Source organism: Heliconius melpomene, chromosome 15, assembly GCF_056956725.1.
Source record: "Heliconius melpomene rosina isolate 202511_hmr_F chromosome 15, ASM5695672v1, whole genome shotgun sequence".
Taxonomy (NCBI): Eukaryota; Metazoa; Arthropoda; class Insecta; order Lepidoptera; family Nymphalidae; genus Heliconius; species Heliconius melpomene.
The window spans coordinates 7,709,300-8,236,877 of record NC_140403.1 but is presented as its reverse complement, the minus strand read 5'-3'; the positions used below and the strand labels follow the sequence as shown (position 1 = coordinate 8,236,877).

At 32.6% G+C, this 527,578-nt stretch overlaps 24 protein-coding genes across 38 annotated transcripts; 11 read left to right on the top strand and 13 right to left on the bottom strand.

Annotated features, from left to right (window-relative positions):
* Positions 1–2,424: 2,424 nt before the first annotated feature.
* LOC146531604 (uncharacterized) lies at positions 2,425–4,065 on the top strand. Its single transcript, XM_085198311.1, has 2 exons — positions 2,425–2,473; positions 2,662–4,065. Exons 1-2 carry the CDS (start codon positions 2,456–2,458, stop codon positions 3,985–3,987), a joined length of 1,344 nt encoding a protein of 447 aa, XP_085054437.1. The 5' UTR covers positions 2,425–2,455; the 3' UTR covers positions 3,988–4,065.
* A 468-nt stretch (positions 4,066–4,533) lies between these two features.
* On the top strand, positions 4,534–8,111 carry Sce (E3 ubiquitin-protein ligase Sce). Of its 2 annotated transcripts, none has more exons than XM_085198059.1 (4): positions 4,534–5,380; positions 6,067–6,239; positions 6,557–6,729; positions 7,298–8,111. In XM_085198059.1, the coding sequence occupies exons 1-4, from the start codon at positions 4,638–4,640 to the stop codon at positions 7,340–7,342; spliced, it is 1,134 nt and encodes a 377-aa protein (XP_085054185.1). In that variant the 5' UTR covers positions 4,534–4,637; the 3' UTR covers positions 7,343–8,111. The 2 variants fall into 2 exon arrangements, with proteins under 2 accessions (XP_085054185.1, XP_085054184.1); XM_085198058.1 differs by having other exon boundaries at positions 6,557–6,732.
* Positions 8,112–8,701: 590 nt separating this feature from the next.
* On the bottom strand, positions 8,702–10,015 carry LOC146531602 (uncharacterized). Its single transcript, XM_085198060.1, has one exon. The coding sequence runs from the start codon at positions 9,397–9,399 to the stop codon at positions 8,947–8,949; it is 453 nt and encodes a 150-aa protein (XP_085054186.1). The 5' UTR covers positions 9,400–10,015; the 3' UTR covers positions 8,702–8,946.
* A 1,963-nt stretch (positions 10,016–11,978) lies between these two features.
* On the top strand, positions 11,979–13,661 carry LOC146531601 (large ribosomal subunit protein eL22-like). 2 transcript variants are annotated; one of them, XM_085198061.1, is made up of 3 exons: positions 11,979–12,134; positions 12,223–12,511; positions 13,467–13,661. In XM_085198061.1, the coding sequence occupies exons 2-3, from the start codon at positions 12,232–12,234 to the stop codon at positions 13,628–13,630; spliced, it is 444 nt and encodes a 147-aa protein (XP_085054187.1). In that variant the 5' UTR covers positions 11,979–12,134; positions 12,223–12,231; the 3' UTR covers positions 13,631–13,661. The 2 variants fall into 2 exon arrangements, with proteins under 2 accessions (XP_085054187.1, XP_085054188.1); XM_085198062.1 differs by having other exon boundaries at positions 12,035–12,138.
* Positions 13,662–14,719: 1,058 nt separating this feature from the next.
* Positions 14,720–26,965, bottom strand: mAcon1 (Mitochondrial aconitase 1). Of its 2 annotated transcripts, none has more exons than XM_085198772.1 (17): positions 26,868–26,965; positions 26,687–26,732; positions 26,315–26,395; positions 26,029–26,172; positions 25,150–25,341; positions 24,471–24,657; positions 23,850–23,936; positions 20,139–20,317; positions 19,661–19,783; positions 18,768–18,965; positions 18,260–18,379; positions 17,702–17,882; positions 17,227–17,376; positions 16,678–16,879; positions 15,954–16,172; positions 15,569–15,698; positions 14,720–15,249 (listed from the first exon to the last, which is right to left on the bottom strand). In XM_085198772.1, exons 2-17 carry the CDS (start codon positions 26,717–26,719, stop codon positions 15,109–15,111), a joined length of 2,367 nt encoding a protein of 788 aa, XP_085054898.1. In that variant the 5' UTR covers positions 26,720–26,732; positions 26,868–26,965; the 3' UTR covers positions 14,720–15,108. The 2 variants fall into 2 exon arrangements, with proteins under 2 accessions (XP_085054898.1, XP_085054899.1); XM_085198773.1 differs by having other exon boundaries at positions 26,864–26,885.
* A 463-nt stretch (positions 26,966–27,428) lies between these two features.
* Sec15 (exocyst complex component Sec15) lies at positions 27,429–34,273 on the top strand. The gene is made up of 16 exons (XM_085198187.1): positions 27,429–27,592; positions 27,798–27,947; positions 28,038–28,143; positions 28,301–28,439; positions 28,732–28,912; positions 29,262–29,337; positions 29,502–29,637; positions 30,056–30,349; positions 30,510–30,645; positions 31,155–31,240; positions 31,717–31,927; positions 32,067–32,159; positions 32,334–32,448; positions 32,718–32,814; positions 33,334–33,534; positions 33,793–34,273. The coding sequence occupies exons 1-16, from the start codon at positions 27,572–27,574 to the stop codon at positions 34,031–34,033; spliced, it is 2,283 nt and encodes a 760-aa protein (XP_085054313.1). The 5' UTR covers positions 27,429–27,571; the 3' UTR covers positions 34,034–34,273.
* Positions 34,274–52,635: 18,362 nt separating this feature from the next.
* On the bottom strand, positions 52,636–57,954 carry LOC146531598 (fatty acid-binding protein 1-like). Its single transcript, XM_085198485.1, has 4 exons — positions 57,815–57,954; positions 57,306–57,475; positions 52,875–52,988; positions 52,636–52,775 (listed from the first exon to the last, which is right to left on the bottom strand). Exons 1-4 carry the CDS (start codon positions 57,882–57,884, stop codon positions 52,716–52,718), a joined length of 414 nt encoding a protein of 137 aa, XP_085054611.1. The 5' UTR covers positions 57,885–57,954; the 3' UTR covers positions 52,636–52,715.
* A 4,739-nt stretch (positions 57,955–62,693) lies between these two features.
* On the top strand, positions 62,694–92,529 carry LOC146531597 (uncharacterized). The gene is made up of 9 exons (XM_085198608.1): positions 62,694–63,004; positions 83,213–83,521; positions 84,747–84,982; positions 85,158–85,355; positions 85,717–85,840; positions 85,999–86,109; positions 86,341–86,494; positions 86,826–87,038; positions 87,190–92,529. Exons 1-9 carry the CDS (start codon positions 62,762–62,764, stop codon positions 92,181–92,183), a joined length of 6,582 nt encoding a protein of 2,193 aa, XP_085054734.1. The 5' UTR covers positions 62,694–62,761; the 3' UTR covers positions 92,184–92,529.
* Adsl (adenylosuccinate lyase) lies at positions 92,502–119,006 on the bottom strand. 2 transcript variants are annotated; one of them, XM_085198610.1, is made up of 3 exons: positions 118,731–119,006; positions 93,813–94,108; positions 92,502–93,623 (listed from the first exon to the last, which is right to left on the bottom strand). In XM_085198610.1, exons 1-3 carry the CDS (start codon positions 118,896–118,898, stop codon positions 92,609–92,611), a joined length of 1,479 nt encoding a protein of 492 aa, XP_085054736.1. In that variant the 5' UTR covers positions 118,899–119,006; the 3' UTR covers positions 92,502–92,608. The 2 variants fall into 2 exon arrangements, with proteins under 2 accessions (XP_085054736.1, XP_085054737.1); XM_085198611.1 differs by lacking the exon at positions 118,731–119,006 and adding an exon at positions 108,945–109,083.
* Ssk (smooth septate junction protein snakeskin) lies at positions 94,641–102,289 on the top strand. The gene is made up of 4 exons (XM_085198618.1): positions 94,641–94,802; positions 100,861–101,057; positions 101,523–101,652; positions 101,901–102,289. The coding sequence occupies exons 1-4, from the start codon at positions 94,752–94,754 to the stop codon at positions 101,994–101,996; spliced, it is 474 nt and encodes a 157-aa protein (XP_085054744.1). The 5' UTR covers positions 94,641–94,751; the 3' UTR covers positions 101,997–102,289.
* LOC146531595 (uncharacterized) lies at positions 102,621–117,726 on the top strand. 4 transcript variants are annotated; one of them, XM_085198614.1, is made up of 6 exons: positions 102,621–103,009; positions 110,549–110,716; positions 112,613–112,718; positions 114,460–114,591; positions 114,739–114,783; positions 116,227–117,726. In XM_085198614.1, exons 1-6 carry the CDS (start codon positions 102,959–102,961, stop codon positions 116,370–116,372), a joined length of 648 nt encoding a protein of 215 aa, XP_085054740.1. In that variant the 5' UTR covers positions 102,621–102,958; the 3' UTR covers positions 116,373–117,726. The 4 variants fall into 4 exon arrangements, with proteins under 4 accessions (XP_085054740.1, XP_085054741.1, XP_085054742.1 ...); XM_085198616.1 differs by lacking the exon at positions 102,621–103,009 and adding an exon at positions 109,093–109,212; XM_085198615.1 differs by lacking the exon at positions 114,739–114,783.
* Positions 119,007–119,639: 633 nt separating the features above from the next.
* Hsdl2 (Hydroxysteroid dehydrogenase like 2) lies at positions 119,640–127,739 on the bottom strand. Of its 2 annotated transcripts, none has more exons than XM_085198613.1 (12): positions 127,515–127,739; positions 127,282–127,445; positions 126,899–126,990; positions 126,653–126,774; positions 125,662–125,748; positions 124,799–124,917; positions 124,375–124,471; positions 123,885–123,979; positions 122,356–122,426; positions 121,965–122,070; positions 121,494–121,622; positions 119,640–120,813 (listed from the first exon to the last, which is right to left on the bottom strand). In XM_085198613.1, exons 1-12 carry the CDS (start codon positions 127,535–127,537, stop codon positions 120,701–120,703), a joined length of 1,218 nt encoding a protein of 405 aa, XP_085054739.1. In that variant the 5' UTR covers positions 127,538–127,739; the 3' UTR covers positions 119,640–120,700. The 2 variants fall into 2 exon arrangements, with proteins under 2 accessions (XP_085054739.1, XP_085054738.1); XM_085198612.1 differs by lacking the exon at positions 122,356–122,426 and adding an exon at positions 123,168–123,292 and having other exon boundaries at positions 127,515–127,708.
* A 1,355-nt stretch (positions 127,740–129,094) lies between these two features.
* Positions 129,095–292,409, bottom strand: wake (ankyrin repeat and fibronectin type III domain containing protein wide awake). 4 transcript variants are annotated; one of them, XM_085198356.1, is made up of 19 exons: positions 292,278–292,409; positions 227,664–228,001; positions 215,444–215,589; positions 196,606–196,813; positions 189,712–189,852; positions 180,248–180,429; positions 141,506–141,584; positions 139,532–139,635; positions 137,929–138,046; positions 137,565–137,669; positions 137,214–137,371; positions 136,778–136,969; positions 136,000–136,192; positions 135,719–135,851; positions 134,775–134,910; positions 133,953–134,158; positions 133,693–133,838; positions 131,779–133,321; positions 129,095–131,550 (listed from the first exon to the last, which is right to left on the bottom strand). In XM_085198356.1, the coding sequence occupies exons 2-19, from the start codon at positions 227,780–227,782 to the stop codon at positions 131,215–131,217; spliced, it is 4,245 nt and encodes a 1,414-aa protein (XP_085054482.1). In that variant the 5' UTR covers positions 227,783–228,001; positions 292,278–292,409; the 3' UTR covers positions 129,095–131,214. The 4 variants fall into 4 exon arrangements, with proteins under 4 accessions (XP_085054482.1, XP_085054481.1, XP_085054484.1 ...); XM_085198355.1 differs by lacking the exons at positions 180,248–180,429; positions 189,712–189,852; positions 196,606–196,813; ... (1 more) ...; positions 227,664–228,001; positions 292,278–292,409 and adding exons at positions 141,777–141,938; positions 151,765–152,572; positions 156,387–156,687; XM_085198358.1 differs by lacking the exons at positions 180,248–180,429; positions 189,712–189,852; positions 196,606–196,813; ... (1 more) ...; positions 227,664–228,001; positions 292,278–292,409 and adding exons at positions 141,777–141,938; positions 171,740–171,981.
* On the bottom strand, positions 218,629–220,775 carry LOC146531592 (uncharacterized). The gene is made up of 5 exons (XM_085198361.1): positions 220,723–220,775; positions 219,446–219,589; positions 219,136–219,322; positions 218,947–219,063; positions 218,629–218,874 (listed from the first exon to the last, which is right to left on the bottom strand). Exons 1-5 carry the CDS (start codon positions 220,753–220,755, stop codon positions 218,630–218,632), a joined length of 726 nt encoding a protein of 241 aa, XP_085054487.1. The 5' UTR covers positions 220,756–220,775; the 3' UTR covers position 218,629.
* LOC146531591 (uncharacterized) lies at positions 223,260–225,308 on the top strand. The gene is made up of 3 exons (XM_085198534.1): positions 223,260–223,283; positions 224,404–224,557; positions 224,633–225,308. Exons 1-3 carry the CDS (start codon positions 223,260–223,262, stop codon positions 225,265–225,267), a joined length of 813 nt encoding a protein of 270 aa, XP_085054660.1. The 3' UTR covers positions 225,268–225,308.
* Positions 292,410–297,741: 5,332 nt separating the features above from the next.
* eIF3b (eukaryotic translation initiation factor 3 subunit b) lies at positions 297,742–303,958 on the bottom strand. The gene is made up of 10 exons (XM_085198354.1): positions 303,769–303,958; positions 303,239–303,554; positions 302,835–303,021; positions 301,662–301,888; positions 301,072–301,248; positions 300,213–300,789; positions 299,737–299,855; positions 299,087–299,240; positions 298,541–298,649; positions 297,742–298,119 (listed from the first exon to the last, which is right to left on the bottom strand). Exons 1-10 carry the CDS (start codon positions 303,893–303,895, stop codon positions 298,025–298,027), a joined length of 2,088 nt encoding a protein of 695 aa, XP_085054480.1. The 5' UTR covers positions 303,896–303,958; the 3' UTR covers positions 297,742–298,024.
* A 3,859-nt stretch (positions 303,959–307,817) lies between these two features.
* Positions 307,818–325,800, top strand: LOC146531588 (multiple inositol polyphosphate phosphatase 1-like). Its single transcript, XM_085198352.1, has 10 exons — positions 307,818–307,951; positions 310,233–310,404; positions 318,343–318,488; positions 320,477–320,653; positions 321,891–322,010; positions 322,364–322,462; positions 322,761–322,889; positions 323,164–323,314; positions 323,776–323,974; positions 324,457–325,800. The coding sequence occupies exons 2-10, from the start codon at positions 310,242–310,244 to the stop codon at positions 324,689–324,691; spliced, it is 1,419 nt and encodes a 472-aa protein (XP_085054478.1). The 5' UTR covers positions 307,818–307,951; positions 310,233–310,241; the 3' UTR covers positions 324,692–325,800.
* A 317-nt stretch (positions 325,801–326,117) lies between these two features.
* On the bottom strand, positions 326,118–332,589 carry Polr3E (RNA polymerase III subunit E). The gene is made up of 8 exons (XM_085198350.1): positions 332,409–332,589; positions 332,092–332,310; positions 331,835–331,997; positions 331,404–331,519; positions 330,765–330,905; positions 330,147–330,315; positions 329,642–329,823; positions 326,118–328,957 (listed from the first exon to the last, which is right to left on the bottom strand). The coding sequence occupies exons 1-8, from the start codon at positions 332,436–332,438 to the stop codon at positions 328,517–328,519; spliced, it is 1,461 nt and encodes a 486-aa protein (XP_085054476.1). The 5' UTR covers positions 332,439–332,589; the 3' UTR covers positions 326,118–328,516.
* Positions 332,590–335,521: 2,932 nt separating this feature from the next.
* Positions 335,522–336,678, top strand: FucTB (alpha-(1,3)-fucosyltransferase 10). Its single transcript, XM_085198353.1, has one exon. It carries the CDS (start codon positions 335,522–335,524, stop codon positions 336,632–336,634), a length of 1,113 nt encoding a protein of 370 aa, XP_085054479.1. The 3' UTR covers positions 336,635–336,678.
* Positions 336,639–349,298, bottom strand: su(r) (dihydropyrimidine dehydrogenase su(r)). Its single transcript, XM_085198349.1, has 22 exons — positions 349,117–349,298; positions 346,255–346,365; positions 345,222–345,392; positions 344,613–344,774; positions 344,186–344,373; positions 343,853–343,979; positions 343,551–343,701; positions 342,897–343,066; positions 342,342–342,419; positions 342,036–342,168; positions 341,444–341,631; positions 340,969–341,175; positions 340,508–340,672; positions 340,077–340,229; positions 339,718–339,838; positions 339,244–339,327; positions 338,900–339,078; positions 338,246–338,422; positions 337,616–337,852; positions 337,123–337,187; positions 336,887–336,979; positions 336,639–336,802 (listed from the first exon to the last, which is right to left on the bottom strand). The coding sequence occupies exons 1-22, from the start codon at positions 349,156–349,158 to the stop codon at positions 336,715–336,717; spliced, it is 3,090 nt and encodes a 1,029-aa protein (XP_085054475.1). The 5' UTR covers positions 349,159–349,298; the 3' UTR covers positions 336,639–336,714.
* Positions 349,299–350,628: 1,330 nt separating this feature from the next.
* On the bottom strand, positions 350,629–382,900 carry Rac1 (ras-related protein Rac1). The gene is made up of 6 exons (XM_085198348.1): positions 382,511–382,900; positions 357,179–357,250; positions 355,406–355,586; positions 354,162–354,296; positions 353,651–353,819; positions 350,629–353,321 (listed from the first exon to the last, which is right to left on the bottom strand). Exons 1-5 carry the CDS (start codon positions 382,543–382,545, stop codon positions 353,664–353,666), a joined length of 579 nt encoding a protein of 192 aa, XP_085054474.1. The 5' UTR covers positions 382,546–382,900; the 3' UTR covers positions 350,629–353,321; positions 353,651–353,663.
* Positions 382,901–383,280: 380 nt separating this feature from the next.
* mof (males absent on the first) lies at positions 383,281–386,223 on the top strand. Its single transcript, XM_085198164.1, has one exon. It carries the CDS (start codon positions 383,376–383,378, stop codon positions 384,702–384,704), a length of 1,329 nt encoding a protein of 442 aa, XP_085054290.1. The 5' UTR covers positions 383,281–383,375; the 3' UTR covers positions 384,705–386,223.
* Positions 386,224–387,027: 804 nt separating this feature from the next.
* On the bottom strand, positions 387,028–403,161 carry Syngr (synaptogyrin). The gene is made up of 5 exons (XM_085198347.1): positions 402,919–403,161; positions 400,272–400,509; positions 391,349–391,485; positions 390,645–390,816; positions 387,028–390,351 (listed from the first exon to the last, which is right to left on the bottom strand). Exons 1-5 carry the CDS (start codon positions 403,018–403,020, stop codon positions 390,320–390,322), a joined length of 681 nt encoding a protein of 226 aa, XP_085054473.1. The 5' UTR covers positions 403,021–403,161; the 3' UTR covers positions 387,028–390,319.
* Positions 403,162–404,447: 1,286 nt separating this feature from the next.
* ckn (CRK like proto-oncogene, adaptor protein) lies at positions 404,448–523,792 on the bottom strand. Of its 4 annotated transcripts, XM_085198343.1 has the most exons (11): positions 523,544–523,791; positions 506,358–506,917; positions 411,456–411,653; positions 410,860–411,056; positions 410,454–410,633; positions 409,960–410,172; positions 409,687–409,794; positions 409,345–409,485; positions 408,203–408,328; positions 407,190–407,771; positions 404,448–406,708 (listed from the first exon to the last, which is right to left on the bottom strand). In XM_085198343.1, exons 2-11 carry the CDS (start codon positions 506,890–506,892, stop codon positions 406,403–406,405), a joined length of 2,586 nt encoding a protein of 861 aa, XP_085054469.1. In that variant the 5' UTR covers positions 506,893–506,917; positions 523,544–523,791; the 3' UTR covers positions 404,448–406,402. The 4 variants fall into 4 exon arrangements, with proteins under 4 accessions (XP_085054469.1, XP_085054470.1, XP_085054471.1 ...); XM_085198344.1 differs by lacking the exon at positions 408,203–408,328 and having other exon boundaries at positions 523,544–523,792; XM_085198345.1 differs by lacking the exon at positions 506,358–506,917 and having other exon boundaries at positions 523,544–523,790.
* Between the last annotated feature and the right edge of the window lie 3,786 nt (positions 523,793–527,578).

Sequence of the window (527,578 nt, the reverse complement as noted above, 5' to 3'; positions counted from 1 at the left end):
GTTTTAATAATGAAAGAAAAAAGTTATTGTAAAATAGGCTATGTATTAAATCTTATTTCGTGTTCTGAATAATTCATAAGATGACTTTGAAAAGAATTATCGTTAATAATTTTGTAGGTTAAATATAAAAGTAAAATTCTTACAATATCTTTAATTTGTCTATTCATTTTAATTTCGTAAGCTAAACAAATAAAAAACATCTTTGGTCTTCCATTCATAGAATGATTATACCTCGATAAGAACAAAAAATAGTATTTACATGTATGCCGGAATGGCGAAATCAAGGGTGTAGAAAAAGCGGTGGCCGAGTGGGCCGTCCGCCAAAATAGTTTTGTACTCATTCCAGAAATTCCACAATTTTTTTAGTTAGTATTGAAAAATTTAAATATAAATGTGTAGACTAACACAATCAATTGTTTTTTAGTAGGTATAAAACTATATTCAAGTTATTTTATACGACATTCAAAATTGTAACGACTATTTTAACTAATAATAAATAAATAAATTGTAATTTACCATAATTTCTATGTCTATCCACTTATACTTGCTGCTCTAAATTTACTTGGCCATAGAATTACTCCTAATAAGATAACTCAATAATTCCTTAGATTTGAACGTGAGTATGTCTAATGTGGATCGAGAGAAATGCAATGTCAGGCAATTTACATCATTACTGTGCACTATCTGCAATCACATCTGCACTAAATTCAATCAAATACGTGGCATATTTAGATTTAGATTAAATGCATCTAGATTCTAGAGTAATAAATAAGTAAATACATATCTTTTTACCTATTTATTTGGGATCCTAATATTAACACGCAATCCCTCTAGAATTTGGGACGCTAGGTCGGTTGTTTCTGAGACCGATTTTTAACACTAGGTTCCCTCTGCTTGCCCTGTGCCGGGTACAGTGTAAAGCTGAAAAAAAACGTTAACTAAAAAACGATATATGTATGTACATCTTCTACTGCCTTTCAGTTTTTTTTATTAAAATTAGTAAGTCATATACAGTTTCACCAAAACTGAAAGTCTTTAAAGTATATATATTTCGTGTACGAAATAGCGTGATAAAAAAGTCACGTACTTGTCCACCACATGTAAATCTTTTATTAATTGTTATTTTATGCGCTTTATATTGCAAGAGACTATTATTTTTATTTTTTTTTCTTAATCTGACATCGTCTCTTAAGAACTTATATGGATTTGTTAATTAACATATTATTATCATTCAAATGTTCATACAAATAATATGAATATGTATTGGAATTTAGTCTAGAAACGAAAATAAAATTACTATTAATATTTAACTTTTTTTAGATAAAGAAATTTTAAATCCGTTGGTAATATGTTTTGGTTTCAATGCTAGGCTCGATATATTATGTTAAATTTTATCTGTAAATAATAAACAACTTTTTATGAAATTATTAAGTTAATTAAAATTTCCTTCAACCAGTCACTTTGTGTCCATAAAAAAAATTACAGTGTACGGAAAACAATATAGGACCTATATTATAGGTGGTAGGTAATGTTAAGGCACATCCGTTCCCCACTTTCCGCTGAGTTCTCGAGGTTTTGTGTGTTGAGTTGAACTTAATGCCACTTTTTGCCTCGTTACCAGAGCGAAGAAAATGGAAATGTGTAATATTTCGTTCATTCCAACCAGTCTAAATGGAGAAAACTTAAACGAAAAGTAAACTGCTAAAAAGTACTATGAAAAGGTAAATGCATTTTTTCCCTAAATGAAATTCGAACCTACAAACTTCGCCTTCAGGCAGGTATTTGCAAGCTGCAATACAATTGCATCTACAAAGTTGCAAGCAACTGAAGTTCTAACAATTGTATGCAAATCTTTCCTTCGCGGAATTTTGATTGGCTAGAACAAATGCTCGAACCACTTCTATATCCAAAAGGATACGAACCCAATAACTAGTGGGATTCTCTAACGTTCGAAAATGTATTTACAAAATTGCAAAATTTTTAAACACTAGGAAAAATTATATAATATATAAAAACTATAGGAACACGTACATATGCTTCGTGTGTATATTTATTTTTATACAATATAGGCCTTTCTATACATAGTTTTAAATTATTATCTAAAAAAATTGTACACAAGCCTTAACTAAAAATTTAGTCTATCTTCTATTTACTGACGGTGATGAAATTCGACTATTCTTAAAAATATCTAATGAATTTAAAAAAAACAAATGCTTCATTAATTATAGATATAATAAAGCCTATTTTTAATTGTCTCTTGCATAGTTATTACCCTAACTATCTCCAATGAACACTTAATCGTTTTAATAATTGCGGCAACCACTAATTAGGTTTTCCATCGAATTTGGGAACTTTATAACGGAATTATTAAATAATGATCTCATTAATATCTCCAATATAAAATAGTGATTTTCTATTCAAAATTCATTCTTTAGAAAGTGCTTGGATTACAAACATGGACTCCCGACTTGTGGTACATACTCTTACTACTTTATTCAAATGTCATATAAATGTAAATCATATAAAATTATTTCGTAAATGTTTCTTATTCTAAATATTTTAAGACTGATATATTATGTCATTAAGAACAGGATTAATCTCAGTGCTTAATCCGGTTAATACATATTTATTTTTCATTAATTATTTCTGTATATTTTTCAGGTTACTATGCTGTCCGCCATTTTGCTTTCAGCAAATGGATTGCCTACACCGGACACACAGCCCAAAGATATTGTATCGGGAGTATTCATACCTGCTGACACGTTCAAAAATCTTCAAAATCAAATTAGCTCCAGCCAAATGTCGAACCGCATGCAAAATCCTGACGATTCATCAAAACAAGATCTATCAAGTTTGAAAGTTAATCCATCAAGTCAACAAATTGAACAGCAACCATCACAGCCCTCTGTTATAGTCAATCAACAAACTAGCTCACCAAGCCAGTCAGGAAACCAACAACAGATTGTTGTTAACCAACAGCCCGCTCAGCCCCAGCAAGTGATCAACCAGCAACCCAACCAGCAACAAGTTACAATGAATCAACAAAGCCAACCAATGGTTCTAAGCCAACCACAAACCCAACCACAAGCTATCCTCGTCCAGAGTCAACCACAACAAGTTATGGTTAGTCAAAATCAGCCACAACAAGTTGTGGTTAGTCAAAGTCAACAACCACAAGTAATGGTTAGCCAAAGTCAACCACCACAAGTTATGGTTAGCCAAAGTCAACCACCACAAGTTATGGTTAGTCAAAGTCAACCACAACAAGTTATGGTTAGTCAAGGTCAACCCCAACAAGTTATGGTTAGTCAAGGTCAACCCCAACAAGTTATGGTTAGTCAAGGTCAACCACAACAAGTTATGGTTGGCCAGCCTGGACAAGTTTTGTTCCAAGCGCAATCCCAAAACCAACAACCACTTTACATAAACCAACAGCCAAATCAAATATTAGTTGCGCAACAACCAAATCAGCCATCAATTATTGTCCATCAAGTACCAAGTCAGGGACAGCCAATGATGGTAAGTCAACAGCAGCCTCAACAAACCGTTCTTGTAGCTCAACAACCAAGCCAACAAGGCATTATTGTTCAGCAGCCTAATCAACAACCAACGGTCTTTGTCAATCAGCAACCAAACATTGGTAATCAACAAGGAAACCAACAGCCAATGTATGTTAGCCAACCTAACCCACAGCAGACATACGTCATGTCTCAACCACAACAAGGCCAACAGACAATTATGGTTAGTCAACCAGGTCAAGTTATGCCACAGAATAGCCAAAATGGGCAGACTTTCGTATCAGTTGGACAGCCTATGATGAACGGAAATCAAGTAGTGATGACAAAACCAAATCAAGGAAGTGTGATTTATATTCCAGTAAATAATAATCAAAATAGCAATCAAGGTAGTGGCACCACATTTTTAATTCCCGTTCAGCAATCTCAGGGTTCTGGGCCGGTCTACACAGTGAGGAACAAGAGACGATAATTATATTGTTATTATACCGTTATACATCAAGTACATAGAGTTTATATTTATAATAAACAATTTTATGTAATAATAAAATTAAATATACTTATAGAACATTTTTTATTTTTTTCTTTGTTATAGATATTAATGTAAATTGCGTTGCGTAAGTTTCACATCATACAGATGTGATATTACCAAAATCTTAAATAACTGCACATAACATATTCGTAGTTCTTTATAGTTAAAAAATAAATATACAAAATAGTTGGTATATTATTTTACTTTGGTATAGTATTCATTAATATATTCATATACAGATTTATATGCCAAATTCAGTTTTAAAACGAAACTTACTTAGCAACAATGTAGGTATCGTTTTGTGCCAATTGCTACTTAAGAAATATTTAAAATAGTCTTCATAGGTATAGGTTATGTATAAGAAAATAATATTTTGTGATATAAATTATTCAATTAGAACCATACTTTTAATGCAAAATATGTTCTTTTTAATAAACTTTATAACAATATTTTTTTTATCTGTACATACTTATATTTATTAACAAAAATATTTATTGTCTGTGCTAGTATGGCGAAAGCGGTTTTGGATTGTCAATTCAGCAAAATGTTTATTATTTTGTAAGCTTGTGGAAGTTTATACTCAAAACAAAATGTCTTCGACAGAACCATCTCAAAACAAAACATGGGAGCTATCGCTATATGAACTTCATCGGACTCCTCAAGAAGTTATAACAGACGCTACTGAAATAGCTGTATCCCCACGAAGCCTACATAGTGAATTGATGTGTCCGATATGTTTGGATATGCTAAAAAAGACTATGACCACAAAAGAATGCTTACACAGGTTTTGTTCTGACTGTATTATAACAGCTTTACGTTCTGGAAACAAGGAATGCCCAACCTGTCGTAAAAAACTTGTCTCAAAAAGGTCATTAAGGCCAGATCCTAACTTTGATTTACTAATATCAAAAATATATCCAAGCAGAGATGAATATGAAGCACACCAGGAACGAGTATTGGCTAAAATTAACATGTCCCAATCTCAAGCTTCCTTAGTGATATCTATAACAGAAGGAATTAAGCTACAGTCACAAAACAGGCCCCAGAGAGCTAAGAAGAACCACGAAGAGAATAGTAACACATCTAATTCAAATGGCCCTACAGAATCTCCTCAAAATGGAAGTAGTTCATCTGTTCCTAAAGATAGTACATCTTCTGCAAGCAATCCAACCCCACCTGGACAATCCACTTCTAATCCAGCATCAGTGCGAAGTACTCCTTCTCCAGTACCGTCAAATATCAGCTCTATATCAAAAAATACAAGCACAACAAAAAGAGCTAAATCAATTTTAACTTCAGAACGCAGTGAAGAGAGTGAATCAAGTGATGGCAGGTCAGTTTCAAAAACATTTATTTTTATACTAATGACAATTAAAAATTATCTTTTTTTTAATTATAATTTTTGAGGTTAATACTTTATTCTGTAATTAGCAGAGTAGGAAGACAGAATTTTGTGTTATGACACATTGCAGGCTTAATAGAACAATTCTGGACTATATTGCCTAGGAAGATAAAAAAGGAAAGAAGATAAAAAATAGGACTTCCAATGTAATCTACCTGCTGTGATAGTTACCTTGGATATTTAGAATGTGTCTTGTAAAACACAGCTCTCAGTTTTCCCTGTTGGATTATCCAGCAAAACCATAGGTTTCTTTTATCATTCAAGGATATTAGTGCTATTATAAAACAATTTGTCTTTTTTAATATTCAATAAAATATAAAAGAAATATTATAAATGAAAGGTATTAATTGTGATAATGTCAAATGAAGGATATTCTACTATTTAACATTATTATTATGAGACTATCATCATCATATTTATTTTGAGACTTGTGGCACAAGAGATTTTGGTTGAGTAACACACACAATATCTCATAAATTTGGCAAAAATCAGGAAAAAGGTGCTGGGACACTTGTTTAAAAACCTATAACATGTTATGTTTGAGACAAATTAAGGTAAAAAAAACTTTTCTTAATACTTGAATTGTCTGTCCATATTTCCTTTTCATGGCATTTCAGAACTGAAGGTGAGAACTCAATGGACACGGAGGGAGAAGGAGAGCCACTGAACCCCAACGAAATAGAACTGGTGTTCAAGCCACATCCCACAGAGATGACGGGCGACAACCAACTGATGAGGGCCTTGAGGGACAGTTCTGTTCGATATTTAAAAACAACAGCTAATGCTTCAGGTGTTTATAGTTTGAATGCTATGTATTTATTTAATAATTTTATATTTATTTTGATTTTTGTATTATTTAATTAAGAGTAAAACCAAGTGTAATGATACTGATGGGGGGAATGATTTATTTCCTCTCTCTGGTAACAAGACAAAGACATTCAACACACAATGTCTCTAAAATTAGGCCCAAAGTAAGGAATAGACAGTCTTAACACAAGATTCTTCACTGCTTACCCTGATATATGTAAAATACCATATGAAACAAAAAGCTGAGATTTATAAATATTGTCATCTTTAATCAATTTTTTAATATTTGGTCTTTTTTAGTGGATCACCTCAGCAAGTACTTGGCAATGCGTCTAACTTTAGATTTAGATGCTGAACTCCCAGAGGCTTACCGTCTTCTTAACTTTTGTATTTATGTGGCACCTTCGCCTGGCCAGTTTGTACCGTTAGCTGGTTCACAAACGCTGAGACAGATTAATGATAAATTTTGGAAGGTAGTTGTTTTTATTTCATTTTATTTGCTAGCTACATAAAATACTATTCAGTAATTAGTATGTTTCAAGGCTATTGTAGACAATATCTAACGGCTAAGTACATTGTTGTGTTAGTCTAAGTATGGTTGTGGGTTCAATTCCTACTGTGGTGAAAGTGGAGAATAGAATGACAAGCAGGTAGTCTTTGCTTCCCCAGCTATATGAGGGACTAAGTGTGAAAAATATTTATTTATTTTTATAATTTTTAAGTGTTATTCTACAACTAGGAAAAAATTTACTTTTTATAAAACATAAAATTTGAAATGTAGTAGGATTTGAACCCGCACCTCTAGGAAACCTGGGTCCAAGGATCTAAAAGTATTTTTTTTTAAGTATTTATTTCTATAGGTTTTTTAAATGTCACATCTTAATTATAATATTTCATTCCCTGAGTGGGTGTCAAATTCTACACACTGAAGTGACATTGTCTTATTGAAATCACATATAATTTTAATATCTTTATAATATTCTTTTTTAACATAAACACTGTTCCATTGTGTTATTTTATAAATATTTTATTCTTTTGCAGGTTAATAAGCCCCTGGAAATGTATTATTCCTGGAAGAAAACCTAGAAATAAATTGCATTTTAGTTATGTCGTCATAGCTAAAATGATAATAAATTTTTATGATATTATGAATTAATTTTAAAGGAAATATTATTAGAGTTATTATTAGCTATTAACAATAATATTTAATCGAGACATGGACTCTGTGATGAAATAAGTAATTTGGAAGTATATGGAATATAGAAAAATACAAGTGTATGTCAAGTAGGAACCATTCTTATATAATTATAAGAAAATTATAACAATAATAATACTTGCTGTCATTTTTAAATAATATAAGCTAAATACTTAATGTTTTCTAATAGAAGTATTGTATCATTGTAGTATATGAAATGTGGCACATCTAGTGAAGTTAAGTTGTTCAACTTCACATTATATTAATAGAAAATATATTATAATGAAGCCTTTGTTGTGCAGTGGTACGGCATCTGAATGAAAATATGCCAGTTGTGAGTTCGATGCCTCCTTTGCAAGAATTAATTATTTTTATATCCTCAATCTGGCAGTAATGCATGCAATTTTAAAAATATGTAATTTGTCACTTGTTTTTTATTTTTAATGTTTTTATAAGAATTTTAATAATGACAAATTGATTTGTTTTTAAATACAGTATAATTAATAATATCAATAAAATGTAATAAATAATTATTGAAAATCTTTTATATGTATGTATGTGCCGGTTATTGTAAGCTGGAATATAATTTTATTGTCTGTAAATTATTATTTTAAGAATGTACAATAAATGTGCAATTATCATTAAATGAAATTTTATATATTTGATATTCTTTTATTACCTTATAGGAGGAAAAAATTTTTTTTTTTTTTGAGTATTAAAAATCTGCAATCAGTCGCAAGACTATAAGCAGATGGCCTGGGTGTAAATGGCGTTTAGGCGACGAGGCCAGCGACTCGTCTGCCTTTTTATAGCACATCCTTCCTTTTCAGCCTTCTAGGTAAGGGTTTTAAAAGATCATTTGCCAGGACATTTGGATGGATCGAGAGACGGTATGCGTACTTCTTCCTGTGTTTTTCAATTTCAGCCTGAACTGTGGGGACATTAAGATATTCGTGGATCTCGTCGTTTTTTGAGAACCACGGGGCATTTGCTATGTTACGCAGAATGTTATTTTGAACTCGTTGGATGCACATGATGTTACTTTTGCTAGCAGTGCCCCATAGGGGAATTCCATAGGTCCAGATAGGTTTTAGGATGGAGTTGTAAATCAGCAGCTTATTATCAACAGATAGGACAGAGTTTCTACCCATGAGCCAATATAGACCTCGGAACTTGTGGTTAATTTCATTGCGTTTCTTCTTAATGTGATAGGTCCAGGTGAGCCTTCTAAGGAGGAAAAAATAAACATATTTTAAAGCATAAAAATAATTTATTTCTTATTTTTATATGAGAAATTACAGAACAATAAATATTAACAAACATTCACTATGCCTTTTTCATTATCAAGTAAGCCATTTGGGTTATAAAATATATTTATAAATAATGGTTATACTGGCGCCATATTTGAACAACACAAACAATGCAAGGCACAGTATATTAGTGTATAAAAATAAGGTACTCTGTGGTGTATCAATATTCAACCATAGTTAGTGCATTATTTGCTACTTCGTGGAATAAACCTATGTCTAAACGCATCGTATTCTCTTCTTAGTGACTTTGCCGTCTCTACTTTTAATACTTTAAGTGCTTCTTCCATGCCTTCTTTGTTTTCTGAATCGCGAGCATTAACCATTCTTTCCATAGTTGCAAAATCCAGCTCTTCTATTCTCTCAGCAGCGTTCATCAAGCGGTCGTAGTCCCTCAAAAAACGTCCAAAAGAAGTATTTTCAACGTCGCTAGAGTAATTTAGCAATTTATCAATACTTTCCCATAAATCTAGCACACGGCGACCGGGATCCATTTGACAGGAAAACATGAAATTCCTAAAAAGTCTCCGCCCCTTCTCGTCGTTCAAAACGTTTTCAATTTTATCCGTATACCGATCTAAGTCGGATTTCGTGACCCCTTCGTAATCGTCACATCCGCATACGGAAAAACAATTATCCATTATTAAATGTCATTTGTGAAACACCGGGATGTTTTTCATTTTATCGATTTTGACACTACGTCTTAAATAGTTGATTCCACATATTTGTGAAAATTTTAAACTAAATATTTGATTATGATAAAAAAACAGCGGCAGTATATGAATCACTTAATTTTATTCTTAAGATGTGAGGTTAAGTTTTTGGCCCGGAATAAACACATCATTCACTAAACGTTCAACCGCAAATAAACTCGTTTGTGTGCGACAGTCCCACTAGTTCACGGCGAAGATAACACCTGCCCTCTACGCATGCGCTATTTTCTTTATCTTAAGAACAAAAGTACACAAAATATTATACTACTACATATTAAAAGACTTTAAAAAATTAACTAAAACTAATCTTCGCGAAGAACGCATAAGTTGTGTCTAAAAACGTCGATATTACATCACGGCAGGTAAAAAAATCACGTCTTGACCTCGCCGTGATTCGTGAACAATTCTTTCATGGGAAATATGAAGGCAGGGCGAAACAATGGTCTTGGCTTAATCGCGTGTCTATCTGTCGTACCAGTTACATTCCTCTACTTTGTAGTGTGATAGGACTTTAAATAGAATCATGACTATTATTTGCCTTATATAAAACTATGGCTTCACAAACAATGAATCATTTTTCTTGCTATATAAATATATTGGCCCTGCCTGTTGTAAATGTATAGCAACAGTACTGAATACTTGAATTTAATGATAATTGATAATGAAACACTTATCATACACTCCAATTTACTTTATACATTGGTGCTTATTACAGATTTCTTGACCCATTATTATTATTCGTAAGTACATATGAAACTATATAAGTTAAACCTACATTTAGAGACAGACGCAAGTTATTTAAACGTCGGCCTTGTGCGGTGGTCGCAGGATCAAATAAACATTTTTTACTTAATAGACATAGATAAATGTAAGATAGTAAAAATCTTCTATAAAGCGAATTAATATCTCTATTTCCTCCATCGTGTAACTATAGATATAAATTAAAGAAAAACAAAAAGAAATACTTTTATAATAATTAAATGTTTTCCTCTGCTTCCGCTTCACTATGGCACAAACTCTTGTCACGTTCCGCCTAAGCCGCAAGTGCAAGCGAGATCGCGGAACAAGCGATAAAGAGGCACGATAGGCGTAAGCGTTAAGCTTGTGACGCATCTATGCTTTCATTTTTACTTGTAATTTATTTATATAATTTAAGTAAAATAATATTTAAATAATTAAATATTTTAATAAATCATTTTGATCTAACTTCTTCTTTGATAATACAAAATAATAATAATTATAATTCAATGATAATAATTTCAATTGTGCAATTCTTCATCAATATTTTAATATACACATTATTACGTAAAATTATAATCCTTACCGACTTTACAGACCTCCAATAATTTTTTTGTAACATTCTTAATGAGATTTAGAAAAATTTACTTTTCTTCAAAAAGTATGTATGGTAAATGTCTTTTGTGTAAATAAAAGCCTAAAATCTTTTGTTTAGAAGAAATAATTACAAAGATATTGCGTGCCCAATGAGGCACCGTGAATATAATATATATGAAGTTTCGAACTCATAGTTATCGCATGAGACGGATGTCTTACTGTGCAGGAAAGTCCATGCAGTCCTGATTTATTGTAATAGTTTTGAACTTTTTATTTTTAATAAAAATAGTACCATAATGACTTTATCTAAATATATTTAATATTAAATTTGTACTTTAAAATATTACAAAATATATGCATTCATATTACATAGTATCGGAGAGTTATAATTTTTTACATTATCTTAGGTATAGCGCGCACTAGTGATTTTTGTCACCGTGACTGTTGCGTCACTGTCACCGTGTACATTACGCTCAATGAAGGTGCGCGCATTTGGATACGTGACAATTGGGTGACTTTTTGTCCGCGGAGGACGGCAACACGCCGGTGACGCAACTGTCACCGCGTCCATATAAATATTGGCTTTCAACTTTTCATTTGTCATAGAACAATGGCATCGACTCAATTTCGTCAATCAGTATTGTCATTGTATATTTTATCTTCATGAAAACACACGTTTTGCCTTGGTGATGAACTTGACGCCATTCTTGAAATAAAAATTCGGTGCTGCAATGCAACATGCTGTTGTTTCCTGTTTATGCGGAAGACGATTAGTATGAAAACCGCAAGGGGGAGGGGGAACGAAGTGACATTTAGTTGCTAATGCGCGCACGGGCATACAAATCTATGGACGCGGTGACAGTTGCGTCACCGGCGTGTTGCCGTCCTCCGCGGACAAAAAGTCACCCAATTGTCACGTATCCAAATGCGCGCACCTTCATTGAGCGTAATGTACACGGTGACAGTGACGCAACAGTCACGGTGACAAAAATCACTAGTGCGCGCTATACCTTAATCTTTATCCCGAGTAAAATAAAAAAAATTAAAGGTCTATGGCACAATTTTATTTTATGTTGTGTCCACATAAATAAATAAGAGAAATTTAAAATATATATATAATTTTTATTTATTTAAATGTATATATATTTTTTATGTATTATATTTCTTATAGTTTTCTATAAAAATATTGAGTTGACGTTAAATAAAATAGCTCGTGTACAAAAGTCATAATCAGAGTTGCCAACTAAAAAGAGAAAGACGCTGTCATTTGTAAAAACTGTCGAAGTCGGCCATTTTGCAGGTTTTTCGGCGACTGTAACACGTGTTCTGTAGGTTATTGATAAAATTTAACTTAAAATGAATATTTTTGTGATTACCTGTTTATAGTGTAAACTAATAAGTTGACAAACATTTCAGGTTGCCAAAATGGCAGTAGCAAAGAAACCCGTAGCCAAAAAAGGCCAGTTACATCAAAAGTCTGGTAAAAAAGGAGTCAAAGGTGGCAAAATCCGCGGCAAAGGCCAAAGAAGGAAGATCAGCCTCAAGTTCGCCATTGACTGCACACACCCCGCTGAAGATAGTATTTTGGAAGTAGGAAACTTCGAAAAATACTTAAAAGAACGTGTCAAAGTTGAGGGCAAAACAAATAACCTAGGCAATCACGTTGTCATCGCTAGAGACAAGACTAAGATCATCATCAGCGCAGGTATGCAGTTTATATTTATGTATTACAATTAGATTAAGATGGTCAAAATCATTTATGCAATATTTGCATCAATTTTCTGAAAGTACTTTTAGTTGCTAAAATTGTATACAGTACAACCAATACAAAAAGTAACAAGGTTTAAATTTATAAAGCTCTGGATGCTTAGAATCATGATAATTGGCTTCGAAAGTAAATGTAAATATTGCTGTGTAAAACAGTTTAATTTAATATTTTTAATATAGCATGTGCTGTTGATGAAAATTTTCAGGTTCATGCTGTTATACATATAATGTGTTTTATGTTGTAAATAAATTTCTAAGAAAACACCATGCACAAAATACTAAATCATGATTAAATCTGTTAATAAAATTATAACTGAAATAATACTTACTGAAAGTAATCTTTAAAATAATTTCATTATATAATTTAAAAATACCAAAGTAACTAATTACTAATTTCAAATGGATGGTTTAAGCATTTCTTTCTAATTTTAAATACATTAAAATCTTGAATTTATATAAATAATTTGTTGTCAGTACTGTTTAACAATTCCAATGAAGTGTTTTTTCTTAATAGATTTTGCGATTGGCATTTAATAATATTTGTGAGTTGCATATTTTAATGACACAAAATTATCCATCAACCTCGCTTATCATAATTATTGAAAGACTTAGTTATATTGCAGTAGCTTCATGATTTATTTCAAATAGACTGAAGTAGGCTGAGAGAAGCTAGTTTTAATATTTTATTCTTTGAAGTGGCAGATTTCAACACTGTCTTTTTTCTTGCTATGGTAGGGACATGAAAATAATTTATTCTTCATAATTAATATATCCACAAACAATCCAACCAGACATTGTTCCAGTTTCCCACAAATCAAGAAAATAATATGTAGACTACAAAATGTGTAGTAAAACTTAAAATGTTTCTGAATATTTTTAAAATTTATTTTCAGACATTCCTTTTTCCAAGAGGTACCTGAAATACTTGACAAAGAGGTATCTTAAGAAGAACAATTTGCGTGACTGGCTCCGAGTGGTGGCCTCTGCCCACGACTCCTATGAGTTACGCTACTTCAACATCAATGCTGAAAGCGACAATGAGGACAATGAAGATTAACCTGTTGCTATAATAAAATAGTTTTACACTATCTGTTTGTTTTTTTTATTTCAAATAATTTTCCATGTGTTTTTCTAATAGTTTAAAAAAGTGGCAAGTGTTAAAGAAAAAAATCATTATTTGTTATTAAATTTTTTTTATTTATTTACATAAAATATTAGTATTGTCAGTTTTATAATAAACTATCAAATCTTATAAAAATACTAAGCAACTATTTTATCAATTTACACACTTCACTGTAATGAATGAAAAAATTGACTTCATCAATTTAGTTCTGAATTTAAAGTAAATAGATAAATTTGAGGCCAGTCAGCTTGAGAAACAATGGAAGCATTCATACTATTATTCCAGTCTAATCACATGATTGAAGGAAATCACTCTTGTATATATCTTATAAATATACATATATAAGAATATTTCTCATATTTTTTTTAGTTTCATGTATCATGCAGGATTTTTTTGGCAGAGTAAACCTAATGTTAAGATATCTCTCCCCTGCAGAATGAGTGTTGAATGGTGGAACTCGACGCCGTGCTTTGCCTTATTACTAAAGCGAGGAAATAAAAATATTCATAAATAATAATTCATTTCCCTGTGCGGGATCGTATCCACAACCGTTGCGTCTAAAGTAAAAAAGTTTGTACCACTGCACCACCACAACCTCCCATATTTTACATATAAGAATATGATCAGACCAAGAACAACCTGAACTTACTCCAGCACTTCATAGAATTAATCAATTTTTGTTTTCCTATATTGGAGATGTGGCATTGACTTCCGCTACCAAAATTGCACTATCTCGAATTCGAGTAAGAAGTCTATAACATAAGTGTCCTGGACCCTTTCTCTTTGTATACCCTCCTTTATACGAGATAGATAAAAAAATGTAGCACTTGGCACGAATCCCTGGCCGTAGGTCATGTAGATGATTATTTTCTTAATTTTCCGACAATTTAATTATAAGAATACTCTCACTGAGTACTATTTAAGTAGACGAGGGAACTTGAAGTCCATAAATATGTGGCATATTACTTTAAATAGAAAATAATTTTCATTCTTACCAATAGAACTAAATAAATAAAACAAAAATTTGTACATACATAACTTTTATTAAGTCTGGTAAATATTATGTACATAAAAAATAAAATAAAACATTTCACTTAATTATTGCATTACATTTTATAGTACATAGAAAACGAAGCTCAAACTTATACTAAAAACAATCTAAGTGTTGTATAGCTACACTAGGCAATGATCCACCACTAAATATTGTCAGATTTAAAATGCTCTATTTAATTTAAACTACACAATTAGAAACAATTTCTAACAGCAATTTTTTAAGGCTTTTATGATAAATACTGGTGAGAATCTATAACAATATAATTGTCTATGGCATTTGGGTCTAAGTTTATTTAATAGGAAAAAAAAACATTTTGAACTATTTATAATAATTTTAAATCTACATTTATGTGCTTAATTTACTTTCCGGATGCGATTTCCTTCATTCTGTTAAGAGCTGAGCCGGCCTTGAACCAGGATATTTGTTGTTCGTTCATGGAGTGGTTCAATTTGATACGATCGGATTTGCCGTCTTTGTGTTTGATCTCGCATTCCACTTGCTGTAATTAAAATATTTGTTTAGTATTTATTAAGCTAAAACTTATAAGACAAAGTGCGGTGTTGGGTTTCGCAACTTAGCCTACCAAGTTTCGAAATCTAAATTGTATCTTAACACTAGGTTCCCTCTGCGAACCCTGCTATATGCCGAATACAGCTGAAGTTGAACAAGAATAAATAATAAAATAAAAAATAATAATATTTTAATGCCCTAAGTAGTAATAAGGAAAGTGTCAGCCAAATTCTGGAAGCATTGTGTGTGTTCATATAAATTGAGATACGAGATTAAAAAAAATATTAAAAAAATAAGGAAATCAATACCTTTCCAGGTGCTAAGTCCTTAAGGCCCAATAGTGAGATCTTGTCGTCGGGCTTAATCTTATCGTAGTCGGCGGCGTTTGCGAACGTCAGAGGGAGGAGACCTTGCTTCTTCAGGTTGGTCTCGTGTATTCTAAATAAAAACATGACATTATGGATTTTTTCCAGATATCTTTACTTTAATTTCTTCTTAAATGTTTCGGAAATTATGCAAACTTAAGCGAAAAAATTTTTTTTTTCCGACTATAAATTGAAAACACTATCTTTTCCAAAAAAAAAAAACAGCGGGGCTCAGTGAACTACAGTGCGGTCAAAGAGGTCGCCATAAAGGCGAGGCGGGCGCAGGCCCCCATTCGTCGTCCTCCGTGGGGTCACATATACAACATACCTCGCGAAGCTCTTCACAATGATGGCGCGGCCTCCCAGGTGGCGCGGCTCGAGTGCGGCGTGCTCCCTGCTGGAGCCCTCGCCGTAGTTTTCGTCGCCCACCACGCACCAGCGCACGCCGGCAGCGCGGTACGAGCGCGCGGTGGCGGGCACAGGCCCCCACGACCCGTCCACCTGGTTGCGCACCTTGTTGAGCTCGTTGTTCTCCGCGTTTGTTGCCCTGGTGGGTTAAATGTAATGTTTATTATTTTATTTGTATTCATTAATATTAAAAAAAAAAACAGTTTCACGCTGTATCTCGCACACAGCAAGGACTTTCGTTTCGCTTTTGCAGCTTATACTCTTTTTTTATCTCTTTTATACTTTTATCCTTCCCTGAGGCTTTATAAATCCCGTCATTATTTTTTATTAATATTTTTAAATTCTTTAATTAGTATTTTTGGACAATCTATCTATACTTTAATAAAAAAGTGAAAAAATTGTGTCGGCAAATGAACTTAATACTTGCGATAAAAACAGTGTATGTAGGTTTAAAATATCTAATTGAATATGAATATATGATTTTTATGTGGACTACTGGACGATTTTTTTTGTAACCGTATTAGGTTTGGACAGGATGTAGGCTATATTTAATTTTGCATATTTACACACCTGATGTAAAAAAAATTTGAACTCATTTAATACTCAAAACCTCAAAAAAATCTACCAAAAAAAAACAAACTTACGTAATAAACATATTATTAGATATGTTATCCAAGTGTCCTCTATACTTAAGCCAGGGTCCGGCAGCTGAGATGTGATCGGTGGTACACTTTCCTTTGACTTTGATGAGGATGGTCATCTCGGAAAGGTCTTTTCCATCCCACTTGTCGAAGGGCTCCAGGAGTTGGAGACGGTCGGATGTAGGAGCTACGTCGACCTTGACTTCTGTTAATTTTATACACATATAATTTAATTTTTATACTAATTTAGTTTTTCATGTTTCGGTTAGCTAAAGTTCTGTATTTTTTTTACCCCCATTATAACCACTACCGTGTTATCTTTGTGCAGAAGAAGTGATAATCGTGATACCATAAAAAATATCAGCTGGATCCATCAGCAGGAGGATATTCATAAGTATCTTCATCGGGCTCGAAGTCCTTAGCTGGGAGTTCATCAGCCAAAGGATCTAACAGCTTCAATTTCTTGCCATCAGCATCTGTTTCTTGGTCATGCAGCCACAATTCATTGACCGTACTATACTAATTATAACGCTAATAAATAAAAAAGCTTACTGGAACCATCAGCTGGAGGATGTTCGTAGGTGTCCTGGCCGGGATCGAAGCCCTTAGCTGGGAGCTCATCTGCGAAGGGATCTGACAGCTTGAACTTCTTGCCATCGGAACCTGTTAGTTCGTCGGTCACCGGGTTGAAGTCTAGGCGACCTGGTAGAAACATAAAAAATATATAAACATTTTTTCTTTTATATAAAATTACATAATATATATAAAAATATGTGAAAAATATTAATAATTTCATATTTTTGGAAATTCACTAAATGAATCCGTATGTTTTTATAATCCTTTATATTTTGTACTTTTTTAGGTTCGAACTGTATCCCTCATATATCAGGGTAACTCACGCCGCGCTTTACCATGTTACCAGAGTGACGAAATGAAAATATTAAAAAGAAAACATAATGAAATATACAAAACCACAGCTAACTTCAGAGCGGCTACGACTCATCAACCGTACTATAAGCAAACTCACCAGCCAAGGACAAGGCGGTAACAAGTTCAGGACTGGTAACAAAGCAGTGGGTAGCGGGGTTGGCGTCGTTGCGTCCGGTGAAGTTTCTGTTGTATGACGTCACAATGGTGTTCTTTTCTCCTTTCTTGACGTCTTTGCGATCCCACTGACCGATGCAGGGGCCACAGGCGTTCGCTAATACCTGTTGGAATAATTTTTTTTATATTAGCCGCCTTGAAGTTAGACTTTCTGAATTTTTGCGGATAAAAAATTGCGCCCCATGTGAAACCTGCCATCGATAGCTAACTTTAGAGCGGCTTTTCGACGGTACTGTACTTTGAGGAGAAGAAACATGGTGGTAAGTTATTTAGTTCTCTACTTCTTATTTCGACTGCTAAGGATGGGTTATTTAGATATATTGCTTACTAAATACACTCTTTTAGGGTGAAGGAATTTCATGTCAGTGACCCTAAAATCCTTTGTTTTTTTTAAAAGTGAACTTAGCTATCTACCATTAGAAATCTAAATTCTTGATATATATTCCGAAATAAGTAATATAACCAAAATAAAACAACTTACGGTTCCACCAAAATCACGTAGTGTTTGAGCAATGCCGTCACGCTCGATGGTGGCGCGCACTTGTTCCGATCCGGGAGTCACGTTGAATGGGATTTTGGACTTCAGACCATGGCCTAGTGCCTGAAAGAGAGAAATTATAAATAAGTTTTCAGCATCATTTATAATCTTTTCTTTGGTAAGACAATTATGCAAGTAAAATTGTTACAAGTAATATAACCAGTTGAAATTATCACACAAATCTAAATAAATACATATTATATTGGACCCAAGCTTTAAGTCTTCACAAGGTTAAGACTGAGTATAACTCAACAGAATAATAAAATTAAAATATAATAATAGAATTTAAAGACAAATTTCAGTCATTTATTGAATTTAAAATCTTTATAATCAAATATGATTTTTTAATAAATGATACCCCCTTAGGAGTTTGTATGACTGATCACTATTTTAATATTAACGGTCCAAACTATTCGTTATTCTAAATTTAAAATTCTTTAACATGCCTTACCTCCTTAACAATACTGGCACAGCGTCCCATATCTTCATAGGAGGAGTTGGTGCAAGAGCCGATGAGGCCCACTCTGATATCTACGGGCCAGTCGTGCTTTTTGGCAGCGTCACCTAGTTTAGAGATAGGGTTCGCTAGATCTGGAGTGAATGGACCGTTGACGTGGGGTTCCAGTGTTGAGAGGTCGATTTCGATTAACTGGAAAAAAATAGTTTTTTTTTTTTTTAATATTAGCTTCACGAATTTCGGATATATCTTCGTGCCAAGAAATTGAAGTTTCCGCCCGAATTTGAGTCATCGTGAGTAGAGTGGCGGAACTGAACGCCACATTGAGAAAGAGAGCATAGAAATTGGGGCATTGAACCTACAACGGTCGCATTTACAATCTGACGTAGTCTCACTGCACCACGATGGTCTTTAATAAATAATATATAATTAATAAATATTAGATTATAGATACTATTTAAGAATAAACTGCTTTCTGCATGTTTACAACATAGCATAAAAATATGGGCACATATTACACAAATCGTTTAAGTTATTCTTTGCACTATACATGTTCAAAAAACAAAAGTTGTAAACAATGGCATATAAATTTCTATTGGAAAGGTTCCAAGAGAATTTAAATCTTGGAACTTTCTATAAGTGTATTGTATGTTTGTATAGTGTTTATTTATTCATTTATTTACTTTTCCGAAGAAGAATAAAGTAACATTATGTTTTTATCAACTTACTGTAGTTTCGACCCGCATTACTTTACATGCAAAGTACTTATGTATTACTTGTGAAATGAAATGGTTTATTCATACATTCGATTGGCCGATTACACAATAACAAAAATAAAATAATCGAGTTTCTACTGTATAATAAATACTATATTTTTTTATAATTACCTGATCATAAGGCGCCTTAGGGTCGGGCGTGAGGAGGTTCTTATAAGTGTTAGCTGCTGATGCGATGTCGTGACGGCCGGTGGACTTTAAGTACGCTTCCATACGATTATTGTAAGGGAACAACTGTTGTTGGTAAAAAGTATATTAAAGTACAATTTTTTTATCAGCCTCACGCACACAGTAGGATAGGCATTGCGTGTTGAGTGGAAAAATTAAACTCAGGCAATTTTGCCTTGGGGCCAGAGCGAAGAGATGAAAACATTAATAAATAGTTATACATTTCCTCGAGTGGGGATCACCGTCACACCCTTGTGTGTGTTGGTAAGTGGCGGAACACAACGCCGCACTTTGTCTACTAGAGCAGAACCGTTCCCCAAGTAACCATCACGTCTACATGTTCCACGCGTCCGTAGTGGGCAAAGATGTATAATTACATTTAATTCGATCAAATATTTTTTATTAAATATTGACAACTTACACTAGTAGTAGCACCGATTTCAGCACCCATATTGCAAATGGTAGCCATGCCCGTGCAAGAGATGGAGTCGACGCCGGGTCCGTGGTATTCTACTATGGCTCCGGTACCACCCTTCACTGTGAGGATGCCGGCTACCTTGAGGATAACGTCTTTTGGGCTGGTCCAACCTTTGAGCTGACCTGAAAAGGGAATAAATAGTAATAGGATACATTTTATTTTTAGTTTCACGGTGTATATATGGGTGTAGGGATAGGGAATGTAGTGTTAAGATACACCGTTCCTTCCCCAAGCATCGTTCAATTGAAATACGTGACAGTAGAAAATAATTCAATCTTTCGATTTGGTATTAAGTTCAGAAAAATTAAATGTTAAATAGAATGTTTTTTGAAAGCTATAGCTATATATATAAGCTATAAGCTATAATATAGTAGGTACATATAAATCTATTTACAGAAACATTATTATAAGATTTACATTTAAATTTAACTTATATTGCCATCGACAGTATGTAGATGTTTGTTATTTGTTAAAATAAATTTTATCTATAAAAAAAATACGCATATTATTGTGGCATTAAGAATTGATAAAATTTAACAAATCTGTTAGAATAACTACTCTACATAGAAAGTGTAAATGGTTTTTTTATTACTAATATATGGTATTTTACAATAAAGTGTTTTTCCTTCAGTATCACATTTCACAACATTTATCTTCAGTACATAATTAAATAATCTTGGAGTGCGTTTTTCTACTCCAATTACGTGGTTATCTGTTATGATGTGTAACAAAATCAACAACGGAAAATTATCATTAGTTTACGTACAGATAATTTTTATTATAACATTTATAACGAATTTAAAATACAAAAACAAGCCTCCAATGTCGATAATGACCGAAAATGATTAATGACATTGAAATACAACGATTATTTTCCTTTTTTATCTTCGTACATTTTCTGCATTTTAGACAAGGGAACTTTTATATGTAATTATTATAATTTAAAAAGGTTTTATTATTAATTTTAGAGTATTATAATAATAGATATAACAAAAGAAGACATGTTTAAATCGTTGCATATTTGCTCTACATACAAGCCTAAGTCTGGAGTACTATAATTTAGTTCGTTTAGACGTCATGTGATAGCGCGTATCGTATCGCACAATACGACACTATGATCGAGATCAATCTACATGAATTACGTGACTGAATGTTACATATAACATGAATTGTAAATTTTTTACGTTTATCGAATATTATCAATGTATTTGAAATTAATAAATTTTTTATATATTTTTTCTCAGCTTCATGTTTCATAGCAAGGGAGTCAGAACCCAGTGCTATGACACTCAGTTTCCCACTCTCCGCCGAATTTTCGAGGTATTTTAGGTAGCGTGTTGGGTGGCGGCCTCGCGTCCAGTTAAATAAATATAATATACTTCAATTTATATATTATAATAATTTAAAAATTAATTCTTTCATAATATTTGCACATCAACCTGTAATTACGATATATAATATTAATTATTGTAACAGTATATTAGAATTAGCTATAGCTTACTACCTACTGTAGCTGTAATTATCTAATACACGTTTGCGGTATCGATACATATTATAACAGTTTATTAATGAGTACAAAATTCATAACCTGTGATCTCTGCAATGACTAACACATTTATAATAATTTTATGAACACGTGTCAGTATGTATTATTTGTTTTTAATGAAAACAAATAACACTATTTTTCTTTTTAAATTAAAGAAAAGTCTTTTATAGTGTTTTCAAAGTCAAATGTACAATTTTACAAAAGAAAATTATTGATATACTGTATTCTGTAGTTGAGTGTAAATTTGTTACCCATACAGACATTTATAATCAAAATGTAAGAAAACATGTAGGAGATAATAGATCTAATGAGACAAAGCTTCATCCAAAATTTAAAAAAAAAACATTTTTCATGTAAAAAGTTCATGCACAGCCGTCAAATAGAAAGGCAATGCGACATTTTGACTCGACACCAGAGCGGAGAGATTAAATTATAAAATATTTCATTTCTCCGAGTGGGGATCGAACCCACAGCCTGTTACGTTTACAGTCACACTTTCTGCCACGCCACGATTGGCCTCAATTACAATAGCTATTAAATTAACTTTCTTTCTCACTAAATTTACTATAATTATGCAAGATTCTTCTCGTAGAATCAATGACATTCTGACTTTGGCAATCGTCCATGCAAAAATATCTTTCTATTTATAACTCAGATTATCTATGTAATAGCGCAATTAGTGCGCGTGTTGTATTTTAAACTTTATTATGAAGGAATAAGCTTTAAAATGTTAATTGTACAGATTTATAACATATATTTTTTTAAAAAAACTAGCGATTTATACCCACTTGCCTTATTATTTTCCATGTAAAAAAAAATTTATAAAGACGGTGTATATGTCTATAACAGCCAAAGAACTTATAGTACGAAAATAATATGAACAATCAATTTTAATAATATGTCATATAAATTCCTGGTTGCGTCGTAATGACGAATTTATTTGTTAAACTAAATAAATTTTAAATTTATTTAATGAAAATTGTGCAACTTTTCCTGTATTTTGTGTATAATTTTAATTTAAATGTTATACATATTTTAAATAAACAGAGGAAAGTTGTATATTATACGATGATTGTAACAACGTTATCTTATATGCAAAACAAAAAAAAAATAAGGCTCAATTCAATGCAGTCTTATGTATAACTAAGTAACACTTGGTTAAATAATCTTAATTTATTTACTGAATGTACAAATAAGATTTTTAGATTTACATTTTTTTATTTCATAATATTTTGTAACATATATCTATATGATTTCATTCAAAAATAACTGAGGGTACCATGGTTCAGGGGCTCGGGACTGTAAATGCGACGGTGGGTTCGATTCTAACTTGGGGGAATGAAATATTTAATACTTTCATTTCCTCGCTGATAAGCGTAAATAAAAAAATAAGCATGATTATATACTTGAGCAAAATTTAGCTAAACTAAATACTAATAACTATCATAGGATTTTTTAAATATGTCAATTGAACTATAACAGCAGTAGAACTTCAATATAGCCTCTCTCATATAAATCAATCAAAGTCATTTCACATTCATTTGCATGTGATGTTACACAATGCTGATAAAAACTGATTTAAACAACGATAAAATAAAGCTTTGACGACATCATTTGTGTATTTTTTTATCAATTTACGCAGGTTTATAGATAAAACATGTTTGAAATGATGTGATAATCCAAATATCAATTATCTAAAAAAGCGTTTAGTAAAAATTATATATATTTTTTAACTTCAAGCTGTATTCCCCGCACATAGCACGGTAGGCTGAGGGAACCTTAGAATCTAGTGTTAAAATCTTCCATTCCCCACTTTCCACCGAATTCTGGAGGAATTGCTTGTATTATTCATCATCTTACTTTCTGTTTGTTTTCATTTGTTTAAATATCTCTATTCATGTTCAATTAAAGTATATAAAAAAACATTACAGAAAATAAAATAATATCCAGATATATTTTTAGATAATTAATTAATACAGCCAAGAATTTAGGAATATAGTGAAATATTTAAAACTACAAGTATCCAAAGCCGCACTATTATGTTATCAACTAATATATCATGTTAGAAAAACGTAAATTGCATTAAAATAACATTTTTATATACACACCTGTGAGTTTAACACCGATGACTTTGGGGCACTTCAGTTCCCATGGAATGTTAGCCATTACGTCAACAGCGTCAGCACCTCCGACACCTTAGAAATAAAATATAATTTTAATTATAATTCATAGTTACAAGTATGAATTATGCTAGAGGGAATAATTATAATTCCTTGATTAATTAATTTTTAGCATTTTATTATTTGCTATTTTTTCCGCATAAAGCAGGGTAAGCAGTGGGTACCTGGTGTTGAGACACTCTTGTTTCCACAAGAAAAAGAAGAATTTCTTTTTCCTTTTGTTGTAACAAAATTAAAGATTGTTTTGTTGATGTTTTGTAGTAGATATCATATTAGTAGTACAGATATTTTCATGAAGTCAGCTCAGTATAGCTCAGTGTCACAGTGTCTAACTGTAAATTTTTTTGGTTCAATTCTCACTCGAGCCATGTCAAGAAAATAGGACGGAAATAAAATGGAATAAGCATAGTGTCTTATAAGTAGGTCACCTCTGTCTACCCTGCTATGGTAAAAATGGATATTTTTTGTAATATATTTTTTTCGCATTCTTAAATAAAAAATAAAAAGTATTGAATAACATGATAATATATTAATTTTTAAACAACTTACCAATGCAAAGACATCCAAGACCACCTCCGTTAGGTGTGTGTGAGTCAGTACCAATCATGAGAAGACCAGGGAAAGCATAATTCTCCAAAATGATCTGATGAATGATACCAGAACCAGGTTTCCAGAAACCAACGCCATATTTAGCTCCAGCTGTTTCCAAGAATTTGTATACCTCTTTGTTAATATCCTAAATTAGAAGACATTTTCTTATTAGTTCCAATTTTGAAAAAAATCTGCATAATTCATAAATAAAATCATAACAAAAAGTTATAAAACAATCAATACAAGAAAACAGAGTATAACATAAAGTTTTCTCAGTACCCTGCCCTTATGGGATGATCCACTATCGCCCAATGTTAATAACCAATCCTAATCCAAAAATTGCTACCATAGATTGAAATAGACAGAGATTGAGGACGGCATGCAGGTTAGTGATTGGATAGACATGTCGGACAGTACAAGATAGACGTTAACTGGAGATAGGAGATACATTATTAATATTGGGCGTAAGTCAATATAAAGGAAATTATAAAGAGATAAAAAATAACAATTATTTAATATATACTACAAAATACCTAAAACCCAGAATAATATTTCAACCAATGCTTTATTTCTAAAACATCTAAAACAAAGAACTTTAACAAAATAAAAATTGGAATGAAAATTTTTAAAAAATTACCTTAGCTCTAGCCAAGTCCTTATCACCACCAATTTGAGCCTCAATCAAGTGATCACAGTGAATAGTAGATGGCACAGCTACCCTTGGCAATCCAGAGGAAATGAATTGCAACATGGCCATTTGGGCTGTAGCATCTTGCATGGCTACTCGGTCTGGTCTGAGACGTAGGTAACTTGTACCTCTTTCGATTTCCTGTATAAAGTTATCAATAATTATATTTAACATAGTTAAAGCCCATGATGGTACAGGGGCACAAGCATAGACTGCATTTAGACACAAAAGTTTGTGTGGTTCAAATCCTTTTCATTGAAATAATATTTTCATTTCCTTGCTCAAGAATCTGATGGAAAGTGGGCAAACAGTGTCTCAATACTACATTCCTAGAATCCCTCTGCCATGGTAGGCAGAGGGATGAAGCTAAAAAAATATTTCATAAAATATATTTTTCTTATAGGTTTGAATTGATAATTATTTTTCTGTTGGAAAATACATTTGTGGAGGGAGATTATAATCTATTTAGTTTTGACCACAGGGACAAAGCTGTAGGTACATAATTTAAATTAAAATAAAATAAATAATGTTGTTTATTTGACCAAAAAATCAACTTCATAGTAAAGGAATTTAAATTGTATGTTAAATTTGTATTCATGTTAGCCAGATGTTGCTAAATTGATTAGCACTAACAATATGTGACCAAGTTTTGCTATGTTCTCGATTTTTTTTTACATATGTATAATTTAGACTGGTGAAATATATTTTTTTATTATATTGACAAATTATTTCTAATAGTAAATAAAAATACTTGTATGTAATCATTTCACTAATAATATATTTAAAAATAAGAATAATATTTCAATAAATTTAGATTGATTTCCTTACCTGGCCCTTAGGATCATCCAAGTGAGAGTATAACACCTTTTCAGACAAGGTCATGTCACGGCCTAACCTCTTCTTCACAATCTCTAGTTTTTGAGTCAAAATTTCGTATGGCAAAGGAGCTTTGTCGAATTTCGACATGGCCACCTAAAATATAAACGTAACATTATAACTTAAAGCGAAAAATACAAGTTTAGCACTAACTTTTCAGGTGCACTTTGATTACATAACAGTGTTACAAAATCAGTAAAATCGTACGAAATATATATTTTTTTGAATTTAAATGTACCTGAGCTGCAGCGGCGGTGAGAGGGGACACGCTGAAACATCTTTTTTGAATTTCCACGAGTGCTGTCCTCGTCCTGCTACCCTAAAATTTATTTATTTGGTTCAGTGTCTCCATATATAACTTTTATGTAAATTTATATTAATAATAAATTTATTAAATAAGATCCGGTTATAGGCACGTCTAACCCTTATTGACCCTAATTTGTTTATTTTACCTTTTGTGACCTATTCATTCACCAGCGATATCTTTATTTTGTTTCATTGATAATATCGTAAATAAATAAAATCTATAGTAAAGACTTATGTTAAGGTGATTTTTAACGAATTAAATAAGGAATCCACGTGCAAAAATTAAGAAAATTATTTTACTTACTTGGCCATGCAAAACTCTAATACAGTGAGCCATGGTTGCGGGACCTCTGTATATCAATGTAAATGTGTTAATATAAATGTTTATTTAAATAAATTTACGCCACATGGATTTGTTTAAATTGTTGCGATCAAAAATAAAACGCAATTTAATTCAATTTAAATATAAAATAGGACACACTCACTTCTACCGCTTCTGCGGAATTATTTGGCAGATTGATTTGGCACTTAACTATTTGGCAGATAGTTGTAGGATGTTGTCATACGGGTGCATTTTGCCAAGAGTGCAGGTAAAATATTTTTTAATGTTTAGAGAGAAATTGATATAACATATCGGTAATATTGTAACAGAAATTGATAATTTAAATGAAGAAAAATATCAAACATTTACTCATTTAAATATTATCGTATCTTGTATCGAAACATAAAGAAAATTTTATATTATAATATACGGTAGATATACTGTAACTTGCAACATTATTAATTAGATTTATTTTTTGTTGATTACGTCATAATAATATTGTAATTTATTAAAATTATATTTAACTAGGATTACCATGAAGTAATGGCTGAAGTGATAAATAATTGTTGTTTGCCGAACTGTTTTAAAAATATTTCTATTATTTTCTATAAATTTTTGTATTTTTATATAATACCTAATGACCGGACTATCAGAGAAGATACAAGCGTATAACGTAGCACCTTGTGTCTTATCTGTCTAGTCAAGAAGTTGAAAGTTGATTGTAAATGTCAAAATTAGAAAATTTAAGTTAATTTTGTGTTATACTATTTTTTGATAGTAAATAACATTAAATATTAATATTAAAAGTATAATTTTTACTATAATAATTGCACATTCGACTTTATGCTAGTGTTTACAATTTAAAAAATGACTAACGCAACAATTCAGGTATATTTTATATTTATTATTATACACCCTCTTAAAATATGTAAATAATGGGTTGAGATTAAAATGATGAATATGGTTTAGTAGTTTATTTACTAATTTTATCCACAATAACTAATAAATAATAAAAATATTTTTTAGTAAATGAAAAATAAATCTTGTTAGATTAAATAAAGAAGTACTTTTTATAAAAAAATATTTATTTTAGGAAATTGAAGGTATAGATGATTACTGGGGTCCAGCGTTTCGATCAGTCTATGAAGGTGAGGGAGGCCACGAAGCTTTTGTACAACAATTAGATGATAGAATCCAACAGCATGACAAAGAAATTGAAAAACTGTGTAATTTCTATTATCAGGTAATTTATCATTTCAAACGAATTATTTCCTCGATTATAGATTTTATTTACATATATTTCATTATTAAATTATCATTCGATGTTTTCCAGGGCTTCATAGATTCTATACGAGAGCTCTTGCAAGTCCGCTCACATGCTGAAGAACTACATGCCGAGATATCAAATGTCGATGCAAATGTAAAAGAATCTGCTGAAAGTATGTAATTATCAAAAAATTAATAAAATTATCTAGCTGTAGCTTTTTTATAATGCACTTAATTAAAAACCAAAGTAGCACACTGATTATTTTCTGAAAAGTAAATTGTTTCATATATAAAATCATAACATAAAAATAATATTTATTTTATTTTAAGGCCTTTGTACACAAGCTGAAGAATTGATTAGAGCCCGAAGAGTGGAATTAAACATTGCATCAACCATAGAAAAAATGGAATTATGTCTGCCTTTGCTAACCACATACTCAAAACTTAAGACTCAAGTAGAAGCAAAAAGGTATAATAAACATCTTTTGCTCGTATAATTATCAAAATGTAGTGTTCTTTCATAATAAATTAATAAACAATAAAATATATTTCTTCCTTTTCCCCCCTTTCTGCTGAATTTTGTGTTGAGTGATGGAAATCATAGCCACACTTTTTGCTTTGATAATAGAGAAGGAATGAAAATAGTAATAAATAATAATTTATTCTTTGAGTGGAAATTTAACCTCATTGTAGTCTCCTCCTATGCCGTGATGATTTCATTTATAATATTACTAGGATTAATAAAATATTTTTCAAAACAGGTATTATCCAGCACTCAAAACTCTGGAACAATTAGAGCATGTACTGCTACCTCGCGTAGGTCCTTACAAATGGTGTGCACAAATATCAGCTGACATTCCGAGGCTTAGGCAGGCTATACAAGATGCCTCTATGGCAGACTTGAGAGATTTTCTTGAAAATATTAGGAAATTGAGTCCCCAGGTAAATTTTTCACCTCTGATCTTCCACAATTGGGAAAAAAGTACTTTTTTTAGAAAACATTTTTTTATTTACATTTAAATGTCTAACAATTTTGATGTACCTTGACAGCTCAGAATGTGTGGTCAGAGCATTTGTTTGGTTTCCAATTCTTGCTACATAATTTTTTTTGTGTTATAAAAAAATATACAAAATTATTTAAAAAAATATTTTATGTTACTTCTAGAGAGTTGTAAATATTAATAATGATATTTTTCTTGCACTTTTTTATCTATGTTTTAAAAACAAAAATATTGGTTCTTGTATAAATTAAGGTTACATTTTCAATAATTTATGACAATATTTATTTTAGGTTGGTGCTATGGCTCTTAAACAAACTCAAGAAATGCTTGGAAGGAGTTTGGAAAATATTGTAAAAAATAAAAAAGGTATAATTGATGTAGATTAACATTGCCTAAATTTAGAGTAAAAAATATTTCTTTTAAGTAATCATTTTTTATAAATACAAATCACACTAATTAGTATGCATAAAATTTTTTTTTTGTATGTTATATTTAAATTTGTTTATAATTTATATACATTTCTATAACAGAGTCATTGGAAGTTACAAGTAAAGAAAACAGTGGTCCCCAATGTCCTCACGAACTGGTAGATTTCAGTCCACTGCACAGATGCTTACATATACACAGTGTTCTTGGTGCTAAGAACGACTTTGTGCAATATTACAGGTAAAATGATATTTTGTTATTTTTTTACATATCATATCTAAATTTTCCCTGTACTTATAGGTTGATCAATGAGTTGTAGCCTGACCTGAACTTGAAGTTAAACTTCCTAACCTTTGCACATTTTTCATTTGGGAAGAAAATATAAATATAGCATACAATTGTAAATGTGACGGTTGTAGGTTCGATTCCCACATGAAGGAATGAAGTATTTAATATTTTCATTTCCGCATTCTGCGAACGTGACGAAGCGCAGTGTTGAGTTACGTCATTCAACAAGTAATGCCCCAAGAATTCGGCGGAAAGTAGAAAACGAAAGTGTCTTAATGAGGAATAAAGTGTCCTAACACCAGATTTCCTTTGCCTACCATTCTATGTGCGGGATAAACGTCAGAAAATAAAATAAAATAATGCATTCCAGAGCTCAACGCAAACAACAAGCTCGTCTCGTCCTCATACCATCATCTGGCAACCTCCATGACTCCATACAAAACATGAAGAGCTATCTCAATGCAGTACTAGGTTTCTTCATCCTCGAAGAACACCTCCTCGCCACCGGAGCTGGTCTAGTCTCCAAGGACTGGCTCTTGGATACATGGAGTATGGCAGTCACTAAAGTAGCGTCTACTTTAAGAACTAACACATCACTAATAACTGATCCGACTTTAATGTTGAGTATTAAACACCAGATTGTGCTGTTTATTAATGCGTTGAAGTGAGTATGGTTTCATTTTTATATGTCTTTTGTCATTTTTATATATTAAATTTGACTATTTTTATTATTGAGATTTGAACCTAAAAGTTATCAAATCAAACACTCCTTAATATAGCCTGAGGTGTTAATAACATATTCATTAAATTATTGTTATTCACAGATGTTACGGCTTACCAACCGATCCTTTACCACTATTATTGCAAGAGATGGCCGAGCATTACACTGAAGTGCTGATGCAAAGATGGGTGGTCGTTTTTAGAGATATATTGGATAACGCCTCTTTTGTGCCTATTGAGGTATACATACAACTTTATATATATTATAATTAGCTATTATATTAAATAGAAAGATACTTTAATATATATCGAGAATATTACTAATATGATAAAGAAGTAGTTTATGTCTATCCTAAGAAGGCTAGTCGTGGCGCAAAGGCGCAAGCGTGTGACTAATCGCTATAGATTGTGGGTTCTATTCTTATTCGATTCATTTCCTCGCACGTTGAGTCCCGCCACTTGACACGCAATCCCTTCAGAATTTTGCAGAAAGTGTTAAACGCGTGAAGTGTATTAATGGGGTCTTTACACAAGGTACCCTCTGCTCACCCTGCTATATACAGCGTAAAATTAAAATAAATGATATCGTACACTAATGCGTACACTAAAGCGTACACTAATGTTGCGAATTCAAGGAGAAACCGTAAGACGGTCTCAACTCTAAGTTATAATTCGGTAACTTTTTGTCTTATATAAAAGAAAGACAAATCTAAAAATGCTTAAAACTTAGAACAAAAGAATCATTTTAGGTAGAAAATCAAGAGCAATATGACGGTGTAATGGACACATTCCCATATGAAGGTGACGAACTTGAAACTCAGCCTTTTCCGAGAAAGTAAGTATATCGTTTTTTAATTTTTCATAATTTTCTCTGATGCCATTATGTATGCTGAATGTGGTACTGATTGCTTATAATAATTGTAAGTTCATATTTTATTGACAAATATTGTGTATATAAAACAATAATCTTATCTTCACTTAAATATAGCTATTATAATAACAAAAAGTCTCCTATTCTAGTAACGTATAAAAAATTTGAACGTAGCGGGAATTGAACCTTTAGGAAGCCTTTTGGAAACGTCCAAGCTCATCCTGTTACGCTCGAATTTTTATGTTTCTAAAAAAGTATTTTTCTTTTGTGTGGAATAACACTTTAAAAATCACAGTGATAGAATCACATGTTTTCATTTAAAACATTTAAAAATCCCGCTTGTTAGCAAGACAAAATCGGGCAACGCTACCAGCGTAAATTAAAGCTCGTATTATTAAATAATATAGTATTGATTATTTTATGTACATTTATTTGACCAGGTTCCCATTCTCGACAATAGTGCCCGCCGTGTACGTGCAGGTGAAGGAGTTCATATACGCGTGGCTAAAGTACTCCGCGGGGCTGGGACTGGGTGGAGGGCGGCGCGCGGCGGCGGCGCGCCTTTCTGCCTCGCTGCTGCTGAGCCGCTCCTTCACCGGCTGCCTGTCCGCGCTGTTCCGGCGCCCGCTGCCGCTCGTGCAGCTAGCGCAGGTGCGTGGTGCTAGTAATGCTAGTGGTACCGTCCGTGCACGTACATCACGAAGTGAAATAAAAGAGTCAAATGTGACTTATTTTTCTTAAAAGTGGTACGCATTGTTTATTAGAAAATATTTTTTTTTTATTATTACAGATTATTGTAGACACGCAGTATCTGGAAGATGCTACATCCTTCTTGTATGAGTTCATTAGTAACATTACTGGATCGGAACTTGTAACCACTCAGGTAAATTATAAATTCTATTTTAATTTCATAAATTAATTAATTATATAAATTTTGTTTCATTATTTAAAACAGAAAATAGATATTCAATATCCTTAACCAACCAATATAAACCTTAACCAACATTCATTTTATTCTAAGGGTTTTCTTTATTTACAAAAACATTTTTATTTTTAGGCAGCAGGCAGTATGTTCCAAGCGGCAAGAGATGACGCTGAACAGCAAATATGTGGAAATTTAGAAAAGAAAGTTGATGAATTTTTGGATCTTGAAAATTATGATTGGTTACTTGGTAATATTATGTCTTTTTCGCTTTACGCTGCATCCCGCAGACAGCAGGATAGGGAGATGGAACCTGGGACCGTAGTGATTAGACACTCCGTTCCCATTAAGACACTTCTGTTCCCGCCACTCAACATGCAATGCCTCCAGAATTCGGCGGAAAGTGGGAAACGGAGTGTCTTAATACTCGGTTCCTTCTGCCTACCCTGCTGTATGCGGGATATAGTTGCTGATTTAATTTAGATTTATTTACTATAAGAAGTTATTTTCATTTCACAGTTGAGCCTAGCGGTCAAGCATCTTCATTTGTCACAGATATGTTGAGTTATCTCTCCGGAGTGTTGACGTCTCTAGAACAGTTGCCAGAGAGAGCACGGTAAGCGATTTTTAGCGAAATAATTTATTTTTTAGCTTCACGCTATATTCCTTTTGCACTTTCCTTCCAATTTTCGAGACATCGCTTATATTTAGTATTGGGTAGATGAGTAGTGTCTGCTCGTGATCACGGACTACTATAAATTGTCCAAAACGTCGGGTTTCCAAAAATGTATAATATTAAATATACACAATTAATTTGGTTAAATGGTTTCATTTAAAATGTGTAATCATCGTGAAAATCAACTATTTCGGGATATTGCGAAAATTCGGCGGTGTACAGGCAACGGTGTCGTAAGACTAGGTCCTTTTTGTGTAGCCTGCTGTTTGGGGCATACGGCGTGAAGCTCAAAATATCACAAACGAAAAATACGAACATTGTTATCATAAAAAAATGTACTCCTATCTCTTTGGAGCACTTATTCAACCAATTACGATTCATAAATTGAGTTATAAGTATAAAACAGTTAAGTCATAATCCGCCACTGATAATCATCATAATTCCAATTCTCATTATCAGTGTAGCAGCAGTACGAGCAGCCACCAACCGTATAGCATCACGTCTCCGCAACCTGCTCTTAGATCCAGTAGTGCGTCAGATCTCCTCAGGAGCACTGTACCAGCTGGACCTGGACGTGATACAATGCGAGCAGTTCGCAGCTGGGGAGCCAGTTCCTGGTCTGAAGGAGGGGGAGCTGTTAGAGAATTTTGCCAGCTTAAGGTACTTTATGCAATGTCTTTCTCTCATACTTATTGTTACACTTATTGTTGAGGTAGCGCAGGGTGTGACTGTAACGCGTCAGTTGCGGGTTCGATCTCCACTCGAGGAAATGAGTTATTATTTATCAATATTTTCATTTCTTCGCTCTGGCACTTAAGGCAAAAGCTCTGGCGTTGAGTTCCGCCACTCAACACGCAATGCCTCGAAAAGGTGGTCGGTAAGCCATTACTACATATATTATTTTTATTTTGTTGCCAGGCAACTTCTAGACCTAATAACTGGTTGGGACTGGTCATCATACCTCCATGATGTAGGTATCGAAGGTGGTAAATACGCATTAGTGACTCCTAGAGACGCGGCTACTTTACTAGAGAAATTGAAGGAAGCAGAACAAAAATCTTCTGTCTTCTCCGTGTTGAAGAAGAATGAGAGAGACAGAAGGAAGCTATTGGATACAGTGCTGAAACAGCTCAAGCAATTGCAAAATCAGGATGGATAAGCTTATTTAATGTTGTTATTTATTTTAATTAGGTTTTTAGTAGTTAATAAGTAACGAAAAACTTTAAAACAAAAAACGAAGGATATTAATCATATTAATATAAATATTTTTTAAATATAATCACAAAAATAACTCTTATTTTTTCTTGTAATACTTAAATTAGTTGCTATATTCAATTTCCACGTATTGTTTATGTAGATAGAGTACACACACAAAATAAATAATCATATTTTATAATAATTCTCTTTGTTTTATTGCAATGGAAATCCATTAATTAAAAACTTACTTATTTGTTATATAATATGACATGGTACTTTAAGGTGAGGTTTACTTTTATCACAAAATTTATAATATTTTTTTTAGCCTCATGCTGTATCACATACATAGCAGGATAGGCAGGGGAAACCTGGGAACTTTCTCAACATGCAATACCTCGAGAATTCTTCAGAAAATGGGGAACAGAAGTGTCTTAATGAAACGGAGTGTTTTATCACTTCACAGATCCCATCTGCCTACCCTGTTACGTACAATATACAGCGACAAAAAAAAAACAAAAATAAATATATTAATTGTCTTCATTTCATCAGATATTTTAAATGACACATGAAATGGTTAGTAAAACATATACAGCCCAAATAAATAAGTATTAATGAGATTGCTCAACTAAATCTAGATCGTATCGTACTTGCTCTTATCGACAATCGTGAGGTGGCGAGGCCTTCGTTGTGACCTCACTATGGTATTTGTATCGCGAATATGTAGGAGATTGATGGGTTTTTTTAACTGTTTAGAAAGTTAAAATTAATTGTTAACTTAGTTAATTTTGAAGATTAAATATTTTTGTGGTCGTGATTCGGTTGTCGTGAAAACCTTCAATGATCATATAAGAAGTATAAAATATCAGTTTCGCACTGTATACCGTATGTAGCAGGGTAGGCAGAGAGAGACTAGTGTTAAAACACTCTTCTCCCGACTTTCCGCCGAATTCTGGAGGCATTACGTGTTTAATGGCGGAACTCAACGCCGCGCTTTGTCTCTACATCAGGGAGAAGAAATGATTTTAATATTATTTTAATATTTAATTATTTATTTCAGTGCCAGCTACGACAAGCTACGAAATATCTTTCTTGTGAAATAATCACTTTACTTAAATTTAATCTATTTTACAATTTTTATGTCTATTTTTGAAATGGAAGTGCTGAAACGGAACCTAATCTGGCCAAAGTTTATTGATCATTAATAAAACATAACATTAGTACCGTAAAGGCAGCTCATATTTGTGTCAAAGTCAGTGACTCATAAGAGTGCATTTTTTTTTCTATGTTGCCCCCTTTACATAGATTTATCTGCTGACGAGTACTTCAGAACTGAGGTTTAGATTTTTGTAATCTTTGAGAAATAATAGTAAAAGTAGTAAGTTAAAGTTAAAAAATCTTTATATGATAGATAACTCGGGTTTTATCAAAACTACGTATATATTTTTTATTGCAGCCCGCACATAGCAGCGCAGGCAATGGGAATCTCGGAACCTGATATCGAGATCCTCCACTGACCATTTTTTGCTGAATTCTGCAGGCATTGCGTGTTGAGAGGCGGAACTCGACGACCCGCTTTGCCTCGACACCAGAGCGAAGAAATGGAAATATAAACGTAAATAAATATTTCACTTCCTCGATTGGGCATCGAACCCACAACCGTCGTGTTACAGTCACACCCTGGTGCCGCTGGGCCATGACGGCTTCAAAATTTTATGATATTAAATCGAAACACCTTCGTAGCTTAATTTATAAATATAAATGCCAATTTTAATAATTTGATATGAATAGCGTGTAAAATAGCTTTACTTTAGTTAAGCTTTTATCGATCTTGTGAACTTTAAATTATTTTTTTTATCTCCGCAGCCATGAAGTGTCTGAAAGGTGAATCATGGATGGATATTTAACCTTATATGAAATTATAGTTTTTTTTTGCCTCCAGCTATCATATACCTTGTTGGAACTGGTATATACAATCAATAGGTGCTATTAGTATTATAATGATTGAATAAATGTTACATTTTTGAAATGTTATACTTATCTAATATGTAAACGTAGGCAGAGCGTATATTAAAAGGCCGCTATATTTTTACTAGGCGTGGCTCAGGGGTACAAATTGTGATTGTAAGGTTGTGGGTTCGATTTCAGTTTTGGAACTCGAGGAAATGAAATATTTGATATCTTCATTTTCTTCGCTCTGGCGTTGAGTCCATGCCACTCAACATGCAATGCCTCCAGTATTCGGCAATATTAGGAACGGAGTATCTTAACACTAGGTTCCCTCTGCCTACCCTACTGTGCGGGATACAGTGTGACGCTGAAAATATAATAACCACGTATTTTAAATACACGAAATCATAGCCCTCCTTTTGTTTCGCCGTAGTCGGGTAAAACGGAGGCAAATTGCACGTGTCTCACCTAAAATTGATTATAGCTAAATAAAGAATTCCTTATATTTAAAATTTATAATTTAAGCAGATAATTAAGAAAAAAATAATCAATTTACTGTAATTATAATAAGGAAGTACTTAAATATAAAACACTAAATTTTGAACATTAAATAAGGATTCTTCCTACGCATTATCATCTATTTGGAATGATCTTTATCAGCAATATTAGACTGTAGATGTAAATCTAGTATTAAAATGTTTTTTTCTTCATATTTATTTCCTAATGAGTTTTAAATTTTTAAATGTTTGGCTAGTTGGGCGGTAGAGGTGCAGGGGCACAAGAATGGAGTGTTTTTACACTAGGTATCCCGATCCTACCCTGCTGTCAGCGGGATACAGCGTGAAAGTGATTTTTTTTATTTAAAAATACCACTTGTACCATTCGGTCATGGGTAACCACCGCTATATACTTACATGTACGGTAAAGGGAAATGCTATAACATATTGTGTAATTAAAGTCGGCAGTCACACCTTTCCATTTCTTGACCTTACTGAAATTAGAACAAACAAAGGTTCACAGGTCATGGAACGAGCAGTCATACTGATGCTGATGTCTTTATATGAACTTGTCATAATTTTAACCGACTTCTGTAAAAGGAAGTCTCAATTCGACTGATTTTTTATGTTTGTTACCTCAGAAATTTTGGTTGGATGCAGTGGTTTTGATGATTCTTTTTTATTTGAAAGCTGGTGCTTTCCGTGTGCTCCCATTTTAATTTGGTCCATTTCTAACAATGCCATCTATGAGAAAATGATATAAGTCGTAAAGCTTGCATGAGTAGTTTACTGTTTGGAGTCGGTTTGTATTTTGTAATAAGATATTATTAATTTTCGACTCCACTGGACAAAATTAAACATTTATTTAAATTTATATTTTCATTTCTTCGCTTTGGTGTCGAGGCGAAGCGCGGCGTTGTCTTACGCTAATCAACACGCAATGCCTCCAGAATTCGGAGGAAAGTGGGAAACGGAGTGTCTTAACACTAGCTTTCCTTTGCCTACCCTACTGTGTGCGGGATAAAGGGAGAAGCTGATTTAATTAAACCGTATAAGTGTGTGCAAATAAAAAAAACTCACTGTCGCGAGGATGAAAACAGAACCATAGTTGAATTGAGCGTCTGGGTGGGTGGCTTCCAACAAGATTTATATACTAGAAACACCTACATTTTATGAACTTTTATACCGATTTTTTATTTAAAAAATGTATCAACACAGGCAATTTTTTAATTTATACTCATATATTATATTAAAAACTTAATTACCGTCTATATAACTAACAAAAACAAAAATTACTCATACACAAAATCTAGAAAACCAAAAAACGAGTTGACATTGGCTAGAATTAGTCAGTCAGCATCCTAGATTAGATTTTTTAAAATAAATAACCGCCCAAGCTGTCAAAATTTAGAGTGCTTCATAATCTCATTAATTGCAGTAGGTCAAACACATGCCCACGTTAGTTTGACAAATGGATATTACTTATCTAGATCCGACCTCGTCTCGCCGTGACTGCCCACTGTCTGACAGTCGATATGTGCTATCTCAGATCGGGCTAGGAATGGCCTGAAATAAACATGTGTTTCGAAATATTAGTGTTTCTATTGTTATTTTTTATCAGCTTTACGCTGTATCCTGCAACAGATTAGGAACTTAGGAGGAGGGAACCTAGTGTTAAGATACTTCGTTTCATATTTTCTGCGGAATTCTAGGGCCATGGAGTGTTGAGTAGCGGAATTCAAAGAAGCGCAGATATTAGGGAATTAGTGATTTTTTGGAAAAATCCAGATTTTTGCAAAAAATTGGCAAATACAGCCCGACTGTTAGAACTATTTTATTCAATATAGCTCAATCATAGGCCTTTCATAACTTACCTGTAATACTTAGAAACTGTCAGTCTATAAATCTTGGATATAAGATGCCTGTATATGTCACTTCTTAATTTTTTTAGAAAAGTCAATGAAAAACACCTAGCTACAGCTAATATTGTTTTAAAAATATTGGGCAAGTTTACCCACTTAACTTTCCTTATTTAACCTCTTATCCTTGCAAGCGGAATTAAGGCCTGTATTTAAAACCGCTCTCAAGTGTGATATCGAAAACTGTATCAATTTTAAACACCTCAAGGTGTATCCGCCTACATTTGTGGGAATTGTATTGTCGCCTCTTGTATATTGATGGTTATTATAAAACAATGCGTGAGAAGTCATGAAGCTATAATGTTAATGGTATATGCAAATTAATTTAAAACAATGAAAATCAGCTTCACGCTGTATATGAGGCCAGTTGTGGCATAGAGGCACAAGTGCGTAACTTAACGCAACTGGTTGTAGGTTCAATTCTTACTCGTGGGAATAAATTATAATAAATAAATAAATAATAAAAATAGAGACCAACCTAGTAAGTTACTAGTACTTGTGTAAGGTGGCCCCGAATTTATTAGATATGAAATTATTAGGTATTTATTAATATTTTCATTTCTTCGTTTTAGTACCAAGGTAAAGCTAAAACAGAAAAAATACAGAAAGTTGGGAACGGAGTGTCTTAAGATTATGTTTTCTCTGCCTACCCTGCTGTGATATGAAGCGTGGTTTAATTTATATACAATTTTCAATAAGCCTTCAAGCAATTTACATACAATTTATAATAAGTACATATTATAAGTCTAATAGTTCCTAGGTACGTATTATCGTCACGTCACTGGAAAGGTCGGTAGGTGGAATATTTATTGTCAAGTATTATTTAGAAACAATTTGACACTCCTCAGTTCTGATATAGTAATTATTTAAATAATGACATTATGTAGTAAAATCCTTTTTTTTTAAATGAGAAGCCAGAATAATATATTATAGGGGAGTTAGGAATTGTAAAGTTAGGTTAGATTCCCACTCGAGGTAATGAAATATTTAATATTTGTCATTTCTTAAGTGCGGCGTTGAGTGCTGCTACTCAACTCTTAGTGTCTCCAGAATTCGGTGGAAAGTAGGGAACGAAAATGTCCTAATGGGAAGGAAGTGTCTACATAGCGGTCTCTAGGTTCCTAGATTCTTTCTACCTCCAATGCTATGCGGGATAGAGCGTGAAGCTAACAATTGTTATAATCAAAATTCTCGTATAGTGTTTTAAAATATCCCCACGTATTTTACAGCAGGATGCGAGTTAAACTATAAATGTCAATATCATTTCATCAAAGGTTAATCACAAAATTCATCTACTTATTTCTATTATAATATGAATGTAAATCGATTTTCATTCATTCATTGATAAATTGATTTTTTTACTTTAATATTAAATGTTGCCATCTAATTTATTAGTCATCTCTAAATAAAAACTCTTTTAATTTTTTCTTTTCTTTTTATTATAGACTAGTGGACCCGGACGCGGCTACGCCTGCTTCAACTATAAGAATATTTATTAAATATATTCATTAAATTATTTTCAATTTTCAATAGAATTAGTAAGAAAATATAAGTTTAATAATCAAAAAGAATAATAAGTAGATACACATTATTAGAAAAAATTATCTGAGTTATTGAAATTAACCAACAAAAGGATTAAAAGTAACTAAAGGATAGATATTCTTAATATTAGAAAAAGTACCTAAAGTTTTCCGTGCGTGCGTACATATATATCGACTCTACGAAATAACTAAACATTTCTCTCTATTAAGCAGGATAATTTTAGCGGGCAATATCAAATAAAATAAGAAGAGAACCAAAGTGTAGCTTAAATTAATTATAAACAGCAAATAATTACATAAACATTTACAATAGTTCGAAAATGTATGAAAATTTATAAAACCGTCAACGTCATCTGCCCGTTCGCGTCGGTCATACTGTGCCGCCCGTAGGCTAGGTCATTTGGAATCAGTGACATCTCCTTAATTATTTATTAGAATGTTATACAGTAAACTATAATTTCAATCTAGATAAAATGTTAATAGTGACTATTATATTTATTTTCATAAGGATGAATATCAAAATGTCGCGGTAACGGTTGCGTAGCGACGCGACGGTTGTTATTAACATGGCAGAATAAATTGCATGTCAAATTAGAAAGCACTTTAAAATATATAAGTATATATTTGTAATGTAATGTTATATAGCCTATAGCACTTCTGAAGAATGCAGCTTTCCTACAAAACAAAAACAATGAAAATCGGACCAGTATATCCAGAGATCTTAGCGTTCAAACAAACAAACAAACAAACAAACAAACAAACAAACAAACAAACAAACAAACTCTTCCGTTTTATTATATTAGTATAGATAATCATTTTATTATTTGACGAGATGATCATAATTTACGTATTCATTTTAATATATTTTCTTATATACAAAAAATAATAATAAAAAAAACCTTATTGCCTTCTTATATACTGAAGTAGATATATTCCTTTTATGAATAGTAAAAAATATTGTTTAGCCTCGAATTTTTCTGTTTTCAGAAAAGGTAATTAATTTTAATTTACAAAGATATCTAATTTTATTTAGAAATATAATAATAATATAATTATTAATTAATAATTCAATAAATTTCACTGTTGTCAATCTAGAGTAGTAGGTAGCGTATGCGTTTATCTTAAACACGATCTTGATATGCTGCCATAATGGTTAAAGGATAACTTCTTTGAAAATAAGTAATTGGACGCCGCCATTATAAAATACAAAAAGATTGTATTACATATTTCACAAGAACAATAACACACAGGTCGTTTTAAAATAGTCCAAATTATTTGTTTTCCTTTTTTCAATAAAATTAGTATTTTTTTCAGCTTTCCATTTAACATGGTGACCTAGTGTTAAGACAGTTCCTCATCAAGTTCCTCATTTCTGGAGACATTGCGTGTTGATTGGCGGAACCCAGCGCCGTGCTTTGCCTCGACATCAGAGCGAATAAATTAAAATATCAAATATTTAATTTCCTTAATTAGTCATCGAAACCATACTATTTCGCAGAGTTGGTAATATTTATTTATATGACAACACTTTATAAGAACACGCTGTATAAGGTCTCGTGTTAAGAGGACATGCTATAATGCAATTAAATATGTCATAATTATTCGTTAATCCGTAACTGGTCCATTGTGAGAGTAAATAAATTAAATATTCCGCATTTTTTCGAAGGTATACAATAAGTATTGCTGTATTTAATTTGGAGTAAAATTTATAAAGGTAGGTGTACTGGTTGCACAATGTTTATTTTCAACATTTACATATCTTTTATTTTAACACGCTTTTGTTTGGTCGAGAGAGAATATTTATTTTAATTATAAATGAAAATATAAATTTTAATTATAAAAAATTCCTGGAGTGCACACACGCTTGTGCCCCTGCGTCACAGCTGGCTTCATTATTATTATGTTGAAAAAAGGGTGATAAAAGTTTTTTTAAACTATTAATTAAATTTTTTACGTCCATAATAATTTACTCCCACGCTGTTGAAATGAATCAATCGATTTACAGCGTATAATAAATCTCAAACACGAATGTGACAAATCGTTAATACAACATCATAATGGCTTACTAATATCTAAAAGATTAATTTAACTAATATGTTCTTTTAATGTTTCACGTTATTAGTTTTCCTTGCCTATCTGCATAGTAGGATAGCCAAAATTTTGAGACATTGCGCGTGGTGGGGCGGTAGTTAACGCCGCGTTTAGTCTTTGTTAAACTTATATATTATACTGATATATATTTCTTTCTTTTTATGGAAAAAGGACAAGGCAAACGAGCGTTCAGGTCACCTGATGATGATCACCGCCGTCCACGATCCCGTGCAGCACCAGAGGAGCTACAGGTGCAGGTGATATTGTTTACGAAATACCACTCACCTCGCTATATTGATTGAAACATTTGTAAATCTTCGTCATTTTTCAATATTAAGAGAAACTTCTTAAGAGAATCTTAGTCCACAGGGTCTGAGTGTTTCGTTTTCCATTAGGTAACTAAGACAAAGTTAAGTGATATAAGTGTTAGTATTTGTTAGTGTCGTACAACTTTTATAAAATATAAATGCACTACAAAAGTGACGTTTGTATCCCCAACAACCGAGATTTTCCACGGCACTTCCACGGAGGACAAATTTGAATTACATAACAACAATTTTGATATTGTATAACAATTATAATAAATAATTATCTAGCAAGAGCATATTACTCGCTATAGATATTAGTCAATGCTTTATAATGAATAAGCGACCAGCCTTTTAAAAATTAATTATTTATAAATCTATCTTGTGTCTTTCTTATAAAAGGATTTCTTATCGTTTTTCTTCAAGAAAACCTGGGACACAGAGATTTAAATAGAAATATAAATTTAATTAAATATTTCATCTCCTCTAGAGGGGATCGAAGCCACAACCAGTCGGTTTTACAGCCACACTTTTTGCGCAACGAACTTTTTACCCACTAAAAGTAGGTAACAAGAACGTACAAGAACTACCACATTCTCTTCTAAAATATATGTATTTTTTTAAATTGTTGACCGTGGTGACAAACTGGACGTAGTGACACGCCTCTTTACTCTAGAATTTGCTAGATCTATAAAAATATATTAATTACTAATATTCCGCTTAATTTATAATATAATATATGTAGACCTTTAAATGTCAAAATGGCCGCTATTTAATGGACATTGACATAAGGAGACCTTAAAATTGGATCAATTATATAATAACATTCGATACGTATAGTGTAATGCGTGTTATAATTATGTAATTTGCATTTTAAATTATTACATACTAAATGTATATGCAAATTCATCCATATAATTTTGTTACCTTCGTATTTTTGCGTCCAATGGCCATGACTATTCTTTAATATTTTCTCAGCTTCGCCACGCTTTACTCCCATTTAACAGAAGGCAGAGGGAACCTGGGAACCTAGTGTTAAGATAATCGGTTCCCATTATATACTTCTGTTAGCACTTTTCAGAATGAGAAAAATGAAATATTAAATATTTAATTTCTTCGAGTGAGATTCGCTCCCATACCTTCTAGTGTTTGCAGTCGTTTAAAAAAATCGTCTAGGAATGTTTTTTTGTTTAATATGAAACATTAGTTTTTTTATGAAACATGAGTTTTCTATCCAACAAGCATTTCTTTATAAAAATAAAATATTCTTGATATAGTGATATCGGCACTAAATCCCTATTATAGATAAATAAACGAGACATTGGTGGATGCCGTCAAAACATCAACGTAGAGTCACGAGTTCGCGATAACGCCTCTATGACGTACCTACTCATGATTCGAATTATCGATTTTGTGATTTGCTACAAAAAATGTAAACCAGGATATAGAATTATTCCATTATAAATCCATTATAATATTCAGTACAATTACTACGGATGTCAGGGGAGTTCAAGATTTGTTATTTGCTTTTATATGAGACTTTATACTTGCACAATATTTACATATACGAGTATGTTATGATTGCAACATATTCATTTAAAATTGTGTAGGCCTAATTATATCATAAGAGAGTAATTTTCGTAATATTTTAGCGTTAAGTAAACTAGGTTGAAGTTCTCAGTAACTTAAATAAAAACATTGCTCATATGTTTTGTATACCGGTCTCATTTATTTTAGGACCTCAGTATTGGGTGGTTACTTTTATTTTTAAATATCTTCCAAGATGTATCTTACAGGAAATGTATATGTTTTAATTCGGGCAGAAGGTTGAGAACGGAGTGTCTTAACACTAGGTTCTTTCTGCCTTCTCTGGTATTATCCAGAATACAGAATGAAATATTTTATTTAGCTTACTGTATAAATGTTTTATTGAGCTTACTCCAGATTCTCATATTATTAAAACGGTACTATTATTACAAATCATAACACTTTATAGAAAAAAAATATTTATTTAAAATAAAATACTATAAATATAAAAATTCCATTTAAAATACGAAACCAATGTGAAGAAGCCCTGAACTGCCTTTACTATTATGATTCACACAGTTATGTTGCAAGGAATGAATCAATCTGTGATAAATAGACTTTGTCTAATTCGTATACACTTTGTTTAATGACCTAAGTTTATAGCAGGCCTATTGTTTATTATATTAGTATTTCTAAGTTTTACTTTGTTTTGAGGCCAAACGTACGTAGTCACAGTTTGTGCCTCTGTGATGACGGTCTTTCAACAACCAGTATTTCCATTTAAAACTATAAAACTTTATTTACTTTCAGAGAGTGTGTGGTGCTTCCGGATTTAAACGTCCGAATGTTGTAGGTTCGATTTCCACTTGAGGCAATTAATCATTTTTATTTCCTCTCTCTAGTACAACAAAGCGCTGCGTGGATTTCCGCGATTCACACGTAATATGTCGAATTGGGGCGGCTAGCCAACAATTTTTATAACACTTAATACTCTCTTGCAGGGTAGTGTCAGAAATATTTTTTTTACGAAACTCATCACACCGGTCTCTAAGCCCTACGACTGCTCTATTTTTTTATATATAGAATAAATAAAACTTTTTTTGAAAATACACTAGGCATAGACCTTTACATATTATATTAAGCAAAAAAGGCATTATTTTAATAGCTTTTAAAGTTTATTATCACCATATTAGAATACTATAATTTTTTAAACACTATAAACAAACCGTAAAACAATGTAAGAAGGTGTGTTTAAAGCCTATACCTACATATGTATGACAGCTGGGTGACGTGAGCCCTGACTAAAATACACTCATAGCAGTGGATATAAATGTCGAATGCTACGGTTATGACTTCATGTAGATTATTCAGTGCAAGTATAGGGATTGGAAAATTATTAAATGTCAAATGGGTTTTATTATTTATGAGATAAAAGCTTGGTAAATATGGTGGGTGCAGATTTGATTCACAATCGGGGGGAATTATTATTTTCCTTGGCCAGTTTTAGTGGAGGTATATAGTACGACTCAGTCAGAGTATCAATTTTCGAGAATTATTGAAGGTATTCAATAATTCTCGAAAATTGATTAGTAAGTGGGACATAGAGTGTTTTAACACTAGGTTCTCTCAGTTTACTTGATGCGCGAAAATGCTTAAAGCTATAAAAAATAAAATAAAAGTAGAACGTGAATCTGTGCTAGCTTGTGGCTTTGAATCATACCCGCGGATACTTTTCTTTGTATACTGTGCGGGGTTGTCAAAGGCAATAATAATAAAATAATAATAGCAAAGAAATAAAATATCTGTAAACTAGCACTCAATATTTTTTATAATAAAAAAAATAGATAAAAAAGTATACAGAAAACTTAAAATAAAAAATTAAATTAAAATTTAATTAATTTATTTTTAAATATCTGTATATATAGATACTTCTATTTAAAACACAAACTTTAGATATTGTTTAAATTAAAAATAATAATACATAAGTGAGAAACGAGGTTCCCTCTGCCTACACTGCTGTGTGCGGGATACTGCGTGAAGCTGATTTACATATATAAAACATAACAACATATATAAAATAATAATAATATTCAAAACATTTTTTTGATTATTTTGACAGCAAAATCAATTAATCGATTGTAGAACAGTCGATGTGTTATTTCACACTTAATAGTCTTATCTAATTAGTGCAACATATAGTTTATTGCTTGTTGAACTCGTATTATGAGGTTGATGGATGAGGTCAATCATAATAAATTTTTGGATATTTACCATAATGTTGCCAGATAGTAAATTGTATTTTTGTGTACTTTTATATTTATTAAGATATTTAAAATAAATTCTTTAAAATAGATTATAATTGAGGCCAGCCGTGGCGCAGTGGCACAAGGATGTGGTAGTAAACGCGACTGGTTGTGGGTTCCATTCCCACTCGAGGAAATTAAATATTTAATATTTTCATTTCTTCGCTCTGGTAACAAGGTAAAGTAAGGTGAGTTCCGCCACTCAACACTCAATGCATCATGTAGAAATGGGGACGCGCCAATTAGGCGTGACTGAAACTACAATTGTTTTAGATAAGAATATATTTTTTTAATTGCAACACTGCTACAAATGGTATAAATAATATATAAGTCAAAAGAAGTACTCACTTTTTTATTAATTTATATTCATTTAATTATCATAATTTTAATATTTTTAATTAAATTATTACTTTTTTACAAATACAACTAGCAACACTATCAACGAATACGATGTTTTGCGTAAGTTATTATAGATGTATGCTTGATTTACACTGAATTTAGGTCACATTACGTTTTCGAAAGTAGTCCATCCAGATTCCGCTACAAAAAAGAAGTAAAGGCCATTATTCTTGTCCAATACAACACTTTAAGGCTTACCGAATATCACACGATTCCGGTCATGTGTGAAAACTGTTTTAGGGTTCCGCATATTACAAGAGAAACCTATTTAAAACAATACACACGATTTTATAGAAACAATTAATAATTATATAATTTCTTTCTACTTTTAATGAATTATAACTTTTTCTTTTTTTTCTGCTTCACGCTGTATAACGCAAGTAGCAGGATAGGCAGAGGAAGCCCAGTGCTAAGATACTCCGCTCTCCACTTTCTCTCCCGTATGCTGGAGACATTGCGTGTTGAATGGCGGAACTCAACGCCGTGCTGTATGTACCTCGGCACAATAACGAAAAAAATAAAAAATATATTTCTTTTCCTCGAATGGAATTCGAACCCTCAAGCTGTCGCATTTACAATCACACGTTGAAAAATAAATGTTTCGTTTCGACAATGATGAGGAACAAAATACAGTCAAATTGATAACCTCCTTTTCGGAAGTCGGTTAAAAAACCACATAAAAATAATAATAGCAGCTTAACCCCACAATTATTTAAAATGAATACTTTTAATAATTTTTATAGGTCACGGATACTATTATTGTGCTTTTAGTCCTTGACATGATTTGAATTTGTGCCAATAAGTTTCCTTTATGTAAGTTGTTGGTATTTGTCGAGCATTTTGCGTGCATAAAGAATTTTTTTTCAAGGATATAACATTTTTTAAATTTCACGCTCTATCCCGCGAAGTAGGAACATTTAACGGCCGGCGAGGCACCTGTAGCTTTTCACTTCACTTACCATCAGATGACCTGTACGCTCGTTTGCTTTTTTTTCCATAAAAAAAAACAGAGAGACCAGAAGAGAGTTAAGACATTCCGTTCACCGCCGAAATTTGCATATTATGTGGCGGAATTGAACACCGCACCTTGTGTTTACAGAGCTTGGAAATGAAGATAATAACTTGAATATAACAACATACAAAAAAATATTAATATTTTAAATGACTTTGACTTTGAAATTAATTTTAATATACGCAATTTATATATAGAAATATAAATAAATAAATAAATATAGTAGTATGATTTATTACTGTTAGTAATCTAACGGTGCTCTAGCCTGTTATTGCCTAATGTCACTAGATTAGTGACACTTTTTGACTGACTGAACACTGAGATATTTACATTTAGATAAGTTGGTAATTGATGCGATGACCTTTAAAGAGCATTTGATGGTGCTTGTGTATTTTTAAGCAAGATTTTTTGAGTTGTAAATAATCAGCTTCACGCTGTATCCCGCACACATCAGGGTAGGCAGAGGGAACCTAGTGTTAAGTCACTGGTCATCACTTTCCGCTGAATTTTTAGAGGTATTGCGGAACTCAACGCCGCGCTTTGCCTTAAATCAGAGGGAAGAAATGGAAATATAAATTTAGATAAATATTTCATTGCCTTGGGCGGGGATCGAACCCACAACCGTCGCGTTACAGTCACACCTTCGTGCTCCTGGGCCATGACGGCCTATGAAAATGTTTGTAATAATGTATTACATAAATTTTGTTTCAACTCTACACTGTATCCTAGGACACTCCGTTCGCCGCTTACAGTAGAATTTTCGAGTGCGTATTGAGTGGTGGAACTTAACGCTGCGCTTTTGCCTTGGTACCAAAAAGAGAACCATGCAACTATATAAACATACACATATATATAGCTTCACGCTGTATCCCTAGCGGGGTAATCAGAAAGAACGGAGCGGAACTACTGTCTCTACATATCTCTTTTGCCTCGTCCACTGTCATCAATCTCTTCATTAAACTATTAATAAATAATTAATTATTATAATAAATTTTGTGTGGAGTGGAAATGGAACCTACAATCCCCGCATTATAGTTACATGCTGTGCGTCGTGCCATTATATACATTAACTTTAAATTTTTACCATGGTTATATTTCACATAATTTCATTATACCTACGCATATTCATATCTGATTACGAATAATATATGTAAAATATCCGTATTCGAAATTCTACTTTTCTTTAAATATATTTGTCTCTTTATATGTTCGTAATTATACGAATATAGACCAAAATATTTCAATATAAATTTTTGTCTTTTGCAATTTACTTTTACAATATGCCTTAGAGCTACTTGCTCAAACCTTAAGTAGGTCCAGCAGTAAAACATTCGATTCTGCAATATCTCATAAAATATTCGCCCGATTTTAACAATTACATCGTAAATAATTTTTTTATACGACGACCGACGTTCAGAATAAATTTTCGATAAAAACATTTTACACGGAGGTTGCAAGGCATATGCAAATTCTGTTTTCAACATGTATAATGTAAATATCAAGAACGTTTTGACTAGATGCCATATAAGTCCTTATGATTTAAATCTGTCTTTGCTATTTTAATAGGTAAATAGATCAAATTTTTATAGGTCAAGCATTCAAGTTATATTATTAAGGAATTTAAAAATCCACATTAAAATTATTTGTTAATTCTCTACAGCGAGGAGCGAGTAGGTGGAAAATTCAGGTCAGTCCTGGCGCAGGGGCTCAAGCATGCGACTGTAAACGAGACGGGTTGTGGGTTCGATTCTCACCTAAGGAAATGAGGTAAAGTAATGAGGTAAAGCGTGGCGTTGAATTTCAAATTGCCTTCAGATTTCGGCGGACAGTGGTCAACCGAATGTCTTAACACTAGGCTCCCAGGTTCCCTCCACCTATCCTGCTATGTGCGGGATACAGCGTGAAACAAAAAAAAATGGAATTGAAAATCGTTAGTCTATAATGTAATTAGATATACAGTAATTATGTTATTAATATAATAAGGCAAAAGAAAACCAATGTGTAACATTATCCATAGGAAGCGCCAAAGTTAACGGCGCGTGACTAAAAACAAATGTAAAGAAATCGATATTATGCATCGATAAATCACGTACAACTTCTTTTATACAGTAGTCGATTAATTTTGTCGTGAGAATAATGTTTGAATTTTGTTAGCTTGGATAATGGAGAATGGAGATGATCAGCTTCATGCATACACCAGGATAGGCAGAGTAGGGATCCGGAAGTTGGTCTTAACACTGGGTGTGTTAAGACACTCCATTCCTAACTTTCCGCCGAATTTTTTGAGACTTTTGGCTATGATGTCAGAGCGAAATTAAAATATTTATAAATAATAATTCATTTCTTCGAGCGGGGATCGAACCTACAATCCGTGCTTACAGTCATACACGTGTCATAAATTGTGTCAATCTATGACATATCTTATTTAAAAAATATATGTTATTATCGTTTAGGTATTATAGTATCTTCAAACAATCTGGTTTGACAAAACCACCCACCAGGATAATCTTTAAAAAAATAAAATATGTATATATTATCATATAAGCATACGTAAGATGATGAAATAAGGAATGGTAAAAAAATAAAGTCGACGTCTAATATAGACGAGTGATATATTGTTTCATTTAAAGTATAGACATGACAATTCACTCTATTTGACACGACAAGTAGTTTAATTACGCAAGTTGTCAAAAAGCGACCGAAATCTGGTACCTTTGGCGGTTCTCCAAAAGGCAAGTCTTGTTGACCCACATCACACGTATTGGACCACTACTCCGCGAAAGCACCGAGTATTTGACATTATTTATGTAACAATACAAGTATTATTACAAATATTATTTTTAAAATTATTAATATAATTATAGATGTCGATATATTTATTTGCGTTTTTGTTAAAGTTAGAATTAGTCTTTCTGGTCTTATCATAAACATAAAGAATGGCGTTGGGTTACGCTATCTCCGTAGAGTTTACCTTTATTGGAATGTCATATGTTGCATAGTATAGTATTATACCATATATTAAACCTTTTATATGAACTTAATGTAGTTAATAGCTCATTATTACACAAACTTATTCTATATAGAGGAAAACCCCAAACCTGCATACATAATACATACATTTATAAAACTTAAATTCAAGACAAAATTTTTAAAACAGATTGAGACATAAAAGTTAATTTATTTTATGAATAAATGAATTTAGCTAACGAATTTTACATTGTAATGTTGAAATTATATTTAAAAAAAAAATAACACGAGTAGAAAATATCGAAAAAAATATATATCAGAAATTAATGGAGCTTACTGTGTTTTTAAAATCTATAAAGATATGAGTTAAGCTCGTACATATGTAACGTGACCAGGCGTTCCATTCTGAACGGGACTGTCCTATTATCGCTTGTGTGTCCCGGCGTCCTGAAATATGGCACCGGGACGTCCAAATATCTGGTCTTTTCGAAATGGCATTTAAATTTCGTTGGTCGAGGCACTCCATTAGCAAAGATAGGTGAATGGGGTAGAGTTTAAAAAAAAGAAAATCCCCCCTTAAAACCAGGAAATAGCTAAACGCTACTTTCTTAATACAATAATTAAAATTGAAAATTATAAAACCGATATCCCGTTTTTAGTCGAACGAATGGTCACGTCATGTATACGTAACGTGTAATACGGTTGGCAGCTTGACCTCTTTACTCTAAGATACTAGATAATATAACACAATGGTGGGAGGGCCCTAGCTAAGCTGATTCTAAGCACGCATTAAGTTATTATTGTAATAGCTATGTGATGTGAGTAGACGACTTATATGGAAGCATATTGCTTTATTATAACAAAAGATTTTATTAGAGGATTTAAATTAGATTGTTATGATACGAGTATGTACACACCTTGTCGTTTGACTTATATACTAATTTATTATTTTTTATTTATATGTTTCCTTTTTATAAAAAAATGTGTATCCCATAGCAGCAGGGTAGGCAGAGGAAATCTGGAAACCTAGTGGTACTCTGTTTCCATTCAAGTTCCGTTCACCACCACCGCTAAATTTTGGAGGCATTGCGTGTTACAAGCTTTGCCTCATTACTAGAGGGATGAAATAAAAATATTAAATATTTCGTTTCCCGAGATTCGAGTCCACACGCGTGTTTCCCTAACTGACTGACCTTTATGTTTTTCGTTAATTTAACAAAACAAAAATGGCTACGATAATAGCACCATTTAAACATTACATTTTAGATAATATAATATAGATAATTTAAGCTCTACTTAATTATTTTTTTCGGTAACATACCACTTTTAAAACTTTTAACTAAGATTTTTATGAAAAGAAAAAAAATAAAATAATGGAGATTGAATGTCAACAGTATTGTAAAATGTATACAGTAATAACTATTTTAAACTATAAAAATAAAAACAACAAAAAAGTAAACGTTTTATATATTTTTTTTTATGATTATAAATATCTTAACATGACATTTTTTTGATACGTGCTATTCAAGGTTGAGTATCAACTTTTTTAAATATTTATTATTTATAATACGAAAACATAATATTACTCACGACTATTTCTTATTATATAGAAGAACTTTGACCTCTTCGACAAGAATACTATAAATTATTATATAGAATAATATAGAAATAATTTCACACTTAGTTATAATATGTTCAAACTGCTCCAGTTCCATAAATAATAATCGACATTGTTATTTTAATCGATTCTAAAATCGAATTACATATATTATCGATTTTGGTTGTCTGTGGATCATCGGAATGCTATTTTTATGTGTTTATTCAAATGATGTAAAATAGATTTAAATGAGTTGTATTATGTTTTACATTAAGCAAATTAGTATCTGTATCAATATATATAATTGTATTGGGAAATAATATTAATTTTAATATTTAAATATATGTTTTTAAACTTTTGGTAGTGAATTCAAGTGATAATTTATTATAAGGTAGGTCTTTAGGGCGGGAAATAAATAAAGGAAATAATTTTATTTTTAGGTTATAGAAAAATAAAATATGATAAAGAAAAATTAAATGTTTTATTTATTTATTATGTACAACTAAATATAAATGATTAATAAATAAGTAATTAGATTATCACAGTACAATTTCGTAGTATATCGTAGCGCAGTGGTTAGTGCCGTCCATCGTCACTGTCTGCAAATAATAAATATACCTATAATATACAATTTAATATAGAAACATATAGATTAAACAATTATGCAAATAAAATATTTAAAGCAAAAATTTACTTACCATTTTAACTTCATTGTCATAGAATTCTCTTCTAAAATACGCGATTTTTCCATCTGGCATCTTAATCAATTGTTTTAAAACGCTATCACCTTCTAGAGTGTATGTTATTTTTACCTACAACAAATAAAAAAAATATATAATAAATTATAGCATATAATATAATATATTATTGGATATATATATATAATATAATATATTATTGGAGCTTAAAAATGTAAGAAGTACAACTCTTATTTTAACTTATTTTCTCGATGGTTCATTTATCTATATCAAAAGAAATGAAAATTTTCATTTTAAATGATCAGATATTACATAGGCCGTAGTGGCGCAGTGGCACAAGCATGTGACTGTAAATGCGACAGCTGTGGGTTCGATCTTCATACGTAGGAATGAATTATTATTTATTAATATTTTCATTTTTTTCAAAAATTCGGTGGAAAGTTGGGGACGGAGTGTCTTAACACTAAGTTCCCTTTGCCGAACCTGTTAAATTCGGGAAGCAGCGTGAACATATTAAAAATATTCATGAAAAAATATTATAACAGAAAATATGGTTTATTTTTAGTGTAACAGACTACGTTTCGACAGAAGCTGTTAGAAACAAATACATGTATGTAATTAAATGTTATTTTAATATTGGTTTCATTGTAAAGAGAAAGTAGATTACAATGAGCATTATTCCGGGAACATATTATTTAATACATATATAATATTAAATATAGTTGTTTTTTTCAAATATTTTTCTTTGTCACATTGTTAGTTAGGATTAGGAATGTAGATTTTTTATTGTAGATTATTTTAATTTATAAAAATACCTATCTACTAGCAAAAATATAACCAAAACATTATAATCGATAAGCACATTTACATTCTTTTTATACTGCAAAATAAAATAAACTTTAAAAAATAGATATAAATATATGTAGTTAGATGTTTAGTAGGAAAAAAGGTAAAAAAAAATAAAAAATTAAAGTAAAACTGCGTTTTCAAGTAGTTTTATTAAATAACTGGATTATCCACACGATACATATCGCTTAAACGAACGTGACCTTAATCCGTCGATACACTTGTGGCAACCAATATATCAGAATTTCATAAGTACGTTTACTAGTTATATAATTTATTTTAAATTTTTATTACAATAAGTTAAAATTAAATGTATATATATATGGATGTTAATAGTTCTACTATAATATATATTCTATTTTTTTCCAGCTTCACGTTTGTCATGTAGGGTAAGCAGAGAGAGTCTAGTGTTAATACACTCCGCTCCCCACTTACCGCCGAATTTTGGAGGCATTGCTTGTTGTGTGGCGGAACTCAACGCGGGAAACCCGCGAATTTTACCGAAAACATAAGAAAAAAATGTTTACGTCTAATTAAAAAATTTTTTTTTTTATGATATCTAAAAATAATTTTCTTTTTTTATTATTTTCAATCTCCTAACTAAATTATGATATTAATTAGACCTACATTGCTACGTCACTTGTTGTTCATGTTACATTATCTAAAGGATAAAAGATATGTTACAGATAAAAGAGTTCAATGTACCTCTCGAGTCAGTTTTAGTTGCGATTATTATTTTTTTATTTTCATATTGAAAATATATATACTTATATTTAATTATTTAATAACGAATTATTTAATAATTATTTAATAACGAATTATTTAATAATTAGTTAAGCAAAAAGGCAGAACTATAAACTTTTGATAATTCCCAGATTCGTTAAATCCATAGTAGGAAATGAAAAATATTATATTAAACATGAAGTATTTATGGATTAACTGTGTTTGGATATCTTTGATTAAAAGTAATAATAAATCCTTATAATAGTACGAGTCATCATATGTCACTTAGATATTAATTTCATTTCGTAATCAAGTTATCTTTACAATAATAATTTTGTTTTGTTTATTTTTATATTATTAATTCTGATATAAATTAGTGTTTTTATAACAATGGAAAGCAGTCCTAATTTCTGGATCAGGCTAATTCTCTATACTGTATTATAGTCTACTAGCGACCCTCTTGCGGCTTCGCCCGCTTTTACTACTGGATTATTCATATAATGTATGTTTGCAAAGCACTTAAGATAATGTGAAAATTAATTAAACCCTAATGCAACCCGCATTTTCGTAGTTTCAATAAGGATTTTCCAATTGTTTTACACAGCAAGGATTTTTCAGTAGGTACCGTAATTTTAAATCTGTGCTACTAATCTTTTCAAGTACTTATTAAAATATATTTAAATGACTATTTTTAGATAGTTAAATGACTATTTTTAAACGGAAGAAATAATAAACAAAAACCTACCTACTAATAACTACCTACCTACTAATAACTACTACTAACTACTTGTAATACTACAAAAAATATGAAACCAAATATATCGCGCTGTAATATGTGTAAATGTAAATGTAAATAATACATTCAACTCCAATTATCCAATACGTGCAAACGCATCTAAATCTTCGTTGGTATAGAGACAGGCGGGTTTTTTTTTTCGAGCTTGTGGTTAATGCTGAAGAGGGTATTCTATCCCTGATGAAAAGCAAGCACTACGTGGCTGCCTGTGAGGAAAATTAAATAGAATGCATCGGCCGGGAATCGAACCCGGGCCGCCCGCGTGGCAGGCGAGCATTCTACCACTAAACCACCGATGCGTGTAAGGCAGGCGGGGGCAGCGGACGCATGGCGAGTGGCGAGCCGTTTCGTAGCAAGGATTTTTTGATATTGTAACAACTTCTAAAGTACTTATTAGACAGAAAAATGATCACTACACGTTATTCTTAAAAGATACGAATATGCTTTCGCGGACTTTTTTGTAGATCTTATTAAGAGGAACAATACTCCAGTACATTTTTTTCATGTAGTACTTACCATTAGAGCAGCGCATGCGCGAAAGTGTCTCAACGGGTAGGACTTTATACACATTTATCGTATTTATGTTAATTTACATAAGAATGTACAAATAATAAACTATATATAAACCTTCTACGAAAATCACTCGACTTAATGGTGAAGACCGCATCAAAATCCGTTGGATGGTTTAGAAGAAGAAGAGTTAGAAACAACAGACAGACACGAAAAGCGACTTTGTTTTATAAGATATAGGATAGGATAGGATATTTACTTGTATGTCTATATTTGTTTACTTATAATAATAAGTTTATAATTTATGTCAACTATAGTATTTTTTTCAGCTACACTAGTTTCCCTTTGTCAACAAACAAAAACACTTTCTGTCGAATTTTCAAACCACACTAGAGAGAAGAAAATAAAAATAGTAAACATTTATTTTTCCTCGAGCGGGAATCGAACCCACAAAATTCGCATTCGCAGTAACACGCATGTGTCCCTGAACCACGAGTGGCCTACCATTTATATTAATTTATAACTTGCTCATAACTTGTACTTATTATGAGCACCGTCTCCAAGAACAGGTATAAGGAGTTGGAACATAATTCATTTCACCAAAACGGTTAAACGACTAATATTTTAAATATGGCGATAAATTGTGTAATGAAATTTGTTTTGTTGTTACGGTAGGACGTGTTCAAAAAGACGTGATTTTTTTTAATATCACTCTGTATCCCGCACACAGCAAGTTAGGCAGAAGGCCGTTTGCCATTTTTCACCGAATTCTAGAGGCATTGTGTGTTGAATGGCTGAACTCAACGCCGCGTTTTGCTTCGAGCGAAGAAATTAAAATGCTAATTATTTCATTTGCTCAAGCTGGAATCGAACCCATAACCCGTCGCACATACAGTCATACTATGTGCACCTACGCCACGACAGACCTCTAGTCTAATTCATAATTAACATGCGATAACGTACTTGCCAAAAGTTATTAAAAATATCTGTAGATAACAACTAAACGAAAACAAATCATTAACTAGAAACTAGAACTACAAAGGTCAATTACATATATAATTTAAAAATATAAATATGTGATAAAAATGTGCAATTGTGGAGCAATAGTCGAAGAGGGTGACGTGACTGATAGCACGTGATGATTATGGGTCGAATCTGCCTCATAGGAATTTAGTGATGAAAATATAAAAATAATTTACTTTATACGGAGGCCGTTGTGGCGTAGGGGAGCAAAGGTGTGACTGTAACGCGACGGTCGTGGGTTCGACCTCATTCGATGGAATGAATTATTGTTTATTAATATTTTCATTTCTTCGTTCTGGCACCAAGGCAAAAAGTTCCACCACTCAACATACAATGCCTTAAAAATTCGGGGAAAAGTGAGGAAAATGTTTCCTCTGCCTACCTGGCTGTGTGCGGGACGTATCCCGCCGCCGCACGCGTGAAGCTGATTTTGTTTTACATACATATATGAGTACATATATACATGTACCTTGAAAAAATAAAATGAAATTTATAATATTTTTGCAATATAACAAATATTTTTTAATCTATACCTTTTGGCCATCCCTCCTCTCCATCTCCTGTTCGACCCCTAGTTTAAAACAATGCGACAAATGTCTTCCTTCTATATCTAAGTCCATGCGCAGGAAGTGTCCGTCTATCACAGTGTAGCTTACTAGGGGAGCCTTTACTTGAAGTGCCTTCATTATTTCATCATTGCCATCTAAAAGTAGTATAGCACTTGACTATAATTTTAAATTATATGTAAATAATGAAAATATGACGATAAAAGAAAATTCCCGTTCAATATAAAAATTAGACGTTGTTTGGTCAGAGCCCTTGGACCGTTTCAAACGTGGCGCGGGTTCAAATTCCGTTACGTTCAAATTTTTATAACTATGGAATAACAGTTTAAAAATGTTAAAAACATATTTTATTAGATTTTAAAATAATCATTTCTTTTTTATATAAATAATATTAATAAACTCTACTAAAAATCTCCCCTAAAAACACATTACTTCACTATAGAACAACACTCACTAAACAACAAGGGATCACTCACTAGTAACTGCCAACAGCTCGTCTATATTCTCACATCGAACTCTACGAAACTTCCTACCCGAGAACCACATACTTTCGTACACCAAATATTTGTAGAGCAATATGAACTGTAAAAACACTTCGTTTTTTTACATTGTCATCGCTTATGATAAGATTTTGCGTAGCGCTGTGTCATGATAATACTGAAGATTATTGCAAATTACTATATATATATAAATTATAATTTGTTTCTTTGTTTGTTTATTCCCGATTGCTAAGGATTATGTTTTTCGCGCTTATCTTATACTAGCGGCCCGCCCGCGGCTTCGCCTGCGTGAACTACGTTATTATTAATTCCTGTCTCAATGAGTACCTACGTCCTATAAGTCTATGCAAAATTTGAGACTCTTCCTCCTTTAAACCCCAAAAACAACCCCTTAGAAGTCGAATATTGCAAATTCCCGTCTTAGCGAGCGCTTACGTCCTATACAAAATTTCAGATTCCTAGCACTTGTAGTTTCTGAGATTTCGTGATGAGTGAGTGACCTTTCGATTTTATATATATAGATGACCTTTTGATTTTGTATATATAGATGTATGTATGTAATATGTTTCATTGCCCCTTATCTCCAGAACTGCTGAACGAATTTATATAATTTTTATTTTTATTAGGTATCGTTAGCAGCCCATGTGTTCTTAGATAAGTGACGTTAAAAAAATAATCATGGCGGCTGTGGGACTGAGATGTTAGCAAAAAAAATATTTATTTTTCAAATACCACCATATGGGTATCAATACCATCATCTGTCCATCGGTCTATCAAGACATTTTTTATGAAAACTTATAGGTTGCGCCATGAAATTGAAAATTATAAGATTCCTCGTTGAGTAGGTCCGAGGGAAAAACAAAGCGAGGCGTTGCATTCCGCCAAATAGAATGCCTTGACACTAGCCATATCCTCTTTGTCTGGCCATAGAAGATAAATCTAAATGGCCGAAAAAACAACGACAACAACACGATAAACTATCGTAGATATTGTTTGACGCATTACTAGATTACCTCTATATAATAGAACTAGTAGGCTCGCTTAGATATATTAATATAGAAATAGAAGACTAAAGATTCAGTCAATTCAGTAAAACAATTGTATAAAATAACTGTTACGGCAATTAGCAAATTTGTCGAACTAAATACTTTAAATTGACATTACTTTTTCATTTATGAACCGATTGTAATAAAATAAACCCTATATGTTTTCGGGGGCTTGCCAGAATTCAATAGTGAAAACCGGATCCAAATCATTGTTTTGGGTTCTATTAGGTTAATAAAGGTTCTCAATAACATTTTTTTTAAATATCTTCCAAGTACAGACACCGACCCTAATACGATTTTATTATAAGTGTAGATATAGATGTTACACTCCAAATTCATCATCACACATCACACATCAAATTCGCAATTTATTACTTACAAATGGATGATTTTTGGTAATTTAGGTTTGAAATTGAAGTAAAAAAGTACGAATTTGATATCTAAAAGCATTTAAATTTTAATTAAATTTGAAGTATTAAAATTGTGAATTTTAATACGTATTAATGAAATTGAAATAAAAAACCTATATTATTCAGATGTAGTTTTCTTGGTAATATCTCTCTAAATATAGTCTAACTAGTGTTCTGCGTATGGCACCTTTTGTTTTAATTGCATTGATAATATGGATATATCTTTTATATATACTCATAAGTGTATATAAAATACTCTCTTTTACGCCCAATATTATTAATGTATCTCCTATCTCCAGTTAACGTCTATCTCGTACTGTCCGACATATCTGTCCAATCACTAACCTGCATGCCTACCTCCATCTCTGTCTATTTCAATCTATGGTAGCAATTTATGGATTAGGATTGGTTATTAACATTGGGCGTTAGTTTGTTTTTGTATGAAAATTGTATTTATTGTAGGGCGACTCCATTCTAAACTAATTATTTCTGAATAGTCTATCGGCTTCAATCAGTCCAGTTTATTTTCAGTCATTCATCATTAGATTAGCGCGTCTATCTCCACCTCAAAGGCCGGCAACGCACCTGTAGCTCCTCTGGTGCTGCACGGGGTCGTGGGCGGCGTTGATCATCATCAGGTGACCCGAGCGCTCGTTTGCCTTGTCCTTTTTCCATAAAAAAAATAGTCCAAAATATTGTCTATATAATGGCTAAATATTTCAATAAATAATATATATTTATATTTTTTAACATAATTTCAATATGTGTTTTATATTTGCAATTTGATATACAACATAAAATAACTGAAGCTAAATTGTTAAAAAATTTACTGAACTTACCTATGAAGTAATGTTGCTAGATTATTCGTATATAAAGTAACCTGCTACTCTATATGTGTATATTTACTTTAGAGAATATTTATAAGGAAAATGGTAAACCCGTAACCGTAGATCTCGTGCAAGTATTATTTAAAGGAAAACCAAACACTGTTAGGTACTTTAAAAAAACTAGAATGTAACTAACATTGCTGCAAAATGTTAAAATATGTCTATAAAATTTTTTTGATAACTTATAAAATAAATATATTGGTTGTATTTCAGTACAAGTAAAGATGCAGAATTTTTTAAATTCATGTGATATCAACTTTACTGAATATCATGATGATAGCATTAAATACATATATAAGTGCTTGTTTATTTGGACATCTTTGCTGTTTAACTAGTATCTAATACTAGCGACCCGCCCGCGGCTTCAACCGCTTGAATGACATAATTATTAATTTAATAATGGAGTATTTAATCTTCGTTATTTAATTCTTCTTTATTTAACTTCGCCAAAGATCAATTTTATTGAACAATGTTCTTTAGCTTACCAAAATACAATCGGTTAAGTGTTCCTAGTCGGCTCGACGACTGCAAACCGAGGGGGCGCCTTCTTCCTCGCAGACAGCCACATATTGCTTGCATTTTCTTCAGGGACAGAGTAATCTCTTCCCCTGCCCCCTGGTGTCGCTGTAAAAGCCAATAGGGTTAACAGCATTAACCTCATGATAAAAAAAATCGGTTAAGCTATTTCTGAGATTAGCGTGAACAAACGCACAGCCAAACAGACAAAACAATAAACAATCTTTATCTTTGGTTCTATCATATTATTAAATACCACCAATATCATTTATTCTTATATATCCATGTACAAACACCGACCAGTTGCGAATTTATTATAAATATAGATATAATACAAGCACGCTGATAAATTGCAATTAGGGGTTTCGGTTATCAGTTAAGCAAACATTTTTAAGGCAAAAATCCGGTTCAGATATGAGCAAAGCTGATGTTTTTTTAAATTAGGAAGATGAAAGATATTAGATGTTTATAATAGCCTGTTGTTTTCCAATAAACAACAATAACGTAATTTAACACCATTGTTCAGCTGTCATGATAATGTCAGGGACAGATTTAGAAGGATCAGGTGACAGCCGGAACAGTTTTTGTGATGTAACCAGATCGAGGCGTTACAGTAGTATCACGAAGAAAACATATTATATATTTTGTTCTTTTTTTGTTTTCTGCAAGCATTTTTTCCTTAGTTTCCGAGCTGTAGGAGAGGGTTCCCTGTCTGTGGAAGTCATTCAGCTCTATATTTTTTGCCGTATTCTGGTGGCTTGGCGTGGCGAGTGGCGGAATTTAACGCCGCACTTAGCCTCGATACTAGAGTGAGAACGAAAATAGTAAATACTTAATTTCCTCGAATGGGAATTGAACTCACAACTTATCACTTGACAGTCACACCAGCTTGTGCGACTCCGTCACGACTGGACTGCTGAATTAGTATTTATCGTAGAAACATTATTACATGACAACCGATTATTCTCATTATATAACAATTATAAATATTAATTTATATTACTGTAGTTCTGCGTGCGTTGAACCGAAGAAATCAATGTTCATCCGGGTATATGAGCCCTGGCCTTACAGCCGTTTACCGTTACTAGCTATTTAAAGATATTCCATATGATTGTAATATCACTTATTCTATTAATATATCGTATTGAAGTCGTGCGGATAATTTTCTTTACATGGCGTAAAGAATGAAGCCAGTCGTGGTGCAGTGGAGATTAACAGTGGACTGTTAACGTCACAGGTTGAGGGTTCGATGCCTAGTCGAGGAAATGAAATATCTAATATTTTTATTTCACTCCTCTGGTGTCAGGCAAAGCGCGGTAGAGTTCCACATCTCAACACGTAATGTCTGCAGAATTTGGTAGAGAGTGGGGAACGGAGTGTCTTATCACTAAATTCCCTCTGCCTACCCTGCTGCATACAGCCTGAAAAAATGCTATATACACCATATCCTATGGGGTTAGTTTAGCTAAATGCCTGCTTAAAATATACAGATGTTGAAATTAATATTTGATATCTGTCTTCGTAGCGTAATTGTGCAAAATACATAAAAATCATTGCAAAATTGTATAAATATTTTTTTTATGTTGGGTACATTGTCGTTTACTATATTGGTATTACTGGTATGATAGGTACTGATTAAGACATAATCTATTAAAATTATTTACACATATTTTAAATGAAATAACAAATAATAAAATCATTAAATAGTTTCTTTTTGTTTTTATTAACCGACTTCTGTAAGAAAAGGAGGTTATCAATTTGATTGTATTTTTTTTTTTTTATCTTTATCATATATGCTGACTAAATAATACTTAAGTGAAACAAACAAATTGACCATATAATATAATATTAATTTCGCATACATTCTAAATATATACCACCATTACAACACATGAGAGACGAAAGCATTGACAGTGCCAAAGCTTAGTGAGCGTGGCCTTGCGACCACCGGCGACCACGGGCGGGGGCAGCTATCTCGGCGGCCGACCACGGCGACTTCGCCACTCGTACTGCGGTAACCGAAGAACTAACGCGCTTCACAAACGATGGAAAAATATTTTTGATATGTTTATTAACATGTGGTTTCTGTTAGCATGCGTTGCTTTGGCGGCGTTTAACGCGGAAGCAGCCGGCGCCGGCGCCGCCCGCCTTGTATGTTACGTTGAGAACGCGGCTGACTTTACCGAGTGTACGCATCTCGTGTTCGCCGGCGACGCGAGGGGTGCGAAGCTTGAATCGCTTTTGAAGGAATATAGAAAGAATAACCCGAGGCTCAAGATTTTGGTCCGAACGTCTGAAACGGATAAGGTAAATATTATGTTTTAAAGTTTTTTTTGTTTGTATTGTTTGGAAGGGTGAGGGGTTTTAGTTAAAAACGTATAATATTATAAAAAAAATCCATAAAACGCTGAAATCATTTGTTTTTTCGTCATATACAAGAGTTGTTGGTTGTCTGTCGATAATTTACAATTAAAAGTAATAGCAATTATAAAAAACTAAATTGAGTAAGAAATATATTATGTACATTGAGAATCAAAACTTCATGGATTTAGAAATAGCTGCTTAATTATATTTTTAGGACAATAATTGTATCAATAACTCTCACCATTACCACCATACCATTTTTTTTATTTATGTATTACTATCTAAACTAAGAAAATTGCTTATTTTATCTGGTGCCAGCAATATATGAGAATATTAATTTATTTTTCTTTTAAACGTAAACGAAAGTTTGAAATTACCTGTTGAAAGAGAACTAAAACTGTTGATAATTGTTCTCATTATGTCAGTTGTCATGGTAATAGCTTACAAGCACCTACTTTACGTAACCAGTCCCCAAAATACTTTGGTACATAAAAGATTTCTTTGTAAGCATTGTTCTAATATACTCGTAACGGTAGAGTCATTTATAGAAATTGAAAGTGTTTAAGTTGTAGATCTATCGTAGCGTCTGTTTGTCCGTAATTGCATGTTCGATTCCCACTTATGGGAATTATATTTCAATTGTTTTCATCTGGTCATTGGTCATCAATCATTAATCTGGTAAGACAAGGTGTGGTGTAATGTCTCTACATTCGCGAAAGCAGATTTTAGTATTTTAATAATAAGGTTACAAGATATCTCTTTTGGGCTCAGAACGTTGGTAGATGCCTGTCGTGATATAGGGGCACAAGTGTGCGACTGTCAATGCGACAGGTTGCGGGTTTGATTCTCAGTCAAATTGATTATTTATTATTTTCATTTCATTCGCTCTAGGCAGACCAAACGACGCAAGTTTAAATGGAGTTCTCAACTTACCCTGCTATATGCGGGAGTTGAAGGTAAACGTACAATCTATAATTACAAAAATTAAATTAAATATTTGAACACACACACAAAAATTAAATTAAATAGTTGAACAAAAATAAATTAAATATTTGAATTCCTTTCCTACAATAATCAAACTTAACGTATTATATAAATTTTCAAATTAAAATCCATTTTAATTTATTGGTAAATAATATTCCGTAGTTCAATTAGCATTCAATTAAAAAAAACCTTTTATTACGACCGAGTACTTGACTTACATACGATCAATTTCGCCTTTAACATTTGATGATGTGAAAATATTGCGAAAATTTAATCATGACTTACTCATAATTAACATTAATTTATTCATAATTATGTTTTAATATAAAAAAAAACAGCTTCACACTGTACCCCTCACCAGCAGGGTAGGTAGAGGGAACCTAGTGTATAGGGAACCTAAATTTTCGGGATATTGCGTGTTTGGCGGCGGAATTCAACGCCCCGCGTCGTTATGTTACCAGAAGAAAGAAATTAAAATAATCTATCGTGCCGTCACAACGGTCGCGTTTCCACAATTAGACGATGCAACACGAGTTCTATTTTCCCTTATTTTTATTTACATATATACTAAACATTTTCAATACAGAAATGCCTAATCACAAATTAAGACAAGATTTTATTAAAATATGAGGTAACGCGATGGTTGTGGGTTCGATTCCCACTCAAGGGAATGAAAAACTCGACGGTAAATGAGGAACGGAGAGTTTTAACACTATGTTCCCGATGCTTACCCTGCTGTGTACGGGATATAGCGTAAAGCTAATTTATTAATTTAAAAAAAAGATTTTATTAAAACATACAGAAATCAAACATAATATTATATAATACATCAATCTGTTTTGATAAGAAGCTTGCGGAACCCTCTCATTTCTGTGGGTGTAGGTCAGTGACATCACCAACGAGCTCGCAGGGAGCGCCAGAAAACAAGTGTTGTTACGTAAAGTAGGACATTGTATGGAGAATTATACCAATGTAACGCACTTAACTGTTACAGTCAATGAGTAATAGTTGAAAGTCACTTATTTTTCGTAATTTACATGAGATGTCTCTTAGGTGACAGTTTTTTATTCATAATATGTGTTGTCAATATGTAGAGTTATGCCTGAATTAATAAATATATTTGCGGGAAGATCGATTTTTTTAGATTCACGCTGTTCTTCGCTCTTCTATCGAGGCAAAGCACGGCGTAGAGTTCCGCCTCTCATCACGCAATACCTCCAGAATTCGGTGGAAAATGGGGAACACATTGTCTTAATTCTAGGTGAAAGGTTCCAAAGTACAAACGCCAGTTTCTATGTTTTATACGCAATACAGCTTTCCTAAGTACATTTGTCACCAAGAATTCTCCATAATTAAAGTTTCGAAAAATGCCAAGGATATACAAATCATTGATTTAACATTTGATCCATTTTAAAGACAATAAAAATAAAAAATGGCACTTCCGCTACACATATTGGGTAAAACAGGTAACATTAACTATATCCGTGTGCATATTACAAAATAATCAAATAATGTCAAGATATGACCTTGCCGCCTTCATCTGTATTGCCTTTTTGTTGATCCATATTTTAGATCTATGATTTATCAAACGCCATATATGGCTATTAAGTTCAAGGACCGATGCTAGTTATTGTGACTCATACAATGTAGTACTGTAGATATGGAGACAAATTGTGAAAAATAATAATATAATTAATTATATATTTTTATAAGATATTATTTATCTATAAAATATTTCGGCTCTCTCTATATTGCTCTTTTATGTTCTAAGGCTCCGTGTGACAGAATGTATACTTCAGCTAAGTTTTCTGGTTCGTTGCTTTGGTTATGAGATTAACCAGAATAGATATCTTATGTTTGAGATTTAATTCTTTTTCATTTTCGTGCTGAATCTCGGATACAACAGAATAGACAGAGGGAATCTCGTTAAGACCATCCGTTCTCCACATTCTTACCAATTTTCAAGACGTAATTAATTCCCATAAGTCGGAATTGAACCCACTATAGACTATGCGTAGATATGAACACTAGCTAATGCATGGATTTTTAAATGGTATTTTAAACATTTATGGTAATTATTAAATGTAAAGTTTTTTTTGTAATTACATTTGTGGGCTTCACTAACAAAAAAATGCACATTTACAATAGTTGTTGATGTTTATATATAAATTTTCAATTTTCGATACTATTTAAACAATACGATAACAAATTTTCAATACGATTTTTATTTTATGTTTTTATTTCTTCGCTTTGGTATCGAGGCAAAGTGCGGTGTTGAGTTCAGCAACTCAACATGCAATGCCTCCAGAATTCGTCGGAAAACGGCACGGAGTGCCTTAACACTAGGTTCCCTTTACCTGCCTTGATGTGTGCGGCTGGATTACTATCTTCATATACACGTTAATTCAATACAAAAAAGTCAAATCATTCCTCTAAGTGACATATACTAAGTCACACATCGACCTTGAGCTGTGTGTCAAGGTCGCGCAGCAACATGTATTGATATCTAGTGACAGCTCTCTCTCAATCGGAATGTAGTCCAGCCTTTGTGAATTGGCATTCGTGAATTATATTCTTGACAGGTAATGCGACAGTTAAACATGTATTAATAAGCACTGTAAGCTGAAGAAGTGAAGGCCGGCGTTGGCGTAGACTGCGATGGTTGCGGGTTGCGATTCCCGTTGGGGAACGATATTTAAAATTTTCTTTTTTATCGCTCTAGTAACGAGGCAAAGCAGTGTTAATTTCCAATCCACACGCAATGCTTAAAAAATTCGGTGGAAAATTCGAAACAAAAGTCTTAATGGTGTCTTAACATTGGGTTCCCAGGTCCCCTCAACCCTGGTAACAGCGGGAAGCTAAAAACGATCAATATATACAAGTAAAAACTATTTATAATTCAAGTAAGCAAGTAAATGATTCTCAAAATATGAAATACTGGTCCACTAGTACCTACTGAGTACACAGTACAAATAAAAATATTCTATAAATAAAAAAGGAAAAAGGAATAGAACGGTATCCATAAGGTGTAGGTTCGAGTCCTGTTACGTAAAAAATAAAAATATGTTTTTCAATCTTTAATGTATTATAACTATTAATTTTCTATATTCTTAATTAAGTAATATATGTTAATATTAATTACGTCTATAATTTAATGAATCTATGCATCCAATTCCAATTTAATTAAAATCGTGAAGCGCTTAACCGTCTCGTAATATATGTAATGCAGAAATACATTTAAATAGGCAAGACAGTTCATACAACTAATTCATGCGAGGAATATCTAAAGAAGGATTTATGGAGGCCGATTTGCAAAGTCACGTTTTTGAGTTAATTAATATATTAACCTTGGAGTTTGGAATTTTTAGCACTTTCTTTAAGTAAACATGACATTAAAATACTTATTAGAGCTAGAAGGTCCTGTATAGATAGTTTAAATAGTTTTTTAATAATAATTTATCTATATATATATAAAAGGACTTGTCCTCACTGACTGAGGTAAGACGCACGCACAGCCGTAATCGCTGATGGTGGAAACGTGAAATTTGGACAGATGTTTACTTTCGTAATCTGGACATCCACTAAGAAGGGATTTTAAAAAATTTTAACCCTAAAGGGGTGAAATAGGGGTTGAAAGTTTGTATGGAAAAAAATTTAAATCGGCACCGATTTTTATAAAATTTTAAATTTAGATTTTTAAAAGTATTTAATTGGACACGTGTTTCAACGTTTTCTAGAATTCTGCCCCTAAGGGTGCAAAAAAGGGGTTGAAAGTTTGTATAGATTTTTTTTTAAATCGGCACCAATTTTTATAAAATTTGAAATTTAGACTCTTAAAAATATATCATTGAACTCATGTTTCGTGGTTTATTAGAATTCACCCCTAAATGCGTAAGCGAAGCTGCGTGCGTCCGCTAGTTTCTTTATAAAATTAACCGAATTTGGCAGGTGGGGAATGGAATTGTCTTAATGGAATGAGTGGGTGGAAAACTAGTGTGTGGAAAACACACACTATATTTTTTTCAGCTTGACGCTGTATCCGGCTTTTAGTTGGGTAGCCAGAATCACAGTGTTAAGACACTCAGCTCTCCATTTTCTGAATTCTGGAAGCATTACGTGTTGAATGGCGAAATCTAACGCAGCGCTTTGCCTCGGTTGCAGAGTGAAGAAATTAAAATATTGCATTTCTTCGAGTGGGAATCGAACCCACAATCTATTGCGATTACGGTCATACCTTGTACGCACGCAACCAAATATATGCCTAATTATAAAAAAAACATATTTATCAAAAATTAAAGTAATAAGCACTTAATTGGCTTTTAACCCGGTCTCTTATATATGTAATTATACAAAATAACTTATTATTTAAATTATATACCTACTAATGTTATAACCATAAATGGAATCGTTATTGTTATTGGTAATTTTAAACTAATATATCCTTGCATATAATAAAATAGGTTTAATGTCAATAAATTGTTATTTAACTGTCTCATTTATAAATAACTTATTAATATAATATTGTGGAATTAGAGCATTCTATATTAAATTATTACATATAAGTGCCATAAAGAGGGCAAATCATAGGCTATTAAAACATAAATCACATACAAATGTATGCAAAAGGCCCTCGTTAGCATAATATCGATATATTATGTGGTATTGCTAAACACCGCCCTATATGCCACGCGTGGTTCGGTGCACGTGCAAATTTCAAAATTATCGATACATTGGACCTCACTATCTTGACAGGTCTAGACGATAAATCGCAACACTAGTTGTGTAATAGCGAAAGTGCTCTTAATCTTTGGTTTACCTTGAGTCCTTTGAGTTTTGAGTTTGCAATTGAAATTATTTTTGTTTACTTTTGTAATTAATTAAAAGTGATTTATTCTACATTTTTGGCAATTTGAAATTTTAAATTCTTGCTGCATCAAGCGTGAAGCAGACTCAAAGTAGGCAGAGGGGACCTAGTGTTAAGCACCGTTTCTCATTTTCTGCTAGATTCTGAAGGTACTGCGTGGTTGCGGGACTTAACGCCGCGCTTTGCCTCGACATCAGAACAAAGAAAACCAACACCACACCACATAACCTGTCGCGTTCACACGATTGTGGCCTTGTTTGCGGGATTTAAGTTAATTGTCCATAGTTAATGTGTTCAACAAAGACGTTCTGCTAACAATTATTAACATGACAGATATTTATGTTCATACTGTACATACAAGTGTAATCGATCAAGCAAACGAATTGCACTGAATCGTAATTATTATTAATTTACGTTTCAATATTATTTTCATTTATAGCATTTTTCATTCAAAAATAAATGGAAAATACTTCTGGGGGCAAGGCCTGGACTTTAGCTTTGGACAGACGTATTCGAGTAATTGTTGTTCTTTAATTTTTCAGGATAATTTGTTATTTGTTTGTTATTTGTAAATTTCTGGGGTAGGCACAATTCAGTTCTAGGGTGGGCGCGGGCCACCTGGCTTCCCACAAGTTCTACGCCACTGATTGTTCACGATTATCATCATCACAGAACCTTATGAAAGAGGTCTCTATCTACATTGTCTGATATTAAATATAAAAATCCGAATCCGATCCGAAAAAAATATATCGAATACTACCTTTATATAATCTTATATTCTTTTTCATAGATTGTTTCTACAGAGAAACATTAACGAAACAGAAATAAACAAAAAATATTAAACACAACCATGTTAATTGTCGATATAAATTTCGTATTATCTTCCATATCTTCGTCATTAATTATTTTACAGACGGACCCTCATTTGGGGCTGATGTAAATTTACGTCACTTGTTAGCTGTAATGTTCATTACAATACAGGTCCTGTCAACACTTGTCTCGATATTTTTAAGTAAATTACTAAGGAAATATTCTTTTCGACGTTACTCAAGACGATACAAATAAAATATTGGAGATGCAGTTCTTTGAAATTAATAAATTTTTACTTATTTCTTTTTATATGTCTATACCTAATAATTATAGAAACTTTGAGGCCATTCGTGGCAGTCGCATAAACGTACGACTGTAATAAACACGACTGGGAATAATTTACTATTACTTCATATTTTCGTTTATTCACTCTGGTGTCGAGGTAACGCGCGGCGTTGAGTTCTGCTACTCAACACACAATGTCTCTTAACTCCACGGAAAGCGGGAAGCGGAGTGTCTTAACCCTAAAGCTTGTGTATACAGAGTGAAGCTGAGACATATTCATATATATATGTATTCATTTTTATATAGAATTGTCAAAGATTCAAAAAGAAAACTTGTCTGGCTGACTCGATATCGATAGTACGCAACCAATGGTAAGGTCAACTCTTAATAGTGATCCGCAAATTTATGTAACTTACATCATTTTGAGCAGCTGAGAAAATAAAAATGTTGCCGACAATGATTTTGCGGACCGGTTATTGCGGAATAACGGTAGGGTGCGTAATTGTATTTATCCTGTTTGCTTCTATTGAAATACAATAAGTATTTATTTATTTGTAACCTAGAGAAAGAGAGAGAGAGAGAGAATTGATATCCAAGACAATTAGTTACTTAGTGTCTACCCAAATTCAATATATTCTGAAATCTTGTTCTTGTTGAGAAACTCAACGTCGAACTTTATCTTGAAAGAGTGGAGAACAAAATGCCTATAATAATTTAAGCCAGACAATGACTCTATCTATTTTTAGATTTTGTTTTATTTATTTTAATTTCATTTATCATAATTAACTATTTATATCATACTACCGGAATTACCTAATTTAATTTATTTTTTAATATTTAAAAGGCCCTATTCATATTTGTCATTTCGTCCTAGAATGACTTAGAAAAGGTACCATAAGTGGTGCAGTATAACTTGTTTAAAAACTGTGTGAATTGGTTTTAAAGGTTTTTGTTTTAACCGCATTTGTCCTAATATGGACTTACAAGAACGAATCTACAAAATCTACTGTTATAGAGACCCTTTAAGTTATAAATGTCTTAAATAATATACGTACATTTATTAAGAGTCTAATAGATCGGAGGAAGTTCTGTTGGTTTTACAGATTCGTTTATATTTTTTGTTTAAAATAGCATAACTTAGTACTGAGTAATTCGATTTTATTAAACCGTTTGAGGCCGTCGTGGCTAGCCTGTGATTCAATTGGTCAATTCGACAGTTGTGGGTTCGACTCCCACTCGAAAGAATAAAATATTTCACATCTTCATTCCTTCGTTATGGTAACAAGGCTTGGCGCTGAGTTTCCTCATTTAACACGCAATGCCTCGAGAATTTGGCGGAATATGGGAATAGAAGTCTATTCATGGGAACCTTTGCCTACCCTGCTGTGTACGGGATACAGTCTGAACTTATAACAAACGCAAGACAAGATATACGCTTAAAAGCTAGTGATATGAAACTCCGTTTCCCACTCTCTGTCTAATCTTGGAAACATTGCGAGTTGAGTAGCAGAACTTAAATCAACTCAACGCAATGAGAACTGAGTGAGAATCAAACCTAAAGACGCTCATCTCTCTAGTATTAGGTAAGTAAGTTTATATAAGTTAATACTTCTATAAATAATATGTACATGATTGATTATTAAGATTCGATTAGATAAAAGTGTAAACGTGTGACTAATAAAGTAAACAAGATGGAGCCATCATTAATATTTAAATATTATAATTTCTTCTAATTTTATTATAAATAAAAAATATGATGTTAATCAAATAAGTAATTAATTATGATTTTATTGCAATAAAATTGGAAACCGTAAATAATATGAGCTTTTGTTTAAGGTCTTTGAATAAAGCTAAATTTATGAATATTTATCAAAAAATCAGCTTCAAGTTGTATCCCGCATAAAGTAGGGTAGGTAGAGCTAACCTAGTGTTAAGACACTCCGTTCTCGTCCGAAGAAATGAATAAATATTTTATTTTCTCAAGAGGGAATCGAATCCACACACTTATGTCCCTACGCCACGTGTGGCCTCTTGATTTTTTTATGTCAGTTTTTAATTTATGTTTATTTAATTAGGATAAATTCTTTAATAAACATGTCCAAATATTGTATATTTTACCAAATTTACTAACTTAATAAATGTTAAATATTTCTTCGTTTTCCGTAATCTACTAATTTCAAGACAATGAAATTTATTACTTCGATATATGAAATAAAAAAAATGTAATTTTTTACATATTAAAAATATTGTATAAAGACAACAAGAAGGTATAAATTATTTTAGATAATATACAAATGTATATATATGTAATGACATAATGAGGCCAGTCGTGCAGTTAGTGTTGTAGGTTCGATTCCCGCTTGAGGAAATCAAATATTTATTTAAATTTATATTTTAATTTTTTTGCTTTTGTGTCAAATTTCGCCTACAGAATTCGTCGCAAAATGGGCGACTGTCTTAACAGTAGGTTACTCTGCCTACCCTGCTATGTGCGGGTTACAGCGTGAAGCTGATTATATAAACGACACATTTATCTTATCTTTTTAATCAAATATTAAAAACAAATATTTGATTAAAAGATAAAACCCGTTATAGAATTATATATTATATACAAATAAAAAATAATATAATCGCCATATTAATACAAATATAAACACATTCCACATATATATCTCACCTACATTTTATTATAATTTCGTTTCTTAAAATCCAAAAGACCTTACTAAGTGTAAATATCAAAAGTCACACAAGTCGAACGCCTTGGGAAACCGAACATTGATCCAGTTACGTCTGAACGGCCCCTAAATGCATAATAATATTGTCATAAACTTATAATTTATATATGTCATATGTATAAAATTGTATTGCCGCGCCTATATTAGATATATGTTGCTTTTTAAAGTATAGACAATTTATTTCAAGTACAGAGTAATATGTATTAAAATTAAATCAGCTTTATATTAAGCAAATCCATAATTATTCGTAGGCTGTCGTGGCGTAGGGGTCCACCCAACCCCCCAGGGGGGTTGTGGGTTCGAACCCAACTCGAGGGAATTAATTATTATTTATTAATATTTTCATTTCTTTCCTCATGCACCAATCCCGGCATTGAGTTGATTGCCACCAATTGTTGATTGGCGCAATGTCTCGCAAAATTCGACAGAAAATGGGGAACGGAGTGTCTTAACACTAGGCTCCCTCCTACTAGTAGGCTGCCTACTTCTACATGCAGGATACAAGTGAAAAAATGTATATATCTAATATCTTTCTTTTTACCGTTCTTCGAGTATTTTCCTTAGCATTAATAATAAAATAATATTACTTTTATTAAAACTTGTCTATTAATAACTATCGTAAATATAATACAAAGTTGTATTATAATTTCATTGACATTCACTATATGAAAACGCAATGAAATAGCTTATTTTATATTGAACGAATCAGACGCCTAGGTATAGCTTTTAGTTTTATATTAAATTTAATTAGATACAATCTAAGCAATTATTTAATTAAATTAATAATTAATTCTTTTATATTGTCATTACAATGTGAATATTTCTAGTTAGAAGCAATTCCTACAAAACCAATAAAGGGAGACTGATTTTTCTTTGTGTGAAATTTCCATCTACCGAGGAAGATTATACGTTTCAACTGAACTATGGGATGTGAAGCCGCGAGAGGTTCAACATTTTCTCATAGAGCAAGTAAATGAAAATGTTTGAAATTCTATAATAAAACTAACCGTTTGAATAAATAATACTAAACGGCAATAAATTAACGTCCTAAAGATATAAATCTTGCTTAGATTTATATCGATCATAATTTAGATAAATTTATCAACATTTATGTGTAAATTATGTGTAAATGCTCTACATATGTTATGTTATTTGTTGTAATCTATACTTATAATAAAATTGTAAAGGATCGGTGTCTGTACATGGAAGATATATAAGAAAAAATGTTATTGGGAGCTTTTATTAATGTTATAGAACCCAAAACTATGATTTTTGGAAATTTGGCCTGTTGGTCTGTTTGTTTACGTTAATCTCAGAATAAGCTTAACCAATTTAGATGCGATTTTGGTCAATATTTATTTTGGTAACATTCGGTTCATAAATAAAAAAGTTACATCAATTTAAAGTTTTTTTTTCGATATTTTTTTTCTTTTTGGCTGAAACTATTGTTTTCTATAGATGAATATTGTGTGTAAAATCATATTAGGTATTATAAGAACATGAAAACCATTAAGATAAGTAAATCTCTTGTTTTATAATATTTTTACTTAAGTAAGTTAAGTAAGTAAGTTAAGTTAAGTATAGTCAAGCAAATATAGCACACCAAAATAAATAAAATCTGCTCTAAGCTTCTTCTTCTGCAATAGATATAGCTTTTCGCAAGTTCCGTCAATGTAAACTTTTATTTATGCTCTATTAACATGCAAATTTAGCATTTTTTCATATAAATGTTGTATTTATTCGGACGTCGTAACTTACGTGATTCATAAAATACTTTAAATGACCTGGTCTTTCTTTTATAATGTTGATATGTCAAATAAAAAACGACAGAAATTTTGTCATAAGTTGGGTAATGCAAGCAAATTTAACAAATCATTAAGAAATGTTACATTATTTTTTATTTAATACATCACTGACTGACCGAGTTCCTGTTGGCACAGTGGCGTCTGACGCTATGGCTTTTGGTTCGATTCCCAATCGGGGGAATGAATTATTTTAATTTCTCCGCTCTGTTAACAATACAGCGAGGCTAGTCGTGGCGTAGGAGCGCGCAACTGCCAATTCAATACCTTTAATATGTATACCTTTATATTATGTATAAATATCAATATAAATCAACAAATAAACATTTAAATATATATATTTAAAATTAAAATTTGCTTAATTATTTAAAAGATAAATTTTGGATGACGATCGAAGTTTAAGACCTACAGTTTACTAAATATTGCCAATTATAATAATTATAGCAGCTACATGTATGCCGAACGTGCATAGCAATGAGAACAGATCCGCGTTTACAGCATTGACTATACTAAACTGTAACACCTATACGAGGACAGAATTCAATGACACTAATTACAATAAATAGTATTTTATACTTAGAAAATCAAATAAAATATAGTGACCTAGTTGACAAAGTTACAGAAATATTATTCAAATTCAAATTCAAAATATTTTTATTCAAATAAACTCATAATAAGCACTTTTGAATCGTCGAATGAACATGTGAACAAAAAGCTACCACCGGTTCGGAAAGCAGTTCTGCTGAGAAGAGCCGGCAAGAAACTCAACTGTTGCTCTTTTCAAAGTAAAGTGATAAATATTGAATGTTTATTTCTGAAAACTGACTCAAGTATTTAACTAAAGTATTATAAAAGTTTGACTCAACTTAACTGACTTAACACGTAATGACACCAGAATTCATTGGAAAATGGAAAACGGAGTGTCTTAACATTAGGTTCCCTTTCCCTATCTAGCATAAAAAGTTTTGACCAAAATTGGGGATTCAAAAAATTACTTAATTTTGCTTCGTCCTTGCTACAAATGAATGGGTCATAAACTAAATATTTAATGTGTTTAATTGCTAGTTATATCATTAATTTATTATCTATCGACTATTTCCAATATTAATATCTAAATTAAATTTTCTATTATATATATATATATATATATATATATATATATATATAGTTTATTATACGTTTATATATTTTGAAATTATGCCACACGTGCGTCCGAATTTGCCAGCAGGTAAATGGTAATTTGCTAAAGTATTATAACTCGTAGTGTAACCTGTGATTGATAAGGTTGTTGGGGTATAACCGCTTTAATTGCATATTAGTTGACCGATACTATTAAGAAATTTCTTATGTATCTAATTATATGTTATACTAGTGGGCCCGGACGCGGCTACGCCTGCTTGAACTATAAGAATATTTTCGCGTCGGACATACTCATACTATGCCGCCCGAAGGCTAGGTCATTTCGAATCAGTGACATCTCCTTAATTATTTATCAAACTTCATAAGGATGAATATCAAAATGTCGCGGTACCGGTTGCGTAGCGACGCGACGGTTGTTATTAACATGGCAGAATAAATTGCATGTCAAATTAGAAAGTACTTTAAAATATATTAGTTTATATGTATAATGTAATGTTATATAGCCTATAGCACTTCTGAAGAATGCAGCTTTTATACAAAACAAAAACAATGTAAATCAGACCAGTAGATCCAGAGATCTTAGCGTTCAAACAAACAAACAAACAAACAAACAAACTCTTCCGCTTTATTATATTAGTATAGATATGTTTTGAGAATTAATTAAGGTATATATTCGGCGTTGAGGTCTGCCACTGAACACGCAATGCCTCCAGAATTCGGCAAAAAGTGGGGGACGGAGTGTCTTAACACTAGGTTCCCTCTGCCTACCCAGGTGTGTGTGGAATACAACGTGAAGCTGTTGTGTTTTTTTAATATATTTAAATTTATCGTGGCGCAGTGGCACAAGCTTGTGACAAGCGAGGGGTTGGGGGTTCGATTTTCACTCTAAGAAATGAAATATTTAATATGTTCGCTATGGTAACGAGGAAAAATGCGGATGTAGATCCGTCCGTCAGGCAATAGTTCCGTCACTCAACACGCAATGCCTCCAGAATTCGGTTTAAAAAAGGGAAAGGAAGTGTCTTAATGGGAACAGAGTTTATTAACCCTAGAGTCCTAACTCCCCTCTGCCTACCTTGCTAAGTATGGCATACAGCGTGTTTACTAAAAAAATACTTAGTTTTTTTTCTTATAGTTCCATAACTTTATTTCATTAACAATAAGAAACAATAAAAATATATTAAAAATCAATACTAATAATAAGTTTTTTCATTATATATCTGTATTTTATAGACATATTTAAAAGTTTAAAAGCAGTTTAAACAAAAACTTAAATTAAAATTAACTTCGAACTCACAACGTTGCGACAACTGCTTATACATATTTTAAATAATTTAATCTTATCTAAAATAGATCTTATATGGAATCACATACAGTAGGTCGAATATATTTTAAAAGCTTAGCGGCATTTATGATGTGATACTAAATTGCAAAGATTTATGTTACATGTGTTTTTTTGAGGGCACTGCCTCACGGGCAGGTCGACGTGATGGCCAGCCAGTATGGAAGGTTGCTCTACTGATATATATTGTGCTCTATAATTAAACTGATAACAGTAATATATGTATTTAAGTATAATATTATTAAATAATAATATAATAAGGCGCATCGTGGCGCAGAGACACAGTGTGTAAACGGGATAGGTTGGGAGTTGGATTTTCATTCAAAGAAATGAAATATTTAAATGTATCTTTTTATTTCTTCGCTCCGGTATCGAGGCAGTGTTTAGTCTTGCTACTTATCACGCAATGCCTCAAGAATTCGGCGAAAAATGGAAAATAGAGTGTTTTAGCACTAGATTTTCTCTACGTAACTCTACGGGATACAGCGTGAAGCTGAAAAAATATATAATAGATTTATTGTAACAATAGCTGCACTTATTATAAACTTAAACGTACTCGTAGTCTATTACCACGTAGTCTAGACGTTAGAATTTAAAAAATCTTTGATATCTTTATTCAGTATCTACATGTCTTTCTTTTAAATAGAAAAATAACTGTGAGAGTTTTATCTCTACCGTATCACTTCTCTTTTAGTGTTGCCTGCTCCCACACATTTATTTTTCACTAACGTAACGATAATTTACAGTTGACATCGTGTATTTTTTTTAACAAAGCAAACAAGATTGATACACACACACATTACGGTTGAATGGATCAAAATTAATTGCAATTATTTTTAATTGCTATAATCTTTTACCATTCTAACGTCGTCGTTTACTAGGAAAAATCTTGTATCTGAATGACGCATACGTACGCGTATACATAATCTTAAACAATTATATAAAACTGCAATACCGCATTCCTATGGGTCAGGTAATATTAAAAATGGAATTAAACACTCCCTTTTTATTATTAATAAATAATAATAGATGATTATATACTACGTCCTAAATATAAATAAAATAAAAAAGCAATACATTAAAAACGAGCCTCACGCGCGTTGATTTCTTTTTTCGCGTGAAGTCATTGGGACTTATTTTTTCTTTTTTATTTGCTCTTTTGAATACTCATTTTTCTAAGGTTTTACTTCAAATAAATAACATAAGTACCTACTGCAGTCGCCGTTGTCAGGATATTTTCTTTTTCTTCTCAATGTTCATACGAGATTAGTAATAAATAAAATACTTCATTAACAACATTATTGTATTACTTATATTCGTCAGAAGTGTTGAGTGGCGGAATTCAACGCCGCGCTTTGCCTCGGCATTAAAGCGACGAAAATGGAAATAGATATTAGAAGCATCTAGTACATATAAATCATATTTGCGGTATTTAATAATACGTATATTAATAAACGATAGTAATAAAATTATTAAGTTATTATGAGCTAAAATGTTCAATATATATGTTACGAAATCGTAACGAGTCTTAAGTACGGGCTTAAGCTTTAAGGCTTGGCTGTTACACGCGCCTTTAAAATTCGTAATAAGTGGCATCATGACAGTATCAAAATGACAGCTGACATTTTTACTTTTTAATGTTCCAGGCAATGTTTGTATAATGCAATCTTTTTTATAGAAAGACCACCTGAGTAGGTAAAACTGCCCGCTGGATGATAAAACCCTACGTAAAGCTTTGTCTAATCGGCTCGCTATAATATAAAATAATTTTACAAATTAAAACTGGAAAAGTAATTTCAAAGTTTAGCTTGGTTAAAACATCGTTAAACTGCATTTTTAGTTTTTTCAAAAATTTTGTCTTAGCTTTATAGTTAATATAGGTAAATTATTAAAAAATATAATAAATGTAACATTGTAGTATAGCGTTGAATACTATTTAATATATTTTATAATTAACTTCCCGCTGCATCCTGCACATAGCAGCAGCAGAGGGATCCTGAGATTCTAGTGCTAAGACACTCCGTTCCTATTAAGACACTTCCGTCTCCCACTTTGTACTCAATTCCGGAAGCATTGCGTGTTGAGTGGCAGAACTCAACGCCGCGCTTTGCCTCAGCATCAGAGTGTAGATGAAAATATTTATTTATTCTAAACATTTTTTAAAATTCTAACTCAAGATCCGCTTACATTGAACTTAATATTATTATAATAATATTATTATTTAATAATATATAATAAATTATTATTTTATTATATAATATTTTAAATTCAAGTTACCTTAAAAGACCTGTCCGGAAGGCTTTTAAGTATAATAATATGCATACGACATTTTATCGAGTTGTTAAAGCTTTTTGCGCAATAGGCTATAATTGTAACGTATTACAAAATTATGTTATTGAAAAAAAGTAAATTATGAGAAAAAATTGTCATGGAATTCTTACGTTAGATATTATTTTTAACCGACTTCTGTAAGAAAAGGAGGTTATCAATTCGACTGTATGTTTTTTTTTTATAAATATATAATATTTTATAATGTGTTCCTATCAAATAAATAAGTAATTGCTTAGAAACGGGACTTAATAATAATATAATGTTTATTTATGTATCTTACGTAAAATATCATTTAAATAAATTCATTTTAAGTGGAAACGTTTACCAATGCCTCTAATGGATCATTTAAAACTAAATTACTTCCGATAGTAATAATTCCGGTGATATATTATTATGTATTTGAAAAATTTGATGTTTGACAACAGTTAAAGTTATAAATAGCTTAAAATCTTCGTTATCAAGATTTTTATGTTTTTCATATTTCGTAAGTTTCAATATACATTTCGCGGTTTTTCTTTACTGTATCCCGCATATCAGGTATAGGTAGAGTGAACCTGGGAACCTATTTTTAAGATTCTCTGTTCCCAAAAACACACTTCCGTTCACCACTTTCCGCCGAATTCTCAAAGTATTGTGTGTTGAGTGGCGGCACTCAACACCGTGCTTTTCCTCGTTATAAGAGCGAGGAAATGAAAAATAAAAATATAAAATTAAATATTTCATTCTCGCGATTGAGAATCGAACCCAAAACGGTCGCGTGTTCCCCTGCGCCAGTGTGGCTGCTTTAGCAAGGTGGGCAGAGTGAACCTAGTGTTAACATTAATGTATGTCACTTCACTCTCACTTTCAGTTTAATTTTATCTTAACACCAGATTTTTAGGGTCCCTCCTTATGCACACCTGTATAGGTATAAAAATAGTTAATAATTCATAAGTTATTTAAAAATAGTTATTAAATGATTGCGTAAATATTTTATAATAGGTTTAGAGGAAAACATTTATTTATTTATATACAGCAAAACTTAACTAAAAGCTGTTAAAAAAGTTGTTTTTGCCTCCGCCCTGGGAAACCACAACATTTATACGTAATTTATGGATCCATTCGAATTCAAGGTTTTATAGAAACCCTATCAAGAGCGCTTTATATACTTAGTTTTTACTATTGTAGCAAGTGTTATAAAATGTCAGTCATTCAATTATATAATTATTATATACTAGTGGGCCCGAACGCGGCTACGCCCGCTTGAACTATACCAATATTTATTAAATATATTTATGAATTTTTTTTCAGTTTTCGATAGAGAGATGCGTTAAGCAAGCTCATTTTGGGTGACGTTTTCTAACAACAAACTTTACAAATCGTTGCTTAGCAACTGTCACATAGCGACCGTTGTTATTAACATGGCGAACTAAATGGCATGTCAAATAAATAAATATTTTAATATATTGGTATATATCGAAAATATAACAAATATGAGGAATAAAAGTATCCTCTGTTCATCCCGATACCCTCAAGTATCTCTATATGAGTATTTTATCACAATTAAATTAGCGGTTTGGCCCTGATTGCATAAAAGACAGACAGACAGACAGACAGACAGACAGACAGAGTTACTTTCGAATTTATAATATAGGTATGGATTATATATTATTGAGGCGGTGGTGACGCAGTGGGGCAGCATCTAACTTTACAGATGCGAAGGTTGTAGATTCAATTTTCATATTAATAATTATATTAAACTCAATTTCAATTCTTCTATTTAATAGATGGGGCGTGGCATTTAGTTTGGAAAAGGGGGAATGGGGGAAAGATTATCTTAACACTAGGTGTTCTTGATATACTTTACACTACAAAAACTGAGAGCTGCTTTTTTATTTTTTTTATTAGCTTGATGCTTGAACCCGCACATAGCAGGGTACGTACAGGGAACCTGGGCACCTAGTGTTAAGATATTTCCGTTCCCCACTTACAGACGAATTTTGGAGGTATTGCGTGTGAAATGGCGGAACTCAGCGCCACGTTTTACCAGAGAGGCTTTTTTTATTATTATAAAATAATATTTAATACTCACCATACCGACAATCAGATAAATAAATTTAATTAGCAACCTTACATTTAGGGCAAAACGCAAAAAAAGACATATTTTAACTACCCACCTAGTTTTTACACTAAATACTTTATAAATGATTTATATAAAAATAAAATCAATTAATAATTTTACAAGTGTTTATTTAATACGGTTTAGCTCCAGTGATTGGACATCCTGTGCTTATGTTAATATAGCGGCCATTAAAATAATCAATGTCTTGTCAGTTTGTGCGTTGTGTAATATATGTAATCCAAATAAGTAACTAAAGGAGGTCGTACTCGTATATCATTTATAATTAAGAGAGGTGCTGTTAGTAAATGGTTAACTTACTTAACTATATTTTTTAAGGGAACCTAGGCTTAGGCCACTTCGTTCCTATCTATCTGTTCTATATCGAAGATATGCATGTTTATGGCGGAACTTAACGCCACGTTATGTCTATCAAAGCGAGGAAATAAAAATAGATACAAGCCCCCCGAGTGGGAATCGTAACCATGTCCATAGAGTTTACAGTCGCAATTTGTTCTACTACGCCAGGATAAACAATTTTTTAATATAATTAATAATATATAATATATAAGTGATATTTTAGTATTAATATTTTTTTTCTTCAATAACAATTAATTAATAATTAACACTTTAATTATAATTTATCATTACTTACAACATTTAATAACAAAAAAATAATAACAAATACAAAAATTACAAATATTAATACAATTATTTATAAAAATATATTGTCTATATCTAAATAAATTAGTTAAATAGCCGGTAGTCAAATTAAGCTAAGTGAGACGAAAAAATATTTGGACCCAATATAAATAATATTTTATTGATCATAAATTTATAATTATGACATGCAAAGATGATACATAGAAGAAGGTTATTTTGCTAATTTAAGAGTTTAACATTACGTGTATTTAATACGAAAAAAAAATATGATAGGTTTGTTGATATCCAATATAAACAGTTACTAAATATTAGGTTACTATAACTAGTGATGGGGCAGAGGGAAATGGAGCTTACCTACCCTGTTACCTCTCTATATTCTTCTTAGCGGGAAAAAGCGTGATGCTACTTATTTTAAGGGATTGTTCTATTCTATTAAGAAATACCTATATATTATTTAAGTTATTATCTTTAGTTATCTTAATAAATTACTATTGTTTCCATAATTTATTCCTCCATTTTTGGCCTATCTTTTGCCTTGAAAAATATAATGTGTCACTTATTTAGAATTTAATATATTCTATTAGAAATTGCGTTAATGACCAAGGCGATATAAATAATTTTTAAAGGTATCAAGGTTAACGTTACATCTTAAACTTAGGCGCAAAAGAATACATAATGAAGACTGCTAAGTTCTACTTTAATATATACAAAAATTCCAATTTTGACCAAAAAATATGCCATATTATCGTGTTGGTAACGTGTTTGAAATACACTCTGAGAAAATTAAATAGACAAAAATCTTAGGTTATATGTAAAAAAAAAAAAAATGTGAAGATAAAAAACGTAAAAAGGTGTCACTTTCTCTCTCAATCTTTCATTAGGAAATGAATCTTAGAGATTATCTAAGCTATCGTAAAATATGTTATTTATTTATACGTCCACTTTAAATAGCACTTATTAAGCTCACATTAATTATAGAAATAACTGAAATTAATAAGCGTAGTTCTTACAATTTACTACTAAATGAATTACCATCGTGTTATCCTATGACAATATATCTTTAAACTAATATATACTAATATTTATTCTTGTTTCAGAACCTCCAAGATATACTGAAATCGAAACACGTACAAGGTTTAGAAATCCACAATGCCCATACATCCTTCAATAAATCTAAAGTCATGGAAATCGTGGAAGAAGCTAGATCAGCTATTAATGCTAACGGGGGAGGGCCTCTCTTCCTGGCCCTACCAGCTCATCCTGAACTCCTCGCTAAGTACTACGACTTGAGAGCATTGCTGAAAAAGGTAGATCTGATGATGGTTCAAACACACGCCTTGGGCATGGTGAAGAAGATGACATATCATCCCAGTAGATTAAGTGGTTTATGGGATATGATGAACACGGTAAGACGATTTAGTTTTTCTTAATTTCATAAATTTCAATTATGAAATGAAATGAAATGAAATGAATTTAAATATTTCATTAAACGTATGGAACGTTTATATACAATAACTGATAAATGAAACATACATAAAGGAAAATTCATTATTTTCTATTGAAGTTTAACATAGCATTTACAATGGTGTGGAAAAATATGTTCAATTCAACCTTAAAATTATATTTTTACTTTATCATATCATCTTACGTTATTTCATAATAGGTTGTTTTTATGCGAACTTAAATTTACGATCATAGCTTACACCATTGAATATAATTTCTATTCCATTCACGCTCTATGCGTCTCATATAAACTAGTGCGAAGGCAAACTGGTGCTCTAAGAAAAATCCTGCAAGCTTAAATAATAAAACTTATTGCTTAACAAAAATATATCTTATTTTCTATAAAATAAGAAACAAGCCAAACGTTTAAAAATGTTATAATAATCCTTTGGTACAAGTAGGTCACTGGACAGGTGCATCTTTTATTAAAAATTTTAACTGATATCAAGTGGTAATTTAATCTAGAATTATAAATAAAGATAATCCAGATAATCTAAGTTTAGTCATCTCTTAACAATAAAGAAGGTTGAGAGAACGAAATCACACATATAATGGACTAAACTGCCTTCGCCTAGATGCTAAATTCTATGCAAATCTTGCAAAAGCTAGACGCAGCCAGTTGCTAGTGTCCACATTGTAGGCGTTCGTTTGACATCTTATTATAACAAGGATATAAATATATATGAAGTAAAATGAATTTAATGTAAAATGAGTCACTTCAGTTGAGAATCCGGCTGCGAATATTTATTTAATTATTGCGTCTTTTATAGTTTATAGGCAAATTAGTTATTAGATTTATTTATTTAGGTATAGGTAAAACCACAAAAATATGAAAACGGTAAATGGCAGGAGTTATTGGATCTTAATGGTCCAACTCAAAACCAATGGCAATTAACAGAAGCATTACAAAAAATCATCCACAACCGTATTAATATATATAAGAAATAACAAATAACTGTGATTACAAATAAGTAATTGTAAAATTGTATGTAAGTTAATACTAAGAAGAGAATAAAAATACATTTTCTACGTTATTACATAAGTTTATTTTCTTACAATCTCGATAAATATGAGTTTGTATTTATGTGCAAAGTATAAATAATAATTTATTCATTTCATAATTTCCAGGACTCAGTTGTAGACCTAGTAATCGGCTTAGGAGTTCCAGCTTCTAAGATAGTCATCAGTTTACCAGCAACAGCGAGACAGTTCACATTGACTAATGAAACACTCAGTACCCCCGGCAGCCCCACTGAGGACGACGATCCTAAAGAAATCGACCAAGCTGAGCTATGCAGGCAAATCCGCAAAGGAAAATGGACTTTAGAAAGAGACCAGGATTTATCAGCGCCTTACGCTTTTAAGTGAGTGATTTCAATTTTATGTTTTATTGCATTTGAAGTACATTTTTAAATTATTTCTTTAAAATGTGATATATAATTAATATGAATTTAGCATTCTTATTTATAGATCAACTTAATATCATAATTAATATGAATTTAGCATTCTTATTTATAGATCAACTTATTCCTCTTACAGGGACAAAACTTGGATTTCCTTCGAAGACCCCTCATCTGTAGATGTGAAGGGTAAATACGCGCGTGTCCGGGGTCTCGCCGGTCTCGCTTTGCACAAGGCTGATAAGGACACTGAGACCCCTTGTGGGCCGACACTGAGGACATCACTTTCCAAAGTGCTGAACCAACAAAGCAGAGCTCCGAGGGCTGCTGTATTGAGGTAATTTTCTTTTTCTTTTAAGTTAGATTTATTAAGTTTTTAATTTACTTGCCTCTTAACTAGCTATTTTATCTATAAAGAATGCTAATATAAAACGAAAGAACCTTAATCGTAAGCTTCAAAAAAGTGTTATTAAGTTTCACGATGTGTGATCTTAGTCATCTTTTAGGGCTTAAAACAAATCGAAAGAAATATATTTTCATTTTATGTATTAAAACTGAATTTTATCAGGAAATAAGTAGCTATCAAGGCCCGTCTAATAAGTCAAACTAAATTTATTTTGTTATATTTGTACGTTATAAAAAAACTTACATGAGATGCGTATATAACATATTGAGTAATCACTAATTTTAATTTCCAGATCTCTAGAAAACGAGATTCTATCAGCACCGTTCCACGTACAAGCGTTAGATGCTCTCCAAGTGTCACCTTACCGCATTACGCAAGTCGTCGACTCCGATGGCGTTATTCATTCTATTAGAGAGGTAACCTCATATTAATAAATATATTTTAATATTTAAGACTAAAACATCAAGCTAAATAACGAAAACCTTTTTAAAATATAAATATCGATTATTGGAACTTCTTACTTATTAATTTTATTTTTGAACTTGGTATATTTTGAAGTTATGTTATGTTTCAGGATACGAGAACTGAATTTTCTTGCACACGTCAAGGCTATTTCGTACACCCTCGGTCATGCGCGAGATTCTACCGCTGTGTTAAATTCGACCAACTTTCACCCGAATTCACCGTGAGTTATTGTTATAATACAAAATTAATTATATTTTTGTATGACTACATGTATATTTAATGTAAGACCATTGATATACAAATTTAACCTAAAGTAACCTTAAACTAACTACTATTGAAGAAGATCTAGGTTTCTGACAAGCATTTATTTAGATATATAATTTCTTATTACCTATATTACTAAATATAATATCTGATAAAAAGATATATGAAAATAATTTTCTTTTCATAGGTATTCGAGTTCGACTGTCCAGCTGGTCTGGCCTTCGATTCCCGATACGAAGTGTGCGTGTGGCCTGGAAGCCTGCCTCACTCACAAGCCTGTCCTGGTTCTTCCGAAATAGCACCAGTACCACATTCCCGATTCCAGTGCCCTGATCATGAGGGTAAACTATATTTAAATAAATGCTAAATGTATATGTAAATTCAAAAACTATTATTAATCTGATGTTATAATATAAATAAACGAAAATTAAGGATATATTCAACTATTCTTATAAAATTTTTTTTAAAGATATATATCTTATATACATATTTCTACAATGTAAATGCCACGCTTGTGTCTTAATGATTGTGGGTGTTGAGTGTCATCAGTGAATAAACTGTAAATATAGATTCTCTAAATAGATCGCATCGAAGAATAGAGTCACCAGTTTCTCAGTAAATAATAAACATTTTAACATATTTAAATTTCAAATAAATGTCTGTCCTTTTCAGGCTACTACGCTGACCCCGAGAATTGTCGATGGTTCTTCGCTTGTCTTGATCATGGAAAATCTCCTTTGGAAGCTTATGAGTTCCGTTGTCCGTTCGGACTTGGATTCGACGCTGCAAGACTTAAGTGCGATTGGCCCTGGCTGGTTCCTAACTGCGGAAACATAGGAAGATATGAAGCTGAAGCCTTTGGGTTCTCTGGTGCTGCTTTATCGGGTATGCTTTTTTTTAATTAAATTTTAAACAACAGGAATATGATTAAAAATTGCTTCTAAATAATATTTTACGTATATTTTTTGACTTTGATATTATTGAGTTCATACTACAAAATTGCCATTATATTTACATAAAAATATATATTTTACAGGTGCGACTGGATTTCATGGGAAGACAGCAGATTCAGTGAACATCGCTGCCCACCAAAGCTTAGTATCCGGAGCGTCTCTAGACAACCTTGTTGGAATACAAAACGGCTTCCTATCCAAGGACGACATTCTTGACTCTAATTTCATTGCTTCTCAAGAAGCTTCCAATCTAGGTTTCGCTGGACCACAAACTTATCAAATTGACGAAGGGTCTATTGATTATGCTTTGGGTGGTCAAGGAGAGTATAGTGGACTTTCCTACAAGTATGTATCAGCTGATAATATTAACAAGGGTCTTGTGCAAGCAACAAATTACAATGACGAAGACAAATATACAAGTGGATCCATAATTCTAGATGATTATAGATTACCGAGTAAAACGTTAGTTGCTTCCGGAAAATATATTCCTGAAATTTACTCTGGCAAATCATCATCTAGTATCGAATCTGGAAAATATAGGGGGAACGGTGCTTATGCTGGTGCTGCATCAAATTACAATAACGGCAAATACAACAGCGGTCAGTACAGAAAAGATAAGTCTGGCGCCTATGTTCATAATCCAGCCGGAGACAGAGCAAAGCCTTACCAACATATTGACGTACCACCAGTACCTTACGAACATGTAGACGCTAAATATACACAAAATACTGAATACGATGTAGGAAGATACGATGGCTCATATAACATTGGCGCGTATAGCCAGGAATTCTCTAAAGGATATAACTATCCAAAACCGGCTATTCCGTTCGAAGAAGGAGTTTCTGCAAATCTATATAGCGTTTCAGGTCAATTAGATGCTCATGCAAGTGGAGCAGCTGCAGGTGAAGGAGGTACAGTAACCTACCACGGTTACACTAATACTGAGTCCGGCAAATATGTCGGTAGTAGTGGATACAGTGGTGATTCTCAAAGTCTTACAGCCGGTGCAGTTAAAGTTGGCCTTGTAGGAAAAACAACTTTGGTAGATGTTGATTATTCAGATCAAGCTAATCAACAATCACAATCTTACAGCTCCGATGTTATTCACGAAAGTCAAGCAGTTTCTCAGCCTGTAGTTTCTATTACTCATGTTGGAACTGACATACAAAATATTGACGGATATAGTTATGTTACTACACCAACTTCATCTGGTATTCCGACTACCGCAAATCCTTTGCCTATAACATACAAAACAACATATGTACCAGAAGCACCTAAGAGCAGTATTAAGCAAGTATTTGGTTACACTCAACCTGCTGTTACTTACGTTCAACCAACATTAATTCCCGTCAAAGTAACTCCACAAATTCAAGTTACTAATTATAATCAAGGTCTAAACTACCAGTACGAAAATAAGGACTATGCGCTTTATAACACAGGATCAGCTAGTAATGCTGAGTCAGGATATGACCATTCTCAGCCCGCAACAAAATTTGTGAGCACTGTTACTTATACTACACCTACTCCAACAGTTGCTGTTGTTTCTTATAAGCCACAAGGATTTGGACACAGTCATCAAACTATTCACAAAGTGGAATCAGTTGGATTTGAATATTCTACTCCTACCCCTATTACTGAGCAGCCATTTAAAAAATTAGTAGCATATACAACTGGTCCATCTGTTTCTACTTACGTACAACCAACAGCTCAGTCGTTCAGCCATCAAACAATACATAAAGTTGAATCCGGGAATGTTTATTCTCCATTAGAACAAGTAACTGGAAGCCAATCTGTTTACGAAGTTCCACAAACTGTCGTGCAATATTCAACATCAAAACCAATTTCACTACAAAATGTGGTAATATCGACAAATGAACAACAATCAGTAAGTCAAGGTAAATCTGAAGACAGCTATGAATATAAGCGGCCATTGGTGCAGTTTGAAGAAACGCCAAAAATACTTACATATTCCACGCCCGCACCTACAGTATACAAATCTCCAAGTTATAGTTCACAATCTATAAGCAGATATAATACTAAACAATATGTCCCTGTATCACCAACTGTACAATCCTATGTGTCTTCAACTCCCGTAACTATCAACGAGAATCCAATTCTCAAGTATACAATAAAGGCTGATCCAGTGACTTTTGTTAGCTCTACTTATGCTCCACAGTCTTATAGTCAACAAACTGTTCGTGGAGATAATTCTCAATTAGATGTTGTATCAGATAACCAATATGTAGCAGGGATAAAATATGTAACGCCAAAAACAACATATTACGCACAGCCATCTTTGGCTGTTCAATCCACTGTTTCTACTTATCAACCTCAAGCTTACAGTCAACAAACTATCCACAAAGTTGAATCAGGTAGAGTGAACGCCTATGATTCGTCAGCTTTGGGATATGAATATTCACAACCAGCTGTCAGTTATGAAACTTCAAATATAGTATCATCAACTGTTTCGCCAATAATTACCTCCACAAATAGTCCAAAATCATACAGCCAACAAAGTATTCACAGGGTGGAAAAGCAAAGAATTTCGTCAACATCACTTCCGGCTATTGAAGTAACTTATCAAGAACCGTCTGTTTCTATTTATGAAAATCCTATATTGAAATACACCCAAACAGTCGCACCAGTCAGCTATATTCAGCCTACTGCGAGCGTATTTACTCAAACTTATAAACCAATCCAATCTAAAGTAAGTTATGTTAGTAGGCCAGCTGAATATGAGGGTTCAGCGCATCAGACGTATGAAGCTGGTTACTCTTACAGTCAACCAGAAATTCAAAGAGACATCGAAACAGTTAATACTGCAAAATATTCTGACGCGAGTTTAGTTTCTCAGCAATCTTTCACATTATCACACAACAGTGCAAACACACAAAGTGAATCTGGGAAAAATGTAGTTTTTGTATCTACAACTCCATCTTCTCTAGTTTATGAAGACCATTATACTGAGAACCAATCTGCCAAAAGAGTAAAAGCTTATAAAGCTCCAGAGTACATACCACCGAAAATTGAGTATCAGCAAGATTTTGTATCTTCAACAGCTTCAATTCCTATTCTTCAGCAAAATTCATTTGTCCAAACACAACATCAATACAACTACAAGCCTGTTGATTATTCGCAACAATCCGAAGTTCAGTCATCTTCACAATACGGAAATAGTCAATCTAATACTGATCAATCACAATTTGTCGAATCTATACATTTTTCATCTTTCCCAGAAGTGTCAGCCAAGACTCAGTACACCCAAACCAATTATCAATTACCTGAAGTTCAAGTAGCCTACAAAGCTGAAGAATATTTACCACCAGTAGTATCAACTGCCTTGCCTGTAGTATCTTCTACATATAGATCTCAATACTCAACGACAGCGTCAAGGGAATATTTACCCCCAACTTCAAAATCTAAATACACTGCACCAGAATACTTACCTCCAGTAGAGCAAGCATTTGCGGAACATTCTACACTGTCGCCAGTTACGAAATCTTTACAATATTTACCACCATCTGAAAGTGTAGGTTCAAGCGTAGTCAATTTTGATAGTTTTGGTTATAACAATGAAGGAGAGTCCTTGGGTAAATTAAGCACTTACCAAGATTTTAGCGTACCTGCTGTTACACCAATTATAGTATCATCAACGGCCGCACCTATTACAAGAAAGTCAAATATTGTAGTCGAATCAGCTAAATCTAATTTGCTAGGTTTTGGCACAGTTGGGCCTGATGCAGGTTTAGTATCACATTATTCTACTCCAGCTACTATTTCATCCAGTCCTGACAGTTATTATTTACCATCTGTTTCGTCTACTTACGCTCCTGAAGTGTCATTAGTTCCTAGAAAATCGAGACCAAAATATATAAGACCTGCGGTAAAATCCAGTACTGAGTCTTATGTCGACTCGACTACTGCTTATAGAGCTCCTGAATATTTACCACCATCGGAGGAGTATGTAAAAGAAAATATTAAATCTTTCGAGTACCAAAGTACAGCAGCCCCCAAAATTAAATACAATCCTTATCAAGAACAAGTACAAACGGTAGTATCAACAATTTCACCTCCTGTAAGAAAACAAAATATTGTAGTAGAAACGGCTAAATCTCACTTACTTGGCTTTGGAAGCGTGGGGCCTGACGCGGGATTAGTTTCCGAATATAGTACCCCGGTATCTATTGAGATATCTAAAGCAGGACCCGCATACTCTACAATCCCCATTAAGCAAGAAATAGTTGAAGTGGCACAAGTTGTAAGAAAATCTAAACCTAAAGTAGCCGTAGTAACAAAACTAAATGACTTCAATCCACTATTAGTCAGAAAGTTAGGTGCAGTTTGTAGTTGTCAATCACCAGTGTTAGTTTTAAAAGGCAGAAGGCCTAATGTACAAGAACAGGAAGTTGAGGATTACAGCATTGGCTATGATCAAGGTCGTGGGGACATAAACGAAAATGCTTATGTAAAGGCTGCTAGAATTTCTACAAATCCTATTAATACAGTTACTTCGACGCCCATAATAACATCTACTTTTAATCCTATTATCGTCCCCGAAGACTCTTTCTATCAAGACTATCAAGATGCAAGCAATGATAATATAGCTATAGTACCTACTCAAAAAGAATATTCAGAAAGTTACGTATCGAGTACACCTATTATTTCCACAACCGAAAGAATTGTACGAATTAAGCCACGAGTCAAATCTGTAACTGTAGCACCAACATATAAGACAATTCTACTTAACGAAGAACAATCTGCGGCTCTCTCAGAATCGGAAGCATCAGTATCTGAGATTGATTCGAAATCGTTCAATCGTTACGGCCCCGGTGGCTGGAGAGGAAGGGATGAAACATTGCAAGGTTCAATTGATTGTAAAAGAGCAGGTTTATTCAGACATCCGAAGCAGTGTAACAAATTCTACGCTTGTAGATGGGACTGCACAAAACAAAGGTTCACCCTTCATATATTTAACTGCCCAGTTCAACTCAGTTTCGACCCTAATCTAGGTGCTTGTAATTGGCCCAGCCAAGGACCAGCTTGTCAAGGCGACACTCTCCTAACAAATGCTCTATAAAATGTATTATAACTGAAAGCTTGCGAATCTCAACGTGCCATCAAAATTGTGACAAGCGTCACGAATGTCCTACGAGCTTAAAAATTTCGAACGTATATAATAAGTTGAGTCTCTCTCTTTTAATTTTACTAGGCTTATTTATTTGTTTGATTGTTTTAATTTTAATTCATAGTTATTTATTACTCATGCTCTATTAAAGCTTGTGATTGCAAAGCATTACTTTCGGCAATGATTCAACATAAGTTACCATCGTCTAGTTCATTTAGAATATATGTTTTGTGAAGTTGTGGAGTCATTTTTATATGTCGATAAACGCTGTAATGTAAATATATCATTTATTCATGTATGTCTGTGTTTTATTTCATTACAATTCACATAATTAATTACTGTATTATATAATAATGTCAAATATTATTACAAAACATTTAAATATTTAAAGCAACTGGTTTTTCAACTGCTGCCAATGCATCCTTGTATTTTAATATAACTGGAGCTACTTCTTCTTCGATGAATTCTACAACTTGTTCTGGCGCTCTGCCTATAAAAGTCGATGCGTCCAAAATTTTTTGTAGTTGTGGAATAATAGGAGCGAAATATTCATCTTTCTTAACGCGATCAATAAGGTCATTATCTTTTCCTTCTTGCTTTACAACTGCCCCTGCTTCATGTGAGAGTACTCTTATTTTTTCATGGCACACCTGGCGATCACCTCCAGCTTGTACCATCGCCATAATGATGTTCTCGGTAGCCATAAATGGCAGCTCTTGAGCTATATGGCGGGCAAGTACTTTAGGGTATACGACGAGTCCTTGGCATATATTCAGTAGAGTGAGTAAAGTTGCATCAGCGGTCAAAAAAGCTTCAGCCAGTGTAATACGTCTATTCGCTGAGTCATCCAGAGTGCGTTCCAACCATTGTACTGCATGAGTGTTCGCTGCGTTTGCGTGAAGGCTTATCAGATGGCGTGCAAGTGCACAGCAACGTTCAGATCTCATAGGATTTCTCTTATAGGGCATAGCACTGGAGCCAATTTGAGAAGATTCAAATGGTTCTTCTAATTCTTTACGTGATGCAAGAATACGAATATCAGAGCACATTTTGTGCACTGTCGCTCCTAAACCAGATAAAGCTGCTATGACTTCTAAATCAACTTTTCTCGAATAAGTTTGGCCAGTTACGATGTATCGTTTATCAAATCCAGCGAGTTCTGCCACTCTCTTATCTAGAGCTTTTACTTTGGCACTATCACCCTTAAAAAGTTGCAAAAAGGAAGCTTGGGTTCCAGTAGTGCCTTTGACACCGCGAAAACGTAAATCATCTCGCGCGCGTGATAAAGCACGCTCGTCCATTAATAAGTCGCTGAGCCATAGCGACGCTCTCTTTCCTACTGTAGTCAACTGGGCTGGTTGCAAGTGGGTGAAACCCAAAATTGGTAAAGATCTGAAAATAAAGAAAAAATGCACATAACTAAAAGTACAATGCAGTTCAAATAGAATTCAATTCATTAATTAAAAAAGAATCGGATAATTGCAACTATTTTAAATTTTATTTTGTAATTGTATAAATGTATTATATGTTTATACAATATTGGTTAAAATGTAATATAAACAGAACAAGTTAACGACTTACTTATATTCATCAGCAAATTTAGACAAACGGGCGATTACGGCAGCCAGTCTCGGCAAAAGCAGGTCCAGACCATGCTTGAGGACTATCAAGTCGGTGTTATCACCAACATAGCATGATGTAGCTCCGAGGTGAATGATGGGCGCAGCACTAGGACATCTTTCAGCCAAAGTATGAACGTGGGCCATAACGTCATGACGCACACGCTTTTCATGGTCCGCTGCAGATGCAAAATCTATGTCGTGGATAGCTGATTCCAGTTCAGCAATTTGTTCGTTACTTATGTCAAGACCCAACTCCTGAAACGAAATAAATTTAATATTAAATATATAAGTTCATAAAAGACAAGAGTTATAATGGTAAATTTATAAGTCGGATACATGGACAACCATTTTTTCAATAATCATAGCATTTGGAATATCGTTGACTGCATTTCGCTGCGTGGCGGAACTTAACGCCGATTTGTGTCTTATAGTAAAGTGAGAAAAATGAAACTAAATTGAATTCGATAATTTCCCAGAGTGGAAATCGAGCCCATGACCATATCTTCATGCTTGTGCCACGATGGTGATAAAATGGTGATATCATTTAATCCATTTTAACTTACTTAATGTTCAAAAAGTAACCTAAAAGAAAACGTATGGAAAATGTATATGGAATACAATTTTTAGACCATTAGTTGTAAAATGATTAAACGTTATAATATACGATGCTACTCGTATGCATTAATTTAAAAAATACTAAAATAATGTATCACACCTACCTACATGTCCTACTAATTCGCTGAACAGATAAGATTACACTCGTGATAACCTATAGGTGCTGATAAACAATATCACCAGTGACGAAGTGCGTTTAGACAAAAACGGTCAAAAAACAATAGGATTTTTCACTTTAGAGGTTATTTTGTGTGAAAATCGAAAGTTTATTTATGCAGTGATAATGGTTTCCGTGCAAACAATTGCCACTATTGTGGTTAAAGTTTTCAAAATCGTAAGTAGCTATGTTAATAAAGTAATAATTTCTAGCAAAATAAGGCCCTCAAGCCATAGTCATCGCCATGCTTAAATTAAAACTTATAAAAGATACCTTACTTCTATAGTAGGTACCTATCTACTAAACTACTTTTTACTAGTACTCCGCTTTAAACTATTTTTTTAAATTATAATAAAAAACCTAGAGAAAAAACTCGTATATGAAATTACAAGATTCGATTAAGGATTGACTAAGTAATCTAGTTGTCTATTCTTTTTTATCGTCTCTATTAAATACTTTTAGGTAATTGTGGCCTTATCCTTTATTGAGCTTTTAATCGTTTATTTAAAACAATAATGACGCAAAATTAAGACGCATAAATTATGAAAATACATAACAATGAATAATTATTATTACTCATTTATTGTTACTCAGTCAATATAATATTTCTGCAGCGAGATGAATTGTAGAGCATGAATGAAATGAATCATCCTATTTCTTGAAAATAAGGCGTGGTTTTTAGGATATTGGATAATTATCCTTAATCAATGGAAGGAATTCTCATACAATATAGTAAATAATTAATGAATGATCTGTACCGGCTGAATCACGTTTTGAACTTTGCATAATATAGATTCATTTACATTGTTAATACAGAAAACAAAGATTATGCATATCGTTGAACATTACTTAAATTAAGATATATAAATATGTATTTTTGGGTTTTTTAGTATTTGTAATCTATTTAATGATAGTCCTATTTTTCCAAGAGCATGTCTAATAAAGGTCCCTGTGGCCTCATTCGATATCGCGATAACGCCACGCCTTGTTGAATTAGCGACTATCATACGGCACAAATGCACAGAAATGACGACAACAAGTAGTTTTATTTAAAAAAAGGGAATCTATACTTATAATAAAATCGTATCGGATCGGTGTCTGTACATGGGAGATATATGTATAAGAAAAAATGTTATTTTTCACATTTTACATTATTAATGTAAAAAATTCGGAAAGCTCGTACGCGTATATAAAAGCGTAGTAATAAATATCCTTATTTCGTAATAAAATTTTCGTTCTAACAAAATTAAAAAGCAAACAATTCCGTAATAATTACTTGAATGTACCTACAATTTTAGATTCTCTACTCTACTTCGTAATGTGTACTGTACTATTGCAAAATATTTAAACAAGCCACTTTATCTGATAATAATAATTACTCATAGGGCTACACGGAGTACGTACCTCGCAGGGCTCTTGCTTGTATCACAGTAATTTTTGTATAATAAAACTAAGATCACTTTTCTATTTCCTTCTTCTATTCGATTTCTACTGGTGGGGAACGGAAGTGGCTTAATGGGAACTGAGTGTCTTAGCGCTATGCGCCTAGTTTCTATCTGCCTACCCTGCTATATATTATCCGGAATATAGCATGAAACTAAAATAAGTTTTTTTAAGTTTCCTTTTATAATTTTTGTTTTATATCTAAAACATTCATACATATGCCATAAATTACATTAAAATTATAGTAGTAAGTTTCGTAATTGAAGCACGGTGGTCGCTGAGTAATCTCATGCGATGAGTAATTGCACTTGCTAATAAATACTATTTCCTGTGCAGTGTTTGTGCTAGCACCGTGTCAGATCCGAGGAATTTTTCTTATCTGTATCTTATCTATCTATCTATCTATGATGTTTGATATAAGCGCATATGGCTGTAAACAAAGTAGGCGAAGGTTTTTTTTTAAATTACTTATCTACTTCCCAAACGGAAGCTGTTTGTGATAAATTAAAATATTTCGGTGGCGTTCAGCTCTGCAACTTGACACCAAATGTCTCAAACCCAACAGGAAAAGCGGTGAGGGGAGTCTTGACAGTTCGTTCACTCTACCTATCATGATTATATTATATTCCGATTTCAGCATAAAGCGTGAAGTAGTAGGTAGTAATAATTATTAAAGAACTCGTAGGGAAAAAATGAGTCTCACTTTAAAAAATAGTTACTTTAATTCTAACTTACTTTAATTAACAGCAAAACCAGGAATTTTTTCATTCACTCGGAGAAAATTTTAAAATCCTAATATGGAAAGCGCTGGATGAGGTCTTTACACTATGTTTTCTATAAGTATAATAACTAATAATATAAACAAATGACACGTAAGATGTCATGTGTTTCTGTGATCTAGAAATGAAATAGACCTTATCGATGCCTTAACTGTGTTAAATATACTATTATCAGAATTATACTTAATTTGTTTTGTATTAAAATAAAATTTCGAATATGCGTTAGTTGATGTTCTGCCGGTACCTGATGTTTGTGGGTACAATTTTGAAACCATAGTTATTTAAACTTAAATGAAAAGGCTATTTGACTGAATTAAAGATAACAGAGAAACGAGCCTCTAAGCTCTCGATACCTATATCTACTTTTAAAACCAGAAAAAGACTCAATCTCATTCGTAATCTATTAATTACAATAATTATTCATATATCATGTGGAAAATATTAATTTACTTTAAAATAAGTTACTATATTTCATTGTGGTCGTCCTTACACATTACTTCGTCTATAGCAACCGTATTTAAGTATTTAATTCAATAATCCTGACAAGGTCTCTTTTCGTATGAGCTCTAATTATATTAACATTGTACGACAGGACTAATTAAAACTCATTTGCATGAAACGTATGAGTACGAGTACATTTAAATATATTAAATATGATTTATCCCAAAGATGAAATATTTTTTTTAGTTTCGCGCTTTATTCCGCATGTTTATAGCAGGGTAGGCAGAGGAAATATAACGTTAAGACACTCTGTTCTTCACTTTCCGCAATTTTTTTGTGGGGTGGCGAATCTCAACTCCGGTTTGTCCTTTCACCCGAGCGAGAAAATGCAAATACAAATGATTCCCCACGAATGATAACTCCCGTCCCACAGCTCACTATACCAACCTGACTTCTAATAACTAAGAGTAATTTATAATAAACAATAATTCTATATATATAATATCTATAACAAACTTTAGAAAGTATAAAATTTGAAATCAAAACAGTTGCACGATATCTAGCAATGTTTTGATTGTGCGAGGAAGTAATCAACGTTTACTGTATTTGATCCCGACTTCCTGTCAGCGACAATTACTGGTACAGTGTGATGGCTACTTTAATGTTAGCAGCTGTCTTTTGTAGAGTTGATATTATACAGATATTGCAATTATCATTATAATAGTTTTATTTAATTTCCCGCTGTATCGGGAACCTTGTGTTAAGGCACTCCACTCCCCATTTTCTGCCACATTCTGGAGGCACTGCTTATTTAGTGATGGAGATGGAGTGACGAAATGAAAACATTTAATATTTTCAATTTCCCGAGTGGAAATTGAACCCCCAACCGGTCACGTTCAGTTACACGCTTATGCTCCTGCGCCATGAATGGCCTTTTAGGAAATTTCAATAGCAATTTATAATTAATTAATTAATCGACGATGGGTTTAAGAACCGAAACACTATTTTGAACTTTTAAACTACTATAATAATTTACTATAATATTTGAATGCATTTCCGATAATTATTTTAATCATACAAATAATTACTCGTATATCAATTAATTTAAAAGATGAATTACAAATTAGACTTTAACGGATAACCTCAATGAATTCTTGAAAAGGAAGTAATTATTGTTATAGGCTGTTTAAATTGTCGAGTCGATTCCTTACATTTTAGTAAAGTGGTATATCTATAATTTCCTTTAAATATCGATATTTAAAATTATTATAATTACTATTAAAGATGTTATATATCTTATTTAATGATAGTCGGATACATGCCTCGTTTATAAATTGGAAATATCTAACTTGGCTTAATAATATTGCGGTAATAGAGATTTATGGTTGTAATATTTAAAATTTTCTAAAAACTATAAATTAATAGTAACATAGCGATGCCAATATCAGTTTCCCTTATTCAAGGTAAAAATTAAAAATTTAAAATAATTAACTTTGTGTAACATATAAAAATAATGGGCAAATTGTTTTTATGATACTAATCCAAATTTCGAAATATAGGCTTTAGAGATATTAAAAAAATACAGTTGAACTGAACTTCCTTTTCTTACAGAAGTCGGTTGAAAAAATTAAAACAAATCTTTCTCTCTTATCTCATTACTCTATGGTACACCGTACAGCAGATGGGTGTGTTGACTTCTGACCTGCCCATGAGTAACTGCATTAATTACAACATATTATGCTCTTTGCGAACGTTTTACCGATAGAAGCGTTAATTATTTCAATTGTTAATTAAGAAGATTGAAATAAATAGCTTTGATAATAAAAGTTTAGTAGTATTCTTTATTTGAAAAGTTTCTTTTTCAGCTTCACGCTGTATCTCGCAGTAACAACTAGAGGGAAAGGGACCCTAGTGTTAAGACACTCCGCTTTTGTGTTAAATATTTCATTTAGTCAGATGGAACTCGAACCCACAACCTATCCCGTATACTCTAATGCCCCTGCATCACGACTGGGCTCAAATATATGCTTAAATTATAACTAAATAAATGTAAAAAAATCAAAATATTATAATTTTCATCACAAATTTTTCATTAATCATCAAAAAGAATAGGAAACATTCATGTTAAATAGATTCAATTCTTATTAATTCCTCAGATCATAAATTAGATGACACGTACACAGCTTGGCCCGACATTAGTCAGAAGTCATGATCCCAGGAAGATGGATCGGTGAAATTACTGACATAACTTACATGACCGATTGACTTACGCGCCATATGTCCTAGGTTATGGCATCATACTTTGTTTTGGTTGTGTATTAAGATGTCAGAATATAACTGAGTTTTTATAAAAGTGTTTTAGAAAAATAAAGAACTTAATTTTTATCGATGTATCTCAGTTTCTGTTTCTCTGTTTAAATTTTATACCGGGTAACTTTTTGTAAAGAAATTATTCTTTGATCTTATTTTCGTATTTTTTTTTTTTTTACTTTCTGGATATTAGTTATTAATCATTAATTTTCAGATTGTTTTCTTGTTTATATGTATAATACTTTATCTTTGTACCAAATATCCAGATTCTAGGTCACCTAGAAGTATGTTAGGATTTTGATAAGTTAATGAGTCAGTCACAAAAATGCCTGTTTACAAACGTTAATATATTAACAACCGTTTGAGTAAAACTATTGAAACTAGTGAATCAAATGTGCTTTGTTCCATGCATGTACTCGTAGATACAATAATTGTTTAACGAGTCATTTAGGGCTCAAAGGTAGCTCAAAATGATTCGTGTGAAAAAATAATTGCCCGTTTTCAGCTTTTTATCTTGGCTTGGATACTCTGGCGCGTGTCTTAATAAATATTATATCTAATTAAACTTCGCTATATAAAACTACTTAAACTACGCTGTAATCAACTTCAACTAAAAATGAGACTATGTCAGTAGATAAGTAAAGGCATGTTATGGCACCTCATAAAACATCAGTGTCGTACACACGTCGTTTGAACGTTATTATGTGTAATTTGTTTGGGCTAGAGCATCTGCTGGACTTATAAAACGACAATGGATAGTTAAAAATTAATAAGGATTGATTTTAGTTGCGAATAAATCGTGTGTTATCGATATCGATTTATAGATAACGTATTCGTAGTAAAGTAAAATGAACCTTATTTCTATACGTTTAAGGATTACTTGAAGCGAAACTAGCAGTAAATAGCAGATTATCATGTTACAACGACAAGTTGAAAATATCAATTCCATGAGATCATATTTGATAATAAATAACACAATATAAAGTGTTTTTACATAAAAAAATGTACTTAAAAATATATAGTAAATGAGAACGGTCCGCCGAATTCAGAAGGTATTGCGTGTTAAGCGGGGGAACTCAACACCGCGCTATGTCTCGTTACCAGAGAGAGAAAATGAAAATATTACATATTTCAATTTCTCGAGTAGGAATCGCACCCACAACCTGTCAAATTTTCAATCACACCTGTGCCTCGACTGGCCTATATTTACTTAATGACAAATATTTCAAATTATTAATATAATCTAACATAAATATTTCCAGGTTTTAAACATTGTAATTCTAGTGCTTTACCGCACAGGATACAATGGCGAATTCTTGGGAGTGGGAGGCACGTGGAACCTGAACGAGGAAAAGAATCCAGATTCCGAGATAGTCGCATCTGGCGTCATTGTTGGCTACCTTATATACACGCTGGTCCAAGTTGTCACTTTCCTATTTGGCACTACTGAACACAAAAGGTGAGTTGAATTTTTATAAGTAAAGAAAATCTAGCAATATGATATTTTTTTCTTCCTTATAATATCGTGGAGCGAGGTTGAGTTCCGGAAGTGAGTCACTTACTTCCGTCACTCAACACAGAATATCAAAAAAGTGGCCGAAACGTGGAAACCGGAGTGTCTTGACATTAGGTTCCCTTTGCCTACCCTGATATACGATAAACTTAAAGCTGCTTTATTAATATTATTTTATAATGTTATTTTTCGCTTCAGGCGAAGTAGGCAGATAGTATACTAGTAATAAATAGCTTTGTTCTTCAGCTTTTACGCCTTTGTAAGGTATCTGCTATTAGAAAAGGGAAAAAATGCAGCTAGTTTATCTAACTACACTGGGATACTTCTTTATAAGTATCCAAAAAGTAAATAATTTAATAAAAATTTTTTTTAAATATTTACTTAACATATTATTTGGTTTTCTTATTTCAGAGCAATGTCAGAGATCGTAATGAATTTCATTGGTGTGTTCTTATGGATAGCGGTAGGCGCAGTAGCGTTGCACTACTGGGGTGGATACCAGGGGGAGCACCAGTTCCAATTCGTATTTGCTGAGAAACAGGTACCTATGCGTTAAATAAAATGTTTATTAACAGAATCATTAAGTATAATTTAAAAAATAAAAAAAAAAACAGAAATTAGAAATTTAGAACAGGTGCACCTGGTAGAGACATTTACATTCGAAACTACGAAAAATAAAAAAGAAACTCAAACAGAATTTGAGAGACAATTTGATTAAGCAAAAAATCAAGATTTTACTAAACTTTTTAAATTCTACTGGGTCAAGCCTTATAAATATATTTTTTGCAGGTTGGCTTAGCGGTCGGTGCTTTATGTGTCATCCAGGGCGCGGTATACTTGCTAGACACTGCACTCTCCGTAATACATTTTACGAAAGAAATGTAAACTTTAAGTGTATTCTTAAGTAGTCTAGATTATTTCTTGTCTATACATAAGGTTTAAATAAACGACATTACAAAATCATTTTTAAATACAGATAATTTAGATTATATTTAAGTATCGTAATTATATTTAAGACGAAGTATTTCGATATCTTAAAAATGTAATAGCTCTCCGAAGATTTTGTAACTCCCACCTTTTGTAATTTAATTATAGTTCTTTTATGTAATTTGTGACCAAAAAGAATTATCTTTTATATTAACTGTCCTTAATTTTAATAAATTTAACAAATAAATTAATTACTTTTGTTTTTTTTATCAATATCTATCTTACATATTTTTATAAGTATATATATAGTCGTGTACGTGGAGCATTTCACAGAAAGCGAGAAACGAAAATATTTAAATGGGAACGGAGTGTATTAACACTAGGTTCCCAGGTTCCCTCGGAGTACTTTACTATATGCGGGATACAGCTACAACCATGATATAGAGTATAGTGGTCATAATATATTATGACCAGTATCCTGAAGATTAAACAGCCAAAGTAGAGGTCAATGCAAGTGTCAAATTAGTGGGGTCAAGAGTCAAATGCGATATCCCAGGAGACATCTGACTCTGACTCATTTAGGACCTAGCTACCGAATAGTCTGACAGGTCTTCCAATAAATTGCTTAAAAAAAGTAAGTTCCATTTAAAAAAAAGTGTTACCAACAAAAAAATACTTAAAATTAATGAAGAATATAAATTTTGAAATCAGTTTCACAGATATTTAATCATTAATTTTAAAATATTCAACGTAACGCTTTTTAATTAAAAAACGCAATTTCGGTCATTTGTAGACAATTTAACTTCAAGGATTGTTTAATTGTGAAACAATTGAATAATAGTGGTTCTTCAAATAAACTGGAGCTGCAATATCTGTGTGCGGGGAAGCTGGTGGTAATATCACCTCATTCCAAGGACTTTATGTGTGAAGTCGACGTGTACGCTTCCAAAATTGCGCCGCTAACGGAAACCGTAAGTATTAGAAATATATAAAAAAACATATTTTAAATAAAAGTATTTGTTACTTGTTATAATTAAAAGTTATAATATTTTAGCATTTCTAAAGTGTTATTCAACACTTAGGACAGAAAACGTAGCGGGATTTGGATCTCGCCTCTTAGAAACCTCTTTATCTTTTTAATTTTAATCATTTTTCCCCTAGAATAATTAATAAAATTATTGAAGTAATTATTAATATTGATAAAAATATTTCCGGCGTTCTGCACCGCATGAACCACGAGGGCGTTATATATACAAATATATAAAAAAAAATCAACAAGAAAAAAATAATATAAACAAAAAACACCGGAACGAACAAGGAAATTCACTGCATACTTATTATATGTATTGCAATACAACAATAACACTGTGAAGGGATTCAGGCCAGGCCAGTGTTAAATGTGTCATGGATTACTCGCTTCAGTAGCCCACTTCTGTAGAGTATTGTATTTAACGAAAACATACTGTTGCAATAATATATATGTATAAGTAAAATAAAAATAAATAAAATTGCGTAATATATAATGTTTGTTTGTTTGTATTTACTTTTGTAATAGTAATATATATGTATATTTTATTTAAATTTTAAACGTCCCGCATTTAGTGAGATAAGCGAAAACCTTGTAACAGATCACTTAGTTCACTTATTTACGTACTAAATAGTCATTTTGAATTGTGAATGAAACGAATGATATATTTATATTAAGCTTCACGCTTCATCTCGCGCATAGCAGGGTACGCGCAGAGGACTCAGAAACCTGGTGTTAAGAAACTCTATTCTCTTTAAGAGATTCTTGTTACCCAATTTTTTAGCGAAGAAACGAAAATATTAAATATTACATTTCCTCAATTGGTAATCGAACTCACAGCATGTCGCGTTTACTGTTTACATACGTTGTTGTTGAGCGACAGAACTCAACGCAGCGCTTTACCTCTTTACCAGAGCGAGGAAACGAAAATATTAAATATATCAGTCCCCCGAGCGGTAATCGAACCTACAACCGTGGAGTTTTCATTATATGCAACACGACTACCAACGACTAATGAACATAGCAGCTAATATTTACTATTACTAAACCAACTCAATTGCGAAATCCTAACTCATAACCATAACCAATACTTATAAAATACAATACAAATAAACTATGCCTCTTACAGACCAACAAGTAACTAGACAAATGACTCTACTTCATATGGTAATACGTCCCTAGTCGTCCTGCGCGTGCGCATATTTGGACCGCCCGTTCCGTTATCCGGAACACTGGCTTCGTTCTATTATAATAACTGTAATGATTTTGCACTAGCTCAATGTTGAATAACTGTTGGCGTATCTTGTGTGTGGAGAATAAAAGATATATTAGGAATTATGTTCCGGATAATGATTTGGAGAATTGATGTTATCGATAATAGTAGAGGATTAGTAGGTAAATCTAATATTTGTATATGAATTGAATAGTAAACAGACAATAGTGAAAACTGCATTTAAAATGGGTAATCCATTTCTGAGATTAGCGAGCAGCAACGCACAGACAATCACAAAAAATTTAAAAAATATTATTTTGGGTTTCGTTACATTGATATATGTCCAACATAAAAGATATTCATCATCATGAAATGAAATATTTATAATTGTCATTTTCTCCGCTCTGGTATCAGGCAAAAGCGCGGCGTTCAGTTTCGCTACTTAACACGCAATGCCTTCAGAATTCGGCGACTAGCGGGAAACAGAATGTCTTAAAACTAGGTTCCCTCTGCCTATCCCGCTACATGCGGGATACAGCGTGAATCTAAAAAAGAATATTAGGTATACATACAAATGACCTTTAAAATAAACTGCATCATAATATTCATTTCTTCTTTAAGAAGACAAAAGGGGGACAGTGCCACCGAAACAGGTCAGACTACGACCTTACTACACCCCGACATCGTAGAACGTTGGCGCCAAAACTGGCGACGCCGTGACGGCCATTGATGGTTAGAGTAGAGACTATCAATTTATGCATTGGTTTGTTTGTATTGAAGATATTCATACGTAAATTAAATTAAAATAAGTAAAATATGTTCCATTAAAGTACCTTCATTATTAATAAAGTAATTTATACGTAGATTACAATAAAGTATAATAGGCTCAACTAAACAGTGTTCCTAGATTCTTTCTCGGGAAAAAAGCGGAATTTTTAAGCTTTTTTAAGTCTAAAAGCTAAAAGCTTCTTTGGCCAGAAGCGTGACGCTATCATAAAATAACTAATTGTAACCATTTATCATGTACAATTAAAAAAAAAATAAGTTGTTGCCCAATTTCCTTTCTTTGTTTTAAAACATGAATCTCGCAGAAATACCACAAGTTCGTGTATTGAAAAAAAAAAAATATATCACAATAATGGCAACAACGTCAAAACGTTGAATACGAATGCGAGCTAAGAACAATGGCTCGTACGTCCAGCAATAACATTATGCGTGTTTGTTTCTCCGTACTTAAGTACGAAACGTGAACTAATATCGTGAAATTACTGCACGCTCATACGTTTTAAGTTAATTTTCCGTGGGCATAATAATTCGAATAAGGGTCAATGGTATTATTTTACTTGCCTTTATCATTCTAAGTAATATGAAAAATTATTCACGAACTACCTGCTCGCGGCTTCGCCCGCTAGAAACTCACAATTATTTATTTACTTTTGTATTTTAATAATATTATCATTTTGTGGATAATATATGGATATAGATAAAGCGAAAACTAAAGTTCCCTCCAAATTAATAAAAAAAAATTTTTTTGTAGAATTTTAATTAATTGAATTTCGCCGAAAAAATACTTAATATTCATATAACTTTTGTTTATTTATGATTTTTCGAATTAAAGCAATAAATCGAAAATGTGCTATACATATGTAATAGTAAAAACTGCATTTAAATCAGTTAATCCATTTCTAAGATTAGGGTGCATTAACCATTAAAAAAATATGGTAAAATAAGGTAAAAGCTACACACCTATAGAATTATTATCAATAGCGTAAATGAATAATCCCCACACTGAAAACAGCACTGTGGTAATTAGTCATTATGACGCATCATTTTCAGTTTTCAGACTAATAATATTCTACTTAAATGTAACATTTATTGAAATTACCAGAAACAATTATTAAAATATTGAATATTCTCATAGGAAATATTGAATTAAACGTGTAATATATGACACAAACGTCATAATATATGTTCTAGTTTTATAGTAGGAAATAAGGATATTTCTAAATACTTCAATTACCTGTTCAAATTCAAAAACAAATTATAAAGAGAAATAAAATATTTACAATTAAAATATTACATTGTAAATTTTATTCGTTTTATTTCCTTTTAAAAATAAGAGGATATTTTAATTTATTCTTTTTTATGCTGTTTTTTCAAAAAAAATAGCAAGAAAACTTCCCTCTATAGATTTGACATAAATAAGAGATGAAGATTCCGCTTTTTTCTAAAGGTAGCCTAACTAAACCTCACGGGTACTTATCTATTAATTACTGGTGGCAGTACCACCACATTCGTGATCCATTATAGCCAATAGAGTACAGAAGTAACCGGCGTGCGTGCGCACGTATATATGAAGTTATGCGCGACTTCCAGACCGGAAAACACTAGAAAGTGGCTTTTCAATTTTCGAATAACTACATATAAACGATCTGGCGATAAATCTTGGGTGCGATTGAGTAGAAAAATGTTGAAAAAAATATGAAATGGTTAAGTAAGTTAATAAATTGAGCGTAACTTTAAATTTTATATTAAATTATGTTTTCTAAGTTTGTAATTTAAAAAAACACATTTACTTAAAATAACGGTATAAGTTATATTATAATTTAAAAAAATACCATAATTTTAGTATATACTTTTGGGACAGGACAGAAAATAAATAATAAAGAAACAAAGAATCAGGCCAGTCGAAGTGTAAAGTAAGAATGTAGTAACGGAAGTGTCTCGAAAGGAACGGAGTGACTTAGCACGAGGTTCCCTCTAACTACCCTACTACTTGCAGGATACAACGTAAACTTAAAAAAACAAAGAAATATTATAAAAAAATGTTATTATACTTTAACATGTTATTACAACATCAATAACAAAAGCTACCTAACTGTAATATAACAGAACTTCTAATGCACTTAAACAAATAGGAAGCTTATCGAAGCCATCTAAGTAAACGTCACCCAGTTACCTCGCTTATTGTTCAACATATGTTAAAAGTCATTCACCTGATTAAAAAAAAATATTGAAAGATTAGAAATTTAGCGAAAAGTAAGCCCAGACGTGGCTTTGATACGAGGCAAACCACGGCGTTGAGTTTCGCTAATCAACAGTCGATGTTGAGTGTTACGATTTTCGCTTCACAGCCCTTGAATTACTTATTGTCTAATAAATGTTACTGTTTTTACACATAGCCTTTACGCATGAGTTGCTAAAATATGAACTATATACAATAACTAGCGGCCTGCTCGCGGTTACACCCGCGTGAACTATGTTATTATTAATTTCTGTCTCCATGACTACGTCCTAGTGACGTCTATGCAAAATTTGAGACTCCTAGCATTTGTAGTAACGTAGTTTCATACAAACTTTCGACCCCAAAAACAACCCCTTAGAAGTCGAATATTGCAAATTCCCGTCTTAGCGAGCATCTACGTCCTATAAGTAACTCCTATGCAAAAATTGAGATTCCTAGCACATGTAGTTTCTGAGATTTCGTGATGAGTGAGTGACCTTTCGATTTTATATATATAGATTAGTTATTAATTATAGTTTAATATTTTGGTATCCATAATTATTTACTAATTTATTAAAATAACTATGTATACTGTAGGCAGAAAGAATCTAGTGTTAAGAAACTTCGTCCCGCACTTTTCGACCAATTTCGAAGCATTGAGGATTGAGTGTCGGAACTAAACAGCGCGATTTACCTTGTTACTAAAGAAATGAAAATAATAATTCATTACCCTGACCAGCAATTGAACCCACTACTGTCGTGTTTACAGTCAGTCAGTCATGTCATTATGACGACGGTGTCAATCAGCAACATGATTGTTGTTAAATTAATAAGGTTAATAGTAGTTTTCAATTGAATCTTACAAGCGTTACGGTATTCATGAGATGACCGTTTATAGATGAGCTGTCACTATAAATCTTGAAGGGATCCTAGAGTGGCATAGAACATAAAATAGTAACTAATCTGGTTTTGAGATGCTATAGATTGCGTTACTAGAAACACGTTTTACAGTTAAAAGTCAGACCAATGCTCATTTTTCTAGATTTTTTTGTTTTATTCAGCCATCTGGCAAGGAGGAGAAAATATAGTTGAGCATCTCTCCGTTTTATACTACAGTACACAAAAAACAGTGAGCATACGGTCAGTATACAAAGCAAAGAAAATGTTTAATTAAGTAATCTATTTCTATTTAGAGACTTTTTAAGTATTTTTAATACAAAATTGTCAATCCCATCGTTCCCTTTAAACGAACTAAACCCTACCTAACCTGACCCAATGAGATGACCCTATTCCAAAGGCACAAATCACATACATGATTAATTCCCATCGTGTTTAACGTATTATAATTTTATAAGTAAAACATATTAAATAAGATGGCATTGTTTATTGTACTTTTCTAAGCTCTACCAAGTACAAGCTAGTGACAAATTGTCAAGGGAACTTCCGTGTTTTATATTTGTGTTATAATAGACCATCTTACGTGACAATTATATTTAAGCCTTGAGATGGAGCCATGAGAACGAGTCTATGTGACTTTTGTAAAATAATATAAAATAGGAGTAGGTAGGTTCTAAATCGGTTTTCCTTTATTCATTGGAATGTTACTATTCGTTTGTCCCATATAATTGAAAACAAAATAAAAGCTACGCAAGTACTACGTACCGGTTCTACGCTCCAGCGGGTGATTTTTGTTTAGAATTTTCTCTATCCAATAAGGGCGGGAACTCGGGAAGTCACAAATATAGCAATGGTGAAGTAAAATGATGATGTACAACGGCAACAGAACCACAGTCGGGCCGCGGCTAACGCGTTACTAAGTCGTATTTCCCGTTGCATTCGCGCCAAAGTCGAACGAAATCTTCAGTGACATTTAGAATTGTGTTTGTGATTGATTTTTCTATCCAGCCAGTGGACGTTTTGAAAGTTTTTGGTAAATCTTTTTTTTTTAATTTAAAATGAGTTTTGTCTTTTAACAATTCTTGTTAACAGTTAGATTTTATTTTATTCTTACTTTGTATTGTAATAATATTTCCATTAATTTTATTTTTAACTTATAAGATTTAACTATTATCTATGATAGCATTGATACGTACACATCTTGAAAAAAGCTTCTTATAGAATGTACGCTACATTCTTATAGAATGTACGCTAGAAATATTGTCCATTATCCTGGATATTTGATATTTTATACATAAGTATTTTCTTAGCATTTAGTTAAAAGAACTATATATAGTATATGCAGTTTAGATACATTTAGGACTAATTAATAATAGGGCAGCTAAATAAACATGAAAATATAGAACCTGTTAAATATTTTTATTAATTTTTAAACATTATGTAATACATGTTCATTAATAATCGTAATACATTGGTAATCAATGTAAAACTGGAATGAATCTTTTACCATTACTTCCGTTCATGGAAGCTGCTAATATGCGTTTAAAATACTTTTCCGCTATTCATTTTACAATAATAATTGAAAATATTTTAACAAATAATAATAAAAATGGATTCTATTGCATATAAGTATATATATTAAATTGGATGAATTAATATATAAATCAATACAGTACTGGCGAGTGGAAAGTAGTAGTACAAATATTTATAATTGCGTGTTTGAAAGTCGATGCGTGCGTTCCGAGCTGGTGGATGGCATTTGTTTTAATGCCTATGTATGGACTATCAATCGGGCGATATCAGTATATTAGCTATTATTGGAAATACGATTTTTTTTTGTAATTAGTTGAAATTTAAATATAAAAATCGTGGCGAGCAGTTCCGCCACTCAATGCCTCCTACTGCCTCTATCTACTCTCCTGTGTGGAGGATAAATCTAAGAAAAGACATTTCTTTTATTTAGTTGAAATAAGTAATTTATTACTTTGTAACTTGTAAACTCAAATTGGCTGTTCGAAATGGGTTTTTGGATGATTTAAAAAACAATTGTTGCTACTCATATTATAAATTTAAAAAAATAATAATTATTATTTCTCGTTACTCATGTGTAGTACACATAAGAAAGGTATAAGCCAACCGGAAAAAAAATAACTCTGCGATTGACAAGAAAAAAATATACTTTACAATAAAATACAAATACAATTACTCTATAGAATTTTAATATAGAATTTCTGGAAATATCCATTTTCACGTCGTATCTTTGGCCATAGCTGAGCTACCAAATACTAAAACAATAATAAAATATAGAGATTATATATTTTTAGAGTAAAACTCTCCAAATATTATTTATTCCTAAAATATTTCTATAGGTTTCGGATTACGGCGGAGGCGCGCGAGTAGTGTGGGCCATGTCGGCAGGCGACAGGGAGGCTGAGGCGCAAGCCAAGAAGGGTGACGATGGATCGTCCACCGAGGACAGCAGGGCCGCTGCCGCTCTCAAACAGAACTGGTGCATCGGTTTGAGGGTTATTGAGTTGGTAAGTTTTATTTAATCTGGTGATTTTCTGGTCAATACTTCCAGAATTCGGCGGAAAATGGAGGATGGAGTGTCTTGAATTTTGTAAGTTTAACATCGACATACAAGAAAAAAAAATACAGGATGAATGAAATTATAGTAATGTTTAAGGATACATTAGGTTTCGATATAGATTATTAGCCAGAGGAAAATAGTTATTATTATAAATTACTGTTATACTTAATTATTTAGATTAAGAAACTTAAGTAACGCACGATTAACCATATGCACAGCATGGACGTACAATGAAATTATATAAAATATTTTTAACGTAGATACTTGCGTTATTTAATTGCTGAAGAACATTTTGAAGAGAATTGAAAAAGAAAGAAAATTTTGAAGAGAGCTGAAGAGAAATTAAAAACAATAAAATCTTAATAATATAGGTATCTTGTATATTAAAAATGTTGCCTTAAAATAGTAACATTATTAATTACAAATTGGCATAATATCAGTCCACAGCGTTGTTAGCTTTTATTTCAAGCTGGTTTGATACATCATGCATGTAAAAGGGTAACACTAGTGTTAACTCACTACGTTCCCCACTCTCCGCCAAACTCTCAAGGAATTGCGTGTTGAATGGCGGAACTAAACGACGCCTTAGCCTAGTTACCAGAGTAAAATGAAAATATTTCATTTCTTCAAATGGGAATCGAATCCACTCTTGTGCCCCTACACCACAACGCCCCCTATGACGATATCATTATAAAATCTGCTCTACAAGTAAATATATCTTGAACTTGATTATTAAATTACAGAATAGTAGTTTTAACGATTTCTTTGATTACCCTTGCGAAGTATATCAGCCAGTACTTGTTGGCCTTGGCACTGTGAGAACTGACAGATGACTGTATAAGTACTCTAAATCCTTGAAATTGTATGACGACAAGATATCAACACATTGTTTTATAAATAATGTATGTTTGTTTGTTACGATGTTATGAAAATTTCTCCTTAACATGTGAAGTGAGGTCTAAGTTTACACATTGTTGAGTTTAGTTTTGTAAATTCATCTATTGTTTCGATATATTCAATTTTATGCGTCGTGGTCCAGTGGTACTAGTGTGTCTGTAGATGCGACGGTTGTAGGTTCGATTTCCCTTTGGGGATAATGAAATACTTTTATTTCTTGCCTCTGGTAACAAGGAAAAATGTGGCGGGTTGAGTGGCATTGTTTGGAGCGGCATAAAGTGGGGAACGAAGTGTTTTAACACTAGATTTCCTGCTATATGAGGGATTCAGCGTGAATCTAAAAAATGAACTTTAAGTAATATTAAGCGTGTGGAAGTACAAATAAATATTAATTAAGAATTTACCATAGCAAAAAAATGAAAATATTAAATGTATCATTTTTTCGAGTTAGAATTGAGCCTCTACGCTACTACTGGCCACTGTCTTTTATAATCAAAGATAATAAGATACACCACATTTCAAGAACTTTTCAATCAAAAGAAAAGTGAAATGGAGAAAGTAAAAGCCAAACAGCATTTTAAATCATCTTGTGGTATTTACGAATGGTAGACGAAGAAAATGAACTCATCAGGTTGACAAATGAAGCTTTCACTTTATATTTCACTTAGAACTTTTTTGTGCCATTTATATCTAATTTACTATGAGATTGTGTTTTTAATATTACTTTTTAATTGAATAACGCAACTAATAAAAGGAAAAATGTAAGATGAATGCAGAAATTTATTTTCTTTTTTGCCGCTTATAATAATAGTTGAGATGAAACTAAAGATTTTGTAATTCGTCTTAGCATTTAATTGGTACAATCATTAGAAGCCGATATAATTTTAAATTCAAATTATAATTTTTATTTGTTTTTCGGTTTAAAAATGTTTCCATTTTTCCACAGATCCTAGCGGTGATCGCCATTGGTCTTATAGTGGGCGCTCTGACTGCTCCACAAGTCGTGCAATCCAATGATCGTCATATCGCACTCATTTACTCAGCCTATTCGAGTAAGTTATATATGTATATAATATATTTATTTATAAAAAAAAATAGATATACTTACAAGTATGAAAGAAAAAGAAGAATAAAATAATAATTTATTACGCTGTATCCTACATGTGCCAGGGAAGGCAGTTGGAACCTGGTGTGGGGACACTCCGTTCCCCACTCTCCACTGAATTATCAAGGCATTACGTTGAGTGGCGCAACTCAACGCTTCTGTCTTGGTATCAGAGCGAGGAAATGAAAATATGAATAAATAATGATTAATTCCGCCAAATGGGAATCGAATCCGCAATCACACGCTTGTGTCCTTACAACACGACGGAATAGGCAACTTTATAAGCATAAACTTTGCATAAAAACTGAAAATTACAGTAATATAAACAAACGGGAGTTTGCATAAGAACCATGGCCTCGTTTTAACAGTTTTGTCCTAATCTTTCAATTATTCAAAATCGATTTCATTGTTCAGATATTCTAGCGCACTTCATGCTTGGTCAGACATGACATGAAGGCTCTTGCATCGCAAAAAATAAATTTAAGTATTATCTTGTGATAGAATAAAAACATAAAAGCTAAAAGAACTAAAAGACATTAAAGTCCACTCGAGGACTTGAGATATTTCATATTTCCAATTTCTTTGCTCTGGTGTCAAGACAAAACGCGAACTTAAGTTCCGCCACTCAACACGCGATGCCTCTAGAATTCGGCCAATAGGGAACGGAGTGTATTAACACTACACTTTCCCTCTACTTATCCTGTTTGGGGGATACAGCGTGACGTTAAATAAAAGATACATAAAAAGATAGATAAAATGTAAAAACAATAATGTTAACTAAAATATGTAGGTATTCTATCTAATACCAACTATGTAAATATCTTTTAAATAAACATTCTAAGCAAATGACGCAACTAATTAGGAGTTTACTTAGTCATAGTCGAAGTTATCGATAATTACCTTGTAATTAACATCCTTTGTCGTTGAACTTACGTATAGTTTTAGTTTTATTATAAGTTACAAGGGTGTAACTGTAACGCGACAGTTGTGGGTTCGATTCCCACACGAGGGAATAAGTATTTAATATTTTCTTTCCTTGGCTCTGGTAACGAGGCCAAACGCAGCGTTAAGTTCTGCCTGTCAACACATAATGCCTCCAGAATTCGACGGAAAGTGGAGAACAGAAATATATTAATGGGGACGGAGTGTGTTAATACTAGGTTCCTAGATTTCCTTTGCCTAGCGTATTTGGAGTTTTGGATAAAGAATATTTCTCAATTACGAATGTCGTCATTATAATTTCACAGAATTATTGATTAAACTCAAATCGAATTAAACGTTTACAATTTTAAGGCAATCTAATGTTTTTTTTTGCAAAATTTCACATTGTTTCTTAGGAAGTCGCTTCGTTGGAATTTATGCGATAAAATTTAAAATAGATTTCACTTCTTCATTAACTGGAAAATTGGTTTCAATGAACTTTAAATATATACGTAATAACGTGAAAGTGCTAACTAAATTGATTGTCATTGAAGTGAGTTATGCGTTTTTTAATAAATTTTCTATCGAACAGCTACATAAATTAAATATATTTAAATATATTTTTCTGTATTATATCGCCAGGTAATATTCTATTTATCTGTTTTTAGCAATGTAAAAAATTTTTTTTTTGATAAACCCTCCTTTTTCCGTATCATACAAGAAAATGTTGTAAAACTTCAAAAAGTCTAAAAATACATATTTAACAGGTTTCATCATCATCACCGGTGTTCTGATAGTCGCAAGACTATTTGGTGAATCAGCAGGATGGAGGACTTCTATCGGCTTCTCCATTATTGGCTTTATCATGTTCACTGCCGCTGCTGGTATCATTTTCTATGGTGAGTTTATTACTTATATTACCATATATTGAAAGGTAAAAAACTATTTACCTAAATAAATAAAACATAATATTTACCTAATACATACGCAAGATACATATAATTATTATTCATATATTATTATATTTATCATAAGTTTATTCGTAGAGGCACCAAAGCGATACTTCTGCCGATTTTTCGAATGTTTCATAGGTAAGACCGACCGTATTTGCGTTCAAAAATATCTCTCATCTTCAACTTACACTGTGTAGTCTATTATTGGATACTTTTATTATAAATATATGTAAATTGTATAATTTATAGTCTCACTCGTGATCACTTTCTCAACAGTAAATTGCGTTATGTTTAACTAAACCAGGATTTTTTTTGACATTATAATGTATATTTTTTCAACTTGAATTATTTTATAAATATAAAAAAAATATTGGAAATTCTTAAGGTGGAGAAACAGTTATTTACTAGGTTTTCTCTACATATCCGCAAGATACAGAGAGCGTCCTCTAAAAATTTGATAAAAAACGACGTTACGACAGTTTCTATTATAAATGTGGTAAATAAAATGATTCCAACTATTATTATTACCGTGTATAATATTTCTATTGTGACTTAAATAGCACTCGTGTTCGTGATAATTAAGCTTACAAAGAATATAAGATCATATATAATTGCGACTTGCTTGTTCGTATATGTATACGTATAAATAATATACATTTATTAATAATTCTATTTTTGTTAGAATAGTTAAAAGATTATTATGTTATATACATTTTTTTCTATATAAGGGAAAGAAAATTCATTAATAGTTGAATTTTATTAGGAACATTATATTATATTAACACAAGCTAGCGACTATAATACTTTTAGTTTTGAAAAAGTTAGATAAACTGCTTTGATTGAATTGTTATGCGATTTCTTATACATTATCCCTAAATAAGGCTCACCAAGCTTGATGCGGTCAAACGCAATATAAAAAAAAATAAGTGAGAAGAGAGAGATAGAAGAGAGCAAAGTGACCAATCACTTTCTTGTAACATGTAAAAAAATGCTAGAACAATGCAACAGCAAATAGATTTGCTTTAACTAATATAACAATTGTAAGGTGTGGTATAATTATATTTAACTGTAGACACTCATTTAAATTCACAATTAGTATCCACTTGCTGTTATAAACAAACGTGAGGCTCTAGGGATATAGCTATTGATTCCATGCCATATTAGATTTCTTCTATATATCTATGTATAAGTATTTAATAAAACATATTGCAAAGAAGTAGCACAGTTTAAATCTGTATTATTTTTGAAATTAAAAAGATTTTATACCTTTAAATAAACGATATGAATGTTATGTTACGTAAAATTCGATAAAAATATCTCTATTTTTTTATTTTTAATACACGTTGTTTACTTTGAATCCACAGATCAAATTATTTTGCAGCATGTTATTATTAGTAGAGAGTAGATTTTTAGTAGATTTTTGCTATATACCTACAAATGTTTTCAATGTATATAATGTAAATTATGTTCTATAAAATCTATTTCATCATTTACAACTTTCACAAATAAAATTAGAAATGACACTAATGACGAATGACTGAGTGAAAGTTTTAAATTACTTATATCAACTTTTTTTTTCAGACTGGCACAGATCATACTACACGAACATTCGACCCAATAAGGAGGTTTACAACCTACTTATTTCATCCGGCGTTTTTGCCGTTGTCGACGCCGCTGTGTTCCTTGTTCACGCTTTTCTTACTTTTAGGAAGGAAGCTGATTACTAAATAATAAGATATAAATAAATATGTATGTATATAATAAGTATCTAATAAAATTTGTCAATAATTTCATTAGTTTACGAATACAGATAAAAAATATAACATAGTTATTCAGTAATTGTAAACATATATCATTTTTATTTACTCCAAAGTATTAAATATTAAGTTTTAGATAATCCCATAAATGTATATAAATAATTATGTTGTCCTAGAGTGTAGCTTTTCATATACGTAAATATTGATATAATTATAAGATCATTTGCTTATTGAGCTTTGTTGTCCCGCAATATAGCAGCTTTCAACTAATATAGAAACGTACGTCATTTTCGGCCGAGACGGTGCAAGTTAAACATAAAAATAGATTATACAATAATTTAAGTTTTATAATTAAACTTATTACTAAGCTAATTATATTTAAGAGTAAAAAAATGGAAAATGGTTAATAAATATAAGTTTTATTAGAATAACTTTTTTTATTTTAGGCATTGTATATACAATCGCTGCAAATACTAAAAACATTCCTGAAAGTATTACTTTTTTATAACCATTTCTTTTTTAACAATAAACGAAAATACCACCGGTTATTTTTAAGAATAACATTTTTTACTTTGTTATGTTATTTTTAGGAATAACATAACAAAATAAAAAAGTTTTTAAATACTAACCCTTTACGTATTACGGTTGATCAAAATTAAAATATAAACAATTGCTATTAATATTTCGGGCATATAAATATTGCTAATATAAAATACTATATTGCTTTATATTCCTCTAAAATAAAAACTTATCATATTATTATAATTTTTTAATATTTTCTTATTTAAGTTAAATAATTTAATTTACAATTATTTTAGTTGTTAAGAATATTTAAGAAGACCAAAGCAGTAATCAGTATCCGTCCAGTGGTAGTTAAGTTCTGTTTTTTTTTTAAATTTATTTTTCTGTCTTATATCTTCATGTAATACTTCTAATAAGTAAAATAACATTTTCTTTTTAACCAGTATTTTTTTTAATATTTAATTATTTTTTCAGTGTGAAATTATTGATTGTATTTAAAAAAAATATATTTATTTACTGAATAGTATGAAATAATAAATAAAGAGTTTCACATTATTCATAAATTATACAGATAACTACTTTATGAATGTAAGTTATAAGAGTGAAATGCTTTTTTTATTTCTGCATACATTATAATCCGGCGCTAATGTTACCTTAAATATGCTTTTAATATAAAAAGGTACTCGTGTAATTTAATTAATTAACAGGTAACCAGGTGAATCACATAAATAAATGTTGTGACTCGGTTGTTTGTATATAACGTAATTGTATTTAACTTTATAAATAAATTTAATTGCACAAATTGGTGTTATATTTTTCTTTTATCCTTTTTTTCTGAAGAAATTTTTATTACTTTTACGCTTTCCTCAGTACGATTCTCGGGAAATATGGCATATAAAAATTAATTTACCTTCTGATAAAAAAATATAATTACTTTGTAATCCTATACACATGGCTATTGTTTAAACATACAAATGTTTTGCTAGTGCACTTAACATAATATATATTATTTATTGCACATAAAATAAAAGTTAGAAAAGAACAATTGGAAATTTTTGTGTACGACTGTTTTTATGAGCTACAATAAATAATAGTTACGCAACGCTAAAAATTACGCTTAACCCTAGAACATAACGTCTGTCAAAATGGCCCACTCGCAAAATAATATAAAAAATATCTTTCTTTCTCTAAATATTATTTTATTTATGTATTTTAATTCAAATACTTTAAAAATATATATTTTTTTCTAGACATGGGTTTTTGACCCAAAAATGGATTCTCAATTTATGTTCCAATATTTAAAATATTGGAATTATATTAGATTTTAATTTTCAAAATACTTACTTATTCAATTAAAATTAAGTGTGAGTCAGATTGAGCCCATGTTACGTTAATAGGAGTATCTAGAAACATAGTGTATTAAGGATTATTAGCTTTTAAAAGAAATTGCCAAAAATAGGAGACACAACTGTCCTAGATAAAATAAAGGCAAAATTATATTTAAAAAAAATAGACAATTTGGATTTTAAATTCCGTGACGACTATTAATATTTTAAAAACTAAGTTGAACCAATTTAAAAATGTATATAACTTATATTGTGACCTTTAAATGTTAATTATAAAATTATTTAATTATTCTAACAATATAAAAAATATTATTTTTTGTAATAAAACAGAATATTTTATGTTCTTCAAAAATATGATGTAGCGCGTATCCGATCCATGTGACATAACCTCAAAAATTATATCAACAAAAGCGAAAATATAATAAAATACATATTTTTGTAAACATATCCGTAAACGTACCTGCTCTGCTTTTGCTAGATAGACCCACAGTTTCCGCCACGTAGAAAATTTCTTTTGGTCACTAAAATTATACTGCATTTCTTTCGACGCATATCTTGTACTTAACGGCGATCTATAGTTGCAATATTCACTATTTTGAATTTCTACAGGTGCGTCTATAGAAAACATTGTATTTTTTTATTAAAAAAGAATATATTTATTTAATTATGATTTGACTTTGACATGTGACTGGTCACCGAAAGCTAGACAAACAATCTGAACTGAAGGACGGTTCAATTTTAAGAGGCGGGAGAATTTAATTGTGATAAGAAAGGTTATCGTGTAACATCTGATGTAATTTGTTGTCACTCAAATGTTACGAAAATAGCGTAATACGCTTTGTGGTTCAATATTACTCAATATTATTACTTGCTGGCGAAAATATTATTAGTAATGCAATGTGCTAACTATTTTAATCATGATCTATGTATACAACCAACTTTCTAGAATATATGTAATGTAATTTATTTAATTCACGTTTCTTAACTTTTTAGAGTGCTAATTTATTAATTAGTAATTTCAAGTGGGTTTGCAAAAAGTTCAAACTATTGCTGAATATTTTTATCAAGTCACAAAACCAGTATGTTTTTGGCAGTGGTAAGCCAAGTAAAACATTAATTATTTACCTATTAATGATATGAACACATTTGATAATTATACACTTTTTAACATTGTTGTTACTAAGGGAATAATATTTAGAAAAATAATTAAGGACATCCACACTTGGAGACCATTCAGTATTCCAGCCAATTAAGCAAACCTTATCAAGTCTTATCATATATTTCAATATAAACTACCCTAATATATTTTTCGTATGATAACTTACAAAGCTTCTTATCTTAGAATTATAACGCAGATTGAAATTAAACATTTTTTTAAATTGCATATTTATTTATTGATACAATCTGTATAATATTTGTAGAAAAATATTCTTCAATATTTATTTATTGTCCCTGAAATTAAAGTAGTTGTTGTAATTCACATATTTAAAATGGTTATATTAAAATATTTTTTTTTGGTGGCAAAGAAGAAGGTGTGTTATTTTAACTATAGAAATATTTCAGTCGCTGACATTCTTATACATTAGTTCAATTTAAAAATATATTTTCTATATACAAAACTAGCAAAATTATTATAGCCAGACAAATCATTTATGAAGTTGAACATAGTCATGATAATTGACTTGCACATGTACAGTCATGTGCATAAAATTCCAAATTGAAAGTTGTGCGTCTGTTCAGTTTCATATTTCAGTTGTCAAGTACAATGGAGATGACACGATGAAGATTGGTCAATAAAAAATTAAGACTCTTAAAGACTGAATTAATAGTATAAAAGTAGAAAGTTAATTTGATAAGCCTACCACCTGAAAAAAAATATTAATAACGCAAAATATATATTACAGTAAAGTTACATAAACACAAGGTGTTAGTTTTATCTATACCTTTGTGTTATTTATATAAACTGTCGCAGTAATAGACACTTGGCGTCGCATTCTACTGTACTTTAGTGTTGTGAATGAAAAATATGCATTCTGCATAAGTAAACACACATCGCGCAAACTATGAAAATTTCTTGTCAGGCTATACATAATAACAAACTTGTAAAACTTCTTACTCTTACATATTAACCAGTGTAGAAAAACATTAAATTTGCAATATAGTACATGTAAAATATATTAACAGTTATTTCTTTATAACCAACGAAAAATATTAAAACAATTTTAAAAATTAAAATATTTGTACATATCTGACAAAACAAATAAAAAGCAACTTATCAATACATTTCTTTTTTTTGCTAACTTATTTAGCTGCAAGAGTTTCAGAATTTCAAATGTATTATCAAATTCATTTGAATAAAAAATACTAATCATCAAGTCATAAAATGGACAAGACTGCTAATTTTACTTTTTGTATAAAATATCTAGTTTTTCAGACTTTATTCTTCAGTGATTTCATCATTTTTTCCAACTTCATGGCCTTCTGCAAGTCTCCTTTTATCTTCAATTTGCCCATCATAAAGGCATTTGTTGCTTTCAATTTACCTGTAAGAAATAAAAAAAAAAAATATTTTTGGTTTAAAAAATCATTTACAACTTAAATCTATATACATAAAAGGACTTCTCCTCACTGACTGAGGTAAGACGCACGCACAGCCGTAACCGCTGATGGTAGAAACGTAAAGTTTGGACAGACGTTTACTTTCGTAATCTGGACATCCACTAAGAAGGGATTTTGAAAAATTTTAACTCTAAAGGGGTGAAATAGGGGTTGAAAGTTTGTATGGATTTTTTTTTAAATCGGCACCGATTTTTATAAAATTTGAAATTTAGATTTTTAAAAGTATTTAAGTGAATACGTGTTTCATAGTTTTCTAGAATTCTCCCGCTAAGGGTGCAAATAAGGGGTTGAAAGTTTGTATCGATTTTTTTTAATCGGCACCAATTTTTATAAAATTTGAAATTCAGACTCTTAAAAATATTTAATTGAACACATGTTTCATGGTTTTCTAGAATTCAACCCCTAAAGGTGCAAATAAGGGGTTGAAAGTTTGTATGGAAAAATCTTCAAATCGCCACCGATTTTTATAAAATTTGAAATTTCGAGTCTTAAAAATATTTCATTGAACACATGTTTTATGGTTTATTAGAATTCACCCCTAAATAAGCTAGCGAAGCTGCGCGCGTCCGCTAGTATTAACATAAAAATATATTCTTAACGTTACCAGCAAACATATCGGCAAAGTTATTGCTGTCCATTGTAAGAGTTGCATCTGGTGGGTTCTTGGGTTCGCCTTGCCCGCAAGATCCATCGCCATTCTTCAAGTCCAAATGCCATATACCTTCTTCTTTACCTGCATTATATAAATAAAAATATTAATACAAAGAATGCCGAAATACGAATTTATAAGTATAATTTTCTTAGCTTATAGGATATAAGATCTTGCGTATAGTAGGATAGATAGAGGAATCTTAGTGTTGGGACACTCCATTACCAACTTTTTGCCTAATTTTCAAAATAAAGTGTTGACTGGCAAAGTTGCGCTGTCTTGTTACGAGAGCGAGAAACATTCATCCTAAACTCGACTAGCTATAGTCTTTCTTTCTTTCATATTTCGTCTGTTAAAAAAATTATATTGCAAATTGATAATTAATTTCCGCAATAAAAATAAAAAAAGGAAAAATAAGCCTAATACCTTTAACATTAAATTGGAATACGGCTTGAGTTTTCTGTACTAGCTCAGGACTAATACTTTTGTTGATTACTTCAAATAATGCTGGTATTTGTCCACCAGATTCACCCTGCAATATTAAAATAAATACAGATTATAAATACAAATAAATATACACATTTTAATCTGTATAATAATTTGTTATCTGTTTTATATACAATGGCAAGAATGAAAATGTTAGATTAGATTTCAAATGGTTGCTATCTTATTTAATAATATCCAATATCAGTAATAAACATAGACTCATATAGCATAATGCAATTTATTGTTTTATATGGCAATTTATTTAAATTAAATAAAATTAGTGGTCAAAATTTATATTTAAATAAAATACTGTGTTTTGGTATTTTCACACCTTTTTGGTAGCTTCTTTTTTTTCACCGGGCACATCCAAAAAGAAGTCGGGTAATAGATCGTTCACATGACCTGCGAACAAATATGAGGCCAATTTTCATAAAGATGTTTTTTTTTATTTGAAATATGTTTTAAGTATAAGTCAACTAAACATTAAAAAAAAAGAAATACCAATTTGCCTGCGCAATTTATACACTTATATAACATAATAATTGAAAATGCTATATAAATTATAACCACTAATTTTAAAATGATTAACCTTATGAGCTAATTACAAAATATTTGTTCAACGTTTGATCTACAATGAATAAAAATTGGGTAAAAAAATTAAAAACATACTACAAGTCATATTATTAAATAAAACGACACATACTAAAACTTATTAAATTAGAAATATATTCTAATATTACCATATTATATACTGAATAGCCAATCAAAAAAGCAATTAAAATACTTTTTAAATTATTTTACAAACTATTGTTTTCCTCTATAGCCTAAAACTAATTCACTAATAAAGTAGAAACTCGGTTATCAGAACTAATTGGGAAAAATGGGTGTTCAGATAATCAAACTAAATTGATTTAGTCACAGATTTATTAAAACGGAAATGAAAACCATATTTCTATATTTAATGACAAATAGAAATTAAACTTATTTGTATGTATTTTTTGCTTAATTCCTTAATTAAGCAAAAAATACATACAAATAAGGCTTAAAAATATCCTGTCTATTTGGCTAATACAATACGCGAGTTGGTCGGGTCTACACTATGATTCGTACTTTCACAATATTTTTCATACTGACAAAACAAACCTTTTCATTATACCGTACAGCACTGGTATGGTACTGTCGTGAGGACACCGCCGAGATGCTTTGATGATGAAGCATCGAGGCCGGGTCGTCCAGAAAGCCGTCGATCAACAAGTTATCCACGTTCTCTGTATTTATTGAAGACAAAGATCCATACAAATGGATACGGATGATATGACGCGAAATTTATAGCTTTTATGTCAAAATCAAACTAAAAACTGAACTGACTGTTCATAAACTTCCCAACAGTAGAGACCATTAAGAAATAGATTTCTCGATATTTCTAAGGAAATTTTAAATATTTCTTTAAACATCATTTTAATAAGAAAATTGCTTAATCAAAAACATATGGCGTTTAAGATTTGTAATTTTTTATATGTATTTGAATTCATCAATCATGCGTTCAAAACCTCGGAAATTTTAGAATACGACATATCTTTCATCCATTTATGTCTTCAATTCACACTATTATACCTCGCGCTAATAATTTAATATTTAGCGTCAAAATATTTTTTTTATGTAATTATACATGGATTATAATTAAAAAAGCATTATTATTATTTATTAACGAGTGGCAGCTAAAGATTTAACATATAATTATCATAAATTTAAATAAATTAATGTTAATTAATCTATTTTCCTATAAATAATCATAAGTCATTTGGTTTTTTCGTTTTTTTTATAGAAAAATGAAAGAAACATGTAATAATTTGTACTCACTTGGATCACAGGCGTAGGGAGTTAAATCTTTGACGCCATTTTCTTTAAGAACGTCTTCATCAATTGCAAAGTTGCCAGTATATTGTTTTGGGTCTCTGCAAAAATAGCATTGGTTTTAGTCTTTCTTAGAGTCCATTATGTTTTTAGCACCGTTACAAAAGCCGCAAATTTTATTAGTTTTTATATTCTGTTTTAAATTCACGCAGCTTTTCCAACCAAACCAAATCCACAATGTACAACTAAATATTATGTCAAGTGAAAAACAAACTAGCTATATGTATAGACTCTAAACATTTTTCCTAATTGTCTGTAATTTAAGGTTTGTTCTAATCGGTTCAGACACTCCCCCTCGGTTAAGACACTCCATTCTCTTTTATCTATCAAATTTACGAGACATTGCGTGTTGATTGTAAATAAACGGCGACTTTCACAATAAAATCATTATACGTAATATTTTATATAAATATAAAGTAAAAAATATAGATCTCACTTGCAAAGCATGACGTAAGCGGCATCAGACACTATATCAGGTTTGCGGCTCGTGGACGTATCGCCTGTCAACATCTCTATAGCTGCGGTGGCAATTGCTAAAATAAATAAAGAAAAATTGAAAACACATTAAAAAAACATATTAATACGAATAAATTGCCTAATTTATATGGAGCCATCATGGCACAGTGGCACAAGCATGTGACTATAAAAGATACGGTTATAAAAGATAAGGCAATTCCCAGTTGGAATAACGAATTATTTAACATTTTCAATTTTTCAAAGCAAATTCAACATGCATCCATAATTTGGCGGCAAGTGGGGAACGGATGTATCTTAATGGGAATAGAGGGCCTTAACACTAGGTTCCCACGTTCCCTTTGTCTACTACGTGTGGCAAACAAAGGGGATCTAAAAATATTTACCTGTTCGTGGCCATAACGCGTTTACTCCTATATTAAGCGGTTTGAACTCTTCACTCATGCCAAGAACACACATTGACATTCCATACTTGGCCATTGTATATGCTACATGGATGGAAAACCTAAAAACATATACAATTTTAAGTCTGAGCAATCATGGCGCAGGGTAACAAAGTGTGAGGGAATTAAATATTTATTTAAATGTATATATCCATTTCTTCGATCTGGGGTCGACGCAAAGCGCGCCTTTGATTTCCGTCACTCAGCACGCAATGCCCTCAGAATTCGGCGGAAAGCGGGCAACGGAATATCTTAACATTAGGTTCCCTCTGCCTACCCTGCTGTGTGCGGGATACAGCGTGAATCTGATCATTTTTTTTGTAATTTTAAGGTTAGTTCCATACTGATTTTTTTATTTACTTTTAATTTTTAGCAGGGTAGGTAGAGAGCACCTCGTGTCAGGACTCTGTTTCTTACGCATTGCCGAATTTTTGAGACATTATTTGTTGGAACTCAACGTCGAGCTATGTCTCGTTATCAGAGCAAAGAAAGTAAAATAATTCGTTCCGCCGAGTAGGTATTTAACCTACAATAACATTCGTTACAAACGTACTAATAAAAATCAATTATCTTATAATTATTAGTCATGCAACGTTTTTAAAAAACATTTTACGATTTTTTCGTATTGAAATGTCTTAGACCGTCGTGGAGCGGGGGCACAAGCGTGGGACTGTAAGTGTGACGATTGTGGGTTTGATTCCCACTCGGGAAAATAAAATATTTCAATATATTCATTTTCTTTCTGCTCTGACAAAAAGACATAGTGTGGCGTTGAGCTGCTATATAAAAAACTCAATAAAATTTACCAATACGGATTCATGTTGAGTGGAGGTGACAGATTGAGGATATGTGCATGATCACTGTTTTGCAACAGCGGTAAGCACAATTTTGATCTGAAATACAAAATATTATTATATTATACATAATATAATATATATTATGTATAATATAATGTATATATATATAATATTATACATAATATAATATATATTATGTATAATATAATGATAAACTAATTAATATATATAACTATTCTAGAAAATTAATTTAATCTATTGTTACTTATGTTATACTAGAAGACCCTTATATATGATGCCATACCAAAATAATTCAATATTTTATACTAAAGTGCAGTATATTGTTAAATATATGGAGTTTGTGATACATTTTTTTTATTAAATTAATTTATTTTTAAATATTAGTATTCTGCACTCCTCTATATAAATAATAACTATGCCAAAATTCATACTTCTATGTCTCACAATTTTTGTAAAAAGAGATACAAAGTTTTTGCTTCACTTATTAATATATGGATACTACCATCAAATTTTTATTTATTATCTTTTGTGATCAAAAGTCCAAAATGGCAAATTATTAACAATTTTATATTCAAATAGTTTTGTGGGTTTAATTTTATGTATCATATAATTTGCTAAGAGACTAAACGCATTAGAATATTTTTTGCAGATACTTATTAAATAAAATAATTACGTTGGTAGATATTTTTGCTGTATAATATTTAAAACTATTATATATTATTTTAATGAATGATTTGCAAAAAATAATGTTATGTTTTTGATGTATCTTGTTAAATTTACAATGGAGTTAGTATGCAAACTAAGATATCAATACACATATTATGGCAAGTTAATGTCTGAAATTCTGTAAGAGGCACCTTCATTTTCATACATGAACCAAAATAAATATCATTAGCTAAATTTCACACTTCAATTTTACTCAATTTTCTTTAAGACTTTCTATATTACTTGAGACAGATTTAATAAAAATATCACTTACACTAAGAAAGTTCCTCTAGTATTAATGTTATGCATAAGGTCATATCTCTTCATGTCAGTTTGTGCCGTTCCAGTCAAAGAGATAGCAGAAGCATTGTTGACTAAGATATCAATGCCATTGAACTAAAATAATACAATAAAATATACATCATAGTCTAGATTTTATTTTATAGTCAATTCTATGCTATATTTTTACTAATAAATTTTAAAAAAATATTCCAAATATAAAACATTTTATTAAAAATACCTTTTTTATTGCTTCATCAATAGCATTCTGAACTTGTTTTTCATCTCTTACATCCACTATGCAAGGTAAAGCTTTGCCTCCAAGAGCTTCAACTATATTTAAAAAATTTATATACTATTAAATATAATAATACAATTGAATATATAAAATTAAAATACAATTAATTAAAACCAACTTCAATTTATTTTATAATAATATACAATAAAAAACAAATTACATGTGACAATTATCTAGAAAACACAAAGGTCAGTGGACTTTTCTTAAGGTTCAAAGTCCACATCACAAGTGTTTATAAAATCAGATACTTATATTATACTAGTTTTGCATGTAATCCATGAATAAGATTATTTATCATATATTATAAAATATTTAGATGAACTCACTTTCTTCAGCGGTGGTATAAATAGTGCCTGGTAATTTAGGATGGGGTTCAGCTGTTTTAGCAGCCACAACAACATTTGCTCCATCCTTAGCCGCTTTTAGGGCTATAGCCTTTCCTATGCCTCGCGATGCACCAGTTATAAATAACGTACGACCCGCTAATTTCCTAATAAGCCACAAAAATATGTGAAAGTAGAACATTAAAGAAAATATAAACAGATATATAAATTCTTACCCTGTATTTGCTACTAAACTCATTTTGAACTGTTAAGTAAATTAAAACTTATTTATGAAATATTATTTACAATTCAAAATTAAGTTAATAAACAACGATTATTCAATTCAATTAACAAACTTGAACTAAAGTTGAAGTTGAAACTTCAAGTTTAAACAATACGTCAGCCGTCAAGAAAGCATAAAAAAATAAACGTCAATTTCTTAACCAATGTTTTTAATCTGTGGCTACATTAATTTACCACACAGTATGGACGCTACATCAGCCTTTATTTATTTAAAATGTAATTTGATATAATTCAAATATTAGTAAAATAATTCTATGTCAACATATATTTTATTTATTATTACAAATTACCATAAAAGTATTTTTTTCATTTAAAAAATTGATATTATATAAATTGATAAATGCCTTATTGTATTAAAATACATTTTTAACATGGCTAGTTCATTACGTTTTTTATTGTTTTGAACTTAGAGGGGGTAAAAACAATAATAGAATCTAAATCCACAAAAAAATTGTCTATTTGTCTGTTTGTACGTGCTAATTTCCGGCACTACTGGATTGGATCAGATTTGAATGAAACTTTTTTATTATAAAGCTGTTATGTCTGGTCAACATATAGACTATAGTTTATTTTGAAAATCTCGGTACCCGATGTGGAACCTATAACAGCCTATCTTAAGTATAAGAGGTATAAATACGAGAATACTGCTTTGGGGAAAATTGAACAACATGACCAACAAACAAAAATGAAGGTCTGGAGTACCTGAGGTGGATGTTAAGATACTCTGTTCCCCACATGAATTCTGGGGGCGTTGCGCGTTGCGTGGCAGAATTCAACGCCGCGCTTTGCCCAGACACAAGAGTGAAGAAATGGAAATATAAATTTAAATAAATATTTCATCTCCTCGAGCGGGAATCGAGCCCACAACGACGATTTCACAGTTACTCTTTGTGCCCCTGTGCCACGACTAGCCTCAAATTTTGTAATAAGCCAAAAATTGTATATTTAGTATTAAAACAAGATCAAGGATGTAGGTAAATCAACGTACAAACCGTATCGAAGTGATATCACTCGCTCTTGTGTAATTTTTTTGTCTTTACTTTTTGCTATGTTACAGCTACGAATTACATTAACATTAATTTTAATTATACGTAGACTCTAATTAAAATTTATAGGAATTTTAAAAAATTGGAAATAATTAAAAATTAATGTTTTTTATAGATGAGTTCAATTATAAGATAAACAATGCTTTAATCAGCTAGTTAATTATCATAAAATGTGAGCACATTTTCGTTTTGTTCATAATTTTTAACATTGAGTAAAATATGCATATTTATCTAAACTAAGATAGTTAAACATTTTGAAAATTGAAATAATTTTCAATGTATATTTGGGCAATTTACGCAAGAAATTTTCGCCACATGTGATGAATGTTGGATTGAAATATCCACGACTCAAGAACTTTCACAATTAAAAAAAATAATAATTTCTGGCTATATAAATCACCATGTTAGACCCAATATTAATGAATTCCTACTTCACATTATGTCAAAGCAAAAATGATAAAAACGTGAGATTTCAAATACATATATTTTTGTGCATAATTTCATACTCCACTGTCTCTAAATTCTAATGTACAACACCGCAAATAAGGGTGAATACTTACACAGTATTAAAATAATCTACAAATAAAACACATATTTTCAATTATATATCATCATAAGACATTTAGTTAGGCTTTGCTATAACAATAATTGCAATCCGTAAGAATGGCTCGAATCGTTGATATTTTCACATTAACTATACAATAAAATTTGAATCTAACTACAAATTAACTCAACGATATATAGACATGGGCCTGTACGTAAACTGAGGTATAGCGCGCACTAGTGATTTTTGTCACCGTGACTGTTGCGCGACTGTCACCGTGTACATTACACTAAATGAAGGTGCGCGCATTTGGATACGTGACAATTGGGTGACTTTTTGTCCGCGGAGGCCGGCAACACGCCGGTGACGCAACTGTCACCGCGTCCATAGATTTGTATGCCCGTGCGCGCATTAGCAACTAAATGTCACCTCCCCCTTGCGGTTTCCATACTAGTCGTCTTCCGCATAAACATGAAACAGCAGCGTGTTGCATTGCAGCACAGAATTTTTATGTCAATAATTGCGTCAAGTTCATCACCAAGGCAAAACGTGTGTTTTCATGAAGATGAAATAGACAATGACAATACTGATTGACGAAATTGAGTTGAGGCCATTGCTCTATGACAAATGAAAAGTTGAAAGCCAATATTTTCTACACTTGCTTTTTTTTCTATTTCTTAATATAAGTGCACAGACAACCATCTCTTCGAGATCCATTTTATCAAATGTAAAAAATTTCGTCACTGTCATCGCAAGTGCGCGCAGTGGCGAAAAGTATGGTGACATGTCAGTGACAAAAAGTTTATTGTCACCGTGACAAAAGTCACCAGTGCGCGCTAAGGGTGATTTTAACTTAAATTGTAATATATATTATCTGTGATCTACATTAAAAAGTATAATATGTATATCTTTTACTATTTTTGTCTGTGGATTAAAATGTATTAATAATAAAAATTAACTCATAATATGTATGTACATTGATGGGAAATTATTTTTTATATAATTAGAAAGAAAATAATTAAATAGATTTATTTCTTCGCCTTTTTATATACATCATTGATTGTGATTGCACTGTTACAAATAAGTATGCTATGTGTAAAAAAATATTTCATTCAATATAATAATAGAATATAAAAATTATTTAGTTTCTCATTTTAAATTGGAAATTAATACAGCAAGTATTTTTCTATATAAAATTATATACCTATATATGTTATGGCAATTTAGGTAACGAATTTCAATTATCTAATACTAAAAGTTGATCTCTGCGAAGTCTAGTCATTATAGCATTAAATATAAGTCGCACTATATTATATAAGTAATATCTAATACACACATTATTTATTTTTAATTCTATATACAATCCAAACTATAACTATTCATAATTTTTGCTCTGAGCAATAAAATTGATATTCCTTGACTTTAATACAATACATATTATTTAGAAAGAATATTCTTTTGTCATTTCCATTCGTTGTAAACCCTGTTACACTCCAGAGATATGGTAGAGTAGCAAAATAAATGAGGCACTTTAATGTTTTAAAGATATGATATACATATAATTAATAAATATATTATGTTTCGTTATTAGTGTTATAACTTTGATCTAGCTGCTGTTTACTTTTCTACTTTTTTAATATTTGTTGAAAAGACAATATAATATATATAATATAATTCGATTTTTCAAACTATAATTTTATATTAAATAGATCTAGATCTAAATTATTTAAGAGTAAGAGTAACACAGACAAGAAAAGCTACATAGATAACTACAGAATCTAACAGAGATAAATTTTAAAATGTCATTCATAGAGCGTTGTTACAGTGGAAAGCACCATACATTCTGTAAAACACACCTAAGGTTACTCACAACTTTCACTTATTTGTATAATACTATTTATTTAAAGCATCAAAAATAATAATTGGCACCAACAAATAAAATTACCATAACAGCATCTAATACTTTGAGATAGAGACCTCTTTAATAAAAAAAAAAACAAAATGTTTTTTATCTATGAATCTCATATATAAATTGTTCTAAATTTAAATATAAGCGGGTTGTTTGGCTGAATGCTGTAAGGCCGCGAGCACGTCGTGTTTGAGCCGAACATACAATCTGCCCTTTCTCCATGGATTTTGTAGCTGTAATGGTCTGAAATCGTCTCGGAGACATCTTTCTCGAGCTCCAATAACTGCTACCAAGCAAAAGTCCTGTAACTTCTCTGGGCCGTACACTGGACCGGATTTTCCTTTGAGAACGGCGGCCATGTTTAATTGTTTGACAACTAGGTCGATAACCTCTCGTGCTGATGTGCGAGGAGTAACATGTAGTTTCAGAGACGTGCCTGACGCTAGTCCAGTCTCATAAGCTGCAAATACCTTAAAGAAGAAATTTAAAAAGTTAAAAAACGTAAAAATTAAATTGAATTAAAATTTTCACATCACATAAAACATTCTTATAAATTTATATTTTAAAATGTAGTATAAAATATTTAATAATATATTGTAGTCAATAAAGTTACTTAATTATAAACGGGTAAAGCCATGAGAGGGTCGCTAGTTATAAGTAAAAATAAGAACATATAAGAAAAAAAAAACTAATTATACCTGTAAAATACCCGCTTGATCAATTCGTTGCTCTATCGGAAATTTAACGTTACGCTCTTCACTGTCACTTTGTTTTTCATCAGTCTTTGGAACTTTATTACTATAATCTAAATCCTCTTGCGTCTCCAGCAATGGCTGCCGTTTCACAGAGTACGCTTTGTTCAAAACATCTTGGCCAGTATCAGTGAAATCGACGTCAGACGATTTTACATTAGTCATTGATTTAGATGATATGACTGTATGTCTGTTCGGACGGATTTTAGGAGAAAGTGTCATTGTTACTGGGCAACTTTGGCTCTCCGAATCGCTTGATAGGCTTTGAGCTGATTCGGATGCGTTCTTCAAAGATTTCACACTTATCATGCTTCCTGGGTAGTAATTCTTAACGGTTAGTAAAGGACTTGAGGACGTTGAAACACTTGTGTTAATACTATGCGGACGCGGCTTTGGTTCTATATTCTCGTTTTGGAGAACTAACGTATCTTCGCTCCGTGATGGCGGAAGTCGAGGACTACCGATGTTTACATGCGATCCCGTGGATTTAATATCGAATTGAGAATTACTGCTCATAAAGTTATTACTTATCGCGCTGGATTGTGTAAATTGGGAATCCGCGCTGCCTTTTCTAGCATACTTTGCATCTGAATGCAGATATGAGGAACCACTCAAATTCAACGTTGAAACCGAAGTTTGACGAGGAGCTAAACTTAATTGTTGCTCAGATTTACTAAATTCCGGATGTAAGTTCGCATGATTTCCATTTCCAGCCGGCCCTGGCCAGGATCCTCGACCGGGCGACGTTTTAGTCATTTTACCATCTCTTGGCGGTATTTGTAGTAAATCTATTTTCAAATTGACATCCTTCTCGCAATTACCGTCAGTACCGTCTGTGCATGTTTTGGACGGTGTCTTATCTAATAAATATTTGAGCAATATTCCCGAACTAGGCCCAGCCTTGTCTTTGTCTCGGGCGAAACCAATCAAGTCCATTAACCAACGCTCAGCTTTCCACACTAAATTAAGATTATTCTGGAGATCTTCTAATTTGGTTAATCTTTCTTTAGCCGTTTGCAATTCTGTACATGAAAAAGCCTCTCTTTGGGAATGAGCCGCTAAAGCGACATCTAACTCTAAAACACAACTAAGTTTCGAGTATTTATTGAGAATATTAGCATGATAGGTTTGCAGGTGGATCATTTCGAAAGCTTGTATAGGAAGGCTTAGTAAATCTCCCTTTTGGAGTAGAATTTCCTTTTGTCCGGGCACAGAGCACGCTTGCTCTGCTGGCGGGCACATCATGATGAAACTAACATCGTGGTTGAGTTCAATAACTTCGAGATCATATATTCGGTGGGTGATCGCGTTATCTTTTGGTAAATCCATATCTTTGAACAGTTTGCGTGATGCTGAGGCGATTTGTTCTAGAAACATCTCTTGAGATTCTGAAGGTTTGTCGTTAGTGTTGATTGATACTAAATTGTTTATTGATTGAGTTTCGTCTGTTAATTTGCCTGATTGAGATTTGAGATATTCCCATTCTTCCCTGAAATATTAATAATAATGTAGTTAAAGAATTTGTTTAAAGCTTAATACATGATTTTCTCTTTATTTTTAGCTACACGCTGTATCCTGCATAGCAGGATCGGCAAAGGGTATCTAGTGTTATACACTTCGTTCCCTACTTGTTTGCGTTATTACCTTATTTACTCCCGAGTGGTAATCGAGCCACACCTTTGTACCATTATATCACGACGTCCTCGGTAAATGATTTAATAAAATTATTAATATAAAAATGAAACTAAAAATAAAGAGGGGAATAGCGTATCTTAACACGAGGTTCCCTCTACTTACGCTGCCATACTCGGGATATAGCGTCAATACTAAAAAAAGAATAATCAAATAACCAATACTCACGCAGAAACATGTGGATTATCTCTTATTCGTGTATGTGGAGGTACGTTTGGAGTCCGTGCCGGCGCTACAATCCTTACTACTTCTACTGACGACTGTAGTTTCAGATAGCCAAGATACAAGCCACGTGGTAATTGGTCTCGGGACACCTGGAAATATAATATAATTAAATCAGTTAATTCATTAATGTGATTATTTTATTTTAAAGAAAAAAAAATGCACACATACACCGTATCTGTTTATTATATTGCCATTTCACTCACCTGATGATAAGCAATTTGCTCGTGCACAGATGCCATAAGCAGTTCCCCCATAGTGTTGTCCTCACTTAACACGCGTCTTCGTAACTTGGCGACGGGTGCCCAGCGCGAGTTCAGCGCTGACACGCACTTGGCAGACTTGACTGAGCTGATGCAGGACAACACTACTGTGCCGTGCGCGTCTCTTAATGGCTTGTGGTAGAGTTGGCCTGGATATTTAAAATGTTTGTTTAAAAACGTTTAAAAAATGTGTGAATTATTTAAAACGAAGAGAGACAAGATTAAGACAGTCAATTTGCCTGCTTTTTTTTCAGCTTCACGCTGTATCTCGCACACACCGGGGGAAATCTAGTGTTAAAACAATCCCCACTTTCCGCCGAATTCAGAAGGCATTGCGTGTTAAGTGGTGAAACTCACTGCCGCCTTTGGCCTTGACACCAGAGCGAAAAATGAACATATAAATTTAGATAAATATTGTTTTCCTCGATTGGGAATCGAATCCACAGCCAGTCGCGTTTAGTCTTACTTTGTGCCCCTGCATCACGACTGGCCTCGATAAGCTTTTAAATGTAAAATATACTCTCATCAAATTAGCTTTCATATATGTAGGACCTTAATAACCATGATGAGGAATAATATTGCATTTAAATATTTCCATGCTTGACAACACGGCGTTTCTACAAGGGCTTTTGTTTTGTTACCAGAGCAAGGAAATGATAATAATTCATGTCCCTGAATGGAAATCGAACACACAACCGTGGCGTTTACAGTCCCGTTGTGGCACTGCGCCAAGACGATCTATATAGTAATAATTTTTATAATTACCCAAGTCCTGTATACACAAAGCCGATTGCATTTGAGCAGCGGCCGTTAGAAGTTTCAATCTAAAATGTATTGACGACGAAGTATGTTTCTCCATATCTGATCTCAGTGCCTTCACTTCGTCCCAGGAACACGATACCTGGAAAAATAGTAGGACAAATTGGTACCTGGACAAAAAAATCATATATTTCCTAAATATTTAGAGAAAGACAATCAAAAGTGAGATAACTTCTGAAATCAAAACTGCACAGTTGTCTACAGCTAACTTCAGGGCGGCCACGACTTGTGTATATGTAATATAGATATTATTACTACAAATGTCTAATTTATTAATCATAAACGTAATCTATGATATAATAGAAATTAAATTAGTGTAAGTGACTAAAAATATTAAGAAACGTATAAAAATTAAAACGCGTCTTTTGGTGTGTATCGAATGGTAAAAAAATATTATATCATTTAAAAAAAAATTCTGGAGAATGCTTGTATGCTTGTGATTAGTTGCGAAAATCAAGCAATTACTTTTATAATTAAATTAAATTAAAATATATTAGACAATAAAGAATATACTTTACGTATTATTAACTATTATATGCTGGTTTTGGCGATATTCCAACAGTTATTAGATTGACCCGTTGGCCAATTGCCAAGACTTGACCGATTACTTTAGTTTATGAAAATTAACTTTAACACTTTGGGGCCAGTAATGACGCGGGGGCACAAGCGTGCTATTGTAAACGCGACTGGTTGTGGGTTCGATCCTCACTCGAGGTCGAGGCAAAGCGCAAGTTGAGTTCCGCCACTCAACACGCAATGCCTCCAAAATTCGGTGGTAAGCTACCTTAACGCTAGGTTCACTCTGCCTATCCTGCTGTGTGTGGGATACAGCATGGAACTGATTTAATATAATTTAATGACAGTAATTAGTTTTATAAAAAAAAAATTACCTTCATAAGCCAATGGAAATCTGTATAGATGCATGAGGGGTAAGTCTCGTCCACCTCGATGACCGGCAGGAACTCCTCGCTGGTGACCAGCACCTTGTCCTCGTGGTAGATGATGCACGCCAGATAGACACCTCTGGAGTAGAATGGATAGATGTTGGTTATGAGTGGTTTTATTTATCTGAACATGATGTATTGTTATATATACATTATTATTATTAATCATATACCAGCTATGTTAGAGTAAAAACGGCAATACTTAATTTAATTATTATTTAAAATACCGTCTCAAATTCTTCTGAAACTTGCTAGCAGCTGTAAACAACTGCCTGATAGTGGCGGTCTTTTTGCGTGGTAGGCGCGGAGGTTGCGGGACGCGCTGTCGGGCTCCGGCCGCGGCATTGGCTAGGGCTTCTAGGGCTGCAGACGCAGTTCCTGCTTCGCCACGGGACGCTCGTGAGGTTACGTCACGCCAACCTTGGGATTTTTTTATTTTTTTTTATCTTGCGCTTTGGAGTTTAATTGTCAATACTTTAGCAAAATTTTAAAAAAATATTTAAAATTATAATAACTAGATCTTTTCTCTATGTTGATATTTGATTTTGAAAAGAGCAACTGTTGAGTTTCTTGTCGGCTTTTCTCAGCAGAACTGCGTTCCGAACCGGTGGTAGCTTTTTGTTCATATGTTCATTCGACGATTTAAAAGTGCTTATAATAATTGCCTATTTGAATAAAGAATATTTTGAATTTGAATTTTGATAGTGTAATTTCTTTTCTTTGGCCTTATTTCTTAAGATTATATTTATGGTAAATAGGTGGTAAATCTTCATGTGTTCTGTCTGGGTTTGAGTCGTCAAAGATTTGCCACATGAATAGCTCATTTTTACAAACATTTACATATGTCGGAATGGAATATTCGATAATAAGTATTTATGAAATGAACTAAGAGGAAGTATAAAATATATTAGTCGACATAAGTTAACTTTGCTATAAGATTGAAAATAAAATTCATTTTACTTTAATTTGTTTTCTTTTTAAATAACAAAAACACAATACACTCACTGCTAGGCACAACACTCCTAGGTACCGACACGGAACAGGGCCCCCATCCTTTCACATTGCCTGCGGACGCTCTAAAGAAATACCGGCGACCTCGAGTGAGACCAGCTATGAGCACTCTCGTACTGGAACCTGATGGGGGTATTTCACGATATCCACATACATTGGAGAAATCAGATCGGGACGACCATTCCACTGAAAAAATACAACATAATTTTATTCAAACTAAATGATTAAAATGTTTTACAGAAAAATTGGAAACTCTTTGAAAAAAAAACAAAACATAAAAACTCCTTATTTTACAGCAGTTACAGTAACAAAATAATAAAATAGAAAACTACAGTAAAGTTTACGAGTCGTGACCGCCCTGAAGTTAGCTGTAGATGGGAGATTTTTTCTTACTTTTGATTATTTTTGTCTTGAATAAATAATGTTTTACCTTTAAACTTAGTAACTATAGGTGGGTCGCGCGGCGCCGGCTGCACAGTCTTCGGGTCCTTCAAGCGCACTGTGACAGAATGAGCCCCGCACACTTCTAGATCTGGTGGCGGCGGTAGTGTCGGTACTCGAGCTTGCTGCCAGCCTTGGAGGAGACGTCTGGAATATGGAATTTAAACTGTAATTTGATTTAGCTTCAGGCTATAATAAAATTCAAAACAAAATTTCCTGAGATTAGCGCGTTCAACCAAACAAATCTTTCCCCTTAAAGTATAGAAGTATACATATTAGTTATAACAGGTTCAGCAACTTTATTTTAAAATATAATATTCGAGTATAATACTTTACTTACTTTAACGTTCTAACCCGCCTTTCCCAATGTTGTGTTTGTTTGTCTTTCTCCGATCCAGTTCCGCCGGCGCACCCCATTGTGCCCGCTTGACCGCCTGCTGCTGATCTATAAGAAATATTGTTCATTTTATTTTTTTCTAAATGTAAATTTAAATTATACCCTTCAGTCAGTTACACCCTTGTGCCCCTGCGCCGCAACGGCCTCAGTATATATTTATCATTAATATTTTTTTAGGTAGGTAGGAACCTAATGTCAAGACACTCCGTCACCCGAATTTTTAAAACATTACGTGTTGAATGGCGGTACACAACGCCGCGTGTACCGCCGTTTGTCTTTGCTTAGTAAATAAATAATATATAATCACCTGCAAACATCTTCACGGCACGCCTTCTCCGGTATGTAGCCGGTGACCTCGTGCAGTCGTGACTCTGCCTCCCGCGACAGCTTGCGGAGGTGCGATCCTAACGCTTCTGGTGTTTTGACTGTGAAAATGTTATAAATTATGTAATATTAAATAAATAGTATAGAACTGCTCTTGCACTATCATGAAAAGCAAAAGGAAACTAGTGTTAAGCCACTCTATTCTAAAATTATCGCCAAGTTTGTCAAGATATTGCATGTTGAGTGGCGAAACTCAACGTCACGCTTTGACTGCCAGGAGAAAGGAAAATAATTTAAACATAACCACTTCCCCGAGTGAACATCGAACCCACAACCATCGCCTTCATAGTCAGTAATAAAATAGAAACAAGCTAATATGTATACAAATTATAAGATAATTGCGTTAAGGATCGTTTATCACAAAATATATATTGTATAAAACATATACATTTAATTGTACTTCTTGTACTTTTTTAAGAACTCGGAAAAACATAAAATAAAATGTAAATAAATATGAATTAAAAATATAACAAAAAAGAAATAATTTCCCTCTCTTTCTCTAATTACTCTCTCTTGCAAAAGGAAACCAATCTGTCATATCTTTATAATATGGATCATAAAAAATTCTAAGAAAAAATATAAATCAATTCTCAGATTCCAACTACAGATATCCAAACATTCGATTCAAATAAGGCATCGATAATGAATTTGATAGGCATTTTATCTAAAGATAGATCTAATAGAACCATTCTTCATTGTGGGGAGGTAATTGAGATTTGTTTTGATCTTGTTATCATCAAAGAAAATCTTTAGAAAAACACGCCTTATCGATGTTACAAGCACGAAGTGATCGATCGTAAACGATATCGGTCGGTAAAGTCCCCTACTTTGGAAAGTTTAAAAGTTAACAGGTATTATTATATAAAAAAGTACTAAAAAATTTCAAAGATTACAAAGTTTTCATTTAAGTTTAGGTTCTTCGGGATGAAAGGGTATTTTGTCATACATTTTTAAGAGCCACGACAGGACATTAACCCTTAGAAAACAAGCGAAAAGAAATATGTATTAAATATGGTTGATTATTTTATTTATCGGTCACTCAACCTTAGCAATTTATTGGGAAAGTCAAAACATGACAAATGTCCTAATATTTCGGCAAATTTATATTTCGAGAAAACACGATTGTTCCTTCTACAGACAGACGACTAAATTTTAAATTGGTAGCTTTAGTTAGTAAATAACTAACAAGATTTTGCGCTCTACATTGTTAAAGTAGTTATTTTTTAAAATAATTTAAGATGACACGCTCATCGTTAACTAGGTGTGAATTTTTTTTTTAGTTTTACGGTTTACCCCACATATAACAGAGTAGGCAAAAAAAACTCAATGTGTTCTAATGCCAAATTTAAGAAAGCGCGACGTTGAGTTCCGCCACTCAACATGCATGCCTCCAGAAACCGGAAGAAAGTGTGGAGCAGGGTGTTTTAACACTAAACTCCTTCAGCTTATCCTGCCACAAGCGGGATACAGTGTAAAGCTGAAAAAAATGATATAAAATATTTACTACAAATTATATAGGTACTTACACTGAGTTCCTTCCTTAGCCCCAAATTCCATGAGCATCCTGGCGAGGTGTCGGTTACACGCCAACACTGCGACATCCAACGGTGACAGGCCGTCTGGGTTAACACTGCAAATCAAAATTAATATTGAGAACGTTAAAGCAAAAAGGCTTGTGGGTTCTATCCCTACTTGGGATAATTTGAATAATTATTATTTCGCCTCTCATAATGCCTCACAAATTCGGAGGAAAGTGAGAGACTGGGTGTCCTAACACAAGGTTCCATCTGCCTACCCTGCTAGCGAAATATGGTGTGAAGCTGAGAAAAAAAACGGTGACAAGCCGTCTGGGTTAGGATTGCAAATCAAATTTTAAATTGTTTTTTCTTCATATAGACATTTCACGATAATGATCAAAGGTGGATAAGCATTTCGAGACATCTGTGATCTTGATATGGAATAAATGAAACATATTTCAACATATTGGACTTTTATCACTATAATAGTACCTACAGTACGATCGACAGGTCATGGACAGTCTGTTGATAGTGGTAGATGGCTGCCAAGATTGGTTTGCAGGAACTTCCTTTTTTAATTTTTAGCTTCATGCTTTATTTCGCACATAAGAGGGTAGGCCTATTCCGACACGAGTTTTTTTTCGAGTGGGAATGGAACCCATCTCTAACTGACGACTGACTTCAAGCCACTTGCCAACCAGTGTGAACAATGCGCAAAAGTTCAAAAAACCTAACATCAGTCAGACCACGACTGTTCGTATTGTAATAATATTTTAACAAAAAATATTTTAGTAATAGGGGAGCTATTTTACATTAATATAACTGAAGATTGTTACCACAAATATATGTATACTATTCAAACATAAGTACATTAACAACAAATTGATACTTAAAACATTTATTTTGCTGCATCACATGTGAAAACTGGTTTTAATTTCAAACCGGTTGTTACAAAAAAAAACTAGGTTACCAAAAAAAAAATCCTTTGTAAACAAACGTCTAAATGGAGATCATGCTTATTGGATTGTCAATAATTACGTATAAGGAACAGTGTTGTGGTTTTAAACGGCTCCGTGGCACGTTCAGTTCGAAACGTCGGCCATTAGTTATTTATTTCTCCAGTGGAGCATCAATACGTAAGATACGGTCGCTAGTTTAATTCTCTACGGAGGGTGTGGTTTCGTCTTAGGTTCAATGTTTAACAAGTCTATAGTATTTTGTGAAAATTATACTGGTTGGGCTTTTGAGGTAATGATTTCATTGCTAAGTCATTTTAAATATAATATTTAAGGAAGCTAATCTTCGACAACTACTATTTGTGAAATATTTAGACCAGAGCGAAGTAATATAAATTTAAAAAAATATTTCATTTCGTCGACTGGGGATCAAACCCACAACCAGTCGCGTTAACAGTCACACAATTGTGTTTCTGCGGGTACGCCAGTTGTGGCCTTAAAGGGAAATTATCAGGAAATTTTATTAAATTTTAGGTATCCTAAATAAATAAAATATTTTTCAGTTCCTGATAGTGAAAAGTACACCATTTAAGGTAAAGTGGTGCATAAGAGAATGTACATGGTTAAAGTAAACAGATACGAGACAACACATGTCCATTTAGTCAGCTAAATGCATTGGGATCAGGTAGCACCTTTAAAAGGAAGTCGAAAGGTTCATGTTAAAAGTTAAACTTTTACTTTAAAATCTATTTTTATTTTAACGTCAAAACTTTTCAAAGTATGAATTTTCCAGTTATTTTAGACATTTTAAATTACGAGCTGCCAGTATTGGGGACTATTGGGAAAAGGATGAATTACTAAACATTTTAATTATGGTGTCATAATTATAAAATAAATTGGCATTGATATCAAAATTTTACTTCTTGCATTTTTCTGTAAAAGTTACCGTTAAGTAGTAGAGCATAATGTAAAATAAACAACAGCTAGTGTTATCTCTTAAACTACTATGATATATTAAAAACATTACCTATTAACATCCACATCGGTGGATTCCAAGATATTCCTGGCCTTGTCGAGGTAGCCATGTTCAACCGCCGCGAATAGCGCTGTAACAAAAGAAATAATACACTGCAACTTTCCAATCTGTCTAATTTACCACCATTGTGATGCATCATTATACATTTTTTCTAAATTACATTTGCAGACTGTTAGAATTTTCATTGAAATAATAAAAGAAAATAAGAAAAAAATTGAAAACACAAAAAACTAAAATGAAAAATAAAACAAAATAAAAATACCCTGCAAATGTATATTAACTTGTGTGACTCTGTCCTGCTGCGCACGCGCATCCCTCTGCTGGCGGCGAGCCGCTTTATCCAGGTGCGGGGGGAGCGGCGCGCACGCGCTCAGCGACGGCAGCTCCCCCCCGCACCCGTCCAACAGCGCGCCGTACTGAAGCTCTATGTCAAATAATAAATAATAAGGACAAACGAAAACAAATAATAAAAAAAAATATATTAAAATAATATATATTGCTGTAAACTAAAGTTGAATGTGTTGTAATTGACGAATCAATCAATTTGTGCTTTAAATATTTATAGTTTGAGGTGACTGTAAGCGTGACAGGTTGTGGGTTCGATTACCATGCGAGGAAATAAAAAAAAATGTGATCATTTCTTCGCTCTGCCACCAGAATTTGATGGAAAGTGGGGAACAGAAGTGTCTCAGCACTAGGTTCTCAATATCCCTCTGTCTACCCCGCGGGATACAGCACTGAAAAAAAATATATAGGCATGCTTAAACATATCAATAAATCATCACTTTGAATAATTGTCGATGTCAACATGGAGCGGAGTGCCACTTATTAAATAAGAATTATCTATTGTACGTATTGGGAAGTAGAAAGTTGAATCTGCCCATAGCGAATATTTGTGTAGACAATTTCTTAAATGTAATATACATTATAATACTTTATAGTGGAAGTAGATTTTTTATCACTAACATATAAATAATTTACGACCAACTAGTAGCCTAACGTTTATATTAAATTTAATATTCTTAATATAAATTAAGTGATAAGCCTCTCAAGTAATTAATTTAGTTAAAATTGCCATTTGAATATTAATTAGATATTTTGAATAATGCTAGTCGAGACTGAAATTGAATTGCCGCATCGAATGGGTGCTACCGTTTCATCGTGCTTAGTAATTATTTTTAGATTTATTAAGTACCAGAATATTGAGATATAGTAGCCAGGGTTTCTAAAATACGACCTAATTTCGTTTAAGATTGTATAAAATTATAGCTCCTAAAATAAACAATTATTTTGATATGATTTAAGTTGTTTATTAGAAATATTATGATCTAGGTTATTTTAAAGTACTTTTTTTTGTTGTGGTTTCGATTCACACTCCACGAAATGAAATATTTAATAATCTCGCAATCGAGTTCAGGTACTCAACAGGCAATGCCTCCAGAACTCGGCGAAAAAGGGAGTAAAGTGTTTTAACACTAACTAGGGACACTGGCTACCCTGCCACATGAAAGATACAGCGTGAAAATATATGTATATACATATAATAAATATAAAAACAGCAGCACATCTGTGTATGGTGTAGATAAACGCTAATAAACGTGTTTACATTTCAATTGACGCACATAATTTTTCTAGCCATAAAGGGATTTAATATAATAAAAATATTGCAGACTTAGTGACTGAGTAAAACGATGCTAAGTGATGTTGTTTCTTACTATAAACCTAGGACAAAATATTATGAACGAATAGCCAGTATATTTTTTTCATATATAGCAAGGCAGTAGGACGAGCCTAGTTTTAAGGCACACCGCTCTCAATTTTCCGGAAAATTCTGGAGGTCTTGCGTGTTGAGTGGCGAAACTCAACGCTGCGCCTTGCCTCATTTCCTCGAGTTAGAACCAAATCCACAATGTGTCACATTTTACAGTCATACGCTTATACCCCTGGGCTATGCCCATGCGTCAACATGGTACGGTCATCCACTCTGAAGTGAGAGATTTTTCCTACTTTTCAAAAGTACTTATTTCCTATACGCATGTACGCATAAGCACCCACCGAAAATCTAGCTTTCCAGCGGCCACGACTTGTTAACCGCACTATATGTATATTACATACAAATTTCCTTGTCATTAGTTATGCATAAGCTTCACCAACGCAAATGATGTTGTCAAATTATGTTCCGATTCCATTAATTACTGGAAGTAACGTCCGCCATCAGAAGCAGTTGACCCGTGTAATTAATTTAGTCGTCGGTTTATGGTTTTTTTTTTCGTATTTATTTGTTGTATTTCTATATTAATTGAATATTTTATTATGAAAGGTTTTATGGTCGATTCCCATTCGATTCGATTCGATTCGATTCGATTCCATTTCATTTCCATTCGAGGAAATAAAATATTTAATACTTTCCTTTCGTCGCTCTGGTGTCGAGGCAAAGCGCGGCGTTGAGTTCCGCCACTCATCACACAATGTCTCCAGAATTCGGCAAAAGTGAATATCGGAATTTCTTAACACTAGGCTGCCTCTGGCAACATGAAACTGTATGTATTTATAAAGACATTTTGATATTTTTAAGGTTCTGTACCTTGGAGGATCACTTTGTTGTAAGTCTGTCAAGGTCAATCATTAATCTCAAGATTGCCTAGAGGTATTATAAGCTGAAATTAATATCAAACATTCAGGTTTGTGGTCCATTAAAGTACAGAACAAATCAAGTTTCTAAGATTTAGAAATACTCTGTGGGAAAGGAACCCACAACTGTCAGTAACCTGTGCCACTGCGCCTCTACGGCCTTAAAAAATATTTTTCTTTTCATTTTAATGCAAAAATCATTGGCTTTCCAAATACAGCGCTCAGCTGCTCGCTCATTATATAAAGTCACTATTTGAATATGAATTATTTATGCGTACATTGGACGCATTTGGCATTTTTCCTTATAAATACAAGGCAAAATTTGAGAATCGTATATTAATAAGACAGAATGTGGTTGTCGTCCTTTTCCTTACATTAAAACTTCATACCTATATTATTATATACCATGTGAAGTACCGTTTTATTCCATTATTAATAATGTATACTTAGACAAAAATTTAAATTAGTCATTAAATCTCATCATGGCAAGGTGTCTGGAGCTCTTAAACTACCAATCCGATTTTTCTAAACAATATCTGAGAATCATCGCGATAAACAATCCTATCGATTACAAAAATCGACGCACTCAAATCGGTTCATTAATTAAAGAGCTAAGGTGCCACCGACAGACATGTCAAACTTATAACACCCCCTTTTGCTTCGGGGGTTAAAAATTAGGGACAAAATTGACCCCTATTCGAGGAAGTCATATTCTAATAATTAGATATTCATCGGCTATAACATGTAGATACCCTAGACCTACTTCCATATATACCTATAGAGATTAATTAAACAATCGATTAATTATACAAAATTCGCTAAATTACTTTGCTCTGAAACAATGACTCCTTTATATCAAACAATAGTCTACAGGTAATATATTATAAGTTTTCGCTTAGTATTTCATCGTATTCGTATCGAAGTTAACATAAGGCCTCGGGCGGCACGTTCAATAGCCTTATTTGGCAACACACGGCACATTATTATTAGGATTGAAGGTCGACCCTTTAGAATTGACAAGCGATGGATTTATCCGCACTCGTCGATTGCAGTAAGGTCTTCTATAGTTGAGATACAGAATGGTATAAATTAAACTGTATTTTAAATAAAAAAGTGTACTTATAATTATTTAATTGAAATAATATAACCAAATTTAATAATTATTATTATATAATACTTATATATGAAATCTAGTATTTCGCAACTGTATTCGTCTTCGTATAACAAAGCAAATATCTTACAATTACGAATGAATGAAAGTACAATACTAATAATGCTAACCGAAAGTTAAGAAAAAATGTCTCTTATAATATGACAAATAAATTCTCTGTTTTAAAGAATACATAAAAAACAAAAAAATATATATCTCATGGTATATAAGATCTACTTTAATATACAAATATCAAAGAAAGAAAATATCTATTAATACATAAATTACAATACAATCGAAGGTAAAAAAAAATCCTTACCTTATATTCAATAGGGTTTCCTTTAATTATAATAGAAAGCATTGTAATTGAAAACTGAACACAAGATACTCAACTAAAAGTATGAAAAACCGACATAGCAATGGTTCTAATAAAAACTCATAGGTATGGTGGAAATTTCCCATCATTGTTAGACGACAACCAATCTATGGTAAGTACGAGTTACTTTTCTTTAAATTACGAAAATAGTTCATTATAACATTCTTCAACCAAATTATCGTTTAAATTGGTCGTGGCTTCGTGTATTCACATCGCGTGGGCAACCACCAGCACAATTATATCCATATAAAAAACAGTTTGAAAGTAACAGTGATGCATAGAACTGTATAGCGGAAATAAAAACCATCGAGGCCGTTGCGCGGAACGCGACACGAGATCGACAAAATCGGATATGGAATGAAATAACCGAACGGAAGTAGAAAAAAATGTCAACGAATCGAAAAAAATCACAACACTATTTATGGTTACAGATTAAAAATTAAAAAAAAAGAATAAAGAACGAAACTGACCGCATGTGAAGAAGTCAACCATGTCACTCCATTCGAGTAGCATTGTTGTGACTGAAGTGGTCGCACGGTTTGGGGCTCCGTTGCATGTGCTATCTGACATCTGTGTCATCATCGCATCTGCGAGTGTGCGAAAGTGCCCACATATGATATTAGTAATTGTTTTTTTTTTCAGCTTCACGCTGTATCCCTCATGTTGCGGGATAGGCAGAGGGAACCCAGTGTTAAAACACTCCGTTCCCCACTTTCCAGCGAATTCTAAAAGCATTGAGTATTGAGTGGCAGAACTCAACACCGCGTTTTTGCGTCGACATCAGCACGTATTTGTTCAATTAAGGAAATTTGCTCTTAAAAGATAAATTGCCAATTATTACGACTTAAGTAATTCCTGTTATTAGAAATATTATAATTATTTACATATAGTATTAAGTCGACTATAGCAGTCGGAAGTAAATTGCTAACTCAATGAACAATTTAACATAGAAATGGCGCTATTAGGGAACTAGTATCGAATTACTAATGGTTTTCTTCATCAGGCCGTCGTGGCGCCAGGGCACAAGGGTGTACTGTTACGCAGCGGTAGTAGGTTCGATCCTCAATCGGGGTAATGAGTTATTATTTATTAACATTTTCATTTCTTCGCTCTGGCACCAAGATAAAATCCTAGTGTTGAGTTCCGCCACTCCGCCACTAGGTTCCCTCTGTCCACCCTGCTTAATGCGGGATGCAGCGTGAAGCTGATTTTCTTTCATCAGGCGAAAGGTCAATGTCTCCACTTTCGAGATAATCGTTCGTTTCGTAACGTGAAACATAATATCTTCAAAACACTCCCACACTGCGATTCTGCTACCCACTTACAGCTTATATAACAGAATCTCATCATATCATGCCTCAAATACAATGAAAGACCCACTTGTTCTATTGTATTTTGCAAATTGCATTTTATCAAATAATTGCTTGTTAGAGGGAAGTAGTGGTTTAAATTTCAGAAGTAGGAAGTTATTATCAGATGTTTTAGGCTTGAAAATATTTTTTTAGCGTCACGCTCTATCCCGCAGACAGCAGGGTAGGCCGAGAAAGTGTTAAAACAGTCCGCTCCTTATCTTTCGCCGTATTCTGGAGGCATTGCGAGTTTCGAGGATTACACATCCAAGATTCGCCGGTAAATGGGGAACGGAGAATCATAACACTAGGTTCCCTCAACCTACCTTGCTATGTGCGGAATACAGCGAGAAGCCGATTACTATAAAATCTTTAAAAAAATCCAATCGCGGGGATATAAAGGGAAGTAAGAATAATTAAAATTATATAAAACAACGTCTAGCGTAAATATTCGCTCAATGCTTTTGTAACAAAGAAAAAACCCGACCTAATTAAATAGAGCATGTGCAGTCATCAAAGCAAACAGCATCATCCAAGTTACGTTCACCGTTCAGTAATTTTATCTAAAAAATATTTATTTAAAATGATTATACTGTTTATTTGCATTCAGAATACTTTTGCATCTTATATCATTTAGTGGAAATAGTAAGTAACATACATAAATATAGCAAAGTAAAAAAATTGAATAACCTAATAATATATTTTTTTCACTAATTTAAATTTGGGCACAAACCTATGTTAAGTTAACCTTTAAGTGTGGTACATAGTGAACTATAAAATAAATGAAAATTGCTAAATCCGTATTTTCAAACAACGAAAATCTTTACATTTGATATATTCTTTATTGCGATATGCCGAATTAAAAACCATATTTTAATAACTGAAACGGTCCATTTATCTTTGCAAAGGTGTTAATTAAAATTTCATTTTTTATAAGCAACCAAGTAAGTTTTTCAAATGCCTATTCCTTATAAACAGGTCCTTAAAAAAAAAAAGTAGTGAGTTACGCAAAATTACGAGAGAAAAAGCGAATAAACCTGTGAAATTAAAACGAGTTAAATAATTTATACCTATTAGTGGTAATCATACTTTATAATGAATTTAAAATTCGTAGTTCGTACCTCGCTAATGTGATGTAATGAAATAATTGCATACATTTATATGGATAAATTAAATTTTCCAATATTTGAATATTTTCCCGCACACAGCAGGGGAAGCAGAGGGAACTTAGTGTTTAAAAAAACTCCGTTTCACATTTTACGCCGTATTCTAACTAACTCGTAACTCAACGCAGCGCTTTGCCTCGATACCAGAGCGAAGAAATAAAAATATAAATTTAATTTCCTCTACTAATCACGTTTTAAGACATACTTGTATTACAAATATAAAAATTAATACATTGATTAAAGTCTTACAAATATACATGAAGTGGTTAGAAACACAATAATAATATTAAACATTATATAAGCAACTAATCTGATGCAGACTGAAACTGAAACATCGTTAAGATAGTAAAATCTTCTGAGAATATAATGATAATATTCGTGTGACATGTGTTTTGATAATAAATACCTACGAGTATGTCTACTGTACATTTTGAGTCGTTAACCTTCCTAAAAAATACAAAAAATCTCACTATATGGAATATATTTAAGCTCTAAATAATTTAAATATACAGGTTCACGCATTATATCCTAACACTAGGTTCCCTCTGACCACTCCGTTATAAATAGGATATAGCGAGAAGTTAAAAAACCTTCATAAATCTTTTCCTTTCCTATTCTCTCTCTCTCTCCTTTCCTTGTATAATTTGAATAAAAACGACTATGTCGTTTACACAGAAATTATAACACAATGTCTCTAAATCAACAGTATGTTTTATCATGTAATTTGCAATATTCAATGGGAAGTGGTGGGTGCAAATGGTTCCCACGCAGTCGCGCGGTGAAAAGCTTGTTTCTTGTACGATTGCAGATTTTACTTTTAATTTCTTTTTAAATGTTGTACTTGCTGTGTTTTGTTTTAGTTATTTCAATTTTATTCGACGGTTTTTAGGTAAAGGTGTCGAGAGCGAAAAATTGCAAATGTTTTTTTTAAACTACTAAGAAGTGTATGTAGTTATTTTAAATTAAATAAAAAAATATATTATTTACCTATGCATTTTTTTAAACGTGTATGTAAACAAAAACTTCCCTTAGTAGTAGTTCAAAACAGCAATAACAAGTTAGAACTATTTTTTTTTGTAAAAAACTTAATTTCTTAAAGTAATTATAATTATACGACAGCGACAGTGAGTAAATCCATTAAGATAAGAAGATATATTTTTATTATAAACAGACACGTGAACTGGCTATTTGAATGTCAATTAAATCATCATACGTAAATAAACTATTAACTGCGGTTTTATAATTAAATAATATATGTAATTTCCTCAATTTTGTGGTGTTTATGTGCACAATGCACATACGATATGGGTACATATGTATAACATAATAACAATATTCTAATCCAGAGGCCAGTCGTGGCGCAGAGGCAAAGAGTGTGTCTGTAAATGTGACTGGTTGTGGGTTCCATCCCCGACTTGAGGAAATATTAATAAATATTTATTAGAATTTATATTTCCATTTGTTTGCTCTGGTGTCGAGACCAAGCGCGAAGTTGAGCGCCGAATTTTGGACGCATTGCGTACTGAGTCGCGGAACTCGACGCCGCGTTTTGCCTCGTTACCAGAGCAAATGAAAAATATATAAAAAAAAGTGGGATTCGAACCCACAACTTTTAACTACTACCGTAAACCTTCAAAAATAGGACGAGACTGAATTATTATTCAAGGTTTTCACGAAGTCAATTTCATATAGATTTACCTACATATTTACGTTTAAATGCACGTAATGTGCTAATAACAATTAGTGATTATTATTATTAATTTATAATGGAAAATATTAAGAGACAAAAAACAGATAAATCTATAGACAAGAATGATAGGCTCAAGGCCGCGATTTTCCATTCATGGTTATCGAAGCTAAATGAAGAGTGGACGTATCATTAAAACTTTTCCCTAAAAAATATTTTCACTGAATTCACTAATGAAAAATTGCTTAAAATCTACATTGGAAACATACAAACGATAAATATATTTTATATATTTTTTTGTTATGTAATGTAAAAATATAACGATTTGTAAATAATTTGCAAAATACGTTCTCGACAATTTTTTTTTTATTTTAACCCTGAATCCAGCACATACCATGGTAAGCAGAAGGTACCTAGTGTTAGGACATTTCCGTTCTATAAAATATATTATCAACAGTCAGTCCACAAGAAAAGTGATTAAAATCAATGGATTATCGATCAAATAGATCTAGGAAGTGCTCATATATATATTACTATGCGTGAAATCGATTATAAATGTTATGCTTGATTTGTGCGCGAGCCGCTTTTGTATAAATTTTCAAACAGTTACGTTTTTAAGGTTCCGTACTTCAAATGGAAAAAAATGAAAAAAAAAATCCATTATAGCATAACTTTGTTGTTCGTCTGTTCGTCTGACAAGAACATTTATGTTAAGAAAGTATGGATATAGCAATCTGAAATTAATATCATATATTTAAGTTTCATAATTAAAGCATATAAAAAATTAAGCTTCTAAAAGATACTAGCGTTTATGCAACGTTTTTGCTGCATTTTGTATTAAATTCACCGCGTAATCAAAAAAACTATACTTCCCGTGGACCTATAGTTGTGAAATTTGGGAAAAAGTGAGACCTTGCAATATAAATAATTAAAAAAAAATCAAAAATTGAATATTTATTGATATTTCATAGAAAAAAACTTAACTTTACATTAACATAAGATCCTAAAATTGGTACGGAACCCTCGGTATACAGGTCCGACTCGCGTTTGTCCAGTTTTTATAAAATACTATTATCTATAACCATTATTGAAAAATAGTACTAATTTCTTTTTTCAACTTTACAAGCTCCTTGTCTAGAATAAAAACCTTCATATTAAATAAAAAAAGTTAATGGGAACGAGCTTATAATTGCAAAATAATGAAGCTTGAATTACCAAAGTATCGACATATCATTTTAATTGTTTACATATAACACTAACAACCGATACGGGTTATAAAATTCACATATCGTACGTATTACGGCATTCTAAATACTACAAAATACTAGTTACATTTGTATAAATGAATATTTATAGTAATTTAAGTAATGTTTTGATTAAAGAATTTAATTTCTTATAAACAATTGCTGATGATATATGAGGCCGTCGAGCTGCTCTACAACAAGTGTAACTGTAAACGGCAGTTGTGGGTTCGATTACCGTTTTGAGACATGAATTATTTAATATCTTCGTATCGCTCTGGTAACAAGACAAAGCGCAGCGTTGAGTTCTGCCACTCAACACGCAATGGTTGAGATTTCTGCGGAAATTGGGTGACCGAGTGTCGTAACATTAGGTTCCCTCTGCCTACTATATGTGGGATATTAATGAAGTTAATTATTTTTTCGATATCTCTTTCAATAACCGAATCAATTTATAGATACAATTGAAAGCCATGAATCATCTATATTAATTATATATACTGGATATACCAATTTACGTAACACAAACAGCGATACGGGCAGTGTCCTAATTGTGACGACTAGTTTCATACTATTCGAGCATTAAACCTGGTGAGTCAATGTTATCGAAGACAATAAATTAGGTTCAAAAACAATATAAATATACGTACTTAAGTAGGCCGATGGTGATAAAGGTATCTGCTTCCTATCCTTTGGTGGCGTGCTGTAGACAAACGCCTGATTAACGCAGCCACGTGGTTGAGTTCCGCACGTCATATCGCTCTCGGAGCCTCTCCGCGTTCGCCGCCGTGAGCCCATATCTGTTATCAGATTGGCACTTTCGGATTTACCCATGCCCTTCAACTTCCTCTTCATTTTATCTTTTTCCGGTGAATTAATGTGTAAGATGGCTGCTGCTTTTGGTGGTATTTTTTCAGGAACCAGTAATTCTTTAGCAGAAATACTTTTCGGCTTCTTATTAAATAAATCACTAAACTTAGTCTTCTCAATTCTCCTATGCCTTTGGGGCTTCAGTGTGAGATCAATATCTCCACTCTTCCTTCTTATTTTCACCGGTTCAGGCTTCCGTTTAGCCATGTTTGGTGTTTTTGCTTTATACGTGCCGTCGATTCCCGTATAGGCCACGGTAAAATCCTTCTCGGCGTTAAAAATCTGTTTGACAACGACGTTGTCGCGCTTGATTCCTTCTATATTCTCAGATGTGTCCTCGTCCTTTGTCCTCCAGCGGTTGCCTATCAGTCGGAGGGAAGCGCGGACGGATCGGGACCTGCGTAACCCCCCTTGCTCCTTCTTGAACTTATCGAGGAGGGTCTCCATAGCCCTGCAAGGGGTGAAGGGGCGCGGGCCCTGGGCATTGCACGTTACAATCGACTACGCGCACGCTATTCACTCCAACGATAGTTACGCGAGTCGTTTTCTTTCCGACGTTTACTCGTTGTGGCGTCGATCCGTAGAATGCTGGCAACAATATACTATGTTCTGGTAGGGCTCGATACGACCCCAGACGTCTCGAGAGCCCGGTCTTTACCTACGGACGCGATGGTATGATTGTGAGAATCTGATCTCATTTGCACAATCTCTTGATTTGATAAGATAGTATTGCTGATATGGCTATTTGGAATGTACGCTCGACTGAGATTTGTTTATCGTGACGTAGATTTAATGAGCATAAATAAGTAATTCGACGGAAAGTGGGGAGAGTGTTTTAACACTAGGTTCCCTCTGCCTATCCCGCTGTGTGCGGGATGCAGCGTGATGCTGATTTATTTTTATTTTATAAATAAGCATCAAAAACTAAATATTACGTTGATTTCAAGCAATGCATTGGCCTCGTGATTGGCATGTGAAAAGTGCTACGTGTTAGTCGTACTGAAACGTGATTTATGACGAAGTAATATGCACGACATGAATCCAGCTGTGGTAAAATTTATTTCGAAACTTAGTTCCAAGCTGTTATTCAATAGATTTTACGTCATATGGTTTTCATATTTTAAAAGGTAATTAAAATATTTATTAAATATCGTTAAAGAAAATACTTAAAAAAAAATTACAGATGAACTGATTTTTAAAGAAAATGCACTAATGAGGCTTAAGTTGCCGGATCGATAACGTTTCATGATAAGGACTGCCGATAAAAAAATGTTTAAGATGAAAGTTTAAAAGATTTAAAGCGTTGCCATTTTGTTCATATAAATACAAATAATTACATCACTCTATAATATTAATATTTCTTAAATTATTATAATAAATAGATATTTTATTTTATCATTTTATGTTTCATAAATTTATCTGAGTATTTCGTGACAAAAACGTCACATCACTAACTCAAGTCACGCGTGCCAAGTTTTTTTAGAAAAAAGAAACTTGTGATTTTCAAAGCTATCTTAAAGTTGGTTGTCCCTAGAGAAAATACAACTATGTATCTTGGCACTTATCTTGTATTTAATCTTAAGAAAAATTTTACGCAAAGAAACAGAATAGTAAGTAAACTTTGCCGTTCGCTAGGTTAAATATTGACGAAAAAGTCGATCCTTTTATAATAATACTACATATGTACTGGTATATACATATATTTTTTTCATTTTCACAATTGTAAAATTAGTCGTTAATCGCTTAATCGCTTTTAAAGATTGAGCTCAAAGCTGCGCTTTGCATAGACGTGAGAGTGAAAAATATTACATATTTTATTTCCTTGAGTGAGAATCGAACCCAAAACCTGTCAGTTTACAGTAACACGTTTGTGTATAAGAGTTATACATAAACAAGTATAGCAGAAAAAAACTTATTAATGAAAAAACTAAAACAAAAACCCTCGTGCGTGTGTTCTACTATAAAAGAAGAGAATATTTGAAGTTCAAAATAAAATCCAAAATTGTAATAACCGGCCTAGAGTCGGACGTAAGGTTGCCGAGCAGGTAGCAGGTGCACTATTTAAGGGTAGCTGGGAACGTTTGAAAAAATCTTCACGTTTCGGCTTATAATTACAAATTCTTTATATTTTAAATTACTTCGTGAACACAAGTTATTGTAGTATCACTTTAGGTATAGCAAATAAAATTCTAAGAAAATTATATTCTTTAAACGATCGATTTTGAGATTTGAAAACAATAGGTTATTAGTCTCGATAAGCTTCCCGGCAGTATGTCGCAGCCTAACTTGGGAGTTAGAGAAAAAACCGAACTGTGCACTAGTTATGGCAAGAAACTGGATGAGGCGGCTCTTGCCCTCTGGAAGCTAGCAAGATATTTTTGTCCTTATGAGGTAGCTTTTGAACGTCATATAATGGCGTTTTGGCGATTCAACAACGAATTTCGAATGAGAGATATAAAATAATATCGATTTTATGTTTGACAATAAAAGATAATTTAAAATGCTATGTAAATGAAAAAAAGTCGAAAAAAAAAGGAAAAATATAAACAAATTAACGTGCAGGCAGTACTCGTTTTACCGTATTTTGTTTTAAATCAATTAAAATTTAGACATCACCCCTTGTTTCGTTAAAACGATCCAAGATTCGTTTTGAGTATTAAGAATTGAATTGAATTTGAGTGAAATATTATAGTATCTACTGGTTCTTATTGACTAAAAATTAAATATTTAAAAAGACTAAAAAAAATACTAATTTAAACACATTCAAGATGCAATGCAAAAAATTCTACGACGGGAGCTTTAAAGTTGATAATAACATCTTTGTCGCATGTATATGCTAAGGCTAACAGAATAACCAGAAGCAAAACGAGCGTTTATAGCAGTTCTGGGTTCCCAGGTTCCTTCTGTCTACGTGAAGCTATTGTTTTTTTTTTATTATATAAAACCGAGGACAATAATTCTAATTAGTAATACAGGCAGTATTATTATCAACGTTTAAATCAGAATAAATTTTCTTGTTTTAATGATAATTATTGTATTTAAAAATAACATAAAATCACGAGTCAATTAATATAAAAGATAATTACGTCTGGACAATACTACTTTTTACTTTGAGTTTGATGGTCGCAAGATATTTTTCGCATGGCGGTAAAACACGCGATCTTGGCGTTACGTTGAAAATTAATGAAAACATTTACCCTATTATTGTTGTAATTGGTGCAAAATTGTTAGTTATCCTATAGATTATTGAAAATATTATATATAGTTATTGTTTCATAAATACTTGGAATTATAAGGATATATGGTCAAAAGCTTTATTATGCCTTGATGTCAACTTAGTAAGCACTTATTTAAAAAAAAATACATATTATTATTTTTTAGCTGAACGCTCTATCCCGCACATAGCAGTGTGGGCAGGGGGAACCTGGGAACCTTGTGTTCTTACACACACTCCGTTCGCGCTTTCATCTAAATTCTAGGGGCATTGCGTATTAAATGGCGGTACTCAACCCCGCCGCAAATTTATATAAAGTCTATAAATCTATAGCATTATTATTCTAATAAAATATTTATTAAAAATAAACTAGCAACGGACCAGTCTAAAGTAAATTAACAAGACCGACCCTGACCTATTAGATCGCATGTCGTCTGAAAGCCATAAGCCTCTAGGGTCTTTTAATTTTATGTAAAAACTTTTTATGCAAATGAACTAACGCGTGTACTGTATAGTTATTGTAATATAAGTTTGTTCGAATACATAAATACATTTGTATAATTTTCTGAATAACATAATAATATTTTCGTGGAGTATCATATAATTAAGTTAAGTTAAATAAGGGTGTTTTTAATCTTTACGAATTACCCTTAGAATAGGGGAAAGACGTCAAAAGAACGCAATGAAATACGACTCTTTTTATGAAAAAAAAAAATTAATACATTTTTCCGTAATTTAGCCAATGCATTGAATAACATAAAAATGATTTCACATAATTAATTTTATAATAGTGTAATATTTAAACAAGTTTTTGTCTGTAGGATTTACATTATACGTAATATTATTATTGTTAGAAAGTCCGCGGCAATCTAAGCGTTTCCTTTGAGGCCACAACCAAAACTGAAGGTGATCAAAGACCGGGCTCCGAGGTCTGTCGTTTCAAAATCGTTATAACAGGGTCATATCAATCACAGCTTAGTAGGACTCCTGTTTCTTGAATTTTAAGGTAACATAATTTTAGCAATTAAGTTATTTGTATAGTAAAAATGTAAAGACAGTGGCATCTAGGATATTATACAATGTCAAGAGAAAGTAAAAGAAATTTGTTAGACTATTTTTAATATAACAGATTTTTTTATATAATTGAGTAATTAATTGAAAAAAGAAATTGTATTGTAAATTATTTACCATGTTTGTTTATAATATGAAAATTAGAAATAATAGATTCATTTTCCAATATTAAAAACGAAGAAAAGAAACAATTCAACGATTCGATTTTGGTTTTACGAATCAACTGTCAACATAACCACACTTTCACTAAAATAATAATTCTCCCACGCACTACATATAATTGGACACATCATTCAAATATTAATAATTTAATGTTAAAATTTCACATAAAAATAGTTAATTTCATTGATTAAAATTGATATTTAATTCATAACAAACACGAATACACCAAACATTCAAAACATTGTAACGTACGCCGCACGTATAAACAACTGCTTTGACGTGAAGTTGGCAACGGTTACATGGGTACCAACCGTATCCATGACAGTGTAACCAACATGGCGGCCAATATGGCGGCCGGTCAGTCAACCTTTGTAACCGCATAGTAATGAATGAGTGGTTAACAGGCGAACCTGTTTGATTGATGCAATGACTTGCGCAATTTATGTATTAAGACAGGATGCTAATATAGTCATACTTATAGATTCAAGGTTTAAAAAGTGACCCTTCGTAAGGATTTTTCTTGTTTTATTTATTATAGGAATAAAATAGTTTTAAAGTTACCTACCACGTTTTAGCGTAATGATATATATCAGCTTCACGCGGTATCCCGCATAAAGCAGAGTAGGCAGGGAAAACCTAGAGTTAAGACACTTTGTTATCTATTTTCCGCCGAATTCTAAGGTGCTCGTTGATTGGAGAAACTCAACGCCGCGCTTTACCTCGACAGCAGAGCGAAGAAATAAAAATATTAAATATTTCATTTCCCCGAGTGGGAATCGAATCCACAACCTGTTGCTTTTACAAACACACGCCTGTGCCACTGCCTACGGCTGGCTTCATAGAAAAGGAATATTAATTTTCCATACAAAAACATTGAGGACTAAATACTATCTATACAAAGATAAGGTCATCATAATGAAGTAATTACATACAATACGTTGCAAAAAGAGAGAAAGTCGACGGAAAATCATATAAAAACATCTTATGAGATATAAATGTTGTAATTATAATCGTACTATATAATTATCATTAGAATGAATAAGTAAGAATTGATATAAATATCTAGGATACTAGGTTTCTACAAATCGAAAAATATCTTTAGATTTCTAGTTGAAAATTTTCACTTAGCGAGAAAAATATAATTATTTGTATAGATAATGCTATATGATTATGTTAAATGCCAATTTATAATTTTATAATTTTCTTGAATTTAATGTAGCTCTATAATATTGAATTTTTAATATACAGGTTCATGGATGTTATTAACGACGATAGTTCCGCCACTCAATACGCAATGCCTCAAGAATTTGGCGGAGAGTGGAGAAAGCGAGTGCTAGTGGAGAATAAAGTGTTCTGACAGCTACACTTGGTTCCCTGGTTCCTTTCTGCCTATCCTGGTACATACTTGATACGTCATAAAGCAAAAAAAAAACTTATATTTTATTTTCGTAGACTCATAAAAAAACTACATAAACAATGGTCCTCACGAGAAGCATTTTATTACTATAAAAAATAAAATATATTTTACACTCTAAGGTTAAGTTCCTAATAGCGAGAGGGAAGGTGTCGTACGTTATTTGAAACGCACAGCAATTCTCGAAGCAATTTTCTGTAGCAAAATTGTTAATGGTCCAGAGACCAGAGTTATAGAGCAATTGTATATGAGTGCTGGGACGCTGGAATAATACAGCCGTGTGCGTTACGATTACGCAATTTAACCTTTTGTATGGAACCTTCATCGTATAATAAATAGATATTATTTTTTATTTTTTTTTCATCCTTACGTGATCACACAGCAGTGTAGGCAGAGGAAAGCTAGTGTTAAGACTCTTCGTTTTCCATTTTCCGCTAAATATTGTAGGAGTTGCGTGTTGAGTGGCTGAACTCACCGCCTCGCTTTGCCTCGGCAGACGGCACTAGAGGAGTTCGGAAAATAGTTTTTCCACTTTTTCTCACTTTTTACAATAAGGACTCATGTGATGTCATGTGAGTCAAATAAATGAATGTAATAAAATCTAGGATTAGAACCTACACCTGTCTTCACAGACTAATAATTAAAACGTTTGATACGTTTCTCACCGCTCTACAAAAATGCAAACATAAGGAAATATTTTCCAAGAAAAGGTATTACATACAAAAATATTTCAACAGACGTTCCCAAACTTTCTTGGCTCCTTGACATTCTTCTTAACAATGGAAACTCGAGGTAAGTGATTACGTAATTCACATTGTTTACAATTTTCTCTCAATTATTTGGTAATTTAGATTTAGGTTCACAGTGTAACCCGCACACAACAGGATAGACTAGAGAATCCAGTGTTGAACGGCGGAACTTAACGCTGCCTTAACGCCCCTACACCAGAGCGAAGAAATGAAAATAGTAAATATTTCATTTTCACGATTGGGAATCTGACGACATCTCTCACGACTGACCTCTAACTACTACTAGTAGTTTATCGTTTTGTCTTAATGTTATTCACATGCAATAGAAGGATGTTTTTATGTGATTATAAGTGATGGTATATAAAAAAAATCTGGGTAAGTGCGAGTCCGACTCTCTAGTCAACGGGAAACACAACTTATAAAAGTTAACTAACTTAACTTTGCGTGCATATGCACTTATTTTATATGAAATGAACTACACATATAAATTTGTAATGATTTTTTTCTATAAATTTACACTGTTTGCTTTTTAATAATTTACATCGCTTTCGTCAATAAAAAGATAAAACAACAATTTAAGAATATTTTTTTCCCCATACTTTACTAATTTGAATTTAATAAATTACCCTTCCTGAGATTAACGCGTTCAACCATACAAACTGCTTAATCCTATAATACTAATATAGTTCATGAATATAGATATATGTACGTGGGTTCATTATTCCACTCTCAATAAACATTTCTTCTGCATGTTAGTAATCTAAAGTATTTAGGAGAAAAGGACCATTTCATTTCGATTTCGAATTTCCTGTTCATTCTTGAATGTTCGCAAAACAAAAGCGTACTGCGGGCCGACCTTCAAAAACTTCGAGCATTATGAGAAGGACAATACCCAAAACCTCGGTCGCATCACAAAGAGCAAGCGATGCTTCTCAGTTCCTTGTTTGGAACTATGCCCATTTTAATGATATTAAAGGGAACAGGATATGAATGAATTGTCCTGTGACCTGCATGAATGGGTTTAAGTCGTGGCGCAGGGGATCGAGCGTGTGACTGTAATTGAAATAGATTGTGGGTTCGATTCTCATTCGATTAATTATTTTTTTAATGTTTTCGTTTCTTTGCTCTGGTGTTGAGGACCGAGGCAAAGCGCGACGTTGGCTTCCGCCACTCAACACGCAATGACTCCGGAATTCGGCGGAAAGTGGAGAGCGGAGTGTCATAACATAAAGCTACCTCTGCGCATAGTGGATGTATTTATTATTTAATCCCATCTCTTCGATACTCTAAATGTTTTAAGCTCCTTAACCTGTAAGATTGTTATACCTTTAACACCTTTATATTTTTTTTAAAAGTTGACCTGGGTATAAATAAATTTTCTAAGCATTTTGTGGTTTATACGTACATTTATCAATAAACGTATAAAAATGCACCAATTTAAAAAATATCCGGACCAAAACAAATGTTTTTTCGATATTAGCAATTTTCTATGGCTGTTACCATTGAATAACAATCACTTTATATCAAAAGTAGGTCATTACATAATTTTTTTTATTACCCTGATGATTTGTGTTAATCAGACCGAGATTAAGATATATGTATGAATGAAATCTTAAGTTTCATAAGGAATTCAATGGAATAGGACCATTTTGAGTACGTTTATTTCAAAGTCGGTGGATTTTTTTAAGAAATCACTTCCGTCACTCAACACGCAGTGCTTTCAGAATTCGGTGGAAAGTGAAAAACGGAGTGTCTTATCACTAGTTTCTAGGATATAGGAAACAGCATGAAGCTGATTATTATTTTTTTCAAAACCATTCTGTGTTTGTTATGAAATAAGTAATAAGTAAGTAATTAACAAAATCGAATTCTTCTAGTAGTTATAATACAAAAATTATCATATTCATACTCTACCTAATTTAAAAGAGAACGAAACCATAATGTTATTTCCAATGTAATAAAAATTAAATATAAATATAATAAAATATTAAAATTAAATAAATTATTCCAAGTCTAAAGCTCCTTGTTGAACAGATAACAATATCTATATTGCGGATCCCTTTCCTTGGATTCTACACGGTTCTAGGGAAGATAACTTTATCTTATTTCTCACTTTCATATTACTAAAGGTGTGAAATAAGGTCGCAAAGAGAATGGTTGGAAAATGGAGAATGGTATTTGTTTAGGCTGTAACGAAATAGGAATAAACAATGATATAGACGTAATGGACAAAAACTATACTTATTTGTCTTCATTAGAGTAGAAATGTTATACATTTTTCTATAGTTTTCGGAGTATTTAAAATTGCATAAAATTTTTTTAGTCGTGGCATAGGAGCGCAAAATATGACTAAACGCGACAGGTTGTGAGTTCGATTCCCATTCGAAGAAATTAAATATTTAATTTTTTTCTTTCCTCGCTCTGGTATCGAGGCAAAGGGTGGCGTTGAGTACCGTTACACAACACTTTTTGTCTCCAAAATTCAGCGGAAAATGGAGAACGTAGTGTCTTTACAATAGGGTCCCTCTCCCTACCATACTGTGTGCGGGATACAGCGTGACGATATATATATATATTTTAAATGTTTTTTTCAATATTAATATTTTTTTATAGTTTCATCTATTAAACTTAGATGGCGTTGCACAATACTTGAAATTTAAACAATCGACTTTTTTATATAAACATATTTTAAAAAATAACTTGTATATTCATATGAAAAAAATAAAATAAAGTAAGATAAGGAAGTGCATAATTTTGATGCGTTTCAAACTTAATAGCAGTGGGTGATCGCCATATGTCTAAAGTGCACTGAAGCATATTAAAAGAGGGTTGATTTGCCGAGTTTGGGAATGCGGTGTGTTTGTCTTTCCCACAATAGTACCTATAATATTTCAAATTAGGACAAAACATATTGTCAGGTAGCATATGTGACTGTAAGCGGTACTAATATGATTCGTTTATTGATATAAAAAATAAATATTAATACAAAAAAAAAATCACAATTTTTTTTTTCCACTAGGTTCCCTCTGTATAAAAATCCAAATTAATTTTTATATTAGAATTAACTTAGAAACTTCTATTTTAAATAACTTTTATGGTTTTCGACCTTTTTTTTATGTATGGGAGTTTATTAATAGATTATATATCTATACTAATATAATAAAGCGGAAGAGTTTGTTTGTTTGTTTGTTTGTTTGTTTGTTTGTTTGAACGCTAAGATCTCTGGATATACTGGTCCGATTTTCATTGTTTTTGTTTTGTATGAAAGCTGCATTCTTCAGAAGTGCTATAGGCTATATAACATTACATTACACATATATACTAATATATTTTAAAGTACTTTCTAATTTGAGATGCAATTTATTCTGCCATGTTAATAACAACCGTCGCGTCGCTACGCAACCGTTACCGAGACATTTTGATATTCATCCTTATGAAAATAAATATAATAGTCACTATTAACATTTTATCTAGATTGAAATTATAGTTTACTGTATAACATTCTAATAAATAATTAAGGAGATGTCACTGATTCCAAATGACCTAGCCTACGGGCGGCACAGTATGACCGACGCGAACGGGCAGATGACGTTGACGGTTTTATAAATTTTCATACATTTTCAAACTATTGTAAATGTTTATGTAATTATTTGCTGTTTATGATTAATTTAAGCTACACTTTGGTTCTCTTCTTATTTTATTTGATATTGCCCGCTAAAATTATCCTGCGTAATAGAGAGAAATGTTTAGTTATTTCGTAGAGTCGATATCTATGTACGCACGCAAGGAAAACTTTAGGTACTTTTTCTAATATTAAGAATACCTATCCTTTAGTTACTTTTAATCCTTTTGTTGGTTAATTTCAATAACTCAGATAATTTTTTCTAATAATGTGTATCTACTTATTATTCTTTTTGATTATTAAACTTATATTTTCTTACTAATTCTATTGAAAATTGAAAATAATTTAATGAATATATTTAATAAATATTCTTATAGTTGAAGCAGGCGTAGCCGCGTCCGGGTCCACTAGTTACATTATAAAACTAGCAAAGCCAGTACGGATGAAATTTGAGGGTTACAGTACACAAATATTTTTAAATTATCTGATGTTTTTTTTTCCAATATATGTAAACCATATTTAAATATCGATAATGTTGTTAGTATATAAAATTAACCCAAATAAAAATTTAAAAATATATTAATTTCAATACACATACCTACTGATCTATATAGATAATAGAACAAGAGATGTTTGTTTAACACAAATGACATCATCTCAACAAACTCATTGAATAGAAGTTGAAATATAATATAACAGTGTCTTTGTTCTGGATGAGCTAATGAACTTGACTAACTAATTATATAAACAAACGTAAACAGCGGTCGTTGTGTATATAGTAGACTTTAGAGTGATACTTGTGAACGCGGCTTCGCCCGCTTAAACTTATCTCTGTTATATTAGACAGCAGTGTTATGCAGAGGGAACCTAAAGTTAAGACACCCATTCCCCAATTTCTGCTGAAATCTCCTGCTCAATCGAATATTGAGTAGGAGGTCTCAAATCTATCCTTTGCCTCTACACCAGGGCGTAAAATAGCAAAGGTTTTGCTTATTACTTCAATAAATGTCAATTTCTCTAACACCAAATACGATTGAATCTACAATTTTCAATTACTAACGCCACACTACGCAACGGTCGTCGATCTCGATAAAAATCCAATAATATAATTGGAATTTTTCATACAATTTTTATATTTACATAGATTACATGGCTCAGAGGTAATCGGAATTAGTAACGGTGCTTGGCGCCGGGAGCTGAGATTACAAATATGATTTTTTCATCATAACCTGCAAGATATTATTGGTTTTTATGTATTATACGTAGATAGGCTTGGATTTCATATAAATATAAAGGGTAAATGTAGTATATATGTATAATATATGTAGATTTTTAATCAACTATTAACTTAGCTTGAGCCCCTTGGCGCAGGGGAACGAAGTGTGACTATAAATTCGGTAGTGGGTTTAGTTTCCACTCGAGGAAATGAAATATCCATTTCTTCGTTCTGATGTCAAGGCAAAGCGTGGCGTTAAGTTCCGCTACTTATAACACAATGTCTCCAGAATTCCGCGGAAAATGAGGAACGGAGTGTTTTAACACCAGTTTCCCTCTGCCTACCCTAGCGTGACGCTAAATAAATATGTTTCTTATAAATATAAAGGGTAAAAATATATATGTATAATGTATGTAGATAACATGAATTTAATTATTTAAATATCTCTCTAAATAAGAAAACAACGGAGAGAATTGTAGAGTGATAGAGTGGTAAATGTGGTGGTGGTAGAGAGAGAAATGCAAAAAAATAAAAATAATAGTCAATTATATTATGTTTTTAATTAAATTACTAAAAGTTTTTTGCATAGTTGTTAGTTAGTTGCAAAGTTAAGCATTCAAAAGAGGTTAAATGAGAACAAGCAGCTATATAACTTTTGTGAATAATATTCATTTAAAAATGTCACATAAACTTAACACAAAAAAAATGTTGAATTTTTATGCAGTTATTATGGAAATTTCTTCATGAGCGAGGAGTGTAGATACTAATTAGGTCGGACTTTGCTTCTTTATTTATATAAAAAAAAGCTTTACGAATTCCGCATATCACAGGGTAGGCAGAGGCAAACTAGTGTCAGAACACTCTGTTCCCCACTTTCCGCTGAATTGTCGAACCATTGCGTAAACTCGCAACTGTCGCGGTTACAGACGCACTGCGGTCCCCCTACGAGGGCCTCAAATTATTATTTTTGAATTAAAAAATACTCAACGGCGCGCTTTTTTGCCTTGGTACCAGAGCGAAGAAATGAAAACACTAATAAAGAATAATTCATTTCTCCAAACGGAAATCGAACCTAAAACCATCGTGTTACAGTCACACGCTTGTGCCTTTGGGCCACGACGACTTTAGTAGATACTTATATCAACACACAATGCCTCCAGAATTCGGCAGAAAGTGGGAACCTTAACACTAGGTTCCCTCTGCCTACTCTACTGTATACGGGATAGAGCGTGAAGCTAATTTATATATTTATTTATTTAAACATATAAATACTGATTATTATAAATAACTTTAGTTCCATCATATCTTATATATATAATAGGCCGTTATACATATCACGTATTGGAATATTAGTAGGCATGCAACAATTTAACCGTTAGGTGACCCAAAAATCGCATTACGAGGAGAAAGCGGCCATTTTCACTACATATGTATAGCGATGTCAAATATACCTTGATTTAGTTACAATAACAAACTAAAAAATATCTTAAGAAATGAAAGCGTAATTTACAGCTTCACGCTGTATCCCGCATAAAGCGTGCTAGGCAGAGGAAACCCTAATGTTAAGAGACTCCGTTCCCCATTTTCTGCTATATTATTGGAGTCATTGCGCATTGAATGGCGGAACTCAACGCCGGGCGGGAAGAACAAAAATATTTAGAAACAATAATTCATTCCCTTGAATGGGGATCGTATCCACAACCGTCGCGTTACAGTCATGCTTATGTGCTCTTCTACCAATACGACCTTAATTTAATTAAGATCTGTTTATAAAAGCTACTTCAATAAAGTGGATTCAAATGCCATAAACTTTCCTTTTGCCATAACTTTTATTTCCTTTCTCTGGTCCTGGTTGTCCTAATTTGGAATGAGGTTTCGCTATCCAATCAACAATGTCTCTATTAGGCTTGAAAGTGGTAAGCGATGTCTTTAGTTAGCTATCTAAGGCTATCGTGTAAGATATGGAATATGACAGAAATAGGAGTAAATAACTTTTAGAGAAAATAAATACTATTTGTTAGTTTTCGGGCTATTCGTAGCGGTACGGTGACAGTAAACGGGAAAGCTTGAGGGTTCGATTCTCACCTGATGAAATTAAAACTCTTTAATTTCTTAATTCTGGTGTCGACGCAAAGCGCGGGGTTGAGTTCCGCCACTCAACACGAACTCCCTCTGGAATTCGGCAGAAAGTGGTAAGCGGAGTTTCTTAAAACTAGGCTCCCTCTGCCTCCCCTCCTACTAGCGGAATACAGCGTAAAGCTAAAAAAATGTGAATTTTAATATCGTACTTAATTAATCATCACATATTAATGTAAAAAAATACCCTAGCACCCTAAATAAGACTACGAGCAGAATGATAATTAAAAAGGAAGAATGTTGGGATCCGTAAATTTGTAAGTTATGAAATACGTAAGTGAACGTGTAGAAATTAATTATTCTATATATTCTTCCCATTCTTTTTAGTGAAATTGTTAGCCACTATTATCTTCGTCAAATTCGAAATTTAAAATTATAATTTTTTTGTTAAACTATTGATAATATGTATATTGGAATGTATTTACATTTATGTCCTTTAGATTAAATCGATGCTAGCGACACAGCACACAGCGACATAATATTATAACATTCGATAACAAAATAAACAATAATCAAATGTTTTCTCAATTATATCAAAAGTTTCTAGATCCATAAATTTCCCGCTGCAAAGCCATAAATATTTAAATGTCAGTGTTGCTTGTTCACAAATTGAATACAGATACAAAATCAACCGGGATTGATTTAAGGGCGGGCCGATGGCCGATATAAATGTACCGAACGATTTAGTTTCGTAATTAATTATTTTAAACTGGTATTTAACTATAAACAACTAGGCTGTAACTGTAATTAACTATAACTAATTTAAATCCATTTTGGCACAGCTGGGAAGTATTTGGTACACCACTTTAAAAATATAAAGCTAAAAATATTACTTTTATATTATATATACAGTTTAAATATACAATTTTTAATAATATTATAATTATTCGCTAAATTCTTATTTAGTTTTAAAATAATTTAAATATGGTGTATTCTTCTATATCTTCCAGTGACGGATTTCGAACTTTTAAATTGGGAGATTTCTATGAAGGGACATATCGTTTTTGTTACTTTTAATGATGTTTGTAGAACTGTGACCTCAAAAGATAATGACCTTAAAAATCGAAATTTTCCTTTTATTTCTAAGATGTTTCCTTCTGGGAAAATTTTAACGATAAAACAGAAGTAATGTAACACAACTTCCTTGTATTTTTATACAGTTAATAAAGAAGGTATGATTTTCAGGTAAATAATTGGGTACCTTCCAGGTATTTAAACCTTCCAATAAAGTTAGCTTGCTTACAGAATGTATTAAACTTATTGTTTATTATGATAAATAGAAATATTTTTTTAAGCTTATAATATTAAGCTACCTAAAAAAAATATGAATTTACTTAATATACTCAAAAACGACAATTTTAAATGTTTAGGAATACTAAAAATTAGTTTCACGTTTTATCCCGCACACAGTAGGGTAAGCAGAAGGAACTAAGAAGACACTCTGTCCTCCACTTTTCATCGAATTTTTCAAGGCATTACGTGTTGAGTGGCAGAACTCAAAAACTAATAGAAATATTAATGAAAGAATTAAAATTTCTTTTAACGTTACTCATAAGTCGCAAATTATAACTGTAACAGATACATATAGCTGTCGCTTGTTGTTCGACCTTGGCTTTAGTCTAATGTTACAGTTCTAACGTTACAGGTTTTATATTGTAACTTAATATTGTTTTTGTCCAGACCTCCTGACAGCGGTGAGTTAAGTTCAATATATTTTATAACTTATTTACTAAGCAAGATTTTTATTATTGAGGTCAATGGGCAAATGGGCAAATGGGCAACGGAATTGTCTTAATGAGAACGGAGTGTCTTATATTAGGTTCCCAGGTTCTCTCTGCTCTGCTATGTGCGATATACAAATTAAAGCTAAAAAGTAGTTTCTAAAGAGTCAACTTAAGAAAAACATTTTTGGAATAGCCATTTTTAAACTAAATCTTTTTTAAATTTATAATTAATAAAATAGCCATTATTTAAAATACTAAAATATTTTTAAGACATAACTTAAAATTCTATTTGAAAAACGATTACTTACATACCATAATGTAATTCAACAGCTGCTAGAAAAATCTTTTTCTTCTTTTATTATGAGCGAAATGAAAACGCGGTGCTAACTTCTTTTTTCTTTAAACAATATAAAAGTGGTAAATATGAAAACGATTTTAAATTTTGCAGTAGAATATATTTAAATAGACTTAATATTAATTTAAGTTTTAAATTTTGTTTAATTATTATTACTGGTAATTAATTTGTGGGTTCAAATAATGAGGTCGTCATGGCGAAGTGGTACATGCGTGTGATTGTAAACAAGATGGTCGTTGGTTCCATTCCCATATTTTCATTTCTTCGCTCTAAAACCAAGGGTAGACGCGTCGTTGAGTTTCGAAACTCAGCACCCTATGCCTCCAGAATTCGCCAGAAAATGGAGAACGGAGTGTTTCAACACTAGGTTCTCTCTGTCTACCGTGCTATATGCGGGATAGACGGAGAGAACCTAGGGTGAGGCTAAAAAAAAAGAAATATAAAGTAAATTATATTTTGATTACAAAAGTAACCCTCAAATAGTTATGTTACATTACACAGCTGGCGTGTTATGTAGAGCGTTAACACGTTTATTATGCAAGTTTGACTATACGAGGCGGCAAGTAGCGGGTTAGTGTTCAATTTAATTGTAGCATATAACATAAGTGAGGCCAGTCGTGGTGCAAAGGCACTAAATGTGACTGTAACGACTGGTTGTGGTTTCGATCCCCACTCGAGGAAATTAAGTATTTATTTAAATCTGTATTTCCATATCTTCTCTTTATTGCCCAGGCAAAGAGCGGCGTTGAGTTACCCCACTCAACACCCATTTCCTCCAGAATTCGGCGGAAAATGACAAACGAGATGTCTTAACACAAGGTTCCCTTTGCCTACCGCTATATGCGGTATACAGCTTGTAGCTGAGTTATTTAACTTACAAAAGATCTATGAACCATTAATTACAAGCAAAGGCAACCTTATAAAGCGGAAGAACTATATTTTACAGGTGTCTAACATTTAACTTCACCTTTAAACTATGAATGTGCTAACCTGTACAAGGCACAAGTACGCAAACGTCAGCATTGGTTGGCGACAACCCGTCTTGCATTCTAACCGAGTGCATTCATTGTTCGGACTTAGTTTAAATAATATTATATTCACAATGTCATGATAAAGAAAATCGAACCCCCAACCAGTCGTGTTTACAGTTACGTTTACTTGAGGCCCTGCGCCACGACTGGCCTCGATAATATTTAATTTATATCCATTACTCCCTTCTGGTTGACTAATACGGTGTTAAGTTCGCTATGGAATTTTTTAAAAGATTCCCTCTGTCCACCCTTATAAGCGAATCAAAAGATAAAACTGATCGTAATGTAGAGGGCATTATGACCCCTTCTCGGGACTTCCCAATAAGTATAAATTTAAATTATGCGAACAAACCGTTTCTTTGAATGATTCCATTTTCCATTGCACATGTAGCTATTTATGACAAAGTCATTGATATAAAAGGTTATGTGCACATGCAGCACACTTTTTATTTAAACAAAGTATAAAAAAAATCAGCTTCACGCTGTATCCCGCACACAGCAGGGCAGAGGGAACCTAGTAAGACACAGTAAGACACTCCGTTCCCCACTTTCTGCCGAATTCTGGAGGCATTGCGTGTTGAGTGGCAGAACTCAATGCCGCGCTTTGCCTCGACAGAGCGAAGAAATGGAAATATAAACTTAAATAAATATTTCATATAAATAAAGATAATTTAAAGTAACTTATTATGTTCGAAAATAAATACAAGTTTTGAGCAATAATAAATAACTTAATTGAGTAATTGTTACTACGGTATTTCGTATTATCTCTCGTTGCGGTCTGTTAACGTAATGCATATGGATATACGTATAGATACATTTGCAATGGAAATATATTCTTATATTATGTAACGTAACTTGTTTTCACGGCATTGACCGCGAATTATTCAGAGTGATAGATACTGTTTTTATCTAGCAGCCGTACTCAGAAACGTTAATTAGCATTTAACTAATGTTAAGTTAGTATAAATATGTATGACAATAATCGTATTTCTACAGATTTGTAACTACTATTTAAGGATGTATATAAATATTGTTTAATTGTGATAGGTGTAATAAAATAGCCAGTTAATTTGAAATTTTATTTCAAAAGGCAATCTCAATACCTGGAGTCTTTTAGGAATTAAATATCTAAGAAACAATTATGTCTATTTCTAGCAGATTAAGGAAAAAAATATTTATAGCTGACAATTTTGAGAAAATTAAACAAAAATATACAAGTATTTAAAAACATCGTATTTTTACCTTTTTAATCTTAGTCTGTGTTTGGAGATACCAAAATCGTATTTAATAACTTTTTCATGTTAATCCAAACTCTCTCTCTCTTCAAATAATTTCTGTTTAAATATGCGTATATAATGAACTTATATTTTCCTTCTAATTAAAGCTTAAAATATATAAAACTGGTCCATAATTACTTGTATGGATAAAAATGTTGTCTTTCGAAAGCTTTACCGTTTATTACCGTAAACTGAAAAGGGGCAAAAGAGACGGTATTGTTGTAGAAATCAGTAAAAAGTCTGATAAATAGAAATTTATTATTATTCAATATATAATATATAATTCAATTCAATTCCAATTCTACTCATAAGATTTCTACTCATAATTCTAGTATATCTGCACTGGATTCACTTTCATCATCTCTTTACAATTGTATTGTATAAAAAAACTAGAAATTTGTTTACCTTTAACTGCGAGCTTTTTTGTAGCGATGATTTTTTATGTTTTCTAAGAAAATTCAGAGTATTTTTTAAAACGACAGCAAAGGTTGTTCTGAAGGTGAAGTATACAATATTTTTTTTAGCTTCCTGTCGTATCACGCTATATGAGCAGGGTAGGTAGAGAACATCTAGTGTTAAAACCCTCCGTTCCCCTCTCGTCGTCGAATATTCAAGGCATTGCATATTGAGTGTAGAGAGAGCCAAGAATTGAAAATATTAATAAATAATAATTCAATCCCCCGATTGGGAATCCAATCCACAGCCGTCGCTCTACAGTCACACCTTTACAAATAATAAACAAACTAATGGCTTTAAATGTTAATCAAGACACAGACAGTTTCAATTTTCAATAAATTAATAATTAATTTAACATCGATGTGGCACAGTTGGATTTTGTCAATATTTCTCTGCCAATTATAATTACTTTTAATATCACTTAATAGTGGCATGCCAAACTCCAAAAATGAAGATAATAATAATTTTATTTATTTTTATTCTCAGATGAATTATTTATGAAAGGCATAGTATATTGTGAAACAGTTTAAAAATATATATTTAATAAAATTTCTACTTATATATTAATACTAATTATCGAGGTCATTTTGAACATTTACATATTAACCTATATTATTATAACATTCTTTGTCGAATTTTACTTATTTCTAGTATCATTAATGTCCCAAAAACCTTAAAATACTGTTAAGTTAATTAAATAACAGTATTGTGAGGCTGTCTTGGCACAGGACGACAAGCATGTGATCGTAAAAGAGATAGTTGTGGGTTCAATTCCCATTTAGGGGGACGAAATATTTAATTAATTTCCTCGCTCTGCTAAGTACTTATAATTTGAGAAATGGAACTGCCGTTTTTTTTAGTAATATACATTTTATTTAAAAAGAAATCATTTATCATTATTTTATATTTTAATATGTACATACATAAATAAATTAAATATATATAATTATTATCTTCTTGTTTATAAATGTCAAACTGCTATAATATTTCAAAAAGTGTTCTCTCCAATTTAAAATCAATTTAAGCGACCTAAATTAATTATTAAAAGGTGTACGATGAATACTAATTACTTTAAGTAATTCTCGAAATTTAAGGTGAATGTTTTAGAAGCAATTAGAATTATATCTGCATTGTAAATTTAAATATAATATTTCACAAAATTATGTATTTATTTATCATTATTTGGCACACAAATAAATCGAAATATTCAGAATGAATTACTTCAAAGAAAATAATATGAACTGTTCCAGCCAATATAAGGTGTAGTTCAAAGCTTAGGTGTACAAACAGAAAAAAATATTTACACAGTAAGGCACAAAATTACATACGTTTTAGTTTTATCTTGATTCTGTTCTTCGGGCTCCAAGTCAACAAGCCAGATATGTCAACAACACCGCGAACATTCATTTACTGACACAAACACACATTTTTAACACACACACCAAAAAAACTAATATAAAATAATAATAACATATTGTAAAAACGTCCTCCCAATATTAGTTTTCATGTAAATTAACGAAATACAAGCTAAATTAACGATAGCGAATACAATACAAAGACGTGCGTGTGCGCAACTGTCATTTAGTTTAACTACTGACCGCTAGCTGTCGCCGTGAATAGAGCGAGACAGCGTTTGTTTGGTCAATAGGTGTGAAAGGGACGGATGTATAGAGCCTTAAAAGCTCTACATAGCTATGTGTTGATGCACTTTGTGGGTTGACTCTGATTACTTAAAATGTACGTAGTTTTGTGGACCTCATTGTGCTTTTGTATTCATAACAGGTAGTCACTAACAAATATTACTTTTTTTGAACTTATATAAGTATTTCTAGAAACTTTAATGGCCAAGACAAGATTATTTTATGTTGTTGGAATTAATTAGTAAAGTTTTTTTTTTATTACTTTTTACAATTTTTTTTAATACAAATAAAAAAATAATAAGAGGATTTTAGTATTTACTACAATTCCTAATCCTACAATCTCTAGTTATTAGTGTTTTAAATGTAAATGGCGACAATTATTTTTAATTGACGAACATTAATCTTCAGCCTAATTGAGATTTAAGTAGTAAATATAATTAATTTATTTAATTAATGGATTTAAGTTGTAAGTATACTTATTAAATTTCTTGATAAAACTTTAGCTTAGCTTAATTAATTTTAGACTCTTAATAAAAAAAGTATAATCCTGCATTTAATAATCAATATAAGAATATTTTTTGAGGCAATCGTCGAGAGTGTTAGGCTCTTATAGTAAACGTTATAGTTGTAGGTTCGATTCTCACTCATAAAAATAACGTTTTCCTGCTTTGAAATATTTTCTCCAAAATCTGACAAAATAAAACGTGTTGAGACAAGATATCAACGCTGCGATATGTCTAGACATCGGAGTACCTAGACACTAGGTTTTCTACATGCTATTATGATATTTTGGGCTATCATCACATCAACAATTAACTGTAAAAACATCATCATCATCATCGATCACCTATTAAAATTTCTTAACTATAGCAATCTTATATTAGTGACGTTCATTCAGGCTAGTGCTAGTATAAATAATGAAGTCAAACTGGATATCTCTAACAGCAATAAATGCTTAGAATAAATGGTCACCAGACCACTGCCATGTAACTGTTCTATAAACTGGTTTTTTCGTAATTATAAAACGGGATGTCGTTCTATTTCTTTTTCTTTAAAGGAATATTGATTATTTTTATATTGAAAATGTTAATATGTGTATCTTGAAACCTGTTTTTTTAAGATCTTGGACGTGAAGGCAATATTATTTTAAAAACATTTTTCCTTTGTGGTCATCATGGTGCAGGGGTATAAGCGTGCCACGATAATGGGAGGTAAGGGTTTGATTGAAGGGAATGAGGAATTTAACTCAACACGATACCTCAAGAACCGAAATGTCTTAAATGGAAATGGATTGTCTTAACACAGAGTTCTCAAGTTCTTTCTGCCCTCTTCTCTTATAGCTTCCATATATAGACACCGATCAGTTACGATTTTATAAAAAAATTAATACTCATAAAATTCTTAGTTTCTTGCAACTGGTTTTACCAAACATATTTTAACTATAATCTTATAAGGTAAGACTAATCGCGTCCAACAGACCGACGTACAAGATAAGCTACAATTCGAGGTATTAATCAATGACAGGTTAGTTGTGGGCGTTGGTGGTTAACAAGCGGGTTCAAGTTCTCGTCTTTGGCTATCTATCAAGACGTTCGGAATTAATTAGATAAATACCGACATTGGGAACAAGTATAGATTCTATTAAAGCAACTGCTAGAACAAATTAAAATTTCAATTTTAGAAGGTTTAACAGAATATATAATGAATCTCTATTTCTTCTGTTTTGATATCACGACGAGGCCAGCGGCACAAGGATGTGCCTGCAACGCGACAGTTGTGGGTTCGATCCCCACTCGAGGAAATGAAATATTTATTTACGTTTATATTTCCATTTCTTCGCTCTGGTGTCGAGGCAAAGCGTTGCGATGACTTCTGCCACTCAACACGCAATGCTTCCAGAATTCGGCATAAAAATTGGGGAACGGTGTGTTAACACTAGGTTCCCTCTGCCTACTCTGTTGAGTGCGGGATACAGCGTGAAGCTGATACCACGATCAATATAGAAAGTGTAACAATATTAATTTATACAGTAAAACAAATATTTAAATTTTCATTTAATTTAAACATTTCAATAACTTTATAAATTATGATATTTAATTCAAAAATCATTTTCAAAACCAAGCGAATTCAGGGTAAATAACAAGTGAAGTAAATGGGCCAGTCACGACAACTTTCAATTTGAAGGAGAATTGGCGTTTTATTAAGAGCAGTTTCAAGCGAATCATTGACATTAATTTGTCGTATGAACGGTTCCAGTAGAAAACGAACACATTGTATGTGTATACTGAAAAATCAGGTCAAAATCACTTATGAAGAACAAAGATACAAGAGATGCTATTCAATAGGGAGAAGGAAAACGAAAATACATATTATTTCAGCTTTACGCTGTATTCCGCACAAAGTAGGAACAGAGGGAACCTGGGAAACTTGTGTTAAAACACTTCGTTCAGTTTACTCCTAGTTCTGAAAGATTAACTAATTCTTTGGGAAGAAAGTGGAAAAGTCGAAAAAAAAATAGTAATAGTTAAATTATGAAATGAAAAACAAATATTTACACTAATAAATACTCCCAACCAATCTAAGCTTTAAAGCTCTAAAGTACAACCAATTATATAATTGTAAGCTCGTTAAGCTTTTTAAATTTAAAAAATACGTGGCTTGCAAAGCCACAAATCTTTGAATTTTACCCAGAAAATGTAGAAAAACCGATGCGACTCTAATCTGACCTAGATGACCTTTCGATTTGTTGTAAGAAAAACTTTAGATTAACCCCACATTTACATTTAAATTGAACAAGAACGTTGAATTGAGGTATTTCGATAAAAATTTCATATAAAAAATTATGTCTTCATAAGATACTTAGGGTTTATATGTAATTTATTTGTATTAAACTTTTACTTTACGTTCACTTTTTCATTATTATTTTTTTCGTTAACTACCAATTTTATAACAAGAGAACGGAAGTGTTTTAATGGGAAAGGAGTGCCTTAACACTACGTTCCCACCCTGCGATGTACAGGTTGTAATGAAATAAAAAAAAGATTAACTTTTACATTAGCACGTCACAAAGCTCTAATTAGTTAGACAAAGTTGCCTTCTTGAAATTTTCACCTCATTATTTAAAACTTCTAACTACGTGATTTTAATTTTTGCAATTAAAAAATAAGTTTAAAACTTGTCCTCCATGTGTAGGACGCCATTACAACAAGAAGTACGGAAAAGGCAACATTCATAGCAATTTAATTAATTTATTTAAAAATAATAGATTCAGTTAAAAAAAGTTAACGTCTGCATTACAATTAAGTAAATACCATATATGGTAATAGAATATTCTTCACCTGTTTCACAATTTTAATTTTATACGTGTCTTAGGAAGATTGTTTATTTACCTTTTAATATAAAAAATATTGATACCATCTTGGCGCAGAAGCACAAGTCAGTAACAGAACACGCGATGGTTTTAGGTTCGATTTTCACTCGAGGGAAGGAAATGTTCAATATTTTCATTTTTTCCACAGGTGACCAGATAAAGTTCGCGGGGTGCGGGGTTGAGTTCCGCCTCTCAACACGCCATGCCAATAACAAGAATTAACCGAAAAGTGCCATGACTGGAAGTAATACTTCTTACTTTCTTTTCTAACTAAAATGGAGGAACCCACAGTTGCACATTTTCTAGAGAGATCAGAGATCAACTGATAAAGTAAATGTTCGCATACATAGAACCTACGACTATCGCGTTAAGTTAATACGACTGAATTACAGTGGTAAAAAGTTCCTATTAATATATTTTAATTTATTTTTAGCGTCGGTCTCTATCAAGCACAACAGAGTAGGCAAAGGGAACCTAGCATTAATGCACTTCGTTCCAAATTTTCCGCCGAAATTCGACGGTATTACGTACTGAGTGGCGGAACACAACCCCGCTCTTTGCCTCGAACCCAGAGCTAAGAAAATAGAAATATTTAATTAATATTTAATTTTCTTGAGTGGGAATCGAACCTGTCGCGTTTTATTCACAATTTGAGCCTGCGCCACCTCACTGACCTCATCTCTTAATGTAATTTGTTAATAAAACCAGATTCCACCAAACACAGTACTTTGAAACTTAAACCCGCCGTAACTTCATCGAGCAAATGGAGCAAATCAAGTTATCACTTAGCAATATGGACTCATTTCCGTCGACTCTGCTAGTGGTAAAAGGAATGGGTTTTTTTTCCGTATCATTTTAGTTGGTTTATATTCGATTAAACGTAGAAAGGGGCAATTTTCTTATTTAGAATTAATATATCTATATATATAAAATCAAAAGGTCACTCACTCATCAAGAAATCTCAGAAACTACATGTGCTAGGAATCTCAAATTTTGCATAGGCGTTATTTATAGGACGTAGGTGCTCGCTAAGACGGGAATTTGCAATATTTGACTTCTAAGGGGTTGTTTTTGGGGTCGAAAGTTTGTATGAAACTTCGTTACTACAAATGCTAGGAGTCTCAAATTTTGCATAGACGTCACTAGGACGTAGTCATGGAGACAGAAATTAATAATAACATAGTTCACGCGGGTGAAACCGCGAGCGGGCCGCTAGTATTTTATATAATTGTTGAAAATTAATTTTTAACTTTTATTTATAAATTGTGGGTTCGATTGTGTGGGACATTTCTTCGCTCTGGTGTCAAGACAAAGAGCGGCGTTAAGTTCCACCATTCAAGACGCAATGCTTCCTACCCTGCTGTGTGCGGGATACAGCGTGAAGAAGAAAAAAAAAGAAAATAATAAATAAGATTTCATAGCAGGATATTATTATCTATATATATAAAATCGAAAGGTCACTCACTCATCACGAAATCTTAGAAACTACATGTGCTAGGAATCTCAAATTTTGCATAGAAGTTACTTATAGGACGAAGATGCTCGCTAAGATGGGAATTTGCAATATTCGATTTCTAAGGGGTTGTTTTTGGGGTCGAAAGTTTGTATGAAACTTCGTTACTACAAATGCTAGGAGTCTCAAATTTTGCATAGACGTCACTAGGACGTAGTCATGGAGACAGAAATGAATAATAACATAGTTCACGCGGGTGAAACCGCGAGCGGGCCGCTAGTATTTTATATTTTCAAATTGACTAAAGTATTTTTTTTTGTCGTTACAATTTTCTCTGTAATGTTTAACTAATTATACTTAATAATATGTACTTATAATTTATAAAATAAACTTGTGAAAACTTGTGAAAATTAATTATAACATAAGCTAAACTAAAACGTGAATGGAATCAGGAAAATTGCATTTTAAACAATCCAAGTAGCTCGGTGCACCCTGGAGCATTCATGTCACCAAAGATTTAAGTTCTGTTTCGAGAGAAAATTGCTTGTTTAACATCAAACAAGTTTTGTTTTCAATATAAGAATTTATTTTCTTAGACATTTTGAGATTTCAAAGTTTTAGAGTTTGGAACTTGAGATAAATTTTATACATTTTTAAAGTGTTATTCCACACTTGTGAAGAAATAGGAATACTTTCTTTTAGAAAAATGTGTAAATTACATGAATACAATAGCAACCGGCTATTAGATTTTTTAACGTAGTGTTAAGACCGCGTTTGAAATGAAAATAACCTCTAGAATTTATTTGAAATCCAATTATAAAATGGTTGTCAAAAGCTCGAGGCTCGCTAAATTGTTTTATCCTTTATAGAAAGTCAAGTATATGTTGTAAATTAGGAAATATATAGATATTTGAAGTATTGCGTCCTATTGTAAATACAACGGTCCCGGGTTCGATTTTCACGGGGAGCTATTATTTATTTCCAATCAAAGAAAAATCTTCCAATATTAACACTGCATTCGTAATTTCCCGTCGAATTTTCGAGACAGTTTGTCACGCTAGATCTTGTTATCAAATGCGTGGAAATGAAAATATTAAATATTTTATTTCCTCAAATGGGTATCGAACCCACAACCCGTCGCGTTTACACTCGCCCTTACGACCACTACTGACCTCAAAATCACTATCGATTTCATTCCACAAACATAAATGAAAACCTCTCTCTCATTAAAACTTAAAGCTTAAATATCGTATTGTATATTTTGCTATAATAATACGACAGGCATTCATCAACAGTAATAACTGAGAGCTCTACCTCTATGTCGCGCGACCGCAAATCATCACACGTATTTTGCCTAATGAAGTGAAAATGAAATGATGAAAATGATCATTTCTAACTTGCCAATTTTTCTATGTCATCCATGACATGAGGCCAGTCGTGGCAGAGGGGTCACGCGTGACAGTGACCGTGACAGGTTATCGATTCGATTCCCGCTTGAGGATATTAATATTTAATATTTCTTCGCTCTTCTGTCGAGCGGATCCTGCTGTGAGCGAGATACAGCGTTATAGCTTCACTAACTAAAAACCTTCAATACAACTATGTGTTATATTACTATTTTCGAAGTAAATATAGTTTCTAAGTTAATGTATAGACAGACAGACAGACTAACAAGAGATTTGTGTAAGTTATCAACATATATGCAGGTGCAAGTTCTATTGTTCATCAATTAATAGTCGATCCAGAGAGTCTTGTTTGGAATTCCTTCAAATGCGGTAACCAGTACAGTTGTTGTTTCAGTATCGGTAGTTTGCTTTGGAAATTCAGAGTTTTAGTTGTATCGATTCTAACTTTCAATATAACATTGAAAAAGTTTAAGAAAATGTGTTCTTGAATTTCATGCAGTTAAGGTGGAGTTGGATATTTGGAATTTACGCGATTGTTATAGGAAATGTTATTTTAAATATAAATATTGTCCCGATCAGCATTAATATTATTAGTTGTAGTAGTAAATAATTCTTTCCAACGATGAAGCGCGGTGTTGAGTTACGCCACTCAACACACAATGGTAAAATAGGGCGACATGTGGGCAACAGGATGGTTCCTTCAGCCTTACCTCTGCCTACATTATTTAAAGGTAGCTACAGCGTAAACCCATCATCTCTTCTTAAATATTTCCCCACAGTTTTATCTATCTCATCTCGTATTCTTTAAATTGAATAAAAAAAGATAAAGATATATATTCTAAACGACACGTATATCTCTATATCCGATACCATTTTAGTCGACATGGTATTTTTTGAAGCGAGCTTCCATACAAGGATGAATGGCGTGGAATAACGGTATCCGAAACCTCAATGTTCCGAGCTTGACGCAAATTGAAATGGATTAAAGATGTGCTTACTGCTTAATTAAGCGAGCTTTTGATGTCAGTTGTAGTAGTTGATAAGTATCGTGTGCTTAACATTATATATGTATAAAAATTTGTGACTGAAAATGAGTGTGAGTTCGATTTCTACTCAAAGATATGTAATATTTAATATTTTTGCTTAAATCCGTTACTTAAAACGCAGAAAAGGTTTCGGCGGAAAATGAGGAAAGGTTCCCTAAAGGTTCCCAAAGGTAGGTTCCCCTTCCCTTAAAAAACGTTAAATTCAATAAATAAAGGAAAAAGAAATATATTCTAAACCACGATAGGTCTATCTCTATATCCAATACCATTTACTTTAATTAAGTGAGCTTTTGATGTCTGTTGTAGTGGTTGAGGATTGTATGGACTTGTGCATAACATTACATATAACATCAAATATATCTTTAACCGTATTAAAGAATCTGTCATCTCAGCCACAAAAAAAAAATGTGTTACTTTAATTGATGAATGTACGACCGACTACAATTATTTATTATGTTAAAAAATGTTTCCATGTAAGTGGCCTATGTATTTTAATGGAAATAAATATATCCTTAACCGTATATTGTATCAAAATTTGTGTATTTAAACGCAATAGGTTGTGGGTTCGATTCCCACTCGAAGAATTGAAAAATTATATTTTCACTTTCCTCTGATGTTGAGGCAAAACGCGTTGAGTACCGCCACTCAACACGCAAAGACTCCAGAATTCGGCGGAAAGTATGAAATAGGAACGGAATGTCATAACACTTTAATTGATTTCTCATATCACAGCAAATCTTTAGTTATTACAAACACTTTACTAGAAAAAAATAAAGTTTTATTACCAAAGGCTCTCCAAAATAAATCATTGAACTATAGAAACAGAAAGAAAAGAACTAAAACGTAGAACTTTTTAAGTCGTCAACTTTAAAGACTGCATAGAAAAAAAAATTAATATCTTCTATATAAAAAATGACATACCTGCCTGTCCCCTCTGCGATTTAGTTCGCCTTCCCACAGCAGGTGACACCAGACTCAAGGCACGATCAGCTCTAGGCAACTGAAGAGTGATGGTCATAGGTTCTGAGTGCCGGGCGCATATCGCCGCTTCTACGATGGAATCTATGCTGGCTGATCGGGGAAGTTGGGTACCTGAATCTCTTCTGTAATAGAAGAAATTATGATGTGAGAATAAATAAGAAATTATGGTTTAATTGTAAATGTGACGGTCGTGGGTTCGATCTTTCCTGGGGAGAATGATTATATGTAAATGCACTTAAAATAAAATGCACTTCAGCTGAGTAAATAGTTAAAAATATTATTTTTCTAAATTATGATATCGAGGCTGCGGTGACCAAGTGGCACAAGAGTTTTATTGTAAACGCAACGTTAGTTGGTTCGATTCCAATTCCCCCCGAAGAAATATTTATATTTTTTATTCATCTAAAAGTAGGGAACGGAATTATCTTAATGGGAACGGATTGTCTTAGCATTAGGTTCCATCTGTTTACCCTGCCATGTGCGGGAAACAACTTGCAGCTTTGCTAGCTCTTTAAAGAAATAAATTAGGCAATAATACGAGCACCTACTGTAATAAAATAAGATATATTTATGATTATTCATTAGTATAATATATTTTAAAGGCAAGTGAAAAAGAAGCAATTTAAAAGTAGAAATCTTCTATACAATTTCGGTGTTGTTCAACGAGTTAATGGCAGAGCTGACAGCACCGCGCCGCGCCATACCCGCTATTTGCATATTAATTGAACTAAAACTTTCTTATATCCCGTCAGGAACAAGCGTGAACGTTATTATGAGAAACAAAAACCTAACAGACAGAGAAACTGGAATAATTTAAGATATAACTAAAACCATTAGAATTATATTTGTAAAGAAAGCAGTGAGTTCTTTAGTGTGTATTTTTTATTTAAAATGTGCCCTAAACTTTTAAAACATTAGGGATCCATATTAAATAAACAAATGAATACTATTCGCTTACTCTTATATTTATATAGTTAGTTAGTTAGAGATAAAAAAAAATACATTTTGCCCATATAGATTAATGGACAATTAACCTCATATAAGAATCCCGATGCTGTCTATTAGGAAATATCAGTAGCGTGTGTCTGTTGTGGATTCGATTCCCACTTGAAGAAATTAAATTTCAATATTTTTATTGCATCAATCTGGTAACTTAGCTTAGGATTAGCCAGGATAAGCTATTCAACGCTGTAAAATAATATGATTTTTTTATTAAAAATCAAAACTTGGACAGGAATCAAAGGGCAGGCTGTAAGTGAGTTGAAGATTTTATATCTACATATGTGCGTATGTCAAAATTAAAAATGTATGAAAGAATACATTACACTAAGAATAAAAATATAATATAAGTAATAGTCATAATACTATTTGGGAATAAAAATAAATAAAACAAACCGAACATTTCTACTCAAAGAAAAAGTCGATTAACTATTTATGCATAAAACTCTTTGATAGCGTCTAACATAAAAGTTAACATGCTATTTACATAATATTTTTGTACCAAGTTATCGTTTAGGATCAATTAGTTTATAGTCAATTACTAAAAACAAAAGTAAATTAAATAATAATGATTGATTAGCTTTTATTCACTTAAATTAAACTCCGTCTTGGTGTTCGTTATTAATTAAATTAATTTGAGACCAAATGTGGCGTAGGGACACAAGCATGTGAATGTTAACGCGATGGGTTGTGGGTTCAATTCCCACTCGAGAAATGAAATATTTAATATTTCAATTTCTTCACACTGGTGTCGAGGCAGATCTAAGCGTTGAGATCCGCCACTCAGCAAAGCCTGCAGAATTCGACGGAAAATTGGGAACTGAGTATCTTAACTCTAGGTTTCCTCTGCCTATACTGATAGCTGAAACCTGAAAAAATCCATAATTTAATATACAAAAATTACTAACTACATACTGGTTTACATAAACATTTACACATAAAAACAATATCCAATTGACATTAAAGTACGACAAAAAATCGTTACAAAAACGTTATTGTTCCTATAATTCAATTTGATTAGAGCCTACCCATTTAGGTAAAAGACTGACTTTGATGTGAAGATAAAATCTCGAAGAGTAATCATCACAGCCATCCATCCCTGCTGACGCTGCGAGGCTACTCCACCCTTATTTAAGTACCATTTAATATCCAGAAGTATTAAATCGATACCTTTTTAAAAAATGTGTTTGTTTACTTGTGAATATATTTATTTGAGGGTGTGGCGTAGTGGCACAAGAGTGGATTGTAAATGCGATAAGTTGTGGGTTCGATTCTCACTCGGAGAAATGGAATATTTAATATTTTCATTTTCTCCCTCTGATAATGACGTAAAACGGAATGAGAACGGTCTTAATACTGAGTTCCCAGGTTCCGTCTGCTTATACTAATTCAAATGTCGGCGTTACATATTTGTTAAATTGTGAATTTCTTGAAAGAAACTATATATACGCTTTAAAAGGCTTTACACTTTTAAAATTTTTATTTATTTAGTTATTATGTATTTAATTATATTAATATTAATTCGTATAATCGAGTTGGATTTACGTTTACATAATATTATTCAGTATATATCTCAACAACAGTAGCTGATTTCAATTCGTCTGTACAATGGTGCACAAAGACAAAGGTTTTGGCGACAATCTTGCAGCTCGCCGGATATTTAGGTCGACTGTGGTGTGGCATTCAGTGAGAATTTTCCGCACTCTCATCACAGAAATGTGGAAAATCAAGGCCAAAATTCTTAAGCTTAGTAGTATGTTTATAGTTGTAGGTTTGATTTCCAATGGAAGGAAAGATTTCAAAAATTAAAATATTTTTACATTCCCCAATTTGCTAAAAACATTTAGTTCATCAAAGCCTTGCTAAAAATCAAAATATTAAATCAGCTTCACGCTATATTCCGCACACAGCAGGGTAGGCAGAGAGTACCTAGTGTTAAGACACTCCGTTACTAGCTTTCTACCGAATCCTGGAGGCATTGCGTAACAGTTTCATTTATATTTCAAGTTTTCATGTCTCTTCAAAGCTAAAAGCGAGAGACAACTTACAACACGACATACCTACATTCAGTTATATCATCCATGGGATGATTTGGGAAACTCTTTGATATGAATTTACACTTTGGCACAAAAGGTTTCTTACGGTCTCATTCCAAATAGGACTTCCGATTTTTCTGCCGGCCTCTGGATTAAGATGAATGTTTTTGTTATTTTTCTTATCGGATTTTCATCGAGTTTTTGGTTTTTAATGGCTGACGCGTCGATTTTGAATTTGTTTACATTTATAAAATAAAAATCTTCAGGGGATGCAGCGTTGAGTTCCGCCGCTCATGGGGAAAGTGGGCAACGGCAAGTCTTAACACTTTCCAGGTTTCCTCTGGAAAGAAAAGAAAATCCTGGAAAGTATACGGGTTTACAGCGTGAAGCTGTTTTTTTTTTACTTCATACAGGCAGTTAAAATATACGGTCCGGCAATAAAACGTAGAGTTTCCTATTCGTAAAATATATCAAAGTCGTAGCTAGAACATTGGTTGGACGTATAAATCGTGAGGATTTCGGCGGCTGGCACTTTCAATTGCCTTACAAAATGGACGTTTGCAAGCTTTACGAAATTTTTTACCTCTTTCCAAATACATTTTGTGTTCGATGCAATTTTGAAATGTGATTTTTAGATAAGATTTTTATATAAGGTTTAATTTAGCAAAAGTTTCTTAGAATAGATAATAGAACCGTACTGCTTACAGTTATTCAAAACTGTAGAAGAATTTATTGTATTATAAAATATTAAGATTTTAATAATCAATGGAGTTCGATTCCCACTTGACACAATTAAATATTTAAAATTATATTTCTTTGCTTTGGTGTCACGGCAAAACGTGGCGTTTAGTTTTGCCACTTAAGCAGAAATGCCTCCAGAATTCTGTGAAAATAGGAAAGCGAAATGCCTTAACACTAGGCTCCCTCTGCCTACCCTGCTGGATCCCCATGCGAGATACAGCGTAAAGCTGAAAAAAAGTATGTATCATTTAAAACGTTCGCCTTTCCAGGCAGAAAAACTAGACACTCGTTTACCAGATACGCATCATCCCTTCAAAGTCATTAACTTTTGGAGTAACGACGCGATCCGTTATACTGAAAGAAACCTAACTCGCCCCAGAAATCTTTTTACCTACGCTACGTACGTCGTGATGGATTACGTTCCACATTTTTTCGTCCCATTTAGAATAACATGTAACGAAATTATATACCTTATATAATATGTATATATGAGTAATTTGTATATAATATTTTATAATACTTGTGTTTTGAAATGTTTTTAGTACTAAGTAACTTTAATTATATGAAACTAATCTATTAATTAAAACCGTAAATATGACTCGTTAAGTTTAAATTTGAAATCGTACTATAATAATTTATACATTTTTAAATAAATTCTACTATATTCTTTTTCTTCATGTTTAAGCTTTACGCTATATACCGTACGTGGTAAGGCAGGCATAAACAACACTACTTTCTCCGTTTTCCAGATACTGCGTGCTGAGTACCAAAATTTATCTCCGCCGGAAATGAAAACTATTCGTTTCCTCGAGTAACTCAACTCAGAGCCAGAAATGAATTATTTGCTTCCCCAAACGGGAACAGAACTCACGTCCATTACGTTTACACTCAGACTGTTCCATATAATATAATAATTTGCTCCAAAGTAGTTCCAGAAGTTCAACTGTCACCACCACCCACAAAGACCTGTATTATACAGATTATCTTGACAGAACAAAATTGTCATAAACAGACAGACATACATGCCGTAATTAAAATTAAATTCACGAAAATGTCATACGATTTTAAATTTAAATGCATGCTCATCGAACACGAATGTATATCGTAATTGCAGTTACAGGACTATGAAATTGAGGAAAAATATTGTTATATAAAATTGTATCTTATAGAGGATCTTATATTACTAATATTATAAATGTTGTCCTAATTGGAAGGAATAACTAATGAACGGGTTGAGATAAAAAAAACTCCATTCAACGTGACACTAGCGAAGTTATTTTGTGGTCAAGTGGCACGCTCGGAACGCCATAATAGAAAGAACAGAACAGAACAGAGATAAAAAAGTCAGCTTCACGCTTTATCTCGCACACGGTAGGGTAGGCAGAGAACATCGTGTTAAGACACTCAGTTCCCTATTTTCCGCTAAAGGCAATTGAGTTTTGAGTGTGCCCCTGTGCCACGACCTAGTCTAGTCTAATTCTAATTAATGATAATCATCTGACTTCCATTACAGTATCTCATTAAGGTATCATTAACTTTCCTCAGTACTAGACACGAGTACTGTGGTAGCAACATGACGCCGTCTAAAAGATTAAATGTTTCTAATGCCGCCATATTTGTTACTTTAACTTATTGCTTTTTAATTATTTCATGTAATTTTAAAATCTTGAGGTCGTCATGGTGTAGGGGCACTAGGGTGCACCTGTAACGCGACCTTTGTGGGTTGGATCCCCTACTCGCGGGGAATGAATTATTCTTTATTAATATTTTCATTTCATCGCTCTGCCTAAATGCAAAAGCCCGGTGTAGAGTTCCGCCACTCAACACACAATGCCTCGAGAAATTGGGGAACCTGTTAACCTGTTGCCTAACCTGTTTTCTAAATAAGTATTTTTCTTTCCTAAGTGTGGTATAATACTTTAAAAATGATATAAACAGGAATTTTATTTTTCTAAGTTCCAATAAAATCATATTATAATAAGCAATATTTTCTTTTATTTTTTATAAAAGTAAGTAAGCTAGAAAATTATCGATATCTTAAATAAAAACTCTTTGAGATGAAATACGACCACAACCAAAGCTTGCAGTAGCAATGTTAGTTAGACACGTCCCAATTGCGATAGCGGTTTTCTTATTCGAATGTAGATATTATACAACTGTATATAATGCCTAAATAGGTCATGAATTCAATTCTAGTATCACGAGACATTATGAAAAAAGTTTTTAAAAGTTATATTTTTCAACAGTTATAAATAAAATATAAAGATATATTTCAAAAACTGATACGAAAATAAACGAATGCCAATCAAAAGAGCTTTTTTGAATTTATAATTATAATTATCGATGACGGCACGTAGGAATAAAAATATATGAATATTGGCATAATAATAAAAAAAAGAATAAATTGAATAATCTTTTACGTTCAAGCTTCTCACTAAAGATTTACATACGAATAATTGAACAGAAATATCTGCCTGAGGCCTTCGAAGTTACATATGTATGGACAATAATTTTCTATTTCAATTCCGATTACGGACTCCCACGCTGTATTTTCAAATATCTTAGATATTATATCTCGAGTGTACTTGTATTTTCTTACATAAATCATTAAATTTTATAACTTACATAAATCATTAAATTTTATAATAATAATTTTACTCGGTGTCTAATGAATAAAATTCGAGAAAAATATAAACATAAAGAAATGTACTAAAAGAACAACTTACTGTTATTAATTTATTTTGTCCACGTTGTATCCGTTCATACCCATGCGCCCATGGTAGGCAAACAGAGGAAACCTAATGTTAATACATTCCGTTCCAAATTTTCGAGGCATTGATTGTTGAGTGACGGAACTAAACGCCACGACTTTGCCTTGGCAGGAAAAAGAAAACATCCCTTTTTAAATCATTTCATATCAACATGAACACATTAACATTATAGCAACGGTTGCCGCTTCGAGATAAAGGGCGCTATATATCTTTGTATCGACCCCATTGTGTCACCGTAACCCACACAATGCGGATAAACAACTTGTTTACCTACGAGTATACCTGCTTTATTGAAACTAAGAAAAAATCTGCTCACAATATATCCTATTGTCTTTTTTTATTGTATTATTGCTATTAATGGGTTAAATAGCATATTTTTTTAATGGGTAATTGTTCCAATGGGTACAAAGCTTCTCATGGGTAGAGGGGGAAGAGAACCCAGTGTTAAGGCACCTCTTTTCCGAATTCCGATCCGGATTCTGGAGAATAGGCATATTGAGTGAGTGGCGAAACACAACGCCGTGTTTTGCCTCGATATAGAGCGAGTAAATAAATATTGAATTATTTCATTTCTTCGAGTGGAAATCGAATCCACAATCTGTCACAGTCGTACGCTTGTAAATTGTTTTGTAACCTGTGTCGACTAAATACTATAAAATCTATTTCAATATTTTAAAAAAAACCTGGGGCAATGCCAAGAATAGTCAGCATTTTCTAATAAAACAATAAAAAAAAAACAAACTTTTAACAAACGTAACATATAATCAATCTGGTACGCAAACTACATTCACCAATTGACACTGAAAAAAAAGAAAAAATGTTTGCAAAAAAATTAGAATCGTTAACTCTCATGTAAATCGAACTCGATACTGCCGTGTCAATTAAAATAAAATTCTCTTGGATGTTGTTACAAGCAAAAAATACTTCGCATCGAAATTGGAACCTTGCAACTGGCGCAGCGGCATAATGGTGTTACTGTAACGCGACGGTTGTGGGTTCGATCCCCACTCGAGGAAGTGAAATATTTATTTACGTTTATATTTCCATTTCTTCGCTCTGGTGTCGAGGCAAATCACGGCGTTTAGTTCTGCCACTCAACACGCCATGCCACGCCATTCAGAATTCAGCAGAAAGTGGAAAACGGAGTATCTTAACACCAGGTTCCCTCTGCCTTACCTGCTGTGTGCGGGATACAGCGTGAAGCTGATGTTTTTTTTCTATTAAAACACTTCCGTTCACCACCTTCCATCAAAACCTGGAGTCATTGCGTGTTAAGTCTTTGGGAAAGCCTTTGGGAATCGAGCTCACAACCTTTCACGTTTACAGTCCTACACTTCTAGCCCTGAGCTATAATGGACCCAAATTAGTTATAATGAATTAAAAATACATACAAACAAATGTAAGAATTATGCCTAAAAGTTTTAAATATAATCCTACATCCACATCACCAGATGGTTGACTGGTGACACAGCTCAGGGCGTAGTAAACTAAATTTTCGCCTTGTTAGTTCAAATCAATTTAGCTTCGACATGAATTTCAATAATTGTATTATAACAAAGTTACTTATGCTAGTTAATTTAGTTGTTTTGCTTGACTAAACTAACTTTATAATCAAATAAATATAGGCTTTGAAGCAAATAATTTATTTCTAGTTGATTAATTAACCCTATTTTTAGTGGTTCAAAAATGCTCAAATATAGCCATTTTTATTTATATAGCCAGCCAAAAATATAGATTTGTTTCGAAAATAAAAAAGGAACTAATTTCGTTTCGCTCGTATTTTATTCGCAAAAATTGACTGAATTTTTGTGAGATAGACACAGAAAAAGCTGCCTTTTATTTTTTTTTTATATTCACACTGTTTCCTAACATATAATTGAGCAGGTAGATAACCTCACGTCAAGACACTACGTTCGCCGCTTTCTAACCGTTTTCGAAATATTGTGTGTTTTTTGTATTATCAGAGCGAAGAAATCATAAAATTCATTTCAAATGGAAATCGAACGTGCAACCGTAGCGCTTATAGTTAAGAGTCGTCTCCCTGAACCAGGATGGTTTACAAATGAAGTGGAGGATAAAGGAAAAGGCTATTAGGCTTTCGCTTACGAAGCAAAACGTAAAAGATGCAAAGAATAAAAATCCAACCAGCGCAGTATTATGTAATCTCATGTTATCAGCAGTTGCTCGTTTTAAAAATACTTTTCCTTTGAAAAAAATTATTGAATCTTATTATATTATTTAAAGATGTCAATTTTACTAAATATTTTTTGTAAGTAAGGCAGAGGAGGAGAGCTTACAGTTAAAATACTACATTGCCCACTTTCCGCCGAATACTGGAGGCATTGCTTTTTGAGTGGCTGAACTCAACTGAACTAAAATCGACACCAGAACGAAGATAATAAAAATATTAAATATTTAATTTAATCGATTGGGAATCGAAGCCACAACCTCTCGCGTTTACTGCCATATACTTGGGCCACGACTGGCATCACCTACATTTAAAATACCAATAAAATCCATCGTAAAAGCACCAGGTGCGCTGTTAACGTATCTTGACAAATTTCACCAAGTCGATAGTTCGGAGACGACATTTCGATTTATAAATACGATGCAAGGCACGCCTCGCTGGATTCACCTCTGCTATTCTGAATCACTGTCAAGTGCCAGCTAAAAGATATATACAGGGTGGCACTAAAAATGCAGGTATATGTGAAAACAGGATGTAAAAGAAAACTTTGGTTTAATTGAAATTTACTTTAAACTTTTTATATGTTATACCAGATAACCAAAACCAAAAAACAAATATTTTTGCATTTGCATTGACAAAAACTAACTACCAACTTAAAAACTCTCTTACCTTTCCCAACTCAGTCTTCGAGGAGTATCAGCACCAGTTTCTTCTGGAGTACCTCGAACACCTTGGGTTAGGAGCCTCGCCAGCCGTGATCCGGCGCTTGTGCTGCTCGTGCTTGATACTGACCCCCGTGGTGTTGGTACTCTAGAAGAAATACACAATTTGTTATGAAAGATGGAAGATATCATACACACTAGCAAATGTGATGTAAAGAGAATAAGATAAGAACTTACTATAATATAATAAATATAAATTATATTTTCCGGCGTTGAATTTTTTTAAGAGGCCGTCTTGGCACAGTGGAACGAGAAAACAGTTTTTAGTTTGATTCCCGATCTTTCAATAAATTATTTTCATTCCCTCGCTCTAGTAACAAGAGACATCGCGTTGCTTAGTTTCACTTGTCAACATTCAATGTCTTGGAAAATTGGGCGGTACGAGGGGAATGGAATGTCTTCGCACTAGGTTCCCTCTCAGTGACCAACAAGCATGAAGAACAATCAGTGCGAAAGCTAAAGAAATAACTGAAATATATAATATTATGTTAAAATATTGTACACATATTCCAGATAGCATATAAAAATATATGAAGACTTCTCATATAACATACTCATATGGAACAAAAGTTAAGAGCTTTCTTATTACGTGCACGTTTATTAGTACCTGACGTATGTATGTGGGTGTCATTTAGTTGAAATGCTCTTGCAACGGTGTCTTTTTTCTGTTCTACATAAAAGTAAGATAGAAAAAGAAAATGTCTAAGAAAAGTTTGAAAGTTAAGGTATATTTTTTTCATGTTCTTATTATACAACGAAATTTTAAAATTAACATCTAAGCACCAGTGTGACGAAGGGGTACAAACGTATGACTGTATGCGCGACGGTCGTGAGTTCGATTCTCACTCAGCAATAATTATATAATATTTTCATTTTGTCGGTCAGGTAATGCGTAGAGTTCCGCCACTCAAGCAATGCCTCAAAGAAAGTGGGGCACGGAAGTGTCTTAATGGGGATCGGAGTTTCTTATAAATAGGTTCCCAGGCTCCCTCTACCCTGCTAAATATTAAAAGCTTTAAAAAATTAAAAAATAAATCAGGTTAGGCAGAGGGGTCCTAGTGCTAAGACATTCCATTCCTTACTTTCCGCTTAATTCTGGAGGCATTGAGTGTTGAGTGGCGGAACTCAACGCCGCGCTTTGTCTCGACATCAGAGCGAAAAAATTAAAATATAAATTTTAAACAAACAATTTCACATTTCATATTAATCTCCTCGAGTGAAGATCGAACTCACAACCAGTCGCCTTTACAGTCACACACCTGTGCCCATGCACTACTGACCGCCCTCCTATTTTAAGCTTTACTATATCTATAATATCCTATACGGTGAAGGACAAGTGTCATTAAGGACGAGCTGCTGAAAACATAATTTAATTACCATACTAATTTTAAGCTGTCATGAGCATGCAGGCTCTCTAAGATGCTATTAATAATTCTAAATTGACTTTACCTGAGAGGGTGGTCGCTAGAAGTTAACAGCTTTAGTTATTTTAAGGTTAAACGTTTATACAGGTGTCGGCGTTAACTTCAGCCATGGCGGAAGTAAACGCCGTAAGAATAATTCTGCATACTGAAATTTCGTTTGCGTGGACTATAAAGCGTAGAAATACCATGTTTTCGTACATGTTCCTATAGGATTTTGGAAAGCCTTTTTTTTTCTATACATATATCTCTTAATAACGGATTTTTTTAATATTACGTTCATGTCTTTATATAGGACTCTTAAATTAAAATAGTTTACTGTAAAAATGTTATCTAGAATTTTTATTTCAAATTTTTAAATTTATCATAAACATTCATTTTTATCTTGCATAGACTCGTATGAAAGTAAACGCCAGAGTGTGCTCATTAAAAGTGTATATTTCACAAGTGGTGACATTTGAATGCTTTCGTTGTAGTTTTAAAAAAAAATTGTATGTAATAATTATTTTGTTCTTCTTTTCTTTACACTTACTGTGGCTGTAAACACAACTGGTAGTGGTTTCGATTAACAAGCAATGCCTTGAGAATTCGGCGGAAAGTGAAAAACGGAATGTATTAACACTCTGTTCACTCTACCTACCCTGCAGAATTCAATAATATTTTAAATTTTGACTTTAAGTTTTCATATGAGACGCAAATAGCATTAATATCCGGAATTGTCTAAAATTTGATTGCAAATTTCCTATGCAATAGTACTGAATTGATGAATTCTAGCGTGATGTAGAGCAGACCGCGTACATTTTAGACTATTAATTTAGGATTTCTATGACGACTGTCAGATGAAATTGATTTTACTTTTACTCGTATGAGGTTTTGATTTTTGAAAAGAATTTTATACAAATAACTTTCATGTGTAATAATATTTCCTATAATACCTATTAAAATATCAATATTATGAAACATTTTTTTAAAGTATGTATAATAAATAAAATAAATCACTTAAATAAAATTAAAATTATTTTTGGCTTATTTATATACACTAAATATACATTTTATTTATCAAAATTGAATTTGGCTTAAATAAGTATTTTTTACTGTACAACGAATCTATCTTAAATAGATGAAAAGTAGAACACAGTGTATTGTTATATAACATTCAAACATTCGCAAATATATGATAAAAAAGAATAAAAGAAAAAAAGAGAAGATAAAAAATATTTATTCTCTCCTCCTACATCCCTACTTTTAAGAATATTGAACGGATTTTGATAAAACCTTTTACATTTATATAGCGCACAGGCTATAATTTATATAAAAAAATTTGTAAAATTTGGCTATAATATAACAATAGCCACTAATATTTACCGAGAACAAGACTTCTAAATGATAAACATAACTTCAAATGCTAGAATAATATTATTTCTTTTCCCCACATTTATAGGGATCAAAAAAACACCAGCAAATTGGCTTCGTAAATCCTCATCCCTTACAAATGTCGATGTACAGGTATCAAATAAGAAAACGGTTAGCAGAATTCATGCCGTCTTTGAAATCTCATCCTGAAATTGCTTTTATGATATCACCTTGAGAATGCTGAGACTAAAATATCAGATTCTGTGAAATATATATAAAATATTTTTATTGTTTTGTTTTGGCAAATTTTCATTTATATTTATTTATCCCGTATGTAGAGAAGGCACAGAGAGCGTAATGTTCAGACACTCCCCTCTTCACGTTCTACTGTATTCCGTAGGCATTGCCAGTTGAGTGGCGGAACTGTGCACGTTAGTTTGCGTCAACATAAAAGCGAAAAAATGAAAATATTAAATACTAGCGGTCCGCCCGCGGCTTCGCCTGCGTGAACTAAGTTATTATTAATTTCTGTCTCCATGAGTACCTACGTCCTAGAAATAACCCCCGTGCAAAATTTGAAACTCCTAGCTCTGGTAGGTTCTGAGATTTCGTGATGAGTGAGTGAGTGACCTTTCGATTTTATATATATAGACTAGCGGCCCGCTCGCGGTTACACCCGCGTGAACTATGTTATTATTAATTTCTGTCTCCATGACTACGTCCTAGTGACATCTATGCAAAATTTGAGACTTCTAGCATTTGTAGTAACGAACTTTCATACAAACTTTCGTCCCCAAAAACAACCCCTTAGAAGTCGAATATTGTAAATTCCCGTCTTAGCGAGCACCTACGTCCTATAAGTCCTATGCAACCTACTCCTATGCAAAATTTGAGATTCCTAGCACTTGTAGTTTCTGAGATTTCGTGATGAGTGAGTGACCTTTCGATTTTATATATATAGATTTAATTTCCTCGATTGGGATTTGAACCAATAACCTGATACATTTACAGTCAGACACAGGTACTTATACGTGAAAGTACAAAACATATAATAGTTTATTATCGACAATATAAATATACAATATGGAAAACTTTTATATACTTTATATCGTCGTTGTTATATTCTCTTTGTATCAAACGAACATTTACCAAACAATAGCTAGCAGGTATAATATAAAAGTAATAAATGGTTATGATGAAAGCTGCTTACAGATTTAAAAACAGTTTCAATTTCAACTCAGGGGAATACAAAGGTATTCTCATTAATATTTGAGGTCGTTTTGGTGCAAGCGCATAAACGTGTTATTGTACTGTACGCGACGGTTATAGGTTCGATTCCCATTCGGTAGAATTAATTGTTATTTATTAATATTGAAAATATTAATTCTTCGTTCTGGTACCAAAGCAAAAGGCGGGACGTTGTATCCGCCATTGTACGCAATGACTTGTAAATTCAACGAAAAGCGAAAAACGGAGTATTTTAACTCTACCGTGCCAACTTTCCGCCGAAGATGGGTTAAATAATATAAATATTATTCTCTCTGCCTGTTCCGTTACATGCTGGGATATTATGAAGCTGAAAAAAAAAACATGAATACTGTATTTCTTTTTATAATGACAGAACGTTAAATATGTGCTCTTGTTCCGAAGGGTCCTTTCCAATCATTTTGAATGGTATTTGCTTTACAAACAAGAAAAATTTTACGAGAATTTCTAGTACAGCCATTAAAGATTGTGGCGTTTTATGGAAAAGACCGACATTCTTGATTTTATCATTCATTTATGGAGTAAGTTTCGCGTTTAGTTCATTAGTTAATGTTATTTTGCTAATAATAAAAGAGGTCGTTGAACTTTTATTGATATTTAGTTATAAGAAATTACTGTAAATATCTGTGACGAAATTCCTATATGTTTTTAAACGGTTTTATTTAGCTCACCCCGTTTGTTTATTTGTTTGTTTGGGTCAAATTTAGTAATTGAAATTTAACCCTCTTCCCGTTAACCGATTGATCTGAAATTTGGTATACGCCTTTGATTCTGGTGACAATACAATTATCCATATTCAATATTATTGTGAATCCAAGATGGCCGCCGCTACAAGATGGCGGACAACTTAGTTTTTTTCAATCCCATCAATATTGATATCAAATGAAAGGGCTTGTCAAGTAGAATTCAGTGGACTATACAAAATCAAAATCCAAGATAGCCGCCACTATAAGATGGCGGACAAGTTAGTTTTTTTCAATCCTATCAATACGGGTATCAAATGAAAGGGCTTGTCAAGCAGAATTCAGTGGACTATACAAAATCAAAATCCAAGATGGCCGCCGCTACAAGATGGCGGACAAGTTAGTTTTTTCGATCCCATCAATATGGGTATCAAATGAAAGGGCTTGTCAAGTAGAATTCAGTGCACTATACAAAATCAAAATCAAAGATGGCCACTGCTACAAAATGGCGGATAATGTAGTTTTCAATCCCATCAATATGGGTATCAAAATAAAGGGCTTGGTAAGTATAATACAGTATACTATACACAATTACAATATGAATCTCCCACCTAAGTCAAGATCTGGTATCCTGTCGAGGACTGTGTGGCTATAGGGTGCCTAAAAATGATACGTCGCTAGGGGTACCACCCAAGGTAAAAGGTAAAAGCGCGCCGAGAACTGTATGGCACTAGGTGGATAAAAATGATATGTCGTTAGCGTTTTCCCCTCAAGATTCAGGCACATCTTGTTGTACATAGCCTTGTCCCTCTATTGGACCTCTGGGGGGGTCGTTCGTAACATTCTCCATTAACCTTGCAATAATGAGACATCGAGCCTCATTTCAACGAATTGAATAGCATGAGAAATAAAAACTAAAAACTTAAAAATAAAAAAGTAAAAAAAAAAAATTTAAGTTAAACGGTTTTATATTGCAGATAAATGTACTAAAAGCTAAAAAATAATTTCATAGAAATTATGATTACTAAAATAAAATCGTGGGGACACTTGCTACTTACCACTAGGTGGGTGAAGTCTCACGCTATGTCTTTCAATTGTAGATATTGGACGTGCCCCACGATTAAATTTTAGTAATCATAATTTCTATGAAATTATTTTTTAGCTTTTAGTACATTTATCTGCAATATAAAACCGTTTAACTTAAATTTTTTTTTTTTACTTTTTACAACATTGGTCATTGGCCAGCTTTCATCCAGGCACAACATCTCTAGGTCTATTCATCCACACTAACTTTAATATTACTTAATTTTTATTACAATAAAAAAAACTGTTCAAAATTTCCTTATTTTAATGTAGAATGTTTACTTGACTTATGTCTGCTTCAGTATACTAATATAGAACTAAAGTAAATATTCCTGTAACTTCTGCATACTGGACGTTGGTTAAGCTCCAATTAGAATATGGTCTCTAGTGAATTAGATTGAAAGATTGCCAGGAATTTGACCGACGATAAAGTAAAATAAACCCAAAACACATGGGTAATACGGATCATTTATCTATCCATCCACATATATTGATAAGAAATAAAAAATATCATCAGAAAAATTAAGGTAGACTCAAACTTTGTCAAATATATATATTTCAAATTTCAATTTGGGATAGAATGAAATGTCTTCTTAGGATTTGTTTGTCTAACTTCGAATTTCAGAACATTTCGACAGTTTTAGCGATCAGCGACCTTGTGATGATGATATCAAACCAGCTTCACGCTGTATCCCCCACTTAGCAGGGTAGGCAGAGGGAACCCAGTGTCAAGACACATCCCGTTCCCCACTTTCTGCCGAATTCTGGAGGCATTGCGTGTTGGGACGCTTAGCCTCGACACCAGAGCGAAGATATGGACTGTTAGTACTGTCACATCTAATCCTAATTATATGAAAAAATATTTTTATGACTACGGAAAAATAACAAAGCTTTACGGTACTCCTCATATTAAATTTACTTATTAATCCTTAACAATCTAAGAAACAACAAACTTATAGCTTAATTAAGAGTGCCTAAGAAGTTTTTAAAAGGTCTTGTTAAAAAAAATGAAAAATCAATATATTAGTGGATTACCTTAAAACCAAGCTATCAGATCTCTCTTCACTCGCTATGCTCGACCTCGGTGAGTTTCCAAGTCGACTGCTAGCCGATTTCCGACGTAGTTCGTGAGGATCCTGGGGCTCCTCTTTGTTTATGAAGGAGAGCCGGGGCGCGTGCGCCTTTAGACCACATACTTTGTGGGTTGACACCCCACGGCATAGCAGCTGACTTTGTGTGATTTCTGAAAGTAAAAAAGAAATTACTACGGCTTTATAACAGAATCCACACAGGGTAGCCAGAGGGAACCTAGTGATAAGACACTCCATTCTCTATTTTCTGCTGAATTCTGAAAGCATTTCGTGTGTAGCGACGGAACTCAACGCCGCGCTTTGCCACCATACCAGAGCAATTACTTAATAATATTTTATTTACTGGCGTGGGAATCGAACACTCTGTCCATCGTAGGAATAGAGGGGGCCGGCAGTGCCCACCCTAGAATAGTCTTATTCCAGAAATTCCCATTCCAGAAATTTTAACAACAAAATTATTTCCCTGAAAACTAATAAAACCCTATCCAGATAATATCTGGACCATGTCCGTTCTCCACTTTCGGTAAGTCTATTTATTGTAAATATCCTATACAGGTGACGTGAATTTCCCAATATGAAAACCGAAGTAATATGAAAATTCTTTGTGAATTTTTCCCATTCCCGGCATGAGAGCTCGAGAAATATTTGAAGACTGCTCTTAAACAAAACTCCTTTATTGATGGGACTTCGCGCCGGTAATGAAGTGCCAATTTGTTTCCAATAACTTATACTTTTCTTTCATTTTCTTTTGGAAAAGGATTATATCTTTCATAAGAACTTCTATAATTTATGTGATTTGACTTTTTAAACTTGTTATAATTAACTAGCTTTTATCCGTGTAGACTGACACATAGGCTATTGTAAAATGTTAAAAAAATATAAATGTAACACTCAAATATGTCTGATTAATTCACGCTTTACCCCGCATTCTTAAAGTGAAAAAAAAAAATGTTAAACGTTTAGAGTCTAACGACATACATAGTAACGAATTTTGTATTTCAGGAAATAACTGTATATATACTTAAAAAGTATAAATATAAAATATTTTTTATTTTTCAAAAATATTTTACGCTTCTGGGTAGGTATATGCTATCACATTTACAGAAGAAGCAAAATACAAGTTAAATAAACAATTCAATCAATTTTCGGTACCCAATTGTAGATCCCACCTAGTTATTTCTCACTTTTCGGGTAAATGGGTCCAAATGTATCTCCAATTTTTAATCCTCCTATTTACACAGGGCTGAAAACAAACTATTGTGTTTCAAGAAAATGCTAGAGGCTGTTCATTAAGTTAATGAGTGAAAATGAAGTTCACGTTTCGCCAAGAACAAGTCGTGTTCAGAGTCGTAAATACCAGGTGCCGTATTTCAAGAATTCTCGCCATTTGCCGAAAGACATGAAGGATCTGGTAACGACCCTGTTACAATATATGACCGGGTAGAATGACGGTTTCCGATATCTAAGTATATTACTGTTTATTGGTAGCTATCAATGAAAGTCGGTAAAGTTTGAGGTTCTCTCTCTCTCTCTCTCTCTCTCTGCTCTCCCGGAAATGTATCGTTGATGATAATTATATTTTTCTTATATTTAATGGCTGATATCTTTAGATATGAATTATTTATTGATTGTATAATAAAATATGTCACCGTAAAGCAAAACAATTGAACAATATTATAGAAAATCTCTCGAACAAGTTTCTTAAAGTACGGCGCTGTTCAAATTGAAATATTGAACTTTAGTATGAGAAACTTTATAACTTATATATGGCAATTTAGAAATACTACACACCATTTTATTTCTACTTATTACTTTACAAAAGTTAAATAATGACAATTTTATATTAGCTTCACGCTGTGTACCGAACATAGCAGGGTAGGCAGAGGGGAATTGGGAATCTAGTGTTACACTTTGCTCCCATTAAGACACTTCTGTTTCCGACTTTCCACCTACATCTAGAGGCATCACCACTCGCATCGCCACTCAACATGCTATTGCAGTCATGCAATAGCATGTTGAGTGGCGGAACTCAACGCCGCGCTTTGCCTCGACACCAGAGCGAAGAAATGATAAAATAAATGTTAGTAAATATTTCATTTAATAAATTTATTCCATTTTCATTCAAATAAATGTTAGTAAATATTTCCTCGAGTGGGGATCGAACCCACAATCAGTCAATTTTACAGTCACACTTTGTGGTCCTGCGCCACGACTGGCCTCCAATTTTAAACAAATTTGATATAATTTAATTTTGAATTCAACTATCATAGTAATTATAATTTGTTTAAAAGGACGCCATCACTTTTTTTTCGTACTTGAGGTTAATGCTGTTAGCTCTACTGGCTTTTACAGCGAAATCGGGTAGATAGAGAAGAGGATATTTTGTCCCAGAAAAAATCAAAAGCACTACATGGCTGCTTGAGGATGTTGACGGCGGTAGGCCTCCGCGGCCTAGAGGAACAGATATCCTATCCTATATTTATATCCATCCTTATTATCATAATCCCCATCCTGTATCTTCCTGTTTTCCTACCTATAAAAAAACAGAAAAGAAAAGAAAATATTTTTAGTAACATTCATATTTTATTTTAAAGTAAAATATATTTAAAGACCGGAAGCTGTAGGAAATCCGTAACCATAATTTCATCAGCATTCGAGACTGACGCTATGTTCAGATATGTTAGGTCTTGCGAGATAATGCTATTAGTATGAGCTATAGATATTATATACATATATATTCGGGGATCTCTATGTGTATATTATTTAATAAGTGTTTCGTCTCTTTTGAATTAAATATATATATATTTTTTATAAACCTTATTTATGCACTTAAAAGTTTTTAATGTTTTTTTTAAATGTAGACGAGAAAAACCCTAGCGGGGTTAAAATTTTATACCTATTCTGGAAAAGTATTTAAACATGTCTTTATCTTTATCTGGCATAAATAATACTAGCAGTTATTATTTCATCAATTAGTATCTGCGGTTTCTAGGTAAAATGTTTGTGTCTCGCAAATTGAAATACGAGTTTATTCGTGAGTACTATACTCGTATAATAAAATATTCCTTTTTCTAAAATTCAGTTCAATTCGTTTTATTATATAGAGGTACCACAATTCTTAAATACTATACGTAAAATATGTTTGAGGCCGTACGCGACAGTTGTGAGTTCGATTTCCAATCAGGGGAATGTAATATTTAATATTTTCATATCCTCTTTCTAGTACAGGTAAAGCGCAGAGTTGAGTCCAACCACTCAAAATATACTTCGGAAGGTGAGTAACGGAAGCGTCTCAACACTGGGTTCCCTCTTCCTATCCTGCTGCTAAAATATTTTTTTTCACTGCTAATACATTAATTTCATAAATTTATTGTGAAATGCACCAAACTTTAACACCGCATAAGTAGCAAGAAATTTAATATTATGGAAAACTGATAACTATCTTCTCAGAGCTAGGTATTTGAGTTTGAAACTTACTGCGTTAGAAGTATTCGAGTGTTGAATGTAGACACTTCAACATCCTGTTAGAGGATTTTAGCATCGGATGTATTTTTCATGTTTTATTTTTGAAATTTACTTTTAAGTATATATCCATTTTGAAACATTCGCGAAAATAGAGAGTTTGAAACACTGACTTTACACATAGATTTGTTTGTGTATATTTTCGAGATATTCCTAGTGGTGGAACACTTGTCCTCTTGTTAATTAAACTTAGTACGCCATTCAATTTCTCCATCAATTTCTTTAAAATATATCATAGGTTTCCTTTGCCCACCTCATACACTGCGGTAGACGTAAAGATAACACTTAGACCCGTACTTATAATTCACGTTCAAGTCTGAAATCGATCTTGAGATGCTGTTATTTTCATAGATGTATAATTTATAAATGAAAAAGTCATCTCAAGAGCGATCTCAGACTTGAGAGCGGGTGAAAAATTCGGGCGTTAGTACACTATACTTGTATATTTCTTCATAATATCAAATTCTTTTTGGATTATTTAAATTTTCTTGTCTTGTATATTAAATAATAATCCTATATTAAATTCTATTCCTATATTAGATATCTATTGAATCCTAAATTATTGAATCCTCTAATAAAGAAAATTCCAATAGGCCGAGGTAAGGAATTTACACTTTTTATTCGACGTCCGAAATATCTGGATTTTGCTTTACGAACCTTCAAAGATAAATGAGTTCTCTTTTCTGTCTATAGCGATTTTGATCATGTTAATAACTTCTTTTGAGTTTTTAGTGTTTCGTGGAAAATGTTTATATTATAATAATTTATTCTAATGATTTTATAGAACTAAAAATTAACATAAGTTATTGTAGTATTTTATATAAAAGAACTATTTTAAAAGTAATTCTTTATCGTATTTTTAGGTTATAATTAAATTTTATGCACATTTAAATATTTATTTTACTATTTTTCTTTCAGCTTTACGCTGTATCTCGTACACGGTAGGGTAGGCAGAGGGAACCTAGTGTTTTACACTTTCCGTCGAATTGTAGGGGCATGTTGAGTGGCAGAACTTAAAGCCGCAAGTATGATTTTTTTATATGTCAAACATAATCATATAGCTGCCTTTTTATATGTATTAGATATATAATATATTCTTTCAATATAATATATATTATTATATACAATTTACACTGTTCACTGACTTTTTAAACTCCGGATGATTCTCTCCCCTTTAGATAGAAGTGATTGTTTACATGCGAATGGGCATTTGTGTGTTATATGTTTTTTTCCAAGCCGCTATATTTACACATTGATACACATCCAGAGAAGATTACTTGTATAGAAAAATTGCCTATGTTTTTATAAAATATATATTTAATTTAAAACTTATAAGTATTTCATTATTTAATATTAGTTATTTTAAAAATATATTCGTAAACAAGAAATAACATGTTAAAGTCCCGCAAAAAAAATATATAAAAAACCTATCTAAACACTACTATTTTCGCTATGAGGCCGGACGGATTGTGGGTTCTATTCCCACTAGAGGAAATGAAATTTTCTACTAACAAACTATTAAAATTTAACATTTTCATTTCCTCGTGTAACGAGACGAAGTGCGGTGTTGAGTTTCGTCACTCAACACGGAATGCGCAATAAAAAAAATGCTATTGAATAAATAAAATTAAATTAACCAATTTAAAAAAGAAAAGTAAAATCATTTCATTTGAAAGATATTATAGCCATTACGCCTGAGATTTGCTGTGCTCAGTGATTTTATAAGGGTTCTTTCGTCTTAAAATTAATAGACGTTTAAAACTTTATGACAGAATAGTTAAATCAGAAAGATAATAATTACTTTTTCTATAAAAGTGATATATTAGAGCATTTATATGAAATACTTGAATATTGTCGACTGTTTTCGTTACATTTTTTTTTTTAATATTTTTATATAATAAATTTTCTAGAAATATTAAATAACTTTTTTAGAAATATTAAGTAACCAACTTATTTTTCTGCAGTAAATATGTTAGGTTGAGATTTTTTCTAATATAGTACATATTAGTAGTAGATTGATACTCTTATCGCTTATTCGTTTTGCTTAATTATTTGCTTAAATTATTTATTTTATCGAGGTCTTCGTGGCGCAGTGGTACAAGCACGTGTAAACGCGACGGGCGTGAGTTCAATTCCCACTTGGGGAAGATAAATATTAAATAATTTCTTTCTTCGCTCTGGCAAGAGCCAAAGCACGTGATCCACTCAGCATGCAATCTCGGCGAACACTGAAAAACGGAGTGTTTTAGCACTAGGTTCTCTCTGCCCACCCTGCTATATGCAGCAAACTATTAAAATAACTAATCTGTGAATATTGTGTTATCATTCTTAATTTCATAAATATAAATAGACTTAGTGAAAATGAAACAATTTTCTAAACTAAAGTTCATTAAAATATTACTGTAAGTAAGCGTTAATACCAAAATATTTCTTGGCACAATATGAGGCGTATTAGGAGCACACTCATATATAACTGTCAAAAGGAACCACCCTTGAACTTTGAAAGACACCTCATCATTCATTTTCTTGATGGTAATTCAGGGTTCCCATAGAATATTTAAGAATGTAATCGCTTCCGGTTCGCTGTTAACAAATAAAAGGGCATTTTTTTTATATTGATAATACCCACTTGTAATAGAAAACTGGTAAAAATTATAGCTAGTACATTTGGTTGAGTGAGTATTTATAAATATGTGGTCATCGCACATTGCCGCTATAAACGCGATGGTTGTGGGTTCGATTTCCACTCGAAGACATAAATCATTGAATATTTTCATATCTGGCTCGCCCAAAACGCGACGTTAAGTACTTAACACGCAGAATCTCGAAGATTAGACCGAAAGTGAGATACAGATTGAAGCTAAAAACACAGTTTAACTAAATTAAATGTATAATTTTAAAATGCTTATATAAATTAATTATGGTAAATTAAATTAGAAGAGCTTCCATCATATCCTGGGAGCGCCGACTTCGAAGAAGAAAGGCCAAGTTACAAGGACGACGTAAGGCAAGGGCCCTTTGAGCGATTACTAAGTTACAAGAGTCCCTCTGAGGCCTTGGACCTCAACTTTCACTTCGTTTGGCGTGTGGGATATTACTTTGGGTAAGACTTCATAGTATAGCTCTTTCTTTTCACTGGGGACGATTCATATTATAGTAGGTAGAAGTGTGTACGAGTATATGTATCTATATCCCCAAGAACATCTCAAAATCGATCTCAGAGTTGAGAGTGGTTTTTAAATAAAGGGCCCAAGCCATTAACCCAAGTTCTCATCAGGCTATTTCAAAATGTTTATACATTTAATAAAAAAAATATTATAAAAATGTTAAACATTTCTAAATATTTCTTTTGCTTGCCAGATAATAATTTAAAGTAATCATCATCATTTTTATCAGGAGAAATTTGTAAGAATCTTCCTACGGAGATAAAAACAGCAGTGATAATAAAAGCCGGTAGCCATTCATATACAGATTTAAATATCCATAATATTTGAAATAACATTGTATATAATTTTCCAAAAATAAATAAATAATAATATTTAAAATTTCAACAATTGGGGTTACAATAGAGCAAAAATACATATTTAATGACGAAGCCTCATAAAAACAATTTTGGTCTGACATTGTCCGATCTTCTAAGTTATCCATAAGTTTTACTTGAAAACTTGTAAGGATAGACAAACATCGTGTGCAAACTGACGGACAACTCTAGACGAGGGTTTTGTTCTACGAGTACGTCCGATATTGAATATCAATCGCTTTTACATTTACATAATTTATACATAAATGTTTGAAATGAAGAAAATCGCAATATTATTTTTATTATAGCATCACGCTGTATCCCGCATATAGCGGGATAGGCAGCGGGAGGTAAGTTAAGTTAAGTTAAGTTAAGAATATTATTTTCCGTGTTCCGCCTTAAGGAAATAACAAAAAAGAAATAATTCAACCCCCAAATAGGAATCTAACCCAGAACTATATTATGTACACGCAGTTCGCTTTAAAAATGTAGAAAATTATTATGATTTAAAATATTAGGCTTCATCAAAAAGTGAGTGGGTTCGACGGCAGTGGATTCGATTCCCTCTCATGAAATAAATAAAAGCCATAGATTTTGCGATATATTTATCAGTCAACAATTTTTTTATTATTTCGCTTCTGATAAAATTAATCTTATATTATAATTAAATTTTCTATATTTATTTTTATAATAAAATTCCACTTCCAAAATATAAAATATCAGTAAAAAAAATTCTGACAAGTAAAGCTTATTACACTGTTCAAGAATATTTAGAGGACAAACATGTATGGAATTAATGTCTATTGAATGTAATGCAGGATAGCTGCCAACTAATGTAATAGATTGTACCATTGATTTTGAAAAGAGCAACTGTTGAGTTTCTTGCCGGCTCTTCTCAGCAGAACTGCCTTCCGAACCGGTGGTAGCTTTTTGTTCATATGTTCATTCGACTATTCAAAAGTGCTTATAATAAGTTTATTTGAATAAAGAATATTTTGAATTTGAATTTGAATTTGAATTTTCATTATTAATAGAAAATTACAAGCTAAAACAAGCCTTGTTAAAGCCGCTACCATGATTGTATTACGTTTTACTTCTACATAGCAAGGGTGACTAATATATAAAGAGATTTATAATATATAGAATACTGTTCGTCGACGCCTAAACAAATTGATAAAGTAATGCGTAGCGCGCGTAAATTTAATTTCACTCTCATAAAATATGCCTCGGAGACATTCTTTATTTGGAGACGGAGAGTTTCTTATTTGTGAAAGAAATGTGATAAGTAAATTGTACTAAAATTAGGTACTTTATTCATAAATATTATTTTTCGTTTGTATTGTGTAATGAATCTGGTGTGATATCTGTTTTTTTTTTTTTTATTTCTTCTGTCATTTCTAGATTTTGATATTGAAATGAAAGTTTTTGTACATGTATGTGCGTAAACGTATCTACATCTCTATACCAATATTATAAAACGTTTGTTTGGTTTAACACGCTAATCTTAGGAAGTGTTTAATACAAATTAAATTAAATTAAATTATCTTCGCGTTATATCACACACACAGCAGGGTAGGCAGAGGGAACCTAGTCGAGGGAAAGAGGGAACCTAGAAGACACTCCTTTCCCCACTTTCTGCCAAATTCTGGACGCATTGCGTGTTGAGTGGCAAAGCGAAGTAGTGGAAATATAAATTTAAATAAATATTTCATTTCCTCGAGTGGGTATCGAAACCACAACCGTCGCGTTACAGTGACATCCTTGTACCACTGCACCACGACAGCCTCAAATCAAATATCATTATTTAATACTACATCAATAATTATTTGTCCGAATATAAGAAAAGAAGATTTTGAAAATATTTCTAAGGATAAAAGAAATTCAACCTAAGCAATTCTTTCCATGCATTGTCTCGTGATTGATCCATATAAAATCCTATATGAGACAGCGACTTTTCATTGGTGGCTTGCCCCGAGCCTACTGTAACTAATTGAGTATTAAATCTTAAAGTTGGATAAAGGTTAAGGAGAAAAATACAAGAATCCAGATTGTATTCTTTTATGTCACCTCGATTTTTGTAGTACTTAAATGCCTTTATATATTTCTATAAATTAGATTCTTCAAAGTAAATGATAAATTTACTGTTTGTAATTATTTTTATGTTCAGCTTCACGATGTATCCCGCATGTATCAGGGTACACGGAGAGAGCCTAGTGTTGAGACACTCCGCTCCCCATTTTCCGCCGAATTCTAGAGGCGAGTTGAGTAGCGAACCTCAACGTCGCGCTTTGCCTCGACACCATAACCAAGAAATGAAAATATTAAATACTCAGTTCCCTATTTTTTTTCTTTTGGGAATCGAACCCACTACCTGTCGGCTTACAGTCACACGTTTGCGCCACTACTGGCAAATTAAATTGATTATACGAAGATATCACTGTATGGAAACACTCTCCATAGTCGAATAAGCACTTTGTCCTGTCGATGAGAGAAGTGCACATAACCTTGCCTTTGACTCAAAGGACATAAGAAGCGATTGGTATCTGTTGTTTATTTAACGTTAATAATAAATTAATAACTATAAAGGTATCCTTAGAAAAGATACCAGTACCAGAGGATAGAAATGAAAATAATTCCCTCAAGTGGGAATCGAACCAGTAATGTGTGTAATTTTGTTTACATTCAAACGATTCCTTTTCAAAGGGCTAAAGCATATTAAAATCTGAAATTAATCGGTTTTTTTTTCTACTCTTAGAGAAGAAAAGTGATTAAAAGTAATTCCGTCTACCTACTTTACAATGCGTTAAAAAAACCCAAAGCTGATTATTTTTAAGTAAGCAAAAAATTATTATTTACTAAATACAAGTTGTACAGCTACCAAAGTAAAATAAATTACAACTGAATAGAACATCTATGCAATGCATCACAGAAATGTGCAGAATTGCCTTTTACATTTTATATAGGCTATCATCATACAAAGTGAGGATTCGATAGTGGAACGACGCAATCGCGACCTGACAGCTATATATGCCATAGTGAGGATTGAAGTTGTAAATTTTTATTTTTTTTTAATTTTATAAATTTTTAGATAAATATTATATTAATTAACAAAACCTGTTGAAAAAGAAGCTTTTTTTAATTTTTTCCATTGTGTTTTCATATTAGGTGGGTTATGCAACAATTTGTGATCCGCCATTTTGTCGCAGCGGCCATTTTGAATTAACAACAATATTGGTTAACAAAGTTTCTTGACACAGCGTATGGCATAGGATTTTTCAACATCGAAATTGGATGGAGAAAATGAAGTCATTATAATCGAATTTAATTATAATGTCATATACCTAATTATCATGAATTTGTCATAATATGTCATCAAAAATCGTAAGAAACGAAAAAAAAACAGATTCACAATTTTTCCTTAATTAAGGCACTCCATTCCCCAAATCTCGAGATAAGGCAATAAAAATAACTCATTCCTCCGAGTGAGAATCGAACCCACAATTGTCGTATTTGGAATCAGACGCAAAGAAAACAAACCTCTATAAAAATATATTTGTAATAAGTAGTACAAATTTCAAGCAGTCAGGCTGGCGGCGATCCAGACTTTTTAGTGACCAAATGCACCGCTATATTTTCAAGACAATTAACCACGTACGCTGGAGTCTTGCATCGTTACCCTTCATGGCATCGTAAACATATTTTCGATTCTAAATAATATATATCTTGATTTTAATGTCATTGTGGCGCAGTTATAATTTCTAGCTGATTCTGTTCTTTTTATGTTTAGAATTATTTTTTTATTTTATACTTAAGTAAGTAGAAAATAATAGTAAGTATTAAATCACATAAAATTTTATTAAAAAAAAATCAAATCAAATCAGCTTCACACTGTAGGCAGAGGGAACATAGTGTTAAGATACTCCGTTCGCCACCTTCTGCCGCATTCTGGAGGCAGAACTCAACGCCACGGTATACCCCAACACCAGAGTGAAGAAATGGAAATATAAATTTAAATATAATATTTCATGTCCTCGAGTGGGGATCGAACCTACAACCATTCGGTTTTACAGTCACACTCTGTACCCCTGCGCCAACACTGGCCTTTAAAATTTTACAAGTATAAAATTGTTTACAAAATAAAAAAAAAAAAAAGTTACCTGACATATCTACAATTATACATATGAACATGTCAAGTTAAATATATTTTTTCAATAATATATATTTTTTTATATTAATAACATATATATTTTTTCAATAAAACATATAATTATAACAATATTGTGTGATAATTTCTATACCAACAAGATATAACAACCATAATCAAAAAGTTTCCACAACTCAAACATAGATGGCGTTGAACGTATTTAGATCGCGCTATCGTTACGTTCTTTTCGAGAGCATATATTTCGAGACACTTGATTCATAAAATTACTTTCCGCCGAATTCAAGGGAATAACTTCACGCTATTTCCCATCTTTTTGGAGCGGTCACCCAACTCCGGTGCCGTTTAATAAACTTAAAAAAATTTAAATTAATAATTCAATTAAATGAATTGATGTCCTGATATTGCTCCTGATTCAGTTTAATTAGATTCTCACGCGAAACTAGAAAAGAATTGACCATTTCCTTGTCCTGATGACGTATCCCCCCCCATGTAGTACGATGAGCAAAGAGAATAGTGTTAAAACAATTTGTACTCCATTTTACACCAAATTCTGGAGACATTGAGTGGCGGAACTCAACGCCGTGCTTATTGCTTCGACTATTTTTATAATTAAAAAGAAAATCAGCTGTCATAATAGCAGGGTGTGTGTGTGGCAGTGTGAACGTAGTGTTAAGACACTCCGTTCCCTACTTTCGAGGTATTGAATGTTGGAACTCAATGCTGGCATTTTGCCTTGCTGATAGAGCGAAGAAATGGAAATAATAATAAATTATAATTCATTACTCCGAACGGGGATCGAACTACCAACCGTCGCGCTGCAACCCTTGTGCCACTGGATCACGACGGCCTCATATATTTTATTTGAAGTTGAAATGAAATAAACAATATTTGAAGCGAGTTCAAATATTTTGTAGAGATTGTAACTAAAGATTTTTTTTTCTACTCTTTCTTTGCAAATTAAAAAAAAAACCTGTATAGTCAACAGAAAGTTTTAATATTTCATGAGGCTGAGATACAATTTCTCATTTTTATTTTTTTTGCAGTCGGTACATTTAGGGGATATAGAACATTTACATAACTACAGTACTGTAATGTACTAGGAATATACTTTCTTTTATCTTTATAAATTTCTTTTTTATGAAAAATAAAGTGAAATTATGTCTGCTATTTCATTTTTTTATGAAATGTTTGTAGGAAGAATTCTAATGTAAGTGCTTTTAAATGTTATTTTATGTATGAGCTTACATCAATACTTTTTTTAGCTTCAAGCTGGATCTCGTAAATAGTAAGGTAGGCAGAGGGAACCTTGTGAATACTCCGTTTCCCACATTCTGTCAAATTTTCGAGACATTGAGTGTCGGGACTTAGCGCCGCTATATAATAATTTTTATTATCAACATAGTTCTAATTATATCTATAACTAGCGATCTGTTCGCGATTTCATCCGTTTGTACTGTACGTTTTTTATTTGTTATCAGAATTACTTTCGTAATCTTACATTATCATTTTGTTACCAATCCAATTCTATAAAACACTTATCTTCATGCAATTCTTTATATTGATATTACGTTTTTTTTAAACCGATTGTTATAAAACAACCAACAAATGTTAGGGGAAATTTGCCAAATACAATAGAAATACTGCATTTAAATCAGTTAAGTTGTTACTAAGATTAGCGTGAACAAACTCACAGACAAAATAAAAAAAATTGTTATTACTACATAAATGCCCTCATAAATGGATTTTCTCATAGCAACATCTCCATGCACAGACAGCGATGAGTTACAGTTTTATCATATGTAGATAGATGTTAATAATTATAGTTGACATATAAATTATTAGATATATAATTAGAATATAAATGTGCCAAGAAAATAAGTCTAAAATTGGGGAACGCAGAGGTTCCTTTACTTAACACTAGGTTCCTCTCTGCCTACCCTACCCTACGCTGGAAAAATATCTTCAACTTAAGATTTATATGACCATCCAAAAATAACAAAAAAAGAGCCCAGTGTGTAAAAGTGACAAAAATCCAGCTTAAGTTGGGTAAATATTTTTTTAGGTACCAACTTATTGGGCAAGGACGTCTTTGTATTCTCACGAACACCTTCTGTAAAAGGATCTATCTTTTTTTTCTTTATGTCACATAAGAAATCGTTCGTTATTGTTAATATATTGAATGTAGCTTTGGAAATACATCTAAATAGATCCTAAATAAATAGAACTTCTTAGGATTGCATTTAGACATCTTTTATTTTTTACTTCCCGCTGTATTCCAGGTATAATAGGGATAGGTAGAGGGAACCCAGTTTTAAGAAACTCCGTTCCTCACTTTCAAACGAATTTATGAGATATTGTGTGTTGAGTGGTGGAGTTCAACGCCGCGGTTTCTCTTATAACCAGAGCGAGAAAATGGAAATATTAAATAATACATTCCTCCCAATGGGAATTGACGATTGTTGTGTTGAATAGCGATTCTACTGCTTGATTTATATATGTATTTAAGAAAGCCAAATTACCCGAATTTGAACCCCTTGGATATCGTCCAAGTCCTCTATTTGATTATGCTCTTAGGACCAAGACTTTGATATTTGGCAACTTGACATATTTATAGCCAGTATTGTTAATATGTCTGTAGGAAAAAAATCCTATGCAATGTAAAATTGGGACCTTTTGACAAAGTTCCCCCTAGTTTCAAAAATATAAATTTTATATTAATAATTTATTTGAATTTAGCTAGCTTAATCCTTTATATGGAATTATTAATTGCATTTTTCTCTTATCAATTATAGATTTTACAGAATTTAGCTTTACTTGGAACCCTTGTTTTAGAAGTAAATTCCTTTCTATATGGATAGATGTAACGGAACACAACACCGCGCTGCGTCGCGGTTACGATATCTAATCTTAAATCACATGAATCTATTAATGCTTTCCCACAGGAAGTGCTATATCATTAGTAAATTTCATTCAAACATTGAATACATCTACATTTAACGCTAGTATAGTAATTAAATCGTCTGAGGGGAAGGGGAGGGGAACCTAATGTTAAGAGACTTCTTTCCGCCAAATGAATGTTGAGTGACGGAACTCAACGCCGCGCCTCGACACCAAAGTGAAGAAATGATAATATAAATTTTAAATTATCATTTTATTTCCTCCAGTGGAAATCGAACCCACTGGCACTCGCAATTACAGTCACACACTTGCGCCCCTGAGCCACGACTGGCCTCAGTGTAATTATAAAGGGACTTATTCTAAATGAATAAGATCGCTTTAGAGATTAAGCAGGCCGTACAATTTACACGGAATAAGCATCTAAAAGACTTTTCCTTTACGCTCGAGGTGCTCTTAAAAGGTGTTTCGTCCGTTCCACTGGAATTTTCATAATTATCAAAATGTTGCATTTTTACATAATTTATAGTGGAGATTTGGAATAAAAGGTGAGAGTTAAATTTCAGGATTTTGGAGTTTTCTGTCAAGTGATATGGCCGTCGCGTCGTGGCGTTGTTGTGACTGTAACGTGACGACTGTAGGTTCGATCCCCACTCGAGGAATTGAAATATTTATTTACATTTATATTTTCATTCCTTCGCTCTGGTGTAGAGGCAAAGAGCGGCGTTGAGTTCCGCTACTCAACATGTAAAGCCTCCAGAATTCAGTAGAAAGTGGAGAACGGAGTGTCCTAACACTAGGTCCCTCTGCCTACCCTGCTGTGTGCGGGATACAGCGTAAACCGGAAAAAAAAACATTTTAAACTAAATTTTAAATTTAAACTAATTGTAACTAACTTTAAATGTAAGATAACAGTTATAATCTCTTAACTATCTAAATACAGTTTATTTAACTCTTGCAGTTAAAAAATCCATGTACATTAAAACACCACGAAGTTAACTGAAACCTCTGAAATGGAGTGTTATTTATAACTTTACTTTTTCAGCCTTAAGTGCCATTCACACGAGATAAGCAAATAATATTATTAGATACATATATTAAAAGGTATATATGTAATTGTATATCGTAGTTAGTTTTGACTATGTATATAAGTTGAAATTGTATTACGAAAAACAGAATTTTATATATTTACACGTAGACAGACAAAAATCGACATTGTTTTGTCAACCTAGACATCAGTTTCCATGTTTCAGGTTGACACATTCAGCAAAGTAGGCTGAAGGAACCTAGTGTTAACTCGTTCCTCACTTTCCGCCGAATTCGAGGAATTACGTGTCGAGTGGTGTGACTCAACGCCGCGCTTTGCCTTGGTACCAGAGCGAAAAATTCAAAATATTAAAAAATAATAATTCATTCTTTCGAGCGGGAATCAAACCCACAACCGTCGCGATACAGACAGGGCATCCATGTCAATTTTTGTAATTTCAAACTTTTCAAAGTTTAGGTGATCCGTATCACCTAAACTTTGAAAAGTTTGAAATTACAAATTGGCCAGGAAAAGAGGGATAAACCAATATAAATTTTCAATCCGCATATCTATAGGAACCCTAACATCGCGTGTTCTCTGAAGACGTTTCAGTAACACTGACGGAACTGCTTTAAAGCACGCGAGGGTATGAGGGTACCTTTGAACTCGTTCCAAAAGCCTTTACGACTAAACTATTATAGCGCTATTCGTGTTATTGTGAGAAATAATTGTATCATTTACTTTATTTAGTCTATAGTGGCGCAGTGGCACAAGCGTGTAAACGCGTGGGTTCGATTTCCAATCTTTGAATTAACTATTTAATATTTTTATGTTATTGTTCCGGGAACGAGGCAAGGTGCGGCGTTGAAATCCGCCACTCAATGCGCAATGCCTTGAAAAATTCGGAGGAAAGTAGGGAACGGAGTGTTTTAACACTAGATCCTCTCTACCTACCCTGTAAGCGGGATACAGCGTGAAGCTGATTTGATTTAATTTTTGATTTCAATACATAAGCATATTTACGATTTTTATCGTCCATAAAATTTATATATATCCATCCATACAAATATAACCTTGAAATAAAATGTATGAAATTTATTGACCATTTTTATTGTCCCTGAAACTGAAACAGTTATGTTAGCAAACTAGAATTACTGTTGATAAATTGAGCATGCGATTTTATTGACCAAAGATTGGAACCAAGTCATGGAGAAAAGAAGAATTCATTTTGCCTCCAGAATTCGGCGGAAAATGGGGAACGGAGTGCTTTAACACTAGGTTCTCTATCCACCCCTGCTATATGTTACAGCGTAAAGCTCATTTAATTGTTTTACCAAATAAAATGACGACAAATAGAAATGCTTTAGCTACACTTTAATTACTATGCTAAGTTATTGTTATCCTAATTAGGTAGGATAATACCGTCTTCGTGGAATATCAACCAAGGCCGTACTGTAAACCTTTCTATTACGCCATGCAAATAAGGTGCCGCCTTTAAAATTAATCTGATATGATTAATATATTTTATAAGGTAAATTGTTAGATACATTTTATTAAATAAATAAATTATTAAAAGAATACACATATAAATATAATGCAAATATTAATGGAACATAAGTATATCGTTGTTTCATAAGTTACTATTGTTTTTATTTGAAATTTTGATATCCGTAAGTTTTTTTATTTAGGCAGTAGTCATATTCTGGACCTTTATTCCTTATTTTGAAGATATAGCTCCAAGACACGTTATCTATGAAAAAAATTCAAGCCATTTACGTTGTCTGATGGCTGATTTTGCCTAGCTTTATAATATCTTCTCATTGGTATCACGATAACAATTATTGAAGGCAAAACAATGAAGTTTTTTTACACTAGGTTCCCAAGTTCCCCTTGCCTCTTCTATGTGCGGAATACAGCCTAAAAAATTATTTGTACCATACATGAATATACATTTTTTGAAAATAAAAGTAATGTCTGTAAATGAAATTTGTCCTTAGGTAAAACAGCTGTAGTTAAAAAAAAATCTTTAAAGAATATAAAATGTAACCTTTATAAACTCTCTATTATAAAACGAATTTTTACGTTCCGAACATAAAGATTGCGGGTTGATTACACACTCTTTTGTTCACACACTCATTTAAAGCTTTGAACTGTAATATCTCTCTAATAGGAAGAGGCTGTCATTGAGTCCTGCCATTCAACACGTAATGTCTTAAAAATTCGGAAAGTGGGGCACGGAGACCCATAACACTAGGTTTCCTTGGCTTATTCCCTGGTATATGAAAAAAAAACATTGATTTATATAATAATACTAGCGACCCCCTTGCGGCTTCGCCCGCTTTTACTACTGGATTATTCATATAATGTATGTTTGCAAAGCACTTAAGATAATGTGAAAATTAAATAAACCCTAATGCAACCCGCATTTTCGTACTTTCAATAAGGATTTTCCAATTTTTTTACACAGCAAGGATTTTTTAGTAGGTACCGTAATTTTAAATCTGTGCTACTAATCTTTTCAAGTACTTATTAAAATATATTTAAATGACTATTTTTAGATAGTTACATGACTATTTTTAAACAGAAGAAATTATAAACAAAAGCCTACCTACTAATAACTACTATAAAAAATATGATAACAAATATATCGCGCTGAAATAATACATTCAACTCCAATTATCCAATACGTGCAAACGCATCTAAATCTTCGTTGCTATGCCTCTATAGCGGGCGGGTTTTTTTTTCGAGCTTGTGGTTAATGCTGAAGGGGGTATTCTGTCCCTGATGAAAAGCAAGCACGACGTGGCTGCCTGTGAGGAAAATTAAATAGAATGCAAGGGCCGGGAACCGAACCCGGGCCGCCCGCGTGGCAGGCGAGCATTCTACCACTGAACCACCGATGACTGCTCATGACGCGCTTGTATAAGCAAAACGTCGCGGGGCGGCAAGGATGTTTTGATATTGTAACAACTTCTAAAGTACTTATTAAAATGAAAAAACAGTAAAAGACAGTTTTGATCTACATTAAATGGCCAACGTAACTAATATACTTATTTATATGCTGAGAGTAAGGGATAAGTAAAACTTGAGTCGGCACAGCTGATGTGTCAACGGCGGGATGTGTCAACAATTAAATGCGTTTTTCTCTAATACTATTCGCAATTTCGAAATACTGTAAAAAGCAAATTTTATCTTCGTTTAACGTAGAAAATTAATAAAGTATTTTATGGAAAAATATGACTCACAATAAAAAATATATTGAAATTACTATTTTTAGACAGAAATATGATCACTACACGTTATTCTTAAAAGATAAAAATATGCTCTCGCGGACTTTTTTGTAGATCTTATAAAGAGGAACAATACTCCAGTACATTTTTTTCATGTAGTACTTATCATTAAAGCAGCGCATGCGTGAAAGTGTCTCAACGGGTAGGATTTTAGACACATTTATCGTATTTATGTTCATTTACATAAGAATGTATAAATAATAAACTATATATAAACCTTCCCTGAGAAATACTCGACCTAATGGTGAAAACTGCATAAAAATCCGTTGGGTGGTTTAGAAGAAGAAGAGTTAGAAAGTTCAGACAGACACGAAAAGCGACTTTGTTTTATAAGATATAGGATGATAAAATAAAGTAACTCACCAGTTGTTCTTTGCGGATCTATTTGAGCATGCAGTATTGAGAAGCCGGGCGCGATGATGGCGGGCAAGGTACGCGAGCGCAGCAGTGGTGGTGGTACCCGACGTCCCACCATCGCTTCCGCCGCCGCTGCCGCTGCTGCTGCCGCACTGCGCAAGAAGAAAATGTTAATAAATATATAATTATGATTAAATCATTTTATTATATGTATCCGCCACTGAACACGCAATGCCTCCAGAATTTGGCGGAAAGTGGGGAATGGAATGTCTTAACACTAGGTCTACTAACCCTCTGCCTATCCTGCTGTGGGCGGGATAAAGCGTGAAGCTGATTTATTTATTTTATTTATTATACACATAATTAGAGACTAGTAGTGGTGCACGGGTACAACAAGAAGAAATTAAAGTATTAAATATTTCTGTTTCTCGAATGGGGATCGAACTTATGACCAGTCGCGCCACGACTGGCCACAAGACACCGGAGCTAAAAATATATATAAACGGAATTTCAAGATCCTTCATACGTTATTCCATGAATTTTATAAGTTCCAATATTTTCTTATAAATGTAAATAGGGGTCGGGAATTATTTTACTGGTGTAAAGTAACATCTCATGAATTTTTCATAAGTACGATACAAGATTTTACAGGAGACCTTTTAAAGTGCAAAATAAATGTTCGCTGGAGAGAAGGAAATCCCCGGGATATATTTAACACGAATGATCGTCTGATAAAGCGTTATAAAATACTTTAAAACGACACTTCCTCTTAGAAAATGGTATCTTTTAATGTTAAATAATTTCTTGTGAATGAAATTGATTTTTTACAAGCTTTTATCACAAATAATATATGGTGTTGATTTTTACATATTTTGTCCATACTGCTAATTACACACTCCGTTCCAAATTTTCCGCCGAATTCTGGAGGTATTGTGTGTTGAGTGGTGGAACTCAACGTCGCGTTTGTGCCTAGATATCAGAGAAGAAACGGAAATATAAATTTAAGCAAATATTTCGTTTCCTCGAGTGGGGATCGAACCCACAACCATCACGCTACAGTCATACCATTTGCCCCTACGCAACGACGGCCTTTAATAAATTGGGATTTAATACAACTGAAAAGTTTATTTGGTTGACTGCTCTAATCTTAGAAAGTACTGACTTAAATTTAATTATTATTTTTGTTTTATATGTATAATATAATAGTCTTCTTCTTCCTGGCATTAATCCCGGCTATTACCAGGGTCTGCCTTCCTACTTAACCTACTCCACTTTGCACGATCTTTTGCATCCTCGGTGGTTAGACCATTGGCTCTCATGTCCTGCATCACGACATCCAACCAGCGCTTCCTTGGGCGTCCGGGAGGTCGCGCCCCAGGAACTAGTATAGCAAGGCACTTGCGTCCGACATAGTTCTTAGGCCGGCGCGTAACGTGGCCAAACCATCTCAAGCGACGCTCTTGGAGCTTATCCGCTACGTCACGGACCCCAAGACTACCTCGAATGAATGTGTTGCGTATGCGGTCAGACCGCGTTACGGCGCACATCCACCTCAGCATCTTCATTTCCGTGACGTGAAGCTCCAGAGTGTGCCGAGATAGTGCTGGCCAACATTCGCTGCCGTATAAAGAACCGGTCGGACGATGCTCTTGTATATCAGCCCCTTGAGCTTGGGCGGTATTCTGCGGTCGCAGACCACACCAGTGACCTCCCGCCATTTGGCCCAGGCAGCGCTTATCCGGCCATGGACATCGTGGTCGATGCCTCCAGACTCGTGCATAACGGATCCAAGGTACCTGAACTTCTCCGACTTAACGGCTGGCTCAGGACCTATAAGGATGGTGCTCGAGTCCCGGCTCCCGCAGGCCATGTACTCTGTCTTCGACACATTTAGTTTAAGACCGCCGTTCTCAAGCGTACCCTTCCAGAGGTTCACTTTACGCTCCAGCGTCAGTCGGTTCTCGGCAATGAGTGCTATGTCGTCGGCATACATCATCAGCCATGGAGGCTGGTCCTGGATGTGAGCCGAGACAGTATCGAGCACTACATTGAACAAGAACGGACTAAGAGCCGAGCCCTGGTGAACCCCCACTGTAATCGGGAAGGGTCTAGTGTCGCCAACAGCAGTCCTAACCATAGAAGCGGAATCGTGGTACATGCCTCTGATAATCCCAATATAGGCCTCAGGGATCCCTTTGGATCGCAATGCCCACCAGATACACTGACGAGGCACACTGTCAAAGGCCTTCTGCAGATCTAAAAAGGCCACGTGCAGAGCTGTCCTTTTTTCCCTATATGCCTCCATCAAAGTTCTGAGGGCGAAAATGGCGTCCATGGTGCCCGATCCTGGCTGAAATCCATATTGAGACTCAGAGACAGTACACTCTCGGCGAAGCCTGAGGTCGATCATGCGCTCGAAGAGCTTCATGGTATGACTCATAAGCTATAACTACCACAATCTTGAACACTGCCCCTTCCCTTGTAAATAGGGGTGATAAAGCTAAGCCGCCACTGATGCGGCATCTTACCAGTGTTCAAGATATGGTTAAAAAGGTCATGTATAATATAATAGTATAATGCGTTATTTGCTTCAAAGTGATCCACTATAAGCACCTGAGATACTTAGGATATTTCTTGACCAATGGAAGCGCTGCTAGTGTTAAGACACTCGTTGTATGACTGAACACATTATCGCTTTTGCCTTGTTTGAGAAATGAAACTATTAAATAATTCATTTCCTGAGGAATCGAACCCACAACTATCACATCTATAGTTACACGGTTCCGCCACTACACCATGCCGGCCTCGAAAGGTAGATTTTTTATAAAAAAAAAATATATTTGGGTGTCACCATTTTATTATTGTTGATCGTAAACCTTTTATGTTATAGATAATGTTATAAGCAAACAAGTAAAATAAATTTGCCTTTTGTTATGTAACGATTTTGTATTTTGGAGGAAAAAAATAATAAAATATCTTTATTTAAATGATCTTTTCTCCATATTTATAAAATCAGCTGATTATTATTTTTATAGTATTTTAAAAAATATAAACAAAAATCTTTACCACTATAAGAACCAAAATTATAATTAAAATTATGAACATTATTTTATTTATTATATTTAAAATAATTATATTAAATAACTTGTATTTCATTAATCTTTATTAATTATAATTAGTACCATTAATACGTTAACTAGAAGTCTTTAATGAAGTACTCGTAGGTTTTGAAGTACTTATAGCAACATGTACAGTTCTTGTTTTATTCCCTTCATTAAGTAGAGTATTGTTAGCAACACCAGCAAAACTTTTGGCAATACTGGAATTGGTTAGTTCCAAGCCCTTTCTTAAAAGACCGTCGTTTATTTTAGCGTTTAAGCTATCATGGTGTTTGGTTTTTCTTTGTTTATGACAAGGATTTCTTGAAAATATCGGACCTAGAAGGCATATAAAAAATAGTTTAAAATGGATATTCTATTGTTTTTTATTTATTAATATTTATATCTTACCAGATAATAAATTGTTTATGCCAGGAATATTAGGATAACCATCGCCTGTATTCAAATTAACGTAAGTTTTTCCTATATTAGATATGCCTGTAGCATTTAAATTTAAAACACTTTGTCCTGAAAACAAATATAATTTTGCAAGAAAAGGTCAATTCAAATTTATTTCAATTAATTTACAATTGAAATTACCCGATTCTCCAAATTTTAAGAGTACATCTGTTTCACCAACAGCGATTATGCCGTTGCCTTCTATGTTTAAATCTACATCATTTGGTAGTACATCGCACTTAACGGGTTCCGCCATTGCATTTCTGAATCCAACGGGATCTGTCTTTTTGTGCTTTTTATCACGCACTTCTTTTAATTTTGCTTCTAGCTATAATATAACTTAAATTTTACTTGAAATATTTAAAAAAAACTTTATTAAAATAGATTTTTGTAAAAAATCTGCATAAAGCTACACTTTTACGAGAGTTGGCGATTATAAAAAAATCCTTACCATATCTAATAATATATCTTTTTGTTCTGAAAAAGCTTCATCGACTAGATCATTTCGTCTTTTAGAATCTAAAATGGCCTTAGCAGTCGTTGAAATTTCGGCTGTACTTTTAACCTCTTCACTGACCACACTATTTATTAATACCTATTAATTAAATACATATTAAATAGTATAATTTAAAACATTCAGCTGTGGTGGTGGTTGTAAGTTCGATTCCCACTCAGGTAAAAGACAAAGCACCAAGACGCAATATTTCAAAAATCAAACGGTACGTGAGAAACACAGTGCCCTAACATTAGATTCTCCATTACGTAACCTGCTATATGCGTGATACAGAGTAAAACAAAAAATAGGCTAACCAAATTGCATATTTGCATTTGAGGCCAGTCGTGGTGCAGGGCCATAGAGATGAAATATTTATTTAAATTTATATTTCCATTTTCTTCGCTCTGGTGTCGAGGCAAAGCGCGGCGTTGAGTTCTGCCACTCAACACGCATTGCCTCCAGAATTCGACAGAAAATGGGGAACGGTGTGTCTGAACACTAGGTTCCCTTCGCCTACCCTGCTATGTGCGGGATACAGCGTGAAGCAGATTTTTTTTAAGTTCACATCTTAAATGTACCTATTCACTATATTTGAACAAACTTTGAGAACATGTCAAACGTAAAACAACATTTATTTGTATAAGAGTGTTCAAATAAGTCAATTCATTTGTATTCTGAACATTGTTAAGACATTTAGCAAATTCCGCGTGATTTACATTTTAAACGAATTTACAGTTGACATTGGTGAAGAATGGAGAAGATTTGCTTAAAACCCACGAATTGGCTATAGAATGAATTAAAGGCTTTCTTTTTATTCCAGAAATTTTATTATAACAAGGTTCTATTAACATATAAAAATTATAATTAATCTATGTATATATCAAAAAGCAATTTAGCTGTTTTCATTGACGTTTTAATATGAATTTAATATAATGTAAAAAATAGGATGTCTGTGGGTTTAATTTACAAACGGTAATCAGAGGGAACCTAGTGTTAAGACACTCCGTTGCCCACTTTCCGCTGAATTCTGGAGGCATTGCGTATTAAGTAGCGAAACTCAACACCGCGTTTTGCCTCGACACTAGACCGAAGAAATGGAAATATAAATTTAAGTAAATATTTATTTTCCTTGAGCAGAAATCGAACCTACTACCTATCGCTACGATTGACCTCATTATTAAACTAATTATTAAACTTTTAAGAATTATTAATATAATAAATTAATGACATACCAAAATAACAGCTTGGAAGTATTTGAGTGCCATATGTGCTATTTGTACGGATATTCGAGCGGCAGTAAGGCGCGCGAGTTTTACGAGCCGTTACTGAAATCGACGTTTATAAATAAATACAATTTAAATGCAAAGGCCGTGGTAGTGGAACGGCAAAATAGTGTGACAGTAACATGACGGGTGTATATTCGATTCTCGTTTGGGGAAATGGATAATTATTTATTAAGATTTTAATTTTGTCGTCAAGGCACCAAGGCAAAAGCTCGAAGTTGAATTCCGCCACTTAACACACGCAATGCCTCGAAAGATTCGGCGGAAAGTGAACAACGGAGAGTTCTAACACTAGGTTCCCTCTGCCTACCCTGGTGTGTGCGGGATATAGCGTGAAGCCGATTTATTGTTATTTTTATTTTAAATCAATTTTATCGTCCCTACAACGAGAACTCGCTAAACGCATTTCGCTGAAAATAGGGATAACCCTCACTGGGACACTTCACTGAGGCAATAAAACTGAAAACGTTTAAGTACGGTCTCTTTGGAGCATTACGAGATATTTATTGATGGCCTGTAGATATATTATTTGGGATTATTTCTTCTATATAATATATATACTTTTTTCATGGACGGTTTTCAATAGGTACCGGTTCAAATCCTGTCGCTACGCCCAAATATTTATACATATTCTAAAAAAAATATGTTTCTTTCCTAATTGGGAAATAACTTTAATGTTTTCTACATATATTTCAATTGCGATGATAAGTATATGTTAAGAATGTCTAAAGCTTTACATGGGCCATTTAGTCGTTCTCAGAGACTTTGGTTTGCTGATATACTATCATCATATATATTGATGGAAAATGGGGAATGGAGTGTCTTAACACTAGGTTAACATAAGGTTCCCTCTGCCTATCCTGATATATGCGGTATAGAGGATGAGACTGAAAAAACATACTAAATTTGTTATTTCTATGCATAGTATGTGGAAAACCATGTCTTGCCTTATAAATATAAAACTTCTCAAGAAACGAGTTTCGCATTCATGAAGCTCCATCCGCCTTAATATAAAATTAGCATATATATTTTTTATATTAAGACAATTTGAGAAACTTTTGTTAGCATTCTCAAGTTTGCAAATAAGGACGATAGTCTGTGACAGCTTAAATTTATTAAATAACTTGTTGCTTAAATTTGGGGGTAGGCAAAAAAATTTAGATTCGAAACACTCTGCTCTTCTTTCCACCTCATTTCGAGGATTTGTGGATCTACGTGAACCTTGACGTAGGGCCACCACGTAGATTTTAGAGATTATAGATATTATATTATAAATTACATATATTTTACATGACTCATATGATGAGTGCAGCCAGTAGAGCCATAATATTATTATGAGCCATTGTACTGAAGTGCTTTTAGACATGTAGACAGACGTAACAAGCGAAGTTGAATGCACTGATACGAGGGGCAATATTCTGTTCAAATATCTATATATTAATGCTTCTTACGACTAAATCTGTATATTGTAGAGTAATTGTAGAGTATTTCCTGTTTTATAAGAAAAATCTTCAAAGGTGATGATTGTTAAATATAGGTAGTAGGTTCGATTTGTACAAAATACGGTAGGAATGTAAAAGAGTTAACAAAATTTATTAGTTTTAGGTTTCGGGTCATTATGTATTATTTTATATATTTTTTTTATATAGTAGTATAGGCAGAAAGAATCTAGTCTAACACTTCGTTAACGTATTTTCAAGGCATTGTGTGTTGAGTGGCAGAACTTAACGACCCTTTGCATTATTATCAGAGCGAAGGAATCATTCATTCCCTCGAGTGGGAATCGAAACCATAACCATCGCGCTTATACACGCTTGTGCCACTGCGCTACTACGATTTCAGTAGTAAATGTCTGTTCGTAATTATGATGATTAATTTTTAGTTAAGTATATTTCGTAAAAGAATAATATACGTTCAATAATTCGTGGTAGGTTCGTTTCGACGGTGTTCATATTTCAATTATTTACTTATTCGTTTATTTTAGTTACTATTTTCTATTATAATACATTTTCTTATAATTTAGCAATATCAGCTAAAACACATTCTAAGTTAACACCTACAAACAGTAATCTGTCCTAATGGGCACAAAAAGGGAAATGTATGCCGAAATCCACGACGAGATCAGAACTGGAATAATTTTGCAGCATATTTGTGACATTTTTTAGCTTCACACTGAATGTCGCACATAACTGGGTAGGCAAAAGGAACCTGGGAACCTATTGTTAACACTTTCGGATCAATTCTTGAGGTACGCTCGTTGACTGGCAAGTTCCAAGCCACACTTTGCTGAATTTATTAGATGTAATGAATTATAATTTAATTTAATCTGTGATATGTGAAAAATTAAAGTAATGTAAATACTAAATACATATATAATAAAGCGATTATTATATATGTATTTAGTATTTACATTATATTGTTTTCTTATTGCAATTCTTATATTTGCATTTTCGCTCAATTTGTATGGCATTCTCAATCGATATAAAATGTGTATTAAAATATTCCCACAAGTAAGATTTGAACCCCATGATATTACAATCGCTTATACATCAGCAATCATAGTATCCATATTGCCGCATTTTGTCTTGTTACCAGAGCGAGAAAAAATATTATATATTTTAGTTCTCCGAGAAGAAATTAAACCCACAACGTATCGTGTTTACAGTCGCAGGCTTGTGCCCCTGCGCCATAACTAAGGCTATCATCATTTGAGGCTGTCGTGCCACAGTGGCACAGCATATGAAAACGTGAAGGCTGTGTGTTCTATTACCACTCGAGGAATTGAATTATTTCCTTTGTTTCACTCTGTACTCAACACATAATGTCTGTAAAGTTAGGTAGTAATTAGAGAACGTTGTGTCTTAACACTACCCCCCTTTCTACTCCGCTATACGGTAAACAGAGAGAAGCAACAATAAAAATACTGTGGGCTACGTGTTTAGTGGCGATGTTAATAAGACGAGACCTTATATTCAACTCTTTTATTATATGTTTAATTTGGTTATTTATTCGTTACAAAACAATAGTGGGACATTATTTCACAATTGCATTTGTAGCGAATAAATTCAGGTTGATGATTTAGCGTGTTTATAGAGAATATCTTTTAAATATGATTTTGTTGAAAAGAAAATATTGTTTCTTATTTATATGAACAAGCATGAAAAAATAAAAGCCGATCGGTCGGAAATTCGGCATTACACAAGCAAGACCATAAAACAGAAATCCAATAAACGACTAAATCGATGTTGCGAAATGTTCAGAATTAGATTTGAACAGAATTTCAATCGAATCTTTATTCTTGTTACTTGTGTCAAGCGAATTCTGCAGACTTCCATTTAACTTCATCAACATGGTATTAAAAGTTTTACTTTAAGCCTACGTTACTGAATCGAACTTTTATTACACTTGAATTAAATAACTTTTTGTAAATGTAATATATTAGCTTTATATACTCAATTAGAATCAAATTTACTCAAAATTAATTAAGACTCATTTCATTTAAACGAGACTTTCCAAACTTGTTTTCTTGACTTTATATACAATATCTTTGTTAATTATGATGTACATTTATTTCCTTTGTAATTAAGAGGTTATAAATTAAATAATACTTTTAATTTTTCTTTTTTACAGGTCAACCTTATTGTGCTTCTGGTGGTATCGTGTCTATCGTCAGTCTGGTCCCGCGATGTGGGAAAAAATTTCAAGCCTTTACCTGCTGTTACGAATTCTCTTGTAAATCTCGGGAAATTGGATATTTCATTTTATTTTGACAGGCATCCAGAAGGTCATATTTATTATATTTCTTATTAACTATATATTTTTTTACAATTTAATCAATTTTCCTTTGGTTACGTTCTAGATGCCTTAAGATCAGATCACATAGATCATGGGTCAGATTCTTTATTTCATCCCAAGAAAGAAACTATTCTGGAAGCATGTCCATGTTCAAGCATAAAATATATGAGGGATTCACCAAAAATGCAGCCCTCAAACCTTCTTGACAAAATTTTATCAGGAAACGATCTGTTTACGTTCAAAGAACCTACATCTTCACCACTGTGTTGTGATTCTCACGAGCATACTCATGAAGATATTATATTTGAATTTGGGCCAAAACAAGGTCAAGGTCCAGATAATTCACAAAATAATGGTAATAGTTTTCCATTTCTACCCTATATCTTAGACCTTTTGCAAAACAGACCATCTTTACCGAGTATGCCAATGAAACCTAAAGCCGTTGAAATTTTATTTTTCCCCAAGAAAACAGAAATATCACCAAAAAATATTGGAAAATTAAAAGAAAAAAAGAAAAGTGGTTTTGCAAAAAAAAATATTGTCGTAGTAGGAAACAAAGAAATAAAAAATGAGTTTAAATCTGATGCATTTGCACCACCTTTACCATCTACGACTGTCAAAAGCGGAGAAAGCGTTAAAATTATATCAAAAGGAGATGGTCAAGCAACTACAATTGATGACAAGAAAAATGTAGTTTAACTTTTAACTAAATAAAGGTTGAAACCATATTATTGTTTTATTGGCTTTGGGTTCACAAAAAATATATTAAAAAAATAAATAACATATACGAAAATGATGAATGAATTTTCTGTATTCTATTTTTCATAATATTACAATTTCAGCTTAATTTCACAATACATTTTTAGTACTACATGTTTATATTGTCCATCATCGAACAGTACTTAACTAACATAAATAATACCAAATATTTGTATAATCGAAATACATCGAATATTTTGATTCGAAGTAATATCTTTCAATACAATCAACAGTGCGAATTTACATTAATATACAAATATATGTATGAAGATACTAAAATTAGAATTAACTAGCTACTCTAGGTATTCGAAAACAAAATTGTAAATAAAAAATCATTTAGAACCAAATTTATTAAATAATGAGACAGATATAGAAAGTTTAAATAAGATAAATATGCAACCAGGTAATTTTGTTAACTTTGTGAGAAAAACTGATGAAAAAGCTTTTTCTAGCTTACTTCTTCCTTCACTGCTGTCTTATAGATAATTCTTATAATTCATAGATGTTAATCTTTATAATTATATTTTTTTGTACAGTACTTTTTTAAATTTATACAAGAAAATTAGACGTAACAGGATTCGAACCTACGCTTCTTAAAAACCATCCAAACACTCATAATTAACATTATAATTCAGAAAAAAACAATATTATTTATTTATATTTAAACACGGACGATAATGAAGCTAATGAAACAAAGAATAAATACCATCTTAGAAGTTTATCCACAGACAAGTCAATTTACAACAAGAATGAGGATTACATAAACTCAGTACGTGAGGTGAATTTCAAGTTTCTCATCCTCACAGGTTTATATAAGAATAGGTGCATATTACGAATCTCTTTTCTGGCCTTCTTGCTGAAAGTAAGCCATAATACTTCTGAAATATTTTTTACATTATGAAATAACTTTATAGATAAGCTATTGTATGCTTACTTGATCAATTAAGATACTTGACCAATGCTTTAATGTTTTCTGTCAATTTTGCTATATCTAGGTTAGGCAGAGAAAACTTAGTGTCAAGACACGCTGTTCTGCAATTTCTATCCGTATTTAGAACATTATTGAGCTGAGGAAGTCCACGATTTGACTTAGTAAATTCTCCCGGGTGGAAATCAAACCTTTAAACATTACATTCATAGTCTTACCTAACATAGATATTTTAAATCTATGTTAATATATATGTACATGTTTTTAGAAGGTTTTTTTAAATTATCATCATAAAAGGATTCATTCAAAGAAGTTAAAATATCAATGTTACAATGCTTTGGGGTTTTAAGGGGGCAGTCCCAATCGGGCGGAGATTGGGGAGCGAACAGTCTTTACCCCTCGATGCTCCTATACACAGAAGACATTGGAGACATTAATCGATACAATAGATAAAATACACATCCGTGGAAGTTTAATTTATGCTTTATTATATAGTTTAATTTAAGCTTTATTTTATTATACTTTTATTTGTCCGTAATTACATTCGTATACAATTTGACAATATAAATTATAATTTAATCTTTATATATATGTATGTCAAATTGAATTTGGAACAATAATTGGAGATTTTATATTTGCAAAAACAAAAAAAAATATCGCCACGAATGTAGTTCATCAAGGATATTTTGCTAATAACCCAATTTGCTAACAGTAAGCAGAGGGAATCGAGTAATTGTTTTTATTGTAAACATATTCGACGTTCAATATCCAATTATGTCAAAATAAATTGGGATATATTATGTCATTAAATCCTAACTAAATTGTTTTAATTTCATGTTATAGTACGGTAGCCGTATGAATTATGTTATAAAGAATTACTAGCTAGTTCCCGCTACTTTACGTGAGTTGAGTTTAAAATTGTGTCCAGTCGATTAAGAAATACGTAAGATTTTGTTATAAATGGATAAAGATATAGAGAGGTCATTGTCCATGGTCTTGAGCTTAAATACTCCTGTACCCAATACAGGTAAGTACTATAAGGACCATATGTTCATGGATTGGTCCATATGAGCTTGGATGATGATTATTTTGGCAGTTACTAGGTATTTCTTGGGAATAATATGAGAAGCGATGTTATATATATTGCCAGTTACTTGCTTTGTTAATAGAATTTATTTTAGACAATATTAAATAGACAATTATTAAATTGTTATGTGTTGAAAAAAATTAAAGATTTCTTCGATTTCTCTGGGATTTCATCATTAGATCTGGATTCCTGGCAATGGGACCTAAGAAGTACGATCTTTAAAATAAAAATATTTTTTAAATTCAGTTTGCAAATGACAGAGAAATTGAAGGACATATTTTCCTGCTTAGAATTCCGTTATAAAGTTTCAAATATACTCACTGTTTCTCTTTCCTCTGCTGTCGCTTCTTCTTGAAAGCTCTTTTGACCCTCAAAAGCAAGAAGGCTGCTCTATCGATGGTGAGTACAGACGGACGCTTGGCAGCGCTCGGCTCGTCCATGCCGTCCTCGTCCGCCGCTTCATCGCACAACTTCAGGCCGAGCCATCTCTGCTTCGTCGCCGTCCTCGTGGTGACACCCAACAATGTCAAAATATATAATATAAAAGGATTACGTCAAAAATGCATTTTATCACTATTTTCACTGTTCCACTATTCTCACTTTTTTTTTGAAACACTATTTTTCTGAAATTGTGTGCTTAGGACGCACTTGCACTGTACCTGTAACAATTAAATGGTTATTTTATTTTTTTTCATAATAGCTGGTCGGAAAAATAATCTATTAAATTGTTTTTTAGCTTCACCTAAAACATCGAAAATTTGGCGGAGAGTGGAGAACGGCGTGTCTTAACACTAGGTTCCCTTTGCATATCCCGATACTTGCAGGATATGGCTTGATGTTAAAAAAATATTTTACTTGCCTTAAAAGTAACCTACAAAAATAATAGTTACATATATAACACCATATATACGAATGTACGAAAAATAAACTTTTATTTAAAAAAAAATACCCAGCAGAAGTACTTCATATCATTATGCGCATCCATCAAGATAATAAGATCCAAATCTCGAATAAAAATATTTGTCCAGAGGACGACTTCTCAAAGAAATCTGATTCTTTCAAATTTAGGCTACTCCAATCGCAATTTAAATAACTTTTTTCGCGTAATGCTGCTTTTGAATATAAATAAAACATGCTGTATGCCGCACATGGCAGGACAGCAAAGGGAACCTAGTTTTAATATAGTATTCTTCTGGTTTTGGGTTCAATCTCCACGCGAGGAAATTATTTCCTTTTAAATTTTCCTTTTTTATATAATTCCAACAACCAAAGGTTGCCTGGAAGAGATCGCTTCAAGCGATAAGGCCGCCATATTGTACATGTTGTTTTTGTTAATTTTTTTATATTAATTGTGTAAAATTTTGTTTTTTTGTGCAATAAACTATATTGTATTGTATTGTAAATTAATATTTTCATTTTTTCACTGTGACACCAAGTCAAAAGCCGGGCGTTGAGTTCCAACACTCAACACGTAATGCCTCGAAAAATTTAGCGAAAAGTAGAGAACAGAGTGTCTTAACACTAGCTACCCTCTGCCTACACTAATGTATGCGGGATACAGCGTGAAGATATATCTTCAATATATAATTTAATAAAAAAAAACTGACAACTTTTTTAATCCCATAAAGAGTATATAGATTCGATCTAGGTTAACTATACTCGTATGCTCATTGAAGCATATTCAGAAGCGAGTACAGGCCGCTACTAATACGATAGGCAAACTTTTTTCATTAGCTGGCTGATGTCACATATGACGACGGCGGTGCTCGGTGGAAAATTAAGTACGTTTTATCCCGTAAAACATTTCTTCACTTTTAACAAGATTAAAATTTTATTAAATTCTGTTGTCGTCCGCGGAGGGAACCTATTGTTAGAAAACTCTACTCTACATTTCGTGTTCATTGGCGCGTAACTTAACGCCGCGCTTGATCAACACAGCTATATATATATATATATATATATATATATATATACAGGGTGTCCCAGGAGCCAACGATAAAACGAAACCAGGTGATAGACCAAGTCGTGACAGTTATGAGAAAAATATAAAAAAAAATCTTTGTCATGTATTTTTCATATTATATTGATTTTAAAAAATATCGCAAAAACCGACACCCTGTGATGGTTTTTCAAGTCCCAGGACTACAAATATTACTCTTTGTTCATTTTTTTTTCTGTAATGTAATCATGAGTAACCCTTCTGTGAATTACAGTTTAAGATTTAAACATACCTGCATCAGTTTTCAATAAAATGTGGTGTTTTTGCCAAACATTAAATTCAAAATATTTAGTACACCCAACTTTAACCGACTGTACTATAAAAAAAATGTACTACACTGTTTTTGCAAGTAACTTTAAAAGTTGGCGCATTTAATCTGGATTCCGAAATGGTACGACACTTGCTGGATTACTTCTTTGTTGAAGAGAGAAAAATCGAAATACACGATAATCGGGATGACGTTCAGCTTTTTGGTATCTTTTCCGATACATTCTAGCTGCAGCATTTGCGTTACATAACCATTCTCCATGAATGAAATGCATATTGGCAACGTGTCATAGACCGAGTATATGGCCTGCGAGAGCCCGGACTCGAGCACTGTTCTTATAATTCCTGGGCCAGCCCCTAAGTCGGATAAGCGTTGCCTGGGCTAAGTGTTTAGTTTAGGGAGGTCACTGGTGTGGTCTGTGATCGCAGGATACTTTCCAAACTCTTATCCGTCTTATAGAAATCGTGATCGATGACTCCAGACTCGTGCATGACGGATCCAAGGTACCTGAACTTTTCCAACTTAGGGGATGACCCAGGACTTATAAGGACAGTGCTCGAGTCCGGGGTCTTGCAGGCGATATACTCGGTCTTTGACACATTGCCAATATGCATTTCATTCATGGAGAATGGTTATGTAACGCAAATGCTGCAGCTAGAATGTATCGGAAAAGATACCAAAAAGCTGAACGTCATCCCGATTATCGTGTATTTCGATTTTTCTCTCTTCAACAAAGAAGTAATCCAGCAAGTGTCGTACCATTTCGGAATCCAGATTAAATGCGCCAACTTTTAAAGTTACTTGCAAAAACAGTGTAGTACATTTTTTTTATAGTACAGTCGGTTAAAGTTAGGTGTACTAAATATTTTGAATTTAATGTTTGGCAAAAACACCACATTTTATTGAAAACTGATGCAGGTATGTTTAAATCTTAAACTGTAATTCACAGAAGGGTTACTCATGATTACATTACAGAAAAAAAAATGAACAAAGAGTAATATTTGTAGTCCTGGGACTTGAAAAACCATCACAGGGTGTCGGTTTTTGCGATATTTTTTAAAATCAATATAATATGAAAAATACATGACAAAGATTTTTTTTTATATTTTTCTCATAACTGTCACGACTTGGTCTATCACCTGGTTTCGTTTTATCGTTGGCTCCTGGGACACCCTGTATATGACGGCGCGCTGCTATGTATTAGTTTTAATTATAATTTCGCAATTATTGCATTTTGATTTTAATTGATTTATGTAATGGATTATATTAGAAGAATATTTAAAATGGAGCGGGTAACCCCGAATAGGGTAGTAGGTGTAGCCACGAGTTTTTAGCAGACGTCATTGGTTGACAGCTATGGCGTGAGATGTTCACCAATTAACCTATTGGCTCCTAATCTATTGTAATTTTGTTAATCTTGTGAGATTTATTGTAAAACTGTTATGTAAACGAGTAATAAGACATTGTGGAATATAAGTGTGACTTTTATTTAAACATCTCTGTTGCTACAACGCCCACAAATGGATAGTAACAGCCAAGACCGCTATGAGGCCCCTTCTGATGCTTCTACATCAGAAGTGGGATTACCAGCAACGAGTAAGGAACCAAATACAGAATAGAGTGTTAAAATTTGACAAGATGTGAAAATTGTAAAAAAAAATGTGAGCGTTGAAAATTTATTTTTGACATGCAGAAACAAAATTTTACGGGAGCCATTAGTATCTGACATTTAAAAATAATCTATATATATAAAATCGAAAGGTCACTCACTCATCACGAAATCTTAGAAACTACATGTGCTAGGAATCTGAAAGTTTGCATAGGAGTTACTAATAGGACGTAGGTGCTCGCTAAGACGGGAATTTGCAATATTCGATTTCTAAGGGGTTGTTTTTGGGGTCGAAAGTTTGTATGAAACTTCGTTACTACAAATGCTAGGAGTCTCAAATTTTGCATAGACGTCACTAGGACGTCAGACGTCAGTCATGGAGACAGAAATTAATAATAACATAACGCGGGTGAAACCGCGAGCGGACCGCTAGTGTTATATAATAATGTTAAAATGTTTAATTCTGATGCTGCAGACCACGACGTTCTCACTTGGTGTGACATATGTTTACAAGAAAAACTTATTTTCGGCAGTGATTTGATAATTACAATAAGCAAGGCACAAAAAGAGTTAAGAGAGAATTTGACAAATCCGAGATTGATTGGAATTCAAAATTGGATTGTGAAAGAAAAATCAAATAATAAGAAATTATGGAAAGCATTAAAAAATAAGTTAAGTATTCGTGACAATAAGAATATCGTTTCTGGTTTATTGTGGAACTCAAGTTCCCGCAGGATTCAATTGACATAGTTAATGAATATTTCGTCAGCAATGGTGGAAATCTTACCGAGAAGATAAAAAAAACGTCTCCCAATATCAGTGAAAAACTACAAATAGATAACATCAAATCAACGTTCGTTTTACTTGATACTGATGAAATTGAAGTTGCAAGAATTATAAATTCGTTTAAAAAAAACTGACTGTGAAATTGGTGTAAGGGTTGGATTGGTGCAAAAACTATTCGAAAGCTATCTGACGGATAGAATGCAAAGCACTAAAATAGAAGAATATACCAGCATAAGCCTTCCTTTCAAATATGGCATTCCACAGGGAAGTATATTGGGACCAACACTATTTTTAATACTGAACTTACCTATAAACTTTGGAAAAGTTGTGTCTTTTGCTGATGACACCGTTTTACTGGTAAAAGGAGAAACCTGGGAACAAGCCTTTTATAAAGCTCAGATTTGATACTGTTGAGACTCCAGCTGCAAATTTATGGCGAGTACTCAAAGGTGGTCCATGGAGGGACGACTGTTTATCTGCGTATGCTGGGCGCAGCTTATTAGACTGTTCAGAAATATTTAGAGGATAAACATGTATGGAAATAATGTCTATTGAATGTCATGCAGGATAGCTGCCAGCTAAGATTATTACCAAATTAATGATGTTATAAATGATAACACGCCTTGGGTATGAAACGCTCGCTCCAGTCTGTTTCAAAGAAAAAGAGGACACCCGATTGGTGAGAAGACTACTCCGACTGAAGTGAAAAAGCCACTAATAGAATCATCACAGCGATGCTATAACTGTGACAAGCAGGGTCACGTACCCAGTGATTATTGTGGCAATAGTGGTTGTAATAGCAATTTCTTATTTACATTGTGAGATTTCAGATACTACCTCATCTCTACAGTCTAAGGAAGTTGGTGTGCTTACGAAGGTGATTACTCTTGCTTCACGTGTGGTGAATGCGGCCACATCGCACTGCGCTGCACCAGTATGGAATACAAAGCAAGCGATGAACGGGTTGAACGATGGGTGAATGTTTGCTCCATTCAACTTGCTATGAATCAGTTCTTAGATGAATCTGGTGAGAAGTTTTCATTTTGTTTCGGCTCTGTTGCCGAATGCTCTTTAATAAAGTAAGCTTTGTCGAGATAGATAATAATAAGTCGTGGCAAGATGCACTACCTGACAATAAGCTAGCCATTAGCTAGCTATTATGAGTAGGATAACCAGAGCGAGTCCTTTAGAATTGTTAGTAGTAAAGGTTTGTATGCCTCTAAACTTAATGTAATTAGCCACGGATGAATTTGATTTTAATCTTATTATCGAGCAATCGACACGAGCAAAAGAAGCTAATGCTTCTTCTGAGAAGGTTTAGTTTGATAAACGTAAAGCAAAGTTAAAGTGTTGAGTGGTTGAGTGCTGTAACCAAATCAAGCTTGACCCAAAATTTTAAAGACCCTTATAATTACTACGGCCTTCAATTCTAATAGACCGTAGTAGTGCGGGAGATTGCAAGCAACAAAATAAAGTCAGAATGTGTCGATGACGGCCATGTAAAATAGTTACATACCCCTTTTACCCTGTAGTAGCCTGTGTGGCTAAGACAAACAAACAAAGCTAAGACAAACAAAACAAACAAAAAAAACCAAAAAAAAAAAGAAAAACTAGCCTTTGTGGCAACGACTAGCCCTTGTGGCAACGACTAGACTTTGGGGCAACGACTAGCCTTTGTGGCAACGACTAGCCCTTGTGGCAACGACTAGCCTGTGTGGCGACGAGTGGCCTGTGTGGCGACGAGTGGCCTGTGTGGCGACGAGTAGCCTGTGTGGCGACGAGTGGCCTGTGTGGCGACGAGTAGCCTGTGTGGCGACGAGTAGCCTGTGTGGCCACGAGTAGCCTGTGTGGCCACGAGTAGCCTGTGTGGCAGCAGCTAGCCTGTGTGGCAATGACTAGCCTGTGTGGCAAGTACTAGCCTGTGTGGCAATGGCTGGCCTGTGTGGCAGAAACTAGCCTGTGTGGCAAGTACTAGCCTGTGTGGCAATGGCTGGCCTGTGTGGCAGAAACTAGCCTGTGAGGCAATGACTGGCCTGTGTGGCAATGACTGGCCTGTGTGGCAATTACTAACCGTTGTGGCAATGACTTGTCTGTGTGACTGTTAGCCTATGTGATATTGAGTAACGGGTGTGACATTTGTAAGATTGTTATGTGTGCCTTATACGAAACATTTCGTAGTATTTGTAATACACTTATAAAAATTGTAATCACCATGAGTTTTGTTGAGTTCACTGTTACATCCACTAAGGGAACATATTGTGTGGTCAGGAAGACCGAACGGGACGTATTGCAAAGCACTATGTTTATTGTTCACAGATTGAACCTATGCACACGAGGACGTGTGACGATGCAGGACGGCCGTGACGGCGCGCTGCTATGTATTAGTTTTAATTATAATTTCGCAATTTTTGCATTTTGATTTTAATTGATTTATGTAATGGATTATATTAGAAGAATATTTAAAATGGAGCGGGTAACCCCGAATAGGGTAGTAGGTGTAGCCACGAGTTTTTAGCAGACGTCATTGGTTGACAGCTATGGCGTGAGATGTTCACCAATTAACCTATTGGCTCCTAATCTATTGTAATTTTGTTAATCTTGTGAGATTTATTGTAAAACTGTTATGTAAACGAGTAATAAGACATTGTGGAATATAAGTGTGACTTTTATTTAAACATCTCTGTTGCTACAACGCCCACAAATGGATAGTAACAGCCAAGACCGCTATGAGGCCCCTTCTGATGCTTCTACATATATATATATATATATATATATATATATATATATATATATATATATATATACCTACATACCTATAAATTAAAAAGTAGACTTATAAACACTCTTTAAACCTTATAGAAAATAATATAAAAATTTCCAACGAAAAATAATATTTCAATATGTTAAAACAATTAAAAAGCTATACTAGTAAAATTGATACGTGCACAAATTCCAGTTTGTGTCCAATTTCCTAGGGTTTTCACACCAAGAATTTCGAAATATCGGGACATCCAAATTGTAATTGGAAGAGTTACTAGGGCGTCGTACCCGATGACATACTCGTAAAATCTCTAGCTTTATATGAAACGATCTGGTTGTTCCCTTTTTCTTCTTTTATATTTTAGGTCTTCTCACATTTGGAGGCTTAGATGTGATAGAAAAATATTTTTATTTAATGGAATAGTCTTTTTGGAAGTCGAGGTTAAGACTTCTTAATTTAACTATTAATAAGAAATATTGTATTAAAAATAAAAACGCCCACTCGTAGAAGTTTTTTTTTTTTCATTTTCAAAAGCAAGACAAAACTCGGCGTTAGGTTTCGCTACATAATAATTAGAATGGAATACCTGTCTCTTCGCCTACCCCGTTATGCGATAGCCATATAAATACATAATTATTGAAATATTACGTTCCAATTATCTACTCAGATATTATTTCTTATTTTATATTCGGGATTCATTTCAAAAGTTTCACCCTTTATACCTTTATTATGGTTCCCATGTTAGTCGATTTAATGGAACCGCAAACCCGCACATTTTCACGGCGTGCGTACTTCACCAAATAACGTGTAATATTCGTTGATTAAATTTATATCACTGGAGAGTTCGGCTGGTTCCATTTGAAAATTGTTTTATACGAATTTCTCATTTTATTTAAAGATAAAATGTTAATAGTTGGAAATGTCGTGTAACTTTAATTAAATATAAATAAGTTTAGAAATGTTAAATGCTTCTTGTTAAAAGTTAAACTTGACAAGTTTAAGCAATAGCTTTTACAAATCCAATACCTAAAAGCTACCGCCCGTAAGTACTATAAAATATCTCAGTTAAGGAAATATTTACAATTTAAAAAAAAAACATGTTTCTATACCGCCTAGGCATAATAAAAGCTCCTTCGAATCTTGTATTTCTTCTTCACCTGTCATGAAATGTCTATAATATGGGGGAAAAACAAAAAAAAAAAACAAAACAACTTAACACCACTTCCTCCCCTCCCACGTACCCCACGTATGGGATAGGCCCAAACAATGTGGGAAAGGTGTGAAGTTAGAAACAAAAGAATGCTATTGTGAAATGACTATATTCAGATGTATTTCTGTCGAAAAGACAAAGCTATCTGATGAATACCAGCATTGTTTGAATGTTGGAAAGCGACGAACGATCCATCAAATATCATCCCTATCAAATATATGTGGTTATTCCTTTGTAAAATTTTAAAGAATCTTTTGATCCAGCCATATGATATATCTACTTGATTTATACAAGAGATATCTTTGAATATTTCTTGATAAAAATGAATAATGCAATAAACTATTTAAAGGTTAGAGTTTTAAATATCAGGTTTAATATATGGGTCCTTTATGGGTCTGAGTATACGTGTATATAATAAAATTCCGCAGTGTATTCTTAGTTTGCCACTACAAAAATTTAAAATATCTGTAAAAAAAATTCTAACAAGTAAAGCTTATTACACTGTTCAAGAATATTTAGATGATAAACATGTATGGAATTAATGTCTATTGAATGTAATGCAGGATAGCTGCCAGCTAATGTAATAGATTGTACCATTGATTTTGAAAAGAGCAACTATTGAGTTTCTTGCCGGCTCTTCTCAGCAGAACTGCCTTCCGAACCGGTGGTAGCTTTTTGTTCATATGTTCATTCGACGATTCAAAAGTGCTTATAATAATTGCCTATTTGAATAAAGAATATTTTGAATTTGAATTGAATAAACCAGTCAATATAAATGTCATCATATTTTAGACATGTTCTGTTTGTCTTAACTTTTTATTAAATTTGAAAAATTATAAAATAATTCAACATTTTTTATTTTTTTTACTTTCACGTTGTATCCCGCATATATCAGTGACCACTCCCCGAGAGAGAATAGAACCCACAACCATCATAATAATACTAAACAGATATTCTTAATTAAAACATAGCAAAGCCAGGAAGCAATGATATTATAGCATAATTTCTTCATTAGAATTGACCTAGCGAGAAAGGTGAAGCTGACTGTAATAAATTCAAGAACGTGTTTAAGCATTAATAATGGCATAATATCTTAGCTTTATAGCGACAGGAAGAAGAAATAATTTTAAATTGTAATTATTGAATATTGGCTTATATATATATTTTTTTTCATCCTTTTTTGGCGGAGAACCTTAATTTAAGGACATTAGATGATTCCCGCGAGTGGGGATAGAACCTACAACTATAACGTTGACCACTCGCCCTGCGAAAGATTCTATATTTATATATTTTTTTTCTTGTTTAATCTTATTCTCATATGACGACTATAGAAAAACAAAATTAACAACTTTTTAAATTATTTTTCGACTATTAAATAATATTAATATTATTAAACAAATTAATTCTAACAACACCAGTTCAGTACAACGTTGAGAAGTCAGTACACGTTTCACCACTATATTCAACGATGTAAGCTTAAATTATTTTATACTAGACACTCAAATGCGGCTTCACTCGCTTAAATTTATTTTTATATTATAGCCAAAAAATATTATATTTTAAATATTTTTTTAATAAAAAGTTACTGATATCCTTTCTAATATTTCTAACAATATATGTACAAAATTTAATGATAATCGGTTGAGAAGTTTTGGCGTTAAAGTGTAACAGACAAACTTACATTCACATTTGCACCCCGAGGTTATATCATACTTATATCATTTATGATATTAGTATTTTATAACCTCGGGATCTCATATATCGCATGGCAAGCCTAGGGCTTAATTCTACGTGACCTCCTAACTTTTAAAAGGATTAAGAAGTTTCATTAGAGTTGAAACGTGCGTTGATATGTCTGTCATATTTTCGTACTAGATTTTTCTATAGTGACATTTTTGTTTTACATACACTAAATTATTATATAATTTTCATATATTATAATTAGGTTAAATATTAATTTGGGTTTTAATGAAGCTGCCATTTTAAAATATAAAATGTTATTTTAAATATTTTGTTATATCTAAATAATATAAGTAAAATTATAATAAAATCTTAAGTAAAAGATATTACCAATCTTAAAGAGAATAGACGAAGAAAAAACTGCGTATATGTTATAAGAAGGTGGAGAGCAAAGAGAATCTAGCGAGTTGAGTAGTGAAACTCAACTGATAATATTAACCATGTTATTTCCGGGAATCGAACTCACAACTGACACGTATAAAGCTATAAGAGTTTACATTCTAACAACTTCAATACCTATAAAAGATAATTATGATATGAGTTTCGCAACTTTGTAAATGAGCAGAAGTTACTATCCTAGATTATCAGCTCCAAGCTTATCTGAGATTAGCCAACTCTACGTCGAAGTAATGTGAGTCCTCTCTAGATGTAATTTCGATAGTCTGTTATAATTTTCTATACAAGAACTTACATATATTACTTTATTTAATAACGCTTTGTTAATTAAAGTTAAAAATCAGCTTCAAGCTGTGTGTATATAGCATACAACAAGGTAGACAGAAGGAACGTAGTGTTAAGACACTCAGTTCCCCATTTTGAAGGTATTACGTGTTGAGTGAGAGCGTAGAAATTAAAAATTAAATTTAATTAAATATTTATAATCCTACAATAAGAAGTAAAGTTTTATTTTGAAAAATATTTATATAAAGAAAGAAGAAGAACATGCTTAGGTGGATTCTCTGAGCTGTGCAGGGTAGAGAGAGTACTGTAGAGGATTCTCTAGCAGAAGACTTCAATTCAGCAAAACACTTCAGTTGTTGCATCCCTTCAAATTGGTGACAATTTTTCTTAGGCAGTAGAGGTAGCGTTTTTTTAAATATTTTTAAAAGAAAACAAAGACAAACAGTTTAGAAAACTTATACGTACAAAGATTATCCTTTATTATTTACGATTACGATTATAAGAATCCCCCATATATGCGTTTAGACTGTATTCAATTATTTTAAGTATTATTATATGTCGGAAATAAAAGACGTAATAGACATTAAAAATAAACGAGTAGAACCTCCGACCATGTCCTGGCCTTTGGTTCTACTCGAAATACTTAATTAAATAAATAAGTAAATCTAAAACAAATAAATAAACCAAATAATAACTGGAAACATAGTAAATTACAAGGAAAATAATAACAACATTATCTTATTCTTTAAATGATGGCTTGGAGCAGTGCCTGGGACTTGTGACCCCAGGAGTAGGCTTAAGGGTCCCTTTACAGTACTAACACTCACCTTTCACTGCTCCAGTCCAGTATAATTACAAATAGGTCTTAACAACATTCATAATTAAAATAGTCGAGGTTAACCAGCGGTGGAGCACGAGTAGTGCTCCGAGCCGTGGCAGAGCCTCGACTGAGCGTACAACGTTTTTTTTTTTTTTTTTTTTTTTTTCGGACTTGACTTTAATGCTGTTAGCCTTACTGGCCTTTACAGCGACACCGGGTGGGTAGGGAAGAGGGTACTCTGTCCCTGAAAATATGCAGGCACTGTGTGGCTGCCTGTGGGGAGTGCCGACGACGCAAGGGCGCCCCCTGCGGGGCTCGAACCTCGGCTTGCGGTCGTCGAGCGGGCTGGGAGTTTCCCTATTCTAAGCAAAGCCGGCCGCGACACAGAAGCCGCGACCGGGGGATAAAATTAGACTAATCTAAGGGAGCTAACGGTCCCTAACCGCTGGACCCGACGGCGCCGAGGCGCCGCCGGGCCGTGAGATAAGCTAGACTACGTCGTCGATTCCGGCGACGACGGTGTGTGTGTCGTGCGTGTGTAGTGTGTTTCCTACCTACGTACGGGCCGTTTGCTACGGTAATGGCGTCATCGGGGTCTAAGAGGACGCTACGCGGGCGTCTACGAATCGCGTGAGGCGTGTAATTACACGCCTCAGCGACGAGGGGGTTCGCGTGCGAGCCTGCGCGCTCAAAGTAGCGCTTCGCTAAGCGTTTGCAGTGCTCGTGAATCGATTCCAGTTAAAAATCTCTATGTAGGTCGACATTACGCACGTACCAGGGGGAACCTGATGCGATGCGCAGGAATTTATTTTGCACTTTTTGCAAGGGAGCAAGCTTGGTGTGCGCGAACGCAACGCAAGCGTAAGTAAGGACGGGTCTAATACAAGCTTTGTATAGTGTCAGCTTATTTCTAAGTGACATTTTACTATTCTTGTTTATGAGATAATATAATCTATTGAGAATGTACTTTGCTTTATTGCAGACTTTTGTAATGTGGGGTTTGAAAGTTAATCTAGAGTCTAGAGTGACACCTAGATATTTGACCTGATTTTCCCAGGGAATGGGTTTGTCTAAGAGATGGATGGTAGAGACTCTTATATTTTTATTGAGAGGGAAGAGTATTGCTTTACTCTTCTCGGGATTGACTTCGATTCTCCATTGGCGGAACCACTCACCGAGTGCGCGGGCCGCTTTCTGGAGTCGATCTTTTAATAGGATAGTACAACGCGAGGTTGTGAAGAGGGCTGTATCGTCGGCGTACATAGCCAGGTGAACACCCGGAGTGAGCGGGATATCACTGGAGTACAACGAGTACAGGATAGGACTAAGCGTAGAGCCTTGTGGCACGCCTGCGCGGAGGAGGCGGGGGGAAGAGAGAGTGCCTTCGACTTTATAGCGAAAGTATCTATTCGAGAGAAAGTCCCGCAGGATGTGTACGAGACAGTCTGGCAAGCCGTAAACGGCGCGCAGCTTGTAAATCAAGCCGTTATGCCAGACTTTATCGAAAGCTTTCGCTATATCGAGAAAAATAGCAGCTGTATTGCTGTGAGAAGGATCCCTAAGGTTGTATCGAGCTATATGCTCTACAACACGGTGGACTTGATGTATGGCGGAATGTTTCTTTCTGAAACCGAATTGCTCATTGCAGAGCAGAGAGTCGGCCTCTACCACCTCTGAGAGTCTAACGAGAATGATTCTCTCGTAAATTTTACCTAAACAGCTGAGAAGGCTGATAGGTCGATAACTGGACGGGATATTCCGCGGCTTATTAGGCTTGGGAATGCCTATGACTATGGCCTCCTTCCATTCGTCGGGGAATGAGCACGACTTAAGAAGGGAATTGAAAATAATGACCAATAGAGATATGAACTGAGCCGGTAGGGACTTGAACATTCTATTAGACAATTTATCGGGCCCCGGGGCCTTCCTATCTTTGAGGTTTTTGATGATGACTTTGACCTCGTCTTCAGAGGTCGGGCGGAGCGGTTCCCCTTGCGGGGGCGTCAGCGCCCATTCTGCGACCGCGGAATCCACACGCGCAATGTGGCTCGGATCGCAGGGCTGACTACTCGGGGTACATTGAGCCGCGTACAACGCCCGCGTGGCCTTTTATAAAGTAACAATGACATTGACAATGGTGACGCGCCCAAAGTGGCGCCACTGGAAACTGACAAATACAAAACCATCAATTCAATATTTACAGCATTTTATTAACTCTAAATGTTATTTCTAATTTTACTCCTTAAAACATCTTTTGTAATTAATTAACTAACTATGAATTTATTCCCAATATTTAAGTAAATTATCACTCACGCCGACATATACGTTAACTTTCAATATTTGTATAATCTATATATATAAAAGGACTTGTCCTCACTGACTGAGGTAAGACGCACGCACAGCCGTAACCGTTGTGCGTAGAAAAGTTAAATTTGGACAAAAGTTTACTTTCGTAATCTAGACATCCACTAAGAAGGGATTTTGAAAAATTTTAACCCTAAAGGGGCGAAATAGGGGTTCAAAGTTTGTATGGAAAAAAATTTAAATCGGCACCGATTTTTATAAAATTTGAAATTTACATTTTTAAAAGTATTTAATTGAACACGTGTTTCATCGTTTTCTAGAATTCTCCCCCTAAGGGTGCAAATAAAAGGGTTGAAAGTTTGTATAGGTATGTTTTAAATCGTCACCAATTTTTATAAAATTTGAAATTCAGACTCTTAAACGTATATAATTAAACACATGTTTCATGGTTTTCTAGAATCCACCCCCTCAGGGTGCAAATAAGGGGCTGAAAGTTTGTATGGGAAAATTCTTAAATCGCCACCGATTTTTATAAAATTTGATATTTACACTCTTAAAAATATTTCATTGGACACATGTTTCAGGGGTTATTAGAATTCACCCCTAAATACGCAAGCGAAGTTGCGCGCGTCCGCTAGTAGATCAATAAATAGACTTTAATCCTTGTATAAAGAATGAATATGTAAATGAGCTTATTAAGTCCATAAAATTGAATAATGATTAGTAAATTACAATTCGACTAAACACATTTACGTCTTTCGGTGCTTATCAGTTGATATATGTTTTGGCAGTGCTCCAACTCTCTGTTAATACTCGTAGCGTGAACGCTCTACGGCAACAGGATAAATACAATATGTGTTTGTAAGTTAAACATATGAGTTATGTGAATTTTAGATTAAAACATAGCTATTATAGCTTTATAAGCTTCACACTGTATCACATTCATAGATACGTAATTTATGAATGAAAACGGCATCTCAAGATCGATCTCAGACTTACTACCTCAGGCCTAAGGGTCCTGAGACAAGAAAATTTCTACTACTAGTGAGGGAGGCTAGTGCATATTCACACCTGCAAAAGTTTTTTTTTAATTGGTTGTTAATATCCCATTCTCACCATTTTCCAAATAAATGTATCTACTTATATAAATTACGCTTATATCTATATATATAAAATCGAAAGGTCACTCACTCATCACGAAATCTCAGAAACTACAAATGCTAGAAATCTCAAATTTTGCACAGGAGTTACTTATAAGACGTAGGTGCTCGCTAAGACGGGAATTTGCAATATTCGACTTCTAAGGAGTTGTTTTTGGGGTCGAAAGTTTGTATGAAACTTCGTTACAACAAATGCTAGGAGTCTCAAATTTTGCATAGACGTCACTAGGACGTAGTCATGGAGACAGAAATTAATAATAACATAGTTCACGCAGATGAAACCGCGAGCGGGTCGCTAGTTTATTTATATTCCTAAAATCTTTTAATTAATTGAAAACCTGACAAGACATAATGATTTATTTAATGTTCATTCTGTTACCTACAAGCCTATTTAGTTATTAAGGAAAACGAAAATAAGTTTATTCTCGTTTTCCAAATTTCCATCTTGAAAAATGATTTGAGAAGCTAATTAATAATCAAATTAAGTAACAAAGCTTTTTATTAAAAAGACCTTTACCAGTTGGCGTTTACAAACAATTTATTTTAAGTAACTTTTTCATACAATATTCCATTTCACCCCTTTTCAATTTTCGGGATGAAAATCTTTCAACTCTATATGGATCAGCATATCGTTTGTCAAGGCAGTCGTGACGCAGTGGCACAAGTTTTACTGGTATTTTTTTTAGCTTCACGTTATATTCCACTTCTAGCACGATACGCAGTAAAATTCTGGGAACCTAGTGCTAGGACATTTTGTTCCCATTAAGACACTACCTATTCCCACTTTCCCCTGAAATTTCAAAGACTTGCGTTTTGAGTCGCAGAATTGAACGCCGCGCCGTGCTTTGATACCAGAGCGTGTTAATGAAAATATATAATATTTCATTCTTCCGAGTAGCAATCGAACCTACATCCTGTCGCGTTCAGTCACAATTTGTACCCCTGTATAACAATTATAATTTAAAATATAATATTAAAAAGTTTTTCTTAAGATTATATATAGTATGCTGCGCTATTTAAATCCGGATAGTGGGGATATCCTATCCTATTGAACAGCCAGGATAATGGGGAACATGACAACAGTCCTTCACAATGACGTCGTCTGAGTACCTCGTCCTCGTCCGCCTCGACTCGCGTTGACTCTGACATGTCTGACATGACTTTTATTAATATGCATTCGTGTTATATGCTTTTTTTCCATAACAAATCATATTATATGAAATATGACATTTTTTGGAAAAAAAAAATCGTTATCGCCATATTTTGTGTTTTCCTTATAATATTATACGTTTTGCTTTATGAGATTGCAGAGAGAACTTAGTGTTATATCACTCCGTTTTCGATACATTTCGTATTAAGTTTATAATTTTATGCTTATTTTTTGGAGCTTCCCAGGGTACGCAAAAGTAACCTAGTGTTAATACTGCATTCTACATTTTCAGCTTGAATTATTAAGCGATGGAACTAAACACCGCAAGCATAAAAAAATTAAATTACTAAAAATATGCAAAATTCATACCTATCTATCAATATCGATATGTCAAATATGATAGAACATAGTATTGGCTACACATTTCTTAATACGTTTCGTCTAGACGCAAAAATTGATATTCACATCTAATATGTATGTATAAATGTCAGATAAAAACTCAGCAAGAATTCCCTTCAATAGATAGATTTCGATTTTCGGCGTATAATGTTGTAAGCTACAGTTTTATTGTTTTTCGATGGATTTTGTGGATTATTAAATTTTATAATTTAAGTTTTTAAATATGAAGTGACCTTTTATTGTTTTTTTGTTCCGCATACGCAGGGTAGACACAGGGAACCTAGTGTCTTAACGCTCCGTTCCCCACCTCCCGCCAAATTCTGGAAGAATTGTGTGTTGAGTGGCGGAATTTAACGCCGCGCTTTGCCTTGATAAAAAGCTGGTCTTTATTGTTATGTAAATATTATTTGTAATTATTTAATTTTGTGGCCATGCAAGTGCACTGGACTCGATTCCCACTCGAGGTTATTTTTTATTTTTTGAATTTCGCCCTGATAAGACAAATTGCTATCCTAATTTCTCTATTCAACACGCAGTCTCTAATTCTGACGAAACGCGGAGAACGGAGTGCCGTAACACTAGGTTACAGAACAGCGAGAGGCTGAAAAAAACAGTATCAATTTTACCATTTTAATCTCCACTCTCTCAGAATTTGCATCTACAAATTATAGTGCCAGTCGAACATGTTTAAACTGCACTACATCATTGCGTACAGCCAAATGCAACTAAATATTTAGAATACACTAAACGCAGTATATGCTTAGATCAACAAATATCGATAGGAAATACAAATATTTATGCAGCATCAGATAAATGTACCATCAAATCATCCTCTTAGCCCCAGCAAAGGCTAAGTAGAGTGGGTTTGGGTTAGTTATGCTAAAACGGCTTACCCCCTTGCTAACTTGGAGGTCTATATTAACTATATACCGCTTATTACTGTGGCCTTGTTATTTGAGTTAAAAAGATTCTAAATATTTTTTTATGGAAAAGAATTGCGAAATAATGTAATGCATTCACAAATCACTAATTTATTATTATTATTATTATACTCATAGGTATATTAGTATTAGCATGAAAGGCTGTGTGTTCGATACCCACCCAAGGAAGTAAAATATTAAATATTTTCATTTCATCGCTGGTGTCGAGGTAAAGCGTGGCGTTTTTTTTCACCATTTAACACGCAATGCCTCTAGAATTCGGCGTAAAGTGGAGAACGAAGTGTATTAACACTAGGTTCTGCCTACCCAGCATAAAAAGTGAATATATGTGCCCTGATTTTTTTAAAGAAAATTTAATATTTGTTACATAAAAAAACTAAACATATTTGTATGAAATTTAAAATGAGTTATTATTATATGCAATACCTTTTTATGCCGATATTGAAAAAGAAAATTTCATAAAAACAACAGGTAATTCGAAGAAAGTCAATCTTACAAGAGCTTGTTTTATAATAGAAACCTTAATTTCGTGCAATTTAAGTGAAGTTCTTGCTAAAGTATGTATATATTTTTGTAAACCGTAAAAGCTTGAGAGTACTTAACTTTAAGCCATTACCAACTTCATCTAAGATATAGTATAGAACGTTTAACTCGGTAGGTAATAGTGGTTCTGGGGATATTAACAGCTTTAACTACGTTTGTTTTACTTTCTTTAAATTTATATTTTATTTTTTATTGTTATGATATAATAATATAAAAATTGCATAAGTAAATAAAGATTTTTTAATTTCCAAATTAGTTTTTTCCAACTTTTTGCGTTTCATCTTTAATTTTAATTCTTTCTTTCATAAGAGCATAAAAAACATACATTAGAATTTAAAATGAAATCCGCTAATGGCGAGTCGAGGGTTTCGTACTTATTTCAGGACTGTAGCTCAATAGGAAGTACAACTTATACTTTTATCGACAAACTTAAGTTTGCGGGCGTATGTACTCGTTTTGAATGATATAAATTACAACTATTAGTTTGTAGTAGCTTTTTTATCTATTGCATAATCGTGCCAAATTTCATAACTGTAGGGCCACGGAAAGTACCCTATACGTTGAATTATAGACAAAAACGAAGCATAAATGCTCATATTTCTCTATTCATCTATACTAATATAATAAAGCGGAAGAGTTTGTTTGTTTGTTTGTTTGTTTGTTTGTTTGTTTGTTTGAACGCTAAGATCTCTGGATCTACAGGTCCGATTTTCATTGTTTTTGTTTTGTATGAAAGCTGCATTCTTCAGAAGTGCTATAGGCTATATGACATTACATTACACATATATACTAATATATTTTAAAGTACTTTCCAATTTGACATGCAATTTATTCTGCCATGTTAATAACAACCGTCGCGTCGCTACGCAACCGTTACCGCGACATTTTGATATTCATCCTTATGAAAATAAATATAATAGTCACTATTAACATTTTATCTAGATTGAAATTATAGTTTACTGTATATCATTCTAATAAATAATTAAGGAGATGTCACTGAACGGGCAGATGACGTTGACGGTTTTATAAATTTTCATACATTTTCGAACTATTGTAAATGTTTATGTAATTATTTGCTATTTATAATTAATTTAAGCTACACTTTGGTTCTCTTCTTATTTTATTTGATATTGCCCGCTAAAATTATCCTGCTTAATAGAGAGAAATGTTTAGTTATTTCGTAGAGTCGATATCTATGTACGCACGCACGGAAAACTTTAGGTACTTTTTCTAATATTAAGAATATCTATCCTTTAGTTACTTTTAATCCTTTTGTTGGTTAATTTCAATAACTCAGATATTTTTTTCTAATAATGTGTATCTACTTATTATTCTTTTTGATTATTAAACTTATATTTTCTTACTAATTCTATTGAAAATTGAAAATAATTTAATGAATAGGTATATTTAATAAATATTCTTATAGTTGAAGCAGGCGTAGCCGCGTCCGGGTCCACTAGTAATTCATAATTATGAAGTTTATATAGAAACTTGTTTTCTGTGTTCCAGGGAACTGGTCGAGGGCTCGATTCCAACTCGAGGAAATGGAAGTACTTAATCTTTGAATTTCCTCACAAAAAAACACAGCTGAAAAAAACTACTTATGACTTAACAACAAATCAGCGAAACAAAAAAAATACACAGTACACATTTATATTCAAATAAGGCCAAAGTCGAATACAAGAAACCTACGTCTAAGCTTTTACTACTGATTAAAACTCTTTAAAACCGATCCCTTACTGTGTATATTGCTAGGAATTTCTTAGAAATATTGCACCCATTCAGTGGAGTGTTTCGCCCATTCTACGTTGACATTGACCTTTGAAATATCATTTCATCTGCAGAATACGTATAAGAAAATTGTTCTAGATAAAGATAAAGATAGATAAAGTCCAGAGGAAACCACCCTCAATCCTGGCAGCTATATAACGCTGACGGCGTAACAAAGCGTTTGTCTTTACGATTATCGTAGCGTCAATCAATGTCTGTGCCATTGGATCTTGTAGAACTGGCCAAGTCAATTTTTCTATTCAAAAAGAAAATCTTTTTAAAAAGAAAATTTGTAAGTAGTTTTACAATTCTATAAATAATGATATTAAAAGAAAACAAGAAAAAATAAATATATATATTTTTAACTTAACGCTGTATTCCGCACATATCAGATAGAATGAACCTGGGAACCTAATGTTAAGTCACTCCGTTTCCAATAAGATACTTCCGTTCCCCACTTTTCTTTGAATTCTGGTAGCATTACGTATTGAGTAGCGGAGCTTAACGCCATACTTTACCGTTGCCAGAACGAAGAAGAATTACTTGAATGGGAAAAAGATTGTTGAAAATAATAATTATTATTACTTCTAATAATTCATTTTTAGATGAGCATGTATATTTTAGCTTTTATTCTATATGTTAATACCAAACATTACTTAGCATCAACACATAAAAATATCTAAAAAACCTTGACAATAGAACAATAACATAATGTTTCTGGGATTGTAGTATTTGGCGCTTCATGCTCTCGATCTTTCTCTTTAGTAGCTGGAAGTTAAGATAAACATAGAAAAGGTCAGCTTGGCTATGTAATATATTTATGTCTTTAAACCAGTGTTGATGAGGTACCTAATAAACTTATTGTAGGTTCCGCATTGGAACCATAATAATTAGAAATGTGAATGTAAGTTTGTCTGTTACGCTTTCACGCCAAAACTACTCAACCGATTATCATAGAACTTTGCATACATATTCTTAGAAGTATTAGAAAGGATATAGGATAGTCTTTATTATTTTCCTTTGGCTATAAGATAAAAATAAATTTAAGTGATTTAATAAGGACTGTACCGAAAAAGAATATTTTCGAATAATCAATAAAATTTAGACAAAAAATTAAAAATTAAACACTTAAGAGCTTATAAAGAATTAAATGGTTGTATCTAATTGAAATTCCCTGAAGGCAGCGTCAAAATTTCTGTCATTCCAAGTTTTCGCCGCCCAAAGGGATTTGGGACACCTGTGACCAGTTTAATCAAACACCTTGGGTTGACTAAATGCTTAAATCATTTACATAGATAAGTTAAGGAGAGAGGCACGTACCTACTAGAGAATTAGAGGTCAAAATTCAATTTCTTACCAATATTACTATGTTTAATTTAAATATTTATTTCACTTCAATTTCTCAATAATTTTTGAAATCAGCTTCACGCTGTGTAGATTGAGGGAATCTAGTGTTAAAACACTCCGTTCCCCACTTTCTGCCGAATACTGAAAAAAACAAGCTTATATTAGCTAAACGTGAACATAAAAACACAAAAGAAAAGAACATTAATATCCATTTTGTCCAATAAATAAATGACATACGGAAGTCCCTCGACTTAGATAAAATTGCGTAGACGATTCAATCCTTTCTTAGTATCAAGGAGCACTTCTGTCCGAGATAGAAACTTATTGCTTCCTACATTTTACTAAGGAAGTCCGCTGACCTCCGTCAACAATTCGATTAATATCTTATAGGCAGCGAAAGGCGTTTCCTTTTTCAATTTGGGACTAATTTCTCTTTATTTGTTCTCGTTTGAAAATTTTCCAGTATTGTCCTTTAGAAAATTAAATTTAATTTGTTTCAAAAATATAACTTTAAATATAGTCTGTCCTCCAGAATGCGGTGGAAAATAGGCAACGGAGTGTTTTAACACTAGCTTTCTTATTCTTACCTGTGCGGGATACAGCATGACGCTAAAGAAAGAAGCAAAATTTTTTATTTTTTATAATGTCGTAATTGCAAAAAAAAGATATTTCAGTAATCATCAATCAAATAAATCAAAGTGTAAATTTGACCTAACCCTCTAACGAAAATAAAGAGCCAAGCGATTTATTAAACCCTTTTGTAGGAGTTTTATAAATTACTTCAAATTTTTCTTCTTTTCATGTATAATAATATAATAATATTTCTTTTTTTCAACAAGATATAAGTACAATATTTAATTATTAAAATGTATGTTAAATATTTAATTAAGTTATATATAAGAAAGGCAGAATGAATTGCGTTCTTTGCCTAATTGTAGAGCGACCGTGTTTTCCAAATGCCTTAATGTGTAGCTCTTTTGACAAGGGTGTGCTGTGCGAGAGAAAACAAGTAAAAAATTTGCATACCAATCCACCGTTTTAATGAAAATGCCACCTCTGGAAAGGTTTTTTTCATAAAATATGAGCTTTAGGCTGTTACTTGTGAAATTGCATGATCGATGGTATCTAGAGTAAAATGTAGTATTAGGTGTGTAAATTACTTAATTTTCAACGCTTTTATCATAATTATTTTATGGTAGGAAAAAATAGTATCAAATATTCAAAATATTTAACTATATTACTAAAAGTATTATATAAACTTCAACGCCATTCAACATACGGACTGTCATAACATTAGGTTCCCTCTGCCTTCCCTGCTGTATGCAGTAGGTACACGGATCATTAAAATTATTAAGTTTGCGCAATTAAAAGATATTTAATAGAGATTTTTTTAACGTAAATAAATATTCACTTCAGTATCTTTATTATTTTATTATATATCTATCTATGATATTTATTACATTCTACAAGGGTTTTTACACTTGTTAGATAAGTTAAAGCAAACGTATATGTTTGGCTTCATCAGATTAAACCTTTTGGGTTTAGGGTCAAATTTAGTAGTCCCTCGGGCATGTTTCGTAGCTGGCGGTGATTGCGGTTGGTTGGGAAAAATGAAAGAAAATACGAAAATACTCAATATTAAAGGAATCTAGAAATATGAGTGTACACTAAGTAAATTGTATTTATTTTATTTAACGATCGATAAGTAGGTGCATTTCACAGAATTCTGGAGATATTCCGTGTTGAATGGAGGAACTTAACGCCGTGCTTTGCTTTAAGTTAAAATATTATATATTTCAATTTCCTTGAGTGGGAATCGAACGCAGAATTTTGTCGTGTTTACACTGGCCACGACATTTTCAATTGCAACAGACAGACACACAGACACAACAGAAGTCAAATTTATAGCATCCATTTATTTTCACGCGACGAGGACAAGGCCAGTCAACAGCGTGAAAAGGGAGAACCTTTGGCGTAAAGCTAAAAAAATATATAATCAGTACTACGAGTAATAAATGAATATTGTTAATCTGTCGAAAATTTTCTTCCTCCGAATTTAAATTTTTAATGAAATCTCCAGATTATATTAAAATTTTCATAATTACAAATGTACGTTTTCATAATTACAAATGTACCGTGCCTACTGGAAATATTAATTACTTTTAAGTTCATTCTTTGGATAAATGGTTATTATCATAAAAGCTTTTACGTGTTAATATTAATAAAGCTAAGAGATTAGAATTTCGAACATGTTATTATATGAAAATATCGTCGAATAAAATTAGTCTTTTTGAACTTGAAACGTATACAGTATTAATATTTTGTAATTTTGGTACATTAGAAACCGTCTGTAGGTATATTTTTAACCGACTTCTGTAAGAAAGGAGGTTATCAATTCGACTGTATTCTTTTTAGTTTGTTATCTCAGAACTTGAACCAATTTTGACGATTCTTTTTTATTTGAAAGCTGGTGCTTGTACTGTGTGGTAATTTGGTCCATTTTTGACAAGTGCATATATGAGAAAATTACTGTAAATAAAAAATATTTAAAACACAAAAACCCCGACTGCATAGAACTAAATAGAAAATAAACAAGCCCAATAGCTTATTATAAAAAACTACGAAAATATCATTATAATTTCTATTTAAACAAAGCGAGTACGCAATTAACTCCGACTCGTCCCCAACTTCAAGAAGTCAACAGTATTTTATATGAAAGTCAGGAACCGAGTCGAAACGCCCAAATGATTTAATTAAAACATTCCTTCTGTAATTACGTTTTGTAGATAGAGACCGGTCTAGATGAAATGTAGCTTTTCATTGATGCTAACCATTAATTAAATTAACAAAAAGTAATTGAAATGATAGAAAATCAGTTGCGTGAATATTATCTAAGCAATAAGAGGCTGGTTATAAGCGGCGGTTCTAGGTTCGATTCCAACTTGGGGTAGTGGAATATTTAATATTTTCATTTCGTCGCTCTGGTAACGAGGCAGAGAGCGGCGTTGAGTTCTGCTACTCAATACGCTGTGTCTCAAAAATATGGCAGTAAATGGGGAACGGGTTATCTTAACCATAATTTAATTTGCAAGATTTGCAAGATTTTATTAATTATCCGGATGAATATAATAACTTCAATTTAAAAAAAATCCAATGTTAACATTTATATTCAAACAATTTCACAAAAGCTTTAAATTTTCCTTTTTAATTTAAAAAAATTAAAGAAGATAAAGTAAAATAGATAATATAAAGATCATAATACAGTAGAAACATATGCTTCAGTAATTCAGCTGGAAAGTTCACAGGCATTCCCAGCCTTACGTCCAACCTGGACAGGTATCTGTAATACGAAGCGAGATTTCGTCTGTGATTTTCATATAGCCTACGTGACTTGTTTACCTTAACTAGAAGTACAGGGTAACCTACTAAAAAAAGGCCTTTGCAAATATTTTATTCCAAATAAGGGCAAAATGATAAGAATATCATCCGTGTGGTTTACGCTCGTAGAATAATAATATGTTAATTAATTTTAAGTTTTTTTTCATTAAGCAAAGTAGGCAGAGGGAACCTGTTAAGATATTCCGTTCTGATTGAAATACTTCCTTTACCCACTTTCCGCCAAATACTGGCGTAATCCGCGTTGCGTGTTTAGTGGCGGAAATTAACGCCGCAGTTTGCCTCGTTATAAGATCACGCCTCTATTAATTATATAAATATTTATTTTCTAATGGTAATTTATAACCTTGGATGACCTTTGAAAACACAGTATCGAAGATACTGGAAGGTCACGTACGAGGACCCGCGGATGGCAAATATGAAGAGGTGTGCAGAGATCGTAGCATCCAAGTACGCTAACAAAGCAGTATTTGTAAGAAATAAACAATATTTCAATTTCCAATCTTAATAATTTAATTAAAACATATCGAAAGCAATACTTTTTTATGAAAAAAATAACACACTGAATTAAATAAACATAGCGTGAAGCAAAATCGGTTCAGTTCATTTTATTATTTATTGAACGCCTTTAAAATGGGAAGGGAAAAGATAAATTTCATACATATTTCTGGAAGCCGATCAAATATATTTTACAAATGATTATTTTAATCTTCCAGTTTGTCTGTTTATTTGACTACAATATGTTATTGTATGAAATTTATTACTATTCCATATGAAACTTTGTTTTCGGAATTTATAATCTAAATAAATTGCCACCCGTGTCGGGCTTCAGTTTGGTTACAATAGCCGCCTAATGAATGAATTTTACATTTATTTATTTCTTTATTTATCTTTTTGCGTATTCTGTACAGATATATTTAATTTTTCTTTTTCAGCTTCACTCAGTATCCCGTATATAGAATTTAGGCCGAGGCCTTTCCACACTTTCAAGGTGTGGGAAGGTTTCAAGGTGTTCACACACCAGAGGGAAGAGATGAAAATATAAATAAATAATAATTAATTTCTCTCAACCAGTATCTTCGAAAATATTTATTTTGCAGAATAGGAAAATCTTTTCCATCTCCTTGTTATGTCATCGAATGACTATAATCATCTCGAATGTAGCATCGCAGCGGTATTTTTAGAACGAGACCTTTCTCGTCGGTCTTGAAGACCACTCGACATGTCCCATCTCCGAAGGTCATGCTAGTTCAGACCTTAGTACCATTATCGTGTTTTCAATATTTTTTTTATCTATTATTATTAACGTTCTATACGTTAAGCAAAATGTCTGTAGTAGTATTTACTAGTACTATTTTATATTTTTAAGTACATATATTTTTTATTTTTATTTTGTAAAGTTTTTTTTTTAAAAATACCGACAAAAATATGTCGATTTAGCTATAAGAATTTCATTTGAATTTCATTTGCAACAGAATATCTTAAGACTAGGTTCCCAAGTTCCCATTGGCTAGTAGTTAATTAAAATTTTAGTATTTAGGGAGTTAATTATGATAACAGTCTGATGTACAACTAAAAAGTAGTAAATTCAAAGAAAATTACAAATTTTAACAATATAAAGAAAATGCTTTAAAATTTTCTCTATTACTAGTTCAGGAACAATTCAATTTCACTTTGAGAATTGCTTCTAACCAACGTATTCGGCTCCAGCCGTATGAAGCTAAGGAACTAACTTCGTACATAAATATACGAAATCGATTCCAACTGCATACATCTATTTAACTGCTTAAAATTCTACAATCAATACAATCGAATTTAATACAATTTTTTATACGACCAGAAGCAATTTTTTTATTTATTCATAATGCCATTAGATGGCGTCCTAAAACGCGAAGGGTATAGGTTCATTCCCTAATCGGAGAAATAAATTACTTTCATTTTCTCGTTTCACTAAGCATAAATGCGCACTTACAGGGGACCCTTAAACCAACACTTGGTTCCCAAGTCTCACGCACTGCTCCAATCTCCTCATCCGGAAACGTAATGAACTTGGCACCCACACGCCTCTTCTCGCCCCCCACTTTTCAACGACAACATAAATTATATAATAACATAGGCTTTAATCTTCGATATAATATGTCGATACTTAGAAGATACTTTAAGGAAGTTAACGACGGTGCGGCTTTACAAAGTGTTAAACTATGTTATTTGAAGTCAGTGAAGCAATTAACAACAGTCTTGGGTGACAAGTTTTATAGCTAATATATTGAAGGTAAGATTGTTTAAGATAACATATTTCTAATATACTTGAGATGAAGAACAAAAAACTTATTTTATAATGTAATCTAAGTTTATTCTTTATGATCAATAGCGCCGTTGAGTTCCTCTACTCATCACCCAATGCCTCCAGAATTCGGAGGAAACTAGGCAACGGAAGTGTTTTAATGTGGACAGAGTGTATTGACATTAGCTTCTCAGGTATCCTGCTATGTGCGGGATATAGCGTGAAGTTAAAAAAAAGGTATATCTATGTCATAATCTCCAAAAAAGTATGTATCTATACAGGTAAAAATAATTAAAATACAATAAAAACCAAATAAACAAGTTAGTATAAAAAAACACAACTATTTGCCTAAGAATATTCAACTTCAAAGTTCACACCGCAAGTTTTATCGTAATGGAATTAAAAAGTGTATTAACGATATTTCTACGTAGTTTCAGTAGTAAAGCAGCTTGCGTCAAAGCCTTATCTCGCTAATTAGATGATAACGCTATTGCAATTTCTGCATACTGATAACACTGGAAAATGATTAAATTATAATTACAAAATTGTTTTTTTTATAATGGTGCAATTACTAGATAATTTAGGTTTTTAGAGTTCCGTACGAAAAAAACGGAACGGTAAAAAAACGAAACCTACCTACCTACGACGGTCTCTAGTTAAATAATAGAAAGTGAAAATTTGCAAATTTTTTTTATTGCTGTTTTAATTTACTAATAAGAATAGTTATCGATAAACGCTAAAAAACACATACATTTTTCACTGTCGATACTTTTCCTAGGAACTATCGTCTTGTCTTTGAACATTTATCATGATTGATTGTCTTACAATCCTGAAATTTGTACGGAATCCTCAGTGGAAGAGTTCTACTCGCATTTGACTATGGTTTATTTATAGACAAGGTCACGTAGATCCGGAGACAACCAAGTCAAAAATAGGTTTCTACAGTGAGATATTAATCTACTACGAGTATAATCATGAAAAAAAAGGTTTTTTTTACATAATGAATATCTTCTCACTAAACCATAGAAAAAAACAATCATAAATGTATGTTAAACTCAACAATTTACGCCAAAATATTATTGCGAATGCAAAACAAATATCTATAGAACCTTAGATTAATCGTTTCTTCCAAACTTATGTCACCAACAAAAATCTAAATTGAATCAATTTACATTCCAACAGCAGGAAGATATACCAACTTATTTTTCGCTACGTAAAGAAAAACCACTCTGTTTCTCGTAATTTCTGAAATCTTACTGACTTCACTGACTTCATTTGCATCGCCGAGGTTTGTTGAATTGTCTTCCGCTTAGAACGACACCCGCTTGAATTATTTATAACTGGCGGAAGTTCTCCGCGTTACCGTTCCCATCATTTATGCTTAAACAGTAAAAATACGAATAATTGATGGACAATATGAACTTCAGAACGCGAGGAGGTAAAGTACCCTTAAATTATAAACTTAATTATAATATATCGTGACAAGGAATTTACGGGGTTTTAAAAACCGACTCTAAAAAAACAAAAAAGACAAAAATAGCTTTTTTGTTGGTTCGCTTTCCAGTCAAGATAATATTTAAATTAATAAAAAAAATCGATCAAATGCTAATTGGACTCGTATACTGAGGATTCCACACAAACTTCAGGATTGTATGCCAACGGGAAGAATAATTTATAATATAAATTTATCTATTTTTGCTACACTTATATCGACGCTTATCTAAATTCGCTTTCTGTGTACTAAACATTTTTTACATCAAGTTTTTCCCTAAAGCAGTTTATGACCTAAGCCTACTTAATATACTCTCTGCATAATCAAACTCTTAACAATCTTAGAGCATCCCAGCAAGTGCTGTAGACTATGCATTTTAATGACTTGTATCTAATATTAACCTGGCATCTTCTAAAAATAGAAATTTAGTTAAAAACCAGTTTAGTTTTCATATTAATGTTTTTTTTTTCAGTTTCACGCTGTATGTATCTCTAGTGAAATTAGTGTTAAAACTCTCCGTCCTCTACTCTCACAAAGCTTTGCCTTGCTACCGGAAAATAATTATTTAATTTCGCCAAGTGGGAACTCGAATCCACAGTAAGACGCTGCGCCATGACGACCTCAGTGATTTTATTATCTGTTTATCAATTTATAATGATAACCAATAAGTAATAGCTAAAATTAATCAACTTCACGCTGTATCCCGCTCACTGCAGGGTAGGCAGAGAGGACCTAGTGTTAAAACACTCCGTTCTCCATTTGCCGCCGAACTCTAGAGCGCGCTTTGACACCAGAGCGAAAAAATGAAAATATTAATTTAAATAAGTATTTCATTTCCTCGACTGGGGATCGAACCCACAACCACTCGCGTTTACAGTCAAACACTTGTGAATACTAAAATAAACACTATATATATATACAGACACTATTAGACTCCAGAGCTTTTAAAAAGCTATTTTATTATACCCAGAGACCTCACTTAAAATTTAAATAATAAACCGCACGTAAATATTAAATTACACATTTTATTAACTTACGAGTAAAACTTATATATAGCTCGCAGCGAGACTATTATTACTTGTTGATTAAAATTTAATACGTATATGTGAGTTTGAATAACATTAAATGTTGATATTATTATGGGAAAATTGCCAAAAATGCAGATATTAAAGTAAAAATCGTTAGTGTGGGGTTTTTGTAGCAAACTTGTGAAGGTATATAAGAGCGTTATTCGTCTATTACATTCATAAAAAATCACAACCTTAACTTATATGAAAAAAAAAATTTTACATCAGCTTCACGCTGTTTCACGCTGTATCCCGCACACAGCAGGGTAGGCCGAGAGAACCCAGTGTTAAGACACTCCGTTCCCCACTTTCTGCCTAATTCTGGAGACATTTGAGTTCTGATATTCAACGCCGCGCTTTACCTCGACACCAGAGCGAAGAATGGAAATATAAATGTAAATAAATATTTTACTTCCTCGAGTGGGGATCGAACCTACAACCGTCGCGTTACAGTCACACCCTTATAATAATTATAATATTTTTAAATAATAAATATATTTATTTAAATATATAAATTTGAAGTAAATATAGTTTAATAAGCAAAATTACATTACAAAGCGACAGCCACACAAAGCTATGCATAATCTTGTAATCTTAATGTCTCATCTCAAAATTACAAACTCCAAAGGCGAAGTTTGCTAGTGTTCTATTAAAATTAAACATAGGGATTAGATTCAATACTAGGAAACAAAAAATTATAATAATAAGAAATAGTTTAAATTTTCTACGATTAAATGAAAAATAAAATCAAGTTCGTTTTTTCCGTATAATATCAAGATAAGGATTTTAGAGAAATGGCTTAGTGAATGGCGGTATTTAACGTCGCAATATCTGCCAGTTAAAGGAAATGAAAAAGGAAAAATCATGGCCTCAAGTTTAAATGGAACCCACACTTCTCTCTCTTCTTTTTTCTTATACTTAAAAAACAATGATTTTAAAGAACTTGTGAATATATCAGAATAATACAGCAAAAGATGAATAGAAACTTTGAAGCTTAAGCAGAATGGAGGTAGTCAGATCACGCATTGTGCGCCGAAACCTTCTCCACCAACAAAAGGATCGAATGTCAAAGGTGTCTAAAGGAAAATAAATTTTACCTGAGGTAAGATCATTATGATATGAACACTTACTAAGATGAAACCTTTTAAAACAAGGATATAGCGGCACAAGGGTGTGACTGTAACGCGACGGTTATGGGTTCAATCTCCACTCGAGGAAAAGAAACATTTATTTACGTCTATATTTCCATTTCTTCGCTCTGGTGTCGAGGCAAAGCGTATCGTTGAGTTCTGTCACTCATCACGCAATGCCTCCAGAATTCAGCAGAAAGTGGGGAACGGAATGTCTTAACAGTGGGTTCCCTCTGCCTACCCTGCTGTGTGCGGGATAAAGCGTGAAACTGATTTTTTAATTAACAAAAATATATAGACATTGTGTGTTATTTGAAATCCTGATTGTACTATTGAAACTGAAAACGGAAATAAAAGAGAATGAAAAACAAAAGTAGTTTTCTTTTCTTCCTAATCAAATGAAATGCGTCGTTTTGTTTTGTCTTTAACGGAAGCTGGCTGACGGTTGCTTACTAAGGTCGACTACTTCTGTTCGTAGTTGTTTATAATATTTTTTTAATAATTTTAATTTAGATATGTATAAATATTTGAATGTGGAAAAGCGTTGAAAAAAGTAAAAAAACAGTTTCATGTTTTTTTCCAAACAACGAAGGCAAAGGGAACCTAGTAGTATGGTACTCTGGTCCCCTTTCCCATATTATTCATTTCAACGTGCCACAATTTAAGAGGACAACGTTCTCAAAAATAATTTATTAGCAAAGAAATGAAAATAATTTAATTCTCTGAACCCGAATCGAACCCACATCCATCGCGCTTAGAAGGAGGAACCTTGGAATCTAGATTTATTTCCTACCGAATTTTGTTTTGAGTGGTGGAACATAATGACGTAAATATTAAATATTTCGTCCCTCCGAGTGGGGAATCGAATCCACAACGGTCGCGTTTACCGTCGCACGCTTCTGCTCTTGTACCACTACGACTTCAATTGAGGGAATATAAATCTAATATATATTAACATCATAACAACACTTTTAGGGTGCCATTTCATATATTTTGATATCTTCCTTATGGTGTTAAGAGCATCACTATATATCTTAATATAATATTGAACGTTAAATAAAAAGTAAAACATCGACGCTGTAGTGGCACGCGACGATTGGGGGATCGATTCCCACTAGTGGGAATGAATAATTATTTACTAATATTTTTGATATAATTTTCGGTACAAGAGCAAAGTTCGGCGTTGATTTCAGCCAGTCAACACGCAATGCCTCAAAAATTCTGCGAAAAATCGGGAACAGAAATGTCTTAATAGGAACGGTGTGTCTTCACAATATTAATTCATTTTTCGAGTGGGAATCGAACCCACTATCTCTCGTATTTACAATAACACGCTGGCTCCTGAGCAACGACTCTCCTCTAGTTAAGTATAATTATATTGATAGAAATAAAAAATAAAAGCACTTGTTATTGAAAATAAATTACAGGTCCTACTAAAAGGTCAGGTAATCTATATAAAAAAATATAACCAATTTCCATAAAAAAGATAAGAGTAAACAGTTAAAGAAAATGTACGCCAAAATATTAGGTCTTGAGATATCTTAAAGATAAGTTACCATTATAGCTTTATTACAGGTTTACGACCTATAAACTGGTTATTGTGGAAAATGAGTCTTCCTAGCGATTAATTAACTGCTCAAATAACTTAGATTTATTAGTCTTTGGAAGAAATAATTTTGGGCATATTAATGAGATATAAAAATAACCGTTTAATCACTATATATACCTAGAGGTTACTTTAGTAGTTAATGTAATTAATTAATGTATGAACGAAATTAAATATCTGTATATAGAAAGAACCTGGTGTAAGAACGTTTGGTTCTTCGGAACTTAATTAACTTAAAAGGAGCATTTAATTTCTTCGAGAGGGTTTGAACCCACAATCCCACAACCAGTCGCGTTAACAGGCACACTTTGCGCTCCTGCGCCACGACTGGCATATTTAAACTATTTTTGAAATATTAAATTCAATCAAAAAATCGAAGTAATAGCAAAAAATACTATTTTATCTTTCACCTGTCGTTTCTCAGGCTTATGCTAATAGGTAAACTTACAAAGTTAAAATAAATTTCATTCTCACCAAAGTGAGATTTTTTCTAAAGCAAAATTAATAGCCTTTTACTTACAGTAGTGAAGATAGAGTACGACAAGCACTAGCTAGAAAATATTAAAATTTTCATATAATACTTAAAACATTTTATCCTACTAAGTCAACATTATAAAACGCTTTAGGGCAAAAATTAAATATGAAAGTATTAAAAAAGTGCTTTACAATTTAAATATACACTGTTCACGATTTCTATTTGAACTTGATGTGAGTTAAATATAATAACTCCAGGTTAACTTTGATAAAATTAAGTAAAACTATTTAATTCTTAATGCATATAGTACTTAAAGTTTATTTCATATTTTCGTTTCTATTGGTCAAAGTCAAAATAAGGGTAAAGATGGGTAAAATAGGTAATTTTCATTTATTTTCATCATGAAATAGAGAACTAAGATATTGCCTATATTTACTCTTATAATAATTTAAACATTAATGTTTATTTAGATTCAAATTATAAGACAACCAAGAGACCAATAGTGGCGCAGGGGCAGAAGCGTGTGACTGTAAACGTAACAGGTCGTGAGTTCGATTTCCACTCGAGGAAATGAAATAATTCATATTTTCATTACTTCGCTCTGATGTCCAGGTGAAGCGTGGTGTTGAGTTTCTCCACTCAATGCTACACCCTCCAGATAATGAGAAACAAAGTGTCTTAACTCTAGGTTCCCTCTGCCTACCCTATCTACATAGATACAGCGATTCGATATATACACATCTACCATATATCCACTAAAGGAAAAATATTGATTCTCCATAGATATTTTGACTAACAATCAGTTATTTTTTCCAAGCTCTTTCGCCTAACGTTATTAGGTTATACTCAAGAAAACGTATACATTTGAACAGCTGTGTTTACCGCTGTCTAACACAGTATCAACAGCCCTCGAGGATTAAGTTCATAACAACACTTGTTTCCTTTACGCTAAGCAAATATAAAATAATGAAGAAAATTAAAGGCTTAAAAATACATAATTTAATTACAAAAGTTACAGTATGAGTTTTTGAGCTTTACGCTGTATTCCATACGTAGCGGGGTAACAGAGGAAACTTGGGGACCTAGTGTTAAAGCACTCCGTTCCGTAATTCTGAAGGTATTGCGTGTTGAGTGGCAAAACTCAACGCCGCACTTTACCCCTACACCAGCGAAGAAATTAAAATTACAAAATTTCATTTCCTCAAGTGGGAATCGAACCCACAACCGGTCGCGCTTACAGTCACGCGCTTTTGCTCCTACGGTACAACTGGTCTCAATAATGTTAGTTATAACTTCAAATCCAATACAAAGAATAATAGCATCGCCATTATCGCTTGTGGTCAGGTGACCAGGTGGGAAGTTGAAGAAGAACTAAATCTTCATTTATATATAAATTCTTAACATTTTATTAAATACATTTTCTTCTTCTTGAAATTGACCAAAACTATTAATATAATGGAGATACCTACAATTTACCTGTTGACAAACATTTTAAATATATATTTTCTAAATATATAACGCACGCTAGTTGTCTATAAAATATATTATTTATATTTATTGTCATATCAAAGCTTTCATCTCACTAATTTATGCTTTTAAAGAAATTAAAAATAGTATTGTAGCCGACGGGCGACAGCTGTGCCCGTTATGTCTAAATTACAGTGCTAGAAATAGTTTAGTTTAGTTTTAGTTCGCAGTAAATTATGAATCAATAACAATAAAAAGATTTACTTAATATATGATATTTTTTAATACATTGTTTTTTAAAAACACCAAAATGACTGAGTTGTCTATGAACGTGACGGTTGTAGGTTCAATTCCCACTCTAGAAAATTAACTATTTCCATTTCTGATCTCTGGTAACAATGTCTCAAAATTTGGGCAGAACGTAGGGCACGAAATGTCTTAATACTAGGTTCCCCATAATACTATAAAAATATAGAGAAATCTAGAAAAATATAATAATTTAGCAACCAAATATTGTTGTTAGGCAACCATTGTAAATTTCAACACATAAAATGTTAACAGCTCTATAAAATTTATAAAGATAAAACCACACGGAAGGAAATCGTAAAGAAAAATGACATATTAATGTCAAATGTGTTATACATTTTTTTTATTTACAGCGGTGTCGAATAATTGGGATACAATTATATCATATTTTTTTAAAAAATCAGCTTCACGCTGTATCCCGCACACAGCAGGGTAGGCAGAGGGAACCTAGTGCTATGATCCATGTTCTCCATTTTTCACTAATTTCTAGAGTAGCTATAGAGTGTTAAATGACGGAACTCAACGTTTTAAATCGATACTAGAACGAAAAAATGTAAATATTAAATATTTAATTTTATTAATAATATCACTAATAATATTTAATTTCTATTAAATACAGTGTGAAGCGAAAAAAATATATATGCATAAATTGTATTAGAAAATAAAGTACTCCATTAAAGGTTAACCTTAAAACCTCAAGGCATTAATTAACAAACGGGTTGTCAATGCGTTCCATACAAACACATCGCCGTAACGAACCCGTTTGAGGTTTGTAATTATTTATTTCACTTTCGATTATTTATTTACCTGACCTTTATTTAATCTTTTGCGTAAATAAAATATGTTTTTATTTTGACAGGTTATCTACAAATAGAAGAATAATAAATTATATACTTGGGGCTCGGGGTTCACTCGTGGAAATGCATTATTTAATATTTTCATTCCTTCGCTCTGGTGTCGAGGCAAAGAGCAGAGTTTAGTTTCGCCACTTATCACGCATGCCTCCTGAATTCAGCAGAAAGTAGGGAGTAGTGTATTTACATTAGGCTTCCTCTGCCTACCCTACTGCTATCCCCCCACTCTCTGCCGAATTTTGGAGGCACTGCATGTTGAGTAGTGGAACTCAACGCCGAATCTACATGTATATATGTAATTATAATTCTATATAGTATATATTTATTTCTTACCACCATTACATGTTACTACTTGAATCTAACTTAACATTTGAAACAAAGTTTCAGAGTTCATTCAGCTCTAAAAACATTAAGTAAGTAGTTTTCTATTGAAAAACTTTTTAAATCCAATGTCTCTGAATGACTGTCAATTTTATTAGTCGGGCAATTGTAAGTATTGTAGTAAAATAAAATAAAAAGTTTTTACAGTCCATTCTTTTGAAGTACCCTACTTGTAAAACATGAAAACTTTACAAACTTTCGTTGTAAAATTTCTATGCGATCATATATATATATATATTATTTTTCTGTGTAATAAAGCTGTTTTGTTCTGAAATTTTATTAAAACAATGTTTTGGTATATCAATATCAGAAGTAAATTATACGAGACCACATATTATCATTAAAATTTTAATCATTTTAAACAAAATATGTTATATGTTTTACAAGCTTGGCTTGCGGCCATAAATAGACGCGAACTTTATTTTAGAGAATCTAAACTCCGCACATAGTAAAGCAGAAAAACCTAGTGTTACCGTTCTCCACCTATCACTGAATTTTGAGTGATTGAACGATGAGTGCCGTATTTCAACGCCCTCCTCATTACCAGAGCGACAAAATATAAATATTAAATATATTCCGAGTGGAAATAGAACCCATAATCGCACTTATAGTGACATTCTTGTGCTACCGGGCCACGACGGCCTCAGTTTTCTAGTCGAAATATAGAAAATACTTAAGTTTTACTTGAAAACATGTCTATATATAATTATCCACGTGTCTTTTACAAAGGCTGATTCAGCTCTAAGCTGGGGCTCTTGACCCATATCATCTCAGTCTTCGCTGTGTTATAGAGCTTGTCTTGTACTTAAGTTGCCTAAGATTTTTTTTCTTTATACATATACATATACAAATATGTCTAAAACAATATGTCATTTTCTTTCACAATGTCTTAATAAAAAACTTATTACTAACATACTTACACATTGTAATATATGAGGAGGGTGTTATTATAAACATAATATTAAACCTTATTTAAATAAATAAATTATTCGTTACAAGTATTTAATTAAATGTATTTTTTTCACCAACACGCTTTATCCCGCATATAGCAGAGTAATCAGAGGGAAAATAGTGTTGAGACACTCCTTTCCCAAATCTCTGCTTAAATTTTGAGGCATACGCTTTGTCCACCATAGCTCGAAAATGAAAAAAAATATAATCATTCCTCCGAGCGAGGATCGAACCCGCAACCTCCGCGTTAACAGTCTGTTCCACTGCACCATGAAAGCCTCTTTTGATTATCAATTTCCAAGTAAAACTAAAGCTTACTTACAGAAATTTCTAATACCATAATACCTATTTGACACCAAAGTTTTTACCATATTGTATGAACCATTATCACGCCGTCACGTCACATCGCTTCTACCCCTAAGGGAATCAAGGCGGAAGGTTCATTGAACCGTTCACGCGTTAACGATTTAGCTTGATTATGAAAATATATTTGTTATTTATCGATTATTTATGAAAGTTTATGTAATGTGTGGCCTCTAATTATTCGTTGGAATATTATTTAGTTTTTAGGGTTCCGTACCTCAAAAGGTAAATACGGAATTCTTATAGGATCACTTCGTAGTCCATCTGTCAAGAAGATTTATATCAATATCGCGTGGAGAATAATGAATGGAGAAGTGGAGAATAATAGGATGAAACTAATGTCCCTATTGTTGTTTGCATTCGTCGCATCGATTAGGACAAGGAAAAAAACTTTTTTTTTAATTTATGAAGTATCTTTATTCGTAGAAGTATAAAATTAATGTAATTTTAATTTACGTTAACAAATTAATTCGCTGATTTTACAGGAAATATAAAAGAACAAATAATAAACAGGAAAATAATTTCCTAAAATAAAAGCCACTTTGGAATTACTTACAAAATATTAAAAAATAAACAAAAGAAAACATTAAAAGTTTCATTTCCTCTTAAAATGGCGTTCGGAACAAGTTTTAAGATTTTTTTATATAATTAAAATTATTTCTTTAGAATTATTTATATGTATTAGTGTTTTATAAAAGAAATTATATTTAAATTTTAAGGGTTTGTAGCGAAGATGGATGAATTTAAAGAAAATGATTTAATTTCACAATAATTTAATTGTTGAGTGGATTAAACGCTCGAGCAAGTATTAATATATTAATTTTAATTATGCATCTCATAAAAGAAAAAAGACAATAGACAAAGGGTCATTCATTATACAATCCGTACTTAAAAATTGAACTGGAGTTTTTTAATTTTTTTTCAGCTTCCAGGGCCTTGTTTTCAGGGCCTCAGGCCCTAGGCCTTCAGACACTGCCCATACTTTCTGGTAAATTCTGGAGGCTGATTCTCAATGTGACGCTTTGCCTCTACACCAGAGTGAAGAAATGAGAATCTATATATATTGAATATATAATTTCCATGAATGGGAGTCGAACCTAACACCTATGGCGTTTACAGGCATACGTTTGTCCTATGCCACGACTGGCATTCACAAACTATTGAATCTTTCTCGAAAGACTATTTGCAAAATAACTTATCTTCAGATGTCCCAGACACTATTTCTCTCCGTCGTAAGTCAGACACTATTATATGAATAACAAATTGATATTATAAATGATTTTAGTTTAAGTTTTGAGTTGTACGCTTCGGAAATGTTTGACTTGTGAATTGTTAAACGAGATAAAGTATGATTAATGTATATTTAAGTTTAAAAAGTTTCTTTAACATTTTCCAAAACTTCTTTTAATTTGTTTCTCATACCTTCTTGTACACTGGCAGACCTAGTGTTAAGACACTCCGTATACCATTTTCCGTACAATTATTGAGGCTTGTTTAGCAGAGATTTAGAGAGCCAGGAAATTTATTTTATTTATTCTTGAGAGCAGGAATCGAACTCACAACCATAACGTTTACAAAAGTCAGTTTTCTTTAAAATACTTAACATACCTATCAAATAGTTATAGTTGTATTAAGTACATAGATTCCCATACCACATCCTCTAAGCACAGCGTGAAGTGTACTTATTATATACTACGATATGTCATAAAAATTTAAAACCATTTACCACTTAAGCTTATTTAGCAATAAAATGACGTAAGTCAACCAAACCTATTTTATTAAAATGAAATAATATAATACCTTTATTATTGCTAAATTATATTGCATATTTTATTTAGGGAAGTTATAAAAACTGTATTAACACTAGGTTCCTGCCTTCTCTGCAGTGTGCGAATACAGTATGAAATTAAAAAAAAAATATAACAAAACAATAATGTTCAAGTGTGAACTTAACACTGCTGAGAAAAAAAATAAAATTATATAAATTTTCTTCTTTAAATTTTCCTTTAAAAAACATTGCAATATATTACACATTTAGTTTCTCTTATAGTACTAAACAATGTTCGAACTTTATTTCGTTCAGATTTTCAACACTCGTACAGTTTATTGGGAATCCCCTTATGTAACGACAGTAAAAAATGTTGAGTGGATTCGAATTGATATTCAAAGTGCTCTTTACTGGATATTGGGCTTCTAGTATAATTTTCTAGTTTGCTCCACGCTGTTTCCAGCACGTAGCAGGGTAGACAGTGGGAACCTGGGAACCTAATATTAAAACACTCCGTTTGCCATTACGATACTTACGTTCACCCCCTTCCGCCGAATTCTCGAGGCATTACGTATTGAATGGCGGAACTTAACGCCACGCTTTACCTCTTTACTAGAGTGAAGAAATGAAAATAGTAATAATGATAATAATGATGCCGTTATGGCGCAATAACCAAGAGTTGTCATTCAGCCTCATTAGTCAAAAGTAATAGTTTTTAACTAATGAGGTCTTTTATCTTTTATTGCTTTTAAAAAGGATTTTTTATTTGTATCTATTTTCATCAAGATCGGTCTCAGATAGCTCGTTACTTGTTGCCCTTTGAAACAAACGGTAGTAAAATCTTAAAGTAACCTTCGTAAGTTATGTCTATAGAAGCTATAAAGTACACCGCAAAGGCCAGTTGTTTTTTCTTTTATCGTTGCTACAATGTTTAGAAAGAAATTACTTGAATGAGAGTACTTTATAAGTATATAAATTAAAGTTAAGGTTTTTTTACATACAGATGTAGTAGATAAAGTCTTTTCACGCTGTATCCCCCTGGTAGCTAAGATAAGCAAGGACCTAAGTGTTGAAACACTCCGTTCACCACCTTCCGCCGAATAGGAAATTTGCATGATTTTTTAAATTTCTGAAATGAGTTATTTACATCGACGTAGAAAAAAATAAAATGACCCTCAAAATATAAAAAATATTTTTAAAAGTGAAATTTAAAATATTCGCTCGCTCGCACAAACGCGATCTTTAAGTGACGTAAAACGTCGAGATACCTCTGTGCATTCACACAGAGAATGAGCCCTGACATTGATCTTAGCACAGGTCCACAGACATGAGAAAAGGAATTCGATATAGAATGATATCTTAAGTAAAATATCAAATTTACATCTTTAGCTCTGAAGAAGAAATGTCAATAAATGGATGTGAATAAAAAAATTCTATAAATATTATTGGTTTTAAAAAGATTATAAACCATAGACCTTTTTCGGCGATAACGATTTTAGCCTACGTCAGAAAAGTTACTACATATATTTAAGTAAAGAAGATATTTTTATTATATTAGTTAGAAGATATTTAAAATATTACCCTCCCTATCCCTCCCCCTCCCTATCCCGATTGGTTTGCCAAGTTTTCTCATGTTATTTTGTTAGGTTTTGGTGTTTGGCAAAAAGTGGAGATTTAATTCATGTACAAAAAGAATAATAAATTTTATGTAAGCCCAATAGATTTCCTTGGATGTTGAAGTTGTTGGAAGCAAATAAAAATTCAATTACCTGTCATCATCTAGTGCTCGTTTCAATGGCAGCAAATAGAAGTTTTTATCAAAGCCCTTGTGAGATAGACACTAATATCATCTTTTTAAAAACTACTTATAAAAGATGTTAGAAATATAATAGAAAAGAAATTATTATTAACCAGAGCAGGGTGTACCGTTTGTATAATTTTCCCGCGAGTGGGAATCGAACACACGGCCATCATATTTACAGTCAGACAGTGCCACAATTTTTTAATAATGGATCATTTATAGCGCTACTGAAAATAAATTTCTTTTTAAACAACTTCATTCACAAATCAAATGAAAAATGACATAAAATTCTTTATATTTTTAGTATATATAATATTAATAATTGTATAATATTTTACAAAAGAATAGTTTACAATCAAAATTCATATAAAAATTTATACGTGGCAAAATTTTATTCTGCACCTTTTGTAAAATATCCTGGTCGATTAAACTGCAATTTCACATCAGAATATTTTATAGCAGCATTTTTTATAACTTTTTTTAACTTTATGCCAGTCGTAGTGCAAGGGCACATGCGTTTGACTAACAACGCGACAGGTTACGGGTTTGATTCCCAGTCCAATAAATGAAATATTTAATATTTTTATGTCGAAACAAACTCAACGCTCTCTACACGCAACGCCACCAAAATTGAACGAAAAATAGTAAACTGAATATCTGAACACTAGGATCTTACCTACCTTGCTAAATGCGGAATATAGCATAAAGCTGAAAAAATGAAATCTCTATGTAAGCAAACGTCTATAAACTACAATTAAAAACCTCTCAATATAATATTTAACCTAAAAAAATGAGTACGACAATACTTATCGATACTTCCCTCGTATATTTTATCGAGTAATGACCACTCTCCTACTTTATAACTACGATAATTACATAACTATGATAATTACACAGCTAGCTACAATTGACTTGTTTGATCGATTATATGCTTTCCCATTAGCTCTGGTTCGATTTTCCAGTCTTTCTTATATAGGTTTCTATATAGACTGCAATCAATATTGGAAAAGAAAATATTAGGTTGATGTTTGTGTTGATGAAAACTAGTAGATTATAAGACGCCATTTGAGGTGTGAAACATGTGTTTGGTAATTCTTTATTCTTCTTCTTTTATATCTCGATTTTCAATATATTTTCATAAGAATTTGAGGCCGTCGTTGCGTAGAAGCACAATGACTGTAACGCGATGGTTGTGGGTTTGATCCCCGATCGGCAAAAGCACGGCGTTAAGTTCCACCACTCAACACGCAATGCCTCCAGAACTCGACGGGAAATGGGGAACGGAGTGTGTTAACACTATGTTCCCTCTGCCTACTCTGTTATGTGCGGGATATAGCGTAAATAGCAAAAAAAATCTTGACTTTTAACTTACCCCGTAGAGGCGTACATAAAAATGATCCTATAAGGGTTTTGTTTCTTTTCCTTTTAAAGTAAGAAACCCTAAAAAGGTTTAACTTATCACTTGGTTCCCTTAGAGAGAACCATAATGATATAAAAAACAAAAGAAGATTAGCAAAATCCATCTCTGTTACATAAAAAATAACTAGCATTTTTCAAGGAAAACGTACTGCAGAGTGGCTATTTATATCAATTTGCCTATGCCTTATTACTTTTTATAGTCCTGTCTATATAAATGAAGATTAAATATATGTAGGCCTATATAAATTTTGACCATCTTGGCACAGTAGGATAGCAGAATAAGCTTAGGAACCTAGTGCTGTAACACTATGTTCCTTATTAAGATACTTCCTACTTCCTCCGAATTGTTAAGGTATTGCGTGTTAAGTGGCGGAATTGAACGCCGCGTATTTCAGCGTACTCTATATTTCTTTGTAAACTAAAAACAATTAATAAATCAATTTAGCATTTATATAAATAAATTATTCTAAGCAATGTTGGGCGGAGTTATCGCAATTTGATGAGAGGTAGCCGATTGACGGTGGTCCCTTGTGGGTTAACATCAAAACAAATGTATAGTGAAAGCCGATAATTGTTCTAAAAATATAATCCTATTTTCATAGAAAAACCCCTTTATCTAATTTTAATTTGTTGATGTTAAAAAGAAAAGATGTATTGCAAAAAAAACTCGTTTAGGTCGTAGTTTTAGGGTAAATATTTAGAACTAGGAATATTTACTCTGGTACCAAGACAATGCCTCAAAAATTCGGCAAAAAGTGAGGAACGGAGTGTTTTAGCACGATGTTCCCGTGCCTACTGTGCTATACGCAGGAAACAGCGTGAAAAAAAATGTTTATAGCAAAAAAAAATCGCATTTTCCATGTCTAGCTCTGTAAAGGTAACTTTTAATAGGCATTTGAAGTACGAGAAGTTAGTTGAGTGAGTCATTATTTTCTTATAAATCACCAGGCCTTGCTCTATTAAATTTGATTAATTAGTTATTTTTAAAATTATACCTTAAAAGTCTTTTAAATTATCGCTCATATAAAAGTAAAACATTAAACCTGTTTGTTTCATATATAGTTGACTTTTAAATCAATTTTCAGTTTTGTCCAGTTGTTAGTTTAGTTGAAACAAACGAAATTGGAAAATGTCACTCCTTTGGTTTCTCTCATCGCTATCGGAAAAGCTGAGTAATATGTGAAAGTTTTATGTAAACTTTTTGTTTACTTTCAATCAATATTTATTACCAGTTCCGCTTATTCTATTAATGTCAAAAGTGTAAGTCTGTTAGTTTGTTACGCAATTACGCAAGAATAGTATGAGCAAATATAAACAAAATTATTTTTAATCAATTTGTTGATCCCTAATAATACACTTTCTTTTTTTTTCTGGCTCTACTACTACTAGTTTTTTTTAGTGACATACAGACAAATGCAAACCAATATTGTATTATGTTTTTTATTTAATTTAAACTTGACTCAAAAACCAAGAAAGACGTCTTCGACGATTCAGCAGCATTATAGGAAAAGAAAATTTTTGTTCTAAACAATATTTACTAGAGAAACCTGAAACGGACTTCGTTATCGTGGCAAACAATATGAAATACGCGATTCATAAATGAAATAAACTTGCGAATCATATTAGAAATTGTCAAGAAAATGCTTTTTCGTAATACAAAATGTCCATGTTGTATAAGAAAAAGGCTCTTTGAAAAATATTATTAAAAATTTAACCCAACACGCAATGCCTCCAGAAATCGGCAAAACGTGGTGAACAGAGTGTCTTATCACTAGGTCCACTAGGTAAAAATTATAATAAGAATTGAAAGAAATTTTGGCCTCACACGACGAGTATTCAAGAGACTTCGTTATTGATAATTTTAATAAGACTACATAATACTAGTAACATATTTCAAGCGATCTTTCTCTTTTCTATTTTCCTAAATATTTTCATTTCTTTTGCGCTTTTCTTTCGAGCTTCACTGCTCCTCTCTTTAATATATAGAAAGGGAAGAAGAGAGTAGTAGTCTTTTTTACTTGTCTAATTTACAATATATAGAAAACACATACATATTAAAAATCTTTTCTTCTTTAAATTACTTTTAGTATAGAATAACAATATTCCGCGAAGAATAAAATTACCGTAGAATTGGCATCCGTTCTCCATCAGTGGTCTATTGAAGCTTTATGATGCATAAGTGCATCCATGCAGTCTCTATTCAATATTCGGAAAAGCCGAGCTGGATTGCCGTGAAATATTTAAATTCGAACTATGAATATGTTAATTGTATAAATGTTATCTCTATTATATCAGGAACTTACTGTTATATAATGTAAAGTTAAGCTATTTATTAGGAAGCCAACGTTATATACTAAGACTACGTTGCTTTAATTATTTATAAAATCAAACCAAATTAAACCAGCTTCACGCTGTATCCCGCACACAGTAGAGTAGGCAGAGAGAACCTGGTGATAAGACACTCCGTTCCCCACTTTCCGCCTCTACTTCGTGAAGGGAAGAGGAGGCAGCACGGCATTGAGAACACGAAAACAAGAAAATATTTATATTACTAAAATGTAAATATTGTTATAAAAAAATCAAGAAAAACAAATTATTTAGAAAACAAGACGAAAAATTTAGTACTTAAGCTCTTTATCGCAGTTTTCAGGCTCTAGGGAAATATGTAAATAGTGAAATTACATTACTTGAAGCTCCTTAATATTTTACGAGTATATAAGTTATGGCCGTCGTGGATCTACGGAACAGTGTAAACTCAGTGCTTGCGGGTTCAATCCATGCTCGGAGAACTGGAGAATTTCTTGTTTTGATACGCTAAGTCCAGCATTCAGTTTTTTTCAAAATATGGTTCTCTAAAGTGGAGATTGCAGTGTTCTACTGCTATATCCTATATCTTATAAAACAAAGTCGATTTTCGTGTCTGTCTGTTGTTTCTAACTCTTCTTCTTCTAAACCACCCAACGGATTTTGATTCGGTTTTCACCATTAGGTCGAGTATTTTCCGTAGAAGGTTTATATATAGTTTATTATTTGTAAATTCTTATGTAAATTAACATAAATACGATAAATATGTATAAAGTCCTACCCGAGAGACACTTTCGCGCATGCGCTGCTTTAATGGTAAGTACTACATAAAAAAAATGTACTGGAGTATTGTTCCTCTTAATAAGATCTACAAAAAAGTCCGCGATGGCATATTCGTATCTTTTAAGAATAACGTGTAGTGATCATTTTTCTGTCTAAAAATAATAATTTCAATATATTTTTTATTGTGAGTCATATTTTTCCATAATGGTATTAATCCTTATCCTTTAAAATACTTTATTAATATTCTACGTTAAACGAAGATAAAATTTGCTTTTTACACAATTTCGAAATTGCGAATAGTTTTACAGAAAAACGCATTTAATTGTTGACACATCCCGCCGTTGACACATCAGCTGTATGTTACTCAAGTTTCACTTATCCCTTACTCTCAGCATATAAATAAGTATATTAGTTACGTTGGCCATTTAATGTAGATCAAAACTGTCTTTTACTGTTTTTCATTTTAATAAGTACTTTAGAAGTTGTTACAATATCAAAAAATCCATGCTGCGAAACGGCTCGCCACTCGCCATGCGTCCGCCGCGCCGCGCGCGCGGTGGTTCAGTGGTAGAATGCTCGCCTGCCACGCGGGCGGCCCGGGTTCGATTCCCGGCCGATGCATTCTATTTAATTTTCCTCACAGGCAGCCACGTAGAGCTTGCTTTTTATCAGGGACAGAATACCCTCTTCAGCATTAACCACAAGCTCGAAAAAAAAAACCCCGCTTGCCTTTATAGCAACGAAGATTTAGATGCGTTTGCACGTATTGGATAATTCGAGTTGAATGTATTATTTCAGCGCGATATATTTGGTTTCATATTTTTTGTAGTAGTTATTAGTAGTTAGGTTTTTGTTTATAATTTCTTCCGTTTAAAAATAGTCATTTAACTATCTAAAAATAGTCATTTAAATATATTTTAATAAGTACTTGAAAAAATTAGTAGCACAGATTTAAAATTACGGTACCTAGGTACTAAAAAATCCTTGCTGTGTAAAACAATTGGAAAATCCTTATTGAAACTACGAAAATGCGGGTTGAATTAGGGTTTAATTAATTTTCACATTATCTTAAGTGCTTTGCAAAAATACATTATATGAATAATCCAGTAGTTAAAGCGGGCGAAGCCGCAAGAGGGTCGCTAGTACAGAATAAAATGAAGCTAAAAAAAGGGTAAAATATATGAAATTTTATTGTAAAACATTTTTAATCTATCCCTTTGCTAACATAACGAATGTAAGCATGCGTAACACAAATATGATAGATGATTCACATATTATTTCACAATAATTTGGTCATTAATAATAATAAACCTGTCAAATGTGAATATATTACCATAATTTCATCAAAAGGTTATTCTAATACGTACGTAACGTTCGTACTGTTTTATTTTAAACTGTAAAAGAACTAAACTATTAGTTAATTTAAAAATTATAATAAAAACATAAATTGTTGGTATTTTTTTATTATTTTTAGGGTTCCGTACCTCAAATCGATATACTGTTATATCGATGTCAATCAGAAACAAATATCAGATATTTTGGTCCACGGTGCCTGTCGTCCGTGAGATTTAATTGTTATTAATTTAATTAAGTTTGAAATAATCAAATTTTAATATTGCCATTTTATTTCTATATATTCTATATTGAATTGATATAACCTTAAGTCAGCATTGTCAAAGGCCATAAGCTTGTAGCTGTAAACACGACAGATTGTGGATTCAATTCCTACTCGAGAAAATGAAATATAAATATTTATAATTTAAAACGAATAATAATAATTTAATTTCTATGTGAAAGCAGAGCACGGCGTTAAGTTCCATCACTCAACACTTGCTGTTCCTGATTTCAGTGGAAAATGGGGATAGAGTATCTACTCTAAATACTATGTTCCTTCTGCCTACTCTGCTGTGTGGGGGTTAAATAAACATACTTATTTATTCCTCACACCATACCATCAGGAACCTGTATGTCATAAAATATTTAAACACGACAGCGTGACATCCGCTGACTGGCAAGATGTATGAAGATCATTAACGATAACGGAAACACTTGCCTTGCCTTTAGATCCTGGGATTAATGGTAATGGTTATCACGCTTATCACGCTTATGAGTAATTAACACGTTAATATTATATGCATTAGTTTGGTAATGTTAAACAGGTATGAGATTTTGTTTTGTTTTGTCAGCGTATGACTAAAAGGTTATGGGTTCGAATCTTACTCGAGCGAATGTATTTTCATTCACCTCGCTTTGCGTTGCTAAGAACAATTGGACAGTGCACTGGGAACGGAGTGTTTTAACATTAGTTTCCCTCTGCCTTTACTATATAACAAGATAGAGCCGTAAAGCTGAAAAATAATACGAAACAAAATTATAAAAAGATATCGCACAAGGCTGACAATTCATGCTAACTATATTTTTTATCACAGCTTTTTCAAATGAACCGCGCCCTTGATAATTCTACACAAAGGGACGCAGGGTCCCTTCAGGAAATGCCTACAAAGACTGATTTACATTTACTATAGGTGTATAAAAGAAAAAAGGGAAGTTGAAAACGTTTCCAAGTTATTCGACTGTCTTAGAAGAATGCTTAAAGGCGTATAGCCTCACAAATATTCGGCCTCGTTCCCTCTCGATAAGCGTTCATGTTGTTTTTTTGTACGCAAATTTGTTGTTTTGGTATAAATTGTCGCAGCCTTTCTGTTCTTGAATTCTAATATGTTGATATGTTAAAGTAAAATATACAAATAAAATTCTAAAAATAAATAAATGATAATTAATTCATTTCTTTTGGTATGCTAAATGTAAAATATTACTTATATTTTTCTAGCTTCAGGCAAGGGGACCTTAGTGTTAAGAAACTCCATTTCCCTTAAGCCATTTCTGTTCTCCACTTTCCGCCGAATTCAGAAGCCGTTGTGTGTTGAGTGACCGAACTCAACACCACGCTTTGCCTCGTTACTAGAGCAAGGAAATTTAAATATTACTTATTTTATTTGCTCAAGCTGGAATCGAACTAACAACGTGTCGCGCTTACATTCGCACGCTTGTCCTATGGCCATAAATGACATCAATATTATACATATCAAAGAAAATTTTATACATTTTTTTACTTTAACTTTCTTAAATATTGAATTATTCTAAATTAACTCAATAAATAACGTGTTTTAAGAATTAAAACAATTTGTTGATTAAAAAATAGTGACGCATTACTTCGTTCTCCGTATTTACAAGAGTAAAATCCTAGGATTTCAGCTGCACGCTACTGTGACCTGGCTTTGACCAGCTTATGTACTCAGCCGGATGTCACCTACAAAGTGTCAATAGAAAGGAAATACGTTTACAGGTGCTACTGAAATATTGCAAATATTTTACTGCAAAATTACTTTACTTGAAAGTGACTTGAAAATAAATTTTGAATTTTAATAAAACTAAATAAATTGGGCCTTCGTAGCACAGACGTACAAGCCTGCGACTTTAAACGCGACTTTTTGGGATTCGATTCTCAAATGAGGTAATGAAATATATTTTCATCTTTTCACGCTGCTAACCTGGCAAAGTGTGGCGTTGAGTTCCGCCACTCAACACTAGGAGTGTCTTAATACTAAGTTCCCAGGTTCCCTCTGCCTATCCTGCTATTGCGGGATACAGCTGGAGAGGAAAAACTAACTTGACTGTTATAGTTAAAACAACCCTTTGGCGCTCTATTCTCTCTAGCAACCCAATTTTCGTTAATATAAAGTAAATTTTAGTTGAAAAAAAAACAATAAAGATAATGGAAAGAATAATATTTGATACGATTATTTTATACCTGAAAATGTTGAACTCTTGAATATAAAGGAGACATAAAAGTTAAATGAACATCCAAATAGTGTATATTAGAATACCTAACGAAATAACTACGACGTGATCGTAGCGTTAGAGGATACCTTTGCAATACCTATATAGAAATGTACATATTATAGAAATAAAACCCAGCGGTCTCGTCTTTTTCCTTTTTAAAAAGAAATTTAAAAAATTATGATGTATTAAATATGTGACATTACATTTTAACGCGGAAACACTAATAGTCTACAGATTAAAAAACATAGATTCGAAATATATGAATTTAATTTAAAAAGCTTTAAGCTAGAAGCTTTGACGTTTATTTATTTAATATTTTTAACTGTAAGCTAAAATCTGTATAGATTGATTGATTTCTCGATATATGGCGTTTCGAGAAAAAAAAAACTGTATATATATGACACTATCTTTTGGAAAATCCAATATAATAGATATAGCCTTCAGTATATCAATGTCAAATTTTGACATACCGAGTACTTATGATCGATCGGTCTCATATAACGTATCTAATCACCCTAGTAATTGATTGTACGTGGTAATCATAAAATATTTCATATATTCGGTGTAAGAGGTGTATTATATCCTAAACCTAATAAATAAAAATATGCTTAAATAAATAAAATAACAATTAAAGTAAATATAAAATTTTTATTTTTCTTATTGACGCTGAAAAAACTCGATTAAAAATTCACGGCACGCTCGAAACATCACAAATGAAGAACTGAATTGAACGGAACTTAAAAGTTCACACAAATTTATGTAAAAGCACATTTTTTTATTGTAAAAATTACAAAACTAGACATATTTTAAGTAATTCTTAGAACAAAGACAAAAATATTATAAAAAAAAAATTTTATTTTTTCATACTAATTTTAGTTACTATTATCTGTGATGCCTAAAAATATTTATTATCTACTTCAATATTAAGCTTCTTATACATCACTATAACTTTTTTAATTATAACATGTCAATTTTCACACGGCATGGTGCGTCAACAGATTTTTAATAAACAAGTCTACGAAGTTTCGCCAATATTCTTAGACGTCTGTAGCCATGAAATTGAAAGTCTTTTACATTAAAACTACTTTGAGAATTGCGCGGCATTTGTACACTTTTAAGTTTTTTAATATATTTTTCAAACAATGCCATAAGACAGAAACAAACCTTCTTCAATAAAATTAATATAGATAGGTTTTAATTTTTTTCAGCTTCACGTTATGTCTTGTAGTGCTAGGTCACTCCGTTCCTCACTTCCCGTCGTATTTTAAAGGCAATTCATGTTGAGAGAAAGAGGAAATAAGAGAGAGCTTGTGCCCCTGCGTCTAAAATTCTAAAATAAGTTTAATCAATAACAATCATTTACTATGTATGTTGTGATATATTTAAAAAATATAAAATAATTATTAATAATACTTGAGGCCAATCGTAGCGCAGGGGCACAAAGTGTGACTGTAAAAAAACTGGTTGTGGGTTCGATTCCCATACGAGGAGATGAAATATTTATTTAAATTTACATTTCCGCTCTGGTGTCGAAGCAAAGCGCGGCGTTGAATTCCGCCTCTCAATACGCAATGCCTCCTTAACTCGGCGGAAAGTGGGGAACGGAGTGTCTTAACACAAGGTTCCCTCTGCCAATCCTGTGGCGAGCGGGATACAGCGTGAAGCTAATTAAATTTAATTTGATTTATTTAATAATTCTACATCACTTAATATATACTATTATATACATGTGCTTGAAAGTTCTGGTTAATGCTAAAATCATGATGGTATTGGCACTTCGATTTACACTCACAGACTTCAGAGGTTAACGATCTTTCGGTCAAAGCCTTGCTATTTGTGTCAAAACATTTTATACTTATGAGACACTAGCGACCACGCGCGACTTCGCCTGCTTTTACTTATTTTTATATTATAGCCAAATTATACAAAATCTTTACTTCAAGCTTATGAGTTTCATCTAAATAACTGTAAAATTTTATCGAAATCCGTTCAGTAGTTTTTGTAGCAGTGACAGACCTCTATGCTGCTCTTTGCGTAAACACAAGAGTGAAAAAATGAAAATATTATTTATTTAATTTCCTCAACTGAGAATCAAACTCAAAACCTGTCTCCAATGAGCCACGCCTGGCCTTTCATTTTTTTATCTTTTATATAAACAATAATACATTATTTAGGTAAGCTTATTTAAGTAGAGAAAATACCTCTAGCTTTATAATATTTTAATGAAAATGGCCACAATCTCATATTGCATAATTATACCCTGTAGGATATGCAAGGACAAATCACAGAGACATCTCGTCCCTTAGTTGGTGTGACGTCTGTTGCAATTACACTTAAATACACTGGTATTGTATATTTTTACGGAAATTATTTTACTATCAAGTCTATAAAACAACAACAACAACAACAACAACAACAACAACAAAACATTAACAGTAACAGTAACAACAGTCTACATTAGGAATAGTCTATATATACAAAGCTAAAAAAAAAATAAGCGAGTTTAAGTTCAACCACTCAACACACAATATCTCCTGAATTCGGCGGAAAATGGGGAACGTAGTGTTTCAACTCTATCTTCCTTCTTCCTGCTGTGTGCGGGATACAGCGTGAAGATGATTTAGTTTTTATATATTTTTATATCTTAGCATAAACAATATTAACTTTATATTCTAAAATATATTTCCCCCATTTACCATAAGTTATAATGTAGATGACCCAGAAGCTCCGAGCTACGGACGGAAGTGGGTATTATAGCGACATTTGATTAGTGTATAGCATTTACTGTCTGCAACTAATTGTAGAATACTGCACTTGATTAGAATATATGGTTAGAAATAATTAATAATTTTCTTTATAATAACAATTTTTATGTACTCGACACCAGAGCGAAGAAATAAAATATAAACGTAAGTAAATATTTCACTTCCTCGAGTGGGAATCGAACCCTCAACTACGGTACGACGGCCTCTAAATATATATACTCGTATGTATGTATAATAAATAAAACGCAATAAAAATAAAAGAAATTAACTAATATGTCATTTAAAACTCTATTACTGGTAATGTAAAGTGTAATTTAGATAAAATTTTACAATTTATATATATCTCACTAAATAATAAAATAAGAAACAAAAGTGTCATGGCGTAGACCCCTACGCCGTAGGGGCAAAACGGCTATGAGTTTAATATCCATTTGGAGAAGTGAAATGTTTAAGGAAATTAAAATATAATTTTATCGCTTGGGTAGGGAACCAAGCGTGGCGTTGAGTACCGTCACTCAACACTAGCAAAGCTTAATTGTTTCAAACGAATTAAAAACTACATTTATACCCGTATTTCGTTACAATTTTATACTACTGTAATAACTACGAAATTAGTGCACACTGACTGGATGAGGGATACCTACTGGACTTTTTCAGTTTTAAATTAAACTTCTGACATTTTTTCCTCATAAAAAAATCTGAGCAGACAATTTGTTCACAGGATTAATTAGTAGTACAGATTAAAGTTGCTGAAATTAAAAAACTTAATTAAGAATGCAAATATTTTTAACTTAACAATAATGTTAATTGTGTATAATAATTTAACACTCGTTTCAGGCCAGTCTTGGCATAGTTGGCATTCGACAGGTTGAAGGTTCGATTCCCACTCTAGGGAACGAAATATTTAATAGTTTCCTTTCTTAGCTCCGGCGCAGTGTCGAGGCCAGGCGGAAAGTAGGGAACGGAAGAGTCTTAAGGAACGAAGTGTTTTAATACTAGGTTCCCAGGTTCCCTCTGCCTACTCTGCTATGCTCGGGATTGCTTAGTATGTAAAGAGAATCTATAATACTACTTTGTTTTAACTTTTCGCTAGTTTAGTATTATTTCAAGTTTAATATAAGCAAAAATAAGAATTCAGTTCATACAAGAAACCGAACCAATGATTCTTAGAGCCTAATATATCCCTTGAGGACTAGTTGGGCAATGTCTACGAGTACAAGCAATAAAAGTAATGGTACCAAAAATAAGGCACTTCATGAATAAGAAAATTGTATGTCTTCTTCTTTATCGTTTCGCTCTTGACAGAGCGGTCGTGGTCGTCTTTTTTTAAAGGTTGGTGGTGCGCCACACAGTCCGACGCCATTCTACGCGGTTGACTGTCTGCCTGGTGCACTCGTAGAGAGGGTCATCGAGGGCAGCCTTCACTTGGTCTGTCCATCGCATGGGGGATCTACCGCGTGGCCTGCTACCCTCAACTTTTCCCTGAATCACAAGGCGTTGCATGGAAATATCTTCTTGTCGAGAAATATGTCCGAAGAAAGTGAGAATCCGTGCTTTGACAATGGAGGACAACCGTTGTTTTACGTTGAGTTCCCGGAGTATGGACTCGTTCGTTCTAAATTCCGTCCAAGACACTCCAAGCATTTTCCTCCAGCACCACATCTCGAGAGCGTCTATCTTCTTCTTGTCACTCTTCCGAAGCGTCCATGTCTCGCAAGCGTAAATAAATATGGGAAACACTAGAGTCCTGACTAATCGAATTTTAGTAGTTTTCGTGATGTTTCTGCTTCTTCATATTTTCCTTAACTTACTCATCGATGTTCTAGAAATGCCATGCCATGCGTCGCTTGATTTCATCTGCACATCTTCCACTATTTGAGATCAGCGCCCCGAGGTAGATATATGATTGTACGACATCACAATTCGCGATATATTTAATCTCTGGCGAGTTGTTATTTGCACGGTCGACAATCATAACTTTTGTCTTATTGCGGTTAATCTTGAGTCCAAAATCGAGACTTACTCGTTCCATTTTTTGCAAAAGTTCTTCCATATATCTTATGCTGGTCGAAAATAAGGTGGTATCATCAGCATACCGCAGGTTTGATATTCTGTAGCCTCCAACGCTGATTCCATCAGGCCAATTTTCAAGAGTGATTCTCATTATGAGTTCTGTATAAATGTTAAATAAAAGAGGCAATACAATGCACCCTTGACGTACTCCCGAGCTGAGATGGAAATTGCTCGACAATACGTTGTCTGTCCTAACAGAAGCTGTTCCATCCTCATAAAGACGCCGCAGAAGGTGAACGAGGTGCTTAGGCGTACCCATCGCCAGTAACGTCTCCCACAGCTTTGGCCATTTAACCGAGTCGAATGCTTTAGAAAAGTCCACAAAGCAGATATATAATAGCCTGTTGAATTCCCGAGCCTTTTCAATAATTTGACGCACAGTTAATATCTGCTCACGGGTGTCTTTGCCTTTAACGAAACCTGCCTGTTCTGGAGCGATTTCCTTTGACAGGAAGGATTTGAGCCTTTCGTTTAAAATGGAAACATTGCGTGTTGAGTTACGGAACTTAACGCCGTGCTTTGCCTCGACACTAGAGCGAAAAAAATCAAAATATTTCATTTCCTCGAGTAGGAATCGAACCAATAACCTGTCGAATTTACAATCGCACCAGCCTAAATTTCGATTACTTACTACAAACAGAAACTGTGACCTCAAATTCTTTGAACTATAAAGTTATACGTAATTAGAACCCACAACCACCGCCTTTACAGCCACCACTGTGCCACAACGGCCTTAAATGACTTATAGATTTATTTATAAAATTACTTAACTCAAATTAGTTTGGGTCTGTCTCTGTAATTAGAAATATCAAACGAGGGTCTAATTCGGTCGAGGTTACTCTCTTATATTGTTAGAGTTATTTCGCAGGGCTTGTCGTGCGTGTGACTGACATGCAGAGACCAAAATATGTTTTTATACCAGGAAATGTATCGTTTAAGGCATACAAAATGGAAGTTAAAATGTCAGCTATTTTTTGTTTCCTTTTTCTTAATTCGCTTCTATAACAAGGTAGGCAGAGGGAACCTAATGTTAAAAGACTCCGTTCCCCAATTACCGCCGAATTGCGTGTTGTTTTTCGTTGAATTCCGTGTTGAGTGGAGGAACTTACGCCGCAAGAGTTGTGTTATATGTTTTATATATCAAATATATCGGTATTTGTACATATTTATACTTGTAAACTAATGTACACTATTTTTTTTGAAGCAAAACACTTCGAGGCCTGTGGTGGCGCAGGGTCACTGTTATGCCATGGTTGCGGATTCGATTCTTAGAGGAACTATTATTATTTAATAATATTTTCATTTCTTGGCTCTGGTACCGGGGCAAACGCGCGGCCTCTAGTTCCGCCACTCAACGTGCAATGCCTCGAAAATTCGACGAAAAGTGGAGACTATGCGGGAATAAAAAAGTATATGCGGGATAGAGCGTGAAACTGAAACAGTTTGTACCTATAGTTATTATTTAATATCATTTAATATTATGTGCATCTTGTACCGAATCATGTAGGTCGTTAATCTCATGCCCGAGCTGTCAGACGCATGTACGGCGAGGTGGAGTTTGTATGAGTGTACTGAATTACCCTTTAGTCAACTTTATATAGTAAGTAGTTTACTACTAAGAGAAAGACAACATTTATTTAATAATCGTATAATTTCATTTAATTTAAATATAAATTGCAGTCTTTTCTATACAAAAAATGTACCAAAACAAATATTTCTTAAGTAGGTATTTCACTTTTTATTTATACAAGACATTGGTGTTGAACCTAGATGGAACCTAAACGGTATGTTGGGTCCCCATTTTCAAACAAATAAATCTAAATTCTCAATAACAGTAAAAATATCAGAAATATAATATTTCTTTTCAGTAGAATTCAAATCTGTCTTATGTTATTTGAAGATATTTTTTATAGCATGCGGAAATTATTAATAAGTAACAAAAAATATTACATTCCCAAAACCATACATAGCTAACACAAGCATTAACTTCACCGAGTCACGTGCGTTTGACAACCTCTATAAACTTAACGATCCTGCCGAGGTAAGATTAGGGGCACGGAATTTACGTGGAAATGAATCCTGAACAGGGTTCCCTCGCCTTACAGGATTTAACCTGTAATTGAATGTTAAAGGCCAGTCGTGGAGCAGGGTTACAAGTGGGGTTGGATTGTGAGTTCGATTCCCACTCGAGGAAATGAAATATTTAGTTAAATATATATTTTCATTTCTTCGCTCTGGTGTCGAGGCGCGTAGTGAGTTCCGCCATTTAATACGAAATGCTTCCGGAATACGGTGGAAAATAGCAAACGGAGTGTCTTATCACTAAATTTCATATATCTCTATAATATTCTATTTTATTATCTATATAGGTAACGATATCCTCAAAAAATATATAAAAAACAATCAAAGCGCCATAATTTTTTAAAAATACGGCTTACTAAAAAGACTTGCAGATTTTTACAATATATGTGTGCACAATATAACAAATATACTTCTATTGAAATCAATTACAATTGTACAAATAGGTACAATATTAAACATCAAAATTATATATTAAAAAGAAAATATATTTGCTGTCGAAATTTTCACGAAGACGTACAAAAATACTCGACACAGCTTTTCTCTATCAGCAATTTTAATCTATTTCGTTTAATAACAACGACTCAGACGTGAAAAAACGTCGCCTCACTAAATAATATTTATTTAGAAATTAAAGTTCATTCATTTGCTTCATTTGCTCAAATGTCTGCGTAATACAATAACTTCCAATAGAATTATCTTTAATAAAATAGAGGCCTGTCGCGACTTGTTCTGGGTTCGATCGCCATTTGAGGAAATGAAATATTTATTAAAATTTATATTTTTATTTCTTCGCTCTGGTATCGAGGCAAGACGCGGCGTTAAGTTCCCCCACTCAACACGCAATGCCTCCAGAATTTAGCGGAAAAAGGGAACGGAGTGTCTTAACACTAAGTTCCCTCTGTCTATCCTCCTGTATGCGGGATACAGCGTGAAGCTAAAAAAATATTCTCTTTTGCTTCATTTACTTAAATATCTGTGTAACACAATAACTTTCAATAAACAGAAATTTCAAACAAACACCCCTAATGATGCCCCTTGGTAACATTCAATTAAGTTTACATTCAAAATATATTTGGAAATGGAATGGAAATGGAAATCGTTTTAGGTATTTGTTTATTTATTTTGCTAAAAGAGATATAAAGTTTATAATAATACTATTTCTGAGTAAAATTTGTAGTATTTTGTAAAACATAAATATATATTTTTAAATTATAGGTTATAGGTACCATACTCGTATATACGAGTACATACAAAATGAAAGTAGATCGACGTACTCACGAAGGCCCATAAGTGGACCCTTGTGCAGGTGGGTGGGTTAACCTGGGGAGGTTCATATTTATCCTAAAAATCCCTTTGAGAAATATAAAGATATAAATAAAAATCCAATCTTTATAAAAATTCAAATAACATAGATAAAATCAATGATATGTTAAAATACGCGAGGCCTACTAGTGAAATCTCTAAGCATAAAGTGCAAATCCAGTAAATTGGATAATTTTCTTCAAGTTTTCTTCAATTTTCAATAAAAAATCACATTTAAATAACATACTTAGATAAAATCAATGATATTATATAATACGCGAGGCCTACAAGTGAAATCTTTAAACACAAAGTGCAATCCAGTAAATTGGATAATTTTCTTCAAGATTCGATATTTTCAATAAAAATCACATATTCCAAATTATCTGCTGAGGTAAAAATTGTTATCTGGACAGATATTTGTAGGCATAGCCTACCGTTGATACGTCGATAAACGAAACCTAAAACTATTAATAATAATTGACTTTTTATCTAATTTTGTATCTACTGTACATATACAACTTTGTATTATTTCTATTATAATCATAATAAAGTTTATTTACTATCTGCATTTATCTAACGAAAATAAACTTTTTAACGACCTAATAAATCTGCAAAGCACTTATAGAAGCGTTCTTGATACTTACTAGTACTTTGTAAAATCTTCATTATTTATAACATTAACATTATATAAGGGCGATCTTGGCATGGAGTTAGCGTTTGATTATAAAACCCATAACCATAACGGTTATGGGTTCGATCCCCAATCGGGGAATGATTTTTTCGTTTTCCCCACTCTACGAAGACAAAGTTTCGACTAAACTTAAACTAACCAAATCTTTTACCTTAATACTTTTATGAAGCACGAGGCCAGTCGTAGCGGACGTTTTTCTGCTAAAGCAGCATAATTGGAAAAGGAAATGAAGTTTAGAATATAAAGAAAATTATATTTTTAGTTTTCATTTCGACTGAATGTACCTACTTAGTTTCTAATCTAATATCTTTGAAACCTTGAAACCTTAAACTATAACACATATAACAATTTACAATTTCTTTATTTAAAGAAATCACTATTAATATTATTGCTGTCATTTACATTTGAGAATGTCATATATTTCTTTATTATTTTACAAAAAAATTTCAATAAACATTTTAAAAACATATATAAAAAAAGAATAATTATGAGGACAGATTATAAAAACCCAGAAACTCTTAATTACATTCATCCCATCAGTTATTTAATACTCAAACATTCAACAATGAAAAGCATTTTATATTTTCCATCCTGTCCACAGATAGCACAGCTAATAGAAAAAGTGTAAGCCCTTAATCCGGGGCTAATGAAGATACATTTCGCTCGAAGCCAACAAATGAAAGAAAAGTCCAGTACGGTCAACAAGTTGTGGCATCCCTGAAGTTAGCTTAAATGATTGCGCCGATTGGATTTTATAATTTTTCTTACTTTCAACTATTATCTTCTAAGTTTACATTGCGCAAAAATTCCGATAACCTAACTTTAGAGCGGCCACAACTTATTGACTGTACTATATCTGTATAACATCTACAATATTTGCTATAGTATCGGATTCCCGGACACAGAACAGCAAATAACAAATTCAGAACACTTGTTCATCGATTTTTTAAAGCAAAGTTGGCAGAAAGTAGTACTTTCAAGAAAATATTATAAATATTTATTTTAGTACTTACTAAGCAAGCTCTAAAGAGAACATTTTCTTCAATTATGTTGTCGATTTATCTTTGTTGCACTTGTTTGAAGGAACAAAATTGAATTGTATGGGTTAGATTTATTATATTTTAATGGGCAATTATTGTTAAACAACTTGAGAAATAAGAAATAATAAAATAATTATACATAAGGTTGGGGGTTCGATTCCAACTCGAGAAAATGAAATGTCTAACATTTTCATTCTCCTCCTCATCATCATCATCCTCCTCGCTCTGGTAACGAGGCAAACTGAATCTGGTGTAAAATGGGGAACGAAATATCGTAATGACAAGATCCTAATGTTAAGGTACATCTTCCCATTAAGACATTTTTTTCAGGTTCCCTCTGTCCACCTTGGTATATGCGATATACAGGTGGAACTAAAAACAATATTCATATGTATGCACAAACATTTTTAATATATCAGACAATTCCGCAAAATTTAATTACACAGATTCGGTCTCATAATCTTTTAACAAAGTTTCAGTAAAAGGACGTAGTGAAAAAGAAACAAGTTTGTTCCTTCCGTCAACTTTTAACACGCTATGACTTTTCCTTTACGCAAAAATTTATCAAATTAAATTTTACATTTTCTTTATATTTTTCCCTGTAAATTTGTATTTTATTCCTAAGTTTAAATTCTTTAACAAAAAATATAATAAACATAGAAGAAGATAGATAAATTTTAATATAAAAACTTAAATAAAATAATTATTAATAATATTTTCTTTATTATTTTTCAAGCAATATCTACAAAACCTAATCTTTGCTCTACGATCATATGACCCGTTTCTGTTGGTTTGACCCGCCTTTATTAAAAGGGGGTTAATACTGTTTTAGGGAAGTCTTCTCAAGTGTTTCCTTATTCAATCAATGCCCCCAAAATCCCATAGAAAAGTTAACGATCGATAACATTTTATTAGTCCATGAAAGGTTTCTAATAGCGAGATGGTACTCGAGAAATGGAGTTAAAACATATTTTGTATATATGTTACGTACTTGCTTCTATATTCATATATGTATTACATTACGCAGAAATCTCAAAGTAAATTGGCACAAGAGGATTGTAACGCGACGGTTGTGCGTTCGATCCCCACTCGAGGAAGTGAAATATTTATTTACGTTTATATTTCCATTTCTTCACACTGGTGTCGAGGCAAAGCACGGCGTTGAGTTCTGCCACTCAACACGCACTGCCTCCAGAATTTAGCAGAAAGTGGGGAAAGGAGTGTCTTAACACTAGGTTCCCTCTGCCTACGCTGCTATGTGCGGGATACAGCGTGAAGCTAATATATTTGATTCAATTCAAAGCAAAAATAGTGCTATAATCCGAATGCGAATTACTTATGCGAATTTTTATCGCGCTTTCTCTTGTTACCAGAGCAAAGAAATAAAAATAATTAATAAATAATAATTAATTTCCCCTAATGAATGAATCGAATCCACAATCATTTACTTGTGCCATTCTTGTACCATTGCGCCACTATGACCCCAAATATATTGTAATATATGTAGCTGAAATCAAATGTATATTAAGATTAATGATTTCTCAATTCTGATACTAATTGGAAATTATCTTTGAATGTTCCCGTTTAATGCGAGTAGTACCGAATTGAATTATACCAGTAATAATTAATTATTAATGCACAATTTCCCGGTCAGAATTAGGCTTTATTACAACATTTAATACAATTTTTGATACGAGACAATTATATGGTAATTTAAACATAGATTCTGGTAACGTTATGTATATCAATATCTACATATTATGTAAATTGTGATGTGACTCGAACTTTTTATTGACATATTAAAAAAAAACTTTTTTTTTTCATTTTCACGTTGTACCCCGCATATAACAGGGTAGGCAGAGAGAAATTAAGACATTTCGTTCCCATTAAGACACTTCTGTTCCCTACTTTCCACCGAACTCATACAAAACTATTTTTTTTTAGAAAGAAAATAAAAAATAAGTCGCATTATGTTTCAAATATTTGTAATGTGACTAATCGTGTTCGTGCGTCATTATTTCTTCATAAATAATTGATCATCCAGAAAAGTCATTTATATTCCGTGACTGAAAAGAAAAATACGGTTCGATCGGCCGTTCTGTGTTTATTTAGTTCATTCCTTCAGGAATTTCATCATAATTTTCACCTTTAGCTCTAATAGAAAAACAAGTGCGAACCGGACTCGCCCACCGATGGTTCCGTACCAAAATTATAACTTATAAAATAAAAAATAATATTGTTACAAACAATCTCAGAGATCAAGCTTTTAAACATATTTTAAGTTTCATCCGAAACAAAAAAAAATGCTATTATAATAATTGCGTCCACTTTACCCAACGCCATGACCAGGTGCGTGAATTTATAAAAGGATTAACTTTGAAAAGGGTCGGTCTCCCAGAGGAAAGACTTTCTTGGGAATATCGTAAATTGACTAAACGAATTCACTGCTACTTTAATTATATATAATTGCATTTTCACTCATTTTCAGTTTTATATTGGTTAAATATAAAAATGTAATACAAGAGTTCAGACCAGTCGTGGGACACGGGCAAGTGTATAAACGCGACTGATTGTAACGCGAGAAAATGATATATTTATATAAAATGTATGTATATTTTCGTTGCTTTGATCTGGTGTTAAGGCAAAGCGCAGCGTTAAGTTCCGCCACTCAACAATGCTTCAAGAATTTAGGTAAAAATGGGTAAAGGATTGTTCCCACTGCCTAACCTGCTGTGTGTGGAATATAGCGTGAAACTGATTTTTGATTAAATAAAAAAAATGTAAAAATATACATTTTACGGAAAAACTTTCTACTTTTAATTACAAAATCGTGTTGAATCGCAACCTCTAACAAACATGGACACTTTTGATGTATTTTACTGATGTGTGGCAACCGAACAAAAATTCTTTTTCCAATCTAATGGAGAGGTTAACTTTTTTTTAGTTTTTACGAATAATAGTAAGCCTCTTATATCTGTACATTCAGCAAGTAGAAAGAAAAAAAATCCTACCGAATCCCCCATCCGAGAATCGAACTCACAACTACCGCACCTAGAACACGACGTTGTCCCACTGAGTAAATATATTTTAAATACAATCCTCCCATTTTCACAAGCAACAGATTCTCTCGTTCAATGTTGCCAACTCCTTTCAAGTTTCATCTTTATCAATGAAGAATTGCTGCCATAATGCAAAACAGCAAAGCTTATAACAGATATTACGGCAAGTTTTGATTGGATAAAGAAAATACGGAATACAGAGAAAACTATAAGAACAACAGTGTAGTAATTATAACTTATATTTATTGAATGAACTAACATTAATATGATTATATTTTTTGTTGTATTATTAAAAAAAAATTAATTTCATTCAGATTTTAAATGTATTATAATACATATGTTTATAGTATATCATTCTCATTAAAAAATTCCGTCTCCCACTTTCCGCTGAAATCTGGAATTAGTAGTGGAACTCAACGCTTCACCTTACCAGAGCGAGGAAATAAAAATATTAAATATTTCTTTTAAACGAATAGGAATTGAACCCACAGCCGTCACGTTTATAGTCATCCTTTTAATTATTCTTAATAATTTCTTCAGTGACATACATTTACACGTATATAATATATATTTAAATACTAAATAATTATTTTTAAATATAAAAAAAAGTAACTTGTAATAGTTTCATTTTTTTTAAAAACCACAAAGCGAATAAAAGAACCTTCAGTACTAAGTTAAATCAGAAAGATAGAATATGTTAAAAGAAAACGTGATTCCCCATTCACTCTGACACAGTAATACCACGAACAAACATAAAAAAAAACATCGGGAACCTTGCCAAGTCACCTGAATGTCACCTGAATAAAAAAGCATAATATATAATATGACGTGGTGGGAATGGTGTTGAAGATATCTCCGTAAGTTGCTGGCATGCATATAAAATAAGAAAATACGGAAATACGGAAAGAATAAAATATCTGCGCACATTTTCTAGATCTGCAATACATATTTACCTTTTGCAAGAGTTATTTTATATTTGACAGTCCGTCCGTGACAGTCTCGACATAATGGTTCAATGGAACTGGTTAATTCGAGGTTGTAGATTCGATATCACCTAAAATCAATATCTGTGTAATAGTAAAAAAAGATATTATCGATTATTTCGTTATTTGACCGAATTTCCCGTAATATATTTGTTTTATGTTAGTTTAAAATTAGGGAGAGAGCTCCAGGTTAGACAATACACGTACGACGTAAACCATTTAAATTAAAGATTTTTTAATTCAAAAAAATTGCAAAACTTGAATCCTTGAATTTATTTATAAATTATTATCAGTTACTGTACAAAATCATTAACATCGTTAAGTTATTTTTAAACATCCCTTTTACGTTGAGTTCCACGAGTTAATACATGTCACGAATTCGGGAGAACGAAGTGTCTTGACACTAAGTTCACTCTACCATTTTACTAACGACCAAATAAACATCTACTTGCTAATTTATCTAATAAGTTATTCTCAACTAAGAAAAACTAATGATAAATAAATAATAGAAACCCTACCGAGTGTACGAGAAAACAGTCAACACATCACCGTTAATAAGCAACGACACGAACTAATGAAAATGTATTACTTCTAAATCTAACACAAAGATGTCTCTACAAACTTTTCACTTAAGATACGAAAATAAAGGTTGTATAGTGTTCATAGAAGGCAATAAGCGAATGAGGCCGTAATGGCGTAGCGGCAGTAAGGTAGCAACGCGATGGTTGTGAGTTCGATCCCCATTCGAGTAAATGAATTATTATTTATTAATATTTTCATTTCTTCGCTCTGACAACAAGGCAAGAGCTCGGCGTTGAGTTTCGCCACTCGAAGAATTCGGCGGAAAAAGTAGGGAATGGAGTGTCTTAACAATAGGTTCCCTCTGTCTCTATGAACTTTTCACTTAAGATACAAAAACGAAGGTTGTACAGTATTCGCAGAACGCTGCCGGCGAATTTCTTCATTTGGATTTCTTTCAAGCAGGTTACGTAAAGATGGAAAAGAAAAGATTTCTTATTTTCATGATTATAATATGGTTGCTATTAATATGTATTTTTAAAGCCTTTAGATTCCATAGTCAACACAATTGGCTTCGCGGTTATCAGGAAAATAAATGAAGTAAGGATACTAAAGAAATCAATCTATAAAATTTAACACCGAAAAACATAAACTTAAAGTTTTTTTTCAGCCTATAAAAGATTATACCTGTATTTATATTTTTTATCAGCAACCTGGTAAAAAATAAAAGAAAATAGTTCGTTTCCTCGATTGAGAATAGAACTCCGTATGTGGCGTTTACAATTACTTATATAATTTTAACCGACGATTTCTATTATGAAAATTACGAAAATTATGTAACAGTGAGAATTCTCAAATATATATATTACATAAATTACTTATTTAAATTGTACTTCAACTAAATATTAAAAAAATAATATAATCAACTTTTTATAATACAAAATATCATCCAAATCTATTGGTATCGGTCTATGTGATGACATGGAAATGAGCGTGATGACGATAGTGTGAAAAGCAATTATAACATACAATTACAACATTGAAATTTGCATCCTACACAAATTAAAATCCCAATATATTTTTACTATCACTTATACAATACACTTATATGATAAAAAAAACTAAATAAATGATAAAATGCAAACATTTTCAATATACCCCCCTACTTATTATTTAAAAAAAAACTTATCACCCCATTTTAGCTTACAATTTCAAAACAAGAAAAAACAAAAAAACCACTTACCAAAATTTCCTCAAAAAAAAAAGAACAACCACAGATAAAAAAACAACTGTACAAGTATATACCACAATAAGCACAACACTACAACAGAAACGCGCGTAAGATATTCAAATATAACCGAATATCTCGCTAGGGTCGTGCGGACGACCGCAGTTTTTCAGCCAAACTGAAGGCGATCGCTGAATGGACGGAGCCGGGCGCTACGCTCATGCGCGTTCATTCACCAAAATATTCTGCATTTACTTTTGGTTACATTGAGAATTTCTGTTAAGGTATGTTACGAAATTATTCGTTTTTTTTTTACTATTAAGCATATTATTACTTGTTATTAGAGTGTTTTATTTGTTAGTTCAATAGTTACAGTTATTTAATTATTATAATTATAATAATTTCTCCAATGTTCAAGTATGATATGTGAAGAACACTCGAAGGACATTTACAATAAAAAAGACATAAATTACACAATAATCGAATGCTTTTTTCTATTGCATATTTTTTTTCAACGTGTCAATACTAATTATTGTTTTTGATTTTTTAGTGGAGTAGACAGGAGGAACCTCGGCACCTAGTATTAGGACGCTCAGTTCAAATTAAAACACTTCCATTACCCACTTTTACCGATTTTTTTATTATTTCCACGATTCAAACCCCTGCGCCAAACTGGCCTCTACTGTGCCTAGTTATTCGAAAATCGAACCTACTATCAATATACTCAACTGAAGGTCCACTGCGTTGAACTTGAAATAAAACTATGTCAATGTCGTTGTCGTTTGTTTTGTATCGTTTTAATAAATAAAACCATACAAAACAAACGAATGCTATTTTATAAACAGGGGCCACCTATTTTCCTTACTCATCGAACTCGCGCCTGAAATATTTTTACGAGTTCTCCATCAAATGGTCACTAAAGTACCATATATTTACATACACGGTTATATATATATGGGTGGTAACCCCACGTAATTGGGATTTCTTGGCCACCGTCCACAAGGAGCTGGCGTTTCAACATAAACTTATATTTGAAAGGGTTACAAATGACAGTTATAGAAATGTATAGGAATATTTTATTATTGACGTCACTTCATGCAGCTATTTCATTTTTTCTGGACTTTTTTGTTTTGTTTCTTTAAGATTTTGTAACGGAGTGTCCTAACACTAGGTTTCCTCTGCCTACCCTGCTGTGTGCGGGATACAGCGTGAAGCTGGTTTTTTAAAATATGGAATTGTATACTCGCCGAAATATATAAGCACAATTCTTTATTTATTAGTTTTAAAAATAATCCAGATTTGTTCTGTGTAGCAATAATTTTTAAAATTACTTTTTTTTTATTTATATCTTTAAATGCCTCTCTCTCTATCATTTATTCGAATTGAAAGATGAAAATTTGGTGGAATTTAACACCGTATTTTATCATACTTTTACTCTAAAAATTTGAAGTCGATGCTATAGTGCATAATTAAACTAGTCTCAACTGAGCCACTTCTTTTATGTCAATGGCAGACTTTTTAGAAAAATTCCTTCTAAAATAACAAATATTTCCTATCCAAGTGGTTTATATTCAGTTTTGTATAAGTACACATATATGTATGTATAACTAAAAGATACAAAGCAAACTTCATTTGACTTTCAATGAAGCGTCGTAACTAAAGCAGTGCTCAGTGATTCGCGGTATGCACATTATTTTGCAAAAATTACTATTATAATTTTGCTAAATTGACAGCAAGCTTCTAGGCTTGCACTTGTAAACGCGACTGTAGTAGGTTCGATTCCATTAATGAATTAATTTAACATTTACATTTTCTCAGTTTGATAATGAGGCTCATGCGCATTTTAGTTCTGCCACTCAACACGCATTGCCTATAAAATTCAGCGGAAAGTTGGGAACAGAAGTATCTTAAAAGGAACACTAGATAACAACCATTTACAATTGTGTAATGTTTTTATTTATATTTTTACGGGTGAAAGTGGAATAGGTTAGGTTTTCATTTGATTTTTTTTTTTTTTTCAAGGCGAAAATGGGGACTGTCGTGTTGGAGCACTAGGTTCCCTTTACCTGCCCTTCTTCTTCTACATTATTTTAGGATCATCTTACTAAAATATACCAGGTAGGCCAAACTTATTAATTAGTAAATAACAATTGGTATTATAACAATTAATAGATATATTTATTAAAACTAAAACAGAGAAACGGAGAAACGGAGAAAAAATAGGTGTAAATTTTCAATTTAAAATTGTCCTTCAAAGGAAAAGGTCACGAATTAACAATTATTTTGAATAGGTTACGAATATACCCACGCATCACATACTCTAACAAACGACAGCTATTGTTTTAAGTGATTGATACTGAGAACGAACCGAATTTGCTATTTTTTAAAAAATACAGGTTACAGATATACGTTGTAATAAAAACTTTTAAAATAATATTGTTTCTCAGGTATCGAAATAGGTTAAATAAATGTACATAAATGTATATTCTATGTTTTCCAGTAACATTTTTGACTATAAGATGTAATTTAAATATAATTAGCAGCGTAACAGATAATATAAGACACTCATATTTTTTAATCTATTAACCGGTCAAGTGCGAGTCTTGCTGGAGCACCAAAGATTCCGTACTAAATTCTACTGTCATAGGTCAACGGTTCGAAAGTCGTTCTTCAATTTTGAAATAAAAGTTGACAAACTTAAGTTTGCAGACGTGTGGAGTAATTTTGTATGAACTATAAATTTAAGGTTGTGATGGTTTTTTCTCGCGATGTACCTAAAAATGTTTATTTTTTTCCTGCAGGTACTTACACTGTAAGATTTGGATATTTGATATTAAATTGACAAAGTGATTCTATAAGGATTCCGGTGTTTTGTATTGTGGTTAGGGTTCCCCCTAAAAAAAGGATAACAAAACGTTTCCAGAAGATTACAAATAGTCAACAAAAGATTTCTTTATCTCTACCTAAAATATACTTATTTATTTACAACTTTATATAGGTAGAACCACTACTGACGTGACGCACGTCACACCGCAGACTAGCATGTCAAACGTCAGTGTAAGATACAACCCTCTATAAACGCCGGCCAGACGCTTGTTTTTAATGCTAAATTCAATGCAATGTTTTGTCTATTTAAAAGTGTTTTTATTTTCTTTCCTCTTCGTTATTGTAAAACATCGAAAGTATAAAAAACAGTATAATTACTTCTTTGATCCGTTGAATTGCGTTGGAATTCCAAAGAGTTTAATTAAACTCTTTGTATATTTTTACTTCCTTATTATATTGGAAAATTTAAAAAATCTTTTGTAATTTGTTATTTAAATTTATTTATACTAATTACAGTTTAACAGGTAATTCTGTTGTGGTAGTTACCAAAATTTAAAATATTTCTATTGGACTATCATAAAGTACTATCACCTGCTTGATTTGACAACTGCTACAACTACAATCCTAAGATTTTAAATTATTTGTCGTAGAAAGAGGCTAAAATAAATAAAGTACTAAATCATAAAATTATTTTTTTTAATTAATTATATTAATCATAAAATAAGTTTTTATAATGAAAAACAATTACTTATATAATTATACATCTTATTATCAATTTAAGTTATACTTGGTTTAAATTACTTTACACAATCGTAATTTTCTTTAAAATATTTAAAAATATAATATATATAAATACTTTCGCAATTACAAGGACTTCATTTATAGACATCCATTCATATGTGCTTAGGTACATAAATTAGCATTAATTTAAGGCATCTGCATGTTGATTACATGTTTATTCAATGTAACCACAAAATGGATATAGCCATAGAGTTAATTTACTTACTTATATCAGTAGAAGTAGGTACCTAGTTATTTACTAGGTACTACTTCATAATCACTTCATACTTCATAATCATAATTAAAAAAATCTTCCAACGAGTATTATAAAACATCTCGTCATATCATTTTAATAAGAAAATGTATGCAACACTATTTTTCCAGTTTTACGCTGCATCCCAAGACTGCGTGATAAGTGGCAGTACTGTGAAAATACAAATTTAATTCATTCCCCCGAGCGGGAATCAAACCCACAACCATCGTGTTCACAGCACGACGCTGTGCCAGTGTGCCACGATGGCCACAGCACCGCCCAGCGTCTTATTATTTTTATAAAAATATAATGGAAGCTTGCTTTTATTCACAAAATTATCTTATAGATTATATAAGTTTTTAAAGATAATTATAAACGACAATTTCTAATATTCATCCTTTGTCAATTTATCACTCAAAAGTTACTTAATAGATAAAAAAGTTCTGAGACGCCTCTGGAGTAAAGTTCAATTCACTTACGCTATACAGAGAGAGTTATAATATTTCATTTTAATGTGATTACAGATCATCTATGTTGGAAGCCTTGAGGGAATGTTATTAACGGTTTTTAGCTTCACGCTGTATACTGCACGTAGCATGGTAGGTAAAGGGAACCTGGGAACCTAGTGTTAAGGCACTCTGTTTCCGTTATAACCTTTTTCCTCATTTTCCACCAAATTCTCGAGGTATTGCGTGTTGAGTGGTGGAGCTCAACCCCACGCTTTGCTTCGACACCAGAGCGAAGAAATGGAAATATAAACGTAAATAAATATTTCACTTCCTCGAGTGGGGATCGAACCCACAACCGTCGCGTTACACTCACACCCTTGTGCCGCTGCGCTACGACAGTATGTAAATATATTGTATTCAATATAAATTTATATATTACACAAGTGTAACTGAATACATTTCTACAGTGTACACGACTGTACGTATAGGTCTATTACAAAGCTTTAAAGTGCAAATAGTAACGATCGAGCTCAAGTAGCGATACCGTTGAACGTCCCATTAGGATAGCGAATCTACCATCTATTCTTATATCTACTTTCTAGATATTTCAGCTTTTCCGTTCTATAGCAATGTATAGAAGAAAATATACGTAAAAGGAAGACGAATTGTATTAAAATGCAGATTATAAATATTGATGGAAGGTGTTTTTTAGGATTCATAAGTTAATGGTCCTTTGCAAGCACCAAAATTAAATATAAGTATTTATTGTTTCTATTGCATTTGGTAATCAAAATCTACAAAGGGCTTCATGTGGACGAATTAATTAATATTGAAAGTTTGAGAATAGTCCTTTGGTTTTGCGTTTCGGTGTTTCTAGTCGTCAACAACTTATTTGTGGGGAGAGGGTTACATAAATTCTAGAGACGTTATATTTTCAATGCTATCAGCTTATTACTTCGATAGTTATTTTTAAAATATATATTAACTATATTGATCGTGACGTTCAAAGTTACCTTTTTATGGTTTGTTAACCTTTTATCTCTCGGCTTCGTGAATAGGATATAGAACCAAAAATATTAATATACTTGTTTTAAATTTTTTTTTCATAAAAAGTGTAAACGAAATGTCAATAAAAAAATTAACAAATAAACAGGTATTAAAAGGCAATTAATAATTTGAAACATCAATTTAATTTTTCTATAAACATTACCTATTGTATAATATATAAACCGAAATCTTACACTGAACATTATTATAATACGGAATATTTGTGACTATAATAATAATATGCGGGGTTGGTATAAAAAAACTTTCGAGTGGTTTTTTGTTTTGTTTATTAAAAAGTTATCCTTTAATAACCGGTTTCAACCGGTATGTACCAGTTCGACCGGTTTTGGCCGGTTATAAGCCGATACAGGCGGTTACAACCGGCGACAAGTGGTTATTTATGGCGACTACTCGATGACCGATTGTTCCTCTTTGACAAAGAATTCTACAACTTCCTCCACTGTATTTGTTTGGTCGGTGTCGAGACCGTCCGTGTCTACATCTGGAGAAAGAAAAAAACATTTTATAGTATTAATAAATAGGTATAAAGATAACAAAAAATATATTTATCTGATTAGATATTCTAGAGGCCAGTCAGTAGTGGAGCAGGCGCATAAAGTGTGTAAGGGGCATAAATTGGACTAGTTGTGATCCTTCAATACATCCAGAATTCGGCGGAAAGTAGGAACGGAGTATCTTAACACTAGATTCCCTCTGCCTAACCGGCTGAGTGCGGGATACAGCTTGATGGTGATTCAAGTTAATTTTAATTTAATAAAATATTTTCATTTAATCGGCGTTAAGTTCCGTAACCCAATACGCAACGACTCGAAAATTGGACGTTGCGTGGGAAACGGAGAGTTATAACAAAAAATTCGTAATGTATACAATATTTAAAAAAAATTTTAAAATTCTATACTTACAGTCCCTAAGCTCGATTCGTCGCGGCTTCTGCTCGGCCCACTCGAGCGTCTTCTGCTCGCGGTATTCTATGTACTTCTTCATTTGCTCCGTACGCTTCGCGACCAATTCCTTAACCAAACAAATATTACATTTAATATAAAAAAAAACATTATTATTTTGTAAAAAGTATACAATATATATACAACATATATATACAATATATCTATATTGAAAAGTAAAGTTTCAGCCAATTCAATAAGTAATATGATATATTTTAACGGGAAGTTAGCCAAACTACAATAGTGAACACTGCAAATAAATCGGTTAAGCCGTTTTTGAGATCAACGTGAACAAACGCACAGACAAACAATTTCATAATTTTTATGTTCTCAACATTTTTTATTATGTTTTTTCCAGATAGAGAATCCGTTAAGATTTTATTAGAAGTTTAGATATATGTTACGGTTATATAGGGTTGATAGCCCAGATAATCGCGAATCAATATAACTGAAGGCCGGTTAATCGAATTTCTACTGTAATCAGAACATCTATAATAATAAAATTACCTTGCTGGCTTTGCTGCTGCGCATACGATCCTTAGATTCGAATTGCGAGTAATATTTCTTCAGGTTCTTCTTTATATCCTTCTGCTGTTTCTCCGACAGCAGTGTGGGGGGACGCGGTCTCCAGAGGAATTGTGCGAAACCTTCTTTCATTACTCTGTGGATTAAATAATTTGTTAATATAGTATTTCAGTGACATGTATAATGTAAATTCTAACTATGTACTTAAAGTTTTTTTAGATTAGCGCTGTGTCTGCTTATGACAGAGTATTATGCTAAGACACTTAGTACCCCCAAATTTTGAGACATTGCGTGTTAGCTGGAACAAGCAATGTCTCAAAATTTGGGGAACTCAAGGGCGCGCTTTATCTTGTTATCAGAAAGAGGATATGAAAATAATGATTAACTCAAGTTTACAGCCAGACTTATTACTTATTTTATTTCTTAAATGCTAGGACACTAAAGTCTCCATATTATATCGGGGTGAATGTATGTGACGTCATGAGAGTAGGCTACCACAGAAAATATATAAACTTAAACTAAATTTCTATAATTTTTTCATTTTAATCTATAACTTTCATATCATATAACTTTGTTATTGTAATTAAATTATATAAAAAAATATATACATATAATAAACTGGCAACATTTACCTTCTCAAGATCTTGCCTTGGAATGACCACAAATAGTATCCACAATCCATTTTACACTTGAGCGAGGAGACACCCGTCACTACGTAGCGACCAGTTGGATCCCATTCAATGCCTGACATCTGTAATATAAAGAAATCTTATATCACAATTATCTTATTACAAATTAATATTGTAGTAAATCATAAATTATTACTTTTATATATTTTTTCTAAATGTGTTACAGTTACAAATTTGAATGTTTGAAATTTAAACAGATGTTAACTCTTCTTTTATAAATCTATGACATGTTAAATAATGATGATAATGATTTAACAATCTATTTAACTATGCTCAAAATCCATTCCAACATATATAAAAAATAAGCAAACAGAACAGTTTTTTTATATCATAAAGTTACAATTTATCTGACCCATTCTAAACGCAATTAAAAAAGTTGTTTTCTTTTTTTTTTCAAAAAAAAATAATAATAAAAATACCTGATAGTGATCAGAAATGTTCATAATAGTGAAATCATTAGTATCAACAAAGGCCAATGCTCCACCGGTCAAACCAAAATTGGCCAACACTATGAACTGTCCCGTAGGTGACCAGAACAAATGGTTGAAAGTCCTATCAAATTTCTTCAATAAAGTGGGAGCTTGTCCAGTATTGACTTGATAAAAACTAATACATATATTTGCAGCATCACCATGTATAATGCCAAATTTGGAACCTATAGGCTCCCAAGCGAATGCCTGTATGGGTTCCTTTATTTCCACAGAATCTACCGGAATCTCTTTCTCCCTCATGTGGAATATTTCAAAGTTGTAATACATTCCAGAGTATTTGATCTCATTTTTGTCTTTCTTGACTTTAGAATAGCGGTCTACTTTCACGCATAAGTAATCTCCGCTTTTCTGCCAGTGTATTTTACAGTCGGCGACTGAAAACAAGTTTTTGGAACGTGTTTCTGTACGATTCGGTATTTCTAATAATGTTACTCGGGCTGGTACATCTTTGTCTTCTGCTACCCAATACGCTAGGACGTTGTCGGATGGTGACCAACAGAAGTCCCTGTGAAAATAAAAAGTATTAATATTTTTTTAACTTTAAATTTTATTTGGTTTATATATATTTGAAAATTAATGTTCTAATGCTCTATTTTTCATATATGCTAATTCACATCTGTGTAAATTGTAAAAGGGATTCCAAAAACATTATTATTATTTGCAGAACACTGAATAAAAAAATAACTTAAAATGTCTTAGCTATAACAATATAATTTAACATATTTATGCTTCATTTTCAAAACAAATTCTATAAAACACCAACAAACAAAACAAACAATAAACCCACCTAATACCAGGTATCTTAATAGACTTCTTATCCAGCAGACCAAAGCTGGGCGTCTCATATACAGAGAGAACATCAGCTCCAAGCCTTGCAAAGAAACGGTCGTCCTTACTCCAGCGGAAAATCGGCCATGTTACATACTCGTCAGGTGGAGGGAAACTACGTTTTTCTTGGCCTGTTCTGTTTAAAAACATAATATAATTCAACATGTGTGTATGTGTTTTATGAGTGAAAAATATTTATAGTAGTGGTGAATTGAACTCTGAGAAGATAGAAGATTCTTCTTCTTCTTCTAGATTCTTTTATGTAAATTTTAGTTTTTCATTTGAGATTTCAGACTTGATATGGGTTTTTCAGTTTAGAGATAATTTGTTAATATTTTAACAAAGGCGGGCATTATTATATTCATATATAAAATAAAAAATGTCACAACTTTTTACAACTTTATAAGCACACCATATTTAAAAATTATTGTTCGAGCCCAAGTTCGTGACTCAAGAGTGAATCAGTTTAGCCTAATAGCACCATATTCAATTATAAGAAAAAAACTATTATGTACTAGTACTGTTATTTTAATATAAAACTAAACTTACCTAATATCCCAAATAATAAGTTTCTTATCATCACCCCTATCGCTGTTGGGTGAAAATGTGACAATATAATTTTCACAAGGAGAGAAAGAAATAAATCTAGCTTCAGGATGGTAGAATTTCTGGAACTGACTGAACTTAGGTCCCGCCCATAAGGCAACACCCCTCCAATGGAAGGTGGCCAAATATGTGCCGAGTGGAGACCACACAGCATAAGTTTCAGTCCAATTCTGAAAGAGCACAGATATTGCAAAATGTAAACCCGCTTATGCAGCTTGAACCACACAATCATTAATTTTATTTACATATCTGAATTGCTTGTGTGTTTTAATTGCATCATCATTTTAAAGATTTTATACATTGAAAACTAAAGTTTTAGTCAATTCAATACAATATTTATTTTGTAGCAATTTAGTCAAACAAAATACTTGTGAAATTTGTAAATTGATAGATTTTTTTATGAAACAATTCAAATAAAACAAAAATGTTAAAAGAATTTTGGCAAAATACATGCAACATACAATGCCCTCATAATTCAGTGGAAAATAGGGAACAGAGTGACTTAACTAAGTTCATTCTATCTTGCTGTGTGTGGGATACAGTGTGAAGGTGATTTTTTTTCAATATATATTTATATATTTTTTTATTGTTACATTTTTTATAACTATGTTGTTTAGATATAAAATAATTAATAATCATGTTGATAATTAATAAACAAAATAATATAATAGGAAATTAAATTGAAGATAAGACATAGTTGAATGACATTTATGAAAGTATGCAATCAAGTTATTAAAAAACAAACTGGTTTCTGTAATAAGCCAACCATGCACTATAAAAAATAATATTAAGCAGAAATATCTATTCTAATAGGTGGTTGTGCCACTTAAAACAGTGCCTCAAAAATTCTACAGAAAATGTGTTAAAGATTGTCTTAATAATAAGTTCTCTCTGCCGACCCTGCTGGACCTTGTTAGTGTGATATATAACTTGTATTTAGCAGCTTTATGCAACTCTCATACTGAACAAATACAACATGATTTTTCAAGTGACAGAAGACAGCCATGACAAATTAAGATAATTCTAAAATAAGTATTATTCCTAACTCAAAATTTTATCATGAAAAATATCAAATTTATCAAGATTTATTTATTGATAAATCAAAAAAATACTTACAGGTCTCTCTTGCAATGTGATAGGCTCTGGCAAAGTATTCTGCCATACTTGCAGTGCCACACCAGTACCAATTCCTACCAAGAACTGATCATATGCATCAGGATCCATGAGATACCATTGAAGATCTGATTGCACCTTGAAAGGTTGAGGTGCTGGAGGCTCCCATTCTTTGGGGATATCTGAATACCTAAAAGTATTCAAAGTTAATAATAATAATTGTGAAATATTTGATGATATATCTTTTTTAATGATAATAAACTCTTAAACTACATATATTGTTGGCTGTTACTTAGTAAGTATTACATTTATTAAAGTTTAATAAATCTGTGATTTTCTTATTTTGTATAAATAAATTAATCGTAATCGTTACATATAAACATAATAAGTAACATTTATTTACTTACTTTTTGAAGTCTGTGAACAGGTTTACTAAAAATGTATGCTGTTTATCTAATTTACAATTGTTAGTGGCTTGTACAGCCTCAGCAGCATTCTGTGGATTACTATATTCCAAGTAAATGAAGCCAGTCGTGACTCCGTTCTCATTGGTTGGATAATATTCGTTCACAATCTTTCCAAATTTACTAAAGATTTTGTTTATTACACTCTGGAGCTTCTCTAAGCGTTCAGGCCCGACCTGCGGGCATCCATCCACGATGATCACATTTTCGTAACCATCGGATTCCTTAGGTTTCTGCTCTAAGAGGTCTGCCAACAGTTCTGCAACGTCAAAGTGAGGTTATGAATTTCTACAATTCAAGAGACGAGCTTACGTTTTCACAATAACACAAAATGGTAATTATTTAAAACAATATTGAGTAATAACACTATTTATTCACTTTAAGCTTGTAATTATGAAAACACTGGAAAAATGCACATATTTTTGAAGGTGACGCATATGGCCGGGCCAACTTCAGCATGCTAATTTACCTACCCTCATCAGTAATATCATCAACGAATCCTTCCGGATCTTCGAAATTAGGTTCCTCGTCAAAATTTTGCTCCTCATTATCACTTTGAGGAGTTTGGTTCACTTTATCATCGCCTTTTTTCTTTGCCATTTTGACGTTATAACGTGTGGTGCAGGAAGACACGCCATTAGTGAACTAAATCCATAGACTATGCCAGCGACGTAAAATTATAAATTCTTATCAAAACGCTTTCTCTTAAAAATCGGATTCTCATACAAAAATAACACTATTCTTTTTTATGATTTGTATAAATATTGTACGTACGTACAACAGCGAGACTACGATAAATAAATTTACTTTACCTAAAAATGCATTTTTTTACTATTATTTATAATATATACAAATAAATATATACTTATCATAAATTATGTAATCACCAATGTTACTCTATGGATGTTATAGATTTGAAAAATGCTTATTTTGTATTATTAAATAAAAACATTCTAAACGTACTTTTTCGGAAATATTGCATTTAATTTAAATATTTTTTTCTGATTTCATTCTGATGTTTCGGTCATATAATTGTGATCTGTGATCATACATAAATTAAATTAAGCCGAGGTTCTTTTAATAAAATTAATTTAAAAAATTATATACGCTTATAATAGTTTTAAACTGTCATCTATTTTAAATCTACCAACATGTTTTAAGATTAGATTAGAAGCCCTCGAGACGCAAAAGCACAGGGGCTATGACTGTAACGCGAAGGTTGTGGTTTGAATCCTTCAGTGCGTTCAACGCTTTCCTCCGGGATTTGCGAAACATTGCGAGTTGAGTCTTTTCTTTTCGTTGAGTCAACTCTATGCTTTAGTGCCTGAGCGAAGATGTGAAAATAATAAAAAATAATAATTAATTCCCTTGAGTGTGGAATTAAACCCATAACCGTCGCGTTGCAGTCACAGTAACCTAGTGTAATGATATGTGAATGTGCGTGAAGTGGCGGCCTGGTTACCAAAGCGAGGAAATGAGAGATCGAGTGGAATCAAACCTACAGCCGTCGCGTTTACAGTCACGCATTCACGCCACTGCGCCATGTAGAGAAAAAAACTATTGGGTGGAGTTTAAATCCACAATCTTCAAACAAATTCCAATTACGGGACGACGATATCAAAGTATTAGAATATAAATTGAAAACTGTTGCACTTAAGCTGCACACATCTCGGTATAATGGATGTGGTATTAATACGTAGCCGGGTCAGCGCACACGAAAATTGAGGTCGTATCGACCTCACAGCACAGCCTGTATACGGGCAGCAATACGTTATTCAATTTGATAGTAAAATACGTATAGGTTGTCGTCAATGTTTTATTTACAATCTATTGTGATTCTTAGTAAATTGTGATTCCATTTAAATTTACCTTTAAGTAAATTAGACTGAATGAGATAATGTATTGGGTATTTGGTAATATATAGCAGAGGGGTAGGGAGAAAGAACCTAGTGTTAAGACACTCCGTTCCCCAATTTGAGCCATATTTTGTTGTGATAAGTGGGGGAATACACCGCTGCACTTTGCCTTATTACCGGAGCAAATGAACGAAAATATTAATCAATAATTTTCCCTGAGTGGGAATCGAATCCACTAGCATAGCGTTTACGCGTTTGTGCCACTGCACCACTACGGCCTCTGTATTAGTTATATAATTTTTAATTTTTAAAAAGATCTAAATATCAACTTAAACTTTAAAGCTGATATTATCTAAGTAGGTACTAGAACACAGATATAATGTATTAAGTCGCTAAGTACATACTACCGAGAAACACCATAACTAATGTTATCAAACACGGAAGGCGACGTGAGCGTAACTTTATCACGGCGATTAACGCTTGTATATAGAAAATTTCAACAATGAGCTTATGCCGGCCTACTTTCTACATTCTCGATGGAAGCCAACGAGGTCGCGACACATGGTGTTTGTGGAGTACCAAATGCATTTCGTCATGCTGCAAGTTCATTGAACATCGAAATGTATATATTATTTTGTAAGGCTTTAAGTTATTTTGTTATAAAAATACTGCGAGACGAGATATACTAGAAAAATTACTGATAGTAAGTTCCTAGAAGGTTTAACTTTAAAATATTAGCAATATTAAATATTTATGCATAATATGCACCTAATTTGTAGACCAGTCTCGCAACCTTAAGCACCTAAATCAAAAAACAGAATCCCGAATAAAACTTTTTACTCGCACATAGCAGGATAGACAGAGGGAACCTGGGAACCTAGTATTTTCACATTTTCATATTTAATTTTCCGCCGATTTCTGGAGTCATTGTGTGTTGAGTGGCGGCACTCTACGCCGCGCTTTGCATCGACACGAGAGTGAAAAAATTAAAATATTTTACTTCCTCGAGCCTCGAGCGGGAATCGAAACCACAACCTGTCACACGACTGACACGACTGGCTTCTATCTAATAAATAAAAGGTATTTGAACTAAGAAACACCTCGATGATGAGATAAGTGATTAATACTATATTAAGTTGTATAACAAATATTTTTCAATGAAAAATTATTCTCTCACAATCATTTATCACTTCATTTCAAAGCAAAAGTGAGACAATCGCGAGGAAAATAGGCTGAACTGTGTGCGTCATTTTCTTATAATGGCGTTGTATAGCGCGGCTGTGCTAGCTTTAGACTTCACCAGTTTATTAAAAAAGCATTTCTTATAATATTATATTAGTAATTTAATATGTAGTTAACGATTTTTATTATAATAATGATATTAAATATAATAATTATTTAAAGAAGTTTGAGTACTTAAATTTTGTAAAAACTTTAATTGTTAGAAATAGATATTTACTTTTTTTTAGGTTCCTTCTTCATAATAGTTAACGATATGAAATAAAATACTTTATAAAAATATAAAATGTCTCAAGTTCTAATATAGAGATAATGTTTGAGCTTACCTCACGTACCATTTCCTACAGGGACATGAGGTCATCTTGTAATTACTAGCTGATGTTTCATAGGAAAATTTAAAACTATTTTAATATTAATTCATTAATAGTGGGTTCAATTCCTATTCGAGGAATTGAAATATTTAATACTTTTTCCTCTCTCCGCCACTCAACACATAAGGCCTCGAGATTTCTGCGGAAAGCTCTGGACGAAATATAAGACACGTAAGTGTCTTAATGGGATCGGAGTATCTTAACACTATGCTCTCAGGTTCCCTTTGCCTATCCTGCTGACTACTGAGAGATACAGCGTGAAACAAAAAATAAATATTTACTCTTTTATTTCTTTTTGAACCTATAACCATTATGTACAGAGTAATATGTAATATTAAAAGTTCAAAATTTCCACAATAGCTTTCAAAGTGTTAATTTTGCTCTACGATTATTACTTCTTTGAAGTCCGCGGACCAGCCTCGCTTGGAACCGTTGTTTTGTTATAAAATAATAAGGTTTATTTGCAAACCATATTAAAGAAATAACACTCGACAATAAAAAAATGTATAGAATAGAATAGAATATACTTTATTACACACATAAAAGAAATATATAGAAAGAACAACACAAATAAAAATGTATGTTATTATTATTCAAATATTTATTAATTTTAGACATTGTAACCAGATATAGATAGATGCTTTAATTTTTTTATAATAAGTAATAATTATCTACTTCTTACTTCATAGGCATCATTAAAGATAGAAAGGCGAAGATATGCTTAATTAAGTTTTTTCTTTGAACGACTTAAAACAAGTTATATTTTATTCCTTTGAACAGTTTTAGATTATCTTTTCTATTAAAGACATAATTTTTCGAGCATAAAACAAAATCTACAGACATTACAGTTAAGTTGAACGTAAGCCTGAAAAGAAGCATAAGATACGTTTAATAGAGAAAAATATTTGTAAAGCTTTACATAAAGTACATAATTATTAAATTTAAGCATACATAAGTGAGATATTACACAACGTACCTAATGGCAGAAAAATATAAACTTTCTGTTCATTAAAAGATGAATGGTGATAGGTTTTATTTCTCTAGATAGGTACATTCAAAAGCCTGTTTCATTTTTGCTGCCAGTAGTGCCAGTTCTCTCGCACTATTGAATGAAGCACGTCGCGTTTCCCGCGCTTACTTGCACAGATTAAAAAAACAGTTCTAAATACCGCGAGAAATATAATATTGAGGTGTGATTTTATTTATTTTTTTATTGTGATAGTGAAGTTTTGTTTTGTTTTTTGTAATATAGAAAATATGCAGTTGTTTTTTTAAGTCTTTGCGTTTTTGTTTAAACAATTCTGCGCTTAGAAAATCGTGTTACGTTGGGCATTATAAATATTTATTTTTTCTTCGAGAAGTAGTTGTAGTACGAATGTTTTTTTTTTTAATTTTTAACTTAGTATTTTTAATGATTATCTTAGTGTCATTCTGTGGATATGACTGTGTTTCTTCCCGTCTTTGCAACTATCTTTATGACCAAAAAATGTTTTTAGATTTTATATATTTTTACTATATTTTATGAACTATCAAAAATATTAATGATTATTTATTAAAATTAAAAAAAAACGAATTTCCGCTGAAGTTTTGATCTACAATAGTTCTTCGCTAATAAACAATACAATAAATAAACAAAATATACGCAGCTATAACCGAATGCTAGAATTACTAAATAAAATGTGTTAATTAGAATTAAAAACATATGATTAACTAAATTAAAAACCAAACAAACTTGTTGATACGAAAGCAATTACGAAATTACTATTTATGTCAATAAATTATTTTAACGATATGGACTCATAGAAAATTATAGAAATTGTAATTCAATAACGAGTACGTCGGTACCTTCTATAAGTTACCACGCAAACAATTAATTAATTCCATATAGATGTCATTATCTACTTAGTTCTAGCTTAACTCTTGAGCTTAACGAAAATGCAAACAAATTTTACCAAAAACAGTTTTATATAATATTTAAATTGAAGTATATTTAAACATACTTTTTAAACCTATTAATAAATTTTTAAATTAGTATGCACCTTTAAAAAACCTAGGATATTTGATGGTGTACAAAAATTTAAATATCCTATATCTTATAAAACAAAATCGCTTTTTGTGTCTGTCTGAACTTTCTAACTCTTCTTCTTCTAAACCACCCAACGGATTTGGATGCTGTTTTCACCATTAGGTCGAGTATTTCTCAGGGAAGGTTTATATATAGTTTATTATTTGTACATTCTTATGTAAATTAACATAAATACGATAAATGTGTATAAAGTCCTACCCGCTGAGACACTTTGGCGCATGCGCTGCTTTAATGGTAAATACTACATGAAAAAAATGTACTGGAGTATTGTTCCTCTTAATAAGATCTACAAAAAAGTCCGCGATGGCATATTCGTATCTTTTAAGAATAACGTGTAGCGATCATATTTCTGTCTAAAAATAGTAATTTCAATATATTTTTTATTGTGAGTCATATTTTTCCATAATGGTATTAATCCTTATCCTTTAAAATACTTTATTAATTTTCTACGTTAAAAGAAGATAAAATTTGCTTTTTACACAATTTCGAAATTGCGAATAGTTTTAGAGAAAAACGCATTTAATTGTTGACACATCCCGCCGTTGACACATCAGCTGTATGTTACTCAAGTTTCACTTATCCCTTACTCTCAGCATATAAATAAGTATATTAGTTACGTTGGCCATTTAATGTAGATCAAAACTGTCTTTTCTGTTTTTCATTTTAATAAGTACTATAGAAATTGTTACAATATCAAAAAATCCTTCCTGCGAAACGGCTCGCCACTCGCCATGCGTCCGCCGCGCCCGCTTGCCTTACACGCATCGGTGGTTCAGTGGTAGAATGCTCGCCTGCCACGCGGGCGGCCCGGGTTCGATTCCCGGCCCATGCATTTTATTTAATTTTCCTCACAGGCAGACACATAGTGCTTGCTTTTCATCAGGGACAGAATACCCTCTTCAGCAATAACCACAAGCTCGAAAAAAAAACCCGCCTACCTCTATAGCAACGAAGATTTAGATGCGTTTGCACGTATTGGACAATTGGAGTTGAATGTATTATTTCAGCGCGATATATTTGTTTTATGGTAGTAGTTATTAGTAGGTAGGTTTTTGTTTATAATTTCTTCCGTTTAAAAATAGTCATTTAACTATCTAAAAATAGTCATTTAAAAATATTTTAATAAGTACTTGAAAAGATTAGTAGCACAGATTTAAAATGACGGTATCTACTAAAAATCCTTGCTGTGTAAAACAATTGGAAAATTCTTATTGAAACTACGAAAATGCGGGTTGCATTAGGGTTTAATTAATTTTCACATTATCTTAAGTGCTTTGCAAACATACATTATATGAATAATCCAGTAGTAAAAGCGGGCGAAGCCGCAAGAGGGTCGCTAGTGAAAATATAAAGTAAAGCTATAAGTTCAAAATAATCGATTTCAGTCACACATAATGCGGTTAGCGTTTTTGGGCGTTCTCACGCTCTTTACTCTGGTGTATGGCCAGGAGACGTGCCAGTCCGCTGATGAAGAACCATATCTCCTTTTTGGAACAAAAACTGCATACACCTTCGCCAGCGTAGGAATACCGCTGAATAAAGCTTATGATGTTCCTGGTAAGTTATTTTTCTGTTACATAAAAAAATCAAACTAAGTACACCTATCCCTCGATTTACACGGTACTTTTTTTACACGTTTTCGCTTTTTCGCGGGAAATTTTGGTGAGAAATGATGGCAGTTTACCAAATAGGTTTAATTAAAATAAAAAAATTAAAACATTTAAATTTGAATAAAAATTAATTATTAAACTTTTGTTAAACAGTCTAGTTATGGCGAATTAAAACAACTGGTTGGTGGTGTACACCTAAAAATATTGAAAAAACAACTGTTAAATAGCAAAATTATGCATTTTCTGCAAGCTTTTCGATTTACACGGTTTTGGCTTGAAAATTTTTAATTTTCGATTTACACGTCTTTCTTAGGAACGTATCTACCGTGTAAATCGAGGGATAGGTGTATATTATTAATTTGATCTTACACTATATTACACTAACCATAGAAATATAATTGCATAGGTATAAATAATAATTATTGTTATAGAATTAAATATAGTAATTTTATATCACAAATATTTCTTATTTCCATAACACCGAATATTTTTATTGGGTACCTACTTGTAAGCGTTCGAAATTTGAATAAACTTCAAAATTATAAAATTTGTAGACCTGTCACAAATAAATTATATGAAATTAATTGAAAATCAAAGTTATTATATTGTTATTATATTACAGAAAATATATTTTAAAGTTATCATTGCGAGATTTTTAAACATGACAAATATAGTCAGTCAGGTTCATTCAGCCTAATAAAACCATTATATCATGTTTACCTAAAAGTTAATTTAACAAATTAATTGGTAACATTAACAAAAGTTTGGACCACATCCAAGAGTTGTGTGACGTAAGGTTGTCAGATAACGAGGTGACTGCATTTTATGTGCCCCATAGACACCATGGAAATAGATGAAGGACATTGTACAATGTTAAATAACAAGTTACCTACAGCCTACAGCATATATGTAATTAGCGATTCGTTAGGTATAGCTACATTTTACTTTTAAACAAATTATATTATATTTAAAAATATATATAACTAGTGGCCCGCTCGCGACTTCGCCTGCGTGAACTACGTTAATATTCATTTCTGTCTCCATGAGTACCTACGTCCTATAAGTGACGTCCATGCAAAACTTGAGACTCCTAGCGTTTGTAGTAACGAAGTTTCATACAAACTTTCAACCCCAAAAACAACCCCTTAGAAATCGAACATTGCAAATTCCCGTCTTAGCGAGCACCTACGTCCTATAAATAACTCCTATGCAAAATTTGAGATTCCTAGCACATGTAGTTTCTGAGATTTCGTGATGAGTGAGTGACCTTTCGATTTTATATATATATAGATAGATTGTGGGGTCTATTCCAACTCGAACAAATTAAATATTTCATTCATTCATTCTAATATTTATTCGGTCTGGCGACGAGTTCTGCTACTCAACACGCAATGCGTGTAGAATTCGTCAGAAAGTGGGGAACGGAGTGTCTTAACACAAGGTTCACTCTGCCTACCCTACTACACGCGGGGTACAGCGTGAAGCTAAAACAAAATAAAAAAAAAAAAGTAATAAAAGATTAAAAAATAATTATGGTGTATCTGTGATTAAACACATATATAGTAGGTATATATTTATTTTTCTGTCAATTTATACATTTTTCTTATGTTATGAATTACATAAACAGAATCTCATTGGTAAATCCGTGGTGTATTTACGATGCAAAATAAAATTAAAGTAGAGTGGGGAAGGAAAAGAAATAGTTACAGAAAACCATGGAAGATTTTCATGATTAATGGAAATCTTCCTGTAAGAAATTAAAAAAAAATGATCTGAAATTTAACTTCTGGGTCATTATTATGCTCTCAGCAATATTATTTGAAAAACAAAAGAAATAGAAGATTTAATTATCACTATTAAAGCTAGATTCATTCATCTAATAGTACTACCATTACAAAACTGCAACGTAAAACATTATATATTTCCATTAAAAATATATAAAACCAACTACCGTTAATTGTATAAACTCAACGTAAATACTAGTAGTTAAATAAAGTAGTTTAAATAAATAATCTTTCAATAGAAACAGTAATTATAATTAATTAGTTCGTCAATATTCTAAGCAGATAGCCATTGTTTGCCTTAGTAATATGTATAATGCATTTATATTCTTTAATGTGTTTATTGCATTCTTTGAAAGGAAATGACATAATGCCTAGTAAATGAGCTAGGATTTTTTTTAACATATATCAGAATAGGCAGAGGGAACCTAGTGTTAAGACACTCTGAGACGTCAGTTTCCTACTTTCCGCCGAACGAATAAATGTTACAATTTCTAAAGAAATGTGAGAATATACCGTACGAGATTCCGAATTAAGTGGACATAAAATTTTAATTAATAATATTATTAATTTTAAAGATTTTCTTTGTATTTTCTAGCTAAACCTGAAATACGAAACAGAGAATAAAATAAATAAATATAACTCATATAATTGTTTTTAGGTACTAGCTAGTAGGAATAAATTGTAACACGGGAGCGTCCATTACACTGTTTAGGTAGTATATTATATGTGGTCTGCCCCCAATGCGGTTATTACCAACCTCAGGTTTCTGTGATCAAGGCTTTTTTGCTATTTCTAATTACTGATCTGTGCTCTTGTCAAAATTTTCATCAAAATTCAGGGCATATTTTAAATTTAAAAACACCTATCCTATTTCATTCAACTAATAAAGCAGTCTATGTCTTCTTCATAAATAATAGTAAACTTTTCTTTATAATAATTCTACTATTACTATTACTAATGTTAGGAATATTTTTTTGAACGCAAAATATGATGTATTTTAATAATATAAGCATTGAGGCCAGTCGTGGTGCAGGGGGACAGGAAAGCTTGTGGGTTCGATTCTAGTGGTGTTGAGACAAAGTGCGACGTTGAGTTACGCCATTGAACACACAATGCCTCCAGAATTCGAAAAAAATGGGGAGCGTAATGTCGTAACACTAGAAGTTGAAAAGAAATGAAAATAAGTGTTTAAGAACTTCCAATATTGCTTACTTTTTGTGACTCATTCATTATCACCTTGCATAATGAAAATGAACTCTTTACATCGTAGGTTTCTGATTGAACGTTACTAATTATATTAGTATGTGGCCTTGAAATTCCCCTAAAAGCCCGATAACTGTAACGACGGTTGTGGGTTCGATTCCCACTCGGGGGAAGGAATTATTATTTATTAATATTTTTAGTTCTTCGCTCTAGTACCAAGGCAAACGCACCCTTTTGGATTCCACTTCTCAACGGCGGAAAGTTGCTAACGGAATGTCCTAACATTCCGTTCCCTCTACCTACACTGTTATATGCGGGATACAGAGTGAATATAAAAAAATATGCAATTGAACCTATTCCCCAGTGACGTTTCATTTGAAAAAATATAAATTAATTGAAACATAACACCACTTTTATCTAATCAAACCGGAAAAGTATGTTTAATTTACATATAAACATTTCTCAGAATGAAATTAGAACCTTTACTCATCGTATATATCTATACACCTGCCAAATAGGTACCTCTAGGTGATAAAAAAAATATAAAAAGAAATGATGCAACTCCGTGAGGTTTTTCTTACTGCTTAGAATATGCTACCTTATAGCAGAGTAAGCAAAAGAAATCTAGAGTTAACTCTAGGGTAGGTCGTCATTTCATCTTCTTGTCCTCGTGTGGAAATCGAACCCACAACCCATCGCGTTAACGTTAGCCGCACCTTTGTGCCCCTGCGCCACTACTGGCTTACTAATATAATATTACAAAATGCGGACGTAGAGCACGTAAATCATTTTGATTTTCCTTACTCATAACCTACTAGTATAACTATGCAGTACATGCTGTCCCCATTTCGTATTTCTATACTTCGTTCCCTTTAAAATTATTTTAAATTTTAAAGAAATTTCTACTGTACACTTAATGTATAATAAATAAATATAATAAATATTCTAAAATTAGGCTAAATTACTTTAATATTAATCTTTTACAATTTTTTTACAAAGAGAAAAGACAAAAAGCTGACATAAATAACTAACTAGTAGTTTGTAATAAAATATCGTCTTAGATTCCAATTATTGCAGTAAGTTTATAAAGATTGGGGAAAAGTTCGGAACGGGGTTTCTTAACACTAGGTTCCTTTCGATAAGCTGATTTATTTATTTTATATTAATTTACAAAGATGTAGGCACATTCTTACCCTAATTGCCAACTACGGGCTAATTTACAGGATATTTGAAACCGGTGGATAAAGAATTTTTCCTTTTAAGCGAGTGGCTCAGATAAGTTTTTATTGCAATCGGATTTCATAAATAATTTAAATAATATGGATAACTTAACGAATTTGGAATTAAAAGGAAATTAGAATTAAATTTACCTAAGATTTGTTAATTTAAACTTTAGAAAGTAAGTTTAGAGGAGAACGGAATGTTTTGACACTAGATCACTATGCGAAAGATGTAGAGCAAAAGCTAAAAAAAACTATATAATGTTAACGTCTTCTATAGTAACATCTTTTTAACATTTTTAAGTATTTTTCTTTAGGTTTGTTCAAAATAGCGAAAAGATAATAGATTTAAAAAGGACAAACAAAAAAAAAGAATAAAATCTACCGTTATATAGTGAGTATAAAATAAAATCTAGACATAATACTAGGAAAATGAAATGGTTACATGCAAAAAAGTCCTAAAAAAATCATCATTCATCGTTCATTGTTAGCAACTTACGCTTCGTGATGGGGCCGTTTTAAAAATGCCTATTTTACTTTTTTATTTTAGTTTTTAAGGTTTTCATTGCAACTTAGGCATTGAGAGCATTTTTTAAGGAACAATATCGCTAATAATATTTTTTCTTTAGCTTCAAACTGCACTTCCCGCACGTGGCAGGATAGGCAGAGGGAACTTGAATACCTAGTGTAAAAACACTCTGTCCCTATTAAAGTTTTCCGTTCACCATTTCCCGCCGAATGAAGGCATTACGTTTAGTGACGTAACTCAACGCAGCGCACCGAACTAAAATGTATAATACATTAAAATAAAACACTAAAAGTGATACAAAAACGTTTTGTTAAAACATATAATCAAATCAACATATCAATAGTAACATTTGCGTGACTGTCGGTCTGTGTATTCAATTGCTGTACCATACCGTTATTGACAGCGTACTGTCGACTGTAGGTCGTAGAACTTTGAATAACCGTCGGTCCGTCCATTTATCTTAAACGTTTGTGCATTTTTCATGTTATAAAAGATAAAAGGAATTTCAATTATGTCTTGAGATATTATTTATTTGCATTTGAGACGTTTCTAGGTTCTAGTTTATTTTGTTTTTCATTTTAAACGTATTTTTTTTTATTTTTGGGTTATTCTGTCGATATTTTTTTTAGCTTCACGCTGTATCCCGCACATAGCAGTGTAGGCAGAAGGAACCTAGTGTTCCGTTCCCTCCGTTACCGTACCGCCGTACCGTTCCCTCTTGCCTATTGAATAGCGGACCTCAACGTATGCCTCTGTGGCCTTAATATATATTTTTTAAAATTTATAATTGTGTATTCATAAATTAAATATAACTATTAAATAAAGCTGTTTTCATTAATTAAAATGTCTTAAATTAGAAGAATTACCCCTACATTATTGACAGATAAAAAAAATAAGAAATTGCAAATAGATAATAAAAAAATATTATATTCTGTATAATTATACCAAAATATATTTTCTTTTTTATCTGTAGCCTCAAAGGTCCAGAATACACGGGTAACAGCTTATGCTTGTTAGCTGTGACCTACATTCATTAGGCACACATGATCGGTCACCGTGTTGCAAATAAATGGTTTGTCGAAGGGGTCTTTATAGTTTCACTTCTATGGGGATTGTATTGAATGTTATGAGTATATGTTTTGATTCTTTAAAATTAAAAAAAAAGAATTACACGCTGTATCCCGCACACGCAAGCTAGGTAGAGGGAATCTTGTGTTAAGATTTTTCGAGGCTCTGCGTGTTGAGTGGCAGAACAGAAAGGCTCTTGCCTTAGTGTCTTGAATTGAAAATAGTAATAAATTATAATTCATACCCTTGAGTGAGGATCGAACTCACAACCGTCGCGTTACAGTCACACCCTTGTGCTTCTGTGCCATGACGGCCTCAACTTCTCTTTAAGATGTTTAAAGTAATAGCTGTAGATACTATGAATACGTGAAAACAGAATATTTATTTTATGACAGCGTCTCACTATAAACGGGACGCTTGTGGGTTCGTTTCCCATTCGAAGGTAGAGCGCGTCGTTGAGCCCCTCAATTTCAACGCAATATCTCGAAAATTAGATAAAAGGTGGGGAAAGGAGTGTCTTATCACAAGGCTCTCTGGGCCTACCCTGCTATATGGGACATAGAGCATGAAGCTTATAAAAATTTGGTATAATATTGTACAGTTATACGACATAGTTTACAATTAAAAATAGAAAATTTTTAACACGCTTTTATTAGGTCGAGCCGTAACTAAGGAACGGAGTAATAAAAACTAAGAAATTGAATTTGGCCGATTGATGATTTATTATGATATGAAACTTGGCAGTAATAGCTTAGGTGACAACACAATAACATGGTATCTCGACCTGGTCTGATGATGCAGTCAGGTTTTGTATAGTGGAACTCTTCAAAGGTTACTACTAAACCAGTCGAGTTAAGACTCATATAACTTATAGCTTCGAGTACATTTCATAGCATTTACTGCAATAATTGGTGTAGAAAAGTGTGTTTTTGTTTTTTAAGAAAACTCTTTAGTATATAATTAAAATAATTATATTATAGTGAAACTTGTCATGGCAATGGCACAGGTGCACAAATGTGTGAGTGTAAACGCGACTGGTTGTGGGTTCGATCTCCACTCGAGGAAATGAAATATTTATTTATATTCATATTTTCATTTCTTCTCCCCGCAGTGAGAGAAAGGGTGGCGTTGAGTTCCGCTAATCAACACGCAATGCCTTCAAAATTCGGCAAAAAGTAGGGAACGGAGTGACTAGGTTCCCTCTGCCTAATGATTTGACCTATTGTACTTTTTTATATAAAAATAGAATATAGAACAAATAGTGTTAGTTCTTAAAGGTCATGTCAAATGAACATTAACAGAGACCTTCGTGTAATTGATGAGGTCAGCGTTTAGTACTAATGCCGATTTATGATTAAGTCGCATTAAATATTTATGACAGCTTAAACAAAGCCTATAAAAATTGATTATTTTTATATTAATAATACAAGTTGTTGTCTCCTCCAATTGAATAATTAGTAAGGAAATGGTCATTTTGCTGCAGAAACAACAGTGTGAGTGGAAACGCGAAGGTAGAGGGATCGATTCCCACTCGAGGAAATAAATTATTATTTATTAATATTTTTATTTCGTCGCTCTGGTAACAAGAGAAAGCGCGACGTAAATTGGAGAATGGTGTGTCTTAATTTTGACACTAAGTTCCCTCCACCTACCCTACTATATGAGGGATACACCATGAAGCATCACACATAAAATATACACTAGAAGCATGCGTCTAGAACAGCGTGTTTAAAGTGTTAATAGTAAAAAAGTGATTATTATAATAATATGAATAACATATCAGGATGTAATAGTGCCTACATGCATTAACATAACGACGATGAAGTGTGATACCAAAATTACGGCAATAATAGATATAATAACATATACGTATATGTGTAAATCGTTGTTGTGATTTCCTGCTCTGCTTAAAAATATTCCAAGCTTTTTTATTAATTTAAAATTTCCTCCATTATAACTTAATAAGTGCTGAAAAAAATATCAATAAAAGTAGATAAAAAAATATAAAAAAAAACTTTATAAATATGTAAATGGCATCGAAAATTTTTAAAAATGTTAAAAAAATATTTATTTTTTTGCAGGATGTCAACCCTTAGCCATATGGTTGATGAACCGCCATGGTTCACACAACCCAGAAGCGGATGAAATAGCCAACCTTCAGAAATTGACGGACTTTAAAAATAACATCATAACCAACTATAGAAATGGCAATTTTCGGGAGACAAACGTAAGTAGAATTCTATAATATAAACTTTTACGATTCATATATATATACACTTAAATTAAATAAAAAATGTGTTTTACAGTAATTGTTTTAAAATTGTCAAAAATATTCATCTTGTACTGTCATTTCTTGGTTGAACTGCCTTAAAAAACAGATTCACATAGTAGTAGGTATATACAAAAATACGTAGAGAGCTCTACCATATATTAACCGTATTATTATAGGAGGTAATATAGGAAATGTCGATTCAATCAATTTTCTTTTTCCTTCAAATAAAAACATTTTAATTGAGGCTGTCTTGGCGCAGTGGCAAAAGCGTCTGTGACTGTAATAACGATGGTTGGTTTCTCCGAGTGGAAATCGTGAGTTCGATTATTTAATGTAACTTCGTTCTATACCGAACTCAACGCCGTAACGTAAAGCGGCTTTGAGTTCTCAATGCCTTAAGAATTCGGCGGAAAGTAGGAAATGATAGTGCCGTAATGGGAACACGAGCCTTAACACTACGTTCCCTTTGACAAAAATGCCTCTCATGGGTGCAAAATGATAATCAAAAGTTTTTATAGAAAACCTTTGATTACGATAGTTATTTACCTACTGAGGAGCAAGGCGATGATTCATACCACGTAACCTGTTTACTTGCCCATTTGTAGTGTGTTAGTAGAATTATATAATCCACGTGAATTGAATAATATTAATTTAAATAAATATCTATATAAATTATAATAACTAAAAGACATTTGTATATATAAATTGTAATTTTGTTTTTAATATACTATTTATCTATCTATATATATATATATAAAATCGAAAGGTCACTCACTCATCACGAGATCTCAGAAACTACAAGTGCTAGGAATCTCAAATTTTGCATAGACGTCACTTGGACGTAGTCATGGAGACAGAAATTAATAATAATATAATTCACGCGGGCGAAACCGCGGGCGGGCCGCTAGTAATATTATAATCTACAAAGCAGTCATGTTATTTTAACTAATCTACCCTAATAAATATTTTAGTAAAATTTATGATATGATTCTAGCCTTATAAAATATTATTAAAAGAGAATTTCGTATGCATATTAACAACCAAGTACGTTGAAATATACAAAGAATGCATATAACGACCTAGTACTACGTGCATGAATTTGTATAGAGAAATAATGTGCAGAACATATGAAAATAATGTTGGTACGTGAGGAAGTCAGTTTTCTCGTAAATGAGCTCGTTAATTTTTTTTTTTAATTTAGGATAATGTTTACTGTATTACTTTATACAGGATGGAACTGTCAGCACCACTTTAAATGAAACCACGGATTTAACTACTCTATAAAAGCCTAATATAATTCAGAAAAAGAATAATTCCCAAAAATGAAAAAGTTATTTTTTCAAACAAAATAAATAATAAAATTATCGTTTTAAAATAAAACGCCATTTGCAAAGTATAACATAGGCACGCACACACTTACCTGTCAAAGCGGCAACGTCGCACATGTATGTGTGCGTCACACGAAATACAGGTATGGATAAAAATCGTGAAATGAAAAAAAAATCCTACGTCCAAACTGTTGAGGTACCTTGATTAATTTTTTTAGGTGTGGGTTTGAAATATTTTACCCTATATGCAGTTTCAGTAAAAGAAGCGCTGCCTCTTCCACCCTGTATATTTACAGCTCTATTTAACTTAGAGAATTAATTTATAAGTTTAGGTGGTTTACTTCGCTCTGGTGCCAAGTCAAAGCGCGGCGTTAAGTTCCACCGGTCAACACGCAATGCCCTCAGAATTCGGTGAAAAATAGGCAACGTAGTGTCTTAACACTAGGTTCTCTCTCCTCTGCTACACCATGTTGGGTGGAGGATGCAGGGTGAACCTATAAAAATAAAATATAATTATGCTAATCGAAAGCTCGCTCATATTCTCAAAATATTTCCGAGAATACTCTGAAAATATCTTAAATAATACTTTATTTTCATAATAATACAATATTTTAGATGCGTATGTGCACATCAGACGTGAATCTTCTAGAGCGCTGGCAATGGAATCCTAGACAGAACATGACTTTCGCTGGTGACCTGACGAGCGATGGCTATATCTCCACTCAGCAACTGGCACAAGCTTGGAAACAGAAGTTCCCTGGACTGTTGACTGATAATCTACATGATTATATGGTAAGTTTTATACTTTTTTTTAATGCTTTTTGTGCTCTCTTATAGTAGAATTGAAAAATGTCGCTATGTAAGCGGCAATTGGGAATTCAAATCCCATTTGTGAAAATTTATATATTTAAAATATTTTCCTCTCCATCTAAATAGACAGTTAGATAATTCAGAGCAACACACAAACCTACCTTGCCCATCATGCTTGTTGCGTAAAATATGATTATATTTTATATTGCTTCACGCAGTGTCCCGCTTATAGCAGTGTAGATAGAACCTGGAACCTGGGAACCTGGAATCTGGGTAGTGTAGTCCTAGTGTTAAAAAACACTTCCCATGAAGTCACTTCCATTCCCCACTCCGCCAAATTCTCGAGGCATTGCCTTTCGAGGGCAGAACTGTCTTATTCTCGATCCGGAAAAAAATTCCAGACATTGCGTTCTGATTGGCGGAACCTAACCATTTGCCTATATGAAAAGAAAATATTATATATTTCATAAAGCTTTGTAAAGTGTTGAAAATGATGTACGACCGTATTGTTCACTTTATATTTTCATTTTTTTGCTCTGATGTGGAGGCAAAGCGCGGCGTTGAGTTCCGCTATTCAAAACGCAATGTCTCCAAACTTCGGCAGAAAATGGGGAAAGGAGTGTCTTAACACTAGGTTCCCTCTGTCTTCTCTGTTGTGTGCGGTATACAGCTCAAAGCTGATTATGTATTTCATTATGAAGATTCACGTTATATAAACGAATGAAACCATATCAACTATTTTAAATCGAAAATTCTATTCAATTAACCCATAGCTACTTATTTATATACTACTTATTTATATAAATAGATTTATTACGTAAGGGATAAATCTTTATATTAAAATTACACTAAATAGAATTATCTGTTTAATTTGATTTATCTAATACAATATCTAAATTCTATTCTTTAGTAGAATTTTTTGCTTTCAAAAATGAATGAACTATAATTGAGGCCGTCGCGGCTCAGATTCACAAGGGTGTGACTCTAACGCGACTGTTGTGGGTTCAATCCCCATTCGAGGGATTATTATTTACAATTATTATTTAGTACAATTTTATTTCTTCGCTCTGGCAATAAGGCAAAAGCTCACCGCTGAGTTCCGCCATTAAACACGCAATGCCCCGAAAAAGTTAAGAACAGAATGTCTTAACACTAGGTTCCCTCTGCCTACCCTGCTGTATTTCAATTTATTTAATACAATTGAAAACTTAACTTTCAGTTTAAATATGTAAATGAACAACGTTCGAGCACAACGTTCCGAGCGTTCACCGAAGGCTTGTTCCGGGCTCAGGAAGATCCTGCAATTACAACGAAGGAAAGCGATGAGAAATTACTAAGAGTTAGTCTATTCTTGTTCTTTTTGTTTCTTTTCATTTTGAAGTCTTTGATAATTTTTATTTTGCGTTTTAAAAACTATACATTTTAAATAATAATGAAATGTAATCTTTCAGAAGAATTTCTTTAAAAAAAGTTCTTTAAAAAATTGGCTGTATACACAATAAGAATCAAAAGGATAAAGGGCTTATTATTAAGTAATAATTACTTAGAATATTTTAACGAGTCTTGCTTATAGAAAAATTAAAAAAAATAATAGATAAAAGCCATCCCCCCAAAAAAAATGTTTACTTTTTTAATTCCTAATTCAGTATTAATTGCAGTAATTATTCTAAAACTTTATCAATAAAATTACAGCCTTACAAATTCTGCCCATCCTGGACACGAAACGTGGACGAGAACAACGATACACTTACGCAGCTAAGGATCTTCGAATCCAAACAAGAGTATAGAGAAGTAATTAATTATTGATTAAAATATTTTTTTAGTAAAAAAACATCATTATTTACATTATGCCGATTTCTGAACGAATACACAGCTCCTAACAACCTTTAATATCTTCATTTCTTCTCTCCGTTCCGCCACTCATCACGCAAAGCTCCCAGAATTCGGTGAAAAATGAAGAACAGAGTGTCTTAACACTAAGTTCCCTCTACTTACCCTATACTGTGCGAAATATAGCGTGAACCTGAAAATAATAGAAAATAAAAAAATAATAATAATATCTACTTTAATTGTTCGATTTAATTTCCAGATGACAAGCAACATTTCCAAACGTCTCGGCTTCAACTACGACATACAAATAGAAATGATACACTACATGTACGACATGTGCCGCTACAACAAGGCGTGGGATATCACGCAAATATCTCCGTGGTGTGCTGTGAGTATGAAATCCTTGTTTTTCTTTTGTCTTCACGCTCTATCCCGCATATAGCGGGTTAGGCTGTGGGAATTTAGTGTTAAGAAACTCGCTTTCCGCTTTGTGCATGGATTCAAAATATTGCATGGTTGCTTTGTCTTCTTACCAGAGCAAGAAAATGGTAAGGTAAGTCACATTCATTCGCACGAGAGAAAATCGAACTCACTAACCCTGTCATCGTTTACAATTAGACAATGTGTAAAGAAATGAATGAAGAAAATATGTTTTTATTTAGGTTTTCACTAAAGAAGATCTGAAACGTCTCGAATATGCTGAGGACCTAGAGATGTATTACAAGTACGGCTACGGAACACCTATGAACCAGCAAGTCGGCTGCAGCGGCGTCAAAGATATGATGGATTTCTTCAAAATACATGTGGAGCGCAGTAAGGATTTAAATTTTCTTCTTATAATTTATATACAAACAAATTTGACTTTTATTATCTGGTTAAAAACTAATTGAAGTTAAGTTATAATGGAAACGTCTTTGACCTTGTTTCTTGTATTTACATTTTTTATTTTTAGTAACTCCAGAAAATAATCAATAAATGTGTGTTTGTGTTCATTACACTTCGGCACTTTGGCAAAAAGCCTATAAAGTGCTTATAAAGTGCAGCAAACTTATAAAGTGAGGTGACCCAAATAAGTATTTACTAAATAGCAAATATCCATTTTGGTTATAGATTAAAGTCCGTGTCTTTTTCTTCATATTATTATAATATTTTTGTTTTAGTCCACAATTTTTTTTAAATTTCAAATAATAACTCTTATAAGTTTAAGTTATAGTTAAAGTTTTTTTTTTAAGAAGGAGAACAGAAATTTGACACTGTTTTATAATTATTTACAGACACTCCCCAACAACCTCGAGCAAGTATCCACTTCACGGAAGCTCCAATGATATTGCTAACATTGGCGGCGCTCGGAGCGAGACGTGATAGTGTACCGTTAACCGGAGACAATTATCACTCCGCCGCCATACAAGCTAGGAAATGGAGTACTTCCACTATGACGCCGTTTAATGCTAATTTGGGTGCTGTTTTGTATAAGTAAGTTTGGTTTTCATTCTTTAGTTTCATGGTGTATCTCACATACGAGTATAATAGGGTAGGTGGAGGGAACCTAGACTCTCTGTTTCCATTAAGATACTTCTGCTTCTCACTTTCTGCCGATATCTGGAGTTACCAGACCGAGGAAGTGAAAATATAAAATATTTTGTTCCTCCAAATGGAAATCAAACCCAAAACAAAACAAAACAAAAAACAAAAACGGAAGCTGTTAACGTTTTTAAAATAAACACGATAAAAACACATACCGTCTATATGTTTTCAACGTACTCGGGTACAGGTTCCACGTAATTACAATAAGTGACATGTATCACTCAATAACAACACTACACACTAGATACCTTCCAATCAGGGCTTCCGTCTACAAGCAACTGTTCCCGTTTGATACAACTTAACTTAACTTTTCACCTAAATCTACTCACTTTTACACGAATATGCTAATAATATAATATTATTATTTACAGATGCCAACCCGACAACAACTTCCGTATTGAAGATCCGTACCAAGTGCTATTCTTAGAGAACGAGCGCCCAATAAACTTGGAAGATTGTAAAGTGGGCCTCTGCAACTATACCTTCGTGAAAACCCGCTTCGGTTTAATCGCGGACAATTGTAATATGCATTTTTGTAATTCCGCTAATCAAATTAGGAATTTTGGACTCACTTTACTATTGTTTATGGTTGTCAAAATGTTTTAACTTTTTTAATGTGTTTTATTATCTGTAGCGTTTTAATTTTTGGCGGCAATTACCATTTGGCATTTTTAAAGGCATTGCATATTGATTTATTATAATTCTTTTTTTTTTTTTTTATTTCATCGTAAATTTTGATTTTTTGTGTCGTCTTATTTGTACGCTATTTACTTTGGGTTGTTTTATTTTTTAACTATATTTTTTAAAAAATCTTTAAAAAATCATGTACTTAAAACTATTTAAATTATGCAAGTCATTGACTTGTAGAGAAAGTATTAGCGTGTCTGTATCTTAAAATAGTTTCTTATTTAACGATATGTATTAAATGTTAAATCACTTAGCCTTTTGCGAAAATTAAAAAAAATAAAATTAAGTACATATATTTTTTTAAATTAAATTATCATAATTTAAAAGAAAATTATAGCACTGAATGTCTCTTATATGTATGACACAACCTAAGAGAATTTTTATTTTTAACCCAATAAGTCAAACTAACATAGATTTAAGCAAAAGATCTACCTTAAACTCATCGTGGCGCAGTGGAAAGCTTCTATCTAATGTGGGTTTGATTCCCGTTCATGCAAATAAATTATTTTCATTTCCTTGCTCTGGTGATAAGATAAAGCGCGGTGTTGAGCTCCGCAACTCAACACGCAATATCTCAGAAACTGGGCGGAAAGTGAATAATGGAGTATATAAAAGCTACGTTCCCTTTGCCTACCCTTTGCGAGAGTAAGTTTTTCACAATCTTAAGTTTTATTTTTAATATAAACAGCATATAGTCATTAGAGTATCCTATTATTATATTTAGTAAATACTTTAATAATTAAACAATTATAGTTAATGAAATTCAAATTCTATGGTTGTTGTGATGTTTATAGTTTAGTAATTTAGTGTTTAAATCATTAAATATAAACCTAAAACCTGTTTGCACTATTGTAAATGCCACATTTTTTTTTCATTTTTAATCTATAAAAAGTGTTATTAAATATTTTTTTCCGCTTTAAATGTCAGTTGTTAATATTTAGGTACCTACTATTATAATAATTTCACAACTGTAGCGTGTAGTATTAGCACCAAATAATGTTTGAAATAAATTATTGATGTTACGAAAATCTTTTTTCATTACCGCAATTTTGAAACCCAAAAAATGAAGTTAAAAAAATTATATACTATTTTTTAAGTATTTAATAACCTGACGCTTTTGTTGCGTAGTCGCTACGCAGAGGTCGTGAGTTGATAAATGTATGTGCGTCCTAAGTTCTAGCGTTTTACACGCAATCTCTTTAAACTGTGGATAGTGTCGTATTATTATTATATCTCAGTGGTTTATCCAATGATTTGTACTACAAATACAATTTTCGCTTGTCTTAGAGAAAACAAATTCAACAGATAAGAGTAATCAATGTCCAAAAAAATAAAACCATACTGAAAAGCCAAATATTTTATTAAAACAACATTTTATAAACAGATTCACGTTGAATATAAAACTGTTAGAAATATACAATATTTACACGAGTATACTTACCTATATGTATTGTATACAATTTACATAATATCTATAGGAAGATTATATTCACGGACAAATAAACAAACCGACAAAGTTAATTCCTTAACATTATTTAAAGCGTCGTTGCGCTGTGGCACGAGTATGCCTGTAAACGCGACCGTTTCGTTGTGGGTTCAATTCCCATTCTAGCGAATTAATTATTTATATTCCTCGCTCTGGTAACAAGACAAAGTGCAGCGTTGAACTCCGTCACTCGACACACTAACGTGCGTAACGAACAGACTGCTCTAACATTAGATGCATGAGGAATGCAGGTCGAAACTAAAAATTACAGAAACTTGCTGAAGCTACCATGGCACCATTTTTGTGTAATAGAATATGTACTAACATGGCCATGGGTTCAAATCTTTACTTGTAAAAGACTAAATAACTATATTAATCTTACTTACAGTTTTGTTTATACAAATCAAATACATATATCCATTTACCTAAAATGTGATGCACAGTAAAATATATTACATATTTATTCTTATTTTTTTAACTTAATAAAGCATATAAATATAGAAAAATATAATTGGAACACACATTTTTTACTAATGGTTAATTGAGAGAGGAGTTAATTATTTATATGTATAACATATTATACTAGTAACAGTTTATAAAAAGTAACATTTCATAGATACTTTCAGGGGCAATCTATAAATTACGTCACAGAGGATTTTCGTGACATCTCGATTTAAAATATGCTGAAAAATATGAAAAACGTAACCGCAATAGATCGTGGGTTCGATTTCCACTCTAGTGTTAACACATGTTTCCTCTTCTTACCCTGCTGTAAATGAATATGGAATACAGTGCGAAACTAAAAAATGTTTTGATTTAATAACTTCTAAAGTGTAAAATGACAAAATATATGACAATAAGATTTCACAAATGTGACAAGGGTATGAGAGAGGTAAAAAAATAATGAAATTCTTGTAACATAATTCATGTATAGCTCCTTAGCCGTATTATCATAGTAAAATTGAACAAAAAAATTGCTTCATATTATAGTGATCAAAAAATCTAAATAAATTGTAGAATATAAAATGTTTAAATAGGTACAAAATTATACTGTTTTGTCTATAAAAAATAATTTATTTATTATAGCACATTATTTAAATAGTGTTACATCACACTACCGTAAATGTGTTGAAGGTTCAATTCTCACATATTATAGTACAGGCAACGAGTTGTGGCCATCATGAAGCAAGAAAATCTTAAAGTCAATCAGCCCAACCATCTACACCCAACTTAAGGGCGACCACGACTCGTCGAGCGCACTGTAATTAATAATCATTAACTAATCACATTGAACGATATTTATTAGTATTAATATATAATTTAATATTAAACCAGTGCTCCCGCCTTTAGGCGGGCAAATTGCTACTTATACTAAGATACAGTACAAAATCTTACTTTGAATAGTTTTTATTTAGTTTACAATAAAAAAGAAATATGGAACAATGTGTTGGAAACATAAAATTTTAACTTTACAGGGTTCAAATTTGCACCTCTTGGAAACCATCCGAGGATGCTGGCCACTAAGTATATGTTCTTAAAATTTTATTATTAGTTTTTATAGGTTTTCTAAGATATTTTTCCATACAAAACGATCATAGCTTCAAAGATTTTCATTTTATGTTGTTTATAAAAAATATTAAAAAAATAATGGGTTGTATTTGGTTGAGTAGTGGATTAAAACTATGATAAACATTAAATTATAATTTAAAGATTTCCCTGATTTGAAAAGCATACAAATATAATAACCTAGTTAAATAACAAGTGTCATCACTTTATCACAAATTCAAAAAGAAATAATTTTGTATCAATGTTTCTCAACAAAATTTTAACAATCAATTAAAACACAAAAAATAGCCACCTATATTCTCAAATAATAAATCAAATCATATTGTAAAATATATAATATATTTTAATATCTTAAAATATATACAATATATGAGACAACAGAAGCACAAGCATTACGATAAGTGTGATAAGTAAGTGCGATGGTTTTGGATTCGATTCCCACTTGTGGGAAAGAATTATTATTTATTAATATTTTCATTTCCTTGCTTTTGTTCTTACAAGGCTAAACTCGTTAAGGTCCCACTCAACACAGAATGTTTCTATAATTGCACAGAAAACGGCAAAAAGTTCCTTCTGGCTACATACAGCATGAAGTAAAAAAAAACATATAAGTAGACATTAAACATTTGTTAACAACAAGCCTAATTATACGAAATTGGCATACAATTTGATAACCTAACTAAATACAGCAGTCACGTTGCGTCTTGACCGCTACCGGAGCTAACATTTCTAGTTCTTTTCCCGCCAATACCTTTATTCTTAACACGCTTAACACTCTCCTCGTCACTAATACTAACACTGACACTATTATTACGGGGCTTCGGACTGCTCATAGTGTCCGAACTAAATGAATCTCTTTGAGATTTCTTTCTTTGCCGCTTTGGAACGCTTTCACCTATTAACATTTCATTGAACTGACGCTGCCTTGCTTCCCAATATAAGTTTTGCCGTTGTATTACATCTGGATATTTCGTTTCGAAGCTTGTGTCAGGTGGCAAAAGCAGTTCCCAGCCAGTATTAGGATTGTATTTTGCTATGGATTTCAATATTTCTAATACTTCTTGTGGTGGTAAGCGTACCACCGCTGTTATTTTACGTCTGTCCACGTATGAATGTTGCGTGAAGAGGTATAGCTGGAAATTGCAATATGTCTATTAAGTAAAATGTTAATTAATAACTCGCAAATTGCTTAAAATTGATATCTTGGTCTACATGCCAAGGATATCTTGTTTCTTTTACAAGAGTATATCTCGAGTCTAGACACTAGTGCTTTAGGAATTTGACGGCAAGCCCGTAGCGTTTCAAGTTTTATAAAATCAGCTGCGCAGTGAATCCCGCACACAGCAGGGTAGGCAGTGGGAACATCGTGTTAAGACACTCTGTTCTCCACCTTCCGCCGAATTCTGGAGGCATTGCGTGTCGAGCGGAAGTCAATGCCGCGCGAAGAAATGAAAATATAAATTTAAGCAAATATTTCTTTTCTTCGAGTGGGGAGCGAACCCACAACCAGTCGATTTTGCAGCACACCTGGTGCCTCTGCGCCATGGCTGGCCTCAAGTTATCTAAAATAATCTATACATATAATAAAAATGAATTGACTTAAAACTGGTTCTGTACATAGAACATTTATAATAAAAACTATTATGAATCCTATTACATTAATAAATGCCCCCACATTTATTAATGTAATAGGATTCAAAACAATGATTTTTACAATTTTTGTCTATTTGTCTGTGTATTTGTTCATGCTAATCTCGGTATGTCAAGCGGGCGAAGCCACGAGCGGGTCGATAGTGATAAATAAATCCCCCACTCACAATATGGTCTCTCGCGGCGCACAATAGTGCCCTATGTGGGGGTGCGGCACCGGCATACATTTCTTCTGAGCGCGGCGCCCACAAACCTCGAATGCAGCACGCCGCGCTTAGTAACGCGGAAACTAACGTCGCATCACCGGATCTCGTGAGGGCACGTAACTCTGAGAACCGCATCAGTTTTGCTGGAATGGATAGAACATTATAATTTAATAGTTTATTAGTTATAGTCATAGTTTATTTTATTAATTAATTAATAATATAACATGTATATAATATTTATGTTATATTATTAATTTTATAATATTAAATACCAATAAAAACATATAGTATAATAAAAATAAACAAATGCTCTCCTTCTGTCATTTTCAGTTTTTGTGACATGGACATTAATAATCGGCACAACACACAAACCTACTATGGTTATTATTATTATTATAATATTGTATTCAATAAAGTTTTTGTATGTTTTGCTAAATATTATAAATACATAACACAAAATTCTTACCACTCATCAATATACCCCTTATATGATCTTGTAGTGATATTTTTTCTACGGGCCCCACTTCAGTTTCATCTGTACATTGTGGTACTAGAGCACTAATGTACTCAGCCGGTCCCAAGTTCAAAGACGATCCGTCTAATGTTGTCGCACTGAATAATTTCATACGCTCCAACTGAAATTATAAATGGGTTGATTAAAGAAACACATTTTAAATATTTATTTATAGTTGTAGCTGTAGTAAATATACAGGTGGAAGCGTCTGCGCTTCTTTTACGGGAGCAGCATATAGGGAAAAATATTTCAGTACAGTTTAGACATAGGATTTTTTTTTGTGATTGTTTTTTTGTTGTGATTACAGTAACCTTTTTGCTATTTTTATATTTTGTTAACATTGTATTTTTTGTTTTATTAAGTAATTTGTCTTAATTATAATTGTACCTATTGTACCTATGCATAAGTGTAAATTTAGTATAATATTAATAATTAAATATAATTCTCTAATGAAATAGCCACTAGCCAATACCAAACTTCAATAAATATAAAAGAGGTGTGAGAAGCTATAAATTAACTAATAATATAATAACATAATCAAAACCTTAGCTAAAATATATTATTACTTACTTCAGCATGATCAGTATGTGAATGTTTCCATAATGCATCATACCAAGGTTCATCCGCTATCTTTTGTGATATTGTCTCGTACGATTTCTCTCGCGCTTTCTTAGCAACCTCTGTCTCTGTTCTTGCAAATTTAACTGTTACCTAAGAATTCAAATCACAAAAAAATGGTAAATATTTTTATTTTCGATTCATGCTGTATATAGATAGCAAGAGGAACTTAGTGTTAAGGCACTCCATTCCCTACTTTTCGCTAAATTGTCAAGACAATGCGTGTTGAGTGGTGCAACTCAATACCTTGCTTTGTCTCATAACCAGAGAATCGAACCCATCATCTACGCATTTATAATCACATGCCATGATACTGTGCCACAGCGGTCTCAATAAAATTTCTATGTGTTCAGAATAAATATAAAATCCTATTTCATATATAAAATGAAGTAAAGATACTGTGCATTGTTTTTTTATAATTTCATTCACTATGGACTAAGTGGGTTAAGAACATGCTTTAGTTCGCTTTTACATTTTGTTAATTCACATTTGTTTAAGGCATTTCTTAAATAAAATTTTATTATGTGAAATATTTTAGATTATACTTAATATCATAATTTATACTTTTATACAAATACATATAACATTTACCTGTTGAGCTTCAGGTTCTTTTTCCTCATCATCAGAAGTTTCAGTTTTGTTATTGTCTGCTTTTTTTTTATCTTGTTTATCATAATATGAATAAGAGGGTCTTAGTTGCAAAATACCTGAACATCATATGAATATTTTAAGATATAACTAGAAAATTACAAAATTGTGGAAATAAATAAAACAATGAAACAAGTGAATTAATGTAAGCACCAGAAAGGGTATGAAGGAGAGAATTGGGTGTGTACAGTAGTTCAGATAAGCAGTCATTTAGTTCATTGATATTTAAATAATCTGATCTGGCACTACAGCTGACATGACATTTACATAAATGAAAATAGCATATTGTACAATTTTTCACATATTTTTATAAGTACATACTTTCAGAATACAGTAGCTATTGAAATTACATGATTATAGAATTTATTATTTACCTTTAATAGGTGTACAGTGTAGCTCCTTGTCCTGTAAAATAGCCACAGCATAGTGTTGAGTTTCAACACATGGAGTGCTACTTTCATATACTATTTTATCCATTATTCCATTTCTAAAATATTGAGATTTTTCTTTTTCTTTATCTTTTATAAATCTGGACTCCTTAAATTTATAAATATATTATAACATATAAAATATCTAAGTTTACAGATACTTAAAAATATATATATTTATACTTAATATTTGTTATGTTTACCTGTGGTCCATCTGTATTTAAAGCAATTTGCTCGCCTTTAGAAGAACAATATTTATCACTGTATGTGTCCAAGCCTATTTCCATCCTCACAAGTTGGTTCTTTGGTTTTATTGAAGCATTATTGACTTTAACGTCTTTCCAATCCCTATTGGCTGGCCGTACTGGATACTGGTATATATAAAGGTTTTCAGAAAGAGCTTGAGATAGGTAAACCGGTATCTAAACAAATAATTAAAGGTGAAATAATTTGCTTTTCAGCTGTAAACATAACCTTATAATTTAAACACGTTGTCAAGGTGGATGTCTAGCGTAATTACCTCTTGAACAACGGGGTCGTCCTCCTCCATCTTATTTTAAATATTTTTTCAATTTTTTAATAAACCATTTCGCCAAATTAATTAATATTATTCCTAAGTACTTGACCAGACCTGCCAGACCAGATAAACGCTTTGACATTTACGTGACAGCTACGGGCAGCATAGAAGTTAGCATTAGACGAGTATTTGTATTCGGTATTGCCGAGTATGTATAGATAATATACTTTATACTATAATACCATAGATAATGAAGATTCTGATAAATATTTATTTAACGAAGATTCTGAAAAATATTTATTTTGGCTACATAATTGATATAAAATAGTAACTTGACAGGCTCTTAGATATTATTCTACAGATACATTGAATAAGATATATTATCATAATAAATCTGTTGTATATTAGCTTTAAATATAATTATGGTATGTCAGATATTTTATTTTGCATTGACGCTTATAATCTGGTTACCACAAAATTACTAAAAAGAAGAATTATAACGTCAATTTTGTAACAAAAGCTTGTTGTTTTGAATCCCATATATTTTTATCTTATTTCTTTTTGTATTCACAATTTTAAGAACTAGCATTAGTAATCGTAATATGGGTTCTTTAAATATTTTAAATAGTTAATTTGCAAAACAGTATAGCTTTATTATTGCATTCACAATGTCGGACATGATAATTAATGGTAAATTTATATTTTGTTAATGGTTATTTAATAGTATATTTATATATTTTTTGCTTTATATTAATTTTTCCATTATTTTTACAAACAGATTCTGTGCCAGTCGATAAAAAATGGAGTGAATTAATCCGATATAATATTTTTTTGATGAAACTCGTAGAATTTGTAAGTGTTCTTATTCATACCTTTTGTATATATTGATATCTTAATCTTTATTCCGAGAAATTGCATAATTTTAATATTTGTAGGTGATTTCCCTTGTTCTAACTATTTTACCAATGGTGATAACAAAACCTCAAGGTCATATGTATTGCATATCAACTGGCCCAACATTAGTTATATCCTTTTTATTTGTCATATTATATTTACGAAAAAAAGTGCCCCTTTTTATGGAAAAAATGTATTTATTTTTCCAAATACTATTCACATTTGGAGCCTTTATTCAGTGTTTCCTTTTAAATCTTGTAAGAGTATGGTTATGGTTATTATATGGGGTATTTTATTTTGCCCTGCTCACAGCTTTATCTGTAGATTTATTTTTAATTGCTAATGAAAGAGGTTGCACATTTAGCTGTGCTTAACAGATGTTAAGATCGTTTTGTAACAGTTTAAAGCTTTTTAGTCAAAAGCATGTTTAATAAATATAATAAAAACTTTATTCAATTGTTTAATTTATAAATACTTTAAAAATATGCCGTATTATAGAATAGATTACTTGTTTCAAATTTGTTTATTATTTTAAATATTGTTTGAAGCGTTTAAGAGTTATTCTAAGTAATCGTCTACCTTTAAGCTTTTGTGTAAATTTTAAATTGAATTATGCAAGTGTTATTAAACTCTGCACAGTATTATTATGGTATGACTGAACGCTCAATAAGTTTCGATGTATATTAAGATTAGAAATTGACAATTGACAGTGACATTTGTCATAACAAGTTCCTACTTACTACTTAGTGTAAATTTAAATCTAATTAGTTATTTGAGGTTTAATTAATAATGTGTTCATTTACTCGCGTGACATTTCAAAATTCTGATTGCTTAGTTTGATAAATATTCAAATAAAATGTGAATAAATTAATAGCTTAAATAAAAATTCCCTTAACAAAAATATTCTACACATGCAAAGCCAAATATGTTTCAATTTAAAATAACCATAGGGTTAAATCATTTTTACAGTAGGTTCGAAATTTTAGAGTAATTTTTACTTCTAGGTAATGTCGATGCTTCTCATGTTAATTCCATTTGTTTTGACTGATGCTGGCATAATGCATTGCCTGGCTGTTGCACCAACACTCATCATGTCTGTTATGTTCATCATACTCTACTTAGTTGACCAAGTGCATAACTTGGCTGAACAACTTTACCTATTAATACAAATATTTTTGAACATAGCTGCATTTGTTGCCATACTATTACAAGATGAACCAACAGGATCTCTATATGGATTGTTTTATTGCCATATTTTAGTAGCTCTATGTATAGATCAGTATTATGTTATTAAAGAAAGAGGATGTGTATTGTTTGGTGATAGTGACTGACTTAATATTTGTACAAATCAAATAAAGATATTTAATGATATTTTAGTCAATTTTATATTATAAAAGAAACAAAGGTTACATAATATATAGTAAGTAAAACTTACTTTTAGGTAGTGGCACTGCTTCTGAATATAATACCTCACATAGTGGAGCCGTTGGATATTTGGCAATGCCTAGTTGCTGGCCCTACTCTTATGATGACCACATATATTATGGTTCTTTATGTCGTTGACCAGGTCCAATATGAAGCTGAATTTTATTTTCTAATAATAGAACTAATTCTGACTATCATAGCATTTGTAAATCTTATTATTATTGGAAAAATTGTTGGAGCCATTTATGGACTGTTTTATATAGATTTAATGATTGCCTTTTGTTTAGATGGTTATCATATGCATAAAGAGAGAGGATTTACTTTTTGAACATTAAATTTACAAAACAAATTAGTTTTATTTGTTAAGCTACTGATGAAAATAATCCTTTATGTGACTCAATTTACTTCAATTATTTAAAATTATTATTCACTTGAAAATTTTCTAATATATATAATTTAATGCAAAATATATTTCATTTTACATTACTGAATAACTTAAAAACATTGTTGAATAGGCATTGTTAAATGATAAAAACTTGTGTGGAAATTATTTGTCTATCATGGCATCCTGTGATAAGAAATGTAGTTTACAAATGGGCTCTCAAAACAATAAACAAATATAAATAAAGTGTAAAATGTATAAAATCATAAAAACTTTATTCAAATTACCTAACAGAATATTTAAATTAACATTATATGAAATATTGTGGCTTAGTGGTGTGTGTTTAACATTAATTTTTATTTGGAAGTGGAGCCATAGTGAAAACCAAAGAAATAAAATTCCCGATGATCCTGTTATGTTGTGGTGGACTTCAGGGTTTCCAAGTACCTCTAGAACTATTGAATGTGAAAGGGAAATAAAATGTGATGTATTTAGTGATGTTAACAATAATGAAATCAATCATGTTGAAGCATATTTATTTTACGCCAGCAATCTACATTTTGACAACCTGCCCTTACCAAGGAAACCTGAAATAGTTTGGGGTTTATATCATGAAGAGTCCCCTAGAAATGTTGAGGAATTAATGCACGAAGTGACACTAAGTTTATTTAATTATTCCGCAACTTTTAGTAGATACAGTGACATTCCATTTCCTTTGCAGCATTTGGAATCTTTAAATGATATAACTGGTACAAATTATTACGTGCCTACAAAGATTAAAAACGATTTACTTCATGAAATATCGCCAGTTTTATATCTTCAAAGTGATTGTGAAACGGCAACGGAAAGGGATGCATATGTAAAGGAACTGATGAAACTAGTCGATATAGATTCATATGGAGTATGCCTAAAAAACAAAGAAATGCCTGTAGAGTTTGTTGACGATTATTTAAATAATTTAAATGATGAAAACTTTTTACGATATATTGCAAGGTACAAATTCGTTATAGCTATAGAAAATGGTGTTTGTGATGATTATGTTACTGAAAAATTTTGGCGTGCTATCAAAGTTGGCAGTATACCGATATATTTTGGGTCACCATCAGCAAAAGATTGGTCTCCAAATAATAAATCTGCTATATTTTTAGAGGACTATCCAACAACTAAACTAATGAGTGAATATATTAACAAATTAAATAAAAATGATAATTTATATGAAGAGTATTTAGATCATAAGACTAAAGGAAAAATCTCCAATGGAAGACTAATAAATGAGTTTAATAATAATCAGTACCAAACAGATGCTTTAGAAATAGCTGGTAAATTTGAATGCCTTGTGTGTGAGAAACTTCATGACAAAAGAAAAGGAAGTAAAGAAATAAGAATAGTTAATAAAAAGCATTATAATTGTCCTGAACCCATTTCAGCACTAACAATTCAAGTAAATCCTTCCAATGACTGGGTGTACTCTTGGAACGCAGCCAAGACAAGAGCAGAAGATATATATAAAGATATTGTTGGTAATTAAGATATTTATTATTTGTTCTAATAAAATATATTTTTATATTTCAATATACATTTTTATACAAGCTGTTGACTCCTTCCTTATCATTGGCATGCATCTAATGGTGAAACTGGGTGAACTTGATACTGTAGACCCCTTTTGATTATATGAGGAATAGTCTTAGGCACCATCCTGAAAAAAAAAACAATTATTTATATATTGCACAGATAATAAAAAGAATTTAGAGTATTTATTTTGAATAAAGGCTATACTTACGATATACAATCAATAATAGGACAAACTGATAGACATAAAGTGCAACCTGTGCAATCGTCATTTACATGTGGAATATGGGTTTTCGCATCAAACCTAGAAAAAAGTAACATTATCTATTAACATTTATTTCTTAGCATGTATATCTATCTATATATGTAAATGATAAATTCTATTTAAGGACTAAAGGGATGAGTTAATTATCAAAGAGTAATAATGAAGTAATAAAATATCCTTACTCAATAGCTTGATAACCGGAATCTGCGCACGCCATATAACATTTACCACAATTTATGCACATATCCTGAAAAGAAAAGATTATTTAAAAAATATAATAGAGATTATCTTCAAAGAATTCAAAATTAAAATGTATTTTAATTTTCAAATATCGTTGTTAACGAAAACTACATTTCATTTTTTTTACGAAGAAGATCGGTAGAGAAAACCTTTCATTTATTTTCCATCAGTTAAAGGACGTCATTTACGCCCAATGTTAATAACCAATCCTAATCCAAAAATTGCTACCATAGATTGAAATAGACAGAGATGGAGGTAGGCATGCAGGTTAGTGATTGGATAGATATGTCGGACAGTACGAGATAGACGTTAACTGGAGATAGGAGATACATTAATAATATTGGGCGTTAATCATGTAAATAACATGCTTAATATAAAAAAAATCTGATTTCGAGTCTATCATATCAATATAGTTTACAATGAAAATATACTCACATCATCAATTAAAGCCACAACTTGTTTAGTATTGTCCAAATTCTTATAAGTGCCTATACGTGGTAGGGCTTCTCCCAAGATATCCTTAATTTGGGGTACTTTTGAATACCCATTTGTTACATCCGGCTTAGATAACGACCATTGTACTTTGTTATCACCTAATATATCTGATTTGAGTCTTATTTCGTGAAGTAATTGCTCACGTTTAATGTTGTATGGGCCGAAGTGTGCTAGAACCTATAAAAAAATTGTTGCAATGTAACACATCCCTTATAAGACTTCAATACACACTTAATTAATGAATTAAGGACACTCTTGACATAGGGGCACAAGCGTGTGACTAACTGTGCGTTCGGGTTGTGAGTTCGAACCCCACTCGCGGAAATTTAATTCGTTTATTCGCTCTGGTGTCTAGACAAAGTGCGGCGTTGAGTTTCGCCAGTCAACTCGCAATGCCTCCATAATTCGGCGGAAAGTGGGGAGCGGAGTATCTTAACACTAGGCTCCCTCTGCATACCCTGCTATATGTGAGATACAGTATGAAGCTAAAAAAAATATACGAATAATACACTCAAGATACGAATTATAATTAATAACCAAAACCATAATATGTAAATAATAAATTAATACCTTTCCATTATCATCGTATAAAGTCTGTACAGGTTTTCCTTTTTGGTGTTTCAAAGTTGGTGGTGATTGACCCGTCCATCCATTGAGTCCTCGAGAGCGAAGATATAGAAGCGCCTTTAATCCTGTTATATAATCTTCAACTACTGTGAAATCTTGATTTTGTACGGCACTACATATCTGAAATGTGTGTAGATCTTTATTTATCTCCATCATATAATTGAAAGTGATAGAAGTATGTAGGTGCATGATATATGGAATATTATAATATTATCTGTACAAACATAGTACAGTTATTATGTAATTAAATGGACTTAATTACTCTGATAACAGAAATAAGGTTCCACATTGTGGTTGTGAATTCATTGATAAACATTTTCCTGTCTTATTATTTAATCCAACTTTTATCTAATGGGTTCCTATTTAAATAAAATCGGTTATAAATCTGAAACTTAATGATCTACCTAATTTACTACGAGGTACGGGTACCGTCAACTTACTAAAGTAACGGTAATGAAGAAAAAAAATAATGCAATAATAAAATTAATTTTTTATAGTAAAATTGTCACATAACCAAATAAAATATTTGAAGCAATTTAATACATATTCTCAATTATACACCTAATTATAAACAAAAACAATATTTTTCGATCTAACCTGAACAACAGGAGCGCCACACAAAATAAACTGCAAGGCCGAATCAGCCGAGTCTATACCACCGATACCCAAAATGGGGAATCCCGGTAACTTGTTACCGACGGCGGAGACTGCTCGTAGACCCATTGGACGGGTCGCGTTACCGGATACACCACCGTACGTTGTGTTCTTTTCACGACCTAAAATAAAAAAAAACTAAAAATTTTCGTTATGTTTTTAGCTATCTACAGATGCTTAGGTATATGTAGATACTGATTTATATTCCACCTTATTAGCGAGATCTATAGGAAAAGTTTAAAATACAGAATACAGTTCTTAATAATATTAATTTATTCTAAACTTACCAACTTTGGGCCATGGAGTTGCATCTGGTCTGATAGTCATCAAGCCTGAAACAGTGTTTATCGCTGACACACCGCTAGCGCCACCTATCGATTAAATTAAGAATTAAATTTAAATTATTTATTTTAAAACAAAGTAGGGTAGTTATAGGTTTTTAATAAAGCTAATACAGTCTAGGTAATAATTAACTCATTCAAATGGTTACGTATAAATATTTTTTTAATTTAGCTTAGCTATAACTTTAAATATATTTTTAAAATACATTACTTTCTTTTTTAAATAATTAAATAAATAATATATAATGTACATAAACAAGTTCGAACAAGCGTAGAAGAATTTCGACGTAGCTTGATGAGAACGTATGGGTCAGTGATCAGAGTGCTTGGACGACTTATAAAAGGCGCGGGTTGAAATTCCGCTACTTTCAAATTTTTATACGTTTCCTAAATAAGTATTTAATTCCTAATTGTATATACCTTCATGAGCTGCCATAGCAATGCTGACAATATCAGTAATATTCGGTGTTAATTTCACGAAAAATGGAATCTTGATTGCTTTTCGTACCCACTGTGATATGCCTTTCACCAAAACTGGATCCTAAAAGTTAAAAATTTAGTTAAAAAAAACATATTTTTATAGAAAAAACTATAGTATAGGTATAGTTTTACTAACACCTTGTTTGTTTTCTACCTCAATTTATTCCCATTCCTTGCCCTTCAATACAGCGTTGAGTTTCGCAACTTAATACACAATGTATTCAGACAGAAAGTGCTTCATAGACAAACGGTCTACCCTGCTTTACGTAAAGCTAGAAAAAGAAAAGAAAACAATTCACCTGTCCACAAGCCAGCCCCATACCAGACTCTCCCATGCCATGAGGACATGACAGGTTCAATTCTAAGGCGTCCGCTCCAGACGCCTCAGCCTTTTGTGCTAGTTCTGTCCAATCCGACTCGTTGTAGGAACACATTATTGATGCTATTACCACCTAGAAATATTTTTTAAAATATAAAATAGGTACCTATTCTTAGTAATATTAAAATTGTTTTATATTTTATTATTTTAATTGTATTAGTAGCATTCCATTTACAGGATATATGTGTAACTACTTGTATGAGTACTGTAAGAGCTGTACAAAGAGATTATTTTCATTTAATTATTTATACGGTATTTAGTTATTTTAATGGAGTACCTACAAAATATGTGTGTATATAACAACACAATTCAAATATTAGCGCTAAAGTTTAAATTTATCCATGACATTACCTTAGAAGGAAAGTCTCTCTTCAATTCTTTGATACTTTGACACCAATAAGCCTCACATTTCTCAGAAATTAGTTCGATGTTGAGGAAAGACCCTTGACCGGGGCCGAAGTTTTCTCCAGATGTAACACCTCGGACTATACGAGGTGAAATGTTAGTAACTAAATCCTGCAAAACAACAGTACAAATAACTTAATTGCAATAAAGTACATTCTAGGTATGAAGCAAGTCGCGGTAACAGCGCAGGGTTGAATTCCGCTACTCAACTCGTAATGCCTTCAAAATTCGGCTGAAAGTGGCTAATGGAAATGTCTTAATGGGTAACGAGTATCTTAACACTAGGTTCCCAGGTTCCCTCTGCCTACGTTGCTCTACGCGGGTTTCAGAGTGAAGTTAAAAAAATAACCGATCCATCTTATCGTTCATAGCAACAACTAGAATAATTTACACTATTTTATACTAACTTTATCCAATCCAAAAGTCTTGGTGACAGCGAATCCCCAGCCCTGTTCAAAAGCTCGTCGTATCATAGCCGAGCTCGTAGTGGGAGGTGCACTTGCTAACCCGAAAGGATTCTCAAATTTGATACCGCATACTTCCACTGATAGATCCACTTCATCAATAGGACTGTGGAACTTGGGTAACTCGATTGGAGAATCGAATGGGATACCCTGTAATATTTTTAGTAAGATATTAGTTAATAAGAAAAGTCTACTATTATAATAATTATATTATTGCAGACAGCTATAAAGGAATTATATTTTTTACTATTTTCTAACAGTCATTAAATATTTTCTAAATATTTGTCATTGTAGATTTAAATTATTATTAGTATTAAAGAAATTTAAATTTATTGGTCATATAATAAATAAACTTGTGTTAAATGTGACAGTGTAAAATTTTGGACGACAGCTTTTTCGTCTTGTATTTAACATATACCTGTAAATAACAGTGCATATACCAAGCAGCTGTTTTGCCATCGTTGACGGACTCTACGGTAGTTTCCGCGACACCCGCCAAATCTCCTCCAATAAACACTTGGGGCTTGCTGATACTTTGCATAGAATTGCTATCCACTTCTGGTAGCCCCCAGCGATTGAGTTTCACACCTTCCATAGCTTCTTTTACTGGAATATTTGCATGTCTTAATATGGCTCGAAGGACCAATTTATATAATTTATTTATGCCTACAGGCAGAAAAGGAAACAATATTTTTTAGCTCCACGATATATACCGCCCAGCAGTGTAGGCAGAGTGAACCTGGTGTGATAAGACAATCCGTTCCCATTAAGACTCTTTTGTTCTCCACTTCCTATCGAATTCTCGAAACATTGAGAAGCAGAACCTAACGCCGTACTTTTATTTTTAGTTAGTTAGTTAGTAGTTCTCAGAGGGAGGAAATGAAAATATTACACATTGAATTTACCACATTCCTACCCATAACCTGTCGCCTTTACACTCACACACTTGTGCCCCAGAGCCATAACCGGCCCCATATTTCTATATTGAAAATGCAAAATTTAGAACTCACCATCGGTGTCATAAAGTCCCGACCCGAAAGCAGATATGATAAAGTTAGCCTTCAATTGCAATATTTGATCAGAATCCTCGATCCATTCGCCATCGTCTAGTTGTTCTGTGCGACACATTTTAAGAGCTGCTATCTGGAAAGGGATTTTAACTTTTATGCAGAATTTTATTGAAAAGTAGTATGATTCAAGTAACGAAATTGTTTTTATTATGTATTTCAATAAAATTTTTTTGCTAAAGTGCCTCTCGCTAGTGTATAAAGACCAAGTTTAATGTATATTATTTTGTTTAACTATTAGAAGGTTACCTTTCCGTCTCTAACAATGACTTCTTGTGGGGACATAAACGGTATAAATTCACATTTTTCTTCCTTTGCTAGATCTACCTGTAAAAAATTAAATACAAAGTTAATAGAATTTAATATTAAGACAAGCAATTGCTTATTAAGTAATATTCCCCGTCAGGGGATGATGATTTTCAAATTATTTGCATTCTCCAGTTCTGGAAAGACAGATCGATGCGTTAAGTTTCACCACTCAAGCTCAACGATGTCTTTAAATTCGTATAAAAAGATGAGAACGGAGTGTTGATACTTGTTTTTCTCTGCCTACCCTGTTAAACGGGAAAGAGTAAAGTTGCTAGTTTTATTCTATAAGAATTATTACAAAAAAAAGTAGTAAAGCTTCCTTGCTCTGATAACGAGGCAAAGTGTGGCAACGAGTTCCTTATCTCAACACGCAATATCTCAAGAATCCAGCAGAAAGTGGAGAACGGGAATGTCTAAACGGGAGATGAAATGTCTTGACGCTAGGTTCCCAGGTCCCCCCTGCCCTGCTACGTGATAAAACTATAAAAAATAAACCTCTTCAGGGACAGCTCGTATATTAGTGAAGCCCTTCCTAAACACGACGTACACGCGCCTCGCGCCGCACCGCAGCGCGGACGTCGCGCAGTCGAAGGCGGTGTCGCCGGCGCCCAGCACTATCACATTACCGTAAAGCTCCGGTAACGAGGACTTGCAGGCGCACATCCCTATCATTTAAAAGTGGAAATATTAATTTAGATAAGTCTAATGTTCATATTTTTTTTCATAGAGACACAAGCGGGCAGTCGCACGCTGATGGTGTCGCATTCAAAGGGCCGATTGTAGGTTTGATTCGGGGAACGGTAGAGTTTTAATAATAACGAATTGTCGTAACACTAGGTCCCCAGCTCTGCTTACCCTGCTTAAAACAGATTCAATCTATAGAAATGTCAAGTAAGTGCATTTTGAATTTTCTTCCGTACTTCTCATTGCCGATCTTTGTCGCGGGTAAATGAAAATACGGACGAATTCGGAACATAACGTTCTTTCTGACCTACGATACAAGATGATAAGAGACAAGCAGATGAGTAAAATTATTATTCCAATTATTGCCCTTTTAAATATAAAAGCGGTTTGGTTAATAATAAAATAACATTAGGTATATTTTATAAATATAAAGTGCTAAACTCTTAGACAACAACTAGAACTTACCTTTTTTACTGCCCTTAGATACCAGCGGCAAAAAGTTCTTGCTCGTGTAAAATCCCATATCTGTAGTCAAGTTTTTGAATATAGGAATATTTTTCGGCTCCGGTAAACCAATACCCAGAAATACTGCAGCATGATCGTCCTTCAGCAGTCCCTTTAAGAATAACATTTAATTCATTATTTTGAGCGCTTTTTAACACTAGGGTCTCAGGTTCGCAATGCCATGGTAGGCATTGCGAACCTGAGACCATAGGAGATATGCGGGATACAGCGTGAAGCAGCGTGCATAATATAAACATACTTACATCAACAGTTATATCTTTAGAAGACAATTTGCGTCCAGTCACAAACTTGACTCCAAGATTTCTAATAAGGTCTATTTCAAATTGCACCACGTCGTATGGAAGACGATATTGAGGGATTTCAGATGAACTGAAAAAAATATTTAAATTAAAAAAATCTATAGTTGTAAATTAGATTAATTAAATTACAAAACTTTTAAGACATGAGCAAAATTACTTGACGATTGACTAACCCGATTCATTCACACGTCATAAGTGATAGTGAAGAAGAATAATAGAAAACATTTATAACGATTACTTAGTACATAAATATAATCTGTAGGTTGCAGTAATTACCTTAAACCTCCCAAATAATTCTCTTTTTCATACACAGTAATGTTCTTATATCCTAGCCTTGCGAGGAAACAGGCACAACTCAAGCTAGCTGGTCCTCCACCGATCAACGCGATTTTTTGATCGCCTCCTTTCGCCATTGGTTTCGTTTTAGGATCTAACGTTTGAGGAATTCTCATTTTCATGAATATCTGTATAAAGAATATACAAATTATGCACTAAAATAAAAAATCTTAGTATGTTTCTTAAAAAGGAATCAATCAAAAGGAAAAGTCAATATTTTTTTTTAATTATGTCTTTTAATCTTTAATAACTTTCATTTCCTAGCCCCGATTCAACTTCTAAGCTTTAAGCGAAGAATGGAGTGCCTTGACACTAGATTATCTCTGCGTACCATATGCGTGAAACCTAAAAAAAAACAACTTCTCACATCAACAGCAAAATGCTGCAATCCACCGATGTTGATAGCGCCTTCTTCGCTCGCGTGCAAGTTGCAGCCGCCGACGCAGAGATCGCTTGTAGGGCACACCATACCGCATGTCAGGCCGAGAGGGTTATCAGATAGTATAGCTTTAGCTGCTCCGTAGTAATTCTGTAAAAGTATATTTTAGTTTATGTTTTTTATTGTAGTTGATGTATTTTGAGAACAGTGAGGAGTTATTCACACTGTACCCTAAAGTGCTATGTGGAATATGCTGTGGCAACCAGGTGTTAGGACTTTCAGTTTGCCGTGCCAGAACTCCACGCGTTGTCTTGTAACGAGAGTGAGGCTACGAGTATGTCTATAAATGTGTATAAAATGACTGGGAATCGAATCCATGGCCGTCTCGTTTATAGTCATTTGCTGTTGCACTTTAAATTAGGTATATAAGACCAATTACTTAGGAAGACGAGACCAATTATCACAAGTTTAAAGTAAGTTCTTTAATAATTTTTTTTTTTTTGGTGGGTACTTAGAAAAAGTGCTGAATTTAATTTGTACTATTTAATTTTTTTGAGGTACCCCCATTTTTGGATAACTAAAAAAAATGTAACAAACCTTGCTAGCTATACTGGTAATAAAACTTTTGACATCGATTTGTGTAGGACAGGACTTCTGGCAGGGCGCGTCCGCGCATTTGAGACATCTCGCTGCCTCCTTCAGGGCTCCACGTTCTGATAACGTGGTGTGTTTGATGTCGTCGAAGTTCTTTTCCAGCGTTGGGCATGTCTGAATAATAGAATTACAAAAATTATATAAAAGTTGCATAATTTTTCTATATAAACGTCTCTGTAGTTAAAAATTTTAAAAAATATATTAAATCGGCTTCACGCTGTATCCCGCACACAACAGTGTAGGCAGAGGCAAACTAGTGTTAAGACACTTTTTCCCACTCCCCCCTTTCTGCCGAATTCTGGAGGCATTGTGTGTTGAATGGCAGTTCTAAACGCCGCGCGTTGTGCCCGCGTCTCGTTTACAGTAACAACCTTGTGCCTCTACGCCAGGACTGGCCTCGTTGATAATATATCTAATTTAAATTATGATTGACATTTATCATATATATTTATTATTCAACTTTCAATGAAACAGTATATTTCTTTCAGTATTATCTGAGAGAGATATAAATGACAATTCGTGTATTGATCGCAAATGGCCTATATACCTATTAGCTATTTCAATGTGTCATCGATCGTCTTATCTAAAGAGTGGAGTCATACAGTTCCATATACATTTCTTGAAGATTAATATAAATAAATAAATTCAATAAATTGTTCTAAGAAATAATAACAATTTTTATTAAAAATACAAGTTTGTTCCTAGCTTTGGGGGTAGGGAACCATTTTATAACTAAGTATGTAACTTGTACTAACTTGTAACTTCATCGTCTCTGTAGTTAGATTTTTTGAGAAAATAAAGATAATTATTAACGTATTTTGGTCTCTTTATCTACTGACATGTTTATACTAAAAGAATTATAAGTATCATTTATATCGAAAGACAATTTTTCGTAAGAATTGACGCTTTCTGTTAGTTTGTCCAGCGTAAAAGACTACACTAATAGAGAAAACATATATTATGTTTAAATACTCACACCGCATTTTCTATCAGTATTTCTTTTCCAATGTTGCTTGTTCTTCTTCGTCTGAGCTGATGGAACCAAATTGCTATAAGGTTTGACTGTTGGATTCAACTTCAGGAGATTCTGAAATTGGCATTTAGCAAATTAGACAAAGAAAAACTTAGTGTTTGACATTTCATTACTAAATTTTTGCCCGATTTTGGACAATTTTAGACAACTCAAAAAGAGGCGAGTACGTAATTTAAATATAGGTACCTAACCATTCTGCCTAATGGGAATCGAACCCAAAGCAGAAAACATTTTGTTTTCAGTCAAAGAGGGTTGGGAAGGTTGTTCAAATGTTGAATGAAATTTTTAATGAGGAATACACCGTGCAAAAACACAAAAATATTATAATTTATCACATTTTCGACATAATTATCTTAAGGTAGAATTGTTATTTTTTGTAATGTAAGTGAAAAACATTAATTATTATATCATATCATTAATAAGCCATTGTTGTAGATTAGTTTTCTATATACCTAAGATATTAATATTTTAGTAATTGAATATCGCGTGGCATTGATTTTCCATCAACACAATTGTTCTTATAACGAACAATGGAGAACGGAGTCACTTGTTCCATATTCTCTTTGCTTCTTCGGTAAAGGCGAGAAAATAATACTTTAAACGTTATCAATATCATAATTTTATCAATATGCTTGTAAAAACCGTAGCATATTTAGATTAAGTGCTTAAAACTTCGTTCCATACGCACCACCCAATTTGGAAAAACGTGTTGAGTGGCACAACTAAACGCCGTACTTTGTTTCTTTACCAGAGCGAGAAAAATAAAAAATTAAATAATTAATTCTCGAAAGAGAGAATTGAATCTCTCTCTCTCTCTCGTTTACATTCAGATGCTGAGATGCTGCGCCACGATGGTCTCAAAAGGCAAATTTAAATTAGGAAATACTCGTATATGTAATTATAATTATCTAGTTATACAAAGCAGTTTGACCCCCGACTTAGACAGATTAATATTTGATAAGATAGCTACAGATGCTAGTGTTTAACCTTAACCAAAGTCAATGGCTTCACGAACAGGCCAGTTTAGCTTTTTTGTTATTTTTATTAATATATGAGAAAACATCTATTTATATTTGAGACCAGACATGGCGGAGGGGCACAGGCTAGCGACTCTAAATCAGACAGGTTGTAGAATCGAAAGAAAAACAATAATTATTCTTAATTTTAGTTTTAATTATTGTTAGTTTATATGTATATTAATATTATTATATAAACGAAATATATTATTCTATATTAGATTTAGATATATATATTTACGTCATGAAGTGAATAATTATTAATCACCGCGTTTATTAAAACGTGATAAGCATTTACTAGGCTTACGTAATAAATGTCACAAGTCATAATATTTATTAAAATGTAATCGTATCATGTATAGATTTAAGTAGCACGAGTAAAATTTATCAGCTGTGATAGCAATTATTTGAAATTTAATATAAATGTATCATATTGTTGCCTACGCAACAAAGATTTAGGTACCCTTTAGTTTCATAAGTAACTAGCGACACACGCGCGGCTTCGCCTGCTTTAATTTATTGTTATATTATAGCAATATATTCAGGCAAATTATACAAAATCTGTAATTCTGATGTATAAGCTATATTTATATAAAGTTTTTTATTAGTCTGTGCAGTAGTTTTTGCGTGAAAATCGAACACACTGATTCTTAAAAATTCTAACATTTATAATATTAGAACTAGTTTTTACGTACATGCGTAAATTATTCATGGTAAAATAAAAAAAAGTTACATTAAAATTAATAACGTAATGTTAAATAGCCTGAGGCCTCTAGTCTCATATGACAACTTAAAGACCTGACAACTTAAAGACCTAAATTTTCGTACATATACAATTCTATCCAGTACTTCCTGAGATTAGCGCATTCGAACAAACTCTTCATTTTCATAACATAAGTAGGTATAGAAAAATAAATTGGATATATAGATAAAGAGAAATTAAATTAGACATGCAGTAAGTACTTAATTATATATCTAAGCTAAGTAATAATATATTTATGTGAGTAATACAAGAATGACGAACGACGTACTAATTAGTTCAAACTTATAGGTAAGTTAGATTATTCTTTAGACATGATTAGGTTAATTGGGATCACTTAAGTTTTCGAAAATAATTTAATTAAAAATTAATTAATACATTAAAATCCATTTAAATACAGATAACAATAATATTATTTCTATATATTTGTGGGCAACGGTTTCATTTTCAATGGTTCCGCCAGAGCCTTTTTTCTTAAAACAATCTCTTACGCCGACTTAAGAACGACAAAACTAAAATTTTAGTAATACATTTTATTGATATTATTCCTCTTCTGAAGTAGCAACTACAGTATTTGTAGATGCTTTAATATGTAGGTACAGTACGGTGAACAAGTAGTGGCTGTTTGTGTTTGAGATTTTTCTTACTTTTGAATATTTTTTTCCCAAGCGAACAATGCGCATAAGTTCAGATCTGATATCAGACCTGCCACAACTTGTTGACCGTACTGTAATGTTTATCCTGTTTGTTAATATTGATAACAATCGCTATCGTCAAGTGAAAATTCTTATATATACATAGCTGCCCTGTTTCTACATTAGTCGTAAGTATAACTTCAATATTGTTTTAATTAATTTATCTATTCTCATACATAAAGAAAATTACAAAATTAAAACATAGGTACTTTACACGGAAGTAACTATGACAAACCTTGAAAGCTTAATACAACACATTTCTAATACAAATAAACATGCGCAAGCGCACTTTTATAGCATATTTAGTAAAGATAAAAAAAACACATAAACTTACCTCGATATCCGGTAGTTCTCGACTTAGAAGAATCTTTGCCATATTGAAAGTATAAAATAAATTTTATTTTTATTGATTTATAATATTTTTTTCGTATATTTTAATAAATTTCGAGTAACGCAGACGCAGTGGACTACACACTGGCAGTGCTACACTCACGACTAACGATCGAGGTCTAAGATTCGTGTACAATCCTTTTATCTTTATTGTTTTGACCAGTATAAATTGAACCGTGTTTTAGTTACGCAGTAATTGTTAACCGACTTCTGTAAGAAAAGGATGTTATCAATTCGACTGTATTTTTTTTTAATATAAATTCTTTATAATATGTTAAGTCGTTAGTGACCATGGACGCTTTTTGTATACATTTTGATAGTGGAATAAGATATGTAATATATATTTTTGCTATTTTAAACTGTTAATTGCGCAATTAGACGAACTAGCTTTATACATTTAATAATCATAATAATTTTTCGTATTTCGTATTTATAGATTCCCATTTTTTTACGATAGAGCAAGGAAGATTGAACAGTCAGAGACTTGTGTAAAGTGACATCTTTCACCATTTTTTTTTATTTTTCGAGATATTGCATATTCAGAGACGGCACTCAACGCCGTGTTTTTTTATACCAGAGCGGGTATTTGGGGTTTGAACCCACAGCCACTACAAACATACTCTCAAACACTGTCCCACCGCGCCACAACGGCAATGTGATCTTATCTATATATATAAAATCGAAAGGTCACTCACTCATCACGAAATCTCAGAAACTAAGTGTGCTAAGAATCTGAAATTTTGCATAGGAGTTATTTATAGGATGTAGGTGAATTACAATTCACTATTGAATTTGCAATATTCGACTTCTAAGGGGTTGTTTTTGGGGTTGAAAGTTTGTATGAAACTTCGTGACTACAAATACTAGGAGTCTTAAATTTTGCATGGACGTCACTTATAGGACGTAGGTATCCATGGAGACAGAAATTAATAATAACGTAGTTCACGCAGGCGAAGCCGCGGCCGGGCCGCTAGTATCAAATAAAATTCTACATCTGAAATATTAAAAACATATTTTTTTTCCACCAGTAAGTGATTTTATAACTTTTTATCAATGTTTTCTATTAAAGATAAACATTGCCCTTAAGCTTTTACAATTCAATTTTACATTTATGTATATGATTAATTAGTTTTACATTTACTTTTTGTCGTATATCTTTTATTTTGTATACTTTTTTAGTTTTTTTGTAATTTTTGTAGAAGCTGAATCCTGCTGCTGCTGCTGATAATTCATTTCCACAAATTAGAATCGAACTCCGAACCGTCGCGTCTACAGTCCCACGTTTCTTTCTGCGCCAGGGCTGGCGTCTATTATTGTACTGTATACTAAAATGATTTTACATTTATGATATTGTTCTAAAATAAGTTCCTATCATTTCTTTGTTTCACTTTAAAAGAATATACTTTATATATATATCTACAAAAATCATTCAAGGACATAAAAAATAAAACACAACTTATGAACAGTTAATATAAATATATTTCGAATTATTCAGAGCCTTCACAATATTTGGAAGAATTACTTGACAGCTAGTAGTTATCAAACGTCGATTGTCGTCCATTTTAATTTAGAAATAAAGCTGTTATCAAACGAAGCGGTTACAAATGGTATTAGTTACAACGACATAACAATAAAAGCTGACCACACCAATAAATATCGCGTTTTTTTTTATACTAAACGCGACTAATTTGGACTAAAATGTATGCGCTAACATACCAAGCATATTCAATTAAACAACTAATTCATTTAAACATATTTAACGATATTCGGATCAACATAATATTATGTATATTTGAATAAATAATTCAAACTATATTGGTCGAATATTATTCTGTTTTGGCCATTTCATTTATTACCACAGATAGAAATAACGTTTAAAAAAATAACAATACTTTTTTTCGATGATTTTTTTTAATGGGTGACAGTAATATTATTAAACTGTTCATATAATATAATCATTTTGAAAGATTCTTAGAAAAATATGGTCGATATTAATTTATTGACAGACAGACATACATAAATAGGTACCAGTTAGCGCACAGGTGAAGAGGAAAAATATTCATAAATTTTAAAATTAATAATTCCTTTATTTACGAATAGCAAATACATTTTTAACTAATATAAAGTGCGTTCGAGGCGCCATATTAAATGTTTTTTTTCTAGTTTATATAAAAATGCAACACCACATAAAATGGCGAGTTAACTTATTTTAGTTAATACTAGAGATACCGTTTATTTACATGCTGTTTCTTCTAAATATTTGCATCTGAACAATACATTAAAACCTTATATCTATACCTATTTGTGCAATTGTTTATGCTTGGAAATAATCGAAGCTCCTACAACACTATTTTGAAAAAAAAAGTTGTCTATGGCATCGGTAAATTTTATTAATATCGAATAAAAAATAAGCAATAACAATTGCACGTTCCTTAAACGCAATATTACGTGTACTAACTTTTACATCTTATTTTAGGAGTGGATTTAGACAATAATTAACTTAGAAGTTGTTTAATAAAAATAAAAAGTTGACCTGAAAACGTTATTTGTTCAAATATCGTTGGCTTAAAGTGTATATCTGCTAACGGCCTATAAAGCAACTTCTCAGAAGAGAAAGTTGGTTGTTTTCTCTAGTATATGATTAAAAATAAAGTTAGCTATTTTATTACTTTTACATACCAACAAAAAGCTGTTTAGCTTTAGGCTTTTAGGTTTACACTCTAAGCCGACAATATAAGTAATAATATAATTGATATATACTAATGTTAAAAAGAACACAGAGGCCGGCGACAGTCAATTAAAGCCTAAATCCTTTATCACGAAAAATATCTCCCAAAAGACTAAGTTTATGCGATCAAATAAAATGGACAACATATTAGAATCGCGAATTTCCAAAATGATGACCTTTTTAATTGATCCGATTAATAATGCTTAATGTAATAATTGTGCGGCATTTTACACTTTCCACAATATCAACTTGACAGTTAAAAATCATAAAATAAATCGTTTTCCATTTTTAAAAATATTTCAGATAAAATTATTGTACAGATAAAAAAATAATTCATACAAAGAAATGTACTCTGGAAAACCAATATAATAAAAAAAAAGGTTTTGCAAAACAACCAAATTGTAGTTTTATTTACAGAATAATAATAATAATGTAGACATTTTATTGCATTCTAGTAAATTAGCTAGCTTCGATATGTATCTAACTTTACGCAGTTTACTTGCGCTTAGATTTAGGCTGGATGTTAACATTTTAACTTAAAACTAACGTCAGCTGACCATTATACGATTAGTACTTTGTGCCTCTTCATTACAGTATGACCGACTACCGAACGTGGCTGAACTGAAATTAGCTGTAGATGACTTAATTATGGCTTAAGCCGCAGATTTGAGTTTAGAAATTTTCTTACTTTTATTATTTCCCTTCAGAATAAACAATGCACAAAGTTCAGGTAACCTAACTTCAGGGCGGTCACGACTCGTCGGCCGTACTGTAAATTTATATTTAAACCAAATCAAATCCCGAAATAATCCGCGATATTAAACAGTAAAAAATCTTACACTACCATATATGTATATAATTTTAACATGACATTTTTTTTATGAATATGCATTCTGTGAGCCCGGAATACATATTACACGCAAAGTTAAACATTAATATAACACTTTAGCGAATACTGCGCATGTACTTATAGACACCTACAATGAAATACAACAATGGGAACAAAAATAATCAATAATAAATCGAAAAATATAATCTCTGTGTAAACACAAAAAAAATAACAATTCCACATTAACCGACGCTGTCCAAACAATTTCTAATATTAATAATTCTAATCAAGTGTCAAACAGAAAACAAAATGGCGTACGGTTGAAGCAACAATGTAGGAATGTTTGTAATAAGATCGCATCAGAAAAAGCACCCAAATATAAAATGTAAACGTGTTCCCTATCCAAACGTCAATGTCATAGACAAGTGACAGTGACAGCTGTCAATGTCACTCCACAGATAATACAAAAGCGTTGACATGTACCCAAAATGATGAATACCGGTAAGAATTTACATCTATTGTATGGTTGTTGGTGGTGAAGACGGATCGTTATAGCTTTGCTGTTGCACTGGCTACGACTCGCGTCAGATATCTGAAATATTTATATGATAATGTTAAATGGTATATCAAAATATTTACAGTAAAATCGACTGGTTGTGAGTTTGATCCCCACTCTACGAGATATTTATTTAAATTTATATTTCCATTTTTTCGCTCTGGTGTCGAGGCAAAGCGCGGCGTTGAGTTCATCCACTCAACACGCAATGCCTCCAGAAAGATACTAGGTTCAATCTATCTGGGCTGATACCTACATGATACAACGTGAAGCAAAATCTATGATATAAGGACACATAATGTAATACCAAAAAACGCTTATGTTATAATAAAATACAGAAAACATAAAATAACAAAACAACATACATTCCTATCGTTTTTACAGGATCCGACACCTCCGCGGCTTTTTGGGCGGCTGCACGGGGCACAACACCGCACGTATTGCCTCGTCGAACACCGTCTTGAGACCCTTCTGCGTTAGCGCCGAGCACTCTAGGTACTTCACTGCGCCGATCTCCTTCGCCATGCTTAGGCCCTATTGAGAAAAGGAAGATAGAAGTGTGAGTGCTATTCAGGATAAAATGTGATGATATTAAATATGATAATAAATGAACTCTGATATGATAATATGAAAATTAAGACTCAAATCCACTACTAACCCTGGATATTGTAGAAGCGTTTAAAAGAGACATACCTATATGCAAAACAAGAACTTAAGCTTATAAATAACACAAAATTATTAATTAATAATGTAATTTAAAGTTGGGATATATATATTATTTTCATGTGGTTGGTTAAGTAAACCAACGTATACGGAGAAAATTGAATATATTTATAACTTAATAAATAAATAAATAAATAACTACAATTCACATACTTGTGGATACGTGATGGGTGCAAGCTTCTTCTCCTTCAGTTTCTCAATGGTGTCCTTGTCTTCGCGAAGATCTAACTTTGTACCAACCAGGATGATGGGCGTGGACGGGCAGTGATGCCGAACTTCTGGGTACCACTGAAATATAATTTACAATTAAATAAATAAAAATTCCAAGGAGTATCCCGCACATAGCAGGGTAGACAAAGGGTACTTGGGAACCTAGTGTTAAGAATCTTTAAGCCGATTTCTGGAGCCAATGCGTGTTCAGTGGCAGAACTTAACGCGTCGCTTTGGCATCATCATCATAAAAAACAAGGAATATTTAAATAATTAATTTATCATAGCTAAACTGTTAAGAATTAAAAATGATTTACTATTAAATATCAACATAAACCGATCGGCATAGCACCACAAACAGAACTTCATGATTAATATCTAATAAATAACCTAGAAAAAATTATATTTAAATAATATTTGATACAAGCGTCTCTTACTATATTATTGAAACTGCTGTTCAATTAGAAATACGAAAAATAAGTGTTAGAAACGAGTCAAACGTTAGACAAATATGACCTAAACCATTTGCATTTAGATTTCTTCAACTATTCAGGGACAAAACTATTACTGTAGTTTAGAATAAAATGTCAGCCCCAATACACACTGTACTTGATTGCTATGCAAAATATACTGTTATAATTATTATGTTTCTTGTAAATTATATATTTATTATTTATCCATACCTATATTATAAATTCGAAAGTAACTCTGTCTGTCTGTCTGTCTTTTACGCAATCAGGGCCAAACCGCTAATTTAATTGTGATAAAATACTCATAGAGAGATACTTGAGGGTCTCGGGATAAACATAGGATACTTTTTTTTCTCATATTTGTAATATTATCGATATATACCAAAATATTAAAATACTTATTAATTTGACATGCAATTTATTCCGCCATGTTAATAACAACCGTCGTTGCTAAGCAACGATTTGCAAAGTTTGTTGTCAGAAAAGAGAAATGAGCATGCTTAACGCATCTCTCTATTGAAAACTGAAAATAATTTCATAAATATATTTAATAAATATTCGTATAGTTCAAGCGGGCGTAGCCGCGTTCGGGTCCACTAGTATTTATATATAGTAAATAGTTTGTTTGGTTGAACGCACTAATCTCTGCAAGTACAGGCTCGAATAAAAAAATATTTGTGTATAGGCCAATTATTGAGGATTATATAAGAACCATACCTTCGCGCGAACGTTCTCAAAGGAGGCAGGGTTGACGAGCGAGAAGCATATGAGGAACACGTCAGTCTGTGGGTAGGATAGGGGTCGCAGCCGATCGTAATCCTCCTGCCCCGCCGTATCCCACAGGCCCAGGTTGATGGGCTTCCCGTCTACCATTACATTCGCTGAATAGTTGTCGAATCTGAAATGTGAAAATAATAAAATATTAAATTAGATATATTTTTTAAATGTTTTGTAAGGGCTGTCATTGTAGTCACAACTTTGATCAATGTGAACTATACTTTTGGCTTGACTCTCTTTACGACCAAAGCTTCACGGTGTGTCCCGAACACAGCAGGATAGGCAAAGGAAATCTAGTGTTAAGACACTCAGTTCTCCATTTTCCGTCGAATTCTGGAGGTATTGCGAAGAAATGAAAATATACATTTAAATAAATATTTAATTTCCTCGAATGGGGCTCGAACCCACAATCAGTCGCCTTTAAAATCAAACACTACGACCAAAGGAACGATATACAAACGTGATACTTAAGAGTACCATCCCCAATTGGGGTAATGGCTTCCGCCACACACATTTTCTACACAAAGTTTCTAGTTAGACCGTAAAGTAAACATTGAAGTAAAAAGAAAAAATATATATAAATAGAAAAAGAATGATGTTATCCCAATTTCTGATTTCCCTTATCGTTTTATATAACAGGAAAACATCTATACAGTTCGAACTTCAAACAAAGTTCGTATAACTCTGTCAATATCTAATATAATATAAGTAAATATTCCTAGAATGAATATCACGACCTAAGTACTTAGCCAAATATTTATTTGATTTCTAACGAGTGACCAACTTTCATTGTAATAGGAAACAAACAATATTAATTATTGTTCGGAAATTCAAGACGGATCTGAATTGTAGAAATCAGCGAAGGAACCCAGTGTTAAGACACTCCGTTGACCTCTTTCCGCCGAATCCTGCAAACATTGCGTGTTGACTGGCGAAACTCAACACCGTGCCTCGACACCAGAGCCAAGAAATGTAAATATAAATTTGAATATTTCAATTCCTCCAGTGAGGATCGAACCCACAACCCTCGCGTTTATAGTCACACACTTGTACTCCTGCACCACGACCGGCCTCTATGTAGATATATTTACTAAATGGACAATAAAAATATAAAATACGGCCACATTTAACACTTCCGTCACCATTAAGGTTTCTTAAAGCGACAGGTGCTGCCGTCCGGCGATCGTTTAAGTACCGTCACAGGATAGAAATTTCAAGGCATTATGACTAAGAAATAGTAATAACTAACAATACCTATTTTCATTGAACATAAACTAGACAAGTTTCGTTCAAGATGTGAAGCGTGAACTAACACGTATTCGCGTATTGGTACGTGAAAAATATTTAAATATTTAAATTAAGGTTTTACGAAGTTTATAAATAACGGAATTGTATAAGCAAAACTTTGAGAATTTAAAGACTAAAGACTTCCATTTATTACCTGTGAATCATTACTCAGTGTAAATACTAAAAACAAAAGAAGCAAAAGCCAATATATGCTGGGTTTTTTTTACCTTAATAACCATATAAGATTTTAGTTTTTTGAAATTAATTAAAATATTATTTTCTTTACTTATTTCATGAATACTTTCACGATGATATATTAAAATATGTATTTAAAGAAAACTATTTTTACAATCTAAATAGACTTTTTGGAAAGTTCTTCTAAGAAATTTAAAAAAAGTAATAAAGCGTGCCAAGTAAAATACTTACACTGTTGGTATATACTCTCCGGGGAAGGCATTCGTCGTGTAACTGATGAGCAGACATGTTTTACCGACGGCACTGTGAACAAAGAAATGTTTCATATTATTTATATAATATATTTTATTTATTTTTCCTACGAATTCTTGAGGCATTGCGGTGGCGGTACTCAACACTACGCTGTTACCTCGATACCAGAGCAAAGAAATTAAAGTCTTAAATGAGAATCGAACCCACAATCGCCGAGTTTAAAGTCACATATAATATGACTAACTTAATCATATTTATTTAGGTAACCTTATATTATGTTTGTACATGGACATGCACGCGTATGCTCAATATTCACTGGGAGCAAGGCGTGCCTAAGCATAAATTAATATTATTACAAGATTAGATTAAAAATATTTAATGGACAATCTCAAAATCTCTTGAAATATTTGAATATTATACGAATTTAAAATTATACATACAAAAAAAATAGCACAATTATTAAATTAACTTTTAATTTTATTATTTAAAAAAAAAACCTTAGAAACATTTAAGCATGATTACAACAGCTTTAAAAGCAAAAACGTATCTTTCTGAAGTAGGTATTTGTAACAAAATTACAATGTGGATTTCCAAGGGACGAGGACACCCTTGGGAACTAGGACGACCTAAAAAAAAAATAAGGCTCGAGCACGCCTCGGATCCTCAACGTGGAGTATGTTTTAAGTTCAACACAACCTCTTTAGATAAACGAGCACCCTACAGGTTTACGAGGTGCTATAAATTTTACAAATGTTCGAGTTTTGCTATTATTTTGGAACATTAGATAAATAATTATGGGTTAATTTAATATGACTTTTGATGTGATAATTATAAATTTAAATATATTGTTTAATGTCACCTAAAGGGAACCTAAAGTACCTAAATACACTCCGTTCCCTATTTTCCGTCTAATTCTGGAAGCATTTGCGTGTTGAGTGGCGGAACTAAACGCCGCGCTTTGCCTCGACACCAGAGCTAAGAAATGAAAATAATATCTATTTCAACCCACAACCTATGACCCACACACTCCTGTGCTCCTTCGTCACAAGTCCACGACTATAAAACTACTATAAAATATAGTACACTAGCGGCCCGCTCGCGGTTACACCCGCGTGAACTATGTTATTATTAATTTCTGTCTCCAAAATTTGAGACTCCTAGCATTTGTAGTAACGAAGTTTCATACAAACTTTCGACAAAAACAACTCCTTAGAAGTCGAATATTGCAAATTCCCGAGCACCTACATCCTATAAATAACTCCTATGCAAAATTTGAGATTCCTAGCACATGTAGTTTCTGAGATTTCGTGATGAGTGAGTGACCTTTCGATTTTATATATATAGATATAGTGTATTTCAATAAATATTTTTAATATTTACTTGAAACGTCGTCGTCTTATAACTAGGTACGTAGTTTAATTAGCTCTTTTGATATTTTACAAGCATGGTTCAGACATTCGACAAATTGTATTTTTTAAAGTGCTGCTAGCCTTTTTTAATTAAAGTTGTAATGAGAAAAAGTTTTACAAAAAAAAAACTTTGAAGTAATAAGAACAAGATGATAATTAAGTTTAAGTAAGTATAAGAAAATACAAATAATGCTATTAATGTGTTATTCATAGTACTATTTCATTATAATTTTCGTTATATAACCGCCACCATTGTTTTTAGGTATATCCTAACACATTAAAGATTTTTATTATTGTGAATAGAGATAAGCGGATAGAATTAAATTTAACTTTTATTTTTTTAGCGTTACATTGTATTCCTCACACAGCGAGCAGAGGTAACCTAGTGTTAAGACACTACGTTCTCCATTTTCTGTCGAATTCTGGAGGCATTGCGTGTTATTTGGCGGACCCCAATGCCGTTCTTTTGCGTCGATATCAGAGCGAAGAAATTAAAATATTAAATATATCATTTCATGGAGGGGGATCGAACCCACAAACATTCGCTTTTATAGTCGCATTCTGTGCCCCTGCGCCATTACTAGCCTCTACTACTACTTTTATTGCAATTGTGTTGCTTTTGATTAAAATAACTTAGTTCAATACAAATATTGCAAAATAAAAATGCCATCAAAATTGAAAACCAATTACGAAAAGCAATATAGAGAGAGAATAAATAGAGATTGTGAGCTAACAAAATATAAACTGTAGATACATGGATTTTGTAGCGTAGTTACAGAATTGAAACAGTATGTACCTACAGCGAACTAAGCGGATAGATAGATAGTAACGTTCAATAAAAAAAATGTGCCAATTTTAACTGCAAATATAAATCTCACCTGTGGCCTGGATACTGTAGTTTCAAATATATTATATAAATATTTAAATATTCAACCAAAATGGTATATTATAAAGTGCATTTGTTAGTTTATAACTATATAGGTAGACTAGCGGACGCGCGCAGCTTCGCTTGCGTATTTAAGGGTGAATTCTAGAAAACCATGAAACATATGTTCAATGAAATATTTTTAAGAGTCTAAATATCAAATTTTATAAAAATCGGTGGCGATTTAAGAATTTTCCCATACACACTTTCAACTCCTTATTTGCACCCTTAGGGGGTGAATTCTAGAAAACCATGAAACATATGTTCAATTAAATATTTTTAAGTCTAAATATCAAATTTTATAAAAATCGGTGCCGATTTAATTTTTTTTCCATACAAACTTTGAACCCCTATTTCACCCCTTTAGGGTTAATATTTTTCAAAATCCCTTCTTAGTGGATGCCCAGATTACGAAAGTAAACATCTGTCCAAATTCCACGTTTCTACGCACAGCGGTTACGGCTGTGCGTGCGTCTTACCTCAGTCAGTGAGGACAAGTCCTTTTATATATATAGATCATAGATGCACGAGCGTGTGACTGTAAGCACAACGGTTGTGGGTTCGATTCGCAACTTGGGCAAATGAATTATTTAATATTTTCATTTCTTTGCTCTGGTAACAAGACAAAACCGCGATGTTCTGGTAACAAGAAAAACACAATATCTAGAAAATTCGGAGAAAAGTAAGGAACAAGTGTTTTGGTATCATTAACCACAATTCTCTAGCTTAACTCAATATTTCGCACATAGCCAATGTTCAGGACATTCCATGCATCTTGAGTCGCGGAACTCAACGCCGCGCTATGTTTTCTTACTAGAACGAGGAAATGAAAATTATTGATCCTCCGGAATCGAACTCATAACCGTCGAGTTTACGGTGAAATCCTATGAAGCTGGGTCATTACGATTTTTACTATAATAATACTATAAGGGAATTTACTGTTAATTTTATACAACGCAATATATATAATTATAGTGTGACGTACTATCACAAATAGAAGTTTACTTTAAAAGTGCTATAACTTTTTGACCTTGTCTAACAAACCCAATTAAATTATAGTATGGTAAAACAACAAAATAAAATAAATAAATCAGCTTAACGCTATAACCCGCAGGAAAGACAGAGGGAACCTATGGTTAAGACATTCCCCATTTTCGGCCCAAATTCTGTAAAGATTGCGTGTTGAATGGCACAACGAAGAAATGCAAATAAAAATTAAAGTAAACATTTAATTTCTTCGATTGAGATCGAACCCACTACCTGTCGGGTTTACAGTCACACTTTGCGCCCATACACCACCACTGACCTCAGTAGAACAGTATTATACATATTATACTGCAACGTCTGGAGGTCAGAGTGCACCAGCTTTAATCGACCTGGCACAAAAAGTAAGTATAGCTCTTACGTATATTGTTATAAATGTCACGAAGTACACATACAACCCTCGAGATATCACGAGTACGAACGACATCCTGCGAGATATTCCAATTAGGGTTGGCGCTCGCTTTCGTTTCATTTTAATGGGTCACGATAAAAACACCGGTTGGCAATTATTTTAATAATTCTCCGAGCTACGACGCGACGAGTTGAAAATTATTAATTGTATTAACTATTAAAATAAATTTTAATTAGCAACATTGTTTGTGTTCCCAGAAAAACACAATTATTTATAATCACGACGGCTCTTGTTAAAATATCTCTTAGAATATTAACACATTTTATTACGTTACCTCTTTACTCTTATAATTTTATAATAAAAAGTACGTGGTGTTAAGTTCCGCCACGGTAATGTGGTCAACTGAATGAAAGGTCCTAATAGGAACGGAGTCTTTTAACACTAGGTTCTCAACTTCGTCTGATACAGCAAGAAGGATTAAATAAATAAATACAAAAAGTACATCTAATCTATATTATACCTGTACAATAAACATTAACTATAATATAGAGTATATTTATAACATTTATTATAACACTTCGAATATAAATTTCATACAACTTTGGGGTTATTTCAATTACAGTATATATTACGGGCAACCCTAATAAAGATCTTGCAATATAAAGGATCGTCGATTGCCCACATAGCCCACGACTCGGCGCATACCTACGTCTCGATTTTATAACGCTTCGTTCAATATTAGAGTTTTTTTTTTTCAATTTTCTAAGCGAAAAAATAAATAATTATAAGAGTAAAGAAGCAAATATTTGAAATATATTAATGAAACAGGTTTCATATGATGCTTACAAGAATTAGCTCTTGACGTGATTCATTCCACGCTATATCCCGGACGGAGAAAGGTAGGTAAAGGGAACCTGGGAACCTAGTGTTTAAATTCTCCGTTTCCATAAGACATTGCGCGTCGAGTGGCGTAACTCAACGAAGCGCTTTACCTCGTCACTATAGCGAAGAAATTAAAATATTTAATATTTTGTCGAGTGGGAATCGAACCCACAATCGCGTTATCGCGCTTGTGCGCAAATTAAAATTAAATGTTTATAATAATAAACTGTAATTGCTCGATAATATTTTTGAAATATGACAATGAAGTTATTGAATTAAAACGAAAATATTTTTACAATAATATTTTCGTTACAATATTTTTAATAATAAATAACAACGCATAAAGCACTCATGTGATGATGATCATTAATGATTTCAAGGTAAGCTCCACATCATAGTTCATAATTGACATATAAAATGACACTATGTAGAGGAAAATGTATGAGAAAATCTAATTGGGGGCAAGTATCAATGTAATAATAAAAAAAGTTGTGAATATTTGTGTTTGTCTGTTTAAGTATTTGTGCACGCTAATCTCGGAAACGGCTTAACCAATTTAAATGCAGTTTTCTTCTTTGATTTAATTAGATTCCGACAAACTCCCCTTTTTACATAACATTTAGTGCTTATTTTTAATATTTAAATCGGTTCATAAATAAAAAAGTGTTGGAAGTTTTATTAAATGGCTGACACTTTAGTTTTCAATTAATGCATATTGTCTTTAAAATAATAATGTTATTAGAACACACAAGAAATTCAGATTAGTTTATAATTATTCTGTAGTTTTAGCGGGCGAAGCCGCGAGCGGGTCGCTAGTATTTCATACCTAATATTTTTATGATACCTTTTTTAGTAGAATTTAATTAGACACGAATGTATTAGACAAAGCTGATGAAATCGTTAAAACCACATAATTTCTTAATCTTGTCACGAAATCTGAAATCTCATCAAAAGACAGATTTATTTGTTACAGGATAAGATAGAATAAGTAAAAAAAAAACAAATTAGCTTTACGCTGTATCCCGCACACGGCAGGACTGGCAGAAGGAAACATAATGTTCTCCGTTCCCCACTCTCCACCGAATTCTGGAAGGATGAAGAGTAAAGAAATGCAAACATAAATTGAAATAAATATTTAATTTCCTTCAGCGGGGATCGAACCCATTACCAGTGGTACTTATACCACGACTGGCCAGTCGAGACCACAAAACACAAGTATTACGAAACATTTACATAACACATTCACAATGCGAGGAGGACGGGGACAAAAGGGCCGTCGCGAAATCGCAACGCGGGAGAGTTACGCGTACGTTAAAAATAACCCGTTGCCGTAACCCGTAAAGCTATTTATTACTTACTAATGTATGCAGTCATTCATCGCAATACGACGTCGTTACGTTGACACGGATACGTCAAATTAATTATTTTTTCAATTTAAATTCTTTATTAACTACGTTTAAAAATTAACAAGAGTTAAAAATCATTTTTTTTATAGAGATCGTACATGTACATTTGTGTATTTTTTTCAAGTGCATGCTTGTATTTTAAAGCTCTCATTTCAAAACAATTTTATAATTTTTCTCTGCCTGTATGTCTTTCTGTTTGTCCTGGCTAATAAGAACAACTGGATAGATTTTATGGGCCTATAACAGGGCACATAAACAAATTTTATACCGACATTCCCGCGTGATAACGGGATTCCCAAATACACATAAATGACAGTTAAAATCCCGCAACACAGCAGGATAGGCAGAGGGAACAAAGTGTCAAGATCCTGCATTCCCCGCATTCCGCCGAATTCTGCAAACATTGCGTATAGAGTGGAGGAACTCAACACCGCACTCAGCCTCAACACGCGAAGAAACGAATAACGGGTTCATACCACTATTCTAGTTCGTCCTGTAATCTGGCCGAGGCATCACTACCGGCCGTTCCATCACAACATTGTTATAGAGATAGCATCGCATCTTTCTACTGAGAATTTATGCTACTTGTTAAAATGAGAATGGGTGTGTGAGATTTAGAAGTTACATTAAAAATAATAGATTAAAAAAAAAGTTTGTATTCTTTTATAGTAGTTTTCTTTTTTCATTATTTTTATATCACGCATATAACAGAGTAGGCAGAGGGAACCTGGGAACCTAGCGTTAAGCTCCGAACCCATTAAGACCCTTCTGTCTTGTTTTTATCTTTTTATCAGAGCGAGAGAAAGAAAATATTTCATTTCACAAATGAGAATCGAACCCACAACCTGTAAGTTCCTATATTCTGTCGAAAATAAAGTTATAATATATTTTAAAATATAACAAATATACGTTCATAATCTTCATAAACTTCACTGTTCAATGCTTCCGCTATTAAATCTACGTCATTTGAAAACTCGTTTTATTATGTTAGAGCGCTGTCTTACAACATGGCTATACAAATGTAAAGAAACTAAAACAATAGCAAGTAATTTAGAACATTCCCAAGTGAACAAAAAAAAACTAAATTTTACATGTTTTCTCACTAATATCTCATGAAATTTTAAGCTGGTTTCATATGACGACGTTAAAATTTGAAAAAGCTAAATTAAATTCAATTTTTACGCTTTATTCTCTCCTCTAATATTTCATGAAATTACCTAAATCGGTTTAATAAGACGAGGTTGAAATTTAAAATTTCAAAAACACGATGACTAAGAGCCAGACAATCCAGACACAGCTGGCGGGTGGAGGATTCCGAGTAATCTTCCTCTATAATGAGACTTAATTAAGCTCATTTATGTAATGCATTTCTGTATCATTCATAAATTTCCACTGTTTTCTTGCAATTATGTAAGGTAAGAATTTAATAAATGAAAATCCTATATCCTATAGTTCCATCTAAACTTCAAAGTCTATTTTGTTATCAAACGCTAGTTTAATATAGTTATAGAGCGTCCGACTGTAAGCACGACGTTTGTGGGTTCGATTTCCAAACGGGGGGAAGCAATTATATTTATTTCCTCTCTCAACATTTCTTGCTCTACGCCTGAACCAACACCCAGCACAACCGGCACTTAGGAACAATAGAAAAACTAAGTAGTATACCTACTTGCAATTATAAAAAAAATATTTCAAACTAAAGCATATGATGATTTAAATGCTCAAACACTATTTTATTCCACAAATTAAATCTAAAACTTTTACTATTATATGCATATAAGTTAATATAATCCACTTTCGCCCCAGTCGTTTAACTAACTGCCATGAAATTGAGTGAGTAGTATCTACTAACGTATGCAATTTGCACTATAGAGAGAGACATCAAGCTCGTTAACGGCGGCCAATGGATTTTTAATTTAAATTATAAAATATATATATATATATATATAAACTGCTTGAATAGGGTGCGAGTTCGACTCCCAGTTGGGGAAAGTTTTTTGTTTTTGCAGATTGGTATAAAGGCTGCTACATATATTATAACAACTATATAAAAATAAAGAATTTGAAATAAATTAAGTGCAATATAATGTACATAACTTTAAATAAATTAAAATTAATATGAAATATTAGTGAAATCAGTCAGTCTGTCTATGTATTATGTACGTATTTCACGTGAAATGGAAAACTTTTATATTATGTTTCCCAAAGCACTATATACTAGTACGGTACAGTACCGAGGCGGATCGATTCGTGAGAATGGGCTTTTGCTGTTTGTTTTATTAGCATGTTAGAAACGATAAACCTGAACATATACCGATTATTTAATTTGGAACAAGTATAACTGCTTAAAATATAATAAAATACATAATTATGAGTTTACTTTTCAGTAGTCTGGATGGAATTCCACCATTCAATATCCCATTGGAGTCCCAATCTGTTGAATAAATTATTTTCATTTCGTCGTTGAGTGATAGTAGATGCTCTCTGAATGTTCTGCTATATGCAGGATAGATCATGAAGAGAAGTTTTTGCTGAAAGTAGAGACCGAAGTACTCTTTCAACATGCCTATATTGAAGATATTCCATCTATACTAATATAATAAAGCGCAAGAGTTTGTTTGTTTGTTTGTTTGTTTGTTTGTTTGTTTGTTTGAACGCTAAGATCTCTGGATCTACTGGATCGATTTACTTTGTTTTTGTTTTGTATGAAAGCTGCATTCTTCAGAAGTGCTATAGGCTATATAACATTACATAGCACATATATACTAATAAATTAAAATACTTTCTAATTTGACATGCAATTTATTCTGCCATGTTAATAACAACCGTCGTCGCTACGCGACCGCGTTCGTTACCGCGTCATTTTGATATTCATCCTTATGAAAATAAATATAATAGTCACTTTTAGCATTTCATCTAGATTGAAATTATATTTCTATAGAAATTATATTCTTATATTTCAAGCAGGCGTAGCCGCGTCCGGGTCCGCTAGTTTCATATAAACCTAATCGTATACAGAAGGAATGTCTTCCTATAGCGGCCGTGTGTAATTGTGATGCCACTCAACTGTAGTCGCATGAGTAATGAACGAATGCGTCATACACGTTCCCATGAACCTTGCACAGTGACGGGTCCAATCGAGAATTAAACCAAAGACGTTTATTTTATTTCTTAATACTTAATTATTAAAATTTACTTACATATTAAAATTAAATGAAAATAATAATAATAACAAGCCAGTAAGTTTGTCTTAGATACATCGACATCTGTTTGCCCTAATTCGGCAAAGGGCTCCTTCAATGACAAAGATCAAAAGGATACATAGAAATGTTAACCTAAGAGAAGAATATAAAAAAAATACAATTATTCACTTTTATTTCATACATTCTATCTCTATCTATTCTAATATCAAAGTAAAAAAACCTAAAAACTCTACTAGATTCGGACAAAACGCCATCTTTTACATATATAAAACATTTCTGTATTGATTTATAAGACTAACGAGCCCATCCCTACAGATACTCCTCGAGTCAATGTTCAATTTACATACGATTTATTTTTATACAACACAAGTCTTTCTCTGTACATGACTCAATAGAGAACGAATTGGTTCAATTAATTTCTGCAATACGATGTGTATTTATGCGTTTTAAAGCTTACACCGTCTCGCTCTCGACTTTTATACCTAATTTTTACTAACTTTAAGTTGAAATGCCAATTAAAACATTTCAAAGTCCATAATTTATTTAAAATGTTACATTTTTATTGGAGCAGCAGCGTAGGCAAAGGGAACCAACTGTTCAAATTAAGACGTTCCGATTCAATTAAGACACAATGGTTTCCTACTTCCCGCCGGATCCTGGAGGCATTGCGTGTTGAAGCTGAGGGAACCCAGTGTCAAGACACTCTGTTCTCCCTTCATAGCATGAATTTAAGACAATGCGCATTGAATTGCGGAATTCAACGCTGTAGATTTGAGAATATTATTGGGAAACAATAACAATATACTTTGAAATTAATATGAAATAAGTAAGCATAATATTAAAATCTCTGTTATCTAATGAAATATTCCCTCGGAATGCAGTCTTATCTGTGTTGCTCTCTTTTTGAAATATATTTAGTTATTATAATATTACCACTCGGTGATAATAATACAAAACCCCGTTGGGAGCTTGATTATATTTACATAGAAAGTATGCTGTATATTTTTTTCGTAAAACAATAATATAATATTAAATATTTAATAAGGAATCTTTATTAAAACATTTTAAACTAAACTAGCTAAACATCTATCTAACTATCATCTATGGCCTATGGGTGTGACTGTAACGCGACGGCTATGAGTTCGATCCCCACTCAAGAAAATGAAATATTTATCTAAATTTATATTTCCATTTCATCGCTCTGGTGTCGGAGCAAAGCGCGGCGATGACTTCCGCAAGTCAACACGCAATACCTCAAAAAATTCGACGGCAATTGGGGAACAAAGTGTCTCAACACTAAGTTCCCTCAGCCTACCCCGCTGAATGCGGGATACAGCGCGAAGCTGTATAATAAAAAAATATAACATTAACAAATGTTATTATGACGAATACAATAACAATAATTTCAATACTTCTTCTCGTTGCAGTTATATAGCGCCTCCGTTTCTTATCGATTGGAGTAAGAACAATGGACCTCCATAAACAAGTGCTTGATTGTATTATATATATTTTTTTTATGATAGTGTATTGTATTGTATGGAAAAAGTGTTACGATATTCACTGTGTCAGTTGTTATTATAAACACTTTTACTATAACTTGTAGTAAGTAATAAGTGATATATTTGAAAAAATATTATATGGTTCATATTTTAATAATTAAATGTTTACTTAAAGTTATAAATGTAATTTACATTATTTTTTTGGCTTCTGTACCCCGCACATGGGCAGTGGGAACCTGAGAACATAATAGTTGTTCAGACACTCAAAAACTTTATTAAAATGTATTATCTAATATAATTGTATATGCATTTAGGTAAATTTATATGGATTTATTTTATAAAAAAAAGTCACATAAACAAATTGTTGACGAGAATATCAACATAATCAATTAGACTCGATTCGAAATCATTCTTAAATATTTGATATACAAACCGAAATGTATATAATTTCCAAATACCCTCATATAGATTAAATATCATTTAACACAAATAATACTTTAGCCCAAGCTTTATTTCATAATAAACAATCTTGGGAAAAATATTCTTAAGACGCCATTATGTAACGTGATAGCGGGAGTCATTACTTACTTTCTTCACCGGAGGGAGCTCCTCAATAAAAGATAACAAGCGCAGCTTATAAGCTAATTATACGGCAATGTCGCTCGAAAATAGCAGTATAATAATATTTTAAGTGTAATTTGTTTGAGAGTAATGAAAACATCTCATTTGCCAAACTTCTGCTTCAGAATATTATGTGTTTCTTTTTCAGCTTCACGCTGTATCCCGCATATGCGTGTTAAGCCAGTCCACTTCACAATTGCCGCTCACCTCTCGAAATTAACATGTTAAGCGACGTAACTCAACGCTTCGCTTTTCCATGTTACCAGAGCGAGGAAACGAAAATAAGTCATTCCCTCGAATGGGATACCCACTACCGTCGCGTTTACATTGAAACTTTGTGTCACTGCGCCATGATAGCCTTTTTAATACATATATTATGAAGAAAAAAATAGTGTTTTTATTTAAAAAATAAAAATTCTATTATTCTTTTAAAGAAGTACGACCGATGTTCATTATTTCTTTCCGATTCCGATTCATATATTTATTTTTAAGTCCGAATGATATTATTATTATGAAACAATTTAATTGCATAGGAAAAGGATGTCTTCAATTTTACTTCAAATAAATTTAGAAGCAATATAATGCAACCTTGCTAGCAGCCGTTATACATACTGTATTGTCGGTCTTATATTTATTACATACTAGCAACCCGCATGTGACTTCGCCCGCTTGAATTACACAATTATTTATTTATCTAATATCATTTTCACTTTAAATTAAACTGAAAGTTTCAAAGAAATTAATAAAATAATTCAAATTACTCAACCTTGTTTATTTCTGAACCGACTAAAATAAATAAAAACTAAATGTTAAGGAAAAATTTGCTAAAATACAATAGTGAAAACTGCCTCTAAATCTGTTGATCCGTTTCGGAAATTATCCCGCAGAAACGCACAAACAGACCAAAAAATTAAATAAAAAACATTGTTTTGAGTCTGTTACATTGACAAATCCCCATATTAAATTTTCTCAGCTATCTTTGATGTACAGACAGCCATCAATAACAATTTTATTATATGTATATATTTTTTATTCGTTTAATATAAGTTGGATGAATTTTTGTAGCACGTATAATTGTTTCAAAGCATTATCGTATTACAATGCCAACACATTCACGAAACAAATTTCATAATAAAATAAGTATAAAATAAGTATAAAAATAATAATAAAATAATTGCTTTATTGACACATAGCCAATTTTTTGTAGGGCATATTCAATTCTCAATACGTTTACATTGTTTGTAAATATGTAAATAATAATAATAATTAGGTTCAAAAATATATTTTTATTTTTCATTGTAAGCAAATAAAAATATGAGGCCAGTCGTGGCATTGGGTCGCAAACGTATTAGGTTGTGGGTTCGATTCCCTCTCGACGAAAATAAATATTTAACATTTTCATTTCTTCGCTCTGTTATCAAGCAAAACGGCGTGGAATTCCGCCCACTCAACACGTAATACCTTAAGAATGCGGCGGAAAGAAGAGAGCGGAATGCCTTAACACTAGGCTTCCCACTGCCTACCCGGCTACATGTGGATACTGCGTGAAGCTAAGCTGATAGATCACATACATAAACTAAAAAAAGAACGTTATCTTTTTTAATGAAGATTGTCCTTTCAAGTTCACAATATATAACAGATTTTGCAAAATATTTTTAATTAACAACAATTTATGAAAAAATAACTTGTACACTATATTATCGCTTATATTATATAGTATAAGCATTATCACTTCGAATAATAGATAAGATAAAAGAAAGATAGCAGTAATGGTAAAAGATTACAGATAAATGTTGTAATATAACATATCCATGTGTAAAGTGTTTAGAAAAAGTGCGGTTTGGAGCCCTTCATGTTTTACCCCCTTATAGCAGGGTAGGCAGAGGGAACCTTTCAACCTAGCGTCATCAATCATCAACACTCTGGTTCTCATTAAGACACTTCCGTTCTTTCACTTTCTTCCGAATTCTGGCGGAGCTCAACGCCGCACTTTACCACGATACCAGACCGAGGAAATGAAGCCATTAAATTAAGCCACAAACGCACGTTAATGCCTCAGTGCCACGACAACCTCTAATAATAGAAAATACATAATATTATAAAACAATATGAAAAAACAAGAGTGGATCTATAAACTCCAGGTCAATTCCTCACCATATAGCTCACAACCAGGTCAGTCGACTGACTGGTTAGGATCACAGCTGCTGGAAATTAGGGTAGTAGGGATAGTGGTTACGGTGGGGGTCGCCGAGTTGAGAGGGTGCTTTGTGCGGATAATGCACACGCCACGTTAAACAACGTCCCAGTTCCTTTTGTTAGTACGTAGGTACGTACACCTTTGTACGGGGCAAAAGTTGTAAATTATGAGTAAATTACTCTAGGGAAGTGCTTTTTATCTAAATGAACCCTTTTGTTTTTATATTTCACGTAATTTGTTGTTAACGTGATTAAATTTCACTTTAAAAATAACCCCGTTAGCAACAAACCAATCCTGTAATTAGCATTAATTATGGATCTTCAAAATTTCTAATGTGGAATGTGGTACTCATTAACATATTATTGAGCCAAGTTGTGGCATAAGCGTGTGACTATAAATACTGCATGCTATGGGTTCGATTCCCATTCGAGGAAATGAAATATTTTATTTTTTCATTTCTTCGCTCTTGTGTTTAGCAAGTTCCACCACTGAATACCTCCGGAAAAAAGTGAGAAGCGGAGTGTTTTAACACTAGGCACCTTCTGCCTACCCTATAAGTGGAATACAGTGTGAAGCTGAAAAAAATTAACATATTATTTTTCCAACGATTCGAAAGTTCCATAATTTAATAACGTTAGATGCAATCGAGCACAAACGGAAATAGATATCCACTCATTATAAACAGAATATTCCAAGCAAGAGCAAAAAAAAGGCATCCTGTGGATGAGTAGAACAATGGTCTCGTTCATATTCCGCGTACGAATAGACGTTATTATAATAACAGAAATCGATACTCACAATCTTTATACAAATATTCAAAATGTATTTGCAAGTTAATAAAAATATTTTAAAATACGCTATTTTTTTATAACAGATGAACCATATTGTAGTTTGTATAACGCTAGAGTAAGTAACACAGCAAAATATCTATGAATATGTTTTTATCGAGGAAACTTAGTGTTAAACACTCCGTTTCCTACTTGTCGCCTAATTTTCGAGACATTTCCAACTGACTGGCGGTTCACAACGCCATGGCCTAACATTGATCTTAGGACCAGAGCAAAGAAAAGGCGGAAATCGAACCCGCACCTGTCACGTTTACAGACAGACATTTTACCTACCACCACCCCACAACGTCCTCAACATCTCTTTGAATATAAAAATACAAATTTATATAACACAAATAATTTTTAGGTTAAAATGTCACTGCAGAAGCGAAAGGTCAGATCCCAATGCTCAGGTGCGGATATTGAATTTGCAATGCAGGTCAGACAACCGGATTTTCATTATATTGTATTAAGATAAAATGATAAATCTAACACATTTCGTATTGGGGAATGGAGTGTCTCTATGTATAATTTTAGGATTTTTAGGTCAAGGGCGAAAGTAACAAATAATAAAATTTAGCTTTTAATAACTACGAAATAGCAGTTCTATATACTATAGGAGAAGGTGAAGAGGTTCTATATTCGACTCTATTTTTTTTATGATTGTTTGCCTCAGAACTTTCGACTGCGTGGATCGATTTAGAAGATCCTTTTTTTTTCATTTGAAATCTGGTACTTCCCATGTGACCCCTTTTTAATTTTTTCCAGTTCTAACAAAGCCGTCCACAAGAAAATCATATAAAACTTAAATTTGCATAGTTTGCTCGTTTTTTTTATTGAGAAACTATATAGGCACTTGAGACATGAATTTCCAATATAACAACATTGTTCCCAATTTGATATGAGCCATATATAATTAACTATTGATACAGACCGCATTCCACAGCACTGAAACGTTAAGTTTCCGCCAGAGGGGAGTGCAAGGTTATGGAAATCAGCACATGTGAAAGGATTACAGGAATGCCAAACTAATCGGGTGAACTAATTTTTTATTTAGGTTTAACAGCCGTGGAATACAATTTGAAACAATTGTTTTTTGTGGGTGTTTTCAATTTTTTATTTTTATATAAAAATGTGTTGGTCAATTCATGCTAAATTAATTAATTATTTTGCAAAGTCTTTCAAAATCAATTATAACACCAGTAAATTTAACATAAAATACTTATTAACATTTACACCTAAAATTTGATTTCTTCTGAAATCACAACGGAAATAATGCAACGCGGCAAAAGTCTTAGGTCTGCTCCTGAATGACCAAAAACCATGAAGCTAATTTCGACAAAACATCATTTAAAAAAAAAACAAAACTAAACTAACTAAACTAAAATAAATCGTAAAAAAAAAATAACATACTTTCACTCTACATCCTCATATAATTAAAACAAGACCACAATACAACTAACAAAAACAAAACCTTAGCATCTGTAACCGCCCATATGCTACCAGCAATAGCTGATCGCTAATAAGGGAATCAGAAAGCTGTCGCCTGGTACGTGACCGATGACCACCCAAGTCTCACGCCTTATTCAAAGGCGGATCATGGGTGAAACAATATACGCTGGGGACTGACCCATGTCCGAAGCTGTCGTCGCAAATAAGAAGCTACCCATATGGCGCAAGTGTTTCTTTGAAAAGGTTTCAATATACATAATTGGTGCATATCTTTATAAATCTTTTTATATGTTTTAATCTTTTTATTTATATTTAAAAAGAACTGTAATACTCATAGATATTTTCCGGTTTCGTCCTTGACCCAAAACCTTCTTTTTTCGTTTCATACATAGCAGGTTAGACAGAGGAAACCAGAGAACCTAACCTAAGACATTTTCGTTCCGCAAATTCCGGCAAAATTCTGGAGATATTGCGTGTTGAGTGGTGGAACTCATAATATTTACGATCTTCCTAATCTAGAAAAACAAATCGCCTGTCTTCTAACAATAAACAGAATGTAAAGAACGAAATGATATTTGCCTAGATTTAATTGATTTTCTATACCAACTCAAAATAAAAGGATAGACCTAAAAAAATATGTACCTTAGAATGATAATGATACAGCATCAGACCAGCAATTCCAAACACTCTTGGAACATCAGCAATACCAATAAATAGCAACAACCGCCAGTTACCCTCTTAAATCGTCAACGATAAGCGCAATTGTTGCTCACTTACGTTACATAAGAATAGACCGAGCAGAGTAGAGGTATCATTGAACTCGTCTCACAATGGACGTATTCAACATTCATTCAAATGCTAAGTACTCCTTGCAGGTGCTTGTAAATAATTAATGTTAATAGATAAAATGAGGTCGACGGTTGTGTGTTCGATTCCCACTCGGGGGTATTAATTATTAATTATCAAGGCATAAGTGCGGCGTTCAGTTCCGCCTCTCAACACGCAATGCCTCGAAAATTGAAGTGAAGTTGAAAAAAAATTACATAAATTATTTCCAAAACTGGCCATTTGGTTTAATCATTTAGATTGCTGAGGCCAGTCGTTGAAGATTCGATTCTGAGTCCAGGATATATTACATCTAATAAGACATATATGCATATCAATAAATTAATTTATAATCAATTTTTACAAAGCGTATATAAATCAGTTCTTGGAAATGAATTATCCTGCATATAGCAAAGTAAGAAGAGAGGATCTAGTGAGTAATATAGTAATCGCTTTCCGCTTTCCGCCTCCCCGCCTAACCTTTTTTTCTTTATAGGATATCAACATTTATTAAAATATTTATAACACTGTATTAAAACCACATATATGACGATTGAAGAATTGGAACAACAAATAATTATCCTCATTCACATCCTCGATAAATACATAACACACGACTTCCTCGTATCCTTCCCTATGACAAAATGGTTATGACGTCACATAATTCTATTTCAAGTATCCAAGTTAACCGCAAACGTTACACGACCAGAGCGCACGTCATTAAGCTACTTTGAACACGATTGTGACTTTAAGACTTTAGACGTCATGAGTTAACGTCAAGAGTTTGTTTGTTTTAACTTCCCGCTGTATCCCGCATTTAGCAGGGTAGGCAAAGGGAACCTGGGAAGATTCCCTAGAATAGGTAGAGTGCTGTGAAAACTAGATAGTTTTCACAGCACTCTACCTACCTATTAAGACAATTCTGTGTGTCATTGTCATTGCGTGTTGAATGGCGGAATTCAACACGGAGAAATAAAAAATTAGAATAATATAGGTATTAATTTATATACTCCGTTCTCCATCCTACCAAATCGAGACACTACATTTTAAGTTCAGTTGTCAAACTCCTCAACGAAATTAACTTGACCTTAATTATCATCAATCGTCTGTCTTATTCAAGATCTTAATTAAATAATTTAAAAAAATGACGGGTTAAAATACTTGTCGAGCTTTCTCTACAAACGTTATACATACTACTAAAACCTTAAGTCTATTGACATTAGACAGACAGACTACGGATAAATCGTCTAATTAGATTAGACGGATATTAAACGGATATTCCAAGGAAATAAACAAATATACTGTTATATAGGGTTTGGTATTTTGAACGTGAAAAGGAAAAACTATGAGTTATATTTAGAAATCAAAAATACCCAATTGTGTTGTTTTTGTTCATGTTGGGTAATACAATATGGGATAGAGGAGTGTCTAGTTATTCATATGTCTGTTTAAAATCGGTATCGTCCGTATAAATTTCAAAGGAAGCAGTCATTTTTTTTATAGAAATAAAAAAAAAGCAAAAAATATTCATTTTCGTACAATTCATTTGACAATTGTTAATTTAACTTTTTTTTTTTCGTAAAAGACGCCATGGCGCAGAGGCACAAGTGTGTGAATGTCAACCCGACGGTTGCGGGTTCACTCCAGAAAATGAAGTATTTAACCAGGCAAAGTGAGGCGTTGAAATCCGCCACTCAACACGCAATGCTCAAGAATTGAAGAAGAACCGGAATGGTAAATAGTAAAAAATACCATCAAATACATGTAAAACCTTAAACATGTTACTTATTAATAATTGTAATGGAAACCAATCACTCATGCATTTGCTGCGTTTACACGCGTCCGTACGTACGTACCAACATTAGTGATAGAATCGGCTCCTTTCAATGGAACCCCAACATTGCGGTGAGAGGGCATATCGCAACACTGCTGAAACGAGAGCCTCTCTCTCTTTATGCCTACATACGTAAATACCATATCTAGATTAGGGTTTTCTTATTACCAAAGGTTAAATGAGATTATTGATTATCTTTATTCTCTTCTTTATAATCTAATAATCATTATTTAAAAGTCACTTGAAGAAGTTCATCGACTTTTATTTTCATATAAACAATATGGCGATTGGTTGTCGCTATGGTGAATTTTGATTACTGTCATGTGTTCAGAGACACTCACAAGGTCAATTGACGTAATATCAAAAATTGGCCAAGGCGTTCTCTCTACAATGCCGGATAGGAACACACATAAGCCCAAAAACACATTACCGTCCCTTTGAGTTGAGTTTGAGACTGAATGAGAATTCTAGGCAATAAAAAAATTACAATTATTAATGTATAATGTAAGGCGAAAACTACGTAACTAGAATGAATGAATTATTACTTATTAATATAGCGCAGCGTTGAGTTCCGCCATTCAACACGCAATGCCTCGAAAACTTCAGCGGAAAGTGGAGAACGGAGTGTCTCAATACTAGGTTCCCTCTATATACCTTGATGTATGCGGGATACAGCGTGAAGATATCTAAGTACCAATGTAAATATTTAGAAAAAATATGTAAAAACAATTTCTTATTTTAATATAGGTATATCAGAAAACTAGGGTGCGCTCGTTCAAGTTATGAAGCAAACACCATCAATATTCTTCAACTCGACCGCCGACACCTATAGTTTTCTAATAATATCTTTGCGGCTACCACTGCCTTTTTGTGTTAGCTTTCTATGAATGAGTTTTCTAAGAATTTATAGTATGTTAGTTAACTAATCATAAACTGAAATCTTGTTTTAAATTATAAAAGTTATAAAAGTGAAATATTTAATTATAATTAAAACCCTTTAATATTGCCATTTCCTCGTTTAGTAACGAGGCAAAGCACGCCGTTGAGTTCCGCCACTCAACACGCAATCCCTATGGAATCCTGCAGAATTTGGCATGGCACCGGCGGAACGGAAGTCTCTTAATTGGAACGGGTTCTCCAGGTTCCCTCTGCCCTACTAAAAGCGGGATACAGCGTGAAACTACTAAAAAACCAGTAGCTCAACATAACATATTTCCACTATTTTGCAATTTTTACTACTTCGAACAGAGGATATTGATGATAACATGCCATCAGAGCCCGACGCCACTCTACTGATGCGGGCACTTGATTACAAATCAATCCCCTGCCTCCTCATCGTCTTTTGTAGTATATTGTACTATGGAGCCATTCAGAAATCGTGAATCGATTATGTTTCACATAATGAAAGGTTATAATATCTCGTTGTTTCTCGAATTATAGTAGGATAGGCAGAGGGAACCTTGTGTTAACATACTCCGTTCCACATTTTTCGTTAAATTTGAATTGCGAGTTCAGTGGCTTAACTCAACGCCGTGTTTTTGCCTTGTTATACGAGCGAAGAAATGAAAATACGTATAAATAATAATTAATTTCCTCTAGTGCAAATCGAACCCACAAACATCGCGTTTACAGTCAAACGCTTGTGCCACTGTGCCACTACGGCGTCATACGTACATATATATGTATCTACATATTATATCTCATTATTTCTTTACATATATACATACATTTTGAAATAATATACTAAAAAAATAAAATGAAATTTAAATATTCTACGCTAAACGAATGATCAAGCGTATACAATACGTAACAAATATGTTTTTCGCACTTTTCCTCAAATATAAATAATTTTACAAATATATTTTTAGGCGTTGAAACAACGTACAGTTTGTTATAATAATGTATATATATTCAAAGGTGGTGTTAAATTCAGATGCATAAATAAACATGGCGTTAAATTGCGTTCGCTCTTTGTGGTGATGAGATGAGAAAAAGCAATACGAAATCACCGTTAACCACGTTTTACATTGCAAAATTCCATATTTTCAAAGGAAAATCGTGCAAAATTTTGGCAAATCATGACAAAACCATTATGTCTTGAAAACATTATAACATACGGAACACTATGTTCCCTCGGTTTACACTGCTGTGTGCGGGATACAGAGTGAAGCTGATTTATTTTTTATATTTAACATTATAACTCTCCGCTTTATTGAAAAAATAGATTGAGAGATATAACATTTCTAAGTTTCTAAAACTAATGAGAAAATTTGTCTTACAGACTGCGAATACATTTATTTCCAAACAAAAAAAAGCAAAGCCCGATACTATCATCAAGAGGACATTGTCAAAATTAAAAGCAATTAATATATTTAAAATGTTATTTAAAAAAAAACAAATTTCAATCCATCTTTCGCATGTTCCTTGAAAACAAACTAGAGTTATTTGTACAACTAATAGAATGATTTGGTGCTGACTTTCAGTTTTGTTAGTATAATCGAAAAGTTGTAACTTTGTGCTTTCTTAAGGCATGAACTACCATGAACTTTTGAACTATTGAAATTATATGTTGAGACTGTAATTCATACAATTATATAATTATTTTTCTATAAAATTATCCATTTCCACATTTCCCTATTATTAAATAATAAAAATCTTAATAAATATTCGTTTAGAGATAAACATAATAAAAGATAGGCAACACGTAAATCTCATATCTATACTAATATAATAAAGCGGAAGAGTTTGTTTGTTTGTTTGTTTGTTTGTTTGTTTGTTTGTTTGTTTGTTTGTTTGAACGCTAAGATCTCTGGATCTACGGGTCTGATTTACATTGTTTTTGTTTTGTATATAAGCTGCATTCTTCAGAAGTGCTATAGGCTATATAACATTACATTACACATATAAACTAATATATTTTAAAGTACTTTCTAATTTGACATGCAATTTATTCTGCCATGTTAATAACAACCGTCGCGTCGCTACGCAACCGGTACCGCGACATTTTGATATCCATCCTTACGAAGTTTGATAAATAATTAAGGAGATGTCACTGATTCGAAATGACCTAGCCTTCGGGCGACACAGTATGAGTATAACCGACGCGAAAATATTCTTATAGTTCAAGCAGGCGTAGCCGCGTCCGGGTCCACTAGTTTACGGATATATGGCAGAGTCGAATCTTATCAAGCCAGTTAAATCGTTAAAAATAGATTATAATAATGACTTATGTGATAACACTATCATATTTTTTATATTGTCCTAATCATAATAACTTAAACTATCCCTAAAAACATAAAACGTTATTTCCCAAGCTTTCCCATAATATTATATAAATGTTTAACCGACTTCTATAAAAGGAGGTCCCCAATTCAACTGTATTTTTTTTTAATATTATTTAGCCATATATATTTAAAAATAGCTGCAATTGGTAATTCCAGACGACGAATAACACATCTGCTCATACCAATTGAACAACCGTACTCTTTGTAACGTAATAAAAACTTAACAGTACGTCCGAAAACCTAGCTCTTGGACTACATAATATAATAAAAAAATTATTAGTGTTTAAAATATTTATGAATAGGACTTTAGTACTCACGCAGTTTAACCCAAACTAACCCCTTCGACAAACCGGTTTCAGATTACCAGACTCGTTTTGCGGGCTAACATGTAAATGCAATTTGTTTAATATAATCCTTTCAGTTAAGAATTTAATATGTTGAGAAGGACGCCCGCTAAGAAGTGTGAACTGCATAATTATTTGAACGAGGTCGCTTAGGACCTATACAAAGCCCCATGTGATCATAAGATTTAGAAGCTTTTGTAGATTACATTTTGTAGAAAACATAATTCTTAAAGCTAAAAGAATGTAAACGCGACGGTTTTGAGTTCGATTTCCACTCGAGGGTATAAGTTATTATTCTTCTCTGGCTCTAGTAACGAAACAAAAGTTTTTTCACTTAACAAGCAATGTCTCGAAAATTGGGGAGAAAGTGGGGAACGAAGTGTCTAACAGTAGGTTCCCTTTGCCTACTATGTATCTGCTGTGAGCGGGATACAGCGTGAAGCTGATTTTTTTAACTATCCTAGAACACTTTTACATACCTATTGATTCCTTATAAAAAAATCATTGGTCATAGAAATCAAGCAAAGCAAGCTATTAGAATACCATATAAAATCGAAGATCTATAATAAAACAATTAATATAACGTGTTTGTTTGTACGTGACGCCATATCTAAGCACCGGTATCGGTCGGCGCTAATTTTCTACACACACCTATCATCTATGTCTGTAGTAAACATAGACAGTGCGGGACACTTTCTTTCACGTAGAGACTTTCGAAGCACATGTTGGTTTCTATATTTGGACTGTCAACTTGTATGATAGAAAGGTAGGGTTTTATACGAGGTATGTTTAAACGCGTGTAGATACATAGAAGGCGTCTAATACAATTAAAATTAAAAATGGTTTTCAAAAAAAATGAGGACAGCGACAAGTTGCGAGTTCGATTCCCACTCGGGGAAATGAAATATTTAATATTTTCATTTCTTCACTCTGGTAAAGGGGCAGCCACGGTGTTCAGTTCTCCTACTCGAGATATTGCGTGTTGATACGCGGAACTCAACGTCGCACTGTGTCTATCGGAACTGAGAACTGGACATAATTCATTACCCTAAGAGGCGGTCGAATCTACAACCATCGTATTCATAAACAGATGCTTTTTTCCTATTAATTTTTAATGTTTTACGTAGAAAACCATTGAAAAAGAAATAAAAACCAGCATACTCTGCTCCACTGAAATAAACACAATGTCATAATAACAAATTGTAAATGTCACGGAGCGGCCTTGCCACAATGTGAATTTGTAACAGAAATAACACTGATTATATACAATAGAGTAGTATCCTCAATGTGGAAGGTCATCATTCTTAAATGTAATACATCTTTTTTCAACTTAAAGTGTTATGATTCTCCGTTTTCCATATTCTGTTGAATAGTGAAATCCAAGTTTTTCTTTACGTATATGTATATAACACACTTAGCAGTGTAGGCAAAGGGCAGCCATTCCTGAGACACTTCCGCTCTCCACTTTCCACCAAATTCTTGAACCTTTGCGTGTAGTGTGGTGGAATTTAATGCCGCACTCTGCTCCGTACCCGAGTGGGAAAATGAAAATATTAAATATTGCATTCCCGGAGTTAACAGTTGTACACTTGCGCCCCTACGCCATGTTTACCTCAGTTCTTTAAATATAAAATAAATTCTCTGAACTAACACATTACTATATCTATTTCTCACTTTTCTCACAAAAACAAATGAACTAATATAATTTGTGAAACTAGTTTCTTAAAATTTTTTGCTATAAATAAACCAAGGTCCTCCAGTTTTGTTTCATCAAACCAATCATTGTTTCATTTTTAATTATACTAATTACCCATTGTTGTGAGTTGATTGACTTTTGCTTACTAATTAACTTAATTTAAACATCAATGATAAAATGATGTAAAATTCACACAAAAACTTCTGAAACAAAGCACCTTACGTTTTAACTAAGTAAATAATTTTCTTTACTTTTTGGTACATTTGCCACTGTAGGTTCGCACATGTCTGCCTCAATAAGTAATGGTTAATACTGGGGGCACACATAATTGTAATAGATGTTGAATAAATGAAAGGCATTTTCTTTTATAATGATTAAGTATCATAATTTTTTACCTTGGCTCTCTATTCCACATAATATATAATAACAAAAGTTAATTAAAATATTGTCTGAAGATGAGAAAAATATTTTCAGTTTTTATTTGTTTCTACTTTTAATAAAATATAAATCAGAAGAGTTGCTTAAGGATATACAATCCTAATCCTTCACTAATAATATGGATAAAAATTCCATAAATGATGGCTATTTGTTAGAATTTTATCTTTCATGATTTGTTTTATATTTTTTAAATCAATATAAAATTTGTATTACTATTTGTATTGTAACTACACTAGTATTGTCTTTAAAGTGTATTGTAGAAATTAATTGATGATAGTTTTATACAGGCCTAGTCTTTCAGTAAACTATAGATCATCAGAATTCAGATGTATCAAGTTTATTCTTAGTTTCCCCTCTAAATCCTATTTTAAAAAAATTACAACAAAAAACATTTATAAACTCATAATTTTTCCTTCTATGTCCTACATTTAAAATTCATGCCAATATTTAACAATAGTGTTAACATCTTTTAGTAGAGGAAGTGGGTCAATTTGCATGCATTGAGGCACTTGTTGTATCCTTTTAAGCATAGTTAGTGTACACTTACTACTTCGAGTGTACATTCATCACTTTTAGTTGAAATTTTTAAGACATTGGTTTATAAACGGAATTAATGAAAATACATACAATTTTAATTTTACTATGGATGAATTATTAGTTTTATTGCCATGTGGTACTTTTTACTAGGCTAAGGTTTTTATCTTTTAAAGTAATTTATTATACTTTTTATGATAGTTCGTCATTTTACACTTTAAATTTTAATGAATTATAAAAGAGCTTATGTAAGATTTAAGATAATTGATAAGACCTTCACCGTAATCAAGTTTAAATACATGGTGTATATAGAAAATGTGAAAATATTATGACGTCACCGAAAAAATAAATATTTAATAGTATTCCTAAATAATAAAGATACATGTGTTATCGCTCGAGAGCGTTCGGTTACACCACTGGATGCGGCACAAATGAGTATGACTGTTCCATACAATGACGTCAGATAGTTTGTTACGATAATAAGCATATTACAAAGGTACATGAACTATATCTGTTACAAACTGGACAAAATCACTTACCCGTCACCTACAACGACACACTTGATAGCCTGCATTACTGCGTTTCAGAATTTCTGTTAACACTAAACAAGGGGCGATTATCACAACGACGGCCTCCGGACCAATCTCGAACGGTTACCACTGCACTAAATCACCTCTAAACGTAATCAATATGCTTGATTATTAAATTTAACATTCATAGGAATGATTGTCACTGTTTTTAGAGGATAAAATTAATTTCATATCTTCCTTTTGGCGATTTGTAAATGATGTAGGAATCATTCGAACACTACACAAATCACAGACGTTTCGCCGATAGCAATTACGTTACGTACGTTCAACTCGCATCCACAGAATAATAATACCTACACCACGACGTCGAACCAACGGGCTCGTTCGTGAATTAGTACTAACCACAGATACTAAATTAATTGTATTGGCAATGCTGCCAGTGTTGAATATTTTCTTAAGTGATCAGAATTATTTATTAATATTTTGTGTTATTTTATAAATGTTATTATGAAACGAAATTAGTTATTATTATTAATAATTAATTCAAGCACAAATTTGATGTACATTCAAATTTCCGCTGGATTACAATGTTATTGTACTAATAAAAAAATAAAAACCATTAATAAATTAATAAAAAAATAAACACTAGATGTCTCAAAATGTTAATATTAAAATCTTGACAATACTATCACTGCGCATTTAAATTTTCTTTCATGAATAGTAAGTTTTATTTAAGCCGGTTAGTATCGGTTAACAACACTAGCACACGTTTTTGCGCGTTATTTGCTCTGTTATCTATGGATATTGGCATGGCTACTGCGACAGATTGTGTTGCGCGGTATTGCGTGATCCAATAAATGATTTTTTGTTTAATATGGCAAAAGGTGACAAGGAGTTGGAAAAACCAATAGTGAATAATGAATTACCTACTCCCGAGTGCCGTAGCACCGACAATGAAGATTCTGAATCTACACAAGAGCAACCTTTGGATATTGGGGAGCATTATTTAGTGCGGCGTTCGGATGAGTCATGGCACCCGGCGGAGATCATACAGACGCGGTACAATGCCGGGGAATCAGTTTACGAATACTATGTGCACTACGTGGGCTACGATCGAAGGCTCGACGAATGGGTTTCCCGCCACCGGGTTATGTCTGATAGGTTTGACGTGTGTGAAAATTCAAATAACAACATAAACTCAGACCATTTACTTACCGACAAATCGGGGCGAAAAATAACGCGCAATCAAAAACGTAAACATGACGAGATCAACCATGTACAGAAGTCGTACGCGGAAATGGACCCAACAACAGCTGCTTTGGAAAAGGAACATGAAGCTATTACCAAAGTTAAGTACATCGACAGGATACAGATAGGAAAATATGAAATAGACACTTGGTACTTCAGTCCGTATCCCGATGAGTATGGGAAACAATCGAAATTATGGATATGTGAATATTGCTTGAAATATATGCGAATGGAAAAAACATATAGATACCATTTAAGTGAATGCACAGCGAGACAACCATTAGGCATCGAAATATATCGGAAAGGTACGATCGCGATATTCGAAGCTGACGGAAAAGAACATAAAATTTATTGTCAAAATCTTTGTTTATTAGCCAAATTGTTTTTGGATCATAAAACCCTCTATTTTGACATAGAACAGTTTTTGTTTTACATATTATGTGAAGTTGATAAACATGGAGCTCATCTGGTTGGATACTTTTCTAAGGAAAAAGATTCCCCTGAAGGTAACAATGTTGCATGTATTTTAACACTACCTCCCTATCAGAGACAAGGCTATGGCAAGCTGCTAATTGCATTTAGTTATGAGCTATCAAGGTTAGAACAAGTGGTTGGCAGTCCTGAAAAACCTCTTTCCGATTTAGGAAAACTCAGTTATAGATCTTATTGGTCATATGTACTATTAGAAGTACTCAGTGCAAGTCGAGGTACACTAAGTATCAAAGATTTAAGTCTAATGACTGGCATTTCCCAAACTGATATTATTTCAACTCTGCAATCTATGAATATGGTTAAATATTGGAAAGGACATCATGTTATTTGTGTCACACCAAAGATTGTAGCAGAACAGCTAGCTAGCTCCCATTTTAAAAAGCCTCGGCTGACCGTAGACCCTTCAGCATTGAGGTGGACTCCTCCCAATAAGCAAGGGCATTCAGCGAAAGCTAAAAAGTAGTATAGGCTTACAGGCAGAGCTTAGAGAATAAAAAATGAACTTACAGTGATAAGATACAGCGAGGAAGAAGTTTCAAAACACTTACATTTTACATTGTGTATATTTTTTTTATGTTAAAATTTTTGTCACTTTTGACATAAAACATAGTAAGTTTCTTGCTAGGGAATGGAAAATATTCTTAAAAATGTATGAATTTTAATGTAGCTGGACTCTGCTATGTTAAAAATTTTAATTTTCAAATTAAGTTTCTTGCAATTGTGTGTGAAAAACACTATAAAAAAATGTTAAAATCTTATTGCTGTTAGTTAACAATAGATTCCTCTAAGCTGTAGCCTGTTTATACCAGAACAGATTAGTTTGTAGTTCCATCTTGATGTGATCAGACACTTAACAAGTCTTTAAAATATTTTATTCTAAGAAAAACAACAGTAGGGTAATTGATGGCATTTGTTGTTGTTGTAGTTGTTATAATTTCTCTTGTCCCCTTGTTGAAAATACCAGTAAAAAGAAATTATTCCAGTGACATAGTTGTAGAAACAAATACTTATTGGATTTGAGATAGAGATGTTACGGGTATAACATTTTGGATCTGGATATAAATATTAAAATAACATTTTATTGGTTATTTTCGTTTATCCATCTGTTTCTGCTTATTATGGTTATAAATTATTTATTAGGAATTTTGAGAAATATGTTGGAAAATAATAATAAAGTCTTGTCTAGACAGATACTTTCTTATTTTGTATATCCAATAGATTTGGTTAAGATTATGGAGCTCCATAGCATCAACTATTTCAGATTCTTATTCAGTGTTTGTCCCTTTGTTTCAACAGTATAGCTAGTTTTTAACCAACTTCTGTAAGAAAAGGAGGTTAATTTGACTGTTTTTTTTTTTTTATGTAAAATCATTAATATTTTGTATGTTAGTTTTTCCAAAATAATACTTTATATAGTGATGTACAACATTTTGAGATCTGTTCTGTAGTCATTCAGTTCCTTTGTCTACTGTTAAAAGTGATATTAATTTTAAGTTTGCGATTAGGTTTTTTTATAATTATGTTTTACGTAAGATTTTAGACCCTAAGTCAAAATATGTAGAATATTTTTTAATTTTCCAATTGAGTAATTTTTTTTTGTACTACTTAACCCTTATAATATACAGCTGAAAGTATTAACACATTGAAATTATAAGAGCTCAAAGATTGAATTGGTTATATGATTATTAGAAACTTTTCTAGTTTAATTATGGAAAGCGATTATGGTATCCCTAACTTGCATGTTTCTATTAATCATTTAAATTCAACATAGAACAATGTGATTTATTTAGAGTATTTCATTGTATTTTTATGTAATTTAGTAAATATTATTTTTTACAATTTGCCACTCATGTGCCAGATTGAAGTAGCAAGAGATCTTCCCATTGTCATGTTAGATTCTGTGAATCATCAGTTTCACTGTTATTTTGTGATAATCCATTAGATATAAGTAAAATGTGAAATAAATCAGAAATGAAATAAAATTGTTTTTATTAATATCCCTAAATAAATTTAAGAGCCTAATAATAGCTCAATAACTTTTGTTTGTTCTCCATACTATGCTCATTGAATAACCAAGAATGATATAAAACACTTATCTGGATTGGAAATATTATATAGTTTGATTTCTACTATATCCAATGTAATGGTTCTCAAAGAGTGTTCTGTGGCAGCCCAAGCAGGTCAAAAACAAATTGTTTTGATATTTACCACTTAAAATACGTTGATTTATTTCTTTTTGTGTTGCACAATCGGGATTTGTTTTTTATGAGCTTCACGCTTGTATCTCGCAAACAACAGTGTAGGGAAGGAACCTAATGATAAGACACTCCGTTTTCCGCCAAATTCTAGAGAGGTTGAGTGGCGGAAGTCAACGACACGCTTTGCCTCGGAGCGAAGAAATAGAATAGAATAGAATATACTTTATTGCACACATAAAAAAAATATATAGAAACAAAATATAATTAAATATTTCATCAGAGGATTTGAACCCACTTTCAATATCTACAACAGTAGCACTGCTACTATCTCCGCGTAATTAGTGCCGGCTAATATAATATTAAAATACTTGTTACTATCTATTATAAGAATGAAACTCAAGAATGGTTCAATTTTACAAAACTAATATTTGAACTTATCGTCTATCAGCTTTCGAAACAATTTCTGATACATGACCATACAATTTCCTTCCTATGGTGATATTGGCAACTTTTTGGACTTTATAAAAAGGAAACTTAATTCTTATCAAGCAAAGAAAGAAAACTATAGGAAACAAATAAAACAACGTATACACATATCTATCATTCAATTTATTACATAATCTCATAATATACATGATTCAATATAATTTGAACAGTTAGGTACTTATTATTTGAATATAATCGAATACTCTTTACAGTTTCTGTTTAATTGTGCGTGTAATGAATTTTAGTTTATTTTTGTTTCATCAAAATATAAGTTATATTTTAAAAAATTAAATAACACAACACAGATAAAATAAGAGAGTACGTGATATATTCATTGATTTTTTTTCTAATCTGTGGTTATATCAATTATATAATTGAAATAGAAATTAATGGCATCAAGTATCTTTCATTATAAAATAAGTGATATTAAGAAATGAGATAAACATCACAAAGACAAAATACTAGAGTACAAGCAAATATGATGTTTTTATTCAAACATTAAGGTGTGTTACTAATAAACAAAAAAAACTAAATGTTTCAATAAACATATTTCAATAAATAATCTTCCTTATTTTTCATATTTATTTTTACATTAGTCAATGTTAAACTTTCACTTAAATACTCTTAGGTATATATATTATCTGTATGAACAAAACAACAACTGATTATAAAAAAACACAATAAGTACCAAATTGCTTAAAAAAATTACAACAAACCATAAACACCATCAATTCAGAAATCGAGACATCATTCGCTTGTTTTAATATAATTTATTTGACGTTTATTTTCAAAAATATATTCGAAAACAAACGTCTAAATAAATTAGTTTCATTATATTTCTATTTTTTATAGATATTTCAACAGGATGAAGTAACATTAAGTCACCAAACACTGATTTAGTTAACACTTAATACAATTTGTGAATACTCCATTATCCGACATCTAGTTCTAAGTAAGGTCGCTACATTTGTTTATAAGTTAGCGAAAAAACGACATTCACTAACAAAATATAGCCATACGGAATAATATACTGACAATTGATATTAAAACAAACCACTAAAAAATTAGTAAACTTTTAATTTAACAATAAGAAAAATTGCCCAAATAATAAAAATTGGCCAATATGATTTTTTTATTTTGAAAATCAAGCCAGTATATTATTACTCTAGCTAATTAATATGTCCAATAATAATTTTATTCTAAAATATCATACAGATATGACATATTATATAAACATATTGTAATTACAATTATTTTATTAAAACATTGTAATTATATTTAAATTCAACTGTTTTATTCTGTCTAAAAAAATTATAGTGTACATGTTTGAAATAATAACTTTAAATCGATCTTAGATTTATTATAATCAAATTACAATATGTTCATACAATACTAGATTATTTATAAAAATATAAACTACATTTAATTATTATTAAAGAAAAGTGAAACAAGAAGAAACCTTTACGCTCTTATATACTTTATACATAAATATTCAAATCGCGTTTTAATATTTATTAAATAGAAATAGCTTATAATAACAATTTTCTATATATTTAAGTTAGGGTAAAGCGAGAATTCATAAGCTACAAGTACGCGACTGATATGAAAATGTTATTTGAAATATAAATAAATAAAAAATGGCCGCCATATTAAATATTATGACAATAAAAAATGGTAACACTAGGCTGTGTTTTTTTTATTACCAAAACATTTGGGTTATTGTTATTATGCCAAATTACAGATCAGATTGATCAATCAGTGAGATATCGATTACATTAAATCGATATTATATAATTAATTAAAATAACGTCTGTTATTAAGTAACTATTTTTCACCGCAGACTAGTTATAATAATAGTATTATAATAATGGTACATCAATCGCTTTTACATTTGTACTTTACTTGGATCAAATAAAATATATATATATATATTTAGTTTAATAAACTAGATAGTCTAGATATTCGTAATTAAGCAAATGATTATTATAAATTGAAAAGATATACATTTTAAGCATTTTCAAAAAAACGTTTAAGGGGTTAGGGATGTAACTGGATATAAAATAAGTACTTAGATATCAATTTAATAACAAGAATAGTCAAAGTCTAGTTAATTCCAATAACACTTTATTACACCACAGCAAAGCTTTTTTTAACACTTTTAAACGGTTGCACATTCACTTATCTAATAATAATATTTATTCATTGAAAATAATTTAAATATATAATCGATATGCTGTTTAACATTTATCTAATATAGTATGCTAATATTCAAGCGATTATTTTATTGTATAGCCACTTACTAAAGTGATTTCATAGAATTTACTAGAAATAAAAAAAAATCTTAAAATTATTATACAAGTAATGTGAGAAATACAATGAAAAAGGATGCATTATTTCAAATAAAAGGGTTATTAAAATTAAAAAAAAAACATCTACATTTTTTACACTAAAGCCTCAATTAGGGATGTAACTATGAAATAAGTAAATATACAATAATACTACTTAATACGTATTATATCTTAAACGCAAAATGAATGAGATGAACCATCAAACATTTTAAACTACTCAATGTATGGCACGAGAGTGAAGAAAATGATTTATTGGATAATAATGCTACAATAAATTATATTAATAAATTAATATTTATTTAATAAAATTCAAGTTATTTAAAATTTAAATAAAACGTGGACCACATTTTATTTTTGTGTTAGATTGTTTACAATTTGTATTTTTTTGGAACTGGGTTGTAAAACTTAAAACTTTATTTTTTTTTAAAATTGTAACTTAAATAAAATAATTTATAGTAGCATCATTAGCACAGATTAACAAAACAAATATCACAATAATAAATCACACAAATAATATTATCAATATTTATATACAAGATATTTTACAATACAGCAATATTGTCAATACCCAAGATGCAGGTACAAATTTTTCATAATAATAATAATAATGTTATTTTTTTCAAATCAAACAGACAAAATAGATTAAAAAAATAAATTTTATATCATAAATAATATTCAAAATAAAACAAATTTTTTTGATACTTAAAGTACATAATTTACAAAATATTTTATAACTGAAAAACAATCTTTAACAAAGATTTTTTTTTTGTGACTAGATGAAAAATAGTATGTACTTGTCAAATTTTATGTCTATTTAAAAAAAAAACAGATTACATGCATTTTTTTTTTGTATTTAGGCCAATATTTTGTAGACTTCACAAAAAATAGAAAAAAAAACTCAGAAATACATTTATTCTTCATAATTATGTGTGTATTCTATATTAAATATAAGAAAGACTGTTTGCATATAATCCGTTTTTTGTACTGGTTAATGTATGTATTAAAAATAATTTGTAGATAACATAACGGCGGATGAAATAAAAGATTTAGTAGGTTGGGGCGGTGTAGTCGATGTTGCCTGGAATAAAAATATTTTTATTTAAATCTTGTTTTCAGTTTTATTATTATATATTGTTTATGTTTTTATTTACATTTGCCGACCTTGTATGCTGTGAGATAGAACTTTTTGTCTATTTTTCGCCTATATCAGTATTAAAACCACCAAAAACAATCACAAAGGAAAATATTTTTCCTCATGATTATTGAACTAATTTTAATAAAATCAAAACAACCGATAAATTTCTAATTTATCGCGGGGCAGGTCGCTGTCAGTGGTCAGTCAGACGGTCTGTCAGTGCAGGTGTCACTCACCGGTGTGCGGCTGGGAGAAGGGCGGGTCGCTGTAGGCGGGCTGCGGGTCGGGCGCGCCAGGGTAAGCGGGGAAGGCGCCGGGGCTGCCCGCGCCCTCCACCTCGTACGCGGGCGCGAACGCCGCCTCGGCGCCCATGCGGAAACGTTGGAACGCGAAGAATGCGCATGCCACCTGGATTTATTCATTATCTTTAATTAATACCAAGTCTATAAACATTCGGATATTTTGTGAAGAAAAGTAGTGTCTGTAAACGCGACGGTTGTGGTTTCGATTCCCACTCGGGAGAAGAAATTATTTAATATTCGCATTTCCTTGCTGTGGTTTATTTTATTATCAAAATTTATCGTATTTTTATAAACAAAAGTAGGAAAAAAATTAGACGTCGTATCAGACTTAAACAACGTTTTGTTGTAAGCCATGGTATTGGGTTCAATTCCAGGTCGTGGGAATTAAATTTCTTCTAATGAAGATGCTGTACTACTTAGTACTCAAAATCCAAACGCTATAATCATTACAATGAATATCCAAATAAATAATTGATTTATCTTAACGTTCTTTTAAAGTTTTTTACTTGTTTTGTAGGTTCGCTAAGAATTTACGTACGCTTAAGAAGTTCTGTGTGTTATATATAATATGTACTGTTCTAAATAAACGTTGAAGGATCGATGAATACATATATTATATCCATAATTATTCCACTTACCCAAGCGAAGATAGAGAAGAAGCAGAATGCTATAGCGCCCTGCATGTTGTTAGCAGTCCCCACGGGCGGGGTCTCAGTTTTGCCCCAAGCGTTGGACAGGTAGCAGAAGCCGACGAAATAGAGGAACGCCCAAAAAGCTGAAAATCATATTATTAACATTAAACAAATAATAAAATTAAATAATTGAGTGAATTTGGTGAAAAGTGAAAGTGTTAAGACACTCCGTTTTCCATTTTCCACCGAATTCTGGAATATTAACAGCATTTAATTCCACACAACAAATCATCGTCATGTCATGTCTTTAGTAGCACTTCCATGGTTAAGGGAGAAACAAATTACCCCCCTTTGGATCGCAATCAGATAAAAAAATAGTACAGTATATAATGTCACATCCGTGATACGTCCTTGACGAAACGACTGAGCCATACACACACATTCCACGCTTTGTGATAAAGCGACTAGGTAATTAGAATTTCAGTAATAATTAGGTAAACATGTTGTCCTACTACTATTATTATTGGAGCCAATAAGTGGAAGAATGACATACATACATAAATATATTATACATACTTATTTTTTTTTATGGAATAATATAACAAAAGTCACCAAGCCAAGCTCTTCTATCAACACACAGTAAATTACAGTACTAGTTTTATTTTCCAACTCAAGCTATGTCCGCATATAGTAGGGTAGGCAGAGGAAAGCTAGTGCTGAGACACTTCGCCGAAGTTTTCGAAGCATTGCTTGTTGAGAGGCGTAACTCAACGTCGGGCTTTTGCATTGGTACCACAGCGAAGAAATGAAAATATTGATAAGTAATAATTCATTATCCCGATTGGGGTTCGAACCCACAACCGGCGCATTACAGTCCTTGTGCCCCGGCGACGACGGCCACGACGACCATACACCTACAGTACGACGGCCTACAATCTATATATATATAAAAGGACTTGTCCTCACTGACTGAGGTAAGACGCACGCACAGCCGTAACCGCTGTGCGTAGAAACGTGAAATTTGGACAGATATTTACTTTCGTAATCTGGACATCCACTAAGAAGGGATTTTGAAAAATTTTAACCCTAAAGGGGTGAAATAGGGGATCAAAGTTAGTATGGAAAAAAAATTAAATCGGCACCGATTTTTATAAAATTTGAAATTTAGATTTTTAAAAGTATTTAATTGAACACGTGTTTCATAGGTTTCTAGAATTCACCGCCGAAGGGTGCAAATAAGGGGTTGAAAGTTTGTATGGAAAAATCTTTAAATCGCCACTGATTTTTATAAAATTTGAAATTTAGACTCTTAAAAATATTTCATTGAACACATGTTTCCTGGGATATAAGAATTCCCCTTAAATACGCAAGCGAAGCTGCGCGCGTCCGCTAGTCTATATATATAACATCGAAAGGTCACTCACTCATCACGAAATCTCAGAAACTACAAGTGCTAGGAATCTCAAATTTTGCATAGGAGTTACTTATAGGACATAGGTGCTCGCTAAGACGGGAATTTGCAATATTCGACTTCTAAGGGGTTGTTTTTGGGGTCGAAAGTTTGTATGAAACTTCGTTACTACAAATGCCAGGAGTCTCAAATTTTGCATAGACGTCACTAGCACGTAATCATGGAGACAGAAATTAATAATAACATAGTTCACGCGGGTGAAACCGCGAGCGGGCCGCTAGTATTAATATAAGGGAAAATTATATAGAGCATAGTTGTTTACTAATAGTTAATTAGTTCATGGTCCTAAACTAATATTGTAATCAAAATTATTAACTCAAGATTGCTATTAACATTTTGTAATTAATATTATATCAAATGCCGAAAAATATACTTATTTTTTTAATTCAGTATTTTTTATATCCCTTACATAGCAGGGTAGGCAGACGGAACTAAGGAACCTAATGTTAAAATATTTCGTTCCCTAATCAGACAATTCCGTTTCCCACTTTCCACCATATTTTGAGGCATTGCGTGTTAAGTGGCGAAACACAACGCCGCGCTTTACCTAGTTACCAGAGCGTGGAAATTAAATTTTAAATATTTTATCTCGAAATATCAAACCCATGGAATTCTTGTGCCCCTGCGCTAGAACCACCTCGAATTATTATATTATTCAAATCTATAAAAAGAAAATGCGCTAATAAAATAAATTAAATTGACTCAGCTTTAGGTTCGATTCCCACTTGGAGGAGGAACAAATTATTTAATATTTTGTCACAATTTTATCCGTCCTTATTCTAACATGTAGACAACACTAAAATAAAAGACCTACTTGTAAAATATCACTTCTACAAATTATCTAATAAGCCTGACCATAAACTTCAATATTAGTGTAAAGAGCCCATATAACGTCTTCATTAAGGCCAGTCGTAGCGCAGAGACATAAGCGTGTGACTGTTAATGCAACTAGTTGTGGGTTCGATTTCCACTCGAGAAAAAAAATATTTTAATTTATATGTCCATTGCTTGCACACTGGTGATGAGGCAAAGCTTTGAATTCCGCTATTCAACACGCAATACCTCCAGATTTCGGCGGAAAATGGCGAACGGAGTGTCTCAACACTAGGATCCCTCTACCTACCCGCCTGTGAGCGGGATAAAGCGTGATTAATTTTTTTATGACAAAATCTTCACAAGTTCATATACGTAGTAAGTAAAAAAAAAGGCTTTGTATTTAATTGTCAAACAAATGTCTGTAACCCAGATGTGGAGTGGATAAAACGCTTCATGTGGGCCACGTCCAACGTATCGTATTAGTTCTCAATGATTTCGTACGAGTTTACGTATACCTCGGACCATTTACTATATATGTAGCGCCTGGATGTGTTTACAGAAGGTTTTTCTTTTGTTGAAGATGAGCATATTACAGTTTTCTTTTCTATATCTATGTAATATTTATATATTAAAAAAACGAAGAGGATTTAGAGATCAAATTTTTTTGTATAAATTGTTACACAATCTTATAGATTCCAATTATCTGTTAGGTAATATTCACATAAAATGTCCAACTTTTAGTGCCAGATCTAGAGACACCTTTTACATTTCTGCTCGAAAAACCAATTATGCCCAAAATTGTTTTATATTAAGATCTTGTAGGGCATACAATGATTGCTTTAGTGATATAGACATATTTCATAACAATTTGAAACAATTTTCGTGTAAATTATCGACAAAATTCAACAAAATTCAACTGTAAATCTTAACCTTTTCCTTCGTAAAAATCGTATTTTTTTTATTTCTTTTTGGACCGAAAATTTAATTTTTAATTGTTAATTAGCAACATATTCACTCCATGTTCCATGTATAAGTGGAAACTTTATTGGCAGGTGGCATATGGATATGTATTATACTAAAAAGTATTGTAAATGCTGTTTGTTTCCCAATTTAAAATAAATAAAATAAAAAAATAAAAAATATTATAGTATTGCCTATTGTTTTTTAAATTTAATAACCAATTTATCTTTAAAATATTTTATTTGTCATGTTATTTTTAGGAAATTCAAAGGAATGGGTCTTAAAACATAGACATATTGATCTGGCTAAATAAGACACAGCTAAATATTACTCAAATATATAATAAGAAAGTGCGCTAAATAAATTATCGCAATCCACAACGTAATAAGAACAAAAAGAATAAAAAAATGTCATGTTTTCTTTCTATTCTAACATATCTTACTTTATATTTTTAGAATAAAAATGCAAAATAGATTTCTTGAATTTTTATTACTATTTTCATTCAAGTTTGATCAAGCCCTCTAACTCTTCTCAAGACAGCTCTCAGTGACAAATTATATTAGTTAAGCATTTCTCATTTGCTACAGTATTAAGAAAGAAAAGTGTTTGCAGATACGTCTTTTTAAAGTTAAATTAATCAATTTTTTATACTTTAAAGCAATAATAACGAAGAAGAATTGCTTATTTCCCACCATGTTTATATCGTTTTAGTTTACGAGTGAACCAATAAAGAACGCGTCTACCTAAGTACATATTGAAATAAACTTCGTTCGATGCGGCTTTACGCCCTAAGCTGTTATATAGCGATATAAACTCGGCGATAATATTGAAAACCTAAACATTAAATAAATCGTGCCGATAAGAAACTGGTGTTTTGCAAAGGCAAATATATAATAAAAGTGGAAATTTTTAAAGTACGTACTTTTAGCAATTTCATTTAAATTCGTGACGCCTTCAAAGGACTTTATTATTTTTAGATTGTTAAGGAAAATGTTTGTTTGTGTATTTAGATTTTTTTGTTTATTCATGCACGAAATAGCTTACTTATATAATTGAATATAAAAAATAAGATGTAGATTTAACATAAGAATTTACTTTAAGTTTTTTATTATTCTACAATGGTACGAATAGACTACAACGGAAATTCCAATATAAATGTCAGACATTCATGTGCACTATTAACACTTGTAGTTTACACACCGTGCAGGACTAGTGTAGGCTTGCATATCGCTATAAAAAAACGAAAGACATCCTAAAAAACGGAAGCATAGTCGATATATAGATATTTTTTTCCCCAAGACATCGACGTAGATATTGATATTTTAATAAATATCGTTACATCGATATATCGATATTTCTCTTTCTTTTCACTTCCGACATCCCTAGACTGGTGATAATGTAATGCGTTCATTGTGCACGGTGCGGTGTATTGAAAATGTCATTGTCAAAATGTCTCTGTTCGAAAACTTTTCCAATACACTAGACACTTAGACACAATTTGTTCCTTCAGACACTCGATGTAGGTATATACTGAGTGTACCGTCTTTATTGTAAACCGGACAAGCGCGAGTCGAACTCGCCCACCGAGGGTTCCGTACAAAAATTGAAGGTTTCGATCTTTTTCTGAAATTCAGACTTAGCTTACCCAAAGCCCTCTCATCTGATACCTCATTTGAACAAGCGGTTTTAATATAAAATTTTTCCCTGTTTTAAGGCTATTATTTATTAGGATTTATCCATAAATGTATAGTTTTCATATTTTTTCCTGTACTAGTATCTATCATCTAGAGGTAGTAGGTGCGAGTTGCTAAATTTTATAATTCTAGGTCAACCGGAAGTACCCTATTTATTTTGATTCCCTTTGTATTAGTTATATTTCTTTATATTTTCTTATTTTTATAGAAACTTAAGTATTTAATACGTGTCGAAATAAGCGTTCTTTGCTATTTAAGGCTATTATTTTGTATAGATAGACGGACAACGAAGAGATCTTATAAGGGTTCCCTTTTCCTTAAAAGGTACGGAACCCAAAAACAAAACAATAAATAAAACAAATAAATAAGAACAGAACACTACCTTATTCCTAAATTAGATGAAATTTATTAAATACATACATTTTGGTAGTAATACGCATGTCAGAGCTGAATCATGCGGTAATCTAATTATTGAAGGACGCTGAGGTACCTACTAGGATCGTTTAGTCTGTTTAAGTTTACTTCCATTATTAAGTAATCTTAGGTTACTAAAATATTATTATAATCATATGCTTGTACATAAATACAATTTGTCTTATAATAATATTGAGGCCAGTCGTGGTCCAGGGGCAGAAGGTGGGTGTGGGTTCCATTCCCTTTAGGGGAAAGGAAAGATTTCATATTTTCATTTCCTAGCTCTGATAACGAAGTAAAGAGTGGTGTTAAGTTCTGCCACTTAACGTTGAACCGGAAGTGTCTTAATAAGAACGGAGTGTATTAACACTAGGTTACCAGGTTCCGTGTGCCTGGTATTTAGAAAAAGTGATATTGTTATGGATGATGATGATGATGGATTCATTTCATTCATTCAAGATTGATGATGTATTTAACATCATCCATCTTCGCTCTACTTATATGATGATAAAATTGTAACAATTATATAAACAATTTAAAAGGAAAGTTTTTTTTTCATTTTAAGTATGTAAATTTCTCAAAGTAAACTTAGGATCCACAACCGTTGTATAGAAAGTATTTATCTTTCGCGATCTAGTTTCCGACGGTACTACACCAGCTGCTGGAGATAGCTTTTGATAAGAAATACAGAAGTCTTTCATTTAACAAACATAAAAGTACCTACAGCTTTTAATATACTTTTTACTACACATTTATAAAAGTGCAAGTAAAATGTAATTAAATAATAAATGTGTACAAAGATATAATATAACTAAGTATAATAATGGAGTGTCCAAACACTATTTTCTTTCGGTCTATCTCAGAGCTACGTCAAGCTACAAAAATCTATAAAGTCTATAATTAAAATAAATTGGGTCATTGAAATGCTACCTATGCCAAATACCAACGATAACAGGATGAAAAAGACAGGTTTCATTTTTGTTATAACTGACATAATACTTGCAAGCTAGACCAGAATAACCTGGTGCCCAGAATCACATATAAGCGGTGGTCCAGAACTCACAAATAAATAAGCCTTCATTCATTACCTTTCCTTAAATAGATCAGTTCAAAGGAAAATATCTCTAGATACGCCTGAGCGTAGTAGGCGTGTCGCTTACCGTATAGAAATTAAGTATAAAACATTTTCTTTTCTATAGAAAAACATTTAAAATATACTATTAAATATAAAAAAATAGTTTTTGTTTCATTTTTAAATAACAGTGTGGTATCAAGATCATCGTGTATGAGGATGCAAAAAAAGCTGCATCATTGTTATTCAAAGAGATTTAATGATTACGATATCATTACAAGAGGCGAAGCGAGTATGGTTTGGCGAACGAAGCGAACATGGAGGGAAACTAGTCTAGTTTTTTAATAAAATAATATAGGCCAACATTTTCACTCTTGTAGTCTTTTTTCAGCTTCACGCTGCATGTAGCAGGGTAGGCGGAGGAAGCCTAGTGTTAAGATACACCGATCCCCACTTTCCGCCGAATCCTGGACGCAATCCGAGGCGGAACTCAACGCCGCGCCAATTTCCTCGAATGGTAATCAACCTACAACCTGTCGCACAAGCTTGTTCCCCTGCGCCGATTTTTAAATAAGCAACGATAGAATTTTTTACCTACTGACAATAAAAGGTATATTCTAGTATTTAAATCGGCCATGAAGAACCCGTGACCCTATAAAATCAATCGCTGTAGATGTAACATTAGAGGCGCGAGTCAAACAATACGACCCGTACATAATTAGTTTCATTACACTATTGCATTTGACAGCGTTGTTCATTTTTAATTTAGAGATAATATATGTGAAATTATGAATTCATGAAACTATATTATTTTGTTGAAGTTTCAAGATTTTTAAAAGGACGCCTTGTATAAATGTACGTATTACACATTTTTGTGTAGGTACTTGACTGATTATGTTTAAAATTTCAATTCCAAATTGATCAAAAAAGGGAAGTTTAAGAATGTTTTCAGTTTCATACTGTATCTCGCACATAGCAGGGCGGAGAAAACCTGGGATCCCAGCTTTGACGCTCCGTTCCCATTAAAACACTTCCGTTCCCCATTTTCAGTCCAATTCATGGGAATCGAAGCCAAAACCGTAGGTCTACAGTTGCTCTCCCTATGCCAAGACGGCCTTTAAATCTATACTAATATAATAAAGCGGAAGAGTTTGTTTGTTTGTTTGTTTGTTTGTTTGTTTGAACGCTAAGATCTCTGGATCTACTGGATGTTAATAACAACCGTCGTTGCTACGCGACCGCTACCGCGACGTTTTGATATTAATCCTTATGAAAATAAATATAATAGTCACTATTAACATTTTATCTAGATTGAAATTATAGTTTACTGTATAACATTCTAATAAATAATTAAGGAGATGTCACTGATTCGAAATGACCTAGCCACCTAGCGGGCGGCACAGTATGACCGACGCGAACGGGCAGATGACGTTGACGGTTTTATAAATTTTCATACATTTTTGAACTTTATTTGTTGTTTATAATTAATTTAAAATACACTTTGATTCTCTTCCTATTTTATTTGATATTGCCCGCTAAAATTATCCCACTTAATAGAGAGAAATGTTTAGTTATTTCGTAGAGTCGATATCTATGTACGCACGTACGGAAAACTTTAGGTACTTTTTCTAATATTAAGAATACCTATCCTTTAGTTACTTTTAATCCTTTTGTTAGTTCATTTCAATAACTCAGATAATTTTTTCTAATAATGTGTATCTACTTATTATTCTTTTTGATTATTTGAGCTTATATTTTCTTACTAATTCTATTGAGAATTAAAAATAATTTCATGAATATATTTAATAAATATTCTTATAGTTGAAGCAGGCGTAGCCGCGTCCGGGTCCACTAGTATGAAAATAAAATCTAAAGAAATTTATTAAAATTTTATTTTGACTCTTTATTTAAATTAAAAACTCAAATATTTTTGGAACTTAAATCTATATAATAGTTTTTTCTAAAGTTATCTTTGGTAGAGTTCTGTGAAAAACAACAGAGAGAACATTTATACTTAATTTTATTTTATGTGTCCATTTATAGCTAGTAGTTGCATAAAATCAATTTGAAAGTTAAGAACACAACGTAAATAAACATTCGTAATACAATGTTATTAAAACAATAAATCGTCTTTTTGATCGTAAAAACCGTATAAAAAACGCTATAATCACAAATGTCTAGGTAATTTCGACGTGCATCATGGAAAACGTATGACCGCGTGTTACGGTAAACACAACAGTTCTGAGTTCGATTTCCACTCGGGGAAATGAATTATTTAATATATTAATTTATTCGCTCTGATAAGAAGACTAATCGCTGCGTTGAATTCCGCCATACAACACGTAATGGCTCGAAACTCGAAAATTCGGCGTAAAGTGGGGAACAGAAATGTCCCAATGGGAACAGAGTGTCTGTACACTAGGTTCTCTACCTGTCCAGCTAAATAAGCGAGATTCAATGAGAAACTTTAAAAAATCATAGTTTTTTTTCAACTAAACTTACCAGAAAATCCCATATCAGCCAACACATAATGCTTTCTCGTCTTCACTGAGGACATTTGCTCGAAGAGATACTCTCCAGCGATGAACGCGATCGAAGCCACAAAAGCTATCACGGATATGCCGACGCCGTAGTTGCAGGCGTTGGTGTCGTTGTTATAAACGCAGTACTCGTTGCCGTCGGCCTTGCTTACGTACCAGCCTTTGGCCGATATGCATCCCATTACTATGACGCTGAATAACTGAAAGAAGTAGAATTAGAAATACATTAGTAGTTCAGGCCAGACGTGATGCAGAGTCATGGGGGTGTGACTGTAAACGCGACTGACTGTGGACTTGATTAGTGGAAATTCTGCTCGAGGAAGGAAAGCTCGAGGAAATGAAATGTTTATTTAAATTCATATTTTCATTTCTTCAATCTGATGTTGAGTCCACCATTCAGCACGCAACGCCTACGAAATTTGGCGAAAAATGAAATGTCTTAACACTAGGTTATCTCTATCTAGCCTGCTTTGTGCGTGATATAGCGTGAAGCTGAAAAAAAAATGTAGGATTTACAATATCTAAAACTGAGGGTAGGTTAGATTAGACTGTTAGATGTATGTACTAAAATTAGGCAATGGTAATTATTCTTTAATGGGCTTGTTTGGTTTCTAAGTGAAATTTTGTAATATATGATAAATATTTTTGACATTGTAAATATTCAGCATATTATTAATGCAAATTTTTACTGCAACATTATATTAAGAAAAAAATTAAATGTTATTTTTGTAGTACAGGTGGGGCATCATCCCTAACTAGGACACCTATTCATCCATGTAAAGGTTAAGTATTCAGGCTCTGTATTGGGGAATATGTATTTATATAACATATTACATATTCATAAAAGAAGCTTGCTCACATTGTGACTTGTCTACTGCAGGATTCTTTTTAATAAAATGACAAAGAAATTATATTTTCGTAGCAAAAGTTTGAAGTTAACATCTTTAATATACTTTAGTATTATACCAAAATAATTTTCTTTGTTAACTTACCAATAAAAATTTATTAATATTTTTTTTATAATAATAATAAGTACCACCATTCAACAAACACTGTCCCAAATTTAGGTAAAAAATCGAGAATAGAGTCTCCTAACACTGGGTTCTCTGCCTATCTTGCTATTGCAAGACAAAATATAAAGCTATATAAAAATTTCACTATTTTCAATTCAAATATAGATACTTTATTATCTAAAAATCATTGTACATATTTAAAAGAAAATTGAATTTATATCTACAGAATGAAAGCTTTTGGAGAATATAAAACATTATAGCTCCTTACTTTAAGACTAGATATTATGAAAATATCAATTGAAAATTGTTGTTAAATGATATATTATCATTTAACATATATATGATATATTATCATTTAACTTTTTTGTTAACAGAATACAAAAAAAAAATATCAGTCACCTGTTTTGCTTCACATTCCTCCATATTAAGATCCATAAAGTTTAATTGAGACAAATTATAATTAAATTGCAGAACAATTATAGGACTTAGGTTGCATGTAAATGATTGCAGTTATGGGTGGGGCAGGTTTCCCATATAGGTACATGGACAACATCACTTATGAACAAACATCACATTTAAAATACATTATCTTTATTAGTTTTATGGGTAGGTAAGGTAGTAGAGTAAGTAGAGGAAGCTTAGTGTTACAGCACTCTGTTCTTAACATTCTGCCCAATTTTCAAAATATTGCATGTTTATGGCTGAATTCAGCACCATCTTTTGTCTTCATAATAGAAATAAAAATAATTTAATCCCCTAAGTGGGATACACACCCACAACCATTGCATTTACAGTCAGATGCTATGCTATTATGCCATTATGGCTTAAAATATGCATTAATGTCTCTTTCAAGACACATAATTTATATAATATCATAAGGTTTTACTAATAATAATAATTAATATTATATTAAACGTTAAAATTTGTATATTTTATATTCTGCAAAACTTAACAATTTCCAATGACTTGAAAACTGTTTTAATAATTTTATTATGTAACTTTCAAACGCATAAGACTTATAAATGGCAATCACACAATGAAACGGAACTAATGTGTGATAATATTAATTTTTGTAAATATTCATACAAAAGAGTATTCCAAAAAAAACAATATAATATTGAATTAAATATAATACTTATATAAAATAAGACAATGCATCATGCATATTAATTAATTAAATTAAACAAAAAAAATATGGAAACAAAAACAAAAAGTTATTCTTTATTAATACTATTTCTCTTTTTTCTAGAAATTACTTATATATTTATTTTAAAATAATAAAGATAATGTACTATGGTTATTTTATATGTGATATTATGAACTACATGGTTTTACAAAACCCATAAATTGTGTGCTAAATGCTTATATATGACAGATAATTTACAAGGTCAATCACATGATTGTTGTGGCACTCCTGACTGATACAATACCTACATTATTTTTTTCTATAAAAAGAACATTTTGATGCAAAAATATTTTGATCTAAATGTCAATGAAGACAATTTAGTTGTGTTGTAAACTATTTTTATCCCTATTATAAAGGTATTGTCTATTTAATTAGACATTTAATGTTTAAATATTATATATGTAGCTTACCCAGCAAACTGCCCGTACGATTACGGAAGGCCGTTGGATGAAAGCTTGAGGATCGAAGGCTCCACCGGCCTTTCCACCGCCGTAAGCACCAGCAGCTTCCATTATTGCACTTTTAAGTAAATTTGCAAATATTAATGCTCTACCTTAGAGCCCATCAACGTCTCTGACCTCACAAACTCCGAATATCTTCCAATACAAGTTATTGATCGCGCAGGTCGCGCGCACAGAGTAAGAAGAGTATTAAAACGTACTATATGTTGTATAACATGCACAAGGCAAAGCAAAATAGCTACTAAATTCTATAGTACTACGGTTTCGTGACGGTTTCTGCTGATAATATTCATTCGCAATATTGGAGTTTTGACACTGACAGCGACTTTCAGTTTTTTATTTTACCACTCATGAACGATAAAGGCTAACTAATATACAGCCAAAGCACGAATATCAAGTTTCGTTGATTCGAATGCATCTAAGATTTGGTTGTAAAATAATCTTTTAGTGGTAATTAAAATTTAATACGGCATTCATGTACATACATTTATCTTTTTTTCTATCTTATTTTACTGGACCAAGGGAATAAAAATTAAATATATTGTTCTCTTGAATAAACAAATAAACCTATAGCTATTACGTGAACAGGTCTAGCACTAGTAGTTTTCTTAAGTAGACGGAAATATAACTAGAAGTATATAAATCCCTCGTGTATTAATCCAGTATTACAGAGAGGGTAATTTTAAAACTTTATTTTAAATTTATAGAAGGTTCGTAGAAGTTTATAAATTATTAATAATTAAAATGATATCAACAAATCAGCATTTTATGATTGTAATTAGCTATATGTATAACTTTATTATACATTGTTTATCTATATTTAAAAATAAATTAGCTCATTAAACATGAATTTAAGCTTTCAGTTGCTGTTTTAAATATTGAGCGTTAAGCTTGGTTCTTTCATTCATTTTTTTTTTAGTTTCACTCTGTATTCCCCGCTTTGCCTAGCTATCAGAGTGTTATTAACGAACCGATTGTAATAAAACAAACGCTAAATATTTAGCGAAGCTTGTTAGCATCCAGTAATTATGACTACATTATAATCGGTTAAGACATTTCTGAGAATAGCATGAACAAACGCACAGATAAAATTTTAAAAAATCATGGTTTTGATTTCTACTACACTAATAAATGCCCCCAATATTTATTTTAAATATATCTAATATACCAATATATCTTCCATAAATTAGATAATAGTAGTCATTGATTATAAATTATATCATTAGCTTTATGTGTGGGACAGTTCATAAAGGACTTCATGACAATACTATTTCCATTTGCCTATTGTCATAGGTATGCCCAGCGTACAAACAACAAGCAGATAAATATTTTAAAAATCTCAAATTCATATATTTATATGACTTTGAGATATCATTTTTCTTTACAGGTTTATTAATTTGTTGGTTATTAAATATACAAATATATTTTTTGACTTTTTAATATTACCGTAATAGAGTAAAGATAAGAAAAACACAATATTGGGTATTACAAATATTTATTCAAATAAGAACTGAACTATAAAATAAGAGAATTATAAGCGGCTTCAGTTATAGTTGATACATTACAATTCAACATTAATAAATAACCGCCACTCAAAACATAATTTTGACTAGTCCATAGAACAAAATAAGGTTCAAAAACAACAATAATTAAAAAAATGATGCAAATTATATGGCTTCAGATTTCATATCTAGCACCTTCCTATTCTAGCAACCCTAGCTCCATAAAAATAAAAAAAAACAGAGTGACGGCTTCAATAACAGTATACAAAATTCCTAAATATGAAATGTTAGGTATCAAAGGAGAATGTATAGAAACACTGATTTCTACATATTTATATTTACAGTACAAAGCTAAAAATATTTTATAACTCGCTACTTTTAGTTACTAAATTATTGTATGTCTCATGTAGATTAAAAATGTGTAAAAATGAGGAGTGTCATACTTTGTCATTATCCTCTGAATAAGCATTTTAATATTATATGGCCACTGTGTATCACATTATTAGTGGACAGTTATTAAAATTAAGTGTTAGAGACAAATTATTGTTTAATAACTTATTCTATTTATCTGTATTAAATTGTAAAAGTTGGAATAGATCAGTGTTTATTTTATTGTATAATTAAATTATACATTATCTGTGGTGGATACTGATTTAAGCCAATATACCAGGCATCTGTTTAAGCGGTTATGTATATAAGTTCATTTAGGATTTACTTAGATGTCAGTTTCAAATTTTTAATTTATCTACCAGTTAAACCAATTGTGGTGTTACCATTTCTTATTTTTTTTTGTAATATTAGGCATAGCATTTCTTCTGATTACATTTTAGTTATTGCTGTGTATTAAGTTAAGTAATAGCTTGTTAAATATATATAATTAGCTCAGAAATTAAAATGTTTTTTTTTAAATATTTAGAACATTTTAAATAATATCTCGATATATCTGAAATTAACTTAATTAAGTCTTAATTGCTCATTTTTCAATTAAAAAGCATTGATTTTAACTTAATTGCCATACCAAAATGTTTAACGCAAAAAATATATCTTTTATTTCGACAGTTCAAGATTATAATTATAAGTCTATGAGGTTTATACTACTTTATATGAAGGGCTATCATACATTGATTGTAGTTTCTAATTTTTCACACTAATCCTAGAGCTATTATTTGTATAAATTCTAGCTATACTATTCTACACATTATTATTCAATAGTCTACAATTTTATTGTACAAACTAACTACAGGATTTATACCATGACATAATTTAAGTAAAATGTTATTTACAAAAATAGCCATTTTCATCTGTTCTTTTGGATCCGACTAACATCTAATGTTAACTACATAAAAAAAACAAATGAAATTTAAATAAGGAACTACAGTATATAAGATCAAATAAAATGTAAATTCAAAAAAAAAAATAACAAAAAGTACTTACTAAAAATGTTATGGATTTATAGAAAACTATATTATTTCTTTATAATTTCTATTTTGTCAAGAAAATATTATTCTGATTCAATATTAAAATATTGTACTGTATCTTTGAAAGTTAAATACAATCAGAAAAGGCGACGGATAAAGGCAGTGTATGAATGAATGCACAGCTATAAGAAATATGCAAATGGCATAGAAATGAACCTTAAAAAGCAGTAGGTTTAGTGACAGACATTTTGTACAGAATCACTTCAAATTATCTCATTATGATTTAAGCCATCAGCGATTATGCTTGTTTCATTTTAAATAAAACTTTCTAACCAGAACTTTTGCTATAAAAATAACAAATTGAAACCGGAAGGAAGCTTGTTTTGATATTTTTCAATATATTAAGAAAAATAATACAATTGTTTGTCTGTACAACTACTGACACAAATCGAAATCGATCTTTGGATTTGTATTCATTTTATATTCGAGTACACACATAAGTGTGGTGGGATTTTAGGAATCCGTTAATCCTTGACGTTTCTCTTCTTCCAACATAGCGTCGAGCTCGTCTGTTAGGTTGGCAAGCATGTTGCCGATGTCATTTAGGACATCCGCCGGCTCCGTGCTTTTTTCGTCCTTGTGTTCCGGAAGTGGGTTGGGTTTAATGTCAGTGTTTCTTGGAAGGTTGGCAAGACTGATGCCAGCTCGTCCATAGTCGACCGTATGTGGTCTTCCGGCTATTTGACCGCGATTTTGCTTAATGGTACCCGCGTTCTCGTTCGCGAATGGAATGCTGTCTGATTCAGTGCTGGAACTCGACTGTTGATAAAGAAAAGTTTCTTATTATTAACTTGTTTAAAGTAGGAATGCTACAGTTAAGGATAGATTTTTTTTTTAAGAAAACTTATATATACCAAACATATATATAACCACTAGACCACACGTTATTAAGCTATGTTTAAATTCTGACAAGCAACTTATTCATGTTGTTAGTACTTATTTATGCTGTAGATTTATTAATTTATGCTGATGATATCAAGGCTTAGATGAATTTTCTTGACGTATATATAATTGTAACTCTTTATTATGTTTGCAAATATATACGATTCTAATGATAAGAGTTGTTCATTATATAAATTATCAAAGTCTATGCTATTAAGATTGTGAATTCCTTGTGTATAAATACAGGTCATTAAATTACTCCTCAAGTAAAGAACAATGTTGCTACTCTGCTATCGTGCTATAATACTAAATATTAAAACGACAAGTACAAGTAAATGAAATAAAAATATTAAAGTACCTTAAAGCTAGCATCAGAGCCAGTCCTCAGCTTGTCTTCTTCATATCTCCTCGGCGGAGAAGAAGGCGCCGGCGGCGGTGGGAGCAATCCCGTACTATCTAAGGACACACTGAGCGAGTCTGAACTAGGATAAGCTGGCAAACTCAAAGGAAGACTTTTCTCAGGGTGAATTTCTACTGTGGTCTGCCCAAATCGAGTGAAAGGAGCGTATTGCGAACTTTGTCGCTTTGGTGGGTCTGGAGGCGGTTTTCTTGCTACGTGCGGACTCGCGCCGTACGCTACACGCTGTAGCCTAGCTGAATATGCTATTTCATCATATGTATAATCTGGAGATTTATCTCTATACGCTGGTGTAGCCTGGATCTTAGCGACTGGTCGAGGTCTGACCAATCCACGAGGACGTGGTAAGGTCCCACCACCTTCGTAAGAACTGTCATTTGTTGGAGTTATGTCCCCGTCGTCGTATGAACGCCGCCATTGACCGCCGTAATAAAATCCTGCTTCGGGGGAAAATGTGGTATGAGTCGTTCTTTCTGTTGGATCTTCTAGACTTTCCAGAGATTTTCCACGTGGATGACGTATCTGTAATCGTTGAATCATCAGTTACTGATATGGTTTTCCAAATTTGAAGATAGCTTTTTACAGCTCAAACTTTCAAAAAAATCACAATCAAAATACATTACATTAGCTCAAAGTTTATTACGTAAATGGTAATTATTTACATGCTATACAAATACTTATATTTAATTATCATTAATAATAATTAAGATATTATTTTTATACGTATACTTGTATATTATGATTTTTATTATTATATCATATAGTAAAATTAATAAAAATATCATGCTTTATCAAAAATTTAATATATCATTAGAGTATAAAACTAAAATCTACCGTGCAGGCTAAGTCCTATCGACCTAATCGGAAAGACACACATCGATAAAACAAGACTCGAGTGCACATAAAAGCCGGTGCCGGTGCAAATGTCAGACTGACATCTGTCAGTGTCATACCTGAATGGGAACCAAGTCTGTGGCACACAATGGCGTCGGTATCGCATCGAACTTTAGATCGGGGGGTTTATGGAAACTCCTCGCGTTTCTCTCCCAATGCTGGTAATGCTCCCTCGGATATAAATCCTTTATGTCCAAGTGCGGTTTGTGTTTGAAAGAAAAGAAAACAAAACATTCACATGCTGCTTTGGGCTAGTGGAATGGTGGATGCAGCGACGACGTGAATTTGACAGCTTTGCGACTCTTTTTTTTAGATTTAGTAATGGAACTAAAGGTTTATTGACAAGTGATGGATTTACTCTACTCTTAAATACTCAATAATCAATCATCGATAATATTTTAATAGATAGATATTATTTGTTTTTGAAAATTCCAATCTATCTATGACGGATTTATGTTCTTAGAACCAGCATTTTCTAGTGACGTATATGAGTAGATCCAACATTGACTTATTCAAGTTAAAAGTAACTAAGTCGCAAAGATGTATGACAGCGACAGTGATGGCGATGGAAAAGACATCTAAGAAACGTCTAAGCGAAAATGAAGTTTTGAGAACGTATCGGGAAAATTTAAAATTTAGACAAATTCGTGCCAATCATGTCCTTAGAGACTAATAAACATTTTCCCATAACGTATTTGTGTCTATTGGCTTTGCAAAGAAAAATGTTGTGCTGGAATGTTTATACAAGGAGCTAACATCTAAAGCCCTATTGAGCCCGACTTATATCCGTCATATATTCGGGCTTTACTAAAACGCTATTAGTTAATAAGCGTTGTTAGTTTATTATTAGTGTTAGAACAATTTTATTTTGGCTCATATTTTGGTTAAATAAATAAAATACAGATTAGGAATTAAAAGTTGAAAATGAATGAAATGAAATGTAAATGAAAAAAAATAATAATAAAATAATAGAAATTATTAAAATTTATAAATCATAAAATATAAACAAATAAGTGATGCTTTAAAGATAATATTTGAACCAGTAAAAATAATCTCTAACAGTCTATGGGTACACCAATATAAAATAGGTAGACCAGAGACAAAAAATATTTAAATTTTAAAATAAAAAAAATCCACTTTCACGCTACAGCTATGGGCTATCTAAAACATCACTACATTAAAAATAATAATTTTATATCACCTGTCCGGATATTCTTGTGAAATCAATCGATCCTTGATTGCTAATGCTCCTTTTCCCAGCTCTAATGTCCTTTACCCGTTTGATGGCAAGCAAAATTTTCTTTTGGTGACCGAGACGAACAATACCCATGTCTTCTAAGTCCTGTCGTATACAATAATATATTAGTTATATTTTGTTCTGTAACATTTCTATAATACTATAGAATCGATTTCGTTGTAATTGATCAAGTTATAAAAATCGATTTATTAACGTATGTATTATTATATATTAACTGAATTTATTACTCTAAAATAATATATAAATAATGAATAAATAAATTATTAATAATAACAGAAATATTACCTCCCAAGCTAATTGTGTAACGTCGTGTACAGTCCGATAGCCCTGCGCCACCAGCGCGGGGCCGTATTCTTCTAATCTAAGTAGACGTAACCATTCTTCTAGAGAGCCCTGTAAATTATTAAAAAATAATGTATCATTAACATATTGAAAAAGAAAACATTATTAAACATAATAATTAAAATAAGAAGATATTGAAGCTATGTTAATCTCAATAATAGTAACGTTTTATATTATAAATAATATTATTATAAAAACTAATATAAAAATACATACGGGAATATAATCAGGTAAGTTGTCGGGAACATTCAGGTTAGCAAGTTCGGCCTTTAACCGCTTGCGGTGGTTAGGTTTCTTGATGCCAACAGCTGTGAGGTCCTCTGGAGTCATTCTTGTAACAGTTGGAAGATCGTAACCAGCTTCTATGAAAAGTCTCGCATATTCCTCCATTTGTAGGTCTGCTAGCCACGCGTGGATGATATCTGGGTCCTGGAAATAATTAAAAAAAAGAAAATACATATGAATAATTCACATGTCGCAAGCTATTTTATAAGTAAATTATTCGATTCTGTATATTGGAATATATCTGTAATTGAAATCACATATTGGGTATTCAGATTAATATCTTTTTAAATTCAAAATAATACGAGTATTTTAAAGCAATTCGACAGATACCTATAACATGTCGGGAGGCGTAGACGGTAGTCGATTTATCATAAAATTTAAAAGATAATTATAAATTAAAATATAGCAAACTAATATAAACTCACTGGAAGTCCCTGAGCTATCATAGCTCGCACTCTGTCAACTGTGTCTCCACAGTGACACGCGGCGTGATGATGATGTGGTATCCGACCTGATGCTCTACCACTGTCGAGCGACGCTGAGGAGTGACGGGAGCCAGAGCCAGCTGACCCTGATGATGATCCTGGACTATCTCGCCCTGGACTCTGTAAACATGAACCATAGATATTTACAATAATTTTACAATATACCTACTGTCAATATGCCTAATTTAAATTTTATTCTCTGATCTAATTATCTATCAAAACATCTTTCTTAACCCTAGACAAATGTGAAATTGTGAATTATTAATTATGAAATATGAGATGGGATAATTAGGGAAACGGAAGAGTACAACTGCGGACTAATAGACAAAATATCAACTTAATTTACCTGTGTCATATCAATGCCCTGGTCATCACTCAATGCTAGCTGATGATGATAGTACACAGCAGCCTTGTGCGTGAGGGGTTGTGTAGGCGGCGGGAAGGTGAACGTGCCTCCGCCCGCCGGACTCTTGCCCAGACTGCCGCTGGCGCCAGATACTCCTGACACGCCTGACACTGTACTGCCATAGTCCGAATGGTCATCTGGAAATGCAATTGAAATGTATTACTGTATTGTATAATACTCCACGAAAGATTTTTTAATTTCAGGCTTTATCCTTAGCTGGGATAACCAGATAGAACGGAGTGCAAAAAGCTCTAGATAACGTTTAATCTCGCACATAGCAGGGTAGCCTGAGGGAACATGGAAACCTATTGTTACAACATGCCGTCATTAAGTCTTCCACTTTCTGCCGAATTCTTAAAACGTGACGTGCTGCCTTGTTACCAGAGCCAGAAAATAAAAAGATTAAATATATAAGTTCCCCGACTGTGAATCGAAACCACAATCGTCTCGTTTACAATCCACGCTTGCCCCTGCATTACGACATCTACGGATAAAAGTTCTGTTAATCAATATAATAATTAATAACAACAAATTACCTCTCGTATGCGAAGGTGTATCCGGGGGTTGAGGATACGCTTGTTCTTCGCAGGACGCGTATCCCTGGGAACCAAAGCTGGAACCAGAGTGTCTGTGCTGGGGTGTTCCGAACGCGTCTCCCGGTATCGCTGGTGGCGGCACGCGCTTCGCAGTCGCCGTTTTCCCGGCGCCGCTGCCACCGCGGGACATTCCGCCCACTGGAAATACAAAGTAAATTATTAGATACCTAAATCTTTAAAAATATATTTGATATTGTTTTTTTTAGTGTTCGTGTCGTCGTGTGAGTAATATGTTTATGTAATAAAGTAAGAATTCGTACATCTATTTGCAAGTGGTCTAAGTTGCATATAGAGTTAAATGTTTTTAAATATATTGAATGTAATAAATATCAATTTGTTTTTTTTAATATAGAAAATATTAATATATCTTTTAAATCAAATATTTTAGTAAAATCTATTCAGCAAGCGATATTCTACTAAATTTTCAATGTAACGAACGATTGACGCCTTACAATATCTATTTTCACTCTTCAACACCAAAGAGAAAATCGTTCACGCCTGCTTATTCCTATAATTCCATTATTATCGTTAATGGAGCTCTTAGGAGAAGCCAAGTAAATCGCGTTTGCGTCAAAGTAGCTTCGAACACCGTTATCTTCTTTGTGCGAGACGTCAACCGCATTAACAAACTGAGTTACATTCCTCCCCTATCCTCCCTTCCCTCCTTCCCTTCGGCGATAAGAAAGGGGAGTTTAGTAATAACCGAATAACATCATCAATCATGATCGGCCGCTCGCTGGTATCGGATCGAGCTAATTGCTCGCGCCGAATCGATAAAGCTAACTAATAGCCGAGAAAAAAGTGACCATTAAAATATTTGAGATTTCTTTTTTAAGTTTCACGCTGTATTTTGTAGACAGAGAGAACCTAGTGTTAAAACACTCCTTTCCCCATTTTCTGTCAAATTCTGGAGGCATTACGTGTTTAATGGTGGAACTCAAACCCCGCGTTTTGCCTCGACACCAGAGCGAAATGAAAATATTAAATATTTCATTTCCTCGAATGGGAATCGAACCCACAACTAGTCGCGATTACACTCAACTGGCCTCAAAGGCTCAAATAATCGAGATGCAAATATAAATCGGCAAAAAAAACTTCCATCGACTTTTTAGATGCCCGCGTCTGAGTGTGCGAAACTTCACGGTAACTGGCGGAATTGCAAATGTTTTGAAGGAGCCGACGAAGTTCGCGATATTAAAACTTATTTATTGTTATAACTTAGTTATTGTTTCGCGTGGTAACAGACTTGTTAGAGACGAACAATTTTATACTCTTTTTTTTAATTTAAATAACTTCAAAAGTTTATTTTATTAAACAGAAGTAGGTATTTAATATGTCGAATATTAATGATTACAATTTTTTTACAGCTTCATGCTGTATCTCATATGTTCACAGAGGGAATTTAGTGTTAAGACGCTCCAAATTCGAAGAAAGATAAAAATTAAAATTCCTTGAGATGAAGTTGAACCTATAACCAGTCGTATTTACAGTCACACGCCAGTACCGCGACGACTGTCCTCAATTGTATGCCTTCTCGTTTGAATTTAAATAACTTCAAAAGTTTATTATTATTAAACGATTCCTGTATAAAATATGCCGAATAATTGCGATGAGCAAAATTAAAGAATACAATTAATATTTATATAGGAAACAATTTTTAAATCAATTCCATATATAGCAAGTCCATCGCTTTCGTTCTTTATGCACGGCCATAAGAGGCCGCGAGGCACAAACATTTCGGCACATTCACATATTATGTATGTATGGATGAGTGCGGCAATCTCTTAAAGAGGAGAAATTATTTATCGATTGCAATTACTCGCACGCAAATCATCTCGATATTAAGGCGGCCATTAAGATATAATATTTGGTCGTTACGTCCGCACGCGAACATTCGTTTATTTGTTTTAATAATTTTTTATCATTTTCATTACTTCTAATAAACGTCAGGTTGCAAATGAGTACAACACTAAGTGTTTATGAGTTATTTATGACATATGTACATACATATGTATTTAAATGATAATAAATTCTTGTAATTGCGTGTAGGTACTGGATAAGAAAAATATTTTACTCATTAGAGTTGTAATAAAAATATATGATATACACAACCTACTTAAAAGAATGTTAGCGTATTGGGAAGTCTTACTGCATTCATTATAAAAAAAATATTTCCATAATTATTCAGAATAAGAAAAAAACATTCACAAACATTGTTATCGATTAAATTTGATGAAATGTCTGCCGTGAATTTTTCATTGTCATAATTTTTTTAACTTCTCGCCGTACCAGGACGTTCATGTAGCAGGACAGACGGAGGGACCCTAGTATTAAGGAACTCCGTTCCTCACTTTCTGCGGAAATCTGGAGACATGGCGTGTTGGGTGGCGAAACTCAACGCCGTGCGTTGTTGCTACAAAAAAATATTTTACTGATATTTAAAAAAAAATACATTCGTTAAGATTAAGATAAATTGATAGTCCATGAACCTGCAATCAGTGAGTGTCACAGGACGTCGAGCTCCCCCGAAGCTCATAATCTGGCAAACATTACCACCTACTTTCTTTTATCGCTTCAAAGTTGGCACCACACGAGCCGTACTGTGCCCTATCTTTATTTATGATGCGGTTTAGCATAATCTGTAGACATGGCTTTTAGTTTTTTGTTTTTTTTTTTATGAAAATGTTTTAAATTTGTTTGCCAACTTAAACGTAGTCCATTCTATTTTGTATATAGTTTATGCAAATATTCATAATGTAAAATTGTATATGCGATGACGACGGGTTCGATTCCCACTCGGAGGAATGAATTACTTTCATTTAGCTTGCTTGCGCGACAGGACGACGCGTGACGTTGGAAAATATCTCGAAAATGAGCTGGTGCGAGGAGAACGTTGTGTCTTAACACTACGTTGCCTCTGCCCTACCCTATTATATTATATGCGGGATACCCCTACCCTATTATACAAAAAATATAAATAAAATAAATAAAGAATTATAGATACAAGTTTAATATTTGAGTAATGAGAAAATTGTAAAGACTGGTCCTTAGCGGATCAATGGGCAAGCTGTTTGACGGATTCCATTTGACGTCCGCCTCGCAGCGAGGGTGAAAGGTGTAAATAAAGGTGGTATTTCACGGAGCTTACGGCCGAATAATATCATTAATTTTTTTTATGTGAAAAGTATCGTGATATCGATTCGTATTCGTATTTATTTTGTGCCCAACTTGCGTGTGCCCTATAATAAAAGCTGATATAGATGATGATGCTCGCGTTGTTTTGACATGTAATATATTTTGTTTTTAGATGGAACTTTAACTTGGCGACCTTACAACAATAATCGAAATTTTATATAACTCGATAGTACTGTTAATAATAATAATTCGATTTATTTGATTTTTATAATAAAAAAACACCTCTATATCATAGTTTCTTAGAAAAACTAGTAACATAATTCCAACATAAAAAGCAAACAGAATTAAAATTGCAAATAATTGTAACATGAAGACGCCATTAAGGCGGGTCACATTCATTCAATTACACACTTATGCATCAAGATAAGCGCAGGTTCGATTCCATTTACATTCTTGAAATATTCAGACTATATTAAAACACAATTATACGGCGCCGGCGTTATAACTCGTTTATTTTTAGAAGCATTTAGTAATTTGCAACTGTGCTTAACCATTACATGTATATGGTTGTAATAGTCGTTTGAGTTCGCCGATGATAAATTAATCATAAATGTAATATAAGTGCTTTGGTGTAGTACTATTTTATGATATAATAACTAAAAACGGACTAGTTTAGTGGTTGTCCCTCAAGTCGCGCCGGTTAAGGAGTTAAGTAAGACGTGTTTAAGACAAGTAATCTATAATCTGGTATAGATTATAAGTTCTGGTGTAGATTCTATTATATTATTATTTCTTATAAGATATACTTATAAGAAATAATAATATAATAGAATCCGAAACAATGATTTTTGAAATATTTGTTTGTGTGTACGTTTATTTGTTCACGTTAATCTCAATAACGGCTTAACCGATTTTAAAGTAGTGTAATGCAACGCATTCACAAGTATATTTTGGCAAACTTTCTTTAACATTAGTGTTTGTTTTATTTTAATCGGTTCAAATAAAAAAGTTTAAAATGATAATGTTATTAGATCAAGTAATTCAGATGAGAATATAAATAATTGTGTAGTACAAGCGGGCGAAGCCACGTGGGGTCACTAGTTCATAATAATACTATAAATGTTCCTAATTACTCCGCAATTTTATATTAAATGTAAATATTGTATTAACCTAAGCCAGATCTTAATCTAAAAACAAACCTAAAAACAATTATTAAATATAGCTTCAAGCCAAACCGCTTAAAACCAAACAGTAACAAATACATAGAGCATTAAAAACGTACACTCATTTATCAAAGTAGGTACAGCTAATTTCATTACCAATATAAATAAATTAATATATGTACACACATTAAACGATATACTCGTACCTACTCGGTAGTGAAAGTCGGCCGGCTCCAACGAATCAAATATGATTGATTAGAACAATCAAGTAATAGATACGGTTATCGCGACGTGACAGTAGTAGACGTGACGTGAGTAAGTAGACGAGAGTTTATCTCGTGTACACAGATTTTTTATTAGCTTCACGCTGTTTCACGCACACAGCAGAGGGAAACTCCGTTCCTTAATCCGGTCAAATTCTGGGGGCATTGTGTGTTGACCAGAGCGAAGAAATGAAAATATAAATATAATAAATAATTCGGTTTTCATTCACACATTTGTGCCTTTGCGCCACGAATGGCCTCATATAGACAGATGAGTGAATAAATTATTAGAAAAAGCGTAACCGATAAAGAATAACCCACAAAATTTATGCTAACTTAATTTAAAATATTAATGTGTAATGAGAGCCAACTTCATCGATAAATTTATCGTAGATTTATGTATCTGAGTGCCAAGTTCTGTGTTTTCTTGCGATGTTATTATTCCAAAGAAATGTAAGCATAATATCCAATTACCAAAAGGAAGGAAAAAACAATACAATATGTCTAACTACAGATTTATTAATAAAAATTTTATATCGATTTACTACTTCCGAAATAAAAAACTATAATATACACACTTCTCCATATATCCATCCAATCAATACTAATCGTGCAGGAACAATATAAATCTAAATCAGTAGGCAGAGGGAACCTAGTGTTAAAACACTCCGTTCCCCACTTTCTGCCCACAATATAATTTATATCAATTCATTATAACAGTTACGTAGGTTTGTAAACGTAGTTGTCAAATAGTCCGCTAACACCAGTTCAGCAAGTTCTAATCCCGGTTGGTAAACCCGAGGATTAGCGAGAAGCCACACTGTTCTGCAAACTGATTGATTGGTCTGATGGGATTTTACTAATTGGTATAGTCTTATATAAGTTCAGCCATTATTCGTTTTCTTTTATAAACTTCTTTTATAGAGATCGCTTTAATTTGTAGGAACAGAAAATGTATTGTTTAAGACATTCCTTTCTTCATTTAATATTCAATTTAGGGATAGTGAACAGAGATAGAGACAGACGAAACGCACCGCCTCGCCGAATCAATAAAAAAATATGAAATATAGGTATTTAATTATTTTTTTAAATGTTAAAACCCATAATAGAACTACGATGGAGAATATTCGCTTAATATTTTCCCATTTTCTTTTCTTTTTGCTAACAATTAAATACTGTAAAGAATGGCATCTCCCTTTACATTTCACCTTAAAACTAAGATATTTTTTTATTCTTAAGATATATTTTTTAAAAAGCATAACTTAGATTGACGGTGATAGCCCGCCGTGACAAAGTATCATTAGAGATTAGTCTACTAAGCCGGAAGTCGTGAGTTAGAGCCATTTGTACCTACTTAGTATGTTACTAGTACATAGACTACCAACGATCCCGCATCTCTTGAAAAAAACAAACGAATAAAAGAATTAGAGGTTAATCTCGTTTTAATGAAAGCTGACGTTCAGTGAAAACTGCCTCGTGACGCAGTGGTAGATTGTAATTAAATACCTAGTAAACGCTACAGATTTAGGTTCAATTCCCAGACGAGGAATTCATGTCCTCGCTTTGGTAACGAGGGAAAGCGCGGCGTTGAGTTCCGCGACTCAACACGCAATACCTTCGGAATTTGCCAGAAAATGGGGAAACGAGTATCTTCACACTAGGTTACATCTGACTATTTCGATATGTGCGAGAGTATAACGTGAAGCTTAAAGGAAAGCAAAAAGAATAATATACATAATATTCCTATATTTCATATTGTCTTTCAAAAAATCAGGATAGGCTGAGGGAACCTAGTGTTGAGACACTGCGTTCTCCACATTCGTTGAGTGGCATAACTCTGGCGCTTTGCCTCGACGCCAGATCGAAGAAATGGAAATATAAATGGAAATAAATATTTCATGTCCTCGAGTGGGGTTCCAACCCACAACCAGTCGGTTCTACACGCGCTGCGCCACGACTGGCCTCTACGTCTCTCTGTCTTTCATATTGCGTAAAATTGCATTAATATGCAATTGGACAAGTGTAGAATTGATAAATATATAATTTTAACCGTTTGATAAGTTGTTGTTTCAGTGACTATACTACTGTACTGTACTGTACAGTGACTGTATTACAAATTGAGATTTCATATGCACCAACCGTTATGGAAACTAACAATCAAATAAAATTGCTATGTTTATTCGTTTATAATTTATGTGCTTACATATATATTATTATAAATTCTCGTTTCTATTAATTTAAGGGAAATTTATCCTTAGGTAAACCAGTAATAACTATATTAGGCGTGGTTCCGTTTCACAGTTTTGTTAATAACTAGTGTTAATTAATTCTTTCTTTTTTTTTAGCTTCACGCTGAATCCTACACATAGCAGGGTAAGCAGAGGGTACCTGGGAACCTAGTTAAGTTAAGGTGCCAGGTTTCCAAATTCCCTGCGTTAGTTTTATATTTTAAGAATTTGACCATTACATATATTCGTATAATCAACGCACAATTATTATTTATTCAAAAACGTACCGATTGCTAATTTTATTTTATTAAATAGTAGTTAAAATTAAATTAAATTAAATCAGCTTCATGCTGTATCCCGCACACGGCAGCAGAGAGGGAACCTAGTGTTAAGACACTCCGTTCCCCACTTTCCGCCAACTTCTGGACGCATTGTGTGCTGAGTAGCGGTACTCAACGCCGCGCTTTGCCTCGACATCAGAGCAAAGAAATGGAAATATAAACTTAAATAAATAAAAATGCAATTGGTGCAGAACAAATTACGCTTGTTAAGCAGATATGAATTTCGCATTTAATCCGCCGATTCGGCAGTTATTAGAATGCATAGCGCTCTACTTTAGTTGTGACCGAAATTACCAGAAACACGGAAACTGAAATATTCGTGTGGCATACGAATGTGTGTAGAAAGTTGTTCATTTTCCATACATTGCATCCTTGTTTTTTAAAATTTTTATTCAGTGCACGAGGTGGCCAGGCAAGTTTCATTCAATTAAGGAACAAACTATTCGTGTTTTATAGTAAGACTCGTATTCATAAACTATTCTTAACTCTGAAATCGATCTTGAGATATCGTTTTTAGTCATACAGCTATAGATCATAGATTATAATTTATAAATGAAAACGGCATCTCAAGATCGCTCTCATGTTCGATCTCAGAGTTGAGAGCGGTTTATAAATACGGGTATAAAATTCTGATAGGATTAAGCAATATATCTATTACAAACGTATAAAGATTTGAATCGGCACTTATCAAAACGTTCCTTCCTCTAGCTACATCGATATTTTTAATTATAACGCCAAAATATCTGACGGCGTTGTCTGTCTGTGACAAAAGTAATGATAATAAAATATATTTACAACGCCCCTATTACATTCATATCATTTTTTCCAAAGAAAAAAATAATATATAAAAAAATATATATAAATAAATATTTTGTACGAAAAGTCTGCAATATATCCACCAGTATAGTAGGGCCCGACATTTTAGTAATAAACTACATATTTAATGATAAGTGAACTAAAATGCAATATACTACATTTTGAAAATTTACGATAATACAAGTATTTCAAAATTTTTAAAAATTAATACAACTTTTAATAATATCTTAATTATAAATATTTCATTAGTATTTTGCGCAAGTCGAGTTACCTATTACGTTTATTCAACTTTTACTTGTATAATTAAATTATTTAAAATTATATATAATCCCATACAAAGTATACATCTGAGTTCATTATTTATTAAGCAATCAGTATACCTCGTTACAATTGAGTTGTTTAAGTGAAATCTGTCATTATAGGATGTTTTTTAAGCGTTTTTGGAGGCCAGTCGTGGCACATGTGTGTTATGAGTTCGATTCCCATTTGGGGAAATGAAATATTTCATATATTTATTTCCTCGCAAGTGTCTTAATGGGAACAGAGAACTTCTGTCTACCTTACTTCTTGACATACATTGTACACATTGTTAAAACTTAACATGCATCGAAAGTATTACATTTAAACGCTAATACTAAGCTTTCACTTTTTATCTGGTTTAAAAATCATATAATAATCCATCTATACATTACTTTTCAAATGATAAGCATTGTAATATTGAGAATAGAAAGTAAAAAAACGCAGTAGTACTTACACGTAATTGCTAGTTACGTTCGTACGTTGAATAAAACTTCTGTATTTTGTAAAGAACGCCGATACCAGAAACCGGTGATTCATTTAAGTAAATAACTCACATTGGGTTGTCAGTTAAATTGACATTAAATGGGTTTAACAAGTTTTCATAAATTACATACCTGCACCGAACTTAAATTGTAAGCAACTACTTAATTATATAAAAACTCATAATTTTTACCTTAAATGAAATATTTTTTTTATATAACAGCAGTCACAGGTTAAATCTGTACAAGGATTAATTGACGTAATTATAATATTTTATTAAATTATAAAATAATGTGTCTGATTGGTGTTTTGACGTTTGTTTCCGCCATCTTTAAATATTTTTTAAGCGTCTCTAGTCTCTATTGTATAAGAAAAAACATGTACATAAATTAGAAAAAACTTATAGTTACTTAATTTATTTTAGAAAAGCTTAATAAAAAATATTGTATTTACTTTTTATTAATTATTAAAATATATTTTTTATATTTAACTATTATAAGTAATTTCAGAGTACAAAAACGCCGTGGATAGCCGTATATATTTTACAAAGTAATAAATGAATATCTTGATAAAGTCATTATAAAAGTAAGCGTGATTTAAAAAGAATTAATTCCATACTAATTATTTTGGAGCATACTTTTAATTGTCTTACCGTCTTATCTCACTTTAGGTCACGGTTGTAAGAGTTGTATAATAGAAGTGTCGAACGAAAGTAATATTTATAATTTGATTTCATTTTTATTGATCACGTAAAAGCTTAATTTTCAATTAATTTGCTTTCAGATTATGTTTTTTTAATTAATTTCAACTAAGAATATAATAAAAATAATTACTTTAATAAATTTGTTTCAATATATTAATTAATATAGCTATAAATTGTTAATTAGTATAATTATTTTAACATAAACAGTCACTAAAAAAACAATTTAATTATAACAAGTGTATCGATATTTAACAAGTAGATATTTCAATCGCATACAAATCAAAAGGAAGTGAAAATATATAGGAATTATCTGGCTAGCTCCAGCATTGGCCATTTTGGAACAATTAACCGGCTGCTAATGGTTTAACCGGCGGTAATTAGTTACGCAAGTGAAATACGACGCTTAATGCTCTACGATATTATATGAGTAATGGTTCTGATATATATTGTATCGTGAAATAATTATATTAAATGTTTTTTTTTCAGTTTCACACTGTATCCCGCGCATGGTAGGGTAAGCAGAGGGAACTTAGTGTTAAGAAACTCCGTTCTCCATTTTCCGTTTTTGAGGCATTGCGCGTTGAGTGGCGGAACTCAACACCACATACTTGTGTGTGCACAACGGCCTCAATTTATTTAACAAATATAAATCTTTCTAATAATAATGTATGGGGTTGTTTCATTTTCACGGAAAATCTATTGAACAGAATTAGATGAAACTTTACAGTATTATTTAAAACATAGGCTACAATTAAAAATGTTGAATAATTTATTTATTAAAACTATAATAGTAAGTTTAAGCGGGCGATGCCGCGTTTGAGTCGCTAGTACTACTTATGAAGACACCTTAAATAAAAATATGAAGTTATTCTCTAAATAATTTATGTTTGAAACAAAAGCGGGTTTTAGATTTACAAAAGCTTCTAAGGGATTATTAAAATGTTGGTAAATCATTAGGCATTTACATAAAGCTTAGGAAAATTTTAATATAAACTAGCGGATTTAGGCACTCTCGCCATTACCGGATTTACTCTCGTGAAATATTACGTTGAATATTTGTTATAAAAATATATTTTAAAAACATTTTAGCACTAAATTGTATTAAATATAATAAAAGTCTAAAATAATATGAAGAAATATTTGTACGAGGCTTAACAGAAGTGAACGTCACGTTGGACTCTGTCCACTTGTTGCTACACCGATTCTATATATCCCATGATGCAAGGCATCGGAACACCAGGTAACCGACACCAGAATATTATGGGAATAAATTTGTATGAAAATTGAATAATAATTCTTATTTTCATACTAATAAATGTCGAAACCGGGAATCGAACGTACGTCTATCGAATGTATGGCTCATTCTGCTATCTCAAACACGCGGCTACGCCGGCAATACGTTTCAACGCCAAAACTGTAAACATCTTCTATGAAACGTCACTAGCGCCATCTATTGAGACATTTAAAAACTTATGTAAATCGATTTTGATCAAGTATGCTTTATAATCGATTTTGATAGTAATAGTAAGAATATTTAATTAATTAAATATCGATTTAAAAAGTATTTATATTGGTATACTTTATCTTTTTATACTCAAGCTTGTTTGGAAAAAGCTTTTCATCTGAAGGAGGTCGCCTTTTATTAAATCTTTTTACAGTATTCGATTATTTGACTGAAACCGTTGCTTATTATGCACAACATAATAGGAAAACTGTTGAAAGTTTTAAATATAATTCCTGAAATGAAATTCATTATTTATTTATATTTTCTTTAAAGAATATATATAAGTAATGATTTATTACTGTTACAAAAAAAAAATTTAAAAGCTTCATACAAAATAATAATAAGCAATTATAAATGTAATACATGTGTATAAGAGATCTGCCGATAACCGTGAGAGCTAGGAAGTTACGAATCTCAACAAGACCGGACGTTCTCAGTCCGTCAGTCAGTCGTACGCCTGCTTTCCCTTGTTATTGGCGTCTATAAATGGTCAGCCATCATCAAGATCCTAATTATTGGGGGAAATGAATTAATAATGAGGTTTAAATACCGACCCACCCACCAAGTAGGGTTTCAATTATGTGTGAGTGTAGAGTTTTTTCCGTTTATTTAGTTGTAATTATAGTTTATTGGAAATATCTATAAGTAAATCTATATATAGAGGTATAATAGAGGCCAGTCGTGGCATAGGCGCATACCACCACTTTAAACGGGACACGTTGAGGGTTCGATTCCCACTCGATGACTTAGCATGGTATTAAGTATTCAAGATATTTTGGTTTTATTATCATGTATTCTAAAAGGAACTGAACGTCGCGACTCCCTGGCAGAACGAAGAAATGAAAACAAGGCATTGCTCCGAATAGGGAAACGACCACCACGATCCCAGTCATACAATGTTAATTGCGTCACGATGGATTATTATTAATTAATGTTTTTAAAAAATAAATCTACCAAAACACAAATATCCAAAAGTACTCTATATTTATTTATGTTCATAATAAAAATTAATAATTACAATTAGAAAATATCGTCGACAAAAAATACTTTAAAGCCTAACGCTATATCTTGAATGACAACTAAAAACAGTGAATAGTAATTAACATAACATAATTGATAATATAAAAGATATATAATTATTTTAGAGACACATTAGCTTCGTTTTCCCACAGAAAGTTCTCATAAAGGATGTGGGCGCCATTTTTGCAGACCAAATTGATTAGATTTGGTCCAGATTACATTTGCAAATTTTTTATGTAGTTTTTATAGTAACTTCTTTTTAGTTTATATGTATTGTGAAATATAGTGAAATTTCGGTCTTACAAATTATAATAAATCTGGATATCTTGAGCAGTAATGAATGGAAATTGAGTAAAAATTACGTTTACTCAGATACTCTTCATTCCTGATAATCTGGACACCAAATAAAAGATATAAATAATAAAAGGGGTATAAGGTAGGCAGAGGGAACATAGTGTTAGTTCGTTCTCCAGTTCCAGTAGAAAAAATGAGGAAATTTCTTAAGATATATTAACTTTAATTAATAATAAAAATTGAGCAAAATTTTTGAAGACTATAATTAAAATTTCCTTAATAGTGAACGATTATATTATTAGATCTAATGCATAACACTTATATTTATATACATATCATCATCATCATCCTGTCCTCGTCCACTGCTGGACATAGGCCTCTCCAATGGCACGCCACTGAGCTCGATCTTTAGCTCTTCGAATCCAGCCGTCGCCCGCTACTTTGCGAATATCGTCACCCCATCTAGTTGGAGGACGTCCATATATATATACACATTTATACATATTTACGTATGTATAAATAATATTTTTAGTAATAACAGTCTATTATTTCGTACCTCACCGTAGGGTAGTCCGTCAACAGTCTAATGAAGCATAAGAGATAAGATGGTAGAGCGACGCTCGAATGACTTGTCTCTTGTATTATGTACTACGAACGTATGGAAACTAATAGTGGGTAACATTGATTAACGGTATCTATATAATCTATATACATAAAATCGAAAGGTCACTCACTCATCACGAAATCTCAGAAACTACATGTGCTAGAAACCTGAAATTTTGCATAGGAGTTACTAATAGGACGTAGGTGCTCGCTAAGACGGGAATTTGCAATATTCAATTTCTAAGGGGTTGTTTTTGAGGTCGAAAGTTTGTATGAAACTTCGTTACAACAAATTCTAGGAGTAACAAATTTTGCATAGACGTCACTAGGACGTAGTCATGGAGACAGAAATTAATAATAACATAGTTCACGCGGGTGTAACCGCGAGCGGGCCGCTAGTGTTGTATAGAAAGTAATTGAAAAGATTTAGTTGTTATGATACATACACACCTATAGCATAGAGGATAGAGCCAGGGGAGATACTCATACATTCATTTATTAGAATTCTCAAATATAGAAGAAAGAATCGTTATTAATAATATTATAAGCGACTAGTTAGGAGTTCCATCGATATCGATAAATTTATATTTTAATTTTTTCGTTGTTGTCGAGGCAAAACGCAGCATTGAGATACGTTACTCAACACGCAATGCCTCCAGAATCCGGCGGAAGGAATAGAACGGAGTATCGTAACACTAGGCTCCCTCTGCCTACCCTGCTGTGTGCAGGATAAAGCGTGAAGCTGATTATTAATATTACGTTTTACCGAAGTAAATCCGTGACACTGTTTGATATAAAAAATATTTTATAAAAGTGAAGAAATTTAAAACTTTTGTGTATTTTCATTCTAATCTCAACTGTGCCACAAAAGCGTCATCAAATATTTCAATTAGTATAAAGAAATTAAAAAAACATTTTAAACAATAAAAATATGAATGCAGGTGTATTTATTCCTTCCTATTCAATTTTAAATTAGGACTTAGAATTTATTATACCCACAAAAGCTTTTCTTTCCAATGGGGGATAGAAAAACAGTGAAAGATTATACAAATGCCGAATAAATCTTCCATTTCAATTTTGCTGCAGCCCTCCGCGATCAGCCGGAGATAGCTTAAACGAGTGTCACATTGTACCTTTGGAATGTCTTTTAAAGTACTATCCAAAGAAATATTATATATATATATATATATATATATATTTCCTGCACAATTTTAGGCTTTATTACAAAAATCACAAGATATATATTAGCATAGCTAGTATTTAATGAACGTGATTTTGTATGTTTGCGTAAGTAACAAGTTAATTTCGAAGAAGCGGCTGTGGAAGCCCCGCGTTTCATCTCTAATTGCTTCGGGGAAAGGGAACAAGCCTGTAGGTACCTAAGTTAAAAGTGAGGCCAGTAATGGCGCAGGGGTAACTGTAAACAAGACAAGTAGTAGGTTCAATTCCCACACGAGGAAATAAAATTTATTTATTTAAATTTATACTTCCATTTCTTCGCTCTGGTATCGAGGCAAAGCGCACCGGCCACTCAACACGAAAAATTTGGCGAAAAGTGTGCCCCAGAATGTCTTTAACAGGTTCCTAGGTTCCCTCTACCTACCCTGCTATGTGTAAAATTTAAAAAAAGTAAAATATTCCTATCATATCGATCCCAGCGATATCGATAGGAATTTATGAAAGTTGGTAGTAAATAAATGAAGAGCTTAATTTTAATGCGTACATGAATTTTTATTACAGGACGCGAATAAAGAGAGCCGTCTCGCCACAGGCAGCCCGTTGTTACTGTTTATGGTGTGTGGATTGTAATATTTTCGTTTCTCCATAACTATATTTCCAATAATTATTATTCAGTTGAGATCGTCGTAGCTCAGGGGCACAAGTGTGGGTTCGATTCCCACTCGAGGGGAATGAAATAATTATAAAGAGTTTAGTGGAAAATGAAGGGGGAAAATGTGGGGAACGCAGTGCCTTAACATTAGATTCCCTCTGCCTCGCTGCGGGATAAAGCGTGATTTATTTTTCTTAATTATTGAGTAAACTGAGCCCTATAAAATATTCATATGGGAAATATGAGACGTCATTATTGAAAGGAATTTTCAATTTAATTAACTTCACTGCTATTGAATTATTTTTTGGTTCCAACATTCAAACAAAAACAATATAAAAATTATTCTTTTATTTCTTAGTGAAAAAGTTATACGGTACTTACGGTGCTATAATCTTTTTAATACTTTTCTTTGACTACCATCTTAACTTTGCCACGTTGAAATAACGAAACAAGAGGGAATCATTATAGGAAGTATTATGGTTTTGTTTATTATAAGCTGCGTTGTTGGCAAGAAGAAATGGCTAATAAGAATATATTTTATTAAGTTAAAAAAATATAAAAAACTCTATACACTAAGCAGTTAAGATTTACATTTTTTTAAATATATTTTTTCAGCTTAACACCGTAACCCTTATATAGCAGAGTAAGCAGAGGGAACCTAATGTTTATGACACCCCGTTCCCTATTTTCAATTTTTTCGAGGTATTGCGTGTTGAGGAGCGTAACTGAACGCCGGGATTTTGCCTTGGTGCTAGAGCGAAGAAATGAAAATATTATAGAAATAATAATTCTTTTCCTCGAGTGGGGATCGAACCCACAATCGTCGCGTTACAGTCACACCCCTTGTGCCTCTGTGCCACGACGGACTCTTTAAATAAATATAAATACATATACATATTGTATTATATGAAACAAAATGGAGTAATTGAAGAGTAGGTAGAGGGAGTCTAATGTTATGCCACTAGACTACTCACGAGTTGAGTGGCGGAATTCAACGCCGCGCTTTGCTTCGACATCACAGCTAAATGGGAATCGAACCCACAACCAGTCATGTTTACAGTCTCACGCCTGTGCTCCTGTACGCCACGACTGACCTCAACAAAATGGTCTTATTGCCATTCTAAATGACCTCATGTGAAATAAACATATTATTAACATAAGTGCCATCTATACCGTTATTTTCCTAGAAGCTAATATTTATTAGAACCGAATACTGTTAGCTGTCAGTCAGTCAGTTTATTTTTTTTTTATAAAATAGTAACACATTTATCAAATTAATAGTAGCGTTAACGAGCTAATGTAATTAGAATTCTGTTGGAGATTGTAATTTTTACGCATAATTTGAATATGTCACGAAATCTCGTAATTACACGGACATACCCATGTTTTTTTGACATTTACATAGAAATAATGAAGCTTTGTTATATTTAATTGAATAATATTAAAAGCTTTTTAGTGTTATTGTTTAAGTTATTATTTCAAAAATTGGATTATTTAAAAGTTGGTAAATGTTCATTAATAAGAAAAAGTTACTTCACGCGTTTTCCCGCAAAGCATGGTATGGGGAACCTGATGTTACTCCATTCTCCACTTTCCATCCACTTTTCAGATACATTATTTAATAATTAATAGCTATATAATAAGACCCATGATGGCGCAGAGGCACAGGCATGTAACAGTAAATGCGACAATTAGTGGGTTCGGGCAATAATCGGCTCTAGAAATCAGCGAAAAATGAGAACGGAGTGTTTTAACACTATATAACAATGATTATTCAAGCCAACTTATCGATATTGAATATAATTTCATACAGCAATAACTTTCTTAAGCAATAAACATTTCAACTTTCACGAGAGAAGTGATTGCTTGTACAAAAAAGAACGTATTGTTAGTTTGTAGCACTGTCTAATTTGGGTGCCGAGAGTCTTTTTATACAACTTTATATTTTTTGTTCGCTACTAAAAAATCGTATAAAAAATTAATCACGCTGAAATTGACAAGTGATTTGAAGTGAATTTCGTTTCTTTATTCGCTTACAGAAGTGAAGAGGGATTGTTAGATAAAAACTAGTAGCTCAGATTTTGCTTTAGACATTTATTTTTTTTAGCTTCACGCTCTATCCCGTACATGGCAGGGTATGCAAGGGGAACCAGGGAACGTAGAACGCAGGGAACGTAAACACTCGTGTTTCTACGTCACTACTGGCGATTAAAAAGATATATAAAATAATAATTATAAAATATACCATATTAATAAAACAGAAATTTTAAGTTAAAATATATTAAATTGGATTTATTCATTCATAAAATAGTGTTGTCATTTGTACGCTAATTGGTTTAAAGTGAGGACTAATTATAATTTGATTCGATAAAGATAAGAAATTAAATAATTAAGCTAGCATTTTCTATAATTCTAGCGAATAGATATGCAATTTCCTGTCAAAAGTAGCTTAAAATCTTTAATTTTAAATATTTGTTTAAAAAACAATTTGAACTACTTAAGTCGAGGCCAACAAGCAATAGTGATTATTTATTAGAAATTTTGTTTGTTTGTCCCGCATATAGCAAGGTAGACAGAGAGAAATGTGTGTTAAAACACTCTAATCTCTAATTAAGAATTTAGAAATAAAATTTTGAATGCTGAAAACTCAACGCTACAATTAGTCTTCCAAAGCATAGATATACAAATAAGTCATTGACACAAGTGGGGATCGATCCTACAATCATCGTATTTGCATTCAGACGCTGTCGCACTGCGCTACAATGGTCTCTAAATAATCTAAGACCGTCGTGGCGTAGAGGCGTAAGCGTGCAACTGTTAACACGGTGGTTGTGGATTTGATTCTCATTCGGAGAAATGAAATACCTATTTAATATTTTCATTTCCCCGCTCTAGTAACGAGACAAAGCGTGACGTTGAGTTCCCCGACACAACACACAATATTTCAAAAATTCCGCGGAAAGTGGGGAAATAAAGCGGCTAACCACTAGGTTCCCAGGTTCCCTCTGCCTTCATCTGATAGAGCTAAAAAACGATTACCTAATAATTTAAAATAGAGCCTAGCTTAAATTTAGCACTTTTAACTGTAAATTAATAAAGGAGGCCGTTTACGAAATTGCTAATTATACCTGACCGTTTAATGAGGTCACGTCGCCCTAAAGGCACAAAGGTACTAATTACACTTTTAATTTAGCTGTATAATAATCGTTCACATAAAATATATTTAGTCGAGTGTCTCTTATGTTTAATTGTTTTCATCTAGATGGATGTGGATTAACTATTTAATATTTTCATTTCTTCGATCTGATGTCGCGGCAAAGCGCGGCGTTGAGTTCCACCACTCAACCCGCAACGCGACAAGAATTCTGCCGAAAGTAGGACACGGAGTGTCTTAACACTAGATTCCCTCTGCCTACCCTTTTGCACTTTAATACCTAACACTGATTTATTAATATCGTTTATAAATCTCATACTTGTATTTATCTCTTAATGTAATTTATCTTGGTTTGCGGTGAAGGAAAACGTCGTTATAAGATTCTGCATATATTGAATGTATTCGCTTTAGAACACATTTGGTATGTGGCGCTAAGTGCCAATCCCGAATGTGGATATAATGAAGTTGTTAAAACCAAATTCGTATAATATAATTGATTTAATTACTGTTTTTTGTATTTAGTTCGTCCTATAAACATTTTATTTCTAATTAACTACGTAAAAATATTTTAGCATTAATGTATCGATAGAGAAATAAGTATTTTGTACTAGATTTGGGGTTAAATAAATGTCAAATATACATATAACCCAAGTGCCACATCTAATTCGATATTCGACAGAGTACTTTAAATAAAAGGGTTCTTTTAGCTTCCCACTAAATACCCAACATAGCAGGGTAGCTATTGAGAACCTGGGAACCTACTTAATTTAAGACACTTCTGTTTTTCACTTTGACTGCCTCCAGAGCAAAGAAATAAAAGTATTAAATATTGTATTACCTCCTGTAAGAATTGAACTCAGAACCTTTTGTTATAGCCGCACGCATGTGCCCTTGTGCTGAATGGCGTCAAAACAACCTAACTTCTATCTCACGCCATAGAAAAGTAACATTTTAAATTTCTATAAAGGACCGGTCAAACTAAGTTCAAAATATATCCATATAATTGCCATCTAGAGTATTTCAAAATTATACCGCAACCAATTTAATCGAGTAAATAATTGCTAACAACTTATTATCTAACATTTATTAAGCGGTAAAGTTATTATTAAAGCAATTAGTGAATGCAATAAAACTAATTTAATTTGACTCGTGTATATTAATAGAGCTATGTACAGGTCTATGGAGGCTTGGTATATTTATATTTTTTATGTTGATTAAATATAAATATCTAATTTTGACTGAAATATCTAAAAATTGGTTAAAAAATACATACATATTGATGAACACTAGATAATTTAGTGACCTTGGATTTCAGACTCACCTGTAAAGAAAAAAATATAAATTAGTTACATAAAAAGATACCACATAATATTTAAAGCTATGACAAAATGACAAAGGAATACAATTTTTTATAACCAACAAAATGAATATTTCGTATAGCCATGGCGCCACTAGAACCATTTAAATGGAAAACACGTATAAATTACACTATTAGAATAATTTCCGCATTTATTTTAATAAATATATTTTTTGGTTACTTAAAGAGAACGTGTCAATCAATATGTTATCTGTGGACCAACTCTAGCTTGTCATAAAGTTTAATCGATTTACAATGCGATTATCGAAGGGAATGTCGATAGAGATGTGTAAAACCGGTATCGAGTAATAAAAAAATATTGTTAGCTTAATATTATGCTTGTGTGCTGTAAAATATAACTGATCGTGACTCGTCAGTAGGTCAAGATGTTAATAACTGATAATAATTTGCTCGCTAAGCACGAACGTAAAATCGCCTAAGTACGAGAAGATCGAGAGATTGGGCAAGTACTCGATCTATTGATGCATACAGACGTGAGACTCTTCAATTCGATACTAAATGCCTATTGAGGTTTAAAGTATTTTAACATTACGTTACGTTACCGTTGCAGTCATTAGTGTTTAGAAAAAAAAAGTAAGAGCTTTGTTATCTGTGGAAGTTGACACATCATGGGCCTGGAATTTTGGCGCCAAACAGATTTTATAGAGAAAGTCAGCCCGCGGCTGTACTAACTACAGATTGGTGTCAATGGTTGTCAAAATTTAAATAAAAAAAAATGCTCTTGATGGTCGCCGTTTTCACACAGAAAATGAGGGGATTTGTCATCATTAATTCTGTTTTTATTCCGAGACGTGATGGTGTTAGAGGCTCTGCGTTAGGAGCTTTAAATAGAAATGATATAAAAGATGAAAGGTTGAAAGAGATGAAAGTTACTTTGCAAGCAATTAAATAGTTTTATTTTAATTAAGTTAATTAGCTAAAATAGGCAGTGTGAATAAAATTCATATTAAAAATATTGATTTTATCGATCTTTTAGTTATTTTTGTCGACCGCCGTAGGTTTGTGGTTGCTTGATACCTAAGCATTGACACGTAATATTAATAACTTTTATTTTATTATATTTAGAAACGTGTCAGTCGTGAACGAAGCGAGGTCAGACATTGTATGAATGAGATAAATCGTCTGCATTTGCTTATTTCTCAGTATTATTGTGAACTAGATTTATTCCAATAAAGGTGGCCATTATTCTATGAAATTTCTCTCAGGACATGTTTTACTACAAATATTGATATATCGAATAGAAAAGACAGAATATAAATAAATAAATTTATCAATAGAAATAAGTGTTAGTAAAAGAAAAGTAGGTTTAAATTTTTTATCCTGTATATTTAAAGTCTAGAAAATAAAGTCGATAAAATGTTTTAGTAAAGACAACGTTTGCAAATAGTTTGTAAAAGTTGTGGATTGTAGAATTTAAAAATTCACAATGAAAATAGTAAAATTGTGAACGAAATGGACAAAACAGGTAACACTAGTTTTTCAATTTAACTTTGAAACTTTATATTTGAAACTGTATGTATAATGTACATACATTTACACGGCTAGTATATGATATTACTTAAGAATATCTATTTTTGCATAGTGGCATATCTCTATGCTGAGATGATAATATAGAAAAATATTTTCCATTGTCGATGTCGCAAAGAAATAATATCTAACCCTTTTCTAATTAGCTCTTATAAAATTTATTTTATGGACATTATGAATATTTCTTTTATTAATTATAATAACATTTTATTTAATATAATTAAAAGTGGGATTCAGAGAGTAAGTATCTTTGTAAGTTAACTATATCTTTAGATGAGTAACATTAATAGTAAAAATTAATAACTGAGAAGTTACGTACAGTTGTGTATATAATAAAATAAATAAACTACATAAAGAGTAAAACGTGGCAATTTGTTTGTGGCAGATTTTAATCTACGATAAATGTATCATTGTATACAAGATCTGGCTTAGAGCAGGGTTGCCACTTTCAATGGCTTATAATATATAACAAAAGTAAATCATATTAAATTAAAAAACAATAAAAAAATTAATTTAGAAAGGAATCTACTATTACGAGATAAAAATAAACGGAATATTTAACCATATTTTCCGCTACAAATACGAATTACGGCAATTTAACGTAATATTTAATTTAGCAACCCTAGTCGACCTAGAGTCTATCTTATAAACACTTCGATCCTTGTTCCCTAGAGTGTAGAAATAGTTATACAAAATACATAAACATCGTCCAATCTCCACTTTCCATAGAATAGAGATGAATTGTATAATTTTGTTAAGCTTATAAAGTGTAATTTGTGCTATTTGTATGGGGCTTAAGTGATAAACCGTATTTAGTAATTTCTCAAAGATTTCTCAAAGGGTAACTTTTCGTAGCTGGAAAATTGATAAGGGCATTATCATCCACTATTGGTACACAATTTAAGTTTACTTTGCAAAAAGATTACGGTGATTTTTTTTATTTTACAATTATTTATATTAGTGTTGTTTTTGTTTCACGCTGGATCCGGTACATGGGATTGGCAGAGGGTACCTAGTGTTAAGACACTCCGTTATCCACTGTCCGCCAAATGTTCGAGGCATTGCGTGTTGAATAGCAGAACTGTTGAGTTCTGCTATTCAACACGGATGGCGCACACGCATCGCGTTGGCCACGCATTGCCTTGGTACCAGAGCGAAGAAATAAAAATATTAATAAATAATAATTAATTCCTTCGATTGGGAACCAAACCCACAACCCTCGATTACAATCATACGCATGCACCCCTGCGCCAGATCTGGTCTCAATAATAATTGAATACTTTTAAGCATATTGTTTCACCTCCGCTGAATGTTGTATGACCACAGCCATTAAATGGTTTCGAGTGATACATATGAATAATCGCTTCGAGAACAAGGAGGTTATAGCAAATTTGAACTGAATGTTAAATTATATTGTATCTATATACAAAATAATATTGAAATTCTGTATTACACTTCAGTTTTAAAATATCGGTTAAGTGCGAGTCGGTTTCGCTTACTGAGGTTTCCGTACCAATTTCAGTATTATAAGAGAACAACGAGAAATACATTTTATAGAAGTTCATAAAGTTAAGTTTGCATACGTTTTTCTACGAAATATCTAAAATTCCACTATTCGGATGATATACCTAATAAATACAGCAATACCGATGCATAAATGCTCTTTCGTATCTTAGAACTAAAACTTAGAAGCTTGATTTTTTCAGTGTTTCAAGGCCCATAGTACTTGACAGGTGGACAACCAAGTATTCCTATAAAGTTTTCGTTTCTACGTTTTCTTACTAATTTGTAAAAAAGTATACAATATGCAAGAATTTAAGTAAAATTAAAAACAAACAATATTATAAAAGAAATACTTTAAAACATGTCAATATACTCGTAATATCAATAATTCTAAAGTCACTGAACCTGTCTGAACGTATTCAACCTGTCTCATTAGCTAGAATATTCGACGATAATAATGGCGTGCAATGAGAATTGTATAGCATTTCTGTTTATCAACTGTACTAATTAAAAAATCTTTTTATCACGCTCACGTCACGCTGTATCCCGCACATAACAGGCTAGCCAGAGAAAACTAATGTTAAGGCACTCCGTTTTCTACTTACCGCCGAGCAGGCCAGCCTGGACGCCAAAGCCATGAAATGAAAATATTAAATATTTGATTTTTTCGATTGAGAATCGAACCTCAACCTGTCGCGATTACAGCCACACTTCATGCGTGCGCCACGAATGGCCTGGGTTCTAATTAAAAATTCTTTCATTTAAACGATTCGTACTGCAACTAACATTAGAATCTAATAATGGATTACAAATAAATTACCGCCCACCATCAGATCACAGCTGAGGTCAAAAGCTATCAGACAAACAGAATCGTTCCGAACTCGAGGCTTTGTGGTTATATTTTGTGGAGAAACGTAGATTTTAGACATTTAGAATAATAAGTCAAGTAAATCATACTGTTTCACTAGGTGTATTCATTTCAAGCAAGTTTATTATGAAATATTGTTATTTTACACGTAAACAACATGATATAAAATCTTTACGCTGTATCCCGCACACAGAAGGATAGACAAGGGAAACATAGTGCTAGGACACTACGCTTCCTACTTTCCGCCGAAATTTGGAGGCATTGCGTGATGAGTTGTGGAACGCTGCGTTACTTCAACACCAGAACGAAAAAATGGTAATATTTCCAGTATTTTATTTATTCGAGTGGGAATCGAATCCACAACCTGTAGTGTTTACAATCACACGCTTGTGCTATTACGCCACGACTGGCTTGAAAATATATTGTTATACCTTTTTTTTTTCAGTTTCACGCTGTATCCCGCACAGAGCAGGCTATATAGAGGGAACCTAGTGTTAATACACTCCGGTTTTTGTTATACCTAAGATTGTATTAATTACCAGCACATGCACATACTACAAAATCAATATCCCTCTAATAAGAGCAAATATATCAGATATATGTATGTATGTAAGGTGTATGCTTTAGTCTGAATATCAAAGATATTTGCTAGGTTGGATTAATTCAGTCGTAGCCTAAGGGAAGATTGGAGGGCAAAGTCAATATATGTAACATAGTAGAAATATTTAGTGGTTTATTTATACTTATAATAAAACCTTAACGAATCGTTGTCTGTACGTGGAAGATATAAAAGAAAAAATAATTTAATAACATAATAGAAGCAAACTAATTTTTGTTTGTTTGTTTGTGTGTTCTTAAGTAATCTCATTTTAAATATTGTATTTTGGCAATTTTACTCTAAAGTTAACCACTAAGCTACTAATGTTAGAAATAAACTATAGTATAATTTAATTAAAATTAAACAACTATTCTATGTTACAACTATAGTAATTGAAAGGGAGTTAATTTTCAGTTTGCTCTTTTTAACGATTCGTTCGTGCAGCACATGCATAAAGCCCTCACGCGATTAAAACTTTATAGCAATGTCTCATGGTATCGATTGTAATTAATGTTATCTACACTATTAAATCGATTTTGTTATCTAACCTACATAGAAAAAGGAGGTTTAACTTAGATTTAATTGTATATAGAATAGACATTTTAAAGACCTACTAGACTTTCAGATATATTTTTTATAAAGGAACAGAATCAGAGAGTAATTGTTAAAAGTTATATTAGACGCGACAATTAGGAAAAATATTATAAGATTTATGGCATATGGCTTATTAAGTAGGAAGAAAAAGTTTTCTCAATAGCAAGAGCATGGGCGCGTTAAAAAATTGTAACAAAATTATCTCTTTGAAGTCGTGATAACGAGATATTTGAATCAACAAAATTTCAGCTAGAGAGGGTATTTCTATATGGGGGAATTTATATATTTCTCTGTGGATCTTCAGAGTTTTCGATATACATATATTAAATGACGTAACCTAAGACTTATACCCAAAATTTACCGAGGCCAATGACAAAAATATAATTAAAAATCGATTCACGATCACGTTCATAGAGGTAAAATCGATTATGAATTTGCGCACATGTATAATTTATTAACATAACATTAACAATTATATTAAAAATAAAATATTTAACAATAATTAAATTTACATTTAAAGAATTTCATAATAAATAATGCAAATTACAGTAAAACAGGTCTCAAACACGTGGGAGTCCCGGTTCGAAGCTGGATTTATGTTATCTGTGGAACGTAACGCTATCAGCGCAAGCGTCCGGAATGCGTCCATATTGAAATAAACGATCGCAACTGCCACGGCAGGTACTAAAATTAAGTTTTTTTTTTAAATACATATATTACGTATGTATAAGTAACGAAAATATAAAACAAAAATACCAGCTTCATGCTGTACCCCACACTTAGCAGGGTACACTGAGGGAACTTAGTGTTAAGACACTCCGTTCCTCATTATCCACCGAGTTCTGGAGGCATTGCGTGTAGAGCTGAGGAACTCAACGCCGCGTTTTGCCTCGATAAGGACAATAAATCATTTGATGGCATTTAAAATATCCAAATTACAAAGCTGGTTAAGCAGTTACCTACCATATAATAGGATAATTATTACATCCGATACAAATAAGTACACGGCATAGACTAATACACCTCGATTGACCTTTTCATAATGTTAAATATTTAAACGAGGTACTGCTGCAGAGATTAAGTCCTAAGTTCGATTTCATCATAGTTCTAATAAAGTTCCTTATTTTCGCATCTTATATTCTGTTGCGATATCTAAGTAACTATAGCTTGTTAGTACCATTTATATTCACACTAGCGATTTATTCGCGACTTCGCCTGCTTATTTTCATAATTTCTTGTTATATTATAGCCAAATTATATAAAATCTTAAGTTAGCTAAAAATAAGCTATATAACTTTAAAGTTTCATCTAAATCGATTCCATGGTTTTTGCGTGATAGCTGAACAAACATCCATCTACAGAAACTTTCACATTTATAATATTAAGTAGGATAGGATTAAATTGCTAAATTATTTATATCGTTGATTCAATAAGAAATAAAATAAAAAAATAATGTATCCAATTATTTCCAACTCAAAACCTAGCCTTAAATTCCGCTACTCAACACGAAACTGTGCCTCGAAAAATTCCGTGGATAGTGGGGAACGGAGTGTCTCAGCACTAGGACCTCTGCCTACCCTGCCATTTGCGGGAAACAGCGTGAAGCTGATTTTAATTTGATTTTTATGATATTTTCTCTACAACATATATATTTATCTAGATACCAATAATTCAACATTGCGAAGACCATCGAGGCTTGTTAGTGAACTCGTGCGGCCATTTTTCAAGCATCCTTGGCGCCGGCCCACTCAATAACCGATATAGACCGATTTACGACTCGCCACCAATTATGTTACATGTACGGAGCTTAACCGAAATAAATATACTCGTATATAAATATATGTATAGAGAAATTTATGAAACGAATGTACTAAGAAGAAAATTAAAAATTTTTTTTTTTTAGTATTGTTGAAAAAATTGCAGAACCATTAAAATTACGAAATATTTGTATATTTTCGCTTCTTTAACAAAACAAAGGTATTGCAAAATAATTAATTACCCTAAGTGGGAATCGAACTTACAATAGGCACGTTTACAGTTAAACACCGCGACTCCATTATATAAACCAGAAGAAAGATATTCCTATATTTCTAGGTATAACACAAAGAAAGTCCAAGAAGCGATTGCGGGCAGTCAACGTGGGCGTGGGTACCGATGTAGATAGAGTAAGTTACTTAAGCATGAATTACATTTAGCATTAAGTTAAGTTAAATATCACACACACCTTAAATAAGTACTAACTTACTAACTTACTTATCGAGCCAATAACATAATAAAACCAATTTAGATAAACGGATCTCGGCCATTTAAATTTCCTTTTCTTTGTTATTTGCAAAGGGATTCTTAGTATTAGTATATTTTATAAATATCATTGATGTCGATGATAGGGTTCAATGGTACAAGCTTGTGACTGTAAATGCGACAGGTTGTGAGTTCGATTCCTATTCGAGGAAATGAAATATTCAATTGTTTGTCATTCGCAACGTCTCCAAAATTCGGCGGAAAATGGGTAACAGAGTGTTTTAACACTAGGTTCCCTCTGCCTATCCTGCTGTGTGCGGGATACAGCGTGAAACTGAAAAAAAAAGATATTCATATAAAAACCTTTATTCTTGATATATTAAACCCTTTTTTTGGGTAACCATTTGTAACTATTATACCTATGATGATCACAGATCTAGTTGACCCTTTTAATAAGCAAATTGAAAGGCGCTCCGCCCCGCCTCTGCTGTTGGGGTCCTCTAATTAGTGTTAATTATTCTTGGCGCCTGGTTAAGAGCTTTGACACTCCTAACCTATTTGCACTGTTCCTTGTGAACTTAGTATAGTTATAATAGATGCTTGTTAATATGATTAATTAAGATGTCCGTTGGTCACTCGGAGGAATGAATAATTATTCTATTAATATTTTCATTTCCTTGTTCTGGCAATGAGGCAAAAGCTTTGTCTCAACGTGAGAAAGAGAATATATTTAATATTTCATTTCCTCGAATGGGAATCGAAACCAAAATTACGGCATAAGGGTCTGGTTGTCGCCACCCAAAGCGCTGTCTCTATAAAATTTATAAAAATGTAGATAAACATAAATTAACCCGACTGTTCTTGGGATTGCCGCCTGCAATGCAAATAAGCATATCTAACACTAAAGAATTCTTTTTTAACGAATTACTGAAATTTCTAGACTTTTTTTACCAAATAACTGCTTTTAAATATATGCATAAACATGCTGAACTACTTTAAAGAGAAGGTGTGGAGCTACCTTCGCATTACGCAATGCCTCGTAAGGCGTAGCTAATTACAATCCATGTAAAATCTAGATTTCGTGGCTTACCAATAAACATCACTGGCTATGGATATATTATAAAGTTTGACAAGTTGATAAGTTGTGAGAATGTTATAACCGATTTTAGATTCATATATTTTTTCCCAGTATTTTTAATTTTTTCCTTATCTAAAGGAAAATAATATTTACATGAATTGTATAAGCTATATTACAGTAAAATTTCATCTAAATCAATTCAGAAACTTACAGTTTAGAAATACTCACAAATTTTCATCTTTATAATATTACTAGGATTAAATCTCAAACTTATATGAAATTCTATTTAGAAAATTGTATGTAAATACATAGCCATTTCGATTTAAAAAGAACAAACAAACTAGCGAGCGACGCAAAAGTGAGTGCCATAATCGCTATGCGATGCATCACATTACTCAGGAACCCATTAGGACAAACAGACAGACATAAAGCGTTTACATTAAGTCGCTTTCACGCGGAAACCTTCGCGCGGCTGAGTCGAATTAACATCGATAAATATATTCATAGTGCGACAGACGTACAGACAATATCCTTTAATGACGCATAGGCCTTTTGGGTTTTTGCCAAAATGTAAAGTTTTTATATTAGATTTCTTTTTTGAGGTTATCGTGGCCTAGTGACTGTAAACCCCATAAGCTGTGGGATCAATTCCCTTTTGAGGAAATGAAATATTTGTTTTTGTTTCCTTTCTCCGATAACGAGGTGAAGCGCGGCGTTGTGTTCCGTTAATCAACATGCAATACCTTGTGTGAAGTGTCTTAATGGGAACGAAGTGTCTTAATACTAGGTTTCCAGGTTCTCTCCGCTCTCCTTCTACATGCGGGAAATACTCTGGTAAAAAAAAATAAAAGTGGTGTTGAGCCCACCACTCATGACATCTCGAATATTGGGCGCAAAATATGAGAGTGTTAGCAATAGATTACCTCTTCTGTGCGGGATACAGCGTGAAATGCAGTAGTTATGCAACTTAAGCTAGCGTGCTTAAACTTTTATTGACAATCCTCAATGAATTGCTCGACGATTTCACTTAAACTATAATAGCAAATTCTCAGTCCAATATACTGCTTAGTATGGGTGGATAGAAAGGCGACCGTCTACAAAAGCTAATAAAGCTCGTTGCGTGATAAACTCCAATTACTATACTAAGGATCTATAACTATTGATTTCGTTGATCTATATCTTTGAGGGTATCTTAGTCCATCTAAATTTACATTTGATTTAATAATCTTTTATTAGAAGGGGGAAATGGAAATACTTTTTAGAAATAAATTGACTTCCTCAAGTGGGAATCGAACCCATAAGCTGTCGCGTTTACATTTGCACGCTCGTGCTCCTTGCACTACGAATGGCCTCTTAGTTTTCTTTGTTATAAGCGAATAAATGTGCTGATAAAAAATCTATAGAGACATAAAGTTTGACGTGTTCCTTTTAAATGTATTATGCAAAGATTTCATACTGAAAGATAAAATTTCTTAAGATGAACTCTAGTTACAGTAGTAAAACTGATTAACATGTAAGTATTATATACGATTCAAACATTAATTTATTTATTAGAAATTCATATAAATTTCTGAATATTTTAATACATATTGAATTAAAAATAACTAAATTGAAGATCCTATAATTAATATTTATTAATGACAGACAGTACATTTTTATACTTATTTGTCGACGAAAAATATTTGAAAAAGAAACCCTTTTAGAATTACAATTTTATCTTCGTTAAAATAAGTTTCTCCTTTATAGGCGTTCATTAAAACGGACGCAAATACTGTACCATCGTAAAAGGTCAATACGTGTTCATTCATATGCCATTTATTTTAATGATTTTTTTGTAGCTTTGCATCACGTGGGGGCGTTTCTATGTTTTATGTTGTTTTTTTTAATATCTTTTTATAAAAAACGTAAAAGGCCTTAAAATGTAGGTAACATTTAAAAGCATGCTACAATTGAGGCCATTTCTGGGTTCGATTCCCACTCGAAGAAATGAAATATTTATTATTTTCATTTCTTCGCTCTGGTGTCAAGACAAATTGAGGCGTTGATTTCTGCCATTAAACACGCCTAAACACGCTCCTCTGCCTACCCTGCTAGATGCGGGATACAGCGTGATAAGCGACGTGAAATTTCAATTGTTTATTAATAACTTTGTGTGTATTATAGAATATAAATTGATTGAAAAAGCTTTGGAAATTAATTGTATTTCCAAAGTAACTTGTTCATCCAATTTAATTCGTTAGCTATAGGTCTGATCGAAGTTCAAAGAGGCATCTCGTATTACTCATAAATCGGAATGACGGATGACCTCAAATAACCCTTTTCAGTGTAAAAGTTTGAAAGAAGTGGAGCCTGCCCGCGGGTTCTCTTGACAAGTTAATTTGTTAGTGATTTGTTATTCTGCCGAAATGTTAGCTGATTTTAGACATCGACGGAATAGAATAGCTATTTGAAGATTAATGATATATTGTTTAATTTACATTTTGGAATTTCGCTAAATATCTATAACGTCGAGGCCAGTAGTGGCGTAAGGGTAGAAACGTACTAATCTGTAGTGTGGGCTCGATTCCTACTTGATGAAATTAAATATTTAATATTTTCTTCGCTCTGGTAACGAGGCAAAACCGCAAAGCTCCACGGCAGTTAGTGGGGCAACGGAAGTGTTTTAATGGAAGCAGAGTGTCTTTACAGTTAGGTACACTAGGTTCCCAGATTCCCTTGCTATGTGCGTGAAGCTAGAAAAGACAAATAAAGTGAATATACAGTCAGTTAAATAAAACCTTATTAGGTACATAAACAAAATCTCAATCTTGTATCTTTTACATGTTAAAAATAATACAAGAACGAAAATGCAAAAGACATAAAAAAAAAATATACAAAATTATAGGGGAATGTACCTACACTTTTACAACAAAATTATTATTTTGCCTTTGTCGGTCACGGCTAAGATAAAATGCACGGAAAAAATCCCACTTAAAATATCTGGTTTGAACATTTACTTAATGCGAAATGTGAATGTAAAAATATCTAAAAATATATTTTCTTTATACAAATATATATATATTTTTAATGTCCGAAATTCCGAAATTCGAACCAAATTAATAAACGTTGTCTCGCATAAAAGTAAATGCTGCTCAATGGTAATTTGAACCTGCACCGTCCTCGTATCGTTCCACAATACGTTTGTGACAATTAATTTTTACGATTATGTTCTTGTGCGATACGTGACGGCACCCCCTGTATAAGTGTGCTTTGATATACCTACATATCTATACAAATTGTAAATGAAGCTGGACAAGAAATTCTCTAAAGCTTGTGAAAGGGCATAAAAATATTTTTTGCAGCGATTTACGCGCGGCTTCGCCCGCTCCTAGTTATTGTTATATGATAGCCAAATCTAGCCGAGTCTATGTGTTATTATGATGTATAAGCGATATTACTGCAAAGTTTCATCTAGATCTGTTTAGTGGTTCTTGCGTGAATGTGGAACAAGCATTCATCCTCATAGACTTCCACATTTATAATATCTAATAGTAGGATTTAATTATAAGTAGTTTTTTGACTTACGACCTTTGAAAAATATATTTTGAATACCCATACTTATCATCTTTAAAAGTAATAAAATATACTTATTTTTAATATTATAAAACATCCAAAACAAACATTTTCCACTAAAACTTAACCAAAAACAAAAACAAACGAGCCCCAGTACAAATCGGCACATCGTAAAGGCGTCACGTATCAAATGCATTGTGCAAGATGCAACCCACGCGGAATTATAACGAGATGACAACTGTGGCGTCCCACGAAATTATGTACCGTGTACCGCCATATTTTTAATAAGTTTATGGAGAGACGTGACTCTATTATTATTAGTCTTTTGTAGTATTTGCATTAAAATTATTAAATAAAAATTCTCCTTTTAGATATATCAGCTTCAGCTTCACGCTGTATCCCGCACACAGCAGGTTAGGCAGAGGGAGCCCAGTGCTAAGACACTCTGTTCTCCTTGACTCCGATATAACTGTTTTTCAATACTTTAAACTTTGATGTCAAACTATCTATAAAATAAATATTTTTTAGCGTATTGTAGTAACGACGTTTATATAATAAAATATATATCCAATACAAATATCCGTCTAGACGTCATACTAAAACTCACGAACCACCATATCTATATTATTCATATAATAATCCAAGTTAATTGTTCACAAGATTCCGTCCCCAACTTCAACTCTAACTTGATTTGATTTTAATATTTTATAAGCACATATGCACATTCCACGGCGGTATTGAAAGCTCTCTTTACAGTCTATAGGTATATATACCTACCTGTAGGTAGGTATGTACAGGCTATAGGTAGGTAGGTAGATTATTCATATAAAATGGCAACCCTGCTCGCGTCGTGGGCGTGCCGAATTTATGTACCGGATCGAAATTTTGCGATGGCGTCCACGGCATTCAACGCATTGCAGCGAATAGGGAGACAAAATTCTCCTCATATAATACCTTAGTTGCCTCTACCTTGGCTTTTGTTAGAAGACTTCTTTGTTCCTTAAGAAAGTTCGCTGGGAAATTGCATTCTTCTAGAATGTAATGTGACTTTTTAATTGTCTATTTTTATACAAAATGAAAAACACGTTTTTCGTATTCAATATTACTAAAGCATTTTGTATTTATTTAAATAAAATTATCCTAGTTTTTTGTCCAGGGTTAAATAAAGTGCCTCGTGTTCCACCACACACGGTGCAATGCCTAACTTATCCGTGTTCATCACGAATAATGCAAAATATATTTGAATATTTTAAAGCAAAATAATATTAAAAAAGCAGCTTCACGCTGAATCCCGCATGCAAAAAGGCAGGCAAAGGAAACCTAGTGTTAAGACACTCTGTTCTTCACTTTCCGCAGAATTTTTCGAAGCATTTGCGTAGCGAAACTCAACGCCGAGCTATTGCTATAGTGTCAAAGCGAAGAAACGAAAATATTAATAAACAATAATTCATTCCCTCGAATGGGAATCGAACCTATAACATAAAATAATATAATAGCAAACTAGCATCAATCTCCATCCATACAAAACTATATGTGGGTTAGATTAAATGCAACCAAATGGTATGATATCTGATAACTTTAAAGTAAAACGAGCCTGCACGAATGTGGCGGTGTAAAATTACTATTCACGCGTGAACGGCATCATGTAATCTGCCATTCTCTTTGTGCGCTCTTTAAAATATTTTTTCAATGGAACTTCTGGAGAATTGTAATTATTGACATCGGTGTACCTTTCTTTTGGTTTGGGTTAAAAAAGTACTGGATCATTATGTATATACTAGCGGACCCGGACGCGGCTACGCCTGCTTGAAATATAAGAATATAATTTCTATAGAAATATAATTTCAATCTAGATGAAATGCTAAAAGTGAGTATTATATTTATTTTCATAAGGATGAATATTAAAATGACGCGGTTACGAACGCGGTCGCGTAGCGACGACGGTTGTTATTAACATGGCAGAATAAATTGCATGTCAAATTAGAAAGTATTTTAATTCATTAGTATATATGTGTAATGTAATATTATATAGCCTATAGCACTTCTGAAGAATGCAGCTTTCATACAAAACAAAAACAAAGTAAATCGATCCAGTAGATCCAGAGATCTTAGCGTTCAAACAAACAAACAAACAAACAAACAAACAAACAAACTCTTCCGCTTTATTATATTATTAGTATAGATGTATAATCATATATTTTTATTACGTTATTATGTGTTGAGTGGTGGAGCTCAGCGCTGCTGCTGAGCGCGCTCGATACTAGAGCGAATAAATGAAATTATTAAATATTTCATTTGATCCTGTGAGAATCGAACCCATCACCTGTCGCATTTACAGTCGCATTTATAGTCTCATATATTAATGCACTTTAAATTTAATTTTATTATTGTAAACTTTAAAATATTTTTAGTACAATTTATATTAACGCCGTTCTTAGGACACCAACGATTTCTCAACACAATAGATTTGTCAAAGTCAAGAAAAATACCATATAAAAGTCATAATAGTCATAATATATGTCATATTCACTACACATGTGTGTCAAACATATGCAAATTGACATTTGCTTTACATTGACCTCAGTCAACGTTGGAATGATATTATGATGTCTTATTTTGATGTCTTAATAAACCGCAATCGCGACATTTACGGCACATAATATCGGCTAAGCTGAGATTTGTGTGGAATATTTATATCACTTATCGTAAAAGTCATGTAAAAATCGACGATACTTATTTACCTTGATGTGACATGAGCTTTTACTAAGTTGTAATTTTTTGGGGGTTTTTACAACTTTCCCAAAAAAGTTGCAATGGCATAAAAATATATTTAAAACAAATTTTATATACCCACATGCTATTTTCATATTATATTAGTATTTAATAAAACTTAAACAGATATTTAATATTGAAAAAGTAGTCACCATGTTTCCACGAACCACCAAAATAGGGTATTATGTAACCTTTTTAGAAATCCATAAAAATATAATGCCAATAAAAAACTCATAACATTACCAAACAAAGGCTTTGGGCTCTTCCATTTAGTCGTGAATTTTATTTTAAAGCGAGACACGAGTCCTGAGGCCCCATGGAATATTAAAGAGCAGCGAAATTACCATAGTGTCATATTTATTTTAAAATATATAAAAAAAAAACATCTTCCATAGACAGATACGTTATGTTCTCAGAACTGGAACTTTGCCCATAAACGGATATCCTGTTCGACATTTTTTTTTTATGCAGATGATAAAATCGATTTTCTGCATTTTATTAATAGTTATGTTTTAAAGTACATTTTAAAATATTTTATTAAATCATTCTTTATATTTAAAACATAATTATTATGTATTATTTTACGAATATTTAATATTTTTAGATTACCAGTTAATTAATGAACAATTTACACGGTTCAACAGCTTTGTAACAATAATAACGCATAGCAACATTTTTTTTGACACGAGTGTATGGGATGCCTTATTACGAAGCAAATTGCCTAATAAAAAAATGTCTTTGTTAAAAATTAAAAAGGTTTAGTGCGAGTCACACTCATCCACCGAGGGTTCAGTACCAATTTCAGGATGATAGTCGATTTTCTATGAAATATCTATAATTTTTTCCGCGGGAAATACCTCATATAGGTACGGATCGAATGTAATACAAAATGCACAAAAATTCGTATCATTCGATTGCGTTGATTTAGAAGCTTGATTTTTTTCTGTGCTTCAAGGGACCATTGACCTAAACATAAGAGGTTAATTTCAGCTTGATAGATAGTTCTTTGCGATGTCGAGATGAATAGTCTTGACAGACGAACAACAAAGAGATCCTATAAGAGTCCCTTTTTTACCTTTTGAGGAACGGATCCCTAAAAATATGAAAATTGTTGAATTTCAAATATCTGGGTACAAAGGTAACAGTAAAGGCTCACAAAAAAGCTCACAATCGAGGAATATTGATGAGGGATACACAATGGAACGAAATATCGTGAGGAAGACACTTCCTTGTCGGCCTCTGTTATGGGTATTCAAATTTTCTCTTTAACCCTTTTGTAGTTACGCTGTTTAAATCACGGCTTTTTGTCAACGAGTCAAATACGTGTGGTATTATTTATTATGGAAAAAACTCATAGAAAAACATGCGAGCATATTGTTATAAAAAGAAGAGAAAATTATGTAAATCTATTTGTAAATTACAGATTAAAAAAGAATACAAATATGTTGAATTATTTGGTTGTTAATTAAAAAATTAACACGAAGATTGAAATACGGAATCCTAAATTCGATAACTATTGGCCATTTATTGATTAAAGTCGTTTTCACATAATTTATATTTATATATCAGTTACAATGAAGAAAAGAAATAAATTAGATTTATTAGATATACATATCTCTAACTTATTTCAATACCAAAAAATATTTTTTATCACAAAAATGCATAAGATAAGTTAAAAAATTATCTTATAAAATCAGTAACTTACAAATATATCACAGTCATCACTTCCATTAAAATACAAAAATGATAAAAGAGAATATTATTATAAAATATAATAAATATTTAGAAGTGAAATCAGGACAAGTGTGTAGTATGGAGAAGAATAATAACCGATTCGTATATCTAAGCCCATCTGAAGTGAATTGTTGACCTAAAATCCACGAAGTAGATACGATGTGGGCTGAAGAACGTTACGTGCTCGTCTAAAAAGCAAAAATAGTTTTATATTTTAATATGAATTTGAAATATGAGTCATATTTTTTCTGTCAAAGTGAATGTAAAATTCTTAATTTATATACTTAGTGCAGTCAAAATTTGATGTTCTAGTAATTTTTTTAGTAAATACAGTAGGGTTTTTGATTAGTTCCCGACCTGATATCAGGCAGATTCGAGCTTTCGGAAATTTGTCTATTTCTGAAGGAAATTATTAAAAGTAAAGGCGAGGCGCACAAGTGTGTATATAAACGAGACATGTCTGTTCGATTCCCACTCGAGGACATCATCATTCATTTCTTCGCTCCAATACCAAAGCGCGATGTTTATTTAGGCAAACACGCGATGCCTCCAGGATACGATGAAAAGTGGGGAGCGGAGTGTCTTAACACTAAGCTAGGCTCTCTGCTTACCCTGCTAGATGTATCCCACATCTAGCTAAAAAAAAATAATTTTAAAAATAATAAGATTACAATAACAAACAGAGAGTAGCCATGATTTTGGCAACACCCACGCTTGTATTAGCACTCCACGTCATGTCAAGCAGACAATGGGGTATAAATTACGTTGGTCCCATGGCAATTTCACCATACGGCCGCGGCGTGTTTGAACCCGGTACCATTGGGGTTTATGAGATAATGAAATTACCAAATGAGAATCTCTCTGGGAAGTCATTAAAAATGAGACATTATGTAATTGAACGTAAGGTCTTAATTGAAGTTTGTAAAATATGTTAAGTATTTAAAAAGCATTGTTTAACTGTGGGAACAGAATATTTTCATATAGCTGGGTGGGCAGAGGGAACCTAGGAACCTAGTGTTAAGATACTCCGTTCCCATTGAGACACTTCCATTTACCACTCCTCTACTCTCTGCCTCCTAATATGTATATCGCTCTAATGACAAAAATATTTTTCAATAATCGTAAATTTACTTTTTTTATATCACAACCAAAATTGATTCTGCCATAAACATGGACAAATGTCGTTAGAGTAAAAAAATACAAAAAAAAAATGAAAGAAGTTTCGCGCAGTATGCAGAAACGTTTCGAAAATGGTAGACGGTGATTTATTTTCGCTTCCTTTTAAGTTTTTACCGACGCCATTTTTGTGCGGTAATAAAATATTTTTTGAAATATGCCCCAAGCCATCTCAAGTTGGGTAGTTCGTAGTTTCACGAGTTCGCTGAAATAGTTATGAAGTTATAAATCAGTTTTTCCTTGAAGGTAATTATACTCACGTCTATATACATATAAAAATGTAGGAACTCTTTTAAAAATGTAATAGTATTTATATACATATATGTTTAATTAGAAACGTATAAAAGCATTAACGCAGCGTTCAGTTCCGCTACCCAACACGCAATGCCTACAGAATTCGACTAAAAGTGAGAAACGGAATCTCTTAACACTAGGCTCCCTCTGCATACCCTGTTACATACTGGATACAGACAGTGAGAAACACTCTGTTCTCCATGTACCGATATCTTATTTAATATAAATATATCTTTAACATTGTATATAATCTTTTCCCATACATATATTTTATACATATCCCATTCCAAATTGGCCTAATCATGTCTGAATTTCAAGACAGAGTTTGATTTCCCGAGAGAGAAGGAGTTGTTCAATACCACACGTGTCAACTATATTAAAGTTATAGTTATTAGTAATTTAGTAGTATAATGATATTTATTTTATGATGTTATATATGTATGTTAAATATGTATTTAATATTGTATGTTAAACTATTTAAGTAAGAGAATTGTATTGGTTATTATATGCTGTAAATAGTTAAAATAAACAAAAAAAGTAGCTGTAAAAAGTTGATAGGTTTTAATAAAATTTAGACTATTATTTACTATATATAGCCTTAGAATCTTGGTGAATTAATGATTGTTATATCTAATATCCTACTAAATTCTTTCTTATACGTGTCAAATGCATAAAAATTTTACAAATACAATAAAAACCACTCCTAGAATCATACTTTAAAACGTCACTTCTAACTAATACTATAGTGAGATGGAATCGAACGTGTACCAACAATTTAATAGCAAAGCAACAGTATAATTTCAATATTTAAAAATATAAATTCAATAGGACATTGACCGATATGCCATATTTTATTAATGTCATATCAATGATTGGCAGTCTGTTTGTTCATGTCTGTTCATATCTTCTTTGATCTATACAAGTTTAGATTTTCGATATATAAAGCGTTTACACACATATTTTTTCTGTATTTTTTTTATCTGTGGCCATCCACTTCATATTAAAGATATTGTTTATTTAGGGGGAAAAAACCTAATATTAGCATATTAAAAATATACATTTATAATATTACTAGACCGGCAGATCCAAATCGGAAATAAAGCATTTTAATAAATCTGATATTTTAAACTTTGGTATTATTAAATTTAACTCTTGATTCTTATAATTTAATTTCACACACCGACCATAGTTGAAATATATGTCATCCAAATCGATCCAGTAATATACAGAATTATGGGCACGCTCGAAACGCCATATATCGAGAAATCAATCAATCTACAGAATTATGTGAAATATAAACTAAGCGATAATGTTTTGGTGAAAAGAAATAGGACACAAGCTCAATTTGTATCAAATATTCCAAGGTTAAATGTAAAATGTAGTATTTTACAGTCCATTTTATTGGCAATAAATAATTAATTAGGTCAGGACAGAAGCTAACGGAAACCACGTAATGACATGATGGAAATACGCACATCTGTTAGTTTGTACGAAGGAAATTGATACATTACAATTTAAAATAACTAGCAACGTTTCTATGTGAACAGCCGTCTCGTTCAGTCTTCGTGCTTGTTTAATAAGATGAACTTGTTCTTTATTTTTTATTAAAATTATTGTATAATTATATAATTAATTATATTCAATTGGACAAAATTTCTCCAACCTGATGAAATAAATCGCAGTCAATGCCCCGAATTCCGCGAAAAATGAGGAATAAAGTGTTTTCACACTTATCTCTGCGTTCTCAGCCAAAAAAAGAAAAGCGTGAACTTGATTTTTTTTTTAATTTTGTTAACATTTTTTAAATAATCATTCTATTTTTAACATTTTTAAAGTGTTATTCCACAATTATTTTTTTTTTTAAAAACGATTCATTATAATTTATATAAGTTATTCAAGTTTATGAGAATTTGTGTAATTACCTTTAAGCCCTCACGCAATTCTCTTATCAAATAGGAAAAGGAAAACGAGCATTTAGACACACGAAATCTATATGCATATTTTCTATATTATATAAAAATATAGTTGTTTTTTTAGTTTTCAAGTAGTGATAAATAGTCAAAAAAGTCAGTCAAAAAAAAATTTTTACAAAAACATCTACGTAACAAGATTAACGAAGTAACTGGACATTTTTAGAGGAAAACAAAACATGAAATATAAAAAGATAATTGTAATTGAGGCCAATCGTGGTACTGGGGCACACCTGCAACGGGATATAGGATTCGATTCCCACTCGAAGAAATAAAATACTCGTATTTAATATTTTCATTTCTTCGCAGGCAAATCGCGAAAAATATAGATATTATATATTATTTAAATAAAAATTAAAAGATATAGTTGGACGTGAAACACTACAACATGTACTAATAAGATGTACCATGACGATGTCACTGTCATTAACATAACGTCCCGCTAGCTAATGAGTCAACAGATTGTGCTTGCACCGTACGAGTATGCGACCTCATTTGGAATAAATATAAGATAAAAGAAGTGAAATTCTATTCTTTTTATTGTATTTGTCAATCACAAATATTTTTCTAGCTTCAAGTTGTATCCTTAACGTAGCACAGAGCCTAGCCTCTCTTCGTCTCTCTCTCTAACTCTCCGCTCCCCGATATTCGCCAAATTCAAAGAGTAAAATACGATTCAAAATTATCATCAGCATAATTCAAATTTATTTTCTTATTTCCTCACATCTCATCGCTAAAAACCAAACCTAAATAATTAAAATTAAATTACATAAATAATTTACTGCATAACATCCAAAGAAATTCTTCTGAACGAATTTAAAGTGAACTTCATTCCATAATGGACGTAACACGCTGTCGTTTGTTACAGGAATGGCCCTGCCATTCCTTCGTAAGAAACGTCACTTCGTCGAATTTTTCGTCTGATGAAGAGCCCAGTTCGTCGTCGACGGGCATTTAGACTAAATTAACTTTTGGCCGCCTTTCCAGATTATGGATTCCAATAAAGGAGAGAGATTGTGACGAGCATTCTGAATTCTTACAGCTTTAACCCTTGCCTTGGAAGCTTAGGCAATTTAATTTAAGGAAGCACCTGTTTAGGATTGTGCTTAGTAGGTTTTGTTTAATAAATTTGATATATAAATAATTTTAAACTTAGCTAATCTAATCTAAGTTTATTATTACTTTTAATAGTTAAAAACATAAATATATTCATTAAATGAAGTCTTTTATTTTTACATAAAAGAGTAGTCCTTCTGTCGGAGAGGGATTTTAAGACACTCCGTTCTCCATTTAGACACTACCTTTTCTCACTTTCCACTGTATTCTTGAGCCATTGCATGTTAACTGGCGAAACTCAACGCCGCGACAACCAATTACATACATCCGAAATAATTACTTAAGAAATTATTATAATACTTTCACCACTAAAAGTGACCATAAAATTCACATTACAAAGCAATCAAGAAAACGAATTGCCTAAAACAATTTACCCTTGAAAGGATTCTAACTTCGTTCCCCCGAGTAATTTAAGCGATATTGCTCAGAATGTCCCAGTGAATTCTCTTTTCTCTAATAAGATTTCATATGTGACGCAAAGCTACCTTATACTAAAATTTTATCGGCCAGTAGAAGATTTTTTTTCTTTTCACACTTCGCTTTAATAGGGGATAGGCAGACAGATCGTATATAAACTATAGATATATTAAAGTATAGAAATATGTATTTAAACGTATATTTAAATAAATATTTTATTGTGTCGAGGCAAAGCGCGGCGTTTAGTTCCGCTACTCAACACACAATGCCTCCAGAATACAGCAGAAAGTGGGGAACGTGTCATAAAACTAGGTTCCCTCCTACCTACAATGCTGTGTGCGGGATACAGCGTGAAGCTGATATATTGGATTTTTTTCGCTAAGTTCACCTAAACACTTCTCTAATCTCTTCTTTTAAACAAGTACATTTTTTTTGTACTTTTTATTACCCGACTGCAAAGAAAAGGTTATGTTTTTTACAAAGGCACTAGAGCAAAGTGCAAGAAATGTCACATAAATTATATGCAAATTGTATAGACTATACAAAGTAAGACCACGACAAATCGTTGCCATAGTAAATGTATTTCAACGTATACTAAAATGAAATCTGCGTCTAAATAAGTGGCCACAACTGAACATAATTTATTCCATAAAGAATTGGCTCCATACACCGCTCTGTTGATTTTCCAGAGGATCGCTTTTATTACGTCTGAAAGGTGTTCCATCTCGTTCTAGCGTATACGTATTGAAATATGTATGAGTGAGACAAAAAATGTGCAAGTAATATGAGAGCTAAAATTTTAAAATTCGATTAATATAAAGCTATTTAAGTGTCGTATGAAATAAATTGAATTTCGTAATCGACAGATTTCGATTTAAACCTTTTAATATGAAAATTAAGCCTTTTCCAAAGTTAAAATGAGTGTAATTTTAAAATTATTTTCCGATTAATATTGTAGTATTTGATAATTAAAAATTTTATTGCATTTTCGATTTGTTCGGAATATTCCTATGTTAAACCTTACTACAAGAAAGCCACGTCAGCACAGCCGCCATATTCGTAGAGCGGCTGGCAAAGGCTGGATGCGATAAGCTGAAGATCGAGCTCAGTGGTATGCTATTGGAGAGGCCTAGACCATCAGTGGATGAGGACTGGCTGATGATGATGATGATGATGATGATGATGATGATCATAATTTCCTCTATCAGTTAAAAACAAATTAGGCTCCAAAGAACGACAAATTCAAATTTTTTAAGTTTATTGCAATTGCATATTTAGAAAACTTAATGCTCTTACTGAAAACATAAAAAAATACATTAAGTTAAAAATAAGATAAGTATACCTAATTAATATTAATATCTACCTACTCTATCACCAGTTTCTAAACGTGAAGTGCGTGAAATTTTAAAATGGAACATAACTAAGCCCACGCGGCCTCAGATTCTTCTGAGAACCACAATGAAATATCGTCTTGTAAAAGGAAAAGACGAAATAATAAAAAGGTAACCGCAGTTTGAAATCTCAGTGGACTTATTAGTTCTCACTTCTTACGTGCGCCGTTGAGCATTTAAGGATAACAAGTGGTGATAACTCCCTATACACTCTCTCTCTCTCTCTCTCTCTATAAATTATTTAAGTTATTATTATTTAACTTCGGTTAATTTATTTACATGAAATTTTACTATTAATAATTATATACGGTCTATACTGTTATTTTTTGATAGAATTTCTACTACCGATTTCTATAATATACTAAACCTAACTCAATAATTCTCAACATAGAAATCAAATTCTTCCTCGTATTATCCTCACTTTCATATTAACCAAAGGTTCTCGCGAGGGTCCATTTAAAATCCGTTCATTTCCCTACGCCATTGTGTATAGGTCCCAATTTCCGTTTGGAAAATCGGAAAAGCTTCTTAGAATGGCTTGTAAACATTTTTCCCCTTTTCTTACCGATTTTACGAGTCGACGGCAACTTTTAGAATTGCCTTTATAGCTTGCACCACCTTTTATTTGAATTATTAAACTGGATACAGGAAGCTGTGATTCTATTTTTTTCTTCGTTGTCTCTTATGATTAACTTATAAACTTACAGCTTGCGTCGTATGAAGGAACTTACCTGTAAAAAGATATATTATATTAGTAAAACATTATATATTTATTTATAATTTAGGTTGTGATTTTTAACATAAGCGATATTGATAAATTAATAATTAAAATAACATACGTAAATAAATCTCGTTAGGTGACAATATAATATTGAAGTCTCAACAAGCTGATTCTGATGATGCAGCCAGGACCTGGATGTTGGAACTGTTCAGAGGGTAGTAGTACACCATTCGAGTTTAGGCTCACCCAATTTATAGCTCCAAGCACATTTTATATTATTTGTATTACTTGGTGTAGATAAACGCGTTTTTTTGTTTTTTTTATAAATAAATCAGCTTCAAGCTGTATCCCGCACACGATAGCAGAGGGAACCTAGTGTTGAGACACTCCGTTCCCCACAGGTTTTTTTCGTTACTTTTTTATTAATAATTACAGTGACTAAATATAATAATTCAATATATATAAGCGACATACTGGCAACCAATAAATCTAGATGACAGACAAGTTGAAATATTAATAGCTGGATAATACTGCCAATACGATTAGATTTTTTTATGAAGAAAAAAACAAACATATGGAACTGTCAGAATAAATTAAGAACACAGCTATCAAACAACACAGCGTACATACGTAAAATTAATGAAAGTCAATGTGTGCCCAAGGCATTACTACTGGCTTCTTTTTATAGTACTTTTGTTGCTTCATAAATTACGATGCTCATCTTCTATGGAGATATAAATATAAATTAAGAATTATTTATTTGAAATAATTTTATTAGTCGATATTTTAAGATGAGCTTTTTTTAATAGGTTGTGGAAGTGGCTGAGTTAAAAGCTTAATAATCATCTAAGTCTAGCAACGTTCACAATAGCTTTTGTCAGTTTCACGCGTCAGTTAGTTTGTGTCAGTTATACACAGGAATTTTTTAGGTTTCCTGTGCGGGGGTAACTTAGTGTTGAGACACTCCGTGCCCATTCAGAAACTTCTGTTTCCCTCACTTTCCGCCAATTCTGGAGGCATTACGTGATTTGCCTCCTTACTAGAGCGAAAAAAAAACCCATATTCAGTGTCCTAAGTTGGAATCGAACCCAAAACCTGACCTGTTGCGTTTACAACAGCACAGCACCACGACCGGCCTCTAGTAGACACCTAGTATATCTAATATTACATTAATAATAACAAATATTATATTAATAATCACAAAAATCTATACAAACACAGTATTGACTGCATTACTCCACGGATTAAAGCCTGACGTATAATTAGCTGCCCACGCGCACTTAAAAAGCGCACCGATTTTCACAATCGCACCGCCCACTCCTCTGTCTAAGACTAAGCTAAAACAAGTATAAACTAAAACAAGTAAAGTATTTGCTTGAAAACGGACTTTTCTAAGATTAAAATGCTGTCGGATTTGCATTGACGAGATAAGGCGTATAATGAGAGGCGAACGGCGCCTATAGATCATTGTAGATGGCGCCGGTGAGACGGTGTTGCGCAAGAGCACGCGAGCGTTCGATCTTAGATTATAATTGAAGTTTTGTTTTTTTTTCACGCTGTATCACGCTTCACTCTATCCTGTATATAGAAGATTGGGCAGGGAACCTAGTGTTAAGACACTCTGTTCTCCATTTTATGGAAAATTTTTGAAGAATTGTGTGTTGAATGGCGGGATTCAGGAAGCGCTTTACCTTGGTAACTGAACGAAGAAAAGAAAATATTTATAAATAATAATTTATTAAATGAATGAATGGTCTGTCTTGTCACTAAAAAACTTAAATCGTACATCAATAAAAAAAACAATAAAAATTTTAGGTTGAATCTATAAACTAAATTTAAAATTTGGATTCGTTACACTTTATAAAATGTAAAACGACTATAAATTTCATTATCAATATCAAGTCCTTTTAAATTTCAAAAATAAAAAGTAATCTTGCTCTTAATTAAAATCAACGTTCACTGTTATGTATGAATATTTAATGCATATGTCACATACAAATATGTAAATTATTACAAATAATTATAATAATAATAAAAAAACTGCATAAACTTAAGAATATTACGTCAAAAGTACCTAACCGGTAATCGAATGGCAACTCTCCATTTTCCAATGAGCTAGTTTCTGGTGCATTCATTATGCGATGTCAGAAGCAGTTTAACGTTAGAGCGATCGTGGAAAACAATGACCACAAAGTGTTTTCTAACCACTTCAGTTACTTGGCTGCTATTGCGTGAGGTTTTTTCATATGTTAAGAATTTTTTTTTCCAGCTTCACGCTATATCCCGCACACAGCAAGGTAGGCAGAGGGAAACTAGTGATAACACTCCATTTCTCTCTTTCTGCCGAATTCTGGAGGCAATGCGTGTTGAGTGGCGGAACTCTACGCCTCGCTTTTGCCTTGACACCAAAGCGAAGAAATGGAAATAAGTATTTCATAAATGTTCTATAGATTTCGCATTTATTTAGTGTAATAAAAAAGTATTGTAAAAGTTCAATTATTTTAGGTAGATAGAGGAGCCATGAGAACCTAGTGTTAAAGCATTCTGTTCCCATTGAGACACTTCCGTTTCCCTTACTCATAAAAGTTCTCTATTTAAAAAAATTACATTATTATTTGGGATGTGACGATGCACAGCATCTGTGAGAGGGCGCTGTATACTTCCCTTTGATTATCCAATGATTTTCACTTCCGGTTGCTGTCTTCGACCAATCAGCGATCGCCGGAAGTCACGTGGTCTCAGGTGGTAGGGCGCCGGAACGTATAATAGGCGACACTACGCTTCTTACCTCATAGCGTCGTTATTTCCCATTAGAGTAACATCGTTTAAAAGTGAAAGTGCTGTGGTAAGTGTAGTGTTGGAGGTGGAATTTCTTCACATCGTGAACCGGATTTCTATATCGGGCCTACTCCTGGAAAGGCCTCCAGCAAAGATGTTCATCCTCATCAAGAGAATTTGCTTTTGTGAAATTCAAAGGTAACAAAATGGACAACGGGTGAGTCATTTGAATCTCTTGTGTAACAAGTTTCTACATGCATGTAATACTGTTCTATTGCTTGGTATTATATATACCAATACTGTAGTGGATTCTGAGCTTACCGAACACGGCTGTGTTATAACCTACAATAAGGTTAGGTATATGTCTCAGATTTTCAGCAGTTATGGCCCGATTTTATGCAACTAACGGGCATTGCAAAAAGCAAGAGGACTCATCGCTTGTTTAACGCTCTTGGAGACGTTCTCGGCATGTCATGCGATGTAAACGGAGTTTACTAAATAAATCGGTTTTCACCGAGTTTACTTAGTTGTATTATCCATTAATATACTACCTTCGTTTAAATACGATAAATTCGTTAGGAGCGTATCCTGAGCGAGTTATCAAATATAAAAAAAAAAAAAAAAAATTCTGTTCTCCTCATATATATCAGGGAAGCGGATTATTTAATAGTTGTCAAAACCAGATGGCGTTGCCTGTCACTCTGACGTGACACCGATCGATGACAATCAGAAATGGGATCGGAACAAGCTCCGGTCCCAACCACCTTATTCTGCGACATATATAAGTCTGTCTATTTTTAGATAAATCTTTTTTATTTATTTGTAATAGGATAATTACTAACGTTGTTGAAATGTTATAATCGCTGGGAGCATGTCCTAAGCGAGTTAACGAATAACAATGGATAAATCTGCGTGGGACTTTCTTTTGGCTTCTTTTGACAATTGCAGGCGAATACTGGGAAGAATTAAACACAAGGATTCGAAGACAATTTCAAAGCCTCCTGGCAGGAAAAGTGAAAACACGGAACATCGGAGGTTCATTTTCTCAATCCTGGAGGAGTGAGGATAAAAGAATTGTGGATTTGCTGCTTATTCATGGTTACTGCCATCGCTGTGAGCGTCATAACATTTAGCAATGGGCTCCATAGTATTTAGCAATCACGGGATCTTCTGTATGGCCTCTTCGGCAAAAGTTCTAGCCAGTCACCTTATCTTAGTTGCCTTAAGAGGGACTCGGGCTATTACTTGACATAAGGTATGTCCAACTATTTAAAGTGCATTTATCCGTACATTAGAATTTAAAAAAGCTCGGTACTATTTTAATGCTCTCAATTGTACGGGAGGGGGGCTGCCTCTGAGCGTATCGGAGGCAGTGGCTGATGGTTTGGGCTCCGTAGGCCCTTCCCGGTTTAATCGCGGGAATGCATCTAGCCATTTACCTCCATGCCACCAATAATCCTTTTCCAAGATTATTTGAAGCAGTTAGACCTTCGTCAACCGTACATGCATCAAAAATTGAGAAGCATGCGTTGAGTATGAAACTCTAGCACGTTTAATTATACATTAGCAATTGTCAAGTATCAGTGCATACCGGATATCGGAAGTATGGAGTGAGAACCCGCCGACGGGTAACACAAGCCCAGAACTTAGTACAAGGTGTTGCATGATTGTTAATAATTTTATTTAAATGTAACCGTATCTTCCTGTATACATGGTGTTAAGAAATACGGAGGCTGCCTATGGGTATATCGGAAACGGGTGTAGATGGTTTGGGGGCTCTGAAAACTCTTTTCGACTTAATAATGAGCATTCTCCATATCGTCTCTGGCTTTATCCAATAAGAATTTTCAAGCGGTTCGAGAAAGCAAGGATAGAAAATAGTTCGACTCACGTTCTACAACTGATAAAGCAAACCAATAGGATATGGATGGTTGAGTAATGGATAAAAAGAAGCAATGTGTCAAAACTAAATTAAAAAACTGACTAAAATAGCGGGTTCAAGTATTATAAAAAGTCGCCGAAAGTTTCTTTGGGCTAATTTGGCATTACCCTCGTGCAAGTGAGTGCACATCCCCGCGAGTGCCGCGGCAAAAGTATTTTATAGCTGACGTACTATATAATAGATACCGTACATCCCTGTGGTGCATTCGAGTAGCCATCAGAATTGAAGCTGATATAGTGGAAGAAATCTATAATCCATCTAGAAGAAAAGAATCCAGCTAGAAAATGCGACGGCGACTGATGTTAGTATTTGGAAAAAGAAGTAAAATTTGCATCTAGCAAGAGTAAGAAGCAGGAGAAGGAGGAAAAGAAGGCAGCTAAATAATTCAGAAGGCAAATCAAGACCAAATTAAAGTCGCCAGTTGAGCGGCTTATTACTGAAGTTGTTAGATATGACAAAATATGAAATGCGAGAATTACAGACGACAACCTTTTATTGTTGGATACGACAAAGTATGATACACAATAATATTGCAAAAAGACTATCAAGAAGTTTCATTCGTTTTTTGTAACTTTGGTTCCAAAGCTGGGGAAAGCTAATGAAAATAATCGTCTTCATGGGACATGAGGACTGTGTAAAGGTAGTTACATAATATATACCTTGGCGATATCCACGTGCGTAACGTAGATATTCCGCCGCATATTGCCATGAGTTTTGCATAAATTGAACCTGGCTAGCGAGGTGTACACGTAGTCACAACTCCAATATGGCAGAGAGCATGTTGGATGTCTATGACATCATTAAGTCCGGGGAAGTCGGACGTTTAAATTGAGTGCATCTGTATTTAAATCGTATATTTTGACACTGTGAAGTTGCTCCTAAAAGCGAATTTCAGAGAGTGAACTATTTTAGTTCTAAAATACAGCTAAGCGATAATTGAAATATTATAAAATTGATACCTTTATATGTAAATGTATAGTAGTATCAATAACTTTATTACACTTGGAAGAATGATATAATCATTAGTCGGCCTGAATTTTGTTGAAAAACTAATGAGCTCATAAACTTTCTAACGCATCGTATATCAAGTACAGTTTGCTTCAAAACTGTACCTAAGTAGCTGATAGGACAGTCATATCACGAATTGTCGGTCTGGTTGCGGATCGGGTAAGCATTCATTGATGCTTTTGTGAAGTTGTAATACTCAAAGTATGTGATAATGAAATCAAGTCTTAAATTTTACAAATGCGTTCAAGGGTTTGACCAGTATAAGAATATATTATTGGGCTAAGTACATAATATTTTATAGAGCATTCTATTAAATACTCTAGTGTTATAAATATGTTGTACTAATGGCATCAATTACAAGGTAAAAATTAACTTGGGTAACTACTTCATCATCATCATCATCAGCCTGTCCTCGTCCACTGCTGGACGTGGACCTCTCCAATGGCGCGCCGCTGGGCTTCTCTTCGGCTCTCTGCATCCGGCCGTTGCCGCCACCTTGCGGACATCGTCACCCCATCTAGCGGGAAGACGGTCTTTAATTACGCTTGCCAAGGCGTGGTGTCCACTCTAGAACGCGTCTACTTACTATAAATTTATTATAGTTGTTAAAGAAGGAAGTATGGAGTTGGTTGCCGGTTCTATCTACGACCTGCTGTCTGAGCCGGAGATGGTTTCCAATAGACCGGACGACATTTTCATTGTCATTTGGATCCTGCTCGTACTTCTAACATCATATTTCGTTTAGAAATATTTTGGTGAAACAGGTGACCTGTCGAAAATTACGCTCTAGAGACGGTGGTGTCATCCTAAGAAAAATGTTTTTCTAGGTTCTACATTAAGAAACTAGCTAGACCACCGGAAACAGGCTACAAAAGGTAACAATTTTGTTGTGTAACTTAGAGGTGAGGCTACGCAAGGGCTTCATGAATAATAACCAATACTTATATAAACAGGTTATTAAATTATTATCAAAAGAAGTGAGCACGTCTAGCTTTATTATTTAGACGGTTATGCGAGCTTCCTTTCCTACTCATGCTTATCAGCGAGTTGCGGATCATCTTTTAAAATTTGTTTGTATGCAAATTATAAGTAAATCTAATAATTGAAGTTAGATTATTTTGGCTCAGCTTCCGGCAGAGCGATTATTAATTGAATTAAAAAATTAAGCAATTAACAATTTGCTTATAAATAAAACAATGTTACTCATGTTTTTTGTGGTTTTACAGATCAATTTATCTGAATGTATCAGAATCAGTTTATACAATCATTCTGATTTAGATCACATAGCGTCGTGCGTGGTCACCAGGAGTTATAAACACGTCTCTCACAGATGCTGTGCATCGTCACATCCCAAATAATAGTACAAGTTTTACATAACAATAAAACTTGTATTATTGTGGAGAGACGATGCACAGCATCATTTTAAGGCTCCTGGTGAGAATCTGCTATGAGGTAAGAAGCGTAGTGTCGCCTATTATACGTTCCGGCGCCCTACCACCTGAGACCACGTGACTTCCGGCGATCGCTGATTGGTCGAAGACAGCAACCGGAAGTGAAAATCATTGGATAATCAAAGGGAAGTATACAGCGCCCTCTCACAGATGCTGTGCATCGTCTCTCCACAATAATACAAGTTTTATTGTTATGTAAAACTTGTACTATTAAGATGTTCTTAACTCTTTTTGGGTATGGGTGACAGAACGAATGAACATTATGTTTTTTTGTATATAAATGGTATATACCATAACGAGTAAGTAGTAAAAACGAAACTGGTACTTTTTAGTTCGTTACGTGTTGCATATTTTAAAATTCGCCAATTAATTAAACCAGAAAAAAAAAAAAATACTTTCTTATTTTAAGGGTTACCAGATTCCACGCACAACTTAAATCCAGTTTAATATCTTGAAAAGATCAAAAACTGAAGATATATAAAAGAAGACGCTATAAATCACATTCTGGAAAAACGTAAAATGTGCCGCATCCTTTGTAATGAAAGAGAAAATTGATTAACTGAGTTCATTCGTGGCGTAGAGGTACAAGCGTGTAAATGACGCGACAGGTGTGGGTTCAACTGCACTTGACGAAAATAAATACAATATTTTTATTTCTTCGCTCTGGTGTAGAGGCAAAGCCGCGGAATTAAGTTCCGCCACTCAACACGCAATGCTTTCAGAATTCCGTGGAAAGTGGGGAGCGGAGTGTTTTAACACTAGGCTCTCTCTGTCTACCCTGGTACATGTAGGATACAGCGTAATTGAGAAAAAAAAAATGATTTACACGATTTACATAGTGAAACCTTCGCCTTACGCATCTTACACAATACATTTCTCGATACCATATAAAGAAATGCAATTGGGAATGGAATAGCTGGTAAGTAAGGGGTCCATAAAACGCGGCCTCGATGCGCTGAAATAAAGTTAATTGCTCGTAAACTGCAGAATGTGTCCCAACCGCCATCTTTAGAGTTCGTCTGACGTACTCGAACCTGCACTCCTTATTTTATTGGTCCCCAGTTCAATTTCATTGTAGGCATCTGGCGTGGACAGAATTGTTGAAATAAAACTAGGAAATATAAAACTTTGAATTAACTTCTAAAGTGCTTTCAAGTTTTTACGTTATTGATAGTCCTCGTTGGTGTGTTGTTTTGATTTGAAAGTAAAATTTAGGTAGTGTAAAATATTGATGTGCTCGCGACGGTTATGGGTTCAATTTTACCAAGAGACATTACACATTTTATTTCAGTCTAGATTTAATTGATATAATTTTATTAAAATCTGTTCAAATATCTATAAATATAAGTAATTTGCTAATACAAATTTTGATGAAAACATTGCGTTTAACTAGATATAGATTAGTTAATAGATTATGACCTGTTCACATTATAATTCCAAATCAGAATATGTAATTTGTGTCATTATCTTATCTAGATTTTAATGAAGGTCATCTAAAATAAATTGGATTTGTTTGACAATAAATTGTAAAACAAGTGAAGTAGATTTTCATGGTTCAACTAGACTAGTCGCAAGTTAGATTTAGACATCATATTCAATATAGGCAGACTTAGTGTGAAGACACTCTCTTTTGTACTTTCCAATTATTTTAAGATATTGCGTGGTGAATGGCGGAACTCAACGCTGCACTTTGTCTACTAAGCTAGTAAAATAAAATTTATTTAAATATAATCAGTCAGAGGTCCATCTTGGCTCTCTAAGGTCTCAAGATTCTTTAGGCTTAATTCAAAGCAATTTAGAAAAAGATATTATAGATTTTATTTTTAGGCAGAGGGAATCTAGTGTTTTCCCAATTTTCCGTCGATTTATTAAAATATTTCTAATAAATAAGGCGACTACAGTCTTACAACTTGACATTTCACTAAGAATACTTAATATTCCACTCAGATTGTTTCAATCAAATAAAGCATTCCTAGTTTTCGATTAATTTCGGCTGTATTTCTTAGAATGGACAGGCAGTCTGTCTCCGTGACAGACTGGACTGGGCGGGTGAGGAATGCAGCACCCACAGCCAGGCGCCGGTTCGTCGGTTCAATCCCGTGGGTGGCAGTGAAGGGTACAGAAAAAGCATTCACCTGCATTGCTATTAAGCACTTGCTGTTTTTATTGCTGTATAAGCGCTTTAGCTATGTTAACCGCTTTAATAACTTGTTTTACATCATATAAATGAATATTATTAAGCTTAATTTATACAAATAAGCATTGATGATTTTATGGTGAAACTAACGACCCAAACACGGCTTCGCCCGCTTAAATTAATTCTTAAATTTAAAACAAATTATACAAAATCTTTACAAAAATTGTAGAACATGTGTTATTCTTATGTATAAGTTATATTAGTGTAAAGTTTCATCAAAATGTATTCAGTGGTTTTTGCGTGAAAGTGAAACAAACATAGATCCTTACATATTTTCAGATTTTTAATGTAAAAGATGGCATGAGGTCATTTAACCCTGAGTCAATGGTGCGGTTCCACAATTAAAGTGAACTTTTCTTTTAAAATTTCTTTTGTTTACGCTCCAGACCGTTAAAACGTGGCCCATTATTTCACTCTGACTTTATTTTAATTGTAAGAATCGCGTCTTGAGATTCATATATCTGTATATCTTTACATATATTTGTATCATTTATCTTTACATATGAATCTTTTCTTATCTTTGTACTGGATAAAAAATATATATTTTGCCCGACAATAATCGAAAAGGGAAATAGTTATTGAAAATTATACTGTACATATATATATAAGTAATTTAAGAAGGATTGGTATAATAACTTGCAATAAAGGTTAGGTTCAATAAAAACATTTTCCATTCATATTTGCAAAAAAACCTTTGAACGTCTCAAAGATAAAAAAAAAGATTTTGTAAAAAGGAAAAAAAGATAAATATATGTAATAGAGAAAATAACGATACTATACAGTAACTTATAAAAAGTGTCACTTTTATTGACATCTTATCTACTTTATTGGTTCAAATAAAGGAATAAAAGTCATAAAACGTCAAGATATTATGACCGCTTATAACATTACAAATTTATAGTGACCTTTCGCGAACTCTCTCTCTCTTTACACGAGAATTCTCTGTCAATGTCAACGGATTATCGTAGGAGGTATTTTCTGCGAACAATTATATCAGAATGGCGGTAGTTTGTGTTGGCGTCTTGTATTTGTGATAAATGAAAGTTAAACCTTGCTTTTAATAGTATAAACTTGGTGTATGTTCGATATCGGTCAGATGCTCGATATTGTTACAGAATTCGTTGTTATTCATATCTTTTTTCCACGTATGGGTGGAAGGGGGAGAGTACTTAGTGACACATCACTTTACTTTTCCTTATTCTGTCTTAGCAGTCAGTACGATGGGTTTATTCATACAAATATATCTTGATAACATTATACTATAGTCTGTTGTCATATTAAGATTTGTTTTTAAATTTTACGATTTATTCTTTCATTTTAAAAATATTAAAGAAAAGAAATTGCTTAATTTTGTATAATTCGTTTATTTACTACTACAAGTAAACTACAACCATGCATAAATTGCACATCTAATAGTGTAAATACAAGATAAGTCTAACACTATAATATCAAACTGGATACATTAAGGTTGAAATCCTATAAACATAAAATGTGAAGATAAACATTTTGATATGAAAGATAATATAAGTTCTTATTTATGTAGTAACCGAAAAGGAAATTTAAATTAATCGAAAATGAACCTTAGGACTATCTCTACAGATATTTTTATCGAGCTGTCACATACAAATACAGGTAAAGTAACGAGTCTACGTTTTGGCCTAAAACAGGGTTGCTATAATGATGAACTTACACTAATTTTGGGTAGCGCAGTGGATATTTTATATTAAAACACGAACCGTACGTGTTCATTGTTTTAATTATGCTTGCCTCATGAGTACGTCTCTTACAATTTTCTCTTAATAGTAGGCATTACAATATATTTATAGATAATAATTAAAATTAAAACAAAAAGGTAATAGTTGTATGTTTTTTTTTAAATAATATTTTAACCCACTCCTCTTGACAACGCTGGCCCTTACGTTCAATTTTTTTATACATTTCCTAATAAAACTATTTTTCGTTTCATAGTGTGGAATAACACTGTAAAAATGTTAAATATCTATTAAATTTGATTTTAATAAATAAAGTATAAAAAAATACATATAACTTATCAAATTGATACGCATTTAATAAGATCTTTAATAAAAATAAAATAACTTCCGTTGTTCAAATAAATATATAGACAAAATTGACAGCCCTCACATAGTATACGGCGCCTTCATTCGCTCTCACGGACCTGCGCCTACGCACTGGACGAAGTCTAGAATTATAGCTGCTTATTAACTTACCTGACGAATACTTTAGACATCTTGCATTGATCATAATTTATAGTATATCTTCATTGTTATAAAATACAGTATATTTTAAAATAAAATTATATACACAAATATTATATTAATATAAGTAATATTATGGTAATTTATTTAATGTCGATCCTTCATAGCCGTCTAAGTTTCTTGTAGTAACTTCATCAAAACTTATAGATAAAATAAAACTCGTTTATTAATCTAATTATCGGTGCGGATGCGGCCCGCTTAGGACTCGTTCAGAATACACTTTGAAACGAGATAGTAACGGAAATGTCAAATTAAAGTAAAAACAACATAATTAGGACAATGCACCCAATAAATGTTAACGATGTCTCAGGTGGAACGGTTTTGACTTCACACAGAGGTAGTGGGTTCGATTCCATACTCACAGAAGGTTTAATAATGTTTTCTTTTTTCATTGATCTAGATAAACATAGTAGCATAAATCAAAATAAAAAATAGGTAAAAACACAAACACATTTCAACTCAACACACACAAAAAAAGCACAAACTTATAATAAAGTACATATAATTACAAGTACATATAAACACATAATTACAAAAACACATAAACACACTGTGGCAACCCTATCCATAATGTCAACGAGATACTTATTCGGCTTTGTGTAAAGAGTAAAGATGACTTTAAAAAATAAAAAATGAGAACCGACTGCGCACTTGAAGTGGTAAGAGCACTTTTATTTTTAAAGAGATGATTTACTGTTTAACGCCTCATTACGTTGAGATACTAATGCAGCTAGGCTGGCAATCACGCAAATATTATCGCGGGTTTGATTATGGGTTGGAATAAGGTTTTTTATTAAAATAAACATAATTATGTTTGTGGTTGAGAATATCATTCACGCTGTATCCCGCATTTAGCAAAGCAGACAGAGGGTTCTGTCTAGTGTTATGACACTTCGTTCCCCACTTTACAATAATTAATATTCTTAAAAATATCTTTGTATAAAATAACTTGTTAATATTTAAGACAAAAATTTTTTTTCTTATTACGAGTATATCCAACCGTTTATTTTTCATACGTTTTATTAAAACATATTTCTATTTACATACAAACCTATAATATATACATACATATATCTAAAAACAAACCGTGTAAGCCATACAACATATATTCTTGCCTAAGCCCGCTTTCTTTAGTGATATACCCTCCAAACTAAAAGACATTTCACAGAGTCCCATACAATCGTCCCACAATTATATATTCTAACATATTTACGACGAGTAATTTATAAATGGCGAGTTGAAGTGTAATATATTCAACGTTGTAATTACACGCTTACGTTCTGAGCTCGTCCGTACCCTGAATTATGTATGCGTGCGCGCTGCCCCCCCCGGGCGAGTCTGCTTTGGAGTCTGCTTTTTTCTTTGTTCGCTGTGACATTTTTACTAGATTATTTTCAGATTTTCCTTATGTGTTAAAAATTTAATTAGCTTCAAACTATTAACTATATCCCGCACACAACCTAGTGCTCAGAAACTCCGTTTTCCAGTTTGCGTCGATGTTCGAGGCATTGCGTGTTGAGTGGCGGATTTTAACACCGCACTTTTGCCTCTACCGTAAAGCAAAGAAATGGAAATATAAATTTAAATAAATATTTCATTTCCTCGAGTGAGGAGCGAACCCATAACCACGCCACGACTTGTCTCTCTTTAAGTGTTAATTATAAAAACGAAATTAGTTTAAAATTTTGTCTTTTTAAAGTAGGCTGTAGCTTAAAATATATATCTCCAGAGGGAACTTAGTGAAACAACACTCCGTTCTCCATTTTTCGTTCAATTGCGAGATAAGTGGAGGGATACAATGCAGCACCACATTCATTAATAAGATAAATAATAAAACTATTATTTATAAATATGTATAAGTTAAATAAAATAAAGAAATAAGAATTCGCTATACGGATACAAAATGATGATATAATCAATGAAGCATCGGCGTGCTTCGCGAGCTAACTACTTGATGTAATTGTTCATTGAAATATGTTATTTTTATTGATGATGTTTTAATGGAAATAATAACTTTAACAAGAAATCTAATGTTTTATGTTTGTATTGTATAAATATTGTAAATAATTCTTAGGATGAAACAATATATGTAAAACAAAGATAAACCAATATGTAAGTGTAAAATAATATTTAAGCTATTATTACTTGTCAGTAAGATAGAGGCCAGTCGAGGCTGGATGTGGTTTCGGTTCCTGCTCAAGGTAATGAAATATTTAAAATATTTATTTCTTCTCTCTGGCGTCGAGGCCACTCAACACCCAATGCCACCAGAATTGGCCGGAAAATGGAAAACGGAGAGTCTTACCATTAGGTTCCCTCTGTCTACCCTGTTGTGTGCGAGATACAGCGTGAAGCTGAAAAAAAACTGATAGTATTCAATTTACGAACAGTAAAATTTCCACTAAGTTTCTTTTTCCAATTTTGAACAGCCATTTTATATGAATTATTCGAAAGAAGATCAATAGCCTCCTATCGATACAAGACCATACATCAAAACAAAAGAAAACACAATTAAAACCAAAGAAAAAGTAACTTGTATAACAATACACGAACTGATTGATGATACATACATTCGAAATTCGAAAGTACTTAATATTTAAATCATTAATTATAATAAGAATAACAGATGGAAACGAGAATCGAATCCCATATGACAATGACATCAAGAGCCATCCGTAAAAATAATCCTCTAAGATTAGTGCCCCACTGCGTTGTGCAACCACTGTGGGAAACAGGGCTCGGTCGTCAACCGTTTATATTAACAATCTAGTGTATTTGGCATTTTAAATAAAATTTATATTTAGTTATTTTTCTATTCATATTTAGTGAACTTATAAAATATTTCGCTAATGTTAAGGCATTGCGCGGCGTTGAATTCTGTGAAACAAAATTCAATTAATACCTTAAGAGAAATCGGCGGGAAATGGGAAACGGATGTGTCTTAATGGAAATGAAGTGTTTGAACACTAGGTTCCCAAGTTTCCTTCACCTTCACCTAATTCTACGTTAGTGGGGAGTATATTCTAGATACAATTAATGCACATGCAATGCAAACAACAACAATCTAACTCTATTATTATAATAATAATTATTATATGATAATAGCATAAGTTCAAAGTGATCGTACAAATATCAAGGACATCGTTTCAAACGGCTATCGATTGTTTAGCTCTGGTCTCTACCGGGAAATGTTGACTGTTTCTGGGTTTTCAAGTCTTTGGGGACCAAATTAATTAACGTCGTCACGTCAAGGTGTAAACGGGGTTTGCGTTTAGCTTATGCCAAATGGGAGTTGAGGTGTGAAGAATAATGATATGTGAAAGTACGAATGTAATTTAGTGAGATTGTCGTGGTGGTGTTTGGGCACAAAGGTATACCTGAATTATTATTTATTAACATTTTCGCTTCGACACAAATGCAAAAGCCTGTTGAGCCACTCAACAGGCATTGCTTCAAAAAATTCGGTGATAGTTTCAACGAAGTATCTTCACACTGCCCTGCTATTTACGGGATACAGCGTGAAGCTGACGAATATAATTCACAATTCATTAACTTATGTACTTATTTAAAGTTTATAATTTTTTTTAAAATTAAAAAAAAAACTATGAATAGTAAACATTTTCTAAATGTTTATTTAAGTATAAAATTTCTCAAAGTTCCTATATTGTCTCTACAAAACTGCCATCGTTCTTAAAAAGCTGTATTTTCTAAAGGATGTTCCATGTCAAACGAATAAGCTAGCGACATGTCGGTGTCCGTGGCCAAGAAAGGACTTAACCTATAGAAGCATAATTACCGTAGCATCGAGGAGAATACCTTCATTACCATATAAGTGGTGCATATAATAGAAAGGTAACATCGTGATGTATGCAAAGTTTCTTTCTGCATTTGTCTTGAGAAACATATTGAGAAGACATGCATGTGGGAATTTAGATATTAAGAACGTAGAACATGCACTTTAAAACATATTTATTTCAGTTTTACGCTATATTCTGCAGGGAAAAAGTGGGCAGAGGGACAGGTTCCCTCTGCCTACCTTAACGCACCGATAATTATGAAGATATTCTGTGTTTATTGGTGAAAGTCAATGCTGCGTTTTGTCTCTTTACCAGAACGAGTAAATGAACCCACAACCTATCAAAGAATATAGATACGATTCCAAATGATATCTCAAGCATTTTGTACCATACCGCTCTAAAACTAAATCGAATGCCACTAAACTGTTATTCAAACTCGAAATCAAATCCATTTTTGTACAGCAATAAAATAGAACTTAAAGGGCAATAATAAGATCAAATTGCTATAGCCTAACACGCATAGGCTCATTGTAACTGTTCATATATGGGAAGACAAACATGTCAGCTTGCTATTTGAAAGGCTAAACTGTTTGTAGAAGCCTTAAAACCTAGGTTTATGAGGAACAGACCTCCCACGTGGGTTCGCTGATCCAATTTATGTTGAATAGAAATAATATAAGCTTGACCTTCTGTCGGTACACGTCTGTATTGATTTAGTAATAAAAGAAGCATTGTATAATAATCTATAAAAAACAAACCTAAAATTTAAAAGCTTATGATCCACCTTTTTTAAAAGCTTTTATTTAACTTGCACTGTATGTATGTGGGTTCGGATGAAATCTTAGAGCTCAATTTTGAAGTAGATATCGTCAACCGATTGAGCTGAAATTTTGTATACACGTTTACTTTGGATGACAATGCACGATAAAATATGTGACGTCATTCTAAATGTAATATAGCGGACCATGCAAGATGGCGGAATGGTTTTTTTTAATGTACTTCTACAATATGGGTATCAAATGAAAGGACTCGTTGAGAGCAACTCGAAAAGTAATGTGACGTCACTCTAAATCCCATAAGAAGGATATTGAAGATAGCCGAGTATCTATTTGGTCTACTTCTACAATATAGATATTAAATGAAATGGGTTGTTGACCGTAACTCTAAAAATAATGTGACGTTATACTAAATCCAATATGGCGGAACATCTAAGATGGCGGAATAGTTATTATTTATGCACTTCTGCAATATGGGTATCAAATGAAAGATCTTGCCGAGAACAATTAGAAAAATAATGTGACATCACTTGAAATCCAATAGAATTGACACGATTCAAGTTTTTTGTGCTTTCATATAATGAAAGGTATGTTCGTACGATTGAGCTGAAATTTTGTATACACGTTTGGTTTGGATGACAATGCACGATAAGGTTTGTGACTTTATTCTAAATACAATATGGCGGACCATCCGGGATGGCGGAATAGTTATATTTCATGAATTTCTATAATATGGGTATCAAATGAAAGGGCTTATTGAGAGTAACTGGAAAAATAGTGTAACGTCATTCTAAATCCAATATGGCGAACCATCCAAAGTAACAGAATAGTTATTTTTGATGCACTTATACATTACGGGTATCAAATGAAAGGGCTTCTTAAGAGCAACTTGAAAAATGATGTGACGTCATTCTAAATCTAATAAGGCGGATCATCCAAGATGGCGGAATACTTATATTTAATGCACTTCTATAATATGTGTATCAAATGAAAGGGCTTCTTAAGAGCAATTTGGGAAATAATGTGACATCTTCATTCTAAATCCAATATGGGGACCATCCAAGATGAACGAATAGTTATTATTTTTGCAATTCTGCAATGTGGATATCAAATGAAAGGGCTCATTGAGAGCTACTCGAAAAATAATCTAACGTCATTCTAAATCCAATATGGCGGACCATCCAAGATAGCCGAATAGTTAATTTTAGTCTACTTCTACAATATGGATATCTATTGAAAGGGCTCGTTGAGAGTAACTCGAAAAATGTGACGTTTTTCTAAATCCAATATGGCGGAACATCTAAGATGGCGGAATAGTTATTATTTATGCACATCTGCAATACGGGTATCAAATGAAAGGGCTTGCCGAGAACAATTAGAAAAATAATATAACATCTAGTGTGAGAAACCTTCTTCCTCCTGGCATTAATCCCGGCTATTGCCAGGGTCTGCCTTCCTACTCAACCTACTCCACTTTGCGCAGTCTTTTAAGTCCTCGGTGGTTAGACCATTGGCTCTCATATCCGGCATCACGACATCCAACCAGCGCTTCCTTGGGCGTCTGGGAGGTCGCGCCCCAGGAACTGGTATAGCAAGGCACTTGCATCCAACATAGTTCTTAGACCAGCGCTTAACGTGGCCAAACCATCTGAGGCGGCGCTCTTGGAGCTTATCCGCTACGTCACGGACCCCAAGACTACCTCGAACGAATGTTTTACGTTTGCGGTCAGACCGCGTTACGCCGCACATCCACCTCAGCATCTTCATTTCCGTGACGTGAAGCTCCTGAGTGTGCCGAGATAGTGCTGGCCAACATTCGCTGCCGTATAAAAGAACCGGTCGTATGATGCTCTTGTATATCAGTCCCTTGAGCTTGGCGGTTTTCTTCGGTCACAGACCACACCAGTGACCTCCCGCCATTTGGCCCAGGCAGCACTTATCCGGCCATGGACATCGTGATCGATGCCTCCAGACTCGTGCATAACGGATCCAAGGTACCTGAACTTTTCTGACTTAACGGCTGGCTCAGGACCTATGCTCAAGTACGGGCTCCCGCAAGCCATGTACTCGGTCTTCGACACATTTAGTTTAAGACCGCCGCTCTCAAGCGTACCCTTCCAGAGGTTCACTTTACGCTCCAGTGTCAGTCGGTTCTCGTCAATGAGTGCTATGTCGTCGGCATACATCATCAGCCATGGAGGCTGCTCTACATTGAATAAGAACGGACTTTTCCTTAGAGTCGAGCCCTGGTGAACCCCCACTGTAATCGGGAAGGGTCTAGTGTCGCCAACAGCATTCCTAACCATAGAAGAGGAATCGTGGTACATGTCTCTAGTGTGAGAAACCCAGCCAGTGGTAACTAAAAAGTAAAAAATAAATTATAAGCAAAAAATTATTTTTAGAAAAAGCTTTTATTTAAACGCTTTAAAAAGGAGAAAATAAAATTTGTCTTTTAAATTTTAACTATCAACTCATAACCTCATTGTACACAATTTATATGATTATAAAAGCTTGTTGAATCTGTTTTTTGTCGTTATGCATTCGTACATTTGTATACAATTGGATAAGTAATTGGAATTTGGAATTGGAAAATGTTAAAACAATACAAAATCGACTTTTATTTTTTTTTTATTATTTTACTTTTTAGTCTGGAACAGGTTAACACTCTAAGCCAACGATATCTTGATTTTTCCTTCCTAGCGTATAGCCTGCAGGTAAATACGTAAATCATTAATACTTAGTAAGTAAAACCGATTATTTTAATGATTTCCTAGTAATTTCGCTACTGCTGTTTATATAATAATTTATTTAAAACAAACCTTAAAAATTGCGAAAAACAACATGTCCTTATTTATTTAAATATCTTAAATAACTCGGTGATATCTATTTAATACTTATAATATAGAAAATATTGACTTTTCTCAATTTTATGAATCTAAATACTATTTAAAACATAAAAAATAATTAACAAATTATACTTAACGAACTACCTACATACCTTACCCAAAATCAAAACTAATCAGTAGGCAACGGTAACGGTGCATGCTCGATTTCGTTTTATGCACTATCGTTTCTTGATATAACAGTATAAGGATTGTGGCAATATCGACAGATTGTTTGGATTTTAATGTCGGATTTGGAGACGAATTTGTGAATTGATATAAGACGAGGCGCGGCGCTGGGTTCGGATAAGAGAAGACATTGAGACGTGAATTAATGTCTTAAACCCATCAACCCAGTTTATACTAGCAACCCTCTTGCGTCTTCGCCCGCTTGAACGACTAAGTTATTTATTAACTAATCTGAATTACTTTCGTGTTCTAATAATATTATGATTATATACTTTCCACTTCAACAGACAACGATTATTGATATTTTGTTTATGTGTAATTTATGTGTATAGTTTTAATTGTTATATCATATCTTAACAATTTAATTCTAACATGAACACCACTACTGTAAATGTATTAACAAGTAGTTATATTGTTGATAATGATAAGCAACCATATTCTATATATGTATGTATATAGAAAAAAAGATGATAGAACTGTTGCAATTAAGTGGGACACACAGTAAATACTTCATAGGATAGGAATTAAGAACCATGAACACTCTTGAGCTTAGTGTTGAAAAAATCGAGAAGGCGATAAGCTTAAATATTTTTTTGTCTCGATTTTTGTATTAATTTTCTTAGTAACTATAGCTGTGTATGTATTAGGTGGAAAATAATTTAGAATTTAGCCACTACCTTTAGCGATACATATCTAACGTTTTCGTTCTGACGTAAGTTTAAATATAACAAATATCAAAAACAATCCATCCATTCCAACAAAACTTCATACATTTGTCACGTGAACACATATCTAATGGGCTCTTGACACTATCTGCGTATCTACAATCGTAAACAACACCGGTGCTCGCGGCCACGAGGAGCTGCGGTGCTGTGGAGTACCGCACACTGGCGCGCTAGTGTCTCGTAATAACCTGTATATATCATACTTTATATGACACCTTTTGTTCTTACGTGAATACAATGCAATAAGAGAAGAAAAACTATGTTTCTATTGTAGCAAACATACAAAGAAAGGCCAATTAGAGGCAAATTAATACTAATTTGGTGAATGGGGAATGGAGTTAACACTAGGTTCCCGGGTGCCCTTTGCCTACCGTGATGTATGCTGGATAAAGCGTCCCCATTAAAACACTTTAAATCAATTTTAGAGATTTACAGATTTTTCTAGGTAGGTGTAATAGATAAATAATGTAAAATTATATTATGTATTAATATTAATAATAGAATACAGTTGCTCAGCTTCTAGGTTCCAGAGATGAATAATCAAGATTTCTGCAATCTCTAGTGCTGTGTCATTTAAATACCGTAACTTAGATTTACGGCAAGATTTATTAAGCTTTAAGAAAATGAGGTGATAATTAACATCATAGGAGCGCAGTAGAACTAATATCAATTTTCAAAGATTTTTTAAATTTATTAAAGAATTTCGATTCCTCCGACCGCTTTTGACGAAATGATCCTTGTCCTACGACATAACATGCTTTAAAATGTAAAAGAAAAGCAGAGAGATATTTCTCTTACCTTCTGTTTTTCCCTAATTTATAATTCCTTCTATTAGAGCCATTCATTTACCTAAACGCAGAGCAAGCAAGGAAATTACTGCTAACTATTCTTTCGTTATATACTAAGTTATAATATGTACAAACTGGTTACATTGTACGAACATCCGCTGCGATCGATTGATGAGATTACAATTTCGAATAGCTCTATTAGTCTCTATTTCATTAAGAGGTTTTAATGAATTAGTGGTTAAGAATTTCTTTGTGAAATAAATAATTTTTAATTTTATTTTTATAATGTTAGCGAATAAAGAAAATAAATGAATATAATAACTAAAAAAATTGGTTAAGTGCGAGTCGGACCCGTCCATTAAGGCTTCAGTACCAATTTCAGGATTGTCGATTAACGAGGTATCAAAAGTTTACAAACTTAAGTTTGCAGGCAAATGCACTGATTTTGTATGAAATTAAGTACAAGTATAAGTTTGAAATTATTTTTTCTATGAAATAAGTACCTACCTATATTTTAATTTTTCAAATATTTTCCTTTATTTATACTGTAAGTTCTACCCTACCATAAAAAAAATACCAAAATTTGCATACTCTCTACTAAATCAAACTAAAAACTTCCATTAGAAAATAATCTAACCACTGCACAATGATAATGAATATCGTTTCATTTCAATTAATAGCTTACCCACCAGTTCCGCTATTGCTTTTATTAAACATACGTATCTATATATATCGCTAGCGCTTTCGCCTCGAGCACTACGCAAAACGCGACGTATAATTAAATGAAGTTTAAATAAAAAAAATAAAAAAATGCAGACAAGCTAAATAATAGTTAAAATTTAATTGTTGTACATTCAAATATAAGGCCGTCGTGACCCAATGGTAGTAGCGAGTGCCTGTAAACGCTACAGTTGTAGGTTCGACTCCTCAATGAATTTAGTGGAAAGTGGAGAACGGAGTGTTCTAACACTAGATTTCTTCGCATAATAAATGCGGGATACAAAGTGAAGCTAATAAAAATATAATTTTAAGGAATATTGTATCGATATGACAAAGTAATTTACTTTACATGCTTACTTTGTTATAAAATAAGAAGCGGATGACGCTACAAACGAACGGAGACGGAAATTGATCTTTAATCATTAATCACAGATTTAAGTCTTATTAGCAACGATTACGATAATAATATGATCAATCTTCAAACGATTTTTTTATAATACCTAAAAGCCATTTCTGTAGTCTCTATTACAGCGTTGAGTCCACCACTAAACACGAAATGCTTAAAGAATTCGGCGGAAAATGGGCAACGAAGTCACTTAATACTAGGTTCCCAGGTTCCCTCTGCCTACAACGGTGAAATGGACAAAAAAACTAAGAATATTATTTCCATGTAAACAGAAGCTGTAGGTAAATTTATAGTTTATTAATTCAGACACAATCATAGAGATATGTAAGTTTACATATCAATTTTAAGCATATGATTACGCAAATTGATATAACAAGAAGAGAAACAAGTACATTTTCTTGCTATTACCAGTTAATAAGTTCTTTTGCAATCGGTATTAACTATAATTTGCATTCTAGCCTATCAGTGGAGTCACGAAGCGAAGAAAATGTCGAATTTATTATCTTCTTACTTAACTTTATATCTTTATGAGATATAACTGATAACGTATTTTAATGAAGCAATATTAGATAGTCGCGGTGCAGCAGCACAAACGTGAGAATGTAAGTGAGACGGTTGTGGGTTCTATTCCCATTCAGGGGAAAATAAAATAATTTGATATATAACTTATGCTCTGGTAACAGGGAGAAGCAGGGCATTGAGTCCCATTACGCAACACGCAATGATTCAAAAATTTCAAGTAGGGAACGGAATTTTCTTTAACCCTAGGTTCCCAGGTTCCTTCTGCCTACCCTGCTATGTGCGGTAAGTCGAGGGGATTTGTTAAATAAATATCTATATCTTACAGTTCTCACTACACTACATTATTAACTTATTCAAGCAAGATTAGTTTTGTAAGAAAAACAACTATTTATATCTTCATTATAAACAAGTCTCAGAAGTAACATAATATAGAGTATAACGTGACAGCGGCCAGTAGCAGGTGTAATGGTAGAGGTTGGCGCGGTGGGAAACCGCATTTGTCATTAACACAAATATGCATATTGAAGTTAAATTTAAAATTAATATTATTAAGTTAAATTACAATCTTAAGTCTTATATTTTAATAGATAAGGTGGCGTTGAGTTCCGCCACTAGACATGCCTCCAGATTTCAGAGGAAAATGAGGAACAGAGTGTCTTAACACTAGCTTTCCTCTGCCTACCCTCTGTATAAATTTGTGAACTAAATTGTAAGAGAAAAACTTCGTTAACTTTCGAGAGCACAGTAACGATGATACTAGAGAAAGATTACATGAAAGCCGCGAGGACCCATCAAAGGATAAAGAAATTGATGACAGTGGACCAGATGAAGAAGAAACTAAGCGGAGACCGTAGACCTTGGCGTCCATTCTATCTGGCTACTCCACAAGAAAAATGAAAGATGAAAAAGAATCTACGAACCAAAAATAAATAAATAAGAAAATAACAAATGTTGTTGGACCTAAACCTGAATCGTCATACATACCTACATTGTAACTGACTTAAGCCGCTGTACAATATATTACTATAATTTAAATAAACATAACGAGAACTCTAGAAGTCTAGACCAAACGAACTCGCCTAGGGTCGTGAGTCCGACAGGTTTCATATTTTTATTTAGCATTTCGCTAATAACAAGGTGCGCGGGCGCATCCGGCTTACATACGAGATCTAAAGCTCGAAATGTACGTTTATTGTGATTGTTTTGTATCTTTCAATGTATAATTTGGGCTACTTAAATATAAAATAAGTTGTTGATTTGCAAGTTGGTTCTAGACTTGGTAATTTGTATAATTATACAGGTAACTTGAAACGTTTAAAAAGAACAAACGACAGGTATTATTTTAAAAAAAGAATATTACAAATAGGTCAATATAGTCAATCAAATTTTAAGTGAAGAGCTTTCTTTGAAAACAAATGATTGTAGAGTCGATATTTTCATACCATAAGTGGCTATAAAAGTAAAAAATATATATAAGGCACTTTAGTACAATTATGCTCCTGCTATAATTGATAGAAATATAAATAACATATAAAAGTAATATCTGTCAATTAAAAGTGGATTTTTAGTGGAAACGCCGCGGGGGCTAATTTGAATGCCGCGCGGGCACCTATACGATGTAGGTGTTAATTTAAAATAGATATTTCTGTAACGGTATATACAATACTTATCAACACTTCTCATCCTACATTCGAGTTATATCGATGTCATTTTAGAAAAATCGATATAGTTTGTGGCTATATTAAATCGGTATCATTGACATTTTTATCATAAAACTTAAATTTATATAGATACTAGTGGACCCGAACGCGGCTACGCCCGCTTGAACTAAACGAATATTTATTAAATATATTTATGAAAATATTTTCAGTTTTCAATAGAGAGATGCGTTAAGCAAGCTCATTTTGGATGACGTTTTCTAACAACAAAGTTTGCAAATCGTTGCTTAGCAACGGTCGCTTAGCGACGGTTGTTATTAAGATGGCGAAATAGATTGCATGTCAAATTAATAAGTATTTTAATATATTGGTCTATATCGATAATATTAGAAATATGAAAAAAAAAGTATCCTATGTTCATCCCGAGACCCTCAAGTATCTCTATATGAGTATTTTATCACAATTAAATTAGCGGTTTGGCCCTTATTGCGTAAAAGACAGATAGACAGACAGACAGTCAGACAGACAGAGTTACTTTCGTATTTATAATATAGGTATGGTATATATTCGTATATATATTATTCTAGGCCTAATTCATATCATTCTTTCATTCATTCATGTACGAGTACGTTCATATAAAGTGGTTTTACATATCTTCCGTGTAATGACGCAAATATGTAGTTTTTTCCTTTCCAAATTATTTTTATAAGAGAAATCCATTTTATTATTAACTATGAAGTGTCATATTTGGGTAATTTACTATAACTTCAATTATTTATATACATTACACTTTTAAAAATATTTAATTACCATCAACTTGTCGTTGAATCTTCAGGGTTTATCTTGAACTCGAAGGCGTTTACGTACAGTATTTAGTTCATTGCTGTCATTAAGTTTAATAAATAAGCATATCATGTCATCGCTACCTTCTACAGAGAAGTTCTCTTACACAAAAATTCCACCTGTGGAATTTTGGACCAAGTTTTCAACTATATGTTCTTGGTACTACGAGACATTACAGCTTAACTGAGTATGTCCTAATTGTTGTTGATATAATTTAAGTTGCTTAAGATATCATAAATAAGAATTTTGTCTTGCATAAGGTGACGCGCGGCCATGGTTGGTTGCGGAGCTGAAAAAACTGATCTTAATTATTATTGTCATTTTGCGTAATTAGTACTCGAATGTTTACAAGATTGGATTTAATACTGGGTTTATCTCAATATGAAAGAATTAAAAGACTAAGTTCATAATATCGCGGCGTTCAGTTCCGCTATACAACACGCAATACCTCCAAAATCCGGCGGTAAGCGGGGGCGGAGTGTCTTAACACTTGGCGCCTTGCCAACCAGCAGAGCAACTTTCGGGATACAGTAAAGCTGACATAAAAAAGGCTATATAAAAGATATAACTATTTATAAAACTAAGATATATATAATAAAAATGAAGTAAATAAATATTAAGAGTTGATTTATATACAGCTATTCCGCTCACAACAACCATGAGAACTTCGGTGGAAGTCATAACGCACACCTAATTGATGATGATAAAGCAACCAGCTCTCTCTACTAGATAACATTTTTAATTTCTTATATTACGAGGGGTACCGCTTTAATAGTTTCTTATGAAATTAACACTCCTTATCTTAACGATGCAGTTTATGGGTTTTATCTCGAGGAAATGGTGAATGTTTGCCGTTCTTTAATCTCACCGCCACCGCCGTCCAGGATAGTGGTCTGAACGTTTAGAACTAGAAGGATGTCTTATCACTTTCTAAAATATGTGTTTAGATATTTTTAGATCTTATCAGTTTAAAAGTACTTAACTACTTTAATCTTAAATCTATTATTGTTTTCTTGGAAAATTATTTTTTGCATATGTATAAATCACTGAACAGATTTTGATACAGTTTTCATTTTTAGTAAAGATTTATTGACAATTGTTTTTATGTTCAAGGTATTTTTATTTTCAGCTTTACGCTATCCTACCTATAGCACAGAGAGAATGGGGCCTAGAGGGAATCTGGGAACCTAGTGTAAAGACACTCCACACCGAACCTGTCACTGTGTCAGTCACATAAAACAGAAATTTGTTAAAGAAAGTTTAACAAAAAATTTTTCTATGTAAAACATTATAATTTTATTAAAAGAGATAAATAAATTTATTTAATTTTTTGTCAAACATAAAAATGATGATATTTCTTACAAATATGCTTTTCATGTCTTTAGTTATTATCATTACATAGCAGGCAGGAGGTGACAGCAGGACGTCCTATTAACGTAGGTGTTACAATTTTCTACCTTTATTTTGTTGAATAAAATTACTTCTAAAGCAACAAACAAATAAACGCCGCTAGTGATTTATTAGTATTTAATATTTATATTAACACTAGTAAAAAACGTTTCGTGCAAGGTTGAAGTACTTAGTATATATTAGTTAATAAGTTGAGACGACAGGCTATATCGTTATGTCATAATATTAGTAGTTATTTTACGTGGGTATTTCCACAAACAAGATTATCTTAAACGTTAAATGTTATATTTTCAGTAAATTTATTCAATTCATTTAATAATTTAATAAATATTTTTACTAATATTTCTTTTATTTCACGCTATATCATAGTAGGCAGTAGGAACTTGGGAACCTAAAATTATGACACCTTCCCCATCCAGACATTTCTCAACTTTCTTTCGAATTTTGAAAATATTAAATAGTTCATTTCCTAGAGTAGACAATTTTTAAATTATTAAAACATAAACCTATTCCAAGTAACCAGTTCTAGCTAAGCGATATTATGAAGTGTGGGTAATTGAATACACGGAGTGCCATACCGTAGTTCCGATAACTTAAGCTGGAATGTCTATACAAAGGCAACCACAATGGCTAATAAATGTCTTAATTGTCTAAATAAATTAGCTTGGAGGAGTTGCTGAAATGCAGCCAAGTTAGATAGCGATTCAAATTTATAACTTTTGGTTGTCGGTTTATAATGAAAGTTTGAGAATTCTTTAGAAATTTTGGGATTTGATCCATGAAAAACTAGGAACTGTAAATTTTAAATTGAAAATTTAACTGTATGTAAATGGTTTGTTTTAATGAATAAATTTCTTGTTTTTTTATTTTCTCTCTCTGTAGTCGATCCCTCATGTCTTAGATCGTGATCAGCATCAGGACTGCATCTGAAGTAGATGATCTGCCTTCATCGGTCTCGATCAAACGCGTCTCATAACTGTATGGAACTCGGAAGATCACGATTTTCTAGGATAACTTAAAGTACATGAGGGTTCCACCATAATAAGAACAATGATTGTTGAACTTGATGAGTACCCAAAGTCGCCCTTTGCTTTCCCAGATCCGGAATCAATCAAAATCAACAAAAATCAAAAATATATCACAAATTAATATTCTTCGTTTGATGTCTTGCTATATCATACATAAAGAATATTTTATAAAGAACATTGGCAGGTATACGACTTTATTGACGCCATCGATTAATGTAGCTGCCCAGATTAGGGGAAAAGAAAACCAAAAAAGTTACAATATACATAAATTAGCAATAAATTAAACAATTATTGTTTTTGTGGTTTTCCAGAATTGTGTCAATATAGTGTTTTTTCTCTCCATTAGCACTAGTATCGACACACATTGTATTTGAGTGGGTGTTGCCTTTTTCCTCTATCAGGTGACCGGACATTGCTGCATAATGACTCACGTGCATTTTTAACGTTTATCTTTTCCTTAAATTTCGTATACCTGCTTTTAAACTTTAAATTATATCTACTAAAACGTGCTAAAACTAATAATTTAAGAAGATATTTTAAAACATAAGCTAGTATAAAAAATATTATTATTTGTAGAAAAGGGATTCTTTTCATAAATCCAGGGTCGATATCTCGGCTTTATTTGGAGGAAAATATAAAGATTTCATATTCCATTTTACTTCCTTTAGTTATCCTCTGGGGTTAAAATATCGAAACGAGCCTTTTAGCTTACTTAATGCTTACATAATAAAATCTGCATGGCAAATGTATATTTAATCCAAGTGGATAAATAAAAAAAATGAGATCTTTACTTTAAAATCTCATAACGCCTGCTTCATACTAATATTATAAATTAGAATGTAAGTTTGTTTGTTACGCTTTAACGCCAAAACTACTCAATCGATAATCATGAAATTTTGTACACATATTTTTAGATCTAAAAGAAAGAATATAGGATACTTTTTTTATTAAAAACAAATCCTTTGGCTATAATATGAAAATAATAGTCGTATTTGTGTTTCTAGTATCCAATTTGAATATTTTAACAATTATTATAAAAAAAATGTTTAATTCTCCATAGAATAAAAACTTCCAATACAAAATGAAACACACTGTCATCGTTACCACTCGATATCTCTTAGACGTGCAGCGAACATGACGCCGCCACGCCGTTGCAAAAACAAAGCTTTTGATTCGAGAGCTGGTTCCGAGAACAGCGAGGATCGGGTTTCCAACAACAAGAAAGTGCGACGTGATCTGCAAGCCAGTTTCTGTAGCTCTTCTTAGACGAGATAAGCTAATATTTCAAATTATACAAGCTGTTGAAATGTATTCTAAAAGTTAATATAGTTGTACATTTTAAAATATTTTTAAAATATACAAGTTTTTTTGACAATAATAGTTTAAAAGGTTATTTAACTTAAGTTTAATCTTTTGGAGGGATACATATATGTTTAAAATATTATATATTATATATATATATATATATATATATATATATTCATTACCTATATACGAGTAATGAATTAAAATAACCCACTGGTTCTATAGCGTTACCAGACATTTTTTTTCTTAGTTTTCTTCTTTTTTATATTAATAAAAAATGAAGAGTGGGGATTCCCCACCTAGTATTCAACGTTAATTAGACGCATATTACGGACAATATACATACATAAAGCTTGCTCTTCGTAAATTGTAGAGTTACAATTTACGAGACCTGTGCGAAGATAATTGTGGACCTGTGATACGTAAGCACCATATCTTCACCGAAAATCCTATCAATAAATAGTAAAATATAACAAAATCATATAAATTCGTACCAGGTAAAAATTTACAACCACAAATCCCATCATTTTATGACAGTGACATCAAACCTTTTACAATGTCATAGGATGGCAAAACAACAATAAAAGGAGATCAAGATAAAGTGCAACAAATCGCGCGTCATACGGCCACCATACTTGGTGCACTTATATACCGTTATGGATCTGCATAATCATGCAAATACCGACCCAGTTATCATTAGCATAAAGATGTAAATTGCGCGAGAGGATAAAGGAGTTGTGCGGCAAATTAGTAATGCAACCCTTGTAATCCATATAAGTAATATTAACTGGTAGAATGTATGCAATTTGTGTTATTTTTTAGCTATCTTTTTATCTAAGGGACATGTAGTCGAAGCCTGGTGTCGACGGAAAGTGCGGCGTTTAGTTACGTCACTCAATACACAATGCTTCTAGAAGTAAAAAGTGGAAAGCGGAGTGTCTTAACATAAGGCTCTCTCTGCCTACACTGCAACATACGAGAAACAGCGTGTAACTGGAAAAAAGGGAACATATAGTAAAAACCTGTTAAAAATACTTAGATAATCTATTCTTAATATAGTTTATGATATATTCCTAAGATTCCCTACAATAACTCTTCTTGACCATTTATATATAAGAAAATAATCAAAAATACAACCTACTACAATGAATAAGTATAACAAAAATCTAAATCATTTTGGTATAACCAGCTACTAATTAATAACTTCAGAACAAAACACACAAATTAGAACCCCCACATACCCTACATAACAATTTAATCATCATTTAGATATGGCACCTGTTAAATAATTAATGGTCCCATTTCCCTTACCTCACCGAAGGCTGTATGGCTGTACCAGCACTGGTTGTTTGAACTTGTCTAGACTTGTCTAGACGGGGTGCACTGGTGCCTCACGTACGTACTTGTCGTGCAATATATTAACAACTCCGTCTGGGATATTATAATATCAATCAAATCGGAGTTTAAGATGGCGTTGTGTACATGTTTGGATGTTGCATTTATGATTTATTAATATTGGAGTTGCAATTAAGTTGTATTTAGCGGTTAGTGTTGGGTATTTGTAATATTTCTTATAGTAGTTATAGATATGCAAACGTTTGTAACATTTTAATTGTTTCGTTTTTAAGAATAAATTTATAAAATTGTAAAACGCCTAAAAAAATTTTAGGTACAATTAGTATAGAGTATCTACACTAACCTGCGAATTTAAAGAGAGAGTTGGTTACCTTTGTCACAACTAAAACTAAAAAGATAACAAAAAATAACTAAAAAGATAAAAAAAATCGATTGAATGTCTAAACCTCCGTGTACAAACAAAACTTAGAAGATCAACTGAAATGCTAACTAGATAATTTATCCATTGTCAAGTCTAACCGTTTATTGGGAGCTTCACACTCGAGGTTTTGCTTTGATTTATGTGAAATCACGAAGGTAGGGAGGTAGGAAGGTAGGTAGGTATGGAGGTAGGCACCTTCCTACCTGGAAGGTAGAGAGGTAGGAAGGTTAGGTTAGGTCAAGTTAAATTGGTGATTGTAACAGATGGCACACCGTCACGGGGCAGCCCCGGTCAGCTATAATATGTTAGAACAATCTACTGCAATTAGATATGACGTGAGCTCGAGGCTCGAGATGAATGAGCTCGACTCACCAGGGAAGAGGTATTCGAATAAATCATTTAAAATATTTATTTGTTTTGTTTTGCATTTGCACAGTGGATTCGTGAAATATGTTGTTGTTAAAATAAATGGCGATAAAGTTTGATTTAAAATTATTAAATCTATATATATAAAATCGAAAGGTCACTCACTCATCACGAAATCTCAGAAACTACATGAGCTAGGAATGTCAAATTTTGCATAAGAGTTACTTATAGGACATAGGTGTTCGCTAAGACGGGAATTTGCAATATTCGATTTCTAAGGAGCTGTTTTTGGGGTTGAAAGTTTGTATGAAACTTCGTTACTACAAATGCTAGGAGTCTTAAATTTTGCATGGACGTCACTTATAGGACCTAGATACCCATGGAGACAGAAATTAATAATAATGTGGTTCACGCAGGCGAAGCCGCGGGCGGGCCGCTAGTAATTATATATTAGAGAAAACCTAAATAGTAGTTTTAGTTTTTAATAAATAAAGAGAAATCAAAATTATAATCTTTAAATAATTATAATCAAATGTATATTTTCATTTCTTCGTTTTGCTATCGAGGCAAAGCACGGCGTTGAATTCTGCCACTCAACACGCAACGCCTCCAAAATGCGGCGGAAAGTGAGGACCGGAGTGTCTACACTAGCCCTTCCCTCTGCCTACCCTGCTATGAAACTGATAAGAAACAAAAAATTATAACCATAAAAATATCCGCTCACATCTTATAACTTAGATAATAGACTTTAACAGTAACGTAATTACTGTTTGTTTCGAAACAAAACAAAACAAAAAATAACGTTGTAACCGGATCTTGTCGTTCAACATAAAGTATTTCGCAAAGCATTAATCTGTTCATCACTTACAAAAACTGCGGTCAAAATACGGAGCATTGGAACTTACCTGGAAAAAAACATAATTAATTATTATAATTTCAAAATACACTGTTTTTATATTGTAATTTTAATTATTGTTTCGGATGCAATTTACGGCAAATATGTACGTCCATCTGTACATACAAATTAGAGTTTTTATATTTTCTTTTTCCACCTATAAGGAACTGCTTGGGTGGTATTTCATTTTACAGCGTCATTGAAGAGTTTGTGTCTTTAACGACGGATTTGTTCTTAATTTTAACATTATATATTTTTTTATTATTTCACCCTTGGCTTGGAGGTCAAAACGCTTCGATCGTTTCTAACAGGCGCTGGTTCAAATCCTGCTATTTTCAATTTTTTATACATTTACTAAATAAATAAGTACTTATAGTTTTTTTATTTACTTATTATAGAGACAGTAAAAGTAAGCCGAATTGTACATGTAACATTCATTAGCGACATATAAGTAAAAACATAAAATAAAAAGTTGGCTGCATCATTACTTAACAAATTCAGGTTTCTGCTGCGCACGTAAGTAAGAAGACAAAACAATTAGTAAAAAGACAAGATAAAGCATTGAATTCCTCCACTCAACACGCAATTTCTTGAAAATTGGGCGGGAAAGTGAACCCCGAAATGTCTTTAAAATTTGCTTCTTTTCTGCCTACCTCGTACATGTTGGAAAAAGCATCCACCTGCAAAATACAGAGGATGAGGAGGAGAAGGAGATGAAGAATCTATACTATCAAAGAAGCATTATATCAAGCCCATGATTAACTTTTGCAAGCTACACTGGTAAATCTCTAAGAAAAGGTAGCGAAGGTAATTTCGGTACCCAATCACGAAAACAAATTTGCACCTACTGCGTTCCTTTTGTAGTCTATACCTATAGAGTTCTTGAAAGTCGAAGGTAAAACTAAATCTGGCATCGCGATTGTTCGCAATGCGGCGCCATTGACTGTGCGTGCCGAGTTCAACGGTAACTGCTTAAGGTCTTCCAATTTGCGAGTGAAATTTATACGATAGCCATATTTTATGTTTGCAACTTCTTAATGTTGCTTTTTAATATTGAAATAAAATTTATTTAACTTCTCACTATCACGCATTCATCAGTGTAGGCAGAGGGAAATTAGTGTTAAAACACTCCCTTCTTCACTTTCCGCTGAATTCTGGAAGCATTGCTTATTAAATGTCGGAACTGAAGTCAAGAAATGGAAATATATATTAATTTAAATAAATATTAATCGTGTGGGGATCGAACCCACAACCAATTGCGTTTTCAGGCACACTTTTTGTCCCTGCGCTATGAGAGGCCTCAATAACTGAAACGTTTTTTTAACATTATTTGCGGAATAAATCAGCGAACTATATGAAGACACGTTAATAACGAGAAAAAGAATGGAAATTGTAACTACTTTTTGTTATAGCCAATCGAGATCTTTTAAAGTCAATTTGTATGCAAACTTTTATCTCGTTTAACGTATTTTAAAATCCGTGCGAGCTTAACTGGTAATTAGGTGGGAATATTTGCGTAACCGGGTCTCGAACGGGCTATCAGCCGACATCGCGGCGTCGGCGCTATCCACTATATCCGATCATTGTGAACCGAACAAAGATTCATTTCTACCTTTTTGATTTTTAAACTTATTTCCAAGCTTTAAAACCTATCATTTGCATTTTAATTTAAAGATTAATAAACAAAAAAATCAACAAATCAAGCTCAAAAGAATAAAAGTCGAAGAAACGTACCGCAAAAACGAAAATCTCGTTTTACTTATTTATCTGAAATGTTATAATCGTAAAACACTTTCGAAATCGGCTTAGGGAAGTATCGTCCAGGGCCAATAAATATGTTTCGACACGAAGAATTTACACAGATGTTATTTGGCCCACACAGATTGGAATGCACTACCTACGCCACTAACTTGGAGGTAGGACATCAATCTTGAACTATTGTCATTGTGAGACAAGTACGACACGGCTAGTAGAACTAGCTGTATTTATTTTTATTTAAAGCTCGTTTCTTAGGTACTTCATTAAAAGTATAATTTACATAGAAAGTGTCATTATGTAAGCATTTACATGTATAAATAGGCTTAAATCTGACTTTCTGTTAATCTTTATAAAGTAATTAAATTGTTTCTTTATTTAAATTTTGTATCAAAAATTTATATTGTTAAAATATATCACGCTGTATCCCGTACTTAACCGCGTAGGTAGAGGAACTAAGCGTTAAAAAACTCGGTTCCTCATTTTTCGGCAATTTTTAAGGCATTGTGTGTTGAATTGCGAAACTTAACTCTGCCTGTTTCTTTGGAATGCGGATAAAAAGCGGAGAATGAGAACAGAGTATATTGACATATTCTATCTGTCTATATTACTAAAATCTTTTATGACTACTAAACTCAAATATATGTTTAAATTTATGTTTAACATTTGCGAACATTTTTGTTTACTATAATCACTTACTTATCTATTATTTTAGATTATTTCAATTTTGTAATAGTTATGAAAACAGCTTTAATTTCGTTATTTCACTTACTCAACCCGCTATTAAATTAGTCAGCAAACACCATAAAATAATATTACCAACTAAAGAGACTATCCTCTTTGGCAACAACAAAATTACAATAAGATATAGAAATAGACAGATAGATATAGATATTCTTGAAACATTATGGAAATTAAATTTGAAATTGTATATAATATTTCGTCGTCTCCCAAAACCAGTATAACATTTTGGAATTGAGTAAACTAAACGTAAAGCTTTGTGCATTCGATCTGACAAGAAATTGAGATCGCAAGAGTTATGATGCAGTTCAGATTATTTAGTAGTTTACATTATAATATTCTGGTAAAGCTGAGTTTGCATAGACGAACTGTAATTCCCGATAAGAATAGAAATTAAAAATGTTAATATTTTTTTTTCAAATATCAAGATAATATTAGTAGGTTCAATGCTTCTCCTCTAAACGAATTATTTTTACGGGAAAATTTGCATAAAAAGTGCTTCAACACTCTTTTATAGAATCAAGCTGTAACAATGTATCTATTACGGTATTATCGAGCTGGTCTGATGATGAAATTGGAAGAGGGCTGATGGCACCTTAGACTGCCTACTACAAACATATCGAGTTTCTGTTCATTACATTGATCTTATTTATGTTCTATTTAAAAAAATATATATATTTAGTTAATTCACGTTTACCATAAGTACAACTTTAGTAAAAGTTTCTACTATCTAAATAACAAAATCAACATACAAATATAATAGACAGATTAAGAGAGACGCGAAGTGAAAGCGACAACAAAAGAAAACAAAATAACATATCCCCTTCATACACCCAGAGTATTTTCTGTACAAACCTGCTGCAAAATGAAAAATATTTCATAATTTTATTAAATACTCTACGTAACAAGTGAAAAGGCTGAAACGACCCACTTGTGCTTGGTAAATTTATTTTAAAAACATGCGTTTTACGTCCATGCGGTGTAAAAATGCCAGACTATTTTATAGAAGGGTCGAAAATGTTTTAGTGGTTCTCGTAAAATAAAAATGTTGTAAATTCTCGTTCACATTGTACTGTCCTCCATGTTATATTTATGACTGCCGCGTCCACGTGATGTTATCTATTTAGACTGTCGAACTCAATTCAATGCATAAACAAAGGGACAAAGGTGAATGCCGTATGTATTTTAGCACTATTTCTGTGTTTATGTACTTCCTATATCTTCTATCAGTGAACGATCTTCTACATTTGAAATATTTTTTTTCTTGTTATATATTTAAATATGACTTTTTTAAAATAAAAACGAACTTGAAAACTATATTTATATGGACAACCTTAATAAAAATTCAATTATAAAAATATTTTTTAATTATTAATGAAAAATAATAAATCGAAGAACACAATATTAATTATCATTTATTTTTATCAATCATTTCAAAAGGTAATTTACTATTGAAAACCAATTTTAAATATATTAAAAAAATCGCATCAATTAAATTGACACTTCATACATATAATTAAATTACATAATTAAATTCACATCTCATACAAATATCTAAATTAAAATTTATTTAGGTATAAATAGAAAGCGTATAACAATTTACTACCTCTACCTACTAGCCGGTGTTGTTTATAGTACCTCCTATAATTATGGGCTAACACCAAATTAACATTTTTAATTACACCCACTAGGCTCATTAGCCATGGGTATTTATCGCGAACATCTGCACCGTTAGATGATAATATATTGCTGGACTGACCTTGATATATAATGCGTGAAGCTGATTTCACGTTTTATCCTGTAAATCTAAATGAATTAGCTTCACGCTGTATCCCGCACATAGAAGGTTAAGCAGAGAGACCTAGTGTTAAGACACTCCGTTCCCCATTGCCGTGGAATGGAAATCGTTATAAATAGCAATATGTTTGTTATTTCGCTAGGAATTTTAACTGGGAGTTAAAGTCTAGGAGTACTTACATGCTCGTTAACTTTACATAAAAGGGAAGGTTAACTAACAGTATGTATAAATATTTTAACCTATTTAAAGTGTTATTCGATGCTTAGGAAAGAAAAATACTTTTTTGGAAAACGTAGCGGGATTTAAACCCTCCAAGCGCTCTACCACTAGCCAAAAGCTGTCATGAAGCTTTGTCGAAATTCTTAGGCGCTTATTTGTATTTTATAAATAAAAATTCAATCAATTCTGTTAACACGACAAAGAGCAGCGTTAAGTTCAGCAACTCAACAGTCAACACACAAGGTTTCGACAATTAAGCAGAAATTAGGGAACATAGTGTCATAACACTAAGTCTTCTCTGCCTAATACTAAAAAAATAAGAATAACAGTATAAATTAATGTTAATTAAACTATTGTGCAAGTTCAATATATTAATCAAATAATTTTAAGATTTCAAATTGAGTATTTGAAAACGTGTTAAATTAACGATTACATATTATAATATAGTAAAGTAAATTGCAATTACCATGACAATCGATAAATAAATCTATGTCTGAACTCCATTTACTTTAATTAGTGTCTGACGTTCACCATTGTGGTATATTGGCAGTGTAAGGCTTTAGTTATTTTATCGGTATTCGTGGGTTCTTAGTTCAGCAAAAAGTATATTTAGATTATTTTGATTGATAGCTTAATATATAATTAATCTTTTATCGATAATTAACATATGTATAATTTTACTTACAATTCTAGAAAGGCATTATAAGTTTATCTATTATAAATTAATAAAAAAACCCAATCTTTTTAGTTTGTAAAAATGTATTCTAATAAATATATAATTTAAGACATGATAACTTTTATGAATGGAAAAGGTATATTGTCATTGAAAATTACTATTTTCCTTTTTTAAATATTGTTTAATACAAACCAAACCAAACCAAATTTGATACATTTACCCTACTATAGTTATCTAAAAATATTATAGAGTAATACATGTTTATCCATATAATAAGGAATGACTCGCCAGACGCTGTCTCTACCTCTAGGAAGCTATTATCAAAGCCCTTTACAATTATGGTAACTTGCTCTTGTTGGCCATCAAGGTCTACCTCGTTAATTATACAAAAAAAACATGTAATATAAGAATATATAGTGTTTATGTTACCGATGTTAATGTATGTAAATACTCGTAAATATGCTTTAATGATTTTATGTAGGTACAAATAAATTAATTATGTTAATATTTTTACATATATAAAGCGTGAAGGCAATTTCAGGGTTTACCCCGCATATACCTACTAGGGAATGCAGACAGTATCTAGTGTTAAGACACTCCATTCTTTCCTTTCGCTCGAATTTGGAGTCTCGTTATCTCCTAGTTGAATTGCGGAAATTATCGCTGGAAAATGCATGTATTTAATTAATTTCCCCAGTGAAAATCAAGCTTTAAACATAGAGTTTACGTTCTCCCACTGCGTCACTCTCCGCTCTCCATTAGAATTTGAGACACTGTGTCGAGTGGCGTAATTCAACACTGCAATTTTAATACCACATAATCTTACGGATGTAATGCAGACAGACAGTGTAGTACTAAACTTATATATGTATATACATATCTACATATTTTGTTATATAATGATAGTCAATATTATCAAAAGCTCCAGAGTACATGGCTATCACAAAATGACATTGACTTTGCAAGGTCAACAGCAGTCCTTGACCTCGTGGTGGCCGATCAGATGATTTCGTACGCATTCCGATTTCGCCAATTATATTTCAATCGTACGATTTGTTTCGACAATTAACGAATAATGTGAGACAAATTAATCGATTTAATCACGAATTTGCATCCGCTTTGTGTTTTTCTTGTTCTGGATTCCAGATTAATTGATAATTTAGATAGATTTTGGATTTAATTAATTTAATTTGTCCGCTCTGGCGACTGGGTGGCGACTAAGTAACTAACTACCTTAAAACGCAATATATTGAATTCGGGCGGAAAACGGAGAACGGAGTGTCTCAACACACTGTCTGTAAAAAAATAAAGAATATACAAAATCTCCCTGCTTATTGCGAAACAAAGGATATTCATTTTACAGTTAACCTATAGTTTTTATAAAATTAAATGAAATTAAATAAATAAATAATTTATAAGATATTTTTGCTTACTCAAGCAAGTACGTAGGCGGCTAGAGCTACATAGAACAAGTCTAAAACAACATCTAATTTTTGAACTATGATAATGTCCCATAAATAAAGCAGGCAATGCTAGTGTCACTAATCTCCTACCTCATTTTGACTAAAACAAATGTTGGCCGGTAACCTGTTGCGCGTGCGCCATATAATATCATTATTAACACTAAATTTTGATTTATATTATACAAACTAGAAAGATTTATGTTGAAATGGTAATGTTTAAAGTTATTAGTTTCTAGATTTAATATATTACATAGAAATATTCCATAGGTATATCTTGCCTAAAATATACTCGTAGATAGAAATAGAATGGTTCCAATTTAAATACATATTATTCCATTTCTGGTGTTACATGGTATATAATAATTAAGACAAAGACATTTTAGAGAAATTATTATACATTTTTTGTCAAAAAATCAACACACTATAAAATATATTTAACGTGCTCGTTTAACTCTTCATTTTAAAAGCACCCAAAGAAAACTTTTTTGCATATTTAACGAAGTAAAAAAAAAAAATCTTGCTATCACAATTCTTTTTCCTTTGGATAAAATATTCCTTTCAGTTGAGTTTGTGTGGGAGTGAAACTCAATATACTTGCACCAGAAAATAAAGAAAAGAGTGCCCCAACCTTTGTGCCTCATTTTGTTGAGGCTTGCGATCTATTCATTCATATTTGATTCGAGACGATATGAAAAGGAATTAAAGTTTGAGATGTTGCTTGGATTGCTTGGAAAAGAAGTTTTTATTTAACATTCAAGGTTGATGCTGTAGAGGTACAAGAGCACAAGGCGAAAGTTGTGGGTTCGATCCCCATTTTTTGGGATCAATTATTAAAAAAAAATAAAAATACTTTATTTGTTCAACAGATTTTACACAGAAATAATTGTTACAGAGATCTCCTTTAAAGTATTATTTATTAATATTTTCGTTTCGTCGTCTTTCACCAAGGCGGCGAAGAATTTGACAGAAGGAAGGAAACGGAGAGTATTAACAATAGGTTTCTTCTGCCTACCCTGCTGTTTGCGGGATACAGCGTGAAGTTCCAAGGTTGATATCTGCACGTGAACGAATTCTTATTCGTGTTTAGATATGCTAAAAATTCTTCAGTGAGAAACTTTTAATTAAACTGCTGTCTGTCCGTAATACAAGACAAGACAACTTAAATATAACACCGTAGGTAGGTACCTATCTCCATTTTATAATAAAACGAAATTAAAAGCTCTCGACCGCGTTTTGTTATTGTCAGTGGAAATAATACGAACTCATTGAGCCTTTCATATTTCGGGCACGTCTCCCGTTTACACCAAGCTGTTTATTTTGAATAAGGTTTCGTTAAGTAAAAGTAAACTCGAGGGATTTCGGGCCCCGACTGAACTGAATGAAAAATTAAGATAGAGATCCTTCATTTTGATAAATCTCCATGGAGTCACCAAAATTTTATGTATTTATTCTACGAAAGCGGAAATTAAAGTATAAACGCTTTATTTGACGTTTTAATTACGAAATCCACAAAAATGTACCAAAAATTAGGTTACTCTAACTAACAAACAGAAACGGGTGTAATTAATGTATAGAAATCATCACTAAATCGAAATAAAACAGCCCGGAACGAGGTTCCGATTTAATTAGAAGCAAGATGTTCCGGGAAAATAGATTTTCATCAACAATCCCAAGGAGCATTAGGGGCTTCCCCAAAACCATTAATTATGGACGTCAAATCTGAAATCAGACAGAGTTTCTTGAATTAGTGTGATGGTACGAAACAATGTGGTTGCAGGCGGAAACGTGATGATGCCAGCTGACACCATTCATCTTGTTGAAATTGACGAGATCTTGGGAAACCATTACGTATTATATTCATTGGCATTTTGAACTTTAGCTATTTGTATTCCAATTATATGGATAATCCGGTTACATAATATATATTGCAATAATCTTTTAAAAAATATTTTCAATTACGGAAGAAAACGGGGAACGCAATACAGTATGAACATATTTTTATTTAATTTAGTTCTCATATAATACACGTACCTATCTATAATACTAATAATTATTATTCACCGCGCGTTCTTTGCAGACATTTGCAAATATTGATTTCGTCCATTTAAGTTCACCTTGAACGTTCGTCTCATTGGAACCTGGCCTTGTTTTGTGGTAATCGTGTAAGAAGCGTGATGGAGAGGTAGCTTCCCAGGGGTACAAAAGAATCGATAGCTATTGTGATTCACCCCACATTAAATTATGGAGGGTGCGCTCTACGACATCTGGCAAGTCGATGAGCTTCGCCTTTTATCAATATTTGCCTATTTGATTCTAGTAATGCGTATGTGAAAAAGTAAATTGTGTTTGTTTGTTTGATAAGTTTTCTTTTTATTTTATGGCACGAAGTCATAACAAATTTGTTTTTTTTTGTGTAAATAAGAACAGAATTATTCTAATGCTGGATTAGGGTCTTGAATAGAAACATTTTTATTTTATAGTAAAGTTAGGAGAGAATTTAGATAACTTTCAGACATTAAGTTTAATTATAGTCATTAAAATTATTTTAAAATAAATCTATGAACTAGTTTTAATGATGTTAATTGGGTTAACATTAATTTTAGTTTAAGCAATCTTCCTATCTTATTATGCAATGCCCCGAAGATTCGGCAGAAAGTGTGAAAGGGAGTGTCTTAACACTAATTTCCCTCTGCCTGCATGTCTATCCTGCTACATGCGAGATACAGCTAGAACCTGAAAAAAAATTACATATAAAGGCCTTAGTTTTTTATCCTTCAATTTTGAATCATTTTTATATTTTAATCACGACTAGAAGAATCTCTATAGATATGGAAAATTTATGTGCCATAAAATAGGAATACTTTAAAATGATAATAAAGTGGTTAGATGCAAGAACCCATGAATTATAGTTTCATACCAGAAGCTTATAGAAATAAAACTAGAGTTAAGTGAAATATATAAATTCTGATTTTTTAAAATTTCTAATGTCAGCTTGGTCCAATCCATTTAAATATTTTAAATATTGTACCCATATGCTTTTTTTGTAACACTTAAAAAATACAGATTAAAAATATTTTTTTTTATATATATAAACACAAAAAAGATATCTCTTTTGTTAACTTAACTTAACAAAGACCAATTCCTCAAATGAGTTTAAAGTCAACTATGGTTTATGACTCTTAGACCCAATAACTATTAAAAGTGTTTGAAATTTATAACTTCTAATAAAAGTTCAACCAGTGGTATGTAAACTTTTATAATAATTTATTTTAGTTTCATATATTGAAACCTCTTTGAAGCTATTCTCTGGTTATATTTTACGAGCTATTACTTATATTATGTTCATATACAATAAAAATATAATTGATAGTAGCTGATAGTAGTGTTTTATTTAATTTTTAAATAATATATATTTATGACTTTAAAAAATTGTTTTTTTTAAATATATGAATATATATCGTATAATTGATGTGATATATGATCATTACAGACGGTTTTAAATATTTTTATATATTTTTTTAAGTGCAAGTAATGTTTCAGCTTTTATCTGTTACTTTACATAAAGCGAATCTACCCTCTTTAGTAATTAGGGGATTTATTTCCCCATACAAAATATATTGTTAGAAAAGCCCTAATATATCCTCCATACATTACTATTTATTGTATATAGTGTTTCTTTTTGTAAGGGATTGACCGGGATTAGTGAGAATTAAGCGTTTGTATTTCGCAAACAAGAGCTCGAACTCGTTGTGAGCTTCAGGGAGTTGTACGTGTGTTTAGGATTACTATGCTTTTTCAATGAACAATTAGCAAAAATATATATATATTACTAATAACATATTATGTTATATTAATCATATATGTATCTGTGTGTATAACCAACTTTCCGCCGAATTCTGGAGCCATTGTGCGTTGTCGTAGGAATGATACCCACAGGCTGCCGGTTTTACGTATTTCTGCTCCACGATTGGTCTCAACTTAAGTTCATTTTTTTAAATGAAGAGATCATTCTTATAATTATTTTTCCAATTAGTAACATATTGTAATTTTATATATAGGCTTCGCCCCTGTAATTAAATAGTAATAATTAAGGGTTATACATGAAACATTACACTGACTATGTACCCGCCACAGCGGCACAATGGATTACATTAAAACGATTACGTAGATATAGCCTGGCCTTCCTAGATTAATTGACTATTACAAAGATATTATTTTAATTCGATCCAGTAGTTCCTGAGATAAGTGCGTTCAAACAAACAAGCTCTTGAGCTTCAATATGTTAAATATTTTACTTCTGTAAAAGAAGGGGGTTCTCAATTCGATTGTTTTTTTATGTTTTTTACTTTATAACTTTCGACTGGGTGGACCGATTTGGATTGAAGATTGCATCTCACTTAAATTTGATCCAGAACTAATAATGGCTATGAGAAAATCATAAAAGTAGTAAATTAGCATATTTTACTGTTGCAGTCGGTTTTTTTTGTAAAAAATATTATCATATAGATATTTTAGCTCTATAGATTCTTAACCTAAATCTAATATATTTTATATAACAGGCGAGTTTCTTAACGCTATCCATTTGCCTTGAGCGTATCACGAAACTATTAGTGTTATTCTCTAAGTAAGTAAATGTTTACAAATTCTTGAAAATTAAACCTATTACACTGTCTGTAACGGAATCTTATTACAAATTCTACATAAATAATATATGTAATGAACTATCAACTAAATAACAGTGAGTGAGCTAAAAACCTAGCAAATAGCCAAGTTATTTTAATTACTTGATATTTTTTATATTCAACAGAGATAATTAATAATTAACAGTAACTATAATTATGTACATTTATATGAAATTAAATTTAAGGCGTTTCATTTCTTTCACATAAAAGTACCATAAAAATATTATCACTCACGGTCAAGAATCACCTTTATCCTTCGGAAGCGTTCAAGACAGGTCGTTACTCTCACAGGCTCAGCTATCTCGATGGTTTCAAAACCAAAGGGACGTATCTACCAGAACGTCATTTTTTTTATAATGTTAGCGCCACATTCTTTGTATTTTTTTTTCATAAATTTTAGTTAATTCGGTTTTGATAAACAGCAAAATTTTTTACCTATGATAAAAATCAGTTCGTCGTAGCATAAGGGCAAACTAATGCGACAGTAAACGTGATGGCTGTGGGTTCAATTCCCAGGCAGAGAAAACAAAAATTTAATATTTTCATTTCTTCGCTTTGTTAATGAGGCAAAGCGCGGCTTTGATTCGGCGGAATGTGAAGGAAGTATCTTAATTGGAACGGAGTGTCTTACCACTAGATTCTGAGGTTGCCACTACCCTGCTATGCAGCAAAAACAAAAATATAAAATTACACAAAAATTACACCTTAAAATTTGAAAAAATATTATTTTGTACATATCCCTCTTTGGCTCGAAGCCCGGTATATGTAAGCTATTTAAGAGTGACGTATCTAATCTCGTCAGGCAAACACTTGGAGAGATGGCGGTGCTTTATCTAATATGTTATCGTCAGGTAACTCTCCTATGAAAGTTTTACTGACAGATATAAAATATGTTATGATTTTATTATGTAATATACTCCATATAGTTAGTTACCTAAGCTTACTTAATTAACATAACATGATAACTAAACTATATTTTAACCTGGTGGGTATAGCCGGTTCGATTTTTTTTATATATGTAAATAGATAGAAAAATGTAGGAAAATTCTTTCCAATTTTTTTTCAGTTTCACGCTGTATCCCGCATGATGAAGGGTAGGCGGAGAGAACCCAGTGTTAAGACACTGCCCATTTTCCGCCCAACTTTGCAGGAATAGCGTGTTGAGTGGCAGAATTCATCGCCGCGTTATACCTCGACACCAGAGCGAAGAAATGAAAATATTAATTCCTCCGAGTAGGGATCGAACTCACAACCATCGCGTTACAGGCATACCTCGCTTCCTAATATATAATTATACATTTATAATTAAATATTAGGTTCATTATCGATAACATATCTGATTCAATATAAGTACTATATGAACTTTAAAACTGGTTGCGCGGAAACCAGTAGTTGCTGATTAAATTAAAGCGAGTTATTAACATAAAAGGGTTGACGATTATCAGATCTGATAATGCTGATAAGAAGTTTTATTATATTTTAATACAGATAGGTAAATATCTTTGTTGTGGGTCCGTTCACAATAGGAGCAATTAATTATTTTCATTTTTTCGTTCAAAGTCAGGGGCTTCGGGCTTCTATAATAAATTTATTTAAAATTCGGTTCCTTCTGAGTTCTCTGCTATATGCAGGATACAGAGTGCAGCTAAAAAAAGGCCAAAGTGCTCTCTATTTTACCAAATATCACCAACCTTACAACCTACCAATATACCAAAAGCTTAAAAACTCTTCTAAAAATCTTCTTTTTGTCATCTAACGTTAATTGAACAATTGAAAAGGTCATATGTGTTTATTCCCTAAAATTTTTAACAAGGAGATATAAAAGGGAGGGCGTTTAAACGACGCTATCAATTAAAGATAAACATTATCTCTTATACATTTTTTACTTAAATAAAAAATGCTAATTAAAATGATTAAAATAATGAAACTTCGCGCCAAAAGTAAATTTAAAATTATTTAAGGTTTTTAACGTACGAAAATCCGGAATTAGTCTCGTTAAAACTGAAGAAGGAAGTGAAATGTGACTGTAACGCGATGGTTGAGGGTTCGATCCCCATTCGAGGGAATGAATTATTATTTATTAAAATTTTCATTTCTTTGCTCTCATACCGAACCTATTAGAGAACATAGTGTTTGAACACTAGGTTCGTGTGGTGTGGAATACAGTGTAAAACTGTATAAAAGTAAAGAAATAAATACTTAGCCATTTCATCCAAGATTAACTCCATAGACTTACCTGAAACAAACAATGAACAATCATTAAATGAAAGCAGAAACAGAGGCCTAATGACGAAGCGTGGAAATAATGATACGAGCTTAGCAACTTATGTAATGACGCTTGTTTGGGTCAGTCGTGACCGCGTACGATACTACAGACGAAGGGAAGGTGGCCGAGGTATTGGTAATTCTATGGCAAATAATATAATTGAGAGAATATTATTTCAAAATTAAAGTAAGAATAGAATAGAATATTATTTATTGCATACATAAAAATATCTGTATAAAATGAAAAACAAGATAAAAACTCTATGTAAAGAGAGCCAGACAGAATTGCTTCAAGCAATCTCTAAAAGACAGTCTTTGATAAATAACGGATTAGTTCTTAGAAAGTTACCTACTTGTATAATTTTTTTAAATTATTAAAAAAATGTATTAACACTTAGTAAATATTCACTTTAAAAAGTTCATAAAAAAAACAAATTTTATTTTAATTTAAAAGATATAATAGTCGCGGTATTTAAATTGAAAAATACCGCCAACATTCAACAACCTCAACTAATTCGTCCTCGACCCAGGGCTAGGTCGAACAACGAAAATAGCGCAAAAAACATTCCCCTAAATAACACGAGGCAGCCAGTTCGAATTCTGATGGCCATTATTTAAGGTACCATGTACCCTTTTTCAATACTTGGTATTGTTCTGCCGTGTCCTGGCCCATTGTGTGTACCCTCCGGCCTGCTAATGTCCTTGATCATCCACTTTGACTCTCCGAATTCGATTTTAATAAAAAGAAATAGCGTAGGTTATCCCAAATTCCATTATTTCTCGATATATTCGGTGATTTGCTATATTAATATTGTTTTTGTGTATGAGTGTGTGTTGTAGGGTTTGGCCTGTGAATTGTTCAAAGGCAATGGCAATTTGCCAAATTATATGAGTGTAGCTGCAAATTATTCAGTGTGAATTTTGGTATATTATTTTGGTTTTGTTTTGAAAACTGATTCACCAAAAACGCACGAGATGTATAAAAGACGAACAACATGTGGTTCTATAATAAATCAACCTTTTGAAATAATAAACTGACAAGCATTGCTATTCTAAAGACCACAGGTTCGATTTCCAATACATTCTAATGCTTCCAATCGGAATTTTAGTGCGAATTAATACATCAATATTTTATTATTCATGTCTATAACTTAAAACGTCAAGAAATCTTGTATATTTCCTAGACCAATCTTGGCGCAGGGGCAAAAGCGATTGTAAACGGGACAGGTTGTGGGTTCGATTCCCACTTGAGAAAATGAAATATTTAATATTTTCATTTCTTCACTCTGGAATACAGCTTTTAGAATTCGGCGGAAAGTGTAGATCGGAGTGTCTTAACACTAGGCTGTCTCTGCCTACCCTGCGAAATGCGGGAAATAGCATGAAGCTAGAATCTATATATTCATATACCATAAGTGTAAAATAAGAATTTAAATTTCTTCCACACCTTCCAACGCTGACTAAATCCGCGCCACACGTGTACGATTACAATGAAGCGAGCACTGGGGGTTGCTATAGAAAATTTGATCTATTGATCCAGTATCATTAACCCCGTAATACTCTTTGGAACTAATGCCTTGGCAGCTAAGCTTTCATATTATTTACTTCATATTTTAATAGAAAATAGATATTTTATAGTAGGAAGCAGCATCTCGCAATCTCTTACAAACGCGTTTTTTTTTTGTCTAACACTAAGAATATAGCAGGGTAGGCAAAAGGAACCTAGTGTTAAGTTCTATACTTTACATCTCCAGTTTACGAGATATTCTGTATTAAGTGGCTGAACTCTACACTGATTTATCTCCTCACGTCTATCTCCCTCCAGAGCAAGGAAATGAAACTAATTCGATCCTCCCCGGAATCGAACTTTGTTCGCTGTGTCGCTGGGCCACGACGGCGTTTATTGAATTCTTAATATTTTATTTATATTGGTACATATTAACTTAAATTTTGAATCAGAATTATATTCATGGCTTACGTAAGCAAATCTTTAAATATACATTTTTAGAAGAATAAAACGAATGCCTAAGCTTTTATAAAAGTAGAAGAATTATTTTTCTCCGATGTCTAAATCACAATAGAATGTACCTACTTTTAGAATGACAAAAGATATACAGCATTTATTAAAATGTCAAGTTTTTGCGGAGGTTTGTGACCAGTTTTATTGTTTGGTGACGGAGGAGATGAGACTTAGGGTGGATGTTATTTTGATATTAGGCTTCCTGTTGAGAGGTTTTTTTTGATTAAAAATATTTTATTTCGGTATCACGATTCTATAAAAAATATTCTCTAAAAAATAAAGTAAAACATATTTTTTTTACATAATGTAACGATATTATACAAGTGATAGCATAAATGTGCGACTGTAAACGTAATGGTTGTGGGTTCGATTCCCATTTGAGGGAATTAAATTGCGGCGTTCAGGTCCATAACTAAACATGCAATGCCTCGAGAGTTTTATGGGAAAGTGGGGAACGGAAGTGTCTTAATGATAACGGAGTGTCCCAGAGATTCCCAGGTTCCCTCTACCTACTATAAAAAAATAATAAATATATCTAGGTATTACATTATATAACGATACGACATTTCCTACCCACTACCGCATACTAGGATGCGAATATAAAACTGTTTACGGCAACAACCAGCTAAATGCAGGTGTCTCGGTAACGAGCTCATGATTTACGTCTATTACATACGTTAGAACAAATTACTTGCAATTGAAGTTTTCCGAGACCGCCTGCTAAATGGCCGTATTATGTTATACATTTTTGTAATAAAAAATGTGATGTGATACTCTCGTAGGCGGTGTTGTTTTGATTTTTTCTTTTTATATACAAATTTGTTTATTAGTAATCTAAAAAAAATTGGAACTTTTATTTGAGTGACTGTGTGTAATAAAGTTTTTTAACTAAATCTGTGGTATATTTATAACTTTAATTATTAAATTATATTTGAAATCACATTAAAAAGCCGTCGCGTCAAGTGCGCGATTATAAACGCAATAGTTGTGAGTTCGATTTCTACTCGAAAATATGAAAATGTAATATTTTAAATTTTTCGCTCCTGTAACCATGAAAAGCGCGGTGATGAGTAGCTCAAGAATTGGGCGCTAAGTTGGGAACGAAATTGTCTGAATGGGGAACGGACTATGTTAACACTAGGTTCCCACTGCCTATCCTACTGACTGCGTGATACAGCGTGAAATAAAAAGAAAAAGTACCTACATAAAGCTAAACTATAATAAAATCTAACACACCTATTCCACAATTCATCACATACAAGATAATAAATTCTTTTGTTTCACCATTTCTTCTGTAAGGGATAAGTACACGTATTCAGAGAACCCAACAAAGCGAACAAAACATCTACCTCTGATCAAAATCATCCCATTTAATATGGAATTAGGGACAAAGATCTGAACGAGGATAGTTGAGATGGGACTAGCATTCATTCTGTCACCTTAATTGTTATTATGGTGAATTAATTTGGTAGCAGCCTTCGTTGGATTACGTTTTGTCAGTAGGTTCTATTTATGTTTATTTATTATCATGCAGTAAGGTAGGCAGAGAGAACTTAGTGTTAGACACTCCGTTCCTCATTTTATATTATAAGTTCTATTTTTTTCCAAACAGAATTTATGCAGTTGTAAACAGTTGAAAAGCCGAATAAAATATAATATTATATTATCAGTATAATTTTTACTATGTAATAGCCACTAGCCAATCTAAATAAACAAATAAATATTTAATTATATTATTTAATGTCATTTTAAGTCAAATTTACAATAATAATTTAGTATTTAAAAATATTTTTTTATTAAATCCTAGAGCAAAATTCCAAAGGTAATATAATGACAAGATCAACCTAGAAATGTTCCACGAGATGGGTTGAAGTGCTGTGCTTACGTCGAGTATTACAAGCCCAATACCGCCACTCCAGGCTTCTGCTGCTAGCTGGTGACCTTGTAATCTAATAGTATTCTTGGTTTAAGGTTTGATGATGAGCAAATGAATTTAGGTTTAAAAAAATGTAATTTCTGTTTTTAATTAATGTTTATTTCGTCATAATATTACTAGTTTATATAAAGAGAAAGATGGGAAAGGTAGTGATTTATCTTCTCTTTTGTTATTATTGTAAGCCCAACCACGCTAATTAAAAAAATATATTTTAAAAGTGAATAATACAATTTTTTTGACTAAAAAAGCTGCATTAAGTATAAATTAAAATAGATTTTTTTTTTTTATTTATATAAATAAACTTTCTTTTACAAAAAATACCTAATTTCTTCGCCATTTTGTCTTAACTTACGTAATTTCAGCAAGCATCAAACTTTATCTGTTTGGCTAACGACATGTCCCGTAACCTGGCGATACCGACCGACACGGGTCGCACGTGACCCCGCTAGATAACCCTTTGCTACGTGAGGTGGACTGAACGACCATCTTTAAAAATAGCTTAGCGTATTTCGCGAAAGATATACGCTATGTCTTTTTAAAGTTAATGTATATATATATATATATATTGAACTGGACCTTTCAGAATATATTAATTAATATAATTATTATTGTATATTGTTTTAAATGAATAAAATATATTTTAAATAATAAAATATTTACTTTTAGTAAATATTTTATGAGAACTTCTTTAAATACATCATAAGCAATAGAGACTGTTTTATTTCTATTCTCTCTTAATGAGGTGTAAGTTAGTATTATAAGCAAAAGCTTAATTTAATCAAAATTTTAAGTGACACAATGGAACCAACTCAAATACATAAATATATTTCTACCTTCTTGCGTCTATTTTTGTTCCCGCATTTCATACATATTAAACTACCCTCAAATTACTAATTTCGTTAAAAGAATCACTTGTCATCTCGCTATCACCAACGAGACATATATAAACGCTGACAAGCCGTTAAGGCTGGCCCCCTCCGATATTAGACGTATCACTTCCACTACGCAAAGCGTATTCGGAACGACATTGCGGATCGAATATTGAATTAGGCTTAATTTGATGTAAGATGAACATTATTTTGACTTGCTTTTGTCTTTTCTAAATATATTTTCTTTTATATAGTTTGTGTATTTTAGATATTTTTTTGTTTGTATAATAAATAGAGATATTTGTAAGAAACTTATTGGGCTAAAATGGAGAGTGTTTCAACACTACACAAGTTTTCTCTGCCTGGATGGGCATTACACAAAAAATAACAAAAAAGTGTAATATGCAAGTGTTGATTTGCAGAACTCAAACACGCGTTTTGCCTTGTTACTAGAGCGAGAAAATTAAGATATTAAATAATTTACTTCATCGAGCAAGAATTGAACCCACAACTGTCACAAATTTTATTCAAAATAACTAATTATAGTACACTACAATAATAAGAAAAATATTATCGTATCTCTACATATCACTTCAATACACTTTCAGAGTCCTTTGCGCGACACACGCTTTAGCCGTCATCAACGGAACTGGAACAGCCGACGACTTTCATTTGAAGCCCGCCATTGTTCTGAAGGCTATGAGCCCGGTGTAACGGAAAATTAAAAAGGCAATTTACTAAATGAGACCACTCGCCCTGTACAGGGTTAAACGCGGCAGGAAAGTTAAACGTTATATAACACCCTCATTTTGCCAAATATGGATTCCTTAATAATACTTTGTGATGTGGTTAGGCTGATATTTATATATTTTTTTAGATTCACGTTATATTCGTATCATCGCAGGGCAGTCAAAAGGAACCTGGGAACCTAGTATTAAGACATTCCGATTTCAAAAAGCAATTTCCATCGCCACTTTTCGCCGCCTGCCAGAGCGAAGAATTGAACATTTCATTTCCTCGAGTAGGAGTTAAACCCACTACACAAAACTAATAAAAGTAATAAAATGATCAGTGAACTACCTAAGTTAGCGTTATTTGAAACGTATGTAAATGGATATTTACTCATAATTATATGTATTTATAACGTATATTATTTGAAAACTGCAGGCAAATGTAAATTATTATAACTTATCATCCCACACTTAGCTATAAAACAAGAGATTACGATACATTAATAACCCTGATAAAAACCATGTTAAATATAAATGTTGGGGGCGTTAATGAAGGTAAAAACATACGATTTCGATATGTAAATTATATGCAGAAATTTTACTAAGGCGGCTGTTATTTCATAAACATTTTATGTGATAAGTATTATTATTAAAAAAATATATTTAGAGATTCTATTACGTTACATTAAAAAATATTTATTTTAACATGTTTCTAAAACAAATCGATTATAGTTAATTTAACTTCCAAATAAATAAATATACAATAATATTAACTATTTATTTTCAAGTGCACACGCTATTAATTTAACTACTAATGGGAGAAACCGTTTAATTTGTTAAAGCTTTGCAGTTAATCACAGGTTTAAACTAAGCTTGTCGGTATCATTTGTAACCGTCTTAGAAGCAATAGTAATCTCAGCCAGTGGCGCCGCGGTCAATGGTTAACTACCCTTTAAATAAAAGAAAATGGATATGCCACCGGATTTCTAAAGGTCAAGAATAATATATATCCTGCTATGTGCGGGATAAAGCGTGAAACTGATATAAAATAAAAAAATAATATATACGCACATTTATCGTTTTTAGTTTAATTAATTGGATTTTTTAATAATGGTTACGTATGTTCGAGCAGAATGATTTTAGTTAATGAGTAAAGCTGAAGCTACAAGTCACGAAGACTCACATAATAGAAGATTCTTCCAGCTCCCTCCAAGCGCTCGGAGACATCGGTGGAGCCTGGGTGTCGGGTTAGCTGGTGGAGCTCGAGGAATGGGTAACCTGACATCTCCTTCTGAAGAACTTCGACCTAACAACGACGAACCTCTATCTCTAGACAGCGATCTACGTCTTCCGAACGGTGCACCTCTGACTGTTGCGAAGTTTTCTTCACAAGTCACATTAAAAGTATCCATGGGTATGCCCTCAGGTTCCCTTCTACTCCGAACAGAGAAAGTTCTTCTAAAACCACTTGCTAGGCCTTCCATTGTTTTTCGTTTCGGTTTGGGTATCTCTTCAGAGCTTATGACTGTTATATCATCCAGATCGTGAGGATTATAAGATCTGTGAGTTTTGGTCTGTATGATACCCGATAAATCTTCGATACCACCATGCCGGTATCTAAGTGGCCTTCCCTTATCTATTATGCCGAGTTCATCGTAGCTTCTGTACGTCGAGGTACGGCGAGGCGCGGGCGGCCGACCAGCTTTGTCAATCGTCATTATAGTTTTTGTCCTTATTGGTAACCTGGTGGAAAAATGCTAATATTTAGCATTTAAATCCTAATTTGGTCTGACTTACGACAGTCTTGGCTTGCGTCGGCGTCCAAGTTTTGTTATATTTATTATACAAGTATTTATAAACATTTTTTATCGATTATTTCTGTCAAAAAAACATTTAGAAATAGAAAACGGCCTTAAAGGCCAATTTTATGAATATTTCTTATGCTTATTTAGTGTTTAAATTGCGTGTGCGTTGAATATTCAACATCACAATGGCGTGACTTGTTCAATTAAAACATTTTCGACTTCCCTTAATAAAACTTCTTAATAAAATTGACTTCACCATAAAACTTCTCAATAAAATTGACTTGACTTGCAATAACTTAGTATGATTATTATTAAAAATTCTTTATTTATTAATAAATACGAGTAAATTTATAATATAATCGACAATAACTAACCAATATTATTGAAAAATCGATTTTGAGTTGTCATTTTCAAAGTATTTACAGCCGTATAGAGTCCGCATAGCGGGTCAACCACTCGAGCCACGAATCCAAATGGATAATTGTCAACTATCAACTACAAATAGTCCAAGTTTATTACTTGTATTGGTAGTACGCATTATTCACGGAAATTCTCTGTCAGTAATGTTAACTTTAGCGTATGTCGTACAGTTTTCCAGTATTAAACTTAATGATAATTTCAAGTTCAGTTTGGCTATTGTACCAATAATTTAATAACGTTTTTTGATAATAATTATTATTTTGCAACGTTATGCTTCATCACGCCCAACAAGGTGGAGAGGGACATTCCGTTCTCAATTATGTTGAATGGTGGAACTCAACACCGCGCTTTATTGCAGTAAAAAAAAAATACAAATAAATTACGTCACCAATATCTATTAGACCAGACTTAATCCGTTTTAGTTAATTCTTTAATTACGTCTATAATAAACTCTAAAATATAAGAATGCTTAAGAATGGATATTAATATGTCAAATATCTTAACAAAAACGGTTCATAATAAACTCTATCACATAAGAATGCCTAAGAATGGATATTCACATGTCTAAACAAAATCGGATTTTGGAAACGAGAACACGCCGCACCCATAAACCTCATGACGGCTGAACGATGTTTTCCAAACAATTACAGAATTAAGACTTCCTGCTCACTCGTTAAAAACGGATTTGACCTGTTCCAGATAGTGGTTGAGGACGTACCTCAGAGAAGTTCCAATTGAAACAATAGAAGTGAGTGTTAACGCAACGAGGAGCTTAACTGGCGATCTGACCCAGGATTTCCTGGGACAAATAATTTTTAACTAAGAACACGACGATTCGTATGATCGTTTCCTACTAAGGGATTCTCCTGAATTATCTCCAGTTCCTTGCCCTGGGACCTAGACAAAAAGCGGCGTTGAGTTACGCTCATCATATATCGATTAATGTTCACGAAGTGAAAATTGTAACAATATTACACACACATACACATTAACGATACAACGATGAGTGCAGTATTTATAAAACTTTCGAATTGTTTCATTCAAGTGTTTTGATAAAGATTTCTGTGTAATATAATTTCTTTGAATTCCAGTGACATCAAAACAATAAATAATTATGTCATTCCTACTTATAGGCTAATAATATAATTAAGCGGGCGCAGCCGCATTTATATCGCTAGTGCACTAATAAATATCATAGGAATATTACGAGTTTATAGATCGCTATTACATAAATTAAATAGAAGTCTAATATTATATAACAGCATATTCAAAAAAGCAGCTTTAGATATATTTAAACAATCTATATCATCTTTCAAACTACAAACAAAAAAAAATATGTTTTCTCTTAAAAAATAATTATCAATTAACTTGAAATTATTAGTTATGTTTTTTAATAGGTAAAATCTTTGTTAAATTTTTGTGTTCTGTTTCTTATATAGTACTTATAAGTTTTTTATTTTTATTATACTTTATATAAATTATTATATTTTATATATATATATATATTTTGAAGTGTAAGTAATGTTAGTGTAGAATGATTTGTATTGTGTTTGTTTTCTGTTGTTTTTCTTTTTTATTTCATGCATGTCAAGTTAGCCTGTAAGTGGGGTATACAATTAATGTAGTACTCGCGTAAGATTGTTTTTGTTTTTAGTGTTTGTATTATTATTGTATACAACGTTGGCTTCCTATTAAATAAAATAAAAATAAAAATAAAATAAAATAAATCGTTGAATAATTCAAAATCTGGCCTTTCCATTGTACGAGACTAAATTCTATTGAAATTCGGCGCGGCAGCTAGCAGGTGCCTGCGGCTTCATTTACACTTTGTAAGTAATATCTCTACTAAAGTTTGTCATAAATCATACATTTATTGTTTTATTGTTTTTTATTGTTTTTATTGGTTTTATTGTTTTATTGTTTATAGTGGAGATAAAATAGAATAATATACAGACAGATATTATTATTATGTTCTTTCGTAACGAAAATTAATATTTTAGTTGTTTCGAATAATAATAATTCATATTTTACTTAAAATATGTGCTGTTTTTACTCTAAATTCACACTGTATCTTGTATATGATAGGGTAGGCCGTGAGAACCTAATGTCATATCACTCCGTTATCCAGTTTCCGCCAAATTTTCAATATATTTCGTATTGAGTGGCGAATTTGGACGCGTTATTGGCTTTAAATAATAGATAATAATAGATATATCTATATTTTTTTTACTTTTTCTACTATCCATTAAAAAATCAACAATTTTTATAGTACAAACAAAAAATAGTGTAAACAGTATAATAGTTCGATGTAACATTGCGTGTTGGGTAGCGTGTCTTTATAGTATTACGAATGGTTTACGAGCCAGGAAGACCCTCGCGATTCGAGTCGAACTGTGTCAACTTATGTCATCGTAAAATGATAGAAAACTATAGGAAATGTGACATGATGGGGTTTTATGTGTGTGTATGTCTTTTCTGTATGTAATCTACATATATAAGGTACTATGCAAGATATTGCTTATTTTCTTTCTTTACAAGTCGATGCTTTCATGATGCAGGTTTTGTGCAGTTTAGACAATGGTTTTAGGTTCAAAACCCACCAAGAGAATGAACATTGAGGATTGAGTGGGATTCGAACTCGAAGCCATCGTTTACAGTTAGACGCTCTACCACTGACGCTGTAACACGAGAACTTTCTTCATATAAACCCTGCTATATAGGAAACAACTATAAGCTTCTATTTTTCTATATGGATCCACTTTAAATATATTTTTTCGCTTTTCATATATAACCATTAACCATTTCTTAGTCCATAGCACGTCCAATAGTAAAAGCACTTAAAAACTGAATGTACTTCTAAGTAGTGATGTAAGAACACTCGAGTAGAAACTAAACAACTCATATTTGAAGGACGTGTTTGAATTAAAAGTTTAATTCTGTAACAGGAAGTTGCGTTTAGCCCACGAATTGGAGAGCTAATGCTTTAAAAGAATGAGAATCTTGGATTAAAAGAGGGAAATCGTTTAAATTATTTTCAAGGGTAGGTATATCTTTTGAATGTCTAAAATTTTCAATTCAATTTAAAAATATAAATTGAATGGGGAAAAGTGGCCGGTGGTAGAGTAAGGGCACAAACGTGTGTCTGTGAACGGAAGAAAATGAAATATTTATTAATCACATTTTCTCGCTCCGGTAAAGACGCAAAGCGCGGCGTTTAGTTCCGGTAGTCACCACCCAATGCCTGCAAGTACAACCAAAAGATGATACAAAACATGTAAGAGAACAGACGAGACATTTCTATTTATAAAGAAGCTAGGCTTAGAATGAGTGCATATTGCGGCAAACATTTCTTTTCAACAAATTATAAAAAATCTTTAAAAGTAAAAGTTTTTAGACCAATATGAATAAAGAGAAATAACGTTCTTGCAAATTATGTCAGACATCTTTTCTATACAGAATACCGTCTAGACTTTTGCGTTGGTTTGCAGTGAAACTGCTTGGCGAATAAAAATAAACATGGAAGTTTTAGCTTTTGGATGTTTTTTTGAATATTTTATGAGAATTTATGTTTCATTATATATATTTCAGAGACAGTATTATTTTATATTTGTTTTTTATAATCGCAGTGATATTGTAGCCGTGTCTATAGCATCCCATTGATCTATGGGAGTATAAGTTCAATCTTGTTTGATACAAAAAATTGTATTATATAGACATACATAAATTAATTTTCATTTACTATATTAATCTTCAGCATCAGAATAGGAACCTGGGAACCTAGTGTTAAGACCTTCTGGTCTCAATTATCCGCCGATATCTAATTTTTCCAATTACCAAAGCGAAAAATCAAATCTCTAAATATTTCATTTCCTCAAGTGGGGATAGAACCGACATCCTGTCCATACAATCGCACGCATGTATCCCTGCGCCGCGAGAAGGCCTCAAATTTTACAAATTACAATATTAAAAAATAAATTAAAACGACTTCCCCATGAATACTTTAATCTTATAACAAAGTATTGGTAACTTCAAGTCGTGATGCAGGCGAGCGTGTGTGGTCCCTATATGGTGGGTTTATCGCCTACATCGGCTACTTCAAGAGTAGAGTTTAACCGTTGACAATGCGATTTCCATGAGCGTTTGGCTCGATATGCGAGTCGGCCAAGTCTGTGCACATTTGCCCTTTATACCTTAAAATGATAAACAATATCTTGGAATTTTACTAGAATACCGTTGCTTTTTTTGCTATTTACATTGTATCCGGCATATAGCAGGGTAGGCAGAGGAAACCTAGTGCTAAGACAAAAAATAATAAATCGTTCAACGAGTGGAAATCGAACCTATAAGCGTAGCATTCACAGTCACAAGCTTGTGCCATTTCGCCATGACGTTCTCTGCTTTATTTGAATTAAAATTATATTTTTTTTCTCAAAAAAATATATTAAAAAATATCTATACATTCCTGGCCTCTAGATTCTACTCAAAATAAATTCTCCAAAATAATTATAATTAATAGTATAATTAATGATAAAGGGTGTCAACAACAGATATTTTAATGAAAAAACAAGACTTCTAAAGAAACATAACTTCTAGAGAACAACTCTAATCTTAAAAGAAGTAAGTTTATTTAATATAGGTACGTATTATATAGTTTCGAATATTAAATCAATTATGTCCCAATACTACACAGATACTGTTCTGTTGACACAAAGAGAACGCCGTAAATATCTTAGGTCCCGCTAGGGTCAAACGCGAATGAACGGTACAAAGATAGTTATTCGCTAATATTTTTCAATATTACAAAATAAGATACTAAAGTATAATAAATTATTGGGACCCGTCAAACAAAATTGATGTAAAAGCAAAAACACTATCTACAGTATAAATCATTTTATATTTGACTAGCGGGCCTGGGCGGCTTCGCCCGCTCGAGCTGATACGAATATTTATTAATTATGTCTATGAAAATATTTTCATTATAGGGTGTGAATTCAATGATATATTTTTAAAAGTTCAATTCAATAATTTTTCCATACAAATTTTCAACCCCTATTTCATCTAGGATTAAATTTTTTCAAAAACCCTTCTTCAAGGCAAAAGCGCGGTGTTGTTTCACCACTCAACACGTAGTGCTGCCAGAATTCGGTGAAAAATGGGGAACGGAGTGTCTTATCACTAAGTTGCCTCTGCCTACCTTGCTGTGTAAGGAATAAATACATCGTGAAAGCTGATTTTTTTTTAAACAAGATACTAGACCGATCGTATAATAAATTATTGAGATACGTCAAACAAAATTGATGTAAAGCGAAAAACCACCATCTACATTATAAATCATTTCATATTTGATTAGAAATGTGATAAAATCTACCCATACCTACATATAATACATAAATATAATTTATAGTCTTAACATAAAATAATTTAATTTGATACGAATAAAAAATAGCATAGTAAAAGTCATCAATCTCGACCCTCGATGAACAGCATCAGCAACTGCCAATAATGTTAAACGCGAAATGCAATCAAAGGGGGAACAAAAACCTAGAATCGATTACAAACGCTAACGAGACAGGGGGACTGGCTGGTCATCCATCAGCGGAGAGATCTGCACGGTGACGGCGCTGAGCTACGACCGCTCCATTAGCGAGACCACGATCCGAACAATACTTGACCTCAGAGAAAGTACCCATCACAAATCATTAATAAACGCTATTAGAACAATGGGGGTTTGTAAATATACCGAAATAATAATTGATGTTTGAAATTTTGACATATTTTTATATTTTCCACCGTTTTCGTCCGTTCCAAATTTTCAAAGCATTGAGTGTTGAGTGGCGGAACTCAACGACGCGCTTTTGCCTTAGTACCAGAAGGATGAAATGAAAATATTAATAATCCATTTCCCCCGAGTGCCGTTCGAACTCATAACCATCGCGTTATAGCCAACTGCTCGTGCCACTGTGCCACGACAGCTTTACTGGACAAAATTGAAGCTACTAAGACCTAGAACAAACAGCTTGTAACTTCGCTAGCAAAAACTAGTCGATATAAAACAGACAAAGATTGGGGTGTGGTTATTCATCAGGTGAAAGCGTTTGGCGAACCTAAATCACCTCCGGCCACGAGGGTGTGGATCGTTACACACACGACAAAAGGTCACATCAACGAAGCCGTAAATCATCCATCAATAATATATGATACCATCAAGCAAATGATTCGCAGGAACGGTTTATCATATTCGTTTAAAAATTGAAAAATGGTTCTTTTGTTGGATAATTTTGATATATTCTGAATTGGGTGTTTATTTTAATAAGTTTTCAGATACAATTCGTGGGTTTTACAATAATATTAGCCTGTAAGAGATCCGGGATGTTGAACTCTGTCTTAAAATAGGTTTTGAGAGCAAAAAGTTCAGGATGAGAAAAGTAAATATAATAAAAATTTTGTCGAAACTTCTTATATTTATTCTTTGCATTAAGTCTAAAATAAGGTGGTTTTTGTTAAACGCAGCTAAAAAATGCTCGTATTTTAAATAAACACTACACAATTTTTCATTTGGCTTTCGGGAAAAGCAAAACACACAAACAGTACAACGACGTTTGCCAGAATTTTGCCAATTTTACTCAACTCGTTTGTATTTCAGGGAAATATTTATTTTCTTTCCAAGGTACAGATGTTTAATTTTTATCGTAAATCCGTTCAATTTAAACGAGATTCCTCACTGACAAAAGTTGAGAGCTTAATTTAGACAGTTAATTAAACATTTCTTAGCATATTTTATTTTAAAAGATTCAGTGGAAAAGTTGAGATAACTTAACAACACCAAATACCAAAAGATTTCACGAGACCATGGCCCATGCGTTTTTCTCGAAACGAAATCCGTAAATATTAGTGTCAATTCCACAATCGTGCACACCTTGTTAGCGGACCGCGGTGAATCGATTTAACAACAAGAGTATATAACATCGATTATTAAGTACAACAGTACAATATTTAAGAGTATCGATTTGCATTTCTGAGAACGCATCGAGCTGGTCGATGATTTGCGATTATTTAAATGTCCGACGCGTTGTGGCATGCCCATAATTATCGTCGAATCGATAATAAGATGTCGATAACGATTGTATGGAGTATTCCGAAAATGCCACGACATACAGTTAAAAAATTAGAAAGTTAAAATTACATTTAACTAACTTCGACATATACATTTTTAAGCATGATAATTACATCTTACATATAAAGTAGGTAATAATGGTATCTCATTCGTAATAGTTCAAAGTGAATTAAAGCACATATATTTATTATTTTCATTTCTTCGCTATGGTGTCGAGGCTGAGCACGGCGTTGAACTCCGCCACTCAACACGCAATGCCTCCAAAATTTAGCGGAAAATTTGAAACGGATGCGGCTTAATAGGAATACTAGGTTCCGTAGTTCCTCTGCCTCCTCTCCTCTACATTAAAAAAACCCAAAACACTGTCGCTACAGCCAGATTATACTACACACGAGTTTAATACATTTTTTAGTCGCTTCAACTGTCACATAAATCGTGTTTCTATTCACCCCGCTCCCGCTCACTGTAGAGCGGGCATTGAACCAAGCAAAAAGCGACATTGGCCTTTACTACCAAGGTGTTTGAAGACTTGGCCACCACTCTACCAACAGTTCTACTATCAAATTTCCTATAGTTAAAATTTATTATAGTTTGTAAATTAATCACATGTCTAGTTCAACTCTCAATTGGCTTTCATTTATATGTTGTTTGTTGAATAGCAATTATCTGGTTTCCTATTTTGATTAAATTATAACACACAAACCCCACTTTATCTCATTATAGTAATAATATTGATGTTGTTAAGCGAGTTGCGTCGATAGTCGATATTAAATGCTACCTTATTATTAGAAAATGAAATTACATAAATGATTTTAAATTAAATGTTGCCAGAATATAAATTATGTGAACTAAATATACCTAAGTACGTACTTGATAAATATTTTAATTCATAAGCTTTTGCATTACCACTTCCTCGAGTAAATTAAGCAACATAATATTGTAAGTATATATTTTTTTTACTTTCACGCTATATCAGGCACATAGCAGGGTAGGCAGAGGGAACCTGGGAACCTAACATTAAGACACTTACGTTCCATGTAAATATATCAGAATGATCATTTCACACTTGGTCTTAAAGAAACTCAAAGATTTATTACGAAAATGAACCCACTACCATTATTTTCAATATTATAAAAACAGCATAATTTAAAACGAAACATAATTCTTTCAACAGTGACGTTACTCACATTGTTAGTCGATACAATCAAAACATAAATTAAGTCTACGTTTTTTCAATCGTTCCAAGTCCACATTGTTCACGCACTACTACAGCTCTAAGAGCAATTTACAAAAATATCTTTTTTAAATAACCCTTTCCCCACTTAAGCACGATGTATTGGAAGTTGAACATTTAGAAATGTAAACAATTTGATTTGTTGGCTTTTGGAAATAGATGTTTTTATTTATATAGTAGAATTATTACTTTTTATTTCAGTTTAGTAATAATTTTGTCAATTTTTTTTAAGAATTAAGTATTACTTGTAATGGAACTAACAATACCGGTTTTAAAGAAAATGTTAATCTTTATATTCCTTTTCTTCAACACAATACCCAAATGACTGGATGGGGAACGTTAGTGATAAGTCACTACATTCTCTACTTTTATAAAAACACGTCTGACTGACCTCAATATTTGTTTTAGTAAATATTCAATTCATTTGGCATCTGTTTGTCGTATCGTATATATACATATGTATAGATATCGTTCCAAACACATTGTTTACGCACCAAAGCTCGCGGAGTCATTCAAATATGCGCCTCGTTAAATAATAGCTCAATTAGTTCTATCATTTATAATGATTTAGTTACTGAAGTTATTTTTTTTCCATATTATTATTATTTTTTGTATTGATTGCAGCTTTTTCTTTTAACTATACTAAAAAAATATATGTTATTGATAATTTATTTATGTTATTTATTCTTGTAAGTTTTCTATACGTATATTATTTCTAGATATTATTTGTATAAAAAAACTTAACCTCATACATTTTTAATGTCATGTCTGCGGTTAACACAATATTTAAAATGTACAACGCCGCCTAGCAATAACTCTATTAAATGTTTTTCTTATTTAAATTAAGCGGTTCCATCTTGATTAATAGCTACAGCACTGACAAATGGCTGAAGATTTTGTCTCCGTGGTTGCTGATAATGAAATAAATGTCCAAATAATCCAATACTCCCAAAAAAAAAAAAAAAGATTGTAACAGATATGGAGACCAGTCGTGGTGATGATTCGATTCCTACTCGAGGAAATGAAATATTTAATACCTTCATTGCCTAGCTTTGGTACCAAGGCAAAAGCGCGGCGTTAAATTCCCCCACTCAACACCCAGTGCCTCCAGAATTCGAAGGAAAGTGGGAAACGGAATCACCTTAACACAAGTTTCCCAGGTTCCCTTTGCCTATCCTCCTATGTGCGGGATACAGCGTAAACCTAAATTAAAAAAAAAACAGAGATCAACTATCAAACCAGGTCTATAGGTTACATAAACGTGCCCATCTCCCCCATGATTTACAATTCCTAATCTGTCAAAACCCAAAACAAATGAGGCAAAAACAGCACATGTTCAGCTCAACTATCAAACAAAACAAAAACAAAGCGAGACTTACAATTAAACAGTCAGAGCGTGCACAAAGAAAATGGGCATGACAGCTAATTGTAGACTTATATGGCGGCGAGATTATACCGAGTCAGTCATGTCAGTTGGGCCAGATACGGCTGGAAATGGGAACCTTGACTAATGCTGCCAGGGACGAAGTGGGTCAAAGTTTGCGAATCGAATAACTTCTTTGAGCGAGTTGTGTGGGACGTGATGGAAGTTGGGGGAAAGTTTTTAATATTAATGTATTTATGTTGCGTGGATAATTGCCGCCATTGAGAGGGAATAAAGTTTGTGATGAATTTTATGTTGATGATGATCGATATATATTATAGGGAAAATAAATATAGATAATATTAAGACTTGAGATAAGCATGCAAAATAAAATCTTTATGTAAATACATGCTCAGGCCAGCTCACTGGTGTGTGACTGTAAACGCAATGGGTTGTGGGTTCCATTTCCACTCGAGAAAATGAATCATTTCTGTCCTGTGGCATCGATGCAAAGCGCGGCGTTGAGTTACGCTACTCAACACACACTACCTCCAGAATTCAGCGGAAACTGGACAATGGAGTGCTTTAACAATAGGTTTCCTCTACCTTCCCTGCTGTGAGCGAAACATAGCGTGAAACTATAAAAAAATGTAAGTTCATGTCGTTTTACATGTGTACCCATATAAACATGTTTGTATGAGATCGATGGAGCAACACGACGTTTTCGACATATGTTTCAGAGCTCCCCATACCGCCCGAGGGCGACGAATTTGGGAGCAAAATTTTAGACCGTCACGCGTATTTCATTATAAAGTGGTATCTATTTGTATTTTATATTTACATTTCTTTTCAGCTTTATGCTATATTTCGCATGTAGAAGGGTAGGTAGATGGTACCTAGAGTAAAAGCGCTAACTAATTTAAGCCAAATTTCGAAGATTTGAGTGTTGAGTGCCGAATCTCAACGCCGTGCCGTCGACATCAGAGCGAAGAAATGAAAATATTAAATGGTTTACATTTTTGGAAGCATATAAAGAATTGCATTCATGTCAACTTAATATAACACAAAAACAGTGGACCGTCAAAATATTAACGATTACATGCTGTTCTCTGTTAAATATAATTTATTTTTCTTTAAATGGTAATCAATTTATGCAAACGTGTTTGTTTTGGAATAAAATGAATATTTGTAAGACCTAAAGTATTATTAATTTAAGAAAGATACATAGTATATTATTTATTCGTGTAAATGTAAAAACAATAAATAAAATAAGCATCAAGAAAACGAAACAATTATATACATATTTATATTGAATAGAGATCTATAGAAGTAGCTTTATTTTACAATGAGCTTGCTTCTAACTTAGAAGACAGATTTAGAGTACATCAGCCTTCAAAAGTGTCAGAATTATTGTCTTCGCAATTTAGAGAGACGCCAGAGATGGACACCTGCGGCTTCATCAAAGCACAGAATTTTGGGGATGATTATGTTACATGACTTGCTTATACTGTATCTATTTTTTAAAAAATTTAATATTTAAAACAAATGTAAAATTAAATTAATAAAACGAATAATTAATAAAATCTATTGTTTCTATTAACATAGAAAATAGCACTTAAAATGAAAATTTTACACACCTTGAGCCTATACTGCTTTGATAAAATAAATAGGGGTGTCAAGAAGTAAATAAAATCAAATAAGGAAAGTGGTCTGAATAAAATACATAGTAAATAGTGATAACTAATAATATACAGCGATCGCAATAAATATATCAAGATATCTAGAGAGTTATTGTTGATAGAACTACTTGATAGAAAACATAGCTGTTTATTCTTCTATGTTATCAGTGATAAGACACAATGTTTTATATTCTATATCCTTTATAAAAGCTAACAAATAAGACATAATTTTAAAGTAAAGAAGTTAAAAAGCATTAAATTTAAAAATATCCATTGCACATCTGTTCCATAAATATGTACATATATATAAAAACAAGTAGTTGTCTATGGATTTGTATATCACAAAATTAATAGAGAAGGAAGTAGAAAAAGTCAACATCTGCCATCGTTTCTAAAGGTGAACAAAAATAAAATAAACCAGTTAAGGGAACAAAAAGCCAAAACTCGTATGTGAAATAGAAAAAAAAACATATCCGGAGCACAGACATCCCAGCTCAAAGGTACGACTTTATCAATAAGTCCCTTTGAAATGTGAGAAGAAGAAGAAAGAAATAGTAATTATTAACATAATAATATTGGATTTAGTAATCACTGCGGTTATTTCAATTGAAAATCAAAAATTTCCTCACGAAGAATGGATTGATTAACGATGTAAAATCACCCTCGTCAAGGCACAATACACGAGTCATCCGATATAATAGCAATATTGTATCGCTTTGGCGTGAACTAAATTACTTTCCTTGATGTAATTAGTAAATATTTCATAACAACACCCCAGTTGAGATGGATTTGAAAATCAAAATTAAAACAAAGCACTTCAAAACATTAGAGAAATATGTTGAGAAAAACGTTAAGTTCAAAATGGAATATAATAAATTACATAGAAATAAATCACTACGTCGAACACTTTAATTGATTATTAAGCAGGCCTGTATTATTTATAACAGAAAATTAACTTTCTTGAGAGCTCCCATGGCTCAAATCAATCAAATTGCTCCTTAAAAACTACTTTCAACTTCACGCTGTATCCCGCACACGGCAGAGTAGGCAGAGGGTACCCGGTGTTAAAACACTCCGCTCCCCACTTTCTGACGAAGTCTGGAGGCGTTGCGTGTTGAGTGGCGGAACTAAACGCCGCGCGTATATTTCACTTCTTCGAGTGGGGATCGAACCCACAACCGTCGTTACAGTCACACCCTTGTGGCGCTGCGCCACGACGGCCAGTATATTATAATCTCCAATTTAATAAGTTCCGTTCAAATATAACGGACACATTCAACAAAACTAACATATTGCACGCAGGATGTGCTAATGGTCTTAAGAAATAGAAAGCGATCGACTATTTTCGTTGGAGCCAAGAGAAGGAGCTATTTATTTTGAGACCTATTTCCTTCCAGACGGAGGGCTATTACGTCTAAACAGAGGATTAATTATGTCTAAATGTAAACATTTACGTTTGCGTCTTTGTTGTCAAGGTTGTTAATACAAGAGGTATATATTTATTGAATTAAGCCAAATTGTGCAAAAGAAATGTCCAAAAATATTTTGATATTCTGATAAAAATGGAATTTGTTCTTTAGATAATAAATAATAACTTTAGGCCATGGTCAAAAATAATCAAAAGTTATACCTAGCTATAAATTAATTATCTAATCAGCGAGATAAATTGGTCACTAGATATTTTAACGAAGGTGACATCATGCACATTTTATTAAACGTTACAATTCCAAGCCTCAAGCCATATTTGTAATTGTTTAACAAGCTTCCAACGTAGAAAAGTAAAATAGATGATTGCAGATTCGATTTCCACTTGAATAAATATATAGAAATATTTTTTTTTCTGATTAGATAAAGTCGTCGGATTTTTTAATTAGAGAAAAGAGTGATTTATCACTAAGATATTTTTACTAATGCTGCAGTGTTTAGGAAAAGCGTAAGAATAATTATGAACAATATCACCATAAAAGAGTGGGGTAATTGGGTACATAAGTTAACCTACACATTCATCACAATTTATTACCGCAATGCGCTTTAAAGTAATTACAAAATCGCACCATAAACCGACGTTTTATGGATTACCTTTCTAATAACATTTCCAAGTCTCAATTATTCTGAGTAGCGAATAGAAAATCTGGGGTGAAATGAGATTAATTAATTATTTATTATATAAATACGGAAGAGATCTTATATTATCCATTAAAACCATTAAAACTATTAACATAGATATTTTTATACTCAATACCTAAACCTATTTCATAAACAAAAAAAATTCTTACTAATAACAATATTATCAGATACAATGCTACTTTAATCAATTATTACTTCGTTTTCTTTTCCCATTTTTAAAGTTGCCAAGCACCAGTTAGTTATTGACGAGTTCCAGGGGAATATTTTATATCCGTCAGTTATAAATCCCGGGCAGCTGTGTAGCAGGTGGTGGGAGCGTGCCTGTGTTTGTGATTGGGTTATTTTTTAACTGAATCCAGTTTACTCATGAATGGGGTGGTTCTATTTTTCTTTTATTATCTTCAATAATAAATTGGTGCTGTTAAACTCTAGGGGTAATTAAAATTAATTGTTTTAGAAATATTTTTATTATAATTACATTATAAATTATTTATTTTTATTATAATTACAGTATGAATTTTGAATCTAAAAAGATAATTTCTATTGTAGAAAATAGAGTCAGAGAGAGAGAATAGAGATGCGGTAAACGTTCCAAAACTGAAGACACTATTTGATTCGAATTGTCTACTTGTCTTAAGAATCTCATATAACATTAAATTTATCTTAAATTGCAAACATTAATAATCACGAGTGTAGTTCGACAATTATTCAAACACTACGACGTTACATTGTGCAGGCTGTTACCACCTTGGTTTGTTTAAGTTTGTTAAAGCTTGCAAATACAACGTGCCTACACTTACTTGCCACTAATACTATTTAGAAATAAGCGTGTCATGTTTCACGTTTATACTGAGAATTTCTATTAGCAGTATACATTTTTAATTCCATATAATATTGAGACCTTCAATCCCTATTTATATACTTGACAATGGAGTCAATTTTATTCCGTAAGAGATTTACAATCATGACAGCGGTCTATGGTATAGTATGAAATTGATGTCAGGTACACCAGAGTTGTCGATACATAGGCGAAGCCGGCAGGTTTCCATAAATGGCGACAAATACTCGATCGTAATCAGAGAAAAACCGAAGGACCGAGCCTTCGAGCCGGACTTGACCTGCTTTGAACTTGAAACTTAGAAGTTTTTTTTATGGCAAATAGACAGAGAGAATCTGGGAACCTAGTGTTAAGATACTTTATTTCCCATTAAGACACTTCCGTTCCCCAATTTCAAGCCAATTCTTGAGGTACTAAGAGCTGAAGAACTCAATGGTGTGCTTTGCCTCATTTGCCTCGTTGGTCCAGAACAATGAAATGAGAATAAATATTTCATACTTTTAAGTGGGAACCCACAACCATCGTGGTTAGAGCGGCCTCCAAACTTAAAAATATATCAGTAAAAAAATAAATAAATAAACATGCTTATACAATGCTAAATAATACAGATTGTATCAAGTTATATTAAATATCTTAATGATCTAATAATGAAGTTTAAATCACAGCTGCTCGCAAGGTTGGCAAGATTGTGAGATAAAGGAAGCGCTTTAAGTTGAAAGTCGTACCAAATGCGTCGGCGCATCTGCCGGCCCACGTGCTGCAGTCCGTGTAGGTTTCTCTTCGAAACATTTTTTTTGTTATTTGTTCGACGAACACATTTATCATTTACGCCAGATGCGCCAGTAATAATAGGGTTACCTGGCTAATTCGTTCTAAGATTAAATTTCCTCTTCTTCATGATTTGTATTTTTTTTTAATTAAATACAAATTTAAAACAATATATTTAAGACATGCCTAAAAATAGTTTGGCTTTTAGTATTAAGTCAGTGTGAATTAGATCCGCAACACATGTGTCTATGGGTGTTCTGTTTTTTGTCAGTCAACATCCGAGGTCTGTTTAGCGACATGTGCAAATTACATTTTCTGTGAGCACAAGGTTGAACCAATTTATATTTGGTATAATATTTAAATTATCTAAAAATAACATTTTGATTCTAAAGTAATACGAAGCTATTTGATTATAATTATTAATGATTAGTGCCTACATTTGTCTAGAAGCCAAAAGTCTATCTAAAAGCTTTTGTTAGTTGTCTATCCTTAAATGTTATTAAAAAGTATTTTCATCTACAGATCGAGCTACGGACATGCTCGTAGCTTATTTGCTTGCTTTGTTGTGTAACCTTTATGGCGGTGATTAAATCTCACCATTATTATTAACTGGCTCCATTCAAACACCCACTGTCGTTCTCTAGGCGGTTCGAGCTATGCCGTCCACCCACAGCTGCTGGTCCCGTAGGCGCAACAGGGTCACACACAACCTTAATGCATATACGTATTTCGACTAACTAAATGCACCAATTGTTCAAGCCAACTCATATTTAAATTCAAAGTCTAACATGAGAGATGTGAGGTCCACCATTGTTTTGGCCGTTTCGGTGGTCCGAAAGAATTAAATTGCTTCAATTTAAATAATGTTTATAAATTATTTGTATATTTTGACGCAGAAAAATTAGCGTATTTTCTTATTCAATCGTGCGTCGTGCAAGCCAAGACGATCATGTCATCCAAATGTAAAAAAAAACAAACATTAAAGATATCAATGTCATGCAAATATTGAATGGAAGTTTACCATTAATTTTCATGTTACTATTCAAAAGGACCATCGGCTCGTGTTTTTAGAACCGTACGATTAAATATTGACAGACACACTGTAATCACATCCGATGTCACCAAACGTCACAGACACTGCAAATAATCCAATCCGCACGATGTTTACACAAAGTTTGGGCCGCACGTACAACACAAGTGTGATTATAGATAGATTTGGTGCTAAACGTGCGCTGGTGCGCGGATCAAGCGACAGACTGAGCGAAGACCGTCCGCGAGCGCTGAGCGCTGACCGGCGTTGCCGTGACGCGGTAGCTCCCCCCCTTCATCTGCCGCTTGAATACTGCACCCGTCTGATCGGGCGATGGTTGTATGGAATTGTCGTGACTAGGCGATAGATCTTATAATATAAGCCACCTTTATAGAAAACTTCAATTTGTTTTTACGCTGAGATAGTATTTGGGGGTGGGTTAAGCTTATTTTAACACCCGTGAAGGTGACAGGACCCATATTCTTCTAAATCTCATAAAAAATAATAATTCTAAGCTTTATGATGTAGCGTGTGACACTTCATAGTGCGACGTCAACATTTTGACGAAGGATTATATTACGATGGTAACAAAAACAAATACAGGCAAACATGATGGTAGATACATGTATTATAAATAAATATAATATTATATTGTTCTAATTTTTGATATACAATGGGATTTTAGGAATGCATGTAATAAATCATTAGAATCATCAATCATAATTAATGATAGGTCTATTGACAATTTATAATGAAGTCATATTCAAGGTGTCCTGTATTCCTGCCCACTTAATATGGCATTTGACTAATGATTTGTTGGAACGCTATCTTAAGAGAAATTGATATGCAACATTAGGCTTAGGTTCTGATTTTGCTTAATCGATTTTTTTAATGTTGATGTTTTTTTTTTTTGATTTGATTTTTCATAATTACAATATCAATTTTTTACCTGACAGGTTGCAATTTATTTGTTCATCGTAATTCGTAAGACTTGTTTAATTAATGATGTGGGATGTATTATTGCAGAGGCCATCGTGGCGCAGTGGCAGACCCGTCAGGCGACTTTAAACATTTGTGGGTTCAATTGCCACTCAGGGGAATGAACTCTGGTAACAAGGCAACGGCGTTCCATAAATCCACACACAATGAGGAATGGAGTGTCTAAATATAAGGTTCCCTCTGCCTACCCTGCAATTTGCGAGAATCGGGAAGCTGAAATATCTTATTTTTGTAAAATATTAGAATGTACTTATAAATATTAAAATATTCGTATAAAATTCTCTGTAGGCTTAATTTTAACATTTGAAATTTATGTAGGAGTTCCAAATTTATTATTATATCATTTGTTTACCAAATGTTTTATGGCCCTACCTTAAGATTAAAATACGAACGTTTATTTTCCTGAAAATATTTCACGGTTTGATAAATTTACCAAATATTAATTTCTTTAATAAAAGTGGATACGTCTTTGCAAGCTGATGCTGTCTTTAAAGTTAATTAACTTTATTTAGGCATTCGAATATTAGTGGTTATGGGTTTGTCAGTAGATTTCTATATGTTATTTGGATGTTTTAAAAAGAAATCAATCAAGATTATATAATACTAGCGACGCACACGCGGCTTCGAAACTTTAACTATAAAGTTTCACCTAAAACCGTTCAGTAAATTGTGCAGTAAGATGAAACAAACATCCATGTTTACAAGCTTTTATATTTATAATACTAGTAGAAAGAAACGTTCACATTATATTTGAATTATTTCCTTAATTTATATCTACTCTACCTACCTAAATCAATATTTCGTAAAAATAATTTGAACTCGTTTACATCGAGTTCAAATTCAGCAATATTACTTCATTTAAATACAAATTTTCAGTATATAGATAAAGATTTTAAAGCGATCATTGAGAAAGGCGATAATTAGCTATAAAACCGGCCATTCGTGTGATAGCGGACTGTTAGACAGTATACAGGGATTACTGGACTATGTTATTGGTATCGGAATGCGAAAGAAAACCTGATTGTGCTCCATAATTATTGAACAGTAATAATAACATATTATTTATATGTGTTTACTTTTTTAAAGGTGGAAGAGTTTTTTTTACTGTTAATAGTACCGATTAACTATTTTAATTTGCATTTTTTTTAATTATATACTGAAACGAATGTACTGATATATATAAAAAAATGTAAATGTAAAGAGTATTTTTTTAACAATTCCAATATATTATATTTTTTTTATTTGGATGGTGTATTCCATATATACATACGCATGGTTACGCATAAGGTAGGCAGAAGGAACCTAGTACTAAGCTACTCTGTTCCTTCGTATTTTTGAAGCATTGCTTGTTGAATGGCGAAGCTTTTGCCTTGTCCATACCTATATTATAAATTCGAAAGTAACTCTGTCTGTCTGTCTGTCTTTTACGCAATCAGGGCCAAACCGCTAATTTAATTGTGATAAAATACTCATATAGAGATACTTGAGGGTCCCGGGATGAACATTGGATACTTTTTTTCTCATATTTGTAATATTTTCGATTTATACCAATATATTAAAATATTTATTAATTTGACATACAATTTATTCCGCCATGTTAATAACAACCGTCGTTAGGCAACGATTTGCAAAGTTTGTTGTTAGAAAACGTCACCCAAAATAAGCTTGCTTAACGGATCTCTCTATTGAAAACTGTAAATAATTTCTTAAATATATTTAATAAATATTCTTATAGTTCAAGCGGGCGTAGCCGCGTTCGGGTGCACTAGTTACCTATAAATAAATAAATAATAATTAATTCCCCCGACATCCAATCGAACCCAGAACCATCGCGTTAACAGCTGCACTAACTCTAATTATACCATCAACTAACACATACAAGTTGTAACAAAGAGACGGGTTTAAGCGTGTTATCAGTCCCTTCATGGTTGAGTTCACTTAAGGCGCACGCTCCACGCTCACACGTCACGGTGACTACATGTTTTATCGAAGTACTTCCGAAAACTGTTTTCGTGTCACTGTAGATCAATTAAGTAAAAATACATGTTACTCTATTACGTCTTGGCTCAGTGCTGCTTTTGCCCGTTAACACAAGGGCTATGGGTTCAATCCTCACTAGGGAATATGATTATATTTTAAAAAAATGGGCAAAATTTATGTAATTTTAGCGCAAATATTTTAGGCATAATATAAAAGGTGTTATATAAAGGATTGAAAATTAAAATAATATTAAAGATTCTCTTAAAATTATAACAGAGTAATTTAATAGAAATTAATACAGAAAAACAGAAAAGTCAAAAATATTTTGTAATATATACGAACTTCTCGTTGCCACTTTTCTGATATGCAGTTTTTATAAACTGTCATGTAGAGTTGTTCGAGTAATTTAAAAGACCAGTTCTTACGAATGCCAATTTATATGATAGCAACATATAGTTGGTATAATTAAGAGGTAATTAAGATGTCGTGTCCCCCCCTTTTCGTGGCCACCTACCATACAGTAAATATTCTAGTTATGAAAACACGAGAATACTACGAAACTGACAATTTTTTTTAAATATCATTGAAATAGGAAATATTTATGAAAAATAAAGAACAAAATATCAATTATAATTAAGTACTTTTAAACTAAATATTATGTTTACTTTAAAAATAATTTGTTTTCAAGGTACCGACGTTTTATTTAATACGCATGTGTAATTATAGAAATTAAATTTAATGATATTGAAACCGTCGTGGCCAAGTGAATGGCACAAGCGTGCGACTGTAAGCGCGACGGTTGTAGGTTCGATTTCCACACAGAGAATAAAATGACTGTAACGGAGCAAAAAGCGCGGCGTAGAGTTCCGCCTAGCGGAGATAAGGCCTGCCGGCCTCCATCATAAGCTAGGCCTATCCTAGCAACCTGTCATTTCTTCATCATACAGAGATGAAACCATCGGTCGTGTTAGCATTCCTTTCATTGCGTTTTGAACTTACTACTGTGCTTGGTGCGACGTATTACCACTGCACCACAACGGTATAATC

Coding starts and splice junctions, on each gene's coding strand:
- Sce (XM_085198058.1), top strand. CDS start 4,638: ATGTCTTCGACAGAACCATCTCAAAACAAAACATGGGAGCTATCGCTA. Junction 5,381..6,066: donor AGTGAATCAAGTGATGGCAG/GTCAGTTTCAAA, acceptor ATGGCATTTCAG/AACTGAAGGTGAGAACTCAA. Junction 6,733..7,297: donor ATGATAAATTTTGGAAGGTA/GTTGTTTTTATT, acceptor ATTCTTTTGCAG/GTTAATAAGCCCCTGGAAAT.
- LOC146531602 (XM_085198060.1), bottom strand. CDS start 9,399: ATGGATAATTGTTTTTCCGTATGCGGATGTGACGATTACGAAGGGGTC.
- LOC146531601 (XM_085198061.1), top strand. CDS start 12,232: ATGGCAGTAGCAAAGAAACCCGTAGCCAAAAAAGGCCAGTTACATCAA. Junction 12,512..13,466: donor TAAGATCATCATCAGCGCAG/GTATGCAGTTTA, acceptor ATTTATTTTCAG/ACATTCCTTTTTCCAAGAGG.
- mAcon1 (XM_085198772.1), bottom strand. CDS start 26,719: ATGGCTCACTGTATTAGAGTTTTGCATGGCCAA. Junction 20,318..23,849: donor CATCGGTGTTAAACTCACAG/GTGTGTATATAA, acceptor TTCCCTTTTCAG/GTCAGCTCAAAGGTTGGACC. Junction 18,380..18,767: donor GTGCCAGTATTGTTAAGGAG/GTAAGGCATGTT, acceptor TCTCTCTTTCAG/GCACTAGGCCATGGTCTGAA.
- Sec15 (XM_085198187.1), top strand. CDS start 27,572: ATGACTAACGCAACAATTCAG. Junction 27,593..27,797: donor TGACTAACGCAACAATTCAG/GTATATTTTATA, acceptor TATTTATTTTAG/GAAATTGAAGGTATAGATGA. Junction 33,535..33,792: donor GAGAATTTTGCCAGCTTAAG/GTACTTTATGCA, acceptor TTTTGTTGCCAG/GCAACTTCTAGACCTAATAA.
- LOC146531598 (XM_085198485.1), bottom strand. CDS start 57,884: ATGTGGTTCTCGGGTAGGAAGTTTCGTAGAGTTCGATGTGAGAATATA. Junction 52,989..57,305: donor AGAGGAGGGATGGCCAAAAG/GTATAGATTAAA, acceptor TATTTGTTGTAG/GTAAAAATAACATACACTCT. Junction 52,776..52,874: donor ATGACAATGAAGTTAAAATG/GTAAGTAAATTT, acceptor TATTATTTGCAG/ACAGTGACGATGGACGGCAC.
- LOC146531597 (XM_085198608.1), top strand. CDS start 62,762: ATGTTTATTAACATGTGGTTTCTGTTAGCATGCGTTGCTTTGGCGGCG. Junction 83,522..84,746: donor TATGGGATATGATGAACACG/GTAAGACGATTT, acceptor CATAATTTCCAG/GACTCAGTTGTAGACCTAGT. Junction 84,983..85,157: donor TCAGCGCCTTACGCTTTTAA/GTGAGTGATTTC, acceptor TTCCTCTTACAG/GGACAAAACTTGGATTTCCT.
- Ssk (XM_085198618.1), top strand. CDS start 94,752: ATGGTTTCCGTGCAAACAATTGCCACTATTGTGGTTAAAGTTTTCAAA. Junction 94,803..100,860: donor TGGTTAAAGTTTTCAAAATC/GTAAGTAGCTAT, acceptor AAATATTTCCAG/GTTTTAAACATTGTAATTCT. Junction 101,653..101,900: donor TCGTATTTGCTGAGAAACAG/GTACCTATGCGT, acceptor TATTTTTTGCAG/GTTGGCTTAGCGGTCGGTGC.
- LOC146531595 (XM_085198614.1), top strand. CDS start 102,959: ATGTGTGAAGTCGACGTGTACGCTTCCAAAATTGCGCCGCTAACGGAA. Junction 110,717..112,612: donor GTTTGAGGGTTATTGAGTTG/GTAAGTTTTATT, acceptor ATTTTTCCACAG/ATCCTAGCGGTGATCGCCAT. Junction 114,784..116,226: donor ATTTTTCGAATGTTTCATAG/GTAAGACCGACC, acceptor TTTTTTTTTCAG/ACTGGCACAGATCATACTAC.
- Adsl (XM_085198610.1), bottom strand. CDS start 118,898: ATGTTTTCTATAGACGCACCTGTAGAAATTCAAAATAGTGAATATTGC. Junction 94,109..118,730: donor ATCTAGCAAAAGCAGAGCAG/GTACGTTTACGG, acceptor ATTTCGTTTCAG/GAGTTGGGTCTTGACATAAG. Junction 93,624..93,812: donor AAATTTGCTGATGAATATAA/GTAAGTCGTTAA, acceptor CTTTATTTTCAG/ATCTTTACCAATTTTGGGTT.
- Hsdl2 (XM_085198612.1), bottom strand. CDS start 127,537: ATGAGTTTAGTAGCAAATACAGG. Junction 124,918..125,661: donor CTCAACATGAATCCGTATTG/GTAAATTTTATT, acceptor ATATGTTTTTAG/GTTTTCCATCCATGTAGCAT. Junction 121,623..121,964: donor ATTCCAATTTAATGTTAAAG/GTATTAGGCTTA, acceptor TATATAATGCAG/GTAAAGAAGAAGGTATATGG.
- wake (XM_085198355.1), bottom strand. CDS start 152,431: ATGGAGACCCTCCTCGATAAGTTCAAGAAGGAGCAAGGGGGGTTACGC. Junction 138,047..139,531: donor GGCTAAGGAAGGAACTCAGT/GTAAGTACCTAT, acceptor ACATTTTCACAG/TCAAAACACCAGAAGCGTTA. Junction 137,670..137,928: donor TGCCGTGAAGATGTTTGCAG/GTGATTATATAT, acceptor TATTTCTTATAG/ATCAGCAGCAGGCGGTCAAG.
- LOC146531592 (XM_085198361.1), bottom strand. CDS start 220,755: ATGGCACTCAAATACTTCCAAGCTGTTATTTTG. Junction 219,323..219,445: donor AAGATATATTATTAGATATG/GTAAGGATTTTT, acceptor GTTATATTATAG/CTAGAAGCAAAATTAAAAGA. Junction 218,875..218,946: donor CATAAACAATTTATTATCTG/GTAAGATATAAA, acceptor TATGCCTTCTAG/GTCCGATATTTTCAAGAAAT.
- LOC146531591 (XM_085198534.1), top strand. CDS start 223,260: ATGTGTATTAAAATATTCCCACAA. Junction 223,284..224,403: donor GTATTAAAATATTCCCACAA/GTAAGATTTGAA, acceptor TCTTTTTTACAG/GTCAACCTTATTGTGCTTCT. Junction 224,558..224,632: donor TTTTGACAGGCATCCAGAAG/GTCATATTTATT, acceptor GTTACGTTCTAG/ATGCCTTAAGATCAGATCAC.
- eIF3b (XM_085198354.1), bottom strand. CDS start 303,895: ATGGCAAAGAAAAAAGGCGATGATAAAGTGAACCAAACTCCTCAAAGT. Junction 300,790..301,071: donor ATTAAGATACCTGGTATTAG/GTGGGTTTATTG, acceptor TTATTTTCACAG/GGACTTCTGTTGGTCACCAT. Junction 298,120..298,540: donor ACGAATCGAGCTTAGGGACT/GTAAGTATAGAA, acceptor TTCTTTCTCCAG/ATGTAGACACGGACGGTCTC.
- LOC146531588 (XM_085198352.1), top strand. CDS start 310,242: ATGCGGTTAGCGTTTTTGGGCGTTCTCACGCTCTTTACTCTGGTGTAT. Junction 320,654..321,890: donor ATAATCTACATGATTATATG/GTAAGTTTTATA, acceptor CTTAACTTTCAG/TTTAAATATGTAAATGAACA. Junction 322,011..322,363: donor GCGATGAGAAATTACTAAGA/GTTAGTCTATTC, acceptor ATAAAATTACAG/CCTTACAAATTCTGCCCATC.
- Polr3E (XM_085198350.1), bottom strand. CDS start 332,438: ATGGAGGAGGACGACCCCGTTGTTCAAGAG. Junction 329,824..330,146: donor AAGGGGTATATTGATGAGTG/GTAAGAATTTTG, acceptor TATCCATTCCAG/CAAAACTGATGCGGTTCTCA. Junction 328,958..329,641: donor GCGCCGCGAGAGACCATATT/GTGAGTGGGGGA, acceptor TGCAATTTCCAG/CTATACCTCTTCACGCAACA.
- FucTB (XM_085198353.1), top strand. CDS start 335,522: ATGTTGTGGTGGACTTCAGGGTTTCCAAGTACCTCTAGAACTATTGAA.
- Rac1 (XM_085198348.1), bottom strand. CDS start 382,545: ATGCAGGCTATCAAGTGTGTCGTTGTAGGTGACGG. Junction 357,251..382,510: donor TGTGTCGTTGTAGGTGACGG/GTAAGTGATTTT, acceptor CTTTGTTCACAG/TGCCGTCGGTAAAACATGTC. Junction 355,587..357,178: donor GGAGAGTATATACCAACAGT/GTAAGTATTTTA, acceptor TTCACATTTCAG/ATTCGACAACTATTCAGCGA.
- mof (XM_085198164.1), top strand. CDS start 383,376: ATGGCAAAAGGTGACAAGGAGTTGGAAAAACCAATAGTGAATAATGAA.
- Syngr (XM_085198347.1), bottom strand. CDS start 403,020: ATGGAAGCTGCTGGTGCTTACGGCGGTGGAAAGGCCGGTGGAGCCTTC. Junction 390,817..391,348: donor TCTTCTCTATCTTCGCTTGG/GTAAGTGGAATA, acceptor GAATAAATCCAG/GTGGCATGCGCATTCTTCGC. Junction 390,352..390,644: donor CTTCTCCCAGCCGCACACCG/GTGAGTGACACC, acceptor TTTTTATTCCAG/GCAACATCGACTACACCGCC.
- ckn (XM_085198343.1), bottom strand. CDS start 506,892: ATGACGATTGACAAAGCTGGTCGGCCGCCCGCGCCTCGCCGTACCTCG. Junction 410,634..410,859: donor AGGGCATTGATATGACACAG/GTAAATTAAGTT, acceptor TCATGTTTACAG/AGTCCAGGGCGAGATAGTCC. Junction 410,173..410,453: donor TGATAGCTCAGGGACTTCCA/GTGAGTTTATAT, acceptor AATTATTTCCAG/GACCCAGATATCATCCACGC.